At 43.1% G+C, this 576,716-nt stretch overlaps 7 protein-coding genes across 9 annotated transcripts; 2 read left to right on the top strand and 5 right to left on the bottom strand.

The window, feature by feature from the left end:
* Window positions 1-1,043: 1,043 nt before the first annotated feature.
* Window positions 1,044-5,048, bottom strand: HESX1 (HESX homeobox 1). The gene is made up of 4 exons (XM_030208081.1): window positions 4,856-5,048; window positions 4,395-4,618; window positions 1,619-1,720; window positions 1,044-1,142 (listed from the first exon to the last, which is right to left on the bottom strand). Exons 1-4 carry the CDS (start codon window positions 5,046-5,048, stop codon window positions 1,044-1,046), a joined length of 618 nt encoding a protein of 205 aa, XP_030063941.1.
* Window positions 5,049-15,702: 10,654 nt separating this feature from the next.
* On the top strand, window positions 15,703-82,038 carry APPL1 (adaptor protein, phosphotyrosine interacting with PH domain and leucine zipper 1). 2 transcript variants are annotated; one of them, XM_030205509.1, is made up of 22 exons: window positions 15,703-15,847; window positions 26,890-26,988; window positions 27,645-27,704; window positions 29,406-29,477; window positions 30,297-30,384; window positions 31,922-31,963; window positions 32,926-32,984; window positions 34,842-34,988; window positions 40,549-40,631; window positions 44,093-44,251; window positions 48,233-48,421; window positions 50,832-50,874; window positions 57,426-57,482; window positions 60,148-60,239; window positions 64,211-64,393; window positions 69,936-69,985; window positions 70,269-70,443; window positions 70,550-70,586; window positions 71,637-71,783; window positions 73,817-73,867; window positions 77,150-77,239; window positions 79,680-82,038. In XM_030205509.1, exons 1-22 carry the CDS (start codon window positions 15,794-15,796, stop codon window positions 79,827-79,829), a joined length of 2,127 nt encoding a protein of 708 aa, XP_030061369.1. In that variant the 5' UTR covers window positions 15,703-15,793; the 3' UTR covers window positions 79,830-82,038. The 2 variants fall into 2 exon arrangements, with proteins under 2 accessions (XP_030061369.1, XP_030061370.1); XM_030205510.1 differs by having other exon boundaries at window positions 15,704-15,774; window positions 79,680-82,037.
* Window positions 82,039-89,949: 7,911 nt separating this feature from the next.
* ASB14 (ankyrin repeat and SOCS box containing 14) lies at window positions 89,950-112,349 on the bottom strand. The gene is made up of 10 exons (XM_030207583.1): window positions 112,224-112,349; window positions 108,632-108,766; window positions 106,588-106,640; window positions 100,811-100,942; window positions 100,536-100,694; window positions 98,212-98,457; window positions 96,760-96,931; window positions 93,149-93,692; window positions 91,810-91,963; window positions 89,950-90,798 (listed from the first exon to the last, which is right to left on the bottom strand). The coding sequence occupies exons 2-10, from the start codon at window positions 108,763-108,765 to the stop codon at window positions 90,620-90,622; spliced, it is 1,773 nt and encodes a 590-aa protein (XP_030063443.1). The 5' UTR covers window position 108,766; window positions 112,224-112,349; the 3' UTR covers window positions 89,950-90,619.
* An 8,594-nt stretch (window positions 112,350-120,943) lies between these two features.
* Window positions 120,944-435,492, bottom strand: DNAH12 (dynein axonemal heavy chain 12). The gene is given in 72 exon segments (XM_030206132.1): window positions 120,944-121,387; window positions 123,192-123,259; window positions 129,552-129,643; window positions 132,266-132,403; window positions 134,937-135,141; window positions 137,585-137,688; window positions 141,172-141,360; window positions 142,952-143,185; window positions 145,083-145,220; window positions 150,226-150,366; window positions 155,719-155,972; window positions 160,212-160,362; window positions 163,097-163,241; window positions 172,612-172,770; window positions 189,835-190,094; window positions 190,097-190,267; window positions 190,952-191,144; window positions 194,512-194,704; window positions 196,179-196,393; window positions 196,684-196,829; window positions 198,491-198,638; window positions 200,320-200,561; window positions 203,683-203,823; window positions 205,433-205,522; window positions 206,875-207,006; window positions 212,377-212,553; window positions 215,459-215,539; window positions 224,538-224,700; window positions 228,554-228,687; window positions 230,281-230,475; window positions 232,744-232,905; window positions 239,356-239,548; window positions 241,146-241,324; window positions 257,187-257,486; window positions 266,264-266,519; window positions 269,230-269,396; window positions 273,473-273,611; window positions 273,734-273,885; window positions 275,006-275,194; window positions 276,224-276,343; window positions 288,903-289,091; window positions 289,187-289,270; window positions 293,345-293,485; window positions 303,583-303,763; window positions 304,660-304,769; window positions 305,774-305,893; window positions 306,150-306,395; window positions 315,943-316,182; window positions 323,789-323,941; window positions 342,324-342,496; window positions 344,319-344,475; window positions 350,909-351,028; window positions 352,419-352,701; window positions 357,057-357,178; window positions 357,347-357,541; window positions 359,364-359,564; window positions 362,314-362,499; window positions 365,134-365,380; window positions 369,063-369,256; window positions 383,371-383,505; window positions 385,498-385,623; window positions 400,990-401,125; window positions 422,619-422,797; window positions 423,106-423,197; window positions 423,298-423,454; window positions 426,058-426,246; window positions 429,712-429,907; window positions 430,105-430,263; window positions 430,372-430,444; window positions 433,153-433,342; window positions 434,642-434,668; window positions 435,424-435,492. Coding segments are annotated over 72 exon segments (11,805 nt in total). The 5' UTR covers window positions 435,481-435,492; the 3' UTR covers window positions 120,944-121,196.
* Window positions 435,493-455,586: 20,094 nt separating this feature from the next.
* PDE12 (phosphodiesterase 12) lies at window positions 455,587-469,261 on the top strand. Its single transcript, XM_030205368.1, has 3 exons — window positions 455,587-456,986; window positions 460,519-460,597; window positions 468,593-469,261. The coding sequence occupies exons 1-3, from the start codon at window positions 455,733-455,735 to the stop codon at window positions 469,033-469,035; spliced, it is 1,776 nt and encodes a 591-aa protein (XP_030061228.1). The 5' UTR covers window positions 455,587-455,732; the 3' UTR covers window positions 469,036-469,261.
* A 1,903-nt stretch (window positions 469,262-471,164) lies between these two features.
* Window positions 471,165-496,528, bottom strand: ARF4 (ADP ribosylation factor 4). Its single transcript, XM_030205369.1, has 6 exons — window positions 496,165-496,528; window positions 481,758-481,838; window positions 480,085-480,194; window positions 476,710-476,781; window positions 473,376-473,501; window positions 471,165-471,650 (listed from the first exon to the last, which is right to left on the bottom strand). The coding sequence occupies exons 1-6, from the start codon at window positions 496,229-496,231 to the stop codon at window positions 471,564-471,566; spliced, it is 543 nt and encodes a 180-aa protein (XP_030061229.1). The 5' UTR covers window positions 496,232-496,528; the 3' UTR covers window positions 471,165-471,563.
* A 7,676-nt stretch (window positions 496,529-504,204) lies between these two features.
* Window positions 504,205-567,685, bottom strand: DENND6A (DENN domain containing 6A). 2 transcript variants are annotated; one of them, XM_030206701.1, is made up of 20 exons: window positions 567,432-567,685; window positions 563,096-563,134; window positions 562,953-562,995; window positions 558,506-558,618; window positions 553,215-553,295; window positions 548,211-548,316; window positions 541,327-541,406; window positions 540,830-540,895; window positions 538,758-538,813; window positions 537,404-537,526; window positions 530,759-530,854; window positions 525,935-526,029; window positions 516,981-517,046; window positions 516,823-516,887; window positions 511,929-512,018; window positions 510,780-510,833; window positions 510,577-510,686; window positions 508,939-509,041; window positions 506,818-506,892; window positions 504,205-506,720 (listed from the first exon to the last, which is right to left on the bottom strand). In XM_030206701.1, exons 1-20 carry the CDS (start codon window positions 567,618-567,620, stop codon window positions 506,589-506,591), a joined length of 1,782 nt encoding a protein of 593 aa, XP_030062561.1. In that variant the 5' UTR covers window positions 567,621-567,685; the 3' UTR covers window positions 504,205-506,588. The 2 variants fall into 2 exon arrangements, with proteins under 2 accessions (XP_030062561.1, XP_030062562.1); XM_030206702.1 differs by lacking the exon at window positions 562,953-562,995 and having other exon boundaries at window positions 567,432-567,480.
* Between the last annotated feature and the right edge of the window lie 9,031 nt (window positions 567,686-576,716).

Genomic DNA, 576,716 nt, shown 5'->3' with positions numbered 1-576,716 from the left:
CAGGCCAGGCCGGCACTACTGCTGACCCACTGCGAGATCTGGCAGTAGTTCCACCTCCACTGCACACCACTTCCGGCACAACTGGAAATATTTTTGATTTTTACTGCCAGGTTAGTGCGGGAGGCCTTACCGCCTCCTAAACAGGGTGTGGTAAGGGCCTCCCTCAGGAAATGGCCACACGGAAAGTTTGTACTTACCACACAGACATTTCCTGTTTAGTAAAAAAAAACTGGTGCGGTGAAAGGAGCCTTGGCGCGTAGACAAATCTACATGCCAACGCCACCGCAGGACCCTTTTTACTACAGCTTGGAAAAAGGGCCCCTTAGCGAAGAAGATAAAGTTGTGATTAAATTTTTGTGACAAAATAAGGCACATGGTGCAAAGCATTTGCAAAGGGAGTTTCCTAATAAAGGGGTCCTTTTACTAAGCCGTGTAAGTGTCTATGCACGCCAAATGTGTACCAAAATGGAGTTACCACCCGACTACCACATGGATCTTTCGGTAATTTCATTTTTGGCGTGCATCCGATACACACGAGTCTGAAAAATATTTTTTATTTTTGGGCGCCTGTAATGGATGCGCGCCAAGTGACATTTGGCGCACGTAGGTCATTACCAGCCAGTCACCACGTGAGTCTTTACCGCTAGGTCAATGGCTGGCAGTAAGGTCTCAGACCCAAAATGGACGCGTGGCCATTTTCATTTTGACACACGTCCATTTTTGGCAAAAAATTTAAAAAGGATTTTTTACAGGCGTGCTAAAAAAAATGGATCAGCGCATGCCCAAAACCCGTGCCTACACTGCCGGAAGCCATTTTTCAGCACGCCTTTGTAAAAGGACCTCAAAGTTTGGACTAATGTATTTTCGGAGGTCATACTAAATGTTTAAACAGTTGCAGTTACGTAAGGGGTCTGATTTTTTTTCCAGACACTGTATATGTACATCAGTAGAATTCAGCAGCCGAAAGCAAAAGGGTCGGAATAACGCCCTTAATTATTGCTAATCAGATCGTACTAAGTTGCTATGAACTTCCACTCATTCCCCTACTCTTGCAGATTTGTGGTAAATGTGTTTTTTGCCATTAGGAACTGAGATTCCCGATGCGATCTTTTCAGCTTGGCACGGCGGTTTTGGAACCAGATCTAAAATTCAAAGGAGAAAACAAATTCACCCTTAGGACTGCATGACACTTCCAGGTTTGTGCAGCATTTTCAAACAGTGCATATGTGAATAACAGGGCAGAGGAAAAGAAGAATGCAGCTGAATCAGTAGGAATAAACAAAATGCATTTTTACTCCAAATTGGATAAAGGTTTTTCTAGTTGTCATCATCTGGGGATCTTGCAGTACTTCCAGAGATTGGCAGGGGGTCTTTTGCTAAAGCACACTGGCGTTTTTAGTGTGCATTAAAAATAGGTGTGCGCTAAACGCTAAAGACACCCATGCATTCCTATGGGCATCTTTAGCGTTTAGCACGCACCTATTTTTAATGCATGCTAAAAACGCCGGCGCACCTAAGTAAAAGACCCCTCCCCTTATAGAAAATCCTAAAATACAAGTTCCATCAGAAAGACAAGTAGGTTTATTCAAAATGGCAAATTAGCAAGTGAAAAAGTTACCTGAATTCTGTCTTCATCTAAATCTAATTTGTGCGCTAATTCTTCTCTTATGTCAATGCCAGGATAGGAGTTCACTCTAAAAACAGTCTCCAGCATTTCAATCTGAGGAAAATAGGCAAATAATTCAGCTACCATTCAGCAAAAACACAATTGAATTCATTCAAGCAAAAGATTTTCCCCCCAAAATATCTCAAAGTCTCCTGTTCCAAAAATTGTACACTGTAGACTGGATTCTATAAATGGTGTTGAAAAATCAGCGCTGAAAAATGTAAGCGATGACTGCTATTCTATAAAGGATCTGTGCCCTTTATAGACCAGCTGTAAGCGCATAAATGGCATCTGGAATGCCCCCCAAAATGTCCCTAGGTACTAGGCAGCAGCAGGGCAAGAGTCACTTCTGTTGTTGGGACCCCTGAAGCAGGCGCCTGTGCGCTGAAACACGGCCCGTGTCGGGTCATCATTCAATAAAGGAGGACATTGATTATCCTGATCCTGGAAGCCCAGTGTTGCTCTTTTTCTGTGTCTGTTATGCTGTTTTACCCCCAAAATGACCCTTGCCATGCCCCCTTGAATTTACACACTACAGGATTTAAGAGAGGAGCATTATAAAATACGATCTGCGTGTACATCCCAATTAAGGCCAATTTACGCCAATAATTGGTTGTTATTTCCACAGGGTGTTACCGCCAGGCTAGCATGGGAGCCTTTTCCACTACCTCAAAGGGTGGCAGTATGTGCTCCTCCCAAAATAGCCACAGGGCAAGTGCGAACTTACCTCATGGCCATTTCATTTTTGGCCATTTTTGCCCGCTGCGGTAAAATAGACCCTAGCATATGGCAAAAATGGCCACCGCCGCTAGTGCACGGCCCCTTTTTGCCGCAGTTTAATAAAAGGGCCCCTTAAGTTGTGCACACAAATCAGCAATGTGCACTGATTTGCGCTCACAACTTTAGTCACCATATATAGAATCCCCCACTGTGAGGATAATTTTATAAGGAGTTTGAATTGCATCAGGAAACACACATGTAAAAAGTAGTCACACAGAAATATATCCTCTACTATTACATGATATATGATGCATAGGTGTTCCCAAGCAGGGAGAATAAAGCAGAGAGGGTATGGGATTGACACTTAAGCACAAATGTTATACAATATATGGTTAGGTACCTGGTTTTACGAGCACATACAGGTAGCAGTAGAAAGTGTCCTTAGTTCACCTTTATGCAGGTCTTTCCTGTGTGCTAAGGGCATTTTTACCACAGCAGTAAAATGGCTGATTTTCCAATTAATGGCCATGTGCTAAGGTTTATAAACACAAATTAACAGGTTGAGGTTCCTTATACAGAGGTAAATAAGCAAGGGAAAAGCCTCCAGAAGCTCCCAGCTATCAGCTGATAGAGCAGGACTTCTTCATCAGCAGCAAAAAAAAAAAAACTCCCAAAATGAACACATGATTTTTATTAAATAGCAAAACATCAACTTAAAATACTTAGCTGCATAATCTCTTTCTCCCAGCAAAACTAGAAACCAGACCGTGACTGGCGGTGGCCAGCATTTTGGTAAGCTGCGTCGGGGTCAGTTGGTCAAAAGTTTAGTGTAAACTGCATTCAACAATGACAGAACAAGCAAATGTTGCCATTATCACTCAGCCATAAAAAAAATTAGCATGTGAGCACTTACTTAGGGCGGTAAGGGCTCACGTGCTAATCCCATGCTAATCAGTTAGCGTGCGGTAATGTAGCTGTGCTAACTGATCAGCACTAAAATGCCCACTCTCCACTCCGACACGCTCCATGGACAAAATGTAAATATTTTTTGCGTGCAGTTTGCACACACAAATCTCAAACTTACCAAAGTAAACCATTTTAACCTGTGATAGCAGCCAAGTAAAAGGACCCCTCAGAGTGGATGTGCACCTACTTTCCCTTCGATAATATTATAAAATTATATTTATTTATAACATTTGTATCCCACATTTTCCCACCTATTTGCAGGCTCAATGTGGCTTACATAGTTCCGTAAGTGGTGATTACCAGTTCCGGATAGGAGAAATACATAGTTGAGGTAGAGGGACAGAGTGGGTTAGGTTATAGGAGGAAAGTTTGTCTTATGATAAGAGCTGAAGGTAATAGGTTAAACTTCATTCATGACAAAATTAACTTGAACAATTAGGAACATTAAACTACCAATCGAGATAATATAGCAAAAAACAGTTAAGATATAGAGAATACATGTTGTATAGGTACGTTTTGTTAATTTGCATTTAGGATGAATTTTTATTGTATGCTTTCTTAAATAAATAAGTTTTCAATAGTTTACGGAAGTTCGCTATGTCATGTGTTATTTTTATGGATTTTGGTAATTCATTCCAAATTTGCGTGCATATGTAGGAGAAGCTGGATGTATATGTTAATTTATATTTATATAGGTACACATGTTGTCTTTATCAAACAGGTATAGCATATTTCTTGTGCTACATGCCCCAATAGCTTTAGTCACCCTGTTTATTTATTTAGATTTTGCTCACATCTTTTTCAGTAGTAGCTCAAGGTGAGTTACATTCAGGTACTCTGGATATTTCTCTGTCACAGGAAGTTTGTACCTGAGGCAATGGAGGGTTAAGTGACTTGCCCAAGATCACAAAATTACTCTCCATATGGGCATATGTGTAATGAATTTCAGATTAAATGAAATGTGTTCTCTCTAATAAATTAAATCAGCATTACGCATAATGCATTTTGGTAAATTTTAGAAGAAGGTCGGTGGGATACCAACCTGGCTTCTTGAAAAAGCAGTTCTCGGTCTCCTGCCTCGATACCAGCTCACTTCTCTTTTGTATGACAATCTTTCTGTAGCTGTGCAATACTTTTCATAGTGCACAATTCTCTCTCCCGGCATTGTATAGTTTACAGCATGGAAAAATGGGTTTTCATAAGAGAGGATGGGAATGTGCAGACAGGGGTTACTAGCATCTTCCCCTACAAAACAAACAAAGAAAACTGAAAATAAAAAAAACACAGGTAATGGAATTACAGCATTCACTTTCATTATGCCAGATTTCATAGGATACAGAAATGCCAGTTTAGAATTAGCTCCTACATTGAATCCACTCATATGAACGTCCTTAATACATATATTGAAGTTGATCAAGTCACTAGAACTAGCATTCTCGTCATGCACTGCCTACATTTTCCCATGCTGCTGACCCTATATTGCTCTGCAAAGTGGTGACATACCTGAATTTATTCCTGGTTCCAGCCATGGTCTATAAGGCTTTAAAGCTAGTGTGTATTCTCTCGCCTTGTCTAATCCCAAAATGCTTTCAATAGAAAAGGAACATTGTGAGGATTTGTTGCCCACCAAACAGATTCCCTTTTGCATGTTTGGTGACGGCCCTGTAGTGGCTGCACAAACAGGTGTGTTTGCCATGCCGGCACCCTTCTGTGCTGTAGTTCTCCAGTTCCAGTGCTTGGTGGACTCTTTTTGAAGGCTCTCCTTAGAGCTGTGTTGACAAGGGGGTGGATTTACAACGTCATTAATTAAAATCTTTCATTTACAAAGTTTTAGCATCTCAATGCTGGCTCTTCCACCAAGAGGAGAGAGGAGTTAATTGTTTATTTGTTTGCTAGTAATTACCAACTAATGGGCCACACCAGGGGAAGCACCTAGAGGGACAAAAAGTGTTATCTCTCCTAACCAGAACATCTACTTAACTTTCTCAAAAGCAGCTGTGCACAAATATAGCAACTTTTCTTTTATGTGAAATCACTAATGTATAAAATCATATTTTTGCTCTACTTCATACCCCCTATTCCACAGCAGCTACCTAAACTCAGCAGTGTTATAGTGAACCAGCCAAGTAATAAGTAATCTCATTTAAGTGAATTTTCTTCCAGGCAAATTTTATAAAAAATAATCTCTTAATGCTATTAAGGTAATCCTGATGAAAAAGCCTTCTTTTCTCCTATGCATATGTAATAGTGTACATGGTCAATGACTAACAATTGAGCCTGGCATGTGGCGTACTGCGCTGGGATGGCATTGTTGTGAAAAGCACAATGGAATTGTCTTCCATCTGTCTAGATTACTGAACAGGAACAGTTGCACCAAGCATTTGGAAATCAACAGACCTAGCCTTTTTACCCACCTCTATTATTGAAATGATTAGACTGTCATGAGAAAATAAATCACATCATTTTTCTCTGGTGTCATGAAGGAAAGAGGATTTTTCAAATGGCTTTGGGGCCCTTTTACTAAGTCGCGTGGAGGGGCATAATCGAAAGTGGGTGCCCATCTCCGTGGGCGGCCATGCGAAGGGGCGGGACAAACTGTATTTTCGAAAAAAGATGGGCACCCATCTTTTTTTCGATAATACGGGTTGTGCGGGGCAAATGCCTAGGTTTTGGGTGGATTTGAGCTGGGCGCTATCGTTTTTCAGCGATAATGGAAACCGAAGGCGCCCAGCTCAAAAACGAACAAATCCAAGGCATTGGGTCGTGGGAGGTGCCAGGATTCGTAGTGCACTGGTCCCCCTCACATGCCAGGACACCAACTGGGCACTGTAGGGGGCACTTTTACAAATTAAAAAAAAAAATTAAAATAGCTCCCAGATGCATAGCACCCCCCACCAAAACCCACTGCCCACAAGCCTACACCATTACCACAGCCTTCCTACATGTGGGTACAGTGGGTTTTTTTTGGGGGGGGGGGGGTTGGAGGGCTCAACATTAACCAGCACAAGTGGAACAGGTAGGGGGGGATGGGCCTGGGTCCGCCTGCCTGAAGTCCACGGCACCCACTAACAACTGCTCCAGGGACCTGCATACTGCTGTCAGGGAGCTAGGTATGACATTTGAAGCTCGCATACAGGCTGTCAAAAAAAGTTTTTAAAGTTCTTTTTTTTTGTGGTGGGAGGGGGTTAGTGACCACTGGGGGAGTCAGGGGAGGTCATCCCATCTGGCCAGTTGGAGCACTTTTTGGGGACTTGTTCATGAAAAAAAAGGGTCCAGCAAAAGCGACCCAAATTCTCGCTTCTGCTGCCCTTTTTTTTCGATTATCGGCCGAAGGCGCCCATCTCTCCTCGGCCGATAAACACACCCCAGTCCTGCCTTCACCACGCCTCTGACATGCCCCGGTCAACTTTGTTTGTTCCCGCGACGGAATGCAGTTGAAGACACCCAAAATCGGCTTTCGATTATACCGATTTGGGCGCCTTTGCGAGATGGGCACCCATCTCCCGATTTGGGTCGAAATATGGGCACCCATCACTTTCGAAAATAAGGCCGATAGGCTCCTACGTGTCAATTTGGAGCTACCACCTGGCTACCGCAAGGCCCGGGTGGTAATTTCATTTTTTATGTGCGCGGGAAAATAATTTTTATTTTCCCGTACATGGCGAAAACCTGGCAGTGATCGTCATTCTACATGCATAGATGATTACTGCACGGTTATTGCATGAGACCTTACCGCTAAGTCAATGGCTGGCGGTAAGGTTTCAGACCCAAAATGGATGCACGTCAATTTTTATTTTGCCGCATGTCCATTTTTGGCAAAAATTTTAAAAGGGCCTTTTTTACAGGTGTGCTGACAAATGGATCTGCGTGCGCCCAAAACACACACCTACACTAGCGCAGCCCAATTTTCGGTGCATCTTAGTAAAAGGACCCCTTTGTGATGTCTTTAGGATGTCATTTTCTTAATTGGATATTAAGGGGTCCTTTCACTAAGCTACGATAGAAAGTGGAATTATTTTATTTTTTATTTATTTGTTGCAAGATTGAATGGGTGCATTTTTTCTGATATTTTTCTGACATTTGTTCTGATATGAGAAGTGTAGATTTTTTGAAACATTGACGCCCATTTTTTATCGAGGGCGTGTTTTTCAGTTGAAGCATTGTGATTGGACCCTGATGACAGCGTGTGATGTCACGATCTTTATATATGGCCGCCTTATGAACGGTCTGTAAGCATAGACAGTATGTAGAAGAACGAATTGTTTAAGTATATGTTAGAAATTTAAGCTTTTTCCTTTTTGTGTTTTTAGGAAATAAGACCGTTGAATAGTCTGGTTGTTAAAGCTGTGGTCCTGAAGCAGCGGAATGTGAAACGGGACCCGTTGACCACAGCCTAATCACGGTCCAGAAGGAGAAAGTTTTCAGCCTACCGAGCTAAGTAATGTTTAGAGTTCATTTGGTAAAGCCATTGTAAGGCGATTTTTTGTTTTGTTAGAAAAATATTTTTTCAAAAACATATATATACAAAAAATAAGGAGGTTTTTTCGACTGCCTATGATGATGAAATTGTAATCCTTATCCCAGTTACACAAATGGGAGGGATTCTCTCTTGAGGCGTTTTTCCTCCTTTATGAAAGGACTGTGTTATGCTTACACTTGAATGACTGTGTTCTGTAATTATATGTATAGTTATTGGAAGGAACCAGTTCCCTTTTTTGATACCTTTAGTTTGTCCATACGCTAATGTTGCCATTAGCACACTGCCATTAAAAAATATTATTGCATGAGCACTTACCAACACCTATTTTTTAGGTGGTATGGGTTCTCACGTTAACCCTTTAAACTGTGGTAAGCTTGGCGCTAGCATTTACCACAGCTTAGTAAAAGGACCCTTTAAGTAGAGAATTCTTTTTAATGACATTTGAGATGCCTTAAAGAAAGATTTAGATGTATTTTGTTAGTCACTGTAATGAACCAGCACTTTTTTTTACATAAAAAGGAGTTATCAAATTCTTATTTGAGTGTCTTAACGTTTTTATGGTCTTTTGTCATCTTAAGTTACTGAGAACAGTATATTGGTGTAACACAGTCACCTTTCACTTATTGCCCCATTGTTGGACACTCTAACGCAGAATTTCTTTCCAAGGATTGAACTACGCTGTTTCTGGTTTTTTACAGTTCTAAGAACAGAGAGAGCTTCAAGAATCAGAAATGATATGAAAGGCAGCAAAGTAGACACTCCCTGAGGAGAACAGACAGATCTTTACCATGTGGGTCTAGGCATGGAGAGTCATTTTGGCCACTGTACTGGGAAAGCAGAATAGTGGACTTTGCTAATCATAGCTGGGAAAATAACTTGCAGGGTATTAGTAGACAACTCATTCCCAATTCCAGATGAGAGCAGAAAAATAAGGCATGTGGATTAGTTTAAGCCAGTGCATGGGGGATTCAATTGTTTGTTTTGCTGCTTCACTAAGATGTTTTCAGTCCTTGCTCTTCCAGCACCTTTTCAGTGATACCATTGTAAGGTTCAGTTCATTCTTTCCTGCACCAAAGACACACCTTGTTAACTAGTCATCAGGCTTTAGAGCCCAATGAAACATGGCCTGTGTCGGGTCCCATTACACTGGTGAGGATGGCTGATCATCATTTTGTTTATCCTCTACTCCTTTCTTGACTGTGGTTACCTACATAGAGGCTCTGCTCCTGCTTCTCTTTTTTCACCCTTGGATTCAATTGTTACTTCCCCATGTCTGTCTCAATAGCAGACTATGGACTTTTCCTCCAGGAAGTTGTCCAAACCTTTTTTAAACCCAGATACACTAACCACTGTTACCACATCCTCCGGCAAAGAGTTCCAGAGCTTAACTATTCGTTGAGTGAAAAAATATTTCCTCCTATTTGTTTTAAAAATATTTCCATGTAACTTCCTTGAGTGTCCCCTAGTCTTTGTACTTTTGGAACGAGTAAAAAAATCAATTCACTTCTACTCGTTCTACACCACTCAGGATGTTCTAGATCTCAATCATATCTCCCCTCATCTGTCTCTTTTCCAAGCTGAAGATCCCTAACCTCTTTAGCCTTTCCGCATATGAGAGCACAGACAGAGAATAGACATGAAAAGCATATTGCAGGTAACTCACAGCAATACTAATCACTGTCACTTGTGCAATTAAATAGGAGGTGCTCAGTGCATCTCTGGTAATTGGGATCAGAGTTCAGCATGCTAATGAACATTTTTTATATGGGAACGGCAGAGAACCCTTCTCCCCCACTGCTAACTCCCGGCTCCGTTCCTTCTATCTCGCTGCTCCCTATGCCTGGAATAGACTCCCTGAGCCAGTACTTCAGGCTCAGTCTCTGGCTGTCTTCAAGTCTAGGCTTAAAGTCCACCTCTTTGCTACTGCTTTCCACTCCTAACCATGACTCTCTTACTCAACACCCTCACTTATCACCCCTACCACTGCAATTTCCCCACCCCTAGCTGTCTGTTCGTCTGTCCAATTTAGATTGTAAGCTCTGTTGAGCAGGGACTGTCTTTTCATGTTAATTTGTACAGCGCTACGTAAGTCTAGTAGCGCTATAGAAATGTTTAATAGTAGTAGTAGTAGGCACACCCCCAATACATTGTCTTTGTACTTCCTGCACATTAAATTTTTGCCTTAAGGCCCCATAAGTGTAAAATACAAAGCACTTTCGTGAAAGGGCACCAATGTCTGCACATTACATGAAAAATCTTAATAGCAGAGGGGACAAGTGCAGTTGGGACATTAGACAGACAAGATGGGTAAGACAAAGGTAATTGGGATAAATGTTTAGGTAGACTGCGGGCAAAATTATATGTACAGTTGAATAAGGTATGAGGAACTTTTCTCAATTAAAGAGTGTGCTGCAAGCTTGTCTAGGTGTGGAGTGAGTGAATAGTCAATCACCAATGCCTCGATGCTCAAACTCCAGCGCTGTATGGAATCATGCCGGAGTTTACCATTACAGCAGCGCCCATGGATAACTTCCTCATGCTTGAAGCTAATAGTATGCAAATTATATGTGCATTATTAGCTTCAAGATTGAGGAAGTAAAGTGGGCAGGTGGTGCCTGGCACATGTGCTGAAGAGTTATGCGTTAAGTACAGCTCTCCTGCGTCGTTGGTAGAACACTTGGGGGGGGGGGGAGAGGAGGAAGAGAGAGGAAAGCTGACCAGCACCAAAGGTCTGGGAGGGAGGGGGTATCTAGAAACAGTTCAAGGCCATAGGTTAATAATCTGTAAAAAAAAAAAATAAATAAAAGATTCGTCCTCTGATGTAGCTTGATGGAATTATTTTTCATGAGACAAAATAAAATCCGGAATCATTTTGCAGCAATCGTAAGCACCTTTACTCTCCGGTCCTACAGTGAGAAGTGGATTTGACTTGGACTGGGTTTAACTGCTGCACAAAATCTAACATTCTCCACCTTTATACCAGCTTCGAGCTGGTGTAGGATTTGTGGCATTACGGGCATGCTTGTGGAGTTGACGGACATATGCGAATAGGTGCGAATAGGTAATGTCCCCTGTTTGCATGCATTTGCATGCTACTTGTGCAGATCATGGTTGCACTCCTTATTTGCAGCGGTAGGGGTCTTCCAGCATACTGGGCCGGTAAATGCAGGCACTAGTCTGGAGTTAACCCCTTTAGCACCCGTGTTTACTTCTGAGCATTCAGTTGCAGATGTATTAAAGGCTTGGGCGAACAGCCAGGCTTCCACTTGCTGCTGAAATAGAGGTAGTGTTGAGTGGGAGTGAATTCCAGAGTGTGAGGGCTACTCCCAGTGGTGTGCTGGAGCCGGCTCGCACCGGCTTGCAAGAGCCGGTTGTTAACTTTTCTTCCGACTTGTGAGCCGGTTGTTAAAACGCGCGAGCCGGCTCTCCTCCCTCCCTCCGGATCCGGTCCCTCACATCACTGACCTGACTCTTCTAATTCTTCGGGGCAGGCAATCTGGCCTGCCCGCTGCCAGCGCTGACTCTCCCCCGCTGGTGCTGCCGGTTCACGCTTTAAAAATGGCCACCGAGACTTCCAAAGGCGGCCTCGCGAGACTTCTGCTGAACTCTTGGAGGCTGCCCTTGTAAGTCTTGGCGGCCATTTTGAAGCATGAACCGGCAGCGCCAGAGGGGGAGAGTCAGCGCTGGCAGCGGGCAGGCAAGACTGCCTGCCCAAAAGAATTTGAAGAGTCAGGTCGGTGACATGAGGGACCGGATCCGGAGTGAGGGAGGAGAATTCGCCGAACAACTCGGGAGGGGGTGGCAGGGGAGAGAAGGGAGTCGCTGGGCATTTGTGGATGGAGGGGAGAGAAGGGTCACTGGGTATGGGTGCATGCAGGGCAGGGGAGAGGAGGGTCACTGCTGGACATGGGTGGATGGAGGGCAGGGGAAAGGAAGGTCACTGGGTATGGGTGCATGCAGGGCAGGGTAGAGGAGGGTCACTGCTGGACATGGGTGGATGGAGGGCAGGGGAAAGGAGGGTCACTGGGTATGGGTGCATGCAGGGCAGGGGAGAGGAGGGTTGCTGGGTATGGGTGCATGCAGGGCAGGGGAGAGGAGGGTCACTGCTGGACATGGGTGGATGGAGGGCAGGGGAGAGGTGGGGAGAGAGAAGAAATGCTGGACATGGATGGAGGGAAAGGAAGAGTGAGGAAGGAGATGAGATGAGGGAAAAGGAAGAGAGGAGAAAAACTGCACATGGATGAAGAAAATAGGCAGAAGCTGAGGACCAGAAATGAAGAAGAAAGGAGGAAAGGAAAGAAATAAATGGAAAGGAAGCCCTGGAAACGAAGTTAAGAGGACAGATAGCAGCAGAATCGGATACTAGGCCAGCATGATCAGAAAAACAGTCACCAGACAACAAAGGTAGAAAAAAATAATTTTATTTTCATTATAGTGTTTGGAATATGTTCACTTTGAGAATCAGGTGCTCAATATTAAAAGTTTATATTTCTTTACTTATTTATGGTATTTTATCGCACATTAAACATGAATTAGATTGGAACCTGGGATCATTTAACATTTTTTTCCTGAAGTAATGCATTGCCACCCCCCCCCCCCCCAGGCTCTCTCCCCGGCTATAGCCAGCTCTGCAATTTGGGGGGGGGGGGGGCGCAGAGGGGGACCAGGGAGAGAGCCTGTTGTTAAACATTTACCAGCACACCACTGGCTACTCCTGAAGTTTTGCAGCTTTATTCGGATAATTGTTTATCCAGACTACATCTCAGAAATGTATGCACATTTTAGCTGTATGATTATTCCACTTAAGACTTCCTCAGAACCTCCCAGAGCCCTGTTCATCCCTCTCTTCCCTCCCTCACCGCAATCTTACATAGCCTCTTTAAGCAATCCTTTCCTCAGCAGATACATCCCTAACCCAATAGGCCAGTTTCAGGAGGAGTTTGCTCCCAGTGTAATCTGGCATTCTACTGCCTGTAGCAGTTTATCCCCCCCCCCCCCCCCCCCGCACACACATCAACTGTTGTTCCTCCCCATTTTTCTAGGTCAGATATGGCCCATGGCTCATAGAATTAGAGATCACAGATGAAACTAGACAAGTCCTGCTTGGAATCCCTGGTATACCCATAACAGTTTGGCTATTTCTCCTCTCCTTTGTGCCCATTCCCTATAATGGGTATATGACCTTAATTTATTCATAAAAAAATAGGGCTGCATTTCAATTAAAATTCCAATCATGATTAATTGTGTGATTAAAGGTATGCTATTTTTCCCCCACTGCAGTTCCTTGTGACTCTGGGCAAGTCACCTAGCGGCCCTTTTACTAAGCCGTGGTAAAAAAGTGGCCTGCACTAGTTTTGGCATGCGCTGGCCCACTTTTTATCACAGCAGGAAAAAGGTCTTTTTAAAAATGGGGCAGTAAATGGCCGTGTATTAATATTAAAATTAGCATGCAGCTATTTACTGCCTAAGCCCTTACCATCACCTATTTAGAAAGTGGTAAGGGCTCACGCAGTATTCATGCAGTAATCAGGCAGTGCATAGCAATGTGGCCATGCTCCGATTACTGCCAGGAACGCCTCATGCGGTGGAAAATAGACAATTATTTTCTACCACAAAAAAACTGCGCAGCCAACTTTGGAAATATTGTCGGACTCCTGCGCTACCCCAGCGGTTAGGCCAATTTAGTGCACGGTAGCCCTACTGCGGCTTAGTAAAAGGGTCCCTTAACCCTCCATTGCCCAGGAGCTGCAGTGGGGGGGGGGGGGGGGGGAGAAAGAAATAACATACTTTCAATTGCATGATTAATCAAGACTACAAATTTTAATCAAAATGCAGCCCCCCAAAAATTACAGAATAAAAAGTAATGAAAAAATAAGAAACGCAAAATGCAAACTGAAAATTTACAAATAAAAGAATCTAAAAACAGCATGCAGAATAGCTATAAATAGCCTTACAGTTTTCAGAGCCTACATCAGAAAAGCAAGCCTAACAAAAACACATAAAATCAAGAACAGACCAAAAATTCTGAAGATCAATAATAGCAGGAGGAACAAGACTCAACAGGGTCATATTTCAGCAATGGTGCCTGCTTTAGGAGTCAACAGTTCCAATTATTTATAAGGTAGTATCATCACACCTACTTCGATGTTAAAATATCAACTATATTGAAATACTGGGGAAGAATGCACTATCTCCTTAAAGAAATGCCTGCACTACTTGTAATTTGTAATTATTAATGTTTTATGGACCCCTGATGCAGTCAGCCATACTGAAACACACAGCCTGTGTTGAGTTCTCCTGAAGTTGATGTAGTACGTGGTGTCCTATCCTTTTTTGGTCATTGCTACTGGACTTTTTTTTGCTTTGCTGAGCCATGGGGCATTTGTTCTTCTCTTGTGTCTGTGATCCTCAAGCCCCACCAGCTGATGACACCCACAGCTTGCTCAGACAACTGTGGCAATGCTCTCAACACCCCATGAAATGAGCATGTGCCAGTGCTAACAGCTCAGAAATATTTGGTATACTGCATAGAGCAGTTCACACACACAAATATCTGTGCAGGTACTTTCTGTCCCAAATGGGCTCACAATCTATTATTCGTACTTGGGACAATGGAGAGTTAAGTGACTTGCCTAGAGTCACAAGGAGCTGTGGTGGGCATCAAACCCAGTTCCCCAGGATTTCAACTCACTGCCCCAATGGCAGCAGTGGGAATTGAACCCAGGCAGGGGTGGACTGGCAGTGTTTTGGGAACTTGGGCAATAAGGGTCATGGGCCCCTAACCACTTATCAAAAATGATTAAATTAGATGGAAGCAAGGGGAGAGTGGGTCCCCTACTGTTTTGGGTTCTTGGGCACTGCCCTATTGTTCCAATGGTCAGTCCATCCCTGAACCCAGCTTCCCAAGTCCACAAGCCACTGCACCTAAACACTAGGCCACTCCTCCAATCATACTGTTACTGACTGGTGAGGCTGTCTAACTCTGAAAAGAGTATGGCAGACTGCCAGTGTCTTCAGTTGGCGGGTCTTGAGAATCCTTAAGGTACACCAAGATGTGCAGCTGGTGGGTGGGCCTTAGCCCAAAGTGGATGCACCCCTGCTGCCCATGTTGAAGCACTGCCACATTTCTTCTCTGACTAAAAGCATGCCCAGTTCTGCCACCCTAGGCGATCACTTAATCTGCCTGGTGGCATCTTTTATGAGAACACCTGAGATAACTTTTCTATTAAATATATGCCAGTATCTTTTTAAATTTTGGGGCACCCTGACAATTGTATCCTTTGCTTTCTCCCTGTTAATATTTTTGTATTGTATGTTTTATTCTGTAAACCGATAGATGTAATTTGCAGTATACCAAGTTCAATAAACATAAACACAAAGCGCATGGAAGCCTGAAGCTCAAGTTTCTTCCTTAATACTACCACCCCCCCCCCTTTTTTGTTTTGTTTTTTTAATCGTGAGTGTCTTCACTGACAGACAACTTAGCGATAGAATTCGAGAGCAAACTGCAAGTCTGCATGAGCACGAACCCTGTGTAAAGGGGTCTTTTACTAAAGATTAGTTCAAGTTATCTGCAGTAGGATACATTTTATTCCTATGGGGCTGCTGCAAACAACTCGAGTTAACCTTTAGTAAAAGACCCCCCCCCCCCCCCCCTAAATAATCAGAAAGTAGACGACTGGCACTGCCGCATCCAACCCAAGCCATTAGCTACGGCACTACCGCGGCGCGAGCAGGCGCACACACAACAGAACGGACGCAACGTGAAGATGAACGGCTTTTGGAGCGAACCTCAGAGCTGGAGGGAGGCCACCTGACCAATCAGGTACAGCGGGAGGCGGAACTTCCGCTGCCAGGGCAGGGTGTTTTTGGTAATTGAGTGGGAGAGCGCTGGCTGGTTGACTGACTGGGGACGGGTTGCCTTGAGTTCTTGGTGTAAAAGGTATACGCTGGTTTTCATCATGTTGGGTATCGACAAGCTGCCCATTGAGGAGACGTTGGAGGACAGCCCTCAGGTGAGGAGGGGGAGGAGTTCGGGTGCGGTGGGGGAGCCCCTTGGGGGTGCGGGTTCTTCTTCTGCAGCGAATCCCATGGAATCTCTGGTGCACGGGGCGCAACCGCCGCTGGGTGGGCAGGCGCGAGACAGGCCCGGGTTCAGGGGTGCGGTGCCGGATGCAGTACCCTTAAATCACAGGAAGTTTAAAGTGTGTAATGGATTTAATGAGTCACTCTCTGACGTTCACCTCCTTCACTGATATGCACCAATTCCTTATCAGACTGCGTTTCCATGCTCTGCTTTATTTATTGGGACGCTCAGTTTTCGTAAACTGATTTCAGCAAGTATTCCATAAAACAGCCTTGAGCACATCGCATAATGCAAAGATGTAGGAAAAAGTGGATTTGTGGTTGTAGATCAGCTTATGTTTAAGGGTTTCTGTGTATTGCTCTGTTGACTAGGGTGAATGTTGAAGGTTTGGACCTGATCTTTTTTTTTTTTTTGGCTTTTGTATATTTTCAGTTGATTGCATTAGTTTTTCAGCTTGACAGTACTGAGGGTACTTTGTGGATGAACGTGCATGCTTGTTGTTGTTGTTGTATTGGCAAAGCTTGAAACGTGCTGCTGTGCTAGCCGCCTGTTGAATACTTGAGGAATGTGACATGACATCTAATTCTTATGTGACGGCTCCACATAATGACTATCTTAAAAATGTATTTACCTGTCGGAATTTGTACTGTTAAAATGGTGGTGTGACCACTCCTTATGCAGTTAAAATTGCATAACGTATCATTATTAACACAAGTTAGGTCTTGTAATCAGAAACTTACAGAACAGTGAGAAAGATGAGGGCCAAAAATGAACTTTTTTTTTCTGGGGAGGACATCAGATCTAAGGCATACATAAGACTGGCCACACCATTGACTGATTCTGTTTCCCACACATTGCTTTCCTTTGCAATCCCTACTATCTTATGCCAGTGAGGCCCTGCAGTGAGTCTGTGCACAAGCAATCACACCCCTTTGCATCCCCCACAGGCCATACCTGGGTATAGATATTTAGATGTTTAAATGAAGGATGCATATTTCTCAGAAGATTGTTGAAGGTGTATTGAGTTGTTAGTCCAGTAGAATGGTATTGCCTACAAATTGTACTCTTCTATTTCCCCGGCTGTCCTTTATGAGGTTGTTGGAGTCCTCATTTACAGCCCTTTTGTGAAGGGAATCTGTCATTCCTCAATAGTCATATCTTTGGCCAAGTTTCTGTTCCTGTTAGCTGCATTCTGAAGGTAGATGTGATCTGTGGCCTCTGGATGAGGACTGTTGCTGTAATAATTGGGCTGAGTTGCAAGGAGACTATAAAACAGGGGAAACAGTTCAAGGTATTTGAAAATGAAATCTGCATCCCAGCTCTGTAGGGCTAAAAGAATTATTTATTGTTGTTTTTGAGGTGGCTGCAACAATTATTATTCAGAGTCTGTGGGTCAGAGAACAACTACATGTTTGATTCCATGCTGTTACAGATACTTGAATTAAGTAAACCCTAAAAGGTTTCTTCATAACTGGCATAACTCAGGCAGCCTGAGTTCTACAAATTTCTTGAATAATAAGTGATCAAATATTTTGCAACACTCAGTTGACACGTGATTGTTGTATGAGCCAAAATTCAATTTTATTTATTTCTTAGGCTTTATTGCTCTATTCTGCAGGTTTACACTTTAGCATAAAACATTTCATCTTTGAAATTTGCAAAATAGACCCAGGTAAAGTAAGAAATGAAATAAAAAAAATGCAAATAGTAATTTTGTTGTTTTAGGAGTTCTTTTTAATAGTATTGTCAATTTTGCTTTGCTGAAATTGTTCTAAATTACAAGGGGAAATCAGTATAATTAGTTCTCAGCTTGGGATATTCAGTTTTAGTTAGTGTTTCTCCCGTTTGTTTGATCTTGTTGAGTTAAGGAATATTTTAGACAAAAGATCTTCAAACTATGGCCTGTTGAGCATGTTTTTCCAGCCTGACAAACTCATCCCTACCTACAACTGGATGAGCCTGCAACAAGGTTTACTGTTTTAGGGCGGAGTGGGAGGGGGAATCCCATGTGGCAGGCAGTGACAGCAGTGAAAGAAGGCCTTGGAGTAGGGGTGGGGGGTGAGGGAGAAGGATTAGAGGAAGGAAAAGGTGTGAGCAATCAATAATCTATGGGGGTTCAGTGAGCAGAGATATTATGCTGCACACATTGTCATACCACTCTGCTATTCATCTACTTCCCCCTTGCCAGTGGGGCAGACCCTAAGGAAGGGGGAACAGATTGGTTATAGGGTTCCCCAAAACACTGATTATTATTCATTTTTTTTGTAAACTCTTGTTTATTAAATGTAACATGCACATACAAGTACAACTTTAAAGACCAGATGATCAACAATAAACTGTCCACCAATGTAATACATAAGATAAGAATACAGCTTAGTAGTAGCATAGTCAGGACAATACTGTACAGGAACTCAATATTACCTACTAGTAAGAAAGGCCCGTTTGGTTACCATCCCCCTCCCCTTGTTGGTGGACTTACTCTCCGTGCTTGAGGGTGGTCGTGGTCGCCGCGCCTCGCCCCCCGACGTACAGAGTGGCTGGCTGGCTCCCTCACTGCGTGTGACCTACAGCCTGCCTGCCTCACACTCCCTCCGTTCGTCGTCACGTAGTAGATCGATGTATGCCCCGCCCTCGCGTCAAATGTGATGACGTCGAGGGCGCAGCGATGCAATTGGTCAAGTGTCATTGCTCCGCCCTCGACGTCATCACATTTGACGTGAGGGCGGGGCAAACAGTAATGGGGATAAATTCCGATCTATGCCGCCTCACAAACCGGAAGTTGCAGCTTCATTAGAACGTTGTGGTAGGGAATTATGTGCGGAAGGGGTGTGGCTGAGGGTGGGTCTATCAGTGAGAGTGAGTGGTGCCTGAGTGACAGTGAGTGGTGACAGCCTAAGTGCAGGGCTCCAGTGTTTCCCTGCCACAGAGTGAGCTTCAGAATGTTTGAGGTGAGAATTATTTATATAGATAGATATTTCTGGGAACTCTTCTGCCTCCTTGTCCAGCATTTCAAATTACTGAAAACAGACTCTAGGGGGCCCTCTCAGTAGTTTGAAATGTTTGCTGTGGCCTTTCATCTGAAATTTTTTTGGGGGGTGAGGTCCACTTCAGACATTAAGTATTTGGATTTGGGTTTTAGCTTTGATTACACTGAAATGTAAATTTGTCTTTTCTACTATCCTTGCAGTTAGAGAAGCTATATTTAGAAAATCAGGTTAAAACGTATGAACCTCAACACAAAATTGCAGCAATAGAAATAAGACAGCAGTCATTTAAACCTCTTTAAAGAATTTTAAAAGCTGAGAATCAAAGCAAATGCACTGTGGCTGGCAGGATTTAATTGCACTCCCAAATTCAGGAATGTCATCAGATCAAATGCTGGAAGATGCTTCTGTTGAAACAAGTGGGAAAAGCATGCAGGGCATGACTTGTGGAATTCTTTCCAGCACCTCAGCTTTGCAGAGATGTGTGTGCATTTTGTGACTGTGCATGTGTGTATTTGCTTTATTTGCTCTCTGTGTATCTGTGATCAGGAGAAGAGATGAGAGGTGAAATCAGTTGCAATTCCTTAATCACAAACTGGTGGAACTGCTTCTGCAATAGAATTGTATTGGAACAAATTTTTTTTTTGATAGGGTTAATTTATCTTCCAGCCCTTTCACATGTAGAAAGTTCATTTTGACAACACAGAAACTTCCCTCTACATCACCTTCTCCCTTCCTGTGCCTTCCAGACCTCTGCCCTCATTGCTTTCCCATAGGCTGGGATCCTACCTACAGACAGACTCTGCTACTAGTTACAATGAAGCAGGCAGGGCAGGCTCAGTCATGGGGGGAGGGGGACTAGAGAACTGCAAATAGAAGTTTTAAATTGAGAAACATATATTACCTATGTTTCTACCTTCCGTATGTTAATGTGAAATTCTGCTGACTTCTGATAAAAGCCAGGGAGTTGGCAGTCCTAACCTTCTGAGCCTTGAGCACATCTCACATGGGTCTTTTTAAATGTGCACAGTTTGCCAATGGCTCATTCTGGTCCTATCCATTACAACAGATATTTATTAGGCAATACACAGCAACCAGTAAAGAAACTGTATGATTAATTCTGCTTTGAAAACTACTTCAACAACAAAGAAAATGAAATAAAGGGATAGGGAGTTATTTACATTCTGTGTGTGTGTATCTATGGGTTCTGCACACGATTGTGTATGTGTGTTATGTGTGCTGGGCATGTGTTGTCTGGGGGTGGGGTGGGGCAGTTTAGAGTATGTAGGTGTAGTTTTGGAGGCGGGGAAATCTGTAGGGTGATGCAATAGTTCTAGGTGGGGTAGTTTGTAGAATAATGGAATAGTTAAGAGGGAGTTTAATTTTTGGGATGGCAAAGCAGATGTGGGGGGTTAGTTTTGTGGAATGGAGAAGTTTGCTGGATAGTGTGACATTTGCAAGTGGGTAGTTTAGGGCTGTCAGGGCAATTGCGGGGATGGGAAGAAAGAGGTATTTTATTAGAAGAATAGAGAATTCCACCTTTTAAACTGCATTTGCTCTTGTTTCCTAACTCCTACATTTGATTCTGAGTCTTTATGCTACAGAAGTTGGAACTACTTCTGCCATGGAAATACATTGATAATTTTGTTTGGGGGGGGGGGGGGGGCTTGTTTCTCTGGAACGGCCAGTCCTGTTTGGCCCATTTTCAAACTCCAGTCTTTTTTTTACTGGGTTTACTCTCCTGCCATTTTCATCCCATTCTGTTAAATGTTTGGAGTATTATTTTGCCCAAAGTTGGACAAAAATTCTGTTTTATATAATCCTTTTGGACAAAAATAAAAAAATTCTTGACTTCTTTTATTGAGGAGAGCCTGTTGCACATCAGTTTTTCCTTACAGGCCTTAAAGAATGGAATCTCTGTTCAGTGGTAAAGATGCTTGGTTCTTTTGCAGCTCCCAGGAGCTACAACTTCTCAAAGAAAGAAGTGACCTTGAGTTAGCAACATTTAAGAGCATTCACAGCAATAACATCTTTTTTGAGACATACAGTGGGGGAAATAAGTATTTGATCCCTTGCTGATTTTGTAAGTTTGCCCACTGACAAAGACATGAGCAGCCCATAATTGAAGGGTAGGTTATTGGTAACAGTGAGAGATAGCACATCACAAATTAAATCCGGAAAATCACATTGTGGAAAGTATATGAATTTATTTGCATTCTGCAGAGGGAAATAAGTATTTAATCCCTCTGGCAAACAAGACCTAATACTTGGTGGCAAAACCCTTGTTGGCAAGCACAGCGGTCAGACGTCTTCTGTAGTTGATGATGAGGTTTGCACACATGTCAGGAGGAATTTTGGTCCACTCCTCTTTGCAGATCATCTCTAAATCATTAAGAGTTCTGGGCTGTCGCTTGGCAACTCGCAGCTTCAGCTCTCTCCATAAGTTTTCAATGGGATTAAGGTCTGGTGACTGGCTAGGCCACTCCATGACCCTAATGTGCTTCTTCCTGAGCCACTCCTTTGTTGCCTTGGCTGTATGTTTTGGGTCATTGTCGTGCTGGAAGACCCAGCCACGACCCATTTTTAAGGCCCTGGCGGAGGGAAGGAGGTTGTCACTCAGAATTGTACGGTACATGGCCCCATCCATTCTCCCATTGATGCGGTGAAGTAGTCCTGTGCCCTTAGCAGAGAAACACCCCCAAAACATAACATTTCCACCTCCATGCTTGACAGTGGGGACGGTGTTCTTTGGGTCATAGGCAGCATTTCTCTTCCTCCAAACACGGCGAGTTGAGTTCATGCCAAAGAGCTCAATTTTTGTCTCATCTGACCACAGCACCTTCTCCCAATCACTCTCGGCATCATCCAGGTGTTCACTGGCAAACTTCAGACGGGCCGTCACATGTGCCTTCCGGAGCAGGGGGACCTTGCGGGCACTGCAGGATTGCAATCCGTTATGTCGTAATGTGTTACCAATGGTTTTCGTGGTGACAGTGGTCCCAGCTGCCTTGAGATCATTGACAAGTTCCCCCCTTGTAGTTGTAGGCTGATTTCTAACCTTCCTCATGATCAAGGATACCCCACGAGGTGAGATTTTGCGTGGAGCCCCAGATCTTTGTCGATTGACAGTCATTTAGTACTTCTTCCATTTTCTTACTATGGCACCAACAGTTGTCTCCTTCTCGCCCAGCGTCTTACTGATGGTTTTGTAGCCCATTCCAGCCTTGTGCAGGTGTATGATCTTGTCCCTGACATCCTTAGACAGCTCCTTGCTCTTGGCCATTTTGTAGAGGTTAGAGTCTGACTGATTCACTGAGTCTGTGGACAGGTGTCTTTCATACAGGTGACCATTGCCGACAGCTGTCTGTCATGCAGGTAACGAGTTGATTTGGAGCATCTACCTGGTCTGTAGGGGCCAGATCTCTTACTGGTTGGTGGGGGATCAAATACTTATTTCCCTCTGCAGAATGCAAATAAATTCATATACTTTCCACAATGTGATTTTCCGGATTTAATTTGTGATGTGCTATCTCTCACTGTTACCAATAACCTACCCTTCAATTATGGGCTGCTCATGTCTTTGTCAGTGGGCAAACTTACAAAATCAGCAAGGGATCAAATACTTATTTCCCCCACTGTAAGTCAATTTTATATTTTTGTGGAGGAGTAGCCTAATGGTTAGTGCAGTGAACCATGGGGACCAAGTTTGATTCCCACTGCAGCTCCTTGTGACTCTGGGCAAGTCACTTAACCCTCCATTGCCCCAGGTACAAAATAAGTACCTGTATATATTATGCAAACCATTTTGATTGCAACCACAGAAAGGTGGCATATCAAATCTCATTCCCATATTTATTTGATATTGATAAGATACTTAATAAACAAAGGAGGGCAAGTGAAGGTGAACGTTAGTACTTTGATACTGGGATACAATAGTGGTCAGTAGTGTTGAAGAAGAAAGGGCGACATACAGAAGATGAGAAAGAAAGAGAGCAACTGCAGGAATGGGTTATTGGTAAAGTCATGGAGGAGGCTTTAAAGAGACTGTTAGAATAGCTGTCTTAAGAAGTGTGTTTTGCAGCATGACTGGAAGGTGGAAAGAGATGGGGATGGCCTTTTGCATTGTAAGGGAGCATGAACTTCACAGGCTGGATGTTGAGCTTGAAGAGAGACAGAGATGTTAGAAAATGAGTGTGAGCCAAGGACAGCCATCTGAACACAGGGGGCCTCTTTTACAAAGCCAGGCTACGGATTCCCGGTGCAGCAAATGAGAGGAAGCCCATTCAATTCCTATGGGCTTCCTCTCATTTGCAGCATGGGAATTAGTACTGCGGCTTTGTAAAAGAAGCCCAGGGTGTGGAAAGTAGTGGAACAATGGATGGGGTGTGGGCAGGGGTACAGTATACATTCCCCCTCCATTTCTACCAGTGAAAAGGAGAAGTAGGATTTTTCTAATTTTTTTGTCAGCACTAGTATTGGCAAAACAAAATGTAGAAATGTTAGAACTTCGCAAAGCAACGAACTGTTGCTACTCCAGGTTTTAAAATTTGGATCCGCCAGGACCCCTTGCGGCCAGTCCCTTTCTACCTCCCCTTCTAGGTCTTTTTAAAGCAGTATGAGCTTGTTTGTTGCATTTAGTTACCTTATTCATTGATCTGTTTTGGTCTAATGTTGTTGTTTTAGGGGAGTGGGGGTGGTTAATACAGAGAGTGCTGCTGGCTCACTGCTCCATACAGTTCATTGGTTCTCTTTAGTGATCCACTTTTAAACCTTGCAGTCTCAGGAAAACTGTTGCAGCTTTCGTGAGTACTCCTTGAGGGTTTTGTTTAAAAGGATTACTGTTTTAATTGATAGGGTTGAAGTTTCTGAATTTCAGATTGCCAATGCTTTATTAGAATTTTCTATATTTAGCTCATTGAGAACACTTGTTTCTTTAAGACAGAAATAGTCCAATTATGATCTTTGGTCCAGTTTCATCTCCCTTCTGTTCCCTTATCTGTCATACCTTAGTCATATGATCTAGACACTTCCAGAAGCCTTTCCCCAATCCTCAGTGGCAAACTAGAAGAGACAGAATCCCCGAATGGCTAAAGACTGAAGGAAAATGGGAGATTAGCTCAGTGCTGTTGTGCCACAGGGATCACCACAGCAGTTGTATTATTTCTCTGGCAGGAGTTTTGAGTTCAGCATTCCATTAATGCATTCGAGTTCTGCATAAAACATTTACAATTTGAATCTTCTGTGCCACAGTGCTACAGCTGAGCTATAGGGCGAGTCCTGTTTAATCTTTAACAAGAAACAGCTTGGAATTGGACACTCTGAATAGTTTAGCAAACAATAGAATTTCCCATCTGAAGTGCTAGAAGTTTAAATAAGGTTTCTGGTGTCCAGAATGACAGTTAACAGGCATTGTGAAAAGCTCTGCATGTCCTATGGCAAAGGCATGGCCAGGTGTTTTAATGAGATGCCAAGGGCATGATACATCAGCTGACAGAACCAGATTTTAGTATGGAGTTGTCATAAAGTTGTTTCCCGAGAGTCTGCTGTGGCAGCAAAGAAAGCAAATAGGTATTATTAGGAATGGAATGGAAAATAAAAACAAGGAAGTTATAATGCCTTTGTATCGCTCCACGATGTGACCACACCTTGAATACTGTGTGCAAATCTGGTCACCGCATCTCAAAAAAGATATAGTGGAATTAGAAAAGATACAGAGAAGGGCGACAAATGATAAAAGGGCAGGTAGCTGTAGGATAAAATGGAGCAGTATGTGTTTTCATGCTACATTGATGGAGTTAATTAAGAAAGAAGAAACTGAGGAATATAATCAACATATACATTCCTTACACACATGATCCAACAGAAATAACCAACAAAATCGATCTAAGTTTAAACATCATGAACTCATGTGCAAGTGCATTTCAATTAAAACTCAATCCCGAAAAAACACAGACTCATCCTCTTATCCCAATACAACGTGAACAAACCCACAAATATAATCACCCCAGACCACACCCTCCCTATCTCAGCCTGAAAATCCTCGGCGTGACAATCGACCGAAACCTCACCCTAGAGACCCAAGTGAAAACAACAACGAAGAAAATGTTCCACTCAATGTGGAAACTCAAACGTCTGAAACCATTCTTCCCACGAGAAACATTTTGCAACCTGATATAATCAATGGTACTAAGCCACGTAGACTACTGCAACGGCATCTACGCAGGATGCAAAGAACAACTTATAAAGAAACTACAAACCGACTAAAACATGGCAGCCAGGCTAATATTTGGAAAAACATGTTTTGAAAGTGCCAAACCCCTCTGAGAAAAACTGCATTGGCTCCCAATTAAAGAAGATATCACCTTCAAAATCTGCACCATGGTCCACAAAAGAAGCTTTTCATAGCCTATGTAGCAAACTTTAAAACACCACCAAATCTGAACATACAAATATACACAACAACAATACGTGTCCCATTTGAAAAGACAGAGAAGTCACATTCATATAGATCCCCACATAAACCACATGCCAGCAGAATTTCTTACCTTGGGTCACATGCAGAACACAGACAAACCCTCACCTATTTCAGAATAAAGGATCAAAAATTAGCCCTACCCTTCTCTACCCCTCCTGTAGCCCGGCATCAGCCCTGCCCTTCCTACCCCCTCCCCCCATAGCCCAGAATCAACTCTTCCCTCCCCCTCTCATTCTGGCAACAGCCCTACCCTACCCCCCCATAGCCTGACATCTCCCCTACCCTTCCCAATCACCTACCTCCACCCAAAAGCCCACAAACATAAAATATAAAACATTTTATTTAACTGGACATTGCAGAGCCCACCAGCATTAAATACAAAACTTTTTTTTTTCACCTGAGCACAGTGCAGAGAAGTTTCCAGTGCAGCGATTCAAGATAAGTCTACTGACCTTGATCCTGGTGCAGTGCTGGAGACTGGTTAGGGGGGAGGGGAGCAGGCTTCACATCAATGCCGCTACAGAGGCTACTGACACATTTCAGGAGTCTGGGGCAGGATTATTATAAATGCCCGGACTTCCCCAGCTACAAAGGATGGGGCCAGCCAGGACGGCTAAGTTAAACGCAGCACCAGCTGGCGGGGCTCCCGACTCCTTAACTTTGGCACAGGTTTGAATCCTGCATGCTCAGACTGAGACTCGGAGACCTGAGTCATGCAGGATTGGTCACTGGTGTGCACAACAAACGTGCTGCAGGGGCAGACAAGCGACACTGATTAGAAGCTAGAGCTGCCTGCAGGGAAGGGAACAGAGGCAGAACAGCAGACAGCAGCCCTAAGAGCATGGAGCGGAGGCTCCCCCTAAGCCCGACTCCCGAGCAGCAGCAAACAAGGCAGGAGCATTGCTAGTTGTTCTTGCTGGAGGCCTTTAGCACTGATATACATTTTTAAAAAACACCGGAGCTGCAGGGCTTATTGAGGAAGATTCCCTTTGCCGTATCTGGCCTCAGGTAAACTCCGCGAGACTGTGTTTAGCACAAGATTACTTGAGGCCCGGCATCGCACGCTGGCTGAGGTAGGAGGAGGAGCTGCCAGTGAGTGCCGACTGATGAGAAAACCATGTGGGAGGTGGCTGAGCGGCCCCGCCGGCGCTGTCAGGGAAGAAATGAAGGCTGTGGCAACAGTATGGCTGCTCAGCTGCTGTAAAACTGGGTGGGCCTGAGCTGAGATTGGGTGGGCCTGGGCCCACCCAGGCCCACCCGTAGCTACGCCCCTGTCAGAAACAGAGCAGCCTTGCTTGGTGCAGTGTGGCTCTCTTCTAGGCACCATGAAGCAAAGCAGGACTGGCATAGGTGAAATGCTAAAACCCAGAAGAAAACGATTTGTAATTTAAAACAAATGTTCTTCTTTTTCCTTTGATCATGTATCCAGCTGTGTACACTTACTTCACTTCTTTACCTTTCTGCATTTGCTAGGCTCTATCGTACAAATGTATTACTTTAATATTTTTACAGACCAGGTCGTTGCTGGGTGTATTTGAAGAAGATGCTGCAGCGATTTCCAGTTACATCAGCCGGCTGTATCAGGCCATGCAGCGCATTTATGATGCACAGGTACGATGTAGTTAGATCGGTGTCATAAGACTAAAGTGAAGGCCCTCAAGTGACAGTTTTCTCAAGGACCCCCTAGAACAAGAGGGGTGCCCGATTCAGAAGATTCAAAAGCAGCCACATGTATGCTTATTTCTCTCTTGTACACCCTGCACTACAGGATCTGTTTGATTAGAATTCTTGCCAGTGGGTCAGATAAGTTCTTCACATATATACAGCTTAATCTTCAGCCATATTTTATCTCTGAATTTAGATCTGGACAGATATTACTAGAGTATATTAGACAGTTCAGCTTTTGTGATGTATTGTTCATACAACTTAAAATTCATTTCAAAAAATTATATTTATTATTGCTGGGAAATCAAGGAGCACAAATAAGAGTGCATTTTGAATGACGTTCTTTGTATTTTCTTGTGGGAAAAGTATATGTGCAGATTCTGTGGCTAGTGTAGACTCAAGAGAAAACTGCATACATTTTGCCTGTATTTTCAGATGTACTCATACTGTGTGCTGAGGTCATGAAGGCCTGCATAGAATGCATATAGCAACCAGTACATTGTTCATATTTCTGAGTATTCCTTCTTACTGTGCTCTTCCTATGTATTTGTATATTTCATTATAAAATAAAGTAGTATATTTTTTTCTTTTCTTCTTATTAGAATGAATTGAGTGCTGCAACTCATTTGACTTCTAAGCTTTTAAAGGAATATGAGAAGCAGGTAAGGTAGAGACTTCTAGAGACGGTGTTCTGCACAGATAAACCTGCTGGCTTTGGTTAGTACGGTCAGTCAGAATAGTGTTTTCTGTATCAGAAAGTTTTTTCCTTCCTGACGTATTTTGAAGCATACCAAAAGGCTGATAGACAAAATTATAAACATTTTTGCAAATGTAGATAAAATCTGGAAAAAAATTGCAGTTTTTGCTCCTTGCAAAGAGTAAAATTTTAAATGTAGTTTTCAGTGTACAAAATTTTACTTAAATTCTAAATTAATGAACTGCTAGATGTAATGTCATGCAAAACAGCTCATTAATTCAGAAACTGTCAAAAACTTGCATTCAAAGATGTTCTTATTGAGCAGCATTCATCAAGATTACTTCACCTCAGAAGGATTTTGTTCTTTTTTTCACCAGATTGTCAAGTAAATTTACACGTGAAAGTTCTCTGCCCAGCTTGTTTGTATGGGTAGCAAACTCTTGTATGAATCAGGCTATGTGGGAAATCCCATAGGTTAGTAGTGGACCACCTAAGAGGTTTGAGTTGTTGGGGTTAGAAAGGGGTGTTGAAAATATCAAACAAAACACTACATTCTCTAATCGTGATCGGATATGATGAGTATCTTTATTTCCAGATTAACCAGTATTCTGGACTACAGTTTGTCCTCTGAGTTAAAGAACTAGTTTAAAATTTTTTTTCTGTCTTTATGTACACTATGCATTCAGCATTGTGGGGGTAATTTTTGTAAGGGGTCACAAAAAAGAGGGAAAACAACATACAAAAGCAACCAAACAAACAGACAAAGTAAACACTGGGCCTTCAGGAATGAGAAAAATGCAGTCCTTTATTTATGATGAAAACCAGACACGGGCCGTGTTTCGGCGTACAAACGCCTGCATCAGGTGTCAAAGAACTTTTCTAGGTCAGCTAATTAGCTAGTTGATAAAGATGATAAACAATCAGGTTATATTCCCCGATGTTTGAACAGCTCATAAATAGAACGCCTTCAGCCGCATAAACCGCCAAAAGTGACATGCACTAATTCCTTTAGGGGTCCTTTTACAAAAGTGCGCTAGTGTTTTTAGGGCGCGCTAAACGTTGAGTCGCCCATATCTATGGGCGTCACTATCTTTGCATTGTAATGATTAGCACACCCTAAAACTGCTAGAGCGCCTTTGTAAAAGGATCCTTTAGCACGCTAAGCTTTAGTAAATGAGCCCCTAATTTCTGTAAATAGTGCTTTAGTACTATTGTTTAGTTCTCAAGTAGATCTGGTGTAGGGTAACCAAACTCTACTACTACTACTATTTAGCATTTCTATAGCGCTACAAGGCGTACGCAGCGCTGCACAAACGTAGAAGAAAGACAGTCCCTGCTCAAAGAGCTTACAATCTAATAGACAAAAAATAAAGTAATCAAATCAATTAATGTGAACGGGAAGTTTACTACCAGGTTAATGGACAAAAGCAATGTATATGTATCATGTGGGTACCTTGAGGTTGTCTTGAAATCTAGTCTTCTTTGAAGGCCCAAGGATTGGTGCTGAAAACAACTGGCTTTGGATTAGTTCGGCTGAAGTGTCACTTTAACAGCAAATATATCCTTCGTTTATACTATAAATGTTATGGAAAGACTAAGTAATGTTTTCCTAATTGTCAAACCAGTTATAATGATCACGAATAATCCAGTCTGTATATTTTTATAGCGCTTTCCTTTGGGGGGTGATGATGAGGTTATGAGTTCTACCCTGCAACAGTTTGCTAAAGTGATAGATGAGGTAAGTACACTATGGATGGTTCAAGCTCATGTTTGTTTAGTGACATTTTTCAGCATTAGTAGGCTTTTAAATCCAAAGGGGCCCTTTTACTTAGGTGCGTAGGCACCTACGCAAGTCCGACGCATTTCAAATTGGCATTACCGCCCGGCTGCTGTATGCCCCGGCCGGTAATTCCATTTTTGTTGCGTGTCCAAAACACGTGGTAGTTAATATTTTGTATTTTCTACCGTGGGGCCCTTACCTGGCGGTAATCAGCAGTTGGCGTATGCTGCACACTTTACTTCCCAGTTAGCGCATAAGACCTTACCGCTAAGTCAATGAGTAGTGTTAAGGTCTCAGACCAAAAATGGACGTGCGCTGCTTTTCATTTTGCCATTTCTTGAAAAAAAACAAGGACCTGCCTTTTACCTGCTGCGGTAAAAAGGGGGCCATAGTGCATGTCAGCAACACACGCAGACACCAGCGCAGGCCCCCTTTTGCTGCAGCTTCTTAAAAGGTCCCCTGAGTGTCTTTGGAGATTTAATATAAGGGCTATTATGATAGTTTTAGGTTAGGCAGTATTAGGAGATATTTCATCTCACAAATCTCCTTTGATGAAGGCTTAAAGTCTTGGGCATAAGCGATGATATTTGTGATTGTATTTCTTTTGTATTGTTTTATTCCACTTGAGCCGATTGCTTTAAGTTTCTGTATATGGAAAATGTTGAAAATTCAAAAACAAAAATAAAGATGAACTTGGAGCAACTGCAGCTTAGACTAATATATCTGATATCTTTAGCTTACCTCATTATAATCAATATGCTTTTTGTTATTTAACAGCTCAGCTCTTGCCATGCGGTGCTTTCAACTCAGTTAGCTGATGCGATGATGTTTCCCATTAGCCAGTTCAAAGAGCGGGATCTGAAAGGTAGTGTGTTGAATACTGGTTTCCATGGTTCTGTTTTCATACATGTAAATACTAGCCATTAAGCCCGTAAAAACGGGCGAGTATTGCAGCCCTCCTCTCTCCCCTGGCCTCACCCCGTCCACCGATCCTCCCCCCCCATATCCAGCGACCCTCCTCTTTCCCTTGGCCTCCCCCCATGTCCAGTAACCCTCCTCTGTGCTCTGCTGTCACCCCAAGTCCAGCAACCATGGCCTCTCCCCCCTGCCCTCCCCCTATGTCCATCTACCCTCATCGCCGCTGCTCCCTCCCCCCTCCGTGCTGGGCCCCCTGCACTGACCTGACAGCGCCTCTCACCTCCGTGTGAAAGTGCTACAGGCAGCAGCAGATCGCTCTGCTGCTGCCTGCAGCGCTTCCACACGGAGGTGAGAGGCGCTCCCAATACGGAGGGGGGGGAGGGTGGAGGTTGTTTCGCGCGGTGTTCCTTTCCAGGCGGCAGTGGCATCGTCCGACAATTCGACTCCGTTTCCCTCTCTGTTCCGCCCTCTGACGTCATGACGTCTTGACGTGAGGGCGGGACAGAGAGGGAAGTCTGTACTGCGCATTTGCAAGTGAGTATGGTCACTTGCCATTTATATGTTTGATGGTTTTACATTCAGTTTAATGTTGAACTTCAGCTGGCTTTATACCCCAATATTCAGCACTGGGGCCATATCCAGGCAGCAGTATTGAATATCTGGGTTTATGTGACCATCTGTCTCTTATGCAGCTAGGTGTGATATTCAGCAAGGTGTAGTCGTTAAACTGTGCCTAACGTTAAGCGCGGTTTATAGACTATGCCTGGTGCCCGTCCATGTGACTAAATCCGCACTCATGGCCATGCCCCTTTTTCTAATTTGCATCACATACATTCTAATTAATACCAATTAGTGTCAATAATTGTGCGGCTCTGCAGCTCCTCTTCCTCCTCCTACCACAGTAGACTGGTGAGTGTGCAGGAGGGGAGGGGGACCTGGAAAAGGTGTATGAGTGTGGGTGTAGGGAGGGGGGCTAAAATAGGTGGATGGAATGTATGTGCAGGGAGAGGGGCTGGAAAAAGTGGATGGAATGTGGGTATAGGGAGGAGGGGCTGAAAGAAAAAGGTGGCTGGAGTGTGGGTGTAGGGAAGGGGGGCTGAAAAAAGGTGGATAAAGTGTGCGTGTGTGCATCATGGGAATGGGGTGGAGGTCTACATGAAAATGCATGGGAAACTGCGGTGGGGGGTATTTCATGCCTGGGGGAGATGCCAACCCTTATAATAGGGGGAATTTTGCACAAAAAAAAATTACAAATAAAGTGTGTAGAATTTGCTAATTTTGTGCGTACAGTTTTGAAATTTTTTGTGCAGAATTCTGCCAGGAGTATTATATGTACAGCCTGTGGAGTAATGGATATGACCTAGCATACAGAAAAAAGCCCCCTAGCAATCAAGTTTGTGCAGATGTCAAAACTGATATGATGTGTTGTTGAAGAAATTAATGACTTTCAAAATTGTGTTTATAGTAATCTTGTTCTTTTACAGAAATCTTGACTTTAAAAGAAGTGTTTCAAATTGCAAGTAATGGTATGTGTATTTTAAAATTACCAGATACTGTATATGAGGAGTTAAATGTTAAAGCTGTTTCTTGGAGTGCTCCAGGGCCTTGAATGAAATTGGAATTATTGTTTAATACAGTGCAAGACTAATTGCGTATGTGTGTGCAGGCGTTTTTTTTTTTAATTGAAGGATGGACCTACATTTAAAAAAAAAATACTAATCTACTCACATACTTGCATAATCTAGGCACAGGCATAGGAGAGAATTCTATAAATGGTGCTCAAAATTTGTTGCTGGAAAAAAAATCAGTACTAAGCGTGATTTCTATAAAGGGCGCTTATTCTCATGCTTACATTTAGACGCCAAGCTTACACCTGCTGAAACCTGGTGTAAATGCTGGTGCCCCAGGTAGGCGCAACGAGGCCATATTCTGTAACTGTGCTTGCAACATTTTGGAATGCAGATGGCCACGCCCCCTTTTGAGTTACACATTAGTAGAGGTAGGCGCTATTCCTTATAGAACAGCGCACAGCCAGATGCACATGCAGATTTTAATGAGTGCCAATTAATTTTAATAGCTGTTTTTTTGCACCCAATTATTGATTGATAAGGGCTCATTACTCAAATTGCATACACATCTTAGGCACGCGCACAGATTTGGGAACCATATATAGAATCCAGGTGATAGTGTCTGCACCTGCAAGGTAGGAGCAACTTCTTCTTAGGTTAGTAAAGATAGTGCCAAAGTAGGTACCTACTTGCCCTCTTAAACCAGGCACCCTATTATAAATGTACTTTTTTTGCATTGGATAGAAATGTTTAGTATAGGGACTTCTTTGTGTTTTTTTTTTTAAAGGTTAGTGCATGTGCTCAGTCAGAAACTGCTAGCACCCTGTCCAGCAAATCTTGTTTACCAAGTTCGTTAGTCTATTTTTCCCCAAATTTTCCAGATCTACTAACATATAATCATTGTTTTATTGTACTTTCAGATCATGATGCTGCCATCCACAGATACAGTCGACTATCAAAAAAAAGAGAAAATGAAAAGGTTTGTCTTTCACCTTCCATTTTCTGTAATGGGAAAGAGTAGGCAGTGCATGAGATTCTCATTGTTAAAATGTGGTTTCTACTATAGCAAGATTAAGGGGGTCTTTTACTAAGATGCAGGGGCGTATCTGCGTGGGGCCACGGGGTCCTGGGCCCCCATAGATTTAGCCCTGGACCCCAACCCCTGCCAGCCGAGGTTCTCTCTTCTGTTGTAGCAAAGCTTCCTTTTCTGAGTCTGATGTCCTGCATGTACAACGTGCAGGACATCAGAGTCAGAATTTGAAACTGAAGGAAGCTTTGCTGCAACGGAAGAGAGGACCTCGGCTGGCGGGGGTTGGGGTCCCCCGCCAGCTTTGCAACGGAAGGACCTCGGTTGGTGGGGGTTGGGGTCCCCCGCCAGCTTTGCAATGGAAGGATCTCGTCTGGCGGGGGTTAGGGTTCCTCGCCAGCAAAGGTAGTGATGGCGGCAGGGGAGGGTTGGCGGTGGGAGGGGGGGTGGAGAGGGTCATCAGCAGGGGGGGGGTCCAAGGTTGGTGGCGGGGGGTCCGGCAATCGGGGTTGGCGGCGCCGGGGGTGGGGCTAAAATGTGCCCCCTCACTCTGGCTCTGGTCCCCCCTCCCGCCGAAGTCCAGATACGCGGCCTCTGCTAAGGTGCGCTAGCGTTTTTTAGCTGGGCACTAAATGCTGGGATGCCTATTACATTCTTATGGGCAACTCTGTGTTTAGTAAAAGACCCCCTAGATTAGTAGTCAAAAGTTTAGGTTTTATTGCAGTTTTCTAACAAAGCATCTGTATTTCACATGCTAGTGTTACTGATTCTTGGGCTTTTTAAATTAGCAATGCTGTCTGTCTTCCCTACAAAAAATACATTTTACAGCAAGTTAGTACCTGAGACCAGAGGGTATATGGAAATAAAGACATTTCCTCTGGTTGTTGTTTCAGAATTGAACCAAAAAAGCTCAACTGAAGTCTAAGATGGATGCTAGAGACTGGCTAGATTATCACCTTTGGGTGTCTCTGATGTGTTGGTATTAGAGACCCTAGGGCCTAGGATAGAAATGAACAAGCAAAATGACTGTTCGGGAAAGCATAGTGGAGAGCTGAATGCAAGCCTTGAATCACAGTATACAAATACGGATGTCACAAAGAGGCATATTTTCAAAGCACTTAGCCTTCCAAAGTTCCATAGGTTTCTATGGAACTTTGGAAGGCTAAGTGCTTTGAAAATATGCCTCAAATTGATACTTGCACTCACTGTTCTTGCTTTACAAAAACAAAAAAAAAATGCATTATTAGAAATTGTGCCGGTAAAAAAAAAAAATTGCCAGATCTCGGAATTTGTTGGAACTTTCTTCAAAGCTCTATTACAGCCCTGCCCCAGAATATAAATTGCATATATGTTAACTTCTTCAGTAATGCAAATATAGTGTTACAATGGAACATGAGTCTTCAGCAAGAGGGATGACCAATGAACTTGAGGCTATATGGAATATTAACTGCCTATCCACCATGCTAAAAACTTGAATCCCTGTTTGCTAAACTGCACTGTAGGCGCAGTAGCTTTTTTTTTTTTTTTTAACCACACTCTAAAAATTAGCGCTAACGTTGGAGACACCCATGTGTTCCTGTGGGTGTCTCTAGCATTAACGCGAGCTAAAAACGCTAGCGCACCTTAGTAAACAAGGACCCTTACTGTGGAATACAGATATAATAACCTCCAGTGATTCCCACTTTAGGAAGGATATTATGCTGGTTAAATTATGCTGGTCATGCTGGTTAAATATGACTTAATTTTTGTTGCGTTAAAGTGAATTACCATTTTGCAGATAATTAAAAAAAATTGTTTTAACTTTTTAAGGTTAAATTGGAAGTGATGGAAGATGTTTATACATCTAGAAAGAAACAGCATCAGACCACGATGCATTATTTCTGTGCTCTGAATACACTTCAGTACAAAAAGAAAATTGCTGTGCTAGAACCACTGCTAGGGTACATGCAAGCTCAGGTGAGTGCTCTGGGTGACCTTTACTTTTCAGGAGAGAATGGAACACCAGTCTGAAAAGGGGGTCTGGACATTACTTATAGGATCAGAATACCAGATGTGCACTGAGAGTGGCAAAACTTCCTAGACCTTGGAGTGATTCGATTTCCTTCTTATCCTTGTAATCCCCCCCCCCCCCCACCCCAGTTCTCCTGAAATTGGGGTTCTTCCATTGTTAGAATGTAGTGAATACCGGGACTGAGGCAGTGTTGCACCCACAGGCCCCTCTGCCCATGGAAGCCTGGTAGGGGGTATTGAGGTACACGTGGACACAGGGCTATAGGATGATGCATTCTACTTTTGTATTAACAGTACTGCCAGACCGCTAAAGTCCAGGGAGGTGGGAGTGAGAGATTTGCAGGACCGGGCTAGAGGCAGGAGGTGGGAATAGAACTGGAGATCTGTGGAGAGAGAGAGGAATTAGAAGCCTGTTGAATGGAAGGGGTTAATGGGGTATGAAGTCTGCAGGTATCAGGAATTAAAAGTGAGAGGAGAAGGGGGCTTCATAATACCGACTGTTCAGGTTGAGCAACAACTGAAAACCATCCCTGTATAGTGTATATCCTATCTATTGAAAGGCTTAATAGTCTTCTGAGACACTCAAGGGGCTGACTAGTTATTTGGAATATTGATAGTGTAGTAGTTATGAAAAAGTTCAGGTTGAAACCCCTCAGTCTTAGTTTTGTTTTACAGGCCAGAGCAGTATCTCTCCTTGATGGGGTCGAAAGGAGGATTTTATTTAGACCTGTAAGGTGGACATAGAGGGTGTTAGGCTTGTCTCTACCTTTATTAGGATTTCTGCTTATACAGGGAATTTTTTCATCGATGGAGAAGCTGGGAATTAATTTTTAATAAAATAATAATTCCACTAATTGCATAGTTCTTCATAGGTTGGTAGCATCTTATTTTCTGTTTAGAAAGACTTTGAAAACCTATTTCTTTTCTAAACAGTGATTGTAAATTAGGTATATATGCCTTATCCTGCTAGATAGGAATGATGTTTGTGTGTGTTAGGTTGATGGATTACTACTTGAAGTATTTTATGCTTTTTATTGTTAATTCCTTCTGATACGAGAAGTTTTTTTTATTACCTGTAATCCACTTTACAACTCAAGGGTTAATAGTGGAATATAAAATCCATTAATACAGTACAATAATATGTAAAACCAGCATTAGACTAAGGATGTATGGATGTCACGTTGAACGCTGTCTCATGGGGCCTTTTATTAATGTGCTGTAAATAGCATATGAATTAGTGAACAGGAACTGTTAGAGCACAGCCACAGTAACCAGTACCTTGCTGCCTTGACAGCATATGCTAATTGCATACCCTGTGGGGGCAGAAAATGGTTCAGGTTACGGGGAGGAATGGACATGGACTGTGCATTGCTCTTAGTAACAGCGTGCGGTAATTTACCGTGTACTGTTACAGATAAGTACATAAGTATTGCCACATTGGGAAAGACCAAAGGTCCATCAAGCCCAGTATCGTGATTCCAACAGTGGCCAATCCAGGTCACAAATACCTGGTAAGATCCCAGAAAAGCTTAATACATTTTATGATGCTTATCCCAGAAATAAGCAGTGGATTTTCCCTAAGTCAATTTAATAATGGTCTATGGACTTTTCCTTTAGGAAGCCTCCCAGACCCTTTTTAAACCCTGCTAAGCTAACTGCCTTTACCACATAACTGAGATGTATTTGTGCTATTAGTATATATGTCGGACTAGATTCCATATATCATGCCAAAAAATATATATATACCTAGCGCACATCCATGTGACTAAATTTAGTCATGGGCAGTTATGCTAAGTAAAACTTGGTGTAAATGCCTACACCTAAATTAGGTGCGGATCGGGTGTATTCTATAACAAACTGCATAGTTCTTAACGCCCATTCCATGCCTTTTTTTGCACTAGGCACCTTAGAAATTTACATGCATTATGTTACAGAATACACTTGAGCACAAAAGAAGCACCAAGAGCGTTCAAAAATGGGACACAGTTCTTTTAATTGTAAAACTTGAAAATCGGTCTTCGATTATGGACCCGACACAGGCCATGTTTCGGCGCACAGCGACTGCGTCAGGGGTCTGCATCAAATATAAATAACATTATAAATCCAAACATAAATAATAAAACTTTTTGGACAAACAATAATATAAAATAAATTTAAAACAATACATAAAAAACTAATGTAATAATAAATCAATATATGAGGTAAGCATGCATACAGTATCTTTCATTTAAAAATAGAGTGCATTACATTTACATTATGAGCAAACATCAACATAACCACGTTGTTTTAAAAGAGGAAGACAGTATTGACAAATTTAGTCTGCAACTAAGTACATATTTCTCTATAACAGAAAAGGATAAAGGTTAGTGTTGCTGAATTGTTGCAACTCACCAAAAAATGTGTGCTAATATAGGATGAATTTCATGTGCAGCAAGGAAACTTCCTCCTTTAGAAGTAAACAGGAAAGAGGTGTTCAAAATATGTTAAACAACGGACTTTTATACTAAATAGATCCTTCTGTATAGTTGTCAAAGCTGATGAAATTAGTGTGGAAAATACTCATGTTATTATTAGAGAGATGCTATTGAATAGATAATAATTAACTACATCTAAATTAACCACTGTTGTCTCGAAATTTGGCAGATTACTCTCTGTTTTCAATGGTGACTATTTGATACCCAAGACAACAGCTGGTCTGACTGACATTCATTTAACTCCATTGTTGCTTTCATGATTAGCCTTGTCCTAGTCGGTTCATATAATGTTCTTTACATACACCATTTAGATGTAGTTAAATATTATCTATTCAATAACGTCTCTCCAACTAATAATGATAACGTGGGTATTTCCTGTAAAAGGACCCCTAGATGCACTAAGTTTAAAAACTTAGGGTGGTCGGGATGGATGCAGATCTGTCTGTGGAAGTGCAAGTGGAAGCTCTGACTAGATTGCCTTATTGGAAGCTGAGGGTAGTTTAGCAGTGTCGGCCACAGTGACACAAGCTCTTGTTTCTTCACGTCTGGACTGTTGCAACCTGATGTGTCTGGGTTTGCCTCACAGAAGCTTTGGTTGGTTGCAGTTTGTACAGAACACATTAGCACTGGCTACCTGTTGATTTTAGGGTACAGATTACTATTATGGTACTAATGTTTAAGGTGCTGTATTGAAGAGGTTAGTTGTGGAATATGCTCAGAAGAGGTTAAAGGAATATCATCTAGGGCAAAAGTTGCGATCTGCGAGTGGGAGCTCACTTATGTGGCATGGGATACAAGAGGGACACAGAGAATTTGCTGACTTTTTTTTTTTGTTTTGTTTTGCATTTTGTTAGTGGCAGCCGCCATAAGGTGGAATATCTTGCTGGTGTCTGTATTTGAGAGAATTGTGTAGACAATCAAAATCTTTTTTTTTTAAAGGCAAGTGTATTATTGAGTTGTGAGAGGAATAAAAGGAGAATGAAGATGGGATAGGATAGTTATTGTGTGGATAGGAATTCTTGTGGGCGATTGGGTCTGTTTTATTATGGGTCTGTTTTATTTACATCTGTCTATAAATTAGCCTCTGATCAATTAATAGATGATTCATGAATTTAAATAAATTAATTAAGAAATTACTGCTGCTGCATTGCTGATATGTGAGCCAAGTATTTCCATAAGAGGTACAGTATGGAACTAATTTTCTAAACATTTTTGCAGAGGTTATGAACAAAAAAGTACAGACAGTGGCATAAAGGCACATACTTTTTACATGGCCTGTGCTATGAGGCGGAGTTAGAGCAGTGCAGAGGCAGCATTTACACCTCCAGCTTCAATCCAGCTGCAGTTTACCCCTCCTATTTTATAAAGTACACATGAACCTATATGTCTTTATTAAGCAGGCATCTGGTCAAAATTGTACATCCTCTTATTAACAGTATACTTGATTATTGTAATTCACTTTTTCAGGGTATAACTCAAACTAATACAGTTAATTCTCAAAACATAGGGGTCCTTTTACTAAGCTGTGACAAAAAGGGGGCCTGTGCTAGCATCAGCACGTGTTTTTGATGTACTCTGAAGGCCCCCTTTTACTGCAGCAGGTAAAAGGCTGGCTTTTTTTTCACAAAAAGAAATGGCCAAGCGGCAACAGCACCACTTGCCTCGCTGCCATTTCGGAGGGGAGCATTTACCGCCACCCATTGAGGTGGTGATAAGGGCTCCCGCGATAACAAGGGTAAGCACCAGCAATACAAAAGTTTTTTTTTAAATATTTTTGTAGCGCCAAAAATGGCACGTGCTGGGGGGGTGGAAACTAGTGTTCCGGGCTCCTACGGTAGTTCCGGATTGGTGCCACACGCCAGCCCTTTAGTAAAAAGGCCCCTTAGTTACTGCAAAAAGGAAAACTGATCACATCACTCCAGTACTGTCTGAATTACCTTTTAAAATGTTATGCCTTGTGTTTAAGGTCTTTATGAATGGGTCTAAATATCTTTCAAATATGGTAATTCAGCAGGTACCCAAACATCATCTACTGTCCTCCAGGGGCATAACTAGGTGGGGGAATGGGCCCCCGCCATTGTCAGGTACCTTTGCTGGCGGAGGTCCCCAACCCTTGCCAGCCGAAGTCCTCTTCAGCGCTGGTCTCTGGCGCGTTGTTGATCCAGATCAGCGAACGCACCAGACTCTGAGACCGGCGCTGAAGGGAACTTTGGCTGGCGGGGGTTGGGGACCCCCGCCAGCAAAGGTACCTGGCAGTGGTGGGGGAGGGCTGGCGGTGGGAGGGGGGGTTGAAAGGGACGGGAGGGGCGGTGGGGGGGTGGTCACAAGTGGTGGTGGGGCTAAAATGTGCCCCCTCACCTCAGGCTCTGGACCCCCCTCCCGCCGAAGTCTGGCTACGCCCCTGCTGTCGTCTCGATGTCCTCTTTTTCAATATCCATCGTTGACTGATTAAATTGATGTCAACAAGAAAGTGAGCGTTCTGCTATGCTGGACTGTCTATCTGGAACTCTCTTCCGAAAGAGGTCACTGATGTCTGTAGCCATACAAGCTTTCGTAAGGTTGTAAAGACTTGGCGTTTCATAGAAGCCTTTGGTAACATAATTTTTAGACTATATTGCATATTATGTTAAGTTGTATTTTTTATGTTTTTGTTTTTTTTTTGCAAATTGTTTTACCTTTTTTGTGTGTTAAGCAGGCGTATTCAAGTAAATAAATCAAATTAAAATCAAACCACCTCAACCTCCAAACCTAGGTGAGCTGGTATAAAACTATCCTCTATATTTTAACCATAAAAGGAGAAAAAAGATTTCCTTAGCAGTTCGGGCTTGGTGCTCTTCAGGAGAGCACTTCTTACCTGTTGTTGACTGCTCTAGTCCCTTGGAGGCTTGCTAGGATCTCGCTGGGAATCCGAGTCCTTCCATGTGGTCATTGCTGTAGCACACTAAAAAAGCACACTGCACTATTAAATTTTTATAGAAGATGCAGGTGGCTTGAGTTGCAAAATGTGAATTCATGGTGCTTTTTAATTTTAGATAAGTTTCTTTAAGATGGGATCAGAAAACCTTACTGATCAACTGGAAGAATTTTTAGCAAATATTGGAACAAGTGTACAAAAGTAAGTGGTTTTTTCCCTCTCTTTTCCAAATGTATGATGTTTCAGTTATTCAGTTAAAAGCGCTCAGTTTGTGTTCTACTGCTGAACCTTTAATTTCTGTTTAAGACAACCCTAGTGGCTTCATCTTGTTTTATTGTGTGGAAGATGATGGTTGAGTATAATCCAGAACTCCCTCAGCTATTAGAGCAAGACATCTTGCCCAGGGTCTTCTAAAGACTGTTGGATTTCTAGTTTCATCTTTTTGTTGATTTGCTTTGGTATGCTGCAGTTGAAATATGAAAAGTTACAAATGAAGCTGTAAAATCGTTTTTTTTTTTAAATTCTTGTGAATGATTTTGCAAAGCACAAGTTTCTTAAGAGGAAGAGTAGCCTAATGGTTAGAGAGCATGTTGAAAATCAGGGAAGCCAGGATTCAGATCTTGCTTTTCCTTTGATCACTTATTGTGACCTTGGGCTGTTCACCCTCCATTGCGTCAGGTACAATTCAGATTATAAACCCGCTTAGGTTTAAGTGGTATATAAATACTGAAGTGAATAATGACAGTGCCTGATATGTTACTCTTCCTGAAGCTCCGATTTGGAAGGTTCTTAAATCTAAAATTGAAATCCAGGTTTATTTGCAGATATAATTGGAATAGTCAATCCACATTCTCCAATCCCTGGATCTGAAAACCCATCCTGTTCAGTGCTACATGATTTCTTCTGGTGACCAAGGGGTCCTTTTAGAAAGGCGTGCTGAAAAATGGCTTGCGATGGTGTAGGCATGGGTTTTGGGAGCGCTCCGATCCATTTTTTAGAGCACCTGTAAAAAAAGGCCTGCTTTTTTTTTTTTGCCGAAAATGGACGGGTGGCAAAATGAAAATTGCCACGCGTCCATGTTGGTTCTGAGACCTTACCGCCAGCCATTGATCTAGTGGTAAAGACTCATGTGATAACCTGGCGTCTGTTCTTTTTTTTTTTTTTACATATTTATTAATTTTTTTTAACATTTACATATTTAAAACATAAATGTGGAAATACAGAAAAAAATAAAAAAGAATATATGAATAACATATTTTACATCCAGTAAATATATTATTGAAATATAATTTTACTTTAGTCCCCAATATCAATATCTGAATCAAGATACTAGGATATATAGAAAAAAAAAAGTAAATCAAATTAATAAGCAGTTAGGAACAACAGAGACCGAAAGCCGACTTTACAGCATTTCCTATGAGATCGTTTCCAGGGGTCTTCTCGCTTTTTCTTTAAGTTCAATAAATTCCAACAATTTTCTTGGGGTATAAAATACATAGTTAACTGATTCTAAAGATATACAACATCTGCAAGGAAACTTTAACACAAAAAGACCACCTAAATTCAAAACCCTGGGTTTATATAAAAGAAATTCTTTTCTCCTTTTTTGTGTATTTCTTGCGATGTCCGGAAAGATCTGGATCGTCATTCAGGTGACGAAAATAAAGTAGAAATATATTGTTTTTGTCTGGTTCCAGAGCAAACGTTACAATTAACGTTATTCTTTCAGTTACTATCTCAAGAGAGTTTTCAAGAAATTCTGTTAGATTTAAGTTAGGATTATCTTGATTTGGCCCTTTAGATCCCTTTATTCCTGATAAATACTGGGTCCTCGTGATGGGCGGGAAGCCCTCCATTGGGATCTCCAGTATTTCTCTAAAATATTTCTTAAGCATTTCACCTGTGGGTATCAATGGGCACTTTGGAAAATTTAACAACCTCAAATTATTCCTACGAGCATTATTTTCCAAATGTTCAATTTTTCTTTCTTGTAACTCTTTCTCTTATTAATTCTGAGGTAATACTTTGTAATTTTTCCAGTTCCCCATCGAACTTGGCATTTTTTTCAGTTTGCTCTTGAAATTTAACAGACAAGTCCTGATGAGTTTGTTTTAATTCCGAAATTTCATTTTTCATTGAGGTATTCATTTGTAACAAGACATTACTCACACCCTGTATAGCGTCCCATAGGGTCTCCGGCAGTCTTGTAATTCCTCCAGAGTTCCCCGGCACCAAACTCCCAGGAGTAGAAGAACAGGGTTGACTCAGCCCCTGCTCCGCTGTTTCGCTTCCTGGGGTTGAAGTTCCCCTGGGTACTCCTCCATTCTCCGTGGCCCCAATGGGGAAAATACAACACCGGGCTGCTGGGGTGCTGTAAGTGAGGGAGGGCTCAATGAGACTCCCTCTATGCTGCGCTCCGCTCCCGAAAGAGCAGGGCTAGTCGAAACGGAAGTTCGTTGAACCTGGGAGGCGATGCCAAAGCTGTCGAGAGTTGTCTGGCGGGTGGATGGCGTCGAATGCGGGACCAGGGAGGTAGGTGCCGCAGTTTTCCCCTTCCGCTTCCCCATCTTTCAGACAGTAAACGGAGCCCACACGGCAGATTACTCAGCAGCATACAAGGCGTCGCGTCCACATTACTGCTCAAAATGCCATCTTCAACCTGGCGTCTGTTCTGCGCGTCCAAAAATAAAAAATATTTTTCAGATGCGCATATTGGACACGCGCCAAAAATGAAATTACTGCAAGGGCCACGCAATAACTGGGTGGTAACTCCATTTTGGTGCGCGTAGGGCGCTTACGTGGCTTAGTAAAAGGGCCCCCAAGTTTGTGGATCCTGTAACCATCTTTGCATCTATACTTAGCATCTGTCCAGGATGTACTGCCACCTTGTGATTGTTTCTAGTACTGCAGCCTCTTACTTAGACAAAAACTGAGAGCAGCATAACAGTAAACTGTTTGTCTTGTGATGTACACAGGATACCAGATATCACTCTGAGTGTGTCATCTCATCTGAAAGGTTTCTCACTCTCATACTCTGAGCTCCTTCTCTTACTCATTAGTCTCAGTACACTACTTTAATGAGAGGCAAGTCTAAGAGGAGAGAAAGCCAAGGGGTCCTACCAGCAGGAAGAAACCACATCTTGAAAATTTGTCTTCCCCCCCATCCCTTTTTCCTGCAGCTGAACAAAAAGTACATGTGCTGTGTGGTTGTGGTCTTAGCTACTGAGTAGTGGGCAATTTTCAGCCCAGAATTTGCTCGGACAACTACTTAGTTACCTGGGTGAATTCTTTTAATAACTCTGTTATTGCATCTACTTTGTATATGTTCTTTCAGAAATGCACACACAAAAAAAGAAGCAAATATTTTATGCGGGTAAGTCACACGACGTCCTCCATGAAGGCTGGTTATAGTTCTGCATCCATCTCGGAGAGTGGCAGCTATGAACTGTCTAAAAATAATGATGATATGTTAACTACCATGTGCATCTGTCTTGAACATGCACTTATTCTGGATGGTCGGTAGCATATGAATCCTGCAAGTGCTTAGAACTGTCATTCTTGTTAGAAGTAACTTCATTATGGTAGAAGTGTCACGTGACCATTTTTGTATTTCTTGTATAGTTTTTATTAGTGTGGTTTCATTGTATTTTTTCCTCTAACAGTGTTCGTCGGGAAATGGATTGTGAAGTTGAAACCATGCAGCAGACCATACAGGACCTGGAAGTAGCTAGTGATCCACTATATTTACCTGACCCAGACCCTAAGAAACTTCCTGTCAATCGAAACTTAACCAGGAAAGCTGGTTATCTTAACTTGAGGAAGTAAGAGTGGCACATTTCTGTTTGTATCACACTGTTCTGAAAGCTCAATCAGTAATGTAAATTATATTTGTTCTAAGTATTTTTTTACCTGGTTATGATGTGCTCTTTGTATGTTTGCTTCTAGTTTGCTTGTATTTATTTTATGTATTCATCCTTCCATCCATCAAATTTAATAAACCACCAATCCTTAAAAACCTACAAAGTTGTTCATGGAATAAAAGGAATTATATGAAATAAATCGATCATAATCATATTTTTAACAAGTTTTAGAGTTTATGAAAAGGAAAAAAAAGTGAACTGGCCAATTTAGTATCTAGTGATAAATTATTCTGAATAGTAGGACCAAGCAGGAAAAAGCACATTGCTTGATAAAGGTAAAACTGGACTTATATCCCACTAATACCTTGACTGTTGAAAGCGGGTAACAAAATCATAAAGAGCCAGAGACAGCCCTCTGGGAATAACTATAAAGAGACATTATCCTGCTTATAATTGAACGAGAAAAACGCCCAAGTTCCGACCTAAATCGAGAGATGGACGTTTATCTCACAAAAATGAATAACGCGGTATAATTGAAAGCCGAACTTGGACGTTTTCAACTGCACTCCATCGCAGAAGCGTACAAAGTTGACAGGGGCGTGTCGGAGGCGTGGTGAAGGCGGGACTGGGGCATGGTTATCACCCGAACAGAGATGGGCACCTTTCGCCGATAATGGAAAAAAAGTATGCGTTTGTAGCTAGAATTTAGGGCACTTTTCCTGGACCCTGTTTTTTCACGAATAGGGCCCCAAAAAGTGCCCTAAATGACCAGATTACCACCAGAGGGAATCGGGGATGACCTCCCCTGACTCCCCCAGTTGTCACTAACCCCCTCCCACCAAAAAAATGTTTCACAACTTATTTTCACCCTCAAATGTCATACCCACCTCCCTGGCAGCAGTATGCAGGTCCCTGGAGCAGTTGTTAGGGGGTGCAGTGGACTTCAGGCAGGTGCCCCCCTTCACCCCTTAGGGCTATAGTAATGGTGTAGACTTGTGGGCAGTGGGTTTGAGGGGGATTTGGGGGGCTCAACACACAATGGAAGGGTGCTATGCACCTGGGAGCTCTTTTACCTTTTTTTTTGTTTTTGTAAAAGTGCCCCCTAGGGTGCCCGGTTGGTGTCCTGGCATATGAGGGGGACCAGTGCACTACGAATCCTGGCCCCTCCCACGAACAAATGCCTTGGATTTATTCGTTTTTGAGCCGGGCGCTTTCATTTTCCATTATCGCTGAAAAGCAAAAACGCCCAGCTCACAAATTGTCGAATAAAACATGGACGTCTATTTTTTTCGAAAATGCGGTTCGGTCCGCCCCTTCACGGACCCGTTCTCGGAGATAGACTTTTTCGTTCGATTATGCCCCTCCATATCAGTTAAGAATTGGAAACCAAAACATGCTTTTGAAATAATAGTTTTAACTTTTTTCTTAAATCAAGATAGGATGAAGCAGAATTAAGTAAATCCTTTAACACTTTCCAGTTGTTTGCTGCCTGAAATGCCAAAGACAGTTCTAATAAATGCAATTTTCTTTTTCCTCTATGTGATGGAAAAGCAAAAACAAAGTCTTACTCTCTATGCAGTGTGGGAAACTAACAATGATCATATAAATATTTGGGTGCCAGACCGTACATAATCTTAAATAAAAAGCAGGCCAACTTGAACTCAATTCTGGTCTGAACTGGAAGCCAGTGTAGCTTTAAAAAAATTGGTGAAATATGATCAAATTTAGTGAGGCCAAAAATCAGGCGCACTGCAGTATTTTGAGTGGTCTGAATCTTTCTAAGTTTTTTGTTGCAACATTACAGTAATGCAATTTGGACATCAGAAGTGCTTGTAATAGGAGTTGGAACTGCTCCACTTTGAAATAATTCTGGACGCCTCTTAGCTTTCTCATTAGAAAAAAAGCTTTTATTCACCAAGGAAGACTTATCTTTCCAATGATAACGAACTATCAACTAGGATTCCCAAAATCTTAATTGTTGGTGAGAAATTCATAAATAACCTGGCCAGTATTAATGGTCTGTGGGATATTCTCTAGTTTAGAGTTAAAACATAGGAATTTGGGTTTTATTTCAGTGTTCAGTTTTAGTTTATGACAAGACATCCAATGGTCTATTTCAGAGATACAATTGAAAGGTATAAGCACCAAAATATCATCTGCCTAAATATTTATTTATTTATAACATTTGTATCCCACATTTTCCCACCTATTTGCAGGCTCAATATGGCTTGCAGAGTCCTGTTATGGCATAGTCATTTCAGGATATCAGATACAATTAGTGATGTAAAAAGGTAGAGTCAAGGAGAAAGAAAAGAATTAAGCGGATTAAGTTGGATGAGTGTGGGAGGTATACTGTCAGGCTGGGGTGGTTTGGTATGACATACCTTCTCAAGAAACCCACTGACTATTCCATATGCATTAATAGTTATCTTGCCAACCGCTGTAAAACACAGCATCATAAAACCTTGTAAATGTAATCTCTTAACAACTGTTAAATATAAGACACATTAAAACCGAAACTTGTTTTTGGATAATTGTGGGATGCAAGCATAAATAAAATAATGCAGAAAGTTATGAACTTGTAAGCCCCTAATGCAGTCCATTGTTTTTTTTAAATATTTTGTCCTTGTGATGACTTATACTTTGCCAAAACCTGCCCCCGCACACTGCTGCAGTAATGCCACCATCCCCCTCTTACATACTACAACCCCCCTCTCCCACACACTACAGTCCTACTTTGAAGGGCCCGCCTGCCCTGGTGGTGTAGTGGCCTCTGCGGTTGTGGGGGCAGGAAAGAATCCCACTCTGCCTCCGCTTTGCTCTCTTGTTCTGCAAGCGACGACGCCGTGTTTTAAAAATGTCTGGCAAGACGGCAGCCTCGGCAGCCATTTTTAAAATACGGTGGTGCCGCCCACAGCACAGAAGAGAAAAGCAAAGATGGAATAGTGGCAGAGGGCAAGAAAGAAGGGGATTCTTTCCTGCCCCCATAGCCGCAGAGGCCACTACACCACTAGGGCTACCTTCAAGGATCAAGGTAGGTCTTAGGAGGGCTGTAGTGTGCAGCAACAGTGGCCAGTGGAGCGTAGCGCATGGGTAAGCATGGCAGTTTCTGGTGTCCCTTGAATGTTCCCCCCCCCCCCCATTCATACCCTGCTTGCTGTGTTCTGCCGGCCCTGGTGGTTAAGGCATTTAGAAAAAGCAAAGAGTAAAGTTTAAAAAAACACACACACAAAAGAGGGTGCGAGAAAAAGCAGCCTTTATTTAAAAGACCTGATGTGGTCACGGTTTCAGCTAAAAAGCCTGCATCAGGAGGCTGCTTTTACTCACACACCCTTTTATGTGTGTGTGTCCCCCCCCCCTCATCATTTGCTTTTTCTTGTGTTGCCTTGTGGAGTTTTAGACTTCTCCTTTGTTTTTGCTGTTAAGGTATTTAGCACAGCTGGGTTTGGTCAGGGCCAGCTTAACTGTTGTCAAAATTAGGCAGTGACCTGGGACAAAAAAAGACAGCAGCAATCAAAGCAAATGGTAGGTCCTGACAGCTGCATAAACTCAAAGAACCTTCAGAACATACTTTAACCTGCACTTTTGTGTGATTTTTGTTTGATGATCCAGATTGTTTGAGTTCATTATCAAAATCTTGGGAGGAGGGGAGCTGCAGGCATGAAAGTAAACTGTCACTGTTAGGACTCTGGTCTTGATGGACATTTTGGTACTACTAAGCATGTAATGCTTTGTTTGTAGTATCCTCATAAACTTGATGGTAAAGAATATACAGATTCATTTTATGTTCCACATATGAAAATGTGACCATCTGTTATCAGAATCTAATAATAGTGTTTGCACTTCTTTAGAAGATTTTTAAACTTTTCTAAGGTGTATTCTAGAATTTTGCATTAAGATTATAAGACCGTGTGTCAACACTGAGTGTACTTCTTGTTTTAGTAAGACAGGGCTTGTGTCTTCAACTTGGGAAAGACAATATTACTTTACTCAGGGCGGAAACCTGATGAGTCAAGCCAGAGGTGATGTGGCTGGAGGACTTGTAATGGACATTGATAACTGTTCCGTAATGGCTGTGGACTGCGAAGACCGAAGATACTGCTTTCAGATCACAGCTTTTGATGGCAAAAAGTTAGTACTGTCTTTCTCACCTTTCTTGTTTTAAAAAGATGAACCTGTTCATGGAAATGGAGATATTGGCAGAAAAGGATATTTTGATTCATCCAGATTGCCAAGGAAAATGACTGCACAATAATATGTAGGAGTTTTGTTGTGCCTTTAATTTATTTTCCATCGCTGTAATTTTTTATATTGGGGATGCCTACAAAGGTCAATAAACACATCTCCAGGCAATCACCAACTTCACTCAAGCCCAGATGAAATCCAAGTACCAATCTAATATAAATAGAACTTGGCGTCTAATATTTTATTTGGACATCAGTGGAGAAACGTGATGAACTCATTGTCTCAGACCATCAAGATTTATTCTCCCAGTTCATCACTCGTTCATTTTTTATAGAAACTTTTCTTAAATACATTTTTATGAATAAATCTTCCTCTGATCCTTAGGTTCCGTGTTATATTATTATATTATATTTAAATGCACTTATGTGATCCTTTCAGCTGGGGGTTCTCTGTTCCAACATGAGTCATGTTTTGCTGAGCATTGTATCAAGGAAAAACCCTAGTATCTTAGCCAGACCCATCAAGCCAACTGTGCCTTATGTCTGCTGTCAAGATGGCCATCAGATAAGTACATTTAAATGTAATATAATAAGGAAGCTAAGAATCTCAGATGGAAATTTTTTCATGGATATTTAAGAAAAATTTCTAAAATAAACAGACCAGCGATGAATTGGGACAATAAATCTTGATGGTTTGAGACAGCGAGTCCATCAAGCTTATCCACTGAGATCCAAATAAAAATACTAGACACCAAGTCCTATTTATACGAGATTAGTATTTTACAAAGGTAATGTGACAAAACAGTGGGTTTTTAAGCCTGTGAACTGTGGGGGGTCTTTTACTGAAGCTTAGCTCGTGTTATCTGCATCAAGACATATTTTATTCCTATGGGCCCTGCTGCAGATAACTCGCGCTAAGCTTCAGTAAAAGACCCCCTGTATTATTTTACTGATGACATATATTTCTCCTAATTGGCCAGCAGATGGCACTTGTTTTGAGTTTTAAAGCTGTTGCAGAAAAAGTCTTTCTCTTTCCCAGTTAGCTTATAGAAAGGGAACTTGCAGTACCATTGGCCAGATACTTTCAGAGTTGATGCTCTGGGCTTTTGATTGGCCTGGGGTTCAAATTTAGTCAGGAGGTACTGGATTACTTTTTTAGTCTGTTTGGGGGTACAGAGGAGAAACATCTCCGTCCTGAGACCCTGTGCATGACTTGTGAGCAGTTATTCCTGGTTCTACCCATGTAGTAAACAAACGTTTAGATAGTTTTATAATTGATCCATATTCAGTTATTGTTTGCTGATTTCTCCTTGTTCTGTGACAATAAACCTTATTAGTTTATTGACTCTGCTGTCCTGGACTGACTATGAGTCTTGGTGGTTTGTGTTTTGAGTCTGTTAGTGCTTTCTAGGAACTCTAGGACTGCTGGGATCGTGGACCCAGTGTCCTGGAAATCACCAGGGAATAACTTGTGGTTGGGAGACTTGCCCAGGGGCAAGTGGAACCTAGTGTGTGGGGTGGAGGGTTGGCTAGTATAGAGCATGTGCAGGCGGGCCTGAGCAGTGCTAGGGACAGACCCTCCAAGTGGCCGCAGGGTTAACCCCAGGCGGGTGCTAGGCGTTTCGTGACAGGTAACATAAGTGCCTGAGTACCTTTTTATAAAACAGGCTCTCGGAAATTAGTCACAATTGTACACAAGTGTCGAGACACAAATTTACCCCTCTGTTTACTAAGCCGCACCAGTGGCTGCTCCACAGCAATGCCGTCTTAAATGGGCTGTGTCAGCATTCGTGCACAGCAGCTGCTAGCGGGGCTTAGTAAACAGGGGAGTTCGTTACACCTCCAAAAGATGTAAATATGTACGTATACTCTGGGTGGAGTTGTGATATACATGTGTGTTTTATAAAATATGCACAGGTACAAGCAAATTGTGCTCCCAGGAATGCCTATGTGTATGTTGTATAAACGTAAGTGCAGTCTTTTTGAGTGCGTAATCCTTATTTACAGCCATGCAGTTTTATGAGTCGCTTTACTTGTACAAAATGCTTTATAAAATAATCCCCTAGTTGTACAAATATTATCCTTGGTCCAGTTTTATTTTTGTTGGGTTTCTGTTTCATAAGTGATTCTGTTTAAGAGTAGGTTATGCTTGACTGGAATGATAGAGGTAGAGTAGTTCTACTTTTGTGGTTTCTCTCAGTCTTTTCTATTATTTTATGACTAGTCTAGAAATGTGGTCACCATGTTTAGCTGGTTAAAAAAAAAAGTTGTGCATTGTAATTGCAGCTCATATCGATATTGTTGAAAGAATGGTTTGTGTTTAAGAACGTCTGAATCTAAGTTTACTTTCCCTTTAGGTCTGTAATTTTGCAGGCAGAGAGCAGAAAAGACAGTGAAGAGGTAAGGTGACAAGCAGGGATTTGAAGAAAGCATTATTTAAAGAAAAGGTGTTGCTTCGGCCTTGTCTAGAAGGCATTGTGTTGCTATTTTTTTTTCTTTCTAATCCTTCTGCAAAAGGGTGTAAAGGCCATTGGTATCCTGATGCTTCAGAGCATCATACTGCTCCTCATACTGTTGGCTTACCTGTGTATGGCCAACTGTTGCCTCCTCTTTTTCTCCTGTTCTTGAGTCTTGCTTTTTCTTCTAATATTGTAGATCTGTAGTTTTCCATTTATTGGGCATATTAACCTTTTTCTCTAACACCCTCTCCTTTTTAATATCCAGTGCCTAGGTTCCTCTTAGCTGGTTATACAACATTTAAAGGCCTTTTTACACATGTAAAAGGGCTGTCATAAAATTACCCCAAGAGTTACCTCTGTGAACTGAACTTCTATATAGTTACAAAACTCTTAATCTAACCAGGAGGTGATCTCCCTATTTATTCGGGTAAGTATCTAGAAAGTGGGGAGATATCAATTATAAAGCATCAAAATGTCAGACTTTGTACAGAGGAAAGGCCTCGAGAAGCCCCCAGCATAAAAACAAAGCTTCAGGGGCTGGATTTCTTCATCATCGGCCAGAAAACCTCTGTGAACCTAAATGATCTTGTCAGTTCAATAACTTCACTTGATACAACAAAGTTCACACCGGATTTTACTTAACTTCATCAGGTGTTTTATCATGCGGGTCCTTCCTACACAGGTCGTGGTCGATGTGTAGGAAGGACCCGCATGATAAAACACCCGATGAAGTTAAGTAAAATCCGGTGTGAACTTTGTTGTATCAAGTGAAGTTATTGAACTGACAAGATCATTTAGGTTCACAGAGGTTTTCTGGCCGATGATGAAGAAATCCAGCCCCTGAAGCTTTGTTTTTATGCTGGGGGCTTCTCGAGGCCTTTCCTCTGTACAAAGTCTGACATTTTGATGCTTTATAATTGATATCTCCCCACTTTCTAGAAACTTCTATATAGTGCCAGGAAAGCATGTACTTCTATGCAATATGCATGTTCAGGGGTAGTCATGAAATATACTTTGTATTTTTATGTGTGAGCATAACACCCGCTTACTACTACTACTACTACTACTAAACATTTCTAGAGCGCTACTAGGGTTACGCAGCGCTGTACAAATTAACAATTAAGGACGGTCCCTGCTCGGAAGAGCTTACAATCTAAAGGACGAAATGTCAAGTTGGGGTAGATAAGTTTTCCTGAGAAGAGGTGAAGTGGTTAGGTGCCGAAGGCGATATTGAAGAGGTGGGCTTTGAGCATTGATTTGAAGATGGGTAGGGAGGGGGCACGGCGTATGGGCTCAGGGAGTTTGTTCCAGGCATGGGGTGAGGCGAGACAGAAGGGGCGGAGCCTGGAGTTGGAGGTGGTGGAGAAGGGTACTGAAAGGAGGGATTTGTCTTGAGAGCGGAGGTTACGGGTAGGGACGTACGGGGAGATGAGGGTAGAGAGGTACGGAGGGGCCGCAGATCGAGTGCATTTGTAGGTGAGTAAGAGAAGCTTGAACTGTATGCGGTATCCGATTGGGAGCCAGTGAAGTGACTTGAGGAGAGGGGTGACATGAGTATATCGGTTAAGGCGGAAGATAAGACGTGCGGCAGAGTTCTGGGTGGACTGAAGGGGAGATAGATGGCTACGTGGGAGGCCGGTCAGGAGTAGGTTGCAGTAGTCAAGGCGAGAGGTAATGAGAGAGTGGATGAGAGTTCGGGTGGTGTGCTCGGAGAGGAAGGGGCGAATTTTGCTAATGTTGTAGAGGAAGAAGCGACAGGTCTTGGCTATCTGCTGGATGTGCGCAGAAAAGGAGAGGGAGGAGTCGAAGATGACACCGAGGTTGCGGGCAGATGAGACGGGGACGATGACGGTGTTATCAACTGAGATAGAGAGTGAAGGGAGAGGGGAAGTGGGTTTGGGTGGGAAAACAATAAGTTCAGTCTTAGACATATTCAGTTTCAGGTGGCGGTTGGACATCCAGGCAGCAATGTCGGATAAGCAGGCCGAGACTTTGGCCTGGGTATCCGCAGTGATTTGTGGTGTGTAGAGATAAAGCTGGGTGTCGTCGGCATAAAGATGATAGTGGAGACCATGAGAAGAAATCAGGGAGCCTAGGGAAGAGGTGTAGATTGAGAAAAGAAGGGGCCCAAGGACAGATCCCTGAGGAACTCCAACAGAGAGCGGGATAGGGGAGGAGGACGCACCATGAGAGTGTACTCTGAAGGTACGATGGGAGAGATAAGAGGAGAACCAGGAGAGGACAGAGCCCTGGAACCCAAGGGAGGACAGTGTGTCAAGAAGTAGGTTGTGATTGACAGTGTCAAAGGCGGCGGAGAGGTCGAGGAGGATGAGGATGGAGTAGTGACCTTTGGATTTGGCGAGGAATAGGTCATTGCAGACTTTAGATAGTGCTGTTTCTGTTGAGTGTAGGGGGCGAAAGCCGGATTGAAGCGGATCAAGGATGGCATGAGAGGAGAGAAAATCAATACAGCGGCTGTGAACGGCGCGTTCAAGTATCTTGGAGAGGAAGGGTAGGAGGGAAATGGGGCGGTAGTTGGAGGGACAGGTAGGGTCAAGTGATGGTTTTTTGAGGAGTGGAGTGACCACAGCATGCTTGAAGGTGTCCGGGACCGATGCAGTGAAGAGAGAGAGGTTAAGGATATGACAGATGGTGGGGGTGATGGTAGGAGTGATGGTGTTGAGTAGGTTGGTGGGGATGGGGTCAGAGGAACAAGTGGTGGCTTTCGAGGAGGAGAGGAGATGGGTGATTTCCACTTCGGTGATAGCAGGAAAGGAGGAGAAGGAGGCCTGGGTAGGTTGGATGACAGAGTGAGATATAGGCTGAAGAGGAGGAGAGGGAGTAGTGGAGAATTCGAGGTTGATCTTCTGGACCTTGTCACGGAAGTAGTGGGCTAGAGATTGAGGAGAGAGTGAAGGGGGGGGTGGGAGCAGAGGGCACTTTGAGGAGGGAGTTGAGGGTGGCGAAAAGACGACGAGGGTTAGAGCTGAGGGAATTGGTCAATTGGATATAGTAGTCCTGCTTAGCGAGGAATAGGGAGGATTGGAAGGAGGATAGCATGAATTTGAAGTGAATGAAGTCAGTAAGGGTGCGAGATTTCCTCCAGAGGCGTTCAGCCGAACGGGCGCAGGAGCGGAGGTATCGGGTGCAAGGGGTCAGCCAGGGCTGGGGATTGGTACGTCTTGTGGGCCGGGAGGTGGACGGTGCAAGGGTGTCAAGAGCAGAGGAAAGAGTGGCATTGTAAGTGGAGACAGCTTTGTCAACGGATGTGGAGGACAAGATGGAAGGGAGGAGATCAGAGATAGTAGAGGATACGGTGGGGGGGTCGACAGCCTGGAGATTTCTGGACGTAGTAGTTAGTGTTGGGCGAGATTGAGGGGGAGGGTGCTGAAGTGTGAATGTGATAAGGTGGTGGTCGGAGAGGGGAAGAGGTGAAACGCAGAAAGTGGAGGGTGAGCAAGTAGAAGAGAGGACGAGATCAAGACAGTGGCCAGATTTGTGAGTAGGGGTGGTGGGGCTCAGTTGGAGGTTGAAGGAGGAGGTAAGAGCGAGGAACTGAGAAACATACGAATCGGAAGGGTTGTCAGTGTGGATGTTGAAGTCACCGAGAATGAGGGATGGGGATGAGGGCTCAAGAAAGACGGAGAGCCAGGCATCGAAGTCGGTAAGGAAGGAAGGAAGGGATTTCTCAGGGGGGCGGTAAATGACTGCAACTCTGAGTGGCAGTGGGTGGAATAGACGGATGGAGTGAACTTCAAAGGATGAGAAGCTGTGAGACTGAGGTAGGTGGAGAGGTTGGAAGCTGCAGGCGGGCGAAAGTAGTAGTCCGCCGCCACCGCGGCCGACTGGGCGGGGCGAATGGGAGAAAAGATAACCTCCGTGGCATAGGGCTGCGATTGAGGCAGAGTTGTCCGGGGTGAGCCAGGTTTCAGTTAGGGCGAGCAGGTGAAGGGAATGGGAGATGAAGAGATCGTGGGTGAAGGGAAGTTTGTTGCAGATTGAGTGGGCGTTCCATAGGGCACACGAGAAAGGGAGGGAGGAGGGGGGGAGGAGGGGAATAGGGATGAGATTGGAGATATCGCGGGATCGTTTGCATAAATGAGATGAGGATGAGGACAGGTGTGGGGGACCTGGGTTGGGATTGATGTCACCCGCGGATAGCAGGAGAAGGAGCAAGAGAGTGCGGAGAAGGGTGGGTGATGAAGGGTGACGAAGGCGGCGAAGACGGGATGCGCTTAGGAGGAAAGGGGAAGGGTTCATGGCAGGAAGGAGGTGTTGAAGGTTGAGAGCTAGGAAGGAGGAGGAAGACAGTAGGGATGGTGAGGAGGTGGGGGACAGGGGTAGGTAGGGGAGGGCGGAAGAGGATAGGGATGGGTAGTGAGATCGTGTGGAAGACAGCGGTGAGAGGAGGAAAAGATTAGGGAGGGACAGGGCAAGGAATAGGATGTGAATGGGAGCCATGGGTAGTGACTGAGGTGTTCAAAGGGAAGGTAGGTGGGCTGGGAAACAGGCAGGTGAGGGTAAGTAGTCGGGCAGGAGAGTGATGAGCTGGTAGGAAGATGGGCTGGGAGGCAGGGGGGTGGTAGACAGTCAGGTGATTGGTGGAAAGTCAATGATTGGCTAGTAGTCAGGCTGGAGTGGTTTGAAGCAGGATCTGGCGGACTAGGACAAGCTGATGCAGACAGACTGGAGTAGGCTGGGACAGGCTGAAGCAGACGGACTGGAACAGGCTGTATCAGGCAGACTGGAGTAAGCTGGCTGGAGCAGAGGGCCTGGATTAGGCGGGCTGGAACAGCAGGAGCAGAAGGCTGGAGAGCTGGATCAGGCTGACTGGAGCAAGCTGGATTAGGCTGGATTAGGCGGGCTGGAACAGCCGGAGCAGGAGGCAGGAGCAAGCAGGAAGCGCTGGATCCGACGGAGGCTGGAGTAGATGGACTGGGATGAGTAGGAAGAGCTGGATCCGACGGAGCAGGGACGAGCAGGGGGAGCTGGATCAGGCGGGCTGGAGCAAGCTGGATTAGGCGGGCTGGAACGCGCAGGGGGAAGCTGGATCAGGCTGGAGCAAGCTGGGTTAGGCGGGCTGCTGAGCAGGTGTAACACAGTAACAGATGGTAGATAGACCAGCATGATCCATCTAGCCTGCCCAACAAGGTGCTCTTTGCAGAACATGCAGGTTACCTGCTCTGTGCCTTTTGTTTATGATTGTACCTGCCGCACCATGAAGGTTACACCTTCTGATATATTTTTTTTCTTTGATCCCATCCTCTTGCTAGATAGGGATGTTCCGTATTTATCACATGCCATTCTGAATTCTGTCGCTGTTATCTCCCAACCCCTTTCCACAGCTTCAGTTTAAGCATGATTTCTGTCAGTTTACCCCCTAATATTTTATAAATTTTATAGAAATAAGTGTTTTCCATGTAGGCAACCTGTTATAATATTACTCTCAGAAGAGACACAGGAGAAGAACAATGCAATGACCTCTTTATCCCACTTTTTGCCATCTATAATATATACCTTCCACATATTTTGATGGAATAACCTGCAAGGGATTTTGATAGGGCCGAGTAGAGCAGTGCCTCAGTTTTTTTGCTGCTAGAGAGCTTTTGAAAACTAACTCCTCAGAAATTCAGTTAAAGTCAGCTTGAAGAGGGGGATCACAGTGGTTTTGAGTTTGTAACTGAGTTATGTGTTTTGATAGGAAGAAGCAGATTGTAAGCATAGTAAAGCTTTCTGGCAGCACAGTATTGTAAGGAAATGTTTATAGTTACATTGGTAGGGGAAATGATAACACTAGAGGACGTGAGCTGAGGTTGCAGGGTGGTAGACTTAGGAGTAATGTCAGGAAATTCTTTTTCACGGAGAGGGTGGCCAATGCCTGGAATACCCTCCCGAGGGAGATGGTAGAGAGACATTATTTAGAAAATAGATGGTAGAAAACAAAAAAAAATAACCCCCCCCCAAACAACCTTAAATGGCTGCAGGGGGTGGATGTGTGAGTGACGCTTGGACGGCTATTTTGGCTGTAAAAAAAAAACAAGGCCGGTACCAGCCAGACTTTGTAGGTCTTTGTCTGTATATGGCAAATCTGGTTTAGGATAAACTGGAAAGGGCTTCAATGGCAACCGAGGACAGTGCTGGACACACTTTTATGGTCTGGGTCCCGCAAATGACAGGATGGATTTGGATAGGTTGGAGTGGGCTTTGACAGCAACTTCAGTAGGTGGAACATAAAGATAGAGCCGGGAAGACTCATGATAAAGTATATAATATCATATTCATTGTTGATTTTAATCATGAATTGATAACGAGTGTAACTGTTGGGCAGACTGGATGGGTTGTTCAGGTCTTTATCTGCCGTCACCTACTATGTTACTATATATAAAAAAACGAGACCCCTTTTCACAGTGGTGTGTGCTGCTGCTGGCTGCAAAATATGGTATTATTTTGAAATGTTAATTGTGTTCCCTTTTCTACTCTTTTTGTCTCTAGTGGATTTGCACAATAAATAATATTTCAAAACGGATATATCTGAGTGAAAACGCAGAGGTAGGTTCTCAGTTTCATTACTGAGGCAAACTTTGACTAAGAAAAGGTTAGTGTAAAAACTGCAAACTTAGGGACCCTTTTACAAAGGTGTGTAAGGGCCTACACGCCAGATCGGCATTACCGCCTGGCTACCGCATGCCCCGGGTGGTAATTCTGAATTTGGCATGTGCTGGAAACGCAGTAGAAAATATTTTCTATTTTCTACCTCGTGACATTTTTCTGGTGGTAAATGGCAGTGGACATGCACCCGAGTAGCACATGAGACCTTATCGCTAAGTCAGTGGGTGGCGGTAAGGTCTCAGGCCAAAAATGGATGCCCTCTGGTTTTTATTTTGCCACACGTCCATTTTCCGGCCCCTTAAGAAAAAGGCCCTTTTTCTAGGACACAGTAAAAACTGGCCAGGCGCATGCCCAGAAGATATGCTCACACTGCCGCAGGCCATTTTTGCCATGGCTTGGTAAAAGGGCCCCTTAGAAGGCTGCAAAATCATGCCACAGAAGTCTTTTTGCAAGGGGAATTGTGCATACAGTCTACAAATGCACAAAACTGGTAAAATTTTGGTATATTATACTATTTTTGGTGCAAAACATACTCTTTTTTTTATTATTGATTGACTTTACAAAAGTGCCCTTCGAAGTAGTAGTAAATGTTCGTACATAGTCTTCTGTGTACAAAAGTTTCAGATTCCCCCTGTGATGCAAAGGCATGCTAAGTAGCTCACTCATGTAGAATTTTGTGAAATGGACACACAAAAGAGGAATTACAAGCTCTTTTACACAAAGTAAATAACTGTCTGTCTCGAAAGAGTGTAGTTGTTTGGTGTTTTTAAATTCCTCCTCCATGCAGTCGCTTCCTCTTAAAGGGGCCTCTAGCCTCATGTCGGAGAATCCCCAAGGTCGTTGAGTCCAAGGTGGTACAGTGGCCTGCTTAATCTCCGGTACCCTGCCTCCTTTTACTATAAAAATGCTTGGTTCCCAGAGACTTGAGGCCCCTCGTGGGTGGAGGGTCTCTGACACAGGGCCAGTAGCCCCTGATGGAGCTAATTTTTAATGCCTATGGCCAGGAACATAGGTAAAAATATTGTGCAATGCTTAGTTACAAGATACAGGCAAGCCAGGTGATTATTTGTGGTAACAGCATAGTAAAATGACCAAATGTAAGCTTGGAGCTGGCAAATTAAACATGATATAGTATCAGAAATATACACATTTAACAGCATTGTAAAACAATTGTATAACAGAAATATGATAAATGTCAGCAGAATATGAATGATACCTTATTAGGCTGCATGGAAAAACATTTGTATAATATAGAGATGTCATGTCAGCACAACACATATACAACACCTTGATAGTAACACATCAGAACATTCAGATAGCATAAGATATGCTAATGCTGTTCATACAATACAGTGAAACTTCTTAATAGGCAGTCGAGAGGCAAGTACAGTTGAGACAGATAGATGGGACGAGATGGTTAGTGTAGAGTCACTGGGATAAATAGGTGGGTGATTAAACTGAGAGAAAGTTATATGTACAGTTGAATAGGGTATGAGGAACTGGCCTAAGTTACAGGGTTTACAGCAAGATAATCCAGGTGTGGAGAGAGTAGATAATCAATTGCCGCATGTGTTAAAGGATCAGGAGAAGAGCCAGGCTTTCACCTGCCTCCTAAAGTAGAGGTAGTCTTGAGCTCGGCGAAGTCTCTCTGGTAGTGAGTTTGTGTGAAGGCTACTCCTGAGAAGGCTCACTGGCAGGTGTTGCATTATGCACTTTCTTTTGATGAGAGTTCAGATTGTGATGTTCCTTAGAGGCCTCAAAGATGTGTAGAGGGCTGACTTATTCAGACAAAATGAGCCACAGTGTATAAAGACCTTGGAAATCAAAGATAAAAGATCTAAATTTGAGCCTGTAAGCTGCTGGTAACGAGTTCAGTTTTTATAGGAAGGGTGTGATTTGGTCACACCTCTTGCAACCCTCTAGTTGTGCTGCATCATTCTGAATTAGTTGAGGCTGGTGCAAATTCTTCTTGGGTTTGGCCAGTGTACTAGGAATTACAGTAGTCTAGTCATGAGATTATCACAGCATTGGACCTCTGTGGTCAGACTTGTCTTTTTCAGTATGTAAAGAGAGATTTTGTGGTTGCCACAGGTGATATAAATGGTTTTTAAAAGTTGTTTGAATTGCGAGACCAAAGTAAAAGTCTAGCCGTATCCCTTATAGGGACTTTCAGAATTATTCCTGTGCGTAACAGGGGTTTATCCACAGAAGAAGATCCTTCAATTGCCCTGGGCCCTCGGGAGAATGTAGATGCTTTTCAGTCTTAACACACACCCGTTGCATTTGTAAAACAAGCATGATGCTTAAAAGACAGCAGTGCACCATGTGAGGTTTTCGAAAGCTGCTGAAAATTGCCTTCCTACTCCAGAGAATGTAATTGAAGGGCTTACTTACAAAACCATCTAAATCCAATGTGGACTTAGCGTGTTTTGGAAATAAGCCCTTCAGTTTTTAATTTGGTAGCTTAGATATTAATGTATTTGTGAGCAGAAGATGTATATTTCAGAATTGGTAGTTTGCCTATGAGCACACACAAAAAAAGACCTATGATTTACCACAACATATACACATATATATATTTTTTCCTTTTTTTTTTTTAATGTAGGAAATTGCAGCCAGGGTTAACCAGTCAGCCTTGGAGGCTGTCACTCCTTCACCTTCCTTCCAGCAGAGACATGAGAGCATGCGGCCAACAAGGTAAGTTACAAAGTGTGAAGCTGTTGGAAGAGCATGTTTTCTAATTTGTCTCGCTGTCTCTTCTGAATTCTTATAGCCTTTCAACCACTAAACGTGGCTTTCAGAACATCTTACAGAAGGGGAATTGCTTCTTGCAGGCAATTTACTTTGAATTTTGTTTAGTTGCATTTAATTAGAATTTTTTAAAAACTTAGATTCTTTTTGAACCACTCAGTGATGTACAAAACTAAAAGGAAGATAGATATCCACAATGTACCAAACAACTTTTGCACAGCTGAAGTGCAAAATGGCATTTAAAGAAACAGTCCTGTCAGCAAAAGCAGCATCCCAGCTATGCTGTTAGTCTCTGTCCCAATAAGTAACCATTACAGATTATTGTTAGCAATATGTAATTTATCTTTAAAATCCTGCATAGTAATGGAAGATTGGAGGGTGGCCAGTGTAACACAGTTTATAAAAAGGGTTACAAAGGTGAGACTGATGCCAGTGCCGTGCAAAATATTAGAGACTATTTTATAAAGAGCAAACTTACCAATCATACGCATAAGCATGGATTAATGAGATAAAGCCAACGTAGATTTAATCAAGGGAAATCTTGCCTCACCAATCTACTATATTTCTTTGAAGGGGTGAATAAACATGTGGATAAAGATGAGCCAGTCATTGTTGTGTATCTGGATTTTCAAAAGGCATTTGACAAAGGAAATTAGAAAGTAATGGATGATGCGAGCTGCTAGGCAGCCGCCTATACAATGAGCTCTGCGCTCAACTAACCCACAGCCTCTATGGCCTGCCAGCTGGACAGTTTCTACTACAAGTTCTCAGCTACTACCTATCCTGCCTTCCCAATCTGGGTCATGAGGCAGCCCGCTGTAAACTCTTTACTAATTGCAGTCTATACCAATACTGTCTCTCCACGGCTGATGCAGTTCTTTAAGTTTCCCAGAGACATGTGCAGATAACACTCAGACATTTAATATAGTTAAAATGACTTATCTTTTTATTTGCATAGTGTAGTTCGATGTATCTCACCAGATTAAGGTGAGCAGGTTTCAAGAATACAGCATACAATTCAGAAGCCAGGAACTAGGAACATACAAAAACAGCATCCAAAATTCTTCCTGTCTGTCTTCGGAGCTCTGCCAAGCTGTAGAGCTTCTTTTGCATGAAAAAGGCCAGCAGCCCCAACAAAGGAGGTGTAAAGGCAGAGAGTCCAGGAGAGAAGGTACCTGGGGCAATGGAGGGTTAGGTGACTTGCCCAAGGTCACAAGGAGCTGCAGTGGAAATTGAACCCAGGTTGTCAGGATCAAAGCCCACTGCACTAACCATTAAGCTACTCCTAGTGTGGATTAAAAACTGGTTAAAAGAAAACAGAGTCAGTAAATGGTCAGCATTTTCAATGGATAAGGGTAGATAGTGGGGTTCCCCAGGGGTCTGTGCTGGAACCGCTGCTTTTTAACATTTATAAATGATCTAGAGATGGGGGGATAGCTAGTGAGGTAATTAAATTTGCTGATGATACAAAGTTATTCAAATTTGTTAAATCACAAGAGGATTGTGAAAAATTGCAAGAAAACCTTACAAGACTGGGAATCCAAATGGCAGATGACATTTAATGTGAGCAAGTGCAAAGTGATGCAAGTGGGAAATAGGAACACACACCTACATGATGCAAGGTTCCACATTAGGAGTCACTGCCCAGGAAAAGGATCTACATGTCTTCGTTGATGATAGATTGAAACCCTCTGCTCAATGTGTAGCTTTGGCTAAGAAAGCAAATAGAATGTTAGGAATTATTAGGAAAGGAATGGAAAACAAAAATGAGAATGTTTTAATGTCTTTGTATTGCTCCATGGTTCAACCACACCTTAAATACTGGATGCAATTCTAGTTACTGCATCTCAAAAAGATATAGCAGAATTAGAAAAGGTTCAGAGAATGGCAGCAAAAACGATAATGGGGTTGGGACAACTTCCCTATGAGGAAAGGCTAAAGCAACTAAGGCTCTTCAGCTTGGAGAAAAGATGGCTGAGGGGAGATACGAAGATGGTTCTTACTGTAGGGGTGGGTTCATAAATTTTAATAAAATTAAAACTTGAAACTATAAAATATTGAGTGGAGTGGATTGGGTAGACATGAATCACTTGTTTTACTCTTTCCAAAAATACTAGGACTAGGGGGCATACAATGAAGTTACTAAGTAGTAAATTTAAAACAAACCCAGTGGTGTACCAAGGGCAGGGCAGTGGGGGCGGTCCGCCCCGGGTGCACGCTGCAAGGGTGTGCGGGGATCAGCCACGTAGCTGTTGGCTCCGCTGGTTCCCTGCTCCCTCTGACGAGTTACTTCCTGTTCTGGGGCAGGGAACCGCGCGACTGTTCCCTGCACCTGCAGGATGAAAAAGCGATGCACTTGGGGGTGAAGGTGATGTGTCGGGGGAGGAGTGATTCATGGGGGGGGGGTGTGCAATGGCGATCTGCCCCATGTGGCAGCTGACCTAGGAACACCACTGAACAAACCAAAGAAAATATTTCTTCACTCAAGGTTTAATTAAACTCTGGAATTCATTATCAGAGAATGTGGTAAAATCAGTTAGCTTAGCAGGGTTTAAAATGGTGTGGATAATTTCTTAAAAGAAAAGGCCATACGCCATTAAGATGGACTTGAGAAAATCCACTGCTTATTTCTAGAATAAGCAGCATAAAAACTGTTTTACTGTTTTGGGATCTTGCCATGTGCTTGTGACCAGGATTGGCCACTGTTGGAAACAGGATACTGGTCTTGATGGACCTTTGGTTTGTCCAAGTATGGCAACACTTATGTTCTTAATAAAAGTGTAGTATTTCTTTTAATAAGCAGTAGTATTTCTTTCATCCCTCCCTTCCTTCCCTTGTCCTTAGAATGGAGATTCTTTGGTAGGTAGTGGTGGAGGATTCAAAGCGGCTCCAGTCAACCTGTAGCAGTCTCGTGATAATACTGGTAGAGGTCAAGCTGCAAATAAGGTCTTCCCAATAGATGGCAGGAATGGGATCAGGATGGGAGTGATTGAGGGGTCAAGGGTGGGGTTATTGGCTATCAGGGGGCTTCCTGGCTATTGAGGAGACAGTTGTGGAGGTTGGAGAGGATCAATTTTGTTTTTGTATCTACCCCTTTATCGGCACTTGCATACAAGTTCAAAAAACAACATGGAAATGTTTCCTATATGTGCATATTCCCTATGCCAGATGGGGAATATCAAGGTAGATTTTTAGCCAACCCAAGCCATTCCCAGATTACGCCCCCTTGAAATCTCTGCTTCCTTGTCATCTTACTAGACCAGTCCTCATGCGACCTGTCAGTGTAAATGCTGCTGTTTACAAGAGGAGATGCTTCTAACATAACTTCCATAGTCACATACAGGCCAGGATCAAAGTATACAAGTTTCTGTGGTCCTTGTTGGGAACTGTTGAGTTAGTCGGAGGTGGCTAAGTCTAGTGATGAGAAAAATCTCTAATGAATACTCTGATGCCTCAGCCTTGGACACCCCTATTTTTTTTTTAATAAAGGTTGGCAAGTGAACCCTCCATTGCCTGCCGCATTGAGCCTGCCATGAGTGGGAAAGTGCGGGGTACAAATGTAGCAAAAAAAAAAAAAGTTGTGGCATGTTCCCCCTATGGTGGAAGATGAGAAGGCCTATTGAAACAAAAAATAACCTGAGATTGGGATCTGAAAAAGTAGTGCAGACCATAGACGTGTGAGGAGGAACTGATTTTCTACCCTAATGATGAGACCTTACTGACTGATTATCAAATAATTGTTCTGTCATTGATGAGAATGTTTTGAAAATAGGGTCTTCTACCTGTGCACTCCAGACTGGTTTCCAGTTAGCAAGCAGCCCCTTTAAATAAATAAATTAGCCACTGTCTTTGAGTTTTTCCTTTATCATGTTTGGTCTTTATATAAAGGTGGACCTATTGTCTTGTTCTTCCTTTAGTCAGAGTCGCCCTCATGCCGTTCGCACTAACAGCTCAGGATCGCTGGGATCAGACTCTGCAGTGCTTGCGGCACTCGCTCTGGACTCCATTGTTGCTCCTGATATACCGATACAGTTTGACATCATTTCTCCAGTTAGTGAAGACCTGGCTGGACAGGGGAAAACTCCAGGACAATCAGGCAGGTAGGACAAACCTTGAAAGGATTGGAATCTATTACCTGTCTGCAAAATAATGTAAAGCATACAAATAAATCTACAGATTAAGTATGTTGCTTTTATTTTTTTGTCATTAAAGTACCACTGCAGTGTCGTACTTTTTTGGGATGAGTGACCCGAACCTTCTGTAACCAGATTTAGATTCATCAGAACAATTGTTAATATGGTCTTGGAACCTCATACCAGCGCACTGCTGTTTAAAGTTCAAGAGCTTAAGTCATTTGTCATTCCTCCACCTCCTAACCAAAAATACTACTTTTTTTAATAAACAATGACAAAAAACTTTTCATATCAAAAGAAAGTTTATATCAAAAATATATAGTCCAAGGTGCAAAAAAAAAAATCAAAAGTCCTGAAAGGTACTTATCTCAACAGACAATCCAATGCTGTAACACGTATCGTCACCGGACACTCACAAGCGTTCAAGCATTTTGGTGATAAGCCTGCTTCTGGGGTTAATGTAAGCATATGTTATGCACCGGCTGAAACCTGCACCAAATGGTGTCAAAAACACAATCAAAATTGTTCCAGGCGATAAGACGCCAAACCTTTCATAAATGGCTCTAAGCGGCAACAGCTCCATAACAGAAATTTTTTTAGTCATTGTTTATAATAAAGAATATTTTTGGTTAGGAGGGGAGGAATGAAAAATGAATTGAGCTCTTAATTAAGGTCTCGAACTTGAAATAGCTGTTCGATGTAAGAGATTCTAAAATTATATTAACAATTGTTCTGATGTCATTTCCTTCTTATTTAAAGATCTTTTTCTTTTAAGATATTTTGAGGTTTTTTGCACACACACTCTATTGGTTTCTTCCATTATTGTTGTTGATTACTTAAATAATCTGTCATCTTCCCTCTGATTTGTACAAGTCTGTCTTTTAATTTTAAGCTGAATTGTACGTGGATTAGTTTGGATATATGCACTTTTACAAATTTGAACTGTTACGGTGCAAAGCTCTTTGGGAGGCTAATTTTCAAATCCATTTATGTGTTTTATGTGTATAAAATGGGTGACTGAAAATTAGCCACATTGAAGGTGTACAAAAGCATGTGCGGTTGTCCACTTTTTGTTTAGAACTGTTTTTCCTGGGGGCCTGTTTATGTTGGGGGAGGGGAGTAGAAAAATAGTGCATACAGGCTGCATTTTCAGCTCTATGTACAAGTTTACCTTCTCTCCCCAGCTAACATCGAGCTCTGGTGGTAAATGGTACGACCCCACCCCCCTTAACCCAGGGGCAGGACTAGGAAGGAGCTAGGGGGCCCCACCAAACTGGTCTGCACAGGGCCCCGCAGTTGCTATGACCAGCCCTGTATGCGCTGATAGAAGTGCAGGGTACATCTACCAGTACCCCGATATGTCCCTTTCCTTTGGTATATTTGAGCCCTTTCAGAGCAAAAGTGAGCTGTAATCCACTTAAAATTTTTTATTTTTAGAGAACTTTATTAACATCTCAAGCTACAAAAACAAGCACAGAAAAGGTATTGCAATCCGAACAGGAAAGCATTTGTCACAAAATCTTTGATTAACTCGATTCTGTGAAAACAAATGCTATCAACCTCTAGTCATTTAAACAGATTTTTGCAATATTTCTTTAACCCCCCACTCCCCACCCGCAATTTATCAGAAAGGGAAATCCTTCTCAATCCCTCACCCTACAAATATATGAGAACAGGATGTCAGCATTTACAGAACAAACTGTTAGTGTCCGCTTCTGTGTAAAAGGCAGATGACTATAACAGTCAGACTGTGTAAGAAGACTGATATTTTGATTTTGTATTGTTTTTGTTTGAGTATTTGGTGTTTTTGTAAATTTTATGTATGATTAATTTGTAAACCGCTGAGAACATTTGGATTGTGTGGTATTCAAAATTTTGAATAAATAAATTAGTGTGGGTCATATCCACTTTGTGCATTATTTCAACTATGAACCAGTTCATAGCCTAAGAAAAATCAGGCCAAGTCCATACTTAACCTTATTAGTTAGGTGCAGGCATGGCCCAATTTTTCTGCTGAGTCTGACCATAGAGGCTATAAATCAGTGCGTAGCTAAAATTATTTATTTATTATTTATTTTACTTATTAGGATGTATTTACTGCCTTTTTGAAAGAATTCACTCAAGGCAGTGTACAGTAAGAATAAATCAAACATAAGCAATAGACAATTACAGCAGTAATACTCATCAAAATATGGCATAGTATGCTACTTACAATGTCAATACAATACGTAATAGAACATTTTAATAGACAGCATAGGGTATAAGCAATGATGGAACATATAGATAGGTAAGAAAGTAAGAGGATTTAGAAAATAAGGTGACTAATTTGAAGAAAGTTGCACATGAGGTCAGAGAAATGTTTAAATGTTATCTCAGCTAGGGTAGGATTGGATAAACATGTCCTTCTGCAGTATGTGCAGCCCGTGTCACTCCTTGTGTGTGTGAGTGAGACTTACAAGTTAGTTACTTCTTCCGTTAAAGGCCTGGTTGAAGAGTCAAGCTTTCACCTGCTTCCTGAAGTAGAGATAATCTTGTGTTAAGCGGAGCCTTTCAGGGAGTGCATTCCAGAATGTGGGGGCTACTCCGGAAAAGGTTCACTTTCAGGTATCACTTCGTGTAATGTCATTTGGAGAGGGTGTGGTTAGGGATACCCCTTAGGGAGGACTTTAGTGTCCTTGGAGGTGGGTAGAGGGTCATCCTGTTCTTCAAGTACTCGGGCATTTTCCTTTAAGGGCCTTGAAGATCAGTCATAGAATTTTACATTTATTCCTGTATTGTACTGGTAGCCAATGAAGTTTATGTAAAAATGGTGTGTAATGGACTGTAACAGATTCAGAATCTTAGAAATACTTATATAGTTAAAATAAAACCTCAATTCATGGATTGTTGGTATGCACTTCGTAGTTTTCAGTTCTGATATCCTTGGATGGTCCAATTGATGCAGGTTGCTGTAGGCTTTTCTTTGTTGTCCAGGAGGAAGGTTAGATGTAAATATAGATCCAACTCAGATCACAGGACATGAGGAAGTTCTTTGTAATATGAAGGGAAGATAACAGTTTCCTTCTTCCAGCCAAATAAATGAAATTTGAAGTTAAATTGAGGACTGATGCCTCAACACAGACTGAGCAGAAGTCTGTGAAGGTTTAAGTTGTAAATAAACAAAAAGTGTATTACTTAATCTAAGTTGCAGGAGCCTGAATAATAATAATGCAAAAAGTGGGCATGGCCTGCTTTGGTTCTGTGGCATAAAAGTCATATTGTAATTATACTGATTAAATTGCTTGATAGCTGAGTTTGTTTCTTTTTACAATATTTTCTCATTTAACCTGTAGTCTAATCTGATATTTAAGGGAAGGACACTTCAGAATTGTCTGTTTATAGAGCTTCAACTGGTTTCTGTCAACACACTCATGCTTTAGCCCACAAAAGAAATGCAAATTATATTTCTCCAATCGAGGATAAGAAGGAGGTAGATTCCCTACGATAACAAAGTCTCACAGAACCAAAAACAGAAGGACCAATGGACTTTGAAAACACCAAAAACAGTCGGTAAAGAGAAAACTCTAGAAGTTTGAAAAGCCAATAAGACCTGACACAGTGCAATGTTTGGCAGTTATATGCCTGCAGGGGTGTGCTGGTAAATGTTTAACAACAGGCTCTTTCTCCGGACGTAGCCAGCTCTGCAGTTGGAAGGGCCAGGGGTGGCCGGGGGGGGGGGGGGGGGGGAGCAACACTTGCCTCTCTCTTCTCCCTCCCTCCCTTTGTGCGGGCACTTTAGGCATACCTTTGCTGACAACCAATAAATGGACTGCCACCACTCCCAACATCTTGCTCTGAGCAGCATGCTGAAACTTCTCACAATGCTGGAGAAGTCCTAGCCTGCTGCTCAGAGCTGGAAACAAGGAGCTGGGAGCAGCAGCAGTCTATTTACTTGGCTGGCAGGGCTCAGCATCCCCACCAGCAAAGTAAAAGAGAATTCAGCAGGGGGCCCAAGCCCACATTTTGGGAGCCAGTTGTTAAGTAGCCATGGAGGGCCCTACTTTAACAACCGGCTCCCAAAATTCTTAAAAACTTAACAGCTGGCTCTTGCGAGCCTGTGAGAGCCTGCTCCAGCACACCACTGCATGCCTGTATCTAGTAAATGTTGTTGTCACTCTGATTATGGAAGCCATATATAACTGTTGAAGGAAGACTAAAAGTCCCTGCCAGTGCTCCTCGTAACAAATATATGGGAAAAATATAACCAAATTATATATTTCCAACTTTTCAGAGAAATCAGAAGGACAGCTGCTTTCTTGTTATTTTTAGTGCCTCCTATTAAATTGAATGAATATTCTTTATGAAAGATTTCCAAACTGGAGGGTTGCCCTAGATCTCATGCAATAAAAAAGAAAATAAGATGATACCTTTCTTATTGGACTAACTTAATACATTTTTTAATTCGCTTTCAAAGGTAAGTCGCCATCTTCAGATCAGAAATGAGCAAATATTGAAAAATATCATTTTATAAGTCAAACACAAAAGTATTCCAATGACAGTCTCACAGGAACAGGGATGGGTTAGGTGAGAGATGGGGAGAGATGATGGGTGATAAGAGGGTGACAAAGCAGTATAATTTTAGGATTTATAATGGGATAGAAAAGCCCAATCTTTAAGTCTAGATATTTCCTTTGTAAGTGTGCCAATACCAGATATGATTGGTCTGCCATGGTTTCCAGGTTTATGGATATTGGGTACCCTGTGCCCACAGAAGGATAGTTTGTTATGAGGTTTTTTTTATTTTCAGATATGGCTGTACTTCCTCTTTGGAAGCGTTTTGATAAGATTTTTCAACTGTTTTGTATAATTCTGTCCGGGTTCTTCAGTCAGTTTCCTATAGTATGTGTTGTCTGAGAGCTGCCTGTGGCCTTCAATGTATTTTTTGTGTGTCCATAATCACTTCACAGCTTCCTTTGTCTGCAGGTTTGATGACAATGTTTTGGTTACTTTGTAGATTTTTTATGGCAGTTCTTTCTGGTGGAGAGAGGTTGTACAGAATTTTCTTTTGTCTGCTGCAAAGTTGTGATTTCACTCTGTCTGAAACTTTCTGTGTAGTTGTCTAATTTGTTGTTTTATTCATCGTGTGGGGTGAAATACGTGTTCTTTTGTTTAAAATTGTACTCCAGTCTGTTGGGAGTCTCTCTTTTGTGAAAATCTACTTTCAAGCAGAGTTTTCTAAAGAATTCTTCCAGGTCTGGGTATAGTTGAATTTCATCTAGTTTGCTGGAAGGACAAAATGAAAGTCCTTTAGACTGTACAAAGATCTCATGCTGTGATAATTGGTAGTTTGAGAGGTTTACTTATCCCCATTCGATTTGCACTTCTATCAGTGTGGCTACCACACTATTTTACCCTAGATTTCATAAAATTCCTGTTTGTGATATGGCTGTCTGCTTAATGACCTTGGAATATTGAGATGATGCAAAATGAAAATCTCTATTCTTATAAATGTCCTTATGTTTTAAAATAGAAGGACAAACCCATTTGGTGAATCTGGGGACACAAAATCAGAATCAGAAGGTAAGGCAACACTTCTAATTTACTAAGGATTTTCTCCCATCCTCTGTATCTATAGGAAAAGGCTTAGTAAATAGGATGTTAAGTATGGCAACTTGTTGATTTACAACATTAATAGGATGGTGCCCTCAGCTGCAGTGATAATCAATTTATCTTAAGTAGCTCAAGTATTAGCAAGTGAATTCACTTTTAAGAAGTTTTGGTGTTCCATGTTAGATATCATGCCACATAACTATTTCTTCCTAAAAGGCCTGATCATTGCTCCATGAAAACTATTCTGTTGCAGATTCTATTCTCCATCAGCTATTTATTGTGAGGTTTCTTGGCTCCATGGAAGTGAAAGCAGATGAGAGCTCAGATGTTGTCTATGAAACAATGCGCCAGATCCTAGCTGCACGGGCTATCCACAACATTTTCAGGATGACAGAGTCCCATTTAGTAGTGACTTGTGATTGCTTAAAGTAAGTCTTTTTCCAAACTGTCTTCCAGTATATTCTTAACTGAAAATCCTGTAAAAGAACTTTTAGATGTAGTGGTGTTTTTCTAAATTTGTCCTATCACTTTTAGGTTAATTGACCCCCAGACTCAAGTCACAAGGCTGAGGGTGAGTTGATATTTCTGTATATTTAATTTTTGCAGTGCTGTGTTAGTGGCCTTCCCCCTCTTACTAATGGTTAGTTAACTTAACCCTGAGTTAATAAAATACAGGTAAAGTTACCTATAAAGACTCTTATCAGAATTGAACTTTATCTAATTTTCAGCACTGAAAAGTGTTCCTATTTGAAATTTGCTCACCCTTCAAAATGTTTGTCCTCTCAGTGCAATGAAATCTTTTGCTGCTGTTGGACATTTTGATGTACCTAAATTACACTGATATGCATATTTTCAAAGCACTTAGCCTTCCAAAGTTTCATAGGTTTCTATGGAACTTTGGAAGGCTAAGTGCTTTGAAAATGAGCCCCTGAGGTCAATCACCTAAGATTTGCTGCTCCTCAGGAAGAAATTTATCATTTTCTCAGCTGATAAAGGTGATCACAAAATAAAATTGAAGAGCTTTCTTGATGCTTGAAGGTGACTGTCTTGTCTTCAAAGCTCATATTCTACATATTTTATGCTAGTGTAGTAAAAGAGATCACAACCTATGTGTTTCTCCATGACCAGTATATCTGTCAGAACTCTGCAGAACACGGCAAGAAAGTGTGGCATGAAATGTTTTAATTTCAGCTGGGACGGTCCTATCTCCTGAATCACCTACTTGCGCTATTTTGTTTTTAATGAGAAAAAATTAGGGGAGACACACTTTAAAAGTAGTTGTGTTCTAAGGCGTTTTTTTGTTGATTCTAATATATATAAAAATAAATTGGATTTATGGTGTGCAAAACTTTGGGGACCTGATTCCCCTGTCCCTCCTGGCATACGTCCCCCATAGAGAGAGGATTGGCATGCTGAACATTGAGAACTTTTTAGCTCATAACACCTCTCCCCGTGGTGAGCGTTAATAAATTTGAGAGATCAAGATCATACTCCACGTATCCTGGCTTAAGGAATGAGGTTCATTACTCTCATGGCATTCACAAAACTGAGGGAAAATTACAGTTTGGGCTGAAATAGTAAAAAAAAAATGCATTAATGACTCTTTGATTTGTTTGTGCAGTTTCCTTTGCCCAATGTGGTCTTATATGCCACACACCAGGAAAATAAGCGCCTTTTTGGATTTGTGCTTCGTACCGCAGGCGGAAGAATTGAGGGCCGTCCAATCTCTGTTTGCTATATATTTGAATCAAACAACGAAGGAGAAAAGGTATTTGAGTTACTTACAAATCATGTTCATATCCATGTTTTGTAATTCTGGTTTTCAGCACCAGGTCAAGGCTGGATTCTCTAGTAAGAGGTAGAAAATTTCACCAAAGTTTCAGAACTACAGTATATTTGCATAAATTTCACACCATTTATTTAATATACTTATTTTAGATAATACAAGTGAAGTATTTACAACCTATTTGTGTGTCTGTATAATTTTTAAGTACTTTTGAGTGCCTGATGGATTGCAGATCAGCACGACCAGTGCTTCCATTAGGTGAACTAGGCAATAGCCTAGAACACCAAGATTCTGGGGCCCACAAAAACATCGGCCAGATCATTTAAATCCCCTTCCTTCTGATTCCCACCCTCCTGGTGGTTTGGCCCCCATGGCTGGCTGGTAGTTAATAGTGGTCTTCTTCTGCACATGTTCTATCTTGTGATATGAGCCATAAAATCCTATAATCTCATGGTTTATGCTGTAAGAATAGCTCCCTGTGGTGGAAGAAGCTGCCCTTCCTCCTGTTGGCCTCAGGGGCTGAGCACCTGGGAAAATGCTGGGTTATGGCTTCCAGGCTCAGTTGGTAGGTTGCAAGAAGGACCAGGATTGCAAGATTAAAGATTTGCCTAGATTGCCAAATATCTTTGCACTGGCCCTAGAGGTTCGTTATCAAATATAGGGGAAGGAAAGATTCTCAGAGATGGATAATGAAGCAGTTGGGGATAGGAATGATTGAGAATTGGGTAAGGAGAAGGGCTGTGTATACTCAAAAGCTCATGTGAAATCTGAGAATGCCTAATCTTATATTTGATGTTTCCTCTTGAAACACAGCTTGGCAAGGTTATCTGTTGGTATCTATAAACATGCATAGATAGAATTTTTTTTTTTTTGAGTGGGTAATTTTATAAAGATTTTCACCTGTAAAAAAAAAAAAGTCTGTTTCACATGCAGAAAAGACCTTTTATAAAATTGCATTGTCGCATTCGGAAAGAGTGCACCTAATTCTGATCTGTTTGGAGGCATAAACGTGCCTCAAAGGTATGTGAACGAAGTCACGAGTAAGAGCGATAGTGGACAAAGGGGTATGTTTTACTAAGGTGCGTTAGTCTTTTTAACTCACCAAAACATTCCTATGGATGCATTAGCTTTTAACGCAGGTAAACCATTAACGCAAGTTAAAAAAACGCTGATGAGCCTATAGTGCGCCTTAGTAAACATACCCCTAAATTAAGCTCTATCCATCAGATTTTATATATGGCACCTGAAAATCCACATGAAAACCGAAGCATATTCTATAACAATGCACATAACTTAATTGGTTAACTAGCTAATCAGCACTGTTAATTGGATGTTAAGCAATTATCAGCACTAATTGACATTAAGATTTATGTGCACAGCTCGCTAAGTATATTATATAATGTAATGCCCCTAAATTAAATCTATGCACATTGTTATAGAATTCACCCAATCTGTGCCTAATTTAGGTGTCGAGATGTGGCCTAAATGGTCACAACCAAGTTTGGTCGAATGGCGAGCCGCTTGGCGTATTCAGTATACCAAATGGAAATTTAATTCTATAAAATGTAGGTGTACTTTAAAGAATACATTTAGGTGTAACAATTATTCTTCATGGATTTTTCAGGCGTTATATATAGAATGTAGCCCTATATCTGCTTTCTTAAGAGGCTTTCAGTAGCCTGAAAGTGACATACTGAGAGATCCTATATTTAATAAATTAAGTATTTCTTTGTTGAAGTAGTTTCTAGCCACCATTGGGTTTGAAGTGGTTCATTTATATATCTTTTGAAAAATAGTTAAGCACCTATATCATTCACTTTTTTTGTAGGAAAGCTTTTGATTTGCTGTTGCTATATATATATATAATCTGCCTGTTGGTTTGGTTTTGATACCACTAAACTGAATTTAAAGCATTCAAGTCTTTTTCCATCCTCCATTAACTCTCATTATCTGCCTCTAGGTGGTTCATAGTTGTTGAAGAGTTATCTTAATTAGTGTTGCATTGCTCTTTGTAGATTTGCGACTCTGTTGGATTGGCTAAACAGATTGCCCTTCACTCAGAATTGGTAAGAGCATAAAGGAAAACATTTCTATGTATTTATTGGTGCCTTAGGGGCACACTCCTGATCCTTCATAGCTATGTTTTAAAGGCTGCTTCATGTGCAGTTTACACCTTTTTCTCTCTCCATATTTCTTACCATTGCATTATTTTAAGAACATGTAGATGTTTATTTTGAAAATGTTGGATGAAAAATAACCTCCTGCAAGAAATAAAATTAATGAACACTAATGACACTGTTGATTTGAATATATCAAAACAAGCTCAGATGTCAATAGCTCAGGAACAATTCAATCAGGTACACAAATGGGTGATGTCAGGTACTTGTGATCTAGATCGGCTACTGTTTGAAAGAGGATACTGAGCTGGATGGACCACTGGTCTGACCCAAAATGGCTATTCTTATGTTCTCAGACATAGAGCAAAACAGCTGCAGTCAGTGAAGGCTAGTCATTGATTTAAACTCATTTATTAAGTACTACAAGTGATTAAAACTAGTCTGTTGTTGTTAACAAATTATACACAAATAAACATGTAACCCTGGTCCTACTCACTCCTCTCACAAGCATTGGCTAAGCTCCTCAGGTCAGACACCCTGGAACCAAGATGTCCAAACAGAATTCATGATGTCAAGCTGGGCGCAGGCTGGGCTTTAACAGTATGTGCCACCTTATGTTCTTATCTGATTTTATAAAAGGCTGTTGCAGGCACATTTAGGTCTTCCATTTCAGAATCTATTCCAGCCCGCTCCCAAAGCCTCACAGGTCACTGGGATTACATCAGCACACAGAATCACTATCTCTCCAGGATCCCATGATTTCTCTTCTGTCCTTGTTGGATTCAGAGTCCCAGGAGAACCATTTTGCCGCTACTACCGCCTCAATCCTGAACTGTTGTGGATGATTTCAAAGAACCTCATTCACAAGCAGGGCAACTCTTCCCCTAACAGTAATACCTTCCAACCCAGACCTATGTCCTACAAGGAACTCCTTCATATGAGACAATTTCCTATTCGACATTCATGCAAATGATGGCATTGGAAGATCTTTCTTGTTGCAGTAGGAGGCTGAACTAAGGTTTAATATCTTAAGGAACAAGAGGTCTGTATGCAGCAAAATATAATTTGCATGCACATGGTGTCTAAGAGATTTGATATTTCAAGTAAAAGGTATAGCCTACCCTGGGGTTTAATAGGGCTGAATTCTCACACAGTTCAGCAGTTATAGAATCAGTCATTTAAAAAAAGGCTAAAAATGTGCATGCCACCTGATAAAGGCCCTTCATTACTAAACCACTTGAAAAAGAAGACATTCTGTAGTTTAATGCTGTCTGAAGTAACTAGTTCCTGCTAATTGTGTATGGTACATTGTATGCAAGCATACCTTACTGTAAAAAGGTTCAGGGTATGTCCAGTACCCTTCATAAGTGGTACTCACGTCCTTCATTTCACTTATGACATCTTTGATGCTTCTTCTCAGCTGCCTGCCTTGCATGGTTAAAGGCATCAAGTCTTTGAGAATATGTCTTACAGAGTTGGCTGAAGCATCTTGTACAGGTGGCAAACATTTATGTGGAAAAGGTAAAAGAAATGGTTGACAGTAAAATCACTGTAGACCCTTAACATATTTCTGCTCTGGTCCCAGAGTCTGCATTGCCCTCTAGGAGAACTAACACAGCTCGGTACAGAAGGAGTTTATCTTTTCAAAAGAGAAGCTCCATTCTCTTTTTAAATCACTCAACAAAAAACCTAGCACCAGTCCTTACTTAGACCCTGTCAAAGGGAAAAGAAACAGTCTAAACAAACACTACAGACTCAGTCCGAGCATCTGCCCAGTCTTCTGAACACAGTTCCTTTTTCAGCCTATACCTTTCTGTATTTGAACATTTCTATTCCTGGAAAAAGCTGTTATTCAGTATTTTAAAATTCACAGTGAGCTTTCAGCACATGCCAATATTTCTTCATAACTTTTGCATAATGTCTAGCTCTTTGTGTATGTTGCAATACACAGACTATTGAATTTAACTGGTCTTCCTTTTATGCTTGCTGGGTTATTGTAGAAGGATATCCTCTAGAAGATAGCTTTTTTTTTTTTTTTCTATTTAAATTCCCCAGTCAGAGAAGGGCAAACTAGTCTTTAAATGCATAGGATGAGAGCTTGAATGGTGAAGAAAAGTATTACAATCTGTCATTTTCATAAATACATGTGACAAATTGATCTTCCTTAAGTAATGTGTCCACATCAAAAAAGGAAATCATAACTACTAACTACTCATTGAGAATTTGATTGAAGGTAAACAGGAATTCAATCAAGCAACAAATGATTGAAGTTGTTATAATGAATCATTCCACAATATAAAAACATTGTCAATATATCAGCACCATTGTGTCACAGAGGAAAGTGTATCATACACAAATTGATTCACAAAAGAGCCCATAAAAACATTCGCCAGGGAGGGGGCACAGGCCGCACCCATGGGCATGCCTGAAATTTGTTTAAATTGTATCTTGAAATAAGTATAACTACAGTGTTCCTGCAAAGCAGCTACCTGGTTCTTCTTCACACCACTGTTTTGACCAGCCTTAAACCCAAGAACAACCCTGAACTTCAGAGTTGCCCACATATGCCTGATTCAATCTTGCTTTTTTCAATGAAGAAAGGAAAATTGCCTATTTGTAGCAGGTGTTTTCCATAGGCAACAAGATTTTAAAGCTTAAATATTACTCCTGATGGAAACTAGGACTATAATATGTGACCATCTCTGGGAAAAGGTAACTAAAGTCAAGAGATACAAAAAATGAGGTTTTAATGAACTCTGTTACAGCAAACAATTTGTAATACAACAGTCCAATCCCCACCCTTTTATATGAAAAAAAAATAAGTTACAAAAGTTCAATTTTTGCAGATTGCTTATGCACATATGGCATGAAAAATCATCCGTTCTCAACATTTTGGATCTGCTGCTTTAGTCACTTGTTCCCAGAGATAGTCACATACAGTAAATTACAGCAAAATGGCCTATTTAATCTGTCTAGTAATGTGTAAACAAAAGTGAATTGCCCAAATTCAAGATTTGTAAAAATGTAGCCCAGAATTTCTTTTCCCAGTTTGTCAAACCAAGAATGTGTATTGTTTTAGAGAGAAAGAAAGTTCCTATTTCTATGTTGGTGACTCCACAGCTAGTTGGAATTTCTAGGATAATCCACAGCATGACTGTGTGTATGCATGAGGTATGCATAAGATACATTTGCATATACTGAGTATCTTTTTTAAAATATTTCTGTCCATAGGATCGCAGAGCATCAGAAAAACAAAAGGAAATGGACAAAGTGAAGGAAAATCAGCAGAAAGAACTCAGTAAACAAAAGCAAATTGAAAAGGTACTGTGTCTATGACTGAGATAAGAACATAGGATGTGCCATCTGGTTTGGGTCACACCATAGATCCATAAAGCCCAGCCTCCTATCTGACAGTGGTCTGTCCAGCTCACTAGGAATTACCCAGCAAGTCTCAAATAGAATACAGTCCTTGCTTCTCAGAGGTAAGCTGTGGTTTTACCATGTCTATCTGGCTAATAACTATGTATAAACTTTTCCTTCAGGAACTTGCCGAAACCCCTTTCAAACCTGCCTTATACGAAATGTCTTGACCACATCCTTCAGCAAGAAATTCCACAGCTTTATTGTGCATTGAATGAAAAAATACTTTCTCCACTTGGTTTTACAGTAGATCTGCTACATGTAAAGTCTAGGGGACATTAGACTAAACTGTTTGGAAAGGATGAATAACTGTTCCCTGTTTATCTGTTCTACCCCACTCATGGTTTCATAAACCTCTCTCTCTCTTTTCTAAGCAGAAGAGTCCTAACCTGTTTAATCTTTCTGCATAAGAAGCTGCTCCATTTGATGCCCTTTTTTTGAGATGGGGCAACCAGAACTGCACACAGTACTCATGAACTGATAGAAACATTATGATATTCTTAGTGTTCTCTATTCCTTTCCAATTAATTCTTGTACTACTTTTTATTTATTTATTTATTTATTTATTTATTTATTTATACTGCCATGCACAGGAGTTAAATCTTCTGCCCAGTGTGCAGTGGTGGCCAAAAAAGCAAATAGGATGCTAGGAATTATTAGGAAAGGATTGGAAAATAAGACCAAGAATATTATAATGCCTCTGTATTGCTCCATGGTGCGATCTCACCTTGAGTTTTGCTTTCAATTCTGGTTACCGTATTTCAAAAAAGATATAGTGGAATTAGGAAAGGCTCAAGAAGAGTGACCAAAATGATAAAGGGGATGGAATTTCTCTCATATGAGGAATGGCCACAGAGGTTAGGGCTCTTCAGCTTGGAAAAGAGATGGCTGAGTGGGGGATATGATTGAGGTCTACAAAATCCTGAGTGGTGTAGGACGGGCAAAAGTGAATCGATTTTTCACTCTTTCAAAAACTAGAAAGACTAGGGGGCACTCAATGACGTTACATTGAAATACTTCTACAACAAATGGGAGGACATATTTTTTCACTCAATGAATAGTTAAGCTCTGGAACTCTTTGCCAGAGGATATGTTAACAGTGATTAACGTATCTGGGTAAAAACAAATGTTTGGACAAGTACCTGGAGGAAAAGTTCACTGTCTGTTATTGAGATAGACATGGGGGAAGCAACTGTTTGCCTTGGGATTGATAATATGGAATGTTGCTACTGTTATAAGTCTTCATACCCTTGTCCATTTTCACATTCTGCTACCTAATGCATTTTGAATTGTGTTTTTTTAAATAGGAGTTTTAATTGACCTACACAGCATATACTGTATGTTTTCAACATATAGTTATAGAAGTATTCAAAAGATACTTAAGAATAAGAAGCCAAAAAGTATCTTGCTTGCATAAGTCTTTCATGTCATAGCAAACTCATATTTAGCTTCAGTTCCAGAAGTTGCTTTTATAAGACCTATAATACGTTAAGTAGAACTCACCTGTGTCCATTTGCAATAGTTGAGCCAGTTTGAATACTCCTGGCTGTACAAGGGTGGGAAGACTTACAAGACACTGTATGTTTTAAAGTTTTATATACAGTCTTTCGGCCGACAATAACTCTCAGCAAACAGAATACACTTGACTGTAGGGAAATCCCAGCACTTACCCAGTGCAGAGTTTATTCTCATCAGCTTCAGCTGGAAGAGGAAATGAAGTGTACATACTCATCTAATTGACTACATGATCACTGTGATATTAGTTAACACGGGGGTCCTTTTAACAAGCTGCGGGAAAAAGGGCCCTGTGGTAGCGGTGGGGGCCATTTTTCCCACACGCCAGGACCCTTTTTACCCAGGTAAAAACCCCCAAAATAAAATGGCCATACAGTAAAAAAAACTTTTACCGTGTGGCCATGCAGCGGAGAGCCCTTATGTTGGCAGTAAGGGCTCCAGCATGCGGTGGTACCCAATTACCACCAGGTTACTTCCTCGCTAACCATTTCTGGGGGGGGGGGGGGGGTCCCCTGGAAATGGCGCGTGCACGACCCGGAACTAAAACCAGCGGCCACATTGGGCCGGCAGTAGTCCCAGAATAGCGAGTGGTAAGCCTGCATTGGGCTTACCACTACTCTGTAAAAGTTCCCCACAGTGAGAAAATGCTTGCAGGGTAAAGGTAGATCTGTCCTTAACTGATTCAGATTATTGTTAGGCTTCTGAAAATGGTGAATTTATTTTTCATGTGTTGTTTGGTAGTATATCAATGGCTAATTATTATATGGAACCAAATTATTAAATGGGGAAATCATAATACAAGATTTTTTTTTTTTTTTTTCTGTAGGACTTGGAGGAACAAAGTCGATTGATAGCTGCTTCCAGTAGACCGAATCAGACCACTGGAGATGGACAGTTTGTAACGCTTAGCAGTAGTCAGTCAGAAGACAGTGATGTGGGAGAGGATGGGAAAAAGAAGAAGGAGTCAGAAGCCTGAGGTCACTTATTCAAATAGAAAAAAAACAAACAGAATTTATAAGCACATTTTCCAAAACAAATGACATGAGATAGACAAAACCCAGCAGTGAAAGTAGAGCACCTTTTCAGTCCTGGAAAATTCCTGAACTGGTATGGTTACGGTCATTCGCTATGGATAGTATATGTAAATATAATGAATACCTGCCACCTTGGTTTTTTTGATACCTGATGGTATCGGCAGAAGAGGCATGCCCCTGAAGAATTGCATGGTCATCAGACTTCTCTGGAATTTGCATCTTGCTTACTGACCTTGCAACCAGCCATTGGAAGCAAGAAATCTTGGTCAGTTTTGTAAATTTCTACTCATGGAATACTGTGCTAGAAGCATGAGGGGGCTGTAAAGAGATGGATTCCAAATCAAGTTTTGCTGTGGGAAAAGTCTTATGTCAAGAACACTAGAATATTTTGGATTGGTGGTAGTAAGAACTTAATTTAAATGTGCATAATGCGGGCTGGTGTTTGGCACTGAATTAAAATCATTTCAGGACAGTTTTGGGGGGAGTATGATAGGACATATGGTACAGTTCATTACAGGCCACAGTGCATCGCCACAAATAACCCTATTTTCTTGCTGCAGGTAGTAATCTCCGCTGGCAGCTCTTGATAGAGGTCTGGGTGTTTCATATCCTGTGTGTATAGACTTTAAAGCATTGCTGGGGCTAGAAGTATTTTTAGTTGCAGCATGCGAGGATTGTTGTCTTTCTATCAGGCTCTAAGATTTTTTTTAAACAGCGTATTAGTGTGCAATATATCTTGATGACTTTGCTTTCCATAAAATGATGTTTCAGAAATCAGCTATATTGACAGTGAGCCATGATTAAAAAAAAAAAAAAAAAAGATTTCCTTGTTTGAAATTGTGGATAAGAACGAGTTTGTTTCAAATTTGTAGTAAATAATCAAGAAACTGCCACTCTGAAAACATTTACTTCCCATTTAACTAAGGCTGTATTTTTGAGTGTCAGAGTAATACCCAGCTGAAGGAGTTTAGAGAGCACAATTGCACACAATCAGGATACAAAGGCTGACGTGCCCTTTAGGAATTCCTGGTGAACGCCGTTACGGGGGAGTGGGACGAGCAGGTTAGTTGTGGGTGCTGCTGTGTTTGAATTTTGCTTTTAGCCTATATCTTGTCTTCTGCAATCTCCTTTGGCCTAGATTGTATGTTCTTTTCCCATAGCACTGGGGTACTTTGTTCCCATTGGGTAGAGTGTTGTGTGCATATATAGCACTTTATAATTAATACCAAGTCTATAATTAATACCAAGTCAGATTCCATCCTGTTTCCTGGCCATGTATCCACAACGTACCTAAAACGTCTTCGTGCATGTTGAACAAGTTCACTTGTGCTACATAACTTTGTAGTTTTGAATTTGAATCAGTTATTTTATTTTTTTTCATAATATTGACCCTCTCTACCTACTTAATCTCCAGCTGCTGTTGTCCTGCCAGAATATAACGCTGCTTCCTTTTTATGCTCTCCTGCCTGTCTTTCCCTTTGGAGTGTGACTGTGTTGGGGCTGGACTTAGGTTTGATATGCTTTGTTGTATGGAATGTATATCAATAGAAGTCAGATTAATTATTTTATTAAATAAATGTAAATAGTTTGCACTATGTACTGTAAATAGAATGGCATAATGAACCACATTTTATATGTTGTTACTAAGCAAATTAAGTAACATAAACTTTTAATCACAGAAATAATTTATGGATGTTTTCTGTTCAGTTATTTTACTGACTTGTTTGAAATATTTGTTATGATTTCAGTATTTTAACTGCATAGATTAATTGCTAAATCAGGCTTGTGTGTAAAATAATGTTTAAAACTTGGATAAAATGCTCATTAAAAGCAGGATTTTATTTTCTGTAAATTATTAACATTTTAAATATAAATCCATTTCAGATCTGCACAGAAATGTACAATCAAACAGAAGATAGGTAGAATGAATGAGTTATTGCAGCAACAGAAGTACATTTCTTGGGCTTCACAAAACTTTCAATTTGTAGGTGTGCAGCTGTACTCTTGGAGAAATTGTATGCCATTGCATAACGCACAATATGGGCTAGATTTTGTGTATGGCGCTGTAAAAAATTACGCCTAGGCATATTCTATGAACTGCACCTAAAGTTAGGCATGGTTCATAGAATACACCTAGGGCTGTCCACCTGACTAAATCTAGTCATGGGAATTTACGCCGGCGACTAAGTTAGGCATGGAACGGGTGTATTCTATAACAGCACTTATGCAAACTCCACTAACAGCACCTATAATGTGGTGGTGGTGGTAGGGAAGGGTCTCAGAGCGCAAAATCATCTTGTGTAATTAACAACCCCACTATTATCAACACCCCAGATTACACCCTCCCTATCTCAGCCTGAAAATCCTCGGCTCACCATCATACCGCAGTGTTGGAACGTTATAAATGTTGGTCCCAATGACAATGAAGCCCACAACCATTCACAGGAAAATCCAAAAGCAGTCCGGGCTGGGCGGTACAATCAAACACTCAACAGTAATATTTCAAACCTTCGTGTTTTTCCAATTTCAATCCGACCCTCTGCTGACTGTAACACTCCCAGATGGCTGGATTGGAAAGCTTGGAAGAACATGAAGGTTTGAAATATTACCGTTGAGTGTTTGATTGTACCGCCATGCAGGTTGGGTGGCTTTACTGAGGTTTTTCCTCTACTGAAAGGTGGTTAAATGTTGTGGCGCCCCGGTGCCTTGAAACTCAATAATATATTTTGCGAATGTTTGAGATTTTCTTGTATTTAAATTTTGAGCTTCAGTGGCTTTTTTGACATACAGAATACGACCAGAATTGTGCACGCAACTCTAGTTGCCATATATAGAATCCGAGGGTTTGTGTGGAATTTTAGGCTATAGGATTTGGGTGTGGGGCCGCATGGTCTCGCAGAAAGGAGAAGCAGTAGCTTGTGTAGATGTTCAGATAGCTTCTAAACTATTAGCAGCTTAGACCCATGTAAGGAGGAGGGAGGTAGGATAAGAGGAGAGGAGAATATAAAAGAGAGAGATGGGCCAGGGACAAGCTATAGGGGAGATAATGGGATCAAACTAGGTACTAGGATGAAACTGAATGAGTTGGGTGGGGAGAGAAAGACAGGCTGTTGAAATGGGGGTGGGAGGATGAGCCTGGTGGGCAGGAGCCAAGTATAGGGGGAAGAGAGACTGGTGGATGGAGATTGGATGACAAGCTGGGGGAAAGAGAAAATAGTGCACTGCTTTAACATATAATTAACTAAGGGGGTAATAATAATTTTGATAAATTATAAACTCTCTCACCATGAGTAATGGGTAAGCCAAGCTTTAAACTGTTAGTTCAACAAAAAAATTACAAACCTACACAAAACGATACCTCAGGACAATACTGATACCGAAAACTTCATAGTTTGGATCCAAACCATGGAGAATACCCAGCTGACCGAACTTGATCAAACTTCACACTCCTCACTGTCGAAACAGTCACCCAAGCGATCAAAATTCAACACCCACTGCCCCAGCTACCTACTAAAATCTGCCCCTGACCGCTTCATAACAGACCTCACATCCCATCTAAACTACATGCTCCAACAAGGTCTTTTCCCTGAGGAATATGGCAACATCCTACTCACCCCAATCCCAAAAGATACCAAGAAAAAAAACAACCGAACTCGCCAACTACCGCCCAGTCGCATCTATCCCACTAGCAGTAAAACTGATGGAGAGCATGGTGACCAAACAGGTTACTGACTACATGGACAAGTTCTCTTTATTACATGAATCACAATCGGGATTTCACCCCCTCCACAGTACCGAAACTGTGCTAGTCACTCTTCTGGCTAAATTGAAGCAGGAAATAGCTAAAGGCAAAAGTATACTTCTCCTCCAATTTGGTATGTCGAGCGCATTCGACATGGTAATCCACAACGTACTATTAAGACTCTTAGACTACTTCGGGATTAGTGGAAATATACTTAGCTGGATCAAGGGTTTTCTAACCACCAGAACATAATAAGTGAAATCAAACTTAAACATATCGCCACCTTGGAAAGATGACTGGAGTATCTCAAGGATCACCACTATCACCAATACTTTTCAACATAATGATGATCCCACTGGCCAAGTCCTTATCAAAGCAAGACCTCAACCCGTTCATCTACGCAGATGATGTCACAATATACATTCCCTTCAGACATGATCTAACAGAAATCACCAACGAAATCAAACTTGGTTTGAACACCATGGACTTATGGGCAAACTCTTTTCAACTGAAACTGAACACTGAAAAAACACACTGCCTCATCCTCTCATCCCAACACAATACGTACAAACCCACAACCTTAATCACCACAGACCACACCCTCCCTATCTCAGACAGCCTGAAAATACTCGGTGTTACAATCGACTGCAACCTCACACTCGAGAGCCAAGTGAACTCCACAATAAAGAAAATGTTCCACTCAATGTGGAAACTCAAAACGCGTAAAACCTTTCTTCCCGAGGGAAATATTTCGCAACCTAATACAATCAATGGTACTAAGCCATGCAGGCTACTGCAATGGAATCTACGCGGGATGCAAAGAACAACTCTCAAACTCCAGACCGCTCAAAACACAGCAGCCAGGCTGATATTTGGTAAATCGCGATTCGAAAGTGCCAAACCCCTCCGAGAAAAACTGCACTGGCTTCCAATCAAAGAACGTATTACCTTCAAAATCTGCACGCTGGTCCACAAAATTATCTACAGCCAAGTCCTGGGATACATAACAAACCTCATAGATCTATCAATCAAAAATATAACCAGATCATCTCGAACATACCTAAACCTCCATTACCCAAACTGCAAAGGCCTTTAATACAAAGCAAGCTATGCATCCAGCTTCTCCTATATAAGCATACAACTAGGGAACGCATTGCCAAAAGCCGTGAAAACAACCTACGACCACCTAAACTTCAGGAAATCACTAAAAACCAACCTGTTCAAAAAGGCATACCCCACCGACCCAACATAAATACCTACACTCTGCAACACAGCAAAACCACAGTTCGCAATGGATACTATATAACCTTCCCCCTCCCCGACCCCCATTGTACCTGAAACACTTGTACCTTTACTCAACCACAATATCACCTTGTATCTGTTTCTCTATCGGACCTGGCGCATGCTTTACGGTATTATGTAAGCCACATTGAGCCTGCAAATAGGTGGGGAAATGTGGATACAAATGTAACAAATAAATAAAAAAATCTTTATTTTATCAATTTATATTTATCTTTAGGGAAAAGGAAATGGGACTTGATATACCGCCTTTCTGTGGTTTTTGCAACTACATTCAAAATGGTTACAGGTACTTATTTGTACCTGGGTCAATGGATGGTTAAGTGACTTGCCCAGAGTCACAAGGAGCTGTAGTGGGAATCGAACCCAGTTCCCCAGAATCAAAGTCCACTGCACTAACCACTAGGCTATTCCACTTCTACATGCTGTTCTGCTTCAGGTACTTAATTTCATACTAGCCCAATTCCCAGTGACAGATGTACTTTTGCCCTGCATTTCTGGGTAAAACATAATAGTTCTGGCATCAACACAGTTAAAAATGCCCAACATCCTCCTTTTCATTGGTCAAAACCCCCATCATCAGTAGGATTGATATGAAGTGGCCCTTTTAAACTCTGTTGATGCTAGTGCCCCTTATCCAAGAAAGATAGGGCCCAAAGGCAACAGCCACTGGGAAAAATCAGTTTACTGTGAACCTTAAATCCTTGATGTACAATCCAAATTGGAAACAGTGCTATCTTGTACCACTGTGGATCTGTTGGAGAGAGAAACCTTTTATACTCCATTGAAGTCACTGATGAACTAGAGAAGGTACAACCCACTTTTGTAGTCTATGGTTTCTTTTAGATTCTGAGCTACCAGGTATCAGCTATTGTGAAATCAGCTTTTTGTAGTTTGCGTAGACTTGGTCAATTGCATTACCAAGATTTGCATGATATAGATTATCCTTTGATAATGAAGTTAGCCTATTGTAAAGTATAAAAGAGAGGGTTCCAAGTAACATCGAGAGCCAAAGCAAAAACAAAAAGCACAAGTGGACCTTCAAGAACAGGACAAAGGAAATTCCTATGGGCTTCTTTAGCGTTTAGCACATCCTCATCATTAGTGTGTGTGCCTTAGTAAAAGACCCCCTAAATTCTTAAAGCATAAAACCTAGATATTTTATTTTATTTATTTGTTGCATTTGTATCCCACATTTTCCCACCTATTTGCAGGCTCAATGTAGCTTACAATTTTCCGTCATGACTTATGCCATTTTCAGAGTACAGATACAATTGGTAATATATATAGAACATGGATGATACAATGAACAGTCAGGCAAAAAAAGGAAAAATATACAATTGGTATCACATATTGAACGTGAATTACATAATAAAATTAGACATAGTAACATAGTAGATGACGGCAGAAAAAGACCTGCATGGTCCATCCAGTCTGCCCAACAAGATAAATTCATATGTGTATACCTTACCTTGATTTGTACCTGTCTTTTTCAGGGTACAGACCGTATAAGTCTGCCCAGCAGGATTTCCCGCCTCCCAACCACCAGTCCCGCCTCTGGCACAGACCGTATAAGTCTGCCCTCCACTATCCTCGCCTCCCAACCACCAACCCCTCTTCCCCCCACCTGCTCCGCCACCCAATTTCGGCAAAGCTTCTGAGGATCCATTCCTTCTGCACAGGATTCCTTTATGTATATCCCACGCATATTTGAATTCCGTTACCGTTTTCATTTCCACCACCTCCCGCGAGAGGGTATTCCAAGCATCCACCACCCTCTCTGTGAAAAAATACTTCCTGACATCTTTCCTGTGCGCTTTCCCGATGGTGACTCCCCTCCTGTTGGGGTCGAAAGAAACAAACAACTGGGTGGAATGTCTGAAGGGCTTTGTCCACACCACGTAAAAGGCCAATGCTCTCTTGCAGTCCAAGGTATGCAAACTGATTTTGCCAGGGTGGGTATGAGGACGGGGGAAAAAAATGTTGGCAAGACAACTGACTGGTTCAGATGGAACTCCGACACCACCTTTGGTAGGAACTTAGGGTGCATGCGGAGGACTACTCTGTTGTGATGAAACTTGATATAAGGTGCATGCACTACCAAGGCCTGAAGCTCACTGACCCTACGAGCTGAAGTAACAGCCACCAAGAAAACGACCTTCCAGGTCAAGTACTTCAGATGGCAGGAATTCAGTGGCTCAAAAGGAGCTTTCATCAGCTGGGTGAGAATGACGTTGCGATCCCATGACACTGGTGGAGGTTTGACCGGAGGCTTTGACAAAAGCAAACCTCTCATGAAGTGAACAACTAAAGGCTGTCCAGAGATAGGCTTACCTGCTACACGCCAATGATAAGCACTAGTCGCACTAAGGTGAACTCTTGAGACCAGACTCTGACAAGTGTAGAAGGTATTCAAGCAGAGTCTGTGTAGGACAAGAAAGAGGATCTAGGGCCTTGCTGTCACACCAGATGGCAAACATCCTCCATTTGAAAGAATAACACCTCTTCGTGAAATCTTTCCCGGAAGCAAGACTCGGGAGACACCCTCTGAAAGGCCCAAGGAGGCAAATTCTAAGCTCTAAACATCCAGGCCATGAGAGCCAGAGACTGGAGATTGGGATGTAGCAGCGACCCCTCATTCTGATGAGGGTTGGAAAACACTCCAATCTCCACAGCTAGGCATTTTGTAAACACTCTGAGCACAGACGCCAGGCCAAAAAGCAGTACACGATACTGAAAGTGCTGTGTTCCCAGCCAAAAATTGAAGATACTTCCTGTGAGCTGGAAGTATCGAGATGTGTGTTTAAGCATCCTTTAAGTCCAGAGAACATAGCCAATCGTTTTCCTGAATCATGGGAAGAAGGGTGCTTAGGGAAACCATCCTGAACTTTTCTCAGATAAGAAAACTGTTCAGGGATGGGCTTTCTGAGCTTATCTCTAATTTTGCAATTCATTCTGGTCTGCTGCTACTGCTTTAAGATTTCGATATTCATATCGATTCTCCTTCAACTCGTTTGGAGACCAAATTATTACATTTTTTTGTCTTCTACCATTGTAATTTACATTCGGTAGCCTTAACACACAAGGCTTGCCATTGCCTTGATATTATTGCAGTTCCAAGATTTTCTGTTTGCCTCCTACTTATCTTGATTCACTTGCAGTCCACTGGTCTGACCACTTCCTGGTGCAATGCACTTATCTTTTGTCTACTCCTCTGTTGCCCTCTATGTCATCTGAATCTTGGAGGAGGAATTTCTTAGCTATTGACAAGGACCATTTTATCTGGTGTTGTCTCTCTATATTGCCACCAAAAAAGCAGGGATAGACAAGTGACCCTCCAGAATAAGAACCCAGGGGACCTGGCCAATACGATATAGGGAGAAAATAATCCGATTATTAAATAAATGATGGTGAATTACGGTTCCATTTATCACTTTCGACCAGGGATTCTCAACACAGTCCTTGAGATACACCTAACCACTTAGGTTTTCAGGATACCCACACTGAAATATGCATATGAAAGATTATAGAGTGGAGGTAGTGCCTGCAATCTCAGTGTGGGTATCCTGAAAACCTGACTGGTTAGGTGTCAACCAAGGACTGGGTTGAGAATTTCTGCCTTAGACTAATATTTGGAAAGTTGAAAAATGAATAGTGTTCTGGTTTGGAAATAAATCTGGTACAAACCACTATAAAATAAAGTAAACAGTGTGTTCCACATTTATTTATTTTACAATTTTTATTAGCAAATTTTAAATGTGATTTACGTATAACATAAAGAAGTTCAAGAATCTTGTACAAGCAATTAAAGGAAGGAAAGAAAAAACAATAGAAAACAGATTCCATACAGATTCTAATTTAAAGTCCACTTTGTATAGGGTATGTTCCCCCATTAAATAAACCACTAAACATTAAAAGAAAAAGCTAAGAATATAAATTCCACTTCTGGCTTTCTATATCTTAAATCTGATGAAATACTAACAAACCCCCAGTACTTAGTTAAGTAGTGGCAGGATGAAGAGAAGGTTATCTCAGATATATTTCTCCAGCTGTTTTAAATCTATAAATACATAGTGATTTTGTTGAAAATTAATGAAACATTTGCAAGGAAATTTAAGAAAAAAAGGTTGCGTCTAAAGAAAGCACCTTACTCTTTAAAGCAAGAAACTCTTTTCATCTTAATTATGTGGACCTAGCCACATCAAGGAAAGATTTGGATAGAATGGCTTCAAAAAGAAACCTTTTGCTTATACTTTCAACATTTTTTTTACTTTATCCAGCTCAGAGGAAAAAGAAACCAGAAGACTAGCTCTAGAATCATTGCATCTTCAGAAGTCTTAAGATGTTTTGGAACAGTGCAAGGATATTTCAAGCTTCGCTTAGAAGTGTCAAGAAACTGAGTGAGATTAAAAGAATCCTTCTGCTCAGTAGCATCTAGTTCTTCTGGTTTTACCCTCCCACCACAATTAGTAGGTAAATAGAAACAAGCAGACTAAGAAATTTCTTCTGTCTTAGGTAGCATCAATTCTTCCTGTAAATACTTTTGAGACAAAAGATGACAAATTGGGAAATTTAAAAATCTCAGCTTTTAGATCTCAAATTTTCTAATGCTGCCTGCATCAGGAGTCTGGTCCAGAGGCTGGAATTAGAAGCTGTTCCTGACCTAGCGCCTCTGGATACTACTGCCTCATTATCTGCAAGTGACTCAGAAGATTTACTCTGGACCCCCTGATGCAGGCAGTGTAGCTGAAACACAGCTCATGTTGAGTCCCTTTAGTGGAAATGTGCTCCTCTTTAAATATTATTGGGCCTTTTTACACGCTAAAACTGAACTACCGCCGGGGCAACGCGGCCACTGGCGGTAGTTCTGGGTTGAGCACTTTTCTCTAGTGTGACGCTAACCCAGCAGTAAATGGGGAATCGCTGCATGCTGCCCGGTTACCACCAGATTACTGAGGGACCCCTTACTGCCACCTCAATGGGTGGCGGCGGTAAGTGCTCCCTGTCACATTGGTCATGCGGTAAGAGTTATCTTACTACATGGCCACTTTTGGGGGCTTTTTACATTCTGCAGAAAAAAGGGCCCTGACGTGTGGGAGAAACGGCCCCTGCCGCTACCACAGGGCCCTTTTTCTTGCACCTTAGTAACAGGACCCCTATGTGAGCTGTGGTTAATAAAGACTTCTCAAAGATTTTTTTAGCTGCACGTTGCTCTTTTGGCCCTCTCCACTGTTTGTTGCTGCCCTTACTCCAGTCTGAGACATTCTTTGCAATCTGTACTTTATAAACCCTACCCTGTAAGAAAGACCTAAACCAGCAGAGTACTGTACCTTCAAACACTTAAACCATCTAGACAATCCAATAATAGACCATGATGTACTGTATCAAAGGCTGTTATAATATCTAATATAACCATGATAAAATCCTGACCCCTATCAAAACCTGTTCTAATACTGTCACAAACTGAAAGTACCAGGGACTTTGTTGAATGTTCAGGGCAGAAACCTCTAGAATTTGAAGTTCCTCTAAAAATTTAAAAAAAAATCCTGTTCCACACTTATTTCTATATAGTTGTATTTTTTTTCAAATTCTGTAAAATTATGCTAACCCATTACGCACAAAAAGTTAAAAACATTCACTCCTTTACATAGATGAAGACCAGTTCAGAAGTGATACAGCTAGATTGCTGAATTACCATGATCCTGTCAAGTTTCCTTGGCCATATAGATCATATTCCTTGTAGAGAATGTAGTCTTTAATTGAAGTGGGTAGTGGTAGGAATGTCATAAAAACAGGACACCGCAGGCGTAAACGGCCCATGCACTTACGAATCTTTAGGCGACACAGATGTTTCAGGGGACGAGGATTCACTAAAAAGTCAAGAGATAGTATATTATTTTTTCATAGAAAAATAATGGATGAAGGTTTTGGGGTTTTTTTGTGTTACATTTTAAACTGCATTTCTTATTTTATGGTATCAAAACATATACAAGCCTGGATCTGGTGCGTGTGAATTCAAACATTTGTCAACCTTTATTGAGGTGAATGAACTGTAATTGTAAAATTAAAGAACAAAACAGAAGAATCCAGTAAACTACAACTGGGTGTCAGTTAAGTGCTCAACTTTTTTGAATTTATCAATAATTGAAATGTTGCTTAAAATAAGCTTGCTTTTTGAAGATTGTGCATTGAAATTAAGCTAATAAGCTATTTGATCATAATACCAAAAAGGTAAACCAGATTTGTGTAAGAAATAAAATTAACAAAAAGACACAAGGTTTTTCTGATCGATGATAATAAACATAACTCTATAGAAAGACATAGAAATAAAGTGGGAAAATGTGGGATACAAATGAACCATAAATAAATAATAGTAGATGTTTGGGTGTTTGTTTTTTTAAAGAAATGGCCATGCAGCAAATAGAAGCACTTGCCACGCAGCCATTTTAGGGGGGGGGGGCAGCACTTAGAGCCACCCATTGTGGAGGTGGTGGTGGTGGTAAGGGCTCCTGCGCTAACCCAGTTGTAACTGGGCATGATTACCGCTGGATAACCACCAGCGAGCCCTGGGGGGGGGGGGGGGGAATTTACCTCTGGGCTGCTGCAGTAGCCCGGCTGTACTTCCGGTTTTGTGAGTAGTAAGCCCACGTTGGGCTTACCACTGCTTAGTAAACGACCCCCTTAGTGTGTGCACATTTGGTACTTACCGCAGGATGCCTGAGCATGTTCCGTGGTACGCAATTTTAAGCTAAAGTAGCTTAGTAAAAAGGCTCCTTAATTCTAAAGCACACACCTTCATTAGGGTCCAAGCTGCACAGTGTAAATTAAAATGATTATCTTGAGGGCAAAATGAAATTCTGCTGGATCTTAAAGATACATACTCAGAATAAAAGTGATTTCAGGCCAGAGCTTCTGTTCCATGATGACAGCTTTCAACTTAGAGCAGATTTCTACATGATCGACATAATCTAGCATCACTCGTACTACATTTCCAGCAAGATGTTTTAGCCACGTTAAAGTTATCACTTCACAGAACTGTGAAAGAAAACTATAAAGAATTAGGATAAAATGCAGAAGTTTGCTAATTCTGTGTTTAGTTTCTGGTAAGCTCTATTTACCGTGCGATTATAACAAGCTATTTATTTGACCTGTATTCTTTGTCTTGTACTCTCTTAACTTGTCACTATCATTACTTAATACGCTTTTGTGGTCTCTGAAAATATATACACATTCAGTACTTTCCTTCTCAATCTCTGGGTTGGTTATGATGCATAAATTGATAAACTGATGCATATGTAAGATGACTCATCTCATGACACTTCAGAAAGTCAAATGAGGGGGGGTAAGTTGAATAAGGGTTCAGTTTCCTATATTCTCATAGCATTAGGTTTTTGTGCTAACAAAAATATAGCAGCTATGAAAAGATAGCAAATAAAGGGGCTCTTTTACTAAGCCGCGGTAGGCTCTTTGTGCTTGCAGCATACGCCCAAATGAGACTACCGTCGGGCCAGTGTGCCCACCCGGCGGTAATGTCAGATTTGGTGCATGCCCATAACGCGTGTATAAATTATTTATTTCCAACCCCGTGCCCCATTTCCAGCGGTAATCAGCAGTTGGCGCTCACCGACTGGTCACCATGTGTGTAGCGCGTGAGCCCTTACCACTAGATCAATGGGTAGCGTTAAGGGCGCAGGCCGGTTTTAGACGCGCTCTGCTTTCTGTTTTACCGCATACCCTTTTCCCATCACATTTAAAAAAAACAAACCCTTTTGTTGCAGACGCAGTAAAAACTGACCCTGCATGCGCCTAATGCATGCACCTACATTGACGCAGGCTACTTTTTTACCACAGCTTAGTAAAAGGGCCCCAAAATGTTCTATGGAATAGTATTTTCTGAGTAGAAAATCAAAAACGGGTGAGTTAGCCTCATAACGTCTCACCTGCAACTTAAGAAGCTCTAACCTTTAGAAATGAAAGGTTTCTGATGTTCCATTCACTCTTTTTATAAATTAATTTTATAATTGCTGTTAGTCAGTAGGATGGTTAGTCCTGCGCTTTCTGTGTTTTGTTCTATACAAAAAGTCCTTTTTATGACAGAGGGACAATAGAATTAAAATGTCTTGAGTAGTTTCTGCTCATCATAAGCGAGCCAAAGCCAACGTTCAAATTAGCAATGAGATGAATTTAAAAGAGAGGGATTAGAAACAAAGTGTTACGTACCATGCTATCTTTGATGACAGTAGATGTCCATCCTTCAAATCCATATGGTGAATGTATATTGTTTCCATGAGGACAGTCAAAACACCGCTGTACATCATATCCATAATTGAGCAGCATTCGTAGCATGACTTCATCTTTAAGCGTATACTGCAGTGCTGAGGGGAAGTGTAAGGTATTAACTCTGCAGAAATAATTCACGTTTGCTCCATGGCGCAGCAGCAGGTTTACTAGCTCATAGTTCCCCATTCTCAAGGCTACCTGCAAACAGTTAACTGGGTCTTGGTTGGGTAAGGCTCCAGCATCCAGGAGCATCTTGACTGAAGAGATGTCACCATTTGAGACAGCAAAATACAAGGCTGATTTCCTCTGGTCATCATAGCCTTTGCGGACTCTCGAATCCAGCATGAAATTTACATCAAACCCAGATTTTAGGAGAATCTCAAGGCATTGGGAGTGTCCTCCTGCTGCTGCAGAGTGAACAGGGCTAATCCCACTTCTCTTAATAGCTGTATAATCGGTCACTGGAATGAGCACTTTCAGGGCCCTGAAGAAGAAGAAAAACGTGTAATCTGTCAAGATCCTGTAACTGTGCTTTCTGGAAATCATTAGTGAAATTATGAAAATTGATAACTGAAAATGTGTCCAGCCATACAGATATATTTTAACTGTTATAGGATCCTGCCTCTCTCTCAATAGCTCTCCCTCACAATATCAGAGCCACCTTAAAACCCAATAGTCCCACCCAATGGGGAAGATGACATTGGAGGGGTGGAGTCAGAAGGGCATGAGCAGGAAGTTGCCCCAAGTAATTGCTACAAACTACACTGGTACCTTTGAGGAGCCAGGCCAGGGACAAATAAAGTGTGCTGAGAGTCAGTAAGGTACACAGTGGTCCTGCAGGAGCAGGCCACACGAGGACATGGTTACGTTTATATACTAGTTTTATATTGCCTTTCTCGTACCTGTGGATGGAACAGGACCCTAACCTGCACAACAAAATCAACCTCTCTTGATATGAACTACAAAGTACTTTCTGTACTATTAAATTCCTGTGAGGTGCAAGACCATGTTAATGAGAGAGGGGAAAAAGCCTCTGTGCCCAAACCTCCACCCAGTATAATTATTTATGGGAAAAGGAGGAAACAACATGGGTCTACTTTCTTCATCGGCATAAAAAAACCTTTTACTCAATTCTTATCTTGCTAAAAACTTCACAGGAATACTGGATCCAAAAAAACTAATAATAAAAAAAACCTATTGTGAAAAAGACTTAGCTTAACGTTCTAAACCACTTGTGAAGACAATGTCTTCATAAGTGGTTTAGAACTGTAATTATGGTGTTCTCTTTGACCATAGCACAGTATACTTAACCCAACACCTTCCTTAGAGGTCACTTACTAGCAACGTGAGCTAATGCTGTTAACATACAATTATGTGCCATGGGGGCCCATTTTAAGTAATAGACCCTGCAGCAAATACCAACCATTAAGAGTGTTAGCATGCGCTGTGAGTGAATGATCCAGTCTTTTAAACCAATGCAATCAATATCACCCAGATTCTATAAAAGACAAAGTTGCATGTGCAAATCAGCACACATGGCTGATTTGTGTGCACAACTTAATTGCTTAACAAGCTAAACACTGATAATTTTTTTTTTTTGTTACATTTGTACCCCGCGTTTTCCGACTCATGGCAGGCTCAATGTGGCTTACATATACAGGTAGTTATTTGTACCTGGGGCAATGGAGGGTTAAGTGACTTGCCCAGAGTCACAAGGAGCTGCCTGTGCCTGAAGTGAGAATTGAACTCAGTTCCTCAGTTCCCCAGGAGCAAAGTCCACCACCCTAATCACTAGGCCACTCCTCCACTAACAAGCAATTAAATGCACAAATTGGCACTAATTAGAATTTGAACGCACAACTTATGTGTATTTTGTAAAGTGGTGCATGTAAATTCTAATGCATGGATTGCAAAAGGGTGTGTGGCCATCGGGAGGGGCATGTGCGAGTTTTGGTTGTTCCTAAAAATTATGCACACTGTTATAGAATACACCCAAATCTGTGCCTATGTTAGGTAGGCATTTATACCAGGTTTTAGTTAGTGTAAACTTTAGTCACAGGGACAGGAGCAACACGTATTCTATAAACCGTGCTAACGTTAGGCGAGGTCTATAGAATAGTGCTAAGCGCGGTATTTTCCAGCGCCATTTATAGAATTTGGTTCTATGTGCATGAAAGGGAGCCCCTTTTCAGAAGAAACAAGGGAATATATAGCAGTCCTCATTATTATTAGCATTTGTATAGCGCTACCAGACGCACGCAGCTGGACACCTGACACAGAGAGACAGTCCCTCCTCAATAGAGCTTACAATCTAAAATACAGACAGACAAGACAATAAGAGCAAGGGAAGTACTGGGTGAGAAGGAACAAGGGGGGAGGCAAATGAGTAGTGGCTAGGAGCCAAAAGCAGCAGTGAAAAGGTGGGTTTTCAGCATAGATTTGAAAACAGAGATGGAGGTGGACGTACAGGCTCAGGAAGTTTATTCCAGGCATAAGGTGCTGCGAGAGAAAAGGAACGAAGCCTGGAGTTAGCAGTGGAGGAGAAGGGGGACGACAACCGAGATTTGTCCAGTGAGCGGAGGCCACGGGGAGGAATGTAAGGAGAGTGGAGAGGTAATGGGGGGCTGCAGAATGGATGCATTTAAAGGTCAGTAAGAGAAGTTTGAACTGTATACGGAAGCGGACAGGGAGCCAGTGAAGTGACTTGAGGAGTGGGCTAGTGTGGGTATAACGATTTTGGCGGAAAATAAGCCATGCTGCAGAATTTTGGACAGACTGGAGAGGAGAGAGGTGACTGAGTGGAAGACCAGTGAGAAGTAAATTGCAATAATCCAAGCGAGAGGTGACAAGGGTATGGATAAGGGTTTTGGTAGCGTATTCAGAAAGGAAGGGGCGAATTTTGCTAATGTTGTAGTTAAAGAAACGACAGGTTTTGGCGATCTGTCGAATATGTGCAGAGAAGGAGAGAGAGGAATCAAAGATGACACCAAGATTACGAGCCGAGGAGACAGTGAGGATGTGAGAGCCATTAACAGAGATAGAGAATGGGGGGGGGGGGGGGGGGGGGGGGGGGGGGGGGGGGAAGCAGCAAATAGTGTATATTAGGGCTTTTTTTGAGGGGGTACTGAGTATCTGCACCTTTTCCATTGTCTGCTAAAATTGACCCATGGTTCCCAAGTTTTACACACCAATTCTGCCTTGTCATAGATTCTGTGACTGGTTGCAGGGGGCCTGGCTATTGTGAGGTGGGTTCCTCAGTGATCACCCCACCCCTGAAGGGTGGCCTGGTATTTGAGTACCGGCACCTTTTACACTAGAAAAAAATGCACTGATATTAGTACAAGAGCAAAATAAATATACAAGCAAAATTAAACAAGGATGAAAGAAGTTCCTCTGACTAAAGCAATCATATTTAGGGTTCTAGTTAAATATTCCAAAGCCATGGATTTGATGTTTTACATAGTTAACATGGCAGAACTGTTCGTATAATACTATTTTAGGGTAAGTGTACTAATATATAAGTTTTAAAAAGCATTATCCTTTAAACTCACATTAAATGTCCTCTGTAAGCAGCTCTGTGTATTGGCAAATGCCCCGAGTATTTTGGTATGTTGGCATCCGCTCCATATTCTATTAAAAGCGATACGGAATCTGCATTTCCTCCACCAGCAGCTTCAAATAATATGGAAGCACAGTCAGAGGCCTGAGCCTGGACATCAGCACCTGTCAGAACAAGGAAAAAGAGACAACTTTGACCACCTCCCACCCAGGGGTGATTCTTTACCATTTTGTATGTGTTCCACTTGCATTAATTACTAGTTCTGATAATAGCCATTGGGCTGGGGGATTCTATCTTCCAAAATACCATATTTTCAGCTAACCTTATCATATAGGAATTATTAATCCAAAAACATTATTTTCAGGGAAATGTTAGAGAAGGAGGTAGGGTGAAATTGAATTGGTAAAACAGATTCTGTCCCATGTTGGGCTTTTAATTATTTATCTATTTATTGTTTTATGTGGAGAATAAATACCATTGCCTTTTATTCCTACGATCTGCTGTGTTATTTGCCGTGCTGGATCTTGTGGATCGGTTGACTACTTGTTTTCTTGGACCTCACTTCAAAGTGCATAAAAAGTCATTTATGTGCAGATATGGCTATATTCATGTATACATGATTAGAATTCCCCAACATGAGCACATATGTGCCCTCTTATAAAATTACCCTCACTGTATATTTACAAAATTTAACATATACACTACAGTGAGGCTTCCCAAGGACCCATTTCCAACCTTCAAAGCAATCGTCTTTGCTGTGTTCTATTTACTTGCATTCCTACATCATGGGCATAACATGTAGATGTCAGCTGCAAAAACAATTTTTAAAAATATACACCAAGTCTTCGACATGATCTTGCATGTAGATAGTGAACAAAAAAGGAAACAGTGCTGTACTAGATATTCCTGTCTCTCACAAATGTTTGGCCAATTACTGTGCCATGTACTGCTGACAAATCAGTGGGAAGCAAAACTGCATTTCTGCCTATGTCAATCTGTGGTAGAAGATCCTCCCACATCAAGAATAAGAGTCTCGGTACTATGTAGTGGCTTAAACCATGACTGGCATGAATCCAAAAGATCTTCTCAATGAAAGCCATCATCTGTTGGGCTACCACTTTCATGCCAGTTGCAGATGTTGGAGGTGGATTTTGAAGTTCAAATCGTAGATGAATAATTGATTATTTCTAAATTGTAAACATTTTGTGAACAGATTGATGTGGCGTTGTTGACAGAATACATTATGCATTTTTCTAAATGCACTTGAAGCTTTGTGGTTTGTGTTAAGCAACACTCCAAGATTATAGCATAATTTTACTCATCTCTGCTATTGCATACAGATTGGAAACTCAAGGATGGTTTAGTACTTTTAATAATGAGTTAAAGTATTTCTCTGAGAGAGCTTAGACTGATTCTGCTATTACATTGGGTTCTTTGTTCTTACCTTTGTGCAGTAGTATGTCTATGATTTCTGTGTGACCATTCTGTGCAGCCAGTGCTAGAGGTGTTAGCCCATAGGCACTGTTTGGGTCTAGGTCAGCTCCTGAACGAATCAGAAGGTTCACTGCCTCCTTTCGGCCGAGTCTGGCTGCCTCATGTAAAGCTGTTCTTTTATTAGCACACTGCAAATTTACATTTGCTTGAAAGCGTATCAGCAATGAGACAATATCATAGGCAGCACGGCGGATTGCTGGAAAGGCAATGAATAAAATACCATCATCATTAATCACTTGAAACTCTATCCTGTAAAAATCGCCTGAGCTGTGGAAACAACTTCTAACTGCCATATGGATTTTTTTTGTAATAATGCTCCAAAAGCATTGTTTGGATGATTCAGGATCATTAGGTTTGTTCTGTAGAGAATTACCCTAGAAACATCCTGGAAAGGCCTCCATCGAAACCACCTATGTAATCATGACTACACATATCTACCAAGATTATAATACTCTAAAAGCTCTGAAGCCTTGGGTCTGGTACAGAGGTGTTATCAGGCTAATGCTCTTGCTTTTGCTGCAGGAGGCTGCTTTTTGCAACTTTCCATTACCCTAAAGTCAATGGAAGCTCCTCACAGTTTCCAGTCTTCCCTCATTTGCCTCTCATAAGAACATGGTCTTTAGCTGCCTATATTATTCTCTGTTTCTGTGTAAAATCTTGAGTGGTGCAGAATGGGTAAATATACATTGATTTTTTTACTCTTTCAAAAAGTACAAAGACTAGGGGACACTCAAAGAAGTTATATGGTAATACTTTTAAAATGAACAGGAGGAAATATTTTTTTCACTCAACAAACAGTTAAGCTCTGGAACTTTTTGCTAGAGGATGTGTTTATGGTATTGATGTATCTGGGTTTAAAAAAAGTTTGGACAAGTTCCTGAGATAAACATGGGGAAAATCACTGCTTGTTCTTGGGATCAGCAGCATGAATCTTCTACTGTTCGGGATTCTCGTCAACTGAATTGGTCATTGGTGGAAGCAGGATGCTGGGCTAGATGGACAATTGGTCTGACCCAGTATGGCTATTCTTATGTTCTTATCCTGTCTCAGCAGCTTGTAACCTTGGGGTCATCTTCGACTCCTCCCTCTCCTTCTCTGCACATATTCAGCAGACTGCTAAAACCTGTCGTTTCTTTCTCTATAATATCACTAAACTTCGCCCTTTCCTTTCTGAGCACACTACCAGAACCCTCATCCACACTTATCACCTCTCGCTTAGACTATTGCAACTTGCTTCTCACAGGTCTCCCACTTAGCCATCTCTCTCCTCTTCAATCTGTTCAAAATGCTGCTGCACGACTAATATTCTGCCAGTGTTGTTATGCTCATATTAGCCCTCTCCTCAAGTCACTTCACTGGCTTCCTATCCGTTTCCGCATACAGTTCAAATTCCTCTTATTGACCTATAAGTGCATTCACTCTGCAGCTCCTCAGTATCTCTCCACTCTCATCTCTTCCTACATTCCTCCCCGGGAACTTCGTTCACTGGGTAAATCTCTCTTATCTGCACCCTTCTCCTCCACTGCTAACTCCAGACTCTGTTCCTTTTATCTTGCTGCACCATATGCCTGGAATAGACTTCCTGAGCCGGTACGTCAAGCTCCATCTCTGACCGTCTTCAAATCTAAGCTAAAAGCCCACCTTTTTGATGCTGCTTTTAACTCCTAACCCTTATTCATTTGTTCAGAACCCTTATTTTATCATCCTCACTTTAATATTCCCTTATCTCTTGTTTGTCCTGTTTGTCTGTCCTAATTAGATTGTAAGCTCTGTCAAGCAGGGACTGTCTCTTCGTGTTCAAGTGTACAGCGCTGCGTACGTCTAGTAGTGCTTTAGAAATGATAAGTAGATAGTAGTAGTATGAAAAAGGTTTTATTATTAGATCTTGCCTCTTTGGTGTAAGCTTTACCTCAAATTCTTTTTGGAGCACCTCATTGTTTTATATCAAGCTTGGCAGTGCTTATGTTTTTTTTCCTATTGCTTTCTATCTTTTGAACATTAATAGCTTCTTTCATGGCAGCACTTATCATTCTGGCACTCATTTGAAAGTTCTTCCATCTCTGTTAATGAGTGAAATCTATTTTCTTCTGGGCTTTTAACATATTTTTAAACAATCACATAAATAATGGCCAATTGAATCCACATGTCCAAATATATTTGAAAATGTATCAAATTAGTTTAAATACAAATATTTTTAAATGAATTGAGTACAAGAACATTCATAATATAGACCTCCGATGCAATTAAGATTTTGAAAATAAGTCTTTGATTTACCTTCAACTAAAGGAGAATCTCCATCCTCATTCTTAGAATCAGGGTTACAGCCGTTAAGAAGGAGAAAACTGACATTGTCCAATCGGCCATGTTCTACTGCAATGTAAAGTGGGGTCTCACCTTTCAGAGTATTCTTCTCCCGCACACTAGGAGATGAAGCTGAAAACCATAGTGAAAGGGTGAGCTTCATGTAAGTTGTTAAGAAGATCATGTCAGTCAAGATCATCTTAAATTTAATGAACATAAAAACAAAAGCAAAGCAAAAAAAACCCTACCTTTTAAAGTAATTTCTAGAATGTTCTTATTTAACTGCATTGCAGCTTCATGTAATGGAAACCAGCCATTCTCATCTGCTTCATGAAAGGCAGATTGGTGTGTGACCAACTTCAATAAAGCTTCTTCTTGGCCTGTAAAACATCCAACATTAAATTATCCATAGAAGAGCTAGAATCTCCTTCACTGAGGTTCTAACACAGACATCCAGAGTGAGTCTGGTAGCATACATCCTCTTTTTGGGGGCACAAGGGTGGGCAAGATGACCTTTTGAGGTTCCTTCTAGCACATTGTTTTGTTTTGGATTTCCTGGGCTCTGGCACCATAAGTCTTCATTCCCAGCTATTCTAGGGATTTATCCTCCTATTTTGTATCCCCTGCCAATTCATCTACCTGCCTGTGCAGCAACCCTTGAAGAGCCTTGACAGTACAACTCACCCAGGAATCCAGCTGAGTTCCTCTGCATAGCATGGCAGCAAGTGAGCCATCACTTCTATCTTTCTACAATTATGGAACTGGTAAAAATTTGGGCTTGGACAAAACTTATAACTTGCCTTTACAGAATAGAAAAATTCAGCACAAAGTGAGATATACAATCAGGAAACAAAATTATTATATTAAATTTATAAAATATCTTAATAAAACAAATTTATATAAACCACAAAATATGTATACCATGACCTGAGTAAATTAATAATTAACATCTAAAAAAAAGAATGAAATCAAACTAATCAAGGTTCTCATGTCCTAAAGTGTAAGTTGACTTTGCAAAAAGTGTACCAAATGTATATTTGACAGTAATAGATTTTTGCCCAAAGTCTACTTGCATGTTTCTTTAAATTCACCATTAATGAACTGCTGTGAAGCAAATTCATGCAAAATAGCTTTTTAATCGCAAAAATCATGAAGATAAGCATACGATACAAGTTTTGCAGGCCTGTTTTTGCAAGAAAAATAATTACACCTCCAAAGATGTAGTTATATTTTTTCAAGTCCTAGGAAAACTGTTCCCCATTTATGTGGTGGCAGTGCCATATATATGAGGCTGTCAAACTTGCTTCAAAGGCCTCTGTGGGCCTAACCAGAGGCTCTTCAATCCTGGAAGTCTACCCGTCTCTCTCCTCCCTCAGTACTGATGCAAGGTATAAATGAATTTTAAAAGGGGGGGGGGGTTGTCAGAGGGGGAACTTCAAAGTTCTAGTGGGTCAGTGGCCCCCCAACCCTCTCAAACCACCACTCAGGACATAAATGTTAAAACACGTGCCCCATGGAAGATCCATCCACTCTTAGAACAGGCTCTATGTTGGCAAAGCCTGTTCTAAAATAATAGTGGAACTTGACACGTTTTGACTTGGACATCTTCATTCTGATCTGTTAGACATTTTTCAGCCCAGCAGTATTCAGCCTTTGAATGTCTATGTGTAGAGAAGTTATATGTTTGTCGGATGATGGTAAATCATGTGTAGTTGGAACATGCTTTTACTTGACAAGCTCGGTCCTTGTCCCTATCTCCCTAGTTGCTAGTAGGACAAAATATTGGTAGGGCCATTGCTCCTGCCCTGTGACCCACCCTGTTCTACTGCCTATGCGGTAAAAGCGAATGCTACATACCTGTAGAAGGTATTCTCCGAGGACAGCAGGCTGATTGTTCTCACTGATGGGGGTGACGTCCACGGCAGCCCCTCCAATCGGAACACTTTCTAGCAAAGTCCTTTGCTAGTCCTCGCGTGCCGATGCGCACCGCGCATGCGCGGCCGTCTTCCCGCCCGAACCGGCTCGTGCCGGCCAGTCTCATATGTAGCAAGACAAAGAGAAGGGAAGACACAACTCCAAAGGGGAGGCGGGCGGGTTTGTGAGAACAATCAGCCTGCTGTCCTCGGAGAATACCTTCTACAGGTATGTAGCATTCGCTTTCTCCGAGGACAAGCAGGCTGCTTGTTCTCACTGATGGGGTATCCCTAGCCCCCAGGCTCACTCAAAACAACAACCATGGTCAATTGGGCCTCGCAACGGCGAGGACATAACTGAGATTGACCTAAAAAATTTACCAACTAACTGAGAGTGCAGCCTGGAACAGAACAAACATGGGCCTAGCGGGGTGGAGTTGGATTCTAAACCCCAAACAGATTCTGAAGCACTGACTGCCCGAACCGACTGTCGCGTCGGGTATCCTGCTGCAGGCAGTAATGAGATGTGAATGTGTGGACAGATGACCACGTCGCAGCTTTGCAAATCTCTTCAATAGTGGCTGACTTCAAGTGGGCTACCGACGCTGCCATGGCTCTAACATTATGAGCCGTGACATGACCCTCAAGAGCCAGCCCAGCCTGGGCGTAAGTGAAGGAAATGCAATCTGCTAGCCAATTGGATATGGTGCGTTTTCCCACAGCCACTCCCCTCCTGTTGAGATCAAAAGAAACAAACAATTGGGCGGACTGTCTGTTGGGCTGTGTCCGCTCCAGATAGAAGGCCAATGCTCTCTTGCAGTCCAATGTGTGCAGCTGACGTTCAGCAGAGCAGGAATGAGGACGGGGAAAGAATGTTGGCAAGACAATTGACTGGTTCAGATGGAACTCCGACACAACCTTTGGCAAGAACTTAGGGTGAGTGCGGAGGACTACTCTGTTATGATGAAATTTTGTGTAAGGGGCCTGGGCTACCAGGGCCTGAAGCTCACTGACTCTACGAGCTGAAGTAACTGCCACCAAGAAAATGACCTTCCAGGTCAAGTACTTCAGATGGCAGGAATCCAGTGGCTCAAAAGGAGGTTTCATCAGCTGGGTGAGAACGACATTGAGATCCCATGACACTGTAGGAGGCTTGACAGGGGGCTTTGACAAAAGCAAACCTCTCATGAAGCGAACAACTAAAGGCTGTCCTGAGATCGGCTTACCTTCCACATGGTAATGGTATGCACTGATTGCACTAAGGTGAACCCTTACAGAGTTGGTCTTGAGACCGGACTCAGACAAGTGCAGAAGGTATTCAAGCAGGGTCTGTCTAGGACAAGAGCGAGGATCTAGGGCCTTGCTGTCACACCAGACAGCAAACCTCCTCCATAGAAAGAAGTAACTCCTCTTAGTGGAATCTTTCCTGGAAGCAAGCAAGATGCGGGAGACACCCTCTGACAGACCCAAAGAGGCAAAGTCTACGCTCTCAACATCCAGGCCGTGAGAGCCAGGGACCGGAGGCTGGGATGCAGAAGCGCCCCTTCGTCCTGCGTGATGAGGGTCGGAAAACACTCCAATCTCCACGGTTCTTCGGAGGACAACTCCAGAAGAAGAGGGAACCAGATCTGACGCGGCCAAAAAGGAGCAATCAGAATCATGGTGCCTCGGTCTTGCTTGAGTTTCAACAAAGTCTTCCCCACCAGAGGTATGGGAGGATAAGCATACAGCACACCCTCCCCCCAGTCCAGGAGGACGGCATCCGATGCCAGTCTGCCGTGGGCCTGAAGCCTGGAACAGAACTGAGGGACTTTGTGGTTGGCTCGAGATGCGAAGAGATCTACCAAGAGGGTGCCCCACACCTGGAAGATCTGTCGCACTACCCGGGAATTGAGCGACCACTCGTGAGGTTGCATAATCCTGCTCAACCTGTCGGCCAGACTGTTGTTTACGCCTGCCAGATATGTGGCTTGGAGCACCATGCCGTAACGGCGAGCCCAGAGCCACATGCTGACGGCTTCCTGACACAGGGGGCGAGATCCGCTGCCCCCCTGCTTGTTGACGTAGTACATGGCAACCTGGTTGTCTGTCTGAATTTGGATAATTTGGTGGGACAGCCAATCTCTGAAAGCCTTCAGAGCGTTCCAGATCGCTCGTAACTCCAGAAGATTGATCTGCAGATCGCGTTCCTGGAGGGACCAGCTCCCTTGGGTGTGAAGCCCATCGACATGAGCTCCCCATCCCAGGAGAGACGCATCCGTGGTCAGCACTTTTTGTGGCTGAGGCATTTGGAAAGGACGTCCCAGAGTCAAATTGGACCAAATTGTCCACCAATACAGGGATTCGAGAAAACTCGTGGACAGGTGGATCACATCTTCTAGATCCCCAGCAGCCTGAAACCACTGGGAAGCTAGGGTCCATTGAGCAGATCTCATGTGAAGGCGGGCCATGGGAGTCACATGAACTGTGGAGGCCATGTGGCCCAGCAATCTCAACATCTGCCGAGCTGTGATCTGCTGGGACGCTCGCACCCGCGAGACGAGGGACAACAAGTTGTTGGCTTTCGCCTCTGGGAGATAGGCGCGAGCCGTCCGAGAATCCAGCAAAGCTCCTATGAATTCGAGTTTCTGCACTGGGAGAAGATGGGACTTTGGGTAATTTATCACAAACCCCAGTAGCTCCAGGAGGCGAATAGTCATCTGCATGGACTGCAGGGCTCCTGCCTCGGATGTGTTCTTCACCAGCCAATCGTCGAGATATGGGAACACGTGTACCCCCAGTCTGCGAAGTGCCGCTGCTACTACAGCCAAGCACTTGGTGAACACTCTGGGCGCAGAGGCGAGCCCAAAGGGTAGCACACAGTACTGGAAGTGACGTGTGCCCAGCTGAAATCGCAGATACTGTCTGTGAGCTGGCAGTATCGGGATGTGTGTGTAGGAGTCCTTCAAGTCCAGAGAGCATAGCCAATCGTTTTCCTGAATCATGGGGAGAAGGGTGCCCAGGGAAAGCATCCTGAACTTTTCTTTGACCAGATATTTGTTCAGGGCCCTTAGATCTAGGATGGGACGCATCCCCCCTGTTTTCTTTTCCACAAGGAAGTACCTGGAATAGAATCCCAGCCCTTCTTGCCCGGATGGCACGGGCTCGACCGCATTGGTGCTGAGAAGGGCGGAGAGTTCCTCTGCAAGTACCTGCTTGTGCTGGAAGCTGTAAGACTGAGCTCCCGGTGGACAATTTGGAGGTTTTGAGGCCAAATTGAGGGTGTATCCTTGTCGGACTATTTGGAGAACCCACTGATCGGAGGTTATGAGAGGCCACCTTTGGTGAAAAGCTTTCAACCTCCCTCCGACTGGCAGGTAGCCCGGCACTGACACTTGGATGTCGGCTATGCTCTGCTGCAGCCAGTCAAAAGCTCGTCCCTTGCTTTTGCTGGGGAGCCGAGGGGCCTTGCTGAGGCGCATGCTGCTGACGAGAGCGAGCGTGCTGGGGCTTAGCCTGGGCCGCAGGCTGTCGAGAAGGAGGATTGTACCTACGCTTGCCGGCGAGATCAAAACTCGAAATGGCGAAAATGGCACCACAAAAATAGGGGGAAGAAAAACTTCGACCGAGGCCTAAATAGGGCCTACCCCGACGACGAAAGAAAACTTACCGAGGCAAAAAACTTGAAGTATGGGAAGGGAGAAAACCAAAAGGCCTCCTCCCGACAACTTTTTTCTTCTTTTTTTTTTTTTTTTAAAGAACAAAGTCGAAGAACGACGCGCGAGGTCAACTTTGGGGCGCGAACGGCGAAACACGACCGTACCGAGCGCGGACAAAAGAAGACTGGCCGGCACGAGCCGGTTCGGGCGGGAAGACGGCCGCGCATGCGCGGTGCGCATCGGCGCGCGAGGACTAGCAAAGGACTTTGCTAGAAAGTGTTCTGATTAGAGGGGCTGCCGTGGACGTCACCCCCATCAGTGAGAACAAGCAGCCTGCTTGTCCTCGGAGAATGTATAATTTCCTCTGAAAATTAACCCCAGTGTTTATTCATGTAGCTTAGAGAAACATCAACACTTTCAATATCTACTTTTCACTATTTTGTAACTGACATGGGTATATCTGATAATTCTTACCTGCCCGTATCGCTGCAACTATCTTTTCATGTTCAGGACTCAGGAAAAGGTAGCTGTACAAAAGGAGAATGCCAAATTATATTCCCGTGACAGTTGTGGGGATATTTATTTATTTATTTATTATTACATTTGTACCCCGCACTACAAGATACCTTAATACAGGCAGACATTAAAATACAGTACCATAAGTCTGATATTAAACATAGGCTTTTTAAAATCAACATTGCAGGTTTCAAATATAGCATTCTTTCTTGACTAAGGGGCCCTCTTACTAGGGCATGCTAACCGTTAAATGATAAGATGCCCATAGTAATATAATGAGTGTCTTATCATTTAGCACACTTTAAGCTTAAGAATCTCAGATTTGGATTCTAACATTTTATCCAACTATGAATAATATACAATCCATAGCCTAGCCATCTCAGTAATCACTGGTGAAGAGAGAGAAAGGCCCTCTTAATCATTTCAGGTGTCTGGATGTTGACATAAGAACATTGATCCTATTGCCACTGTACAATTCAGTGAATCCCTGCCCATCTTCAGATCTCTGCTTAAAGCCCACCTCTTCAAGGTCGCCTTCGGCACCTAACCTCTACACCTCTACCCAAGAAATCTAGACTGCCCCAACTTGACATTTCGTTCTTTAGATTGTAAGCTCCTTTGAGCAGGGACCGTCCTTTTTGTTTATTTTGTACAGCGCTGCGTAACCCTAGTAGCGCTCTAGAAATGTTAAGTAGTAGTAGTAATCTTATTCAGTTTTATGATGCTTTTGACTGTGAAGCTTGCCATTCAGGTTGTGTATTCTGGTAAGATACTTTGTTATGACTTGGTCAGTGTATGGCTGTGGAATCAGCAAGAAATTTCAACTATGGCTTTAAGGGGGTACTATTTAAAGGGCCATTAATTTATTTAAATTAATTTGTTTATTTATTAGACTTTACTTACTGCCTTTTTGAAGGAATTCACACAAGGCGGTGTACAGCAAGAATAAGTCAAACATAGGCAGTAGACAATTTCAGTAGTAAAAATATTCAAACAGTACAAAGTATGGCATAGAATATTACATTACAATGTCAACACAAAACATTTCAATAGACTGCATAAGATGTAAACAAAGGTGAAACATATAGATAAGACAGAATAACAAGAGCTATTAAGGGAAGTGCACGTCAGGGACGGCCATCAAGGGAAAATGCACGGCAGGGAGTTTTTTCATTTGTATGAAGTCTTTCTTGAACATTTCTCAAAACAGTATCACAAAATACAGCACTCCTGAACAAGTAAGTCATAACATAACTGATCAGCAAGATCTAAACATCCAGAAGTGCCAGTGCACTACGAATGCTGGCCCCTCCCATGGCCAAATGCCTTGGATTTGGCTGGGTTTGAGATGGCCGGTTCCAGTTTCCATTATCGCTGAAAAACAAAGTCGGCCATCTCAAACCCGGCGATCTGTGGCATTTGGCCGGCCCCAACCGTATTATCGAAACAAAAGTTGGCCGGCCATCTTTTTCGATAATACGGTTCTGGCCAGCTGTTGTGACGCCGCCAAAATAGATCGCCAGCGCCGTTTGATTATGCCCCTCCACGTGTCTAAATCACAAGGGGGCATGTCAGGCGCAGTTCAAAGGTGGGCTTAGGGCATGCCTAACATCTGGATGTTTTTCAGCCATAATGTAACAAAACAAAAATGTCTAGGGCAAAAATCTAAGCGCTTTGGTCTAGACCTGTTTTTAGAATGAATAAGACTTGAGTACTTTTATGGAATAAACGTTTTTAATTTTCATCATCCATGTGGTCTTTTCTGAAAGTGTCCTATTGACTACACTACTCCGCCCTTACAGCTCCAATTTTGTTAGGTGCTATATATAGAATCTCCCCCTTAATGCAAAACGTCCAAAGTCTGACTTAAACGTCATATCGAAAATGCTCCTCCAATCTACTGTCCACCTTTAAATTAAAGGTGTAAATGTTAATGCAGTTCTTCAGTAAACAGTCCACATCTACCTTAGGGACCATGGTCACTCTAGACATATGTGTTTACCTGTCATTCTCCATTTCATTAGTGATGGTATCCCTCTTGTAGATGTCCTGTAGACTTTGCTGAATAACGTACTGTGTAGCAATATCATCACCCAGATCATCATCATCATCATCATGACTTGTATTATCATACATGCTAAATATAAACAAAAGAGTATGAACTTTGTAAAAATTCTGTTCACAAAACCAAACTCCAAATTCATTCAAAGCTTCACTGAACTGTTGTTGCTGTAGGTACCTGGCCACTGTTCTCGCTAAGCTGAGCAGAAGTCCTCCACCTACAGTACTGCCAGTGGGAGTTGCTGTTTCAGTGGTACATTTTCAATAGTGAGGGACAGGGAAGGAGGTCTGATAACAGGAGATGGCATGAGCCTATCTGGCCCATTATGCGGGCTGAAGCCAGTAGGCAGAGCTTGTCACCCTTTCAATTTTGTTTTAGGTGTACCAAGATGGTGGCAGCTGAATTGAGGAAAATTAAAACCTCCTTGGGTGGAGTGGGTAGAGACCAGGTTCAGCCTTGTGACATCATGCCATCTCCTCCTATAAACCTCCTTGGAAGCTCTGCAGGACGCCAGGAAACTTGCCTATCCCTAGTGATTGAAAACACAAAATTGAAGCATTGCCCTCAGCGGCAGCTTAGAGGGAACAGCACCTGGTACTGAAAAGAAACTCAATGGAAGCTAAAAGAAATAAACGGTGTTATGTTACAGTCCACTACATCAAAATGCACCCTGGGCACTTGTTGTTTACCATCAGTCTTTCACTAGTGCAGTGCTGTATAGGGTGAATAGTCTCATACATTTCCAGGACAAATATACTTTGATAAGCACGGTTTGCGAACTTCATTGTGACATATCCTAGGAATATTAACTTCAGGTAGCATAAGCCTAGATCAAATGTATTAGAGTATTTATCAGCAGCAATCATGGATGCAGTTTGAGGGGGAGGGGGGTCATTGCCCCCCCCCTGCAACGGCTTCCATGACGGCATCTCTATCTCTGCTTCCTGCAGGCTACGGTGTCACTCCTTCACCTCTCCACTCCCGCTGCAGCCTTTCCATCTTCCGGGCTGCTGGCAGCATTAGCAATGTAAGCACACTGCCTTTGCGCCTTGCCCCAGAATATCAAGGTTTCCCATTGTTTTAGTGTATGAAGCCCCATTTGGATGTGTTTCTGAATTTTAGTACATCAACCCCCATGACTTCAAACAGGAATACAATAGTTAAATGTGCCTTAATCACTCAAATTGTGCGCATGTTCATGAAGAAATGTTGCCAAAGAAGTGGCTTCCATGCACTATGATTTATAAACTAACTTTTCCAGTTATTAAAAAATTGGGATTTTTTTTCAGTTTTTTACATTAATATATATTTATCATTTATCCACATAAAGTGGACAATAGATCAGCTCTAGAATGATTAACTCCTACATAGTGGCACTGTACTAGATATATAGTAACAGCTAGAAACTGTCACAGGCCATCAGTTCCCTGGCTTCTTCTTTTCTGTTAAGTACAGTGTCTGGAAAAAATGGGACCCACAAACATCCTATTGCAGCAGAAACTTCTGCCTGAAATTTGAGACATATCTGAGTACTTTATTTTTCAACAGGATGGAACTCCAGTTTATGGAGCTCACAAAACAGTTGAGCTCTTAATAGAAACCCCAGAATTCATTGAGCCATCAGCTCAGTGATGTCCAAGACTTTGTGAATGTGTCAAGGTTGGAGGACACTTTGAACACAAATTATAAATTAACTAAGAAAAGAAACCATTATACTAATTATTTTTTTTTAATTTGAAAAAGCTTTATTGAAAAGATAAAACATACTAATGTATTTTTAAAGGTTGTACTAAATGTTGAAACAATTGCAAAATATTTTGATGTAAGGGGTCCTGTTTTTTTTCCAGATAACCATGTGCACTGATATGAATCACGTGCTGGCTGTTCTTTTTTGTTTGAGGTGTGACTGTTTGATCTTTCCTGTATTTTGATAGGAGTTCTTTTCTTTGTATTGAATTAGGGGTCCTTTTACCAAGCTGCAGGAAAAAGGGTCCTGTGCTAGCAGCGGGGCCATTTTTCCCATGTGCCAGAGACCTTTTTACTGCAGTGGGTAAAAAAGCCCCCAGCATACATGGCCATGCAGTGAGAGAACTCTCACTGCATGGCCATGCGGCAGGGAGCCCTTACCGCTACCCAATGAAGGGCTCCTGCACTAACCTGTGGTAACCAGACAGCACACGGTGATACCTGATTAACACTGGGTTATCGCCGCACAAGCCATTTCTGTTTTTTTTTCTTTTTTCCCCGGAAATAGTCCACGCTCAGGGCGGGACTACTGCTGGTGGCCGCACTAATGTGTTGTAGATCACTATATTGTGGCACGTTATCAGGAACTGATAGTAACTCAACCCCGACGCATGATCACCATGACATTTTGTCTGAAACACCCCAACCTATTTAACGATACTTCTTTACTGTATTTGTCATTGTAATTGTACCCCTACACTGTATTTGTTTTTCACCGGAGTCTGTAACCACCTCTCTGGAACCATGTAAGCCACTTTGAGCGTACTAATAAGTGGGAAAAGGTGGGATACAAATGTAACAAATAAATAAATAAAACAAATAAATATTGTCACATGCTACAAGTGATGTGCTATGCAGCTGAGGGGGGAGGGGAAGATATCTTAGCTGGTAAGTTGAGTACTGTCAGCAATACTTGGGGATGATATATGGCTATAACCAAGACTCCCATTATGCTTGGCATGGTGGAGTCTTGACGACCAATGTTTAAGCATGGGTGGCCGGGGTAGCTCTGGCCACCTTGTTGGGCATACTGAACTGTGTGGGTCTTTTTCTGCCGTCATTTACTATATTAATGTGGGTAAAACCAACAGTGGAGGAAGTGGATGTTAGATCATGAACTTATGTTTTAGGAGATGTCATGGGATGCGTGTTCATAACTGTTGTCTGCCGCAGACTCTTTATGTGGCCTTGAACAAGTCACTACTTCAGAGGCCCAACAGGAAATAAGGCGTTTGTCTTAATTTGCATAGATTATGTCACATTATTACTATTATTATAGCTTGAAAATTATCCCAAGTGTCTATGAAGTATGAAATGCTTTGTGTACTTAATAATATAAAATACATGTAATTTCACAAAACATTCTAACTAGCTGTAAATTATGTAGACATCTGAAACATTAAAATAGCACTAAAAAGCTTGCCCTAAAAAACCTGCACTGAAATAATTGCTATTTTAAATATGAATGTTAGAATAACAAATGTTTAATGCAACACCAAAAACATATCAACTTCTGACAGGACAACTCACCACACTCACAGTTCTAGGGTTATAAGATCATCTGTTTCATCAAAACCAGGGGACACATTTTAAAGGCCAATATAGAAGCTTTAAAAGGCCGTATCACTGAAGAATATTGACTACATCTCTTCAAAGAAAACAAGCATGATTAATGCTGCTTTTTAGGAAAAGAAACCGATACAATACTGGACAGTGTCTACGTGAGTCCCACTATTTTCAAAATACACCAAAAAGCCAAAGCAAATAACAGTATGTTTTTGCTCACCTTTATAGTTTTTCTTTTATCAGAGGAGACATCGAATCTGAAAAAAATATTGTTTATCAGTTTAGATTCTTTTTCTCTTTTTTGAAAGGAGCTCTTCGTTCCCTGTAGCATCCATTTCCATCAACAGCTTACTATAAATACCTAATCATAAGACAGTCTGGGATGGCTCTCTTATTTCTTACACATGGTTTTGCTATGTTTGGTAACACGATCCTGTGCATTTCAGGCCAGTAAAAGAAGATTAACAGGCCTAACTATTTGCTGATACTGCAATACTCTTGGGGGTTTTGCTTTGATAAGAATTCATGTGAGATTTCAATCCTTCAACCTTTTATTTGATTTTAACAATTTTCTTAGTTTTCGGCTCCTATTCCCAAGGCAGAGTCATTTTAAAACCTGGGAGTATTAGAAGTGAATTATGGGTTTCTAACTTCTAGAGAAGAAGCAGAGTTGCTGGTTCAGTTCAGGCAGTTTGTAAATCAGAGGTAGGATTCCTCAGTTTGTACCTCTTTAATAAAAGATTCAACTTGCTCACAGAATTATGATAAAGGAGGTGGGAGGGAGTTATCAAGCTGTGTTAGGGCTTTAATAATGCGTTATTTGCCCCTTAATCCAACTAAAGGATCTTAACATAGCTTGACTTGCTTTACTGCTGTGATTTCTATGTTGCGATGGGTTACATAGTAATGAGATGTGAAACATGCAAACGCATGTAAAGCAGCTCATTACTATGTAAAAACCATAAGGCAACTTGTGATGTGCACTGAGCGCACACCTGCAAGTCGCACTATGACCCTTAAAACATGGTAAAATAACCCCAGCTTTAGCAAATCTAGTCCTAAGTTTATCTTACTCCACAGATGTTCTTCCCTAACCTGCCGAATGAAAAATGTTTCTATAGGTGCTTTAGCAAAAAACAAGATGACTGGAAAATAGGGATGGAGAAAGATAGTGGGAACATTTGACTGCTGAGCCGTGTTTCACACTGCTTCAGTTACTGCGCCAGATTAAATCATAGCTGTATGGACGTACATTTAGGCCATATTTAGATTAGTGCAACCTAATGGCGCGGGAATGTCAGAAGTGAGTCAACCAGACAATGAATCATGTTGGAGGACCTGGAAAGGGAACTAAAAGGGAAAGTAATTTATTCTTTTTCTGATTATTTGCAGTGTCCTCGTTATGTTTTTCTTGTGATTTTTCTCTACTCTCCAAGCTCTAAAGTTTTTTTTATAAATTGCCTTGTTGGTTGTTAAATTTAAAGGTAATCTGTGTAAATCAATAAACTAAACATTGATATAAGCTAAAGACAGTTGATACAATGTAAAAAGGGGCAAATGGAGAACTTTGTCAGGATCTAAGATGGCATACGGAAGCCTTGAATATCCCAGCTGAGGCTACTCTTCCTTTAAATAAGATCTGTTTTATGGCTTCTGGAAGGCAAGGATCTGGCTAGGCTAAACAACAAAGAGGAATGACTGCAATTTTAGAAAGATTTATCTCAAGAACAATTAAATAAAGCAATGTTGCTGGCCTCTCTTTTTTTCGTTTAGGACTGGGATATAGCAATGAATTTGGGTATGCACAGACTTTACTAGATTAAGCCAAGCAAGAAAGAAAACTTTCCTTAGATGTGGACTCTTGGTGCAGGTGTTTAGCTAGATATTCTAATGTTAATTATGTTTTCTTTGCCCCTATTAAGATGTTTCCGATAGTGTGTAAAAAGTTCTCTGGAATTGGCCCAGTGAAGGGTTGGATGAACTAAGGTACCTGTTTACTAAGGTGCGTTAGCATTTTTAATGCGCCTACAATTAGCACGTGCGCTAACCATGTAGGTGCCTATAGGGATATTGTAGGCACATACATGGTTAATATGCATTAAAAACGCTAATGCGCCTATAAAGCGACTTAGTAAACAGGGCCCTAAGTTTGACAAGACTCTTCTTATAAACCTCCATATTAATATACAGTGAACCTTTTTTTTTCTGTTTTACTACTACTACTACTACTTAACATTTCTAGAGCGCTACTAGGGTTACGCAGCGCTGTACAATTTAACAAAGAGAGACAGTCCCTGCTCAAAGAGCTTACAATCTGTTTTCTTGATTTCTTCTCTGTTTCCCTAACCCCTATTAAATGTTTTGGTCTAATGAGGATGTCTTATTTAATTTCCTTTGGTAGCCGGATTTTTGGGGGTAGATATTCACATTGCTTAAGCAAGATTGTCTTTTGTGATATAGCTACTGTAATTTAAAAAATAAAGAAAAAACTTTTTGAGAAGCTAATAAAAGTATTGTTTTTAAGAGCCTGTGAATGAATGAATTAATTAGAATGATTCATAGGCTGTTTGAGAATTGACTTAATGAACTGCATTACAGATCTACTGGATAATAAACCTGCTAGTTCCTTAAAACATTTACAGCCCCATTTTAGACAGGATGTAGAAGTCTGAATTGAGATGTCCAGGTCAGGACATCTCAAGTTTTACTAGTATTTTACAACAGAATCTGCTGATGTAAATACAGGAGAAATGGAGGTTTATATGCTGAGTGTGGGTGGCATAAACATCCATTTACGTGTTCAAAATCACTACATAAGTGTTTGTTCCAGTACATACAGTTATGTTGTACAATAGCAACAAAAATGTTTATGTGCCGGCACATAAAATGTATCTTAGCCAGTTTGGAAATATAAATGTGTATTTTGCCAGCACTGTCAGTGACTAGGATCCCTTGCCAGTTTGTTTTTTGAGGTTTTTTTTGTAGGGGGTGGGGGAAAAAACCACTGGGGGATTAAGGGGTCCTTTTACTAAGCCGTGGTAAAAAGTGGCCTGTGGTAGTGTAGGCGCGTGTGTATGGCATGCACTGGGACAGTTTTTACCGCATCTGGAAAAGGGCTTTTTTTTTTTTTAATGGGACAGGAAAAGGGCATGCGGTAAAACTGAAACTAGCATGTGCCTAATACCGGCCTGAGCCCTTAACGCCTTTATGAAGAGATTCACCCAAGGCTGTGTACAGCAGGTACAGTTTAACATAAAACTTACAATTTTGTTAACAACATAACAATAGTAAAATAACCAAGAATAAACAAATACAATAAATGAGGTAAACTTGAAAACAGTAAATTGAAACCTAATAATAGAACTACCATGAAACAGTATAAAAAAGTAACATTTAACAGCAGTGGAATTCAAATACCAGAAATATAATACAGTGTTAGAATATTACTAATGATATACCTAATAAGCACGCATTAGAACATTTAACTAACATAGATATAATGCTAAAGATTTTCTACAATATGACTTACCATATAACTGAGGGACCAAGAGCAGATACATGAGGGAAACAAGATGCACTAAACCTTAACGACCCTCTAACAACCCTTTAACGAAGGAAATTCCTAACCCTCGTATGCATTAAAGGCCTTTTTCCGACGAAGCAGCTAACGAAAACGGAATACAAAAGAGTAACTACCATTGTAATGTGGACGATTCGGGATGCACTAACAATGCCGACGATTACACCGAATCATTTACCGCAACATATTAAACTTATGGTCAGAGCAGTTGAAAAGGCCTGAGCTGTCATCTCCCCGCTTCCCCCTGCACCTTAAAATTCCAAGCTGGCATGTTTAAAAACAAAAGCGAGATAAACAGCACCTCTCTCCCCCCCCCCTCCCCCGCCCCGCTTCTCTGCTCTCCTCTGAAGCCAATTTCCCAGTTCTGAAAACAACTTTAAGCTGCTCAGGTCAGGTCCCCCTCCCTTCCTCTGTTTCCACCAGCCGGGGGCGGGCCCAGGTCTCTCTGCCGAGCTAAAGGGAATCACAGTGAAAGAGGTCTTTTGTTAGAAAGGGGGGTTTATGAAGGACGTCCTTTTGGAGTCTTGAGGAGGACCTCTTCAACTGCACACTCCTGCTAGGATCACAGAGCTAAATGCTCGCATGTCCCGATCCCCCCACTCGCATGCCCCCATCTGACGTAAGCAACCTACGTAGGTTTAATACGTTTGTGTTGAAGTTTGTGGCTCTGCGCATGTTTTAGGAGCCGATTACGAATCTGTAATGCATAATACTTTACAATACCGCACCGAACATGTGTGACTTGTTTTTTTGGTGCATTCTTCGTTTTTTCAAATTCGGTAAGCACTTTTACGTTTTAGATTTTTTTACGTTTGGTTGATGCATCTGGGCCAGAGTCAGTTGGGATAAATTTGATGATTAGCTAAAATCAAGGCAAGTTCTTTGTATAGTTAAGCAAGAGATAAGGAACTGATCTAAGTTACAGTGTGTGTAGCAAGCCAGTCCAGGTGCAGAATGAATGTATAGTCAATTCACCCTATGTATTAAAGGCTTGGGAGAAGAGATGGGCTTTCACCTGCTTCCTTTAGACATTTATTTGTGGCCCCCTTCTGAAATGGGGAATAAATGTATTAAATTACCACGCCCTTGTCCTGCCCAAAATATGCCCAGACCACACCCCCTTGCCATTTGTATGCACTTGGGTTTGAAACATTCATACTATGACTTTATGAAAGAGGGACTTAGATATCTATGCAAGATAAATATTTAAATGACGGTTAATGCATATCTGAAATGAGAATAGCCCTTCTAAAATAACAACTTAATGTCAATTGCAACTTTTTCATTGCACAACTTAGGGGGCCTATTTACCAAAATGTGATAATTCGCTAATATATTTTAACATGTGTCCCACTGGGATTAATAAGGCCTAACAATACATCCTATATAATAAAACACACCTCCAACATTCTGAAGCTGACTGCATGGCTGAGGCATTCCTGCTCTCTGTATCCATCTCCTGAATTGACATCACATACTTCCAGGCTCGTCACAAACAGAAGTGACCAACCACACGAGGTTTCTTGGCTTCAGAATGTTGGAGGTGCATTCTATTAAATAGGATTGGTCAGTTCCTTGAAGCACAGCCAGAGCTCAGCGTCCTGCACAGTAACGCTCAGACACCAGAGAGAGGGGGGGGGGGGGGGGCTGACACCAGAGAGAGGGAGGGAGGGGGGGCCTGACACCAGAGAGGGGTGGGGGAGGTATCTCTGTCACACACACTCTCTCTCTCTCTCTCTCATGTCTTTCTTTCTCTCACTCTCACACACTGTCTCTCACACACTCTATGTCTCACACTGTATCACATTCAATCTCTGTGTGTCACACAGTCACTCACACACTCTCTTGGTCTCATACACTCAGTCTTACAGAGAGTCTGTGTCTCACACACACTCTCTCTCGCACACACTGTATCTGTGTGAAGCACACTCTCCTTCTCTCGCACACTGTGTCTCACATACGTACTTGCACACATTCTCATTCTCACACACACACTCACTCTCTCACAGACACACTCGCACCCAGACTCACTCTCTCTCTCACACACAGTCACTCTCACATACACTCTCTCAAACATACACACTCCGAGGAAAACCTTGCTAGTGCCCATTTCATTTGTGTCAGAAACGGGCCTTTTTTACTAGTCTTAATACATTATTGCATTTTGGAAAATAGGATTCTTAGCATATAAAATGTGTTGAGGTTTCTCCCTACCTTTTCAGTCGTTACCAGATTCAGGGGTCCTTTACTAAGGTGCGCTGACAAATGGGCTGCGGTAGTGTAGGCGCGTGTTTTGGGCATGCACAGAATAATTTTTCAGCGCACCTGTAAAAAATGCCTTTTGGGGGGGGGGGGGGGGGCCCGAAAATGGACATATGGCAAAATGAAAATTGGTATGCGTCCATTTGGGTCTGACACCTTACCACCAACCATTGACTTAGCGGTAAAGACTCACGTGTTAACCAGGTGGTAATGGTCTACGTGCACCCATATCCTGATTACCGCCTGTATGCCAGAAAAATATTTTCTGATGTGCATATCAGACGTGCATCAAAAATGAAATTACCACACGGGCCATGAAGTAGCCAGGTAGTAACTCAGAATTGGCATGTGTTGGGCGTGCGTAGGCACTTACGCATGTGTTTTTGGCACACGCCGGGCCAGTTTTTACTGTGTCTGGGGAAAAAGGGTTTTTTATGGCTGTTCACCAATTAAAAGGTTTAATCGCAAGATTGATCATGATTTTTAGTCGCATGATTGATCGCATAAAGTGTCCCCCTCACATTTTCACCTGTACAGTGCAAAATATAGACTGCAGATGTCAATTCTCAAAACTGACATATTGTAATTAAGTTACTAAACTGAAAATAAAATCATTTTTCTTACCTTTGTTGTCCAGTGATTTTATTTTTTAATCATCTTATTTCCTGTCTCTGGTTCTGTTTCTCTGTCTGTGCTCTGAACTCTATTTTCAGGGCCTCACTATTTCTTTTCTCTCCTCCTCTCTTCTTCACTTTTTCCTCTATAAGATCTTTCACATTCAACTTTCTGCCATTTTTCTTCCTCCTTATAGGAGAGAGCAGCATGATGCGATTGAGTTAAAATTATTAGTGCAAGTTAAAAATTTTAAAGCAATTAAACGCATTAAATGAACAGCCCTAGTTTTTTTCGATGGGCCGGGAAAAGGGCCTGCGGTAAAATTGAAACCAGCATGCGCCTATTTACGGCCTGAGCCCTTAATGCTACCCATTGATCTAATGGTAAGGGCTGTATAATTATGGTACAGCCAGAGACCCCCCCACTGGAATGGTGGAGGGCCCAGTCACAGAGCTCAGGCCAGTACAGACCTTGGCTGAGTCAGAAATCTGATGGCTGACATAACTGGGAGCTTACTGAAAAAGTATGGCCTAGTTTGTAGCCCAGATTGAGGCCTAAATAAGCTAAATTAGGAAAAGTTAATAGATATGGAAACAAAATGGAGGAATTCAGCACAAAATGGAAGCCCATATCTGTTACAAAGTGGAATTTTCTCTAATGTAAGTTAGAAAAACAAGTTGAGAAATAAGTGAGTCATAGCAGGTGCAAAGAAAATAGGGAACTAGCTGTTCCAGAGAGGAGGGAGACTTCCTGTGAGCAGGATTGTGGTCAGCTGGTCAGCTGGTGTGAGAAAGGAAAGGCGTAGCAAGATAGAAGCTACTCATTAGCATGAGCCAATCAGTGACAACCATGACATTAGCATAGACCCAATCAGGTATATCTACTGTCATATTACCCATATCCTGAGGGCACCTATAAAAAATCCGGGTATTTCCTGGTTTGAGTTAGAGAGACAAGGGTTGGCACTCTCTCTCCAAGGGAAACCAATGTGTCCAACAGAATTAACAAATTACCTAATTGCTTTCCCTTGTAAAACCTCTAATTGGTAAAAGAAATTATAAAAGATTAGCAAATAATTAACACCTGTTTGCAGCTTATTATATTCCTATAATTAATTGATTGTACATGCCTGTTGTCAATCACTGATTTGACTTATACCTTAGCAAATAAACTCCTCATTCCAAATGATGATTTGTGGGCTTCACTTAATGATCAAAGGCTGTAAGTATAAATGCATTGTATAACTTGTCATAAGGCTGGTATCTTTTCCTTAGACCTAACTTCTCCCTTAGAGGCAATAACTCCCTGATTACCCCAGTACTAGTGTTATTTAGAGATGGAGTCAGATTAAGGTCACTCTAGCCTTCCTGGGGGGGCTGGGGACCCCTAAATTCTAAACAGGGCTCAAGTGCAGTGAAGGATTGGCACGCACCAACTGCTGATTAATGCCGTAAACGTAGCACACGGTAGGAAATTAAAAAATAATTTGTCCAGGCGGTATGGGGTGTGCCAAATGCAAAATTACCACTAGGGGGGGCACACTAGCCTGCTGGTAGTCTCATTTTGGCGCATGCTGCACTTGTGTAGAGCCTACCGCGCCTTTGTAAAAGGGCCTATTAACCCTCCCATTGCCCCAATTACAAAATACGTACCTGTATATAATTCTAATCTATTTGCAATCTTATTGAAATCCCTTGTAAAGACAGAACAAATGCTTCATCACTTCAGCCTCTGCCAGTTCAGGAAAACATTGGAGTTGATATTCAGTCGCCTTTGGTCGTAGATGATCCAGCCTTGTTTTTCACTGATGGGGCACGCATGGCTCTCAGCACTGACTTTCTGGGTATGACCACAGACCCAGAAATTGACTGGGCACTGGCTTATACTCAGACCTGTGCCCTGTTAACTCACCACATAAAGGGTTCTGTTTACTAAGCCGCGCTGTATGCACGATAACTTTTAGCGTGCGCTAACGCTAAAGACAAGTTAGCGTGCCTACAGTGCGGCTTAGTAAACAGAGACCAAAGTTAGCTTTTTGCTGTACTAACTTCCTTGGTTACTTTACCGGTTAGCACAGCACAAATTGCCGTTAACCAGCTATGTTGCCACTCTGCCCTAACTCCACCCCTAACCTATCCAGTTAGGGGATGGCTGGTTAGCAGTGATAGTGCTGTTGAATAAGTTGAGTGAGCTGAAACTCAATAGTCAGCAGCACTTAATGAGTTTCTCCTGCCCCATTAAACCCTTTTGAATATCAGCCCCCATTATATTTACCACTAGACGTCTGGTTCTTATTTCAACATGGCTTTTGCCAAATGATTTATATTTATAGCAGTTCAAGATGGAATGTTATACTTGTTAGAGAATGTATGTCCATGCAACTTACACATTATTATTAAATCACATCAGATGATGTTCTCTAGAAGTATTTCAATAATACATCTGGGACAAGTACAGAATTTTTTTTATTTGTATTAACCATGTAGTAAAAAAAGAGAGAACAATTATAAGTCTATGAATGACTTAAATACTTAAAATAAAATATCAGTCATTTCAAAGTTTTTGAAAGGTGACAGTGCACCTAAATTGTTCGGGCAAGCTAACAGCTTCATCAACAAAATAAAACCAATAGCCACCATAGTAAAAGTGGTTGTCTCTAACTGTGCTCTACAATTCCTGGTGGCAAAACAAACAGAAAACAAAATCTTAAGCAGGTTCTATGCAAAGTATCCAAAGTTAGTCATCCAGCTGACAAAGCAGAGCAACGCCTCTTTTGATCCAGTGCTGGACAGGTTTATCAGTTACTAACAACAGTGCAATGACAAAGTTTGTAGAATGTCCTGTGGTAGAAAGAGTTCCCTTTCGCTCACTTGTCTTGTAGAGGGGACACACATAGGAATCAGTTTTCTTGAGGCTTGCTTTTTCGTCTTACGGGGGGGAAAAAATGAAAACAATAGATTAGACATACCTGTATTTATAAAAAGCAATTCTGAAGTGGTTTCACCCTCAGCAAATCTGCACATATGGTTTAGGGGCCCCAATGCCATGTGTTTAGCACTGGTTCTATAATGGCATCTGGAGCCAAGATTCTATTATAGAATACTAGCAAAAGTCAGCATTGGTGTGACCATGTGTAGGCATGCCCACTTGTGCCATGTCACTCTATTAACTTTGGGCCAGATTCTATATATGGTGCCAAAAAAAACTGCACTTAGCACTATTCTATAAACCTCGCCTAAAGTTAGGTGCAGTTTATAGAATAGGCGTAGCAGCTGTCCCATGACTAAAATTTAGGCACAGCCAGTCACATCAACTAAACCCTGGTGTAAATACCCACGTCTTATTTAGGCACTGATCGGGCATGTTCTGTAACAGTGCATGCAAGAATCTACCCATGCCCCACCCATGGCCACGTACTTTTGTAATTCGCACATTAGAATTTACATGCATCACTTTACAGAATATGCTTAGAAAGTTGCGCACATAAATTCTAATTAGTGCTTGTTAGCGGTCAATTATAGGCACTGATTAGCTTCTTAAACAGTTAAGTTGCACACAAAAATCGGCTATGCATGCAGATGTGCACGTGCAATTTTAGTCACCGTTTATAGAATCTGGGGGCATGTGCATAACTGGGAGACACAGCCATGGCCCGCCCATTGCAATTAGGCACTATTTTCTAGAATAGGGTCTAGTACACACAGATGCCTAGCTGCTAATTAACGGCACCTTTGGGCACATACCTCTATGTGCCAGTTTATAGACTTGCCCCATAAGTGCTATATGCAAGTAACGTACTATAAGGCACGTTATTTGCAGTTAATGCAAATAATGAATGTGGTGTGTCTGAAGCATGTGATTAAAGTGACTGTGGGGGTCTTGTGAAGCAATTATGTATGATAAAAAGGCCAGAGGCAGCAGAGGTAAGTGGGCTGGAGGAAAAAGGACACTAATGTTTACGAGGATTTAGGGGAAGGGGATAGATTGGATCAAACCTCACAGTGGGAAATAAAGAGGAAGAAGCAGCTCCTAGGACAGATCTGGTGCGAGGGAGAAGAGCGCAGATGAGTGAGGGTCAGTGAAGCCACAGAATGGTTCTATTGGGCCCCAGAACTGGCAAGTGTTCCTGTTTCAGCATCTCTGTTGTGACAGGTCTTTTATACTAGTAAATATGATAATTGCTGTAATAATGAATGCTCAAAACATCAAGGAATTATTACTCACTTTAAAACTCAGTATGACCTAAGGCATGTACAAAGTTCAAACATACAATCTTAACTGCATACTTCTAGGATTCAAACTGGGAAATCAAAGAGAAATAGTTGAAATTCAAGAATGCTACCCTAAAACTGCTGCAAGAAGTTGTTCTTGTATCACCCTCTGCTGGTCTGCAGTTTCTGGAAGTTTCATTAAACAGTTTACAGGGTTTGCATGATATTTGAGCACATAAAACAAAATTACAGACTACAGTAGTATTTAAACTATCACACCCTTTAGTATTGAAGAACAGAGATGCTCACTTATATGGTCTGTGCCAGAGCTGGTGGTTGGGAGGCGGGGCTAGTGCTGGGCAGACTTATACAGTCTGTGCCCTGAAGAGCACAGGTACAAATCAAAGTAGGGTATACACAAAAAGTAGCACATATGAGTTATCTTGTTGGGCAGACTGGATGGACCGTGCAGGTCTTTTTCTGCCGTCATCTACTATGTTACTATGTATATGTTACTCACTTGGTTTTATCCAAATGATCGGTACAGCATCAAAGAGGCTTTTAGGGTATTGTTCAGCTAGCTTTCCACTGTTGAGATGAACACATAAAAAAAGGAAAGCATCAGATAAGTACACATTTCAAGCTTGTATTCACAGACTTGCAACTTTACTTTCCATATCATCAAGCTGATCAATCCATAGACTGGTGGGTTGTGTCCATCTACCAGCAGGTGGAGATAGAGAGCAACTTTGCCTCCCTATATGTGGTCCATGTGCTGCCGGAAACTCCTCAGTATGTCTCTATCTCAGCAGGTGGTGGTCACACACAGCAGCAGCTCTGGCTAGGCCTCCAAGCCTAATCCTTAGGTTTTGTTGGAGGCCTGGGGTTGAGGGCTCTTTTGAGCAAGTGCAAACCTGGTGGTGCCAGGTCCCTCCTTTTCTCCCCCCTGCCCGCTGGCTCCGTTTAAAAAAAAAAAAATTTTAAACGTCTTTAAAGGCGTTTAATTCGACGTTTCTTTAAACGTTCATCTGCAGCTACTCACTGGGACACCAGTTCGTTACAGCTCGGAGCGGCAAGCAGGTAATTTTTACCTTTTATAGCGGGCAGGGGTTCCCCGATTCTTCTCCTCGTGGCATATGGCGTCGGAGGGCGAGGGCGCAAAGGGTCGCTCCCGGATCGCTGGAGCGCTTCTAGAGGGGATGCGGGGGTTTTACAACCTGATTCGCCCTTGATGGGTGACAGTTTAGTGACCGATGAATGTCCCGGTCGTTTCCTCGGCGTGGCGGTTTTTCCCGCCATAAACGCCCAGTCCCCCGCTCCTCGCCTCCGCCATCTTGGCCGGCCACGCGGCTCGGACGGCTTCTTCGGGGCCGCCCTTGAGGTTGGAGACATTAATGCCATGAACGCCCTTAATTTGGGCGACGGCACAAAGCGGCTAAGTTAAGCGCCGTTCTTCCCGCGCGGCTCCTTCGCGGAGTTTCGCGCCGGACGCCCATTTTGGATGCGCAGCTTGTCTCTCCCCCGCTATTGCGAGCGCCGGTTGAGAGTGCGTCTAGGGCTGTTGCCCAGGCTGCGGAAGTGCACAGTCTGGGGGTGTTCTCCCCGAGTTTGTTTTGGCTGCTGCATCAGGCTTTCCTCATGCAAAACACTGCCCCTGCTCCCTCTTCTGATAAAGAGGTTGAGGTTCCCAGAGGTAAACGCCCTCGGGTTGATTTCCAGGCCTTGGAGGACTTTGTCTCCTCCGATGTAGATGAGGGCAGCGTGTCTGAGGTCTCCCAACGGTCCTTTGCGGATTCCTTGGAGGAGATAGATCCCCCTTCGGATGGAGCGGATGACCCCTCTGCAGCGCGGCTTTTAGAGCCCAGAGGATTTGCCCAACCTTTTGTTACAGGCCATGGACACTTTGAAGATTTCCTCTCCGGAGGACGTCTTTCCCTCAGCCCCTGTTGGCTCTGCCATTATGCTGGGGGACGAAGCGCCCGCCTAGATCCTTCCACGTGCATGAGCCATGCGGCTCAATGGGATGTCCCGGAAACGAGCCTTAAAGTGGCTAGGGCTATGTCCCGCCTCTATCCTTTGGCTGTGAGTGAACGTGAGGCCTATCTGTGGCCTACCGTGGATTCTTTAATCACTGCGGTGACTAAGAAAACGGCATTGCCGGTGGAAGGTGGCACGGCCCTAAAGGACGCCCAAGACAGAAGATTGGAGGCGGCCTTAAGGTCGTCCTTTGAGGCAGCTGCTTTAAGTTTGCAGGCCTCAGTTTGCGGCTCCTATGTGGCCAGGGCGTGCCTGACTATGGTGCAGCGGGCTTCCCCCTCGGATCTTTCCTTGAGGGCTGATTGGCCGGCCCTGGAATCGGGCTTAGCCTATTTGGCAGACTTGCTGTATGATGTCTTGAGAGCCTCAGCTAAAGGCATGGCTCAGACAGTCTCTGCGCGGCGGTGGCTTTGGCTGAAACATTGGTCTGCTGACCACGCCTCTAAATCCCGCCTGCTAGATTGCCTTTTAAAGGCAAGCTGCTCTTTGGGGTCGAGCTGGACAAAATCGTGACCGATCTCGGCACGTCTAAGGGCAAGAAATACCAGAGGTCAGAGCTCGGGCTAGTACTCGTCCCGGTACCTCCAGAGGACGGTTGCTGGAAGCCGTCGGTACCGCCCGGGCAAGTCGGGTTCCTCTGCCCCCTCTTCCTTCAAGAGGAATTTCTCCCCCAAGCAGCATTCCTTTCGCAGAGACCGCCGTCCCGGAGGTGCTCCCTCCGGTCCTCCCCAGGGTCTCGTACCCAATGACGGGGCCTTGGTCCACGCCCCAGTGCAGATTGGAGGACGGCTGTCCTCGTTTCTGGGCGAGTGGACCACTATAACTTCAGACGCGTGGGTGCTGGAAGTCATCAGAGACGGCTACAAGCTAGAGTTCTGCCAACCCTTAAGAGACGGGTTTGTACTCTCTCCCTGCAAGTCTCCGGTCAAGCTGTGGCAGTGCAGCAGACCTTGGACAACCTGATCCGCCTGGGTGCGGTCGTTCCGGTGCCAAAAAATCAGATTGGCAAGGGACGTTACTCCATTTACTTTGTGGTTCCAAAGAAAGGAGGTTCTGTCCGGCCTATCCTCGACCTCAAAGGGGTCAATCGGGCCTGGAAAGTGAGGCACTTTCGCATGGAGACTCTCCGCTCTGTTATAGCGGCAGTGAAGGCAGGAGAGTTCTTGGCTTCCTTGGACATCAAGGAAGCGTACCTGCATATTCCCATCTGGCCTCCTCTCCAACGCTTTCTGCGTTTTACAGTCCTGAGACGACACTTCCAGTTCAGAGCCCTCCCTTTCGGGTTGGCTACTGCTCCGCGGACCTTTTCCAAAGTAATGGGGGTCATAGCGGCCTTCCTGCTAAAGGAAGGAGTACAAGTCCATCCTTATCTGGACGACTGGTTGATCCGAGCCCCCTCTTATGCAGAGTGCGGCAAAGCTATGGACCGGGTAGTTGCTCTTGTGAGCTTCCCTGGGATGGATCATCAACTGGAAGAAGAGCCAGCTGCGCCCGACTCAGTCCCTGGAGTATCTGGGAGTTCGATTCGACACCCAAGTGGGCAGAGTGTTCCTGCCAGACAATCGGATTGTCAAGCTTCAGGCTCAGGTGGACTAGTTCCTAGTAGCCTCTCCTATTCGGGCTTGGGACTACGTGCAGCTGTTGGGCTCTATGACGGCCACGATGGAAGTAGTGCCCTGGGCCAGGGCTCATATGAGATCACTACAGCTATCTCTGCTGCTGCGCTGGACTCCGATGTCGGAGGATTATGCTGTGCGCCTTCCCGTGGACCCAGCAGTGCGCAAGGCGCTGAGCTGGTGGACGCAGACAGACAAGTTGTCTGCAGGATTGCCTCTGGTGACCCCGGAGTGGATTGTCGTCCCGACAGACGCCTCTTTGATGGGCTGGGGAGCCCACTGCTTGGGAAGGACAGCGCAGGGGCTCTAGTCTCCTGCAGAGGCAAGTGGTCTATCAACCTCCTGGAACTCAGAGCCATTCGGTTGGTGTTATTGGAGTTCATCCCGGTACTGGTGTTGTAGCCTGTACGGGTCCTGTCGGACAATGCCACGGCTGTGGCCTATATCAACCGCCAGGGAGGTACCAAGAGCGCCCCTCTAGCCAAGGAGGCTATGAGTCTTTGCCAGTGGGCGGAAGCGAACCTGGAGCAGCTTTCAGCGGCCCACATTGCCGGAGTCATGAATGTCAAGGCGGACTTTCTCAGTCGCCATACCTTGGAGTCCGGAGAGTGGCAACTATCTGCTCAGGCGTTCTTGGACATCACGAAGCGCTGGGGCCAGCCGAGCCTAGATCTGATGGCGTCATCGGCCAATTGCCAAGTGCCGCGCTTTTTCAGCAGAGGACGGGACCCTCGATCCCTGGGAGTAGATGCTCTTCTCCAACAGTGGCCGACACAAGAGCTCCTCTATGTGTTCCCGCCCTGGCCCATGTTGGGCAGGGTGCTAGACCGGGTGGCAAAGCATCCCGGCAGGGTAATCCTGGTGGGTCCGGATTGGCCCAGACGTCCCTGGTATGCGGACTTGATCAGGCTCTCAGTCGACGATCCTCTGCGGCTGTCAGTGGAGCAGGGCCTGTTACATCAGGGTCCCGTGGTGATGGAGGATCCCTCTCCCTTTGGTCTTACGGCCTGGCTATTGAGCGGCAGCGTCTGAGGAAGAAGGGCTTCTCAGACAAGGTCATCGCCACTATGCTGAGAGCGAGGAAGCGCTCTACTTCTACTGCTTACGCCAGGGTTTGGCGTATCTTTGCAGCATGGTGTGAAGCAGGCTCACTTTCTCCCTTCACTGCTCCAATTTCTTCAGTGTTGGCGTTCCTGCAAGAAGGTCGGGAGAAGGCCTGTCGCTCAGTTCCCTTAAAGTCCAGGTAGCGGCTCTGGCTTGCTTCAGGGGCCGCCTGAAGGGTGCTTCCCTGGCTTCGCAGCCAGATGTGGTGCGCTTTCTCAAGGGAGTTTAATCACCTGCGCCCTCCTCTGCACTCAGTGGTGCCTGCGTGGAATCTCAACCTGGTGCTAAGAGCATTGCAGAAGCCGCCTTTTGAACCCTTGTCGAGGGCATCTCTGAAAGACCTGACGTTGAAAGCAGTCTTTTTGGTGGCTATCACTTCAGCCAGAAGAGTTTCCGAGCTCCAGGCGCTCTCATGTCGAGAGCCTTTTCTGCAGTTCACTGAGGCAGGAGTGACTATTCGCACAGTGCCTTCCTTCCTGCCCAAGATTGTTTCTCGCTTCCAGGTGAATCAGCAGCTCTGTCTCCCTTCCTTTCGTAGGGAGGACTACCCAGAGGAGTACTCCGCTCTTGAATATCTGGATGTGAGACGAGTCATCATCAGATACTTGGAAGTGACCAATGATTTCCGGAAATCGGATCATCTGTTTGTCCTGTTTGCAGGTCCTAGTAAGGGTCTGCAGGCTGCTAAGCCTACAGTGGCAAGATGGGTCAAGGAAGCCATTGCAGCGGCTTATGTGGCCGCGGGGAAGGTGCCGCCTATCCAGCTGAAGGCTCACTCCACGAGAGCTCAGGCGGCCTCGATGGCAGAGGCCAGATCCGTCTCCTTGGAAGAGATATGCAAGGCGGCAACGGGGGCTTCGGCTCATACATTCTCCAAGCATTACCGTTTGACTGTGGCTGCACGGGCGGAGGCCCGGTTTGGAGCTTCAGTGTTGAGGTCAGGGATTTCTATGTCCCGCCCTGGGTGAGTACTGCTTCGGTACATCCCACCAGTCCTATGGATTGATCAGCTTGATGATATGGAAGGTAAAATTATGTATAATCATACCTGATAATTTTCTTTCCATTAATCATAGCTGATCAATCATAGCCCCTCCCGGATATCTGTACTGTTTATATTCTGGTTGAATTTAGGTTCAAGTTTAGCCTTCAGTTACTTCAGGAGGACTTCGTGTTCAAGTTCTTCTTTCACTTGGATTCTTCAAGAGTTGAGACGAGTTGTGTTACAGTGAGCTGCTGCATTCCTCTCCCCTCCGTTTTACGGGGCTGGATTGAGACATAAATTCTGCCGGCACTCCCTCCCGCTTCGTGCGGCTGTAGGGCAGCTTTGTACCCCTCCCGCTTCGGCGGTGTTAGGGTCAGTCAGCTCCTCCCGCGGTTGCGGTTGCAGGATAAGCCAGATCCCCCCGCATCGGCGGGTGTGGTGTCCCTCCCCCGCTCCGCGGGGATGAGCTGGACGGATTCCCCTCCCCCACTTGTGTGGGGATGAGCTGGGTTAATTCCCCTCCCCCGTTTCGGCGGTGGTGAGCTGGGCAGAGTGTCCCTTCGTGGGTGTAATTCTCTAAGTGCTGAGTCCTGCGGAGGGAGCTTTGATATCGACATACTGAGGAGTTTCCGGCAGCACATGACCACATATAGGGAGGCAAAAGTTTGCTCTCTATCTCCACCTGCTGGTAGATGGACACAACCCACCAGTCTATGGATTGATCAGCTATGATTAATGGAAAGAAAATTATCAGGTATGATTATACATAATTTTACCTTACCCTAGAAAAGAAGAATTACAAGTTCAGCTGATCACTCTATTAATTGCATTTCTAGATGTTGATCCTATAGCATTTATTGTAATTATATGACATTTGTTTTCCCACTGATTACTACTTCAGTATACTACAATCATTACTGTTTTGAGAGCATAATTAGAAATGAGTTCTCCAGGTGAAACAGCAGTATCACAGAAGTAATGCACGATATATGTGAATACTTCCATGTTGGCAAGAGGTATTATAAACACTCTTATGGTGACTTGAAGGCATTTGACGGGGTAACAACCAATTGAGTTTTTGCCAAAAGCAGAAGAAAGCAAAAGTGTTGTAATAATCTGATTAAATTCTTTTACTAACCCATGTCTGTCCCAACGGGCTCCATCTAAAAATAATCCATGGATATAGACTCCATCTTCTGGTGAGGTATCAGAGGTGTCAGCAGGCAGAACCTAACATAGAAACACAGAAACATGATGGCAGATAAGAGCCAAATGACCCATCCAGTCTGCCTGTAACCACTAACTCCTTCTTTTCCTAAGGGATCCCACGTGCTTGTCCCAACAAAATAAACTTACAAATCTTTCTACTTCATGAGTGCTTGCGCGTTCTACAGATATTTATATTTCATGAGTGCTTAAACTAAAAAATACGAATTTCTTCTATATACCAGACATACAAAAATAAAAAGCTGGGTTTGATTTTCTACATAGTAATCCGTTTCAAACTAACAGAAAAATACATATTAATTCATCACTATTTTAAGTGTTTTACATGGATGCCAATGGATATGAATTCATTACTATAACTGTATTTAACACAATTTTTGTTCACTGCAAATTGACTAGTACTAAGAATTTTGTAGAGGCACTGTTCCCTATATGTAATTTAGGTGCTCATTTTCAAAGCACATAAGACTTAGAAAGTTACATAGAGTGGCATTTTTGATATGTCGTCTATGTCGGACTTGGACGTTTTGCACTAAACGTCCCAAATCCGAATACGAAATATTCAGGCTCATTTTTGAAAGAGAAGGATGTCCATCTTCCGACCCAAATCGGGAGATGGCTGCCCTTCTCTCCATGGCGCCCAAATCGGTATAATCGAAAGCCGATTTTGGGCGACCTCCAACTGCAGTTCATCGCGGGGACGAACAAAGTTCCCGGGGGCGTGTCAGAAGGGTAGCGAAGGCGGGACAGGGGCGTGCTTAAGAAACGGACGCCCTCGGCCGATAATGGAAAAAAGAAGGGCGGCCCTAGCGAGAATTTGATCCGCTTTTTTTGGACCCCTTTTTTTTTAGGTCCAAGTCCCAAAAAAGTGCCCAAACTGCCCAGATGACCACTGCAGGGAATCGGGGATGACCTCCCCTGACTCCCCCAGTGGTCACAAACCTTCTCCCACCAAAAAAAAACGAACTTTAAAAACAATTTTTTGCCAGCCTCTATGTCAGCTTGAAATGTCATGCTCCATGACAGCAGTATGCAGGTCCCTGGAGCAGTTTTTAGTGCGCTTCAGGCAGGTGGACCCAGGCCCCCCCCCCAACCTGTCCACTTGTGCTGGTAAATGGGAGCCCTCCAATGGGAGATGGGCGTCCCCGTTCGATTAACCCCCTCATAGCCATTTTCGAAACAGCAAAACTTCTTTTATTTTCAAAAATGGCCACATGCTAGTTGGTTTTCTGCTCTGTGCATTTACTTTTGTGGTCCATTTTCAGAAAAAAAAAAAGAAACAACCAGTGCAAAATGCACAAAATCAAGCCATTGGGATGTAGGAGGAACCAGCAACTTTAGTAGACTGGCCACACAGACATCCCAGGAAAGAAATGGGGCACCTTAGGAGACACTGCTAAGGACTTCATATAAAAGCAGCCAGGCACACATCTCACAATTACCCCCCTCCCCCCATATTGTATGGTGAGCCTTCCAAAACCCACTTCCCCCAGCTGTACACCACTACAATAGCTCTTATGGGTAAAGGGGTCACACCTATATGTGGATATGGTAGGTTTTTGGTGAGTTTTGGAGGGCTCACATTTTCCACTAAAAGTTTGACAGGTAGAGTGAGATATGGGCCTGGGTCCCCTTCTCCATAGGGCACTCTGAAGCTGTCATAGTAAGTACTATTTTTATTCATGTCTCTGGGGGGTGGGAGGGGGTCAGTGACCATTGGAGAAGTAAGGGTGGGTCATCCCTGATTCCTCCAGTGGTCGTCTGGCAATTCAGGGCATCTTTTTGTGCTTTATTTATTCTAAAAACAGGTCTAGATTAAAATGTCTTATTTTAGTCCTAGACATTTTCATTTTGTTCCATTATAGCTATAAACTGTCCAAGTATTAGGAATGCCCTAAGACCACCCCAATTCCGCCCCCTTGTGATCTGGATGCACTGCAGACGAACTGCATAGATAAATGTCTGCAAAACAAGTTTAGAAAATACTGGAGAAGAAATTCATCCAAATGCTGATTTATGACACTTTTTGGATGTTTTTCTCTTTCAAAAATGAGCCCCATAGTAACCTGTCTATGTACTTTGAAAATGAGCCTCATAGTATCTTTTAGTTATCACATGGAGGGTCTGAGACTTACAATGAGGAGGCATGGACCCTTCATTCATGAGCAGGCAGGGAGAGCTACGTCCTCCCTTTTCAGAGATAAACCTTCTAACATGCAAATACAGACCAGATTACATAAGTACATAAGTATTGCCCAGCATCCTGTTTCTAACAGTGGTCAATCCAGGCCACAAGCACCTGGCAAGATCCCAAAACAGTACAATACATTTTATGCTGCTTATTCTAGAAATAAGCTGTGAATTTTCCCTAAGTCCATTGTAATAATGGTCTGTGGACTTTTCCTTTAGGATGCTATCCAAACCTTTTTTAAACCCCTCTAAACTAACTGCTTTTACTACATTCTCTGGCAACGAACCAAGGAGTTGCACTGCACTTCCGATAGTTGCCTTCTCAAACCACTGGGTATAAATATAGAATCTCCTGAGAGGTAGAGATAAGCATAAACTCTGAAATCATTCAAATGAACTCATAACTATTTCCAGAGACTGAATGAATAAACATACCTGAAATTCATATCCAAGCAGATCAATAGGAATTGTATATTTCCTGGCATAATTCTGCATAGCACCCGTTAAAAAGGCTTGAGTAAAGAAAAATCCTGACAGCCAAAATACATTGGGTTTTCCATATATATACCAATCCTGAAAGAAAAAGATAAACAAATTTACTCAAGTTCAAAAGTTTTGATAAATGAAAATAAATCTTGTTTTAGAAGACCATCAGGCTTATTTTCGAAAGAGAAAGACACCCATATTTCGACCCAAATCGGGAGATGGGCGCCTTTTTCCCGTGGGCGCCCAAATCAGTATAATCAAAAGCCGATTTTGGGCATCTCCAACTGCAATCTGTTGCGGGAACGGACAAAGTTGACGGGGGCGTGTCGGAGGCATGGTGAAGGCGGGACTGGGGTGTGTTTATCGGCCGAGGAGAGATGGGCGCCCTCGGCCGATAATCGAAAAAAGAAGGGCGCCAGAAGCGAGAATTGGGGTCACTTTTTCTGGACCCTTTTTTCTCACGAACAAGTCCCCAAAAAGTGCCCCAACTGCCCAGATGACCACCGGAGGGAATCGGGGATGACCTCCCCTGACTCCCCCAGTGGTCACTAACCACCTCCCACCAAAAAAAAGAACTTTAAAAACTTTATTTTCCAGCCTGTATGCCAGCTTCAAATGTCATACACAGCTCCAACACAGCAGTATGCAGGTCCCTGGAGCAGTTGTTAGTGGGTGCAGTGGACTTCAGCCAGGTAGACCCAGGCCCATCCCCCCCCTACCTGTTACACTTGTGGTGGTAAATGGGAGCCCTCCAAACCGCCCCCAAAACCTACTGTACCCACATCTAGGTGCCCCCCTTCAGCCATAAGTGCTATGGTAATGGTGTAGAGTTGTGGGCAGTGGGTTTTGGGGGGGCTCAGCAACCAAGGGAAGGGAGCTATGGACTTGGGAGGTATTTTAATTTTTTTTTTTGTTACAAGTGCCCCCTAGGGTGCCCGGCTGGTGTCCTGCCATGTGAGGGGGACCAGTGCACTATGAATCCTGTCCCCTCCCATGACCAAATGCCTTGGATTTGTTTGGTTTTGAGCTGGGTGCCTTCGGTTTCCATTATCGCTGAAAAACGATAACGCCCAGCTCAAATCCGCCCACATCCGATGCATTTGCCTGGCACAAACCGTATTATCAAAAAAAAGATGGACGCCCATCTTTTTTGAAAATACGGTCTGGCCCGCCCCTTCATGTACCCGTCCTCGGAGATGGGCGTTCGCGTTCGATTATGCCCCTCAATGTTTTCAAATGTATTGTTCTTTAATTCACTGCTTTAACATTTTCAAATGAAGTGGTCATGATTAGGGTTAGTGTATAGGAAGTGTTTTGCCCAGTTCAAAAGGGGACTCTGTAAAGCCAAGTTACAGCCTATCTTCAAAATCATTAATAGGTCTAAATAAATTTCAGTTACCAGGTAAACATAAATATAAACATCATGGATCCTAAATATTACATCATGGCATCTGGAATTTGCAGCTGTTGTACTCTCTCTCATTCTCCCTCCCTCATGATGCTACTTGTCTAATCTGTGGTCCACCTATCATCTCTCCCTCCCAATGCTGTTTCAGAAGGCAAAAAGAGGCTAAGAGACAAAGGAAGAAGATGGGTCTTTGGCAGAGGTGATTGAAGGTGGAAATGAGGGATGTAAAATGTGGGAATGTGAACCTGGATAAGGCAATAAGATCTATGAAAGGGACTGGAGGTGGTAGGGGATGAGTGGCAGGGAATTAACTGGGGTTGATGAGGGAATGAGAGGCAGAGGTGGATAAGGTTGGGGAGGGCCTGAGTACAGAAGGTAGAAATGGGTGAATAGAAAGTAGGTGAAAGGCAGGGGAATGAGATACTGTTCTCAATTTGAGAACTAAATAATCTACTAAATAATTCTCCACAGCGGAAATAATATTGTTACTGAGCACTTTACATTCACTCTCACTTTGAATAATTATAAATTGGCATATATTTGAATGTGGATTATTTAGTAATCTCAAATTGAGAACAGTATTTAATTACTATATATTGGAGATTACTTTCAATTCTAATATCCTTGTAGATTTAGGGGAATAAGATACTCAGGTGGGAATGGAAGGACTAGGAAGTGTTGGAAGTAGGTAAAAACTGGAAAAAGAGACACTGAGAAATGGAGGAGGAAGAAGGAGGAATAAAATATAGATTTAGGTAAATAATAAGACAGATAAGAGAAATAGGGGAAAGGATGAAACAGGAGGCTCAATGTCAGATAGAGTAGAGGAAGGGAAGAAGATAAGAACCACGAAGTAACAGAAAATGGCAATGAAATTTATCTACTACAAGCTGATTTTTAATGGATCCTATAGCAAAAAGGAAGAATGACTAAAATAAAGCAGTCAATTATATAAATAACATAATTGACAAATCCTCTATGACTGGCTTTTTCAGTTTAAATAAAAAACACTAAGGATTATTTGGTCCTTTTTTTAGAAGTAATGTAAAAATGAACTCTAGAACAATAATACAATTTCTTAATTATCTGTGAAAAACCTACATGTAAACTGCACATTTAACAAAATTAAAATGTTCTGATCCTACAATTAGCATAGTTACATTTTTGTTTGTTGGAATATTTTTCATAATAGCATAATGCAATCTTCCTTACCTGCAAAAATTTCAGTCTGGCAAGAAAATCTACAATATAACTTCCCAATGGTTTAAGACTCGGGTAGGAACGATTAGCCCAGTTCTCAGGCACCTTTCCTACAAGTAAGCTACTAGACAGTGCCTCTAATTCAGAATCCATGACAACTAATCCTTTAATGGCCTTTTGCAGGTTCTGTAGGGTAGTACGTATAGCTCGTATTAAACTGGAATAAAAAGAACAGTACCACAAAAATGCATCAGGCACTTAATGAATTCAATAAGAATGCATAGTATTGTCCTTATTTCAAATTGCAAAGCCAGAATACAACCAGGTGCTTTTCACTAAAAATTGATTAATAATGAATATTCTAAAAAATATTTTCTCTGCTCACCACAAACATAGAAACATGACAGCAGATAAGGGCCAAATGGCCCATCCAGTCTGCCCATGCTCAGTAACCACTAACTCCTCCTTTTCCTAAGGGACCCCCATGCCTGTCTCATGCTTTTTAAAATTCTGACAAAGTCTTTGTCTCCATGACCTCCACTGGGAGGTCATTCCACCCATCCACCACCCTTTCCGTGAAAGAGTATTTTCTTAGAGCTTCCTAAGCCTATTTCCTCTTAACTTCATCCTATGCCCTCTCATTCCAGAGTTTTCCTTCATTTGAAAAAGGCTCTCCTCCTGTACATTAACGTCACTGATGTAATTAAATGTTTCTATCATATCCCCTCTTTCCCGCTTCTCTTCCAACGTATACATGTTGAGGTTCATAAGCATGTCCTTATATGTTTTATGACGGAGACTGCTTACCAATTTTGTAGCCGCCCTCTGGACTGACTCCATTTCTGCAAGTGAGGTCACCAAATTTGCACATAGTAGACTAAATGGGGCATCACCAGAGACTTATACAAGGGCACTATCACCTCTTTTTTCCTGCTGGTCATCCCTCTCCTTATGCACCCAAGCATCCAGCTATTGGGTCACTGTTCGGTGATAATTATCCTAACTATATCGGGCTAGATACCTGGATAACAGACTCAATACCACTGTTATCTAGACAGCAGCACTGGTCACTACTATGTCAAAATATTCAGCGCCAGCCACTATCCTAATACCAGTGTTAACTATCCAGATTGTATTGAAACACCCGCAGTTAGCGTAAAAAAAAAACCTCACTGACAACAGAGTTTAATATTCAATCAGTATCTGGTCAATGTTCAGCTGGTGGCGGTGAGGGTGTTTTCAATGTGGACCATCGCCAGATAAGTCAGATCCAGATATTCAATGTCACATCTTGTCTGGGCACCAGAACTGAATATCTGGGCTGACCAGACTGCTATTGGCCGCTCACACATATGCGGTTCCTGGCTGAATATTAGCTGGGACCCGCATAAATGGCTCTATCATTTTCTCTCTTCCCTCCCCTGGACTGTCACCAATTCTACCACCCCCCTCTTGAACATCCCTTACAGATTCTGACCCCCCTCAAATCCTCTCCCTCAGATGGGTCCTCTGGGACGTCCTCCTCCTTCAGGGCCTACCAACATCCCTGGTGGTCCAGAGAGGGCCTTCTGGGCAGGAATGATCCCCACTCACTCCTGCCCCTAGTGGCTGACTGTCTTAAAATGGCTGCTGTGAGTGGTAATAGTAGTGCAAGACTATTGCTAGAGCTCGCAGCAGCCTCTAGGGGCAGGAGGCAGCAGGGATCATTCTTGCCTGGAAGACCCCCATTGGAGTACCCGGGATGTTGGTAGGCCCTGAAGGGGGGGAGAGGAGTGTATCAAAGAATACCAGCTGCTACCTGGAAGCTATGTGGGTGCCAGCCGATATTCAGTGCCAGCATCTGTACAGCTAGGACTGTTTTTTATGTGGTCCTGTCTGTTTAGCTATGCAGGCTGTGGCACCAGCATGGCTGCCAGCAGCTCCCTGACTCCAGCCCCTCTCCAGAGCTGCTATTCAGCGGCACTGACAGGTTCAATGCTGCTGAGTATCAGCAAAACGCCCACGGATCACAATTTAAGCAGGCAAGAGCCTCTCCTGTCCCTTAAATCGCTTTGAACATCAACCAGTACATTTTTGCATTCTTTAGTTAAAGTTTTTGAGCATCTTCTTTCTTGGTTCAGCTCTTACATTATCCTTTATTTTCCATGGTAAATTCTTAACTATCCACAGACTTTTATTTATTACAATGTAATTAATGATATTATCTTTACACCACAATAAACTAAACACACACTCTCTTTTTCCACGTATAATTAATTTCATTCTTAAATTTTTATTGTTAGTCAAATATCTTCCCTGATTTCTTAGGAACACTGAATGTGTTTCGTATCCCATCTGCTTGCCTTAATCATGAAGTCACCTTCTGAGGGAACCACAGTTGTGTATCCCTGTCTTTCCGTTTACTCTAGCCATGCATTCATCCAGTGATACAGACCAATGACATTTTCCTTTAAATATGACAATGTTTGCCTTTATATTACAGCCTTATTGCTAGACTTGTGTATAAGATATACAAGGCTATTTGATTCGTGTATCAATATTCTTCTGTATTGTTAATTTCTTTGTTATGTTTCCAAAAACAATAACAATTGGCTATGCAGTTATCTCTGGGACATCACACAATTTAAACTGGGCATTGAATGAGTAAAATATCATCTTACTTATTGAACCGCTCCATTTCTTGTACTAAGACAGTGTTCATACTTTCTTCATAGCTTACTGGATACTTCTGGAGAGAAGCTTCAATATCAAAATCTTGTGGAAGCTGAAAATGTAAATATTCTATGAAAAATTTCAAACCTTAACAGCATGAAAATGAGTCGATACACAAAAAATTATATGACTGCATGTTTTTATTGGACTACGTCTTAACTAGCTTTAGGAAGCTAATACTCCCTTTTTCAAAGCAAAAGAACTAGTAATTCAAAAGTTATAGGAAATAATGTAAGTTGGGTGATTAAATCAAAGCACAAACTCATTATTAACTTGTAATGACAGTTGGAGATTAATTTGGAACAATTTACAAAAGTAAAATGAAGTGATATGGCTGATTTATGGGTGAGGAGGCCAAGTGGGTGCCTATTTTGAAGTGATTTATTTTATAAATACATGTGGAGGGGCATTTTCGATACGATGTCTGTCTGATTTGGGATGTTTTGTGAAAAACGTCCAAAAATTGTGCGATGAATAGAGCAATTTTTGAACCAGAAAAACATCTCACCATTTTCTGGATGTTTTTGTGCTCAGTGCATCTTTCTTTAGGTATATATATATATATATATATATATATATATATATATTTGTTGCATTTGTATCCCACATTTTCCCACCTCTTTGCAGGCTCAATGTGGCTTACAATACATCATGAATAGTGAGAATGCATGATAAAGTATACATTTAGTAATAAACAGAAAGATTTTGGGTAACATGATAATGATAAAACATGGTAGTGTATTAGCAAGCAATCATTTTAAGAAATATTTAAGAAATTTATAAGAATTATATAGAAAATGTACAATTAGTATTAGCGAGAGAAAGAAAAAAAACATGATAGTGGTTTGGTAAGCAAATATTGTGGGGCAGTTCTGGATCTATGTGCAGGAGTTCATATTTATTGATCATTGTTGTATGCCTTGTTGAAGAGATGGGTCTTCAGTAGACTTCGGAAGTTGGCTTGTTCATAGGTCGTTTTTAGGTTTCGCGGCAGCGCATTCCAGAATTGTGTGCTCAGGTAGGAAAAGGTTGATGCATGCGTTAGTTTGTATTTAAGGCCTTTACAGTTTGGGAAGTGAAGATTAAGGAATGTACGGGATGATTTTTTAGCATTCCTGATGGTAAGTCTATCAGATCTGACATGTAGGCTGGTGCATCTCCGTGAATGATTTTAAGAGACATATTTTCAAAGCACTTTGGGAGGCTAAGTTCCATAGGTTTCTATGGAACTTTGGGAGGCTAAGTGCTTTGAAAATGAGCTTGTTTGTGATCTAGGGTGCATATTTTGAACGTGATTCGTTCTTTGAGTGGGAGCCAGCTCGAACCCTTGGTGTCATCTTTGACTCTTCTCTCTCCTTCTCTGCTCATATCCAGCAGATTGCCAAGACCTGTCGTTTCTTTCTTTACAACATCCGTAAAACCCGCCCCTTTCTTTCCGAGCACTCTACCAAAACCCTCATCCACACCCTTGTCACCTCTCGTTTAGACTACTGCAATCTGCTTCTTGCTGGCCTCCCACTTAGTCACCTCTCCCCTCTCCAGTCGGTTCAAAACTCTGCTGCCCGTCTCATCTTCCGCCAGGGTCGCTTTACTCATACTACCCCTCTCCTCAAGACCATTCACTGGCTCCCTATCCGTTTTCGCATCCTGTTCAAACTTCTTCTACTAACCTTTAAATGTACTCACTCTGCTGCTCCCCAGTATCTCCCCACACTCGTCCTTCCCTACACCCCTTCCCGTGCACTCCGTTCCATGGATAAATCCTTCTTATCTGTTCCCTTCTCCACTACTGCCAACTCCAGACTTCGCGCCTTCTGTCTCACTGCACCCTACGCCTGGAATAAACCTCCTGAGCCCCTACGTCTTGCCCCATCCTTGACCACCTTTAAATCTAGACTGAAAGCCCACCTCTTTAACATTGCTTTTGACTCGTAACCACTTGTAACCACTCGCCTCCACCTACCCTCCTCTCTTCCTTCCCGTTCACATTAATTGATTTGATTTGCTTACTTTATTTATTTTTTGTCTATTAGATTGTAAGCTCTTTGAGCAGGGACTGTCTTTCTTCTATGTTTGTGCAGCGCTGCGTACGTCTTGTAGCGCTATAGAAATGCTAAATAGTAGTAGTAGTAGTAGTTTTCTCGTAGGGGTTTAGCGCTTTCGTATTTTGTTTTACCGAATATGAGTCTAGCTGCAGTATTCTGAGCTGTCTGGAGTTTCTTGATTATTTGCTCTTTACAACTGGTGTAGAGTGCATTGCAGTAATCTAGATGACTGAGTACCATTGACTGTACCAGGTTGCAGAAGACGGCTCTTGGGAAGAAAGGTCTTACTCTTTTTAATTTCCACATTGAGTGGAACATCTTCTTGGTTGTATTTTTCGTGTGACTCTCAAGTGTTAGGTGTCGGTCAATGGTAACTCCAAGAATTTTTAGGGTGTCTGAAATTGGAAGGTTCAGTTTTGGTGTGTCAATGGTGGTGAATTTGTACGTGTTGTATTGCGAGGTGAGTACTAGGCATTGAGTTTTCTCTGCATTGCGTTTCAACTTGAATGTGTCCGCCCATGTGTGCATGATGTGTAGGCTTTGGTTGATGTCATTGGAGTTTTCCTTTAGTTCTTGTTTAAATGGAATATAGATCGTTACGTCGTCCGCGTATATGTATGGGTTAAAGTTTTGGTTTGATAGTAGTTTCGCCAAGGGTATCATCATTAAGTTGAATAAAGTCGGTGAGAGGGGGGATCCCTGTGGAACTCCACATTCAGGTATCCATGTAGCTGATGTGGTCGAATTAGATGTCACTTGGTATGATCGTGTGGTTAGGAACCCCTTGTGACCAATTGAGAACGTTTCCTCCGATTCCAAAATATTCGAGGATATGTAATAATATTCCATGATCAACCATATACACACACACACACACACACATATATATATATATATATATATAAAGTCTTAGGGAAAAACACACAAAAACAAGCCATACAGTGGGGCAGCTTAGGGGGTACTGCAGTGCACGTCACGTACAAGGTCCCAGGTACAACTTTCACTCTTTCACTGTAACCCCCTTATATTGTATTATTTTTTTTTTATTTTTGTTACATTTGTACCCCGCGCTTTCCCACTCATGGCAGGCTCTATGCGGCAGGCAATGGAGGGTTAAGTGACTTGCCCAGAGTTCACAAGAAGCTGCCTGTGCCGGGAATCGAACTCAGTTCCTCAGTTCCCCAGGACCAAAGTCCACCACCCTAACCACTAGGCCACTCCTCCACAAATGAGCGCTCCAGGAACAGAAATAAACCAGCTGTACCTCACTGTGCACAACTACTATGTTGAGGATGTAGGGCCACATGTTCTCAACAGTACATGTAACACTCCTGGCACATATGAAGATGAGAGTAAGACAAGCTCATTGGACCCGGGCCACTCAGAAACTGTGGAACATCATATCTGTCACAAAACTGCACAGGAAACTGTAAGATAGCAGCAGATTTGTTCAAGAGTTTTACTGTGCTTACCTACAAATTGTATCTTACCTTACTAAGAATATCTTTTGCAATCTCAAATAAAGTGTTGTCGCCACCTCCTGAGGAACCTCCTTGTCTTGCTCCTCCTTGTGTCAATAGCAAAGATTCAAAGAGGAGTTTGGTTTGTTGAAGATCCTTTGAGATATCCACATTTTCATGTAATCCAAACACCTCTGGGTGCTGGCTAAGAGGAAGATTCTATGGAATTAAAATAAACAATATAAGACCACATCAATAAACAAAAATAAAATAAGTTATACCTAATTATGGGACCCTTTTACTAAACTGCATTAAGCACTTAAAACACTGTTAACGTGTGAAAACAGGCTCATGTGTGACTAAGTTAAGGCATTTTGCAGTAGTTCCCCTCCCGTTTCCGCGCATTAAACTGCGGGTTGCTGATTTATTTTAGAATTTTTCTTTCAGGGGGTGTGACATGGAAGCCTTAGCCAGCTTTTGCGTTATACTTACTGTGTGCTAACTGGCTAATGAAGAATTAATGCGGGAACACTTAGCACCTCCTAAATAGGAGGCAGTAAGTGCTCTTGGGTTAACTTGGAGCAGGCACCGCACACTAATGAAAATATTAACACATAACCTAAATTTAAAAATATTATAAATGCCTCCACTAATTGCCATGGTAGAGTTGCAGCTAATGTGCAGTTAAATCCAGTGTTATACCATGTGAACTGCAAATCTTCACACACTTAAGGACCTTTATGCTAAGCTGCATTTGGCACTAACATGCACCTACTACTACTACTACTACTATTAAACATTTCTATAGCGCTACTAGACTTATGCAGCGCTGTACACCTAATGCAACTTAAAAGGGCATACCGTGAGGCGCGCTCAGACATCCTGCATAAGCCTGTCATTTTCTGGCGCAAATTGCGCATAAAAGAATGTTTACATTTTTTATGTGGAGGGGGCATGTCTGTGGGCAGAGAGAGTGGGCATTTCTGCGCTAATGACGCTGAGCTATCTCAGTGTTTCCCAAGTCCAGTCCTGCAGTAACCCTTGCCAGTCAGGTTTTCAGGATATCCATGAATATGCATGAAAGATATTTGCATATAATGGAGGCAGTATATGCAAATAAAGTTCATGCATATTCATTGTGGATATCCTGAAAACCTGACTGGCAAGAGGTACTCCAGGACTGGACTTGGGAAACACTGAACTATCTGATTAGTGCAGGTTTAGTGCTTGAGACCTTACTGTCTACAAAATGGGTGGTGGTAAGTGCTCATGCACTAATTTCTGTTCATGGCTGCGTGCTAGTGGCAACATTAGTGTACAACCATTAATTGTGAAAACAGAAAATTGTCCATTTTCCGACTGCAGGAAAAATGGCCTTAGCACGTGGAAAAAACCCATGTAAGTGTGTACTAAAGCCACCTTTTTCAGCAGCATGTTAAAAAGACCCCTTAATAAAAGGACCACTATATTAATACTGTAAAAAAATGGCAGGGGAGCATAAAAGAGAAATATTTTGGTTAAGACTATAGCTATACCTTATCCAAAATTACACTTGGAGGCATATTTTCAAAGCACTTAGCCTCCCAAAGTTACATAGAAACCTATGGAACTTAGCCTCCCAAAGTGCTTTGAAAATATGCCTGTTGGTTTTCTAACAATTTCTATAATAAACTCCGGTGGAAGTGGTTTAAAGCAGGGAATATTTTAAAGCACAAAAGATGCAATATGATAATGATTGTAATTTATTTTCTTTTTGCTACAAATGAAATAACAGTTCTTACAAATTTAGTAGTTTCCACGAAACAATTACCTTAATGAATTCAATGTAGTCTTCATAGGCACCTTTAGGAGGAGCAAGGTAATTTCCACTGGGAGAGAAGGAATAGCGAGGGTTTTCAATGACATCTGAATTGTAAAAATCTGCAAGGGTAGTTAGCAAAAGACGTCTGTCCCAATCATCGGTTACTCGCCCTCCATAGTTGCATTCACCAGTAAGGTAAGAAATGGCTTCAAATGGAACATGTTCATATTCATTTACAAACAACTAAAAGGCAAATGATACCATAATTATTAGTTCATATTATAGGTTGAAATTATGACAGCTTTATTGTTGTAAACGTTTACTGTTTTCCAGTAGTTAAAGCAAGGGTACTATCTATTTTTCTGCAAGCTGTGGAGGGGCATTTTCGATATAACATCTAAATCAGATTTTGGACATTTTGCTGAAAACATTCAAAAATCAAGTGGGGAACATAGTGATTTTCAAATCTGAAAGATGTCTTTTTTGTTTCTTAGACATTTGTAGATGCTTTGTGCTCAGTGCTTTTTTTCTTTTGTGACCATTTTTGAAAAAAACTGTCCAAGGGAAAGACACACAAAAACAAGCCATTAGGATGTATGGAGGGCCAGAAGACTGGCCACACAGACATCCCAGAAGAGCAGAGGAGCACCCTAGGGGGCGCTGCAGTGGACTTCACATAAAAGATCCCAGGTACACATCTTACCGTCATCCCCTTATATTGTATGGGGAGCCCTCCAAAACAACCAAAAACCTACTGTACACAACTGTACACCACTACAATAGCCCTTATTTCTGCAGGTGTCACCTATATGTGGGTACAGTCGGTTTTTGGTGGGTTTTGTAGAGCTCATATTTTCCACTACAAGTGTAAGAGTTAAAGTGGGACATGAGCCTGGCTCCCCTTCTCTACAGTGTACTGCACCAACCACTAGGCTATTCCAGTGACGTGCTTGCTGCTCTAATAGGACTGGCCATAAGGTCTGAAGCTGTCATAGAGCATGGTATGTACTGTTTCTTTCACATCTTGGGGGGTGGGAGGGGTCAGTGACCACTGGAGGAGTAAGGGGGGGGGGGTGATGCCTTAATCCCTTCAGTGGTCATTTAGGGCACCTTTTTATGATTTAGTCATGATTGAAACAGGTCTACTCCCTTGTGATTTGGATGCATGCAGGTGTCCTGCATAACAAAACGTCTTAGAAATGGGGTTCAAAAATAGCGATTTGGACATCTTGGCAAAAAGTGGTCCATCTGACGCTTTGTGCCACTTTTTGGACATTTTCTGTTTCAAAAATGAGCCCCATAATCTTGCAGGATCAGAGGGGGAGGAGCTGCAAGAGTTGTTGCCTTTATACATATCTCTGCTGCCATAGACAGCAAGAAGAGAAGCAATGCCACTCTCCTAACCCTTCAAAGATAGCTAGAGGAACAGCAGAGTTTTGGTGGTGCTGCTGCCACTGCAAATTTTTGTCAACACTGCTAAGCTTTACGGGGGGGTGAGGTGAAAAAGGGAGGTAAAATGCAGCTCTGTGTATGACTTGTATTCATACTGCCTGTTTTTAAAGCTCTTCTTAAGGTAGTGTCTCCAAATGGGTCTCTTTTGCACATACAATAATGGGAATGAAACTCACTTGTAAGCAAGGGAATGTTGGGTGTGCCCTTAATCTTCCAAATCTAGTTCTAGCGGTCTTCTCTTCATAATGCTTTTATTCTGACATAGAGAGAGTAATCCACCTAAGTGGATGAACACAAACTCCCACGTGAAAATAACAGCACAAAAAAAGAGTGGGAAATGGACCAATGACTCCAGGAAAACGGGAAATAAAATTCCAAAGAACCATTGAGTCATTGAATAAAGTGGTTCTTTGGAATTTTATTTCCCGTTTTCCTGGAGTCATTGGTCCATTTCCCACTCTTTTATTCTGACATAGACAGCCTCCTTCTGGAGCTCATGCGGTGTAATATAGCATGTATAAGCAGTATATCAAGTGATGCTTGGAAGTTCAGGCTACTCCCTTGCTGTTGATGTTGCATTCATATTCTGAACTTATTAAGATATCACCACAGACTTTTTATTGGAAATTATGAATTTGTGCTGTTAAACGTTATAACGGAATTAACAGGTGTCTACAGTAGATACTACCTGCAGTTGCCTGATACTGATACGTAAGTCCGATTCATTAAATCCATAAGGGATGTTCCAACCAAGGGGACCAAACTTCTTTCTCTCCTGAACTAGGGCATGGAAAAAACAAACTCCAAACAGCAACTTTTCCCAAATCTGTAGAAAAACAAATAAAATAACATCTTTAGAATCACGACATTATTGGATTTATTCAACATTCACTATTCTCTTATGGCTTGCAAGCTATTTAAAATGGCTAAAACTAATTATTTTGAAAATATGATTGCTATACATATGTACACTCAAATGAGTCATTCGTTTGGCTATGGTGGAGGCAGAGGAAGGGAAATTATGACTGATTTTATGATCAGATAAGACTTGTGTTATAATGCTTTAAACAATAAATTTGCTCACCTTGATTTACATTAATTTTAATTAATTTATTAGCAATATTGTATAATAGCAACATTATGCAGAATTTAACTCCACCCTTCCTAAAACATCAGTCATAACATTTTAAAGATATTATTCATTGAAGTGCAGTAACTCATGATGATAATGTAGGTCATACTAATTTACCGCAGGTTACCATGCATGTTAATTTCTACATAAGTACATAAGTAATGCCATACTGGGAAAAGACCAAAGGCCCATCAAGCCCAGCATCCTGTCCTTGACAGCGGCCAATCCAGGTCAAGGGCACCTGGCAGCTTCCCAAACGTACAAACATTCTATACAGATCCATTGTATTTAATGAAACCAATTCAATAATCATGTGTAGTAAAGCTGTCATAAAATTAGAATGATCCAAAGATCACGTGACGCCTAGAGCAGAAGTGGAGGCTGCTTGCTTGGCTCCTTCGTCTCCTCACCAAAATACCCACGTATCTTGACTTTTTTTCTCCATGAAACAGGCTTTAAAGTTTACTTACCTTTAGTAATGTCTGTTGGATCACAGTGGGGAAGAGTTTTCAGGCTATTGTTTATGCCATGGTGTCACGCTTGACTCGCAGGGATCAGGAGAAACAAAGGGGAGCTGCAGCTAAGATGGCAGCTCAATCATTCCCGCCAAGACCCTCGGTAAGTTCTGCATGGACTTTGGAGATTGTGACCAAGGTAAGGGCAATGGTGGAAGCAGTACTAATTGCAAAATTACAGAAGTTACATGATAGAACTGAAGCGACACATGAACGTTTGGACAGCATGGAATTGGAGTTTGACGCTCAGTTTGGAAAATTGGAAGACAGGGATCAATGTGTTACTTGGGACATGAAACAACTTTGGCTCTGCATCCAACAGCTGGAATTCAAATTGGATGATATGAAGAGCAGAACTAGGCATGATAATTTACATCTGGTGGGATTTTCAGAGTTCATGAAAGATACAGATGTTGTGAAGATTTTGGAGAGTTGGCTCACACAATTCTTTAACTTGAAATCCTTTGAGGATCCCTTTAAAACTGAGTGGCCCTGTAGGATGGGCTTTGGACCAGGTGATATAGCACGTCCTCATGCGGTTATATTTTGTGTTTTGCATCTGGCAGATAAGCAAGCTATCTGGGAAGCATTTGGACTATGACAATTGTAAAGTAATGTGTTTTCAGGACTACACAACTAAAGGTCATACTCAACGAAAAGCGTTTGCTTCTTTGTGTATTGAGCTCCACGTACAGGTTTCCCGCACTCTGCTATATCCGGCGTGACTTTGGGTTATGTATGATAGTCAAACACATTTTTTTTTTTACAACAGTGGGGGCAGCGAAAACCTTTATTCTAACTCACCCGGCTAGTGTCAGCATAGACAGCTGCCTCCATGCATTTGGCTCTGCAAGCAGCTTTAGTCAATTTGGAATTTCCATATTTGTTCTTGGGTTCAGTACTTTTTGACTGTGTCAACCAGACAACTGATTTATCTTTAGCTCGTTTCTTGTATAAAATTATGTTAGTATGCTGGGGATATGTGGTTTAATATCCTGTTTTATGGGTTGCTTTGGGTTTGGTTAAGGCAAGGTAGGGGTAGGCAGGGGATGTTTCCATGAAAGTTTCCTTGGTATATAGGACTACACTTTAGGACTTGGTTTGATAATGGGCAGTAAGGGAATGGGTAGAGAAAGGTATGGGTGAGGGATTGGGAGGGAGTTGGGGAACTGGAATAGGGATGGGTATGGGGGGAAGGGGAGGAAATATAGGGTGACTGATTATTCTTATCTGGTGCCATATGCTTCTTGTCTCTGCTGTTATATGCTCTGTATACTTGCAGGGGCATTTTCAAAAGAGAAGGGCGGCCATCTTCCGACACAAATCGGGAGATGGGCGTCCTTCTCTCAGGGTCGTCCAAATCGACATAATAGAAAGTCGATTTTGGGCATCCTCAACTGCAGTCCGTCGCGGGGACGACCAAAGTTCACAGGGGCGTGTCGGAGACGTATCGAAGGCGGGACTGGGGCGTGTTTAAAAGATGGGCATCCTCGGCCGATAATGGAAAAAAGATGGGTGTCCCGTCCCACGTCCATACCTGCTCTCCCGCTGTAGGGAGCGGGAGCCAGCGGCATCGGGGACGGCGGGAGAGGGCTTCCGGTGGAGCCAGAACTGCCGCAGGTCAGGCCGAGACCGGCGACCCACTAGGGCGAACGCCGGCCTCGGGGCAAGGAGGTTCGCGCTGGCCAAGATGGCGGCGCCGGAGCCGACGCCTCTTGTAATCCAGAAGCTGAAGGATTCCGGAGCTCCTCCCACCTCGCACCGGATTGGCGAACCCGGGTGATGACTCCGCCTGGAGTTCGGGCAGGCCAATCCGGGAGCTCTGCCGACTCCCTGGGGCCGGATTGGTGGGTTTCCTTCCCGGGGGGCGGGATGGCGCGACTTTTAAACCCAGGGACCAGAGGACCTTGTTGCTTCCGGTTCTGTTCCCGAAGCAGGTCCAGTGGTTTCGTGTTACGGATTGCTAGCCGCCCTTGCTAGCCACTATCCAGAGACTGTGCTACTGTTACCCATGGATTGCTAGCCACCCTTGCTAGCCACTATCCAGCGACTGTGCTACTGTTACCCACGGATTGCTAGCCGCCCTTGCTAGCCACTATCCAGCGACTGTGCTACTGTTACCCACGGATTGCTAGCCGCCCTTGCTAGCCGCTATCCAGAGACTGTGCTACTGTTAACCGCGGATTGCTAGCTGCCCTTGCTAGCCACTATCCAGAGACTGTGCCACGGTTAGCCACGGATTGCTAGCCGCCTTGCTAGCCATTGCCAGAGACTACAGCGACTCTACCCACGGATTGCTAGCTGCCTCGCTAGCCGTTCCCTTAGACTGTGTTTGCTGACTGCCAGCCGGGCCAACCGTCAACCCCGCGGTTCCAGCAGTCTTGCTGGCCGCCTGCAGCTGAGGGCTCAACCCTTGGTGAACGGCGGCCGCGGCGGGTGAAGATTCGGGGTTGCACGGCTGTCCTCTGAGGTCTTTCGGGGCCTTCGGGGACCTAAGGGCTCACCATCAACAGAGACAAGACATGGGCATCCCTGATGAGCATTTGGTCGACTTTACTTGGTCCATTTTTTTCACAACCAAGCCTCAAAAAGGTGTCCAAACTGACCAGATGACCTCCTCTTACTCCCCCAGTGGTCACCAACCCCCTCCCACCCTAAAAAATATATTTTTTTTAATTTTTTGCCAGCCTCAAATGTCATACCCAGCTCCATGACAGCAGTATGCAGGTCCCCGGAGCAGTTTTAGTGTGTGCAGTGCACTTCAGGCAGGCGGACCCAGGCCCATCCCCCCCTACCTGTTACACTTGTGGTGGTAAATGTGAGCCCTTCAAAACCCACCTGAAACCCACTGTACCCACATGTAGGTGCCCCCCTTCACCCCTTAGGGCTATGGTAGTGGTGTACAGTTGTGGGGAGTGGGTTTTGGAGGGGGGCTCAGCACCGAAGGTAAGGGAGCTATGCACCTGGGAGCAATTTTGTGACGTTCACTGCAGTGCCCCCTAGGGTGCCCGGTTGGTGTCCTGGCATGTAAGGGGGACCAGTGCACTATGAATGCTGGCTCCTCCCATGACCAAATGCCCTGGATTTGGTAGTTTTTGAGATAGGCGTCCTCAGTTTCCATTATCGCCGAAAACCAGGGATGACCATCTCTAAGGTCGTCCATCTCAACATTTAGGTCGACCATCTCTAAGGTCTACTTAAATGTTGAGATTTGGGTGTCCACGACCGTATTATCAAAACGAAAGATGGACGCCCATCTTGTTTCGATAATAGCGGTTTCCCCGCCCCTTCGCCAGGACGTCCTTAGAGATGGGCGCCCTTAGAGATGGACATCCCCGTTCGATTATGCCCCTCTTGGTTGATTATTCTGTTTGATGTGTAGGTCATCAATAAAAAAGATTTTACATAGAAAATTAGCATGATTCACACTAATACTGGATAAAGTAGTGCAGAAAATAAGATGATTTTTTTTTTAATTTGACTAATTTAACACATTTTTTGACTAACTTTCGAAGGCCAGAACCACCTTCTTCAAGTCAGGACACTACAAGTAAAAGATGGCAATATCATTATATTGTATATATAAGTAAATCATAAAAGCATTCCAGTGACAGTGTCAAGGAGAGACATGGGGGAGGGGAGATGAATGGGTGATCAAAAGGTGGCAAAGCAGTATAATTTTATGGTTTATAGTATGATAGGCATTAACAAAAATCTGGGTTTCCTATCTTGTTGATGTCAAAGTTTTTCATCATCTTAATTTGAAAGGTCTTATGTACCTGGACTGTTTTAAAATTTCCTCTTAGTATTCTAACCATAAGGTTACGGATGCAATGCTCTGGTCCCAAAAATGTTCACTCACAAGAGTTATCATCTTGGTTTGTTTTGTGGTGTCTGATATAGTGCCACATGTGAGCTGATTCTTATCTTTAGCATCTGGCCCATCTTCCCAATATAGCAACCTTCTTCACATTTTCTGCATTGAATAATATATACTACATTTGAGGAAGACCATGAATAAAATCCCCACACTAATGTTAGCATGGGTTACTGCATTTTAGTAAACAGACTTATTTGTGTTAAAGATAGCAATAATTATGACATAGTTTCAGGTTCAACGCTGAGCCAAAATGCAGCATAAAACGTTCTAATGAAAACAGGCAAAAAGAAAGATGATAGATTACCAGCTCTTTGCCTAGGCATCCAGTGAAGAAAGTGGCATCAGAAATGGGGTCACTGGTATATGACTGAAGCAGGTTTAATCGCAGACCAGTAGGCGGTTCATTTGTCATCTTTACTCCATTTTGAAGGATAGTTACTGGAAACTACAGTGAAAACAGTAAAGTACAAAATAACAAAGCTGTTTACTTGTAACAGTATGTCTCATAGGACCAGTGGTGTATTGTAGGTGCGTCATGGCATATGCACCACCCCATGTCAGACCCGCCCCCCCCCCCTTTAAAATCCTCTTGGTATCTTCACCCGGCAGCAGCATTCATAGGCTGCTTGCAGCCTGCTCCAGAACTTCGTCCCTGAACCATCCTGCCCCTGAGGAAATCCCGGAGCAGACTTCAGGCAGCCTTTGAGTCCCGCTGCCACTGCTGGGTGAAGACACCAAGAGGATTTTGAGGAGGGGTGGGGGTGACAGCAGCAGGAGGGGGTGACAGCGGTGGCATAGGGGGGTGGGGGGGAGACGCACCTCCTGTTAAAAGTTCCTGGCTATGCAACTGTATAGGACAACAGAATACCTGATCACACAAGTGACTAATGTCATCCAAAAGAGGTATGATGAGTTTCTGCTCAAGAAGCTTCCAGAGCTTTTCTCATGTTTATACAGAGATGTGCAGGACAACCCAGATCATCATCAGACCCTCCTTCAGCCAGATATAAAGCTTTATGGTAGAAACCAACTACTAAGAGGTGTGGGTGCTTCTCTATTAAAATATGAGACACCACAACTGAAATGTATCGCTACCTGTGGAAATCTGCCCTCGAGATCCTGACAGCATAGGCAATCCTCTTTTAAAAAGGATGGAAACAAGGTATTCAGAGAAATCATCTTGAACACCTTTCTCATAAGGAGTTTGTTCAGGCCCCTTACGTCTGATTGAATGAATTCCTATGATTTTTCTGGGGATCTGGAAATACTTAAGGTAAATTCCCTCCTTCTCTCCAGCAGTGGTACAGATTCTACCACTTTGGTATGAAAGATGGAAGAGAATTCCAGATGCACCACATCCTGCTGATGACAGACGTGCTAAAAGTCACCCAAAAGGGCAAATGGAGGAATTTCTGACAAATCTAGTTTGTACCCATTCTGCAAAATTCAAAGGACCCCAGCAGTCTGGGTTACTGTTTTGACCTGGTTTTACAGCCTGCCTCACTGACACAGACTACTCAATAATTACTGTGGATTCTTTTGGATTCGTATTACGTAAATGAGACTTTTATTATTTATTTGTTACATTTGTATCCCACATTTTCCCACCTATTTGCAGGCTCAATGTGGCTTACATAGTATCGGAGAGGGGTTAGCATTCTCCGGTGTGAACAAATACAAAGTGATATTATGGTAAGATAGAGTTTGTGTGGCACAGCCACATTAGGGAATCGTACAGCGGAAGAGTTGTGTTATGTCCTTTGGTTAGAGGTTCATTATTGTCTAAGATATATAATGATTAAAATATATACACAATGATTAAGCTATATACCTAAAAAGAAACAATACCTATCTATAGTTAAAAAGAAACAATCATTACATCACTGGTCCCTACATCCAAGCAAAGCTAGGAGTCTCTTGACCAGGAAAAGCAATAATACACCATACATACATTGTAACTATACATACATCACTGGTCCTTAATCTCTACATCCAGGCTCTTATCATCAGCTGGGGGGGGGGGGGCCCTGTTCACAGCGAAAGCCAGGAGTTTCTTTGACCAGGAAATATAGTTCTCTGCGCAGTATGTACGTTACTCACAGGTGAGCTTCCAATTTCACTGGCAGAAATTCCCCTTTTTATTAGAACTCATGTTCAGAGCTAAGGAAACTGACAGAATGCTTGAGAATTTCTCTGGTTTGGTAAACAAGCCATACTATGGGAATGTGGTCACATGTTTCTCAGTCCAGGTGGCCAGTCTGAACTCGAAACAGGCTCCACCTCCCCCGCACATAGCTGTGTCTTATCTTCTTACACATTCCAAATCATTTTCACACAAAAAGAATTATACACTTTAATGAGAAAGTGCACTGTCGGTCATTCAGATAGAGTTGGAAAGCAATCTTTAAAATCCTTCCATTACAGTTACACTAAGTCAATGATTTACACAAAACTTCACTCCCCTCTCCCCCCGAAAAGGAGGTCTTTCAGTCAAAGCCTTGTTCCAGGTTTTGGCTGGGAGACTGCCTATGGCTTTGGGTTTTCAGGGCTGTGTGCTCTCTTAGATGAGGGTAAGAACCCTGCTATTGATGGTATAGAAAAAAAAACCTCTTAGGAGGATATAAATACCTCATTGGTGTCCCACTCATAAACATGAAAGAGACAGGTAGATTGGAAGTAGCTGCAGAGAGGGACTGCTGAAGTGATTTTCTCCATTATAGGGAACATCCACAAGCCTATCTTGGATTCTGGATTGGATTTAGTGCACACTTCCAGTAGTTCGAAGTGAGTTACATTCAGGTACAGTAGCAATGGTGTCTCTAGACAGAAATATTTTGGGTGGCAACAGGGGAAGCAAGCTAGGTATGGCATTTCTGCACATCATGCCCATCACCACATACTCCTCCCCATCCCCATTTTAAAATTTGCAATAGACGACTCCATTGCCTTCTGTGCATAAAGTAATTCTTCCCCTCTAGCTAGTTTCAGCTATCATGTAAAACCACCATTATAATAGATAGCATCATCTGACAAATTCTGTGTGGAAGTTGGATTCCCTACAGGATTGTGGTAGATATCTGAATACAGCATGCATACTTCTTGAATTTGCAGGAACACTCCACTGACACTGTCAAATAAATGAACAATGTAAAACCAAATGTGATCTGTCAAAAACTTGACCAATGCTGTAATGAACAGTGAGGCCCACCCCCCCCCCCCAAAACAAGAAACAAAAACAAAACAAAAATCACCTGATTCATAGCCATAAGCCTCAAGAAAACTTGAAAAACATCAACAAACCTATTTTAAGAGTTCAAATGAGCCAAAAGCAGTGATAAGAATATGACTGAGGAGGCCCATTTGATGAAAATGCTGAAATATAGCAAAATTGCAAGATGAAAAGAAATATATTCATGGGGGAAACAAATACAAAGAGACTGAAGGAGGCCCTGCAGTGAAGTGGATTGTCCTGTGCATGCTCAGTCGGAGTATAAGAAAAACTCTGGAAGCTTCTGAGATGAAGTGTATCTCAGGCTTCACTGGTTGATATTATCTATTTGTGGAGGCTGCTATTTTGCTTGTCCTCATAGCAATACACAAATACAAAAACTCAAGATCAAGATTCGAGTCCACATTTCTTATTAGCTCAGATGCCCACAAAATATTTTCAGTTTTCTTATATCTACAATCCTTCTCATTTTGAGGTTCATAAATAAAGTCAGAAATAACAAGCACTATGCATTCCAGGGCATATGCTTAACATCTAGGTAAGATAAGTTATGACCTAATATGTGTAGCGCTAGACATGTTAGGCTCTCTATGATAAGTAAAGAAGCCTTGTTCGTCACTCAAAAAACAATGGGGGTCAATATTCAAATGATTTAACTCAGCGGTAAAAATCATACTGGCCGGCCCAGGAGCAGATAATCAATGGCACTCAACCAGAGAGTGCTACTGAATATCTGCTTGACTTTCTTGACACTCTGAAGCTGATATTCAGTACACGGGAGTTAGCCGGGCTAACTCTCACAGTCGGCGCTAAAACTGGATATTCAATGCTGGGAAGTTTCCAGTTTAGCTGGTTTGACTTTGACCGGCCAAGTCGATACTCAGTGCTGGCTGGTCAAAGTCAAACTGGCCAAAGATAGGACTGCCTTACACGTGGCCAAATATGGTCACTAAAGCTAAGCGGTGATGAGCCAAAAATCGGCGGATTAACTGGTTATATCACCCAATATAACCAGCTATCCACTAGCTGCTAACCAACAGATTTCAGTGGGCTGAATATTTATTTGTTACATTTGTATCCCACATTTTCCCACCTATTTGTAGGCTCAATGCGGCTTACATAGTACCGGAGAGGCGTTTGCAGACTCCGGTGTAAACAAATACAAAGTGATGTTGTGGTAAGATAAAGTTCATGTGGTACAGCCACATTAGGGAATCGTACAACGGAAGAGTTGTGTTATGTCCAGTACGTACTTTAGTTTTGTTGTGTTGCCGAGATCAGGCATTTATGATGGATTGGTAGGGTATGCCTTTTTAAACAGGTTAATAGCTGGCTATTTAGCAGTTAACCGGTCTGGAGCCAATCCTGGTTGGTTAAATGCCTCTGAATACCGAGGGGTCTCTGATTAGTGCCAGGGAGGTCCAGAGATGGAGTTCAGGACAGAACTGGGAATTATGCTGGCAATAGCAATATTCACTTTGAGTGCCTGCATAGCTAACTGCTTAAACAGCAGTCTTAACTTTACCCAATTAGCTATGCAGTTACGCTAACCGCCGCCAGCCAAATTAGACCTGGATATTCAACATGTTGCCCTATCTGAGCAAAGGCACTAAATGTCTGGTTCTTTGGAGGCAGTCCAGGAACAGACGATATTCAGTGCCACATCCACTACAAGAACTGGAGAACAAGGCCAGTGTCAGGCAGACTTCTACGGTCTGTGCCTTGAAAATGGCAAAGGCAAATCAAAATGAAGTATACATATGTAGTAGCACATCATACGTTATGCTATGAATTTATCTTATTGGGCAGACTGGATGGACTGTACAGGTCTTTATCTGCCATCATCTACTATGTTACATAGCTAACTGAGCAAAGTAAGGACTGCTATTTATGTGGTCTTACTTGTCCAGTTAGTTATGCCGGCACTGGCACTTAATACTGCTGGTGTCCACATTATTCTCAGCTCTGTCCTCACACTGCCCTGGCACTAACTAGAGAAGGCCACAGTAGTCAAAGTGGATATTCAGTGGCACTGTTTGGTTAGGTGCCCCTGAATATCCACTCCCTACCCGCTCAGCGGGATTTAACCAGCAGGAGTGTCTCCTGCCTGGTTTAAATAATTTTGAAATCAATCCTGAGGTGTTTTGGAGGTATATTGTAGGTTTATGCACATAACTTGATCTTCAAAATTTAAGCTCTTAAAATGTCATATTGATAATGTTCATATCTTTAATCCCATTTTCAATGTGTAAAATTATGCACATATATTTAGCAGCATAAAAACCAGATAGGCAAACTCGGTTTATGTATGGACCTTGTAGTTGAAAATCAGGTTGTTTTGTGTGTGTTTCCAATTAAGAGCATTACTAAAATTTTATCCCATAATGTTTATCATCCCTTTTGAATTGTGTCACCTATTAGAAAATATTCGTATCAAAGAGCATAGGTATGTAATTACCAGTCAGTGGCAAGCAATACATTATTGTCCTTTTTACAATAAAGCACTTTAATCCAGATGGGGAGCCACCTCTTTGCAAATGTAGTTATAACCCCCAGGAAATCAGTTACCTTAGGTGATGGATAACTAGTAAGCCAAAGTCTGAAGTCTGAATGACACAAATCATGGCTAAATTCTTCACAGATTTTCTCTAGGACTGGCATCCAGGAAACAGCAAGATGGCAGTTCTGTAGACAAACCCAGGTTCCTTCCCGAATTGCATCTGAAATCATTCTTGATGCAACTGGCCCTTGTCCTTGACCTAGAGAGATAGCGTGGAACTTACTTCCACTCATCTCTTTGTCATTAGCAAATTTCAGTAAACCTTATAGGAGAAAAAGAAAAGCAATTTTGTAGTTGTTGTTTCACATTATAAGTAGTTACACATCTTTAAAGCAGGAAACTATCTATAGTACCTGCATCACTAGTTTCTCTCAACAGAGCCGGTGTTAAACAAGCTGGGGCCTAGGGCAGGGTCCCAGAGAACCCCAAAGCCCACCAGCAGATGATATGTTCTTCAGCTTCAGGTAAGCTTGGGGACAAGTCAACTGCTCTGTTTGTGCCCCCTAACACCGGCCCTGTCTCTCATAGAGGACAGATAATACCAGGGCTTTTTTTGAGGGGGTACTTGGGGTTACTGAGTACCGGCACCTTTTCCATTGTCTGCTAAAATTGACCCATGGACCCCAAGTTTTAATGAAAGAGCTGAGACTCTACACACCAATTCTGCCTTGTCATACATTCTGTGACCGGTTGCAGGGGGCTTGGCTATTGTGGGATGGGTCCCTCAGTGATTACCCCACCCCTGAAGAGTGGCCTAGCATTTGAGTACCGGCACCTTTTTTACTAGGAAATACGCACTGGATAATACTAACAATGTTACATGGATAATAATAATGCATTTTCAGTAATAGCTGGAACCCAACATAAACTTCTTTTGCATCAGTCTCCTTCCTAAGCAGCTGGGATGCTCATTCCAGTTAAGAAGCTACAGTTCTACCTCCGTACACCATAACAAAAACTGATCAGCCACATAAAGTTAATCAAGGATTTCTAGTGACATATGCAAAACGTCAAGGGACAATTATCAGACAATTCTAATTATGGCATAGCAACTAAGCAATTAATTATTGTAAGAAAATGATTTAAGCTAGACTTGTGAAGATTTTGCACACTACTTAAGTGAAAACAACTGCTTTATTTTGTTGGTTTCATATAAATATCAGGGATATCTGTAAGTATATTCATAAAAAATATGACACAGTAAACAAAAGAGCCTGCTCTAATAATTTAGAGGTCCAGATTTGAAAACCCATCCAGTGGGAAAGGTAACTGACTAACTAACTATCTGCCTAAACTAAATGGGAGCATGGTTAGTAATATCTTATTAGATATTTAAGGTAATTATTTTCAGTTCTTCTAGACTTTTTTTGGAAGCTAGGAAAGAAGAGAGTAGTACTCAGCCCACAGCAGTCAGTATTTTTTTAGAAGGTTGGCCAGTGTATTTTTTTTATATCTGGATATTCTTAGGCCATCCCCCAATACCACAGCTGAATATCCAGTTGTTTGTTGGCCGTCAACACTTATCCAAAAATCAGTGATATCCAGCCCACTACCTGGATAAGTACCAGAATAAAGTTAGGACCACCTTTTTGCTGCATATATATCTTGGAGATATTTAAATGTTTGTAATATATATCCCCTTTTTCGCAAAAAGATTGTAAATGCATGGAACAGCCTCCCAGTGTGGAGGTGTGAAAACAAGGATAGTATCTGAATTTAAGTAAACATGGGACAAGCAGAGAAGTTCTTTGAGGGAGAGGAAGGGGTTGCAGAGTTCAGCAATTTGAGTGGATGGGTAGACTAGATAGGCCATATGATCTTTTTCTGCAATCACATTATATAAGCCCAATATTCAAAACCACGTGTACACCTGGGCTGGTTCTGCATTCATATGGAAAGAGAGATCAGGTGTGGTAGTTACAGGCTATATGGGGAGCAGAAAATTCAGTTGTTCTTTCTATAACTTGTATGTTCAGATTCAATCTACCTAATAGCAAGTACAACTTTTCTATCTTTTTATGCGATTTTGTATTTTTATTGGATATTGATGTATTTTTATTTGTATTTTATTTATATGTTTTTGTTTATTATATTTTACTTATATAACTTACATATTTAACACTAGTCATATATAATCAGCAATCCAGTTTATACATTTAGGACCTCTAGAGGTTTATATGTAAGGACCTGATTTTAATAAAATGATATCGCCTACTACAGGATACTACTACTACTACTACTTAACATTTCTAGAGCGCTACTAGGGTTACGCAGCGCTGTACAAATTAACAATTAAGGATGGTCCCTGCTCAGAAGAGCTTACAATCTAAAGGACGAAATGTCAAGTTGGGGTAGTTAAGATTTCCTGAGAAGAGGTGAAGTGATTAGGTGCCGAAGGCGACATTGAAGAGGTGGGCTTTGAGCATTGATTTGAAGATGGGTAGGGAGGGGGCACGGCGTATGAGCTCAGGGAGTTTGTTCCAGGCATGGGGTGAGGCGAGACAGAAAGGGCGGAGCCTGGAGTTGGAGGTGGTGGAGAAGGGTACTGAAAGGAGGGATTTGTCTTGAGAGCGGAGGTTATGGGTAGGGACGTAAGGGGAGATGAGGGTAGAGAGGTAAGGAGGGGCCGCAGATCGAGTGCATTTGTAGGTGAGTAAGAGAAGCTTGAACTGTATGCGGTATCTGATTGGGAGCCAGTGGAGTGACTTGAGGAGAGGGGTGATATGAGTATATCGGTTAAGGCGGAAGATAAGACGTGCGGCAGAGTTCTGGATGGACTGAAGGGGGGATAGATGGCTACGTGGGAGGCCGGTCAGGAGTAGGTTGCAGTAGTCAAGGCGAGAGGTAATGAGAGAGTGGATGAGAGTTCGGGTGGTGTGCTCGGAGAGGAAGGGGCGAATTTTGCTAATGTTATAGAGGAAGAAGCGACAGGTCGCAGAGAAGGAGAGGGAGGAGTCGAAGATGACACCGAGGTTGCGGGCAGATGAGACGGGGACGATGAGGGTGTTATCAACTGAGATAGAGAGTGAAGGGAGAGGGGAAGTGGGTTTGGGTGGGAAAACAATAAGTTCAGTCTTAGACATATTCAGTTTCAGGTGGCGGTTGGACATCCAGGCAGCAATGTCGGATAAGCAGGCCGAGACTTTGGCCTGGGTATCCGCAGTGATTTCTGGTGTGGAGAGATAAAGCTGGGTGTCGTCAGCATAAAGATGATAGTGGAAACCATGAGAAGAGATCAGGGAGCCTAAGAAAGAGGTGTAGATTGAAAAAAGAAGGGGCCCAAGCACAGATCCCTGAGGAACTTTAACAGAGAGCGGGATAGGGGACGAGGACGAACCATGAGAGTGTACTCTGAAGGTACGATGGGAGAGATAAGAGGAGAACCAGGAGAGGACAGAGCCCTGGAACCCAAGGGAGGACAGTGTGTCAAGAAGTAGGTTGTGATTGACAGTGTCAAAAGTGGCAGAGAGGTCGAGGAGGATGAGGATGGAGTAGTGACCTTTGGATTTGGCGAGGAATAGGTCATTGCAGGCTTTAGATAGTGCCGTTTCTGTCGAGTGTAGGGGGCGAAAGCCGGATTGAAGCGGATCAAGGATGGCATGAGAGGAGAGAAAATCAATGCAGCGGCTGTGAATGGCGCGCTCAAGTATCTTGGAGAGGAAGGGTAGGAGGGAAATGGGGCGGTAGTTGGAGGGACAGGTAGGGTCAAGTGATGGTTTTTTGAGGAGTGGAGTGACCACAGCATGCTTGAAGGTGTCCGGGACAGTTGCAGTGGAGAGAGAGAGGTTGAGGATATGACAGATGGTGGGGGTGATGGTAGGAGTGATGGTGTTAAGTAGGTTAGTGGGGATGGGGTCAGAGGAACAGGTGGTGGCTTTCGAGGAGGAGAGGAGATGGGTGATTTCCTCTTCGGTGATAGCAGGAAAGGAGGAGAAGGAGGCCTGGGTAGGTTGGATGAGAGAGTGGGATATAGGCTGAAGAGGAGGAGAAGGATTAGTAGTGAATTCGAGGTTGATCTTCTGGACCTTGTCACGGAAGTAGTGGGCCAGAGATTGAGGAGAGAGTGAAGGGGGGGGGGGGGTGGGAGCAGAGGGCACTTTGAGGAGGGAGTTGAGGGTGGCGAAGAAACGACGAGGGTTAGAGCTGAGGGAATTAGTCAATTGGATGTAATAGTCCTGCTTAGCGAGGAATAGGGAGGATTGGAAGGAGGATAGCATGAATTTGAAGTGAATGAAGTCAGTAAGGGTGCGAGATTTCCTCCAGAGGCGTTCAGCCGAACGGGCGCAGGAGCGAAGGTATCAGGTGCAAGGGGTCAGCCAGGGCTGGGGATTGGTACGCCTTGTGGGCCGGGAGGATGGCATTTGTTCTTCTTTATTTTACACAAATTCAGATGAACCAGCATGGCAACCACACTCCTGTATCCACAATTGTACAAGCAAACTGAGTTCTTTGCTAATAAATTCAATATAGCCCTAGTATCTTGCCTTTTGTAGCAACTTACTGGCCATGGGATCAGCTCCTGGAGACAGCACAAAGATGAGTGGGATTGTAGCATTTGAATCTAAATAACTTTTTGTTAAATCAAATGGTGGAGGTTCCACAAACTTCTTTCCTAGTTTATCAGTTACATAGTTACTGATAGCAGGGCTGATCTGTAGTAGATAATAAAAGATTTGGGAGAAAAAATAGATATAGATATATTTAGTCAAAACTCCAGCTAGTTTATATAATGCTGCAGTAAACACAAATTATTTATTAATATTCCATCAAATTCAGACCTTATCCTGTGCTTCACCCAAACTCTTCCCCTGAACATGCCTATACTTGAGTCAAGTAAAAGTATGGCTGCCTTTTCACAGTGAATTCTTTTACATGCGGCAGTCTCGGGAGCAATTCTGAAGACACAGCGTTGCTGGACAGAGCAGTGCAGCAGACAGGAAAGAGTGGGGATCTTTCGTGTTTCTGAAGAGGCCACTAGACCACCAGGGCCCTTCAACGAAGGCCTGGGGAGGGCCCAATGAGGCTCAGGGGGCTGTAGTGTGCAGGGGGGAGAGAGGCACTGGGTCCCACAGACCTCTGGGCCCTCAGGCACTGCCTGGTTGCTCATATGGTCAGTCCACCCCTGATGTTAACACACAATCTGTAATTTAAAAAAATAGTGGGAATGTTCCTTCGTGATGCAGTGTTAGTGTGGGGCTTGCTGCACATTAAAATTCTGTGTCATAGAATGTTACGCTCAAAACTTAACACATTTTAGTAAAAGACCACCCAATTATACTGTAATAAACGTACAATTAATTTATATCAAAAAGTCTTCTGCCTTAATCTGTATTTCATAACCAATACATTTAAAATAATTACAATTATATCTGTTATAAATGCATAGTTTAACAATGGCATACATTTCATCCAGGAAGCACATTAAAATACTTCCTTTATCTTCAAATATTTTCCTATTAATAATCACAATTAAAACATTTTAAAAATGTGCTTCCATGCGCAAGCCTGTTTCAGTAACAGTGTTGCACACGTCATGCAAGAAACCCTGTTTCAACTCCCGAGTCTGCCTTTTGCTACTTGGACAAGCTATAGCTAGTCTGGGGCTAGTACAGAGACAACATTCATGGAACCTGGGGGAAGGGAAAGGCTTAGTTATGGTACAACACAATACCTAGTGGCCAGACTCAGGATGAATGCTTCCAGGTTTCACAGGAAGCATCGGTCTATAGGCCCTGGTTGAGGACTGTAGCTGAAATGACTGGAGCCTAGATGCAAAAAAACGAGCTAGCAATGTGGTTTTGGAGTTCAGCGAGACATGCACAAAGGGGTTCTGCGGGCTTTTTTCCCGTCACAGTAGCAGCTAACATTAATTGCAAGCTAAGTTACTTAAATGAGCTACTTACTGTTCAAATGTGCATTCCGAGTAATGCACAGCCGTTTTCCTAGCAATGCACAGAAAGGACCGCCTACCTTACTGCTACTTAACACTACTACTTAACATTTCTAGAGCGCTACTAGGGTTACGCAGCGCTGTACTAAATACCTTAACGATGAAATGTTTACAGGTGGTCAGGAGCTGTTAGTACTGCTGTTTCCTTCCCGTGACCTCGGAAATAGCAGCTTTCTATTGGCTAAGGAGAGCTGTGCCATCTCTAGCGCCCGCCCCCCCCCCCCCCCCCCCCGCCAAGCAGCCCTTGGCTCTCTCCTTCGCCTGGTTTGCTTCCCTCCCTCGTCAACACCCGCTCCACTGCTGCCAAGGGTCATTGGGCAGGTCTGGCCACAGGAAAGGGAGTGCTAAAGAGGAGACAGCTGGCAGCAATTAAAAAATTTGAAAAAAAAAGAAAGCTACACACTGCTTTCATACACACAGCTTGTATGCATGTATAAAAGACATCTGCAGCATGTGCAGAGCAGCCACACTGGCTGTTCTGCGCATGCTTGGGTGACTGATTGCCTTCCCCCCTGCGAGCTGCTCACTGTTTTTTGCGAGCAGCTCATCTGAATCCCGTTTGTTTTGGACATCCTTCGCTATTTCCAACTCTGTAATTTTTACCGAGGTGGAAATAGCAATCGGTGCTTTAACAGGACTTTGAGCATCTGCCAGTGGACTAGATAGAACAAGCACTGCATATGCCTACTAGCACTATAGCAGTGGCGTTCCTGGCCTGGATGGCACCCGGGGTGGAGCGCCGATGCGCCCCCCGGGTGCAACGCGCCCCCCCTTCGGCGAAATGACACCCTCCCCCCGGGTGCACGCCGCTGGGGGGGGGGGGGGGGTAATCTGTTCCGGGGCAGAGGGAGCTGCAGCGAACGAACGAAGTTTTGCGAACTCGGAGGAGCAGGCGCGCGCCGCGGCACCCCCCAGCGGCGTGCACCCAGGGCGGACCGCCCCCACGGCCCCCCCCTTGGAACGCCACTGCACTATAGAAAGGGTAAGGGTAAGCAGTAGTAGTAGCAGTCAGTAGCTGAGAATGAAGGCTTATGGCACCAGAACCCAAGCACACTTTGGTTCTGACTGAACTAGAATCCAAATGGAGCATGAGAAAAGAAATCTTTTTCGGCCATTTTTATTCAAACACAAATTCTATTACAATTTAAAGGGAAGGGAAAGGGGATGGGACTTGATATGATGCCTTTCTATGGTTAAAATCAAAATGGTTTACATATTATATATACAGATACTTATTTTGTACCTGGGGCAATGGAGGGTTCAGCGACTTGCCCAAAGTCACAAGGAGCTGCAGTGGGAATCAAACCCAATAAACATCCCTTCAAAGATGTTAATTAATTTATTAATGGATTAATACTATTTGATTATACCACCCTTCTAGCACAATAAAATCAAAGCGTACACATCACACTAAGATTTTCATTTAAGTTTCTTACCTTGTCAGGTCTCAGGCACCGAACGATTATCATCTTCTGCAGATCATTTAGTTGTTTATCTATTGGTTTTGGTAAAGGAACATTGTATGGCTCTTTACTGTCATAGATTGTGCGCCACTCTCTTATATTTCCATAGACATGATCCCTAGATGAAAAAGGTTTATATAAATGCATGTAAGGTATGAAGGTAATTTTATAAGTCATTCCCACATACGGTGTAAATAACCTTTTATAAAATACTGACTGGTGTATAAGAATGTGATATGACAAAATGATGTGTACTTTGTTGGTACAAAGGGGACAGAGTCTAAAGAACTGGGACATCTATGGGGGAATTTTTACTATTTATACTCCAAGTCAGGGCTAAAGGGAATGGATATTAGGGGGCACTAGACAACCAGGTCCCCCCAGGGGAGGGGTCTGCATTGACCCAAACTAGCATATTTTAGTTCCCTGACTGGGGCCATCTTTAGGCTTGAGGAGTCCACTGGAGCACCATGAATTTGAGGTTCCTTTGGGGGGGGGGGGGGGGGGTCTCAAATGAGACCCAATAGCCCTTTTACATTTCAGCTGCTGCCATGTGAAAAGACAACTTTTCTTTTTGGTGACCTCAGGAAAAATAACTACACCTCCAGAAATATAGCTTTTATTTTGCCAAAATGTCTTGCAAAACATGCTTTTTTGTGTGCTTGTTTTTGCAATTTTTGATATTAATGAATTGCATGGTACGAATTTGCATCACAGCAGTTAGTGAATGATACATACCTGTAGCAGGTGTTCTCCGAGGACAGCAGGCTGATTGTTCTCACGACTGGGGTGACGTCCGCGGCAGCCCCCACCAACCGGAAAAAAGCTTCGCGGGACGGTCGGCACGCAGGGCACGCCCACCGCGCATGCGTGGCCGTCTTCCCGCCCGTGCGCGACCGCTCCCGCCAGTTGAATGACTAGCAAAAGATGAAACACACAACTCCAAAGGGGAGGAGGGAGGGTAGGTGAGAACAATCAGCCTGCTGTCCTCGGAGAACACCTGCTACAGGTATGTATCATTCACTTTCTCCGAGGACAAGCAGGCTGCTTGTTCTCACGACTGGGGTATCCCTAGCTTTCAGGCTCACTCAAAACAAGAACCCAGGTCAATGGAACCTCGCAACGGCGAGGGCACAACAGAAATTGACCTACGAAGAACAACTAACTGAGAGTGCAGCCTGACCAGAATAAATTCGGGTCCTGGAGGGTGGAGTTGGATTTACACCCCAAACAGATTCTGCAGCACCGACTGCCCGAACCGACTGTCGCGTCGGGTATCCTGCTGGAGGCAGTAATGTGATGTGAATGTGTGGACAGATGACCACGTCGCAGCCTTGCAAATCTCTTCAATAGTGGCTGACTTCAAGTGGGCCACTGACGCTGCCATGGCTCTGACACTATGAGCCGTGACATGACCCTCAAGAGCCAGCCCAGCCTGGGCGTAAGTGAAGGAAATGCAATCTGCTAGCCAATTGGAGATGGTGCGTTTCCCGACAGCGACCCCTAGCCTGTTAGGGTCGAAAGAAACAAACAATTGGGCGGACTGTCTGTGGGGCTGTGTCCGCTCCAAGTAGAAGGCCAATGCTCTCTTGCAGTCCAATGTGTGCAACTGACGTTCAGCAGGGCGGGTATGCGGCCTGGGGAAGAATGTTGGCAAGACAATTGACTGGTTAAGATGGAACTCCGACACCACCTTCGGCAGGAACTTTGGGTGGGTGCGGAGCACTACTCTGTTGTGATGAAATTTGGTATACGGAGCATGAGCTACCAGGGCTTGAAGCTCACTGACCCTACGAGCTGAAGTAACTGCCACCAAGAAAATGACCTTCCAGGTCAAGTACTTCAGATGGCAGGAATTCAGTGGCTCAAAAGGAGGTTTCATCAGCTGGGTGAGGACGACGTTGAGATCCCATGACACTGTAGGAGGCTTGATAGGGGGCTTTGACAAAAGCAAGCCTCTCATGAATCGAACGACTAAAGGCTCTCCAGAGATGGCTTTACCTTCCACACGATAATGGTAAGCACTAATCGCACTAAGGTGATTCCTTACTGAGTTGGTCTTGAGGCCAGACTCTGATAAGTGCAGAAGGTATTCAAGCAGGTTCTGTGCAGGGCAAGAACGAGGTTCTAGGGCCTTGCTCTCACACCAAACGACAAACCTCCTCCACTTGAAGAAGTAACTCTTTTTAGTGGAATCCTTCCTAGAGGCAAGCAAGACCCGGGAGACACCCTCAGACAGACCCAACGCAGCGAAGTCTACGCCCTCAACATCCAGGCCGTGAGAGCCAGGGATTGAAGGTTGGGGTGCAGCAACGCTCCGTCGTTCTGCGAAATGAGAGTCGGAAAACACTCCAATCTCCACGGTTCTTCTGAGGACAACTCCAGAAGAAGAGGGAACCAGATCTGACGGGGCCAAAAGGGCGCTATCAGAATCATGGTGCCGCGGTCTTGCTTGAGCTTCAGTAAGGTCTTCCCCACCAAAGGTATGGGAGGATAAGCATACAGGAGGCTGGTCCCCCAATGAAGGAGAAAGGCATCTGACGCTAGCCTGCCGTGTGTCTGAAGTCTGGAACAGAACAGAGGCAGCTTGTGGTTGGTCTGAGAGGCGAAGAGATCCACCGAGGGGGTGCCCCACTCTCGGAAGATCTTGCGTACCACTCTGGAATGGAGCGACCACTCGTGCGGTTGCATGACTCTGCTCAGTCTGTCGGCCAGACTGTTGTTTACGCCTGCCAGGTACGTGGCTTGGAGGAGCATGCCAAACCGGCACGCCCCACGCCACATCCCGACGGCTTCCTGACACAGGGGGCGAGATCCGGTGCCCCCCTGCTTGTTGACGTAATACATTGCAACCTGATTGTCTGTCCGAATTTGGATAATTTGGTAGGACAGCCGATCTCTGAAAGCCTTCAGTGCGTTCCAGATCGCTCGGAGCTCCAGGAGGTTGATCTGCAGATCCTTTTCCTGGAGGGACCACAGACCCTGGGTGTGAAGCCCATCGACATGAGCTCCCCACCCCAGGCGAGATGCATCCGTCGTCAGCACTTTCGAGGGCTGCGGAATTTGGAATGGACGTCCCAGGGTCAAATTGGTCCAGATGGTCCACCAGAGCAGTGAAGTGCGGCAACTGGTGGAGAGGCGGATGACATCTTCTAGATTCCCGGTGGCTTGGAACCACTGGGAAGCTAGGGTCCATTGAGCAGATCTCATGTGAAGACAAGCCATGGGAGTCACATGAACTGTGGAGGCCATATGACCCAGAAGTCTCAACATCTGCCGAGCTGTGACCTGCTGAGACGCTCTGGTCTGCGAAGCGAGGGACAGGAGGTTGTTGGCCCTCGCTTCGGGAAGGAAGGCCTGAGCCGTCTGGGTATTCAGCAGAGCTCCTATGAATTCCAGAGACTGGGTGGGCTGGAGATGGGACTTTGGGTAATTTATCACAAACCCCAGCAGCTCCAGGAGTTGAATAGTGCACTGCATGGACCGGAGGGCTCCTGCCTCCGAGGTGTTCTTGACCAGCCAATCGTCGAGATATGGGAACACGTGCACTCCCAGCCTGCGTAGGTACGCCGCCACCACCACGAGGCACTTTGTAAACACTCGCGGGGCGGAGGCGAGCCCAAAGGGCAGCACACAGTACTGAAAGTGTCGTGCGCCCAGGCGGAATCTGAGATACTGTCTGTGAGCTGGCAGTATCGGGATGTGAGTATATGCGTCCTTTAAATCCAGGGAACATAGCCAATCGTTTTTCTGAATCATTGGCAGAAGGGTGCCCAAGGAAAGCATCCTGAACTTTTCTTTGACCAGGAATTTGTTCAGGCCTCTCAGGTCTAGGATGGGACGCATCCCCCCTGTTTTCTTTTCCACAAGGAAGTACCTGGAATAGAATCCCTGCCCTTCCTGCCCGGGTGGTACGGGCTCGACCGCATTGGCGCTGAGAAGGGCGGAGAGTTCCTCTGCAAGTACCTGCTTGTGATGGGAGCTGAAGGATTGAGCTCCCGGAGGACAATTTGGAGGCAGGGAGGTCAAATTCAGGGCGTATCCGCACCGCACTATTTGGAGAACCCACTGGTCGGAGGTTATGAGAGGCCACCTTTGGTGAAAATATTTTAACCTCCCCCCGACCGGCAGATCGTCCGGTACGGACACTTTGAGGGCGGCTATGTTCCCGTGGATCCAGTCAAAAGCCCGTCCCTGGCTTTTGCTGTGGAGGCGCAGGGGGCTGCTTAGGCGCACGCTGTTGACGGGAACGAGCGCGCTGGGGCTGTCCCTGTGCCTGACGAGGCCTTCGGGCCGGCTGGTTGTACCTACGCTTTGCAAAAGAATAGGGTGCAGCCTGCCGGGCCCGGGAAAAACGTCCACCTGCTGAGGTGGATGCTGAAGGCGCCCGGTGGGAGAGCTTGTCGAGAGCGGTTTCCCGCTGATGCAGTTGGTCCACCATCTGCTCGACCTTCTCACCAAAAATGTTATCCCCCCGGCAAGGGACGTCGGCCAGTCTCTGCTGGGTGCGGTTGTCCAGGTCAGAGGCACGCAGCCATGAGAGCCTGCGCATCACTATACCTTGGGCCGCAGCACGAGATGCCACGTCACAGGTGTCATAGATACCCCTGGACAGGAACTTTCTGCACGCCTTCAGCTGCCTGACCACCTCCTGATAAGGCCTGGACTGCTCCGGCGGGAGCTTCTCGACCAGGTCCGCCAGTTGTTGCACATAGGTCCGCATGTGAATGCTCATATAGAGCAGGTATGACTGGATGCGGGTCACGAGCATGGAGGATTGGTAGGCCTTCCTCCCAAACGAGTCCAGAGTGCGAGACTCCCGCCCCGGGGGCGCCGAGGCGGTATCCCTCGAACTCCGTGCCCTCTTGAGAGCAGAATCCACGACCGCCGAGTCATGGGGCAATTGGGGCCGCATTAACTCTGGGTCGGAGTGGATCCTGTACTGGGACTCTGCTTTCTTGGGAATGGTGGGGTTAGTTAACGGTCGCACCCAGTTCCGAAGCAGTGTCTCCTTGCGGACATTGTGCAGCGGCACCGTGGAGGACTCTCTAGGTGGCGATGGATAGTCGAGGACCTCGAGCATCTCGGCCCTCGGCTCTTCCACAGAGACCACGGGGAAGAGAATGCTGATAGACATATCCCGCACAAAGGAGGCAAAGGAGAGGCTCTCGGGGGGTGAGAGCTTCCTCTCCGGTGAAGGCGTGGGGTCCGAGGGAAGGCCCGTAGACTCCTCTGAGGAGAAATATCTAGGGTCCTCCTCTTCCCCCCACGAGTCCTCATCCTCGGTATCGGACATAAGCTCATGTAGCTGAGTCCTGAACCGGGCCCGGCTCGACGTCGAGGCACCGAGGTCTCGGTGTCGTCGAGCGGTGGACTCCCGCGCCGGCGGGGACGGAGCTCCCTCCATCGACGTCGACGGGGACTCCACCTGCGTGGTGGTCGAGACCGGCACCGCAAGCGGAGGCGGTGTCGACGGCCCCGGCGCCGGGCTAGAGCTCACCGGCGCCACAGTCATCGGCGCCGAGGGCGCAAGCACCCCCGGCGCCGGCACAGCCTGGCGCATCAGCCCTTCCAGGATCCCCGGAAGGATGGCTCTGAGGCACTCGTCCAGGCCCGCTGCCGGGAAAGGCGGTGGGGCCGGTAGGGGTGTCGGCGCCAGAAGCTGCTGGGGGCCAGGAGACGGCACCGAGGTGCCGGAACCCCGACGCGTCGGTACCTCCACAACCGACGGAGACCTCTCCTCTCGACGATGACGCTTCGGCGTCGCCTCCTCTCCGATATCCGGATGCACCGAGGGCGACCGGTGACGACGCTTCTTATCTTTCTTACGATGCCCGTCACCGGCGCCGGAAGGCATGGAGGAGGAGGAGGTCGATCCCCCTCGGTCTCGAGGTACCGGGTCAGACAGGGTTCGGTCCCGTGGCCCACGAGCTGAGGGAGTGACCGGGGCCGACTGCCCACGCGGCCTCTCACCCCACTCTCACCGGAGGACCGGTGGGCCGACGGGACCTGTTCTCCTGGGGTCGCTGCCATCGGTGCCGATGTCTCGGGCATCGATACCGGTACCGAAGGGCCGGGCGTCGATACCGATGCCTTCGAGGTCGACGTCGAGGGGCCGGCGCAAGTTCCAAAAAGACGGTCCCGCAGAACTTGCCTCGCAACCTGAGTCCGTTTCCGGAGACCGAGACACAGAGAACACGACTTGATATTGTGCTCCGGCCCGAGGCACTGGAGGCACCAAGCGTGGGTGTCGGTCTGCGAGATCGGCCGGCCGCAGCGACCACACTTTTTAAATCCACTCGGGACCTTCGAGGACATCGACGGAAAAATCGCGTCGGCGAAGTCAAAGTCGTCAATGGTGGCTGAAATCACACCACGAAAAGGAAAACGACCGTGCGGCCACTAGGCCGCAATGCAGCGTCCCCGCTGGAAGCGAGGGAAAAAGGGAGCGCGTGCTCCACACGCGCAGGGTTTCTTTTTTTTTTTTTTTTTTAAAAGAAACCGGACGGTAACTAAACGTAAATAAACAAAGAAAGAGCATGATCGGCGTAAACGCGATCGAAAATCCGGCGGCTGAATCAGAGAGAGCGGCGGGGCACGACTCTCTCCAGACGCGGAAAAAAAGGAACTGGCGGGAGCGGTCGCGCACGGGCAGGAAGACGGCCGCGCATGCGCGGTGGGCGTGCCCTGCGTGCCGACCGTCCTGCGAAGCTTTTTTCCGGTTGGTGGGGGCTGCCGCGGACGTCACCCCAGTCGTGAGAACAAGCAGCCTGCTTGTCCTCGGAGAATATTAATTCCAAATTTAAATGAACTGGCACAAAGTAGACTTTACATTAAAGTTTAGTAATGCTGCAAACTATAGTTCTGCAAAGTAACTTCATAGCTGTGTGATGTGCACTTCCATGAAAATAGTACAAAATGTCAGCTTTTTTGTATGTGTGTTTTTACGTTTCCATGCATTTTGTATCAGATTTCTTGTAAAGTGCACTCTTGCAAATTCACTTTACTACATGAGGCCGTAAGGTAGAAAAGATCAAAACATTGACAAGATGGCCGCCGAACTAACACGCTAGCAGGCAGTGTTCTTGCAGTTCTCTAAACTTTACCTTTAGAGATGCCGAAGCGACGAGGCAAGTCAGCTTCCCGAGCCCCAGAGCAAGCGGTATCCTCCTCTCAAGACATTCGGTCTTTTTTACAGATGACTGCGACACCATCTTCTACAGAGTTTGGATTGCCGGGAGTCAGCCCGCTGATACGCGCTAGTGCAGATGGAAGCACAGCAGCGTCTCCAGGGCTTGAGCTAACGCTCAGCCCCGACATACGGGAACCGCCCCCTCAGCCATTTGGCTACAGCACTCCATCGGAGACGACTCTGAATCGATCCCCTGATAGTGGTGAGACCGACCAGAGCCGGGAGGCGGAACAACGACTGTTTGGAGCGCAGGCTGCCTTGATTGAGACACCGATACTAACATCAACTTCGGTGTTAAATGTTGCAGGTTTGAATACGGACTTGCCTTCACAGAAAGAGGTAATACCACCACTTTTTTCCTTTCAAATGATTAAACCAGCTGAAGTGACTATGGACTCATTGTGGACTCTGATAGTAGAGCTAGGGAAATCACTTACTCCTCAGATAAACACATTAAACCAGGAAATGAAAAACCATGAAGAAAAAATAAAGAATTTGGATTTAAAAGTAGGGGAATTGGAACAGATAAAAGAGAAAAATGATTCAGATATGAAAATACTTCAAACACGCCAGGAGGTTATGATGAAAGACTTGTCTTCATTAAGAAGGAAAACTGAACTCCTTGAAAATACTGTTAGAAATAATAACTTACGGTTGTTAAATTTTCCTAAACAAATTACCAAACCCCCTAGGGAAATGTGGAAAAAATACCTAACGGAGATACTTGGCATAAAAGAGGAGTTGATTCCTCCTTTCACATATGTTTATTATCTTCCAACTAAAGAAGACTCTGACAAAAAAAAGAACAAGATCGACTGATGAATGTTACTGCTTTATTAGAATCTACAGAAATTGAAGATATAATCCCCACTACGTTAATAGTGACTGTGGCGCTAGCACCAGATAAGCAATGGTTGATGTCTATGTTTTTTAAAAATAGAGATAAAACATTTCTTGGCCAGAAAGTTCAGATGTTCCCTGATGTCTCTAGAGAGACACAAAAACGTCGTAAATTATTTCTTTTAATGAAACCAGCAGTAACTCAGCTGGGAGCCACATTTTACTTGAGGTACCCATGTAAGTGTGTGGTAAGGTACCAGTCAAATAAGTTTATTTTTTTTGATCCGGCTCAACTAACAACATTTCTTACCTCAAGGCAGAATAGGGGCATTTAAAACATCAACCCATTGATTAGCTTAAACACTGTTTAACACTAAACCTGTTATCTTTATTAGTTCAATCTTTGATAAAATTACCTAAATATAATCCATTTCTAAACATCTTGTTTCCAAATGTGGACTTGAGCATGAAATTTATATGTTTTTCTTGCAATTTTTTTTTTTCCTTTAATAATTTCGAAATGTATTGCTTTTCAAACGAGTATGTACTTGATTATAAAGTTGTAAAATTGTATAAATAAATAAAAAAAAGAAAAGATCAAAACATAGACTGGATAGTAAAAGGAAAAGAAGGATGGGTGAGAGATACGTTGAAGGTGAGGTTAAGGAAGTGTGTTAGAGTTATGAAATGTGGAGTAAAATGAAGACCATCCTCTGAAATGTTTGTGAGAAGATGCTTTTTTGATTTCTACAGGCAACTGTTTTAAACTTATGCCCTTACTCTGTGATAGCATAAAGGGGCCCTTTTACAGAGTAGTAGTAACAAGTGGCCTGCAGTAGCGTTGGCACGTGGGATTGCCAAGCGCTAGGCCACTTTTTACCACAGTGGGAAAAAGGCATTTTTCTTATCGTTAATGGCTGTGCCCTAATATCAAAATTAGCATGCGACCATTTACTGCCTGAGCCCTATTTAGTAGGCGGTAAGGGCTCACACGCTAACCCAGCAGTACAGTACACAGCAATGTGCCCACACTGACCGATTACTGCTGGGAATGCCTACTCCCTGCCCCCATGCTAGAAAATAAAAATTATTTCCTAGTGCAGGAAACAGCGAGCGAAAAAATCAGAACTACCGCCGGGTGCCTGGCTGCGCCTGGTGGTATTGCTGTTTTACTGCATGATAGCTCTTCCACCGCTTCATAAAAGGGCCCCTAAAAATTCCATAAAATGTTTTTCGTCCTATTAGCTCTACCAACAAGAGCCAGTAGGGTGCAATTAGATGGCAGTTTTCTTAATGAAGGATTTCTCAATAATACTGGGAAGCTTAGTTTGGTGGTAAGTGAAAAGTTATCATTAAAATTTGCCATAGTAAGAAGAAGTTTCCCATAGATGATATGATACTCCTAAGAGACCTTTTGTAACCTAAAGAAAACAATTATTACAAACTGGGATTTTACCTCAGTCCTTTGAAGGATGGCATGTCACTTGCACGACATATTTCGTCCCAGCTTTTATCTGGCAGCCATGAGGGATCTGGATTCTCTAATTTGTTCTGAAGACCAACTCCTCCAGTTAGCAAAAACAGAAATTCCTGATAGTCAATTTCCTTCTTGGCCCTAAATTCAAATATGGTTTTAAAATACAGATATTGATTTCTCAACTCCTATGATGATTATAAAAGTATTAGTAATATATATCGGGAAAACGAGTCTCTACTTTAGAAAATGACTCTTCGTGATCAGTTGACTTACTGAACGGAATAATAAGACAAATGACCAGTAGTTCTAATGCAGCAGTGGCGTAAACGGAGGCCACCGTTAACCACGGTCTGATACATACGGAGGAACACTGACAGAAGACCCTTGTTTCAAGATAAGTACTTCTCTGAAAGTGTATTGAAAGGAATTGCATAGGGCCTGTGGTTTATGTTCCCCATTCTGCTGTTGATTACTAAAAGACAAGCAATTGGATACCAGGAGGTTTTTTGCCAGTGATGTATCAGTCCTAGCCCTTTTTCTGCTTAAATAGTGGAAAAGGTGCTTCTTGAGGCTTTTTCCTCCTTGAATAAATTTGTCCCGGAGCATTGGGCTTACACAACCTGTCTCTTTGATTATAAAAGTATAACATTAGACCAGTTTAAGATAAAATGGTACTGTTTTTAGTGGAAAAATATTTTATACCTAGGTTAACTGGAGAATGGCAAAATGTGTGATGCAAAGGTGAGCATCATACAGTGGTGGAAATAAGTATTTGATCCCTTGCTGATTTTGTAAGTTTGCCCACTGACAAAGACATGAGCAGCCCATAATTGAAGGGTAGGTTATTGGTAACAGTGAGAGATAGCACATCACAAATTAAATCCGGAAAATCACATTGTGGAAAGTATATGAATTTATTTGCATTCTGCAGAGGGAAATAAGTATTTGATCCCCCACCAACCAGGAAGAGATCTGGCCCCTACAGACCAGGTAGATGCTCCAAATCAACTCGTTACCTGCATGACAGACAGCTGTCGGCAATGGTCACCTGTATGAAAGACACCTGTCCACAGACTCAGTGAATCAGTCAGACTCTAACCTCTACAAAATGGCCAAGAGCAAGGAGCTGTCTAAGGATGTCAGGGACAAGATCATACACCTGCACAAGGCTGGAATGGGCTACAAAACCATCAGTAAGACGCTGGGCAAGAAGGAGACAACTGTTGGTGCCATAGTAAGAAAATGGAAGAAGTACAAAATGACTGTCAATCGACAAAGATCTGGGGCTCCACGCAAAATCTCACCTCGTGGGGTATCCTTGATCATGAGGAAGGTTAGAAATCAGCCTACAACTACAAGGGGGGAACTTGTCAATGATCTCAAGGCAGCTGGGACCACTGTCACCACGAAAACCATTGGTAACACATTACGACATAACGGATTGCAATCCTGCAGTGCCCGCAAGGTCCCCCTGCTCCGGAAGGCACACGTGACGGCCCGTCTGAAGTTTGCCAGTGAACACCTGGATGATGCCGAGAGTGATTGGGAGAAGGTGCTGTGGTCAGATGAGACAAAAATTGAGCTCTTTGGCATGAACTCAACTCGCCGTGTTTGGAGGAAGAGAAATGCTGCCTATGACCCAAAGAACACCGTCCCCACTGTCAAGCATGGAGGTGGAAATGTTATGTTTTGGGGGTGTTTCTCTGCTAAGGGCACAGGACTACTTCACCGCATCAATGGGAGAATGGATGGGGCCATGTACCGTACAATTCTGAGTGACAACCTCCTTCCCTCCGCCAGGGCCTTAAAAATGGGTCGTGGCTGGGTCTTCCAGCACGACAATGACCCAAAACATACAGCCAAGGCAACAAAGGAGTGGCTCAGGAAGAAGCACATTAGGGTCATGGAGTGGCCTAGCCAGTCACCAGACCTTAATCCCATTGAAAACTTATGGAGGGAGCTGAAGCTGCGAGTTGCCAAGCGACAGCCCAGAACTCTTAATGATTTAGAGATGATCTGCAAAGAGGAGTGGACCAAAATTCCTCCTGACATGTGTGCAAACCTCATCATCAACTACAGAAGACGTCTGACCGCTGTGCTTGCCAACAAGGGTTTTGCCACCAAGTATTAGGTCTTGTTTGCCAGAGGGATTAAATACTTATTTCCCTCTGCAGAATGCAAATAAATTCATATACTTTCCACAATGTGATTTTCCGGATTTAATTTGTGATGTGCTATCTCTCACTGTTACCAATAACCTACCCTTCAATTATGGGCTGCTCATGTCTTTGTCAGTGGGCAAACTTACAAAATCAGCAAGGGATCAAATACTTATTTCCACCACTGTATCAGCCTGTGGCATTCATAGAAGCCAACTGTTCAAATTTTATGTAACACAGGGGGTGCGCAAGTACCCACAGAGAAGGATTGGATTGGATTTATTCATTTTATATACCGCCTTATACCACAGTGTCAAAAGGGTTTACAATTTTAAAATACATAAAAATAACATCTACATTACAAATCAACAGTACCCAGCAAATAGTGGGGCCCTTTTACAGAGCAGCGGTAGGTGGGCTTACCGCTCGCTCTTCTGGGACTACTGCAGGCCTAATGCAGCTATTGACCGTAGTGCCAAGTTAAGCACGTGACATTTCCAGGGGAAAAACAAAACCCCCAGAAATGGCTTGAGCGATGGTAACCAGGCAGCAAATGCGCATTGCGAGTTACCACCGGGTCAGCACAAGAGCCTTTATTGCCACCACAGTGGGTGGCGGCACGGGCTCCCTATTGCATGGCCATGCGGTAACAGTTCTCTTACCGCATGGCCATGTGTGTCTGGGGTCTTTTTACCCGCTGCGGTAGAAAGGGCCCTGGTGCATGGGAAAAACAGCCCCCATCGCTAGCACAGGGCCCTTTTCCTGCAGCTTGGTAAAAGGACCCCTATATGTAGCATAGGACGGGGTAGGTGGGATTGGGGAGCACAAAAGCTTGAAGCCCCTTGGAAGTTCAGGGGGGAGGGCAAAAGTGTACTTAACTTAGGGGAACTGGCAATGGGATATGGGTTCTTTATTCACCAGGGTAGGTGGAGGGAAGAGTTAACTGCAGTGGCATACCAAGGGGGGGGGCGGTGGGGGCGGTCCGCCCCGGGTGCACGCCGCTGGGGGGGTGCCGTGGCACGCGCCTGTTGCCCTGTCTCCGAGTTCGCAATTCGCATGTATTCACTGCTCCCTGAGTCTGCCCCGGAACACATGCGAATTGCGAACTCGGAGACAGGGCAACAGGCGCACGCCGCGGCACCCCACCAGCAGCGTGCAACCGGGGGGGGGTGTCATTTCGCCGGGAGGGGGGAGAGGTGTCATTGCGTCGGGGGGGGGGGGGGCGCATCGGCAATCCGCCCCGGGTGTCAGCCAGCGTTGGAACGCCACTGGTTAACTGAACTGCAAACTGCAAGAAGTCATTTCTGGAAACTAGGAAGGTTTGCAGGATATGGCTTGATTTTAGGGGTGCACATGGAGAAAACATTTGGTTCATTTTCTTTTTCATTTTGTTTTTTTATTATTTGACTTATTTTGTCTCATTTCTGTCATTTTAGAATGCGCTAAAAACAGTTTACCATGCAGTAAAATAATTTAGGTCAGTAATGAAACAAAATAACATTTTTTGTGTCATTGGGAAGGGGGATTGGATTTGATATACTGCCTTTATGTGGGTACAATTAAAGCGGTTTATATATTAAATACACACATTTGTGGGGCAATGGTTAAGTGGCTTACCCAGAGCCACACTAGGAATCAAACCCAGTTACCCTGGTTCTCAGGTCACTGCACTAACCATTAGGCTACTCCTCCACTCATTTAGGATGTAAAACGACATAAAACGAAACAAGAATTAGGCCGGTGCTAGGCAGAACTACCGCAGGGTGCTGGTAGGGAGAGATAGAAATTAAGTATGTCAATATTTAATTATGAAAAAGTGGAACCTCTGCAAAGTGCCAGATACAACTCTGGCCAACATGTTGGGCAGACTGGATGGACCATGTGGGTCGTTATCTGAAGACATTTACTATGTTACTAAGAATTGAGGTTATTAGCCTGGAGTTGAGGAGTAGTCCACTGGCAGAGCAGCAGACTGGGAACCAGGGAAGCCAAAGTTCAGATTTCTCTTCTCTCACTGACACTCTTTGGGACCTTGGCATGTTTCACACTTAAACAATATTGATAGTGATACTCCTTGCAGCAAGCAAAAAAAAAAAAAATGCAATGTCTCCAAATGGGTTAGTTTTGCACATATTCCCTTGGATTCTATATATGGTGCCTACAATTGAATATGCAAATTTGAATATATGCCCAATTTGCAAGTGCAATTTAATTGAGCAATGAATCAATAACTAGCAATAATTAGGCGCTAACAAATTATTGCAGTTAATCGCCTCCAATTAGGATCTGTGCACACATCTTGCTAAGTGCTATTCTATAAAGATGTGCATGCAAATTTTTTAGTGAACAACTGAAAAGGGGGTGTGGCCATGGGAAAGGCATGGGTGAGTCAGGATGTTCATTAAATATGCACAAAGTATTATAGAAGTGGGGGAACCGTGCCCATATTAAGTGTGAAGACTCAGATTCACACCAGGTTTCAGTTGGTGTAAATCCTCACGCTCACAGTTGGGTGCGGATCCCGGTGCTACACGCGATTTTATAAACGGCAGCCAACTTGGAGCGCATTTTTTTTGACACCCAAAGTTGGGCACCATTTACCTGATCTAGTCCATTATTTATTTATTTATTTATTGCATTTGTATCCCACATTTTCCCACCTCTTTGCAGGCTCAATGTGGCTTACAATACGTCATGAATAGTGGAAATATATGATATTTGGTGTTACAGAAGGTTCTTGGGTAATATGGTGATCATAGGACATTATAATGGTCTAACAAGCAAATATTATAAGACAATTCTAGATTTATGTATAGGAGTTCATATTTGTTGATCTTTGAGGTATGCCTTGTTAAAGAGATGAGTCTTCAGTAGTTTGCAGAAGTTAGTTAGTTCATAGATCGTTTTCAAGTTGCGCGGTAGCGCGTTCCAGAATTGTGTGCTCAAGTAGGAAAAGGTAGATGCATGCGTAAGTTTGTATTTTAGACCTTTGCAGTTGGGGAAGTGAAGATTAAGGAATGTGTGGGATGATTTTTTTTTAGCATTCCTGGGTGGTAAGTCTATCAGGTCTGTCATGTAGGCTGGGGCATCTCCGTGAATGATTTTGCGAACTAGGGTGCATATTTTGAATGTGATGCGTTCTTTAAGTGGGAGCCAGTGCTTATGATGTGGGAGGCCAGAGGTGCTCGATTCACTCCCAAAAGGAGGAAACATTTTATAAAAATTTGGACAGCATATTTGAATGTAGTAGCGCCCAGAGTTAGAAGTCAGGTGTTGAATGAGTTGGAGTGAATGGGGATGATTGTGGAGATAAGAGCGAATGGTGAGGTAGGGAGAAGTACTGGGGGGGGGGGGGGGGAGAGGGGGGGGAGGGAGGGAAGAGGATGGGGGATAATTCTGAGACAAATACCGCCGACAACTGATTATAGGGGAACTGTTTTAATCTTTAAGGGTGTTGATGTTGGCAATAAAGCTGTACGACTCATGTAAGAGGCGGAGAAGCTAGATGAAGGGTTATAAGAAACAAGGCCCTGTGCAGCAGGCCGTGCCTTTAATCTACTGCCTCATGATGAAGAGTTTTCTTATTATCAATACCCTGAACAGTATATCCTATGTGTGGTAGCACTGTATGAAGTTGGTTTCGTTCATAACTTGAGGGGGGAGGTGGGTGGGGAGAGGGGATGGGAAGGGGGATAAAGCAAAAAACGTTAACAAGCTGACTTGAGTTATCACGTTGATATTTGGATTGATCTTCTTTCATTGTATAGAATGTACAAGTTTTGTTGTTCTCAATAAAAAAGATTTAAACATAAGTGAGAGCCAGTGTAGTTTTTCTCGTAGGGGTTTAGCACTTTCATATTTTGTTTTGCTGAATATGAGTCTAGCTGCAGTGTTCTGAGCTATCTGAAGTTTCTTGATTATTTGCTCTTTGCAGCCGGCGTACAGTGTGTTACAATAGTCTAGATGACTGAGTACCATTGATTGTACCAGGTTGCGGAAGACGGTCCTTGGGAAGTAAGGTCTTACTCTCTTTAATTTCCACATTGATTGGAACATCTTCTTGGTTGTGTTTTTTGCGTGGCTCTCAAGTGTTAGATGTCAATCAATGGTAACTCCAAGAATTTTTAGGGTGTCCGAAATTGGAAGATTCAGCTTTGGTGTGCTAATGGTGGTGAATTTGTTCGTGTTATGTTGCAAAGTGAGTATTAGGCATTGGGTTTTTTCTGCATTAAGTTTCAGCTGGAATGCATCCGCCCATGTATGCATGATATTTAGGCTTTGGTTGATGTCTTTGGAAATTTCCTTTAAATCTTGTTTAAATGGGATGTAGATCATTACGTCGTCTGCATATATGTATGGGTTGAGATTTTGATTTCATAGAAGTTTGGCCAAGGGTATCATCATTAAGTTGAATAAGGTCGGTGAGAGGGGGGATCCCTGTGGAACTCCGCATTCAGGTGTCCATGTGGCTGATATAGTCGAATTAGGAGTGGAGGAGTGGCCTAGTGGTTAGAGTGGTGGACTTTGGTCCTGGGGCACTGAGGAACTGAGTTCGATTCCCACTTCAGGCACAGGCAGCTCCTTGTGACTCTGGGCAAGTCACTTAACCCTCCATTGCCCCATGTAAGCCGCATTGAGCCTGCCATGAGTGGGAAAGCGCGGGGTACAAATGTAACAAAAAAAATAGATATCACTTGGTATGATCGTGTGGTTAGGAACCCCTTGAACCAGTTGAGAACACTGCCTCCAATTCCTAAGTACTCAAGGATACGTAGTAGTATTCCATGATCAACCATGTCGAAGGCGCTAGACATATCAAATTGTAGAAGTAGTATGTTCTTGCCAGATGCGATCGTTTGTTTAAATTTGTTCATGAGAGTAACTAGTACTGTTTCCGTGCTGTGATTAGATCGGAATCCTGACTGGGAGTCATGTAATATAGAGAATTTGTTTAAATAGTTTGTGAGTTGTTCGGTTACCATCCCTTCCGTTAGTTTGGTTATTAAGGGAATGGATGCTACTGGCCTGTAGTTGGTTAGTTCACTAGCACACTTCTTTGCATCTTTGGGTATGGGGGTGAGTAGAATGTTTCCTTTCTCCTTTGGGAAGAGTCCATTTTTTAACATACGGTTCACGTGGTTCATGAGGTCTGTTATGAATTGTTGAGGGGCAGATGTCATAAGGTTGTTTGGGCATATGTTTAATTTGCAATGAGATTTGGCGAATCTTTTGAGCATTTGGGAGATGAGATCCTCTGATAATGTCTTGAAGTTGGTCCAGGTTCTGTCTGCTGGGTATACGCCAGGGTCAGGGTCTAGACAGTCAAGGAGTTTGGCGTAATTGATGGTGCTGGCAGGTATTTTAAGTTGTAATTGTACGATTTTCTCATTGAAGGTTGTCTGCTCCTGGTGTATCCTTGCTGTTGGTTGTGATTGGTGTGATATCTAGTAGTTTATTCACGAGTTGGAAGAGTTTGTGAGTATCCTTGTAGTTTGGTCCAATTTCAGTTTTGTAATATAATCTTTTAGTTTGTCTAATGGTATATTTATATTTTCTGTGAAGTTGTTTCCAGGTGTTAAGTGTAGGGTCGTCTTTCTTTTTATTCCACGCTCGTTCCAACCTTCTGACTTGTGTTTTAATTTTTTTCAGTTCTTCATTGAACCATAGTATTGATTTCTTTCTGTGTGAGGTTCTAGTTTGAGTTGGGGCAATTTTGTCTAATATTGATCTGCATCTATCATCCCATTCTAGCAGGAATTGGTTTGCATCTGCCTTTGTTGTCCAACCGTAGTGGTATATCTGTTGCCAGAATATTTCCGGGTCTATTTTTCCTCTCGTGGTGTAGGTTTTTCATTCTTGTTTGTTAATTGTGTCTTTCGTTCGCCATTGAAGGGAGATGTATGCTTTATAGTGGTCTGACCACGGTGCAGGTTTCCATTTTGTATCTGTTAGTATAAGGTTTGAGTAATAAACCTCTTTTCTAAGCCAGGGTATGTGAAGTATGATCTCAGTCTTTTAAATTTTACTGCTTACCACTAGCCGTAATACTTGCATTAGCTACAGAGAGCTTCCTTCTGCCACATTCTCTTGGTCTCAGACTGGCACTTGAGGATCTTTGCTCTCTACACAATTGTACAGAGTAATAGCTTGGGAGAGACACTTCTTTGATCAGTGCCATTCTTGTGTTTTATTATTCTGTTTCCCTGCATCTAGCTTTTTAGCAGTCAGAATGGGGACATCTATGTGATCATAACCTCTTCATTCTCCATAATTCTTAGGGTCATCATCCCAGTGCTTTTTGGGTAAAACGAAGATACTTACCTGTAGCAGGTATTCTCCGAGGACAGCAGGCTGATTGTTCTCACATGTGGGTCGACATCCGCGTCGGCCCAGGAACCGGCTTTTTGCCAGCAAAATAAAAACAAAGTTTTGCTAGAGTCTTCTAGCACACGAATTGCACACACCGCGCATGCGCGGACAACTTCCCACCCATCACGTGAGCATGCTTCCTCAGTTTAATCAAACAGCATAAAAGCAACAAACAACAAGAACAACTCCAAAGGGGAGGAGGGCGGGTTTGTGAGAACAATCAGCCTGCTGTCCTCGGAGAATAACTGCTACAGGTAAGTATCTTTGCTTTCTCCGAGGACATGCAGGCTGCTTGTTCTCACATGTGGGGTATCCCTAGCAACCAGGCTCACTCAAAACAATGAACATTGGTCAACTGGGACTCGCAACGGTGAGGACATAACATAGATTGACCTGAAATCATAAACAACTGAGAGTGCAGCCTGGAACAGAACAAAAATGGGTCTAGGAGGGTGGAGTTGGATTCTAAACCCCAAACAGATTCTGCAGCACCGACTGCCCAAACCGACTGTAGCGTCGGGTATCCTGCTGAAGGCAGTAGTGAGATGTGAATGTGTGGACTGATGACTACATTGCAGCCTTGCAAATCTCCTCAATGGAGGCTGACTTTAAGTGAGCCACTGACGCAGCCATGGCTCTAACATTATGAGCCGTGACATGTCTTTAGACAGCCCAGCTTGGGCATAAGTGAAGGAAATGCAATCTGCTAGCCAATTGGAGATTGTGCGTTTTCCGATGGCAACTCCCATCCTGTTGGGATGGAAAGAAACAAACAACTGGGCGGACTGTCTGAAGGGCTTTGTCCGCTCCACGAAAAAGGCCAATGCTCTCTTGCAGTCCAAGGTATGCAAACTGCTTTCGCCAGGGCGGGTATGAGGATGGGGAAAGAATGTTGGCAAGACAATTGACTAGTTAAGATGGAACTCCGACACCACCTTTGGCAGGAACTTAGGGTGCATGCGGAGGACTACTCTGTTGTGATGAAATTTGATATAAGGTGCATGTACTACCAAGGCCTGAAGCTCACTGACCCTACGAGCTGAAGTGACAGTCACCAAGAAAATGACCTTCCAGGTCAAGTACTTCAGATGGCAGGAATTCAGTGGCTCAAAAGGAGCTTTCATCAGCTGGGTGGGAACGACGTTGAGATCCCATGACACTGGTGGAGGTTTGACAGGGGGCTTTGATAAAAGCAAACCTCTCATGAAGCGAACAACTAAAGGCTGTCCAGAGATAGGCTTACCCTCTACACGGCGATGAAAAGCACTAATTGCACTAAGGTGAACTCTCACGGAGTTGGTCTTAAGACCAAACTCTGACAAGTGTAGAAGGTATTCAAGCAGAGTCTGTGTAGGACAAGAAAGAGGATCTATGGCCTTGCTGTCACACCAGATAGCAAACCTCCTCCTTTTGAAAGAGTAACACCTCTTTGTAGAATCTCTTCTGGACGCAAGCAAGACTCGGGAGACCCCCTCTGAAAGACCCAAGGAGGCAAATTCTAAGCTCTCAACATCCAGGCCGTGAGAGCCAAAGACTGGAGGTTGGGATGTAGAAGCGACCCCTCGTTCTGAGTGATGAGGGCTGGAAAACACTCAAATCTCCACGGTTCCTCGGAGGACAACTCCAGAAGAAGAGGGAACCAAATCTGACGCGACCAGAAGGGTGCAATCAGGATCATGGTTCCGCAGTCTTGCTTGAATTTCAGCAAGGTCTTCCCTACTAGAGGTATGGGAGGATACGCATACAGAAGGCCTGTCCCCTAATGTAGGAGAAAGGCATTTGACACTAGTCTGTCATGGGCCTGAAACCTGGAACAGAACTGAGGTACCTTGTGATTGATCTGAGTGGCAAAAAGATCTACCGAGGGGGTGCCCCACACTCGGAAGATCTTGTGGACTACGCCCATGTTCAGTGATCACTCGTGAGGTTGCATTATCCTGCTCAACCTGTTGGCCAGACTGTTGTTTACGCCTGCCAGATAAATGGCTTGGAGAAACGTGCCGTGACGGCAAGCCCAAAGCCACATCTGGATGGCTTCCTGACACAGAGGGCAAGATCCGGTGCCCCCATGCTTGTTGGTGTAATACATGGCAACCTAATTGTCTGTCTGAATCAATATGATTTGGTTGGACAGCCAGTCTCTGAAAGCCTTTAGAGCGTTCCAGATCACTCGCAATTCCAGGAGATTGATCTGAAGACCTGTTTCCTGAAAGGACCAGGCTCCTTGAGTGTGAAGCCCATCTACATGAGCTCCCCACCCCAGGAGGGATGCAGCCATCATCAGCACTTTTAGTGGCTGAGGAATTTGGAATGGATGCCCCAAGGTCAGATTGGATCGAATCGCCCACCACTGCAGAGAATTGCGGAAGTCAGTGGACAGTTGGATTACATCCTCTAGACTCCCCGCAGCTTGATACCACTGGGAGCCGATCTCATGTGTAGACGTGCCATGGGAGTCACATGAACTATGGAGGCCATGTGCCCCAGAAGTCTCAACATCTGCTGAGCCTTGATCTGTTGAGATGCTCGAACTATGGACACCAGGGACAGGAGGTTGTCTGCCCTTGTCTCGGGAAGATAAGCTCGAACTGTCTTAGTGTTCAACAGGGCTCCAATGAATTCCAACTTTTGCAATGGAGTGAGATGGGACTTGGGGTAATTGATTACGAACCCCAGTAGCTCTAGCACCTGAATAGTTATTTGCATGAACTGCTGAGCGCCTGCCTTTGAGGTGCTCTTCACCAGTCAATCATCAAGATAAGGGAACACATGCACTCCCAGTCTGTGTAGTGATGCTATGACTACCGTCAGGCACTTTGTGAATACTTGGGGCGCAGATGCCACACCAAAAGGCAGCACACAGTACTGAAAGTGCTGAGTTCCCAGCCGAAATCGAAGATACTTCCTGTGAGCTGGAAGGATCGAGATATGTGTGTAAGCATCCTTTAAGTCCAGAGAGCATAGCCAATTGTTCTCTTGAATCATGGGAAGAAAGGTGCCCAGGGAAACCATCCTGAACTTTTCTCGAACTAGAAATTTGTTCAGGCCCCTTAGGCCTAGGATGGGACGCATCTCCCCTGTTTTCTTCTGCACAAGGAAGTACCTACTACTACTACTACTATTTGGCATTTCTATAGCGCTACAAGGAGTACGCAGCGCTGCACAAACTTAGAAGAAAGACAGTCCCTGCTCAAAGAGCTTATAAACTAATAGACAAAAAAATAAATAAATAAATAAAGTAAGCAAATCAAATCAATGAATGTGAAGGGGAAGGAAGAGAGGAGGGTAGGTGGAGGCGAGTGGTTACGAGTCAAAAGCAATGTTAAAGAGGTGGGCTTTCAGTCTAGATTTAAAGGTGGCCAAGGATGGGGCAAGACATAGGGGCTCAGGAAGTTTATTCCAGGCGTAGGGTGCAGCGAGACAGAAGGTGCGAAGTCTGGAGTTGGCAGTAGTGGAGAAGGGAACAGATAAGAAGGATTTATCCATGGAGCGGAGTGCACGGGAAGGGGTGTAGGGAAGGACGAGTGTGGAGAGATACTGGGGAGCAGCAGAGTGAGTACATTTATAGGTTAGTAGAAGAAGTTTGAACAGGATGTGAAAACGGATAGGGAGCCAGTGAAGGGACTTGAGGAGAGGGGTAGTATGAGTAAAGCGACCCTGGCGGAAGACGAGACGGGCAGCAGAGTTTTGAACCGACTGGAGAGGTGACTAAGTGGGAGGCCAGCAAGAAGCAGATTGCAGTAGTCTAAACGAGAGGTGACAAGGGTGTGGATGAGGGTTTTGGTAGATTGCTCGGAAAGAAAGGGGCGGATTTTACGGATGTTGTAAAGAAAGAAACGACAGGTCTTGGCAATCTGCTGGATATGAGCAGAGAAGGAGAGAGAAGAGTCAAAGATGACCCCAAGGTTTCGAGCTGAGGAGACAGGGAGAATGAGAGAGCCATCAACAGAAATAGAAAACGGGGGGAGCGGGGAGGTGGGTTTGGGGGGGGAAAATGAGAAGCTCGGTTTTGGTCATATTTAATTTCAGGTGGCGTTGAGACATCCAGACAGCAATGTCAGACAAGCACGCTGAAACTTTGGTTTGGATGCAAGGTGAGATATCAGGGGTAGAAAGGTAGATTTGGGAGTCATCAGCATAGAGATGGTAGGAAAAGCCATGGGATGAGATTAATGAACCAAGGGAAGAAGTGTAGATAGAAAAGAGGAGGGGACCAAGAACAGAACCCTGAGGTACGCCGACAGGCAGAGGGATAGAAGTAGAAGAGGATCCACCAGAGTGAACACTAAAGGTGCGGAGGGAGAGGTAGGAAGAGAACCAGGAAAGGACAGAGTACCTGAAATAGAATCTCAGCCCTTCTTCCCCTGGTGGAATGGGTTCGACCACTTGGGCCTATAGATGGGTGGAGAGTTCCTCTGCAAGCACCTGCTTGTGCTGGGAGCTGTAGGACTGAGCTCCCGGTGGACAATTTGGAGGTTGAGAGTGTATCCTAACCGGACTATTTGAAGAACCCACCGGTCGGAGGTTATAAGAGGCAACCATTGGTGAAAAAATATCAACCTCCCTCCAACCAGTACGTCATCCGGTACGGACACTTTTATTGAGGCTATGCTTAACTGGAGCCAGTCAAAAGCCCATCCCCTGCTTTTGCTGTGGAGCAGTATGGGCCTTAGTCGCATGCTGTTGATGAGAATGAGTGCGCTGGGGTTGAGCCTGGGCAGGCTGCCGAGAAGCAGGAGGGTACCTATGCCTAGAATAGGAATAGGGAGCACTCCTCCTCCCGCCAAAACACCTCCTATATGTGGAAGCAGTAGCAGAAGACGTCCGGTGGGAGAGAGAATCCATAGCATCATTATGCTTCTTGATCTGATCAACTAGATCCTCTACTTTTTCACCAAAAAGATTATCCCCCCCGGCAAGTAACATCCGCCATTCGCTGCTGGACAGAATGATCCAGGTCAGAGACACGTAGCCATGAGAGTCTGCGCATCACTATACCTCGAGCAGAAACTCTGGATGCCACGTCAAAAGTGTCAAAAGTACCCCTGGCTAGGAACTTTCGACACACCTTCTGCTGCCTGACCACCTGGCGAAAAGGCTTGGCCAGCTCCATAGGGAGTGCATCAACCAAGCTCGACAGCTGCCGTATCGAGTTTCACAAGTGCACGCTCATGAAGAGCTGGTAAGACTGGATCTTGGCAGCGAGCATAGCAGCCTGGTATGTCTTCCTCCCAAAAGAGTCAAGAGTTCTAGCCTCTCTGCCTGGGGGAGCCGAAGCATAGGCTCTAGTACTCCTGGCTCTCTTGAGGGCGGACTCCACCACCATGGAATTGTGGGGTACCTGAGACCTCATCAACCCAGGTTCACCATGGATCCGATACTGGGATTCAGCTTTTTTCGGGACCACGGGGCCAGACAGAGGGGCTGACCAGTGTCGCATAAGGAATTTCTTCAGTATCTTATGCAAATGAACTATCACAGCCTCTTTAGGTGGAGAAGAATAATCCAGGACCTTAAGCATCTCAGTCCTGGGCTCATCTTTAACTTCCACAGGGAAGGGAATAGCCGTAGCCATTTCCCAGACAAAAGAGGAAAAGGACAGACTCTCCGGTGGAGATATTCTCCTTTCTGGCAGAGGGGAAGGATCAGAGGGAATCCCAAAGGACTCATCAGAAGAGAAGTACCTGGGATCCTCTTCTGACTCCCACGAATGCTCCTGCTCAGTACTGGATAGAACCTGAGTTAAGGTGCTTCGACACTGAACCTGCCTTGGCGCAGAGGAACGATGTCCTCTATGGCGATGTCGAGAGGCCAATGCCTGGTCCGACTGCGGCGAAGCTCCCTCCACCGACGTCGAAGGGGAGTCGACCTGGGTGGCAGCTGATGTGGATGCTGCAAGCGGCATCGCAGTCGGGGACATCACCGCAGGCGAAGGGCCAGACACCACTGCAGCAGCAGGAACAGAAAGCACAAGCACCCCCAACACTGAAGCTGACTGTCGTAGCAGTCCCTCCAGAAGTTCTGGAAACAAGGCCCGGATGCGCTCGTCGAGAGCTGCCATCGGAGAAGGCTGCGGGGTTGGTAGAACAGGCGTTGTGTCAGAATCCGTGGAGGCTCGGGAGCAGGTACCAGGCTGCTAGGAGACCGATGCATCGGCACCTCCTGTATGAAGGGGGAGTGATCCTCTCGGCGCCGACTATTCTCGGGTGCCGACTCTCTCGACACCCTGGAGCTCCCGGTACCGTGTGTCGAAGGAGAATGATGACGGTGCTTCTTCGCCTTCGCTCGACGCCCATCATCGAGGAGGACGTGGTATCCTCACATCTCCTCGGGGCCGGGTCCGATGAAGGTCGGTCCCGGGGGGGCCTGCATAACAGGAGGCCTCGAGGCAGATGCAGACCCACTTGACACCTCACTGCTCCCAGCGCGAGCTGGTCTCTCAGCAGCCATTACCTTTCTTCTCGATGTTGATGCTCCTGTCGATGTCGACGACCTCGCCACCGATGTCGATGTCAACGTCGAAGGACTGGACTGAGCCCCAAAAAGTTTTTCTTGTTGGTCTTCTCGAGACACTTGGGCCCGTTTCTTCATATGAAGACACAGACTAAAAGCGGCTGGGCTATGGTCGGGCCCAAGGCACTGGATACACCAGGCGTGAGTATTGGTACCTGAGATAGTCCAGTTGCACAGTGTACAACACTTGAAGCCGCTGGGTGTCTTCGATGACATGGAAGGAAAAACGGCTTCAGCAAAATCAAACGACGCAATTGTGCCAAAAAAGAGAAGGGCACAAAAAGGGAGAAAACCCGACCGCGCGGCCTAAAGGCCGGCCGTGTCGAAAAGAAAGTAAACTTAAAATAGAGAAAAAAAATACTAAAAGTAACTAAGGGAATATATATATATTTTTAAATGACTAAAATAATAAAAGAAATAGTCGTCAGACTCTGTTCCTGGGCCAAGAACGAGGAGAGCAGAAAAAATTCTGTCACCTCGTCACGGACAAAAAAGAACTGAGGAAGCACGCTCACGCGACAGGTGGGAAGTCATCCGCGCATGCGCGGTGTGTGCGATTCTAGCAAAACTTTGTTTTTATTTTGTTGGGAAAACGCCAGTTCCAGGGCCAACGCAGACGTCGACCCACATGTGAGAACAAGCAGCCTGCTTGTCCTCGGAGAATGTAATGTTTACAAAGTTTCCAAAAGATGAGATGTGCCATGTTGTTGTGCCTTTCTGTATAGAAATTTTCTGCCATCAGAACTTCACAGCCAGCTATGAAATGACTGACTGTTTCCAGCTATTTCTTACAGAATCTACAGCTGTCTGTTTTACCAGATTTTTCTATGATTGCTGTAAATCATCTTGTCCAAAGGCCATTGTCCGGACTGCAACTATCAAGTGTGTGAGAAGACATGTTTATGCCAGGCTTTCTCAGAGCCTGACATTTATCACACATTAATGCATTTTAATAAACAGGATCCTAAGTCCTGACTAGGGGTTAGATTTACTAAAGTGTCCTAATGCCATTAATTAATTAATTGTATTTATTTATTTGTGACATTTATATCCCACATTATCTCAAACAAGTTTGAGTTCAATGTGGCTTACAATAAACAGTATAGGATGAGAGGAGATGAGTAAGGGAGGCTGGGTACATGGAGTAATGTTGTATATGACTATGGCTGCTGTTATACCAGAGTATTGTTTCAGAATATGGGGAAGCGGGGAGATAATCAAACATATAAACGGCAAGTGACGTACTCACTTGCAAACGCGCAGTACAGACTTCCCTCTCTGTCCCGCCCTCGCAACAAGACATCATGACATCAGAGGGCAGAACAGAGAGGGAAACGGAGTTGAATTGTCGGACGCTGCTGCTGCCGCTTGGAAAAAACATCGTGCGAAACAACCTCCCCCCCATCCCCGCCGCCGCTCCCGCCCCGCTCCGTATCGGGCCCCCTGCACTGACCTGACAGCGCCTCTCAGCTCCATGTGTAAGCGCTGCAGGCAGCAGCAGAGCGATCTGCTGCTGCCTGTAGCGCTTTCACACGGAGGTGAGAGGCGCTGTCAGGTCAGTGCAGGGGGCCCGGCACGGAGGGGGGAGGGAGTGGCGGCGATGAGGGTAGCTGGACATGGGGGGAGGGCAGGGGGGAGAGGCCATGGTTGCTGGACTTGGGGTGAGAGCAGGGCACAGAGGAGGGTTGCTGGACATGGGGGGAGGGGGGGAGGCCAAGGGAAAGAGGAGGGTCGCTGGATATGGGGGGGAGGATCGGTGGACGGGGTAAGGCCAGGGAAGAGAGGGCTTAACGGCTAGTTTTTACGGGCTTAACGGCTAGTGGTTAAATAAACTAATTGATGGAGTAATGTCAGTTTAGTTAATGTACAGATTCTGTTTTTCTAGTCCAAGAGACTGTATATGAAACGTTTGTAATGTTTTATATCTGACACCATCAATAAAAAATTGTGAAAGTTAAACAGTATAGGATGCACTGTTACTAGTAAATATGTCCCACTGCATAAAGTGGATCTGTAATGAACGCATGTGCCAACGCCATAGCACTTTTTAGTAAATCTAGCCATAAGCTTTTTAGAATTAGCCCAAAATATTTATTCTTTCTAATAACAGATTGGGTATTATTTGCACAATACTTGTGTTAATCAACTGAACCCAACTTACATGAGCAGATTACAGCAGAGTAAAAAAGAAAAAAGCAGCTTGTCCTTCTCAAATAGTGAGCGACACACATTACAGTATAAGTTATATGTAAAGTGATCAGTGAGGTAACGAAGACGCTTCTCCAGGATTTTGGATTTATTACTAAGAAAAAAAAAATAACATAGAAATTACAATTTAAAAAGTCACATCCATTATAACTTTAACTGTTTGAGATACAAAAATGAAACATTTGCTTTGTTTGAACAGAAAATATTTCTTACCTGTCTTGGATAGAGTTGATGTAGAGATTAACAAACCAGCTAAGAGAGTACTGGTACATGGGGTCAATGTTAGCCAGATCTGCAATACTGAAAAACAACACCGAGGAATGTCTAGCAATTGGTCTGTAGCCTTCTCGAGATTCTGCTAGTTTAATCTCCGTTTTCTCAGCAATCTAAACAAAATGATAAGGATATTAATTCTAATTGTTCTCATTTTTTTATTTAGAATAATTATTACTTTAAAAGATGCTTTTCCCTAATTCCTCAGCTGGGAAAAACATACTAGGGAAACACACAGAACCTCTTGGCCATAATTCCAACCATTTTGTGATGGCAGGGACTCCTTCCACTCTGCGGCTGTGAATGTAGCCTTCATAGCATTCCCAAGTACAGCTGGCTAAAGGACTAGAATATATAACTCATAAATCAAACCCACATTTGCTAGCTTGACCCTAAAAGAACTTTTACAGAAGAGAGGGCAATGTATACAACTGCAGTGGAGGCATGATGAATCTTACTGTTTTAGCCAGATTTCCCATTGCAACAATAAATATCAAACTAATTTCTTCATATAAGTTAAACAAATATTTTACATATCGGTGCATCTCAGTAAATAAGCACACATTTTTCAAAACTAAACTGATTTTGCAACTCACAGACCTACCTGGAACCAGATTCAAGTCAATTGCCAAAACCCTTAACTACTGTTAAAGATGTTCCAGTTATGTAAGTCATCTTATGCAACCAAAGTCTGAACTGTGGTCCAAACATGCTTTGCATATCACAATCAAATTATCATTATTAAATAGTAAAACAAAATATCTGGTAATCATAAGGAAGCCATTTTGATGCATCACCTGCTGTTTCTTTGTGATCTCATTAGACATGAGTTTAGCAGAGTCCAAAATCTGAATGGCAGACTCATCTTCCAGGATGTTTCCTTCAGACGACTGCAAGGTTTCCAGAATTTTATCCTCTATCTCTTTCAGCTGTTTTTTATTTGCTGCTGATTGAAGGATGAGGGCATTCCTCTCCTCTTCTAATTCTGGTCTAAGAAATACAAACATACCCAGGTTCATTTTCTATTTAGCATGATTAGACTTACAGAAACGTGAACAAATAATATTAGTAGTATAAATTATTATAAGGTCAAAGCTTTCCATTGAACATGGGGGATTTGTTGATTTCAGGGGCAGTGCCACCTAACCATTCCTCATTAAGTGCTGATATTCAGTCACTAAAGCTATGAGTTATAGCCTTCAGCATATTGCAGGATTCCTATGCAAGAAGTTCAAAAACACACCTGTAACCTTTATAATAGGTTCCCAAATCCAGCTTCCATAGTGCATAAATGGTGACATAGAAGTTCACACCTGCTCCAAAAAGTGTGTAAATGTGTATATGTACTCTATCCCTTTCATTCTATAACACATCACCTAAATGTAAGCACTATTTGCACACCATCCATCTGTGTAAGTAAACACTCATGTGCATAAATGACAGGCATGTGCTTAATAGTATTCTGGAATTTAAGTACATAAACAGCTTAGGGGTCCTTTCACTAAGCTGCAGTAAAAGGGGGCTTGCACTAGTGTCAACACATGTTTTTGACGAACGCTGAGGCTCCCTTTTACTGCAGCTGGTAAAAGGCTACTTTTTCTGAAGAAAAGAAATGGCCATGTGGTAAGAGAAATGCTTACCACATGGCCATTTTGGAGAGAGCCATTACCGCCACCCATTGAAATGGCGGTAAGTGCTCTAGAACTAACCTGATGGTAACTGGGCAGCGCACGGCACTTCCCGATTACCGCCGGTTAAGTTCTGGCTCTTCAAAAATAGAACGTATTTTTGTAGCACCAGAAATGGTGTGTGCTAGGGGTGGAACTACCATAGTAGTTCCGGATTGGCGCGTGGTAAGCCTGCAATGGGCTTACCACCGTTTAGTAAAAGGACAATGCAAGAGTGTTCGCAGGAGAGGGGCATAGTCAGGGCATAGACAGGGCATAGGGGGGCCCACATTTATATGCTTACTTTACAGAATCCTGTAATTTAAGTTTCATTACCTGCAATGGTAACTATACACTTAAGTGTCATTATGTGGTGCCCAGTTATAGAATTGTCGCTTATGTGTAAGTGTATTTCAAAGACATAAAGAAATTATACCAACTCGTGAACAAACTCCTAGACACCAACTTGGTCACTACCACGAATACAGACATCCCATCTGCAGATAAACTTGCAGAGTACTTCAATGAAAAAATTGTAAACCTATGCAACACGCTACCTCAGAACAACACCAACATTGAAAACTTCCTTAATGAATTGGACCCAACCATTGGAGAATACCTGGCAGATCGGACCTGGTTAAACTTCGCCCTCCTTACCATCGAAACAGTTACCCAGGCGATTAGTAGGTTTTCCAACACTCACTGTAATCTAGATACCTATCCCAGCTACCTAATGAAATCCACCCCTAACCGCTTCATAGCAGACCTCACATTCCACCTAAATTACATGCTTCAGCGAGGCCTCTTCCCTAAGGAAAATGGCAATATCCTACTCACCCCAATACCAAAAGATACCAAAAAAAAACCAAACGAAATCACTAACTACCATCCAGTAGCATCTATCCCGTTGGTGGTCAAACTGATGGAAAGCATGGTAACCAAACAACTTACAGATTACATAAACAAATTCTCAATATTACACGAATCACAGCCACAGCACGAAAACAGTATTACTCACTCTTCTAGACAAATTCAAGCAGGAAATAGCAACAGGCAAAAACATCCTTCTCCTCCAATTCGACATGGTAATATCCCCCCCCCCCCCCCCCAGTGCAGTTGGATTTGCATCAATACTACATATTTTAAAATATGGGGGGGGGGGGATATTACCTGCAGACTCTTACAACAAGAACAAAAATTTAGATTTTGTGGCACACAGTACAGCCTAATGGATTAAACAAAGAGGTGGAATGGTTAACACTATAATTGAATGATTAGCATTCTATGGGCAATTATCTCATTATAATCAGCTGAGTGCTTTCGTACTATATAAGCACCAAGGGCGCACATAGGGTTCGTTAAGACAGGGAAAAGTCAGACACGAGACCTGTCCCGGTAAGCCGAGCAATATGTTCTAATGAATAATAAGTTTAAAGTAATGACAAGATAGGCTTGCTTTATAAAGATAAACTTGTTTAGCATTTTACATTTGAGAAACTCAAACGCCGAGATGGTGAAACGTGGCCCCACGTCGGGAATAAAGACAATCTTTTAACTTCACGTCACTAGAACACAAGGGTGAAGGCCCGGGACCAACCAAAGGAGAATAAAAGCAGGAACAAGCAGACCGCCTATGGATAAGTGATCCGCTTTATATTCCAGTAATATACAGTAACGGAGTTTATGAAACGCTGGTGGTAGGCAGGACTGGTGCTATGATGGTGGGTTGCTACGGGCCGAATCCATTTTTTATGGTATAAAGGCACTTGAGCAAATTCTGAGCACTGCATAATATAAAATATAAAAATAGAGTTATTATAAATATAAGAGACATTGTGGTGGAATTTTTATTATTAAATTTTAGTTGCCAATTATTGGACCATTCTTCAAGCTTCACTAGATTCTTCCTTATGCCATCCATAACCTCCAAAGTGTGCACCCTATTACAGAGTTTGGTATCATCTGCAAAGAGTCAAACCTTACCAGGCAGCCTTTCCACAACATCGCTCACAAAGATATCCACAAGATCAACGTTGGGATTTACAGCTGCTCTCTGCGAGGTCTAGGTTATGCAAAGTTGCTCATTTTGGGCAGTTCTCTATTGGAGGGATTAGGGAAAGGAAAAGGGAAATGGGACTTGATATACACCTTTCTGTGGTTTTTGCAACTACATTCAAAGTGGTTTACGTGGTATATAAAGGTACTTATTTGTACTTGGGGCAATGGAAGGTTAAGAGACTTGCCCAGAGTCACAAGAAGCTGCAGTGGGAATCAAACCCAGTTCCCCAGGATCAAAGTCCACTGCATTAACCCCTAGGCCACCCTCTTCCAGTGTTCTCTGACCTCCCTGAAATCAATACAGGTAAATGATATCAAGGTCTGTGACAGCTTGGGGAAACAGACATGTGAGTTTCTAAAATTGAAGACATATACGTGTATGTTCTGAAATCCAAATATATACAAGTATGTTCCAGCACATAGATGTGTATATTGCCCTGTTGGCCCCACTGATAGTTTAGACATCAACACTTGTACTCTTGTCACTGGCAAACAAATCTCCATTCCTGCACGTATTTTAGAAAAGTGGATATTAACACATCCCAACCTGAACATCTCAATTCTGATTTGTACATTCTTTCTAAAATCTGCCTTCACATCTGTTAACTTAATACTGTACTGTATACACACACCTTTCTTTTGCAACAACAATACCCAGAAGTTGGTCTTCAAGTCCTTCGGGAGTAATCATGAAGTTGAGTAAGGAAACTTTAGTAGCAAGTTCAGGTAGATAGTGTGGATTTCTTAGCTTTGTAGTAATATAAAATCTGAAATCACTGGAGTACTCGATAATTGCCTCACCAAGTCTGATACAGTCCATGCCTCCTACAGTTACAAAATAAAAATATTACATAGAAGATATTTTACTGTGTCTTCTGTTTACATAAAATAAATGTTCTGACCAATATACCTCCTACTGGGAGTTATAGATTGAAAAACAAGACAAACTGGATTGCTGCATCTAGTGAAAGTCTAGTTAATTGTTCATTAGCACAGCATAAATGTTCACTGATAAAGGTTTCTGCCCCTAATTTAGCAAAATATGCAATTGTCTTTAACAGTGATTACTTTCTCCAACAGAAAAATCAAATTTTCATTGTACTATCCTGGACTAAATTAAAATAGTGATTTGATATCCATCAGAATCTCATAATTACCATCTAAACAACATAAAAAGCTAAGTTATTCAGCAGAGCTGATATTAAACACACTGGTACCCATGACAGAAACTGGGCTCAGACAGTGCCAGGCATCTCAGTGACATCTCTCAGGCTTTGACAAGAAGACCCTTAAAGTGCTGCAGCCCAGGCAAATTGCTCCCTCTTAAAAATGACCTTGCAATTCAGAACAAATGTCCTAACTTAGATTCTGAATCAATAAACACATTTCTGAGAAAAACCTGATCACTTCTCCAGAGATGAAGTCAATAATAATTGTATCCTTTATTATTCCATTATCAATATACCTTTAGCTTGTGCCCTGAAGCTAGCCACTCATCCATTCCCATCAAGCTATATTACCTGAAATACTACACTACAGGAAACATAAACGAAGAAAAAACAGCAACACAGTATAAATTAGACTATGGAGCTCATTTTCAAAGCACTTAGACTTAAAGTTCCATAGGTTACAATAAGGTATATTTTCAAAGCACTTAGAACTTACAAGTTTCATAGTAACCTATAGAACTTTGTAAGTCTAAATGCTTTGAAAATACACCTCTATATGAAGTTTGTTTTTATAAGGCCCTATAAATCTGTGAAAAAGAAAGATATTACATAATTTTGCTACCGTCAATATCATTCCATTTGTTAAACGAAAGCTAAAGAATAAAGAACATTTATTACCTTCCTCTGATGACAAGCAGCAAAATTAGAAAATAAGAACAAAGTGGTTAGCTGACACTGTAGATCAAATGCATATTTGTACGTGATTAAATCAGGGTTGGGCAACCTTTATACACAGAGGGCCACATGAATGTTGGTACTATTCCTAGCAGGTTACACAAGAAAATTAACAAATATGCCATATAATTCAAAACTCAATGTGATGACTGAATGAACATAATTGGTCTGTTATCATATACTTCTATCATTTCAAACTGTTAACTCTGTCAAATAATTCTTGTTCCGTTGTTGTGTCCTTCAACAGTTTCACTGACAACAAAACTCTGGTTCATGTCATTTGTGCGGGTCCTTTTCTGTATATTCATGGTCACACAAGTCACACAAAATTCAATGGCAGGTCTCAGATTGCCCACCCCTAGATTAGATGAATATTAATGCTGCTTGATTTCTACCTTGCTTGAACACTTGTCTGAGCAGCAGAGGCTCCAGTGAGGGATCGAGTTCTTCCCCAACATTTTCTAGTAAAACTGGTGTTCCAAATTGGATGCAATTCTCTAGGGTTCTCATGAGATCTGAATCTGTGAGCTTCGTAACATTTAACTGGTTTTCTCGCTCAGAGTTCTTTATCCACTTATTGGCTTGACCCTGTGGGTCAATCATTAAAGGCCTAGAATATATAATGAGCCAAGTTAATATCTGAAGATGAAAAGTCAGATGATCTTATTCTAATTTTAAAAAAATGGACTAGACTTTAGTATTCATTTGCAATGTTTTTACGCCTTTGAAATTATGCAAATATAATTTTGTCCTTTATGAGAAAACTATTACACAATATAAAAATGAACCAACTAAAAATATATTTTCTTCAGGTCGATGCAATATACTATTTCCTATTTGTTTTCTATTATTTCAAAATAGCATACATGAACAAAATATCCTTATTTATGTGTTACCTACCAACGTCTAGCATTGCTAACAATCACACCATTGTCTATTGAGAAATTATCAGTAGGTAGGCCAGCAATATTCCAAGCTCTGATCTTTATTGGATCGCCAAGAGTTTTGCTCAAGGAAAAGTCATCTGAACAAGGGATATGTTTGCTCTAAAAAGGAATAAAGAAATTGTGTGTTAATACAGAGGTCTTTATCAATAGACAACACTATTATTGCTACCTTATATGATAAGGCCTATTTTATATAGAATATCGAGATGTGAATGTCCCAACCTGGATGTCTCCTAATTCCCCAAGTATTTTAGAAAGGCTCTGCTGAACGTGGAGCTTTTTGTAAAATGCTAGAATGACACGTAAGCATGCACATCTAGCAGATGCAGCAATTTAAAAAAGCTGCACGCACACGGAAGAAAAGACAATCCTGCTCTCTCCTGGTTTCCATGTCTGCAGCTTCTTAAAATTGTTGCACCTTACAACTTTGATTCTCACCATCCCCACACCCTTCATGACAAAACCAGATCCCCTTGACATCATTAGAAACCATCCCCACTCCTCTGAACCCTCCCAACATCACTAACAGTTCACCCAAACCCTAACATCATTAACAGCATCCCCATCCCTGAACCCCCTCCTGACATTATTAGTAGCCTTGCTCCTCCCTGTCCTCTGAACCCTCTGACATCATTAGCAACCATCTCCCTCCCTTGAACCCTCCCAACTTCATTAGCAGTTCCCCTAAATCCCCCAATATCATTAATAGCATCCCCCGTTTCTGAACTCTCCCAACATCATTAGTAGTGTGCCCCACCCTAGCATCTGAACCCTCTGACATCATTAGTAGTGTCACCCTCCCACATAAGCCCCATCATCATTAGTAGCCTCCCCTATACTGTATTACACCATTAGTTCCAAATATCTATAACAAAGCTATATATAGGTATACTGTGGACAGCAAAAGTATTCCTCTAATTCAGGGGTTCTTAACCAGTGGTGCCTGCACCCTCAAGGGATGTGGGAAGAGGTCAAATGGCATATGGAGAAGGATCTTGATATCTGAGGTGATTTATTGAAACTTTCTAGACAGATTAAAGGCATTTATTAGGACAGTTGTTAGTAGTATAACTATGTACTACTAGAATTGTAGTGACATGTTAGCTTATAGCACTGTTAGTGGCTAACAGCAACATATGTAGCTGTCAGTAGTCACTAGTGGACACATGATTTAGGAAGGGGGTGAGAGGGTTTCATTGATCAGTTAAAGGGGTGCTGGAAACATAAAAGGTTAAGAACCCCTGCTCTAGTTTGTTAAGGGGCCCATTTATTAAACTGTGCTAGACTCTGGCCTTGGCATGTTTTAGCACGGGACTTCCCATGTGCTAAAGCCAGATTCAGCATGGCAAAATTTCAGACTTTTAAAATATATTTTTCTTCTGGTCATGCGCTAATGTTTGCATTAGTGCATGGTACTGGTAAAAAGTTAATGGAGAAGCCCTTACTGCCTCCTATTTAGGAGGTTGTACGTTAGCTAGATAACGCTTCCCCACCTGTTCCTTGCCTATGACATGCCCTCTCCTGAAAAAATTCCCCCCAAAATAAACATGTGAACATCTGATAAGTACACATAGACAGGCAATTTACCAAAAAATGCTTTAACGCATTTTGCGGTAAACCTTTTTCCAGTGTTAAGCAAACACGGTTTAGTAAAAGGGCCCCTAAATAAGTATATACTATGCTCCTGCTTTAAACTGTTGGATTAGAAGACCAAGTTCACAGTTTATTCACAAAAAAGAATGTAGTGTTAAACAAAGGACCTTGCATAACTTGCTCCAGTTTCTAGAGCATTCTTGGCGATAGCCAGCAGTGAAGGCACCTAGATAAGCTATCACTCCTGCTGATATAAGAACATCTCCTGTCAAGTTATCATAAGTATTCTGGAGATCATCTGCAGCCTTGGACCATCTATAATGAGCAACAACACAGTGTAAATACAGGGAGTAAGAATTCAGGAGAGCATTTTACAATCTGTGCCACATTATCACAGTAAGATGGGTGTCATATACTTTCCCAATTATGAGCTTGTTTTGTTTGTTTTTTTAATTTAAAGTCTCTTATTTGTTGTTGTTACAGATGCAAACTGCATACCAGGAAGTTCCAACATTTGTCCTTTCCCTTTTCCCCCCCAAGGATGGGTGGGAACTTTAAAGAGGCCTTCTTCCTGGTAGAATTCCTTTGAAAATTGCCACCTAAGAAGACAACTTTAAAAGCCATTTTCATGGATAAATTGGGCATCTGAAAATTGTCCTCTCTCAATCTAGCTGAAAATATGCATAAGGTTCCACAATGGGTGCACCTGTAGCCATGATTAAGGAAGGTTTTCCTGGGGTATGATTTGGACAGGATCAGATACTAACTCACATAGATTGTATTTTTCATAAAATGAAATCTGCACACAGCACCAGCTCAAACTATGTGAGCACTGGCTCAGGGTACCAAAATCTAGGTCCAGCATCTCTCTGTTTCTAACTTGTCTCCCCCTTCCGCCCGCGATCTAGTATCTCTTCTTCCACTCCTTCTTCCCCCACCCACATCCAATATCTTCTCTTTCTCAATCTCCCCCACTTCCCGTCTACCTTGAACCTCTTAGAGGGTGCCAGCAGAGGCAGTGATTCACACATGCTGATTGTGCCTGGTCCACAGCCTTCCCTCTGCCGTATCCTACCCCATCTGATGCAACTTCTTGTTTCTAGTAGGGCAGCACAAGACAGGAGGAAGGCTCCAGGCCAGGAGCAGGCAGCGTCTGTGAATCACTGCTGCTGCCGGAACCCTCTATGAGTGTCAAGGTAGACCCAAGGGGTGTAAGGTTGAGAGAGAGGAGGACATACCAGATTGGGTGGTGGGAGAAGAGGTGAGAAGAGTGGAGGGAGAGATTCCAGATCGCTCGGAGGTGGGGAGTGCTGCGGTAGTTGGCTTTGAGTGTGCTACTTGCAGAAAAGAAGCATTTTCTACCCATGGCAATTTTTAAAGGAAAAGTACACAGGCACTTTCTCTTTAAAATTTGATGAAAAGACCAGGAGTAGGAAGCACCCACAGGCATTGCATCAATGCAAATTGTTCTACGGTAAATCAAAGCATCTATTAAAATGATATAATAGCATTTTCTCAAACAATTTTGGAAGACAGAGTGTTTTTGTAACATCTCTTTAAAAATGGAAACATTTAGGAAAAAATTCTATCAATGGCACCCAAAATTCAGCACTGATAAAAATTGGTGCTCAATGTTATTCTATAAAGGGTCCTGCAGGATGAGCATTCTTTTCCGCGCTGAACTTTGGGCATGAGGACTTATGCCAGCTGAAACCTGATGTAAACCCTGGTGCGTAAGCTGGCACTGATCCCCACTATTCTGTAATACTGCATGCATTTTTTTTTAATGCCTCTGACCCGCTTATGTTCCTTGCATGACCATGCCCCAAATTGAGTTGCACACAATCCAATTTAGGCACCCATTATTATAGAATCCGGGGGGGGGGGGGGGTACGGTATGGTTTATAGTTATCACTAAGTATTATTTCACATTGCTTTTTCTACTGGATTCATTTTACAATGAGTGTTAACAAATAGAGAATAGTTTGTGTCTAACCTTGATTTTTCTCCTCCAAGCCCTCCAATCAACTTTTCTGCTCTTTCTAGTTTCTTAGCACACAAATCCACCTGGAACTCAAGACGAACTTTTTCTTCAGTTTTCTCATGAAAGGTACGTTCCAAAGTAGCTAAACGATCTTCCACTTCCTTCAGCTCACTTCTTTTCTGGTTCAACAGTGACATAGTCTCAGCTAGGGACTGCTGGGCCTCTCCTAAACGTGCTTTTTTGGGAGCCACCACCTATTTAATTACAATAATTGAAGAATGGGATTATATTTATCAAAACGTTTAATATGAAAGCATACTAGATGATGACGGAGAAGTGCCAATTGAGACATCTTTGTTTTTCCTCTGGTTCTCTATCACATTGGGTAGAAAAGTATAAATACTATTTCCACTCACTTAAACAAACACCATTCATCCTCTCATGTGTCTTTTACTAAGCCTCTAAATCATGGTCCCTACCACTGCTTCTATATTTGTGCCAAGTATAATTAAATTCCATTAGAGTATTGGCCTCCATCACTATCACTGGTAGGCCACTTCAGGCACTCACCACCTCCCTAGTGAATAAGTATCTCCTCATGTTTCCTCTGCACCTGGAGATGAAGATTAAGACTGACAAAACACAACTGATCCATTTAGTTTGCCTGATTACTCCTTGGCTAAACTCTGCTCAGAATATATCCCAGTTGTCAACCATAGACATTTTGCTGTCTAAAGGATATTGCTTTTTATCCAAGTCTGCTTTTGTGATCTTCCTATTTAGTTATTACAAATCCCATAGTCAATCCAACATCCAGGTCCCCTCCCACTAAACTATGATTCCATCAAAATTTAGTGGGGCTGCTGCCTGAACATCCAGTTGTCCCTTGCTCATTGATGCTGGAGTTGTAAAATGATCACCCCATTTGAAACAAAAGAAGGATTGAACAGAGCACTGGCTTCCTCACTCAATCACACAATGGGGCTCATTTTCAAAGCACTTAGACTTACAAAGTTCCATAGGTTACTATGGAACTTTGTAAGTCTAAGTGCTTTGAAAATACACATCATAATTTCCCTTTATCTCTAAATCTTTTTTTATCTTAATCAGTTTTAGTATTCTTTTGGAAGCATTGCTGATCCTTCCTATCCTTTTACTTTGCAATTCTTCATAGCTTTTAAAACAAACATCATAATATCATCATTGTAATGTAATAGCTTAACCTGTTATTGGCTTGTATTTCAGAAGGTTTGCTGCTTAGCTATTTTGCAGGGATCACAGCTTTTTGAAGCTAGATAAAAATGTATTAAGTTAGTCTAATAAAAGTTCCTACAACGTATTTGTTGATCTTTATTTTCACATCTGTATTTCTTGATACTTTTATCCTATTTCATTCTTTAATGGCACATCACTTTCCCAAGATCCAAAACAGTTTATAACATAATTTAAATATAATTACATCAGCATAAAGTATCCCAATAGGCTCTCAACAGACTACTCCCTGCCAATGTTTATCCCCTACTCATCATTCACCTCACTCTCACCCTTTCTCAACTGATAAGTCAGTGGTTGACACTCAAACACTCAAAAAGAGATGCTACATTGAAAAGAGCTTGGGGGACTCAGAAATCAAGACCCAAGAGCTCATCTTAGAAGGAAATGAGGGTGGATAGTTTTGCACTGCTGCTCCTTTTCATCTGTCTCATTTCTTTTTGTTAGATATTTGATAATTGGTCAAAAGATTGTGGATTTTGTTAGTGTTGCTATTTGACTGTTCTATGTTTTATGTTATTTTCAGATTTTATTTTTCTATAAACCACTTTGTTGTACTATAAAAAGTGGTTTATCAGATGATTAAACTGAACTTGCTCTTCTGTATCCTAAACTATGGTTCAGAACAAATACTGCATTTATCAAAAGAGTGTCCAAGGTGCACAAAGGTTCCAGCATTCAAACATTCTTCAGGATCTCAGTTCACAAAATTTCTTTCCACTAAAACTTTTCTTTCTCACCCAGCAATCAATTACCAAAATACTAGGAAGTATTGAGGCATTCGGAGAAAAATATTTGTGTCTAGTACTAGATGTTATAAATCCAGTTAATCTATGCCTGTGCATCTCAACTGGGTACTTGGCACAATGACTGTTTCTGAGGTTCAGCTGGGCACACTTTGAGTATCTGGCACAGTTATCCTTATAGCAATCTCTGTAGATGACAAAACAGCCACTGAGGTGTGGCTGTCAAGGGAAAAGAGCTTGTACACACAGTCATTGACCTGGCACCTCTCACAATCCAGCTAGATGTGTTGAGCAAAGGAGGTGGATATTTCAGTTAGGAGCAGCTAATGGGGCCACTGGTAACGTCAACGAGATTTTACATAGACAACATGTGTTGGGATAGGAGCAATATCACCCAGGTAAGAGTTACTCCAATTATACTGGCCAATGCAGTCATACTGCTGTGCGTCTTTAGTTATGGTGTAAACCTCTTAGTCGCCTATCTAGGCTCAATTTTATTGTATATCAAATATACAAAAATAAATAAAAATAAATACATAAACCACTCACAGAGAGACAAGTGCTCAGTGCATAGTACAGAAGCTCTGGCTTTCCAGTCCTGTCTTGGGACAGATGTTCAGCTCATACTTTGCCTGGTGGTTGAACTTTGAGAACATAAGCATTATCGAAGACCAACAGTGGCCAATTCAGGTCACAAGTACCTGGCAAGATCTCAAAAGAGTAAAACGGATTTTATGCTGCTTATCCCAGGAATAAGCAGTGGATTTTCCCAAGTCCAAGATCTCACATAGGAGTTGGTGATCGGGTTTAAACACTTGTAACAATGATACACATATTTTTGGTCATCCAGGATGGATTATCTGACTGAAAATCCTCAGCTGGCCTATGGTTGGTGACTAGATTGGTCTACGGAAGGGTAATTTTCAAAGAGCTCACAGGTCTGCAAGCTGATTTTCAAAGGAAGGTTCCTTTTCAAAACCCCACAAGGTGAAGTTCTACATGATTTTATTAACCCCCAGTTTTTGCAGTGCAAGGAATGCTGGTTAAACAATGTGTGAGGATTAAAACTGAAATTCCTGCATGCAATAGAGCCCAGAGAAAATACATATGCTGTTTTGCCCACAGAGGGAGAGAGGACAGCTTTCCAATGTGCCATCTCTGTAAGTGAACTCCCCATTTACTCAGACAGAATCTCTTTGAAAGCTGCCCCGAATATAAATACTACTCAATTAAGAAAAATAACTGGAATGAGAGCTGTAACATATACAAGGAACATTAGTAAAATATCTGTACTATTTATCTTAATAACTAAACTCTTGCTAAGTTTTGAGACAGATAAACAGCAATAAAGATGTACCTTTGCAACTCTGTCATATACTTCCATGGCCAGAATCCACCTACACAAACCCTCAGCTGCTGAGGAGGCTTTAGCCACTTTTACTGGATCAAAGTCAGGATTAGTGATATATTCACTTCGAATCTTCTGCATGACAGGCACCTGGACAGTGATCAAACTGTGTTACAGATTTACCTACATTATACCACCTCTCCAATAAATGCAGTTGTCAATCGGAGCAATTCTATAAGCTGGCGCCTAGAGTTATGAGCCACCTACACACATCAAAGGTACCATTAATTGACAGTATTGGTAGCTATCCTGCTTATTTTCAAAGGAGAAGGGCGGCCATCTTCCAACACAAATCGGGAGATGGTCGCCCTTCTCCTAAGGGCGGCCAAGTCGGTATAATCGAAAGCTGATTTTGGCCGCCTTCAACTGCTTTCTGTCGCAGGGCCGGCCAAAGTTCAAGGGGGCGTGTCGGCAGTGTACCGAAGGCAGGATGTGGGCGTGGTTAACAGATGGCCGGCCTCGGCTGATAATGGAAAAAAGAAGGCCGGTCCTGACAAGCATTTGCCCAACTTTACTTGGTCCATTTATTTTTAGGACCAAGCCTCAAAAAGGTGCCCAAACTGACCAGATAACCACTGGAGGGAATTGGGGATCACCTCCCCGTACTCCCCCAGTGGTCACCAACCTCTTCCCACCCAAAAATAAAACTTTTTAAATATGTTTTGCCAGCTTCTATGCCAGCCTCAAATGTCATACCCAGCTCCATCACAGCAGTATGCAGGTCCCTGGAGCAGTTTTAGTGGGTACTGCAGTGCACTTCAGGCAGGCGGACCCAGGCCCATCCCCCTCCTACCTGTTACACTTGTGGTGGTAAATGGGAGCCCTCCAAAACCCACCCGAAACCCACTGTGCCCACATGTAGGTGCCCCCCTTCACCCATAAGGGCTATGGTAGTGGTGTACAGTTGTGGGAAGTGAGTTTTGGGGGGGATTTGGGGGGCTCAGCATCAAAGGGAAAGAAGCTGTGTACCTGGGTGCAATTAATAAAGTCCACTGCAGTGCCCCCTAGGGTGCCTGGTTGGTGTCATGGCATGTGAGGGGGATCAGTGCACTACAAGTGCTGGCTCCTCCCACGACCAAATAGCTTGGATTTGGCCGGATTTGAGATGGCCGGCCTCAGTTTCCACTATCGGCGAAAACCGATGCCGGCCATCTCTAAGGGCGGCCATCTCTTGGGTAGACCCAAATGTTGAGATTTGGCCGGCCCCGACTGTATTATCGAAACGAAAGATGGCTGCCCATCTTGTTTCGATAATACGGTCGGGAATGCCTCTTTATGGTGCTGGCCTTAGAGATGGCCGCCCTTATAGATGGGTGCCCCCATTCGATTATGCCCCTCTATGTGAACTAAGCACTATTCTACTGTATAAAGTAGTGCCTAAGTGCCATAGTGCCTAACTGCAAGGTTGAAATACATGTGGGCAGTGCATGGGTGGGCTATGAGTGTGTCTCCCAGTTACATGCATACTATAAATTACACACATTATTTGGCACACTTAGGCATGCCAGCTTACGCTTGGCATAAGAATGCATGCCTAAATGTGGGCATGCATACATACGCTGGTATTCTATAACAGAATCTTGGCACCAAGATGCCATTATACAATTGGCGTTAAGTGCATAGCACTGGCGCCTAAACTGAGGCACCAATGTATAGAATTGCCCTGAATGTGTTTAAAAACAAAGAAAAAAAAACTTACTGGAATGTTATCTTTGTCATATTCCCTGAGGTCTCTTAAGAAATTCATATCACCCAATAGTTTCTTGCTAGGTCCCCAGTAATCAAGGATCTTCAAACAAAAATATGGGAAAACTGTTATAAGAGAATAAACATTTTTTTATACCCTGCAGTTTCCTCCTTCTCTTTTTGGCTTCCAGCTCAATCAGAACCAAAGCTAGAATCTGACACTATAAGCCTTCAATTGTAATTATTGTGGTATTTTTTCTCTACTTTATACCTCCTCACAACTTACTCTTTAGTCCAGTCATTGCAGTGAAAGCCTTTCCAAAAGTCTGTAATCATGAGCTCAAAGATGACCACTAGATGCACAACTGCATGATGACTATGGCTCCCTCCACCCCCAGGTGCTATGAATACTACCTCCACAGCATCCCCAGTGCCAGCTGGCCAGGGAAGTGGAAGCCCTCACTTAGGAATCAAACTGTCTGTGCCAGTAAGCAACTGTGCCATTCCCTAAGAAAACATTTTTATTAAGCACCCAATAAATGTTAGTCAAAGTAGTTCTGATGAATGAATATGCTAAAGGCCCTTGAATAGTACATAGGTACGATGAAAACTCGGGGGGGGGGGGGGGGGGGGGGGTTAATATTATAACAGTGCACATAGATGTGACGGACAAGTAGGCACCTATTTCAAGTCTATATTATAAACACACTGTAAACTTGATTGTATAAAATTCAATGCAGAAAATAAAGTATAACACCAACAGTTACAGAATAAGAGGAACTTTATTGCATAAAGAAATATTATTTGTTTTGGCACACTGTTAAATTATTCTGTTCTAAGGAATGAATATTCTAAATAGACTACATTTTGGGGTCCTTTTACTAAGCCATGGTAAAAAGTGGCCTGCGGTTGTGTGGGCGAACACCAAATCCAAAATTAGGGGATGCGCTAGACTGGCAATAGTCTCATTTTGGTGTGCACTACAAGCACATACAGCCTACTGTGCCTTTGTAAAAGGGCCCCTTTCTGCTATATTTAACTGAAGGAATGGTTCTTTGGGAAATGTTTGCATTCCCTTTGCAGTAGAGTATGGAGCTTCCATTTTGTAAACAATTCCTGTCAGCCTACAAGGTTTGTCTAATAAAAACACAGCAGTGCATCCTAACCCCAAATTATGGAGAACAATAGCTTCAAAATTTCTTGTGGTTTCACATAATAACTCTCTCTCTTCAAAACAGCCATGGTTTACTGTATGTCGGCTATGTTGAAATTACAACATATGCACCAAAAACAAATAATGTCTGGATCTGAACAGAAAAAGAGAAGTCTGAAAACATATATGAACCCAAATCATATTATAAGGGCAAGAATTATGCATTTAAAACTCCCCCTATGTAACCTGAAATACTATCTGAATTAAAATACACTATTGCAAATGAATTGCAGATATTTTACCTTCTGTCCTGTCCCTGCAGGATCATTAATTCTTTCAGGTTTTATTTCTTTCATGACACATACTGCTGACATTACTAGTTTGACACCAGATGGTGGATTCTTCATTGATTTTACAATTGTAACATCTGACGGCTGAAATAAAAGTAATAAAATGTTAGCAGCTGGCTATAGCACAGTTTCCAATAGATTACAACCATTCTCCTGGATTAATAATTGCCAGTGGAGCACTGGTTTTTCCTCTGTATAAGTGTGCTTGTATACCCAGATATATAAAATTCCCTCACCAAATCGTAAACAGAGTAATGTAAAGAAAAAAATACTAAACAAACCCACTCATAAAATATAGTGCCTGGAATTCTCCAGTATAATTAATGCTTTCAAAGTTTCAGCTCTATGTATCTATTGCTGAAGTCCTTTCAGCATACAAAGAAATGACAGTCTTGCTGGGACCATAATCAACAACATGCTAAAGTACTAAGGCCTATCAAAAAATGTTTAGCAGCAATATTTAGAAATAAAGGTTAACAAATTGGTTGTAAGTGATAATTAATTAAAAGGGCATTTATTTGTAAATACTTAATTGCTCACAATTCACATTTAGCATCAAATTGATGACTAACTGAATATATCTGACTAGTTTTTGACAAGTCAGTGAACACAAAGCAGTTTCACTAACCTGATTATGGGAGCTAGATATTGAAGGTTAGTCATGAATATGTTTAGTCCAATTAAAAAGGATCAACTACACTGACCCTAATTTCTACACATTGAAGACATTGCTCTAGTATCAATACCAAAATCTATGGTGACAATTCTATAAATTGGCACCTCAGTCTAGGTGCCCCAATGCTGTGCACTTAGCACAAATTCTATAATGACATTCTGGCACCAAGATTCTGCTACAGAGTACTAGCATAATGTCGACATTGGCACACCCATGTTTAAGCATGCTCTCTTATGTCATTGTCAATGGCAGCCTAAGTTGGTTTGCCTAGGTGCGCCAAGTGACTCACATAGTTCATAGTATTCTATAAACTATAGTGGGAGTCACGCCCATGTCTCTTCCATGCTCCACCCACATGTACACCATCATTGCAGTTAGGAGCTATGGCACTTAGATGCTACTTTATAGAATGGCGCCTAGTGCACACAGGTGCCTGTCAGTTAATGGTGTCTGATGTGCATAAGTAGCGCCTACCTCTAGGTTCCATTTTACAGTATTGCCCTTCACATATATACATATATTTTCAAAAGGTTGATTCTTTGTATGTTCTTTATGTATTTTGACACTATTTGAGTAAATGTAAGCAGACTTTGCAGGGGATATTTCCTTGCTCATAGGAAGGTCATAGGTTACTTTTCAACCCAAATTGTCCAATATTTTCAAGCTAGAGGCTTGAAACTAAGACTCTCTCTGTCTCTCTTAGAAAAATTCATATGCTCTCTCTCTCTGGCCTGGAATTAGGCATAGGTAACTGCCTAGGGTGCCAAATGATGACAGCATCAAGTATCCAAGCAATACAGGAGCCTTATATCACTAACTTTAAGACATCTGCTGGTACCATTTCAAATGGCACAACCATGGTACTTTGGCTAACAACCCTATCATTGCTCTCCAGGGGCCCCCTAGGCTGTTTGAACTCCAAGAGAGAATCCCTGCCCTCGTCCTTCAGTCGTGTCTATGGGTCCTCAAATCTTAAATCCAGCTCTGCTCTCTCTGACTCTTTCTCTTTGAGAAATACATGCACTCTCTCTCTCTCTGAGATATATATATACCCCTGGATCCTATAAAGGGCACCTAAATTTGGGCAACCAAAGTAATTAGTTAATGGGTTCCAATGATTTAATTACTGGAGTTAACAAGCATTTATTTGGCACAAATTATGATTTGGGTGCCGATTTAGCTGTATGCTATTCTGTAACAATGGGTGTCTAAATTGGATCGTGTGCAACTCAAAAGGGGCATGGTCTTGGGAAGGGTATGGGTGGGTCAGAGCATGCACAAAAGATGTGTACAGTCTTATAGAATAGCAGGGATCCATGCCCAACTTGCGCGCCAGGATTTATACCAGGCTTCAGCTGGCTTAAGTCTTCACATCCAAACTTGAGCATGGAATTCAATGCTCAATACCATTCTATAAAGAGTGCTCATCTTGGAGCACCCTTTATAGAACAGCACTGAGAGCCAATTTTTTACTGGCATCTAATTTTCAGCGCCATTTATAGAATTTCCCCATAAAGGCCAATTCTATAAGTGTGCCTCCATTTAGGTGTTCCTAGGCTGTGTGGCAGGTGTCTATTTTATAATGGAACCTAGGTGCCAAGGTCCCATTTTAGAATACTAACAATCTGCTGTCAATGTGCCTAAAATTTAGACACCTGAAGTTACACCAGCCATAGAGCTGGCATAATGGTGGGCACCTAAATGCAATAGGGGTGCGCATAACTTACAATATTCTGTAAGTAATGCCTTTCATAATGTAAGTAGTTATGATCATCACAATGTATAATACTGTTCCTACATTTCCTTGTTTTTACTGTATTCTTTACCATGTAAGATGCTTTCTTTTACTATGTAAGCCGCACTGGACCTGCTGTATGTGGGAAAGAGCGGGGTACAAATGTAATAAATAAATAAGTTGCATAAGTACATAAGTATTGCCACACTGGAACAGACCAAAGGTCCATCAAGCCCAGCATCCTGTTTCCAACAGTGGCCAATCCAGGTCATATAAATACCTGGCAAAATCCCAAAAAAGTTCAATACATTTTATGCTGCTTATCCCAGAAATAAGCAGAGGATTTTCCCCAAGTCAATTTAATAATGGTCTATAGACTTTTCCTTTAGGAAGCTGTCCAGACCATAGGCGCCCCTTATAAGAGGCTTGGAGCCCCAACTGCAATCTTTCCTGGGCCCCACTGCCCCTCCCATCCTATCTTATCCCATCTCTTTCTGCCCCTTTCATCCACCCACCTTTCAGCACAATACCTGTCCCGTTGCACTTTGCTTGGTCTGCGCTAATAAACAAGCAAGGCAGAGACGCGAGACCATGGCTCTCTGCCTGCCACTACTGCTTCCTGTGCCGTTCTTGCCTCCTCTGAGGTTAACTTTTGGGTCGGCACAGGAAGCAGTAGCGGCAGGCAGAGAGCCACGGTCCCATGCTTCTGCCATGCTTGTTTATTAGCGCAGACCAAGCAAAGTGCAACAGGAGGGATATTGTGCTGCAAATGCTACCTAGTTGGGGGGGGGGGGGAGGAGAGAGAGACAAATTAAAAGAGAATGCTGGCTAGCAAGGGGGAGAGAGAGAAAGACAGGAGAGGAATTGCTGGTTGGCGGGGGGGGGGGGAGACAAAAGAGGAGAGGCTGGATGGTTGTAGGGGAAGGGAGAGAGAGAAGATGCTGGATTGCAGGAGTAAAGAGAGAAGATGCTGGATGGAAGGAAGGAAGGAAGGAAGGGGAGAGAGGAAAGAGTTACTGAAAGACTGGGGAATAAGGGGAAGAAGAATGAGAGGCCAGAGTAGGGGAAAGAAATGGAAAGCTGTATGTAGACGCAGTAAAAAAAAGTGAGATTAAAGTCTGGATAACATGAATGAAATCAGAATGGACAGGCAGAAAAAAATGGAAGGAAGCTAAAAGGAACAGATCAGTGCTGGAGTTGGATGTAGTGGAGGAGGTGAAGAAGACAGAAGAGAAAAAAGGAGACCCTTGGAAAGAGTTAAAAGAAGACAGGAAAGCAGGAACCAGAGACTGGGGCCAACATATTAAAAAAAAAAAATTAAGTGACCAGACAGCAAAGGTAAAAAAAAAAAAAAAAAAAAAAGAATTTTACTTTTAATTTAGGATGAAATAATGTGGTGGCTGTGTTAGTCCACTTAAAACGTTAATAAATGTAAATAAAAGACAAAAAGGAAAATAAGGTGACATCTTTTTATTGGACTAAATACATTTTTTGACTAACTTTCGGAGATCAATACCTCCTCTTTTAGGTCTAGACATTATGCTGTTAAAAGTATGCTTGTCCTAAATTAAGCAAGGATGTTTTAGCTTTTGAAAACTAGTTAAAAACTGTAATAAGTTAGTAAAAAAAGAGGTATTATCTTATTTTCTATTTTCATTTTGTTAATGTATAATGCAGCAATTGGACTATGTCAGTTTTTGAAATTTACATCTGCTCTTTTTATATTTGCATAGTACAGAGGGACATGTGTCACTGTTCCTATTTTTCTGGTGTTGCACCATATGCAGAATGTAGATTCTTTGGGGATCAGTGTAATTTTTGTCTACATATTTCTGTTTTTAGTTTGTGGTTACTTATTCTATACTTGAGGGTCTACCTGTGTTTGAAAAAGGCTGGGTATTCTGTTAGTACTGATTCTGTGTAGGATTGATCTGTACTAATTTAGCTTTTTTAGTTTTCCATTAGGTGTATTAATGTTCTACTGCCTACTGTATTCCTTATGATATGCCATGATATACAAATCCATTTTTACATGCACATGAAGGCGTTTATTGCTTGTCAATACCTTCCTTAGGACTCAATCTCTTCTCCATCTTGACAAATTGTATACACCGAATGCACTGCAAGAAAACCCTCACTCACTAGCCTTCAATCTCACTAATTAAGGTAGTACTCTTCAATGTTTGAGAAAGACTACACTTAGCATCTCTGCACTTTGGTCCAGCATCTTCCTTCCCTCCCATTTTACTTTTTGTTTCTGCGTGTTGTAAGGCAATTATGGAGTAGGGCCCATCCCTGACCCCGCCCCCATCCTGCCCCCTTTAGCCTCCCCAAACAGCTGGGTCACCGACCGCCTATGGTCCAGACCTTTTTTAAACCCTCTAAGCTAACTGCCTTTACCACATTCTCTGGCCATGAATTCCAGCGTTTAATTACATGTTGAGTGAAGAAACATTTTCTCTGATTTGTATTAAATTTACTATGAGTTTCTCAAAGAGACGGTATAACTGCAATTCTATAACTTGGAACCCACATTTATGTGTGCGTTACATTTTAGATTTATAGAATATTAGCACTTACGCTCTTAGATTTTTAGAATATTAACACTTAACTCTACAATGCCTATATGCTATTCTGCAAATACCTGCATAACTTACATAGCGCGTATTTGCAAGGGGGGGGGGGAATACACAGTGGAAAGGCAGGGCTGGATATAGGCAGGGCTCCCACTTGTGCAGGTAATTAATTAGTGCACCTTAGTAAAAGGATAATTTCATGTCATATTCTGTACAAGCAATAGCTTGGTGATTTTTCTTTTATTCAATATTTGCAAACATATAAATAAATAAAAAACCAAAATGATAAAAACAAGCAGAAAATTGTATCTGCTGTTTTATCATTCACTTCTATAAAATAAAGCTCTATAAAAATTACAGAACTCTACTCTTAAATTACTTTCTTCATATCATTTCACACACCACTGAATAATTAGAAGCATGGACAATTAAATTAATGCAGCATTTCTTAATTTTATTTCACTTGCCTTTAGGGTATCCAATGCCGAGAGAGCTGCCTCTAATGCTGGAATTGCTTCTGCCAAGTCACTCTCACATTCATTCTTCAGGGACTGAGCTTCTGATGCTTTTTGTGTAGCTGCTTCCTCATCTATTCTCACGATTATACTTTTTGCCTCCACTTGGGCTGATTCCTTCTCTATAATCTGTGGATAAAAGAAATAAGAACTAGTGATCACAGTTTTAATTTGTCAGCTCTTGGTGATTATACTTTATATATACCAATATAATGCCTCTAATAAGGATCAGCAAAGCAACATTCTGACTTGCTTAAATACATAATGATGATGGTTTGAGTAAGTAGTAGAAGCTATTGAAAACTCTACATTAGTGGTTTTCAACCTGGGGTCCGTGGACTTTCAGAGGCCATCACGGGAGTCCTACAAAAGGGAGATAACCAAAATGCAGCTGCTGAAAAAAAGAGCAGGCTGACTTTACCTCTAAAGAGATCTAAATGCTACTGCCTAATCCCACACTGCCAAGCCAAGAGGGGGAGATTGCAGATTCAAGGCCAAACAGGTAGAAAAGGCAACAGCCAAAGCCAGAAGGATGCTTGAGTGCACAGGTTTGGGTCACAGTGGCTTAAGAAGAGAGATTGATAATGAGTGGTGTGGCTGGGAAAGGGAAAGATATTGATGGGGAAAGGATGAACATAGGGAGGAGGAACTAGAGCAGAGAGGCTGGAGGAAGCAAGTGATATTGGGTGGGGACAGACTAGAGGCCCCCAAAATATCTGGATGTAGAAAAGGAGTCCCCAAAACCAATAAGATTGGGAACCTCTGCCCTAAACATTATCCTTTCTATCTTCTCTTCAAATGTTAAATTAAAATCAGGCCAAAAAGGGAATCTTAATGATTTTGATTTAAGAGCTCATTTAGCTATTTGAAAAATATTTTAATTAGTACTTCTTAAGGAAGCTGGTATCTACCAAAATGTTACAAATTTGGTCAAGTAGTATCAAAGTCCAACCAAAACCAATGGCTCTATTCCAATCCAACTCCCCCAAAACTGGAGATGCCTGTTTCTAAGGACAAGACTTTTATTGTAAAATAAGCTTTAAGGATTTCTTTTAACAACATCTCTAAAAGTCAAAGATATTAATACATTTTTACTTTTCATTATTTTTCCACTTGGATGGTTGCAGACACTCCTGATTTACTAAGAATAGCTCACCTAATTTATCCTGATGTACTCCAGGACCAGGAGTCTAATTGGTTTAAAGTTTTATATTTAATCATTTTACTTTACTAGCTTCTTACTATTCCAGAACCTGTGGGATAATTGTGTTCATCAACTAGCAGGTGGAGAGAGAGAACTGAACACTGAGAAGCCATATCTCTCTTGGCATTCAGTCCAGCTCTTCAGTATTTTCTCTCTCCAGCAGGTGGATGGACACAGTTTTCAGCCTCTGGTTCTGAGTGATTTGTTCCTAGTCCAGTTGGTTAACTGGTCCCCAACTGAGCTTTGCAGGTGGCTTGAGTCTGCAAAGTCATATCTGGATGTCTTGAAGAGACCAGCATTAAGAAGAGTGCGAAAGCAGACCTCAATCTCCTTTTTAACTTTTCATCTATCAAACTTTTCCTCTCCTTGTCTCACCTCCTGCCCAGTCCATCTTCACTAGCTCTCCCATTTCCCTGGCCTCTTATTCCCTTCTGTCTGTTGCCCACTCCCATTACCACATTTCTACCCTCTGTAGTCAAAACCTTCATCTTACTCTTCTCCTTGATGGTTTCACAATGATCAGCATCTTCCTTTTATCTCATGCTGCCCCCCACTAGCCTGCAGGCCCCCCTTCTCCATACCAACTCCTCATTGTCTCTCTCCCCTTTTAGCCCAGTATCTCCACATTCTCTCCCTCATCCCCCTTGTGGCCCAGTATCTTTAAATTCTCTCCCCCTTTATAGCCCAGCATATCCACACTCTAGGGTCGATATTTAGACAATGGGAGATAGCTGGGCTGTCTCCCGCAGTTGGTTCTGAGACCTGATATTCAATGTTGGGCCGTTTCCAGTAACTGGCATTGAATATATGGGTGTTTTTTGTCCAGTTTAAATTTAGCTGGCCAAGCCAATATTCAGCACTAGCCAGTTATGTTTAAACCAGCCGAACAGCTATTTTGGCGGCCAAACTTGACTGCCAAATTTAGCCAGCGATGCGCTGAATATCAGCAGATAGTTGGTTATATTGCACGATCTAACCAGCTATTCGCTAAGCGCTAACCAGCAATATTTAGTGAGAGATAGCTGGCTATCTACTGCAGAATACTGTTGGATAGCTGGTTAAGAGGTCCCTTTACTAAGCTGCAATAAAAAGTGGCCTGCGGTGATGTGGGCGAGTGTCAGGGCATTTTTTACCACATCTTGGAAAAAGGACATTATTTTAATGGGTCAGGAAATGGGTATGCACTAAAATTAAAACTAGCATGCACCTATTTACAGCCTGAGCCCTTAATGCCACCTATTGATCCAGTGGTAAGGGTTCACGTGCTCCACGTGTGGTGCAGGCTAACTTTCAATTACCGCCTGAAATGCCACGTAGAAAAGAAATACATAATTTCTACTGCCAGAATGAGTGTGCACCAAATCCGAAATTACCACCAAGGGGTGGGGGGGGGGGGGGGTGCTAGCCTGGCAGTAGTCTCGTTTTGTCATGTGCTGCGCCAAAGCTTACTAAAAGAACCCTCAGTGCCATTTGGCTCCTGGCTGGTTAAATGGTTCTAAAAATTGGCTAGTCTTTTTCTCCCCCTTAACAGCATCAACACGTTGTCTCCCCCACCTCTTGTAGCCTGACATCTCCACACTCTTTCTCCCTCCCCCAACTGCTAGTCTTAACATCTCCACACTCTATCTCCCTCCCTCCTCCAACTGGTAGCCCAGAATCTCCACACTCTCTCTACCCCACCAAATGATGGGAAAAAATGTTGAAGCAGACACAGTTGGAAGATAAAACAAGAACTTTATTGGCGCTTGAAATAATTATCTTAGTTATCTCACCCATTCAATCCAATCAATGTGATTTTGCAATTTAAGCTCATAACACTCTTTCACCTACCTTCATCATATTTGCATTGTCTACTTTAGCCTCCTCCAGTTTGGGTTGTAAATCCACTAGTTCTTTCTTCATCTCACCAACCTAGAACAACATTTCCTTATAAAAATTTCACACTGAAATACATTTTATTAATCAAATGTAGATTGTAAGCTCTGTCAAGCAGGGACTATCCCTTTATGTCCAGTGTACAGTGCTGCGTAAGTCTAGCAGCGTTATAGAAATGATAAGTAGTAGAAGTAGTAGTAGTAGATTCTACATAAAACATTTATACTATCAGTGAATGAACCATCATGTAACTTTTTCTAGAAATACGAATCAACAAAGATGATACCACTGCATTGGACTAATTCAATACATCTGTGATTAACTTTCAATCTTGTTTGTTGATGCTTATTTCTATAAATCACACTGGACTAAAAGACTAGTTCCAAAAATTCAGGTGAAAATCTATCTGGTTATTCAAATAGAAGAGCCCATTAAGAGACCACTATCAGAACCAGAAACATTTCCAAACTATATATTATACAATCAAAAAAAATGTTCAACAATATACAGTATTTGTACATATAAAAATGAACTGCAGAGTATGCAGTTTTCTGAATGGGAAAAGAGTAAAGACTCAGTTTCACAAAGAGGGATCAATATTCAGAAGATATATATGGATAAATTTTACTTTTAATTGCATAAATCTAACAAGTTAAAATTCCCCATCCCATGCCTGAATATTGACTGTGCCAAATGGTGAATTTTCCAGCATGAGAATATTTCATAAAGTGTTTTTTTCTAGTTTGGCCAGCAGGTAAGATGGCCGACAGGTAAGGAGCTCATCAAACGAGCTCCAGAGGTCCTGATCGAACAGACCTACCTAGGCCATCCCTGACTGGACCGGAACAGACCGGATAGGAGCTAAATCAAAACCGAACTACTTAGCTGACCCAAACGGATCCCAAAGATTCAGGAGGTAAATAGTGAGTCTCAGACGAACGTGTCCGCGCCACCACGCGACCCAGTGGCCCGTTAGCGGCTGAGCCCTAGAGTGTACAGACCCACCTAGCCATCCAGTGGGTTAACAAACATCCCTGACCAGACTGAAACGGGTCGGACAGGAGTTAAATCGGAGCCATCTGCCCACCGACGGCCAAGACCTAGATTCCAACGAACTGCAAAAGGGGAAGCCATCGATCGAGTGGCGCCCATACAGATCGAGCCCGTGTGAGATCCAGCCTAAGTGGTGAACCGCCTCGTTGTCATTGGAGAGGTGGAATACCTCCTCCAGGCGGGATCAGCATCTCCAGAAAACAGCCGGACGCCAGGAGCGCTCTGACCGAGAGCCGAAACAAATCCCTGTGGAGGACCACGATCCAACTCCCCTCATGGCGGCTAGCTTGCAATTCCCTTCTCCAACTGCAGTGCCCATGCCCAGGGCTGCTCGAAATGAACAGAGATTACCGAGAGCTGCATCTCTACCCGCGCTAAGTGAGCAGCACAACGAGGATAGCGTCTGCAGACCGAATTGAGCAGGCAAACACTGCAGACTCGGGGCGATTCCCAGCAACAGCTCTTTCTAACTAGGAAACAAGATGGCCACCAGGTAGGAAGCTCCGTGATGAGCTCCGGGGGCCCTAGGGATTAGGACTTACCCGGCTATCTGCCGCCTTCCTGCCGCATGGCTGCGGCCTTCCCCCACTGTCGTCCGGCTCCCGCGGCCTCTCTGCCTTGCCCGTGCACTCCGGGGGAGCCCAGGCTCGGTGTCTCTGCGTGGAGGGGCCGGGCAGGCCGTAGTCTGCCGCACTGGTCGCGCCCGTGGTCCCGTGCGCTGCTGCCGCACTCCCCGGTCGGAATGGCCTGGGCGCGAATTGCAGTTGCTGACCACGCGGTGGCTTCAGGCGCGACCAGGAACAGTGGGAGGCAGAGTCCATCAGCCCAGGCCTGCGTCTGGCTGCGTCCAGCGCCCTTTGCGTCGGGCCGACAGAAGCAGTGTCCACCGGCCCCAGCTTGTTCCAGTCTGCAGACCCAGCTTGTTTCAGCCTGCAGACCCAGCTTGTTTCAGCCTGCAGACCCAACTTGTTCCATCGGCCCCAGCCTGTTCCAGCCTGCAGACCCAACTTTTCCCTGCCTGCTCTGATCCATCGGCCTGTTCCAGTACATCTGTTCGGAGTGTTCCTGGTCACCTGACCCAATTCCTCCCTGCTGTTCCAGCCAGCCCATCCAGCCCACCGGATCCAGCCTCTCCCTGCATGTTCCAACTACCTGCTCCAGCTTGTCCCAGTCCGTCGGATCCAGCTTCTCCCTGCTTGTTCCAGTCATCTGCTCCAGCTTGTCCCAGTCCATCGGATCCAGATTCTCCCTGCTTGTTCCAGCCATCTGCCCCAGCTTGCTTGTTCCAGCCATCTGCCCTAGCTTGCTCCAGCCCGCCTGATCCAGCTCGTCCGGCCTCTCCCTGCATGTTCCAGCTACCTGCTCCAGCCTTTGCCTGCTTGTTCCAGCTACCTGCTCCAGCTTGCCGCAGTCCGTCGGATCCAGCTTCTCCCTGCTTGTTCCAGCCATCTATTCCAGCCCGCCTGATCCACCTCATCCAGCTCGTCCCAGCCCATCTACACCAGCCTGCTCCAGCCCGCCTGATCCAGCTCCTCCCTGTTTTTGCCAGCCATCTGCTCCTGCTTCTTCCAGCCCGCCTGATCCAGCATATTCCAACCCGCCTGCTCAGCTTCTCCCTGTCTGCTCCAGTCCTTCGGCTTCAGCTGTGCCAGCCTGCCTGATCCAGTTTGTTCCAGTCTACCTGATCCAGCCTCTCCCTGCTTGTTCCAGCGACCTGCTCCAGCTTGTCCCAGTTCATCGGATCCAGCTTATCCCTGCCTGTTCCAGTCAACTGCTCCAACTTGTTCCAGCCCGCCTGATCAGCTACCTGACAAGGCTGTCTCCGCTTACAATGCCACTCTCTCCTCTGCTCTTGACACCTTCGCACCATCCACCTCCCGTCCCACTAAGCATACTATTCCCTAGCCATGGCTGACCCCTTGCATCCGTTACCTTCGCTCCTGCGCCCAATCTGCTGAACGCCTCTGGAGGAAATCCCGCACCCATTCAGATTTCCTTCATTACAAATTCATGCTATCCTCCTTCCACTTCTCCCTATTCCTTGCCAAACAGGATTATTACACCCAATTGACCAATTCTCCCAGCTCCAACCCCCACCGTCTCTTCGCCACCCTTAACTCCCTCCTTAAAGTGCCCTCCGCACCCACCCTCCCCTCGCTCTCTCCTCAATCACTGGCCGATTACTTCCGTGACAAGGTGCAAAAGATCAACCTTGAGTTCACTACCAAGCCATCTCTTCCTCTTCACCCTTCAACCCTCTCCCTCAACCAATCAACCCAGGCCTCCTTCTCCTCCTTTCCCGACATCACCGAGGAGGAAACTGCTCGCCTTCTTTCCTCCTCGAAATGCACCACCTACTCTTCTGATCCCATCCCCACCAACCTGCTTAACATCATCTCTCATACTGTCACCCCCGCCATCTGCCATATCCTCAACCTCTCTCTCTCCACTGCAACGGTCCCTGACACCTTCAAGCATGCTGTAGTCACACCTCTCCTCAAAAAACCATCACTTGACCCTACCTGTCCCTCCAACTACCGCCCCATCTCCCTCCTACCCTTCCTCTCCAAAATACTTGAGCACGCCGTTCACAGCCGCTGCTTTGATTTTCTCTCCTCTCATGCTATCCTCGATCCACTTCAATCTGGTTTTCGCCCTCTACACTCGACAGAAACAGCACTCTCTAAAGTCTGTAATGACCTGTTCCTTGCCAAATCCAGAGGCCACTACTCCATCCTCATTCTCCTCGATCTATCCGCCGCTTTTGACACTGGCAATCATGATTTACTTCTTGCCACACTGTCCTCATTTGGGTTCCAGGGCTCTGTCCTCTCCTGGTTCTCCTCTTATCTCTCCCACCGCACCTTCAGAGTCCACTCTCATGGATCCTCCTCCACCCCCATCCCGCTATCTGTTGGTGTTCCCCAGGGATCTGTCCTTGGACCCCTTCTCTTCTCAATCTACACCTCTTCCCTGGGTTCCCTGATCTCATCTCATGGTTTCCAGTATCATCTCTATGCTGATGACACCCAGCTGTATCTCTCCACACCAGACATCACCGCGGAGACCCAGGCAAAGGTATCAGCCTGCTTATCTGACATTGCTGCCTGGATGTCCAACCGCCATCTAAAACTGAACATGTCCAAGACCGAGCTCATCGTCTTTCCACCAAAACCCACTTCTCCTCTTCCTCCACTTTCTGTCTCGGTTGACAACACCCTCATCCTCCCCGTCTCATCTGCCCGCAACCTCGGAGTCATCTTTGACTCCTCCCTCTCCTTCTCTGCGCATATCCAGCAGATAGCCAAGACCTGTCGCTTCTTCCTCTTTAACATCAGCAAAATTCGCCCTTTCCTCTCTGAACACACCATCCGAACTCTCGTCCACGCTCTCATTACCTCTCGCCTTGACTACTGCAACTTACTCCTCACCGGCCTCCCACTTAGCAACCTATCCCCCCTTCAATCTGTTCAGAACTCTGCTGCACGTCTTATATTCCGCCAGAACCGATATACTCATATCACCCCTCTCCCTCAGGTCACTTCACTGGCTTCCAATCAGATACCGCATTCAGTTCAAGCTTCTCCTTCTTACCTACAAATGCACTCAGTCTGCTGCCCCTCACTACCTCTCTACCCTCATCTCCCCTTACGTTCCCGCCCAAAACGTGAACAAATCCCTCCTCTCATTACCCTTCTCCACCACCGCCAACTCCAGGCTCCGCTCATTCTGCCTCGCCTCACCCTATGCTTGGAACAACCTTCCCGAGCCCCTATGCCAAGCCCCCTCCCTGCCCATCTTCAAGTCTTTGCTTAAAGCCCACCTCTTCAATGCTGCGTTCGGCACCTAACTATTTCAGGAAATCCATACTGCCCCAATTTGACCGCCCCTATCAGACTTACTGTTCACGTGTCCTTTAGATTGTAAGCTCTTTGAGCAGGGACTGTCCTTCTATGTTAAATTGTACAGCGCTGCGTAACCCTAGTAGCGCTTTAGAAATGTTAAGTAGTAGTAGGTGGTGTATGTTTATGTTTAAAGCTGCTACAGCAAAAATGACTATCCCTTCTTTAGTTTAGTACAGAGAGGAAGAAACCTGCAGTGATATGGCCAGCTACTTTTTAAAAAATTGTTGTTCTGGGCTCTGATTGGTCCAGGAACTCAAACCCAGCCTGGAAATACTGGATTTCTCTCAGTCTCAGATAAGGATCTCTTCACTGAGGCCCTGTGAGCAGCTATATTTCCTGTACTCCCCAGGCACTATTCAGGTAGTGAACGTGTTAGATAGTTTTAAAACTGATTCCTGTTTGTTTTACTTGTTATTGGTTTGCTGTACTTTTCCATCTGTTTTAAATGGTTCACTGTTCAACTGTGATAATAAAACCTGTTAGTTTAATAACTCTGATGTCTTGTACTGACTAAAAATCCTAGTGGTTTGTGTGTTGGGTCTGTGGGTGCTTTCCAGGAACTGTGGGACCCCTGAGAGTGTGGCCCCAGCAGTTGTGTTCCTAGAGGGGGGCGGACACCTGGGGCGGCGCCCAGCCCCCCGGGTGCAGCGCCCCCCCCCCCCCCGGCGAAAGACCTCCCCCCCCCGCGAAAGAGCCCCCCCCAGGTGCATGCCGCTGGGGGGGTGCCACAGCGCACGCCTGCTGCGAGTTTACTAACTTTGCTCGTTCGCTGTAGCTCCCTCTGCCCCGGAACAGGAAGTAACCTGTTCCGGGGCAGAGGGAGTTGCAGCGCACGAGAGACGTTAGCGAACTCTCGCAGCAGGCGCACTCTGCGGCACCACCCAGCGGCGTGCACCCGGGGCGGACCGCCCCCACCGCCCCCCCTTGGTACGCCACTGGGCCCCAGTATCCTAGAAATCACCAGGGAATAACTTGTGGGTGGGAGATTCGCCTAGAGGCAAGTGGAACCTAATGTGTAGGGGTGGAGGGTTGACTAGTCTGGAACACATGCCAAGGTGCAAGTGGGCCTGAGCAGTGCTGGGGATAGACCTTCCAGGTGGCCACGGGGTTAGCCCCAGGTGGGTGTTAGGCGTTCCGTGACATTGCCACTTATTCTTAAGCAGCAAGAAGGTACCTTCAAACAAAGCCTATTCTATAAAAGAAAAGTAGGCACCTTCTTTTATAGAATACTAGCATAGCAGGACAAGTGCACGTGTATATTTTAGGAGTGACTACTTACACCATGCCTAGATTGCTAAAAAAAACACACATGTAAAGTATAGCATTGTATAATTCACATATATAATGTTGTGCCCTGTCCACAAGCGCCCAGACTCTGCCCATGTGCATGCCCATCTTAAAACTACATGCCATCAAATTTAGGCAGCATTTTATAGAATAGCTGCAGCTGGAATATTTGCATTTATGCACATATATGTACACATATGTCATCATTCTGATTATATATGCATTCTTGGAGCCAAATGTTGGAACTCTCCTTACATAATTACCCTTTAACAGGCTACCTTTGATGCCTATTTACTAAGCTGTGTTAGATGTTAAATATGAGCTTTAATACACACTAAGGGAGTGGTTTTATAAAGCGAAGATACTTACCTGTAGCAGGTATTCTCCGAGGACAACAGGCTGATTGTTCTCACGTGTTTTTTTCTTGTCCGCGAACAAGGTGACAGGTTTTTATCTGTGCTCCTCGTAAGGCCCAGGAAAAGAGTCTGATGACTTCTATCCTTCTTTATTTTCTTAATTTTTTTGTCATTTTTTCTTTTAAAAAAAATAACAACTGCGTAACTATTCTTAGTTTAGCCCCCCCTTTTTAAAGTTTCCTTTGTTTTTCAACGCAGCCAGCTTTAGGCCACGCGGTCAAGTTCTTCCTTTTTGTGCCCTTTTTTATTTTCATAGGCACAATCGCATCTTTTGATTTCGCCGTAGCCATTTCTCCTTCCATGTCATCGAAGACACCCAGCGACTTCAAACGTTGTACTCGGTGCAACCGGACCATCTCAGGTACCGATACCCACACCTGGTGTATCCAGTGCCTTGGGCCCGACCATAGCCCAGCCGCTTGTAGTTTGTGTCTTCGTATGAAGAAACGGACCCAAGCGTCTCGAGAAGCCCAACGAGAAAAGCTTTTGGGGGCTCGGTCCGGTCCTTCGACGTCGACATCGGTACCGAGGTCGGCGGTGGCGGTGGCGGTGGCGGCGGCGACCACATCGACAGGAGCATCAATGTTGGGAGCAGAGGTAATGGCTTCTGAGAGACCAACTCGTGCTGGCAGCAGTGAGGCGTTGAGTGGGTCTCCACCAGTCTCAAGGCCTCCTGTTATGCAGGCCCCCCAGGACCGACCTTCATTCGCGGACAAGAAAATAACCACATGTGAGAACAAGCAGCCTGCTTGTCCTCGGAGAAAGACATTCACACGTATGCAGTCACAAATACCGTATTTTTCGGACTATAAGAAGCCCTTTTTTCCGCAAAAATTTGGGAGGAAAATGTGGGTGCGTCTTATAGTCCGAATGTAGTGTACCTGCTCGCTATGTGGGGGGGGGGGGGGGCAGCCAGGGCCGGTCTTAGGCTGAGGCGAGTGTTGCAACCGCATATGGCCTCGCGCTCAAAGGAGCCCAGTGCTTTTTTGTGAGGTCCGGCTCACCTGCCCGCTCCCTTCCATTTGTGCACCCCGTGCTCCCGGTTTTAAAATCTTTAATTTACCCAAAGTCGCGGCGAACCAGCAGTAAAAGCAGCAGGCAGGCTCACCTTCTCGTTGCTTCCCTTCCCTCTCAGCACATCCCGCCTTCCTCTGATATAACTTCCTTTCCGCGAGGGCAGAACACACTAAGAGGGAAGGGAAGCGACAAGGAGGTGAGCCAGCCTGCCTGCCTGCTGCTTTTACTTACTGCTAGTTCGCCGCGACTTCAGGTATGTAAATTAAAGATTTCAAGGCAGGGAGCACAGTTGCATGAACGGAAAGTCGGGGAGCTGAGGGCAGACAGGCAGGCGGGCGGGCAGGTGGGCGGGGGTTTGAATGAATCACTGAACATGGGGAGGGGAGGAGAATTGCTGGACATGGAGAGGAGGGAAGGACAGGGGAGAGAGGAGAATCGTTGGACATGGATGGCAGGGGAGGACAAATTCCACTGTAGAGCCACATAGGTTGTGCAAAATTGCTGTCCCCATACAAGAGTGTTGCCCAACCTGTGGTGCTCCAGCAGATCTCCGCCACACTTTTTGCTTCAAAATGTTTTTTCCTATTTTCCTCCTCTAAAACCTAGGTGCTTCTTATGGTCCGGTGCGTCTTATAGTCTGAAAAATACGGTACACATAAACATCCTCTTATAAAATGGTGACCAGCCTAAAAGTACATGCTATGACAAGATACGGAGTACAGTTAGCTACCAGTCCCTCAATATTACTGCAGAGGTTTTGCAGTTAGAACTAACATTCAAAATTGCTATTAACATGTGGTAAATGCAAAACTTTACATGCTTCAGTAAATAGGCCCCTCTGTTGCCTAAGTGCAGTCACACAAATGGCTGCCTTAAATCTAACTCTATAAGATTTGTATAGTTAGATGTAAACAGATATTCAGCCATGGTTTCAGCTGGTTAGAAAAGGCAGAAAATTTGGATAGAGGTAACAGGTTAAAATTAATCAATTAACTCTGCTGCTCAGCTCCTTGAAAATCTACCCCAAAGTAAAAGAGTTTCATTGCCGAGTGTATCCTATGTATAGCAGTCTATGCCATGCACATAAATTATCCATGAAAGTATACATGTCCCAAGGAGCAAATATATATATAAGTGAGCATGGTTTCTCTGGGATAATTTTAAAAGCAGAAGTACACACATACTTACTTTTCTCTATGCACAAATTTTCTAACCAAATGTGTAATTTTTACACATACATGCAGTTAAAAATCCGCTACCTCAGTATATAGGATTCCTTACTTTAGAAACTTAGCACAATTTTCAGAGTGTTCTGTTACTGCTATCGAGATAACTGACTGTCCCTTTTCTACTCACCTGGGATTCAGCAAAAGCTAATTTATCTAAACCATTAGTGTATCTCTTTTTTGCTTTCATTACAGTATCACGTCTCTGAGTCAAAAGCTGTCGAAATGCAGCAATAAGTTCAAGATAAGAAGTAGGGGTGACATAGTTATGTCGTCCCAGTTCTTGTAAAAATCTGTAGAAAAGAAAACAATTATTTCAAGTACAATTAAAGAATTTTAAAATGTGCAAACAGTAAAAGCAAAGTAGGTTGATATTCAAAACAAATTATGAGTTTGCCAGTGGCCAACAAATACATAACTTCTCCTGAACTGAGCAGACTGTCAACATCCTCTAAGAAAGCCTCTTGTTTAATCTCAGTGTCTGTGATTAGGAGCATATTTTTTGAACTTTCAAACCCACATACTTACAGATTATACCAGGCTATTTAAATCCTTCAATGACCAGATACTATCTATAGAATTGTGGGCTGGTTATGGGCATAGTGGAGGTGGCTAGCTGAACAGCAGATATAAACTAAGCAGTTAGCACCAGAACAGTTGCTGCACTACATGTATATTCAGTGCCACTGCCAATACAGATAGATTAAGTGCTGGCAGTATACTCTGTATACTGAGCTCTGTTATCCGTATAGGCAGTGGTGCTGAATATACATGTAGTGTAGCGACTGTTCTGGAACTAACGGCTTAGTTTAGGACACTGGCTGAAATTATGACATCTAAGTCTGACTTTAGACTTTTTGCAAAAAATGTCCAAAATCTGAATAGAAAAGAGACATCCCAGGAAATAAATGGAGCACCCTAGGGGGCACTGCAGTGGACTTCAAAAACATGCTCCCAGGTACACATCTCACCTTTGCTCCCTTATCTTATATGCAGAGCCCCTCCCATATCCCCCCCAACCCACTGTCCATAACTGTACACCACTACAATAGCCCTTATGGGTGAAGGGGGCACCTCTATGTGGGTACAGTGGGTTTCTGGTAAGTTTTGGAGGGCTCACAGTTTCCCCCACAAATATGACAGGTAGAGGGAGACAGGGACCAGAGACCCCCACTCCATGGTGCACTGCACTATACTACTCCAGGGACCTGCATACTGCTCTAACAGACCTGGCTCTAACATCTGAGGCTGTCATAGAGGCTGCTAAACCATATTTGTATTCACATTTGTGGGGAGTGGGAGCGGTCAGTGACCACTGGGGGGTTATTGGGGGGGGGGGTCACCCCTGATTCCCTTCAGTGGTCATCTGGTCATTTAGGCAGGGGCGTAGCTACGGGTGGGCCTGGGTGGGCCCAGGCCCACCCAATTTTGTCCCAGGCCCGCCCACCCAGTGCACACACACAACTGCAGCAGCAGCCTAGCTGCCTAGTGTGACGGCAGAGAGACGGCACCTGACCCGCGGCGCTCTGGCAGCTGATCTCAGGCTCCGATTTCCTCAGGCCCGCCCACACACACACCGCACGCAGCAGTTGAGCGAGCCTAGCCACCCTAGCGTACGTCGTGGGCACCCGCGCTCAGGGCAGGCTCAGATGACATCATCAGCCCACGCCCACCTACCTTCGGGCTTAGAGAGAGGCAGCTGAATGCACTTGCAGCGCGTCGTGGCGTGGTTGTTGTTGGTCGCGTCGCATTCGCATCCATCACCTAGTGGGCGGTAGCGGTATGACCCGGACGTGGGGCTTGGCTGTGCGCGGCGGCGTGCCTCAGCCTCGCTGTCGCTCGACTCCACTTGCTGGTGACGTGGCATCTGAGGGAGGGCAGGCTAAGGCTAAGCTGCACATGGCCACATGCACATACGCACGGTTCAGCCTGGCCCTGCCCTGGAAACGTGGAAATTGAATTTGGGAAAGGAAACAGAAAGGTCTGGTCGAAGTCGTCGAGTTCTTGTCTCCCGGCCCCAGGTAACTTACTGCCAAGCAGCAGCTGCCAGCCCAGCAGCAGGTAATAAAATTGTAAATGCTTTTTGGGGTTTTTTTTACATCTTATTTTTAACATCATGTCATCATCATGTAATTTGTTTTTAAAATTAAGCTAGCTGGGGCCTGGTGGACACTATTCAAATTTATTGTTGTGGAATTTCTGGGTGGGGTAAGCACTTCACTGCCTAGGGCAAAAAATGTATATATTTATTAAAATATACCTTTTTTTGCCCTGCAGTGAAGAGCCCACCCCCACCCAGAAGCCCACCACCATGACCTGCCATCATTTTGATTACTCTTTTGTTATCAAAATGATGGCTGTGATCTGGTAGTGGGCTTCTTGATGGGGGGGTAGACGTCTCACTGCCAGTGCCTAGGGCAATGAGAAGCCCACCCCCACCCAAAAATTTCCCAACAATAAATTTTAATAGTGCCAAGCAGGCTTAATTTAAAAAAAGTTGTCTCTCTCTCATTTTGGTGGGTTTTTGGGTGGGGATGGTCTCTGCAGTGCCTAGTTTAAAATTAAAAAAAAAAAAAGTGTAGGCACTGGCAGTTTTTTCTGGGTGGACCGGTACGTGCAGAAGTGGGCATGAAAAAAAAAAAAGTCTTTTTTTATTTAATTCCATAGGGGGTGGGTAGGGAGTAGGACAAGGCTGATGCCAGGCTACAGGGAAAAGTGGGGTGAAGGATAGAGCTGATGTTTACCTATGGGATGGATGGTGGGGAAGGGAAGGATTGATACTGGGTGTTATGTGTATTGACATATTTGCCATTATAGTAGACATATCTGATCAAGTTTGATATGGCATAATGTAACTATATTTAAAACTATGGGGGTTTTTCCCCACATTAAATAAGTGGTTTATGTTGATGCAGGGCAGCTGTTGGGCAGAATACTTAGAAATCCATCATCAAGTGCATTCTAAAGCATTATTTTGTAGTATCCCAAGAAACACTACTCATGTCTCTCTCTCTCTCTCTCTCTCTCTCTCTCTAATATGGGTGGGCACTATATATATATATATATAGTGCCCACCCATATTAGCTCTGGGCCCACCCAAAATGTCAGGTCTGGCTACGCCACTGCATTTAGGGCACCTTTTTGTGCCTTATTCGTTATAAAAACAGGTCTAGCTCAAAACGTTTTAGTTTTAGTCCTGGACACTTTTGTTTTGTTCTATTATAACTGAAAAATGTCCAAGTGTTAGGAACGCCCAGATCCCGCCCTTAACACACCCCTGACATGCCCCCTTGTGAGTTCAACGCACTTCTGATGGACTTTATACAAAAAGTCTTAGAATTGTTTTTGAAAATATCATTTTGGACTTAACGTTCAAATGCAGATTTATGCTACTTTTTGGACGTTTTTCTCTTGAAAATGAGCTCCAGTGTGGCACAAAAGTATTACGAAGAAAAGCACAAAAACAGGGAAGATCATTTCCAAACCTTTTAAACAGCTAAACATGACCTATGAAAATTACCCCTGCATTGTGGATAAAAGTATGCAGGCTGTTCAGAGTGTACATACTTTAATCTATGGGATAATGTGGTGGGATAAGTACACAACAGGATTTAATTCCAAAGTCCAGAATCATACTTTCCTGCAGGTATTTTGCACCTGCTTCAAAATGGATACAAAGCACCTGCATGGAGTTTCTCTTTAGGAAGTTTGCTTGTAGGCCAGGAATTAGAATGAACCCATAGGTAGTTACAGAATTTCTCTCTTTGTAGTTTAAAGAGTTAAAAAGAAATGAACGCAAATCATATCCTTCTGTTTTGTAATTCTGCAGGAATTCTATTAAATCATGTTCCAGGTTCTTGAATGCTCTGGATTCTGATACTCAGAACCCTTTCTCCATTAATACTTTAGAGGTCTAATAAATGTTACCTTAAACTACATCTGAAGATTAGACTATATTAATAGTTAACTACACCTGAAGACTAGACAGAGTCTTCATGCCTTATTGAGAATCATGTCCTTTGATCTGAAAGCAATGGACCCAGTACAGACTTCCACCCCTAAAACCATTACATCTCCTGCTTAAATACTAATTATCAATGTTCATCAGAAAACTATAGACAAAAGGTTTTAAAAACAAAAACTAACTTGTCAGAGAAAGCTATTGCAGAGGTATGGAAATGTTTGCAGATTGGTACAACTTCATGATGCTCAGTTTCTGTGAGCTCCAGTGTTTCCAAGAACTTAATTGCAACACGTTCCAGTGCATCTTCAGGCCACGGCTTAAAAGTAAAGTAAAATAAGATAATTAATCTAATTACTAAAAATTGGCATGTTTAAACTTATTTTTATAAGTAAATAGTAACATACAAAATATCTTCAAACAAGAATTAATATACATTGTTACAATTCAGACCTAAGAAAACTTACTACAAAATTATTTTCATTCAAGGTTTTATTCAGGAACTGGCTATGGTCCATAGAATTGTCTTGTGCAAATATCATAGTCTAAATCAGGGTGTCCAACCTTGGTCCTCAAGGGCCACAATCCAGTCAGGTTTTCAGGATTTCCCCAATAAATATGCATAAGATCTATTTGCATGCATTGCCTCCATTGAATGCAAATAGATCTCATGCATATTCATTGGGGAAACCCTGAAAACCCAACCTGACAAGAGGCTGGGGTTGGAAACTCCTGGCCTAACTACTGAAAGCCTATCCAGAAACCAAAATAATCTGTTTGGAAAGTAGTGTCCAAAACACAGAATTTTGCTACTATCAATTTATCTACCTAGTCCAGTGATGGGCAACCTTTTGAGCTTGGTGTGTCAAAATTCGCCAAAAAAACGAGCATAACTCGGGTGGTGTGTCACTTTGAGAAAAATCACTGCTACTAGGACCGCCCCCGGGCCTCCCCCCTACCCGAGATCGCTGCCCACCCGAGGTCGCTGGGCCCCCCCCCCTCCACCCGCTACCGGGCCCAGAACTAACCTTAAAGCCTTCTTTCACGTCGCAGCAAGCAGCAGCAGGGCAGACCTCTCCTCCTTCCTTCTGTGCTCCGCCCTCGCGGACGTTACGTCAGGCGAGGGCGGGACACGGAAGGAAGGAGTGGCCTGCCCTGCTGCTGCTTGCTGCGACGTGAAAGGAGGCTTTAAGGTTTCCGGGAGCGAGGAGGGAGGGCGGACCACACTGCGGCGGCGCCACGTGTCATCGAAAATGGCTACGAGTGTCAGTGCTGACATGCGTGTCATAGGTTCGCTATCAGGGACCTAGTCCCAGCCTCTTCCTGAGTATAGGCCTTGACTCTGAATTTCTACACAATGACTTAGACTGGGGAGAGTAGGGCCAAAATATCTGAAGGAAGAGTTGTACCAGTTGATGGAAAGGCATCAACAAGGGTTTCAATTAGCCACAGCATTAAAATTTTATGGACCAATATACAACCAAAGTGTACCTCCATGGCATAAATGCACAGGAACACCAGTAATAAGGAAAAATCCCCTACGAAGAAGTGTAGGAACACTGGGGAAGTAAGGAAGGGATGATGACCAACCACAGCACACAGAATTTCCAGAGGTTGATTGCAGTATAATTTATTAAAAGACCAGTTACAGTAGACTCGACACAGGCCATGTTTCGGCAATAAGGATGCCTATGTCAGGAGTCATGAATTGATAATGAGTGCAACTGTTGGGCAGACTAGATGGACCATGCGGGTCTTTATCTGCCATCATCTACTATGTTACTATTGTGAAAGGCAGAAAATTTATCTTAAACAGATTTATTACAGGATTCCTCTCATTAAATGTTTATGGCAAACATTCTTTATAAATTTAATTTGTTCCTTAATATATAACACTGGTATTCCTACATACCTGGAACCAGTCAATGGTACAACAGTTGATGAGTGATGGAAACTGTCTTAGCCGATTACGAAACGCGTCTCCAATTGGGCTGAAAGCTACTACAGTGTGAAGATTTTCTTTACAGCGATTCACAAAGAAGGCAAACAAAGCCAAAGGACTTAGTTCCATATTTTTATTACCCGCCTGTGCTGCTGGCCGAACACCCTTGAGAACATTGCAAAAATATTCATTACTTAATACAGTTGTTGTTTCACCAGTGTCAGAAAAAAAATGCCCTGAATCAGGGCTTCAAATACAAACCAAAGTCAAGACAAATCAAAGTAATATTATTAGAATTTAAATCTGATTCTTCTTTAACAAGCGCAATGAACTTTTCAAAACTTAAAAAATGAAGAAATATTCAGGTCAATATTCAAACCTGGCGGCGAGTGCTTCTTTTAAAACATCAGCTGTATCATTTTTAAAAATCCATATATTCAGCACTGCTATCCAGATAGGTGGTGGTCCTTCGCCAGCACCTATAAATATGCCTAAATGAAACAGTTTAGCTATACAGATAGTGGATAATATATCCCTGCTACATGTAGAACTAGGGGAAACGTGCTTGCTCTACCTCAGCATTAGCTGGAGAGCACTAGGGCATTTAGAGGGAATTTTCAGTGGTACTATCTATATAGTGCCACTGAAAATTCAAAAACAGGGGACATACGTTTAGTGGTGGCCACCAAGGCAGTAATTCTCTATCGCTCACCTAAAGTTAGGTAACGAGATGCTGCATACTAAGGACAAATTCTATAAAGGCAATTGTACATGCAATTGCTGTTATAAAATAGTAGCGTAAGATCACATGTGCCTAACTTTAGGTGTGACACTCACTATTCAGGCAAAAATAATACTTGATAAAGCTGGATACATATAGTCACACATATATAGGCTCTTACTATCCAGTCCAAAATCAATTCATATGTAATATGACATATGAATTGATTTTGGACTGGATAGTAAGAGCCTATATATGTGTAACTTTAGGTGTGAGCACTTATGCTAGCCAAATGGCTGGTGTAAAAGCACATGCTTCATTGTAGGTAGTAAGATGCGTAACAGCTAGTAGTCTATAACACGTATATGCAAATCCTGAGCACACCCCACTCTGATCCATGCAACCCTTGCAGTTGCGCACTATAGACTGTGTGCATGTTTTATAGAATACTGATGACTACAGGCAGTTAGCGCCAATTAACACCAAGTATAATCAGCAATTGGTTGCTAATACCAATTAGCATCTAACTAGTCTTTTAAGTGAAGAGATAGCAGCACGGTTATGGATCAAGGGATGTTGTTAAAGGTGAAGGCCAACCAAACTAACAGACAGTTTGGGTTTCTGGTAAGTTTTGAATGGTAGTTAGAATGGTATGTGAACAGGAGTTCAGGAAATAGAACATGAGGTAATAGATAAAGTAGCAGGGAGTTTTTGGCTGTACAACATAAGAGAAAAAGTTGATAAGTGAAAAGAATGAAGTAATGTCTTTTATGAAAAGGCTTTGTGTAGAAACAGCATATAAGCAGCAGCATGATTAGTGAATGTTTGAGACAGTTCTCAGCCAATACTTTTGTATAAGCAGAACTGTGCTCCTATGAGAAAATGTATTTTATACTCTATTGGTAAGTTAATAAATTACTTTTCTCATAAGTTACGTGTCCTGGTCTTTTATCATTCCAATCTTTTCCCAGGATATGTATGATTATTGGGATGGTGGTAAAAAGACCGAATTCTTAATTATGTAAGTTACTTGCACAACTTACCTTATTCTACAACTTGGCTGCATAGTTTTGTATGCTAAGCACCAAGTTGGATGCGCAAGCTTATAGAACGCGGGGGGTAAATGTATAAGTCTCTGAATACTGATCCAATTATGTACAAAGACAAATTGAAGAAAATTATATTTTGGCTATCTTCCCCAGTGTTTCAATCAACAATTTCTACAGAAATAAGAGGACCCCATTTTCATGAAAATGCAAACAAATTTATCAAAATTTAAACTTAGCATCTGTCAGTATCACAACATAAACATATGTATGTGAGATATAACATTACTCAGACCAAACAAACTACTACTACTTAACATTTCTAGAGCGCTACTAGGGTTACGCAGCGCTGTACAATTTAACAAAGAGAGATTTCTGATTCTAATAGTAGGAATTTGAAAGTACCATAGACAAATCAACTTTGCAATATCCTGCTTAGCATTCATTGCAAGTGGAACCACTAAGGGCCCAGATCAAATAAGTTCTTATCATAAAAAATGCCTCTGCAAGAGCCGTACAAAACAGAACTTTATTTTAACCAGAATTTTCATAAATGGAACTCAGCACTATTATGTTTGTTCTTCTTGAACCAAATCTTATCTAAAGGACAATTTAATTCCTTTTTCTGAGGATAGGATAAAGGGCTTAGAGTATGACAGCTGTTACCTCCATGATTTCCTGCTTTTCATCTACTGCAAAGAGGTTTGCTACTTCTCCTGTGTTAAGCAGACTGTCAACATCTTCTAAGAAAGCCTCTTGTTTGATCTGAGTGTCTGTGATGAGGAACACTATTTTTTGACCTTTCATACCTGCACTCTTCAGCAGACTCTGCAAACAAATATAAAGTTATAATCTGGCTGCAAGCAATTTTACAGTCATTCTAATTTCTACCAAACTATAAGAGCACAGAGCAACATTCTGCTACAGATAGGGGTCAATTTTATAACAGGTTGCTTAGATTTGTAGGATAAGCAGGCAACTATTTTTAGTATATGAAGACATCTGAAGGCCCATTTTACATAGAATTGTAGAGATTACAAACCAAGATGTCCAGGCCACAATATGCTCAATTGCAACAATATTTTAGATAAAACTCTGCTGAGAGAGAGACTTTTTTGAAATACCTGCAGGAGTGTGTGTATTTTTAGCCGTGCATGAAGCAGGAACAGACATTTTACAAATATACAAGTTGAAAAAATGAACAGCACAAATTCAACACCATTCATGTGCAAGTGGGAAGTATGGAACTTCTATGCATGAACAGCACCACTTCCACATGTAGCTGTCCCATTTTACTACTACTACTACTACTACTTGACATTTCTATAGCGCTACTAGGGTTACGCAGCGCTGTACAATTTAATAAAAGAGGGCAGTCCCTGCTCAAAGGAGCTTACAATCTAAAGGACGAAATGACAAGTTGGGGTAGTCTAGGTTTCTTGAATAGTGGTTAGGTGCCAAAGGCGACACTGAAGAGATGGGCTTTGAGCAAGGATTTGAAGATGGGCAGGGAAGGGGCCTGGCGTATGGGCTCAGGGAGTTTATTCCAAGCATGGGGTGAGGCGAGGCAGAAAGGGCGGAGCTTGGAGTTGGCGGTGGTGGAGAAGGGTACTGAAAGGAGGGATTTGTCTTGAGAGCGGAGGTTACGGGTAGGAACGTATGGGGAGATGAGGGTAGAGAGGTAGGGAGGGGCTGCAGAACAAGTGCATTTGTAGGTTAGGAGGAGAAGCTTGAACTGTATGCGGTACCTGATCGGAAGCCAGTGAAGTGATATGAGGAGAGGCGTGATGTGAGTATATCGGTCCAGGCGGAAGATAAGACGTGCAGCACAGTTCTGAATGGACTGAAGGGGGGATAGGTGGCAAAGTGGGAGGCCAGTGAGAAGTAGGTTGCAGTAGTCAAGGCGAGAGGTAATGAGAGAGTGGATGAGAGTTCGGGTGGTGTGCTCAGAGAGGAAAGGGCGAATTTTGCTAATGTTGTAGAGGAAGAAGCGACAGGTCTTGGCTATCTGCTGGATATGCGCAGAGAAGGAGAGGGAGGAGTCGAAGATGACTCCAAGGTTGCGGGCAGAGGAGACGGGGGCGATGGGGGTGTTGTCAACTGAGATAGAGAGTGGAAGGAGAGGAGAAGTGGGTTTAGGTGGGAAGAAAATAAGCTCGGCCTTGGCCATGTTCAGCTTCAGGTGGCGGTTGGACATCCAGGCAGCAATGTCGGATAAGCAGGCCGATACTTTGGCCTGGGTTTCCGCAGTGATGTCAGGTGTGGAGAGGTAAAGCTGGGTGTCATCAGCATAAAGATGGTACTGGAAACCATGAGATGAGATCAGCGAGCCCAGGGAAGAGGTGTAGATTGAAAAAAGAAGGGGTCCAAGGACAGATCCTTGAGGAACTCCAACAGAGAGCGGGATAGGGGTGGAGGAAGAGCCATGAGAGTGTACTCTGAAGGTGCGGTGGGAGAGATAAGAGGAGAACCAGGAGAGGACAGAGCCCTGGAACCCAAAGGAGGACAGTGTGTCAAGAAGTAAATTGTGATTAACAGTGTCAAAAGCGGCAGATAGGTCAAGGAGGATGAGGATGGAGTAGTGACCTTTGGATTTGGCAAGGAACAGGTCATTGCAGATTTTAGATAGTGCCATTTCTGTCGAGTGTAGTGGGCGAAAGCCGGATTGAAGCGGATCGAGGATGGCATGAGATGAGAGAAAATCAAGGCAACGGCTGTGAACGGCGCATTCAAGTATCTTGGAGAGGAAGGGTAGGAGGGAAATGGGGCGATAGTTGGAGGGACAGGTAGGGTCGAGTGATGGTTTTTTGAGCAGAGGTGTGACTACAGCATGCTTGAAGGTGTCAGGGACAGTTGCAGTGGAGAGAGAGAAGTTGAGGATATGACAGATTGGGGGGGGGGGGGGGGGTGACAGTAGGAGAGATGGTGTTGAGTAAGTTTGTGGGGATGGGATCCGAGGAACAGGTGGTGCATTTTGAGGAGGAAAGAAGATGTGCAGTTTCCTCTTCGGTGATCTCAGGAAAAGAGGAGAAGGAGGCATGGGTTGGTTGGTTGAGGGAGTGGGCTATAGGGTGAAGAGTGGGTTGGTTGAGGGAGTGGGCTATAGGGTGAAGAGGCGGAGATGGTTCGGTGGTGAATTCGAGGTTGATCTTCTGCACCTTGTCACGGAAGTAGTCAGCCAGTGATTGAGGAGAGAGTGGGGGGGGGGGGGAGCAGAGGGCACTTTGAGGAGGGAGTTACGGGTGGCGAAGAGACGATGAGGGTTAGAGCTGAGGGAATTTGTCAATTGAGTGTAATAGTCCTGTTTGGCGAGGAATAGGGAGGACTGGAAGGAGGATAGCATGAATTTGTAGTGAATGAAGTCAGTATGGGTGCGAGATTTCCTCCAGAGGCATTCAGCCGATCGGGCGCAGGAGCGAAGGTATCGGGTGCAAGGGGTCAGCCAGGGCTGGGGATTAGTACGCCTTGTGGGACGGGAGATGGATGGTGCGAGGGCATCCAGTGCAGAGGAGAGAGTGGCATTGTAAGTGGAGATAGCCTTGTCAACAGACTTGGAGGAAAGATGGAAGGGAGGAGATCAGAGATACTAGAAGATAAGGTGGGAGGATCTACAGCCTGGAGATTCCTGGAAGTAGTGGTTAGTGTAGGGCGGGACTGAGGGGGAGGGTGAAGTGTGAAGGTGATCAGGTGATGGTCAGAGAGAGGAAGAGCTGAGGCGCAGAAATTGGAGGCTGAGCAGGTAGAGGAGAGGATAAGATCAAGACAGTGGCCAGATTTGTGAGTAGGGGTGGTGGAGCTCAGCTGGAGGTTGAAGGAGGATGTTAGAGCGAGGAACTGAGAAGCGTATGTGTCGGATGGGTTATCAGTGTGTATGTTAAAATCTCCAAGAATGAGGGATGGGGATGAGGGCTCAAGAAAGAGAGAGAGCCATGCATCAAAGTCAGTGAGGAAGGAGGGGAGGGACTTGTTGGGGGAGCGGTATATGACTGCAACTCTGAGTGGCATCGGGTAGAATAGACGGATAGAGTGAACTTCAAAGGATGAGAAGCAGTGAGACTGCGGTAGGAGGAGAGGTTGAAAACTGCAGGAGGGTGAGAGTAGTAACCCGACAACGCCACCGCGGCCGACTGGGCGGGGAGAATGGGAGAAAAGATAACCTCCATGGCAAAGGGCTGCGACTGAGGCAGAGTCATCAGGGGAGAGCCAGGTTTCGGTAAGGGCGAGCATTTGAAGGGAATGGGAGATGTAGAAATCATGGGTAAAGGAAAGTTTGTTGCATACAGAGTGGGCATTCCACAGGGCACAAGAGAAGGGGAGGGAGGAGGGGGGAGGAGGGGAATAGAGATGAGATTGGAGACATCCCGGAAACGTTTGTATGGATAAGACGAGGACATGTGTGGGGGACCTGGATTGGGATTGATGTCTCCAGCAGATAGCAGGAGAATGAGCAAAAGAGTGCGGAGGAGGGAGGGGGAGGTAGGGCGACAAAGGCGACGAAGACGGGGTGCGCTTAGGAGGAATGGGGATGGGTTAATGGCAGGAAGGAAGTGATGAAGGTTGAGAGCTAGGAGGGAGGAGGGGGATAGGAGAGATGGTGAAGGGATGGGCGGGGTGGGTAGGGTGTTGCAGTAGTGAGCAGGATGGGAGAGGACAAGGATGGGCAGTGAGTCCCTGTGGTAAACAGCGGTAGGGGGAGGGGGAGAAGATTAGGAAGGGATAGGACGATGAGAATGTGTATAGGGGCCATAAGTAGTGACTGAGGAGCAGATGTAGTGATTGAGGGGAATGGCAGATGGGGAGGTAGGTAGAGGGGCTGGCAGGTGGGTAGGTAGGTTGATGGGTAGGTAGGTAGGTTGATGGGTGGGCAGGGGCAGGTAGGTTAATGAGCAGGTTGATGGGCTGGGAGGCAGGCAGGTGATGCTGGCAGGTAGGTAGGTGGATGGGCTGGCAAGCCGGCAGGCGGGGAGGCAGTTTGGTAGTTCTGCAGGCTTGAAGGCAGGCAGGTGGTTGGTGAGCTGACAAGCATGCAAGTTGATGGGCTGCAAGCATGCAGGTTGATAAGCTGACAAGCAGGCAGGTTGGTTAATGGCAGGCAGGCAGATGCGATGTGACTGGAGCAAGCTGGAATGGACGGACTGGAGCAAGCTGGAGCAGAAGGACGGACGAATAGACAAGAGCAGTAGGAGTGGAACAGACTGGAGCAGTAGGACTGGAACAAGCTGGAGCAGACAGGAGCGGTCGAACTGGAACAAGCTGGAACTGACTGGAGCAGTATGACTGGAACAAGCTGGAACAGACGGATTGGAGCAGGCTGGAATAGATGGACTGAAGCAAGCTGGAATAGGTAGGCTGGAACAGGCTGGAGCAGAAGGATTGGAGCAAGCTGGAACAGAAGACAGCGGAGCAGTAGAGCTGGGACACGCTGGAACAGACGGACTGGAACAAGCTGGGACAGGAACAGGCTGGAATGGGCGGACTGGAGTAAGCTGGAACAGATGGACTGGAACAAGCTGGAACAAGCTTGGCTGGACAGAAGGTCAGGAACAAGCCAGAACAGATAAGCTGGGACGAGTTGAGGCAGAAGACAGCGGAGCAGCAGGACCAGAGCAAGCCGGAAAGACGGATTGAGAGAGGCAGGAGCAGAAGCAGAGGAGAGCAGAGCAGCGGACTGGGAAAGGCCAGGGCCGAGGGACCAGAGCAAGCTGGTGGCAGGGCAAGGCAAGGACCAGAGCCAGCAGGGATCACGACGGTATGAGAATGGTCTGAGGGAAAGGATCAACACCAGGGCCTAGGGATTAGCTGCCCCAGGTCACCTGGCTCCCCACGCTAAAGGGATAGAGCTGCAATCGAGTGGCAGCACTCCCAGGCGCCGATCACCCGCTGCCTCACCCCACCTCAATCTCCTGGCCCACGCTGCTCCGGTTACCAGGCAGTGGAAACGAGGGATGAACGGCTTCCACGTGGTCTCGTGGCCCACAGCCTCTCATCGATCACCTCGCCTCCGCGACCTCTCACCCCACACTGCTTGCCTCTCACCTCACCGCCACCCTGCCCGATCGGGTCCTACCGCTCGGCCTCACTGCTCAGATTTCAGCTGGATCGTTCGTCTGCCTCGGTAAGAGTGCTTTCCAGGTGGCTAGGTGTGTTTCCGTTTGTTTGCCTGGAGACCGTCTGGGAAGGCCGCAAGTTGGTTGGTTCCTCTGTTGGCTCTGCTCGCCTGGCTGTTGTCGCTTTTGGTCGGATCGCCTGGTGATCGTCTGGGAAGGCCGCAGGTCGGTCGGAATGTCCGTTGGCCACGAGGTCAGTCTGCTGGTCTGGCGATCGTCCTTATCGGCAGGATCGTTTGCCGTGAAGCTTTCCGCTTGTTTTTCTGGGTCGGGCGTTCGGTCCTCGTTGTTTCAGCTAATCTAAAGCTACTCTAACGCTAATCTAAAGCTGTTTCAGCTAATCTAAAGCTGTCTTTCAGGTAGATTTCAGCCAGGTCAACGGAGCTTATTCTTCCGTGACCTTTTAGGTGGCAGCCATCTTAGACCATCTTTTACAAACCTAGATGTGTAAAAGGCTGAAATTTTTAATTGTTCTTCCTTTTGGAGGGATTAACAATGGTGGATTAAGGACAATTTATTTATTTATGAACATTTATACCCCACTTTTAAGACTCAAAGTGGCTTACAATGCACAGTGAGATCAATTACAATTACATAAGATAGATAATTGCTCCCTTAATCCCTTGTGTAAAGCTTTGGCTGAAACAAGCACCTTTTTAAAAGCCTGTGCATGCCTCTAAGATGCTAGAAAACTTGCAAGGAAAGTGCCAACTCTGCCCCCAGACCGCCCATAAAATAGCCGGTTTTCAGTTTAGTAGTGACTGCCACTAAATATTGTGTAGATAGCCTTGCACAAGCAATTTAACTGACCAGGAGACTCTCTTGGCTTCTTAAATTCCTTTAAATATTGACCTGGTATTTTATAAATACTGTAATGAGTGTACTTTGTGAATCTGCCCAAACTCCACCCCCAAATACACCTATACATCTACACACGCATCACATGCTGTTTTGTTCCTATGAGTACTTGTACATGCAGAACCCATGGGGTAATTTTATATAACCTTTTACAGGTGGAGAAAGTTTATAAAATTTCCCCGTATTGTTTAATGAAATTAGGTTGCATATTTTGATTTGATTTATTGCATTTAATATTCTGCCTTTAACAAGAAAATCCCATCAAGGTGGATTACAGTAATTACAATAAAACTGACACAATACAGGATGTTACCTTCAGATCCTCTCTCCACTCATTCATTCCATAGCTCTTAGAGATTTCTGGTTGAAAAATGTTCATTTTTGCCATAGAGGTAGCCAACCGAGTCAAGGACTGGCGCCCACTTCCTCCTACACCAACCAGCAAGGCATTACCTCCTGCTTGCTTCAGAATACGGCATAAACGAGACAAATGTTCCAAAACATATCTAGCACAGAAAAAAAGCATTAGTCTTGACAAGTGATGGAAATATGAACCATCCGGCCGATATTCAAAATGATTTAAGCAGAAAGGAGCCTCTCCTGCCTGCTTAAATTGTGTACAGCCACCTAAGTGGGGATATTGAACAGCACTTAACTAGAAACTGCCATTGAATATCCCCACAAACCACCAATGAAAAAGTCTTTGTGGAGTCATTGTGTGCAGAAGCAAAGCCCCCTTGCTCCTACCCACAATGACCCCACAAACATCACCAGGGATGGAGGAAAGCCCAGGGAGGACCTATCTTGAAACAGGGGGGAGGGGCTTGTTTGGGGAAGGGAGGGAGGGGGGCTCTTTTGCAGGCCAGGAGGGGGAACAGGTGGGCTTTTATGTTAAAATGTAGTTAAGCATGCCCCTGCTGAATATCAGTTGGGACCCACATAGGTTCCAGCGGCCATCCCCAAGTAATTCAGTTCGATATTCAGTGCCAGTGCCTGAATATGGCCCGGCACTGAATATTGGAGGCTAAACTAGCCAGCAACAGTAAACACATTGAAAAATGCTGCCTTCCACTAGCTGAATATCAGGAGGCCTCTTCTTAGCTCTCAGCCATCCTACTCAATGGGGAAAAAATGGAAGGGTGGGCTTTAGATAAACATACCAAGTATGGGAGGACAGCATTAACAAACACTCTACCATCCCCATCCTGCACCCAAAGTGTTATCCAAGATGTATTCAAAGTTAAATGAGTTTGGGCCATGAACAGAGACATTGTTTTTGAATAAATAACAAAATACAATGAGGAACTTAGAGACAGATGATTGACGGGGTATCTACAGGAAAGGAATCCTGCTTTTTTTCTTTAAATTAGCAATGCAAATATATGGAAAGTACATGGTCAGATGGACCTTTGATGTCTGAAGAAGAAACAAGGAACAGCAGAAGAGACAAGCACACAATGACTAGGATATCAAGGTGTTGCTGTCAGTACTTTATTGGTTGATCAAACAAGACTCGACACAACTCATAGACTTTAAACCAATGGACCCTGGTTCAAATCCCACTTTAACTCAAAGCCTTTTTAAAATTGTAAGCCCTCCAGAAACAGAAATATACCTACTGTCCCTAAATACATAAGCCACCTCCAAGTCTGAAGGCTACTGAAGTGGTGCACATTCAGGTACAGTAGGTATTGTTCTGCTTCTAGAGGGCTCACAATTACACAATAAAAGAGTTAAAGTGGGATTTGAACCAGGGTCTACTGCACTAACCATTAGGCTACCCCTCTGCTCTACCTGGATGTCTGTGTGGCCATTTTCCAGACAGTCGTCCCTATCCCTGGAATTTGCCATTAATAAGTTGGATATTTCATTTTGGAAAATGGCTATTCATTTTGGACATCCTGAGCATAAAAACGTCCATCTCACAGCCACTTTCAAACAGAAAATCTGGACATTTTTCCTGTTTGAAACTGGCCATGAGATAGATTGGGTGGGGAGGGGGGGTTGGACATTATGAGCAGGATGTCCCAATTCTGACTTAGACGACTTTTTGAAAATGCCCGTCAATAAATAAATAAATAAATAAATAAATAAAGTACATACTTGAATATCACAAGATTCATTCTGGATTTATGGGTTTGGTTATATTCATCCAAACACAGCTCCACAATGTCACTAAACTGTTGAACACTTGGAATTTCAGCATAAAGCCTTTCATCTCCTTCAAGGTCAGGGTTCATATAGTCACCAAACAGCAGACTTCTTAGGTTCTCCTCAGAAGCCTATAGTACAAAATCAAATCATGAATGTTACAGATTTTATTCTAATGCTATATTTACTAGAATTACAAAAACAATTCTCAAAGCAAGAAGTGTTTAATACTTGTAAACACCTATGCTTATTTTACTCTGATATGGAAATAAAAGTACAAGGAGCAATTCTATAACTGGGTACCACCTACCAGTATCATTTGTGCCAACAATGCTGCTCATCCATGATGGCACAAATGATACTGCTAGGTAACCTCCGAACGTATCAAAAGTGACTTCATGACTCTGAGAGAGAGGATGAAGGAGACAGGTGCACAGATGGTGTTTTCGTCGATTCTCCCTGTTGAGGCTAAAGGCCAAGGCAGAGAAGTTCACATCCTGGTGATGAATATGTAGCTGTGCAGATGGTGTCTTCAAGAGCATTTTGGCTTCCTGGACAATGGGATGCTTTTTTAAGGGCTACTGAGCAGAGATGATATCCATCTACAGTATCAAAGAATGAAAGAAGTGTCTTCAGCAGTAGACTGGCTAACCTACTGAAGAGGGCTTTAAACTAGAATTGTTGGGACAGGGTGATCAAAGCCCCCAGGTAAGTACAAACCCTCAGGTAAGTGAAGTATTCAATACCTCTACACAAATGGGAAAAAGGGGCAACGTCTGGAAAGCAATATATATTAATGTCCGAAGTAATGGAAATAAGGTTGTAGATCTTGAGGCTGTGATGGAAGAGGCTGATTTGGATTTAAAGGCAATCACAGTGACATGGTTCACAGAGACCCATGGTTGAGATATAGTTACACTGGGCTATAATCTGTTAAGGAAAGACAGGGTAGAAAGAAAGGGAGGGGGATTGGCAGGATGGAGTTGGTCCAGAGGGCGGCTACTAAAATGGTCAGTAGTCTTCGTCATAAAGCATATGGGGACAGACTTAAAGCTCTCAATATGTATACTTTGGAAGAAAAGCAGGAAGGGGAGATATAATAGACATTTAAATATCTATGTGGTATAAATGCACTGGAGGTGAGCCTCTTTCAAATGAAATGAAGCTCTGGGAGGAGGAGGCATAGAATGAAGGTGAAAAGGAACAGACTCAGAAGTAACCTGAGCAAATACTTCTTCATGGAAAGGGTAGTGAATTCGTGGAACAGTCTCCTGGTGGAAGTGGTGGAGACGAAAACAGTATCTGAATTCAAGAGAGCTTGGGACAAGTACATAGGAACTCTAAGGGAGTGATAGGGAGAATAGATGGCATGGAAGTCCTATGGTCTTTATCTGCCTACAATTTTCTAAGCTTCTGTGTTAGAAACACTGAGCGCCAATTCTGTAATGTTATAGAATACTAACATAAGCCGAATGATGTGTGCACAAGGTTAAGCGCACTCATGTCAACTTAACGGCAGGTATATGTGAGAGTGCCTATACATCACAGATCTTATAAATACATACAGTATTTTCTAAGTTACATACATATTTATTTATTGGGATTTATTAACCACCTTTTTATGAAGAGATTCACCCAAGGTGGTGTACAGTAGGTACAGTTTAACATCAAACTTACAATTCTGTTAACAGCATAACAATAGTAAAATGTACAAGTATAAACATGCATACAATAAAAGAGGAAAACTTGAAAACAGCAAATAAGACTACCATGAAACAGGATCAAAAATATACACATTTAATAGCACTGAAATTCAAATAACAGATATAATGCAATGTAAGTATAATAGTGATGGAATATCTAATAAGCACACAATTAGAATATTCAAATAACATTGCTATGATACTAATGTGGGAGACATGGCCATGTCCCGCCCATATGTGTGCCCCCCTTGCAGTTACACACTAATGCACTTACACACTGCTTTTTAAAATGGTGAATAGTGCACATGAGCACATAACTGCCAATTATCTCACAACTTATGTGTATATGACATGTGTAACTACATTTGTGCAGTTATAGAATTGCTCTTAGAAGGTACATCTATCAAAGGGATTTCCATGGGAAAACAGATGCATTGGTTTTATAAATGGGGTCTAAGTAGGTGCTTACTAGCACTCTGAACCCAGGCAACCCGCTATAACATTTCACTCATAATGCACAGTTTCATATATTAACATAGTCATAATTTATTTTGTAATGTATTAGAGCTATTTAAATTGCTCATCCTATATAATAAAACACACCTCCAACATTCTGAAGCTGACTGCATGGCTGAGGCATTCCTGCTCTCTGTATCCATCTCCTGAATTGTACCAAATACAGAAGAAACCTGTCTTCGCAAAAACAACAATAAACAAAAACAGCGAAGATGACACTAAATAACAATAAAGTGAAAAAATAGAAAGGAAGATGAAAACAGGAAAAAACATAAAAAATGTGATAAAGAAAAAAATCCAAAAATATACACTTAAAAATAAAAAAATGAAACACAAAATGTGTGTATAAACAAAATTAAAAATCAGAAAAAGACGACACAAGAATGATGCAAAAAATAAAAAATTAATTAAAATAATATAATTTATTAAGGTGATATGACTCGACACAGCTGTGTTTCGGCCAAACCGGCCTGCATCAGGAGTCTAAATAAAACAAATTCAATTTAATTTGAAACATCTCAATTTTTGTCTCTTATACTATAGATTAATATACAATAGAAACAAAAAACAAACAACAAGGAAACAAATATATTACAGTAAATAGTCGCTATAACAAAGAAGATTCATGAATTAATTACATACTTATTAAGAACTGTAGAACAAATGAATATATATATTTCCAGAACTTAATTTTCATTTTATCTATCGATAAATCTCATGTTGTAGTATGAACTAATTATATCTATTGTAAAAGACAAAATTCCTGCAGGTGTTCAGACTTCAATTTATATATATATATATAATATGATCCAAATTAATAATCATTATGAAATTAAATTATTGAAAGTGAACAATGTTATATATAATCTTAATATGCAATACATATTTAGAGAAAGAAAATTTTTTATTTTTTACCTGTTACACCATGTGTATGTTCTCTGGCAATATAAATTCTTGTAAGGAATTCAATAAAATGTCATTCAATAACACTCTACCTTTAAAAAGGCTGTGTGCGTAGTTTAATAACAATCTATATGGTAAAAGAGGAGAGAATATGTTAACTGTAAAAATAAATATTCTAATTCTTACTATAGTTCTATTTATTTCTTTTTGTAAATCATGTATTGTTTTAAACATATTTCTGTTTATTAGGAAATGCATATATTTGTAATAATGGCAGGGAAAAAAAGATTTCTATGATATATATATCAAAAGTCTGGGAGACGGAGTAGTGTGTTTGCAGATAAAAGTCTTGTAAAGATCGTATGTATTGTCTTATAGCAGAGCAACAGTATGCTGTTTGTAATAATAACGGAACACGGTATTCCTGTAGCATATATAACGAGAGTCATAAAGATCAAATAATCTATCTACAGAAAAAAGTCTTATAAATATCATTTATATCATCTTGCAACTGGATATAGGTATTACGGGTCTATTGGCGGAACAATGAATTTGAATGATAAAGATTATTAAAGATTTTTCTTATGTTTGACTGCGTAATGTGTGTTTTTTTTAAATTGTAAAAAAAGTAGGATCTCTAGAATAAAAATACAAATAGCTGCTACGATATATACTCTGAATATAATTTGGTGCCTTACCGTAATGAAGAATTCTGTTGTGAAAAGTGTAGCTATATCTTATGGAGCAGAGTTTCAAAGCTACTGGCGTTCACCGGCAATCAAATTAAATGACGTATGTATTTTCTTTTATAGGGATGAATCCACTACTGCAAACGTCACTGTTTACGTCATATCCGCATTATTTAAAATGGCTATTCCCGCCAAAAGTAAACTGTAGCCGATCCGTGTCACTTCCTATATCTTGACTTACTTAAATACAAAAATTTTTAATACCTCAATCAAATCATAAATGTAAATTCTTTCGTATAATCAAAATAGAACGAAAGTAATAAACCAGACTCAGTAAAGTATTATAAATTATTTATTAAATAAGTACTTGTGTTGTGCACTATCTTTTGGTTGTAAAATTAATAAATTAATAATTAAATAATTAAACGAATTGATTCTAATCATAATTGAACCATCAACTAGTGGTTATTAAAAATTGAACGTCGTTGAAATGTTTAAACGGTGATGTGTGGCTTTGGATAAAGAGAGAATAAACTGTCTCAGTAGGGTGAAATTAAGCTGTATTCCTTATACTTTAATATCTGTAGCGATTCTACATTTGTTGTTAACTACAATTCAGCACATTATATTATGTCAAGATTCAATGTAGTCTAAGCCGTGTAATTAACGATATATATTTTAACTGATGTATTGTTAGGATGATATAAATATATCGTTGTTTTTAAATCTAAAAACGTTAATTTGAATATAGATGAAAGATTACTGCTCATTGTGTTTAACATAAAGACTTTATGTGGTTTTTGGACGTTCTATCGAACTAGGATGTTTGTAAAAAATGTTATATATTGTTTGACTAAAAAGACTTAAATATGTTAACGAAATCATAGTATATTGATAATTTTAAAATCAATTGTAGAAATAAATAAAATTTAAAAATCTTTTATGTTGATCTTATAGAGACTTCAATAGTAATCGTTAAAAATTATGGCCATAAAGTACTAATAAAATATGGGTATTATAATCTTGTACTTATATTAATCAAATTTATTGATAAACAATATTAAAAATAATCTTTTATGTTCCTTTAAAAACTTCAATAAATTATAGTTTAAATATTATGACCAAGTAATACTAATAAAATATGAGGTATTGTAAACTTGTATTTGTGTAAATAAAATTTGAAAAGACGTTAATGGACAACATATTGTATTGAAAACGCTTCTGATATAGAGAATAAAAATAGAAAATAAACAAACTAATTATTCTGAATCTTTATGAAGAATATATTATAGTTTTTATGTGACAAATAATATTTCAAAATAAATGCATACCTATGGAAAACTGTTGTAAAATGGCAAAAAACTAACAGAAGTAGAACAGGGAACCTAATGATGTGTAACAATGTGTCCGATCACACAAAAGGAATTAAATCTAGTTCCATGTTAAGACCATGTGGTGAAACAGTATTAAGTGTATAAATGAGACGTTGTTCTTCTTTCAATAAAATATTATCTATATTACCACCTCTCCATTTCTTTTGGATGTGTTTAATGATAAAAAATTTTAAGTCATCTATGGTATGTTCTGCCTCATACCAGTGATTGACTAACGGAGCTGTCGTAATATTCCTACTTATGCAGGACCTATGTTCTATGATCCTTGTTTTAATCATTCTTTTTGTTTTGCCTACATATAGACGGTCACACGGACACTTAATTACATATATGACATGGGTGGTTGTACAATTTGTGGAATGTTGTAATGTAAAAATCTTTTTCGTAACTGGATGTATGAAATTTTGTAAAGTAATGCAATGTTTGCACACTGTGCATTTCCCACATGGATAGTGTCCAAAGAATACTGGGTCACTTAAAGTTTCTTCTGGGAGTGTTGAAGGGACTAAGTGTTCTTTTAAATTTTTATTTCTTGCATATGCGATGGTGGGGCGAGACTCTTGAAAACATGTGTGAGTTTCTAAAATATGCCAATTTTTATGAATGATTTTCCTAATCTGATTTGAAATTGTTGAATATTTTAAAGTACAGATTAATTCTGGAGTTTTCTTCTCTTTCTTGTGAGTGAGTAATTGCTCTCTTTCTTGTATCCTTGCTTTGTTTTTACATTGTTCTACTACTTTAGTAGGATACCCTCTCTGGATAAAGCGCTGGGACATCTCTTGTGCATGAAATTCAAAATCTTCAAAATTTGTGCAAAGTCTTCTTAATCTTAAAAATTGAGAGTATGGAAGATTAGTCTTGAGACTTCTATTATGGAAGCTTTGAAAATGCAAATAGGTATTGCGATCTGTCGGTTTTTTGAAGACTTGTGTAATTAATCTATAAGGAGTTTTAATAATTTGAATATCTAAATATGAAATTTGTCGCATATCATATTGTATCTTAAACTGTAAATGTTGATCTAGACCATTAATCCAATCAAAGAACTCTAATAACCGTTTTTCATCACCTTCCCATAAAATCAAAATGTCATCTATATACCGCTTATAAAAGATTATTTGAGATGTATAGGGATGGTTCACTAGAAATTTATTTTCAAAGTCTGCCACATATAAGTTTGCAACATCTGGAGCCATAGGAGAACCCATGGCTGTGCCTCGTATCTGTTGGTAAATATTATGTTGAAATTCAAAATAATTCTTAGTTAAGGCATATGTTGCAAAAGCCATAATCAAAAAATTGGGTATTCTCTTTAAAATGGTTCTGTTCTGTAAAGTTTTTTCTATAATTGCTAAACTCTCAAGTTGGGGTATATTCGTATATAAAGCATCTATGTCAAGAGTTACTAATATGACATTGGTTAGATCTTTATCAAAGTCTTCTAACATATTAAGAATATGAGTAGAATCTCTCACATATGATTTTATCTGGGGTACATATGGACGCAAAAAGTAATCTACGAACTGTGATAGAGGTTCTAAAACGGATCCATTCCCTGAGACTATAGGTCGTCCTGGTGGATCTGATGTTGATTTATGGATCTTGGGTAAAATGTAAAAGGTCGGTATAACTGGGGACGAAACTAAAAGAAAATCTTTTTCTTTACTTGTGAGATAGCCTGCATCACATGCTAAAACGGTGATTTCTTCGATTTCTTTCTGTATTTTCTGTGTAGGATCTTCTTCTAATGGAATATAATAATTCTTGTCGGTAATCTGTCTATTTACCTCTTGTATATATTTGGATCTATCCATGATCACTATACCTCCTCCTTTGTCTGCCGGTTTGATAACAATTTGTGTATTTTTTGACAGATCTTGTAGAGCGGAGTATTCAGCTTGTGTCAAATTGTGAAAACTTTTTCGGTGATGACTTTTCTCTATACTTTCTATCTCTTTTAAAGTACATTGATAAAATGTGCTAATAATAGGATCGGGTGGTCCAGGGGGAAACCATCTTGTGTTACGTTTCAAAATAGAAGTATCTGATGTGGCTGAAGCATCTCTGAAGAAATGTGTAATTTGTAATTTCCTAAAAAATCTAAAAAGATCTATTCTAGTTTGAAATGGATCATATTTAGACGTTGGAACAAAAGACAGACCTTTTGTAAAACCTGTATATGTACTTCTGACAATTGTAACTGTGATAAGTTGAAAATAGGAATTTCATCTTCGCATCTACTATGACCATTACTTAAGTCCATCTGTAAATGTTGTATGGTCTTCGCATTCTTCCTCGGCTTCTCCCTCTGCCTCTGTTGTGTGTAAAAGGTTTGTTGTATTGTTGGTAATCTTGTGGATGGTCGTAGGGCTGAGAGGGGAGTCTGTCTCTCTCTATATTTCTCTGTCGCTGAATAGGTAGAATCCGATCTAAAAAAGCTTCTGCTGTTTCTTCTCTATGGTGAACCATAGGGCTGCTTGGAGGTGAGGTAAACAGATCCCCGGAATCACTACGGATACGTTTCCGGGAATGTGATGCTGTGGTAGTAACATGCTGATTATTGATGGGTGGTCCTGTGGGGTCTCTTGGTCTGGATCTTGATTGAGTATGTTTCCTGTTTTTGTTTAGATATACTTTTGATTTTGACCAGGGATAAATAGATCCCTTTTTGTATTTACAGATGGACTTAAGTAATGGTCATAGTAGATGCGAAGATGAAATTCCTATTTTCAACTTATCACAGTTACAATTGTCAGAAGTACATATACAGGTTTTACAAAAAGGTCTGTCTTTTGTTCCAACGTCTAAATATGATCCATTTCAAACTAGAATAGATCTTTTTAGATTTTTTAGGAAATTACAAATTACACATTTCTTCAGAGATGCTTCAGCCACATCAGATACTTCTATTTTGAAACGTAACACAAGATGGTTTCCCCCTGGACCACCCGATCCTATTATTAGCACATTTTATCAATGTACTTTAAAAGAGATAGAAAGTATAGAGAAAAGTCATCACCGAAAAAGTTTTCACAATTTGACACAAGCTGAATACTCCGCTCTACAAGATCTGTCAAAAAATACACAAATTGTTATCAAACCGGCAGACAAAGGAGGAGGTATAGTGATCATGGATAGATCCAAATATATACAAGAGGTAAATAGACAGATTACCGACAAGAATTATTATATTCCATTAGAAGAAGATCCTACACAGAAAATACAGAAAGAAATCGAAGAAATCACCGTTTTAGCATGTGATGCAGGCTATCTCACAAGTAAAGAAAAAGATTTTCTTTTAGTTTCGTCCCCAGTTATACCGACCTTTTACATTTACCCAAGATCCATAAATCAACATCAGATCCACCAGGACGACCTATAGTCTCAGGGAATGGATCCGTTTTAGAACCTCTATCACAGTTCGTAGATTACTTTTTGCGTCCATATGTACCCCAGATAAAATCATATGTGAGAGATTCTACTCATATTCTTAATATGTTAGAAGACTTTGATAAAGATCTAACCAATGTCATATTAGTAACTCTTGACATAGATGCTTATATACGAATATACCCCAACTTGAGAGTTTAGCAATTATAGAAAAAACTTTACAGAACAGAACCATTTTAAAGAGAATACCCAATTTTTTGATTATGGCTTTTGCAACATATGCCTTAACTAAGAATTATTTTGAATTTCAACATAATATTTACCAACAGATACGAGGCACAGCCATGGGTTCTCCTATGGCTCCAGATGTTGCAAACTTATATGTGGCAGACTTTGAAAATAAATTTCTAGTGAACCATCCCTATACATCTCAAATAATCTTTTATAAGCGGTATATAGATGACATTTTGATTTTATGGGAAGGTGATGAAAAACGGTTATTAGAGTTCTTTGATTGGATTAATGGTCTAGATCAACATTTACAGTTTAAGATACAATATGATATGCGACAAATTTCATATTTAGATATTCAAATTATTAAAACTCCTTATAGATTAATTACACAAGTCTTCAAAAACCGACAGATCGCAATACCTATTTGCATTTTCAAAGCTTCCATAATAGAAGTCTCAAGACTAATCTTCCATACTCTCAATTTTTAAGATTAAGAAGACTTTGCACAAATTTTGAAGATTTGAATTTCATGCACAAGAGATGTCCCAGCGCTTTCCAGAGAGGGTATCCTACTAAAGTAGTAGAACAATGTAAAAACAAAGCAAGGATACAAGATGACATCACGTACTTCCGGGTTCGTCACAAGCAGAAGTGACCAACCACACGAGGTTTCTCGGCTTCTGAATGTTGGAGGTGCATTCTATTAAATAGGATTGGTCAGTTCCTTGAAGCACAGCCAGAGCTCAGCGTCCTGCACAGTAACGCTCAGACACCAGAGAGAGGGGGGGGGGGGGGCTGACACCAGAGAGAGGGAGGGAGGAGGAGGTTGACACCAGAGAGGGGGGGAAGTATCTCTGTCACACACACACACACTCTCTCTCTCTCACACAGCCAATGTCTTTCTCTCACTCTCACACACTCTATGTCTCACACTGTATCACATTCACTCTCTATGTGTCACACAGTCACTCACACACTCTCTTGGTCTCATACACTCAGTCTCACAGAGAGTCTGTGTCTCACCCACACTCTCTCTCTTGCACACAGTGTATCTGTGTGAAACACACTCTCTCTCTCTCACACTGTGTCTCACATACACACTTGCACACACTCTCATTCTCACACACACACACTCTCTCACCCAGACTCACTCTCTCTCTCTCACACACACACACACTCGCACATTCACTTTCTCTCTCACACACAGTCACTCTCACATACACTCTCTCAAACATACACACTCCGAGGTAAACCTTGCTAGCGCCCGTTTCATTTGTGTCAGAAACGGGCCTTTTTTACTAGTAAAAGTATAATATAACCTAAATAAATGTCCAATCAAAATTAATACTTCAACTGTAAAACAAAGTTACTTACCTTTAGCATATGTTCTCTGTAGACAGCAGGATACAAGTTCTGACAACATGGATGATGTCATCAGGAGAGCCTGGCATAGGAACACTACTCCAGCCTAGCTTTCTAGAAATTTTGAATGGGTTCACCATGTATACATGTGACTTTCTGCCCTGCCATTGTTGCACAGGACCACTTCAGTCTATTTCATAATTTAATTTAGCATAGAGCACAACTCCTTAGGGAAGTGGGAGGTTATGAGGGGAATAATCGAACGGTGCCGGCGAAATAGATTGCCGGCGATCTATTTTGGCATTGCCGCAAACAGCTCGCTGAACCGTATTATCGAAAAAGATGGCCGGCCATCTTTTTTATCGATAATACGGTTTGGCCCGGCCAAATGCCAGAGTTCGCCGGGTTTGAGATGGCCGATTTTGTTTTTCAGTGATAATGGAAACAAAAAGCGGCCATCTCAACCCCGGCTAAATCCAGTGCATTTGCTCATGGGAGGAGCCAGCATTTGTAGTGCACTGGTCCCTCTGACATGCCAGGTCACCAACTGGGCACCCTAGGGGGCACTTTTAAAAATTGTTTAAAAATATACAAAAGCCTCCCAGGTGCATAGCTCCCCAAATCCCCCCCCCCCCCCCCACCAAAACCCACTCCCCACAACTCTACACCATTACCATAGCCCTTATGGGTGAAGAGGGTTTTGGGGGGGTTTGGAGGGCTCAACACTTACCACCACTAGTGTAACAGGTGGGGGGGGATGGGCCTGGGTCCACCTGCCTGAAGTCCACTGCAACCACCAATAACTGTTCCAGGGACCTGCATACTGCTGTCAGGGAGCTGGTATGACATTTGAGGCTGGCATACAGGCTGGCAAAAAAGGTTTTTATTTTTATTTTTTTTAGTGTGGGAGGGGGTTGGTGACCACTGGGGAAGTGCGGGGAGATCACCCCCCATTCCCTCCGGTGGCCATCTGGTGAGTTGGGACACCTTTTTGAGGTTTGGTCGTGAAAATAAAAGGACCAAGTAAACCCGGCGAAATACTGATTAACGCCACTTTTTTTCCATTATCTGCGAAAGCCGGCCATCTGGTAGCCACACCCATGCCTGCCCATGTCCCGCCTTCGCTACGCCGCCAACACGCCTCCTTGAACTTTCGCCGGCTCGGCGACGGGAAAGTGGCAAAGGTGCCAAAAAAGCACCTTTCGATTATACCGATTTTGCCGCTTTTGAGAGATTGCCGGCCATCTCCCGATTTATGTCGGAAAATGGCCGGCGATCACTTTCGAAAATAAGCCTGTATGTGAGGACTTGTATCCTGCTGTCCACAGAGAACAACTGCTCTAGGTAAGTAACTTGGTTTTCTCCCAGGACAAGCAGGATATGAAGTGCTCATAACATAGGACTTCATAGCTACAGGCTGCCTTCAACAAAAAAGGGATTTCGGAATGTGTGTTGAACTGAAAGAGATGGGCCCAGGGGGATGGAGTTGGATTCTAATTACCAATTAGATTCCGGATGACTGTCTGGTCAAATCTACTGTCTCATTGTGAGTCCTACTCTAAGCAATAATGAGATGTGAACGTTTAGACAGAAAGCCATGTTTCAGCTTTGCAATTCTCTTCTATGGAGGCTGATTTCAAGTGGGCTACAGATGTTGCCATAACTCTGACTTTATGATTTGTGCCATAATCCTGAGGACTGGGCATAAGCAGTGCTTTTTTTGAGCCGGTACGCACCAGTACAATGTACCAGTACAGTGTACCGGTACCTTTTTTTTCCTACGGCTAGCTCACCTGCCTGCCCTTAGCTCCCCAGCCCTGCTTTCTGTTGCTGCCACCCCGCAACATGTTTAAATCTTTTTAACTGAAGCACGTTGTTTCCTATTTCCACGAGGGAGGGACACTGAGAGGGAACGAACTGACGAAGGTAAGGCTGGAGGAGACGAGCCTGGTGCTTTCACTAATGCTGCTGTCGGCGCTTCGACTTCAGGTAAAAAAAATTAAAGATTTAAATGCTTTGCAGGGCGCAGGAACAGAAAGCAGCGCTGTTGGGGAGCTAAGGGTGGGCAGGTGGGGCTGGGGTACTGGAACTCAACGGAGGCTTAAAAGGGGGGCAAGCTGGAGGCTGGGGTGAGTTACTGGACATGGAGGGGAGGATAGGGGGCAAAGGAGAATCGCTGGATATGGAGGGGAAGGCAGAGGAGAATCACTGGACGTGGATTGGAGGGGAGGGCAGGGGAAAGAGGAGAAATCACTGGACATAGATCGGAGGGATGGCAGAGGAGAATCGCTGGACATGGTTGGGAGGGGAGGATAGGGGGCAAAGGAGAATTGCTGGACACAGGTGGGAGGGGAGGACAGAGGAGAATCTGGACATGGATGGGAAGGGAGGGCACGGGAGAGAGCAGAGTTGCTAGACATGGATGGATGGAGGGGAAGGGCAAGAGAAATGCTGGACATGGATGGAAGAGAGGGAAAACAGGAAGGAGATGCACATGAATGGAGGGGAGAGTGGAGAAATTCTGGCCATGGATGGAAGGAAGACAGGAAGGAGATGCACATGGATGGAGGGGAGAGAGGAAAAATGCTGGACATGGATGGAGTGGAGGGCAGGGGAGAAATGTTGGAGGGAAGGAAAGACAGAGGAAGGAGATGAACACGATTGGAGGGGAAGGGAGAGAGGAGAAATACTGGCCATGGATGGAGGGAAGGAAAGACAGAGGAAGGAGATGAACATGATTGGAGGGGAAGGGAGAGAGGAGAAATACTGGCCATGGATGGAGGGAAGGGAAGACAGAAGAAGTAGATGCACAAGGATGGAGTGGAGGGGGAGAGGAGAAATGCTGGACATGAATGGAGGGGAGGGAAGACAGAGGAGGAGATGCACATGGATTTAGAGGAGAGAGGAGAAATTCTGGACATAGATGGAGGGGAGAGAGTTGAAATGCTACAATTGATGGAGGGGAGGGAAGAGAGAGGAAGTGAGATGAACATGGATGGAGGAGAGGAGAGAGGAGAAATGCTGGACATGGATGGAGGGGGGAGAGGAAAAATGCTGAACGTGGATGGAAAAAGGAAGGAGATGACAAGATGAGGGAAAGGGAAGAGAGGAGAAAAACTGCACATGGATGAATAAAATAGGCAAAAGCTGGATCCACTCTATACCTCCTCCAGTCAAGACCACAGAGGACCCAGCTTTTACCTATGGATGTAGGGCAAGAAATGAAGAAGAAAGGAGGAAAGTAAAGAAATAAATGAAAAGGAAGCCCTGGAAATGGAGTTCAGGGAACAGATAGAGAGCAGCAGAATCAGAGACTGGGACCAACATGCTCAGAAAAACAAAGTCACCACAACAAATGTAGAAAAAAAATCATTTTATTTTAATTTTAGTGTTTGGAATATGTCCAATTTGAGAATTTATATCTGCTTTCTTATTTTGCACTGGGTACACTAGAGCTGTAACAGCTTATAGAAATTATTTATAATGAGAAAAAAAATCACAAGCTCTTTTTTTCTCATATACTGGTATAGTATTTTCAATGATACTGCTTATATGCACCACGGCTGGTATAAGGGGTGTGGCTACTGTGGGTGTGGCTACCATAGGGGCAGAGATATAGATGGTGACCCTGCCCATAATGAGAACCAGTACCTACAAAAAAAGCACTGGGCATAAGTGAAAGAAATACAGTCTGCTAGATAATTACAGAGCATATTTTTGTCAACAGCAGCCCCCATCCTGTTTGGGTCAAAAGAAATAAAAAGCTGGGTGAACTTTCTATGGCCTTTAGACTGCTCCAGTTAGAAGGCCATGGCTCTCTTACAATCCAATGTGTGCAGTGCGTTTTTACCTTTGTGAGCATGAAATCTAGAAAAAAATAATAGTAGGACAATAGACAGATTAAGATGGAATTCTGACACTATCTTAGGAAGGAACTTTGGATGAGTCCACAGAACCAGCCTATTGTAAAATCTTATATAAATTGGTTTAGTTACTAGGGTCTGGAGCTCACTCACTCTACAAGCTGAAGTTACTGCCACCAAAAGAAAGACCTTCTAGGTCAAGTACTTTAGTCAACAGGTGTTAAGCAGCTCAAAATAAGTTTTCATCAGCTGGTTTTAAGAAAACATGATGTCAAGCGAGAGGCTTGATGGGAGGCTTCAACACAAGCAAGCCATGCATAAACTGAACTAAAGCTATGCAGAAATGGGTTTACCTTCTACATGGTGGTGATATGTTCTGACTTCACTAAAGCGTATCCTGATGGAATTGGTCTTTAAACTCGACTCTGAAAGATGTAGAAGGTATTCAAGCAGTGTTTGTGTGGGACTGGAAAAAGGATCTAGGGCCCCAAGCTTTAAAAACACTAATTACAAGAGTCTGTTACAATTATGGTCCTCTTGTACTGGGTGTGCTTTTGAAACCAGTGGGGGCCTTCTTTTGGGGCATGTCATCTAGAAAATAGGCACAGCAAAATCAAATGACTTATTGATGAAAAGTTACTCAAGCAGGAGCTCGAGACCTCAATGAAGCCTGCATAGAGCAGAATATGAAAAAACCTCTTCCACTTAAAACCATATGGCTTTCTAGTGGAAACTCTTGTGGAATGCACTGCCAGGAATATTGCGATTATGAAGAGGTACTGCACAATTTATGAAGCTTTCTGAAAACCTTTTTCTCAAAAGACTCTAATGTCCAAGCCTCCCTTCCCAGGGGACATTGAGGAATTAATCTTGGAGCTTTTGGCAATTTTGAGAGCAGAATTGACCACGATAGAATGGTGAGAAAGCTCCTATTCTTGAATCCAGGAGCCTTTTGGACTCTGTACATTGAGTCAACCTTCTTGTTAACAGGAGGTACTGAGGGGCGAGGTCTCCCACATTTTCATCTATATGTCTTTTAGGATTCTGTGAATGAGCACAGTTACTGCCTTGGGGAGGGGGTGATCGAGGAATTGGAAAATATTCAATTCTTCTGTCCTGGGGTCTTCCTCCATCTCTAACTTAAATGGGATAGCATGAGCCATTTCCCTTATAAATCAATGAATAAAGAATTGCTCTGGTGAGACTTCACTCATGAGGTGGAGAGGGATCTGATATCAGCCCTCTTCAAAGAAAACCTCTGACTTAGTCAGAGTGACAAGAACACTCAGATTCAGCAAAGGAGATGTGGTGGTGATATGTGCTGACTTCACTAAAGTGTACCCTGATGGAATTGGTCTTTAAACCTGACTCTGAAAGATGTAGAAGGTATTCAAGCAGTGTTTGTGTGGGACTGGAAAAAGGATCTAGGGCCCCAAGCATCACAAACACTAATTACAAGATTCTGTTACAAATATGGTCCTCTTGTACTGGATGCGCTTTTGAAACCAGTGGGCTGGCTCCACGGAAAATGAAAGTCTGAAACATCTTGTGCAAAAGCAGCAGGCGGGAAGTAGTATACATGTATGGTGAGCCTGCTCAAAAGTTCTAGAAACCTATGCTGGAGCCGTGTTCCCATGCTGGACTCTGTTGGTGACTTCACCCATTTTGTCAGAACTTGTATCCTACTTGTTCTCCGAGAATATAAATGCACAAAGTCTGATTGGACCATATTAGAAAACCAATATAAGTGAGTAGCAGGGCTTAATTCATCAAAAAACAAGAGCAGATTAAACAGAAATGCAATTGCACCAAATATCTGAATCAGTCCCATAATAGTTTGTTACAAGAAAAGGAAAAAAAAAGGGAAAAAGAAACTCCAGACAAAATGCTATTATTATGATAGGTTCCATTTCTAATAGTAAAATTCAGGACTTACAGGTTTAGATCCCTGCTTCAAATGTTCAAAGACCAAGTCAAAATTATCTTTGAAATGTTCCTTCACAACATCTTTAACCAAATGATATAACCATGATCTATCAGCATCATCCACAAGACGGTCATAAAATACCCGAAGAACTTCATGCACAAATAAGCGGGTCATTACTCGCTTATTCTCAATTGACTCTTTCTTAGCAAGTAAGCAGCCTTGAATTACACGTGAAAAATCACGCAAGTTAAAGGTATAATGGGACTTGGCTGGTGTAGGCAGTAGGTTTTCCATGGCTTTCTTGTATACCTGCAGAAAGGAAAAACACCAAACAAAGTAAAGGCATTTTGATGGAAGAAAAGAAAAAAAAAGTTACTACTTTATCTGCTGTCTTAAACTGAGAATACTGAAAACATATTTTTTAGTTTTCTTTATTTTAAGCGGAGTGGAGGAATAGCCTAGTGGTTAGTGCTGCGGACCTTGATCCTGGGGAACTGGGTGAGCAAGTCACTTAACCCTCCATTGCCCCAGGTGCAAATAAGTACTTGTATATACTATGTAAACCGCTTTGAATGTAGTTGCAAAAACCACAGAATGGCAGTATATCAAGTCCCATGTCCGATTTCCCTTTCTCTTAATGTGATTATATTTCTCAAGTATTAAAAGGTGCATTTTACATAGAACACCAAGATTGGAATTCAGATGTCCAGGCCCAGATATGCTCATTTCTGACACTATTTTACAAAAGACTCTGCTCAACACTGAGCCTTCTGTAAAATACCTATAAGGACTTAAAGGAGTGCACATATATTTGCCAGCATGAACAATTGGAGCAGCCATTTGATAAATACACATGTGGTAAATTATCTCTGCAATGCCAGATGGCCAATTGATTATGAAAGGGAAAGTCTGAGGAGAATTACCTATTCAAAATCCACTTGCAAGTCTACTACTACTACTAAACATTTCTAGAGCGCTACTAGGGTTACACAGCGCTGTACAAATTAATAACTAATGACGGTCCCTGCTCAGAAGAGCTTGCAATCTAAAGGACGAAATGTCAAGTTGGGTAGTCTAGATTTCCTGAGTATAGGTGTTGTGATTAGGTGCCGAAAGCGACATTGAAGAGGTGGGTTTTGAGCAATGATTTGAAGATGGGTAGGGAGGGGGCCTGGCGTATGGGCTCAGGGAGTTTGTTCCAAGCATGGGGTGAGGCGAGGCAGAAAGGGCGGAGCCTAGAGTTGGCGGTGGTGGAGAAGGGTACTGAAAGGAGGGATTTGTCTTGAGAGCGGAGGTTACGGGTAGGGACGTAAGGGGAGATGAGGGTAGAGGGGTAAGGAGGGGCTGCAGATCGAGTGCATTTGTAGGTTAGTAGGAGAAGCTTGAACTGTATGCGGTATCTGATCGGAAGCCAGTGAAGTGACTTGAGGAGAGGGGTGATATGAGTATATCGGTCCAGGCGGAAGATGAGACGTGCGGCATAGTTCTGGATGGACTGAAGGGGGGATAGGTGGCTAAGTGGGAGGCTGGTGAGGAGTAGGTTGCCGTAGTCAAGGCGAGAGGTGATGAGAGAGTGGATGAGAGTTCGGGTGGTGTGGTCAGAGAGGAAGGGGCGAATTTTGCTAATGTTGTAGAGGCAGAAGCGACAGGTCTTGGCTATCTGCTGGATATGCGCAGAGAAGGAGAGGGAGGAGTCGAAGATGACTCCGAGGTTGCGGGCAGATGAGACGGGGATGATGAGGGTGTTATCAACTGAGATAGAGAGTGAAGGGAGAGGAGAAGTGGGTTTGGGTGGGAAAACAATAAGTTCATACTTGGCCGTGTTCAGTTTCAGGTGGCGGTTGGACATCCAGGCAGCAATGTCGGATAAGCAGGCCGATACTTTGGCCTGGGTTTCCGCAGTGATGTCTGGTGTGGAGAGATACAGCTGGGTGTCGTCAGCATAAAGATGATAGTGGAAACCATGAGATGAGATCAGGGAGCCTAAGAAAGAGGTGTAGATTGAGAAAAGGAGGGGTCCAAGGACAGATCCCTGAGGAACTCCAACAGAGAGCGGGATAGGGGAGGAGGACGAACCATGAGAGTGTACTCTGAAGGTACGATGGGAGAGATAAGAGGAGAACCAGGAGAGGACAGAGCCCTGGAACCCAAAGGAGGACAGTGTGTCAAGAAGTAGGTTGTGATTGACAGTGTCAAAAGTGGCAGATAGGTCGAGGAGGATGAGGATGGAGTAGTGACCTTTGGATTTTGGCGAGGAACAGGTCATTGCAGACTTTAGATAGTGCCGTTTCTGTCGAGTGTAGGGGGCGAAAGCCGGATTGAAGCAGATCGAGGATGGCATGAGATGAGAGAAAATCAATGCAGCGGCTGTGAACGGCGCATTCAAGTATCTTGGAGAGGAAGGGTAGGAGGGAAATGAGGCGGTAGTTGGAGGGACAGGTAGGGTCAAGAGATGGTTTTTTGAGGAGTGGTGTGACCACAGCATGCTTGAAGGTGTCCGGGACAGTTGCAGTGGAGAGAGAGAGGTTGAGGATATGGCAGATGGTGGGGGTGATAGTAGGAGCGATGGTGCTAAGTAGGTTGGTGGGGATGGGGTCTGAGGAACAGGTGGTGGATTTCGAGGAGGAGAGGAGATGGGCGGTTTCCTCTTCGGTGATATAAGGAAAAGAGGAGAAGGCGGCCTGGGTTGGTTGGTTAAGAGAGTGGGTTATAGGATGAAGAGGAGGAGAAGGTTTGGTGGTGAATTTGAGGTTGATCTTCTGGACCTTGTCACGGAAGTAGTCGGCCAGAGATTGAGGAGAGAGTGAGGGGGGGGTGGGAGCAGAGGGCACTTTGAGGAGGGAGTTGAGGGTGGCGAAGTGCTGAGGGAATTAGTCAATTGGGTGTAATAGTCCTGTTTGGCGAGGAATAGGGAGGATTGGAAGGAGGATAGCATGAATTTGAAGTGAATGAAATCAGTATGGGTGCGAGATTTCCTCCAGAGGCATTCAGTCGAACGGGCGCAGGAGCGAAGGTATCGGGTGCAAGGGGTCAGCCAGGGCTGGGGATTGGTACGCCTTGTGGGACAGGAGATGGACGGTGCAAGGGTGTCTAGAGCAGAGGAGAGAGTGGCATTGTAAGTGGAGACAGCTTTGTCAACAGATTCAGAGGACATGATGGAAGGGAGGAGATCAGAGATACTAGAGGATAAGGTGAGGGGGTCAACAGCCTGGAGAATTCTGGAAGTAGTATTTAGTGTTGGGCGAGAATGAGGGGGAGGGTACTGAAGTGTGAATGTGATTAGGTGATGGTCAGAGAGAGGAAGAGCTGACGCGCGGAAATTGGAGGGTGAGCAAGTAGAAGAGAGGACGAGATCAAGACAGTGGCCAGATTTGTGAGTAGGGGTGGAGGAGCTCAGTTGGAGGCTGAAGGAGGAGGTAAGAGTGAGGAACTGAGAACCATATGAGTCGGATGAGTTATCAATGTGTATGTTGAAGTCACCAAAAATGAGGGATGGGGATGAGGGCTCAAGAAAAACGGAGAGCCAGGCATCGAAGTCGGTAAGGAAGGAAGGGAGGGACTTATTAGGGGGCGGTAAATGACTGCAACTCTGAGTGGCAGCGGGTGGAATAGATGGATGGAGTGAACTTCAAAGGATGAGAAGCAGTGAGACTGAGGTAGGTGGAGAGGTTGAAAACTGCAGGAGGGCGAAAGTAGTAGCCCGACGACGCCTCCGCGACCAACTGGGCGGGGCGAATGGGAGAAAAGATAGCCTCCGTGGCATAGGGCCGCGATTGAGGCAGAGTCGTCAGGGGTGAGCCAGGTTTCAGTTAGGGTGAGCAGTTGATGGGAATGGGAGATGAAGAGGTTGTGGGTGAAGGGAAGTTTGTTGCAGATTGAGCAGGCGTTCCACAGGGCGCACAAGAAGGGGAGGGAGGAGGGGGGAGGAGGGGAATGGAGATGAGATTGGAGATATCGCGGGAACCATGTTGGCATCTGGGTCAATGGAATGTGACATGACCTGTACAAGATCACATGAAGAAGTGGAAGATGCTTAAGATTCAATTTACATAGACATCACATGAACAATACTGTGCCAGTAGGGCTCCCACCCCTGTTGGTCAGCATTTTACAGGACCAGGACACTGTACCAGTGATTTCACAGTGAGAATCCTGAAAGGTAACTTTAAAACCATACAAGAACGTAAGACCTTTGAAGTCAGAATGATTGAATATTTTAACGCCCAACAGAAAGGACTTAACAAGGATCTGGGTTTCTTAGCCCATTATAAACCATAAAGCTGTAATTCTTTGTTGATCACCCCTCCCCTCACCTATCCACATCCATCCTGTTAGAATATCAATGATATGCTTTGATGTCCCCATGCATACCTCCTACCCACCCCCATCCTCCCACCCTGTCAGATTGTCATAGTAATGCTTGAATGTTTTCACTTATATACACTGTCAGCTAGCACATTTGCTTATTTCCGATCTGATGAAGAAGGGCAACCTTCGAAAGCTAATCAAGAAATGTAATAAGTTATGTCCAATAAAAAAGGTATCATCTTATTTTCTTTTCCATGTTTTATTTTGTTTGATTTCTATTGATATACTTATCCCAGAAATAGTGGATTTTCCCCAAGTCCATTCAATAACGGTCTATGGACTTTTCCTTCAGGAAGCAATCCAAACCTTTTTTAAACTCCGCTAAGCTAACCATCTTTACCACATTCTCTGGTTAGAAATGGTCTAGCCTAGAGTTTGGCAGCTCAGATTCAGTAACACCCCTCCCCCCCCACCCTGAGTCAATAATTGGTCCACTGAAGTTGTCTTCTATGTGTGAAAAATGGGTAGAATCTGGGGATGATCATGTCAGATGATCTTAAGATGGTTAAAGCAGGCAGATAAGGATACATTGGAAGAGGAATGGCCAACAGAAAGGACCGATAATGATCCCTTCATTTGAGGAGGCAGGGTTGGTATGTACTAGGTCAAGGGCAGGGTTGGTATGCACTAAGTCAAGGGCATTCTCTGTTGCAAGGCCTTTCAATTGGAATGGTCTGCCTTTTAAATTGCAACTGGAAGAAGACATTTCGCAATCTGCATTGAGCCTGCATTGTGTGGGAAAGCGCGGGGTACAAATGTAATAAATAAGTAAAGAAGCTTATAGCTTTTTCATTTGTTGAATCATTTGATTAGGGAGCTAACTAATAGCAGGGATATTGGGAAGACTACAGGATTAATCTGTTATTATTAAAGATGACTATCTGATGTTGTGAGAATGGAAGGGGTTAGTTGGGTTAGGAATTATGAGTGCTGTTGTATGCAGTTATGCTTTTATTGATTTTGTTATTTATATTTTTGTATAGATTATTTGTACCTTGCCAAGGAAAAGATTCCTTGGATTGGCAGGGAAATAAAATGGGACCTGTGACAGTTAACATGTGTTAAACTTTAGTAAAAGACCATCTAAGTCACACCACTCCTCAAAAAACCATCACTAGACCCTACCTGTCCCTCCAACTACCGTCCCATCTCCCTCCTACCCTTCCTCTCCAAGATACTTGAACGCGCCGTTCACAGTCGCTGCCTTGATTTTCTCTCCTCTCATGCCATCCTCGATCCGCTTCAATCCGGTTTTCGCCCTCTACACTCGACAGAAACGGCACTCACTGAAGTCTTTAATGACCTGTTCCTTGCCAAATCCAAAGGTCACTACTCCATCCTTATCCTCCTTGACCTATCCGCCGCTTTTGACACTGTCAATCATAATTTACTTCTTGCCGCACTGTCCTCATATGGGTTCCAGGGCTCTGTCCTCTCCTGGTTCTCCTCTTATCTCTCCCACCGCACCTTCAGAGTCCACTCTCATGGATCCTCCTCCACCCCCATCCCGCTCTCTGTTGGAGTTCCTCAGGGATCTGTCCTTGGAACCCTTCTTTTTTCAATCTACACTTCTTCCCTGGGCTCACTGATCTTATCTCATGGTTTCCAATATCATCTCTATGCTGTCGACACCCAGCTTTATCTCTCCACACCAGACATCACTGCGGAAACCCAAGCCAAAGTATCGGCCTGCTGATCCGACATTGCTACCTGGATGTCCAACCGCCACCTGAAACTGAACATGGCCAAGACGGAGCTTATTGTCTTTCCACCTAAACCCACTTCTCCTCTCCCTCCACTCTCTATCTCAGTCGATGGCATCCTCATCCTCCCCGTCTCTTCAAGCCCGCAACCTCGGAGTCATCTTCGACTCCTCCCTCTCCTTCTCTGTGCATATCCAGCAGATAGCCAAGACCTGTCGCTTCTTTCTCTATAACATCAGCAAAATTCGTCCTTTCCTCTCTGAGCATACCACCCGAACTCTCGTCCACTCTCTCATTACCTCTCGCCTTGACTACTGCAACTTACTCCTCACTGGCCTCCCACTTAGCCATCTATCCCCCCTTCAATCCGTTCAGAACTGTGCTGCACGTCTTATCTTCCGCCTGGACCGATATGCTCATATCACCCCTCTCCTCAAGTCACTTCACTGGCTTCCGATCAGGTACCGCATACAGTTCAAGCTTCTCCTATTAACCTACAAATGCACTCAATCTGCAGCCCCTCATTACCTCTCTACCCTTATCTCCCCTTATGCTCCTACCCGAAACCTCCACTCACAAGACAAATCCCTCCTCTCTGTACCCTTCTCCACCACCGCCAATTCCAGGCTCCGCCCTTTCTGCCTCGCCTCTCCCTATGCTTGGAATAAACTTCCTGAGCCCATACGCCAAGCCCCCTCCCTGCCCATCTTCAAATCCTTACTCAAAGCCCACCTCTTCAATGTCGCCTTCGGCACCTAACCATTATACCTCTATTCAGGAAATCTAGACTGCCCCAATTTGATTGTCTGCACATTTTGTCCATTAGATTGTAAGCTCCTTTGAGCAGGGACTGTCCTTCTTTGTTAAACTGTACAGCGCTGCGTAACCCTAGTAGCGCTTTAGATGTGTTAAGTAGTAGTAGTATCTAAGTGTCTATAAATAAATAAATAAATAAATAAATAAAAAGTTGATAGTGTCTGTGTATAAATCTTTGTTAAGACCATATTTGAGATCATCTAGGGAAATATTTAAGTGTTTATCCAATAACAACCTTTTAAAACTTTATTTTAATACAGTTTTTATAAACTCAGATTAATTTTAAAAAGCAGGACAAACTCTTACCACAAATTGAAAGAAAAAAAAAAAAAAAAAAAATCAATATCCCATATCACAGAGGTCTGATCTGAGAGTACAGTGAAATTTATAAACTACCATAAATAGAGAGCATTAAATCCCCACCCCATATCCCATCCAAACAAATATAAGTCAATCCAAATATAATAACTACTTATCAAAAAGTCTTCTAGCTGAGAAGGATCATTATAGACATATTTACCTCCTTGGTAGGCAATTATACATCTACACGTAAAATGTAAGAAAGTTGTACCATGAGCTAAAATTTAGGGGGTAATATTCAGCTCATAGTAGGAAGAGGCTTGTAAACTGCTTCTAACCTTAGGCTGAACTAACTTGGATATTCAAGGTCAGAGAATGCATGGCTCCCAGCACTGAATATCCGGATATGTGTGCTGACCCGTAGGTTAACCGGGCACCAGCCAATAATCAAACTAATGCTCAGTTAACTCAGTGCATAAAATTATGCCAGGCTTTTTTGCTGTCCGAACTTTATGCACTTTCTTAGCTGGTTAGTGGATCAAATATTGCCTCTACCGACCAATATTCAAAACTATTTAGCTGGCCGCAGACCAGTTCTACCACTTGGTCAGAGCTAACCATTCAGCAGCACTTAACCGGATAAGTGATGCTGAATATCACAGCACCTAACTCAAAACCAGCTATGTTGGGAGCGAAGCCAGCACTTGGCTACTTAAGTGCTGAAATTCAGCCCTTAAGAGGCTAGACTTAGTACATAAATGGGACTGTATAAAAGTCTGTCCTATTTTTATGTGCTATCCCTTGGCCGCTTAAGTGGTGAATATTGACTTAAGCAGCTACATGTTAACTGGCTCCAATACAACAACCAGATATCCAAAGCCAAAGCCAAAGCCTGGCAAAATGCTCACCGCCACCAGCTGAATATCATGCCCTAACTGGCTAACTTATGGATCACCTAAACTTTGCCCCAGACTGCCCTTAACCTAGCCAATTAGAGAATGGCCAGTTAGCGATGATATTCAGCAGTACTATCTGGTTTTAAGTACCTTCGGATTTCAGTGGTTGGCCAGCTCGGTGGAGTTCAATCAGGCAGGAGCCTCTTCTGCCCAGTTAAAACCCCTCTCCTCTGAATATCTATCTACCCTTTACATTTAAATTGCAAGAACTGCCTCCTTCTTAGTTGACTAGCTGTGGTAATGTGAATGAGGGTGGGCCCAGCGCCCAAATAAGACAAAACCACACAGTGGTTGCAGATAAAAGAAACAACCTTATTAAAGTGGTAAGTCAGGGGCCCTTTTCGATTCACAGGTAGGAAGAAAAGGCAACATAAAAACTACTCCATAAATGCAACAATGTCCTTTTGTGATCAGCTCCTGAAAGGCCACTGTGTACCTTACCATCTCTCAGCACAGCAACACACTGTACTTGTCCCTGGCCTGGCTCCTCAAAATTACCAGTGTAGCAAGTACTCAGGCCAAAATACAAAATCTGTAAGGTTTCAAGTGAGGCTTGGCCTACCTGACTTTAGCAATGACAATTCACATATAGACAGTGGAGGTATATGACATGGGGCATCGTTGCTTCCCTCTGGGCCTCCTTAACATAGCTGTGCCCTGAGCTTTTATACTTCCTACTTCCTGCTTTTCTGGCTCCACCCCTCCTGTTTTACTTCCCCATTGGGTGGGACTATGGATCTTTAAGGTGGTTCTAACCTCACACTGTGAGAGAGAATCCTTAAGGAGAAGTGGCAGTGTCCTGTAGACTCCCTCACAGTAGCCCTTGAGACATCCGCAAACTTTGTAATCCTTTCACTGCAATAATGCAATTATTATTATTATTTTTTTTTAGAAAATAAGCTTCAAGAACAGAAACATTATCATCTTAGAGTTCTGGTCTCACCTCCATAGTTCCACTGACTATTTGGTTTCCAACTGTGAAGAAGTCAGGGGGGAATTCATTCATCCTCAAGTAGAATGCTACAATAGCTGAAAATATACGGATCATAGTTTCATCACTAAAAGCATTGATTGTGCAAATGTTGAAATGCCGCAGAAATCGAGGCGTGACCGCATTTCTCCCACCACCTGGAGGTCCCATTGCTGTAATCAATTGTACATCAACTAATGTGATTTTAGATGTGTCCTTGAGATCATACCTTCAAAACAGCAACATGAATGGCAGTTTTAATGAAAATGTTTAAAAGGCACGCAGAAAATTTAAGAAATACAAGAATCCTGGCTTAAAGCCATCATTTACAGCAGTAGCACAATTACTGTAAATGCCATTCTTACAGCTGTTACACTAGAAAAAATATGTGGTCAAACAAAATAGTTGATTATATAGGAAGGTTTGATAGCTACAACCAGGTGAGACCTTTATCAGAGCCATTTTTCTCTCTGACAGACACATAAAAATGCATAACAGTGCCACCTGATACTGTGTCTAGAGGCGGCAAACAATGTTGCTAATCTTCTACTGAGACAAATAAAAGAATATATATATATGTATACTCTTTTAGAAGAAATAAAAGTCTATACAGTTTTGAAAGCTTACTGTTCTTTATGCATTTGGATGCCATTCAATTACTTCTAGTCACCCTATCTCATAAAGGAAAGAGTGCAACTAAAACAGATTCAGAGAACGGCAATAAATTTGATAATAGGGAGGGAATCCCTCCTGTATAAAAGCAAGTTTAACAAGTTAGGGCTTTTCAGCTTGAAGAAAAGATAACTGAGATGTGATATGGTAGCAAGTTATAAAATTATGAATGACGTAGAGTAGTTAAATAGGGGATGGTTGCAAGACGACACTGCATGAAACTAATGACCAGCAGATTGAAAACAAATTGAACAAAAAACATGTTTTCTTTTCATGCCGCTCATAATTAAGCTGTGGAATCTGTTTCTAGAGGATGTGGTTAAGGTAACCAAAGAGGATTAGACAAGTTCCTGAAATAAATGTCCAAAAATATTATTATTAGCTAAGTAAACTTTGAAAAGTCATTCTTCATCTTGGAAATTAGCCATGGGAAATAGATATACTTTTGGGGGATCTGAAAATTGACTGTTCTGGGCTCTGATTGACCTGGAGTTTTGAAATTACCCAGCAGATAGTGGCTGTTGCTGCAGTTTCAGCTTGGGAGAAGGAGAGAGAGATCACTTTTGCTAAAGCTCTGTGAACTGATATATGCTCTGATCTCCCCAAGTACTTCTAGGAAGTATGCAAGTGTTTAGTTAGTGTTATGATTGATCCTTATTTCAGTTACCTGTTATTGTTTGCCAATTGCACTATTTTGTTCCACTGTTCAATATTTTTTTATGAGAATAAACATAATTGTTTATTCGCTCTGTTTGTCTGGACTGATAAAGAATCCCGGTGGTTTGTGTGTTGGGTTTGTGAGTGCTTTCTGGGAACTGTGGAATCACTAAGAGTGTGACTCCAGTAACCTAGAAATCACTGGGGATAATTTGAGAGCGGGAGACTCGCCCAGAAGTAGTTGTGACTCAGTCGATGGGAGGAGTTTGCTAATGTAGAGCACAAGCAGCAGGTGCAAGACAACCTGAGCTGTGCTGGGGATAGACCCTCTAAGTGGCTGCAGGGTAACCACAAGCTTAAAACACACTGTTTCTTCACATTCATTCTATAACACAGTGCCTACCAAAGGCACTTGTTATGGCATCTAATTTAAGCCTATTCTATAAGGAAAAGAGACTTCTACTTTTCTTTATATAATACAAGGTCAAGTGGCTGAAAAGGCACTTACATTTAAGGTGTGAGCTCTTACACCAGCCCTAATGTGGTGTAACTGCCTATATATCTAGTTATATGCTAGAGTGTACCTAAATTATAATATTCTATAATTTACACATGCTCTTGTCTACTGTTCTATAATTTATGCATGCTCCGCATACACTCTGCCCTTGTGCATGCTCACCAGGTAAATATGCACCTTCAAATCATGATGCGTACTTTTCTGCTAGTCAGTATTCTTCAAGAGGAGATTTACATGTATAGGTGCCCAATTACATATGTTAATGACTAAAATCCTACCAATTATGTACCTTCTTGCTGCCTACCTCTTTAGGACTAAATTCTGTATATGGCGCTGAAAAAAAAATGAGTGCTAAGCGAGATTCTATAAACAGTGCTCCAAATTGGGCGCCATTTATAGAATAGCACAGTGGTTCCCAAACCTGGTATTGGAGGCACACCAGCTGGTCAGGTTTTCAGTATATCTACAATGAAAATTCATGAGAGAGACTTGCATGCACTGCCCCCACTGCATGCAAATCTCTCTCATTAATATTCATTGTGGATATCCTGAAAACCTGATTAGCTGGGGTACCTCCAATACCAGGTTTGGGAACCACTGTGCTATTCTATAAATGGCGGCCAATTTGGAGCACTGGGATAGCATTTGGTACCAGGATCTGCACCCAATTTTGGGCGTGAGGATTTACACCAACTAAAACATGTTGTACATCCTCATGCCTAAATTAGGTGTGGATCTAAATAATTCTGTAACACTGCATGCAAATTCCAGGAACACCCCAGATCCACCCATGCCCCTCCCACTGCCATGCCCCCTTTTTGTATCCATGTGTAAAGATTTACGCATGCATCTTTATAGAATAGTGACTAAAAGATGCACACACAAATTTTAGTTATTGCCAATTAGTTCCAATAATTATTAGCACTGAACTATTGGTGTTAACTCATTATGCAATTGAATTGTGCAAGCAAATTGGTCACGTGTCCATATTTGTGCACACAATTTTTAGCGCCATATATAGAATTAGAGGGATAATGTTTTGTTTCAATTCAATCATTACTCAACTATTTAAACTCACATTTTAAATGCTTACCAATTTCCATGATCAAAAAACTGTCTTAACAATTCAATAGGGGGTTGAGCTCCATATTTTTCTAATGCAGGCATGTTCATATCATCAACAAAAATTATACATTTTTTTCCCATAGGAGGTCCAAATATGCCTTTACGTCTTTTATCCAACCTGGCCATAATTATGTTCTGAAACACAAAATGAGATCGTTATAAACAAAAGCTCTTTAGACAAGAGGAAGGCATGAAGATAAAAATGGTGTGGCGAAACAGGGGACTAAGCAGGGGAGTAGCCACGGGTGGGCCTGGGTGGGCCGGGGCCCACCCACTTTGGCCTCAGGCCCACCCAGCAACGGTGCATGCTGCAGGCCTTCTTTCCCTCGGGCCCTCCCTCCCCTTCGGGCAGCGCCGCAGTCTACCTGAACAGGAAAGCTGCACGGCACCGGGTCGTCCTGCCGCTACGCTGCTGCCCTCCGCTCCAGTCATCATCATTCTGGCACAGAGTTCTTCTGCTGCTTATCTGCAGCGGATCCGCGCGCTGCCAGGGCTGCTGCTACTGCTTCCTCTGCGCTGGCCCCGCCTTCCGCCTCTTCAAGATGTGCCAGAAAGATGATGACTGGAGCAGAGGGCAGCAGCGTAGCGGCAGGACGACCCGGTGCCGTGCAGCTTTCCTGTACAGGTAGACTGCGGCGCTGCCCGAAGGGGAGGGAGGGCCCGAGGGAAAGAAGGCCTGCAGCATGCATGTCAGTGAGTGGTGTCTGGGGAAAGGGAGGGAAAAAAAACCTGCAGCATGCTGGCGGGTGGTAGGTTTGTTGTGTGTGTGTGTGCTGGTGGGGGGGGGGGGGATCAGGGAGAGACAGGAGCACTGTTGGGATGAGGGAGTGAGACAGATAGGGGGAGGGATGGAGAGATGCTGCAAGTGAAAAGAGAGGGAGAATGGTTGGATATGGGTGGGATGGGGAGAGGGAGGGAAAGGGCATGAGAGAAAAAAACGTGTTGGACATGAAAGTGGAAGGGAGGGAGAGATGAGAGGGGAAATGTTGAACATGGCATTGAGGTGAGAGAAAAGAAGGATGGAGAGATGGTGGGAGGGGGAGAGAGATGTTAAACCAGGGGCTCAAGGCAGGGAGCAGGAGAAAAGTTGGACATGAAGAAGGTGGAGAAGAGGAGAGGAAAGGAGAGATGCACAAGCGGGGGAGGGGAGAAAGAGGGAAGATGGATCCAGGAAGAGAAGATAGACAATGGATAAGGAAGAGAAAGGGAAAATGCTGGACAATGGGGGAAGGGAGAGGGAACAGGAAGATGCTGGTGGTGGGAGGTAAAAGGTATAGGGAAATAGGCTATGAGGACGAGGAGGGTAGAAAGAGGGAACAGATGCTTGGCTGGGAGGTGGGGGAGAGAGAAAATTTTGTGCCCACCCACATTGTGCTCAGGCCCACACAAAATTGGCTGTCTGGCTACGCCACTGGGACTAAGGTCTGTGATTTCTTATGTGAATGTATGACATATTTGTTCCCAGTGATTTCCCTTGTTTGGCCAGCAGATGGGGTCTGTTTTTTTTATTTGTAAAGCTGTTGCAGAAGTGACCGTTTTTCTTCTTGCCTAAGCTCTAAGGAAAAAGTAACCTGCACTGCTGTTGGCCAGAGATCCCTGTATTTATGCTCTGGACTCTGTGGACTCTGATTGAATCTGCTGGAAAATCTTTAGTCTCAGAGTGGGAGAGTGGAAGGTACAGACCTCTATACTGAGACCCTGTTCAAAACCTGTAAGCAGTTAATTTTCCTGAACTCCCCAGGTACTACACTCTGGTAGTGAACAAGTGGTTAGCTAATTTAATATTAATTCCTATTTAATTTACTTGTTATTGTTTGCTAATTGACCCTATTCATCTGTTCAATGTTCTAACTTGGTATAACAAATCAATTCATTTATTAGCTCTGTTTGTTCTGGACTAAGAATCCTGGTGCTTGCGTGCTTGGTCTGTGGGTGCTTTCTGGGAACTGTGGGACCCCTGAGATTGTGGCCCCAGTGTCCTTAGAAACCACCAGGGAAATAACTTGCGGGTGGCAGACACGCTGAGAGGGAAGTGGGACCCAGCAGGCAGGTGGAAGGGTATATCAGCGTACAGCACATGCGCAGGTAGTAGCAGGCCTCAGCAGTGCTGGGACAGACCCTTTAGGTGGCCACAGAGTTAACCCTCCCGGTTACAGAATTCAAGAATGTGTGGAATAAACACAGAGAATCACGTGTAGAAAAAGGATGGAATCCAATTAAAGCAAAACTTAAAATGACCTCATGGCTGGAGTAAGCTTTGACAACAGCTTCAGAAGTTGGGAAGTAAGACCAATGATGGGCAGATTTCTAAGGACTGGATTCTGTAAATGGCAAAGACAAATCAGGATCAAGGCTGGAGTGGGCTTCGACAGCATCTCCAGTAGTTGGGAAGTAGGACCGGTGGCAGGCAGACTCTGAGCCCCAAAACTGGTGGGGAGAGATATAGATTAAGTATACCAGTGTTTAATCATGAAGAAGAAGAACCTGTGCAGAGTGCCAAATTCAACTCTGGCCACCATGTTGGGCAGACTGGATGGAGCGTGCAGGTCTTTATCTGCTGACATTTACTATGTTAGTGAAATAATTTAATGCAAAGATATACAATATCTAACAACTAGTAAAAGAGGCCTGTTTCTGAGCAAATGAAACGGGCGCTAGCAAGGTTTTCGTCGGCAAACCCCCCCCCCCCCGCCAACCCCTTCGCTGTTGTGGCATTGCTCCGCCCTCAACGTCATGACGTTTGACGCGAGGGCGGGGCCCGTAGCGATTTCCCCCCCCCCCCCCGCCTCCCTCCCTCCCTGCCAACCCCTTGGTTGTTCTGCCATTGCTCCGCCCTCGAGGGTGGGGCCCGGAGCGATTTTGGTGGCTTCACCACCACGAACCTTCGAACCTTTTTGAAGGAAGTCAGGGCTTGGCTTCACTGACATCACTGTCTTCAGAACGTTGAGGGTGAGTTTTATATATATAGATTAGCTTCTCACAAACACTTCATTGCACCACAAAATTATTGTTAGTAGGGCATTACAGGATTGAATTTGCATATTATGACTAGAGAGGAATTAGCAACTGTAGTCCTGGAGAGCCAAAAACAAAATAACCAAGCTGCCAAATTTAGATTCCTTTTCAGCCAAACCGAAAATCCTGTGTCTATTGGCTCATAGATGATAATGGTATGTTTTAGTTGCAGAAGTTTTACAATACATTAGAAAATACTTCTATACCGCTGATAACTTCAGGGTCTTATTGGTTTACAATTCTTATTTATTCTCAAGTCTTAATATGAATGGTTTTCGTCTTAGTGAATATCATTTCTTAGTATAGTTGTTTTTAATTTTTATATGTAGATTATGACTTTGATATAATTTTGATTGATATTTTTAAGATAATTTATACCAAAATTGTATGTATGTGTATGTATGCTCACAGTAATCAATTGCCTCGAAGCAGCCCCTTTGCCTAAACATGGCCATTCAGCCATATATGTGTACAACCCGGGAAAATAAAGTAGTGAATAACATCTTCCATTACATACAGTCTGCTTTTCTTTTTCACCTACAATTAAAACTGAAATGTCATGTGGAAGGCAACTGGTTTGACCAATCACCTAAAGACTGCCCACCCTGTAAAGTCAACGTGTGTACATAGTTCTGCACCAGAGTGGAGTCATTCCTGAGATGGGGTGAGGCTAGGAGAGAAAAGAGCATGCATAGTTTTGAATTTTTAAAGATATGCATGTTGGTTTGCCTAAAAATATGAACCCCCACAAAATGCTGATGTAAATCTCTGACGGTACTTTTGCCTTCAGAAATTTTCAGGTGAAAACTGGAACTAAGATTGTGGATAAAAAAAATGCCCACAGATTTTGCAGCAATGAAGGTAGTTTCAAAGTTGCCCCCATAATTAATAATGTTCAGAAATTATTTTTTAAAAGCATAAAAATACAGTTTTTGTAAGTTTCAGCAATTGTAAGAATTCAATAATAATATATTTCTCCCACCATTTTTTTTTATTTTTATATATATACAAATATAAAATCAAGTAAACACTTCTACACAAATAAAGAGCATATATAGTCCACTTTTAGTCCCTCCTTCCAAAAATGTTATAGTTGTTGTATTTAGAAAAAAACAGGACAAATTAGATGTTTTTCTTTATTGTCCTTTAATGGTTCTGGCTTTAGTGAATCACTATAAATAGGAGTTCAGAATTACCTGGGTTTGATTGGCGCTGGTCCGTGCAGAGAAGTTGATGAAGAATGGAAGATAGCTTTCCTTATCTAAGTTGTTCATTAACTTGTCCTTCACATAGATAGATTTCCCAGTACCAGTTGGCCCCACAAACAGAAGTGGTCTTTTTAAAAGCAAAATTGTTAAATTATCCACCAAGCAGGAAAAATGCAAAAACAACAATAAGCAGTATGAAACTAGAAATGGAAAATATTGTCAGACAAACAGTACAGATGTACAGCTTACTTTGCATATTTGATGCATAAGTCCAAGAGAAAAGTATAGCGGACGGTATCCATTGTTGGGACTATAATGTCTTGAATCTTTGTGTTTTTATTACCCAAATTTGTGCTTTTGATGGCCTCATTCCAATGAACCCAACGCCCACGGCCTTTTAACTGAAAAACAAAAACAAAACATTCAATCCCTCCTTTACAGCCTGGCTGCTAAAATAAAAATGTCTGTGCCCTGTAACCTCCCCCCTCTCATGGAATGCAAGAAATCTGAGGTACCCCTGAATCTCTTCCCTTAGAGGGACCTCAAATCCCTGGTGGTCCAGTGGGTTAAATGTCCAAAGCCCCACCCCTGCATTATCTCACCAATCCCCTCTAGAAATCCAAGTCACCCCAAGGCTCTTAGGTGCCAGGGCCAGTTCAAGGGATTGTTGCGGCCTGAGCCAACTTGCTTCAGCGCCCCTTTCCCCCCTCCCCCCACAGCTGCAGCATCTCTCCCTCCAAACTTTGATCCAGAATCTCTTCCCTTCTCTCCTCACTTCTCCAGCCTGGTCTCTCTCTCTTTCATCCTTTTGCTCTTCCCTTCCCAGTGATTCCAGCATTGCTCTCTCTCCTCTCCTCTCTTCCTCGCCCTCCCCCCCCCCCCCCCCCCACTGTCCTGTAAAGTCTACATGAGTTGTCACTGCCAGCAGAAGCATAAAAACAGGCTGATTTCAGCTAGTCTCTGGGTCTTCCCCGCTTCCACATCCTGCCTCCTCTGATACAATTTCCTGTGGGTAGGACACAGAAGAAGGAAGACACAGAGCCTGTCTTCATGCTGCTGCTGCTGCTGTCAACCCCTGCAAAGTTTACAGGACTGCAAGATGAGGGAGTGAGGAAGGGAGGAGATGGAGCGATGCTGGACATGCAGGATGGTAGGCAGTGAAAAAGGGAGAGAGACTGAACTGAGGGTGGGGGGTGGGAGAGATGCTAGACCAAGGGGGGGGGGGGAAGATATGGTGGACCTGCAGGGAGGGGGAGGGTATAAAGGGAGGTGATAGATGAGAAGGCTTAACCATTGGACCATGTGAGAAATTGGCAGTGACAGAGGCTTGGGATTTTGGCGCTCCTTATAGCCAGTGCCATGAACTAGTGCTCACCATGTCCACATATACTTCAGCCTCCTCATCTACTACATTAGTTGCCTGGTCAAAGAAATCCATCAAGCTTGTAAAACCATGCTGCCTAGAATCCTGGAAGCCACTGACTTTAAAGGATTTCATTGTGCAATATCTTGATTTCATACCTCATACATGTAGTCATAAACTGATCCTTTCTCATCAAAATGGCATTCCCATTTTCCTACAGCTGTTGGCACTGGGTGGTTCTCAGATCTCCCCCATAGAATCTCCTTCATAAATGTATCAAACTTAATTCGACTCTCAGTGTCACAGCTCCCTCCAATGGACCAAACCATAGAGAAAGCAAAACATGCCTAAAAGGCACAAGAAATTCAATGAAAAATAAAAAAAGAATCTGATGCAATAAAATCATATACATTTGTGATTGTGTCCTTCATCTGAGAGATATTTATTTATTTATTTATTATTATATTTGTACCCCGCACTTTCCCACAGAAGCAGGTACAATGCGGCTTACATAGTAAACAGAATTACAATTGTTATATTCATTAAGAAGAATATTATGAGCTACAATGTAACATAATAATAGAATGCTTTGAGTATGTGTGAATTAACAAGGGAAGGAGTAATGAAGATAGATAAGGAAATGGGGATGGGTATGATGAAGGAAGGATGGGGAAGGGAAGACTAGGATAGCATGAAGTACCTAGGGTCCTGTTTACTAAGAGGCGCCGATTATAGAATATGCTTATTTGATAATTTGCCCAACACGGGCTTACTGCTCGCTATTCAGGCAGCAGCCCAGCAGTACTTCCCACCCCTAGCATGCCATCAATTCTGGCGCTACAAAAATGTATTTATTTTTGTAGCGCCGGAGTGTACCCGGTGGTAATTGGGCAATGCTTCACACTGCCCAGTTACTGCCGGGTTAACGCAGGAGACCTTACCACCACCTCAGTGCTGACATAAATGTGGGCACCTAAATGCGGCATGGACATGTGTAATTTACAGTAGTCTATAAGTTCTGTGCGTAAGTGGAAGCCCTGCCTATGTGCTGCCCAAGCTCCACCTTGCAAATACACAATATGCAAGATAGTCACATATTCACAGAATAGTGTTTAAACAGTACATTGGCATATATATGCATTAAGTGTGCACATATGCGCTATTATTCTAAGCAGTTACACATAATGGGCAGGTAAATGTTAGCACCCAGTTTATAGACATGCCCTTCATATGTGCAGAGGAAGAAGCAGTGAGTGCCAAAGTCAGATGAGATAGATAGAAAGCATAATTAAAGTGTCATTTTCTTAAATTAATTGTTATTGGGGCTCCTGCTGTAACAGATTTTATTTTTTTTAAATGAGGTTGAACAGACTGACCATAATCCATATGCGTATATTTTTGTTCATTGGATCCTGTTGTGCAGCATCAAAAAGCAGCATTTCAAAGAGACGAGTAAGTGATACCACAGTGTTGCTATTATTTGTGGAAACCAATTCCTAAAAAATATAAACAGAAAATTCCTGTTTACAACGTTATCTAAATTTTGCCATTTGCCTTGGGTATAAAGCGAAGTTACTCACCTGTAGCAGGTGTTCTCCGAGGACAGCAGGGCAAGTATTTTCATAGCTAGGTGACAACATCTGATGGAGTCCGGTGCGGACGCTGACTAGAGAACTTTCTAGCAGCATCCCGCCGCACATGCGCTGACCCTTAAAAAAGCTAAAGAATACTGCAAGGGGAGGTGGGAGGGTATGTGAGAATACTTAGCCTGCTGTCCTCTGAGAACACCTGCTTCAGGTAACTTCACTTTCTCCGAGGAAAAGCAGGCCTTTGTATTCTCACATGTGGGAATCCCTAGCTACCAGGCTCACTAAAAACAGTGCTAGGACAATAGGAACTTGAAACATTGAGGCCTGTAATTCAATCAACCTTAAACTATTTATATACTAGTTATGGAGGTGCAGCTGGAACAGAACAAAACTGGACCTAGGGGGGTGGAGTTGGATTCTAGACACTGAACAAATTCTGCTGGACTACTTGCCTGAACTGGCTGTCTACTACTACTACTACTTATCATTTCTATAGCGCTACTAGATGTACGCAGCGCTGTACACTTGAACATGAAGAGACAGTCCCTGCTCAACAGAGCTTACAATCTAATTAGGACAGACAAACAAGAGATAAGGGAATATTAAGGTGAGGATGATAAAATAAGGGTTCTGAACAAGTGAATAAGGGTTAGGAGTTAAAAGCAGCATCAAAAAGGTGGGCTTTTAGCTTAGATTTGAAGACGGCCAAAGATGGAGCTTGATGTACCGGCTCAGGAAGTCTATTCCAGGCATATGGTGCAGCAAGATAAAAGGAACGGAGTCTGGAGTTAGCGGTGGAGGAGAAGGTTGCAGATAAGAAAGATTTACCCAGTGAACGAAGTTCCTGGGGAGGAATGTAGGGAGAGATGAGAGTGGAGAGGAAGTAGTGAGATGTGAATGTGTGGATAGATGACTATGTCGCAACTTTGCAAATCTCCTCTATAGAGGCTGACCATAAGTGAGCTACCGACATAGCCATGGCTCTTACATTATGACATTATGAGACTTGACATGACTCTCTAGAGTAAGCCCAGTCCAGGCATAAGTAAAGGAGATGCAAACTGCTAGCCAATTGGAAACTGTGCTATCCCCATCCTGGGTCAAAAAACCCCAAAAAGCTGAGTGGACTGTCTATGGACTTTGGCTTTCTTGCAATCCAAAATATGTAGTACACTCTTGCCAAAATGGGCATGTGGTTTGGGGAAAAATGTTGGTAGAAAGATTGACTGATTACGATGGAACTCCGACACTACTTTAGAAAGGGTGTGTGCAGGGAACTACTCTACTGAGATGAAACGCAGTATAAGGTGGATCAGTTTGGGTGGTGTCCATATGCTTCTTTATAAGATCGGTGACCTCTTCCACCCTATCTCCAAGCAAGGAACATCCGCAAACCTCTCCTGCACTGCTGGTTCCAGGTCAGAGACAGATCTCATCCCATGGTTTTCATTACCATCTTTACGCTGATGACTCTCAGATCTACATCTCCACCCCTGAAATCTCAACCTTGATCCAAGACAAAATCTCTGCCTGCTTGTCTGACATTGCTGCCTGGATGTCTCAATGCCATCTCAAATTAAACATGGCTAAAATTGAACTTCTCATTTTTCCCCCTAAACCCTCCTCCCCTCTTCCCCCATTCTCTATCTCTGTTAATGGCTCTCATATCCTCCCTGGCTCCTCGGCTCGTAACCTTGGAGTCATCTTCAGTTCCTCTCTCTCCTTCTCTACTCGTATTCAACAAATCGCCAAAACCTGTCGCTTCTTTATCTTCAACATTAGCAACCTTCGCCCCTTCCTTTCTGAACACACCACCAAAACCCTTATTCACACCCTTGTTACTTTTCGCTTGGACTATTGCAATTTACTTCTCGCTGGTCTTCCGCTCAATCATCTTTCTCCTCTCCAATCTGTCCAGAATTCTGCAGCTCGACTTATTTTCCACCAGAATCGTTATACCCACACTAGCCCACTCCTCAAGTCACTTCACTGGCTCCCTGTCTGCTTCCGTATACAGTTCAAACTCCTCTTACTGACCTTTAAATGCATCCACTCTATGACCCCTCACTACCTCTCCTCTCTCATCTCTCCCTACATTCCTCCCCGTGAACTCCACTCTCTGAACAAATCTCTCTTGTCGTCCCCCTTCTCCTCCACCGCTAACTCCAGACTTTGTTCCTTTTATCTTGTGGCACCTTATGCTTGGAACCGTCTTCCCGAACCCATACGTCTAGCTCCATCTCTACCTGTTTTTAAATCTATGCTGAAATCTCACCTTGCCTTTGGCTCCTAAGCGCTACTCATTTGCCCTCCTCCTCCCCTGTTCCTTTTTACCCTGTAATTCCCTTGCCCGTAATGTCTTGCCTATTTTACCTAGATTGTAAGCTCTTTGAGCAGGGACTGTCTCTAAGTCAAATGTACAGTGCTGCGTGCGTCTGGTAGCGCTATATAAATGCTATTAGTAGTAGTAGAGACAGGCAGCCATGAGTCTATGCATCCCCACACCCATGGCGGAGAGTCTGGAAGCTACGTCAAAAGAGTCATAGGCGCCCCTGGCCAGATATTTTCTGCACTCTAGCTGCTTACTGGCCACTGGCAAAGCTCGGTGGCCTACTTTTGCTCCCTGATAAAACTGGTAATAGAAAGAGAGACTCCTCAGGTGGAGATTTTCATCTCTCTTAAGGTGGTGAGGGATCAGAAGGTATCTCATAAGATTCCCCCTCCGAGAAGTAATGTAGGTAGTCTTCTGAATCCCACGAGCGGTCAGATTCAGAATTCATCATACTCAGGTTGTACTGAATGAGTCTGCCTCGACTCAATGGATCTATGTCCGAGCCCTGAACAGCATCGAGATACAGCCCTATTCTCTGACTCTGGGGAAGCTTCCTCCCCCCAATGTTGAGAGTGGTACTGTATACATCAATGTTGACGTTGACATCGAGGATCTCTACACTAGCATGGAAGGAGCCTTAGGAAGAATCTGGGCTGGATCCGCAGTTGGCACAAGCGCCCTTGATGCCTTAGCGGTTTGCAATTGCAGCATCAGCGCTATCTCCTCCCTGAGCATGGCTCTGAAACCTCATCGAAGAAAGGCACTGGCAAAGATAACAGAGTGAGAAGAGAGGAAGCCTGAGAAGATGTCAGTGTCAGACCAGTAGCGGGGACCTGGCTGCTGGGACACTTGCAGTGCCAGTGCTTCTTGGGTACCAGTGATGTCAAAGCCCCAGCTCTCCCAAAAACCTGCATAGGAAGGCACAAGAGAAAAATATACACACTTGAGATCACAAAGATACGTCCTCATTGGAAAAATGAAGACTGAGAGAGACCCACACTCACGCATTGGGCAGGAAAGCACCAGCACATGGGCAGTGGAACACTGCTAGAAAGATCTCAGCACCAGGCTCTGTCGGATGATGTCACCCAACTGTAAGAATACAAAAGCCTGCTTGTCCTCAGAGAATATAACTTTTTTTTTAAAGGTAGGGATCTATTTAATAAGCTATTTTATGGGGGTCATTTATTAATGACCAGTATGCACTAATGCACTATCAGCAAACAGACCATGCTAACCACCCCTATGTGTTTAACATTAACAGTTATTTATTTATTTATTAGGATTTATTTGCCACCTTTTTTGAAGGTGGCGTACAGCAAGAATAAGTCAAACATAAGCAACAGACCATTACAGCAATAAAAATATTCAAAAACAATAAAGTATGGCATAGTATACTTCATTAGAATGCCAACACAATACACAATAAAACATTTTAATAGCATAGCGTGTAAGAAAAGATGGAACATATAGATAGATAAGATAGAGTAACTGGAGTAAGAAAATAAGGGCCTAAATAAAGAGTGTTGCAAATGAGGTCAGAAAGGTGCTTGAATATTATCTTGGCTAGGGTAGCAGTGGATAAACATGTCCTGTTATATTATGCGCAGCCGATGTCATTTACTTCTTCCGTTAAAGGCCTGGTTGAAGAACCATCTAATCTGGAAATTTGTATTAGGAGATGTGGAATGGGTGGGCACTGTTCTTTGCAGTTAACACAGGGTTGTTATTGTAAGTTAACTGCTAATGTGGAAGACGTGATGCAGTAAGCTAAGGGTCAGGCTGCCTAAAAATTTCCACCCTTCAGGCCTCTGTTCTTTTCCCTACTCCTTCTTCTTGCACTCCTTCATCCCTCATTTCTTCTTCCTTAGTCTCTTCCTCTACTCTTTATCTTCTACCTTTGTTCCTAGTGCCACTCCCTCCTACTCCTCCTTTCCCACTTCTCCTCCTCACTCTTCCCTTTTCTCCAACTGGACATCCTTTCATCTCCTTACCCTTGGTGTCACTTTCTAGACTAATGGCGCAAATTAAACCCATGATGTGTATGCTGGATCCTATTCCATCTACATGGTTAAAGAACCCTAACCTTCTTTAACTGATTCTCCATTTAATTAACCCAAGCCTTTTGCACAGCGAAATTCCTACTGCTTGGAAAACAGTTTTGGTTCATTCTATTCTCAAGAAGTCTTCTCTTGATCCCTCTATTCCCAGTCATTACTGCCCAGTGTCTAATTTATGTTTTCTGTACAAGGTTCTTGAAAAGGCTGTTTTCCAACAACTTTCTTCATTTGTTGAGAAAGCATTTGAACTGCATCCCAGACAATTAGGATATAACGCAAACTTTAGTACTGAAACAATTCAGGCTAGTATCTTAAGTGAAATTCAAGCACAGCTGGATAAAGGGCACTGTGTACTTGTAGTACCCTTAGGCCTTTCATTTGCCTTTGATCTAATTGATCATGTCCTCCTTATTTCTCATTTAGCTTTAATAGGGATCTCAGGAACAGTATTACACTGGTTCTCCAATATTCTTTCTTCCTGTTCATTCAAGGTGATTACCTCTTCTTCTGAGTCATCTCAAACCCAAACCCACTTCCCCTCTCCCTCCACTCTCTATCTCAGTTGATATCACCCTCATCGTCACTGACTCATCTGCCCGCAACCTCGGAGTCATGTTCGACTCCTCCCTCTCCTTCTCTGTGCATATCCAGCAGATAGCCAAGACCTGTCGCTTCTTCCTCTATAACATTAGCAAAATTCGCCCTTTCCTCTCGTCCACTCTCTCATTACCTCTCGCCTTGACTACTGCAACCTACTCCTCACTGGCCTCCCACTTAGCCATCTATCCCCCATTCAGTCCATTCAGAACTCGGCTGCACGTCTTATCTTCCGCCTGGACCGATATACTCATATCACCCCTCTCCTCAAGTCACTTCACTGGCTTCCGATCAGGTACCGCATACAGTTCAAGCTTCTCCTACTAACCTACAAATGCACTCGATCTGCAGCCCCTCCTTACCTCTCTACCCTCATCTCCCCTTACGTTCCTACCCGTAACCTCCGCTCTCAAGACAAATCCCTCCTCTCAGTACCCTTCTCCACCACCGCCAACTCCAGGCTCCGTCCTTTCTGCCTCGCCTCACCACATGCTTGGAATAAACTCCCTGAGCCCATACGCCAGGCCCCCTCCCTGCCCATCTTCAAATCCTTGCTCAAAGCCCACCTCTTCAATGTCGCCTTTGGCACCTAACCACTACACCTCTATTCAGGAAATCTTGACTGCCCCAACTTGACATTTCATCCTTTAGATTGTAAGCTCCTTCGAGCAGGGACTGTCCTTCTTTGTTAAACTGTACAGTGCTGCGTAACCCTAGTAGCGCTCTAGAAATGTTAAGTAGTAGTATCTCAAGGCCTACATTGCAAGGTTCTGCAAGGTTCTATACTTTCTCCCTTATTATTCAATTTATTTCTCAGTCCTCTAGCTTCCATTATTCTGTATTTCCGTGTAAATTTATGCTGACGTTATTCTTTTGATTCGTTATACTGATCCAGATCTACCTTGCATTTATCCTCTTCAGTCTTGTTTAGATGCTGTATCACATTGCCTCACTTATTTTTATTTATTTTGTTGTTGTTACATTTGTACCCTGCGCGTTCCCACTCATGGCAGGCTCAATGCGGCTTATATGGGGCAATGGAGGATTAAGTGACTTGCCCAAAGTCACAAGGAGCTGCCTGTGCCTGAAGTGGGAATCGAACTCCGTTCCTCAGTTCCCCAGGACCAAAGTCCACTACCCTAACCACTAGGCCACTCCTCCTGCCACACACAGTATGGTTCTTAATCCAGATAAAATGGTTGCATGTTACTGGTTGATATAACTGTCCATCTTCAGAACTTCTACTTCTAAACATGCTCATTAAGCCTGTTAATACTTTCTGCTACCTCAGGGTGATGATCAATTCACAGCTATCTTTTGAACTACATATCGCTTCTCTTGCCAATTCTTGTTCTTACAATCTTAGACAGCTCCGGTTTGTGCATAACTATTTTCACCACGATTCATTTCATGGTGGGGAAGGCTGGGGAATCTGCTGGGAGGGAGCCCCAGGGGCGATTTGTTGTTGGGGGAGTTATAGGTAAGGGTCTTCGTGCCCAGGGAGAGGGGTAATCAGATCTCATTGGGGAGTTGGGGAGCGTATGAATTGTCCTTGGAGGGACAAAGTTCAGGGGGATGATCAGGGAAGTGGTCCAGCCCTCGACATTTACAGTTGCCCTTTCAAATGGACACTTAACACATGCCTCGGGGCAACTGTAAATGCTGACATCTACATTTTTTTCAGATCAACACGGATTACCTCTGTGAGATAAAAAAAACCATATTGATATTGTTGGCCTGTCTAACCACTCCCTCTCCCTGTCATATCAACACCTCCTGGAAATCTTAAACATGCTCATTTTCAAGTGGCAGTTCCTCATGTTGGTCACTCTACATGTGTGTAAACACTGCTATTTACATGTGGGAGTACCTGGAAAATAGACACTTTTGCATCTTTATAAAATACTGAAACAAATCCCATAGAAATAGCGACTAAATTGGAAGCAGGAACCTTTGCATCTGCTTGTGTAAATTACAACTCCATCAATGCTCCACCCAAATTCCTCCCCTGAACACTACTCTAAATTGAAGTATAAGTATGTGCCTAATTGCACTGTATGTACTTTTATGATTGAAGTAATTTTATAAATGGTCTTTTACGTGCATATACAGGCATAAATACATGAACAATCTTTTATAAAATTACTTTCTAACTGCAAAATCTGCATGATATTCATCATAAGTAAAAGAAAGCAAATTTTAGAGACATTGCATAGTAAAATGATGCTGGCCTCTGGTTATCACATCATTATGAACTAGAGCATCAGCAGAGCAGGGACAAATGGGAATTACTTCTGCCTCCTAATACTGGTCAATGGAATAAGAGACTGAAGGCCTGTGGATGGGTGGAGCCAGGGTTCAAGAGGAATTTTTTTCATGGTTGGAGGTGTGGCTTAAACAATTTGTAGACTGCCAAAGGGGCGGGCTGAGAGTATGGGAAAAGGCCCTAAGAGGATTTTTCCTTTTGAGCATATGTCCAGGATGCAGGACAAATCTTCTGTAGGATGTGCTTGAAAAGGTAACTGAGATCTGACTGACATAAGTATCGCTATACTGGGAAAGACCAAAGGTCCATCAAGCCCAGCATCCTGTTTCCAACAGTGGCCAATCCAGGTCACAAATACCTGGCAAGATCCCCCAAAAAAGTACAAAACATTTTATGCTGCTTATTCCAGAAATAGTGGATTTTCTCCAAGTCCAATTTAATAATGGTCTATGGACTTTTCCTTTAGTAAGCTGCCCAAACCTTTTTAAAACTCCGCTAAGCTAACCGCCTTTACCACATTTTCTGGCAATGAATTCCAGAGTTTAATTATACGTTGAGTGAAGAAAAATTTTCTCTGATTCGTTTTAAATTTACTACATTGTAGCTTCATTGCATGCACCCTAGTCCTAGTATTTTTGGAAAGCATAAACAGACGCTTCACATCTACCCGTTCCACTCCACTCATTATTTTATAAACCTCTATCATATCTCCCTTCAGCCATCTTTTATCCAAGCTGAAGAGCCCTAGCCGCTTTAGCCTTTCCTCCTAGGGAAGTCGTCCCATCCCCTTTATCATTTTCATCGCCCTTCTCTGCACCTTTTCTAATTCCATTATATCTTTTATGAGATGCGGCGACCAGAATTGAACACAATACTCGAGGTGCAGTCGCACCATGGAACGATACAAAGGCATAACGTCCTCATTTTTGTTTTCCATTCCTTTCCTAATAAAACCTAACATTCTATTTGCTTTCTTAGCCGCCGCAGCACACTGAGCAGAAGGTTTCAACGTATCATCAACGGCGACACCTAGATCCCTTTCTTGGTCGGTGACTCCTAATGTGAAACCTTGCATGACGTAGCTATAATTCGGGTTCCTCTTTCCCACAAGCATCACTTTGCACTTGCTCACATTAAACGTCATCTGCCATTTAGACGCCCAGTCTCCCAGTCTTGTAATGTCCACTTGTAATTTTTCACAATTCTCCTGCGAGTTAATGACTTTGAATAACTTTGTGTCATCAGCAAATTTAACTACCTCACTAGTTACTCCCATCTCTAGGTCATTTATAAATATGTTAAAAAGCAGCAGTCCCAGCACAGACCCCTGGGGAACTCCACTAACTACCCTTCTCCGTTGAGAATACTGACCATTTAACCGTACTCTCTGTTTTCTACCTTTTAACCAGTTTTTAATCCACAATAGGACACTACCTCCTATTCCATGACTCTCCAATTTCTTTTGGAGTCTTTCATGAGGTACTTTGTCAAACGCCTTCTGAAAATCCAGATACACAATATCAACCAGCTCACCTTTATCCACATGTTTGTTCACCCCTTCAAAGAAATGTAATAGATTGGTGAGGCAAGATTTCCCTTCACTAAATCCATGTTGGCTTTGTCTCATTAATCCATGCTTTTGAATATGCTCTGTAATTTTGTTCTTTATAATAGTCTATACCATTTTGCCTGTCACCGACGTCAGACTCACCGGTCTATAATTTCCCAGATCTTCCCTGGAACATTTTTAAAAATCAGCGTTACATTGGCCACCCTCCAATCTTCCGGTACCACGCTCGATTTTAAGGATAAATTACATATTACTAACAATAGTTCCACAAGTTCATTTTTCAGTTCTATCAGTACTCTGGGATGAATACCATCCAGTCCAAGAGATTTGCTACTCTTCAATTTGCCAAATTGCCCCATTACATCCTCTAGGTCTACAGAGATTTCATTCAGTTTCTCCGACTCATCAGCTTCGAATACCATTTCTGGCACTGGTATCTCTCCCAAATCTTCCTCGGTGAAGACCAAAGCAAAAAATTCATTTAATCTCTCCGCTACGGTTGTGTCTTCCCTAATCTACCATTTTACCCCTCGGTCATCTAGCGGTCCAACCGATTCTTTTGCCAGCTTCTTGCTTTTAATATACCTAAAAAAAAGTTTTACTATGTGTTTTTGCCTCAAATGCAATCTTTTTTTCAAAGTCCCTCTTTGCCTTCCTTATCAACGCTTTGCATTTGACTTGACATTCCTTATGCTGTTTCTTGTTATTTTCAGTTGGTTCCTTCTTCCATTTTCTGAAAGATTTTCTTTTAGCTCTAATAGCTTCCTTCACCTCACTTTTTAACCATGCTGACTGTAGCCTGGTCTTCTGTCCTCCTTTTTTAATACGCGGAATATATTTGGTCTGGACTTCCAGGATGGGGTTTTTGAACAGAATCCATACCTAATGTAAATGTTTCACCCTTGAAGCCGCTCCTGTAAGTTTTTTTTTCACCGTTCTTCTCATTTTATTATAATTTCCTTTTTTAAAGTTAAACGCTAACATATTGGATTTCCTGCGTATACTTACTTCAAAGCTAATATCAAATTTGATATTATGATCACTGTTATCAAACGGCTCCAGCACCATTACTTCCCGCACCAGAACATGCGCTCCACTAAGGACTAGATCTAGAATTTTTCCTTCTCTCGTCGGCTCCTGTACCAGCTGCTCCACAAAGCTCCTGCTTCAGATGTCACATGGAATTGGAATACACAAACATTTTTTTAACCTTTGTGTCTGCATGATGCAGAATGGAACAAACCTGCTTTTGTTAGTGCAAACTGGGCCCACATATGCTGTGAACTGGGCTTTTCAGAGGCCTCTTCCTAGCTTTCCAAGGCCTTACTTTTGGCTTCTTATCTGATATGCCCATCCTTATACTGTTTTGTCTCTGAATCATCCTGCCACAGCCAGTTAGTAAATGAGAGAGAAAACATTACTTTTCTGTGTAGGTACCCTAGCCAGGCTCTGTTCACATGTACATATTTGATTGGTTGCCCTGTCCAGGCTCCGCCCTGTTTTTTGCTGGGCAGAACAAGAGTATAACTACACTATTTACTAGTATTTTTAGGGGAATTTCTTATAGAGTTTTTTTTCGTTCTTTTTTTTCTTTTTCTTTGACTTTTTTGCTCTGATATTCCATCTCTGTGCACTGTGGAGATATAGCCACAAGTTTCTGTAGGCTAGACCCTTCATACTCCCTCAACATGCATGGAAGGTTAGGGACTGCCATGAATACCATCCATCTGTAACCAGAAGCTGTGTGAGTTGATCATTCTTCTGGCATCATATTAAATGTATTTATCATATCCTATTTCCTATTTTGACAGCTCTTGCGAGCCGGTTGTTATTTGGGGCGAGCCGGATCCATTGCAGGAGGTAAGCATGGCAGGAGGGCGCCATGCTTACCTCCCCTCCCGCTCCCAAACATGCCCAGCGATTGCCCTTCGCCCCCACCGTCCCCTCCCGCTCCCATCCATCTTTTTTAAATACCTCCTCGCCGTTGAAGCGCCGCGTTAAAGTCCTGCTGCCCGTCTCTAGCTTTCCCTCCCTGTTTGCTGCAGTTCACGTGAACTTCGTGCCCTTAGTCCTGCCTTCTGACGTATGACATCAGAAGGCGGGACTAAGGGCACGAAGTTCACGCGAACTACAGCAAATGGAGGAAAAGCTTGGGCAGCAGCAGCAGGGCTTTAATGCGGTGCTTCAACGGTGAGGAGGTATTTAAAAAAGATGGATGGGAGCGGGAGGGGTCGGTGGGGGCGAAGGGCAATCGCTGGGCATGTTTGGGAGCGGGAGGGGAGGTAAGCATGGCGCCCTCCTGCCATGCTTACCTCCTGCAATGGATCCGGCTCACCCCAAACAACAACCGGCTCGCAAGAGCTGTCAAAATTTAACAAGCGGCTCTTGCGAGCCGGAGCAAGCCGGCTCCAGCACACCACTGAAACTAGGCATCATGAAATGTTCAAGAATTTTCTTGTTTAAATAAGTCTCTCAACCTCATACCACAGCCAAGCAATGATATCTTCTACTCCTTTAATCCATTTACATAGAAACATTAAAAAATTAGTGGAACCATGCCCGTTTCCTCAACAATGAAACGGGCCCTAGGAAGGCTCTCGTGTAAGCTTTTTTTTCTCTCTCCCCTCCATGTCCAGCGATTCTTCCCTTCCCTCCCATCCCCAGCGATTCTCCCCTGCCCTCCCATCCATGTCCCGTGATTCTGTCCTCTGCTCTCTCTCCCATCCCATCCATGTCCATCAACTCTCCTTTGCTCTGCCCTCCCCTTCCCCTCGATGTTCCACGATTCTCTCCGCCCCTCGATTTGTACTTGAACGTTCTCTGGCTGGCTGGCTTCCGTTCCATTCGTAACATCCCTCCTGATGTCAGCTCACCTCCAGCGTTCCCTTCCCTCTCACTGTTCCATCTTCTGATGTCATTACGTTTTGACGTGAGGGCGGGACAGTAAGAGTGAATGGAACGCTGGAGGCTGGCTGATGTCAGGAGATGTTACGAACCCAAACAGCCAGCCATGGAACGTTGGAGGTACAAATTATTATATAGGATGACGACAGCTGATAAAGACCAGGCGACACTCAATGAAATTACATGGAACTACTTTTAAAACAAATAGGAGGAAATATTTTTTCACTCAAAGAATAATTAAGTTCTGGAACTCATTGTTGGAGGATGTGGTAACAGCGGTTAGCGTATCTTGGTTTTAAAAAAGGTTTGGACAAGTTCCTGGAGGAAATGTCCATAGTCTGCTATTGAGATAGACATGGGGGAAGCCACTGCTTGCCTTGGGATTGGTAGCAGGGAATGTTGCTACTATTTGGATTTCTGCCAGGTACTTGTGACCTAGATTGGCCACTGTTGGAAGCAGGATACTGAGCTAGATGGACCATTGGCCTGACCCAGTATGGCTATTCTTATGCTGTGTTCTTATGGCCTATCAAGTCTGACCATCCATCCTAACTATGATCCCTTTCTCTTCCTTAGAGACCCTTTGTGCTTATCTCATGCTTTCTTTAATTCAGATACAGTTCTCGTCTCCACCACCTCTGCAGGTATTTTTACTGCAAACCAATAAAAACCCAAAACATATATACAGACTGTGAAAGAGTATAGTAAACAGAAAAGACTACTTAATATGCCGATACCTTGCATTGTTTTCGAAGAAACCTCAAAGTAGGTGGTACTAGCCACTGAAAAAGTTCTTGCAAAAGATCTTGACTCTCCTTGACCTTTAAAGGTTCAGGTAGTGTGTTTAGCCAAGATGTTACAATAGGCATCCAGCCAAGCTGCAGGGGCTCTAAGTAAATCATGCCACAACGGCTGACAGTTGCAGGCTGAGGAGAAAGGAGATGAACACAATATATTTTTTTAATTAATCCATCATAAGAAAGGAGTTGCATCTTAGATTATAGTATTATAATAAACTTACTGAAGCCTGGGAAAGATCCATGGTTTCAAAGATAAGGCTCATCTGAGATGACATTTGAATTATTTCCCCACTCATCAAGCAAAGCTAGAAAAACATGCAACAGAGATTCATTAAAAGAAATGTTCAGAGTATTCAGAGCGCAACATAGATTCTAAACAGTATGGGGTTAATATTCATAATAATTTAAGCAGGCACATGCAATAAAGGTATGAGATTCTGCTGCTTATCCTAGGGGTCCTTTAACTAAGGTGCACTAACGGATTTTGTGTGTGCTAAATTCCACACAGCCCATTATATACCTATGGGGCTCCATGGCACTTAACGCAAACTAATTCATTAGTGTGCAGTAAGGGGAGATTCTATATATGGCATCTAATAAATCAGCGCTGAAATTGGTGTCAACTAAGCATATTCTAAAATATTTAGGCGCAGTATATGGAATACGCTCAGTTAATATATCAGCGCCTAAAGCTACATGTATTCATTTACACCAACGAAAACATGCCCCTGTATAAGTCGTTGGTGAGGCCCCACCTAGAGTATTGTGTTCAGTTTTGGAGGCCGTACCTTGCGAAGGATGTAAAAAGAATTGAAGCGGTGCAAAGAAAAGCTACGAGAATGGAAAGGGGTTTGCATTACAAGACGTATGAGGAGAGACTTGATGACCTGAACATGTATACTCTGGAAGAAAGGAGAAACAGGGGTGATATGATACAGACGTTCAAATATTTGAAAAGTATTAATCCGCAAACGCACCGGAGGTGCGAAGGCAGTAGAACGAGAGGACATGAAATGAGATTGAAGGGGGGCAGACTCAAGAAAAATGTCAGGAAGTATTTTTTCACGGAGAGAGTAGTGGATGCTTGGAATGACCTCCCGCGGGAGGTGGTGGAAATGAAAACGATAACAGAATTCAAACACGCGTGGGATAAACATAAAGGAATCCTATTCAGAAGGAATGGATCCTAAGGAGCTTAGCCGAGATTGGGTGGCAGAGCCAGCCGGTGGTGGGAGGCGAGGTTAGTGCTGGACAGACTTATACGGTCTGTGCCCTGAAGAGGACAGGTACAAATCAAAGTAGGGTATACACAAAAAGTAGCACATATGAGTTTGTCTTGTTGGGCAGACTGGATGGACCATGCAGGTCTTTTTCTGCCGTCATTTACTATGTTACTATGGTGTAAATCCCGGCATATAGATTTACTTACACTAGGCCATATTCTATAACTGCGAGCAAAAATTTCAGAACACCCACAAAATGCCTATTTCCCCACCCATAACCATGCCCCTTTTTGCCTGTGCATGTTAGAAGTTAGGCGCAGTGCGTTACAGAATGTGCCTAGCGAGCACTTAAATTTGAATTAGTGCCTATTAGTGCATATTATTGTTTGTTAAGAGCTATCGGCTCTGATTACCTTAACCCAATTAAGCTACGCGCGTTATTGTAGAATACGCATAGTCAGCACCGATTTCAGTGCCGATTTATTAGGCGCCATATATAGAATCTCCCCCTAAATCTGTTAGTTCACCTTAGTAAAAGGATTCCCTAGTATTTTATAAAGATACATAGACATCCAAGGGCGCGCTATGGCCAATTTTTGTAACAGTTAGGTAAAATGACCCCTATGGGATAAAACACTGAGGCCCTCATGATCAAAAGCCCTGCGCTGTTTCAAACAGCGCCCTAAAAATAGCGCCGGGACAGCGCAGGGCTTTTCTGCATCGATGATCAAAGATAATGCATGCAAATCTAAGCAGCGCTATTATCTTTGATTATCGTGTTGAAGTGCGGGAGAATTGCGCCTGAGCATGCGCTCAGCACAATCCTCCCGCACTTGTTTGACAGGTCTGGGCTGTCAAAAGTCCAAACCTGTCAAACAGTTGTCTCCAGCCCCCCCTCAAACCACCAGAAAACATTGCCAAACCCTCTCCCACCCTCCCATCCAGCGACGGGGGGGGGGGGGGGGGTTGTAGGTCCCCCGACGATCCGACGATCCGACCCCCTCCATGCCCAGGGAGGGTTGGAGATCCGGTGGGTCTCCAGCCCCCTCCCCGAACCCCCATAAATTGTGGTGGCCGCCTCCGGCCAAAAACTAACATCGACGGGGGGCTGGAGGTCCGGTGGACCCCAACTCCTCCCCCCCCCCAGCGTTCTGCAGTGCCAATCCCTGGTGGTCCGTGGTCGCTCTCCGTCCCTCCCGGCGGCCCCCCTACCTTTTGTTGGAGGACGGACGCAGCCTGTCTGCCTCCCTCCTCTTCCTGTCGACGCCGCAGAAAAATGGCGGCGCCCCGCTCATTGCATCCTGGGATGCACTGGGCGGGGCTACAGACCATGTAAGGGAATCGCTCCCTTACATGGTCTGTAGCCCCGCCCAGTGCATCCCAGGATGCAATGGGCGGGGCGCCGCCATTTTTCTGCGGTGTCGACAGGAAGAGAAGGGAGGCAGACAGGCTGCGTCCGTCCTCCAACAAAAGGTAGGGGGGCCGCCGGGAGGGACGGAGAGCGACCACGGACCACCAGGGATTGGCACTGCAGAACGCTGGGGGGGGGGAGGAGTTGGGGTCCACCGGACCTCCAGCCCCCCGTCGATGTTAGCTTTTGGCCGGAGGCGGCCACCACAATTTATGGGGGTTCGGGGAGGGGGCTGGAGACTCGCCGGATCTCCAGCCCCCCGTCGATGTTAGCGTTTGGCCGGAGGCGGCCACCACAATTTATGGGGGTTCGGGAGGGGGCTGGAGACCCACCAGATCTCCAGCCCCCCGTCGATGTTAGCGTTTGGCCGGAGGGGGTCGGATCGTCGGGGGGACTGGAGGTCCACCGGACCTCCACTCCCCCGTTTGCGTTTGCCTTGGGGGGGAACGGTGGCCTGCCAGCATGCAACTGCATGCTGGACAGGGCTCACCATTCCTCCCCAATGATCCGCAAAGTCTAACGCCAGCTCAGAGCTGGCGTTGATTTTGCCGCGGCCAGCGACCCAATCTTTGGCGCGCTGGCCGCTGATCATTGGGGATGAATGCGTTAAGCGCTGATTAGTATGCATTTGCAAGCTAATTGCGCTAGAAGCCCTGTTTAGCATACATTTGCATGCTACTTGCGCTAAGAGCCCTCAAGTGTGTTTTTTCAGGCGCTCGAGGGCTCTGATCATGGGTCGGCAGCAAACTCCGGCGCTAGTATGGCGTTAACAGCCTCTAGCGCCGGAGTTTGCTTTTGATCATGAGGGCCTGAAAATGAGATTATTTAGTCTACAGAAAACTCTGCTGAACTACAACTAACTGATTCCCATACTGTAGTGTTTGGAAAACATTAACTTACATAATTTCTAAGATTCTATTGAAGCACCTAATCATCAAACTTGCTGTCAAAGACCCTGATGTAGTGTGCTGCGAAGCCACTTTCTGAAACTGTGCTTATGCAAAAAAGGAAAAGGGCACAAAACAATCAAAAACATGCAAAAATATCAAAATGGTGACATTTTGTGCTTCTTTTCATATGAAGCACACTTTTGCAAAGTATCCTTTTGGGTGGTAATTTTCACATGGACTTCACAGCATAAACTGCACATTAATAAGCAAATGTGATACAAATTTATGCCAAAGATCTCAATGCAGAATTTTGTGAGAACCAGCATGTGAAAAAGTTTTCACAGGTCAGTTTTAACAAAAAAAAAAAAAAGGGGGGGTGGGGGGGAATATAAATGACTAAGATGCAAGGTTTTTTTGGGGGGGAGGGAAGGTTTTGCACAGCAGCACATCATACCTTAAAGAGCAGTTTATCCTGGTATCTGAGGGCCCCCTCCTGAGGGGAATCTTGAGGTCCTGTCCAGGTCCAAAATTATCAGAAATGGTGGCCTGTACCAAGCCTCAAGCCCTTTAAAAAATCTCCTCCATAGCCTCAGGGACTCCCACCCCCCACTTACCTCCACCAACCCACTTACCTGCCCCCCCCCCCCAGTGAATTTATCATATAGAGGGCAGATGCGAACCCCACTCACTCCCACTATGGTGTCACCACTATATAAAACAGTAGCGCCTAACTCCTAACGGTACACTGGAACATATTGCTGGGGGTCAGTCTTCCAATTAAGGGAGCATTCCAGAGCACTCTGTGGCTCTTGGGAACCTATTAGATCATTATATCTTAATTCAACTGTACTATACCTTTTTGTTGTCATCTAGTACTGTATTCATGCTTTCTATCCACAAAGTATCAATTGGTCCATCAAATACTACCCATTTGCGTTCAGGTGTTTCAGATAAAGCAAATTCACGGAATGTGTTGGCAACAATACCATCAGTCCACTGAATGAGAAAAATAAGGCAGAAAAAAATAATTATTTAAAAATTATAAATCTGCAATGCCATTGCTCTTTATCAAAAGTACTTAGTTTGTGTTTATGAGACATTATTTCAGCAGTGTACTGCCTATTTTGTTACAGTTAGAGGCTCATTTTCAAAGTACATTGACTTACAAAGTTACATAGGTTCCTATGTGCTTTGACAATGAGCACCTTAATGTTCTGTTGGATATATAGTCTGAGGGGTGTAGTTATCAACATAGGCTACCATTAAGACATGTAGCTTAGTCAAAAGAGACCCATAAATTTGCTTTCTTAAATACATTTAACAAAATTGTTAACATGGCATTGATTAGTTAATTAATATCCTGTGCTTCAAACATTGTTTGGTTTATAATAATAATGCAGTGGATTCCAGTTAATTTGAACACCAGTTAATTGAGGCAGCCATTATTTGGGGCAGATCTTGAAGAACAAAAACAAATCAAGAATATAATCAGAATTTGTCTTGCTTATTTGAGACATCCTGCTGTTTAATTGGGCCAGTACCTGCTTACTTGACATGCTTCAGATCACTATGGGGATCTTTTACTAAGGCGTGTTAACGGATTTAGTGCGAGCTAACAAATTAGTGTGCATTAAGTGCCATGCAGTCCATAGGTGTTTAATAGGCTGCGTGGTGTTTGGCATGCACAAAATCCATTAGTGTGCCTTAGTAAAAGGACCACTATGTCATCAATGTGTCACTTAGGGCCCCTTTTACCAAGCTGCAGTAAAAGAGGGCCTGCAGTGGCATTGGCACGTGGGTTTGCTATGCACCAAGGCCCCCTTTTACCGCAGCAGGCAAAAGGCTTTTTTTTCCTTTAAAAAAGGAAATGGCTGTGCAGTAAGTTAAATACTTGACGTGTGGCCATTTACTGGTGGTAACCAGGCAGCATGCAGTGCTGCCCGATTACTGCTTGGAGCGCCACCACCACTAATAAAAAAAAAAAAAATCTGATGTGCCAAAAACGGCAAGTGGTAGGGGTAGACACTACCGCCAGGCTCCTGCGGTAGCCCGGTGGTAGTGCAGAATTGGCACATGGCAAAGCCTGTAGTGGGATTGCCACTCCTCTGTAAAAGGGCCCCTTAGTCAGTATAAATGGACGTAGCTACAGCCACTTTCAGTTGTGCAGTGACTGAGTCTGTGGGGTGTGCAGCAATTTTATCATTTAAAAATTCAGATCTCTCCAAAATGCCTAGGAGAGATTAAACACTTGCTGACTCCTATATATTGTATCATTAAATTTATACCTGGTACTTTCTTTCAAACAGTATCTAATACAAGTCCACTATTAGCAAGTAAAGCGCTCTGACTAGTATCTTTATATTGCGAGGAAAAGACTTCAGATACTTGGTGCTAGCTGATTTTTCAGCCTCTAGGACCGGGTTGCTCAGCGTTTACATTGAAAAGTTTCTTTTCCTTAAGTCAAACTGCTTTAAAACACCACCGCCGCCATCTTAGAAGGCAGACAGAAATACTGCCCGCACAGATATCAGGTAGGAGATCAAGCCGATAGCTCCGGTCCACGGATCCTTTAATCACTCTGGAAAATTAAAGCTGTTTGTTTAATTTTAGGGCGATATAGAAGGCTTTGGGTTCAGCTCCTTAAGAAGCTTTCAGCGAAACAGGAGCTCGCTGTTGGGCGTACCCATCGATATCAAAGCTAAACAGCAGCTAAGTATACGTTCATCTATATGACAAAATATGCACCAAAAATAATAGAAATAAACAACGCATAAAAATTAGTAGAATACGAGGTTTTTTGACTTGTGAGGATACTCGCCAGCAGTTTGACTTAAGGAAAAGTAGAGAGGTGTGGTAGCCGTGTTAGTCCACTCTTAAAGGTTATCAATAGAAATCAAACAAAATAAAACACGGAAAAGAAAATAAGATGATACCTTTTTTATTGGACATAACAATACATTTTTTGATTAGCTTTCGAAGGTTGCCCTTCTTCGTCAGATCGGAAATATGCAAATGTGTTAGTTGATAGTATATATAAGTGAAGCTTCGAGGCATTTCAATGACAGTCTAGCAAGGTGGGGGTTGGGTATGCTTTGAAGCTTCACTTATATATACTATCAACTAACACATTTGGTTATTTCCGATCTGACGAAGAAGGGCAACCTTCGAAAGCTAATCAAAAATGTATTAACTTATGTCCAATAAAAAAGGTATCATCTTATTTTCTTTTCCATGTTTTATTTTGTTTGATTTCTATTGATAAGACTTAAGGAAAAGAAACTTTTCAATGTAAACACTGAACAACCCGGTCCTAGAGGCTGTAAAATCAGCTAGCACCGAGTATCCGAAGTCTTTTCCTCGCAATAAGTAAAGATACTAGTCAGAGAGCTTTACTTGCTAATAGTGGACTTGTATTTGACTCCTATATATGCAATAGAAACCTGCGTTAATTTTGTTCAGCTGCAGTCAATGAAAAGAACATTGCAGGGTACACTTGATCAATGTCTCCATTGTTATTAACTGTTTCAGGGTATATATTTTTCTGTGATAGTATCAATTGTTTCTGCTCATCTAAAATCAGCAGGGTATTTTTGTTAATCAATAAGTGGAACCTTATCTTTTGTCTTATATAAATTCTGCTTTTTAACTCTTCAGCTGCTTAATTAGGACAATGTATTCTAGTCCCGAAGTGTCCAAATTAACCGAATTCTACTGTATTTAAATGATTACTTCAATTTCACAGCTGAATGCAAAACAGAAAGGCCATGAGTGATGGATAATCCTCCAGAAATGAGTGCGGAAGCAAGGGATGTTAATCCTTTTCCCAGGGGGTTAAGGAGGGATTCCTCACCCAAGAGGGACTGCAACACTGACTGCCACTCAGAAGGAGTAAGCGATAGCATATATACCTGGGACAGAAAATCAGTCTCTGATAGTGTCCAAAGGTTGCTGAGGTTAACCAGGTGAAGTTTAAAGTCTAGTACTTCACCCAAAATGAGCCTGAGGGGGGATGTATCTAGAGGCTCAAAATTAAGATACAGGAGGCCTTGAATGGACTTATAATTGACAGGAGGGTAAAGAACCCATTTGTCACAGTGTATGGATTGAAATGCAGTAACTAAAATAAGTTGTCCTGCAGGAAATCCACACTTATTGTGAGCAGCACGTAGGATATATGAACCATTGGGAAGTCGAAATTGGACTTCTTCCAAGGGTTCATGCAACACTTTTGCAGAGCAAGAGGATACATTAAAAGGCTGCAAGCATGGTTCGTGCACAGAGGTGAGATTCAGACAGGAAACCATCAAGCTCATTTTCAAAGCACTTAGCCTCCCAAAGTTCCATAGAAACCTATGGAACTTAGCCTCCCAAAGTGCTTTGAAAATATGCCTAAATATCTCCTCTAGTGCAGGAAGTGGCTTTGAAATGTACATATGTATCAGACACTTTGCAGACATAGTTGGTATTAATATTTCTTAGAACACGAGTCCAAAGTGAGTTTCTGAGTATGAAGGTGCCAAATTGTTTAAATTCCCAGCAATGGTCATATATTTGAGAAGGGATGGGTATAGACAAGCGTCTAACCCCTGTAATGACCATGTTTGGTAAAGGGCCAATATGATCGGCATGTATAACTGACCCTGGCCTTGTCCCTAGGGGTAATTCTTTCCACTGAGATTTGCCCATGGGGCGTGGTTTGTGCGGTGTTGTGCGTTGACATTCTAAACACTGGGTAACCATTTCAGCTGCCTGCTTACGAGTTAGAGGTCTGGGGGAATGTTTGCAGAGTGTTTCTTGATTGAGATGTAACGTGCCGTGCGCAAGTTTCTTGCCAAGTATTTTTGTTTCGCTGACGCTGGCTTGCTTGGCTAGGGTGTCTACCATGTGACTCCAGGGACTAAACCAAAATCCTTCGGAATGCCCTCTGATATGTCTGAAGATTATGGAAGTTGGCATGGTAGTCAATAAGGTGTGAATGTATTGCCAATGTGATTTATGAGTCACATTACCACGGCCTGTGGTTAATTTGAAACCATGTTTTGCCCAGACAGGCAAATGTGTGTTTAGTGCTGAAATTACATACTCTGAGTCACAGCAAAAAAGAGTAGGTTTAATCTCTTTTTGCAACGTGTGCAGATGTTGAAGTGCCTTTTGTGTTGCCAGGAGTTCTGCCTGTTGAGCTGAAATATCACCGAACATCCATGACGTGGAGTGTGATAGTTTCCATTTCCCTTTTTTAGGTCTAAGTACCACCATCCCACCCCCGGCCTGATAGGCTGCTGCAAAATCATTGGTGTGGGAGGCGGAGCCATCGGTGAAAACGCAGCAAGAGAACTTAAGACAACTAGGTTCCATTTCCACTGATTCTACTTCCGATGGTAGTGGAAGAACTTCGGTGGGCAGAAGGGGGGGGGGGGGTCCCCTAAGGTAGGATCAAAGAAGTAATGTACATCATCTCTGAACTGGTCTGCCCTCCATTGTACCCATCGAATGGAAAGTGCTTTGCTGTCTGGAATGGAGTGTCTGGTAATTGCTTGCAACTGGGGTATGCAAGTGTATATATGAATTGGTTGACCCACGGCTAGCGGGGTTACTTTGGACAGGGTATATCTGACGGCTGTCAAGGCCCTTTCCACAAACCCAAATTTTCGTTCCGTGTTAGAGTAATTGTGGGTGATGAAACAGATTGGTTTTGTGTGTCGTTTATTTGATACGGTGGCTAAGAAATGCTGATCAGAGATCTGCAGGTCGACCATAAGGGGGCAATCAGGGTCCCTTGTTTCCAGGACTATGGTCTTGGAGATTGAGCTTTGTATGTTTTTTAAGGCCTGGATGTGTAGGGGAGTCCAATCCCTTTTAACTATACGATCGGTTTTTAACAGATCGTACAATGGCTCAGCCAATTTGGAGAAGTCGGGGATCAATTTTCTAGCAAAATTGAGCCCCCCGAGTATGATTTGTAGCTGTTTCGTGGTTTTAGGTATACCATATGCCACTAATCTGTCTGAGATTTGGGGGGAAAGGGAAGTGCCCAAGGGTCCAATTTGGAACCCTAGGAATTTAACTTCGGGATATCCTATTTTGGCTTTCCCGAAATTAAATACAAAACCCGCATTGCCAAGTAAATTTACTACTTTTATGACTTGTGCCCATAAATCGTTTAACGTTTCCGCTGTGAGATATAAATCATCAACATATGGAACGGCGGGTTGTTCAGGGCATGTTTGTAAAACGCCATGTAGTACAGAAGTGAATAGGGCTGGACTATTTTTGAAACCTTGAGGTAAGCGGGTGTAGACGTACTGTTTGCCAAAAAAGGTAAAGGCAGTGGGATCTGGCGTGAGGATCGGAATACTCCAGAAGCCATTAGCTAGATCTAATGTAGCCTTATACTCCTTATTAGGGAGAGAGTCCAGTGTGGCCGCAGGATTTAGTGTCTGTGCGGCCACCGTGGGTGTGTGTAGATTCAGGCATCTGTAATCTATGACTAGTCGAACCCCGCCATCGGTTTTCGTGACTGGTAGTAAGGGGGAGTTATAGGATGAAGTTTGTTCTAGAAGGATGCCTTGCTTGATTTTTTGACTTATTATCTCACGAATAGGCTGCTCATATTTTTTGGCGATTGGATATTGTCTCTGAGGTTTCAAAGTTGGGTAAGGGTTTATTGAGAATTGCCCGAAACTGGTCACCAGGCCGGCATGAGTAGGATACATTTGGACATAGCCCTTAGTATGCCATTCCTCTACCTGCTGCCTCAGCACGTCCCCAATTTCCTTTTGTAAATCGGGTGAGCATGAGGCCAATGCGGCCGGTCGGCCATATCTTGGGCTAATTTCCCTCATGGTTTGTGTGATCGGGCACACAGTGGAGGGGAAGTACAGACAAAATTTATCCCTTATATCTTCTAGGAAGGCTACAGTAATTTTGTGTTCCCCTTTGATGTACGGGGTATAATATTTTATTTCCATTATGGGTCCCGTGACTTCTTGATTTGCAAACATTCTAAGTTGTACCGTTTCCCCTGTTTTTATGGCTCCTGGCCATGGTTTGGTCAGGACCGGTATGTCCGAGCCAGTATCTATCATGGCCTCAAGGAGTGTACCCCCGGGGGTGTGTTGGATCCATAATGGATTCATTATGAATTAGTTCTGCTTTTTTGATGTTCTTCCCTTTTCCCTTTTGGTTAGGGGAGGGTATTCTACCCGTTCCAGTAGACTGAGGTTGGTTTCCGGGAATATTGCCGGGAATATTCTCAGGTAACGGGTATCTCACGGGGGGGATACCCCGGGTACTTCTTTCAGGGTACCTATCTCGGTTTTGTGGATACCTAATGTCTTCCCTAGGGGGCTGTTTCTTATCCCACCAAGTCTTACGATTAGCGTTCTCCCCCCGGTTATCCCAGGTATTTCCTCTTGGCCTTGGTTGTCCAGGAGGTTTAAGGTTATGCTTTAAGGGGTTATCTTGCGGGATCTTCAAGGTCCCTTTCTGAAGATTTTCTTTTGCTTGTTTGTATTTGTTCGGGATCAAAGGTCTCCCGGCAGATTCATAGACCTGTTGGACAATGAGAGGGAATCTCACAGGTTTTTGTTCCATAGTAAGTGCACTAAGGCGACTATCTAAGTCTAGTTTTATTGCTGTATCTGTAATCAGGGTTTTGATTATCTGCCATATAAGTTCAAAACTCCCAGATACTTGCATGCCCAAGTGGAAGGCTGCTATTATCCCTGAATCTTTCTGGATTCGGGACAATACCTCCGTGAGGTGCGTAATGAGGGGTTTCCCATAAACAGCCTTATAGCACCATCCATAATAGTTTCCCCAAGTACTACATTCGGATTCCGGGGGGATTAAACACGCTGGCATTATGGTAGCTATAGCGTGTAGCCTAGCGCTAGGGCTTATAGGACCCGTAGCTGCTTCTAGTGCCTGTAATTTGGCCGCCATTAAGTCTACTATTGCCGCCGAATCGGAAGGAATATGACCCAATGCTTTTCTGATTTTATCTGGGACTCTCTCAATATCCCCTCGGAGCACCGGCAGGTTGGGCGTCCCCATTTGCCGTCCGGCGCTACCGTGGTGAGCCTGTAATACCAGAAAAGCTTGAAGTAAAGGGGTATAATATCCACCGATTGTGCGCTGGAGTAAGTCGTTAGTTATTAGGGTCTTTATGCTTGGCCAATCTGGGGGGTCAAAGCTTAAGACCGCATGTAGCGGAGGGGGATTTATCTTCCCTACCAAGCCGGCACGGCCGGGAGTTACCCGGGTCTATTTTGAAAGACTGCATTGCTTATTTCATAGGGCATTTTTGCTGTCGGTAATGTATAAGGTTGGAACTCTTCTGTGAATTTATATATGAGTCCCTGTTGATGCCCGTCTGCATCAAGAGGCATTAACCTGCATATCCCGGAATGATGTAACGGGGAAGTATCCCCATTCACCTGTATTAATAATTGAAAGTCTTGATTGGGCGTAATCCCTTCAGAATTGATCCAATCTAAAAATATATGTTCCTGAAGAGGTCTAATTGGCCATTCTTCTACGTTGGCCATTTACACTAATAACCTAGGGTTTCAATAATTTCCTTAAAAGAGAAGTCCCATCTGGGGTGCCATGTCAGACTTGGTCCACTAGGTGGCCCAATCTCGCCAGGTATATTACCACAGGTTCGATTTTCCTCCTATAAGGAAACTGAGTCCGACCCTCTTTGTTCTATATAGAATAAGAGTTTATTATTTCGGGATTTCTCCTATTACAGAATGTGAATATATAGTCTTACAACTTCTTACATCTTAGTCTAAAACAGGTATACAGTGTAATCAGTAGTATAAGATATACAAAGGTAATTGTCAGCAGGTAGATTATATATACTTCGCTAAGGTACATTTTCTATATCATAATTTCTACAAGTTTGTTCTCCATCTCTTAGATAATAAAAGCAAAAAGTCAGCTTACCATAGGCTCCGTAATGTAAGGGTTTTTACTGCTCTCCTGTTATTTCTCCGTTCCCTTTCTCTTACAGTAACTCTTATATATATGTGTTTTGGAGCAGGCTGTCAATGCATACCTTAGAGGTATGTCAACCGAGGCTTGGGTGATTATGTGATATGTCACAGACCAGGTCAGGCTGAGCTGGATGCCCACATCCTATGACGGTGCTAGACTGACATGGTGGCGTAGGCGAGGTACTACATACCAGACGTAGACCCTAAAGCCAATACAGTACTACCATGGTGTATATTACCAGTCCACATAATATCATAGTATAATATCACATCACATCACATCACATCACACCACATCACAGATGCATACAGAAGATAATTGTTTTCATTTTTGTATGTACTTTACTTGACTGTCCTTTTCTTATTGCTGTGCATTTGCACATTTATCTTAGAAAAAAGTAACACAGCTTCCAGATGGGAAGGAAGTTGTGGTCATCATGGCTGAATTAGGTTTCATAATTGTAGAATTGCAGAGGGAGCCTTGGTGCATGGTCCCTGGCCAAAGGACCATTACTGTAATGACTAGATGAGGAAACCAATGTATTAATGTGTAAATATTTCTAGCAAACGGGTGCAATATGTGATAATACATGCCTAGAAAAACACAAAAATTCCAGAATATCAGCATTTTACCTGACTTTCAAGCATTGTGCTCTTTGGCTACAAAAGTTTCTATAGTAAACTTTTAGAGCTAGATGTACTAAAATATGCTACTGTGTTAGAATGTGCTACCATGCATTAATGTACATTATTTAGTCCTATTCCATGCAGAGGGAGTTATTAGCAATAAAATGTTAACGGTGTTAGCATGCACCAAAATGGTAGCACACTTTAGTAAATCTAGCTCATAGGCCATTATACATTAGTTATTTAAATTTATAAATAATGAACTGCTACAATTAAAAAATAAGCAAAGCAAATCATGATGATTGTTTTTGAAAATTAGTGTGCAAAACATGCTAGCAGGACAGTTTTTACAAAAAGGACATCTTTGGTTGTCACTAAATATTCATGTGAAACCTGGCTACCCAGATTATTTGCATGGGTGGTTAACTTTCACCAGAAAGGGAAAGGGAAATGGGACTTGATATACCGCCTTTCTGAGGTTTTTGCAACTACATTCAAAGCAGTTTACATATTTTCAGGTACTTATTTTGTACCAGGGGCAATGGAGGGTTAAGTGACTTGCCCAGAGTCACAAGGAGCTGCAGTGGGAATCGAACTCAGTTCCCCAGGATCTAAGTCAACTGCACTAACCAGTAGGCTACTCCTCCACTCCTGACAGAAAGGCTGAAAATTTGCAGGAATTCTCATAGATTATTACATTGGCCCTTTGGTATGTTAAGGAGGGATTAAAAAAATAAGATAAAAATCCCCATGTTATCTGGAAATAAAAGCATATACCCCCAGATTCTATATAGTGAGACTAAAGTTTCTTGCACAAATACAGTTGTATTCTGTATTTGTGTGCACAACTTAATTAGTTAACAAGCCAATTGGCACTGATAATTGCCACTTAACAAGCAATTATTGACACTGGCATTAATTAGAATTTATGTGCACAACTGTCTAAGCATATTCTGTAATGTGATGTGCCTAAATTCTAAGTCGTATAGTTGAAAAGGGGGTGTGACCATGGGTGTGTTGTGGGCGTTTCTAAAATCTTCTAAAATCTATGTGCATTGTTATAGAATACATCCAATCCGCACATAATTTAGGCGTCGGCATTTATTTATTTTGTATTTATTTATTTATTACATTTGTACCCCGCGCTTTCCCACTCATGGCAGGCTCAATGCGGCGGGCAATGGAGAGTTAAGTGACTTGCCCAGAGTCACAAGGAGCCTTTTACTTGGCGTAACTGGCTGCGGCTAAAATTAGTCATGTGGATGGACACCGGTTGTATTCTATAAAATGTAGGCATATTTTAAAGAATACGCCTAGGCATATTTTTTTTTTTTTTGCATGGAATTTTCAGGCGCCATATATAGAATCTAGCCCATAATGCCAGGATCTTAGCCCTTTTCCCAATTGAACAGTTTGTTTCAGAGAAGCAGGAGAAAACTGTCAAGTAAAAAAAAAAAGTAATACCTCATGAGACACCGCATCAAACTGACCAAAAAGCTGTCCCATGGTGATAGATTTGGGATTCACAGTCCTGAAGATAACTCTTTCTTCATCACATGCACGTTCATTCATTAAACACAAAGTATCAGCCAATACATGCAGAACTTTTGTCTTTCCAGAGAATGGCTCACCTACCAACATAAAACTAACAGACAAAAGAACTAATGTCAATGTACAAGAATATGTGGACGCATATTTTCAAAGCACGGAACTTTGTAAGTCTAAGTGCTTTGAAAATGCGCCCCATAGTGGAATACAGCAAATTGCAAACTAAATCAAAATATTATACCTGTACTTTTAGATATTGTCAGAGATGGTGCAAGGATAGTGGGCACCTTAGGCAAACCTTCAGCTTTCTCCATTTCAGTTTCAACTTTTCTTTCTTTTTTATCTCTGTTTTCTTCTACCCTCCTCACAATCTCATTACAGCCTCTCTTATTTCCTTCTACAGTTTCTCTTTTCCCCACCCCTGACCTCATTCCTAATCCTTTCTCCATGTCTTTCCCCATTCTCTCTCTCTTCCTTCCCCTCTCCTTAATCTCTTTCTTCATTCTTTTCCTCTCCATCTTCTTTTTTTTACACTAAACACTGGGGCCTGGTCCTCTCCATTTTCCTTTCTCCCCCAAGTTAAATATGACTGAGAAAGACTTATATATAATGGAGGTAGTATGTATGCAAATCTCTCTCATGCATATTCATTAAGGGTATCCTGAAAACGTTATGAATTGGCAGCCCTTGAAGACTGGGAGTGAATACCACTGGCTAGTGGGTGCTTTTGTACTACACTACATTATTTTATTATTACATAAAGACATCAATGGATATAGTTCTGCACATGCAGTTCTGCACATGCACATAAAGCTAAAGAAAGACCCCAAAGAAGCAAGATACTCAAAGTAACAAAGGCAAAAAGATAAACAAAAAGGAAATTATAGATTTTATTCATGAAAAGCTTAATCACACCAGCAATCAAGCATCTAATTTTATGCTAAATAAATCTCAGATTGTGGTAATAATACAAATGAGACACCATAGTCTTACCCATGCCTCACAATCATCATTTCATAAGTCTGAATAATTTTTGCAAGAAAAACCTTCACAGGTTGAACATTATGTTTACGGCAGCATTCCTCAGCACACTCCAGAAAAATCTGATGAGACCAACAAAAATGTAAATATTTTAATAATACTAACAGTAGCAAATATATATTACTACAAAGTAAGCCGTCTATGTCCAGTTACACCTATTGCATACCACCTTGGGTGAACCTCTTCATAAAGATGTTGAATAAATTCTTAATAAATAAATCACCAGAGTATTACACTAGCCCAGCTATGATGTTATAACAGCATGGACCGCTATGATCAAACTTGTCTAGAGATCTCATGGTTACCTTGAGTGAAAGAAGCACTTTTAGGGGAGTCTTTTACTAAGGGGCACTCACGTTTTTAGCGTGCGCTAAAAATAGGCATGCGCTAAACGTTAGAGACACCAATGCATTTCTATAGGCATTTCTAACATTTAGCACGCGTTAAAAACATGAGCACGCCTTAGTAAAAGACCCCCTCAGTGAAGGGATTTTGGATTTAGCTCACACCTTTTTCACTAATAGGTACAGTAGGTATTTTTCTGTCCTCTGAGAGCTTACAATCTAAGGGGCCCTTTATCCTTATAATTCACGATTCCAAGAATGTATTCCATCCTGTGTCTTTTTGAGTGTCCTATATTGGGGATCATTTCAAAGAATTTGGACTTTCTCAAGAAAACTTGGCAGAAGTTTGGAACATCAACTGATAGGGAATTATTAGTCTCTGGTGCACACCAAGATCTAAACTCTAAATTAAAAAGTTGTCTTCTAAAGATGTAAAGAACAACATTTCCATTGCAAAAGTTGAAATGCTATGTAACCATCAGGAAATACCTATCTTTGGGCTTCTTTTACAAACAGTGCTAGCAATTCCCATGTGGCAAATGGGAGGAAGACCATAGAAACTGAATGGACTTCCTCTCACTTGCCACGCAGGAATCACTAGTTTTGTAAAAGAAGCTCTTTGTTAGTCATCCTTACAAAAGGGGAAAAAAGCAAGTTGCTTTACCAGTTGATGTTGAACCATGGTTAAGGTTTTAGGGGAAAACATTTACAAATGTACTCACTTTATAGTCTGCTTCTGGCAGAACAACCCCTGGAAATAAATCACTAGTTATACCATTGAAGAGGGGAATGTCATGGGACAAGAATTTAGGTTCATTCACATCCTTTATCGAACGAAGAAGCTAGAGGAAATACAAAATAAATGGACTGAATAGAACATATCATGTATTCAGAATAAAAAAATATATAAATGTTAACAAAGGTTAATATAAAGGACTACAAAAATAACAAAAAACAATAAAATCTTCAACTGTAATATGTTCAAGTTAATGTTTAAAACTCTGAATATTAAAAAAGTATATCTAGGCCTGTCCTTAAACATTCTTCTATGATTGGCTAATTATTTGCACTTTTTGTATCAGTAAGGCAAAAACTCACAAGTATATCTTCATTCTCCTCCGGGAATTTCAGTTTCAGGTTACCAGCCGCCACTAACACTGCTTTAACTGCACGCATTCCATAGTCATAATGGAACTGTGAGGAAAGCTGCTCTGAACAAAGCCTGTATGTCATTACTATCTTCACTGACAGAGGCTTAGCATTGAGAAACCCATATGAATATAGAGATATCTCAGCTATAAGAGCATAGTTAGGAACCATCATGGCGACTGTTCGGAAAAGAACCTGGCAAAAACAATACAAATAAATAAAATCATTCATGTGAAATACATGTGATAGGAACTGTGATGTGAATATGACTGAAAACGCAGATATGGAATGCATTACCTACACACCTGAAAACAATCAAAGAAACAACTATCTTTCGAAAATCTTTGAAAACATTCTTCTTCAACAAGGCCTACAATGAGAACCTATAACCTTACTAAGTCCACTCAATTATGAACGCACACCTTCTATAACTACCCTATCATCTCTCTTCCTTCTTCCCTCTCCCCTTCCTTAATCACTACACATTACTAACTGTATCTGATATCCTGTTATGACAATGTTATCAGATCTATGTAAGCCACATTGAGTCTGCAAATAGGTGGGGGAATGTGGGATGCAAATGCAATTAATTAATAAAAGAATCATTGGAGGTCCTGTTTTAAGTCTTTCCATACTCATAATTGCTAAGGGATGTCTCAACCTAGTTCTCTCACTATTAGATCCAGTCTGTCTCAAGATATATTTCTATATAAAGGCTCAAAATTTCATTGCCAAATGGACATCTTTAACAATGCAATTTCAGTGATATATTATAATATTACGTAGGACAGGATCCAATATGCCATTAGAGAATGGCTATGCTTGATGGACACAAGATTTCATTCAGTTCATACAGTATGCAGTTTACAGCATGACTTTATTTCACATACATCTTATTGAGCTTTAGGTATATTATTTTTACTACCAAAAAACAGTTTTAAAGTTTATACTACACTGTTGATTCATTAAAAAAAAGCACAAAAAGGCCTTCATGACTGGAACAATCAAGTGATCTTTAAGCAAAGGACCCGACACGGGATTTTCATTTCACAAGATGCAGCTGTTTGCATGTAAGCTTTTGTGTTTTCACATGTTGCCTGAGGAAGCATAGCCTGTTTGTTACAACACTTGTTGACATTTTTAACAAAAGCATTTCTGACTAGATTGTTCCTTTGTGAAATATAGATTTAGTTATATAGGACTACATTATGGGCCCTGTTTACTAAGCTGTCCTGTAGGCGCGCTAGCATTTTTAACACGTGCTAAAAGTTAGCACATGCTAATACTATAGACACCTATATATTCCTATGGGTGTCTCTTGCATTAGCGTGCGCTAAACACTAGTGCACCTTAGTAAACAGGGCCCTAAAAGTCTTACCACTGTTTTTTTAAATTTAGGGGTCCTTTTACTAAGCTGTGACAAAAAGTAGCCTGCAGTACCATGGGCATGTGCTTTTGGCGTGTACTGGGTCAGCTTTTACCACATCTGGGGAAAAGGGCTTTTTTTTCAATGGGCTGGGAAAAGGGCCTGCGGTAAAATTGAAACCAGCATGGTAAAATTATGTATAATCATACCTGATAATTTTCTTTCCATTAATCATAGCTGATCAATCCATAGACTGGTGGGTTGTGTCCATCTACCAGCAGGTGGAGATAGAGAGCAAACTTTTGCCTCCCTATATGTGGTCATGTGCTGCCGGAAACTCCTCAGTATGTCGATATCAAAGCTCCATCTGCAGGACTCAGCACTTAGAGAATTACACCCACAAAGGGACACGCTGCCCAGCTCACCACCGCCGAAACGGGGGAGGGGAATTAACCCAGCTCATCCCCACACAAGTGGGGGAGGGGAATCCGTCCAGCTCATCCCCGTGGAGCGGGGGAGGGACACCACACCCGCCGATGCGGAGGGATCTGGCTTATCCTGCAACCGCAACCGCGGGAGGAGCTGACTGACCCTAGCACCGCCGAAGCGGGAGGGGTACAAAACTGCCCTACAACCGCACGAAGCGGGAGGGAGTGCCGGCAGAATTTATGTCTCAATCCAGCCCCGTAAAACGGAGGGGAGAGGAATGCAGCAGCTCACTGTAACACAAACTCGTCTCAACTCTTGAAGAATCCAAGTGAAAAAACTTGAACCCGAAGTCTTCCTGAAGTAACTGAAGACTAAACTTGAACCTGAAATGCAACCAGAATAGAAACCATACAGATATCTGGGCGGGGCTATGGATTGATCAGCTATGATTAATGGAAAGAAAATTATCAGGTATGATTATACATAATTTTACCTTCCATATCATCAAGCTGATCAATCCATAGACTGGTGGGATGTACCGAAGCAGTACTCACCCATGGCGGGACATAGAAATCCCTGAACTCAACACTGAAGCTCCACACCGGGCCTCCGCCCGTGCCGCCACAGTCAAGCGGTAATGCTTGGAGAATGTATGGGCCGATGCCCAAGTTGCCGCCTTGCATATCTCTTCCAAGGAGACGGACCCGGCCTCTGCCATCGAGGCCGCCTGAGCTCTAGTGGAGTGAGCCTTCAGCTGGATAGGCGGCACCTTCCCCGCGGTCACATAAGCCACGGCAATGACTTCCTTGACCCATCTTGCCACTGGAGGCTTAGCAGCCTGCAGACCCTTACGAGGACCTGCCAACAGGACAAACAGATGATCCGATTTCCGGAAATCATTGGTCACTTCCAAGTATCTGATGATGACTCATCTCACATCCAGATATTTAAGAGCAGAGTACTCCTCTGGGTAGTCCTCCCTACGAAAGGAAGGGAGACAGAGCTGCTGATTCACATGGAAGCGAGAAACAATCTTGGGCAGGAAGGAAGGCACTGTGCGAATAGTCACTCCTGCCTCAGTGAACTGCAGAAAAGACTCTCGACATGAGAGTGCCTGGAGCTCGGAAACTCTTCTGGCTGAAGGATAGCCACCAAAAAGACTGCTTTCAACGTCAGGTCTTTCAGAGATGCCCTCAACAAGGGTTCAAAAGGCGGCTTCTGTAATGCTCTGAGCACCAGGTTAAAATTCCACGCAGGCACCATTGAGTGCAGAGGAGGGCGCAGGTGCTTAACTCCCTTGAGAAAACGCACCACATCTGGCTACGAAGCCAGGGAAGCACCCTTCAGGCGGTCCCTGAAGCAAGCCAGGGCCGCTACCTGGACTTAAAGGGAACTGAGCGACAGGCCTTTCTCCAGACCTTCTTGCAGGAATGCCAACACTGAAGAAATTGGAGCAGTGAATGAAGAAAATGAGCCTGCTTCGCCACGCTGCAAAGGTACGCCAAACCCTGGCGTAAGCAGTAAAAGTAGAGCGCTTCCTCGCTCTCAGCATAGTGGCGATGACCTTGTCTGAGAAGTCCTTCTTCCTCAGACGCTGCCGCTCAATAGCCAGGCCGTAAGCCCAAAGGGGGAGGGATCCTCCATCACCACGGGACCCTGATGTAACAGACCCTGCTCCACTGGCAGCCCCACCAGGATTATCCAGCCCGGATGCTTTGCCAATCAGTCTAGCACCCTGCCCAACATGGGCCAGGGCGGGAACACATAGAGAAGCTCTTGTGTTGGCCACTGTTAGAGGAGAGCATCGACTCCCAGAAATCGAGGGTCCCGTCCTCTGCTGAAAAAACGCGGCACTTGGCAACTGGCCGATGACGCCAATAGATCTAGGCTCGGCTGGCCCCAGCGCTTCGTGATATCCAAGAACGCCTGAGCCGATAACTGCCACTCTCCGGGAACCAAGGTATGGCGACTGAGAAAGTCCGCCTTCACATTCATGACTCCGGCAATGTGGGCTGCTGACAGCTGCTCCAGGCTCGCTACCGCCCACTGGCATAGAATCACGGCTGCCTTGGCTAGAGGGGCGCTCTTGGTACCTCCCTGGCGGTTGACATAGACCACAGCCGTGGCATTGTCCAACAGGACCCGTACTGGCTTCAACGCCAGTACCGGGATGAACTCCAAAAACGCCGACTGAATGGCTCTGAGTTCCAGGAGGTTGATAGACCACTTTGCCTCTGCAGGAGACCAGAGCCCCTGCGCTGTCCTTCCCAAGAAGAGGGCTCCCCAGCCCGACAAAGAGGCGTCCGTCGTGACGACAATCCACTCCGGGGTCACCAGAGGCATTCCTGCAGACAACTTGTCTGTCTGCGTCCACCAGCTCAGCGCCTTGCGCACTGCTGGGTCCAAGGGAAGGCACACAGCATAATCCTCCGACATCGGAGTCCAGCGCAGCAGCAGAGATTGTCGAAGTGGTCTCATATGAGCCCTGGCCCAGGGCACTACATCCATCGTGGCCGACATAGAGCCCAACAGCTGCACATAGTCCCAAGTCCGAATAGGAGAGGCTACTAGGAACTAGTCCACCTGAGCCTGAAGCTTGACAATCCAATTGTCTGGCAGGAACACTCTGCCCACTTGGGTGTCGAATCGAACTCCCAGATGCTCCAGGGACTGAGTCGGGCGCAGCTGGCTTTTCTCCCAGTTGATGATCCACCTCAGGGAGCTCGAAAGAGCAACCACCCGGTTCACAGCTTTGCCGCACTCTGCATAAGAGGGGCTTGGATCAACCAGTCGTCCAGATAAGAATGGACTTGAACTCCTTCCTTCCACAGGAAGGCCGCGATGACCACCATTACTTTGGAGAAGGTCCGCGGAGCAGTAGCCAACCCGAACGGGAGGGCTCTGAACTGGAAGTGTCAACCAGTACTGCAAAACGCAAAAAGCGTTGATGAGGAGGCCAGATGGGAATATGCAAGTACGCGTCCTTGAAGTCCAAGGATGCCAGGAACTCTCCTGCCTTCACTGCCGCTATAACAGAGCGGAGGGTCTCCATGCGAAAGTGCCGAACTTTCAAGGCCCAATGGACCCCTTGAGGTCGAGGATAGGCCGTACAGAACCTCCTTTCTTTGGAATCACAAAGAAAAAGGAGTAACGTCCCTTGCCAGGCTGATTCTCTGGCACCGGAACGACCGCCCCCAGGCGGAACAGATTGTCCAAGGTCTGCTGCACTGCCACAGCTTTGACCGGAGACTTGCAGGGAGAGAGTACAAACCCGTCTTTTAAGGGTCGGCAGAACTCTAGCTTGTAGCCGTCTCTGATGACTTCCAGCACTCAAGCGTCTGAAGTTATTGTGGTCCACTCGCCCATAAACGAGGACAGCCGTCCTCCAATCTGCACTGGGGCGTGGATCAAGGCCCCGTCATTGGGTACGAGACCCTGGGGGAGGACCGGAGGGAGCACCTCCGGGACGGCGGTCTCTGCGAAAGGAATGCTGCTTGGGGGAGAAGTTCCTCTTGAAGGAAGAGAGGGCAGAGGAGCCCGACCTGCCCGGGCGGTACCGACGGGCTTCCTGAGCCCGTCCTCTGGAGGTACCAGGGCGAGTACTAGCCCGAGCCCTGACCTCTGGTAACTTCTTGCCCTTAGACGTGCCGAGATCGGTCACGATTTTGTCCAGCTCGACCCCAAAGAGCAGCTTGCCTTTAAAAGGCAATCTAGCCAGGCGGGATTTAGAGGCATGGTCAGCAGACCAATGTTTCAGCCAAAGCCACCGCCGCGCAGAGATTGTCTGAGCCATGCCTTTAGCTGAGGCTCTCAAGACATCATACAGCAAGTCTGCCAAATAGGCTAAGCCCGATTCCAGGGCCGGCCAAACAGCCCTCAAGGAATGATCCGAGGGGGAAGCCCGCTGCACCATAGTCAGGCACGCCCTGGCCACATAGGAGCCGCAAACTGAGGCCTGCAAACTTAAAGCAGCTGCCTCAAAGGACGACCTTAAGGCCGCCTCCAATCCTCTGTCTTGGGTGTCCTATAGGGCCGTGCCACCTTCCACTGGTAACGCCGTTTTCTTAGTCACCGCAGTGATTAAAGAATCCACGGTAGGCCACAGAAAGGCCTCACGTTCACCTTCAGGCAAAGGATAGCGGCGGGACATAGCCCTAGCCACTTTAAGGCTCGCTTCCGGGACATCCCATTGAGCCGAAATTAAGGTGTGCATGGCATCATGCATGTGGAAGGTTCTAGGCGGGCGCTTCGTCCCCAGCATAATGGCAGAGCCAACAGGGGCTGAGGGAGAGACGTCCTCCGGAGAGGAAATCTTCAAAATGCCCATGGCCTGCACTAACAGGTTGGGCAAAACCTCTGAGCTAAAGAGCCGCTGCAGAGGGGTCATCCGCTCCATCCGAGCGGGGATCCGTCTCCTCCAAGGAATCCGCAAAGGACCGTTGGGAGACCTCAGACACGCTGCCCTCATCTACATCGGAGGAGACAAATTCCTCCAAGGCCTGGGAATCAACCCGAGGGCGTTTACCTCTGGGAACCTCAACCTCTTTACCAGACGAGGGAGCAGGGGCAGCGTTGTGCATGAGGAAGGCCTGATGCAGCAGCAAAACAAACACGGGGGAGAAACCCCTCAGACTGTGCACTTCCGCAGCCTGGGCAACAGCCCTAGACGCACCCTCAACCGGCGCTCGCAAGAGCGGGGGAGAGACATGCTGCGCATCCAAAATGGCGTCCGGCGCGACACTCCGCGAAGGAGCCGCGCGGGAAGAACGGCGCTTAACTTTAGCCGCTTTTGTGCTGTCGCCCAAATTAAGGGCGTTCATGGCATTAATGTCTCCAACCTCAAGGGCGGCCCACGAAGAAGCCGTCCGAGCCGCGTGGCCGGCCAAGATGGCGGAGGCGAGGAGCGGGGGATGGGCGTTTATGGCGGGAAAAACCGCCACGCCGGAGGAAGGAACGGGACCATTCATCGGTCACGAAACTGTCACCCAACAAGGGCGAATCAGGCTGTAAGACCCCCGCATCCCCTCTAGAAGCGCTCAAGCGATCCGGGGAGCGACCCTTTGCGCCCTCGCCCTCCGACGCCATATGCCACGAGGAGAAGAATCGGGGAACCCCCTGCCCGCTATAAAAAGGTAAAAATTACCTGCTGTCCGCTCCGAGCTGTAACGAACTGGTGTCCCAGTGAGTAGCTGCAATAAACGTCGAAATAAAAGCCTTTAAGGACGTTTAAAATTTTTTTTTTTTTTTTAAACGGAGCCAGCGGGAGGGGGGAGAAAAGGAGGGACCTGGCACCACCAGGTTTGCACTTGCTCAAAAGAGCCCTCAACCCCAGGCACTCAACAAAACCTAAAAATTAGGCTTGGAGGCCTAGCCAGAGCTGCTGCTGTGTGTGACCACCACCTGCTGAGATAGAGAACATACTGAGGAGTTTCCGGCAGCACATGACCACATATAGGGAGGCAAAAGTTTGCTCTCTATCTCCACCTGCTGGTAGATGGACACAACCCACCAGTCTATGGATTGATCAGCTTGATGATATGGAAGCACCTATTACAACCTGAGCCTTAACGCCACCCATTGATCTAGTGTTAAGGGCTCATGCGCTACACGTGCAGTGACTGGTTGGTGCAAGCCAACTGCCGATTAACGCTGTAAATGCAGCGCGCAGTAGGAAATAAAAAAATAATTTGGCCTTGTGGTATGGGCACACACCAAATCCAAAATTACCACCAAGGGGTGCACTAGCCTAGCGATAGTCTCATTTTGGCATATGCTGCACGTGCATAGAGCCTACCGCGCCTTTGTAAAAGGACCTTTAGAGGCATGATGTTTTTCGAAGTGTGTCTAAGCTTTTAGATTGGGGTAGTTAAATTTAGTAATATTTTTAGCCTCTGCATTTTCATTCAATTGATTTACATTACAATGATTTACATTTAAGCATTAATTCATTTTTCATTTTTTTTTGTTTAGGTACTGTTTTAATTCTTCACCCTCAATAACATATGTGTTTTTAGCTTTCTTATCTGAAGATAAGTTATATTTGTGATTCATGTGAGCAATATTACTCCAATTGGTAAGACAGGCAGATTTTATCTTTATTTATTTATTTATTTATTTATTTATTTACTCACACCTTTTTCAGTAGTAGCTCAAGGTGAGTTACATTCAGGTACACTGGATAGTGGTTCCTTGTCCCAGGAGGGCTCATAAGTTTGTACCTGAGGCAATGGAAGGTTAAGTGACTTGCCCAAGATCACAAGAAGCAGTGGTGGGAATTGAACTGGCCACCTCTGGATGTCAAGACCGGTGCTCTAACCACTAGGCCACTCCTCCAAATCTTTGATTTTGATGCACTTTTGATGTCACTTATGATGCACTTATGTAACTCACATTGGTTCTGTTATTATTATGTATCCATGTGCACATTTCACTCTGAATGTATCCATTGTATTTTATGCACGTATCCACAGTGCATTAGTTCTGCACACTCTCTTTGGAACACAATATTGAGGACAAGTATTTATATTTATGTGACTTTTTACTTTTTATATATAACCTTTCATTCTTTACTCTTTAATTACATCAGCTCATCATGTGCTATTTATGTAATACATTTTTAATATGGAAAAGAACACAGCAGATCAGTGATCAGTCCAAAATATTCTTTATTGCAGAGTTTCAGTCAAATAAAATGCCCAACACAGGCCACGTTTTGCCCAAAGGGGCTACATCTGGGGCTATTTCGTGAACTATAATAGAAAGCACTCTGAATGGTGTGTGATGATTTCAATCATATACAGTTAGCAGTCAGCAGAACATGACACCAAGGAGATGAAAAACCAGCACACTCTCTACTTCTGAGTAAAGGGGGCTCTCCAAATGAAACGGCACCTACTGCAGTAAAAAAAAAAAAAATCCCTGCTCCAGCTTCCCTTCCCACCCTCTACAGGCTGATGCCCCCATCAGCATCCATCTCCAAATGGCTGATCCCTCAATCCAGCATCCCAACCAACTCCCCAACCCCCAATCCATACCAGCATGAGCCCCGTTCCCTCCCACCAACCCCAATGAATTCCTCCCCTCACTCCCACCAACCTTGATCAGTACCAGCAGGAACCCTGCTCTCAACCATCAATCCAGATCAGTACCAGCATGATCCCTTCTTGTCCCCTTGAAGAGACATCTGACCTCCCCTCCCCGTTCCCTAGCACTTACCAGGGGTCTCCTTAGTGGGTTAATAGTGGTATGGAAGCAGTCCCCAGATGCTCATGTCCTGTTGCTGCCTGAGTTCAGAATATCAGCTCTGACCCCTAGTGCTGGTATCACAGTACTACAGCTAGGGGGTCCTTATTTGGCAGCTTGCTCCTTTGGTATCACAAGACTACTGCTAGGCATCAGATCTGCCATTCTGAACACAGATGGCAAGAAGGGAGGAGCATCAGGAACTGCATTTGCCCCACCACTAAACTGCCAGAGTATGTGCTGTTGGGAGGTCGGCGAGGATGGGAGGTGAGTCAGGTGCCTCTTCAGGGTGTTGGAGAGGAGACATGCTAGTATTGATCAAGGTTAGTAGAAGGGAGAAGGTATCTGCTGGTACTGATTGAGGTTGGTGGGAGTAAAGAAGATTTGGGCTGGTACTGATCAGGGTTGTTGGGAGTGAGGGGGTGAGGGGGTGCATGCTGGTACTGATCAGGAGGGTAAGTATAAAAGTTTACCACACTTTAGTAAATGTCCTCTTCAGTGAATTGAGGCAAATGGGTTAAAAGAGGTTACAAACTGAGCAAGCATCATTGTAAATATTATCCACATACTTTAGGCTACCAGTCAAATCAGTTGTTTTGTATGAGACATGGTCCTGAAAGTATCTGCAAAATCCTTAAATTCATTTATACTTTCTGCATGTGCAATAGTCTTGTAACTACATTTTATCACTTTTTTTTTGTTTACCTTGAGATTGTCTGGTAATTCAGATCGCCCTGCATAACCAGGATTCATCGTAATAGCAACAAAGCAGTTGGGGTTGAGCTTCAATTCCGTTCCTTCAAAATTGAACACATCCAACTTCATCTGTATGGCTCTCTGAATGCACAAGATCTGCTGAGCCACTACAGAGAGCACTTCCAGCTCAATGCGATTAAATTCATCAAAACAGGCCCAAGCACCTGAAGAAGCCAACCCTTTGAAAAACTACAAGACACAATGGAACATAAAATAACATTGTTTACAGTTTATATATGTTGAAAAACATTTGTGTTCCAATGTTTTGTAATATTCATGGGAGAGCTCTGTTCCTTGCAGCAATTAAAACTTTTATGGGGGGTAGGGAGTGGTGATAGTGTAGACAACCTCTCATGTATTGAGGCTGAGGGTTACCCCAGACGTGTGTGTACATATCATTATAGTAAGATCTATGGATCAGAAATTTGATTTGCTGCATAATGAATGTAAAACTATGATGTTACAAGTTCAGTCATTAAAAGTTGCTGGGACAACCAATATAAGGGATAATCTCAAAATTCTAAAGCTGAATCATTGGAAAATTTGCTTCATGCAAGGAATTTGAGACTTCTTAGCTTTATCATAACACATTTACTTTCACCTTGGTTTTTGTTTAAGAAGTTTCTAATGGAGGCTTTGGAGTTCTGGATTCTGAGAATATTTCTTTAGATAACTGTTCAGACTGAAGCAGGTGTTGACCAATTGGAACTTCTAGGAGATGTCAACTTGACTACCTTTCTGAAGGATTCTCAAGATAATATCAATTGAACTCTCTCTTAATTGAAGGAAGCAAGCTTCTGGTTTTGAAAACATATTTTAAGAGGAAAAATGTAATTTTTTGTAGTCAGCAGATTCAGGTTTTTATGGATCTGTTATGTGCAACTCAGATGTGCAGGAAACTTTTCTTGCGGTTGAAAACTAAAGTACCTGAATGTAACTCACCTTGAGCTACTACTGAAAAAGGTGTCAGCAAAATCTAAATAAATAAGAAATACTAGACATGGGAGGGACCTTCTTTTTGAGGTTCCCTTGCAAATGGCTTAAAAAAAAAACATTTTACATGGAAAAAAAAAACAGAAAAGAAAATGCAAGAAACAACTTAGGAAATGAAAACATCCATCTCAGTCACATTTTAGCAATAAAGTCCAGGTTAAGGAGAGCTACTTAACAATGCTGTGTCTCATCACGAAAATGAATTTTCTTCACCTGGATATCTAACCCATTCTGTCATCTCCATCTTAACTATGTATTTCTCTATTCCGGAATTGGTGATCACCATTACGGAACAATGTAAGCCACACTGAGTCTGCAAATAGGTGGGAAAATGTGGGATACAAATGCTACAAATAATAATAATACAATCTTTTACTAAAGATTAGCTTGAGTTATCTGCAGCAGGGCCCATAGGAACAAAATGGGCCCTGATGCAGATAACTCAAGCTAATCTTTAGTAAAAGACCTCTAAAATTATACTTCACAAATAAGAATTACAGGCATGGAGACAATCAAATATACCCTAAAAATCAACCCATCTGAGATTCAGGCACTGAGGTCAAAACATCAACCTTAGACATGAGAAAAGACTCTAAATGCATGGGATACAAAAAGATAAAGGACTTACTCCTAGACCTAACAAGGCATTTGAAGGGAATTTTCAAGTAAAAGCCACCCCACCCCTCCACCCCGCAGCCAAAATCTTGGGCTTCAGCTGCAAGAAGGCCTTTCGCCTCAACTTTGTAGCCCGAGCTACATCCAGAAAAATATGGACAATTTGCCTACAAAATGAAACATTTTTCTTAGGTTACAAACACAAGAGGAATTCTCTAAGACTCTAGCTGAAGATGTAATAACAGCTAATCCTTAGCAGAAGCAGCCACAGTCAAATGACAATTAGCAACCTGAGATCAGATTTTCCCCCATGTTCTTTTCCAAAACAAGCAATCTTGTATCAAGCTCTAAGAGTTTAGCAGAAGTCTGCTCAGTAAATTTACTATACATGGAGAAATTATCTTGCAGGTTCTTATTCATATCAGTAATGAATTCAAAAATATCTTTAAGAGAAATGTCTTTCTTAGCTGATGAGGTAACAGATGTATCAATTAAAGTATTATTTGGTATCAAAACTGGAACTGGAAGAAAAGAACTCGTGACTCCAATCTCAGATGGCATAAGAAAGAGGACTCCCCCCGGAATATTCTCCGTGGGAAGCACAACATTCCCTCGAACAAAAGTATTATCCCTCTCTTGGGTTAATACAATCTGTGGAGGGCGTGATTCTTCTCCCTGAAGACAGGGAAACATCTGGGGAGGATACAGTACTCACACCTACAAATGCCAAAACACTCAACGCAGACTGGAGATGGAAATCCATGGGCCCCTTCACCACAATCGGAGCCAAAGCTTTCCTCTTGCCTCCCTTGTATTTCCTCATAGCAGCACAGCAGAATCCCATGCTCCATGCTCCTCAGCAGCTCCAAAGGGGTAGGCCACATCCCACAAACAACATACTCTCAAATAAATGGTCCAGGCACTCAAGTGGCATGAGTGGGTAGGCGTTTCCTCCAATACCAGAAGAACCCTGCAGCACTCTCGTAGCTCATCCCCTGCAAATGTCTTGTGCAATATCAGGGAGGCTTATATGCATTCATGGATCCCACCCACTTGGAGAAATTTCTTTTGGATAAAGCTCAAAATAAGGAGGGAGTAGATTAGCATGGATTCTAATATGTATGCAGGTGTTCAATAGAAGAGAGAGTCCTTGTTTTCATTTTCTTTATTTTTTCTCCTATCTTTCTCCATAATATGGACTTAAATGTTACGTATTACTTTATTGTGAGAATTTTGTCTACTGTGATTTTTCCTGTCTCATTATTTGAGATGTATTTTGAAAATTTAATTTAAAAAAATGTGGGAGAAGCAGGCCTCACACACAGAGAAACATTTTCTCAAAGATGGTGCCACGAACAAACATGTTGTGCCATGTTAAGAAATTATCGGAGGGCACTTTGAGGAGGGAGTTAAGGGTGGCGAAGAGGGTTGGAACCGAGAGAATTAGTCAATTGGGTAACATACATAGTAACATAGTAGATGACGGCAGAAAAAAAACCTGCATGGTCCATCCAGTCTGCCCAACAAGATAAATTCATATGTGTATACCTTACCTTGATTTTAGGTCGTATTTGTACCTGTCTTTTCAGGGCACAGACCGTATAAGTCTGCCCAGCAGGATTCCCCGCCTCCCAACCACCAGTCCCGCGGGGTGTAATAGTCCTGTTTGGCAAGGAATAGGGAAGACTGGAAGGAGGATAGCATGAATTTGTAATGAATGAAGTCGGTATGGGTGCGAGATTTCCTCTATGCTGACGACACCAGCTCTATCTCTCCACACCTAACATCACTGTGGAAACCCAGGCCAAAGTATCGGCCTGCTTATCTGACATTGCTGCCTGGATGTCCAACCGCCACCTGAAACTGAACATGGCCAAGACCGAGCTTATTGTCTTTCCACCCAAACCCACTTCTCCTCTCCCTCCACTCTCTATCCCAAGTCAATAACACCCTCATCCTCCCCGTCTCATCTGCCCGCAACCTCGGAGTCATCTTTGACTCCTCCCTCTCCTTCTCTGCGCATATCCAACAGACAGCCAAGACCTGCCGCTTCTTTCTTTATAACATCAGCAAAATTCGCCCCTTCCTCTCTGAGCACACCACCCGAACTCTCATCCACTGCCTCATTACCTCTCGCCTTGACTACTGTAACCTACTCCTCACTGGCCTCCCACTTAGCCATCTATCCCCCCTTCAATCCATTCAGAACTCTGCTGCGCGTCTTATCTTCCGTCTGGACCGATATACTCATATCACCCCTCTCCTCAAGTCACTTCACTGGCTTCCGATCAGGTACCACATACAGTTCACTTCTCGTACTAACCTACAAATGCACTCGATCTGCAGCCCCTCATTACCTCTCTACCTTCATCTCCCCTTACGTTCCTACCCGAAACCTCTGCTCACAGGACAAATCCCTCCTCTCGGTACCCTTCTCCACCACCGCCAACTCCAGCCTCCGCCCTTTCTGCCTCGCCTCTCCCTATGCTTGGAATAAACTCCCTGAGCCCATGCGCCAAGCCCCCTCCCTACCCATCTTCAAATCCCTACTCAAAACCCACCTCTTCAATGTCGTATTCGGCACCTAACTATTATACCTCTATTCAAGAAATCTAGACTGCCCCAACTTGACATTTCGTCCTTTAGATTGTAAGCTCCTTTGAGTAGGGACTATCCTTATTTGTAAAAACTGTACAGCGCTGCGTAACCCTAGTAGTGCTTTAGAAATGTTAAGTAGTAGTAGTAGTAGAAACATTTTCTCAAAGATGGTGCCACGAACAAACATGTTGGTGGCTTCTTGAAGGCCCGTTCTTTAAATACCTTTGATTTGTGTTTCTTCTGCCCTTAATAAAATGAACGGAAGACCAGTGTGCATTCTGACACTGCAGTTACATAAGGGCCAACAGAGAGACATTTGGTCCCTGCTGAGGTGCTTCCACCTACCATTGCGATAATGGAAGAAGGAAAGCATTCCCTGAAAGAGCAGAGGGCTTCACTCAGCTCAAGAAGTGTAGATAACAAGGGAAAGAAGCTGGTGCATTGGAATATGTTTGGGGTTGTTGAAAAGACAGTAATGATGTATTGTAAGCCACATTGAGCCTGCAAAGAGGTGGGAAAATGTGGGATACAAATGCAATAAATAAATAAATAAATGGAGACCATTTCTAAATCCCCAGCTTTTAAGTTGCGCGCATTGTTATAGATTTTGGCGCAGATCTCTAGATGCGCTATATAGAATCCAAGGGACAGTGGCTAACAGCATGGCAACAGACTAATGGGAAGAAGTTACAAGTTGCATTAGGGCCTTAAGTTGCATTATCTGTCCTTTGCTGAGACTTAAAGGGCTCTAATGCAGCTTGTCTTGCCCTAACACAATAATATTTAGGTCATCGTGAATTACACAGTAATGAGATGCAAAACATGCAAATGCATGTAAAGCAGTTCATTACTGTGTAAAAACCATAAAACAACTTCTGGTGAACAGCAGGCGCACAATGCAAGTCGTGCTATGGCCATAATATCACAGTAAAATATTTTACCATGTCAAGAGCATTGGACCTCAAAGCCACAGCCCAATCCAGACTCTCCCACCCCATCACCTATTCATACTTCCATCCTCTCTGATCCAGACACCCACGCCTCCCCAATCCCCCACCCTCCCAATCACACTCCCACCCTCCTAACCCAGATCCACAACCCTCCCAATTACACTCCCACCCTCCTAACCCAGATCCCCCACCCCCTAAGGGCTCCCCTCCATCAGCGACAGCCTAAGGGTCCTGTACCTGGTGGTCCAGTGCTCCTAGGGCAGGAGTGATCCCTAGTCACACCTGGCCTGTCATTCTGCTAGCGGTAGTGTCATGCAATTAATGCTAGGGGTCATGTTTACTACTTAAATCTGTATATGGAAAATTGCAAATACTTTTGTTTTTTTAATTTAAGAACACTTTCTCTCACTTGCAGATAACACTCATCCTCTCTTTCTCTACAAGTCCTGCAGACTGGCATACTCCTTTAGTCCTGATCCCTGCAGATGTTTGGTCTCATGTAAACAGAAGAAATGTGCTTTGTTGGATCACACACATCTGTAGAAATTTCTCCTGGATAAGGACACGGTTTAAGCGGTAATTCCCAGTCAATTGTTGGATGCGAGGAGGAACAGGTTTGGAAAAAATATGTGGACAAATTAGTTGAAAGAGGTTCCTAACTTTATTTCTTTTTCATTGTACTGCATTATTATGATACTAGTAAAAAAGGCCTGCTTCTGACAGAAATGAAACGGGCGCTAGCAAGGTATTCCTTGGAGTGTGTATGTTTGAGAGAGAGTGTGTGTGAGAGATGGAGTGTGTGTGTCAGACAGAGAATGAAAGAGAGACAGACAGAGTGTGTGTGTGTTTGTGTGAGAGAGAGTGTGTGAAAGACAGAGTGTCTCTGTGTGTGTGAGACTGTGTGTGTGTGTGACAGAGAGATAGAGTGTGAGAGACAGAGAGTGTGTCAGAGAGAGTGTATGTGAGAGACAGTGAGTGTGTGCCACCCCTCTCACAGGTCCCCCACCCCCACTCTCTGGTCTCAGGACGCCCTCCCCACCTCCCTCTCCCCTGCCCCCCCCAGCCATCCATGTCCAGCGACCCTCCACTCCCCCTGCCCCCCCATCCAGCGACCCTCCCTCCCCCTCCCCCGCGCATCAAACCCCCTTGCCACCCGCAGCTGCCACTGGTAACGCTGTCTGGCCGCTGCTGCTTCTCCTGTTGAGCAGCAGCGGCCGCTAAAAAAAGTAAAAAAGCAATAAATGTTTTTAAACATCAAGCGCGGCACCGCACACAGCCATCAGGCATTGGCTGTTGGCTCTGCAGCCACTCCTCCTCTCGCCTCTCACTTCGCTGAGCTCCTCCGGGGTCTTACTCCAGGGGCAGTGACATTGAGGCGAGAGGAGGAGCGGCTGCAGAGCCGACAGCCAATGCCTGATGGCTGTCTGTGGTGCCGTGCTTGATGTTTGAAAACATTTATGGCTTTTTTTCTTTTTGTAGCGGCTGCTGCTGCTCAACAGGAGAAGCAGCAGCGGCTGGACAGCTGCGGGTGGCGAGGGGGTTGATGTGCTTCAGGGGGGGTGTTGATGTGCTTCGGCGGGGGAGGGGGGTGTTTGATGTGCCGGGGGGGGGGGGGCTTGGGTGATGTGCCAAGGGGGTGTTTGAGCGGCGCACTCACAGCTGATTCCCAGGCAGGGGGAAGAGTAGGGAAACACGCGGAGCAAGTTGCTCCGCGTGTTTCCCTACTCCTCCCCCTGCCTGGGAATCAGCTGTGAGTGACGTCAGCCTGGCTACGGAGCCTAGCTTAGCAACTCCAGGAGCCACGGACACAGGCAGCTACTTTAGAATGTTGGTGGTGAGAATTATTATATAGGATGTTTCTCTTCTCATGATGTGATCCTGTGGATTTTTATTTTGATTATATTTCCTTGTTTCATTTTATCTTTTGGAATTATCCATTATGTTATTATTTCAGAAAATGTCCAAATCACTACAAATGAAATGAAACAGCCTGACAAAGAATCAATTTTTGAAGCTTATTCTGCACTTTGGGAATGCTATAATTATATCTCTCCACTCCTTGAATCTTTTGATGTTTTTTTTTCATTCCAACTGTAAAAGCGATGAAGAAAAGCTCCATTAAGACAGTGTTGTGCCGAGAATTTTGGATAATTCTATTCTTAGGTTTATACAACATTTCATTCCTTCACTTGGGGCCCTGTTTACCAAGCCACGCTGTAGGTGCGCTAACATTTTTAGTGCGTGCTAATGCTAGAGACATCCCTATATTCCTATGGGTGTTTCTAGAATTAGCACGTACTAAAAACACTAGCGCACCTTAGCAAAACAGAGCCCTAAGAGACCTAAAAGATTTATATCATATTAGATCACATTCCCTTGATACAAAATAAACTTCAAATCCTTTGTCACTTCACAGTTCTGAAAACAAACACCGACTTGTGATATACCTGCATATTTGAGCCACATCTTTCACATTGACACCTGCATATTTGAGCCACATCTTTCACATTGACCAAGTGAAATAAGTGTAGTTCTCAAAAGATAGTCCCAAATGTATGATATTAGTACAATACAAAAATGTCACATGTGGTTTAATTTTAACCTAAATTTCCATATGAATGTGATAAATTCAAATTTACCTTTCCCATTGCTATGTAATCCAGACCATCGGAGCAGTTGAAGACAACACATTGCACAGCAAGAGCCTTGGCTAAATCTTTGGTGGTTTCTGTTTTACCTGTGCCTGCAGGACCTTCTGGTGCCCCACCAAGATTTAAAAAAAAGGCTCCAATCTATAACATAAGAACAAAATTATATTGCATTATTGTTATGTGTAACAGTGATTTTATTGCTGCATATTTCATGTTGGCACCAATAAACTCAATATACTCAAATGTGTTCTTTGGAAAAATTTCTTCAAAAAATATTTGTTAAGTTTAACTATTCAAATCCAATGGAGCCAATGTACTAACTCATGAGATTTTCTATTGGCTAATGGTCCATTTTTGTGAACGTTTGCTACAGATGCAAAAAGAGTTCTGTAGCAAGCTTTCAGAAGATATTTTGCATGGAAAAGTCCAAAAGAATAATGAAAACCAGCAAATGGACAAGCTTTCACATGATTTTCAGAAAAAATTCATAAGAGATAAACTATTTTACATGATTTTACATTACAGCAACTCATTATTTATGAATTATGAATTTATATAAATTAAACACATGGAGGGGCATTTTTGATATGACATCTAAATCTGACTGGATGCTTTGCGGAAAACATGCAAAAATCCAGTCTAACGTTTTTTTTCGAAAATGAACATTTGCTAGACATTGTTGTGCTCAGTGCGTCTATCTTTCTGGATCATTAAAAAAAAAGTTCAAGTAAAAAACTATCAAAATCAAGCCATTGGGATGTAGGAGGGGTCAGCATTCTTAGTAGACTGGTCACACAGACATCCCAGCAGAGCAGTGGGGCACCCTAGGGAGCACTGCAGTGGACTTCAAATAAAAGGTCCCGGGTACAAATCTCACTGTCACCCCCTTATATTGTATGGTGAGCCCTCCAAAGCTCACCAAAAGCCTATTATACCCAACTGTATACCATTACAATAGCCTTTACGCCTGCAAATGTCACCTATACGTAGCTACAGTAGTTTTTTGGTGGGTTTTGGAGGCCTCACACTTTCCACCACAAGTGTAACAGTTAAGAGAGTGGCAGTGAGATGGTGGAGATGAAGACTATATCTGAATTCAAGTAAGCTTCGGACAAGTACATAGGATCTCTAAAGGAGAGGAAGGGATAGTAGATGGCATGGATGCAGGGCCGTGCCAACACGGTAAGCGAGGTAAGCATGGCAGGACGGCGCCCCCGCCGCACCATGCTTACCTTGCCGTCCCGCTCCCATGTCCCAACTGCCCGCCCTCTTCTCCCCCCCCAACAAGATCCCTTTTAAATGTACCTCCGTCCAGGGACGAGCACTGGCAGATGGCGGGCAAACCTGAGAGAGTACAAAAGAGCACTTCTAAAGGACTATGCAGTAAAATGGCATAAGTAACAAGGAATTGGTGCTGAATTTTAAGCTGGAGATTTGTTTGAATAGCAGTACAGCAGTTGTTTTACATCTACAATAAAGTTAAAACTTAAATGTTAAATGTTAACGTTTTACGTTCTTCAACAAGTAGCACTTGCCACCCTGATGGATACAGGCTCAGAAGGAACCTACGGAGGAAACCTTGATGGATATAAAGACAGAGTGGGAAACCTTTTGATTGAGAGGGTCCACAATTGGGAGATTTTAACCTATGTGAACAGTTTGGACCCCTACAACTGGACAAGGTATCCGGTATGTGTGCTCTAAATCCTGAATCATCACGTGGAAAGAGGGGGAGCAGCGGCAAGTATTGAACTTAATTCTGGAGACAGGACATAGACTCGCTATAAGGCTCTTTCTTTAAGTTAAAAAGCAATAACTCTGGGATAGAGGAGGAAAGAAGCTTTCGTTGAAACAATGTTTTAATGGTCCTTAGCTAAAGATAACCAAGAACGTTAAATTGAAGGTTGCAACAGGTTCAAATTGGTTAATTACTGTATTACTGCAAGCAGAATCGGTAAAGAATAAAGGAACCCTATTAGGGTATTGTTGGGGGTGGGGGGTCAATGGTTGTTATAAATGCGAGCCGGATACTGGTATGAAGAAGGGGAGTAGAAGTATCGTTTAACAAAGGGTTCAAAAAAGGGTTTAAGGGGAATAGGGTGTTCGGGATTAGGAAGATCATAGAGTAGTGGGGTAAACGTTAAGCGTGACGGTTTCCTTTAGGGAAGCACAGGAGGAGGGGAAATTTGGGATTGGGAAGGAAGGGGGGGAAGGGAGGGAAGGGGACGTAGGGGGATACTTTAAAGAGATGGAAGAACAGAAAGGTAACAATCATTTTTCTGGAGGAAATACAAGAGTGGTTGGAAAGACAGATCATGTTTGGGATATGACGTGGTTGGATGAATGGTTTAAAAAATTAGAGCCAGAACAACAAAAGCATTATAAGATAGAGTGGAGCTATAAGCTGGGATGGCTCCACTTGATCACTACAACTGATCATCAGACATTAAACAACGAGCTAGGAGATGGGGGGGATTAAAGTAGTGACTTGGAATGTAGGGGGCATTCATTCGCCTATTAAAAGGTCAAAAATCTTACAATATCTTCAAAGAATAAAGGCAGACGTGGCTCTTTTACAAGAAACGCACCTAACAGACCTAGAACATGAAAAATTGGCCAGATGGTGGGTAGGAGATTGCATAGCTTCCGCAGCAGCAGGGCGGAAAGCGGATAGCCTCACAGATTCACCAGCTGCAGAAAGACCCGGAAGGGCGGTTTGTTTTCTGTAACGTAACCATTGCAAGAAGAAAACTTAGGTTAGGAAACATTTATGCGCCAAACACATTAGATATGAAATTTTATAAGAAACTGACTATGATCCTTAGTGCGAATAGCTCACTGCCTATGATGATAGGTGGCGACTTTAATGTGGCCTGGGATCCGCAGATGGATAGGTCACACCCCTCGGGGGCAGGAGGACGTAACAGAACAAGGGGGTTACCAGACATGTGCAACACTTTAGATCTTATAGATGTATGGCGCACGTTACACCCTGGAGATAAGGAATACACTCATCAATCAAGGGCACACCATACACATTCTAGGATTGACTATCTGTTGGTATCGAGAACCTTTTTTACCCATATTAGAGAAGCTGTCATAGGTCCTTGTGTAATTTCTGACCATGCAGCAGTTTGGATGACTTGGCAGATAGAAAACTCAGATAATGATATAAAGGGGTGGTCGTTTCCCAGTTATCTTTATGGCAATGAAAAATTCAGTGAATTCTTAGGTAAAAAGTGGGAGGAATACAAGTTATTTAATGAAGGAACAGTACAAAGTGCCTCGATCTATTAGGAAGCAGCTAAAGTGGTACTGAGAGGGCACATAATTAGTTTTGCTAGCCATTATAAAAAGGCTCGAGATAGAGAGATATTACGATTAGAGAAACGCTTGGCTAAATTAAGGCATCAATTTGGGAGGGACCCAAGTATTGGAGTAAGAAAGGATTTGGAAGCTGAACAGATAGCATTGAACTCATTACTCCATGAGCGAGCAGTAAAATCCCAAACATACTATAAATATCAATTATACAAACATGGTGATAAGGGGGGCAAACTACTGGCAAGATTAGTGGCACCGCAGTATACATCAAAGCATGTCCTAGGTATCAAAGATAGAGAAGGTAGAGTGGTGCGCACTGATAAAAAAATTCAAGAGGTCTTCCGAGATTTTTTTCAAAATCTTTACAAAGCAGGAGACTCGCAGGGCCTACAGGGAGAGATATATCTGCAAAATATGATGACTCCCAAATTAACACAGAGAGAACGTATAAAATTGAATTCTCCTATTAGTAGTGATGAAGTGCATTGGGCCATTGGCCAAAGTAAGTTGGGGAAAACCCCCGGGCCGGACGGCTTCAAGGCCGAATTTTACAAAATACTGGGTGAGCATATAACCCCCGCTCTAACTGGGGCTTTTAATGAATGGGTGGAGGAAGGGAGATTGCCTGACAGTTTAAATCTGGCTCAAATTATAATACTACCCAAACCTAATCGAGACCCATTGTTAGCATCTTCCTATAGGCCTATTTCGTTGTTAAATAATGAAGTGAAGCTATTCGCAAAGATATTAGCTAATCGTTTACATAAAGTATTGCCAAGGTTAGTCAATGAAGCACAAGTAGGTTTTGTCCAGGACCGGTCTGTATCTAAGAACTTACGGAGCATACTAACGGCCTTGGAGAGGCTTAAGCATGACCCGGAACCAGCCATTTTGATTAGTTTTGATGCCGAAAAGGCTTTTGATCGGGTGGAGTGGGCATTTATGTTCGATGTCTTGGATAGTTATGGATTCCAGGGCTGGTTTATACAAGCGATTAAGGCGCTATACTCCTCACCTAGAGCCAGAATAATGGTGAATGGAGGGAGATCTGAGGACTTTGAGATTAACAGGGGGACAAGGCAAGGTTGCCCTTTATCTCCGTTGTTGTTCGCCCTTTATTTAGACCCCATGATCAGAGATATCCAAGACTGTCAGGCTATAAAAGGAGTGCAGATAGGTCGGCAGGAATTCAAAATTGCGGCATTTGCTGATGACCTGTTGGTTATAATAACAAAGCCGAAGTCATCCTTGGAAAATTTACTAGAGCTTATCCATGAATTTGGGGATTATTCAGGCTTTAAACTGAATCTGGATAAATCAGAAGCTATAGCGGTAACATCAGATGCTCGTAATCTGTGGGCTGAGGGATTCCCTTTGACGTGGGCGGAAAAAGCATTCCGATATCTGGGGATTCTCCTGGCAGCTAATACTGCAGAGATATACAAATTAAATATTAATAGACTCTTAGAACAGACAGAGAGACAATTAGAAGCTTGGAACGTAGTGATGATGCCTTTGGGGGGACGCATTAGTCTCATCCGGATGGTGATACTGCCTAGGTGGCTATAAGTGTTGCAAATATTGCCACTGCGACTCCTTAAAAAGGACATTAAGCAATTTTATAAAGTAGTGATGAGATTTTGCTGGGCAAAAAAGAAGGCAAAACTTAAGTTACAGTTTTTGATGGGTAATTGGAGTCAGGGAGGATTTGGTCTACCCCATCTAAGGTATTATAATATGGCCTGCCTGCTAAGATCATTGAGAGATTGGCTGTTTGGGACTAGTATACATGTACCGAGTGAATTGGAAAGGGCCTTCTTTCAGCCCTTTGATTTAATTGCCTTGTTGCATACCAGAAAACAGATGATACCAAAAGCTTTTAGGCATAGCATTTTATTAGCGCCCCTTTGGGATGCATGGCAGTTTTTGGGGAGAAGCTTAGGGGGAGACCCAAAGATATCGGAGTTGATCACGATCAGGGGGAATCCAGAATTCTTACCAGGACTGGATAATTCGGTTTTTCAGCATTGGGCAACCAGAGGATATTGTAACTTAAAAAATATTCTAGATGCCTATGGAGAAATCAAACCCTTAGGCCAATTACTGTCAAGTGATGAACAAAGATGGGGGGATACTTTTGCATATAACCAGATCCGACATTATGTTCATTCCTTGGGTAAGGAGAATCTTGCAGCCAAACTGGGAGAAAAAGTACAGTCCTTTTACGATGAAATCTCGCCTGAGACTGCATCTATTTCGGGAATACATAGAAAACTGTGGGTCTTGATTCCGAGAAAAGGGCTGGAGCATCTCCAACAGCGATGGGAGGCAGATTTAAATCTGGATTTAACCAATTGGGATATTGACAAACACATTAAGAGGATACCTAAATTAGTTACAGGAGCCCGGTATAGGGAATGCGCTTTTAGGACACTCCATAGGGCATACTTTACACAAACACAACTGTTCCGATCAGGAGGGATTCACTCTCCAGTGTGTTTGAAATGTGGCCAACAGGAGAACACATTTTATCATGCATTTTGGGAATGTGTTAAAACACAGAGATTTTGGAGGAGAGTAGTGAAATTTTTATCTGATATCATATCAACGCAGATAACAGGTACCCCATGTCAGTTAATATTAGACTGTTTAGGATCATTTGGGGATTTGTCCGCGGCTAAGATATTATTGTGCCGTAAACTGAGTTTAGTTGCTAGGAAATGCATATTACAGGTTTGGGTGTCAGAAAGCCCTCCAGAATATTGGCACTGGCGTAATCAAGCGCATCAATTAATGGCTTGGGAAGCAAGAGGATCCTGCAAACGTAAAAAGCGCTTCCTTAACATTTGGGGCCCCCTTTTGGGGACTCTAACTCAGAAAGGTAGAAGCCATATTCTTAATTCGATGTGAAATCGTTAAGTTCTGGCACATGAAATAAGGGAATATTCTGTGAACCGCAACCATACTCACATAACATGATACAGCTGTCTTCCACGATAGGTAAGATAGGATAAATTAAGGGGTTAGGGAGGGGGGGGAGGGAGGGGGGGGGGAAATAAACTGTTAAATACTTAGGGATGGAATATACCTGAGGAATGCTATTGCAGAAAATCACATGCTTCAGAGAATTATAGATGACCTTTGGTGCAGTTATACTAAGAATATTGTTATTAATAAAATTGGTGGGGGGGGGGGGGGTGGTAAATAAACAACAACAAGGCACTGGTGGGAGGAGGAGGTAAAAATGTAAAATGTTTGATGACAGTAAGTAGAGAGGTTTACTTGTTATGTAATCACCATGCAGGTTGCAATGTTGTATTGAGGCTACTGTATTGAAGTGGATTTGTTCTTCTTGACTTGTCATCAATAAAAACCGTTGAAATATAAATTTACCTCCGTCCAGCAGCGAAGGCGTAGCGTCAGTGAAGGAGGCGGCGCTCCCGACGTCTCTACTAGTCTTCCCTTCGATCAGTGTTCCGCCTTCGTCTAACGTCAAGGAAATGGCATCAGAAGAAGGCGGGACATTGAGCGAAGGGAAGACTAGTAGAGACGTCGGGAGCGCCGCCTCTTTCACTGACGCTACGCCTTCGCTGCCGGACGGAGGTAAATTTAAAAGGGATCTTGGGGGGGAGAAGAGGGCAGGCAGTTGGGACATGGGAGCGGGAGGGCAGAGGAGAGAGGAGCGTGGATGGGAGGGCAGCGATCATTTTTACGGGGGGGGGGAGGGGGCGCACGCGCGCCAACTGTTCGTCTGCGGGGGGGCACTGGGGGATGCCAACTGATCTTCTGCAGGGGGGTGCCACAGACCCTTGGCACGGCCCTGCATGGATGGTCAGACTGGATAGGCCATAAGGACTATCTGCCTTCATTTTTCTTTGTTTCTGTGTAAAACTGTTCTTCCAATACAGGTGGTATCAGTCATATCATAATCAGTATTTAAGGTCTAAATTGCAAAGACCATCCCAACATTTCTAACAAATGCACAGATCAAAAAAAGTCACAGAAGACTTCAAATCAGCAGCAAGCTAAGCCTGGTCCCAGTTTTTGATTACAGAAGGTTCTGCAAAACCAGTGGAAGGAAAGCTGTCTTCTAGAAAGTTGGAAGCGAATAACAACCAACAAATAGATACTAAATAATATAAAAAATGGATATAGGTTCTGTCTCACATCACTTGCCCCAGTCAGAAATTTACCAACCCATTTAGGTCCTATGGATCAACACCAAATTATTCAGGAATAAATAAATACTGTCGTTGAAGTAGAGGCTCTAGATACAGTGCCATAACACAGTCAGAACCAAGGGTTCTATTCCAAGTATTTCCTGGTACCAAAACAAATTAGGGGGGAATGAGGATAATTTTGGATCGTCATCAGTTGAACAAATGAATAAAGAAGCAGAAATTCAAAATGAACACTTTCGCCACAATACTATTCCTGTTACTGAGGAATGACTTGTTAATGTCCTCGGATTTGAAAGATACTTACATGCATATTCCCATTCACTCAAATCACAGACAGTATTTGTGTTTCAGTTTCTAGACAATCATTACCAGTTCAAAGTACTGCCATTTGACCTTTCTTCAGCCTTGAGAGTCTTCATGAAATGCATGGTGGCAGTGACATTGCACTTATGCAAGGAGGGTTTCTTTGTATTTGCTTATCTGAATGACTAGCTGATTTTAGGTCGTATTTTTTCACTAGATGTTAGTCTCTATGGAAAGAACAATTCAGCGTCTTACAGAAGTGGGTGTTTTGATAATCCAAAATCCACTCTTGTTCCCACTCAGAGCTTGGAATTTATAGTAGCAGTGATTCATAGAATCAGCTTCTCTACTACATCCAACAGCAAAAACAATAATAGATTTGAACAGTTCAACTTCCAAGAACGAGCCCCTGCAAGAAAAGTTATGAGATTGTTGGGTCACATGGCAGCAACAATCCATGTAATGCCCCATAGCCCAATTACACATGCGTGAACCACAATGGCAGCTGAAGCTACATGGAATTGGAATACTCAGCCTCTCTCTTTTCAAGGGGTTCTGTCAGAACCATTCAAGTAAGCAATCAGTTGGCCGGCCAAACCTATCAATATTAACAATGTATCTAAGAACAATAGGAAGCCTACACAGATCATTGACATATTACACCACTAGTAAAAGAAGAAAGTTGGTTGCCAGTAAATCATAGGATCTCTTTTAAAATAATTTGTTTAATATTATAATTACTTAATCTTGGAACTCCAGCATTACTGTCGTCTCGCTATATTGTTCCATACACTCCATTTAGAATACTAAGATCACTCCAACAGAATCTTTTAGTAGTTCCTTCATTTCGACATATTTACTTAGACTCAATAAGAGATTGCATATTCAGTGTAGTGGGTCCTTCACTCTAGATGGGTGGGATAGGAAATTTTTTAATAAACTTGGAAAAGATTTAAAATATACTCTGTTTTCAATGTTCTCTACCTGTTCTATGATACCTTCTTCATCTGTCAGATTTTGGTGTGAGCACATCTTCAGTGAGGGTACATTTAAGTGCATTAGTTGCATATCATCATAAGACTGATAAGGTAAAATTATGTATAATCATACCTGATAATTTTCTTTCCATTAATCATAGCTGATCAATCCATAGACTGGTGGGTTGTGTCCATCTACCAGCAGGTGGAGATAGAGAGCAAACTTTTGCCTCCCTATATGTGGTCATGTGCTGCCGGAAACTCCTCAGTATGTCGATATCAAAGCTCCATCCGCAGGACTCAGCACTTAGAGAATTACACCCACGAAGGGACACTCTGCCCAGCTCACCACCGCCGAAACGGGGGAGGGGAATTAACCCAGCTCATCCCCACACAAGTGGGGGAGGGGAATCCGTCCAGCTCATCCCCGCGGAGCGGGGGAGGGACACCACACCCGCCGATGCGGGGGGATCTGGCTTATCCTGCAACCGCAAACCGCGGGAGGAGCTGACTGACCCTAACACTGCCGAAGCGGGAGGGGTACAAAGCTGCCCTACAGCCGCACGAAGCGGGAGGGAGTGCCGGCAGAATTTATGTCTCAATCCAGCCCCGTAAAACGGAGGGGAGAGGAATGCAGCAGCTCACTGTAACACAAACTCGTCTCAACTCTTGAAGAATCCAAGTGAAAGAAGAACTTGAACACGAAGTCCTCCTGAAGTAACTGAAGGCTAAACTTGAACCTAAAATTCAACCAGAATATAAACAGTACAGATATCTGGGAGGGGCTATGGATTGATCAGCTATGATTAATGGAAAGAAAATTATCAGGTATGATTATACATAATTTTACCTTCCATATCATCAAGCTGATCAATCATAGACTGGTGGGATGTACCGAAGCAGTACTCACCCAGGGCGGGACATAGAAATCCCTGACCTCAACACTGAAGCTCCAAACCGGGCCTCCGCCCGTGCAGCCACAGTCAAACGGTAATGCTTGGAGAATGTATGAGCCGAAGCCCCCGTTGCCGCCTTGCATATCTCTTCCAAGGAGACGGATCCGGCCTCTGCCAACGAGGCCGCATGAGCTCTCGTGGAGTGAGCCTTCAGCTGGATAGGCGGCACCTTCCCCGCGGCCACATAAGCCGCTGCAATGGCTTCCTTGACCCATCTTGCCACTGTAGCTTAGCAGCCTGCAGACCCTTACGAGGACCTGCAAACAGGACAACAGATGATCCGATTTCCGGAAATCATTGGTCACTTCCAAGTATCTGATGATGACTCATCTCACATCCAGATATTCAAGAGCGGAGTACTCCTCTGGGTAGTCCTCCCTACGAAAGGAAGGGAGACAGAGCTGCTGATTCACATGGAAGCGAGAAACAATCTTGGGCAGGAAGGAAGGCACTGTGCGAATAGTCACTCCTGCCTCAGTGAACTGCAGAAAAGGCTCTCGACATGAGAGCGCCTGGAGCTCGGAAACTCTTCTGGCTGAAGTGATAGCCACCAAAAAGACTGCTTTCAACGTCAGGTCTTTCAGAGATGCCCTCGACAAGGGTTCAAAAGGCGGCTTCTGCAATGCTCTTAGCACCAGGTTGAGATTCCACGCAGGCACCACTGAGTGCAGAGGAGGGCGCAGGTGATTAACTCCCTTGAGAAAGCACACCACATCTGGCTGCGAAGCCAGGGAAGCACCCTTCAGGCGGTCCCTGAAGCAAGCCAGAGCCGCTACCTGGACTTAAAGGGAACTGAGCGACAGGCCTTTCTCCAGACCTTCTTGCAGGAACGCCAACACTGAAGAAATTGGAGCAGTGAAGGGAGAAAGTGAGCCTGCTTCACACCATGCTGCAAAGATACGCCAAACCCTGGCGTAAGCAGTAGAAGTAGAGCGCTTCCTCGCTCTCAGCATAGTGGCGATGACCTTGTCTGAGAAGCCCTTCTTCCTCAGACGCTGCCACTCAATAGCCAGGCCGTAAGACCAAAGGGAGAGGGATCCTCCATCACCACGGGACCCTGATGTAACAGGCCCTGCTCCACTGACAGCCGCAGAGGATCGTCGACTGAGAGCCTGATCAAGTCCGCATACCAGGGACGTCTGGGCCAATCCGGACCCACCAGGATTGCCACCCGGTCTAGCACCCTGCCCAACATGGGCCAGGGCGGGAACACATAGAGGAGCTCTTGTGTCGGCCACTGTTGGAGAAGAGCATCTACTCCCAGGGATCGAGGGTCCCGTCCTCTGCTGAAAAAGCGCGGCACTTGGCCATTGGCCGATGACGCCATCAGATCTAGGCTCGGCTGGCCCCAGCGCTTCGTGATGTCCAAGAACGCCTGAGCAGATCGTTGCCACTCTCCGGGCTCCAAGGTATGGCGACTGAGAAAGTCCACCTTGACATTCATGACTCCGGCAATGTGGGCCGCTGAAAGCTGCTCCAGGTTCGCTTCCGCCCACTGGCAAAGACTCATAGCCTCCTTGGCTAGAGGGGCGCTCTTGGTACCTCCCTGGCGGTTGATATAGGCCACAGCCGTGGCATTGTCCGACAGGACCCGTACAGGCTACAACACCAGTACCGGGATGAACTCCAATAACACCAACCGAATGGCTCTGAGTTCCAGGAGGTTGATAGACCACTTGCCTCTGCAGGAGACTAGAGCCCCTGACTGTCCTTCCCAAGCAGTGGGCTCCCCAGCCCATCAAAGAGGCGTCTGTCGTGACGACAATCCACTCCGGGGTCACCAGAGGCAATCCTGCAGACAACTTGTCTGTCTGCGTCCACCAGCTCAGCGCCTTGCGCACTGCTGGGTCCACGGGAAGGCGCACAGCATAATCCTCCGACATCGGAGTCCAGCGCAGCAGCAGAGATAGCTGTAGTGGTCTCATATGAGCCCTGGCCCAGGGCACTACTTCCATCGTGGCCGTCATAGAGCCCAACAGCTGCACGTAGTCCCAAGCCCGAATAGGAGAGGCTACTAGGAACTAGTCCACCTGAGCCTGAAGCTTGACAATCCGATTGTCTGGCAGGAACACTCTGCCCACTTGGGTGTCGAATCGAACTCCCAGATACTCCAGGGACTGAGTCGGGCGCAGCTGGCTCTTCTTCCAGTTGATGATCCATCCCAGGGAGCTCACAAGAGCAACTACCCGGTCCATAGCTTTGCCGCACTCTGCATAAGAGGGGGCTCGGATCAACCAGTCGTCCAGATAAGGATGGACTTGTACTCCTTCCTTTAGCAGGAAGGCCGCTATGACCCCCATTACTTTGGAAAAGGTCCGCGGAGCAGTAGCCAACCCGAAAGGGAGGGCTCTGAACTGGAAGTGTCGTCTCAGGACTGTAAAACGCAGAAAGCGTTGGAGAGGAGGCCAGATGGGAATATGCAGGTACGCTTCCTTGATGTCCAAGGAAGCCAAGAACTCTCCTGCCTTCACTGCCGCTATAACAGAGCGGAGAGTCTCCATGCGAAAGTGCCTCACTTTCCAGGCCCGATTGACCCCTTTGAGGTCGAGGATAGGCCGGACAGAACCTCCTTTCTTTGGAACCACAAAGAAAATGGAGTAACGTCCCTTGCCAATCTGATTTTTTGGCACCGGAACGACCGCACCCAGGCGGATCAGGTTGTCCAAGGTCTGCTGCACTGCCACAGCTTGACCGGAGACTTGCAGGGAGAGAGTACAAACCCGTCTCTTAAGGGTTGGCAGAACTCTAGCTTGTAGCCGTCTCTGATGACTTCCAGCACCCACGCGTCTGAAGTTATAGTGGTCCACTCGCCCAGAAACGAGGACAGCCGTCCTCCAATCTGCACTGGGGCGTGGACCAAGGCCCCGTCATTGGGTACGAGACCCTGGGGGAGGACCGGAGGGAGCACCTCCGGGACGGCGGTCTCTGCGAAAGGAATGCTGCTTGGGGGAGAATTCCTCTTGAAGGAAGAGGGGGCAGAGGAACCCGACTTGCCCGGGCGGTACCGACGGGCTTCCAGCAACCGTCCTCTGGAGGTACCGGGACGAGTACTAGCCCGAGCCCTGACCTCTGGTAATTTCTTGCCCTTAGACGTGCCGTTTTTTGATCGGTCACGATTTTGTCCAGCTCGACCCCAAAGAGCAGCTTGCCTTTAAAAGGCAATCTAGCCAGGCGGGATTTAGAGGCGTGGTCAGCAGACCAATGTTTCAGCCAAAGCCACCGCCGCGCACAGACTGTCTGAGCCATGCCTTTAGCTGAGGCTCTCAAGACATCATACAGCAAGGCTGCCAAATAGGCTAAGCCCGATTCCAGGGCCGGCCAATCAGCCCTCAAGGAAAGATCCGAGGGGGAAGCCCGCTGCACCATAGTCAGGCACGCCCTGGCCACATAGGAGCCGCAAACTGAGGCCTGCAAACTTAAAGCAGCTGCCTCAAAGGACGACCTTAAGGCCGCCTCCAATCTTCTGTCTTGGGCGTCCTTTAGGGCCGTGCCACCTTCCACCGGCAACGCCGTTTTCTTAGTCACCGCAGTGATTAAAGAATCCACGGTAGGCCACAGATAGGCCTCACGTTCACTCACAGCCAAAGGATAGAGGCGGGACATAGCCCTAGCCACTTTAAGGCTCGTTTCCGGGACATCCCATTGAGCCGCAATTAAGGTGTGCATGGCATCATGCACGTGGAAGGATCTAGGCGGGCGCTTCGTCCCCAGCATAATGGCAGAGCCAACAGGGGCTGAGGGAGAGACGTCCTCCGGAGAGGAAATCTTCAAAGTGTCCATGGCCTGTAACAACAGGTTGGGCAAATCCTCTGGGCTAAAAAGCCGCGCTGCAGAGGGGTCATCCGCTCCATCCGAGCGGGGATCTATCTCCTCCAAGGAATCCGCAAAGGACCGTTGGGAGACCTCAGACACGCTGCCCTCATCTACATCGGAGGAGACAAAGTCCTCCAAGGCCTGAAAATCAACCCGAGGACGTTTACCTCTGGGAACCTCAACCTCTTTATCAGAAGAGGGAGCAGGGGCAGCGTTTTGCATGAGGAAAGTCTGATGCAGCAGCAAAACAAACTCGGGGGAGAAACCCCCCAGACTGTGCACTTCCGCAGCCTGGGCAACAGCCCTAGACGCACTCTCAACCGGCGCTCGCAATAGCGGGGGAGAGACAAGCTGCGCATCCAAAATGGCGTCCGGCGCGAAACTCCGCGAAGGAGCCGCGCGGGAAGAACGGCGCTTAACTTTAGCCGCTTTGTGCCGTCGCCCAAATTAAGGGCGTTCATGACATTAATGTCTCCAACCTCAAGGGCGGCCCACGAAGAAGCCGTCCGAGCCGCGTGGCCGGCCAAGATGGCGGAGGCGAGGAGCGGGGGATGGGCGTTTATGGCGGGAAAAAACCGCCATGCCGGAGGAACGACCGGGACATTCATCGGTCACTAAACTGTCACCCATCAAGGGCGAATCAGGTTGTAAAACCCCCGCATCCCCTCTAGAAGCGCTCCAGCGATCCGGGGAGCGACCCTTTGCGCCCTCGCCCTCCGACGCCATATGCCACGAGGAGAAGAATCGGGGAACCCCCTGCCCGCTATAAAAAGGTAAAATTACCTGCTTGCCGCTCCGAGCTGTAACGAACTGGTGTCCCAGTGAGTAGCTGCAATGAACATTTAAAGAAACGTCGAATTAAACGCCTTTAAAGACGTTTAAAATTTTTTTTTTTTTTTTAAACGGAGCCAGCGGGAGGGGGGAGAAAAGGAGGGACCTGGCACCACCAGGTTTGCACTTGCTCAAAAGAGCCCTCAACCCCAGGCCTCAACAAAACCTAAGGATTAGGCTTGGAGGCCTAGCCAGAGCTGCTGCTGTGTGTGACCACCACCTGCTGAGATAGAGAACATACTGAGGAGTTTCCGGCAGCACATGACCACATATAGGGAGGCAAAAGTTTGCTCTCTATCTCCACCTGCTGGTAGATGGACACAACCCACCAGTCTATGGATTGATCAGCTTGATGATATGGAATAGAATAATAACAAAGCATTCTTTCCTGTAAGAATTTATGAACGGTCTATGGAATTTGCATCCCCCTATTAGAAAACGAACTCCAGCTTCAGACTTAAAATCTTGGTTCTCCAACAACTAAACCACAGCGCTGTTCAAACCACTGGAATCAGATCCATTATCGTATCCTAGCTGGAAAATACAGCTCTTAGTAGCAATAATGTATGCTCAAAGAATCAATGAACTACATCCATTGATATATTATTTTCCTATACATACAGATTCTGAGTACTAAAGTATTACTTCTTTCCCCAAATAGTTTCAGACTTCCATAATAATCAGCCTATAGTGTTGCCAGTGTTTTGTCCACCACCTCATGCTAATGACCAATAATGTACACTTTATACATTAGACTGCAGAAGAGTTCTTCAGATATAGTTGCACTGAACACCATTCTCTAACAAGTGTTCATAGCTTTTTCTGTCCTTTGACCCAAAGAGGAAAAATGCTCTACCAACCTGGATTTCAGACTGCATAGATTTCTGTTATGAGAAAGGGGGTTGTCTAGCATTTGGAAGATCACTGCATGGTCCATCCAAACTGCCTAACAAGATAAACTAAAGGCTCAGTTTCAGAGATCTTCTATGATGGATATTTGTAAAGGAGTCACTTGGTCCTCCATTCATAAAGTCACCATACACTAATGTCTTGATCAACCATCCTCTCTGTTATTTAATACGTCAGCCTTCATCCTCTTCTCTATGGGCTCGGGTTGCAAAAAGGAAGAAGAAAGGGAAAAGAAAAGGACACAAATCTGAATCCTTCAACCCTTAGCTCGGAAATCACCAACTGTGTGGTTGTAGCAATCCTTGCTGTCCATAGAGAAAACAGAGCTGCATACCTGTAACAGGTGTTCCCCATGGACAACAGGATTCTACAGCCATATATTTCCTCCCATCACAGCCCAGGGTGAAGCATGCTCTAATAACAGACTGACAGAAATCAACTGAACAGAAGCACAGGAGCTGTGTAGAACCTCAGAAAACTTCTAGAAGATTTCTGAGTTTAGAGAAGCTAACTCCGGTTTGGCTCCATAATGATGATGTCACCTAACTGTGTCGCTGTAGGATTCTTCTGTCCATGAAGAAAATACATTACAGTATGTGTTTTGTTTGGAAGGCTAAATGCATGCCCAATAACAATACTAGATGGATTGATGGTGCCCAATATAAAAGGATAGTTATTAATGTGCACTACTACATTACCACATGCTAACACTATTAAAGCTTGTTACAAATAACTAGGTTCCACTGAATAAAACTGGACCTGCAGTAAAATAACATGCGCTAAAGCAGTAGTGTAGATTAGTAATTATCCTTAGTAGTATTCTTCTGAGCCTGCAGAGAGATGTACAGACAGAGTTAACAGCCATAGTAAGAAGGCACCCCTAAACATGCATCAGGGAAACCATAACTCTAACTAAAATACAAATTTCACATGCCCCCTCATATTTCTCTTCCTTCTGCGATTCTTTTCAAACCTGCTCCTTGGTGTTTCTATGGAACAGTCTTCCTTTATCTATTAGGGATATTGATAATTTCTTGGAGTTTCACAGATGTATTAAAACTTGGTTGTTTAACTAGGTTCAGATCTTAGAAATTTTAGGTTTTTTGAGTACTGTAATTTTTTATTGTGAGGTATTGCAGAAAATTGGGTTTTATATTTTATAATTTACATTTTGATGTTTTATGTGAATGTTTGTTAATATAATTCTGTATGTACAGTTGTAACCCATTCTGGTCGTTATCGGTAGAGCAGGTTAAATACATGAATAAATAAATAAATTCCTTCTTGAACCCCAGTAAGCTTATGTTATAAGCTTTTGGTTTCTACCAGTCTACTCTACCACTGTTTGTATATTCCCCCCCAACTCAAACTCACTCATCATTACAGTGACAGTCTTCAACCAGGACTATACACCAGGTTCCTTCCTCCCTGAGACTGTAGACACTGGATCTGCACCTTTCCCTGTCCCTGCCCACCTGGGGAACAGAAAATATGAGCCAGGTTCCTCCATACGACTGTGCTCTGTACTGCCACTGAACAACTAGTCTGCACCATGCATTTAATAAAGAGGAAGAAAACTATAGATGTGAAAAATGATTTAAAACATACCAGAGAGGGGCGATCCAAGATGGTGCTTTAGTGAGTTGCTGCATCGGTCGCCCAGAGACGTTCTTGGAGTCAGGGCTGTGAAGGATTCCTGAACCCCGTGAGAAATGGGGAAAAGGAGAGGAAAAGTAAGGGTAATTCCCTCAACTCCTACCAGGACTCACCTTCCTCAGCAATTGACTCTCAAACGCTTCGGGGTAACGACGGGACCTAGGAAAGCGTCTTCCCCCACTACTGGTGCCAACTTGCTTGAGTCGACTGGCAGTGCAGACGGGGTTTCCTTAAGCCCCGTCAAGCGTGCGGCTCCACCACAGTCAGAAGGAGGAAGCATGGAAGTGGAGTCTGTAACTCAGCTTCCAGAAGAGGAACCAAAGGAACAGGGAAGGAACCTGCCCATGCAAGATGAGGTGGAAGAGAGAAATCTGGTAGGAGAACAAACCTTAAATTTTTCATCAAAAATAATTACTGATTTAAACCAGTTGATTAAAGCCCCCCCCCCCCCGTGCTCTCATTGGGACCAGTGAACAAACCAGCCGTAGTGACAATGGAGTCACTCTGGGACTTGACTTTCAATTTACATTCTTCCCTTCAATCTTTGATATCAAAAAATAATATGGAAATAAAAGTTTTGTCTGAGGCAGTCCTAATCCAAGTACAAATTAATACCCAACAGATCTCTGGAATTAAACAACTTGGGGAAAATATATATAAGTTGGAGAAATTGAATGAAGCCTCAATTAAAGAGAAAAATTTTACTATGCGTAAAATGGAATATTTGGAAAATCAATCTAAGAAGCTTAATCTGAGGCTAATCAATTTCCCAAGGTCTCCATTGATATCGGCTGTAGATATGGTTAAGAAATATCTGGTTGAGGTTCTAGGGATGCCGAATGACTCACTGCCTCCTATAGTGTGTGTACAGTATATTCAGAATAATATTACATTTGGTGAAGGTGTTTCTCAACCACATATAGGAGATGGTATGAGCTTAACATCCTTTTTGGAATCATTGGAATTTATTACACAGAGAACTACTGCAGTGGTGTCATTTGCCTTGGAAATGGATAGAGATGCCGTGTTGAAACTTTTCTTTAGACATTTGGATTCTTTATTCTTAGGTTCTAAAATAAGAATGTATCCAGATCTATCTAAAGAAACACAAAAAAGGCGCAAGGCCTTTCTGGCTATGCGTCAGAGAACTTTGGCCCTAGGAGCCAATTTTGTACTCAAATTTCCATGTATATGTTGAATATTATTTCAGTCAAAAAATTACCAATTCTTTGATCCTAAGCAATTAGAGGATTTTCTAGTTTCAAAGGAAGAAATGAATGTGAATGTGATCGTTAATTAACAAAAGCACACTGTATGATAGCTAGAGGGACGGAAATAGGTCAGCAATAACTCCTGTTTTGAACATGTTAAAAATGTATTATTAATATTATTAATATTTTATTTTTATTTCCTCTCTTGGATCTATAATTTTGGTAATTGCTAACTATAATGGTCGAAAGTGTTAAGTGAATTTCAACTTAATGTTAATAGTGTTAATTATTTGAACATAATGTTACAAATTGCCATATCATCTCTGTTTGAGTTGTATAATATAAATTAAAAAAAAACATACCAGAGTACGGTAACATCTATCTGTGAGAGGAGTAATGACAAGTCGAGGGGAATTTCCAAGATACTCATAGGCATATTTTACATTACAGTTGATGATACGAACACGGACATTTTCATTTTCCCAGTAATATCGCAATTGAGCAAGCCACTGAAAATCTGTTTCGTGGGAAACCCCTAAGTAAAAATGTAAATCAAGTTAAGTAAGGACAAATCTTCCACAACATAAAGGGATAAGTTTAACAAAGGTGCACACTCACATTCACATGTTATATAGCTTGCATTAAGTTGTGTTACTTACAGCAATTCCTATTTTTCTTGCAATTGGAAACTATTTATTAATAATACAGATTAACAGCATTAGCATACACTAATGTGGTAGTGTACTTCAGTAAATCTAGCCCAAAGAAAGCTGTTTAGTAGACAATCTCTGTTTAGTAGACCAATATGCATAAGATCTTAGCCCCTAACTTGAGGATGTATACATCTAGATCTGGCAAACTGAAATACTTCCCCAAGTTCCTAAATTTAGGTGGCCAGGGAAAAAAAAGGTTCCTAAATTGAGAAAACTTAGGGGGTCTTTTACTAAGGATTAGCGCAAGTTATCTGCAGCAGGGACCATTTTATTCCTACGGGCTCTGCTGCAGATAACTCCAGCTAACCTTTAGTAAAAGACCCCCTAAAAGATGGATTAGACCAAGGGAGAGGTGAATAAAATTAGGAATTTAGCACTGGTATTTAGCACTAGGCATCCAACTCTGTAGAGTGACTAGCAAACCTAAATTTAGGTGCCTCAGTTTTAGGTACCTAATGTTAAATTCCTATTTTAAGCAAACTTAGGAAGCTTAGTTTCAGAAACCTAGATTCCTAAAATTCACCTGAAAGAAGTACCTCACTTAGGGGTCCTTTTAATAATCTGTAAAAAAAATTGGCTTTAGTGCACCCTTGCACAGGTTTTTCCTGCATGCTAAGGCCATTTTTACTGCAGCAGTAAAATGGTCAATTTTCCAATTTTTGTATTAATAGCCATGTACTAATGTTGCCATTAGTGTGTGTTAACTTACTGACACCTATTTTGTAGGTGGTAAGGGCTTATGCACTAATTCTGCGCTGGGCAATGTAACTGCATTGAGTAGTACACTCTCCACCCCCGCCCCACCAGACACAACCCCTCCAACAAATGTCTTAAAATATTTTTCAGTACAAGTATACGCTGATTAGGAACTTACTGCAGGACGCCTGAATGCATCCCAAGGTAAGCCATTTTAAGCTGTGGTAAGTGCACGCTAGCACTTACTGCAGATTAATAAAAGGACCCCTTAGACAAAAAAAAAAAGCTGAGTTCCTAACCTAACAGTCTTACTATAATTAATTATACTATAGTTAGGACAGTATTAAAAATACCGGGGGGCCTTATTCAAAAGCATTTATGTGGTAAGTCAGTGGTTCCCAAACCAGTCCTGGGGGCTCCACAGCCAGTCAGGTTTTCAGGATATCCACAATTAATATTCATCAGCGAGATTTGCAAGCAGTGGAGGCAGTGCATGCAAATCTCTCTCGTGAATATTTATTGTGGATATCCTGAAAACTTGACTGGCTGGGAAGCCCCCAGGACAGGTTTGGAAACCATTGTAGGTAAGTGCCTTTTTTTTTTTAATGAATGGGCCATAAAATAAATTTTACATGGACAAGTTGATGTCCACCCAAAATGTATCTGTTTAGTAAAAGACGGAGTTGGGGTATTCCAGGGTGTGTCATAATCTTATCCGTGTAGCAGTGATATTCAACCACTACCCAGATAAATGTATCTATTTAGGTGGACTGACTAAATAACTGTCCGAACATTAAATGGAGTAGTCCAACCTTAACAGAAACATCCAATGAACACTGGGAATACAGATAAATGGATAAATCTACCACCCATCTTTATGTAATGGCTGGCTTTTTGAATATGGCTCCACTGTGTTCACACTAAAATAAAAACATAAAAAATATATACCGGATTCAATCATTTCCATGACAACATCCCGTGCATGCACATCAATAGTGACTAAAGCACCCAGGGTAGTTCGGGTTTGCTTGGATAACTTTCCTCTCACCAGTTCTACAATTTCATTAAGTTGAAGTTGAAGTAGCTCATAGTAATCTTTTAAACCCTATAAAGAAAAATAATACATTCACTGATGTATATCTATTATTCACTTTTATCACATACCTTTCACTGCCATTCTTCTATGTTCTTAGTGTGATTACTTCTACATAATTTCACTTCGATTCACTCCTTTCCTCAGGTGCAAGTTTTACTCACTAATTCTGAATTTTGAACTTTTAATAGTGTTTACTATTCACATTCATCTTGATTGACAAACATATCATCACCATTATTCACAAGTTTACTTAAGGTTTCTTGAGCTCCTTGCTCAGTATTATTATATTTTTTCTTCATGGTTTTTGTTATGCAATTATTCAATCACTAGTAAAAAAGGCCCGTTTCTGACACAAATGAAACGGGCGCTAGCAAGGTTTTCCTCGGAGTGTGTATGTTTGGGAGAGTGTATGTGAGAGTGTCTGTGTTTGAGAGAGAGAGTGAAAGTGTGAGTGTGTGTATGTGTATGTGTGTGAGAGAGAGAGAGAGAGTGAGCCTGGGTGTGAGTGTGTCTGTCAGAGTGTGTGTGTGAGAATGAGAGTGTGTGCAAGTGCGTATGTGAGACACAGTGTGAGAGAGAGTGTGAGTTTTATTATAGTAGATATATAAAGAATATCTACCCCAAAAATTGTAATGCACCCAAGATCAGGAAGAAAAAGGATTACATCACAGCCTTCAGAGCTGCCAAGGACTCATGTCTAGAGCTTCCTCCTTGACACACACACAAAAAAAGAGGAACAATCCGGAACTCTAAAACTATTAAAGGCAAAATGAAGAAAAATGATAGCTGCAGACAGATCACTGCACGTTCCCCAACCCTTAATTAAAAGCATAGCACTCAGCTGACCTTAGGGAGCTCTATAGGCGTTCTGAGTCAGGATATAAGAGACACACCCTCTCCGAGCAGCCCCCGGCTTACAGCCCACGCCAACGGGGCTAGGCAGGATTGCCTACACAACCACCACCCCGTGCTGTACCGGGCCTAGCACCTCCGCCTTCTCTAAACCACCAGCATTCCCTACCACCCCTCATTTCCTCCCTACCTGCACATAGTTGTTCTCACAATAGTCAGCATCACGGCTCAAGTTTTGGTAGCTTTCTATGAGCACCCCCTTGCCGGCAGGGGTTTCCTCCTCTAGCAGCATTTGCAGTTCGGCTAACTCCAGCGATCTTTGGCATTGCTTGCTAGCCTGTGCAGGGCGGGGTTATGTGCGTCTGACGTCCTGGACGTGCAGGACGTCTGACGCACAGAAGCCCTGCCTGCACAGGCTAGCAATGCCAAAGATCGCTGGAGTGAGACTCAGCAGACAACACAGGACTTCTACTGGCGGGGTTTTGGGTCCCCCGACGGCAAAGTGACGAGACGGTGTGTGGCTTGTGGGGGGGGGAGGGTGTTGCACCTCCTGCATTCTGTGGGTGGGGCTTCTTTTCAACTGCAGCTTTGGTGGATGGCTTGGGGGGGGGGGGTTTGGAGTTGGTTTGCCTCCAGATTTTTTCCGCGGGTGGGTTGGGAGGTTGGTAGGCTGCGTTTCCTAGGCAGGGGGAGGAGTAGGTACTCCTCCACCTGCTTGGTTGCGATCCCCATTCCCTTCCTTTAGTTTACTGTTCTGAAGACAACGTTCTGACGTTTGACGCGTGGGCGGGGCACGGGTCACTGGAGTGGCTTCACCACCATGAATCCACGAACCCTTCAGGGAGTGATTGAGTGACTTCAGAACATTGTCTTCAGAACATTGAGGGTGAGTTTTATTATAGTAGATAAGAAGACTCCTGAGGAAGGCTGAGAAACTGAAATACAGCCTTTGTCGAGTCCACCCTCACTTATGACTGTGTGCTTGCACCCAGACTCATCTGAGACTGTATTCATTTGAGATTGTGTATGCTACAGCTATCAATAAAAAGTTTTTATACTATTATTGGATCATCCTGGTGACTGACTACTTCTGCACTTTTTGTTTGCCCGACATAATGTTTATGAAAAGTTATAGATGTATGAAAACGTTTGGGCACTCTTGATCAAACTCTTGGTGAACAAAAGCTAACAGAACACCAAAATGTAACTTATTTTCAACTACATCTGAAAAGGTATTAATTAAATCCAAATTCAAATCTTAAAGGCTAATTTTTAGTTTCCACCTCCTGCATTTCCCCTCCTTCCTGCTATCTCTTACACCTTGCCTGCAATTCTGTTAGAAGTTGGTTTCTTATAAATATGAATAAATATATAATTTTTTAGGCATCTAAGAGAGCTTCTTTCTTCCCTTATGTGATTTGACAATTATTTACTGGGGGTGGAGGGGGGCATCAGCAAGCCCTAGAATTCCCCTGCCTCCCCATCTGATTTAAAAATGACAGACATTTTTTAGGTGATTTATAAATGATGCTCAAAATGTCCGCTGGAAAAGTTTAGCGTTATGTGCTATTCTATAAAGGGCATTTGTTTTCCTTTCAATGTAGATGTCTCTGTTCCCTTGTCTCCTTTGGCTTTCAATATTAGCATCATATGAAATCAGACTTTTCAAACCCTCTTTTAACTCTTTAGGTTTATTTTAAGCACAGTGCTCTCTTTGACATCACATATTCCAGCACATGTGGGTGTGTTCCTTTTAACCACTTTTTCATGCCTCATATGCACATTTTTTTAAATCTTGCGCCTTTATCGCCCTCTAAGATTATAGTATAATAATGCTTCCCGGTTTTATTTTTATTCCATCTCTCAAATTTATTAATCAATGCTGCTTTTTGTTACTAAATTCAAAAGTAGTCAATCCTATTCAAACACAACACGGATTAGATATATTGGAACTTATATCACCACAAAAACTAACTGAAACTATATCATGAATCAATAATAATGAATGTATGATGTCTATCTATATGTTATATATATTGCTAGACGAGAGTTCAGTATAGGCCGTATAGGCTTTTTGTTACTGGCAGAAAATACGAAACTTAAGTCAACCATTGTTTATTAATTACTGCATTCAATTACTTCTCACAACATTGCTCCCAATTCAAAGAGTGACAGAAAGGATCCCCCTTGTTTTCTTTCTTCGTTCTCTTTTGGTTTTCATTCTCATTTTCTGGTTTGTTTATCATTTCTCATGATGGGATGCCTCCTTTTAATTTTTAAAGTTAAATTGTAAAATAAACCAATACACTCAGGGCTCTGTTTACTAAGCTGCTCTGTAGTACATATTCCTATGGGTGTCTTTAGCATTAGCTCACGCTAATTATTAGCATGCGCCAGAAACACTAGCGCACTTTAGTAAACAGGGCCCTCAGAAAGATATTGATTTTAAATCTGAGGAGTCACATATGTCATACTTCATCACGTTGCAGTTCTTAATCTTTCCTTTGTTTATTAATTAATCACATCCTATCATATGTATTTTATTGTTTGTAATGATTCTTCAAGTTCTTTTTGATATCTATCAGTGCAATTTTCTGTTGTGGTCATCAGCTAATAGGAAAATGATCTTTTAATTAATTATTAATTTCTATGTGTGATTGTAAAGCATTTCCTTTTTTGCACAGTTGTGAACATCATCTTCATTTTTGACGTCCTTATTTCTTTGAATGGACCCTACATTAATTTGAATTAACTGCTTAAGTTATGTAATGGTCATGTACGCATTCATGCAGAATTGTTTTGAAATAATTTTTATAATTTGTATATGTAAAGCATTGACTGCCAACATGATTTAGTGGTGTTTCCCTATTTGCAGTTACTTGATGTCATTTATCTTTTTATGTTACTTTGTGTGTTTTTTAAAATATTTATGCACTTAAAAAAATCTGTGTATATCTTTTTAAAATGATTTGTATATATCTTTTTAAAATGATTTGTGTATCTCTTTTTAACACTCCTCTTTTAATATTCTTTTAATCATAAATGTTATACAATAATGTATTCCTTTTGGTTTAAATTGTCATTTATTGATGTGTACATTATTTGCAGAATCCTGGGGCAGGCACTAGGCACTGAAACACAGTTCTGTGTTGAGTCTTTTTGGTCTATTTGTTGGAATAAAAACTGTCAGGTAGAAGCTCAAAACTCTGGTGCTGTTCGGATCAACGCTAAAGAAATATCACCCAATCAGTGCTGCAAAACAGCTCCCTAATGTTCATTGATAATGACATGCAAATTTAGACATGATGTCAGCACTCAACATTAGGGAGCTGTTTCCAGTTCTGTGGGAGAATTGTGCCTGGGCATGCACTTAAAAGCCCAGGCACAATCCTCCTGCAGAAGAGGTTTGACAGGTCAAATCTAAAGCCTTGGTAGTCGTTAAGCTCCACCCAGCACATCCCAGGATGCACCAGGCAGGGTGCCACCATTTTGGAGGAGTTCCTCCTCCTGCTTTAAGGTATGAGGGTGTTTAGGGGGCGGGTCTACCAGTAGACCGCCAGATTAGCCCTCAGGTGTGAGATTAGGACTATCCTGGCCTGGCAAGAGTCCACTGGACCACCAGGTTTTTATGTCTTTTCAGTGTGTGGGGGGGGGGGGGGTGTGGGGGGTATGCATTTGAAGGGGTAAGGGATCTGGGGGTCCACTGGACCTCCAGGCCCTTGTGTTTGAGGGAGGTTCTGGAGGTTCACCAGATCTCCAGGCCCTTGTGTGTGAGGGGGTGGGGTCTGGAGGTCCTATAAAGCATGCATTTGCATGCTAAACAGGGTCTCCCCATGCCCAGACAAACCCTAATGCCAGCTCCATGCTGGCATAGGGTATGCCATGGGAACAGCGTCCTTGTTTGGGGTGCTGCCCACTGAGCATTGGGGAGGAATACTGATGACCCTGTTTAGCATGCATTTGAATGCAATTAGTGTTCAGAGCCAACGGCTCATTATTTCACACGCTTGACGACTATAATCATCATGCGCCGGCAAATGCAGGCGCTAGTCTAGTGCTAATAGCCTCTAGCACCTGCGTTTGCTTTTGATCATCTGGGCCTGTGTTTGAAGAACTGTCAACTCCCTCGAGTTTTTAGAAGCGCCATTCTTTTACCCTACTCTTCTAGACTGTTACTGCTGCTTTCAAAGGGTTCTGGGTTCCTCCACTTTTTATGGTAGAAGTTTCTGCCAAAAATCTTTTAGCATTCTCTTTGGTGACTCATCTCCTTGGTGTCCAAATATACATTCTCTTAAGTAAATAAAAATTTTATCATTGATAGTTGTCTTGGTACAACACAACAATTTATTACAAACTAGCCGTTAAGCCCGTTAAAACGTGCAAGCTTTTTGTTTTTTAAAAATGTAATGAAAGAGCGAAAGGAAGAAATGAAAGTTGAGGGATGAGTTTTTTCTTGTTGTAAATTTAAGAACTCTCACCTCCATCCATCCATGTCCAGCAACCCTCCTCTCTCCCCTGCCCTCCCCTCCCCTCCATCAATCCATGTCCAGCAACCCTGCTCTCTCCCCTGCCCAGCAGCCCTCCTCTCTCCCCTGGCCTCCCCCCATATCCAGCAAACCTCCTCTCTCCCCTGCCCTCCCCCCATGTTCAGCAACCCTCCTCTCTCCCCTGCCCTCCCCCCATGTTCAGCAACCCTCCTCTCTCCCCTGCCCTCCCCCCATATCCAGCAACCCTCCTCTTTCCCTTGGCCTCCCCCCCATCCACCAACCCTGCTCTCTCCCCTGCTCTCCCCCCATGTCCAGCTACCCTCCTCGCCGCCGCTCCCTCCCCCCTCCATGCCGGGCCCCCCTGCACTCACATGTCAGCACCTCTCACCTCCGTGTGAAAGCACTGCAGCGCTTTCACACAGAGGTGAGAGGCGCTGTCATGTCAGTGCAGGGGGCCCGACACGGAGGGAGGAGGGCGCGGCGGTGGCAACATTGGAGAGGGGGGTGGAGGCTGGTGCTTCGGCGACCTCGGGGAGGGTGGTGGAGGGGGTAGCGCCGGCGGCGACCTCATGGGGATGGAGGGGTGGGAGCGGCAGCGTAGTTAGGGGTCCAAGCACAGAGGGGGGAGGGAGCAGCAGCGACATCGGGGAGGGGGGTGAAGGTTGGTGCGCCGGTGACCTCGGGACACCGGGCTCTCAAAGGCGGTTCCCACGGTGGACTCTGCGGCTGTCCGGTTCTCAGAGAAAGGGGCTGCTGCTGCTCTTTCTGCTGTCTCCCTCCCCTTAGCAATGCACATAGCCTCAGTCGGTGGAAGGGGCAGGACAGTGACACCAGCAATGGATCACTGTGACCTGCTGCGCATGCGCGGAACGTTGCTCTCTGAACGTTCGGCCTGTATTGCTGGTGGAGGTGGAGCTTGAACTTTTGCTCTCTCAACGTTTGGGCTCTACTGCACATTTGCGGGTGAGTCGGTCCAAGCTCATTTATATAGACTGATGTTTACCAACTGTAGGAAAACAAAATTTCAGGTTGACCTCCAATCACCATACAGATTGAAATGAAACAAACAAAAAAAAAGTACAGTAAAATTGTCCTTGTAGTACCTCTGGTCCACTACCAATGGCTTCAGTAACCTCAATGGTCCAGAACATTTGAGAAACACACAGCACCACCTGCCCAGGCCACTCTCTTACCCAGTCTTTTCTTTGTGTGTCAGGATATGCCTGAAGAAGAAAATACATATATATAATATTTAAACAATGAACGCTAGAAACTATTATAGAAACGTGTATAGTATAATTTATCTGTTGTAGTACTAAGATCTTTTAAAATTATTTAGAACAGTTCAGTACAGTAACAAGTTGTAAAGTGCAGTATTACCGTGTGACTCAATAGAACATTTCTCCTTTCTATATTTGCAGACTCGGGGTGTGGTGTATGTGCACTGTGTGATTGGGTAGTGATTATAACAGTGTTTGTGAAGAAGGGTGTAGGTGTAGGTGTAGGTGTTTGTGTGCAAAGGGTCTAGGAAGATTATGTCTGTAACTCTTTGGGTAAGGCTGGAAGTGTCAGGAGGTATATGCATCTGAGGAATATGAGGAGCATGGCGATATGCAATGTAGAAGAAAGTTGTATATTTTTGATAAGGAGTGAGATTGAAGGCAAGAGTAAGGCTCTCCAGATGATACATCCAAGGTATGTATCTAGTTTTGCTTTATTAAAATTTGTATACATTGCCTACTTATTAATAAAAACAGGAATCAGCAGCAGTGGTGGTTGAGGTAGAAGGAGAAAGATCAAAGTATTTAACATAGTGAGAAATATATAGAAAGGAAAAAAGCATTAAAAGAAAATTAACAATTAAAAGTCAAACAGAAACAATACAAATCTCAAAGATTTGCTGGCAATTCAATGATATCAAAAAGCACTTATTTCTGAAGGTGGCCTGGCAGTTTCCTCCTCCTCCTTTGGCCTTCCATCTTAATCTGTAATGGGGCCAGGATCCAGAACTACAAGTCTTCATTCACAACTATCCAGGGATTTGTTCCCCATATATTTATACCCTCCTAACTCCCTACCCTAATCATCTTAATCATTGTGGAACTACTACTAGTCATAGGTTTTAAATCCAGGCCCCAGGTGTTGCCATAATAAAATGGTTAACACTGTCTCCCTCTCTAGGTGCAGTGAATACTGCTTCCATAGTGTCCCCACCTCTATCCAACCCAGGGCATGGAAATTTTGACCACGGAATTAAGCCAAGGTTCTTTTCATGGCAGTGTGCAACATGGCTACTGAGCCATCAATAGATATTTTTTAACCCAGCCGTTTCTCCCTGTGCAACTACCCAACAATTTTCCCTTTATTTTAATGCCCTTTTCCTTTCTACATACTTAGTCCACTTATTATAGTGACCATCTTTCAGCAAGGTTTATATATCGTACTAGGGCTCCTTCTGAATCCTTATAAAATTGGTCCTTAAATCTAACCACTAGGTGCCCCCCTTGAGTGACAATTACACTTCACTCTACAGTGATCCCAGCCCTAGTCAAAACACGGGGATTAAAGTAGGAGAGCATACATTTGATACAGAAATGCTAAAAAAAATCATACCAATTTTGAACAAGCAATAACATCATGTATACTCTTCAGCATTATATCTTCCACTTGAACAAGCCACTTTTCCACAGCTCCTCGAGCTTCAGAGGTTGAAATGATCTGAATCAGTTCCACCTGCTCGCCTTCTGTACTGTACATTGCTTTAATATCCAGATTGGGAAGGAATTCTAATTTAGCAATGCCTTCAAAACATTTCTTCAAGTGAGGCTGAACTCGCAGTGGGTCTTTAGTCTCTGACAAGATCTCCAGCATTTCATCATTGGACAAGAAGAAAAAACTAGAAAAAAATAATTCACAAGTAATGGCTTATTAATGCTGTTTTAGAGCTGTAGTAATTGATATCAAGCTCTATATACTAGTACTAAAGAGTTTCTCCCTTGTTATGTCTATGCTAAATAATTGTAATAAATAAATCAGATCAATAGAAGACTAAACCGGGCAGTTATGAGAGTGATTTTCTAACAATGTGCATATTAAAACATACGTATATACTTTTCTCTATGCAGTCTTCACTGAATTTTCAAAGCTAACGTACACTTTGAAAATTACCCCATGGAAATCAAATACTTAAATTTATACCTGCTCTTTGGCATGCACAAATTTTCTGGATTAATTTATGTGCATTTTGTGGAATTTTCATAAGTATGCATGTAAATGCAAACTCCTCCCCAACCTTGCCCCCAGGAATGCCTTTGATTAAGCTAATAAAATTTATAAGCGTGCAAAAAGTTGTATATGAATACGTTTACCCACATGTTGGGCATGCAGTTTTATAAAAGCTTATTTCTGCAGGTAAAATATTGTTCTATCAGTAGAGATAATGTTTTTAATTACCATCTCAGATCAGTAAAATGAGACTAAGAGCCTTATATACTAATCCATGAAAATGTTCATGGATTAATATCCATTTTTGTGAAATTTATCTACAACATACAAATACGCTCCTGTCTAATCTGCATCTGTAGGCAAATTTTGCACATTTGTTTTGTGTGTAGTCAAGAACGTGAATTTTGCACATTCCTGGAAGTAGAACCATAAAAAAATCTTTTAAAAAGGTAAATTTCCCTCAACAGCAGTATAATTTAAAATGACTATCATGTCCAGCTTCAAAGGACCCCCGTTCCCTGGGGCCTCCAATCCCTGGTGGGCCAGTAGCCCTGACCCTGTGCATATGAGGGAACTCATGGCCCTCGTGATCTAGTGTCAGGCTTCCCAGCACTAAAATAAGGAATGAATGAAAATGTATCTCCTCAAGCACCACCCTTCTTAGGGCCTAATCATTAAAACCACTAAAACTGAAGACTAGCCCTACTCCTTATTTCCCACCCCCAACTGGGAATATTGGGGGCAGCATCAATCCCCACTTGCTTCAGCCCCAGTGAGTGCACTAGCAGCTGTTTGCATCACATGAATGGTAACACAGGCAAAAAATGTCTTTTTAAAGTCCTTTTACACATTTAGCTAAGACTCAGCAGTTGACTCCTGATGAAGGCTTGTGTAGAGTCTACATATCTGGGACTTGATTATTAAAACCGTGCTTTCAGCAATTTGGAGTGTCTTGATGCATTGTTTCCTTCCTTCCACCCTTGTGGTTGTCTCAGCCCCAGTGACTGCCATGTCTAAATGATGCGGTCTGACCCCTAGCAGTAGTATTGCTGTACTACCACTAAAAATCAGGCTGCAGAATAAGGGAGTATGGCCTTACTTGGGAGCCAGACCCTAACGCTTACCCTTATCACAATACTAACACTAGGGTTCAAGTGGAACCATTTCAGAAGCTCTGTTCCCCAGTGTAGATGCAAACGGGGATTGCTTTTGCCTCCAATATCCTGTGGTTGAAGATTCCTAAGAGTTAGGGGAAAATGACTGGCCCTCAGCTTTAGGAAGGGGCCCTAAAAGGGATGAGGTTTTAGGGCAGTTATATTTTTCACAAACATTTATCATAGGACTTAGGAGCATATACATTACACAAAATCATGGGATGTTTATTTATGGTCACTTGAGCCACCACATAATGACCTTCAGGTCCCTGAGTGACAGTGTATTTGCAGGTCCAGAGACTGCCTAAACAGGATGAGAACTCGCACCTTTCTCTGAACCACAGGGTATTCAACCAGGTCACCCACCCACCATTTCTGAAATTTAGAATGTTCCTGTAAAAGGGCCACATCAACCTTATGACGATTGAGGAATTGCAAAATCTTCTGCATCTTAATTGGAGAGGTCACCCCTCCTACATTCCAAGATGAAATTTTTAAAGGACCCAACTATCCATTAGTAGTAGAGGCCTCACATTGAATGAGAAGAATCCTTTAAAAAAAACAAAGGAGCCAGATATCCTATCTTACAGAAGCCCCACCTTCTCCCACCATGAACTACCATACCCCTCCCCCCCCCCCACCCCCGGTACAAAACTTCAGACCACCCACCAGTGTCCTAACCCTGGGAGCTGCAACTTCCCCTCCAAACCAAAGAATCAAAAAATATAAGTCAATCCCTGCTTCATATAAAAGTCTGCATTGCTAGACACATAAAGAGCAATATTACCAGCGTGCCGCTGTGACTCTACAGACAGCAAAGATAGCAAACATATAAGAATAGCCATGTATAAAACATCAAAAAGAGCAGTTAACTGTAGATAGCCACTTTCATCCAATAGGCATCGCCAAGTTTGAAGCATCAGAAACAGTAGTTAAATGTGGATATTCATTTTAATCCAATGAGAAATCTATGTGGCATTTGTTCCGCATTGAAGAGCGTGAACAACAGTAGATTTCAAAATGTTTTATTCTTTCTTCCATTATAGTGCCTCCATCCAAGAGAAGTGCATAACAAAATATGAGCAGTATCTGTGATGAGTTCATCACAGAGAAGAGGATAGAATGATTTAGAAGCCTCTGCCACTGAGGTCAACTCTTGAGTTACCCCATTATGAAAGATCCAGAGTTTGGCCGGGTAGGCCAAGGTGAAACGGATATGTCTTTTAACCAACTCTGTGCAAAGAGGGGCATAAATCTTCCACGCTGCTGAGACCTCTGCTGAGTAGTCTTGGAAGCAGAGAATAATCTTGTCCTCATATTTCAACTGCTTCCCTCTTCACAATGTTCAAAGAATGCGCACCTTATGAATATAATTTAGCAGTTTAAAGATTACCACTTTTGTGGGTGCGCCTTAACGTCTCAGCACTGACCCAGATGATGGGCCCATTCTATAAGCAAGGGGCCACTCGCACGTTGCAAAGAAAGATTATTCGCCAACCACTGCTCCAGGAAAATAAGCAGGTCTGATTTGGGGAGCTCATCTGGGAACCCCACCAGGCAAAGGTTATTCCTACATGAGCAATTTTGCAACTCGTAAAGTTTAGTTTCCAAGTTGCGGATGCGAGTATCCACATGAGGTCCATGATCCTCCATCACCCGCAGCGAATCCTTGACCTCGCTCACAAGGTGTTGTATTTCCTGTACATCTCTGGAGAGGCTGGTAAACTTTACTTCCATGATCTCTAATTTGTCCAAGATGCGTTGAAACTGTTTGTCCATTGTTGATTCTATGGCCACGCTCACCTCCAAAATTATCTCCGCGGCCCACACGGAGCTGGGGGAAGGAGATGGAGGGCACGTTCTTATCCGCCATTTTCGCCACAGGCACTTGACTTTTTTCCCGGTCTTTTTTTGCGGCTCTGGCAGCCATCCTGGTGTAAATAACTCTCCAAAATCCAACTCTGGAGGTAGCAAATGTTGAATAAGTTGTATTCAGTTGGAAAAAGCACTATAGCAGAGAATCTAGTGCAGTTTAGAGCAGGAGAAACTGAAGCTCCCAGACCTCTGTTCTCACTCCTGTCTCACCAAACTGGATGTACATGGTCCCATTTTATGTAATGACATCCTGTGCTAAAATAATCCAACTTAACAGGAGTTCATGTTGATAACTTCCACCCTTAGTGCAGTGTCAGATCAACAGCTAATCAGATTGGACCCAGTTTTGGAACTCACTGCCCATGACATTGCATCCTGAATTAATTATCCAGATTTCAGGATAAAACTTAAGGGCTTTCTGTTTACTTATATAATTTACTTACTGGTTGAAGTCTCTTACTCAAATTATCTTAAAACTTCAGAATTTTCTACTGTTAACTTCTAGACTCCTTATCTGCCTTATGTTAATTATATTTTTTTCTTATTTATATATTTTATTTTATATAACCCCCCTATAAGATGTTTTATAATTAACATGTAATGGTATGTCTATTTTGTTCTTAGAACTGTGTATGTTTCAATGATTACCCAGAAATTCAGCATATAAAAATTTAACAAGAAGAAAATGAAATGAAACTTGCTTGCTAATAGAATGTTAGAGTGTGAATGGTGTACTAGGATTAAATTAGTGTAATGAATGAGATTATATTTGGGAACTAGAAACAAAGTATAAAATGCATACTGGACTGAACACAGCACTGTAATATTGTTATTTGAAGCTGTATCATCTGTGTAGCTCTACATCCTTATAAAAGTTTTTTTTTAAAGTAATCTCTGCTAAAATAAATACCAGGAAATGTTCCGTAAACTGAGAGCAGATTTACACTACTAATGCACAGAAAACAAGTATTGTTATTATAAAGAGAATAAAGTATACCGAGGAAAGAAGAGACGTTTCTTCTCAAGGTAAGCATTGAGTCCTTTCATAATTTTATCTAACAGCGAATTGCAATCCTGAAGTTTCACTAGTAAACCTGTCATGGAAGTTGCAGCAAGGACCTGTAGGAACAGATATAACATTTATTTAGCTATGTACCAAATCACATACAAAATACCACTGTAAAGAAAGCATAACAGTTCTTATACTCAGAATTCAACACAAATAGTTTGATGAAAAGTAAAAGTAGAGCACTGTAATCTGTAATCATTTGCACCTTACTACAATACCTTAGAATCCTTAACACAGTGTTTCATGATATCTCTCCAGTTTCTGTCAACTGTTTGGAAGAGACGTCCTTCTTCTGGCATCTGTTGCATGATGTCTTCAGAAGAAAAGATAGGCTCTAGGTAAAGCCACTGAGCTTGCACTTTCAACCATTCATCAATAATTTCCTGAATTTCAATAAGACGGTTCTCCCATTGCTTGACAAATAGAGCAAAATATGAAAATAATAGTCAGTACTAAAGGAGAAATAAATGGAGTATAAATAATAAAGAAATGAAGTACTTAGACTTCCAAGTTCCACTCATTTGCAAAGCACTTAAGACTTACAAAGTTCCATAGGTTACTATGGGGGTCTTTTACTAAAGCTTAGCTTGAGTTATCTGCAGCAGGGCCCATAGGAATAAAATGGGCCCTGCTGCAGATAACTCAAGCTAAGCTTTGGTAAAAGACCCCCCATGTAACTTTGAAGTCTAAGTGCTTTGAAAGTACGCCTCTATGTAACTTTGTAAGTCTAAGGCCCTTGTTTGAATGGGAGTGTCAGCAATGTGGCTTTGTAAAGAAGGGGTAAGTGCTTTGAAAATACGCCTCTATGTATACAAGACTTAGTTTAATTATTCAAATTTATATTGTAGTTTACTGTGCCTGTAAATATGCTAGGTTAGATATGTATGAAAGATTGAACTACTGTACTGCTTTGTATGAAAAGCTCATCTTATAGGAAATTGGATTAATTCATGCATTTCTCGAAAGTTCAAGGTGAGTTATATTCAGGTACACTAGGTTATTTCCCTGTCCCAAGACGGCTCACGTCTAAGGGGCATGTTTTATAAAAAGAAAGAGTCACGGATTTGATGTACTGTCTTTCTGTGGAACAACCAAAGCAATTTACATTTTTTTATATGCAGGTACTTTCTCTGTCCCTACAGGGCCTACAATCTAAGTCTATTCAGGCGCTATGAATGAGCATGGATACACCACAACACCACCTACTGAGATGGCTTTAAGTAAGCCTGCATTATCTGCACAGTTGACAGGTAGCATATGCTACTTACTACACATTGATGGCAATGTGCAGCCCCAGCCAATCTCCACATTATCCTGTCCAGTCCCTGCCAAATTCTGACTTAAGCAGAGAGTACCAAAATTTTATCGCACAGGCAGTTTTAACATGCACTAGTGTTGGCTAGTGCTAATGGTTAGTGCGTGCTAAAACCCAAGCTAACTGCTTACTGCACCTTAGTAAACAGGCCCCTTTGCTTTTACCTAAGGCAATGGAAGGTTAAGAGATTTGCCTAAGATCACTAGGAGCAACAGTGGGATTTAAACCCTGACTTCTCTGGTTCTCTGCTCATTGTTCTAACCATTACTGTACTACTCCAGAAAAGCATGATTTTTTTTATTATTATTATTATTATTATTATTATTATTAGCATGATTTGAAGAGCACATACCAGATGTATGCAGTTCTTTAGGTATACACAATGGGCAGTCCTATTCCTTGAAGCATACGGTCAACTCAAGACAGACCAATGAGATGCATAACAAGAAACAACAAAGAGCACAGTGCAATTCACTGGAGAATTTTGATGGAGCATCAGCAGATATGATATTACAGCTGTCAATGTTTACAGAGGACTCTGGTTATGGATGTAATCACTGATAAACCTATTCAAATAATAAGTTCAATCAGTGGCGTAGCCACAGGTGGGCCACTTCTTCCCTAGGCTCACCCAAAATCTGTTGTCTAGCTATGCCCCTGAGTTCAATATTTAAAGTAAGATACCACTGCAAAGTTTTATAGAAAATAATTAATATAGCAAAGCAATACTCTAATTTTTGGACAATTATAAATTTATTTGATTGTCAAAAAATCCATTAAAATATATATGAAAAGACACAAACTAATAAGTGAGCTGCAGTGAGAATATTTGAATTAAGTTCATGTGGTATTACAAACTACAAATGTCAATGGTCATTTCTGCACCTACTGTACAATACAAAAGGAAATATTACATATACCTTGATTTCTTCCTCAAAGGGTTTAATAAAAGGTGATCCTCTCATTGTTTGAGTTTTTACAATCTGGTCATCTAGAGTTGTCTGAATCTCATCTACTGCAGAGAGAATGGACACTCCAGTTTCCCGATATTGGCTGGTATTGAAAAAAATGCCATCCCAGGTTTCTACCATGTTGTGCATTGTTTTCTCCAGTGAGAACTCCTGTACAATGCAAGTAGTAGTAAATAACTTTTACACAGAACAACATTTTTCTAGACCATTGTTAGTATTTTCATATCATTTTATTTGCCATCTTTAGTTCCCCAAACAAGTTCCTTCTATTCCTATGACTTCCAAACCAATTACTTTACTTTACATTATTTGATTATTCACCTCAACAAAACAGCCTGAAGCGAATTACAATTTAAAGAAAAAGAAAACATTTTTAACACATAAATTGACCCTAACAAATTTCAGATCTGAGAGTTAATCAGTCTTTTCCTAAAAACCATATCCTATAAAACAATGGGTCCTTTTACTAAGGTGCACTAATGGATTTGGTGCTCTAATGAGTTAGTGTAAATTAAGTGCCACGTAACCCATAAGTATACAATGGGCTGTGCGGCATTTAGCATGCACTAAAACTGTTAGTGCACTTTAATAAAAGGACCCCCATACTTTTAAATTGCAATTTGCCCTAACCCTGTTCATTGCTACTTATGATAGAAAAATTAGAGAGACGATGCACAAAGGTTTCTGGAAATACCAAGCAATTCACAAAGCAAATCGCATGCAAATGAGCTGCTCACAAAATCAGTGGGCAGCTCGGTAGGGGTAAAGCAGTCGCTAAGCTGTGCATGCGCTGGGCAGCCAATCTGCACATGTGCTACCCGCAGCTTTCTTTCTTTTTGCTTTTTGTTCCCCCCCCCCCCCCCCCCAAATGCTGCAAGGGAGGAAAGGCAAAGTGGTCACACGGAAAGCAAAAGAAGTCCACATTGCAAAAGTGGAGAGAAATGCAAGATACAACTTGTGTTTACACTGGAGTTGATGCCAAAAGTAGCACTGCCAAGAATTCAGCTTTCGCACCCTATGCATAACTATTTTCCACACACAGCTTTCATACATGCACAAACCACACTCCCCCCCCCCCCCCAGTCGTAGAGGAGGAGATGGACCTGCAATGGAGGAGAAGGGTGAATGGAGCGGCAGAGCAGCTGGAGGTGATGCTGGATGGCTTGGTAAGCTGGAGTACCTGAGGCAACAACAGGAGCTGCTCATGAAGTCATAGTTCCAGAGAGGGACTGTCATGCTAGGGCTGCTCGCAGCCCCAGACCTCCCTAAAATTACTCACACTAAAGGTAGATGGGCCTTTCTGTGCATCGCTCGGGAACCGTTGGGCATCCATCAGAATGCACATTTGAATACTAAACAACTCATTTAAATACATTTACTTATGATTCCTGGTGTCTGCTGTCGAGAACAGTAAGAAGCCCACAGAGCCCCTTTGTGCATTCACCACTGGATTCCCTGTTTGCTGAACTGTCTTGAACTGGGCAAAAGCTCACGTTGCTGGCCGGGCAAAAGCTCACGTTGCTGGCCCAGTAAGTTTTATGCATCTCCCCCTAGGTCTTACTTGTTAATTTTCTTTCCATTAGTCCTTCCCAATATTCCAGAACCTGTGGGATAGTTGTGTCCATCAACCAGCAGGTGGAGATAAAGAACTGAAAACTGAGTTGAAACATCTCTCTCTTGGCATCCAATCCAGCTCCTCAGTATTTATATAGACAAGCAGTAAGGAGAAACTCAGAATAAACACAACCTTAAAAAAAACTCGCTAATCTAACAATAACCAGATGACCAAATATGTGGATCTCTCTCATCTCTGGACAACTTGTACAGAACAAGAGATATGCAAGAAGTACCAAGCAAGGTGACAGTCGTTATTTGACCCACTACTTTGCATCGACTAAACATCTCAAAAACCTTGGGCAGGCCTCTGGAGTAGTGGAAAGGACTAATGGAAAGAAAATTACCAGGTAAGACCTAATTTCTCCTTCCATTATGTAGCTTTCCACTATTCCAGAATCTGTAGTATGTTCAAAAGCAACCCCTAGAGTGAGTTGGATCCTTGTGCCACTACCTTGAGGACCAAAGCCCCAAAAATGGCTTCTGAGTGCACCACAACATCCACCCTGTGGTGTTTGGCAAATGTATGCAGCATTGACCATGTTACCGCCTTGTAAATATTCACCAGAGACAGTAAGGTAATCTCTGGCAAGGACTGCAGTAAGGCATCGATCCTCATCAAGCCCAGTTCTTTCCAATGTCTGAAAAACTTGGGCACTCTGGAATTTCTTTTTGTTGCCATCAAGTTCAGAAGTGGGCCATAGCAAGCTGTAATTGCGCCTTGTGCGATTCACCCAGCATGGCACTCCACCCCCCAACCCTCTCCAGAACATCCATTCTCCTCCTGAAGACACCCACCCAAGTGTATCCATCTTCCTCCCGCAAGCCCCCCAGAAGAAGTCCCCCTCATAAAAAGCTCTCCACCGCGAATAGCATCCACCACCCCGAATAGCATCCACCCCCTGTAGACCCCTCAGGGTGAGCAGCAGCAATCCCCATTGATTGCTGCCCATGCCAACTCTAGGCTCAAAATGGCAACTGTAACCTCTAGCCGGGTGCAATTTTGGTACCCCTGCCTCCTGCACCTACACAGACTACACATACCTTGCTACAGCCCTGGTGTTTAGCTACAGTTTTTGAAGCAACATCTTTCTAAGATTTCACTCAATACCCAAGCATTTTCGGTACTAAAAAATAATTCTATTACAATGGTTAGAATAATGTATAATGGATAAGGTAAGGTGGCTCTGTGCCATCCCCTGAAATACAGAATTCAGAGATTATTTGCATTTTTCCTTTTAAAATCTTCCTTTTTAACATTTTTTTAGTCAAATCTTATACGTACCTTGCTTGCCCCAACACTTATTAATTCAAATTTCTCCATGTATGGGCCAAGATTTAGCTTTAGAACTTTCTTCAATGTTGTTCCTGAGTCTGGAGTTAAATCAAAGCCTACAATATCTGACATCTCATGCCAGTGACGAGTCCTGATTCCTGGATTGCAGAGGGTAGTCACCAAAGGAATGTTTTCCTAATTGAGAAAAAATATTTCCACAAAGTTTAAGCTACTTCTGAAGCAATAATATAATAATAACAATATTAATACTTATTCAGGTAAGATAAGTCCCTTCTTAAAAGAATGTACAGTCTATTAAAATCTACAGTAGATGAAGTTTGACATTCTTCTATAGAGTGTTCCCCAAGCAGGTATATACTCTATATTAACTGAAGTAAGAAATTTAGGACTAACTGGCAGCTGTACTAATCCTACCCTATACCACCCCCAGTCACCAGACTTGCCATCTTTTTACACCTAAACCCTCAGATCACCTCCCTATCTCAACAGAAGAGGATAGGACCTTTCCCCTCCCCTGTTGAAGAAGAGGTGACAGCACCAGTGACGGGTGTCTGCTGGGCACTGCAGCCCAAGGGTTTCTTCTTATGCATGTTCAAGGCACTTTTACAAACACACAAAAGAAAGGTCCAAATCTCCCGTGAAATCAAAACAAACCACAAAGAATGGCGGAAGATAAACCAAAACAGACCAAAAAACAAGGGAGTAAGAGCGCCAGAAAAGTTTAATGGGACCCTACACAGTCCGTGTTTCGGCCAACAGGCCTTCCTCAGGGGTCCTGAATCTGACGTTTACAGGTACACCTCCAAGATATTCATGAAACAAAAACAAAATACTCAGCCAGGTCCCAGTAGCTAGACTTAGGTCATACAGGTGTATGCTGGTGCTTCACCTCTTCCAATATGTTTTTGTTTCATGAATATCTTGGAGGTGTACCTGTAAATGTCAGATTCAGGACCCCTGAGGAAGGCCTGTTGGCTGAAACATGGACCGTGTAGGGTCCCATTAAACTTTTCTGGCGCTCTTACTCCCTTATTTTTTGGTCTGTTTTGGTTTATCTTCCACCATTCTTCAAGGCACTTTTACAGCCACTATTATTTTTGTTGGACTGAATGCTGACAGGTAGGACCTTTCTAAGCTTTTCTGTACATAAAAAGTAACCGTATAAATAACGAAGGGGCCATTTACTAGGCAGCGTTAGCTGCTGACATGTGGTTTAACGAGCTGTAATGGCTACTGATAGGATGCTTTAACCTGCTTTTGTGTTAAAAATTCCATTAGCATGCGATTAGTTGCATGTTAACGGAGTGTTTAGTTAGGCGGCATTACTGGGCAGAACATGGATGGAAAATGGGTTTGAAGTGCTCCAAGCAGTTAATGCATGGAAGTTACTGTGCGTATTAACTGACTAATTAGAATTTACACACACAAATCGCAAAGCATATTCTGTAATGCAGAATGCCTAAATTTTGCTGCATGCAGGTAAAAAGGGGCGTGGTTATGGGCAGGGAAATGGGCGTTTTGTGAGCCTTCTAAAATTTACACGTGTAGTTATAGAATATGGCTTAGCATGCCTAAATCTACGTGCTGTGATTTATGCCATGTTTTCGTTGGTGTAAACGGACGTATGCAGTATTAGGCGCTCGGATATCAACTAAGCGTATTCTATATACCATGCCTAAATCTAGGTGCCACGTATAGAATATGATTAGGCGAAAATATTTTCTTTGCTGATTGTTTTTTTAGGTGTCATATATAGAATCTTCCCCTTAACACCTCCTATAATGCTAATAGGCTTGTTATGCCAAATAAGTTACATGCACTGTTATAGAATCCAAGGCGCAACATATAGAATCTGGGGGTAAGGGGGAGATTCTATATATGGCGCCTAAAAAATCCGTGCAGAAAATATTTCTGCCTAAGCATATTCTATAAGCGGCACCTAGATTTAGGCGCGGTATATAGAATACACTTAGTTGATATCCCAGCACCTAAAACTATGTCCATCCATTTACATCAATGAAAATATGGCATAAATCACAGCAAGTAGATTTAAGTGCACTAAGCCATATTCTAGAACTACGAGCATAAATTTTAAAATCCCCATGAGACTCCCATTTCCCTGTCCATAACCATGCCCTTTTTGCCTGTGCACATTAAAATGTAGGCACTCTGCATTACAGAATACGCTTAGCGATTTGTTTGCGTAAATTCTAATTATTGTCAATTAGTGCTCATTATTGCTTAAGTGCTGTTAACAGTGTTAATTAGCTTGTTAAGCCAATTAAGTTACACACGCTGTTATAGAATCGGCTTGGATTTCGGCACAGAACGCTAGGCGCGCTATATATAATCCGGGGGCTAAGTGTCTCTGCATTAACAGTGTATTAGTCCTGAGTGCTAATGTCAAAATTAACACATGGCCTGAATAGGAAAATATAGAACATTCCTTCTAGGTGCTGTGTTAGACCTGGGCTTTGCGCGCAGTAAAATCCCACATTACAGCATGTTAAGCCCAGATCTCTTAATGCACTTTAGTAAAAAAAACATATATTTTATATCCAAAGCTTTACTATAGTCCTATATAGGGCACTGAAATAGTATACAAGCTTTTCTCTGATGTTTCAAGACCTTTTGATTGATTTTATTTTTAATCCTATACAGGTGGATCCTCAGAAACAATGCCAGCTAGGCTCTTAGATATTGCAGAATATGAACTACCATACAGCCAAATGAAGGAGTTGTCACAGGCACCAGTGTGAAAGCAATTGACTAATAGTAACTGATCATTTGTATTTAATACTTCTTTACCCTAAAGTCTTTGATCTGCTCCATTACTAATGATGAGATGTGAATCATTTGATTTTCCTTTTTTTCTTCTTCTTCTTCCCTTTTCTCTTCAGTCAAAATTCTGTGTGCTGTTTTCTGTTTTTCTTGCTCTGCTTTCTTCTGCTTCTGCTGGAAAAATTTCAGCATCTTATAGATTTCTCTGAAGAAATCATCTACCTCAGCTTCCATGCTTTCCCCATTGAGGTCCAGGAAAGCACCATCCATCCATCTGACAAAGGAAATCAAAAGGTTAGCATGCATTAATGCAAAAATCATAAACTTTCTGGGGTGCAGGAGTAGACTAAGAAGTGGAGGAGTAGCCTAATGGTTAGAGCAGTGGGCTGAGAACCAGGGAAGCCAAATTCAAATCCCACTAGGACTCCTTGTGATCCCTTAGGTTGTAAACCCACCAGGAACAGGGAAATAGGCATGATCCAGTTCAACAAATAAATGCTCAAATACATGGTTGGACTTAATTCACTGTTCACTACTGCAATGGGGGTTAGAAATTTAGAATTATAATAGCCACTATTAGCATTAAAGATGTATAATTAAATTTGGAGTTTACAAGCCATAGGCCAGATTAGTTAAGCATATTGCAGATGTTCTGGCTAATCATCAGTTGCATATAAATTAAGAATGGAGAAAAATAACATTACACATACATGCATTAGACACACATGGTAAAAAAAAGTTTAAAACCTATAATGTGTATCAATCCAGTGTTCATGAGTTTCAAATTTTACTATTTCAACCTTTTGTTTATAGAAATTATAAGCAAATGCTATCATATGAACAAGGTAAAAGTTGTTAAGTTTGGAGTATGTGCAATACGTAATAGCAGCAAACGTTTCAGTCATATCTAGTGATGTGGTTGGTTTGCTCCTGAAGTCAGGAGATAGTGTTTTAGTTAGCCTGAGATAAGGAATCCTACTAACAGAGATCATATTATGATCATATTTCAACTAATAACTGGAAGGATGTCACTCAGGAAATATACAGTAAGAACATCTAATTTTTTGAAAGGGCGACTATCATAAAATGAGGAAAAAGTTTAAAAAGAAACTAAAAGGTTAAATCTTTAAGGACTATTACTAAGCTGCAGTTAAAAGTGTCCTGCGCTAGTTTGGATGTGTGAAATTGGTACGCACTGGGTAATTTTTTTTTTTTTACCACAGCTGGGAAAAAGGCTGTTTTTAATGGGTCAGTAAATGGCCATGCGCTAATATGAAAAGCAGCATGTTGCTATTTACTGTCTGAGCCCTTAACACTGTCTACTTACTTGGCGGAAAGGGCTCACACGCTACTCTTGTGGTAATCAGACAGTGTGCTCCAATGTGGCTGCGCTGCTGATTACTGCCGGGAACACCCCCATTGTAGAAAATAGGACATTATTTTCTACCATGGGAAACAGCACACACCAACTTTGGAATTACCGTGGAGCGCCCACGCTACCCCGGCAGTAGTGTCAATTTGGTGCGCGCTACCCGCACATTAGCCTTACCACAGCTTAGTAAAAGGGCCCCTAAATTTGGCATGGACACTGTTTATAAATACCATCTTGAAAGCCCAGATCAGATGCATTCCATGTATAAATAAAAGTGGAAAGAAGAGCAAACAACAGCCAGCATGATTATGAAGTGAAAGAGGTTATTAGAGCCAAAAGAACAGCTTTCAAAAAATAGAAAAAGGATCCAAATTAAGAAAATAAGAAGCAACATAAGCACTGGCAAGTTACATGCAAAGCACTAATAAAGAAGGCTAAAAGAGAATATAAAGAGAAACTTGCCACAGAAGCAAAAACTCATAATAACTTTTTCAAGTACATCAGAAGCAGAAAGCCTGTGAGGGAATCCATGGGACCATTAGATCATCAAGGAGCAAAAGGGGCACTCAGGGAAAACAAGGCAATAGTGGAGCGACTGAATGAATTCTTTGCTTCGGTCTTTACTGAAGAAGATGTAAGAGATTTACATTTACCACGAATGGTTTTCAAGGGTGACAATGCGAAGGAACTGAAAGAAATCTCAGTGAACCTAGAATATGTACTGACCCAAATCACCAAATTAAAGAGTAGTAAATCATCTGGACCAGATGGTATGCACCCTAGGGTACTCAAAGAGCTCAAACATGAAATTATTGATCTGCTGTTAGTGATCTGTAACCTGTCATTAAAATCGTCTGTAATACCTGAAGACTGGAGAGTGGCCAATGTAACACTGATTTTTAAAAAGCGTTCCAGGGTGATCTGGATAATTGCAGACTGGTAAGCCTGATGTTACTGCCAGGCAAAATAGTGGAAACTATTATAAAGAACAAAATTAATGAACACATAGATAAACATGGTTTAATGGGACAGAGTCAGCATGGATTCAGCCAAGAAAAGTCATGACTCATCAATCTGATTCATTTCTTTGAAGGTGTAGATAAACATTGGGATAAAGTTGAACCAGTTGATGTACTGTATCTAGATTTTCAGAAAGCTTTTGCCAAAGTCCCTCATGACAGACTCCTGAGAAAATTAAACAGCCTTTGGACAGGAGGCAATGTTCTGTTGTGGATTAGGAACAGGTTAATAGATAGAAAACAAGGGGTGGAATTAAATGGCCATTTTTCTAAGTGGAGGAGGGTGACTAGTGGAGTGCAGAAGGGATTTGTACTGGGACCGGTGCTATTTAGAATATTTATAAATGCTCTGGAAATCAGAACAAAAAGTGAGGTGATTAAATTTGCCGAGGACACAAAACTATTTAGTTTTTAAAACACATGCGGACTGTGAAAAATTGCAGAAAGACCTTAGTAAATTGGAAGACTGGGCACCCAAATGGCAGATGAAATTTAATGTGGACAAATGCAAAGTGATGCACATTGGGAGAATAATCCAAATCATAGTTACCTGATGCAAGGGCCCACCTTGGGGGTCAGAAACCAAGAAAAAGATCTAGGTGTCGTTGTAGATAATACACTGAAGTCTACTGCTTGATGTGTGGTGGTGGCCAAAAAAGCAAACAGGATGCTAGGAGTTATTAGGAAAGGGATGGTGAATAAGACAGAAAATACTATAATGCCTCTGTATTGCTCCATGGTGTGACCTCACCTTGAGTACTGCATTCAGTTCTGATCGCTGTATCTCAAAAATGATAAAGTGGAATTAGAAAAGGTTCAAAGAAGAGTGACCAAAATGATAAAGGGGACAGAACTCCTTTCATATGCAGAAAGGCTAAAGAGGTTAGGGCTCTTCAGCTTCAAAAAGACAGCCAAGGGAGAATATGATAGAGATCTACAAAATCCTGAGTGGCGGCAGAATGGGTAAAAGTGAATGGATTTTTTTACTTTTTCAAAAAGTACAATGACTAGGGGACACTCAATAAAGTTACATGGCAATACTTTTAAAACGAATAGGAGGAAATATTTTTTTACTCAGCAAACAGATAAGCTCTGGAACTCATTGCTAGAGGATGTGGTTACAGTGGTTAGCATATCTGGGTTTAAAAAAAGATTTGGACAATTTTCCTGGAGGAAAGTCCAAAGTCTGCTATTAAGATAGACATGGGGAAGCCACTGTTTGCCCTTGGATCGGTAGTATAGAATCTTGCTACTAATTGGGTTTCTGTCAGGTATTTGTGACATGGATTGGCCACTGTTGTAAGCAGGATACTGGGCTAGATGGACCATTGGTCTGACCCAGTATGGCTATTCTTATGTTCATGACCCCAGCTACAGCCTTGAAACAACTGTAGAATTTCACCAACTCATTCAAGTACAATAGCTATTTTTCCATCCCCAGAAGGCTTACAATTTAAGTTTGATATTTTACTTTAGCCTGTCTAAAGAAACAAAATGCAACCTATATATTAATACTTCCCAAAGGGCCTTTGTGATGGCACTGACAAGTCAGATACAGGCCTTACCGTTTTTCTGTTCGTTGCCATTTTAAAATAAGGCCAAATATTTTCTGATAAGGTTCTATGTTAGCTTTTAAGGCATCCATCTCTGGATAGGTAGTTAAATCCCATTTAAGCAGGGCTTCTTCTTTATTAATATATGCTATTGCTTCTTCAGCCTCCTGTATGCGTTTCTGCACTGTTCTTACATCGGTCACATACTGAAATGAAATTATGAAACAACTTTTTGATTATATTATTATGCATGATTACTGATTCTAAGTTATTCGACCGTTAATTTAACTGACTTCTGTCCTTTTAGAATGCAGGAAAAAAAAAAGCAAAACAGCGACTTTACAGAGACCAGACGAGACGCTGCTCTGATGGTTTATGCTTTACTTTGTTTTCAAGGATTATTTAAGGCTATAGTTCAAAAAGAGACACACATATTCCTTTTACAGTTGGATAGAATTAAAAATCAACACACGGTGAGAAGACTCCTGACGCAGGCCTGTCTGGCCGAAACACAGCTGTGTTGAGTCCCTTTCTCCCTGCTATCCTTTGGCTAATAAAGTGTTTTAATTTTTTATGAACAAGTGTCGTCCTTTTCATTTTTTTACTTTTTTATGTATTTGTATTTTTAAATACAAATTTGATATTTTCTTGTTTTTAATTTTTTGATTATTTTTGTTTTGTTAGTCATCTTCGCTGTTTTGCTTTTTTGTTGTTTTTTTGTGAAGACTGGTTTCTTCTGTTTTTTGTACTTTTAGAATGCAGACCATTTCTGTAAATAACTTATATTTAACCTTTCCAAAGACATGTATTTCCCTTGAAGAAAGCGATCTCTCTCTCTCTCTCTCAATCACCATGTTGCTGAGGTTATGCGTCATATAGAGTGGAGGAGTGGCCTAGTGGTTAGAGCACCAGTCTTACAATCCAGAGGTGGCTGGTTCAAATCTCACTGCTACTCCTTCAGGCTTATGTTCGAAAGAGAAGGGCGCCCATCTTCCGACACAAATCGGGAGATAGGTGGCCTTCTCTCAGGGTCGCCCAAATCGGCATAATGGAAAGCCGATTTTGGGCGTCCTCAACTGCTTTCCGTCGCGGGGATGACCAAAGTTCACAGGGTTTCTCAAGGAGTCCACAAGCCAGTCAGGTTTTCAGGATATCCATAATGAATATGCACGAGAGAGATTTGCATATAATGGAGATGACATATACACAAATCTCTCTCATATATATTAATTATTATATATTAACCAAAAGTAATTATTCCTTTAAGCATACAAGGGGAGATTCTATATATGGTGCCTAAAATAAATCAGCACTGAAATCAGAGCTGACTAAGTGTATTCTATAATTGGCACCTAGATTTAGGCGCCAATTATAGAATAAGCTTAGTAGATATCTCAGGGCTTAGAACTATGTGCATCCATTTACACCAACGAAAACATAGCGTAAATCCCGGCGCATAGATTTATGTGCACCAGGCCATATTTTATAACTACGCGCATAAATTTCAGAATACCCATTTCCCTGCCCATAGCCACGCCCCCTTTTTCCTGCATGTGTTAGAAGTTCAGTGCACTTCATTACAGAATATGCTTCGCGAGTTGTGCATGTAAATTCTAATCAGTGCCAATTAGTGCTCATTATTGCTTAAGTGCCGTTATCAGCACTCATTAGCTTGTTAGGTTACGTGCATTGTTATAAAATCTGTGCTGATTTCGGTGCGGATCTCTAAGCGCGCTATATAGAATCCGGGAGATAACTTTTATTTTATTTAATCTCTTAAATAATCTTACAAAATCCGTTTCCTCATATATCAATATCATTCATCCCATCTATCTAAACCATTCACTCATTCCTCACCAGCTACCAAGATTATTTTATAATGTCATGTACTCTTTGCAATAATCCATTACACAATTTTTCTATGCATATTAAGATTTTTACAATATATCTAAAACACACTTGGGCATTCTTACATCAATTCTGATATTAATATCCTACTGCTTCCACTCTGTTACACACAAATTGTTTTATCTCCACTAATAATCTTATGTGTAAATTCCTTTTATATTGTGAAACAGTCCAAATTCCATCAAATAATTAATTCTTTCATTGAACATATATTCATTAAGAATATTCTGAAAACCTGACTGGTTGGTGGACCCCCAGGACAGGTTTGGACTGGTTTGAGTACCCCTGATGTAAAAGATCGGTTTTCTAAGGCTTATGCATTAACAGATAAATTATCAGGAAAAGAAACTGAGAATTAATGCAAAATTCTGATATAGGAAGTAATTTATTTTAATATTTCCTCTCTCTATTCATTCGGAATGAATACTGTTTTGAATACTGTGAAGAAACAGTGTGTTTTAAGCCTGTAAAATGTATTGGATATTTTCCTGCCTTAATTATGTCCTGAAGTGCATTTCTCCTATTTGGCCAACAGGTGGTGTGTTTTTGCTGTAAAGCTGTTACAGAGAAATGAATGCTCTTTTCTTTAGTTTAACACAAACAGGAAGCAAGATACAAGATGCAGTATATTTTTGAAATGTTGTGTTCTGGGCTCTGATTGGCCCAGGAGCTCATTTTCATTTGGAGTGCACTGGATTTTGCTCCAGTCTTAGCCAGAGAGAAAAGAGAGACAGATCTCTTTGCTGAGGATCAGTGAAGTTATATGTCTTGATCTTCCCAGGTACTTTTTAAAAGTAAACAAATGTTTAGTTAGTGTTATAATTGATCCATACTTCAGTTACCTGTTATTGTTTACTGATTGCACATTTTTTGTCCACTGTTCAAGTTCTGACATGAAACATTTTCAGTTTATTGCCTCTGCCTGTCTAGACTGATAAAGTAGTGGTTTGTGTGTGGGTCTGTAAATGCTTTCTGGGAACTTTGAACCACTGGGAGTGTGGCTCCAGTAAACTTAAAATCACTGGAGATAATTTGAGAGCGGGAGACTTACCCAGATGCGGCTGTGACCCAGTCTGTGGGAGGAGGGTGCTAGTGTAGAGCACAAGTGGCAGGTGGAACTGAGCTGTGCTGGGGATAGACCCTCTAAGTGGCCGCAGGGGTAGCCCCAGTTTATTTTCCAGTTTATTTTCAACTTGTATTTTTACTTTGGCCATCAGATTAGCTAAGTGGAATTGCCAGAAAGCAATTTTTGGGTGGGCCAACAGGTAAAATGGGTAGCCACGATTCACTTCCTCTCTATTCCCTACGCCACCCACCATCATAAATCTTAAAAATTAAATACCTTGCCGCATGGCCATTTTGAGGGGGAGCACTTACCACCACCCACTGAGGTGACAACAAGGGCTCCCACGCTAACCCGGTGGTAACCAGGCAGAGTGTGGAACTGCCAGACTACCCCAGGTAAACACTGGTGCTACAAAAATAAAAATATTTTTGTAGCACCAGAAATGGTGCGTGCAGGGGGTGGCAGCTACTGCTGGCCTGCTGTAGTAGCCTGGCAGTACTTCCGGTTTAGTAAGCAAGCCCACATTGGGCTTACCGCCACCTAGTAGAAGACCCCCTTAGGCAGCTGCCTCTTTGAACTTTGGATTTATATGCAGCATCAGTTAGCTTGGACTCTCGCCATTTTAACTTTTATTTTAAGTAGCGATTTTTTAAATTTTATCTTCTCTCCATTCAGCACATTTTATTTGGGGACTATTGTTTAAGTATGGAGGGAATATGTGGCTCTGTATACTGTTTGGTTGGGGTGGGAGTAGTTCACGAGCTAGAGCCCACAGAAGGTAGGATGGTAGCTTAGGGTTTGGGAAATGGGATTGGGGGTGGGTATGGGGAGAAGGAGAGAAAATACAGACACGTAGGACGACCTTTTATTCTTGTCTGGTGTCAAATGTTTCTTTTAATCTGCTGTTAATTGCTCCACATACTTGGTTGATTATTCTGTTTGATGTATTTGATGTATTTATGTGAAAAAGATTTCACATAAAGAGGGGCATAATCGAACGGGGTGCCCAAGTTTTCATGAGGGCGTCCTCGCAGGACGGCCCTGTATTATCGAAACAAGATGGGCGTCCATCTTTCGTTTCGATAATACGGTCGGGGATGCCCAAATCATGAAATTTAGGTCGACCTTAGAGATGGTCGTCCTTAGGTCGTTTTTGAGATGGTCATCCCCGGTTTTCTGCGATAATGGATAATGGAAACCGAGGACGCCCATCTCAGAAACGACCAAATCCAAGCCATTTGGTTGTGGGAGGAGCCAGCATTCGTAGTGCACTGGTCCCCTTTACATGCCAGGACATCAACCGGGCACCCTAGGGGGCACTGCAGTGGACTTCAGAAAAAGCTTCCAGGTACATAGCTCCCTTACCTTGGGTGCCGAGCCCCCAAAACCCACTACCCACAACTATACAACACTACCATAGCCCTTAAAGGGTAATGGGGGGCACCTAGATGTGGGTACAGTGGGTTTCTGGTGGGTTTTGGAGGGCTCACATTTATCACCACAAGTGTAACAGGTAGGGGGGGATGGGCCTGGGTCCGTCTGCCTGAAGTACACTGTACCCACTACAACTGCTCCAGGGACCTGCATACTGCTGCGATGGACCGGAGTATGGCATTAGAGGCTGGCAAAAAAGTATTTTGAAATATTTTTTTTTAGGGTGGGAGGGGGTTAGTGACCACTGGGGGAGTAAGGGGAGGTGATCCCTGTTTCCCTCCGGTGGTCATCTGGTCAGTTTGGGCACCTTTTTGAAGCTTGGTCGTGAAAAAAAATGGACCAAGTAAAGTCAGCCAAATGCTCATCAGGGACACCCTTCTTTTTTCCATTATCGGCTGAGGACGCCCATCTCCTAAGCATGCCCCAGTCCCGTCTTCGCTACACTGCCAACACGCCCCTGTAAACTTTGGTCGTCCCCGCAACGGAAAGCAGTTGAGGGCGCCCTAAATCTATTATGACGATTTGGGCGACCTTGCGAGAAGGACGTCCATCTCCCGATTTGTGTCGGAAGATGGGAGTCCTTCTCTTTCGAAAATTCACCTGAAAGTATCTCTATTCCCATTCCTGGTAATTTAATTTAATATTCACACTTATATTCCACTACTTTCAACTATCAACATTGTACAGCACGCATTACAATCAAAGTCCATAAACAATAATACTTTGTATCCTAAGCCATTCTTAACCCCCCCCCCCCAAAAAAAAAATAATAATTGTCTATTGCAATTATTCTATATTAAATAATTCTAAGGCACCTTCTCAATTACAGTCAACTAAAAATTCTGATAACCTCCCTCCCTACTACAGCCTCAGATCAAACAATGATTATTATTAAAATACTCCTCAAACAGCTATGATTTTGCTGTTTCCTACAATTAGAATAATATTTCATATTTTGCAACTCTGGGACCGCCCCCACAAATAGCTAAGTGGAATCTTAATCACATTTTTTCTCAGGTGACAAACATAAATTCAGTATTCCACTAAACTGAAGACTTCTCTCCAGCACATAAATTGACAGTTTCTCTCTTATCTACTCTTGGCCTATATATTTTGTTTGATTTCTATTGATAACCTCTTGAAACAAGAATTAGATTTAAGATAGTCTGTTTGGCCTTTATGGCCATACAGAGTATATATATATATATATATATATATTGTCTATTGCAATTATTCTATATTAAATAATTCTAAGGCACCTTCTCAATTACAGTCAACTAAAAATTCTGATAACCTCCCTCCCTACTACAGCCTCAGATCAAACAATGATTATTATTAAAATACTCCTCAAACAGCTATGATTTTGCTGTTTCCTACAATTAGAATAATATTTCATATTTTGCAACTCTGGGACCGCCCCCACAAATAGCTAAGTGGAATCTTAATCACATTTTTTCTCAGGTGACAAACATAAATTCAGTATTCCACTAAACTGAAGACTTCTCTCCAGCACATAAATTGACAGTTTCTCTCTTATCTACTCTTGGCCTATATATTTTGTTTGATTTCTATTGATAACCTCTTGAAACAAGAATTAGATTTAAGATAGTCTGTTTGGCCTTTATGGCCATACAGAGTATATATATATATATATATATATTGTCTATTGCAATTATTCTATATTAAATAATTCTAAGGCACCTTCTCAATTACAGTCAACTAAAAATTCTGATAACCTCCCTCCCTACTACAGCCTCAGATCAAACAATGATTATTATTAAAATACTCCTCAAACAGCTATGATTTTGCTGTTTCCTACAATTAGAATAATATTTCATATTTTGCAACTCTGGGACCGCCCCCACAAATAGCTAAGTGGAATCTTAATCACATTTTTTCTCAGGTGACAAACATAAATTCAGTATTCCACTAAACTGAAGACTTCTCTCCAGCACATAAATTGACAGTTTCTCTCTTATCTACTCTTGGCCTATATATATATATATAAATTCAGTATTCCACTAAACTGAAGACTTCTCTCCAGCACATAAATTGACAGTTTCTCTCTTATCTACTCTTGGCCTATATATTTTGTTTGATTTCTATTGATAACCTCTTGAAACAAGAATTAGATTTAAGATAGTCTGTTTGGCCTTTATGGCCATACAGAGTATATATATATATATATATATATATTGTCTATTGCAATTATTCTATATTAAATAATTCTAAGGCACCTTCTCAATTACAGTCAACTAAAAATTCTGATAACCTCCCTCCCTACTACAGCCTCAGATCAAACAATGATTATTATTAAAATACTCCTCAAACAGCTATGATTTTGCTGTTTCCTACAATTAGAATAATATTTCATATTTTGCAACTCTGGGACCGCCCCCACAAATAGCTAAGTGGAATCTTAATCACATTTTTTCTCAGGTGACAAACATAAATTCAGTATTCCACTAAACTGAAGACTTCTCTCCAGCACATAAATTGACAGTTTCTCTCTTATCTACTCTTGGCCTATATATATATATATATATATATATATATATATATATATATATATATACTCTGTATGGCCATAAAGGCCAAACAGACTATCTTAAATCTAATTCTTGTTTCAAGAGGTTATCAATAGAAATCAAACAAAATAAAACATGGAAAAGAAAATAAGATGATACCTTTTTTATTGGACATAACTTAATACATTTCTTGATTAGCTTTCGAAGGTTGCCCTTCTTCGTCAGATCGGAAATAAGCAAATGTGTTAGCAGATAGTATATATAAGAGAAACATCAAAGCATTACTTTGACAGTCTGACAGAGTGGGAGGGTGGGGGTATGCATGGGGACATCAAAGCATTTCACTGATATTCTAACAGGATGGGTGTTGGTAGGTGAGAGGAGGGTAATAAACAGAGAAATAAACAGAGAAATACAGCTTTATGGTTTATAATGGGTTAGTAAACCCAGATCCTTATTAAGTCCTGTTTGTTAAGTGTCAAAATATTCAATCATTCTTATTTCAAAGGTCTTACGTTCCTGTATTGTTTTAAAATTACCTTTCAGTATTCTTACTGTGAAATCACTGGTGCAGTGTTCTGGTCTTGTGAAGTGTTGGCCCACAGGGGTGGGGGCTTGACTGGCACTGGCTATTTTCATGTGATGTCTGTGCAGATTGAATCTTGTCTTAAGCATCTGGCCTATTTCTCCAATAAAGCATCCTTCGTTACATTTTTTACACTGAATGATATATACCACATTGGAAGATGAGCATGTAAAATAGTCCTTTATGTTGAATATTTTTCCTTTGTGAATGACTGTGGGGTCTTGTGAAATGTTTTGGCATAGTTTGCAGCTGGCTGTGTTACAGGGAAACGTGCCCTTTTCTTTTTCCGTCTGTGTTGGAAGTTTACTTCTGATCAGCTTATGTTTTAAATTTGGTGGCTGTCGGAAGGCCAGCACTGGTGGGGATGGGAATATCTCTTTTAGTAATTCATCTTCCTGGAGTAGTGGCTGTAGGTCTCTTATGATTTTCCTCAGTTTCTCCAGCTCTGGATTGTATGTCACTACAAGGGGAATTCTGTCTGTGGCTTTTTTTTTCTTTGTACTGTAGAAGATTTTCCCTGGGTGTTTTGAGGGAGGAGGCAATATTCTTGGAGATTATTTTGGGGTTGTAGCCTTTCTGTTTGAAGGATGCAGTCAGGGTTTCAAGGTGTCTGTCTCTATCCACTGGGTCCGAGCAGATACAGTGGTATCTTGTGGCTTGGCTGTAAATAATGGATCTTTTTGTATGTGAAGGGTGGAAGCTGGAGTTGTGGAGGTAGCTGCATCTGTCCCACTCTGCATCTGTCCCACTCTGTCAGAGTGTCAAAGTAATGCTTTGATGTTTCACTTATATATACTATCTGCTAACACATTTGCTTATTTCCGATCTGACGAAGAAGGGCAACCTTCGAAAGCTAATCAAGAAATGTATTAAGTTATGTCCAATAAAAAAGGTATCATCTTATTTTTTTTCCATGTTTTATTTTGTTTGATTTCTATTGATAACCTTTAAGAGTGGACTAACACGGCTACCACACCTCTCTTGTTTCAAGAGGCAACCAGTGCAAAGCAAATATTAGGACTGCTCTCTTCCATCTATTACTATAACTTATCATCTCGAGAGGGAGTCACGTGATGCGCTGAGAGGGCAAGACGTTAATCTCTGCTCTCCGAGGCCAAACGCCTAAAATCGACAAAATTCGGCGGTAAACGGCGCAGAGTTAGCCAAAAAGACTTACCAGAGCAAGGAGAAGTCGTGGATGGACAAATTTGTGGAAAAATCGAATAAAACAATGCCTGCCCGGAGCGCCAAAAAGGAGCTAGAGAAACCGCGAACAGCAGACTCGGGCGCAGAGCGACAGGCACCATGCGGCGGGCCTTCCTTTACAGAAGAGCAGCTTCTACAACTAACCACCGCGGTGACTCGAGCACTGGAACCTCGTTTCGAACAGCTATCAGCCCAGATCGGAAGCTTTGAAACCAGGCTGACGGATGTCACGAAGCAGGCGGGGGAATTAGAGCACAGACTATCTGAGTTGGAGGACTCCCACTCCCCGCTTCAGCAATCAGTCACACAGTTGCAAGACACGGTGAAAGCGCTCAATGAAAAACTAGATGACCTCGAGAACAGGTCTAGGCGCAGCAATTTGCGGATAATTGGCCTGCCCGAGTCGGTCAGCGACACTGCCTTAGCCACCGTAGTGGAAAACTGGCTGAAGTCAGAATTTGCCCTGTCGGACCATTCCGGGGCTCTATGTCTAGAACGGGTACACAGAGTGGGCAGAATACAAGATGGCCGCCAGGCCCCACGTGCAGTCATCCTAAAGGTCCACAACTATTTGCATAAGCTGGAGATCTTGAGAGGCTACAGACTGAAGCGGGAGACAACAATGTATGATGGACATCTCATAAGAATCTTTCAAGATTACTCAGTCTCCTTGCAAGAACGACGGAGGAAGTTTAACCCACTTTGCCGCCGGCTGCAAGACCTCCAGATAAGATTTATGTTCACCTACCCAGCGGTGTTACGCATCCGCCATGAGGGCAGATGGAGAGCGTTTGATTCTGATCGAGCAGCAAAAGAATTCATCTCTGGATTAGAAAACGCGAGGCCAGAACAGAAGGGCCAAAATGCCGGGACTGACATAGCGTGAGCTGACTCTGGCTGTTGCAACTGGTGCAGTAAGTAAAGATAGCTGATAATAGGTTCGCATCATTAGGGTGAGAGGCCTCGTGCATGGTAGGGACTCCCCAAGTAATTACATCGGGTAGATGGATAGGGAGATAGGGAAGGAAAGGGGTTGGGGTTCATCTGGGGGGGGGGGAAGGGAGGGGAGGAAGCTTATAGGGGGACAACACAAGATACACACATCTGTGAAGGCACATATTATTGGGTCAGTCTTACACATCAAATAGCTTCATCAGAAGCAATTGAGAGTCACACAGGGGAGTGGTGTGCAGTGGGAAAGGAAGACCCCCGGAGCAAGGCTGGGTGCCCTGGGGCAATAGAACATTTTCAATCTTTGCGATTTGGGAACCTCACAGATATTTATGTCGACGGGTAAGGTACGCTTGGCTTCTTGGAATGTGGGGGGCATTTCCTCCCCAATCAAGAGAGCTAAAATTCTAGCAGCCCTTAATCGCCACAAAGTTGGAATAGCGTGTCTCCAGGAAACGCGACTCTCACAGGAAGAACACGAGAAGCTTAAGCGTCACTGGGTGGGAGAGGTGTTTTGCTCCCCAGCCACAGGTCGCAGAGGGGGAGTAGCTATTTTAATTCACAAAACGCTCATGTGCTCCGCAGCCCTGCAGTTCAGAGACGGAGAGGGGAGACTGGTGGGGGTCAAACTTAACTTACAGGGGAAGGAGTTTCTATTGGTCTCGGTTTATGGGCCCAATACATCAGCTCAACAATTTTACGCACAACTATTAGCACGCTGCCAGGGCCAAGGAATACAGCCATTAATACTAGCTGGAGATATGAATCTGGTCATGGATGCAGAATTAGACAGATCGCATACATCGTCGCAGCGTGCTGTTCTCTCCCCCTCCATTCTTGAACTCTTCTGTCAGGAGCTAGGATTGGTAGATCCTTGGAGGACTCTGCATGGAGGGGAGAGAGACTACACGCATACCTCCAGAGCACACCAAACACAATCGAGAATAGATTACATCCTTGCTTCCCAGGATCTATTTGCTAAAATCACGTCAGCCACGATTGGACCAGAAGAGATCTCTGATCACTCCCCCATCTGGGTAGAGATGGAGTCCGGGGTATCCTCACAGGGGGCGGCGGGGTGGAGGTTTCCGGCATACCTGGCATCCTCAAATGAGTTTCAATTACACTTACACAAGAAATGGGAGGAATTCAAAAACCACAACTCTGAGCACTCAGAGGACTCTATCTTGTTTTGGTCCACTGCCAAAGCGGTGCTCAGAGGCGAGATAATTGCCTATGTAAGTAACCGCAACAAAAAGATAACACAGAGAATAGTGACTTTGGAAAAGGAGTTGAGAGGGGCAAGAAGAAAATACACCAGGGATCCCACTCAGTCCCACTATGAGCTGTTTATGTCCATTAAGGCAGCCCTAAATAGTCTAATACACGAAAGGACTATGAAATCCCTGATATATAGGAAATATCAGCTTTATAAGTTTGGGGATAAAGCAGGCAGGATGATGGCCAGGCTGGTGAAAGGCGCTCGGAAGCCACACTTCATTCCAGCCATAAGAAAGAAGGGGGGCGGGATCACCAATAACTTAAAAGAAATTGCCCAGACCTTTGTTACTCACTTTGCCACATTATATGGGGGAAAGCGAGAGCCCATGAACAAAACGACATCCATTAAGGCCTATTTGCAAAAGCGCGATCTGGGGGATGTCATGACGGCACTCCGGGACTTGTTAAATCAGCCGGTGGCAGCAAAAGAGCTGCAGAAGGCCATAGGGGCTTTGAAGCATCATTCCGCACCGGGTCCCGATGGGCTGTCTGGGGAATTCTATAAAATGTTAAAAGTGCAGATCCTGGGCCCATTGATGGATTACCTTAACTCAGTGGTGGAGGCGGGTAGCCTCCCACGACATGAGAACATGGCCTCCATTTGCCTCATTCCCAAAAAAGATAGGGACCCCCTAGAACCTAGTTCATATCGGCCCATTTCACTCATAAATGTGGAAGTTAAATTATTGTCCCGCATCCTGGCGGATAGACTGGCGCCCCTGATGCCACAGCTGGTGCACGAGGAACAGGCGGGGTTTGTGAGGGGCCGCCAGTCTGTTCTTAATGTCAGGAAACTACTTTTAGCCGTGCTCTCGGGAGAACATACGGAGGCAGACAAGATGCTTGCGAGCCTAGATGCGGAACGTGCTTTTGACAGAGTGGAATGGCCATTTTTGTTTGAAGTCCTGGAAGACAGAGGATTGACAGGGTGGTTCCTTCAAGCTGTAAGGTCACTGTATACAAATCCGCGGGCCAGGATTAGGGTGAATGGGGTCCTCACAGAAAGTTTTGCCATTGAAAGGGGCACTAGGCAGGGCTGCCCCCTGTCCCCATTACTTTTCCTGTTAACGCTTGAGCCGTTGCTGGCTGAGATTCGTGGGAACAAAGACATAAAAGGTATCCAGGTGTCCGGGAGGGAAATAAAAGTGCTCGCGTACGCGGACGATGTGCTGATGTTGTTGAGCGACCCACAGGTTTCATTACCAGCTCTCCTCTCCGTCCTAGATAGTTACGGGCACCTCTCTGGCTACAAACTCAATCGAACAAAGTCCCTGGCCCTACCACTTAGTGAGGCAGTGGAACACACATGGAGAGGCCCGTTTCCACTTCTGTGGGCACAACGCCAGATTAGATACCTGGGAGTAATCATTCCAGCAGATATGAAAAAACTGTACGAGCTCAATGTCCTCCCCCTACTAGAGACAACTAGGAGACTGTTGCGGATGTGGGGGGCGTGCCCTCTCTCCCTCACGGGGCGGGTGGGTCTTTTCAACATGATGATCGCCCCGAAATGGCTTTATATGTTTCAGATGTTGCCCCTGTATTTGAGGTCGAGGGAGGAGCGGGCTCTTAACCATCTGCTACAGCAGTTTCTGTGGGACCGGCGGAGACCCAGACTGCCAATACAGGTGATACAGAAACCGAAATCACATGGGGGGATGGGACTGCTCAACATTCGGCACCTAACGATAGCATGCGCCATGAGGCACATCAGAGATTGGCTAACTGGAACGCAAGATTTCTCGGCTACGCTCCTAGAGATGGGCATGGCTCCCACTGCACACCTGGGGTGGGGATTACACTCTATAGGACAGGGATTGGAGGAGGGGTTAGGAACGCACCCGCTAATGACAGCAGCCAGAGCAGCGTGGCGGTGGCTATGCAAGAGGCATCATTTTGACTGGAAAGCGACTCCATTTTTACCACTGCTTAACAATCCGGATTTCCCGGAGGGGACTTCCTCAGCTGCCTTTGCCCGATGGCGGAGGAATGGAATACGATACATTTATCAGTTGGTGTCGGAGGAGGGCAAGACACGACCATTTGCGGAACTGCAACAGGAATTTAGACTGACTGAACGCGACCGGTTTGCTTATCTGCAAATTCATCATTATATCACAGCCTTGGGTTGGAGCAATTTGAGCGAGGATGTCCAGGATACCCTAAATACTGCCCTGACACTGGGAGCACAAAACCCAGTGCCGTTAAAATTCCATCATAGATTCCTGCAGGATTCAACAGAGGACATAGACTATCATACTAGAGCACGAAAATGGGCGGTGGACCTGCAGGCAGAAATCACAGGAGAAGTACTGAGCAGATTTTTGACCTCCATACTTGGAACAACTCCCTTTGCTCGACATTGGGAGACGCAATATAAATTTGCTTTAAGACTGTACGTCTCCCCGGCGAGGGCCTTTAAGGCAGGCTTTGGTCAATCAGATGCCTGCCCATGGTGTGCGGTGGCCCCCGCCTCGCTGGCTCACATGTTTTGGTTTTGTCGTCATGTGTCCAAATTGTGGACTCTCATTCTTGGTGAGACGCAGAAATATTGGGGGCGCACAATCAAGAGACAACCTCTACTTCTCTTTGGAGAATTCAAACAAACTAGACCCACATTGCCAGGTTTTTGTTCGTTTGTACAGCGGGCGGTCCTGATGGGAAAACGGGTCATCCTCCTCCAGTGGAGAGAACACAGAGGACCATCCATTGGAGCATGGAGGTCTCAAATGATAGAACTGCTGAGGCTGGAGAGACGCGGAGTGCAGGATCTGGACTCCAAAGAGGGTCAGGCGCTCCAAAAAACATGGGCAAACTTTTGGGACACACTGCAACCACTAGCACGCAGTAGACTCTTGAATTGACAGTGTCACAGGAACGGAGGATAGGCTGTTGAGTGTTATCTTGTGTTGCGGGAGGGGAAAGGGGGGGGGTAAAGTGGGGGGGGATGTTTTCTTGGGGGGGAGGGGGGGAAAGGGAGGGAGGGGGGAACGGGAGGGGGAAGAAAGGGGGGGGGGGGGTTGGGAGAAAATTGTACATTGTTTCTAGTCGGACTTAATGGACCAGTGGAGATGTTTTGCATGTGGATAATGTCTGGCAAAGTTTTGTGATGGCTTGATAATAAAAAAGATTTAAACATAACTTATCATCTCTGTGGCCAAATTTTATATGCATTGTAATTTTGTATAGAATGCTTTGGGAGCCTTAAATAAATTACATTGCTGTAGTCCAGATGACTTAATACTGTCAGCTGAACCACTGCACAAAAATACTATGGAAATAAAAAAGATCTCAGTAACAAGGATCATATCAATCAAAGAGTCCTTAGTCAATCTACAATATGACGTATATTTCTCATACCTGTGCCATCATATCCATTTCAGAACAATCCTCAAATTCCTCCATACGGCGTGAAAGTTTCTCCAGCTCTATCATCAGCTTTTCTCGTTTAATTAGAAGTTCAGCTTCACCTTTATGTTTTGCATTCTCAATCAGCTGTAAAAGAAAGCAAATGTTCCTAAGGCTTTTTAGCAAATGAAAAAGAAGTCCAAGGCAGATATAAAAGTCAACATAAACCACTTAATGTCCTGAGCTTTTTTATGAATATCAGCAAAGAAAAGCTAAAAGGCATGAAGGCCAAAACAAAAACTGGCATTTTATATATGGCCTTGCAAGTAACTCTAAAAAGCAATGTTCATGTTTCAAATTATTTTTATTGTACATACAGTGTCTTGTACATTTTTCACATTCTGCAGTTTACATAGTAACATAGTAGATGACGGCAGAAAACGACCTGCACGGTCCATCTAGTCTGCCCAACAAGATACACTCATATGTGCTACTTTTTGTGTATACCCTACCTTGATTTGTACCTGTCCTCTTCAGGGCACAAAAAAACCACAATTGAAAATGCATTAAAGTAGGAGTTTGTTTCACCAACACACTTGCTTACATTTATTAGATTTTTGATATACCACCTTTCAACATGAAAGAACAATTATAGAAAAAGTCAAAAGCAATTAAGAATTTAAAACAATAATCAACAAGTCTCGGCTGTATAAGTCTTTACATCCTAGCAAACCCAAATTAGCTCTGCTACCAAAAACTGTCTTAAGACCCATAATAAGTTAAACAAAGCTCACCTGAGCCAAATGATAGTGGTGTAGCCGATTCGAATAATCCAGGATGAAAGATCAAGCTGTTACTGTTGCATAAAATTAATTTGAAGCAAAGGTCTAAACATGCTGAACATGGAGCTGCTAAAAGAACTCTGTGAAAAAGCTATTCATAGGTACATACTGGGGAAAAGCTAGATGTGTGACCATTTCTGGGAAAAGACTAAAATCACCAGAAAGAAAAAACTAGGTTTTAATGAATTCTGTTAGAGTCAATAATTTGTAATCTAAACCTCATCCTTTTATGTGAAAAAATTTAAAAAAAGTTGCAGAAGTTCAAGCGTGTAACTTTTGCAGACTGCTTATGGAACCATGAAATGAAAAAAAATCAGCATTTTGGATCTGCTACTTTAGTCACCTTTTCCCAGAGATGGTCACATATAGTCTTCGTCTACCATCATTTTCTATGCTTCTAAGAAATTTTCTATGTATTTGAATATCCCTGAGAAACCCAGTTTTATCATTGGGAAGTGGAAATAGTTTGGCACCACCAAGACACTACTTCAGTCAGGCTTTCTCTCCAAAGTCAGAAGGTGTGAGTTCAGGAAACTGCTGAGAAAGGTCTCCACAAGGACAAAATTACTGTAAAAGAATTAAAGAGGTCTCTAGCTAAAACTAGAGAAAATGCTATTTTGACATGGTGTATGAAAACACGCCTAAACATGGGTGCATCAATGCTAACCTTATTTACAGAATTGGTGCAAAGGGGCCCTTTTACAAAGCTGTGGGAGAGCTAACACACAGGTAGTGCGCACCAAATTGGCACTACCACTGGCGTAGCATGTGTGCCCGGCAGTAATTCTGAGTTTGGTGCATTCCAAATCCTGCGGTAGAAAATATTTTTTCTATTTTCTATTGCAGGGCATTCCCAACGGCACTCAGCAGTGCGGCCACATTGGCACACGTTGCATGGTTACCATGCGGGTAGCGTGTGAGCCCTTACTGCTAACTCAATGGCTGGTGGTAAGGGCTCAGGCCGTAAATAGGTGCGCGCTAGTTTTAATTTTTGCACACACCCATTTCTCGTCCCATTAAAAAAAATGGCCTTTTTCCCAGCCATGATAAAAAAAAATGGCCCAGCGCATGTCCATAAGACGCACCCACAAGCTCTCTATTTTTATTTTGTTGTTTTTCTGATTATGTTAACTTTTTAGACTGCTGCTTTTTTGTGAATGGGTGGCTCTCAATATGGATGTTATATTTTTTATTTAGGTTTTACTGTATTAATTTTGTTCTTATTGTAATCCACCTTGAGCTTTTGGTTAGGCAGAATATAAATGCTTGATTAAATTAAATTAATTTGAAATATTACCTCATCGTTTTCATCAAACACTGGGTTAATCATTTTAGGCCACAGTAGCACAGTTGAGTTCAGTAACAAATCTTCAGGTGAAAATAGATAAACATCTAAAAGATAATTCATCCGCCGTTTGCACTCCTACAAAGCAGAACAGACACTGATTTTAATTCTTGAGAATATATTCACTTACCATATCAAGAATAGAAAAATTAAAAGAGCTAAGTTACTACTTTCTCCACTTCTTGAAGGAAGTATATGTTTTTGTGACTTGAAAATAAAGCTGTGTGACAGATTTATCAAGGTGCAATATGAAAGCAATTACCTGATATATTATGCCCTGTAATTCAAAAACACCACATAATTTTTTTTTTTACTTAATGCCTTACTATACCAAAGATTACATGTCTTCTGTCAATTTATTTTTTTTTCTCTCTCTGCCTCAGTTTATTCAACTGTAAATAAGTAATAACAATAATAATGTTTTCTTGTACTTTCAGAAGTGTAACAAAGCCTTAGAGATGTAGTTATCAAGCTGCATTACAGCACTAACCCATATTATTTGCCCCTTAACACATTTTAAAGGGATCTAATGCTGCTTGCAGTGCACTAGCGCAGCATTATTTAGGTTACCCCACATTACATAATGACATACAAAACATGTAAATTCATGTAAAGCAACATATTACTATGTAAATACTGTAACACAGCTTGCAGTGAGCACCTGCCCATGAGCATTGGGCTGCCAAACTGTAGCCTAATGCTCCCAAGCTGGATGTTAAAGGGGCCGACACCGGACAGATCAGTAGTGGACAGAGGCCCCTTCCCAAGCCAAAACCCCATCTAGCTGTCCCCAATATTGTGACCCTAACCAGACCCCCCCAACCTGCAGTGCCCCCTTATCAGAAACCCCCCTCCAGAAGTTTCTCCTCTCCCGCCAAAGGCCTCCACCCCAACTCAATTGTCCCCCCAGGCCTACATTAGTAAAATCTCTGCTGTCTAGTGGTCTGGGCAGGAGCGATCCCCAGTTGTTCCTGCCCTTGCCGGTGCTTTCACCCAAAATGGTGCCACCCCCCCCCCCCCCCCCCCATAGCAGTAGTCTTGCGGTACTACCACTAGGAATTCACGTTTCCGTACATGGTCAAAAAAGTAGATTTGGTTAAGAGACAGAAGGACACTCCCGCCGATATTAAGCCGGCGGCGGTCAGCATTTTTTTTATGTTTAAATCTGTTTATTGACGTAACATGCAGGATAAAATACATTCACCACCTTTCAGTCAATAACATCAATAACATAACTAGTACAACAGACAACTGTCGGTGTTTCTTTCGACGTCAAGTAGTTTTCAGTTTTCTCCCCAGACAACCCCCCTTCCCCTTTCCTTCCCCACCACCTATAATGTAACATTTTTATTTACAACATTGCAAAATTAGGTACAGCCAAATATAGACTTACATGAGATCAATAAGGGACACGTACCCCTTATCCACAAAATGTCACCTTTTGTCACCTGAATCTTTAACATGCCCACCCAACCCCCCCCCCCCCCCCCAACAAGACAGACTTCCCTACAGGTACTTCACCCTGCAAGCCCCCAACACCTATCTTCCCAATCTACTATCTCCTCCCACCCTCCCTCTCCCTCCCACCGAACTACAAAAGGAAAAATAATGGAATATAGAAGAAAAAAAAAACTTCAAAGGCGATTCAATATGAAGCTATGATCTTTGGGCGACAGAGTTTGTATATACTGTTCCCAAATCCTCAAAAACGCTTTCCATCTTCTAGGGGAGCATCCCACCATCCTACGTTCCTGCATCATCAGCTCATGCATGCGGTTCCTCCAGTGCCAATAGTCCGGCGGGACCTCCTGCATCCACACCTCCAGAATGAGCTTCTTCCCTATAATTCCCGCCTTTTGAATGAACTGCTGAGCCCCTCCCCTATGCTTCCCAAAGACTTCATCTTAGTATCATCCGCAAATAGGCAAACTTTACCTTCTAACCCTTCGGCACTATTCAATATATTTGTGAGTGACATTGCCGAAGGGTTAGAAGGTAAAGTTTGCCTATTTGCAGATGATACTAAGATTTGTAACACAGTGGACACCCCGGAGGGAGTGGAAAACATGAAAAAGGATCTGAAAAAGCTAGAAGAATGGTCTAAGGTTTGGCAATTAAAATTCAATGCGAAGAAATGCAAAGTGATGCACTTAGGGAGTAGAAATCCAAGAGAGGCGTATGTGTTAGGCGGTGAGAGTCTGCTAGCTACGGATGGGGAGAGGGATCTTGGGGTGATAGTATCTGAGGATCTGAAGGCGATGAAACAGTGTGACAAGGCGGTGGCCGTAGCTAGAAGGTTACTAGGCTGTATAGAGAGAGTTGTGACCAGCAGAAGAAAAGAGGTGTTGATGCCCCTGTACAAGTCGTTGGTGAGGCCCCACCTGGAGTATTGTGTTCAGTTTTGGAGGCCGTATCTTGCTAAGGATGTAAAAAGAATTGAAGCGGTGCAAAGAAAAGCTACGAGGATGGTATGGGATTTGCGTTACAAGACGTATGAGGAGAGACTTGCGGACCTGAACATGTATACCCTGGAGGAAAGGAGGAACAGGGGTGATATGATACAGACGTTCAAATATTTGAAAGGTATTAATCCGCAAACGAACCTTTTCCGGAGATGGAAAGGCGGTAGAACGAGAGGGCATGAAATGAGATTGAAGGGGGGCAGACTCAAGAAGAATGTCAGGAAGTATTTTTTCACGGAGAGGGTGGTGGATGCTTGGAATGCCCTCCCGCGGGAGGTGGTGGAGATGAAAACGGTAACGGAATTCAAACATGCATGGGATAAACATAAAGGAATCCTGTGCAGAAGAAAGGGATCCTCAGGAGCTTAGCCTAGAATGGGTGGCAGAGCTGGTGGTTGGGAGGCGGGGCTAGTGTGGGCAGACATATACGGTCTGTGCTGGGGCTGGTGGTTGGGAGGCGGGACTAGGGCTGGGCAGACTTATACGGTCTGTGCCGGGGCTGGTGGTTGGGCGGCGGGGATAGTGCTGGGCAGACTTATACGGTCTGTGCCAGAGCTGGTGGTTGGGAGGCGGGGTTGGTGGTTGGGAGGCGGGGATAGGGCTGGCCAGACTTATACGGTCTGTGCACTGAAGAGGACAGTACAAATAAAAAAAGTAGCACATATGAATTTATCTTCTTGGGCAGACTGGATGGACCGTGCAGGTCTTTTTCTGCCGTCATCTACTATGTTACTATGTGCATACTTATCAAGCAAAAAACCCTCTGGGGAAGAAGGGACCCCTCCCTGTATCACCGATTCCAGATAATTAATTATGTCCCCCCAATAACCTTATTTTTGGGCACTCCCAGAGCGAGTGAAACCACATACTCTCTCCCAGTCCACATTTTGCACATGTTGGATCTCGGACGCCCCCAAATCTAAATACCTGGCACTTAGTCATGTATGCTCTGTACAAAATTCTATATTGACATTCCCGCAGAGTAGCATTACTTGACAGTGTGGGTATCCGTGCAGTTAATTTCTGAAAATCTAGGCTCAAATTGGGTCATTGCAAATCATGGGCCCAATGTTGCAGTATGTTCCCTGTTTCCCTCCCACTACTTTGCTCCCCCAGGGCTCTCTGTAATCCCGAAACTGAGAGGTGCTCCCAGGCACTGACCTAAAAAAAGCTCTAAGGTGACATCCATGCCCACCCCCCAGCTTCCTGGGCTCCAGTGTCCGGACACAGTGTGCAAGTTTATAGTGCGCAAACGTGGAGCTATGCTCTATTCCTACCCCTAAAGCCCCCAACTCCAGCATCTGGCCCCTTGAACCCAAAACATGTTCTAATCTTGTAATCCCCATAGCAGCCCACCTACGGAACACTATATTTTCCATCCCTGGTTTAAAATTCAGATTGCCCTGAATTGGCAACAGGTCGGAAGTATCCGCTGCTAGACCCCAACTTTTAACTAAGTCCTGCCACGCCTCTCTCAATGGACCCAACAATAAACTGTTCCCCATCGGACCCGGCAACATTTTCTTTGGACAATGTAACAGGAAATATAAATGGTATGGTTTAAAATACTCCTGCTCTAACCTTCAGTACGTGAAGTCTTGCCTGTCCATGAACCAGTCACCTAAGTGCCTTAGTAAGCAGGCTTGGTTATAGCGACGTATATCTGGAAGTCCCATCCCACCCTCCCTCCAAGGTCCCATCAACAACTTTAACGGCAGCTTGGGCTTTGAGGCATTCCAAATAAATTTCCTGATCCCCCTGTTTATGAAGTTTAAATCTTTACTTTTTAACCGCAGTGGGAGGGTCTGTAACATATAAAGCCACCGCGGGAACTCCACCATCCTATACAGATGTATCCTCCCGTGCAAGTTAAGCGGCAAAACCTTCCATTTATTTAATTGCTTTCTCTGTGCCTCTAACCTTCTGGTGATATTTAACTGATATACTGCGGTGGTACGCATGGGAATCCACACCCCTAAGTACTTAAGAGATTCTGAAGCCCACTTCAGAGGGAATGCATGCCCCCATAGATCCCTCACCCGTGGGCTCCCCGTTAAGGCCTGGGATTTGGAGTAGTTGATTTTTAGCCCCGCGAAGTCTCCATATTCCTGGAAAAGCTCCAGCAATGCATCTAAGGATTGTTTGGGTTGAGTAATATGTACCAGGATGTCATCCGCGAAAGCGGAGACCCTGAATGAGAAAGACCCCCCCCCCCAGGTTACTCCCCCTATTTCTGGATGCATCTCAATTTCCCTGATTAGTGGGTCTAAGGCCATTACAAATAGCAGGGGTGACAGAGGGCACCCCTGCCGTGTGCCACGGCGTATGGGAAATAAACCCGACCGTTCCCCATTTATCCACAGAAATGCTTGTGGATTCCTGTATAATGCCCCCACCGCTCTCCTAAAAAATCCCTCTATCCCCATCTGCTTCATCACGGCAAACATAAAGCTCCAGACTACTCTATCAAATGCCTTCTCGGCATCAAAGCTGACTAGCAGTGAAGGCTCAGCTCTCATCTCTACAGTCTCTAGCGATGCTAAGAGTGCTCTAATGTTTTTAGTTACTGATCTCCCTTTCACAAATCCCACCTGTGGGGCTGCTATCAACGTGGGGAGCACCCTTGCTAAACGATTTGCCAGGATCTTCGCATACATCTTTATGTCACAATTGAGTAAAGAGATGGGCCTATAAGACTCAACACTTAACTCCTCATTACCGGGTTTTAAAAGTACTATCACTTTCGCCAAATTCAACGTGTCTGGCATTTCTCCTGCTGCAGCCATATTATTATATAACTTTAGCAATGGGGGTATAACTTGCTCCTGTAACAGTTTATAAAAAGCCATACTGAACCCATCTGGCCCCAGAGCTTTATGTAAATGACTGCTGCATTGCCACCAGTAACTCCCCCTCCACTATAGGGCTGTTAAGAGCTTCCCTCTGTGCCTCCGTTATCTTTGGTAAGACCTGATTTCGCAGATAAACCTCGCTGTCCTCCATGACCTACACCGGGTCCTTATACAGGTCTGCAAAATAATCCCTAAAGCGCGCCAAAATAGTAGGCGTTTCTCGGAGGAGTCTACCCCCTCGGTCCCGTATTTGTAACATCTTCACTGGGCCTCTAGTTCCCTGGATTAATCTCCCCATCAAGGCTCCCGCTTTATTCCCATACATAAAGAGTTGATGTTTGTAGAACATCTGCGATTTCTGTGCCCTCTGATGGAGCTCATTTAACTCTCTTTGGGTTGTTAATAATGCTTTCTTGTTTTCCGCCGAGCATACCTTCCCAAACCGCCTCCTCTGTTTACAGACTTCTTTTTCGAGGCGGAGAATTTCCTTATCCCTTATCTTTCTTGCTCGTGCTCTATAGGCGATGACCTCTCCCCTCATTACTGCCTTTGCTGTTTCCCAATATAGACTTGCAATGAACTTGGGGTCATATACATTAGGCGCATAAATGTTACAAAAAATGTTGGTACTTCTACTCCTCTCCACCTCTACCAATATAATCCTGCCCTCTATACTTCTTTTAACTGTCTTTATTCTAAACTGTAGGCCCTTACAGAACAGCATCAGCTTTTTTTCCCCACTGCAGGTGACCCCTCTGCTACTTCTATCCAGCCTTTCTTAAATTTATTATGTTCAGCCATCATCAAATGTGTTTCCTGCAGGAATGCCACACCCACCCTATGCCTCCGCAGGGCCTGCAGTACTTTAGTGCGCTTTATGGGTGAGGAGATTCCCCCAACATTCCAAGATATTAACTTGAGAGCGCCTTACTCTTTTTAGTTTTACAAGAATACTGCCCGATAAATGTGTTCCTAATGTGAGGTCCACCCCCCAGCCCCTGGATGAACCCCCTCCTACTTGGGATTACTCCCCCCATTGACCAGATCTTCCAATGCCCAACCATTCAATAACAAAGAAAGAGAGAAGAGAAAGATAGTAAAAAAAAAAAGGGGAAACACCCCCTTCCCACTCACTCCCCTTAGCCCCCCCCATTTTCCACAAATCGTTCTCGCTAGAGAACCAGTCACGCCTCTGCTCCGCCCCTGCCTGTCCAGCGCCCTCCTATGACTTGCGCCCAGTAAACCCACATGTCTAACAAGAAATCTTCACTTAACAGTAACATCAATGAACCAAATTCACAAACTAACATGTTACCCCCCTTTACAAAAGCCCCCGACCTGATCACAAGGCCCCTCTCAGTCCTGTAACCCACCCTGTGATTATGCAGGTTACCTCTCCTTGGTAAACTTTGGTTTAGTCATTTATGTCCATTTATGTCCATATTCTCTCTTCACCTGACATCCACCTTTATTAGCCGCCTTCTCTTTCCTCCTGCCGCTGTCCTCTTCAGGTGTGCTGCGAACTGCTTGCTCCTGCTCTCGTCTGCTCCACCTCCGTGCTCATTCCCATACGGTTGGCAAATTGTAGGGCCTCCTCGTGTGATGTGAAAAACTGCTTGCCTTCATGCAGGATCCGTAATTTAGCAGGGAACATCAGGGCAAAGCACACTTTCCTGTCGTATAACAACTTGCAGATCTCTGTGAAATGCCTGCGCTGAGCTTCTACGGCAGCTGAAAAATCTTGAAAACATAAAATTGTGTGCGAATCATACTGCACCTTGCCCTTTAAGCGCCATTCCCGTAGGATGTCCTGCTTATGCTTGTAATTCAGTATTTTGCATATTACCACTCTCGGTTTTTCGGTCTCCTGCCTTGTTCGCCCCAATCTGTGGGCCCTCTCAATTTGTAAGCCATTTTCCAGCCGTTTAAGGTTTAATAATTTGGGGATCCAAGACTCTAAGAAGTCCCTCAGGTCCACTTCGTGCACCGCTTCCGGAAGACCCACAAGACGGAGGTTGTTCCGTCGCGACCTGTTTTCTAGGTCTTCAACTTTTGCGGACAGCTCTTCCAGTTTGTCCTGCATGGCTTTTTGGTGGTTTTCATGCTGCAGGCATTGGTCCTCCACATCCGATAGCCGCTGCTGAAATACCGCCAGATCCGCATGCAGCCCTTCAAATTTGCCATCAAGCTGCTCAATTTGGTCTGAGATTTTTTGTAATTTCCGGTCCACCGATGCTTCCAGGAGAGCGGAGATCTCTGCCGCCACTTCAGCAGCCCAAGCCGAACTCACTGATTCTCCCGCGGGTCCGGCCTCCGCCATCTTGCCTTCGCCCACGCGGCTCCGCGCTCCATCTTTTCGGCTCAATTTTGTGGCCATATCAACATTTTTCCCAGTTCCCGAGCCAGCCACACTCACTAGAGGTGTTCCGCTGACGGTTACTGACTTTGTGGGCTTTCTCGCTTGTTTTTATCTGCGCTACGGGCCAGATGTTAACAACGGGGCCTCAGAGCTCTGAGATGCGGCGTCCTCCCTTCAGCCGAGCATCACGTGACCTCCAGCGGTCAGCATTTTTTAAAAATGCTGATCATCATCAGCTAACTTATCCCCCGATATTCAGTGCTGGGCCATGGCCGGGCACTGAATATCAGGGATTTTTTGGGGCGGGCTGGGCACCTGGCACTTATGGCTGAATATTGGCTGGGCCCACATAACTTTTATGCAGCCCTAGCTGAATATCGGGCCGGCTGGCTTGCATAACTTTTCTTTTTTAATTACTTCTTTTTTCCTTTTTTTAACTAAAGCCCCCGAGCCCCCTCAAGCCCCCCCCCCCCACCAGTGTCCCCTTCTTTCCCTCCCCCCTTCCAGCCCATATCCCCACCTCTGGAAGACTCCCCCACCCCCCAGCCGTGCAGGCTGGCCCTCCCTCTGAGTCTATTTATCCCTGGTGGTCCAGCCGGGTCGTGAGGGCCAGAAGCGCAGCCATTTTAGACTGGCACGGCAAAGAGCAGGAGCAAGGGGGCTGTGCTCCTGCCCCCAACAACCTTGCTGTACCATCAGGAATACAGGTAGGTCCTAAATGAAGCCACTTAGCTAAGCAGGAGCTGGCACTGAATATTGTCGGCCCCACATTACCTGGGGCTCCTCCTCAGTGCTGCCTCCAGCACTGCCCCTGACCTGCCCACTTTTTGTTTAGGCGGTCTCAGAAGATATTCAGCAGCACTGTCCAGTTAAGTGCCACTGAATATCCCCGGTTAGGCGGCGGGACGCTATTTAAGCAGGCAAGAGAGGATCCTGCCTGCTTAAATCACTTTAAGTATCGGCCTCGCTGTCTGCAAATAATGTGATTTTAAACTCATTGCCCCCAGGTGGAGTCCATGACAATTAGGTTTGTTATAAATAATTGCCACCAGAGGTTCCATTACTAGAGTGAAAAGTAACGGTGATAAAGGCTGCCTTGTCTAGTTCCTCTCCTCAGATTAAATATCAAGGAATTGCTACCATTAATCCATATGCAGGTCTTTGGGTGCAAGTATAGAGCATGAACTTACCCCTGAAATTGCTCCCCAAAACCAAATTTTCCTAGGATCTGATCCAGAAATTTGCAACGAACTCTATCAAACACCTTCTCAGTGTCTATTTCTTTTTCTTTTTTAAATACATTTTTATTGGAATTTTTCAACAAACCAAAACATCTCAGCATCTATTCCTAATAGGAATGCAGGGATGTCTCTTCGCCAAGTCACATACATCAACTTAATCATTCTGCATATACTGTCAGAGGCTTGTCAGTATGGGACAAAGTACAACTGATCTGGATGAAATCAATGAAGGTGGGATTGAAGTCAATCTATTAGCCAGCACTTTGTCCAGGATTTTAACATACACATTAAGGACTGAAATGGAATGGTATGACTGGCAATCCAATTTATCTGTGTGCAGCATAGGGATGACTGCAATCTAGGCCTCCATTATCATGGCCAGCAAGGATTTGCCAGCCTGCATGAGGTTAAGCAGCACAGTTAATAAAGAGGCAAGTTTCACGACAAATGTTTTATAAAACTCCCTATTGAGCTCATCCAAACCAGGGGACCTTGCTGCTTGGCAAGGATTTAATAGCACACAGCAGAACTTCCTCAAGTATTATTGCATTCTCAAGGGTACAGCATTGGTCAAAGGTCGCAAGAGACAGGTTCATGTTAGCTAAACATGTTTCAATATCCTTGTCTTTCATAAACAGGTCTGAAGTGTTTAACTTCTCATAAAAACTTTGAAATCTCTCTCTGATCCTAGAGTCAGTATGACTCCTTCTCTGTCCTTGATCTTAAGTATGCCTATATCTATCTTATTTACATAGATGAAAAACAAACAGCCTGTTAACTTTGTTATTTCTCTCATGTGTTGCAGTCATGAGCATACAAAATCTAACTGGTTGATCTGAAACAATTTAACCAGCCAGAAACGGCCACCGACTGGTTAAATCACTTGTTCGAGGCTATCCGTAAATTTTTAGTGGCACTTAAGCAACCACGTGTTAGCCAATGTCGCATTAACTGGATATTCAATGACAAAGTCCGAATATGGCCCGGCATTGAATATCCAGGAATAATACTGGTGGAAACCAGCAAAACACTCACCGCCACCGGCTGAATATTAACCCCTAAATGTTCATTAAGCAAAAGGCCTAAATTAAGCCTGGCTGAGTGCAGCTGTCGCAGCATGGAGGCTGAGCCATCATGCTTGCACTGGATTTCCAACCACTGAATTTGGTTTTTCCATATCAAGATAAGGCCCTCAGCTTTCTGCCTATACTGAGCAGCAGCTGCCTTAATAATGAACCCTTGTGTAACCACCTTAAGAGCATCTGTACCACTCTCAGAGAAGGACCAGTGTGTAAATTAAGATCCAGGTAGTCCTGAAGAACCACCTGATATGCCTCACTATAACTTCACCTTTAAGCAGGATAATATTTAGTGTTTAGCATTTGTCCCACTGATCCTCCATAATATCAAAAATCTACAAGCAGCACGATCCGAGACTGTCATATTGCCAATCTGAAATGAATGACCCTTATCGCAAAAGAACTTGTCCCTGAAAATATAATCTACTTGAGAACAGCTACGAAAGTCCACCTCTTCACTTCCTCTTTCTTCCCTTACTCAATCTCTGCATACTACTAATTGTACCTGATATCCTGGAATGAAAATGTCATAACAAAACTATGTAAGCCACATTGAGCCTGCAAATAGGTGGGGAAATGTGGGATACAAATGCAATAAATAAATAAATAAACAAGTCCTGTGCAGGTGGGAGAAAAAGGTCAAATCCTGCGCTTGAGGATTGACTGATCTCTGCACATAGCTCCAAATCCTCAATCAGACTCAGCGGGCCCTGGCACATTTAGGGATGTAGTTACCAACATGAGCTGTTAAGGCAAATTACTTTACCACTCATTTAGCACAAGTCCCATTTTATGCAATGAGACCTAGTTACTAATAACTGGGGTTAACAGTAAAATAATGTCTTTTAAGAGTAGCCCACCTTGATAACTTTTCTTCTTACTGTCCTCCCCAGTGTGTCAATCTCTGGTTGCACACAAGCATTAAAATCCTCTCCTACAAGCTGTTTTCACCTTTCTTATAGAAAGTGCCTGGTCCAGATTAGGGGTATAAACGTTTGCTAGGTTGAATTTTTGTTCCTCAAGGAGCAATCAAGTAAACAGGTAGCAGCCCTCAGAGTCCCGCTGCACCTTAAGAATATGTACTGCCAGGCTCCTATGGAAAAGGATAGATACACTCTCCCCCTCCCCCCACAAACAACTTCTTAGCTCCTTTTATGTTTTGTGTCCTCAAAAAGGGATCAAAACACAAACAGAGGCTACTTCTACGCCAGAAAGTCACAACAGAAAAAAGTAGAGGCTGATCAAGGACGAAACCAACACTGGAGATGTTATGAAACAAGCACGAGCAAACCCTACAGAGTTTGCCAGTGGTGGTCTATTTGCGCATGTCTTTTGATCAGTTTGACTGAATCACAGTTTTTCGATTTTACATATGCAGAGTTGTATGTTAGTTCTTTTGATTTGAGTTATTCATTTGACCCGATGTAGGCGTTGCTATACGCCGAAACACAGGCCGTGTTGAGTCCCTCTGCATCAATAAAGGATTGTTTCATAACATCTCCAGTGTTGGATTCGTCTGATCAGCCTCTACTTTTTTCTGTTGTGTCAAGTCAAAAAAGGCGCATTTGCATTGCAAAGTAGCTTCTCATGTATGTTTTAAAGATGGGTTATGGAATGCCAACGCTTAAAAAAGACATTGTCTCTTCCTAGGTGAATTGAGACAATGTTTCAGGTCACCGGATGTTACGTCTGTGCTCACTTCGCCCTCTGGTGGCCAGAACCGGTGGCTGCTATGAACTGCTAAAGACTGTCTTGCTGTTCCTACCCGTTCCAGATTTCAGCCTAGTCCAGTCCGGATCTTCCAGACAGCCAGACCTGCTTGTTTTGTTTGAACCTGCACAGCACCCTTAGTTGCCTGGTGATTGTTACAGCTGAGCTCCAGGTGCTGCTGGGCTTATTAGCCATTTGGAACTTCTCTGCCTTTGCATTGCGTCTAAGGCCCTGGTATGTTGGTGCTTTTGAACTTCAGCCTGTTTGTTTCCTTGCTCTTGTTCCTGCCTGAAGTCTTGCCAGTTCTAGTTAGTCTATGTTTAGTTTAGGGTATTGCTTGTTTTCTGTATTACTTGTTTCCCAGTCTTGTGTCTTGTTTGTATGTCTTTGTCTAGTTCTGGGTTTATCTGTGTTTGTTCCCTGGTTCAGTGGCTGCTTGCAGCTTTCAGTTCAGTCTCCTGTCTAGCTGTGCTTGTTCCTTGTTTCAGTGGCTGCTCGCAGCTTTCAGTCCTGTCCTTTACCCTATCCTTTCCCTGCCTTGCTGTCCCTGTGCTGCCTAGCTGTTATCCAGTCCTGCCCTGTCCAGTAAGTCCTGTTGGCCACCTGAAGCCTAGAGCTCAACTCTTGGTGAAAAGTGGCCAGGTGCAGGTGAAGCCTAACTGTTTGTCAGAGATCTGCCCTGTCTCTAGCATGGGGTGGTTTTGCCTGCCACTGCCGCTCCTCGGCAGTGGTCCAAGGGCTCACAAACCCAGTTTCCAGCTTTGTAAACGTGACACCGGATAAACCTTAGGACTCATAATGAAATGAGGTGAACCTTAAGAGGAAAAGTCTGCCCAAAAATATGATTTTCTACTCTAGGGTTCATTCTAATAGAATCCCATAAACTCACCCACCAAGGGTGTGGAGAAAAAGGAAAAAGACCCCCCAAAATGCTTTTTCCCCAGACCAAACTAACCAAAACAAATTCACCCGGTTCTGAGACCAAAAGAGGCTCCCGGTGGAGTTAGTAAGGTCCTGACCAATTGCCCCAAACCACCCACAGCCACCCTCCACCATAGCCAACACATCATTGCAAATCTCATAAGAACTTACATTCAGACGCACAATATCCCATCGCATTCACACTGCATTCTTACAGGGTACTACAGTCAAGGAATCATCTTGATGCTCTGATTCTGGGCAAGATTAAACTCTTGGAAAGACCAACTATGCCCAGGGGTATCATTCAATCCAGACACAGTCAAACAGCAGTAAGGTAGTTCATATTGCCTCTGCTTCAGAACAATGCAAAAGGGATCCAATCTGACCAAGTGTCTAGAGTCACATTATGATGGTGGCAACAATTTTGCACAGCCTTCTGGTTTTGCCAGGAACATGCTGCCACTTCTGTAACTTTTCCCATGTAGCAGGAGCTAAGGAAGGAGGTGAAGAAACAGTGTTATTGTCAGATTTGCTTCTTGGAGTTTCTTCCTAGATTCCTCTTGAATCTTTCCTCCCAACATAAAGCAATGAGAGAAAAGGGAATGTCCAAGTGTATTGAAGTTTCTCCTTGACTGGGATCTCAATAATGGGCTTCGTGACCTCCCATTCCTGTAGCACGTGGACCAGATTGTCTTGGAGTTTCAACTGATTACAGTACCTTGACTTGTGCAGAATCTTCTCTTTATCATATATTTAGCAAATCTGATTATGTTTCTAGACTTATTAACCGGTAGGGAGCCCAAGGCCCTTTGTGTATGTTCCACTCCAGTGGCATTTGTTCTGATACACTCTCAAGTAGATGATCACAGAATGTTTTTACTATAGTCAGGACATCATCTTGGTCCCCCCATAAGAGACACAGGATAGGCCCTCCACAACTCCAATTTCCTACCCACAGTCCAGATCAACTGGGGAACATTACAAACATACAAATCATCAAGGTTAGATGGAATCAGTACCCCAAATATTTTATCTGTCCTATTGCCCATGTCAATGGAAAATAACTAGTCCAGTTACACTGCAAGGCCTCCAGCAATACCAGAGCTTGTGACTTGGACAAATTAAGGGTAAAGTTTGACAATGCTCCATAGGCTTGTATGGTATGCAATAATTCAAAGAGTGTGGAAGATTAGTTAAGATAAGCATTAGATCATCTGCAAAAGCAAGAACCTTAATGTGGGATGCACCCACAATCACCTCAGAAATTCCTAAATTATTTCATAGATGACATAGCAGCGGTTCTAAGGATAAGATAAAAATAAGGGGGAAAGGGGTGCTCTGGCACGTACCACTACAAATTGGAAAAGATGGAGTCCGAATCACATTGATCAGTAAAGTCGCCCAGGGTCCTGCATATAGCATCTATGTAGCCCTGTGATACCAACCCTGTATACCCACATAGGAAAGAACTTGAAAAAGGAAAGGCCATCGTACTTTATCAAAGGCTTTTTCCATGTCTAGGGATTTCTCTGTTATTTGCTGGGTGAGGCTGAAAGCCCAGGGATTATCTGGCCATTCAAGGTGATGACATAACTTCCTATGATAGTCATTTTCATCTTGATCATGTCCACTATCAGGACAGTCACCACTACCAAGCTAAATGATGCCGGAGGGTCTATATTCACCACTGTAGTGTACGCAATTTATTGCGTATATTAATGCAATAATTTTAAGTACACTAGAATTTGTGATTGGATGATTATACCTAAATTATTTACTGATCCTCTAACTTCATACTATAAATTACAATGGAACTGATTCCTGATAATGAGCAACCAACAAGCTATTAAATGCTCCTTTTCAGAAACTTTGTCAGTATGTCCTGTATCCTTAGCTTGATCAGTTCCCAGCTGCTGTGGACACAGCCCTTTGGTTGGCCTGGTGACCTAGACATATCTTTCCTCCCCAGTTTTAAAAGAAATGTAAAATGAATCAAAAATAATTACAACATAACAACTACTAAAGTTTCAGGTCAATATTGAGCCATGTCTGGTCAGAGTTTTTAAAAATGTTGACCGCTTCAAAGGCCGATTTAGACTGGATATTTAGTGCCAGGCCATAGCCGGACAATAGCATTGAATATTTGAGTCAATGGTGATACTCAAAAGATATAAGGGTATGGCTGATATTCAGTGCCATACCTATATAGCTAACTGGGCAAAGACAGGATTGCTATTTAAACAGACCTACTTGCCTGGTTAGCTATACAGACACTGGCTCTAAATATCACCAGTGCGTGCATAACTTCTGGCTCTGCCCAGACTCCATCCTCAGACTGCTGCAGCTCTGTCCAGTGACAAGTGGTCAGAGGGGATAGTCAGCGGCACTGCCCTGTTAAGTGCTACTGAATATCCTCTCCTGACCCACTCAGCACAATTTATCCGGGCAGCAGCTTCTCCTGCCCAATTAAATTGTTTTGAATTTCAAGCCCTTTGTTTTTCATCATTCTCCTGTTTCTGCAAGATGCTAGGGTCTGCTACTTAAAACAAATATTTATAAGAGCACTGGAGGCCCTTTTCACTAACCTGCAGGAACATGTGTTAACGTTAAGGTGAATTAATGTATGCATTACTTATCACAGGCCCCATTCTTTTCAGTGAGACCTATACATTTATAGCATGCTAACAATAAAAGACTATCTCAGCAACAACCTGAACAACAGATGATGCAAAGGGAGTTCCCAGACCTAGAAAGTTAATGGATCAACTATCTATGGTTAACTTTAGGGCTCAATAGATAAATACAGGAATGTAAACTTACTCCAATCTGTGTATTTAGGTTTTGAATACCTTGGACTCTTGCATACTCTATAAATTCTAACATTTCTATCATATCCTCTGTGCGTTCAGGAACTTTTAGTGCACGCTCTTTGATATGCTCGAATTCCCTACAAATCCTGCAAAAAATAATACAGTTTGGTATTTTTATAGATTTTACGGTACTTAAATAAGTAAAATTATAATGCAGAAGTACATAATTAAGAATATAAAGAAATATAATCAAATTACTAAAATTAAATTGTATGTTTCTTGATTCAGGACAATGATCAGTAGGATATTAGACTGAAGGTTTGGACATGTTCCTAGAGGAAAAAAAAATCAATAAAAACGATTAGCCAGGTAGATATAAGAAAACCATCATTTATCCCTTGAAATGAGGTATCAAACACTGTTTCCTTGACAACTACGTCATATTACAATTCCATCATATAAATATTCCAATATACTTATCTAAAACATATTGCATTCATATAGTGCTGTTGTTCACCAAAATTGCACATTCATCACATATCTACAAAACACTTATTGCCCCTTTAAAAAAAAGGGCAAAACAGCCAGCACTCAGCCTATTAACAGACAGTAAAAAGTCTTAATACTTATCTTGACAGTCCTCAAACTGATAGTTCCAAAAATGGCTGCATAGTTCCCCTTAAGTGAACTCAGTGTAGAGAAAAAGGTCCAAAGCATTCTCCACGACTCATACAGTCATCAGAATGAGTCACTGTCAATATGAATCCATTGAATCAATCCGCTAAATCTTCACACACTTGTGGTAATATTCCAGATCTCATATCCATTCAGGTGCCATGGCATGCTGCTTAAATGTTCCACACAACTCTGCCAAAAAGGTTTTGGAACAATTTTTACCCAGCCAAGACATTATAATCTTAGACTTGGATTGAAAGCTCTTAAATGGTCTTAGAACAAAATTCAAAACAAAATGATCCATCCAAGGAACTGCATCCCACTTCTGATGTCCTACTAGTGTCTCGGAGTCATTCCTTTTGGTGAAAGCCAAAAAAATCAAGCATATGACTATCTTTATGTGTTGCTTGATCAGTCTCAATCCTAAAATCCAATTGCAATAAAATAGCTAAAAACTACTGTACTGAAACATCACTATACTTTTCCAAGTGGATATTCATATGTCCTAATATAATTAATTTCTTAAAAACAAGAGTATATTGAGCTATGATTTCACGCATCCGCACGTTAATGCCATTCCAAGATCCAGGTGACCTACAGATTAAAATTATCCCCCGTTTCTCCTTCTTCATAAAATCAATAAGTTGGCAAACCATCACTTCTAAACCCATCGTCATAATGTTTTCTACCTTTGTGATGGCAAAAGAATCTTTATAAATAATAGCCAACACACCTCCCTTCCTGTCTTGTCTAGGATTATGTAATACACAATAACCTATAGGACAAAGTTCTAACACATGGGGAGAAATAGGGTCTGGAAACCAAGTTTCTGTTATAGAAGTCAAACCCGCTTGTGTATCATTAATCAGGTCATGAATTAAAATGGTCTTATTACAGACTGAGCACACATTTAAATACAAGCAGTCAATTGACCCTGGAACCCTGGAAATAACAGTAGGGTATATTATACACCTACCCTTGGTCTCTCAATCTTTTCTTCCTAACATTATCATAAATAGGTCTAACACCCCATATCACTTCTGTGAACTGTACATATGATGTCATACAATCTACCAAATTACCCAAGTCTCTATTCCTGCAGAGTATTCCTTTGCAACCTGATTGTATTACTGGTATTGATAAACCTACTAACTCCCCCACATTTTTCAGCTCCTGATTTTCCACCCATAACAACCCTAGATAACACAGCTGTAATAGTAACAACCAAGACATGATGCTTTTACAAATGGGTCTTTTGAACAGTACCTTCACCTCCAATAGCCCTAAAGTTGTCCACAAAATTGCACACTAAGATGCGTGACACGCCCCTTAAGTGTGCCCCCTCCAGACTCGATATGCTGATAGTGTTCCTCCATGAGAGCATGTTGAAGATGTTGATGACATCACAAGGGGGTTGAGCTTCACACCGCACTATTGGAGAACAAGCAGGAAGGGACTCTAGTTGAAATAAGATTATGCTGCAAACCCTGCTCTTCAGAGGAGCACAAGAAGCAGACAAGATGGTTAGAAGTGCCTCAGACTTGGCATAAGGTTCCTCCGTGAGAGCGTGCTAAAGATGCCGATGTCACAAGGGGACGAGGCTTCAGACCACGCTGTTGAAAAACAAGCAGAAAAGGGTCTCTAGTTGAAAGCAGGTTATGCTGCAAACTCTGCTTTTCAGAACAGCACAGGAAGCAGACAGGAAGGTAGAAGTGCCTCAGTCTCAGCATGTTGATGTGTGCCCTATAAAAAAGTATGATCTTTGTTGGTATGTGCATGGATTTTTCTTCATTGATCAGGAACCCTATTGACTGGAGTAAATGGATGGTGTCTCACAGAGAACAGGGGACATATATTTCTGAGGGGCACTTTTACAGAGCAGCGGTAAGCCCAATGAGGGCTTACCGCTCACTCCTCTGGGTCTACGTGCGGCCCAACGCAGCCACTGGTGGTAGTCCCGCCCCAAGCGAGCGTCATTTCCAGGGGAAAAAAGAAACCCCGGAAATGGCTTGTGCGGTGGTAACCCGGTGGTAATCAGACATTGCCACGTACTGCCCGGTTACTGCCAGGTTAGCACGGGAGCCCTTATCACCACCTCAATGGGTGGCAGTAAGGGCTCCCCACCACATTGCCATGTGGTAAGAATTCTCTTACCACGTGGCCATGTGTGTTTGGGGTCTTTTTACCCACTGCTATAAAAAGGGCTGTGGCACGTGGGAAAAACTGCCCCCCGCCACTACCGCAGGGCCCTTTTTCCCGGAGCTTGGTAAATGGATCCCTGATTTTCTAAATATAAGCCAATCATCTAGATATGAGAACGGGATACTACATGTTTCCCTAGGTGTGCAGCTGTCACTGCATGACATCTTGTAAAGACCCAAAGGGAGCAATTCTATAATTTGGCAACTCCAGTTAGGCCTGCTGATGCCGCATGCTGAGCACCAACTTTAAAAAGATATCTATGCACCAAGATGCCATTGTAGAATATTAGAATAAACTCGAACTGTGTCATCAAAATTTAAGCACAACCATTTAAACCAGTTTGTATTGGAAATGTCAATAGGGGAATGTGAAATTTAGGATCTTCCCATGTTTTAGATGGATGAGCACACTGACATAAACACTCCTCAGATTTAGGGAGTCAAGTCTATTGTTTCTGTCCAGCAGAGAGAGATTGCTGAATGGAAGTTCATCTTGAACTTCTCTCTCCTGATGTACTGGCTTATTGCAAAGATCTATGATGGCCTGAGGTCTTCCAATTTTGGGAGAATGAGGAAAAACCTGGAGTAAAACCTTTCACCTTTTTCATGCATTGAGACTTCCTCAATTGCTTCATACTGTAGGAGTGAGGCAATCTCTTCTGCTAAAATGCCTACATAAGTTGGTATGCCATTGTTTGCTTGAGCTCCCAAATTTGATGGGCAAAGAGAGAACTTTAAGAGGTACTCCCTTCTTGATAAAGTTGAGAACCCAATGATCTGTAGGAGGCAGACTTCAGCACTTTGGGAGGCATGAGAAACAGTCAAAAACTAGGTGCTGGTTTCATGGCTGATGCCATGCTGGTCATCTGTTTGTGATTTCTTGGCCTTTGGCACTATCTATAAAGCCGAGGTCTCTGTCACTGAGGAAGGCCTCTGGAGAAAGGCTGATACTGCCTTCTAGGGTAAAATTGTTGGAATTACTGGTAGGAGGAAGAACCTCTTGAAGTGCGGCTGCCAGTCTCTTCAGAATTGAGATGATTGATCTCTAGGCTGTATGGAGAGCTCTTTAACTGCAGAGGAATTATCTTGCATTTGTGATGCAATATCTTGGACTCTGTCTCCAAAGAGACTGTCTCCTAGACATGCTGCATCAGATATAGACGATCATGGAGATCCTCATAGAGGCTCAAAACTCTGAGACATACAATATAGCATGTAGCGATTGCAGCCATTGCAGAGCAAGATGCTGTGTCATAGGCATCATAAGCAGACCACATGAGGTAGTATAACAATTCTTGTAAATTCATAAGCAATTGATCCTGCTGCAGTAGGTCAGATAATTGGATTCAGTCATTCAACTGCAGAATTTGTAACTAATGCATTATGATTTTGAGGGTGAGCTTGGCACTTTGGTATAATCTCTGTCCTGTGGTGTATTGTGCTCTTTTCTTGGAGGAGCATATGCATGAGATCTAGATGCTTCAGTATACCTTAGCGCTGCTTTGGAGACCACTGACTGGTGAGGAAGTTGAAATTGATAATGGCCCACTGCTGGGAAAGCCTTATATTTCAGCTTGAGGTGTCTCGATTTTTGGTTGGACACAGAGGGTTTTGGGGTTTTTTTTCTTTTAAACAAAAGGACATCTGGAGACCTTCATGGACTGGAAAAGCTATTGTCTTTTAGGACACTACAGGATTCTGATATAGAACAGAAATATTTTTTTCTTATTCGGTGCCTGAATGGTAGCGGAGGAGAGTGCTCTGATAATCTTCTGCAGGAACCTGGCACCTTCCCTGACTCCCCAGGGTAGGAAAACAGATTTTCTGTACCAAGAAGACCTACTTAACTGAAATAGATTTTTGCTTGTTTGACGGTTTTTGTCTTTCAAACTAAAGCACAGCGGCTAGAATTCTGTTGTTGGAGTTGAAGTGGTGGTGGAGCATCAGTCCTGATGTTAGAGGCCTTGAGCTCACGACGGTCCTGCTGATACCTGGAGGGAAACTGCTTCCAGTGTTGTGGTGGCACTGATGACTTAATGCCGGGGCTTGAACTGAGTCTGGCTGAGTTTTTGCAGGTTGGACTTTGTTGACACACTTCTTCACTCTATTATGTGCCCTTTTTCTTCTTCTTTTTTTTTTTTTTTTTTACAAAGCTCTACAACTAATTTAAAACTTAAGATGTTCATTGTGCGGAAAGAAGAGAATACTTCTGCACTTGTCTGTGGATAGTGTAGACTGAAGGAGAAGGGGCACTAAAGGAAGTGCAGGAACCCCTGCACATGCCCAGAGAAGTAAAAAAAAGATCTCTCTGAGTTAGAGGAGAAATCTGGCATACAGGGCTGGCCCAACCATTAGGCAAGACCAGGTGATCATCTAGAATAGCAACTTCTGGGGACGGCAACAAAAAACAGGAGAAATCAAAACAAAATAACGGGGGCTTTTACTAAGGCGCGCTCACATCTCTAATGTTTAGCACATGCCTATTTTTAGCAAGCGCTAAAAACATGAGCGCACCTTAGTAAAAGACCCCCTAAGTCCTGAAACACACACAAACTTAAAAGAACCATCAGCAAGTACTTTGAGTTTTTATAGGATGATTACAACTATAAAGTTTAGTCATCAGATTCTGGAAGAGGGGAACCGATGGGCTAGAGGCCTGAAAATTAATTGAGGGGGACATAAGTTCAAAGGTTCATTTAGGGCACCCAATACTCTTACATCAGCCCTGGTGGCATGCTTTCTCCATGAATAACATCATCAGAAAATATGCCTGCATTCTCTGACTTGCCTGAGAACACTGAATATTCTGAAAAAGACTAAACAAAGTATCTTTTTAGTTTACAATGGGGATCATTTTCAAAAGAGAGAAGTGTCTAAAAATTGGCATAAAGCAGCATTTGGATTTTCTTTTTCACAAAAACATCCAAATTAGTATTTTCAAAACCCGCTTTGCAGACGTTTATCTATACAATTTGTCTGCAGTTCATCCAAATCACAAAGGGGCATGTCTGGGGAGGGATTAATCCATATAAATACAGAAACCTAGTCTAACAGTAAGTAGGCATTAAATATTCATTTATAAGGAGGAAAAAACGCCTCAAGAAGCACCTCTGCATTAAAATAAATTAGCTGAGGACTAGAACTTCTTCATCATAGGCTAAAAAAACCTCCTTTTTCAATATTCTCAACTGTTCAGCAAAATACAAAACAAAGCACTGCCTTCTACATTGAAAACTTTTTTTTTTTACTTAACTTAGGCAGGCTCGCTCTTCGGCTGGGATCGTGGTTTTTTTAGCCTATGATGAAGAAGTTCTAGCCCTCGGCTAATTTATTTTAATGCAGAGGTGCTTCTTGAGGCGTTTTTTCCTCCTTATAAATGAATATTTAATGCCTACTTACTGTTAGACTAGGTTTTTGTATTTATATGGATTGATTGGTAGAAACCAGTTCCCCAGTATACTTGTAGTTAATTCCTAATGGGGAGGGATTAAGGCATTCCTAACACTTAGTAGTTTTACAGCCACAATGGAACAAAACAGATACATCTAGGGCTGAAACCTCAATGTTTTGGTCTAGACCTGTTTTTATAACAAATACGACATATAAAAGGTACTCTAAATGACAAGATGACCACTGCAGGGAATCAGGGATGACCCCCTTACTCCTCCATGGTCAATGACCCCCTCCCACACCCCAAAAAAGTGAATAAAAATATGACTTCCCAGCCTCTATGACAGCTTCAGATGTTATGGCCAGGTCTATCTATTAGAGCAGCATGCAGGTCCCTGGAGTAGTCTAGTGGTCAGTGTAGTGCACTGTAGACAGGTGGACTCAAGTCCATACCTTCCTCTACCTGTTACACTTGTGGGGGAAACTGTGAGACCTCCCACACTCACCAGAAACCTACTGTACCTACATATAGGTGCCCCTTCACCCATAAGAGATATCGTAGTGGTGTACAGTTGGGGGCAGCAGGTTTTTGGTGGGTTTTGGAGGGCTCAGCAGGCTCAATAAGGGAGATAAGGGAGCAATGGCTAAAAGAAACGCCTTCAGAAAATGGAGGAAGGAACCGTCTGAAAATAACAAGAAGCAGCATAAGGAGTGTCAAAGCAAATGCAAGGCGCAGATAAAGAAGGCCAAGAGGGATTACGAAAAAAAGTTAGCATTAGAGGCAAAAAAACATAGCAAAATTTTTTTTCGGTATATTAAAAGCAGGAAGCCAGCAAAAGAATCGGTTCGGCCGCTGGATGACAGAGGGGTAAAAGGGGCGATCAAGGAAGATAAAGACGTAGCGGAGAGATTGAATGAATTCTTTGCTTCGGTCTTCACCGAGGAAGATTTGGGTGGATTACCGGTGTCGGAAATGGTATTTCAAGCGGACGAGTCGGAGAAACTTACTGACTTCACGGTAAACTTGGAGGATGTAATGGGGCAGTTCAGCAAACTGAAGAGTAGCAAATCTCCTGGACCAGATGGTATTCATCCTAGAGTACTGATAGAACTGAAAAATGAGCTTGTGGAGCTACTGTTAGTGATATGTAATTTATCCTTAAAATCGAGCGTGGTACCGGAAGATTGGAGGGTGGCCAATGAAACGCCGATTTTTTTTAAAAGGTTCCAGGGGAGATCCGGGAAATTATAGACTGGTGAGTCTGACGTCAGTGCCAGGGAAAATGGTAGAGACTATTATAAAAAACAAAATTACAGAGCACATCCAAGGACATGGATTACTGAGAACAAGTCAGCACGGCTTTTGTGTGGGGAAATCTTGCCTGACCAATTTACTTCAATTCTTTGAAGGAGTAAACAAACATGTGGACAAACGGGAGCCGGTTGATATTGTGTATCTGGATTTTCAAAAGGCTTTTGACAAGGTACCTCATGAAAGGTTACAGAGGAAATTGGAGGGTCATGGGATAGGAGGAAATGTCCTATTGTGGATTAAAAACTGGTTGAAGGATAGGAAACAGAGAGTAGGGTTAAATGAGCAGTATTCACAATGGAGACGGGTAGTTAGTGGGGTTCCTCAGGGGTCTGTGCTAGGACCGCTGCTTTTTAACATATTTATAAATGATTTAGAGGGGGGGTCACGTGATGTTTTAGGGCAAGGCAGACGTGGTGCCGAGTTCTCCTGGGCCCCGACTTGAATTAATCTTTAATAAACCCTGCAAACCGCGGAGAAAGATTCCTGACTTACTGGAATAGTTACAGAACATCGTATGGAAAAATTTTTAAGTGCTTCAAAAACAACAATGGCGCCAAAAAGCACTAAAAAAGATAAGGAGAAGCCGAAGATGGCTGGTGGAGTGGAGGAGAGCCCGCCACATTCTGATCCCGCGGTGTTCTCAGATGAACAGCTGCATCAAATAGCGAGTACTGTGGGAGCAGTGATCGAGCCGATCCAGCTAAAATTCGATAAAGTCTTTGCCCAGTTAACGACACTGGAAGAACTTTTAACAGACACAGTAAGGAGAAACGGAGAGATAGAGCAACGGGTCATGAAGATGGAGGAGGCGCTACCCCCCGCTTTGCAGCAGTTGAAAACACTAGAAACCAAAACAGGATCTCTAGCTGAAAAACTTGATGAGCTCGAAAACAGGTCTCGTCGGGCAAACTTAAGAATAATAGGCTTACCAGAATCAGTGGGAGCCTCAGTACTGTCGTCAGTGCTAGAGAAATGGCTATCGCAGGAGTTCGCGCTGTCTGACCACGCGGGGCCCTTATGCCTGGAGAGGGCTCACTGCATAGGTCGACAGCAAGATGGCCGACTCAGCCCGCGAACTGTGATTTTAAAGGTTCACAATTACATCCATAAAGAAGAGATTTTACGAGGATACCGACAAAAACGAAACGAAGCCAAGTTCGATGGTCATCAAATCTTCATTTTCCAAGATTACTCTGCAGCCTTACAAGAAAAGAGGAAGCTGTTTACTCCACACTGCAAACGCCTGCACGAGCTGAGTATTCAGTTTATGCTGGCATACCCAGCGGTACTAAAAGTTAAACAGCAGGGACAATGGAAAGTTTTAGGATCTCCTGAAAAAGCGAAGAAATATGTGCAGCAATTAGAACTGAGAGAAAGGGATGCTGCTGGTAATGATTGACTGGTTTGCTTTATACATGAACTAGCCGTTGAACCCGTTAAAATGGGCTAGTATGGGGTTTTTCCAAGGCCCCCTCCCCTCGCCGCTGCAGGCGCCCTCCCCCAAGGTCGCCACTACCGCTCCCCCCCCCCTCCGGAGTCGCCGCCGCCGCCACCCCTCCACCCGGCCCAGGCCCTCTCTTCGCTATTGAACTTACATTGCTGAAACTCAGCACGCAAATCAGCAGTGCTCCTATCGGCCTTCCTTCTCTGCCTGTGTCCCGCCTTCATGTGACGTAACGTCGGCGAGGGTGGGACACAGGCAGGGAAGGAAGGCCGACAGGAGCTCAGCTGACCTGCCTGCTGCATGTCGGCGATGTAAGTTCAATACCGAAGAGAGTGCTCGGGCCGGGTGGAGGGGGGGCGGTGGCGGTGACTCCGGGTGGGGGGAGCGGTAGCGGTGACCTCGGGGGGGGGGGAGCGGTAGCGACGTCAGCGGTTCCCTCCCTCCCCTTTGCGCAGTTTCCCTCTCTGTCCCGCCCCCGTCATCACGTACTGACACGGGGGCGGGACAGAAAGGGAAGTCTCTACTGCGCATTTGCGGGTGAGTACGGTCACTCACCATTTATATGTTTGATGTACTTGACTAAAGTTCTGGCATTAAGCATTGTTGTTAGATATGCAGGGTTACTGTATTGGTTAATTTAGAACTTAAGAGTCGGGGACCGGGAGACTAGGAAACCCCAGGGACCCACAGTTAATGGGCAGTTTCTGTGAGGGTTTGAAGGGCAGAGAGGGGGGAAGGTGGACAGGAGGGGAGAGAGAGGGAGAAGGAGGGGAGAGGGAGGGTGGAGGGGGGGGATTATAGAGTGGGAAAGAGCACGAGATGATGATATTGAACTCGGGTATCGCTATTCTTACTGGTCCTTCTGGTATCAGGCTACACTGTCAGTACTGTGGTGTGCGGTGGGGGCCGCACTCCCTCGGGGCAAGGCTGGGTGCCCTGGGGAGATAGAAGATAGAGCTACTATGAGGCTTAGACAGTCAAAGAACTAACATGACTTTGGGGAAAGTGCGCATAATTTCATGGAATGTTGGAGGTATCACCTCCCCCATTAAGAGAACTAAAATATTGGCGGCTCTGAAACGTCATGGGGTGGGGATAGCTTGCCTCCAAGAGACTAGGCTCTCCCAGGAAGAACATGAGAAATTAAAGAGACATTGGGTGGGTAAGGTGTTCTGCTCCCCTGCAACTGGTTGGAGAGGGGGGTGGCCATCTTAATTCATAAAGCTTTGCTGTGTCAAGCACAAATGATGTTTAAAGATGGAGATGGGAGGGTGGTGGGGATTAGACTTAATTTACAGGGGAAGGAACTTCATCTAGCGTCTATATATGGCCCGAACTCCTCTGCACATGTTTTTTATGCTCAACTGTTGGCACGTTATCAGAACCACATGAAGCTCCCCTTGATCTTGGCGGGTGACCTGAATCAAGTAATGGATGAGGAGCTAGATAGGTTTGGCACTCGTCAGTTACGGCGGGAGCCAGTCACATCGCTGTTGGGAACTTTCTGCCAGGAGCTGGGCCTAGTGGACACATGGAGATTATTGCATGGGGAGGAGAGGGATTACACTCATACCTCTAGAGCGCATCACATACAGGCTAGAATAGACTATATACTTACAACTCAAGATCTCTTCCCTAGAGTAATCAGCGCACAAATCGGCCCAGAGGAGATTTCGGATCACTCGCTCACCTGGGTAGACATAGAATCCATGCCATACTTTCAACAGAGACCGGGATGGCAGTTTCCAGCTTATCTATACACCTCTAAAGATTTTGCAAGTTTTTTACAAAAGAAATGGGAGGAGTACATAGCCCACAATCAGGCCCATAGTGAAGACTCTGTGTTGTTTTGGTCAGCCGCCAAGGCGGTATTAAGAGGTGAAATAATTGCCTATGTTAGTAAACGCAACCGACAGATCACGCAGGGCATAATAGACTTAGAGAAGAAATTGAGAGTGGTAAAAAGGAGTTACACTAGAGACCCCACACATATACAACATAAGCTTCTGGTATCCACTAGGGCAGTGTTAAACAGTTTAATACATGAACGGACAATGAGATCTCTATTGTACCGGAAATACAAACTTCACAAGTTTGTAGACAGGGCGGGAGGAATGATGGCTAGATTGGTGAAAGGGGCCCGGAAATCATATTTTATTTCAGCCATACAGAAGCCTGCAGGTGGGGTATCAACTAATTTAGAGGAGATTGCACTCACATTTAGAAAACATTTTGCCACCCTGTATGAAAGGGGCCCAGAGGAGGTAGGTCTTCGGGAAGAGATGCAGAGATATTTACAGGCTAGGGGATTGGGGAAGATCCCTATAGATCGGCTGGCCCTTCTTAACAGTCCGGTAGACGCAAAAGAGTTACAAAAGGCTATCGGTGCATTAAAGTTGCACTCTGCTCCGGGGCCAGATGGTCTGTCTGGAGAGTTTTACAAACTGCTGAAATTACAGATAATAGGGCCCCTAACTGAATATTTTAATGCCATAGTAGATGCAGGTCATTTTCCACAACATGCCAACTCGGCGACAATTAGCTTGATTCCAAAAAAAGGTAAAGATCCTTTGCAACCTAACTCATACAGGCCAATTTCCCTAATTAATGTGGAGGCCAAATTGCTCTCCCAGATTTTGGCTGACCGTTTGGCACCCTTGATGCCCTTACTTATCCAGGAAGATCAGGCGGGTTTTGTGCAGGGCCGCCATTCAGTTTTAAATGTCAGGAAACTAATTATGGCTATGCTTCCCAGGGCAGACCCTGAAGTCCGTCGAATGATTGTGAGTCTAGACGCAGAACGTGCATTTGACTAGGTGAACTGGTCCTTTATGTTTGAAACATTAAAGAGCATAGGCCTAGAGGGATGGACTTTCCAAGTGATAACAAAGTGATTGATACATACCTGTAGCAGGTGTTCTCCGAGGACAGCAGGCTGATTGTTCTCACGACTGGGTGACGTCCGCGGCAGCCCCCACCAACCGGAAGAAACTTCGCGGGCGGTCCGCACGCGGGGCACGCCCACCGCGCATGCGCGGCCGTCTTCCCGCTCGTGCGTGACCGTTCCCGCCAGTTGAATGACAAGCAAGAAACAACATGAAAACGCAACTCCAAAGGGGAGGAGGGAGGGTAGGTGAGAACAATCAGCCTGCTGTCCTCGGAGAACACCTGCTACAGGTATGTATCAATCACTTTCTCCGAGGACAAGCAGGCTGCTTGTTCTCACGACTGGGGTATCCCTAGCTCTCAGGCTCACTCAAAAGAAGAACCCAGGTCAATTGAACCTCGCAACGGCGAGGGTACAACAGAAAATTGACCTACGAAGAACAACTAACTGAGAGTGCAGCCTGACCAGAATAAATTCGGGTCCTGGAGGGTGGAGTTGGATTTACACCCCAAACAGATTCTGCAGCACCGACTGCCCGAACCGACTGTCGCGTCGGGTATCCTGCTGGAGGCAGTAATGTGATGTGAATGTGTGGACAGATGACCACGTCGCAGCCTTGCAAATCTCTTCAATAGTGGCTGACTTCAGGTGGGCCACTGACGCTGCCATGGCTCTAACACTATGAGCCGTGACATGACCCTCAAGAGCCAGCCCAGCCTGGGCGTAAGTGAAGGAAATGCAATCTGCTAGCCAATTGGAGATGGTGCGTTTCCCGACAGCGACCCCTAGCCTGTTAGGGTCGAAAGAAACAAACAATTGGGCGGACTGTCTGTGGGGCTGTGTCCGCTCCAAGTAGAAGGCCAATGCTCTCTTGCAGTCCAATGTGTGCAACTGACGTTCAGCAGGGAGGGTATGCGGCCTGGGAAAGAATGTTGGCAAGACAATTGACTGGTTAAGATGGAACTCCGACACCACCTTCGGCATGAACTTTGGGTGGGTGCGGAGCACTACTCTGTTGTGATGAAATTTGGTATAAGGAGCATGAGCTACCAGGGCTTGAAGCTCACTGACCCTACGAGCTGAAGTAACTGCCACCAAGAAAATGACCTTCCAGGTCAAGTACTTCAGATGGCAGGTATTCAGTGGCTCAAAAGGAGGTTTCATCAGCTGGGTGAGGACGACGTTGAGATCCCATGACACTGTAGGAGGCTTGATAGGGGGCTTTGACAAAAGCAAGCCTCTCATGAATCGAACGACTAAAGGCTCTCCAGAGATGGCTTTACCTTCCACACGATAATGGTAAGCAGTAATCGCACTAAGGTGATTCCTTACTGAGTTGGTCTTGAGGCCAGACTCTGACAAGTGCAAAAGGTATTCAAGCAGGTTCTGTGCAGGGCAAGAACGAGGTTCTAGGGCCTTGCTCTCACACCAAACGACAAACCTCCTCCACTTGAAAAAGTAACTTTTTTTAGTGGAATCCTTCCTAGAGGCAAGCAAGACACGGGAGACACCCTCAGACAGACCCAACGCAGTGAAGTCTACGCCCTCAACATCCAGGCCGTGAGAGCCAGGGACTGAAGGTTGGGGTGCAGCAACGCTCCGTCGTTCTGCGAGATGAGAGTCGGAAAACACTCCAATCTCCACGGTTCTTCTGAGGACAACTCCAGAAGAAGAGGGAACCAGATCTGACGGGGCCAAAAGGGCGCTATCAGAATCATAGTGCCGTGGTCTTGCTTGAGCTTCAGTAAGGTCTTCCCCACCAAAGGTATGGGAGGATAAGCATACAGGAGGCCGGTCCCCCAATGGAGGAGAAAGGCATCCGACGCCAGTCTGCTGTGGGCCTGTAGTCTGGAACAGAACAGAGGCAGCTTGTGGTTGGTCTGAGAGGCGAAAAGGTCCACCGAGGGGGTGCCCCACTCTCGGAAGATCTTGCGTACCACTCTGGAATGAAGCGACCACTCGTGCGGTTGCATGACTCTGCTCAGTCTGTCGGCCAGACTGTTGTTTACACCTGCCAGGTATGTGGCTTGGAGGAGCATGCCGGACTGGCAAGCCCACCGCCACATGCCGACGGCTTCCTGACACAAGGGGCGAGATCCGGTGCCCCCCTGCTTGTTGGTGTAATACATTGCAACCTGATTGTCTGTCCGAATTTGAATAATTTGGTAGGACAGCCGGTCTCTGAAAGCCTTCAGTGCGTTCCAGATCGCTCGGAGCTCCAGGAGGTTGATCTGCAGATCCTTTTCCTGGAGGGACCACAGACCCTGGGTGTGAAGCCCATCGACATGAGCTCCCCACCCCAGGCGAGATGCATCCGTCGTCAGCACTTTCGTGGGCTGCGGAATTTGGAATGGACGTCCCAGGGTCAAATTGGTCCGGATAGTCCACCAGAGCAGTAAAGTGCGGCAACTGGTGGAGAGGCGGATGACATCTTCTAGATTCCCGGTGGCTTGAACCCACTGGGAAGCTAGGGTCCATTGAGCAGATCTCATGTGAAGACGAGCCATGGGAGTCACATGGACTGTGGAGGCCATATGACCCAGAAGTCTCAACATCTGCCGAGCTGTGACCTGCTGAGACGCTCTGGTCTGCGAAGCCAGGGACAAGAGGTTGTTGGCCCTCGCTTCGGGAAGGAAGGCCTGAGCCGTCTGGGTATTCAGCAGAGCTCCTATGAATTCCAGAGACTGGGTTGGCTGGAGATGGGACTTTGGGTAGTTTATCACAAACCCCAGCAGCTCCAGGAGTTGAGTAGTGCACTGCATGGACCGGAGGGCTCCTGCCTCCGAGGTGTTCTTGACCAGCCAATCGTCGAGATATGGGAACACGTGCACTCCCAGCTTGCGTAGATACGCCGCCACCACCACGAGGCACTTTGTAAACACTCGTGGGGCAGAGGCGAGCCCAAAGGGCAGCACACAATACTGAAAGTGCCGTGCGCCCAGGCGGAATCTGAGATACTGTCTGTGAGCTGGCAGTATCGGGATGTGAGTGTATGCATCCTTTAAATCCAGGGAACATAGCCAATCGTTTTATCTGAATCATTGGCAGAAGGGTGCCCAAGGAAAGCATCCTGAACTTTTCTTTGACCAGGAATTTGTTCAGGCCTCTCAGGTCTAGGATGGGACGCATCCCCCCCGTTTTCTTTTCCACAAGGAAGTACCTGGAATAGAATCCCTGCCCTTCCTGCCCGGGTGGTACGGGCTCGACCGCATTGGCGCTGAGAAGGGCGGAGAGTTCCTCTGCAAGTACCTGCTTGTGATGGGAGCTGAAGGATTGAGCTCCCGGAGGACAATTTGGTGGCAGGGAGGCCAAATTCAGGGCGTATCCACACCGCACTATTTGGAGAACCCACTGGTCGGAGGTTATAAGAGGCCACCTTTGGTGAAAAAATTTTAACCTCCCTCCGACCGGCAGATCGTCCGGTATGGACACTTTGAGGGCGGCTATGTTCCCGTGGATCCAGTCAAAAGCCCGTCCCCGGCTTTTGCTGTGGAGGCGCAGGGGGCTGCTTAGGCGCACGCTGTTGACGAGAACGAGCGCGCTGGGGCTGTCCCTGTGCCTGACGAGGCCTTCGGGCCGGCTGGGTGTACCTACGCCTTGCAAAGGAATAGGGCGCAGCCTGCCGGGCCCGGGAAAAACGTCCACCTGCTGAGGTGGATGCTGAAGGCGCCCGGTGGGAGAGCTTGTCGAGGGCGGTTTCCCGCTGATGCAGTTGGTCCACCAGCTGCTCAACCTTCTCACCAAAAATGTTATCCCCCCGGCAAGGGACATCGGCCAATCTCTGCTGGGTGCGGTTGTCCAGGTCAGAGGCACGCAGCCATGAGAGCCTGCGCATCACTATACCTTGGGCCGCAGCACGAGATGCCACGTCACAGGTGTCATAGATACCCCTGGACAGGAACTTTCTGCACGCCTTCAGCTGCCTGACCACCTCCTGATAAGGCCTGGACTGCTCCGGCGGGAGCTTATCGACCAGGTCTGCCAGCTGCTTCACATTGTTCCGCATGTGGATGCTCGTATAGAGCTGGTATGACTGGATGCGGGTCACGAGCATGGAGGATTGGTAGGCCTTCCTCCCAAACGAGTCCAGAGTGCGAGACTCCCGCCCTGGGGGCGCCGAGGCGGTATCCCTCGAACTCCGTGCCCTCTTGAGAGCAGAATCCACGACCGCCGAGTCATGGGGCAATTGTGGCCGCATTAACTCTGGGTCCGAGTGGATCCTGTACTGGGATTCCACTATCTTGGGGATGGTGGGATTAGATAATGGTCGCATCCAGTTCCGAAGCAGTGTCTCCTTGAGGACATTGTGCAGCGGCACTGTGGTGGACTCTCTAGGTGGTGATGGATAGTCGAGGACCTTGAGCATCTCAGCCCTCGGCTCATCCACAGAGACCACGGGAAAGGGAATGCAAATAGACATATCCCGCACAAAGGAGGCAAAAGAGAGACTCTCAGGAGGCGAGAGCTTCCTCTCAGGTGAAGGCGTGGGGTCCGAGGGAAGACCCGCAGACTCCTCTGAGGAGAAATATCTGGGGTCCTCCTCTTCTCCCCACGAGGCCTCTTCCTCGGTATCGGACATAAGCTCATGTAGCTGAGTCCTGAACCGGGCCCGGCTCGACGTCGAGGCGCCGAGGCCTCGATGTCGTCGAGCTGTGGACTCCCGCGCCGGCGGGGACGAAGCTCCCTCCATCGACGTCGACGGGGACTCCACCTGCGTGGCGGTCGAGACAGGCGCCGCAAGCGGCGGCGGCGTCGACGGCCTCGGCACCGGACTAGAGCTCGCCGGCGCCACAGTCATCGGCGCCGAGGGGCACAGCCTGGCGCATCAGCCCTTCCAGGATCCCCGGAAGGATGGCTCGGAGGCACTCGTCCAGGCCCGCTGTCGGGAAAGACGTGGGAGCCGGTAGAGGCATCGGTGCCGGAAGCTGCTCGGGTCCAGGAGACTGCACCGAAGTGCTGGGACCCTGACGTGGCGGTACCTCCACCACCGAGGGGGACCTCTCCTCTCGACGCGGACGCTTCGGCGTCGACTCCTCTCCGGTACCGAGAGCCGGATGCGTCGAGGGCGACCGGTGACGGTGCTTCTTTGCCTTCTTACGGTGCCCGTCACCGGTGCCGGGTGGTATGGAGGAGGAGGAGGTCGATCCCCCTCGGTCTCGAGGAACCGGGTCAGACAGGGTTCGGTCCCAAGGGCCACGGGCTGAAGGAGTGACCGGGGCCGACTGCCCACGCGGTCTCTCACCTCTACCCTCACCGGAGGACCGGCGGGCCGACGGGACCTGTTCTCCTGGGGTCGATGCCATCGGTGCCGATTTTTCGGGCATCGATACCAGTACCGAAGGACCGGGGGTCGATACCGATGCCGTCGACGTCGAGGGGCCGGCGCAAGTTCCAAAAAGGCGGTCCCGCAGAACTTGCCTCGCAACCTGAGTCCGTTTCCGGAGACCGAGACACAGAGAACACGACTTGATATTGTGCTCCGGCCCGAGGCACTGGAGGCACCAAGCGTGGGTGTCGGTATGCGAGATCGGCCGGCCGCACCGACCACACTTCTTAAATCCACTCGGGACCTTCGAGGACATCGACGGAAAAATCGCGTCGGCGAAGTTAAAGTCGTCGATGGTGGCGGAAATCACACCTCGAAAAAATAAATCGATCGCGCGGCCACAAGGCCGCAACGCGACGCCCTCGCTAGAAACGAGGGAAAAAGGAGCGCGTGCTCTTCTTTTTTTTTTTTTCGAAGAAAAGAAAAACTGGAGCACGCGGTAACCGAACAAACAAAAGTTAAACAAAATCGCGTAAACGCGACGGTCTTTCCGGGGCTGCGAAGGGAGAGCGGCGACGGCACGACTCTCCTCAGGCGCGGAAAAGAAAAGACTGGCGGGAACGGTCACGCACGAGCGGGAAGACGGCCGCGCATGCGCGGTGGGCGTGCCCCGCGTGCGGACCGCCCGCGAAGTTTCTTCCGGTTGGTGGGGGCTGCCGCGGACGTCACCCAGTCGTGAGAACAAGCAGCCTGCTTGTCCTCGGAGAACTTAAAGTACTTGCATATGCTGATGGTGTTCTGGTGCTGTTAGGTGACCCTCAGACCTCTTTAGAGAGTCTCCTCCGAGTCATCAGTACATATGGCAAGCTGTCAGGGTATAACGCTTAACAAAGCAAAGTCACTGGCTTTACCCTTAGACGCTGCAGTTAGAACTACATGGAGGGGTCCACTCCCTTTGCAATGGGAAGAACATGAGTTTTGCTATTTGGGAGTCACTATTCCAATTGATCTGGGGACTTTGTAAGATGGGAATGTGCAACCCCTTCTAGATACCACGAGATGTTTGCTACAGCTTTGGAGTTCATGTCCGCTCTTGCTCACGGGTCGGATAGGCCTCCTTAACATGGTAATAGTTCCTAAGTGGCTTTACAAATTTCAGATGTTGCCATTGTATCTACGGCGAAGGGAGGAAAAGATACTCAACAGATTAATACAGAATTTCCTTTGGAATCACAAAAAACCCAGACTCCCCATAAATGTGATTCAGAAGCCGAGACCACAAGGGGGGATGGGTTTGCTTAATATACGCCAATTAACGATAGCCTGTGCTATGAGACACATAAGGGATTGGCTGCTGAAGAGTCAAGACTTTTCTGCAACTCCAATAGAGCTGGCAATGTCCCCCACTGCACACTTGGGCTGGGTGCTTCATGCACCCGGAAGGAGATTAAATAGAGAGCTGGGCAGGAACCCTCTAGTTACCTCAGCGAAAGCAGCATGGCGACGGCTTTGCAGATGGCACCATTTTGACTGGAAGGTGACACCTTTTCTGCCATTGCTCCATAACCCAGATTTCCCGAAGGGTACCTCGTCTGTGGCTTTTAGCCGCTGGCGGAAACTTGGAATAAGGTACATTTATCAATTGGTGTCTGAGGAGGGTAAAATCCGGACATTTGCAGATTTGCACCAGGAGGTCAAACTAAGGGAGATAGATCGGTTTACATACTTACAAGTGCAGCATTATATAATAGCCTTGGGCTGGTCTAACTTAAGTGAAGATGTTCAAGACATGTTGAGTACAGACCTGACATTGGGGGCGCAAGATTCAGTGCCCCTCAAATATCATCACAGAGCTCTACAAGATTCCACAGAAGATATAGACTTTTGTAGTAGAGCTCAACGTTGGACTGCAGACCTGCTGTCAGATGTCACTTGAGAGATTTTGAACAAGTTAATAACATCAATTTGGAGAGTTTCCATTTTCACTCGATACTGGGAGATGCAATACAAGTTTGCTCTATGACTATATATCTCGCCAGCAAGAGCTTTCAAGGCTGGTTTTGGTGACTCGGATGCATGTCCTTGGTGTGGCCAGGCCTTGGCTACGCTTGGTCACATGTTTTGGTTTTGCCCGCACACTCTGCAGCTATGGGCCCAAATCCTGGCTGAAATCAAGAGATACTGGGGTCGTACAGTACAGAGACATCCCTTGCTATTGTTTGGTGAATATAAATGCATTAAGTCAACACTTCCAGGATTCCTGTCCTTCTTGCAGAAAGCAATATTGATGGGAAAGCGAGTCATCTTATTGCACTGGCGAGATAATAGAGCTCCTACTGTGTGAACCAGGAGAATACAGATGATTGAGCTCTTAAAGTTGGAGAGGTGTGGACTATGGGATTTGTCCTCCAGAGAGGGACTGAGTTTTCAGAGGACATGGGCGAACTTTTGGGATACACTGCAGCCTTTAGCAAGGAGTAGAATCTTAAATTGAATTTATCAGAGTTCATGTCATAGTTATGATCTTTATTTGGACCACTTATGCTGTGGGAGGGGAGGGCAAGGGAGGGGTTAGAAAGGGGGGGGGGGGGGTTCAGGACAGGGCAGCGATGAAGAAGGGGGGGAATTGGAGTAGGAGTGTGGGGGGGGCCCTGGGGGGATAATAAAAACGCGGAGTATTTCATGATTTATGAATATGTTGAAGGTATTTTGTACTTATATTGTTTATTTGCAGTACTATTTGTTCATTACCTTTTCTGCTAATAAAACAGAATTAAACATAAACATAAATGATTTAGAGATGGGAGTAACTAGCGAGGTAATTAAATTTGCTGATGACACAAAGTTATTCAAAGTCGTTAACTCACGACAGGATTGTGAAAAATTACAGAAGGACCTTACGAGACTGGGAAACTGGGCGGCTAAATGGCAGATGACGTTTAATGTGAGCAAGTGCAAGGTGATGCATGTGGGAAAAAAGAACCCGAATTATAGCTACGTCATGCAAGGTTCCACGTTAGGAGTTACGGACCAAGAAAGGGATCTGGGTGTCGTCGTCGATAATACACTGAAACCTTCTGCTCAGTGTGCTGCTGCGGCTAGGAAAGCGAATAGAATGTAGGGTATTATTAGGAAAGGTATGGAAAACAGGTGTGAGGATGTTATAATGCCGTTGTATCGCTCCATGGTGCAACCGCACCTTGAGTACTGTGTTCAATTCTGGTCACCGCATCTCAAGAAAGATATAGTAGAAATGGAAAAGGTGCAGTGAAGGGCGACTAAAATAATAGCGGGGATGGGACGACTTGCCAATGAAGAAAGACTAAGGAGGCTAGGAGGCATATTTTCAAAGCACTTTGGGAGGCTAAGTTCCATAGGTTTCTATGGAACTTTGGGAGGCTAAGTGCTTTGAAAATGAGCCCCTAGGGCTTTTCAGCTTGGAGAAGAGTCAGCTGAGGGGAGACATGATAGAGGTATATAAAATATTGAGTGGAGTGGAACAGGTGGATGTGATGCGTCTATTCACGCTTTCCAAAAATACTAGGACTAGGGGGCATGTGATGAAACTACAGCGTAGTAAATTTAAAACAAATTGGAGACAATTTTTCTTCATCCAACGCATAATTAAACGCTGGAATTCATTGCCAGAGAATGTGGTGAAGGCGGTTAGCTTAGCAGAGTTTACGGTTTCCTAAAAGGACAAGTCCATAAACCACTACTAAATGGACTTGGGAAAAATCCACAATTCCAGGAATAACATGTATAGAATGTTTGTATGTTTGGGAAGCTTGCCAGGTGCCCTTAGCCTGGATTGGCCGCTGTCGTGGACAGGACGCTGGGCTCGATGGACCTTTGGTCTTTTCCCAGTGTGGTATTACTTATGTACTTATGAACTTAAGTGTACCTGGGATCATTAATATGAAGTCCACCGCAGTGCCCCCTAGGGTGTCCCACTGATCTCCTGGGATGTGTGGGGGACCAGTCTACTAAAAATGCTGGCCCCTCCTACATCCCAATGGCTTGATTTTCTACGTTTTTCACTTGGACAGGTTTTTCTTTTTTGAAAATGGACCAAAAAGATTAACGTTTTGAGCACAAAACATCTAGAAAATTGCCATTTTCGAAAAAGACATTTTTCTGTTTTGAAAATGGTTTAAATTCCCCACTTGAATTTTGGACGTTTTGAGCAAAATATCCAAAGTTGGACTTAGACGTCATATCGAAAATGCCCCTCCACATAACTTTTCTAAGGAGCCCTATTACTAAAGCTTAGCAGGCACTAATGGACAATAGCATGCGCTCAGTGCTGCACAACCTATTTTATACCTATGGGCTACATAGCACTTAATGTACACTAACGTCCGTTAGCATGCACTAAGGTTATTAAAATGGTCCCAACATGTGGTTAAACTTTTCATCTTTACAAGCAGGATGTCAAAATGATGAAAAATATTTATTTACCTTTCATTTTCATGCCTGTGATCTGAAACGATTCTTTCCAGAAGTTTGTTTGCATAGCTTTTTGCTTTATCTGACAAGCCCTCCTTCAAGTCATCACAGTCCAAACGTATCATACTGAAGTAAGCTCGAGGTGGTAAGCTCATGATTTCTTTGGCAAGGGTGTAGAAATGTTCAATATGCTTCAAACAAAATTTTAAATTTCAACTATATTTATAAGCAATTTTAATGTTTTTTAGGGCTTATTACTAAGTGAAAAGTAGAATACAGATTTCAAAATGGAACATCCATACTTGTTTTTTTGGGCCCACTATGAATTTTGCCCATTTTTCCCTACAAAGTCTGGAGCAATTCTGAAAATTGCCCTCTTAATGGACATGAATGCTTACCTAAGCATTAGCTGTAGTATATAAGCTCCATAAAGAATCTACAGTTATTTTATTTATAAGCAATAATGGAAAGTACATATAATAAAAGGATTGCTACTTACCTCTATATATTCTTCAAAACTGTGCTCTTCTTCCAGAAAGCTCTGAACCTGTGCATCTGCTGCACCATCTACAAGCCAGGTAAATCTTTCAACTACAATATACATAATAACACATGCAATGCAAAATGTTAAATGTTTAGAAAGATGATGTTTAAAGAAAATGTTTAATATAAAATACTTTGCGTCACTTACCATATTCCTCAAAATGACTTTTTGGCCCTTCCAAATTGTCTTTGACTGCTTGTTTGAGTGTCTTAAATGCCCACTCTATCACATGATCAGGAAGTTTAGCTTCAATTGTTACAACTGTGTTACCTCCTGCTAACCATGAATGTATTGTTTGAATATTCTAAGAGAAACAAAAAAATATTAGCTTGCTATAAACTAATAAACTAACGATGTGATACCAAAGTTAATGTCTTTTTACCTCAAAATATCTTCTGGACTTTGGTTTTGGATTTTTCGGAGGGAGGAATATAGGGGTCCAGCAGTTTCCTCATCCTTGTTTAGACTTTCAGCTCATTTGGAGCCAGGGCTCAGATCAGGAACCATAAGCCGCCTTTATTTGCAACTACCTGGGGCCTTTTTTCACCATGTTGTATTTCCTCCCAAGTCAGTTATTCCAGTAATTGCAGCTACAGTTCCTGGTTGGAAACTATGCACAAAAGCTCTTTCTGGAATCCTTCAATCATGGGTATTGCCACTCTAAGAATTCTCTCCCTTCTACTTCTTCCCCTCCTCCCACCCCCCAATATGAACACCACCTCTGCACCATCCCCAGCCTAAGAAGTGAAAGACTTGACCTGGTAATCAAACCAATGCCCTCTGCATGACAGTGTGCAGCGCTGCCACTGAGTTGACCCCAGTATTTTCTGTTCTACTACTCAATGAACAGCAAATCAAATGAAAATGTTCTACAGTTCAATGTCCAAACAAATCAGGCACTCAAACACTGCATGATCCACACACACACATAAAAAAAAAATACAAAATCATTTAAAAGATTTCTGATAACACAAGAACAAAATTTAAATAGCTCCAATTTACATGTTAATGTTTATAACTTGAAAGGAGAGGTATCATACATCAAAGGTAAACTACTGTGGATATTTATCTTAAAAAAAAAACGGCACAAATTATAATCACCTACATCTCACTTCTAACAAAAAAAGCACTTAGCCTTTACAATTGCTACTGCAACATGAGAGGTAGACATATTCATAGAACAGCGTTTCAGCAATTGTGCCTGTGTCGAGGAAAACCTCTCACATTTCACCCTTCAATGTCAATTCACACCAAACATGTGACAGCTATCTTTTGTGAACTATGGTAACCAGTATATCTTTAATATTAGATTCAGGCAAAAGCTTAACTAATTAAGAGCCCGTTCACTAAGCTGCACTAAGCAGCTAATGCAAGTTTTACTGAGCTAATGTCTCCTGCATTAAAAAAAAAATCAGCCATCATGGTAAAAAAACAAAAACAAAAAACCCCCACTGTTAGCTGCCTAATGTGGGAGCAGGCAAGAGACGGGTATGTCATGGGTGGGCGGAGAAGTGGCCAGCTATGACAGTTAACATACGGATTGATATCATGCTCTAACAGTCATGACTGCGCAGCTGAACTTACTCCTAGGGATTGCCAGTGTCATTTTGAACATGGTACTGATATCCCTATAAACCCCACACAGGGCCAGTCTTAGGGTGAGGTGACCGCATAGGGCCTCGCGCTCAAGGGGGCCCGCGCAGCGTGCCTGAACTCCACCCCAACCACCCGAGTTCCAGTCCCCCTCCCTCTGAATTTTAAAAGTCATCTAAGTCACCTCGTCAGGGTTAACGGCGGCAGGCAGCAGCAGTGAAAAGCATGCGAGCTTGGTGCTTCAGGAGCCTTCCCTTCCCTCTCTCAGCTCTGGTCCCGCCCTCCCGCCCTTGCGGAAACAGGAAATGAGGACGGGAGGCGGGACCAGAGCTGAGAGAAAGGAAGGCTCCTGAAGCGCCGAGCTCGCACGCTTTTCACTGCTGCTGCCTGCCGCTGTAACCCGAGGTAAGATGATTTTTAAAATTCGGAGGGAGGGCAGGAGGCCCCTTGAGTTCGGAGGGAGGGGAGCTTTGGAGCTTGGAGGGAGGCTCTGAAGATCAGAGGGAGGGAGGGGGGATGGTCCTGGAGCTCGGAGGGAGCTCAGAGGGAGGGGTGGCGGCCCTGGAGCTCAGAGGGAGGGGGCCTCATCAAATTGGTCTGCACAGGGTCCTGCACTTGCTAAGACCGGCCCTGACCCCACAGATATCTCGTTAAGCTGGAGTGGGGGGGGGGGGGGAGAGGAACTACAAGAGGATGAGGGATCTTTTTGGAATGGGGGAGTATGGGGTGGGTTATGATGAGGGGAATATTGTGAAAAAGGGAGACTTTTACATTAGGTTGGCCGGCCCTTTTCAGATGCAACTTGAGATCCTTGCAGCTAGGAAAAATTACAACTTGCAGTGCTCACAAGCCGCATTATTCAATTTACATAGCACTAGGTGTTTTAAATGCACTTGCATGATTTGTAACTCACTACTGTGTATCCCTCAATAACTAATGTTAACATGCAGTGCAGTACTATAAGGCAGGAAAGGGAAATGGGACTTGATATACAGCCTTTCTGAGGTTTTTGCAACTACATTCAAAGTGGTTTACATATATTCAGGTACTTATTTTGTACCAGGGGCAATGGAGGGTTAAGTAACTTGCCCAGAGTCACAAGGAGCTGCAGTGGGAATTGAACTCAGTTCCCCAGGATCAAAGTCCACTGCACTAACCACTACTCCAAGCTATTCCTGTTTAAGGTACGGAGAGTGGCAAATAATGTGCGTTATGGCTGTAAAACATCTTAATAATTACCCCTATAAATCATAATTACCATGAGTTAGTTTTAATTAAACATTTAAAAACTAAACTAAAAATTAAAAACTGTACCTGTAAAGATGCTGCTACCCGATTTACTACAAAAAGAACAACATCTTCCACATCTTGGAAACTAGGGTAAAAATCCATTTTCTCATCATCAAAAGTCAATTCCATCTTAAACAGTGGCAGCTTTTCAGTATCTTCAGGGCTGAAGAGATTCACAAAAGCTTCCACGGTTTTTCTCAATAGATCCTTTAGCTAAATGTTAAAGCAAACAGGGGAGAACAGAATCATATACCTTTTACAGAAGGTCAGCAAGTCTGTTAATTAATAATCTGCATGCTCACGGGCTGCATCATAAAACAGTTTTTTCTGGCTCTAGTTATAACTTAAAAATGAACATTAGAACATAAGAGTTGTCATAGTGGTCAGACCAAGGGTCCATCTAACCCAGTGTCCTATTTCTAACAGTGGCCAGTCCATATCTCAAGTACCTGGCAGAGTCCCATAAAGTTTTCACAAAATATATAAGGGAACAACTGTCACTCCTCAAAGGGAAATACGGAACAGCTAAAGGAGTAAACAGACCCAAACACAAGTGGTGGATTACCAAAAAGCCCAAATAAGCTAAACTTTAATAAACCAGATGGGAGGCAAATCAAATAGGCTATGCGATCTCCTATAGCGCTAAGCTATTCTAGATCTGCAGCATATCATGTGTGTTAATCATTTGCCTCTCATAGTGGGGTGAATTTCTTATTTTTTTAATTAGTAATAAAATGTTTTATTTTTCAAAAACTTTTGTAAATGAATTGTGCAATAAAATTAAAGGTCAGCGACCTAATATTTAGTGATACCGCAATGGTTCAGCGCCAAGCCAAGCTCTGCTTGACCTTCAGAGCTGTGCCTCACTGTCACTAACACCCCCCAATCCACTCACTGATTCAGTCACACAACCCACCTCACCATTCATAACTTCTGCATTCACCAATAAAATTAACACCCACCCACTATTTTAACTTCCATCCACTCACTCATTTAGTTACTCTATTACTAACAGCCCCTCTTACTCACTGACTTATTCAACTCACCCTACTACTCCCCTACTTATCTAGTCACAACCCCCATCCACTCATGAACTACCCCGACTCTTAAGCACTCACTCGTCTGTCTGCCACCAATAAACCCAATCTACTGACCAACCTATCATTCATACATCAGCATCCACACTATTACTCAGTCCATACCCACCACTAGTACCCTTCCAGAAATGCATTCACTCATAACTTGCCATACACTTATTCACTCAGCCCTTCCATCCACTCCCTCACTAATTTACTCAGTCCTGCCACTCACTAATAACCCTCATCCATTTGATCACTTAGCTCCCACCGCTACTCATAACTTCCAAGTCATTCATTCATTTAGTCCCCTTGCCAATCTTAACTGCTCCATCTACTCACTCACAAAGTCCCAGTAAGTACTCCATCGGTGAAAAATGCCTTTGCACAATGCTTTTTACAACTTGTGAAGATTAAGGGACTTAGTGCATTAAGTGCCTGTTAGAGATAAGGCAAGTTGTTGACTTAAGATAACACACTTGCATTAATCTTAATACAAATATTTATAGAGGAAGAATATTTAAATAAGCTGTGTAGCATTCATATTTAAGCTAAGCAACTCATTAGCATTTATTTACAGGTAGCACAATTTAAACTAACAAATGCAATTTGCATCAACTCACTGGAATAACCACAACTGAAAAAAGCCTTCTTGAGGTGTAATACATTTTTTTTCTGTCATTAGGTTGATTTGGAAGCAATGAGGCCCTATCTAGGCCAATTCTTCTATCATGAGTCAATAATTAGAGCTCCTCCAGGCTAATAACCCCACCAACGCCCTAGATGTCTTCCAAACAAATGCTGAAAACAGGAGGAAGACCTCCTCCTTCTCACACCACAGGTGCTAATACCCAAAATGGCCCCCAACAGCTCAAGTGCTCCTTTACACCAACAGGTAGGAGAAGGATTTTCTTCACAAAGACTGGGCAGTTGAAGAGTGATCAGAGTCACCAGCAGTGGTAAACCAGACATAATACCGGAAGTGGTAAGGTTTATGTTTATTTGGTATTTGATATACCGCCTTTGGTAATAGAAGGTATGTGCAAGGGAAATGTTGACTAGAGAAGAGTATGGGTGGGACATAAGCGGGATTCCCATTTGAGTGCATAACTTATACACATGGCATAAGTGGGTGCGCCCAAATGTAGGTGCGTTGATGCCAACTTATGCTCATTCTATATAATAATTCTCACCACCAACGTTCTAATGTGTTACTGCCTGTGCCCGTGGCTCCTTCGGAGTTGCTGAGCTATGCTCTGTAGCCAGGCTGACGTCACTCACAACTGATCCCCCCCCCCCCAACACTGGCACGCGCAAATTTGGCATCAAACAACACAGCAACAAAAAAAAACAGCCTTGCGTCCATCAGCTGTCGCGCACCCTGTCAGAGTTGCACACACTAAAAAACGGAGAACCGGGGAGTGGATCGAGCATTTTACCAGCCTTTCCCCGCTAAGCTAGAAGAAAGGCTTCAGCGGACTGTCGGAGACTGCCCGCCTGCTCTCCCTCTGTCCACAACTCACCGATCGGCAGAAGCACAGCTGATCGATGACCAGCGACTCTCCTCTCTCCCCTGCCCCCCCTGCAGACACCCATGTCCAGCGACCCTCCTCTTCCCCTGCCCCCCCTCCAGCCACCCATGTCCAACGACCCTGCTCTCTCACCTGCCCCTCCTGCAGCCAGCCAAGTTGTGTAGCGAATTCTTCGGGGCAGGCAGGAAAGATCCCTGGTCCTGCCTGCCCGCTGCTGACGCAGGCCCTCCCCCGCTGCCGGATCGCTGTTCAAAATGGCCAACGAGACTTACAAGGGCGGACTCCAAAACTTCAACAGAAGTCTCGCGAGTCCGCCATTGGACGTCTCGGCGGCCATTTTGAACAGCGATCCGGTAGCAGGGGAAGGCCTGCGCCAGCAGCGGGCAGGCAGGACCGGGGATCTTTCCTGCCTGCCCCAAAGAATTCGCTACACAACTTGGCTGGCTGCAGGGGGGGCAGGTGAGAGAGCAGGGTCGTTGGACATGGGTGGCTGGAGGGGGGGCAGGGGGAGTGGTGGGTCACTGCAGGAGGGAGGAGCAGGGGAGAGGGAGGGGCGTCCTGAGACCAGAGAGGTGGGGGTGGAAGGGGGTCCTCAGACTATAAAGGGTGGGGTGGGGGCACACACTCACTCACTGTCTCTCACATACACTCTCTCTGACACACTCTATCTCTCTGTCACACACACAGTCTCACACACACAGACACGCTGCCTCTCACACACTCTCTCTCTCACACAAACACACACACTCTGTCTCTCTCATTCTCTCTCTGACATACACACTCTCTCTCAAACATACACTCCGAGGAAAACCTTGCTAGCGCCCGTTTCATTTCTGAGAGAAACGGGCCTTTTTTACTAGTATTCTATTACAGCATCTTGGAATCTGAAGTAAACAATGCACAGTAATGTGTGTTAATGTATGGTAGCATCTCTTAGTCAAACAGATTATTTTATTTTAGAAAACCAAATACAAAATAAAATATAAATAATAAAAATATGATATTTTAAAATGTTTTACTAAACATAGACTTTAAACCACTGACTTCTATTGGTACTTTTTTTTTTTTACCTGATTGGACATAAGTGTAGACACACAGCTATAGAAAGAATCAATTTTTCCAGGCCTAACGCCCTGTAAAGTATCTTTGTCGGTGAAAAGATTGATAACTTTTGGGTACCATGTGTTAATTAACTTCTCTTCCATCTTTGCACATTCCAAGGAAACATCATTCTTAAATGATTCACAATCAACTGGACCTTGTGCCCTGTTTAACTCAAAAAAAAAAAAAAAAAGAAAAAAAGAAAAATAAGGAATTGATTTAAAAACAAACAAACAACTATCTACAACAATGACACTTTGGTATGCGATATGGAACAGTTGAACTAATTTGACAATTATATTTATTTATAAAATGTATAGCCCGCATCATCTACAATTCTATAATGCTTAGAGCTGCTTTACCTGTAACCTGACAGGTCCACAATAAGTAAATCAAGAAAGGTCGTGTAACCAATATCCAATATCGATTTCAGTGTGGGATGAAGAATGTGCAAGTTTGAACCAACTTCATTTCTTGCATGCACAAAATTCTGATGCCAAGGATTAGAGAAATCTATACCTCTGAAAGTGTAATTAATGAGAAGAAGGTGAAATCACATATGTTAGCATTGTACAAATAAATGTGGAACGTAGCAGCACCTAATTTGCTGTATTAAACATTGAACTTACACAGGAGGCTCTGGTAAAGGTCCTGGCTCATCTTCCAGTCCTTTGACGTCTGGTTTTACAAGAACACTTCTCACTGACGAAAATAAGCAAACAAGTAAATATTAAAAATAATAAACATTTGTATATCATTCATTCTCATTAAGTGTTGTTTCGAGATGAAGGCTAACAATTGAAAAGGTGAGTTCCTAAACTTGTTAAGTATGAAAAGCTGTTTTCTGGATAAACGCAAGTTTTTGTTTTCAATAATTTTTTCCGACATAAGAAAATATTTTTTTACTGAGAGAACCTTAAAAAATGTTGTGGGATCCAATGGACCATATTAGATTCAACATATATGTCTTACGAGTAAAGATGTTCTGGGGTTCACTGGTCAAAATCACCCCATCACACAATTGAAAGAAAATTCAGCACTCTAGTGACGTACCTAGTGTATTTGACACCAGGAGTGGATCATTATTTAACACTGCCCTCATGCTACCTCTCCCTTCTTTCACACCCCCCCCCCCCCCCCCGGCAGATTCATTTCTCAAACATTCCCCCCTTGCCCTCGGTCTACCTTTAAACATGGCTTTCTCCCCTGTAGAGGTGGCCAGCAACATTAGCAGACTCATATAACTCTGTCTGCACTGTTCCTGAAGCTTTCCCTTTGCTGTATTCAGTCCCTGAAGAAACAAGAAGTGACATCAGAGAGAAGCTGAATGTGGCAAAGAGAAGGCTCCAGGAATGATGAAGGCAGTATTATGTGAATCGCTAACACTGCTAGACACTTCTACAAGGAAGAAAGCCATATTTAAAGGTAGATTGAGGGAGGGGGAGGTTTGAGAGAGCGGACAGCTGCCAGACTGGGGAGGGGGAGGTTGGTTGCACCCCCTTATTCAGTGGAAGTCTCGCAAGGCCACCACTGGAAGTCTCGGCAGTCATTTTTAAAAAGCAATGCGGCAGCAAGAAGGTCAGCAGCAGCAGCAGGCAGGAAAGACTGGGGATCTTTACTGCCCCGAAGAATCCACTAGACCACCAGAGTGGCTTCAGGTATGTGCCGGGAGGGCACCCTGCAGCTCGAGGGAGGAGAGGCAAACATTGCGGCCCGTGCATAAAGGAGACACCAATAGCAGGGAGCGGGAGGGAGCGCCGCAGGGCACCTAGAAGCCCGAGGCCCAGTGTGACTGCCCCTGTCGCCCCTGCCTAAGACCAGCCCTGTCTGCACTCAAGCCACATGCAAAGCTCAACTGATAACCAGTTGACCAACTGGACCAGGAGCAAATTTCTTAGTACCAGAGGCTGAAAAGTGTGAACATCCACCTGCTGGAGATAGGAAATACTGAGGAGCTAGAATGGATGCTGAGAGAGATGTCTCAGCTCAGTTGTCTTGTCAGTTCTCTATCTCCACCTGCTGGTTGATGAACACAACTATCCCACAGGTTCTGGAATAGTGGAAAGCTACGTAATTGAAAAATACATTACTACAGTTATAATTACAAAGTAAAACAACATAGATACCATAACTACACAAATGATTAATAACAAGTGGTGCATGCCCTTATTGGGCAGGCTGAGCATTTTATTATAACCTTTGGACGATGTAGATTTAGTTTTACTTGCCTATATCTTTGACATGTTTGATGTAATCTTTTATATGACATACTACTACTATTTAACATTTCTAAAGCGCTACCAGGGTTACGCAGCGCTGTACAATTCAAACATAGAAGGACAGTCCCTGCTCAAGGAGCTTACAATCTAAAAGACAGGTGTACAGTCTAGAGACAAGTGTCCAGTCAAGGACAAGTGTAGAGTCCGACTAATAGGGCATACTATATTTCACGGAAGGTTAGGTGCCGAAAGCAGCATTGAAGAGGTGAGCTTTAAGCAGAGATTTGAAGATGGGTAGGGAGGGGGCTTGGCGTAGGGGTTGAGGAAGATTGTTCCAGGCATAGGGTGAGGCAAGGCAGAATGAACGGAGCCTGGAGTTGGCAGTGGTGGAGAAGGGAACTGAAAGGAGGGATTTGTCCTGGGAGCGGAGGTTACGGGCGGGAACATAGGGGGAGATGAGGGTAGAGAGGTAGTGAGGAGCAGTAGACCGGGTGCATTTGTAGGTAAGGAGGAGAATCTTGAATTGAATGTGGTATCTGATCGGAAGCCAGTGAAGTGACTTGAGGAGAGGGGTGATGTGAGTATATCGGTTCTGGCGGAATATAAGACGTGCGGCAGCGTTCTGGACGGATTGAAGGGGGGATAGATGGCTAAGTGGGAGGCCGGTGAGGAGCAAGTTGCAGTAGTCAAGGCGAGAGGTAATGAGAGCTTGGACGAGAGTTCGTGTGGTGTGCTCAGATAGGAAAGGGCGAATTTTGCTGATGTTGAAGAGGAAGAAGCGACAGGTCTTGGCAGTCTGTTGGATATGGGCAGAGAAGGAGAGGGAGGAGTCGAAGATGACTCCGAGGTTGCAGGCAGATGGGACAGGGAGGATGAGGGTGTTATCAACTGAGATAGAGAGTGGAGGAAGAGGAGAGGTGGGTTTGGGTGGAAAGACGAGGAGCTCGGTTTTGGCCATGTTTAGCTTCAGGTGGCGGTTGGACATCCAGGCAGCAATGTCAGATAAGCAGGCCGATACCTTGGCCTGGGTCTCCGTGGTGATGTCTGGTGTGGAGAGATATAGCTGGGTGTCATCAGCATAAAGATGATACTGAAAACCATGAGATGAAATCAGTGAGCCTAGGGACAATTTTATTGAAAAACTCAGAAAAGTGTTTCTAAGTCAGATATGGTGCAGAACTATATACTTACCCATATAACGTTTCATACTCATTTCATAGTCACTGGTCACCTCTTGCAAAAGCTTTTGAACAAGTGCCTCTTTGTCTTTGCCTTCCTTCAGTGACTGGGGTATCAGCAGCAGCATAGATTTTAACCACTGCTTCTGAATGTGCACCACAGGACTGCTTTCTACACGTGACTTCAGAAACACATAGTTTGTCTAAAAGAATAAATCTGCTATTAGGTTAAATAAAAGCTAGCAATATCTAAGAGTAATACATTTAAAATGCCACCTCTCCATGGTACAACCAAAGCACTGCCCCTAGTGGGCTCACAATCTAATTTTTTTTTGTACCTGGGGTAATGGAGGGTTAAATGACTTGCCCAGGGTCAGAAGGAGCTGAAGTGGGAATCAACCCATTTTCCCTGGTTCTCAGCCCACGCCACTAACCATTAGGCTACTCATCCCCTACTAGACTTACTTTTTTAAGTGAAAAGAAGTAGAGATTGAAAATTAAAAAAAGACTGCAGGTATTTAGCATTCATTACACTTTTCTTTGGCCTGAGGTATCTGCCTGCTTCTTTGGGCCTCCAGCTCACTCAGAGATTCTGATGCAATAAGCCTCGGTTCACAACCTCTTAGGAATTTTCCTCTATTTTTTATATCCAGCATGCCTAACTGGGTCACTGCAGTAGTGGCTCTTGGCTGGGGGCCAATATCAGGTTTCCTTCTGCAATGCTGCAATAATGAACCATGAATAATGAACCATGAATTCAGCCACTAGGTGATGCCTTTGAGAGCTGGGTGACAGGGGCTCTGAATGCTTGTTAACTGGACTCTGATTGGCCCAGGTGCTCTTTTCATTTGGATTGAACAGGGTTTTTTTCCCAGGAAATAAAGAGAGACAGATTTCTTTGCTGAGGCTCGGTGAATTATATGTCCTGATCTTCCCAGGTACTTCAATTTTTAAGACAACAAACAAATTAGTTTAATGCCTCTTTGTCTGGACGGATAAAGAATCCTGGTGGTTTGTGTGTTGGGCCTATGAATGCTTTCTGGGAACTGTGGGACCACTGGGAGTGTGGCTGCAGTAACCTACAAATCACTGGGGAAATTTTGAGAGCGGGAGACTCGCCCAGAGGCGGTTGGGACCTAGTCGGTGGGAGGAGGGTGCTAGTGTAGAGCATAGGCAACAGGTGCACGTAGACCTGAGTTGTGCTGGGGATAAACCTTCTAAGTGGCCGCGGGGTAACCCCAGGCGAGTGGCTAGGCGTTTCTTGACAGTGCCCTTTAACATGCTTTCAGGGGCAAATAACACACATTAGAGTCACTATATAACTGGAATACTTTTATATGATGTCAAGGAAAACTAATAAAGCCCTGAAAAAAAGCATTTTTATGATATGTATTGTTGCCCAAGATTATATTTGTGGTATCTTGTATTCTTATGGATGCATTATTTTTTTTGCAAATGCATCAAACCTGAAGTAAAGGACTAATAAGACAATTATAACTTACTCTTTGCTTTTTCTGTTCACTGTTCATCTACAAATAAAGCAAATACAAGTTCCAATTATCCATGCTGAAGAATAAAACATTCATATTTATTAACACTTTTAGGCCGCTTTACTTGGCCTACAGATATTTCAAGGTGGTTTATAATTCAACATAAACTTTTATTAAAAACAAACACTGACTAGACAATCATAAAACTACCCCACAGATTCTATACAGTGTGACCGAAATTGTGCGCGCAAATCCGGCCATATTCTGGATTTGCACATGCAATCTAATTACTTAAACAAGCCAATCCACTTAACAAGCAATTACTAACACTAATTGGAATTAATTAGAATTTACATACCTAACTTGCTAGGCATATTCTGTAAAGAGGTGTGCGTAAATTCTAATGCGCACTGCCAAAAAGGGGGTGAGTGGACTATGGGTGTTCTGAAAATCTATGCACACGGTTATAGAATACACTTACTCCGCACCTAACTCAGGCGCTGGTATTTACACCACCAAGTTTTACTTGGCATAAATGGACGACGCCTACAGTTAAGCACAGGTATGGCTGCTAGACATATTCTATAAACCAGCCAGGCATATCTAGGCGTGGTTTACAGAACACACCTAGGCGGAAATATTTTCTGTGCCGATTTTTCAGGCGCCATATAATCTAGTCCTATATGTTTTAAACATAATTGATAAAATTAAATTTTTGCAACGGAATTTTCAGACTAGCATCTGGAAAACCAAAGAAGACTAAATATAAAATTTGTTAGTATTTTAAAACTCACGGTAGCTGGTAATTCTATTTCTGGGGGTGAGGGTGGCCTCTTCCTCTTTGCTTCCATTGTTTCTTCATAAGTTTTTATGGCCTCATTAATTCTAAAATACAACCTTTGATAATATGAAACTGAACAAGCTAAAAGAAACTTTCATTTAACAATAACATGCTGCAGTGTTACCACTTTTATTTATTTATTTAAAACACTTCTATTGTGTCTATAGATCTATGCAGATCACAAAATACAGACATAATCCGTTACTCAAAACAGAGAAATAAAGACAAAACAATTGTCATAAGCCAAACAAATTAAGAGAAGACCATACTCTTGGATGTAAAATGTACTGTATATGGTTCTATTTCATAGGGAGTTATGATTAATTTATGAATGGTGATGTCATAAGTCATTAATAATGAGTGAAATAAAACACATATGCAATGACATGAAGCAATGTTCTCTCCTCTATAAGATATGTGGAGGAGACGTGTTCTCTTTGAGGAGACAGGAAGAATACATGCCTTTTTATTACACAGATGCCTTTTGAAATATATACAAACATAATATATATAATTCCAAACATAGATATATTTCCCAAAGGAGAAATAAACAAAGGATGGGGAAAACATCTTAAGAAAAATTAATATATAATATACATGTTTATGACAATATGGGGTAAATTCTACATAGGGCACCAAAAATATGGGTGCTAAGCACCAATTATGTAATGGCAACTGCATGCAAAATTACCGTTACAGAATAGGGCGTAAGTCAGCATGTGTATGCCTAACTTTAGGCGCGTTGCCAAAAATATTACCACTCACTGTATCAACTGTACAAAAGTAGAGTCATACACTTCATCCACTAACAGCTATAGAATAGCACCCATCATATTTTAAAGATATACTTGATAGTAGATGGATCCTCAGACAGCCCATGAGCATCATAAACTTTCATGCTCCACTGGGACCATTTCCTCATCAGTCCAGTAACTTTTTATAACATTTTTTCTGCAATGTTTCTACAATTTTTCTCAGTGCTTTTAAATAATGTAGCAGTTTGAAAGCTCATCATATTTTTCACTTATCTTACATTAATCTGATGAAATAGGCCACCTCTCCCGACATGAATCCATGTTTCGTTATCCTGCATCAGGGTCGAGGCACCATAATATCATGCAGCATTCTCCCAGATGTTGCATGATATAGTGCGTCGATCTTGATGGAGGATTTTGAAACATGGGATTTATGTTGGAAGAGGTGGCCTATTTCATTAGATTAATTTAAGATAAGTGAAAAAATATGATAAGCTTTCAAACTACTACATTATTTAAAAGCACTGAGAATAACTGCAAAAAAATGGTATAAAAAGTTACTGGACTGATGAGGAAAATGGTCCTAGTGGAGCATGAAAGTGTATGATGCTCATGGGCCGTCTGAGGATCCATCTACTATCAAGCATATCTTTAAAATTGTACCTGGTCAAAATAGCCACGATAAAAAAGCCCCAAACAAAAAAGCTCCCAACATAACAGCCACTGTCAAAAACAGCCTGCCCACTATATAGCCACTGACAAATTAGCCCCCCATCAAAAGAGCCCAATCAGGCTGCCCAGAATATGGCCTCTGACAAAGTAACCTGAACAGTACCAGAAAGGGGGAGAATTTACCTTGCAGCACACTGCAAGAGGATCTGCCCAAATTTACTTGTAGAGGATCCCTGTATTCGAGGAGAGAAGATCACCAGCCGACCCTGGAAGTCTTGAGTATGGCTCATCTCTGCCATGTCCTGCCTACGCGGTAACAGGAAGTAGCAGTACAGATAAGAGTTCTGAGTTTGGCTGGTGATAAGTTTTCCTCGAATACAGGAAGGCTGCTGAAGTCTTTGCTTTGAGCTAAAGTTTTTAATACTAATTTTATAGGTACTAATGATAAAACTAGTTTTAGGTTAAGAGATCCAACATTGTCTATTTGGATAAATGCCTTTGTTAAGATAAACAAACTGTGTTGGAACTCTTAACTAATACTAATTTTATTACTATTATCTACAATACCAACAAGCTTGTTGTCTGTAGCCACAGCTGTCTGAGGAAATAAAACCTTAGAAAGTGATCTAAGCATTGTGGTTGCTTATGTGAGCAATAAGGCTGACATTTTGACTAGTGTAATTAAATATCAGAACTAGATTTCTCATGATATCATCTTTGATTAATACAGTAATATACAATGCATAATGTTAAAATTTGGTTCTTTCCTCAATTTCTTCGCTACTGATTTCCCTCACATTTGTTGGGGTCGATTGTGTTTTCCTGGTGTGTTCATATATCACTTTGACTCTATAGATCAAGGCAATTAATAAGCTTTAAAAAATTAATAGATGCAAATTTGTAGGTTAACGCAGGTTAAGTTGATTTGGCGTGCACAACATTTAAGGAGCATTAAAAAAAAAAACAACAAATCTGAATGCTCACTAATAAATACACATCTCTAGTACACCCCAATCTGTGAACCTATCCAACCAGAAGCCTTGGTTTAAAAATCTGATTGCCTACAATGCCACTATCACAGTGGCGTAGCCAGAAGGCAATTTTTGGGTGGGCCAACAGGTTGGATGGGTGGGCACTACAACTTTTTTGAAAGAGAAAAAACAGCAACCTGATGCACCCGTGCTCTGTCCCTACCATGCTCCCCATAACTTCAATGAGGGTAGCAGTGCAGGATTCAGTGGCTGCAGGCCAATTGAGAGCTAAGGGCAGTACAAAAGACTGCACGTCAGCCCCATTGAGCCATGGTCCTCTAACACAAATATGGTATTGAAGCCAAACACATTCTGTATCCAGAGAACCTCCTGGACCTCCACCAACAATGGATACAGAGCACAGCAAGGACATTTCCACATAAAGAAATTTTGGTTTCTAGTGTAATCTCAATAACAGACATATTATAAATTAATTTTTTAAAAATCTATAAAACAAAAGTCACTCAGAACCCACAGCAAATCTACAATGCCAACACTAACTTCCAAAAACAAGGATCCTACCTATGAAAAGGAAGCGCCTTAAATATTATAGTGGGGCCCTAAAATACAAATACATTTATCAGGAAAGCTGAACAAGCCAACTTACTACAGAATGCTACATTGAAACTTCATGCTAACAGAACATCTCACTCACACACAGAGAACACAAATGTCAAATACAGAATAAGTGACCACAAACTCTAGAAATATAAATTAAACAGAAACCTCAAGAAACCAGACCTTGCATGTAGTACAACACCAGAGAAACATGAAAGAAAGGCATTTCCTCCTGTGCAAAATATAAAGACAGCACATGCCAGGGATGGTGTTAGGGGTTGCAACTAGGGCAATTGTGCCTGATTCCCTGGCCAGAGAAAGCCAGCCTGCTGGAAGCTGAAGGCGCAGCCTGGTAATGGACTTTGGGGTCCTTTCCTAGATTTCTGTCCTGGACCCCAGCTATTTTTAAAATCAGCTCTGGCAAGATGTACATTCCAAATCCAACATATTATATTCACAACATTAAAAATAAAATAATTTTTTGTACCCTTTTGTTGTCTGGTCATTTTATTTTTCAAATCATATTGGTCCCAGTGTCTGATTTCTGCTTCCCTCTGTCTTCTCTTAACTCACTTGCCAGGGTCTCCTGTCCATTTGACATTTCTTCTTTATCCATGTTCATCATCCATCTCCCACCTCTGTTTTCCTATATTTCCTTGTCCAGTATCTCCCCTCTGTTCATATCCCCTCATCCATCATCATTCCTCTGTGCACCTATGCACCCCATGCCCAGCATATCCCTTCTGTGTTCCTATTCTCCCCCTTGTCTGGTATCTCTCCCCCTCTCTGTGTCCATATAACCCCTCTCCAGTGTCCAGCATTGTATTCTGTTCCATATCCCCCTTCCCCCCCTTCTCAGGCATTGCCCCTCTGTGCCCATATGCCATTGCCATCCCCATACAGTATCCCACATTTGTGTGCCTTTCCCCATGCTCCCACCTAATGCCCATCATCTCCCTTCTGGAGGCTATTTTGTCTAGGGGCTATTTTGTCAGGGGCTGATTTGTCTAGGGCTATTTTGTTACAAGGCTGTTTTGTTGGGGCTTTTTTGTCAGGGCTATTATGTCGGGGTGCCCTTTAAAATATAACAGGTGGTATTCTATAGCTGCTAGTGGATGAAGGGTATAACTTGAGGCGTAAGCACTTACGCCATGTCAAAGACTGGTGTAAATTTCAGCATCCAAATTTGGCAGTTTCATGCATAAAATTAAGTATTCTGTAACTTATGCATGCAACTGCAAGACACGCCTCTGACTTGCCCATTGGCATGACCCCTTTGTAGTTGCATCTTACTGCATTTAGGGGCCCTTTTACTATGCACATCCAACGTGCATCAATTTGGAACTACCGCCCGGCTACCGCAAGCCCCTGGCGGTAATTCTATTTTTTACATGTGTCCGATATGCACATCTGAAAATATTTTTTATTTCCTACCGCATGGCGCTAACCGGGCAGTAATCAGCAGTATACATATGCTGGCAATTACTGCCCAGTTAATGTGCGAGACCTTACTGCTAAGTCAATGGGTGGCAGTAAGGTCTCAGGCCCAAAATGGACATGCGTTAATTTTCATTTTGCCGCACGTCCATTTTCAGCACCCCCCCCCCCCCCCCAAAAAAATAAGGTCTTTTTTGCAGGTGTGCTGAAAAATGAACCTGTGTGCGTCCAATACACGCATCTACACCAGCGCAGGCCACTTTTCTGTGCACCTTAGTAAAAAGACCCCTTAAGTGCTATTTTATAGAATAGCACCTTAGTGCAGTGATGTGTGTAACTACAAATTAGTAACAATTAGCACCAACTAATGCAACTTAAGGATGCTAGTGGGAGGAATGCCCAACATGTAACCTGTAGTTATCATGTTAACATACTCATTAGCACGCAATACTGAGCTTGGAGTTAGCACAGAAGCACTTAGCACCTCCTATTTAGGAGGCAGTAAGTGATCCTAAGCTAAATGAGTGTTAGTGCTCAGTGCCAAACACTTTCCACAACCATTCTCCACCCATGCCCTGCCCAGTTCCACTCCTTCCATAAAAAAAGTCTTAACGGGTGACTTGCTGCACACTAATTGTAAAAATATTGTGTAAGCTGTTAATGCATTTCTGCATTAGCTGTTAACACATACCAAACCGTGCATTAGAAGCATAACACACTTTAGTAAAAGCCTCTAACAGTTCTTAAAAGGAGCTCTTCATATGAAAACCATAATAATAACCAATGTTAAATTAGTATTTCAATCTCAATTCTCTGTACTGTGTTTAACTCACATAATGTCATTCAATATCTTTTGTTCCTCCTTCTGTCTACTGTGTGTCATCAGTTTATTTTGTGTTGACACCCCTGTACTTGTGGATGGAGCGGATAAAACGATGGACGGTAAATGAACACAAAAATCCTTCCCAGTGGAGGAGCTTGGGGTAGACATCTAAAAGCACAACACAAGATTTAAAATGCAATTCATTATGCAATCTAAAAACAGAATATACTTTAAAACAGAAACACTATTTACATTGCTCAAAATATTAATATGCTTCTTTGCAGAATTTTTTGCTTCTGTTTTGGGTCATAATCTTACATCACCCTCTGTTTTTGGTCCCACTATACTTTAAACTTCATATACTGGAAAAGGTTAAATATTTAAGTAATAAAGTACAGCTGTTGGTTACAGTATTTCCTTTAGAAACAGATCACGTCCTAATTGTTGAATATTACACTTGGTTGCCAAAAAGATAAAATATTTGCAAGAAAGAGCAAGAAACTCTAACATAAGTATGAATGACTTAAGACCAAATAGAAAAAAAAACTGAGGAAAGATGGGATTAATTTTTTTAAGACTAGCTACAAGATTCACATTTTTCCAGATCTTGGTTCTACTACTCAAGCAAGAAGATGAGGAATAATATGTTTATGATTATGTTTATATTGCACTTGCTATACCGACTTAACTGACTCGCAGGACAAGGTGGTGTGCAAGCTAAAAAAAAAAAAAAGACAGAGAAAGAAACTACAATATTTCAAGAAAAGGATTACAGCACACAAAAAAACACATCTGCATCCAGGGAAAAAAAAGGAAGAGAAAGACACAAGGATAGGGTAATTGAGGAGGAAAACGGATATAGGGAAGTAGGGAGGAACGCCAGCGGAAAAAAAAAAAAGAGAAAGAATGCCTACAGATAGAGTGAGAACCCTCAGCAAGAGTTGAAGGCCTTGCGGAAGAGCCAAGTTTTTACCACTGTCGTAAAGCTTTTAAACCTTAACTCACTATGATCTCAACAGGAAGATTATTCTAAGTGGTTGGGGCAGTGAAGTAAAAAGCACATCATCTGGTGCTTTTGAATTAGGCAGCTCTAGGTCTGGTAAGGACTAAATGGTGGTCGTTTATTGAATGAAGAACATGAGCAGGGGGTGTAAGGGATAACATGGGAAGCCAGATAAGGGGGTGTTCTCAATCTGAGAGCTCTGAACCAGAAGTTTAAATGTAATCCTTTGTGAACTGGGAGCCAGTGATATTGTTCAAGAAGTGGTGAGATGTGATCAGATTTACGAGCATGAATATTCTGCAAAGAATGAAGTTTTTTCAAATTGATTTGTGAAAGACCAGCATAAACAAAATTGCAGTAATCTAGTCTAAATGTGACTAGAGAAAGAATGAGAGTCTTGGTCAAAAGAATCGTCGGACTGAGCAAAGCTGATGAAGAATTAAAAAACCTGTTTTGAGTACATTGGAAACCTGCGAGTCAAAGGACAATTGGTAGTCTAAGATGACCCATAGATAGTGAAAGGAGTCAACAGGGGTGATGGTATTGCCCATTACAGAAAGAGCATTTGAAGGTTGAGAGATATGGCCTGTGATCCAACATGCTACTCTCTTTTCCTTATTTAGGACCAAACAATTTTCTGAAAGCCATTTTACAATTTCATCTAAACAAATTTGTAGAGGAGCTATTAAGAGAGTATCTGGATCAGTACGATAAAGTAGCAGAATGTCAACAGCATAGAAATATGTGGAAATTGTAAATGATTGAATGAGGGAGCCAATGGGCTCAGAAGGAGATTAAACAGAAGCAGAAAGAGAATGGAGCCTTGGGGTACCCTGCAATGTCAAATTTTTGGTTGAGAACTTGAAATTGGAGTATGTACTATGAATGATTGGCATGAAAGAAATTATGTGAACCACTGTAATACAGTATTGGATAGGCCTAGGGCTGCAAGAATGGAGAGTAGTAATGACTGGTCTACCAGGTCAAAGGCAGGAGACAGATCAAGGGAAATAGCAAGAGTGATCTGACTTTTGTCTAGATGCGAATGTACTTCGCTCAAAAGAGCGGTTAAAAACATCTCTGTGCTGAAGAGACTCCTAAAACTCATCTGTTAAGGATGCAAAACCAGGCTTTTATCTATGAAAGTTGATAATTGTTGGTAAACAACCTTCTCATACTTTAGACAGAAATCAGAGATTGGAAACTATCAAGCAAATTTAACACAAGAACAAAAGAATAGTCATACTGGGTCAGACCAAGGGTCCATCTAACCCAGTATCCTGTTTCCAATAGTGGCCAATCCAGGCCACAAATACCTGGCAGAAACCCAAATAGTAGCAACATTCCATGCTACCAATCCCAGGGTATGCAGGTTTCTAGCTCATGTGTTAATTAGTCCATAGCATGGGCAGGACATAAGTGGGGCTCCAACTTACACAGGTAGCTTATAGAAAACTAAAAGTTAGGTGTGTCCCGGCTGCACTTAGGTATCAGCACCTACTTCAGCTCAGCTCTTATATATTATGTGCACCAACACTGGGTTACACTTGTAGTCTATAAATTATTTTATAAAGTTATGCATATAAATCATGACCACTGCCCATACATACTTTGCCCCAGAGCCGTAGCGAGGGTAGCTGACACCCGGGGCGGGTCGCCGCTGTGCACCCCCCCCCCCCCGGGTGCAGCACGGCGCACCCTCCTCCCGCTGGAGCGCATACCCCCCCCTGGGAGCGCATACACCCCCCCCCCCCCCCGGAGCGCATACCTGCGGCGAGGAAGTAACCTGTTCCGGGGCAGAGAGGGCAGTGCACCAGCGCGGAGCCGACACCCCCCAGCGGCGTGCACCCGGGGCGGACCGCCCCCCCCCCCCCCCCCCCGCTTCCTACGCCAATGCTTTGCCCGAACTCTGCCCCAGAACATGCCTATATGTTGGTAACATAAAAGTACACACCTTCTTGGCACTCCATATACTTTTACACCCATACCATCTGGGGTAATTTTATTTAAATTGTTACGATAGATTGGGAGCAAACCTATGCAAACAGCACATCTATAAAGATAAGTATCTGTGAAGCCCTTAAGAAAATTATTTTCAAAAACTCAAAAAGAGGATCAAAGAAATATATAAAGCGAGAAAGGCCTAACTACATAAAAAATAAAGGTTCTTGACGTCACGAGGCTGAATGGACGCCTGAGATCTTAGCTCCTGCACTTCCCTGCACTTAATTTGCCACATCTGCCGCCATCTGTTCCTGTTTTCCTCTTTGACTGCTCAGCGGGGCTCGCGGAGAGTCCATGTTTGAAATGAGCAAAAATTCAGTGTCGCAGCTCAGGGAAGGCGAGTGCTGCTCGGCGAGGCAGTTGGCAAAGTTTCACGACACGTGTCCCCTGCACTGGGCCGCTCGTCTGGTTTGGACTCGGCCTCTTCTCATGTGGACTTAAGGCACTCGGCCCCTAAAAAAGGTTTCCCAAAACAGTTGGCTAAATGTTTGGAGGAGGTCAGAGCGGACATCAAGGTGTCCAAGCTTGACATCTTAGAACATATGAATGCCATTAGTCTCGATCTCCGCAAGCTGGGGGGCCGGGTCGAGGTTCTGGAGGAGCGCGCCAATGAGCTGGCTGAGAGAGCTGCTGCGGTGGATTCACGCTTTTCACAGTTGTCAGAGCAGGCAGAGGAGCTGCAGTATAAAATCGATGATTTGGAGAACCGCAGTCAGAGACACAATCTCCAGTTCTGCGGGGTTCCGGAAAATGGCAACACGGAGGATGCCCCAGCAATTGTGCGGTCGTTATGTAGGAAAATCTTTGCAGAAACCTTGGAGCCAGAGGCAGTAGCGATGGATCGTGCACACAGAGCACTTTGGAAAACAAAGGACAACAGACCTAGAGATATAATAGTAAGATTCTCTTCCTACACTTTTAAGGAGAAAGTATTGTAAAGAGTATGTAGGAAAGGTCCCAAAGGAACCCTGGGATAGGCCAGAATACCCCCGTTATAGGCAGGCATCCCCCAGGAAAAAACTAGAAATAAAGAACTACAACTCCCAGCATGCCCCAAGGGAGCCTGGGGATAAGAGAAACTATGTGCATTCCCACGAGTCACCAGAGGAGGGCCGCAGGGGAAGGAGTAAGGCTGATTCTCCAACCTGGTGGAAGAGGTGGTGGAACAAGTGGGTGGAGAAAGAAGGGACTCCAAAGAACTTTAATGAAGAAAAGGGTGAGCAGCTGGGAGAGGGGCGGGGTGAAAAGAATATGGATTGGGCTCCTGAGGAGAGGGAGGAGGAGAGGGAGCCTTGCCAGATGGAGCTGACTGAACCAGAGACCGCCCTGGAAGAGCCGATGGACTTTTCAGCTCTGGCACAGCGAAGGCCAGAGAAGTAGCGGGGCCAAGCCGGGTCAAGCGGGAGGAGGTCAGGTAGGAGTATGACTGACCAAGAGGGTGGGACCCTAGGCTTTGAGCCCGCGCAGAGCCAACTGTGTTTTTGAAAGCCTGGCTAATCTGAGCTGTGTTTTAAAGCTTGGCTAGGACTGAACTGTGTCTTGAAAGCCTGGCTAAACGGAGCTGTGTTGTGAAAGCTTGGCTAGAACTGAACTGTGTTTTTTTGAAAGCCTGACTAAACTGAACTGTGTTTTGAAAGCCTGGCTAAACGGAGCTGTGTTGTGAAAGCTTGGCTAGAACTGAACTGTGTTTTTTTGAAAGCCTGACTAAAAGTGAACTGTGTTTTGGAAAACCCCGCTACACTGAACAGGGTATTGTTCTGTTTTTTTTTATTTGCTGCTACTCTCCCCAGGAGGGAGGGAGAGGAAGCAGCTGTGGAAGCCTGGACTGGGAAACCAACCGGCTTGAGAAAGGTGAAAGATAACTGTGCTTTGTTTTGTGTTTTGGTGCCACAACTGAGGGAAGGAGGGAAGCCCCTCCTATGCAATAAAAAGCTTCATTGTTTTGAGGAAAAAGGGAGCAGTACTGGAGGGTGTTCTTCAGGGTGTGGAGAGCTGCAAACCCAGGAGAAAAGAGGATCCACTTTACAGTATGGCTGAGAGCGCGCCAATTACCATCCTTGGACTATAATGAAGCGAGGGTGACAGTTTTTTAAGATCTGTCGCTGTTCACCTTAGCCCAGCGACGTGCAATGAAGCCTTAGAAATCCTGTTAAAAGAGAAAAATTTCGTACAGATGGACGTTCCCTTTTGCACCGTGTTTTGTGATCAGTCAGGTTCCACAGGCTCGCTGAGGCTTGGAAGTTTATGCATGAAGCGGGTCTGACCACAGCGGCTGCACCTCCGGGTGATTTGGCTCCTTCGACGAGAGCACAGTTGCAGACGTGGAAGAGGGTTCCTCAGAAGGCCAAGAAACAGGGGGACCAGAATTGACTTTGTTTCTTTTATTTCTTTAATTGTTCGTGTCAGCCAGTCTGGTGACATGGTTACTGTGGAACAATATGTTTACTCTCATGGGACATTTGCTGTAGTGGGAGGATGGGTGTTGTGCGGGTTCTGGAGAGCAGATAGATGGTACACTTGCTGGTGAATTAAGCCTGAATGGGAGGGTGTGTGTGAGATGTGAGGGGGGTCTGTTTGGCTTGCGGGATGTTCTGTGTTTCCCATTCAGGGCCTAATGGTGCTGTCTGGTGAGGGTATGAGTGAGGAGAGGGTTGATGGGGGGGGAGGTGTTATGTGATCCGTTGGGGGGGGGGGGGGGTTGCAGTGAAAGTGGTTTTGGGGAGCTCCCAGGTTTGGATGTGGGCGATGTACGCTTGCCTGTTAGATGTTTGACATGACCAAAGACCTAAAATGTTTGTCTTACAATGTGAAAGGCCTGAATTCCCCACAAAAACACCAGAAGTTGTTTAAAGAACCAACACATTTTCAACCACAGGTGGTATTTCTCCAGGAAACACATTTGAGAAGGGACCATGAAAAGTTTTTATCCCATCCTCAATATCCCTTCGTTTTCTGTGATTCTGCAATAGATGAGTCTAAGAAAGGGGGGGGGGGGGCATTTTGCTTCATTCCTCACTCAGGTGGTGAAAATGCAGCAAGACAGGGAGGGGCGATTTTTGCTTTTGAGTGTACTATGGGAAGATGGGAAGGCGGCAGAACTAGAGGGCATGAAATGAGATTGAAGGGGGGCAGACTCAAAAGAAAATGTCAGGAAGTATTTTTTCATGGAGAGAGTGGTGGATGCTTGGAATGCCCTCCGGCGGGAGGTGGTGGAGAGGAAAACAGTAACGGAATTCAAACATGCGTGGGATAAACATAAAGGAATCCTGTTCAGAAGAAATGGATCCTCAGGAGCTTAGCTGAGATTAGGTGTCAGAGCTGGTGGTGGGAGGCAGGGCTGGTGGTTGGGAGGCGGGGATAGTGCTGGCCAGACTTATACGGTCTGTGCCAGAGCCGGTGGTGGGAGGCGGGGATAGTGCTGGCCAGACTTATACGGTCTGTGCCAGAACCGGTGGTGGGTGGCGGGGCTGGTGGTTGGAAGGCGGGGATAGTGCTGGGCAGACTTGTACGGTCTGTGCCCTGAAAATGACAGTTACAAATCAAGGTAAGATATACACAAAAAGTAGCACATATGAGTTTGTCTTGTTGGGCAGACTGGATGGACCGTGCAGGTCTTTTTCTGCCATCATCTACTATGTTACTATTGGGAGACTTGGCTGTAACATTGGCTTTGATCTATGCTCCTAATGAAACACAGAAAGGGTTCCTGACTAAGCTGATAGAACACTTTACCTCCTGCCCTCCGGGGAAATTTATTTGGAGGGGGACTTCTATGCCACGCAACACCTGGCGCTGGATAGGTCGGGTTCGCCTTCTGGTGTCGATGTTTTGCTTTCCCAAGCCTTGAATAGGTTTGCTAGAGATCTTGGTATATCAGATGTGTGGAGTGTTTCCCACCCGGGTCTGGGACTATTCGTTTTACTCACATTCTCATATTTGTTCCCGAATTGATTATATCTTTGTAGATATATATTTGACTCATGCCTGATGGACATCTGATATTGGAACGGCTACCCTGTTGGATCATGCACCGGTCTGGGTTAGTCTTCCTTCACTTTGCGGGGAGGAGAAGGAGAGGAGATGGTCATTGAATACCACTCTGCTAAAGGAGGAGGAAATCTTAGCTGGCTATAGAAAGATTCTACAAGACTACTTGGAGATTAATGTGGACTCGGGTCCCTCTCTGGGGGTTGTTTGGGATGCGCTTAAGGCGGTCTCAAGGGGTTTTTTCCTTCAAAAAGCTAGTTTTAGGGCTAGGCAGCAAAGGGCCGAGGTTGGTAAGTGCTTAACGCAATTGAATCTTTTATCAGAAAGTCATAAATCTGCTCATTCAGTAACAACTTTGAGGGAAATTCAAGCGCTTCGCCTGAAGTTGGACCAGATACATTCTGACCAGTTAAAATTCTTTCAGGATCAGCAGAAGCACTCACATTTTGTCTTTAATAACAAACCAAGTAGGGCCCTGGCGGTTAAATTGAGACAGTCAAGGGTTGACAGGACTATTCTTAAAGTACGTGAGAAGGCGGATAAGATGGTGACCAATTCAAAGCAGATACGGAAGAAGTTTCAGCTGTTTTACCAATCGCTCTATACTTCGGATATCACGCCAAATCCTGAAGTGACACATAAATTCCTGTCTGAGTGCTCTTTCCCTACACTCACAGCAGGTCAGCAGGAAGCATTGGATGGGCGGGTCTCAGTTGAGGAGGTTTCCAAGGTGATTAAGGCTCTTCCAAGTGGGAAATCACCTGGTCTGGATGGGTTGCCCAATGATTTTTATAAGGCATTCCTGGGGGAATTGGCTCCGATCTTGACAGAGATTATAAATGAGATCTTAGCGGGAGATGAGTTTCCCAATGAAACCTGGATAGCGGTCATTCCCAAACCAGGCAAGGACACGACTGAATGTGCCTCTTATCGCCCCATCTCCATATTAAATTCTGATATAAAAATTTTGGCAAAGGTTCTGGCTACTATATATATATATATAGTAGCTGGGTCCCCCTTCCAGGACCCAGCCGGGCTCGACCCTGCTTAGCTTCCTTCTTCACTCGACTGTTGCCTCGCTCCACACCACCTTGGCCTGTTCGGGGAACTCAGCGCCAGACCCCCTGAGAGCTTGCAGGACTTCCTCCTCTCTCTATTGTTTCCACAGAGGCTCAATCAAGGCAAAATGTTTATAGAAAAAAAAAACTTTATTTTCTTGCTTCCATTCAGCATAGACACAAAAGGAAAACACCTTACTCCCAGGTTGTTAAGGTTTGCTGCCAAAGTCTCATTCAGGGTTTAAACAGTCCATATAACTTCACTTTAGCCAAAATTACTTCTTTTAGGGAACAGTACATTATCCGAAAGAAAACACAATAGCTTGGTAGGTTGCAGGCCCAGACCTTTTCAGTATGAAACAGTTTACACAGTCTTTCTTACAGCACAGCTACACAGCTTTGGTCCCACCTGGTTCAGACTGGGGTTTCAATTGTGCCCAGCCCTCTTTCTCTCCCAGGGGCTGCACCTGTTTCCTCTTTAGTAGAGATCTCCCCCAGCGCCTCAGTCTCTCTCCTCTGGTCTTCCACCAGTCTCTCCAAGGCACAGCTAGCCACCCTCTTACAGCAGCTTTTCGGGTTTGAGCCAGAGCTCCAATCTCCATTTGTTCCTCCTTTAGTCCTGCAGTAACCTCCATTTTATCCTCCTCTTCAACTTCCCCCGCCCCCAACCTCTCCAGCTGGCCCTCATCACCTTCCTCAGAGACCATTTCCCAATCTTCTATCTCCTCCCCTAACTCTTGCACAGCTGGGTGGGGAAGAGAGGGATTCTGGGACTGGTAGTTCCTCCTCTTCTTCCTTAACATGGCCAACCTCTCTGCCTCCGGTAGCGCAGCTTTCTGAATGTGGGTGTTATGCACATGAAGTCTGCCCCGTTGGGGTTCCCCGGCTGCCTGCACCCCCCTTCTGTGTGCCTTCCCGGATCCGCTTTCACCTACCCTCTCACTATATATATATATATATATATATATATATATATATATATATATATATCAAGGACAAGGCGGGTGCTACTTACTATTTAGGTAAGTGAAGCTACCGCGGGTGACCACGCTTCTGACTCCTCCAAGTGAGACGTGAGTTCCTTCCACTTCCCTCTACTTTGACCCGCCCTTGTGGAAGAAGAAAGTTACCTCTGAAGGGGGCGGGCCACAGGAGAGAAAAGTTCCGGTATCGACGATGGCAGCCAATGTACTAGCTAGAGGTACAGCAGAAGGAGAGAGAGAGAGAATCAGCGTCCTTCCGTCAACAGCATTGTGGTCAGCACAGGGGAAAGCGAGGGGCTCCAGAAGGTGACAGAAGCTGAGCGCTGCCGCTGAGTACCAAAGATAATGCGTCCATGTTGGCGTCACGGTCGGGATCAGCACAGGAGAGAGATGCGCCGTGCCGGCACTTGTGGGAGGTTGCCCCTGGCCTCGGGTCCCAAAATATTGGGGGTGCTTGAGCACCCACAGCACCCACGGAGTCGGCGCCTATGCCCATACCAGCTGAGTTAAGCATTAGACTAATGATGAGCTCCTGCACACAGGGTTTCCTACCTCTCTTTCCTCCTAGTGGCAGCCAATCTACACGTCCTGCCAGCTTACACTCATTTTTTCCCATATTGCAGCTAGGAGTCCAGTCCGGGTTCTTCATCTCACCCCCTGGCTCCTTGCCTGCAATGCCTTCTGGAACTAGTATTTCAGACTGAAACTGCCTTAACTCAACTATCCTGGGTGTGACTCTATCACAATATGACCGCTGTAAAAGATTCTGTGTGCATGTAGTTTGTGTGGGAATCTATATGAGTCTGACCTCTCTGGCTTTTTAAATGGGAATGTCAGTTTCAGAATTTACCTGTTTTATGAATACAACTTAATCAGGCATTTGCATTTCCTACAAAGCAAAGTTTGAAGGATATGTGCCATTGACATGTTTGCCTTATAGCAGTCATATCTGGTCAAGTTTAAGATATGGGATAAAATCACTATATTTAAACATGTTGGTGTTCCATGAACCAGGTATGTGGTTTGTGTTAATGCAGGAGAGCTGTTGCACAGACTATTTACTTAGAAATCCATCATCAAGTGCACTCTAAGGCATTATTAAAGAGTATCCCAAGAAACACTACTCACACCTAGTGCCCACCCATATTAGCTCTGGGCCCACCCAAAATGTCAGGTCTGGCTACGCCACTGAGTTAAAGTGCTTTACCGGTGGTATTTGACTATGGTTAGGTTGTAACATATGTTTCCTTGTGTTTCACCAATGTGCTGGCGTGGCTGTGGTCAAAAGGGTACAATGAGACATATTTGGTGGACTTGCTTTAAAATTCGGGCCTTCGCTCCTTTTATCTTGCTGCACCTTATGCCTGGAACCGCCTTCCCGAGCCCATACGTCTAGCTCCATCTCTACCTGTTTTTAAATCTATGCTGAAGGCTCACCTTTTCACTGCTGCCTTTGGCTCCTAGCCACTACCCATTTGTCCTCCTCCCTGTTCTTCTTTACCCTGTAATTCCCTTGCCCATAATGCCTTGTCTGTCTGTTTTACCTAGATTGTAAGCTCTTTGAGCAGGGACTGTTTCTCTATGTCAACTGTTCAGCGCTGCGTGCGTTTGGTAGCGCTATATAAATGCTAATAGTAGTAGTATTGGAAAGCAATACAATATAGACTGCAGAATTGGATTCAAAAACCTATTAAGTGGTCCCCCGAGTTTTTTATATTTGCAAAAAAACCACCAGGTCTTACTAAGTCTCAGGCATTGTTGATCAGGCAAGCAATGTTGGCGGCGAGAGTTGTGATTGCTGTGCATTGGAAATCCACAAATGCCCCACCATTGATGAGATGGTTAAATAAATAGTGGTTCATATGTGAAATGGAAAGACTTCGGGCTGTGCGAGGTCATATGGAGGCAAAGTGGGAGGCAATATGGGAGCCCTTCCTGAAACATTGTGCATGTTAGGGGGGGGAGGGAGCTTGGTCTAGCTGGGTGGGATTGGTGGGTGTTGGGGAGGGGGGGAAAGGTAATTCACTAAACCTTCAAAAACTTGGGGTTATTGTTTGAGATGTTGGCAGCATTGGAATTCATGTTGTTACAAAGGGGCTCATTTTCAAAGCACTTAGCCTTCCAAAGTTCCATAGAAACCTATGGAACTTTGGAAGGCTAAGGGCTTTGAAAATATGCCTCAAAGTGTTTCTAAGTAACTTGATGGGGTTTATATTGGGGCTATTCTGTTTGAATTTACTTACATGATTGTAAGCTGTTTTTCCTCATGTAGTATCCTATGTAAAGGGATTTTTCAATACTTAATAAAGACTTCATACAAATTAAAAAAAATAAATAAAGGTTCTCTTTCTGGAGGTTTTTAAGGCTGATGAAGAAGCCCGCTCAGTAAACTGCAAAAGCAAAACAAATTAGCCAAGCATCTGAAGCTTTTTTCCTCCTTGAAATAAAGGATTGAAAAATAAAAAATTACAAAAAGGTAAAGATTGTAACTTGTTCCTAGTAGATTTCGTAATTTTATTTAAAAGAAAAAAAAACACCTTATATATACATAAAATAGGATTTATCACATTTAAAAATGTTCTAAAATTACCTCCATAATGTCTCTGCTATATAGATAGCTGTGAAATTCAGCTGCTATAGGTGGGCCTAAATTAAACCACTTAACTAATCAGACAGTGGCTGAATATCACTGCTGTTTATTGTAGAATATAACATACCACTTTACCCACACTGTTCCAGCTTAGCTCCCCCCCCCCACACTAATACCACTGAAAATCCATGGATAGGGGACTTCTATGTTTAGCAGATGCTGCTAAATTTATAAATCCCTTTGAACACTGGGTCCTTTCAAAAGGGGAGAATGAACAACTTCTGCATCACTACTACTATTCTGTAACAGCAGCCTCAGTTCTGACTTTAAATATTGCAGTGGCCTTTATTTTTGAAACAGTTATGCCCCATTATCCCTGAACCATAAACTTTTGAAAACCCAACACAAACTTAAACACAGCAATGGATTACTGCAATGCACTATACAATGGTCTGACTACAAAGGGCCTGCACCAGCTCCAGTTGATTCAGAATGCAGCAGCAAGACTCATAGAAGGTTGCAAGCGACGTGACCACATCACACATTTTTGCAAAAACTTCATTGGCTACCAGTACAATACAGGGCTAAATTTAAAACTCTGTCTGATTTTCAAGGCCCTGAAAGGAAATGGTCCCAAGTATCTGAAGAATAGGATGATCCTCCACACATTGCCAAGGACACTAAGGTCCTCCAAAGGACTTTCACTAACTACACCCTCTCCAAAAGACATTACACGAAGTGATACCCGCAAGCAAGCCTTCTCCAGAGTAGCCCCCACACTCTGGAATGCATTGCCTGAAAGGCTCCACTTAACACAAGACTATCTCTACTTTATGAAGCAGGTGAAAGCTTGGCTCTTCAACCAAGCCTTTAATGGAAGGTAACTCACTTGTTTGTTTCACTCACATACAGAAGGATTGACTCGGGCTGCACATACTGCAGTGGGACATGTTTATCCACTCCTAGCCTGAGATAATATTTAACCATCTCTCTGACCTCATGTGCAACTTTCTTCAAATCAGTCACCTTACTTTCAAATTCTTCCTACTTTCTTACTCATCTATATGTTACAACTTTGCTTTACCCTTCACTACCAATTATAATGTTCTATTACGTATTGTGTTGTCATTGCACGTAGTATACCATCTATTACAAAAAGACTCCAGTATGCTATTAATATCAAAAAACTTTTTATTGCACTATCGTGTCACTATGCCATTTGGCCTTGCTTCAGTCCCCAGATTGGTCATAAAGTATCTAGCAGTAGTTCCTACATTTCCTTGTTTTTACTGTATTCTTTACCATGTAAGACGCTTTCTTTTACTATGTAAGCCGCACTGGACCTGCTGTATGGGGGAAAGAGCGGGGTACCAATGTAATAAATAAAATAAATAAAACTAGAAAACATCTGATACTTCTACTTAACTAAAACACACATTCATCCCATCCATTCACCGTTCACTACCTGTGCCTGAATATCAAATAGAAAAAGTATACAAACATCAAAATACAAAAAGATCTAATACTACTACTACTATTTAACATTTCTAAAGTGCTACTAGGGTTACACAGCGCTGTACAATTTAACATAGAAGGACAGTCCCTGCTCAGAGAGCTTACAATCTAAAGGACATGTATAGTCAGTCAAGTAGGGGGTCGTCAAATTGGGGCAGTCTAGATTTCCTGAAAGGTATAAAGGTTAGGTGCCGAAAGCCACATTGAAGAGGTGGGCTTTGAGTAAGGATTTGAAGATGGGTAGGGAGGGGGCTTGGTGTAAGGGCTCAGGAAGTTTATTTCAAGCATAGGGTGAGGCGAGGCAGAATGGGCGGAGCCTGGAGTTGGCAGTGGTGGAGAAGGGTACTGAGAGGAGGGATTTGTCCTGTGAGCGGAGGTTTTGGGCGGGAACGTAAGGGGAGATGAGGGTAGAGAGGTAATGAGGGGCTGCAGACTGAGTGCATTTGTAGGTAAGAAGGAGAAGCTTGAACTGTATGCGGTATCTGATCGGAAGTCAGTGAAGTGACCTGAGGAGAGGGGTGATATGAGCATATCGGTTCAAGTGGAATATAAGACGTGCAGCAGAGTTCTGAACGGATTGAAGGGGGGATAGATGGTTAAGTGGGAGGCCAGTGAGGAGTAGGTTGCAGTAGTCAAGGCGAGAGGTAATACACATTAAATACCCCTGCACATGACGAATGCTGTAAACATTACAATATATAGTGCCTTGCAGCAGTACGAACAGCACAACGCCCTTTTTCAATTAACACCAAGCATTCCACCTGGTCGATATAAACACATAATGAGCCAGTGCTGACTGCTTATGTCCAAAATATGCAGAGCAAGTTAATATGCAAACAGAATATTAGCTGTTCGACTTTCGTCCAAACGTTCACATAACGTTCTTGAAGATCAATTTACAGGTACTAAGGTGACTGATCTTTTTGTAATAGGTTGTGAACTTATGTCTCTGGGAGTTTAGCATTGTCCCCTAATCAGTAGTATTGTTACGTAGTATACCATGCCATATTTTGTATTGTTACTTGAATATTTTTACTGCTGTAATTGCCTATTGCTAATGTTTGATCTATTCTTACTGTACACCGCCTTGAGTGAATTCCTTCAAAAAGGGGATAAATAAATCCTAATAAATAAACAAACGTGCATGGTATTGGCTACCCTAAGGTGTAGCGTAAAATGACGTGATTACTTCTAGTGGAAACTGCTCCTTAATAAAAGTGGAATATTTCATGTCCAGCCTTACCTCAACTGATAAAGAAACGCGATGAATGTGAAATAAAAGCCTTCCTCTTCTGAGTAATCACACTGCAAGCTGCACGTTAAAAATTGCTATTGAAAAAAACAAACCCAACAAAAAAAAGACGGCAACCAGACATAGCGGGCCGCTTTCAGACGTTCCTCCAGCAGTTTCCCATTAAACAATCTTGTTGCTATGGCTACGCAGATGCCCAGGAAAACTTCCGCGTCCGTCCACGTGATCGCAGTACCTCAGTCAGCGTCAGCGTGTGGTGACGTTCTTCTAACTTGTTCAGTGTAAAACAATTCTACATTCCTCATCAGCCCTTTCCTTGCTCTACGTTAGAAATTATTTTTTTTAACACGAAATTGGTTGTTTTATTATTTTTTTTTTCAAAGACCACCACCACCCGATACTGAAGGCACTTTTTTTTTACGTAGTACGGAAGTGGTCATTTAGGGAAAAGTTGAAGCTGCGATGCTGTGAATCGCCCTTTCGTCCTTATGCCGATGCAGCGAGAGTTCTTCTTCTCGCCACGCCAATCTCGCGACTTTTCTTTCTTTCTTTCTTCTGCTCCTTCCCAATCATACGTTTTCTCGGCCTGGCCAAATGGTGTTTGGACCGGGCAGGCTTGCTTTCCTGATCCGGGCTGTAGGCGAGAAGCTGCTGAGTAGACCAGGGCCAGGGAGCGCGTGCAGGGTAATCTCTGCGTGGCTGGGTAACGGTGAAACCGGCGCCTGCAACAGGATGCAGAAGGCCGTGGTGCGCTGCGTGCCGTCCGAGAGCAAACTGAGTATCTCCTTCACCCTTGTCGGCAGCCAGAAGCACATGCAGCGGGATCAGAGCGAGCAGCTAGGCCGAGTCCTTTCCCGGATCGCCAGCAACGCGCTAAAGGGCCAATCCAAGAAATCCAAGAAAAACAGGACTGAGCAGCCTGCGGCCGTCGAGCCTCTGGTGAGACTGTCATATGGGGACAAAGTGGTAGCCGAGGACGTGATCAACGCCGATGCCTGGCAAGATGGGGCTGTGCTGGAGGTAGGGGATGTGAAATATTTAGTGGAGAGGAATCCACCCACTTTTAAAGATGTGGAGTTACCCAGGTACATCATGGCCGGCTTTCCTGTCTGCCCCAAGCTTCAGATTGAATTTGGGAAGCTGGAGGAATCGGATTTCCAGTGGTACAAGGCAGCCAAGGACGGCGCTTCCGCCGATGCTGTAGAAAGTTGGGTGGAGGCTGGCAGCGAAAGGGTGTTCATCCCGACTAATTCCGATATAGGATTGAAGCTGAAACTCAGATGTAGACCGGGCAATAGCCAAAGATATGGCTCTGCCCAAGAGTTAGAGGTTAACTGTACTGTGGAAGCGGGACCAGGCAACTGTGCGTTTGACAATAGACATTTGTACACTAAAAAGATAATTGAAGAATCTTTGATTAGAATAGTGTCCTACAATATTTTGGCAGACGTGTATGCCCAGACTGATTATTCTAAAGATGTGCTATATCCTTATTGTGCACCTTATGCCTTACAGATTGATTATAGGCAGAATTTAATTAAGAAAGAATTAACTGGATATAATGCAGATATAATTTGTCTTCAGGAAGTTGACAAAACTGTGTTTTCAGACAGTCTTACACCGGCCCTGGATGCATTTGGCTTTGAAGGAGTATTCAGGATCAAGGAAAAACAGATGGAAGGACTAAGCACTTTTTTTAGGAGATCCAAGTTTAGCTTATTGAGCCAGCATGATATCACGTTCACTGAAGCTTTGCTGTCAGATCCTTTGCACAAAGACCTGCTGGAGAAGCTTTGCACATGTCCTACTATGAAAGAAAAATTTCTTCAGAGATCTTCTGCCCTACAGGTAAAAACATTTCTTTGTGATGGTATAAGACAGGGAAGTACACCAAACATTGGCAGACTGACCATTGGAACAATAGGGCAATGCCTGGGCCCACTTTTCCCTAGCTTCCATTTAATTTAACTGTAGATAGGTGGTTAAGGTGCCCATGACCTAAGGCTTGTTGCCCAAGGGCCCAGATCAGTTGGTCCACCATATATGGTTGCGCAAAAGATAAGAGGTTACAAAAATGGCACACTGGATAGACCTAATAAAGAGTACGCATTTCCTGTTTAGCACTAGATCCTTACTCCCACATGAGGGCCTTCAGAAAAAGAATCTGCCAGTAATTATCACCCCAAACCAAATAATCAGTATGTTAAACTTCTAAAAGAAATAATGGTAAATCTTTGTTAAACACACAGTATTTTAATTGAGGAATGGGGGACAATACATATCACTTTTAATATGAAATAAAACAATCCTCCATTAATTTTTCGCAGAGAAATGTGGTCACTTCTATATTAACATTAAGGATTCAGCACAAGGTAAAAACCCATTAACCATGTTGAGGAAGAAGAAGCCTCAGAACTTTATTTGAGCTTCCTTATATTCCATCTCTGGCATAAGAAACCTCCACAGCAGGTTCGAGTTTACCCTGAAGAAGCGGAAGAGTTTAGTGAAAAAATAGCCTTTGTTGGTGACTAAGACCACGCTGTTAACAGATTAATTTCCAAAAGCTCAATTAGAGTTCCCAAAGTAGTATACAGTTTTGTACAAGCACATATTTTGTGCACATTATGAACTGATTTAGCACTAAGTATTCTTTGGACTCTGCAGAAGTGTACATAATCTCTTGTGGAGGTTTTTTTATGCTAGTGATGAAATATAAGGAAGCACTGAGGCTGCTCAAAGAAAATTCAGAGGCTTTTGTTCTCTATATAGTTAATGGATTGAAATTCTTTATCTTGTGCTGAAGCCTTAGTGTTAATTTATTTTTATTTATTTATTGCATTTGTATCCCACATTTTCCCACCTCTTTGCAGGCTCAATGTGGCTTACAGAGACCTGTTATGGTAGCACCATTCCAGGATGTCAGATACAATTGGTGATGAAGAAAGATTAGGATGGGCAGAAAGGAAAGATCTAGGCAGATAGATTATATAGAAAGAATATTTTCAGTGTTGTTTGTGTTGGTGAAGTGGTATAGTTAAGCTATAGGTTTTCTTTGTAGGCCTTGTTAAAGAGGTGTTCATTAATACAGAAGTAACCATATTACTCTGTGATAAATTACTGGGGATTGTTTTATTTCATTTCAAAGTGACACTCTGTTCAAAGCATGGAATTCTGTAGAGAGCATCTGGAAGGCTGACTGACCAAAAGTAGTTGCACTGCCAATCCCAATATAATTGACTCAAGAGTAATAAAATAAGTTAACATGCATGAGGGTCAATATGTGTTTAACACTAAAAGAGTGAAATATATGAATTTTTTTTAATGTCTTAATGAAAATTAAGAAACATTTATGAAATTAAGCTATATTAGCAAAGTTATAATGTTTGAAAGATAGACTAAAAATGTTTGAACTGTCTCCTGTCCCTCATCCCATTTTACAAGGAAGTTTGCAGCTTAGTAACCTCTTTTTTGCTGAATTTCCAGGCTTTTTGTTGGCTTTATTAGTAAATTCTTTAACTACATTCTTAGCCAAGCAATTATTTTAATTGTCGTTTCCTTTAATATAGTAATTGGCAGTTACCAGCATATGCCCAAAAGTTGCACTCTAACTGACATAATTCATGATTTTGCAAAACATAAGTTTCTTTGGTATTTGACACATTTGGCAGAAGGAAAAAGTAGTCATTGAGAATTTCCATAGAAGTTAAAATAGTTAAAGACTTCAGATAGGAGCTGTTTGATATAGAATTTTAAATATAAGAACACAAACTTTAAATCAAATCTGAGCCTCCATCGGCAGACAATGTAATTTCATGTACAACAGAGAGAAATTAATCTAAACACAGGAACCTCAAAATACGTCTAAACCATCGTTAATTTCCTTAACCAAAGAAGAGGGTTTTTTTTAACCACTTTATTCACTTGATATTCCATAGAGTGTTGACTGTCTATTAAGACTCTTAGAACTATCTCAGATTTAAACTGAGGCACCAATGATGTCAGAAGATTGTTCCTAAAACTATCTAAGGAACCCAACCACAAATATTTTGTTTTATCCTTATTTATTTTCAACTTGTGAGAATGGGTCCAATTTTCAACTAGAGTAATGCAAGTTGATATCCCAGTCAAAACAGTAGTATCATTTAGGGGTCTGTTTACGAAGCAGCGCTAGCTGCTGTCCATGTGCTAGAATGCTGCTTAGTAAACCGGAGCGTTAATGTTAATGGAAGCAAAATGCAAATGGGTCTTGATGTTCTTCAGATCTACTGCTAATGATTGCATCATCAAATTAGACAGGAGAGGTTGGAGAACTTTGCAGAACCCCCCAGTCTACTTTCCACTCAAAAGAAATTTAAACTATCTTTCCTCCTTTGTAAGGACTACATGACAGAAAACCATTTCAAAGCAAAGCCTGCAATGCCCATATCTTCAAGAATCTGTAACAAAAGTTAATAATCCACTAAATCAAACTAAGTATTGCTCTTTTACTTAGTTGGAGAATAGATTTCCCTCGAGCAATTAATGAACATAAAACTGTGTCTGTCTTCCAGTGATATGTAGACTAGTGTTCTTTTGAAACATGGTTACCTAACATATCACTATTCAGAATCTTGCTTGGATTCAGGACTCCTAACCCCTTCAAAAGTCTGCTGTGTGATAAGGAGTCAACATTGTTCTGTGACCCGTGCTGAAATAGAGGACCAGTTAGAATTGTAGTTGAAAGAGTTTAAAACTGTTTTTATATTCACCACCTTCACAGAATTGAGAATTAATATAAAAATACATTTATGCTTGTTTTTAAATAGCTGTATTGCATATTATATTTAAAGTGTTGCAGAAATGGTAGGTCATTATGGATGTTTCTAGACTTAAAAGAATTCTGGTGGCTCAGCCAACCTCAGACTTTGTGCCTGACCATTTCAGGTTTGCTGTAATCTTGTTTTGGATAGCATTTTTGTGTGAAGTGGATTAACTCCTGACGTGGGCGCTTATGCCAAAAACACAGCTCATATCAGGTCTCATAATGAAGTTCTGCAACCCCTATCCTGAAGGCCCTTGGTGCTTTTTTTGCTGTTGTCATGTAACATGTCTTACTAAGTCAGTAGATACAGGGAGGCCTCAGTATATATATTTCATGTTATGTATATTTTTCTTATTATGTCTAAATTATGAAATACAGACAAGTCACTAGTGTATCCATTTTTTATTAGGAAACCTTTGATCCATATTGCCTGACAGATGGGTTGTGCCCAGGGTTTGCCATATTGTATGCAAGAGCAGTGATTTCTTTATTGTTTTCTATAAGAAACTTCATGTATCTAGTGGGAGTAAACCCAGGATTATATTGATCTGGTGGACAAATTGGTATTTCCTTTTCTAGGTTTCAGTTCTGCAGTCTACAAAGGACCCTTCAAGAAAGATCTGTGTTGCTAACACCCATCTATATTTTCATCCTAAAGGTGAGCTGCTTGTTTATCATTAATATTTTGGTAGCTATTTTTATTTTTTAATTGTATCTTTATTGCGGTTTATGGGGATTAAACTGATGCTACAATGTCTATAAAAGTGAATATACAGTGTCAACAGTAACTTGGTTTACAATATCCATTCTCAAATCATGTAACTTTTTTTAAAATTATTATTTATTTAAGTTTTTAAACAAAGTCCAACTCAACACTTGTTAAAGAAATACAGAGATAACTATATAGAGGAAACAAAAACAATATCCAGAAACCATATCTAACTCTTCGTTGGACCACCAAAAAAAGGAGGGGGGGAGGAGGGGAGTGAACTAAATTTTACAAGATCATAAAGGAAAGAAAAAGGCAAAGGCCCAACTGAATAAACAGGAGTCATTTACATAGGTCATAGCACTAAGATGGCAAAGTCCCACTGGTGATCTTAGTATCCAGGAAGGTATGCAAGTGTTGTGGGTCAAAAAATACATATTTAACTCAAGGTATCACACAACTGTCCTGTGTATTCTTAGCAACATCTGGGTACAACCACCCGTTCTGACCACAAAACAAGGTCTGTAAATTTTTGAAAAAAGTCTCATCACTGAATTCAAGTCCTGCTCAAATACAAAAGAGACCAAGAGCATTGCTCGATCTCTAACATCAGAGAGTCTTCCAGAATAGCTGACAAATTTTGGAAGTCCTTAGTTCCCAGCTGAGCTTCCCTCATATTCTTTTGTGGAATAGGTAATACACTTTATTTAAGGGAGAAATAACTGTAGGGGAATATTTCAAAATTTCCAACAAATATTTCTTAAAGAAATCGTGGGGCATGCCAACAGATATAGGGTTCAGCACAAGAAGGTTAGAAGTTTTGAAATTGCTCTAAGTTCTGATTAATCCTCATAATCTTTAATAATAGTTGCAACAGAGCTTTTTAGATCTTTAATAACTGTCTTTGATCCATAAATTTGAAATATCCCTGTTTATAGATTCCAAGTTGGCAGTGAAAGATACATACCTGTAGCAGGTATTCTCGGAGGACAGCAGCCTGATTGTTCTCACATGTGGGTGACATCCACGGCAGCCCCTCGGATTGGAAGAGTTTCGTAGCAAACGCCAAAAGTTTCGCGGGAGGTCCAGCGCGCGGGCACGCCCACCACTCGGGCGGCCGTCTTCCCGCCCGTGCGCGACCTCTCCTGCTCAGTTGAATGAATAGCAAAAATGAACAGAACAACTCCAGAGGGGAGGAGGGAGGGTTGGTGAGAACAATCAGCCTGCTGTCCTCGGAGAATACCTGCTACAGGTATCTATCTTTCACTTTCTCCGAGGACAAGCAGGCTGCTTGTTCTCATGTGGGGTATCCCTAGCACCCAGGCTCACTCAAAACAATAAAAAGGGTCAATTGGGCCTCGCAACAGCGAGGACATAAGAATTGACCTACGAAGAACAACTAACTGAGAGTGCAGCCTGAACAGAATAAAACAGGGCCTAGGAGGGTGGAGTAGGATTCTAAACCCCTGAACAGATTCTGCAGAATTGACTGCCCAAACCGACTGTTGCGTCGCTTGTCCTGCTGGAGGCAATAATAAGATGTGAATGTGTGGACTGATGACCACGTCGCAACCTTGCAAATCTCTTCAATAGTGGCTGACTTCAAGTGGGCAACTGACGCCGCCATGGCTCTAACACTATGAGCTGTGACATGACCCTCCAGAGTCGGCCCAGCTTGGTCATAAGTGAAGGAAATGCAATCTGCTAGCCCCTTTGAGATAGTGCGTTTCCCGACAGCAACCCCCTTCCTATTGGGGTCAAAAGAAACAAACATTTGGGCGGACTGTCTGTGGGGCTTTGTCCGCTCCAGATAGAAGGCCAATGCTCTCTTGCAGTCCAATGTGTGCAACTGACGTTCAGCAGGGTGGGTATGCGGACGGGGGAAAAAATGTTGGCAAGACTATGGACTGGTTCAGATGGAACTCAGACACCACCTTTGGCAGGAACTTAGGGTGAGTGCGGAGGACTACTCTGTTATGATGGAATTTGGTGTAAGGAGCATGGGCTACCAAGGCTTGGAGCTCACTGACTCTACCAGCTGAAGTAAAAGCCACCAAGAAAATGACCTTCCAGGTCAAGTACTTCAGATGGCAGGAGTCCAGTGGCTCAAAAGGAGGTTTCATCAGCTGGGTGAGAACGACATTGAGATCCCATGACACTGACGGAGGTTTGACAGGGGGCTTTGACAAAAGCAAACCTCTCATTAATCGAGCAACTAAAGGCTGTCCAGAGATAGACTTCCCCCCTACACGGAAATGATAAGCACTAATCGCACTAAGATGGCTTCTTACTGAGTTGGTTTTAAGACCAGACTCCAATAAGTGTAGAAGGTATTCAAGCAGGGTCTGTGTAGGACAAGAGCAAGGATCTAGGGCCTTGCTGTCACACCAGACGGCAAACCTCCACTTGAAAAAGTAACTCTTCTTAGTGGAATGTTTCCTGGAAGCAAGCAAGACTCGGGAGACACCCTCAGAAAGACCCAAGGAAGCAAAATCTACGCCCTCAACATCCAGGCCGTGAGGGCCAGAGACTGGAGGTTGGGATGCAGAAGCGACCCCTCGTTCAGAGGGTTGGAAAACACTCCAATCTCCATGGTTCTTTGGAAGACAACTCCAGAAGAAGAGGGAACCAGATATGACGGGGCCAAAAAGGCGCAATCAGAATCATGGTCCCACGGTCTTGCTTGAGTTTCATCAAAGTCTTCCCCACCAAATGTATGGGAGGAGACGCGTACAGAAGGCCGTTCCCCCAATGCAGGAGGAAGGCGTCCGACACTAGCCTGTCATGGGCCTGAAGCCTGGAACAGAACTTAGGCAGCTTGTGATTGGTTTGAGTGGCGAAAAGATCCACCAAGGGAGATCTTGCGTACCACACTCGAGTTGAGTGACCACTCATGAGGTTGCATGATTCTGCTCAATCTGTCGGCCAGACTGTTATTTACGCCTGCCAGGTATGTGGCTTGGAGAAGCATGCCGTGCTGGCTGTGCCACAACCCGACGGCTTCCTGACACAGGGGGCGAGATCCGGTTCCCCCTGCTTGTTGATATAGTACATGGCAACCTGATTGTCCGAATTTGGATAACTTGAAAGGACAGCCGATCTCTGAAAGCCTTTAGCGCGTTCCAGACCGCTCTCAACTCCAGGAGGTTGATCTGCAGACCTGATTCCTGGAGGGACCATAGTCCTTGAGTGTGAAGCCCATTGACATGGGCTCTCCACCCCAGGAGAGATGCATCTAACATCAGCACTTTTTGCGGTTGAGGAATTTGGAAAGGGCGTCCCAAAGTCAGATTGGACCGAATTGTCCACCAGTGGAGTGAATTGCGAAAACTGGTGGACAGTTGGATTGCATCCTCTAGATTCCCCGCAGCCTGATACCACTGGGAAGCTAGGGTCCATTGAGCTGATCTCGTGTGAAGACGAGCCATGGGAGTCACATGGACTGTAGAGGCCATATGGCCCAGGAGTCTCAACATCTGCCGAGCTGTGAGCTGCTGAGACGCTCTGGCCCGGGAGGCGAGGGACAGGAGATTCTCTGCCCTCGGCTCAGGAAGATAGGCATGAGCCGTCTGTGAATTCAGCAGAGCTCCTTTGAATTCGAGGGAATGGACTGGGTGGAGATGGGACTTTGGGTAATTTATCACAAACCCCAGTAGCTCCAGCAGTTGAATAGTCATCTGCATGGACTGTAGAGCTCCTGCCTCCGAGGTGCTCTTCAGCAGCTAATCGTCGAGATAAGGAAATACATGCACTCCCAGCTTGCGTAGCGACGCTGCAACCACTACAAGGCATTTCGTAAACACCCGTGGTGCAGAGGCGAGCCCAAAGGGTAGCACACAATACTGAAAATGCTGTGTTCCCAAACGGAATCGCAGATACTGCCTGTGAGCTGGTAGTATCGGGATGTGGGTATAGGCATCTTTTAAATCCAGGGAGCATAGCCAGTCGTTCGAAGGGTGCCTAGGGAAAGCATCCTGAAGTTTTCTCGGATCAGATGTTTGTTCAGGCTCCTTAGGTCTAGGATGAGACGCATCCCCCCTCTTTTCTTTTCCACAAGAAGTACCTGGAATAGAATCCCAGCCCTTCTTGCCCTGGTGGAACGGGCTCGACCGCATTGGTGCTGAGAAGGGCGGAGAGTTCCTCTGCAAGTACCTGTCTGTGCTGGGAGCTGAAAAACTGAGCTCCTGGTGGGCAATTTGGCAGGGTGGAGATCAAATTGAGGGAGTACCCGCACCAAACTATTTGCAGAACCCACTGGTCGGAGATTATGAGAGGCCACCTTTGGTGAAAAAACTTTAACCTCCTCCTCCTCCTCCCCCCCCCCCCCGCCGACCGGTAGATCGTCCGGCACAGGTACGTTTATGGCGGCTATGCTCCTCTGGATCCATTCAAAAGCCTGTCCCTTGCTTTTGCTGGGGAGCTGCAGGGGCCGGCTTGGTCGCAGGCTGTTGACGCGAATGAGCGTGCTGGGGCTGAGCCTGGGCAGGCTGACGGGAAGGAGGATTGTACCTACGCTTGTTATAAGCATAAGGAGCAGTCTTCTTTCCCCTGAAAAACCGTCTACCTGATGAGGTAGACACTGAAGGCGCCCGGTGGGAGAGGTTGTCGAGGTCGGTTTCCCGCTGGTGGGGCTGTTCGACCAACTGCTCGACTTTCTCACCAAAGATATTATCCCCCCAGCAAGGAACATCCGCCAGCTGCCTCTGGGTCCGGTTGTCCAGGTCAGAGGCACACAGCCATGAGAGTCTGCGCATCACTATACCTTGGGCAGCGGAATGGGATGCAACATCAAAAGTGTCATAAATACCCCTGGACAGGAATTTGCGACACGCCTTCAGCTGCCTGACCACCTCCTGAAACGACCTGGACTGCTCCCATGGAAGCTTGTCAACCAGGCCCACCAGTTGCCTCACATTATTCCGCATGTGGATGCTCGTGTATAGCTGGTACGACTGGATCTTGGCCACGAGTATGGAGGAATGATAGGCCTTCCTGCCAAAAGAGTCCAGAGTTTGCGACTCACACCCCGGGGGCGCCGAGGTGGTGTCCCTTGAACTCTTGGCTCTATTGAGAGCAGAATCTACCACCATGGAGTCATGTGGCAACTGGGTCCTCATCAACTCCGGGTCGCTGTGGATTCTATACTGGGACTCCACTTTCTTCAGGATGGTGGGATTAGATAAGGGCTTCAACCAGTTCCGAAGCAGTGTCTCCTTCAGGACATTGTGCAACGGAACCGTGGAAGACTCTCTAGGTGGTGATGGATAGTAGAGGACCTCGAGCATCTCAGTCCTAGGCTCATCCACGGTGACCACAGGGAAGGGAATGGCCACAGACATGTCCCTTATAAAGGAGGCAAAGGAAAGGCGCTCAGTTGGCGAAAGCTTCCTTTCCGCTGAAGGAGAGGGGGCGGAGGGAAGACCACGGGACTCCTCGGAAGAGAAATATCTGGGATCCTCCTCCTCTCCCCACGAGGCCTCCCCCTCGGTGTCGGATATGAGTTCTCTGACTTCCGTCCGAAACCGGGCCTGCCTCGACTCCGAGGAACCAGGTCCTCGATGGTGACGGCGAGAGGACTCCCATGCTGGCGGCGATGAAGCGCCCTCCATCGACGGGGAGTCCACCTGAGTGGGTGCCGCAAGTGGTACCGGTGTCAGTGGACGCACCACAGGGCCAGAGCCAGCCGGCGCTTCCATCGATGGTGCCGAGGGCGCAGGCACCCCCGGCACCACAAGAGACTGGCAACAGCCCTTCCAGTATACCTAGGGTCTAGGGTGTCCATTGGGAAAGGCTGAGGGGCCGCTGCGGGAGTCAGACAGAATCCGCACGGTGCCAGGAGATGGTATCGGACTGCCCGATGATTGGCGCATCGACACACCTCTTGGCTGGAGGGGGAGCGGTCCTCCCTGTGCCGACGCTTTTTGGGGGCCGAGTCCCTCGACGCCTCAGAGCTCCCAGTACCGTGGTAAGGAGACCGATGACTATGCTTCCTAGACTTCTTTCGGTGCACGTCATCTGCGCTCCTCGGTACCGAGGACGTGGAATCCACACGCCTCCTCGGGGTCGGGTCCGAAACAGGTCGGTCCCGATGGGCCTGCACTGCAGGAGCCTTCGAGGCAGGTAGAGACCCACGCGACTGCTCACTGCTCCCAGCGGGGGTTGGTCGTCGGGCCGGTGGACCTGCTCTCCTGATGTCTGCCATCTCCGGCATCGATGCCGAGGAGCCGGGCCCAGCTCCAAACAGACTATCCCGCTGAGCCTGCCTCGACACCTGTGTCCGCTTTTTAAGCCTAAGGCACAATTTGCACGCTTTAGGGTTGTGTTCAGGCCCAAGGCACTGAATATACCAAGCCTGTGTGTCGGAAAGCGAGATAGCCCGGCTGCACCAACCGCACTTTTTGAAGCCGCTGGAAATCGACGGAAAAATAGTGGTGGTGAGATCTTCGATGGTGGCGGAAAAAAAGGCCACAAAAAGGGAATGCAAACGCGCGGCGAAAGGAAACTTACAGAGGTAAAAAACTAAAAAAGTTAAGGAAACAATTAAAAATGTTTTTCTTTTTTTTAACTAAGTAGAAGGGCGACTAAACAAGAAAGAAGCGAAAACCGCGTAACGATTTCCGAAGGCTGAAAGGAGAGGGACGCAACGCACTCTCTCTCCACCACGGAAAACGAGAAACTGAGCGGGAGAGGCCGCGCATGAGTGGTGGGCATGCCCCGCGCGCTGGACCTCCCGCGAGACTTTTGGAGTTTGCTGGGAAACTCTTCCGATCAGAGGGGCTGCCGTGGATGTCACCCACATGTGAGAACAAGCAGCCTACTTGTCCTCAGAGAAAATATATATCCATTTTATTCACAAGCAAAGTTTCTTAAGAAGACTTCATTAAGCCTCTTGTCAAGATTTGGATAGCCTTTCATCTACTGTCCAGGATAACTGCCATGTTGCCACCCCCCTCCCATATTTGTTTGTCCCAAATCACGTTAATGTCCTTAATGCTTACTAATTTATCCTTTTGAGTTAGTTTTGGATCCTCACAACCCATTCTCCTTAATGCACCCACAGCCTACATTCACTGAACACTCATTCCACTCCACCCCAGTCATTAATATTCTGCCTTCAGATCCCAATTTTTCATTAACATCCTTATCCAGGGAGTGGAAGGGAGGTAAGGTTCTCATCATTTCGTATTGCTCTTAGGATTTGGGAGTTCTTTGTATGTAATGGTGCCATAGCTGTCTAACAGCTACTGAGGCTTGTGCTTTTAAGATTTTAGCTTAAACAATGCCCTTGTTTGCATACTTTGCCTCCTTCCTACAAATGACAGTTCGTCCTGCAGAATTAACTTTTTTTTTTTTTTACCATGATCAGTCCAATTTGTATGAACTTATACTTGGCTTTGGGTACCCATCTGCTTCATCCCTCAGGAATTGTATACTATATTCCCACTCTACCGTGATTTGTTTTCCTCCTGAAATTTGTGTTTTGATTACCTTGGCAAAATACTGTAACTATTATTTTCTTGTGCAACAGTAATTTTCTGCACATTTTACTTGAGTAAAAAAAAAAAAAAAAATCTGCTAATGTACATAAAACTACCCTCGGATCATTGCTCAGTGTCCATACTTCATTGTGTACTCTACTTGGCGATTCAGTGTGTGTCTATCCACTGCAGAAAATATGTACCATATCTAACTGTTGCTATTTAAGAATATTTTACATTAGTATGTACTTATTTCAATGTCCTGGACTGTAATATTTTGATAATAAAGCTGTTACATCCTGCATTTCTAAAATGGATAAGATCTGATTCTGTTTCTATTATGGTATAACTTGGTATCTTCCTTTGGAAAGTATAGTATTAACTTCACTGTAATTTTAATGATCCTATATCTTTTTAAACATTTCTGTAACTGAATTCAAATATTCTTTAATATTTCTATTTTTAGGTGCAAACATTCGTCTAACTCAAATTGCTGTAGCCTTGTCCCACATCAAGCACGTTGCCTGTGACCTGTACCTGAACATACCTGTGGTATTTTGTGGGGATTTTAATAGTATTCCATCATCAGGACTGTATCACTTTATAAAAAGTGGCACTATTTCCGAGCATCATGACGACTGGGTCTCTAATGGAGAAGAAGAACGATGTAACATGAGTTTAACCCACCCCCTGAAACTGGAAAGTGCATGTGGGGAACCAGCTTATACCAATTATGTGGGTGGGTTTCATGGTTGCCTGGATTATATTTTCATTGACAGCAATCACTTAGAAGTTGAACAAGTCATTCCTATGCCAAGTCATGAGGAAGTCACAACTCATCAAGCTCTGCCTAGTGTTTCTCATCCTTCAGATCATATAGCACTTGTATGTGATGTAAAGTGGAAATAGACCAAGCCTTTTGGTAGTTACTGAATATATAAATTAAACCTGAACCAGAGATATTCTGTATCCATGGACTGGTTAGAAGTTAAGATACATAATTTCTGCCATTTTGTATGTATAACATTCTTCACCCCTCCTTTCGATGTATTCCAGAGAAGCCTTTGAGAACTATTGCTAGAATCATAATATACATTAAGTTGTTTAGTGATTAAAACTTTTTGTGAAAGCTTAATGGATGAATCTTGATTTATATGACAACTTATTACAGATGCTGTAGTCTGTTTATGGATAGCATGGTAAAAGTAGATGACTACAAAGTTGAATCAGACTCAAATAACAAGACTTGCAGCTTTTTAAAAGGGAAGGTGCATTTCCTCCCCCGGAACAAATAAACCATGTTTTTTTTTTTTCCTGCCACAACAGTGGAAGTGTGCTAGAACCACCTCTTTCATACCTTAGCAAACCAACACACAATGGCATTGTTCTATATCTTTTACCTTTCAAAGACACATACCAGCTTTCTACTTAAAGCTGTCAAGACACAAATAAGAAAAGGTTGACCTTGTGATTTGGCCAAGACATTTGTTGTTGTTCAATGGGAACATGATAGTTCATGAGTATGAAAAGAAGGAAACGAGTAACAACCCCTACTGATAGAAAGCTAGTATTGAAGGGTTGTGGTATGAAAGTGATTTTCTCTGCACCCCATGAGGTGGGGAAAGACCAGTTGTTGAGGCATGCTGCCTGTGGAGGGTTTAAAATGGCAGAAAACCAGGGGCAACAGCATGGTTAATTGAAAGGAGCATTTTCATTTGCAGAAGTTCCCTGGGTTCATAAAGGATTTTGACCTTTAATATTGTGTATACCTTAATACAGTTTTGGCAAGGATCAGTGCTTCTCAGTAGTTGGAGTTGTATACATGAGAAATTTGCATATGTTGCTTTGCCTGTATGCATAGTCAGCCTGTTGGGCTTTCAGGATTACTGCACTAAGTTGAAATCCAGGACATGGTAGAAAAGCAGTGGGTTAGATTACTCAGGAAACCATTATTGTGCTCTTGGTTTTATTGTTTCCCCGTCTGTTAATAGTCTTTGTGTTGGAATAAAACTTCTGTGCTGTTGGGACTTTTTGTTTTAGGGGCAATTTCACATGGTAGATCATTCCCTCTTAATAGCTCACACTATGACCAGGCTGCTGCTATAAAAAAGGGTACATATACAGTAACCTTGGCCACAGCAAGAACAAAGGTCCAGCTAAAGCACACAAGGGGTGTCTTCCCCTCCCTCCCCCACAACAAAAGGGCACAGCTCAACTTCAAATATTACTTCACACTTATTTACACCAGTGGTCATTTTGAGGGGTGACCTGTGAAAATGGTATTCCTACCTAGCAAGGTGACAAAATGCATAGGCATAGTATTTTCCTTGTTAAATATTAATGACGGTGGCTGAACTGTCATTAATTATATTTAACATATTGCACGATGTAAGCCCAAAAAAGGAGAAGGAAATAGCTGGCTAAGCAGAAATAACTTCAGCAAATGGTCTTAGTGTTCCTGTACAACTATTTAGATCCCTCTATTAAGCTGAGGATGTCCAGCCACACACAAAGCCTTACAAATGAAGCTCAACAAAAGCATATACACCACCACTGTCACCTGTACATTTTATCATTTTATTAGGAATAAGTCCAAATGGGTTATGAAGAAACTGTTCCATTATTGAGTCTGATGAAGTTTTCAAGCTCTTGCTTCATGAAGAGATAATCAACAATAAAACATAATCAATAAAACTATGATACACTGGGTAGAAACAGTCAAAAAGCTAATATCAAAAAGCAACATGCAACAAAGTACAATATAAAGGAAGACAGTCTGCTGAATATTGAAACAAACTCAATATAAAAGGTCCCTGCAGGCCAGAAAATGTATTCTAGCCATATAATTTATCTCATTAATCAAATTGTAATGGCAAGTCAGACTAATGAAAAGAAATGCATTAAAAAAAAAAAGCAAGTTTCCTCAGTGCAGTTAATCTAAATATAGTGTTTTAAGAGCATTTTCTTGGGGATAATGGGCAGCATTTGGACACTTTTTGGGCAAGGGAGAGAAATAAATACAAAATGGAATGCTACTTTTTTTTTTAATATCAGCAGACTGTTGGAGGAATGACATAAGGTATCAGTAAACTAAAGTACCAGAAAAAGAAGGAAAATATATATATGACATTTTCTGGGCTCAATAGTGTTGCAAACATTTTTAAAAGGTGTCACAATAGCCATTATATTCAGACATTTAGCCTGAAATGGGGAGTAAAACCAGAATACGTTTATTTTTCTCTTGTTAATCTAAACATGCTGCTGTAATAGCAACATGTAACTCGGTAAACAATAATTGGCAACAAAATCAATCTTATGTGCTGCCAAAACCAGTTCCTGATACCATTTTTCATAACCAAGATGCAAAATAATTTTTGTAACAAGCCTAGACCACTTCTACCACATGTCCTTGGTTAAATAAAGTTATCCTGTTTGATTTAATGTTTTGAAAGCTCATTTGACAGCCAATCAAGTCCCTCATAGAGACCGGTTCCTTGTGTAGCGCAAGTAGCTTGAACATACCACTGTAAACAAACAAATGTATATATTAATGCTATTAAATAACAAGGTTATCACACTAGCAGCAATAGGCATGGATGACGCACATTTTAACACCCCTGAGATAGCAAGAATTCAGAGCACTGTTAGAAACTAGAACTAAGAAATTCTATCATTACTGAATATAGAATCAGATCAGCAGGCCCTTATGCTTGCCAGAAAACACTACATGGCACAAAAATGCAGGTCCAAAGATGAGTTTAAGGCACTGCCGAAAGGATGGCTTTTGGCTCTTTACAGAGGGCTGACGATCACATGGGACTCCAGCTAGCAGAAGAGATATGCTAAAGAAAAAAAAAAATCTGTTCTAGAACCAGTGAAATGCCCTATGTTATATAACCAATCACAAGACAGCAGCATAAAATCTTCTAAGCTTCAGCATCAGAACTTCCCCACTCCTGAACAGACTCCCATCAACAGATGAACCAGAGAATATTAAGGCTTTATGCTGTTATCACCTTAAATCAGCATGATCCTAAAATGACTGAGAATGTGAACACCATATACATATATCCACAAAACAGCACAGAGAGGGTTCAAAGCACAAGGAACAGTCCAGAAAACAAAGAAAGCACTAAGAGCCTCCAAAATCAGGGCAAATCTTTTAATTCCACAGCAAAATCAAAAATGGTACATCAAACTCCTACGTCGACCTGACACGGGCTGTGTTTTGGTGCACAGTGCCTGCCTCAGGGGTCGTTGGATATGTAGTTTCTAATGATAAAGAACCAGCTCGAAGGAATTTGTCCTAGCACAGATGAAACCAAATAGGGCCAGGAATCCACAGGTGGTAAAAAATTTAAAAACAAAAAACCCGAGCCTACAAAACCAGGACAAATATTTTAATTCCACAGCAAAGATCAAAAATGGTACATCAAACTCCTATGTCATTGAGCCGACATGGGCTGTGTTTCAGGAAATCTTGACTCTGCCCCAACTTGACATTTCGTCCTTTAGACTGTAAGCTCCTTCGAGCAGGGACTGTCCTTCTTTGTTAAACTGTACAGCACTGCGTAACCCTAGTAGCGCTCTAGAAATGTTAAGTAGTAGTAGTAATTCCACAGCAAAGATCAAAAATGGTACATCAAACTCCTATGTCATTCAGCCGACATGGACTGTTTCGGCACACAGCGCCTGCCTCAAGGGTCGTTGGATATGTGGTTTCTAATTATAAAGAACCAGCTGGAAAGCTTAGGTTCAATCGACAGGAATGCCTCAGCACAGCTGAAGCCAAATAGAGCCAGGAATCCACATATATACATATAGCCACTATAATGCTGGGGTACGACATCTTATTCTAAATTTCAGCAATAAAATAAGCTGTCCTCTCAAACTATGGGCTTATCAAACAACCGTGCTAGCGGTACTAGGTGCGGTAATGACAACAAAGTCCCTTTACTCTGAATGGGCTTTGTGGTTGTATTTGAGAAGTCTCATTCTACTTTTAGTATGCCTGGCCAATCTGCTTAACCCAAATCAACAATAATGAGAGAGACCTTACAAACTAACTAATTTGAGGCATAAGCTTTTCAGGACCAGAGTTCATTTTGAAGTCCACCTTTGGTCCTCAAGAGCTCATACCATAATAAATTGATGTGTTTATAAAAGGTGTCACCTGCCTATATCACAGCTACAGTATTTTCATAAGACAAGGAAATATCTGGTTAGTGAACACAAATCTGAATACTTACAGTTCTGTTACGCAGAGTCTGAAGAGTTAGTTTATCTGTCATTTCACTGATTGCCATAGCATTTGGCAAATCCTGTTTGTTTGCAAAAACCAGCAACACAGCATCTCGCAGCTCATCTTCTTGAAGCTAAACAATTTAATTAATCAAGATACCAGTTTATTCTTTCAGCAAAATAAATGTGTGTATTAGAACTTTAAACTAAAGTTCTGTTACAGGTTTCTGGCTCTTGTTTACTGCCAGTAATGCATACAACACATTGAGGCTAAGATGAACCATTGCTCAGCACTCTGGTGCTATGGGGAACAGTGCTGGACGATACCATGGAACCAGCACACAACAATAACTTCCCAATACTCAACGTTAACAGCATGCAAATTATATGTATGCTGTGCAAGGGGGAGGAGAGTGCCTGGTGCATGCACACAAGTTTTGTGGTAAGCAAAGCTCTTGTGCACATGCCTATTCAAACCCAGAAGTGCAGGCGCACATCAGCGCTGTTATTCTGCTCCTTAAAAATAAGCTTTTCAAAAACTTTCCACTTCAAAAGCTTATATTTATTTAAGTACAGAAAACAGGCGCCAATGTGTGCTTCCACTTTCGTTTTTGCATGGACTACCACACATTCGTTCCTTACTACCGGTGCTCAGAGGCTTGAATGGACTTCTTTCTTCTTTCAAATAAAATTTAAACAAAAAAAACTAGCAGATTTTAAAAGGAAAAAAATCGTGAAAAATTCTCTCTAACCTCTCAACAGGACCTTGGAGCTGGTGGCAGGTTCCAGCGTTAGGGCAGGGGTTTTTGTGTGCTGTTTCTCAGAGTATTGGGAGAGAATAGCTAATTAGTTCATTTACATCCATTTGCCTATATTTAAATGCAAATTGCGCTAATCTGACACACAGTTTCCTGGGCCAGAGGCTTCTGCACACATTAACACTGGTGCTAGGTTTGAATGTTCTCATAGCGTGTGGTCAACTAGAAAAAGATTCCACTTATATAAGCTGCCTTAAAAATCCTGTTGTAGCCACTACATGACCATAGAGAAAGAGAAAACCACACTAGTAAGAAAAGATAAGGCAGACACTCTGATTACTAATGCTGTACCCCACTGTCTAGAGAATAAAGCTAGTCCATTTCCCCAACCCTCCAACCCCTCCCTCCTTTTCCACCTTCTCTGAAACTGCACATCATCTTTCCTCGTCCAAACGTACCACCTGCCCCTCTGATCCCATTCCCACTCACCTACTTAACACTATCTCCCCCAGTCATCCCTTTTATCCGTCATATCCTCAATCTTTTGCTTTCCACTGCGATTGTTCCCGATGCCTTCAAACATGCTGTAGTCACACCGCTAGCTATCGGCCCATCTCCCTCCTCCCTTTCCTCTCCAAGATACTTGAACGTGCTGTTCACCGCCGCTGCCTCAAATTCCTTTCATCTCGAGCTATTCTTGACCCGCTCCAATCTGGCTTTCGCTCTCTTCACTCGACTGAAACGGCACTTGCCAAAGTCTCCAATGGCCTGTTACTGGCCAAATCTAAAGGTCTCTACTCTATTCTCATCCTCCTCGACCTATCTGCTGCTTTTGATACTGTTGATCACACCTTTCTCCTTGATACATTTTCCTCTCTTGGATTCCAGGGCCCTGTTCTTTCCTGGTTCTCTTCCTATCTCTCCCAGCGTACTCTTAGCGTATACTCTGGTGGTTCCTCCTCCACATCTATCCCGCTAACAGTCGGTGTACCTCAAGGATCTGTCCTAGGACCTCTCCTCTTCTCCAACTATACCTCTTCCCTTGGTGCTCTGATCTCATCCCATGGCTTTCAATACCACCTTTACGCTGATGATACCCAGATCTACCTCTCCGCACCGGATATCTCAGCTGAAATCCAGACCAAAGTATCGGCCTGCCTGTCTGACATCGCTGCCTGGATGTCTCGCCGCCACCTGAAACTAAACATGACCAAAACCGAGCTTCTCCTCCTTCCCCCTAAACCTGCCTCTCCTCTCCCCCCCGTTCTCTATTTCGGTAGATAACACTCTCATCCTCCCTGTCCCGTCTGCAAGCAACCTTGGAGTCATCTTTGACTCTGCTCTCTCCTCTGCTCATATTCAGCAGATTGCCAAAACCTGTCGTTTCTTTCTCTATAATATTAACAAAATTCGCCCTTTCCTCTCCGAGGACGCTACCAAAACCCTTACCCACACCCTTATCACCTCTCGCCTAGACTACTGCAATTTGCTTCTCGCTGGTCTCCCGCTCAGCCATCTATCTCCTCTTCAATCTGTCCAAAACTCTGTTGCATGTCTTATATTCCGCCAGAGTCGCTATACTCACGTTAGCCCTCTCCTCAAGTCGCTTCACTGGCTTCCTATCCACTTCCGCATACGGTTCAAACTTCTCCTTTTGACCTACAAGTGCATCCACTCCGCAGCTCCTCAGTACCTTTCCGCTCTCATCTCTCCCTACACTCCTCCCCGTGAACTCTGTTCGCTGGGTAAATGTCTCCTGTCGTCCCCCTTCTTCCCCACTGCTAACTCCCGGCTCCGTTCCTTCTATCTTGCTGCTCCCTATGCCTGGAATAGACACCCTGAGCCAGTACGTCAGGCTCAGTCTCTGGCTGTCTTCAAGTCTAGACTTAAAGCCCACCTCTTTGCTACTGCTTTCCACTCCTAACCATGACTCTCTTAATCAACACCCTCACTTATCACCCCTACCACTGCAATTTCCCCACCCCTAGCTGTCTGTTCGTCTGTCCAATTTAGATTGTAAGCTCTGTTGAGCAGGGACTGTCTTTTCATGTTAATTTGTACAGTGCTGCGTAAGTCTAGTAGCGCTATAGAAATGTTTAATAGTAGTAGTAGTAATACAGCTTAGTTTAATGATCTCCAGTAACAATCATCACACATTTAGTCTATGAGTTGATGGTTGCCCCCCCTTCCCCTATGAGCATCTGCATTGGACATGCCACAGATGTCTTTATGGACAGTGTTATAAACTTACATACATACTCCAAGAGCCTGGTGCAGAGCAAACATGTTACAATGTCTCCCTCTCCTCCACAAAAAAACATATATTTTTTTTTAACGTGACAACTTTAGACATTTGCCAAAAAGTTTATTGGTCCAAAAATACAAACATTAGATAAAGACCCTTCAAACGTTTTGACCCCCAATAAACTTTTGACGAGTGTTTGTCAGCAATTTTTGGACCAATAAACTCGTCTTGCTCCAGTTTGATATTGTGTGGCATCTTCCACTTCTGTCTTGTTGTTGTGCTGTTTTGTGGAAGATTAAAGAAAAAAAAAAAAAAAAAGGATCATCATCAGATATTTACCATTTTCTGTAACTCTTCTGCTGCTTCTTGGATTCTCTCTCTGTCATTGCTGTCTACCACAAATATGAGACCCTAGAAAACACAATGATGCGCATCATTATAAACCACAACTAAATATCCCCCAAAACACTGCAACACTCCAAACGTAGTACTAAAATAGCTCAGTATCAATTGCTGAGAACCACAATGCAAAACTAAAAGCAAGATAAGACCTTCCAAAAATTCTCAAAACCCTCATGAAACAAAACTCATAACACTGTTTATTTTTTTCCAATCACTGGGTAATTTTTCTCATTCAGTATGTAGTTATCACCTTAATCAGCATGGAACGAGTTTGGCACAAAACTCTTTGATAAATAAAATCAATTGGAATTGTGCAATTCATGATTACAAGATCTTGTACAAATTGAAACAGAGCGAATACTGTTCTAAACTGGTGGGCACTGATGCTTTAAATACCAAATATTTATTTAAATTAGCTAATAATTTAATGGATACCTGTCCACATTTGGGTGGTTCAGGTTGATAACCCCCCTAAAGTTGTTAAAAATTGTGCATGCCCAATTTGTGTGCAATTTAATTGAATAAGCTAATTAGTGCTAATTGATTTTTTAATTATTGGCACTGATTTAATTGCAATGTATTCGTTAAAATTTAATGGTATACAAAAAGAGGCAGAGATCTGCACACAAATAATGCAAGTAAACAAAGCAGATCAACCCAAAAATATGTACAACAAGAGAAGTGGTAAACCACTTCTCTTGTTGTACATATTTTTGGGTTGATTTGCTGCGTTTCTTTTTAACGTGTAAATTTAGGCACAGGATCCGTGCTTACATTTTACGCGAGTCAAAAAAGGGGGTGTGGAAATGGGAGGGTCATGGGTGCATCGGGGACATTCCTTTAACTTGCATGTGTAGTTAAGAGAATAAGTGCATCCGTGCAGGTATTTAAGTTGGAGCAAATGGCTGCACCTAAACTTTGGTGTTATTCCCAAGTGCTATACTATAAACTGCACCTTAGCATAGTTTAATGAATAGCACTTTTCAGGACCTTTGTTTTTTGGCACCATATATAGAATTCAAGTGGCTTTATCTCATCAATTAGTGATTACTTTCAAACCAAGAGAATGTTTATTTGTTGATAATTTAATAATCAGAATATCTACTACAACTTCGAAAATTCACCACATAATCAGGACATTATTCCTGTTGACAGGTTTTGGTTAACGTTTTCTACCTTGACATGGAATACATTTAATTTACTAAATATGTTAAATCTTATTGTCAATTGGATAGTTGTCCCTCTTGTCCTCATGAAATCAGCTTCAGTGTGCGTTTGCTATCACCTTTTCAACTGGCTATAATTTTTATTATCTCATGGTATTGTTTCCATCAGAACTAGGGGAAATTATTGTTACTCCCAATTCTAAAGAACATAAAAGAAGCACACGACTTACCATCTAATTGTAGACTAGTGGCCTCTATACCTTTCTTAACTATTAGAGGGACTAGTCACTGCTCAGTTTACCGATTATCTTGACCACTACAATATACTGCAAACAACTCAATCAGGTTTTAGCTCCTCTTATAGTACTGAAACTGTGGTAGGTTCTCTTTTGGATGAATAGCATCGAATCCTTAGTGAAGGTAAAACAGCTATTATTCTTCAATTTGATCCTCAAGTGCATTTGATCTTGTGAACATGACATCTTATTATGCATTCTTGAGGATGTAGGGATAACAGATCAGGTCTATAACTGGTTTCATTGATTTCTTACTAAGTGTTCATATAGTTAGGACATCTGGTTGTTTTTCAGAACAATGGTGTAACCCTTGCAGTGTTCCGCAGGGCTTACCTTTATCGCCCATATTGTTTAATGTATTCATGAGTTATCTGGAACTAATGTCATGAGTATATTTTTTTAAAAATATATCTTATAGTTATGCAGATGATAGCACCACGTTGATTCCTTTTACACAATCCATTCAGAGACTGTGTTAAAAAAGCCACTAATACGGTGGAAGATTGGATACTTGCACATACATTGAAACCGAACACCGAGAAAACTAAATTTTTACATCTTGATTATCATCTCAATCTTTCTTCTATTATTATCAATCAGAATTTAAGCTTGAAGCTGCTATAAGAATACTGGGAATTTATTTGGATAGTACTTTATCACGTCAACATCAAGTAAAATTTTTAATTAAGAAATCTTTTACACTACTGAGAAAACTGCATAAAATTCGTAAATTTTTTGAAGAAAAATCAGTTTTGCTTAGTGCAACCTCTACTATCAAGTCAATTAGACTACTGTAATATAATCTATTTAGGTTGTCGTACGTTTATGTTGAGAAGCTTAAGTCTATTCAAAACATGGTAATAAGACTTATTTTTTCATTAAAAAGGCATGATAGAGTTTTTCAATTTTATATTAAATTACACTGGCTCTCAATAGAGGCAAGCATTCAATTTAAATTGGCATGCTTTTTATTTAAAGTCCTACACAGAACAGCCCCCCAGAAAGTGGTCATACCAGTAATTTTTTAATCCACCTAAGTCATACAGGAAACCTAATTGTTTCCTCTTTCCAATTGCCAGAGGTTATTAGGAGATTAAAACTGTTTGAAAAACTGTTGACCTTTCAGGCAGCAAAATTTGGTAAGTAGATATCTTTTCTTTTGTTTTCCACACAGAATTGCAAAATGTTTAGACAAAATATCAAAACACTTTTTTCAATAATATGTACAGGGCAGCACAAATTGACAACATTCGATCAAGGTAGATGTTACTTTATCCTCAAATGACTTGACACATACACACACACACTATAATGCTGGATGCAACATCTTATTCCCATGTTTCAACAATTACGGGAGAGTACAGCAAAAATACATACATAAATAACATGCAAAGAAAATACACACCAATGCATATGAGAAAACAATACTTCAGCTAAGGTAACCTCAGGAAAAAGCACCTCCCCACCCCCCTCGTGGCTCTACACCTTCCCAATCTAGTCAGGTAAAAGTCAAAATTTGTTTTGTGACCATCTGAAAAAGTTTTCAAATTAGAACAGCCCAAATATGAAGACTTAAAAATTAAACCCCAAGATATACTTTAGCTCAATCTGCCACTGTCATAGTGTTTTAGGATTAAGATGTTTTTAAAGTCCTTAAAATACTTATGTAATGTGTTCCAAGAGCTGATTTGCATAACACACCAATTTAAAAATACAAGAGGAAGTCAAAGTGAACAGCCAAATAGTAAAAATCATCAATGTCCCTTAGATTAATTTCTTAGCATTATACTTCCCATTAACCTATATTTCATAATAAAACTAAAACATGCAAGTTCTCTAACAAACTTTACCTGTGTGTTCTGAAAGTAATGCCTCCAAAGTGGTCTAATTTTATCTTGGCCACCAACATCCCACACAGTGAAACAAATGTTTTTATACTCTACTGTTTCCACATTGAAACCTAAAAATAAATAAAATTTGATTATGGTAACTTAATAGTAAACAGCAGAGCAGTAGCCTAGTGGTTAGAATGCAAGACTGTGAAACCCTGATTCATCCTGCTTCTTCTACTCATGCTTCATGTGACCTTGGGACAGGTAACATTACCCTTGTACAGGCTGCAAACCTTCTTGAGAAAGGACCTACTTACTGCACTTACCTTACCTTGAACTCAGATTTGGAAAGCAAAATCTAAAATCCAGATAGTACAGAAACCTCAAATAAACCTGTAATCTTAAAGCTTATGTAATATGAAACTCATGAATCTAATACAACTAAACCACCATCTTGACAAATAAATTAGATGGTTTAGGATAGCCATGGTAAAAGCTATCTGATGCTCCAAATCCTTGAAATCCAAACATATTTCTTATATTTCATTACTTTTTCCAATTCTGAGCTCAAGGCAAACTACAATACAAGCACAGTTTGTGGGTCCCTGCCCAAGACAACTTGCAATCAAGTTTGTACTTGACGCAATGGATGGCGAGCGACTTGCCCAAGATCACAAGGAGCGTCAATAGAAGTATCTCCTTGCAAAGAAGGCTTCAATGACCTGCTCCAAGTCACATCATGTACAAAATTTACCACTGACTAGACTAACATGTACATGCTGTTAATGCACATTATTGGTAACTAGGTCATACCCATTATGCTTCTTGATACCCATCCCTTGATATCCTTCTTGATATCCATCCCTTTACATCTTTCTACGCCTACCTCCTAATGCTCATTTCCTTCTGAACCCAATTCCTCCTATGTTTAATTTACTTTCCGTTAACCCCATTAGTTTTTGCGTTTACCACAAACTGTTTATTCTTATTACGACTTTGTAATTAATTATATTGTTACAATGTAAGCCCCACTAAGCCTGCCAAGTGTGGGAAAGCGCGGGGTACAAATGTAATTAATAATAATAATACCGTATAAAATAGGACATGTGGTGAAGTCACACCTGTTAATGGAATTAGTGCATAGTAACACAGTAGCATGTATTAGGAGGGGTGGAGCGGTCGTATAATGCTCGGTGGGTGCTGCCAGTGGTGTAAAGATATGTAAAAGTCGATATAAGCAGCACGTTCCTGAAGAAGCCAAGTATGGGTGAAACAGTGGCCCTGTCAAACATAAGCTAGTTGGTGCTTTAACATGGAGTTTGATTTGCACATAGATGTTTGCACACTGAATTTTGTAGAACACTTTAAAAAGAAGACTGCACATAAAAGCAAAATAAAAAAAATAAAATAAAAAGAAAAGGAGTTTTTAATCCCTATGACAGAAAACTAATCAATGTCAAAAGTCTGTGCCAGTTGTAACCTAGGATTTTCAATCAGATAGGTTTCTGAGGGTTTTTTTTTCTCCTTTTTCAATATAAGTTTCAGAGTTTAGGAAGCTTATTATTTACTAGTGATTTCGACAAGTTCATATAGATTTACCTCATTTTTTTCACTAGTTTTACTGCACATTTGGATTAGTGTTGAAAACAATAATTGCAGGATGATTACAACATACCCATAAATATTCTTACCAATAGTAGGAATTGTCGTCACAATCTCTCCCAACTTCAGTTTATAGAGAATGGTGGTCTTGCCAGCAGCATCCAACCCAACTGTGATAAAAAGAAATGAAATCAAATATGTCAAGCAAACCATACAAAAATCCACAATGGAAAAAGTCAGCCAGCAAAATATACTTTCACTTTAACAATGCCAAGCAAAGAAGGTAGGAAAACAATCTTTTGAAAGAAAGGAGGCTCTAGAATGGCAAGTCATGGGATGAGGGTAAAAGGAAATAGACTCAAGCATAATCTAGGGCAGTATTTCTCTATATAAAAAGTGGTGAACACAAACAGGTTTCCAGCAGAGGTGGAAGTGGCCAGTTCTGTATCAGAATTCAAAAAAATATGGGACTAGCATAGGGAGTAAAAGCAAATTATAGAGATGAACAGGTGGTTTTATGGACAGATGGTATGATCTTTAAATCCAACCATCCTCAACCAAAAAAAAAAACCTCCACAAAAACAATACAGAAGAGACAAACCAACCAATAAAACCTCCACAAAAAAAAATAAAAAGCAATTATATGTAAGTTTTCATTAGTGTCTCAAAAACCACAACTTGGGAAGAGAAATAACAGAAAAATAAGGAAAATGTACCAACTCAACCCATCAGATTGAAAACCATTCATCCTTCTATCCAAAATTCTTCTCTTGTAACAAAACTCCTCAGAATGTTCTCATTTAGTAAACAAATTTCTCCCTTTAAACTTCCTTAGAATTAAAAAACCCACATCAAGGGCAATAGTCCTGGAACAAATTGAAGAAACTTAAACCAAATACTTGCATACTAAGCAAAATATCAGAAAGCATAATGCCTTTATTTTGCTGCTAATCCTTTAAGATTAGATTATGATAAAAAGGTAACAAAAATGTTGCCACCAAGATGGCCCCATTACTAGTTTCCTCAATCGAGGTCTCCAAGCAAGTTAAATCCAGAGTCTCATAATCAACCCCCACCTTTCTGTGGCCCCAGCCTTTTAAACTGATCCTACTATATAAAAATGCTCTAGAAATGGCAGGTTGCACTGAAGGGTCCAACTAGAAAAACATCTAAAATATATTTAACATCTCACTTCGTGAGATAATTAAAACATATTACATGATGGTAGTTAAAAAGCTCAGATTTTATTGCATTTAAATATATGTTTAAATATGTTTAAGTAGTAAAGCACTGCAAAACGGAATCTTCCATACAAAAATAATTAAAAATGAGGACTGCCACACCGGATCAAACACAGCCTATCAAGTCCAATACCCTGTTTTCAACAGTGGCCAAGCCATATCATAAGTACAGAAAAGGATCCTAAGTAGCAGCCACATTCCAAGCCACTTACTGCCAAGAATACCCCTTTATGGGCCTTTCCTCCTAAACTTTTTTAAACCCAGCTACACTGGGTATGATATGAGCAGTGGACCCTTAAGTCAGTTGACTTTCAAAGTGTACAGAGACTTGAAGTCCCATGAAGTAATTTAGGTAGTACATTTAAAACAAATTACTTCATGGGACTTCAAGTCTCTGTACACTTTGAAAGTCAACTGACTTGAGGTTCCACTGCTCATATCATACCTTACACCTCAGTCATTTTCTCAAGTCTTCCGATAAAGAAAATGTTTGCGGATGAGGAAACAAATGTCCATAACAAAACTGAAGTTCATTTGCTAATCTATAATCAAGTTACACATTAACCTAAATACAAGGGATGTGTACCTTGCATGCATGCATTTACGGATATAATTTTCACAAGGGTCTTGCATTATCACTTCAGTGCACCAAGTATTTTCTGTGATGTTTCATTATCATGCCATATTCCTAATAAATTAGTCAGATCAGAGTCCATATGCTCCATTTTGCATGAGTTGGCCTTCTCAGACTACACGTTAACACAAGATTAGAATTTGTATCTGTTCCAGTGAAGATGGAAAGCATTTTTTCTAAATATATTTATTAACAAACTTCAACAAGTATACACTTGCACAAGAAACATTTACAGGTCAAAGGGCATTCATGAAATTTAAAAGGAAAGGGATACAAAATGAGGAATCCAACTTTAACCCTAGACCTATAACATTAGACCACAATCAAACTGGGAGGGGGGGGGAGGGGGGAAGAGAGGAAATTATTGGAGATTTATATAAAGGAAAACAAATGTTTAACCACAAGGCTTTACTGATAATCTTCCCTGAATCAGACAGACATTCTCTATGCAGTTCATTACGGTAGCTGGTGAAACATAATTTTCTCAAATCTATAAAGGAACATAACTGTTCTAGATCAAAAACCTATATTTTCCTTTGAGACGTTCAGTCATAATTCCAGATGGTAGATTTGCCCCATTGGCTCCTCAGCCAAACATAGACCAAATGTCTGAACCTGACTATGAAAACAGGATCAGCATACTCTTCCTAGCTTTTTGCTCATTCTGCTATTACTATTCAATCAACCCTGAAAATATTACAGGTTAATCAGGTCTCAAACACAGTATATTGCAACACCCAGGAAATGAGTATTTGCAACCCCCATTACTCAACAGCTCAGTCACTAAAATCCAATCTGGTTCCTTAAATATCTGCAGCTATATTTCAGAACACCATTGTTATCTCATCTTAAAAAAAAAAAATTAGTTCCTTTAAAACCAAACTATAAACATTCTGCATGATTTTGACAGCAATAGACAGGTACCCTTTCTCATAAGTACGTAAGTACATAAGTAGTGCCATACTGGGAAAGACCAAAGGTCCATCTAGCCCAGCATCCTGTCACCGACAGTGGCCAATCCAGGTCAAGGGCACCTGGCACGCTCCCCAAACGTAAAAACATTCCAGACAAGTTATACCTAAAAATGCGGAATTTTTCCAAGTCCATTTAATAGCGGTCTATGGACTTGTCCTTTAGGAATCTATCTAACCCCTTTTTAAACTCCGTCAAGCTAACCGCCCGTACCACGTTCTCCGGCAACGAATTCCAGAGTCTAATTACACGTTGGGTGAAGAAAAATTTTCTCCGATTCGTTTTAAATTTACCACACTGTAGTTTCAACTCATGCCCTCTAGTCCTATTATTTTTGGATAGCGTGAACAGTCGCTTCACATCCACCCGATCCATTCCACTCATTATTTTATACACTTCTATCATATCTCCCCTCAGCCGTCTCTTCTCCTAAACTATTCCAAAGGAAGCCGTGGGACTTTTCCTGCAATGGGCTTTGTAGACAATCTCAGCTAAGAGAATGCTCTGAACTAGAAGCCTCTGCCAAAATGATAAAATTAGACATTATACAGTACTAGTAAAAAAGGCCCGTTTCTTAACGCAATTAACGGGCGCTAGCAATGTAATGAGTTCCTACCATTAATGTTTCCACAGTTGTATTCTGAATATAATTGTTGTTTACATGTGTAAGATTTCTTTATATAAGATATTTTTTGTGTAAACTGTGTTACAACGTGGTAAAAGCTTTCCTTGTTCAGGCCCAGCAATCAGTTTAACAATCACATCAGAAGAGCTCCTTACTCGTGAGAATGCAACATACAGTTGCCCATGTGAGAGACTGAGAGTGACAGTGTGTTTTACAGACAGTGTAAGAGAGAGATACACAGAGTGATTGAGTGTGTGTGATGTCTGTGTGTGTCTGTATGTGTTTGAGTGACAAAGTGATTAAATGTTTGTCTTCCCTTCCGTTCTGTGCACTTGCCTCCACTGATGTTCGTACCTCCCTGTATATGATTGTTTGTTAGAGATTCCAAGTTCCGTTCTGTCTGATTGGTTCTTTGTTGACAGTGAGAGCCAATAAAACGCTGAACTACAGACTTACGAACCCTACACTGCCACAGTGCCACGGAGTCAGCTTCAGAATGTTGGAGGTGCTTTTTATTATATAGGATATGTTTCAATAATCCACATGTCACTGCCCCCACATACAATCGCATCAGAATAGGGTAAGCCAGCCTGGCCCTTTCAACTTTTCTTCCAGCCAAGGGTAACACTTACCACCCCAACTTCCAAAGTGGGCTGGCTAGCCCAGAAGGAAGGACTACTGCGTAATCACTGTACAGGAATGGGGACTCTGAGCATGTGCAGTGCTACCATTTGTCGTGGTTCTGTCTTATAGTCATGTTTCCTGTTCAAATCAGAAGCATGACATGAATAGAGAAAGTTGTCACTGGAACTAGGAATGCTCTGAGTCCCCATGTCATACTTTGTGAAAACTGTGCAGTGTTTTTTTTTTTTTTGGGGGGGGGGGGGGGCAAGGAGGAAGGTCTTAAGGAGAAGAGTTAAAAATAGAGGGGCAAGTAAGAAAAAAAGGACATAAAAATAGTTCTATCCCCTTTATTATTTTGCTCGCTGCTCTTTGAACTTTTTCTAATTCCACTACATCTTTCAGATACAGCAACCAGAACTGAACGCAATACTGAAGGTGAGATTGCACCATGGAGGAATACAGGCATAGTATTCTTGGTCTTATTTACCATCCCTTTCTTAATAATTCTTAGCATCCTGTTTACTTTTTTGGCCACCACAGCACACACGGCAGAAGATTTCAGCCTACTGTCTACAATTTTATTTGTTACATTTGTATCCCACATTTTCCCACCTATTTGCAGGCTCAATGTGGCTTACATCGTACTGTAAGGCGTTTGCTAAGACCAGTATAGAAACAATTACAAGGTGAAAATGTGGTCGAATAAAGGTGCATTTGTTTCAGGCACAGTGGGGGTCGAAGAGAGGGAAGGTTATATAGTGTCCAGTACAATTAACATAGTAACATAGTAGATGACGGCAGAAAAAGACCTGCACGGTCCATCCAATCTGCCCAACAAGATAACTCATATGTGCTACTTTTTGTGTATACCCTACTTTGATTTGTACCTGTGTTCTTCAGGGCACAGACCGTATAAGTCTGCCCAGCACTATCCCCGCCTCCCAACCACCAGCCCCGCCTCCTAACCACCAGCTCTGGCACAGACCGTATAAGTCTGCCCAGCACTATCCCCGCCTCCCAACCACCAGCCCCGCCTCCCACCACTGGCTCTGGCACATGACCAATAGAGCCTTCCTTGTGTACATATTGACTGAGCAGAGGTCTAGGTTTCATTGAGTTGATGCAACTTTCCAATGTGCATTCGCTGCAGCAGACCAGCTTTGTCATTTTACAAAAGGGTCTCATACAGTTTAATAGGTTTCTATACATTGGATGAAACTTTCTTCCTTTTCTTCACAGCACCAGCTGTTGGACTTGCTGTTTTGCAGAGTGTAGGCATCTATGTTGGGTCAGTAGGGTAAGCCCTTTTGAACAGGTAGTTTTTTTGTGATTTCCTGAAGTTTAGATGGTCGTAGATTGTTTTCACTGCTTTTGGCAGTGCGTGCCATAGTTGTGTACTTATATAAAAGAAGCTGGATGCATAGGTTGATTTGTATTTGAGTCCTTTGCAGTTTGGGTAGTGGAGGTTTAAGTATGTTCGTGATGATCCGGTTCTATTTCTGTCTGGTAGATCTATGAGGTCTATCATGTAGCCTGGGACTACGCCGTAGATAATTTTGTGGATCAGGGTGCAGATTTTGAAGGTAATACCTAGATCTCTTTCTTGGGTACTGACTTCCCAAGGTGGACCTTAGCATCAGGGAACTGATTCCGATTATTCTTCCCAATGTACATCAGTTTGCATTTGTCCATATTAAATTTCTCCTGCCATTTGGATGCCCAGTCTTCCAATTTTCTATGGTCTTCCTGCAATTTTTCACAGTTCACATGTGCTTAAACAACTTTCAGTAGTTTTGAGTCATCTGCAAATTTAATCACCTCACTTCTCATTCCAATTTCCGGATCATTAATAAATACATTAAACAGCACCAGTCCTAGTACAGATCCCTACAGCACACCATCATTTACCCTCCTCCATTGAGAAAAATGGCCATTTAATCCCACCCCCTGTTTTCTGTTTAGCAACCAATTCCTAATCCACAACAGAACATAGCCTCCTATCCTATGACTAATTTTCTGAGTAGTTTCTCATGAGGAACTTTGTCAAAAGCTTTCTGAAAATCTAGAACACTGCAATCAACTGGCTCACCTTTATCCACATGTTTATTCACACCTTCAAAGAAATTAAGCAAAATTAGTGAGGCAAGGCTTCCCTTACATTTATTACACACCTTTATGGAAAGATTAGCCTAGCAGATGAGAAGCGAGAAGAGAGACTGAGGACTGAAGATAAGAGGGGTGAAATCTTGATATGGGTGGATACAGAAGCAAAGAAGAGAAATTGAGACAAAAGCTAAAAGGGAATATCAATGGCAGTGGCAAAAATGGAAGTGAAGGAGCAGAACAGTGGTCAGGGCACTGGAGTGACAACCAGAGAAGCCCTGTTCAAATACCACTGCTTCTCCTTGTGAGTTTGGGCAAGTCATTTAACCCTCCATGGATGGATTAGATTAGATTGTAAGCTCTTTGAGCAGGGACTGTCTTTCTTCTATGTTTGTGCAGCGCTGCGTACGCTTGCAGCACTATAAAAATGCTAAATAGTAGTAGTAGTAATGGAGACAGGGAAATAATTGCTAAACTCAAGTTAAAAACAGAAACTAGAAGAGACTTTGGAAAAGGACATAAAAAACCAACAGAAAAGTACAACAACAAAAAAAAAAACAATAAAAAAAAGAGACTAAATTATAGAAATAAAATGCCCAGAAAGAGGATAACACATTTAATTTTCAATTTTAGTTACTGGAATATATCTTTTTGTGTTGATCAGGGTAGGGAAAATACTGTTCAGTTCTCCTTTCTCTGGGTTTGCATTCCATGTGAATCTAGCTTCCTAGGAATTAGTTTGCACGATTCACTTTTCACTTTCTACTTTGTGGCACTCATTCTGTATTAGGGTAAGGGTTGGTGTGTACGTGAAAGAGGGATTCTGCTAATGTGTAGTTTCTGTATAGGAATGCTCACCCTGCTCATTCTTAAAGCCTTTTTTTTTCCCTTTCTGAAAGCATGTTAATTTCTATTGTAGACCGCTTTGAATCCACCTTTGGCACAAGGCGGTATATCAAGCCTTTGTAAAAATAAATAAATAAATGTACAGCGGTCCAGCTTATTCTGTTTTCCAGTCATATGTGTACTAATGTTTGAAGGTGGGGTCTAACAAATTCCAAGCACTAGGTCACCATGGCACCTAAAAAAAGTCAACCTTGGTGCCTGAACTCCTTGCCAAAGAAGGAAATGCTGCATCTAACTGGCATCTGCCACAGCTCTCATTAGGTTTAAGCCGTTCAGCATGTCCAGTGCAAGTCTCATGAGACTTGCAGAGTTTGTGCACCACACAGCTTAAATGTACCCAGAGCCGCAGCTTATGCAAGCTAGATGGAGTGCTTTTCTTCAGCAGGGGGCAAAAAGGCAGGATGGAAAGGTACAGACTGTCGCTGGGCTGAGGGGGTATGGGGTGAAAGATTATGGGTAAGAGGTTGGAACTGTTGGAGAAACAGATAGTGATGTAGAACAGTGATACATGACACAAAAAAGCATTAGTTGCAGAGGTTAGCAGCATGCTAACAGAATAATGGCTGATAGGTAGAGAGACCCCACTAGCTGCTGTTGGAACTGTGCAGTGGCACATTTAAGCTTCTTTTCCCATAGATATAGAGTGAGAAACACTCCTAGTTGCTCAGGCTTCAAGCTGCAGTACATCTTGGAGGGAAGGAGTTGTGACAGAGTTACATCTTAGCAGCTGACTCCTAAAGTTTGCTGCTGCCTCCTAAATTCAAGAAAATTTGTCAAAGCCTATTCAAGAGCCTAGTATACTATTTGCAGTGTTGCCTTTTCACATATGTCTGTGGTTATTAAATTTGTTCTATACCAATTTTCAACAAAATTATCAGAGCAGTTTACACTAGGGTTGTACCGAATATTTACATTTGATTCAGCCCTAAATAAATTTACATTTGGCCAAACTGTCATTTAAATATAAATAATTTGGGGCTCTTCTGTACTAAACCCTACTGAAATAAACATGATCTCCGATTTCACATTGCTTCTTTTATATGTCAAAAATGCAATGCCTCTTATTCGGTATTCGTAGTCAGCCGAATAAGTAAAATATGCTATTCGGTACAGCTCTAGTTTGCACTATACCACAATTTAGGAAGTTAATCATTGCAAAAGAGGCAACAGAAGGAAAAACTGGAACAGAAAATAAAACTTAAAGGGGCATTACAACATGATTAGACAAGAGCCAACAGAAGAAACTGAAGAGATAAAAGGAAAGGGGGGGGGGATGAGGAGGTTAATCTATCAAACAACAACAGGGTTTAGTTCCCTTTATCAAGTCCGTAAGCCATAACAGAAAAAAGGTCTTAAGGCCCGATTTCAACTTAGAATATGAGTTCTCCAACTGAAGGTTATTGGGGATGCTATTCCAGAACAGTGATGCTAAAATGAAAAAACGCTGTAGATCATGTATCCTTCAAATATGCAGAGACAGGAGGGGGAAACTGGCAATCGACAACAACCTATCATGTTGTGAACACAGTGTATGGCAGAGTATCAATGGTAGTAGATAACCTGCTGCCAAAACCATGTGAACTAAAAATAATTTAGATTTGAATCTCTAGGCAACAATGCCAATGGCCTTTAATAAGGCATCATATGACCACAGTATTTAGCCAAGAAATCAACTGCAGTGCTCTGGACAACCTGAAATCTTGAGAGAAATGGGACACGCCATTATTAGGTGAATTACAGTCTAATCATGAGATAAGTGGGTGAATTAGAATATGCAGGGATTTAATATTCAAATAGGGCCAGATGGATCTAATTCTCTGTAGGTTAAAAAACAACAAAACAAGCCTTCACAACAGAGGAGCTCCGTGAAGTAGGGCCCACCACCACTTGGGGTAACTGATGACAAACCCCAGTAGCTCTAACACCTGAATAGTAATCCCCATTGACTCCTTGGCTCCTTCCCAAGATGTGCTCTTGAGCAGCCAATCGCCCAGGTAGAGAAACATATACACCCCAGTTTGCATAGATACACTGCAACTACTGCCAGACACTTGGTGAAAACTCTGGGTGCAGATGCCAGGCCAAATGGCTGAACAGGATACTAGAAGTGGCATTTTCCCATTCGAAATCTGAGATACTTCCTATGACTTGGAAGTATCGAAAAGTGGGTATAGGCATCCTTTAAGTCCAGAGAGCATAGCCAGTCATTTTCCTGAGTGAGAGAAAGAAGGCTGCCCAGGGAAAACATCCTGAACTTTTGACTAGAAATCTGTTCAGGTCCCTTAGTGTCTAGGATGGGCTGATATCCCCCCTTTTTTTTGGTCACAAGGAAGTAACTGGGATAGAATCCCTTCCCCTGATGGTGCGAGTTCGACCACTTGGGCCTGTAGAAGAGCGGAGAATTCCTCTGCAAGTACCTGCTTGTGTTGACGCTCTCAGTAGGCAATTTGGAGGTCTCCGATGCCAACATAGTGCGTACCTGAGACGGACTATTTGAAGAACCCACTGGTCGGAGGTTACAAGAGGCCAAATGTGTTGTTAAAAAAATGAGCCTCTCTCCGACCAGAAGATTGTCCGAGAAAGATACTTTTTGAACAGCTATACTCCTCTGAAGCAAATCAAAAGCCAGTGCCCTGCTTTGACTGGGGAGCCAGCTGTGACTTCTGAGGATGGGGCTGGTGAGGCCTGGGATGCTGGGCATGAGTTGCCTGAGTGGATCAAGCAGGAGGCAGGTACCTACGCATTTGAGAGCAGCTATGCTCCTCTGGAGCCAATCAAAAGCCATGCCCTTCTTTGACTGGGGAGCTGGCTGGGACTTCTGAGGACGGGGCTGGCAAGGCCTGGGACACTGGGCCCGAGTGGATCGAGCGGGAGGCAGGTTACCTACGCCTTTGAGAGTAGTAGGTACGCAGCCTAGACCCAGTCAAAAATCTTCTTGCTGAAGAACATGCAGATGGAGTATGCCGAGAGAGTGTAGATAATATCCATATGCTTTTTTACGAGGTCAGCAACCTCCTCCACTTTCTCCCTACATATGAAGTCCCCTCGGAATGGCACAGCACGTCCGACCACCTCTCTTGAACCGCTGGTTCCAGGTCAGAGACACGCATCCATAAGAGCCTGCGCATCCCCACACCCATTCCAGAGAGTCTGGACATAACATCAGCAGTATCATAGGCGCCCCTGGTCAGATAATTCCTACACTCCATCTCCTTGTTGGCCAGCTGGCAAAGCTCTGCGGCCTGCTGCAAATGGAAAGAGTCTACCAGAATCAGAGTACTATTTACCACAGATTCCAAGTTAAAGGCTCGTGTAGAGCTGGTAGGACTGGATGCGGGTAATGAGTATCGAGGTCTGAAAAATCTCTCCCCCAAACTTTTAGCCTCCCACCCCAGAGGCGCCGAGGCATGAGACCGAGAACTCTTGGTCCGTTCGAAAACGGATTTGACCACCATGAAGTTGTGGGGCAACTGTCTTCTCGAATCAGGGAACATTCTGGATATAATCCTGCGTATCCACCTTAAGCATGACCTGCACTGTGAGGGGAGACTTCCAGTTCTTCAACAGTGCATCCTTAAGGATATGGTGTAATGGTTCAGTGATCCCTTCCTTAGGAGGAAACTTATAGTCCAGAATAGACATCGCTGCTCTCGGGTCCTCTTCAGTCTCCAACAAATGGGACGGCCACTGCCATCGCTCTCAAAAAAAAAAAAAAAAAAAAAACTGGTGAAAGAGAGCACCTCTGGTAGAGATTTCCATCTCTCTTGAGGAGAGGGAATAGATGGAATTCCATACGACTCCTCCTCCTCCAGTGACCACCATAGCAAACAGGATGAAGCCACCAGATGTCAGGTACTCACACATAACAGCACAGGTTCAGAAAATCATAAGAAAAAAACTGGCACATCTTTGAAGGCCATGAATACTTCAGAAAAAGAAACAAACTCGTAGTAGCCTACTCTAAAGGTAGAAATCTAAGAGAGATGATCCTTCAGCTTTATCAAATGCAGTCTCAGATCCCCTTGCCAATTTACACTTAGGCCACAGACGTGGAAGATGCAGTGTGTCCACATGCACTTGAGGTCTCTACCTTCACTCATCTTCAATCAGGCATATTTTACACTCAAACACTCTTCTGTGTACATATGACCTGTATGTAGAGAAAACTAAAAGAGCTATCAAAATATGCATAATAGAACACAGGAGCTGTATAAGCTGTAAAATCACCACTGCACCACTAGCAGAACTTTGGTATGCACAGAATCACACAATCCAAGACACGAGTTTTTTTTTTTTTTTGTGTGTTCAAGGTTCTTCGTGCATCCTAGAAAGGCAGCAACAATGATAAGTGCCTCCTGCAAGAAGAAAAAAAAAGAACCTTTTTTTTTTTCACGAGACACTAGCACTGAAGGCCTTAACTCAAAAATTGATTACAGACCCTTTCTTTAATCTGCCTAATTCTGTGCATACCCCACGGTTTTATTATTTTTAATTTTATTTTCTTTATTATAGACATCTTTTTATACATATTCCTTTACACAAATTTTTATATACCCCTCTTATAACTGTTTTCATTTTAACCCATTTTAGATAGAAAAAAAATAGAACACCATCTATTCTTAAACCAGGTATGTTTTTAAACCAGTTATGCCAAGCAGCAAGAGAAGCATTGCTGTCCCGATTGCCAACATCTCATTTTTATTCATTACCTCATACATTATTAATTTTAGGCTTATTTATGTGTGATGTCATCTATTTCTTTTTTGTTTGCCCTTCATTGTGGCTCTGCATTGAGAGCTGTTTCATGAGACTATACATAAGTTTACTTTAATTTTTTTTTGCTATGATTTTATACTTGCAACTTCCCAGTACTTGTCTTTGCTTCTTTTTAATCTTTCGGTAATTCTTGTCCTGTTTTTTTGGCACTTTTTATTTTTTTGACTGCCTGCTAAACACATTACTTTGTCTCTTAGACCGGCTTCTCATTTCACCTGTTTATTTAAACCAGTTTTTAATAACCGGTTATCTTAACTGGTTTACCGCCATTGTTTTAGATGGTTTTCACTTTATTACTAGCGTTTTTAGCAGGGTATTATTGTTTTGCACTTCGTTTTAACCTTTTTTTGAACCATATCCCTACTTTTGTTCCACAGTATATCCAGCAGATCAAAAAAGAGGCACTGAGTGTCTTGCTGCAATAGAGCAAAGCAACACCAAAGCAGACACGAAGTCCAAAAAGTCTTTATTCAAACAATCCTGACGTGGCCACATTTCACCAAATAGGCTGCATCAGGGGTAAACAAACAACTAACCAGGGACACACAAGACTTAGCCCTGGCAGTAAAACTGAGCATCCAAGATGACTTCAGCAGTTTCTTAGTCACAGATGGAAAAGCAACAGCTTCATACATCTGTGAATATCCCTACTTCTGTTCCACAGTATATCCAGTGCAGTCTGTTACCTTGAAGAGTTTATTCATAGCATCAGATGAACAGAGATAGGAGCCTCCCTTTTTAGGATATCCTTTTACTAGCGTATAAACCTATATGTTTTTTTTTTTTGATCACATCCCCTTTATAAGTGAAAGTTTTCAACAACATCCCCTTTTTAATCCAATCTCGAGATACATAGATTTCACAGACGACACAGTTGTGATTAATAAATACTTTTATCCCTTTGGTCTGGTTTTGGGATACTAATCATCTCTTTAGTGTTTTGTTTATACAAGTGACTGTTTTACAATTTTATCATATCCTATATTTGCCTATTACTGTCCACTATTTTGCTCTTCTATATACCTGCGTTTGGGCAGAGGTGCGGTAAAAAGCTTCCTTCTGTAACACTAAATGTCTATTTTCTAATATATTTCCACTATTCATGATGTATTGTAAGCCACATTGAGCCTGCAAAGAGGTGGGAAAATGTGGGATACAAATGCAACAAATAAATATTGACATTTATCAAGTTTTTTGTTTTTAATGCATTATGTTTTTAATGTGTGTGTGTATGTGTATACACATTGTGTTATTTTTTACATAGTGATTCACTCTTTGTACAGTGTTTCTTGTGACCCAAGGCAAGCAGCTGCGGCTGCTGAAAAACAGACCCGCCAGGTCATCAAATCATATCAACACTAAATACATTTCAAAGAGTAGTTGAGCAGTAAACAAAAGTCCAAAAGATACAAAGCTTAAAAATTATTTACTACAAAAATGTAACTTTTCCATGATATGTTCTAATCAAAAACTGTTTTAGACATATATATATATAAATGCAATAAATAAAATAAAATTATATATATATATATATACATACACATATACACACACACACACATATAACACGGAAGAGAATCTTTGGAGCACGTCTCTTATGGTTGCTACTGATAAACACACTTCCTGAACAAGTTTCTAAGAAATTGTGCAACAGCCATAAAATGAGAAAACTCCTAAAGGTCTAATAGTTAGGTGGAATAAAGCTCTGAAGTAGGTTAGGTCCTTGATTACAAGACCCTGGTAGTTCAGTTCGCAAGCTGCTACATTCTCGACATACCACAAGTTTAAGGGTAATGAAATGGGCAAGCTGCAATCCATCTGTATGTAAAACATAACTACTAAAATCAAGATTCTAGCAAACCAAACAATTATTTATACCAAAATGTCCTCAAGCAACATGTACTAGCAATTTGGAGGTACACTGGGTAGCCTTCATCTAATGGTTACAGTTTAAAAACAATTATTTCGGTACATGTAGCCAGATTTTAATTTTTCTTACTAGCTCCTACATTCCCATGGACTGGTACATAGGCCAAGTGCCACAGTATGGCAAACAGAAGCCTTGACAGCACTGGACTGGAAATAAAACAAACTGGGCCACCAAGGAAAAAGGCCAAAACCAGGAAATCCAACCAAGGAAGAATGATTTTATTATCATGTTATTATTTGGGAAATAAAGGTTAAACAAACCAGCTGTAAACAACCACGATTTTCTACTATTTATCAAACGCATTTCCTATGCCAAACCTCTATCCTGGTAAGGCCTTTAATGGAAAGAAAAACGGTGGCTTGCCCTATGATCGTGGTACGGCCGTCATCGGGATAGGAGCAGGGGGGCACGCTGCATTTATGTTACTCGCTAGCAAGAGCTCCCTCTGCCGCTATAGAAAGCAAAACGAGTGCACCCCCACCCACCCACTACAGCCCTTGCCACAAAGAGCACGGGAATGCTAGGTGCCGCCCGGGGTCTACAATCGATACAGCTAGGGGCGGAGTAGGCACTTTACACCGGGCTGCTACTGCCGAGCACAAGGAGGAGGGAGGTATCGAGAAAAGAGAAAGCCTGCCGGTCTACCAGAGTCTTCCCATTCTCCCTATCGTTCCCCTCCACTTACCCATTAGAATCCGCATCTGCTTCTTGCCGAAGAGCCTGGAGAATATAGACGAGATAGTAAGGCCCATGGCGGAACCAGAACGGGGGATGGGATATATTACAAAAAGAAAAAAAAAGAGGGGAAGGGGACAAAGTCGTTCCTTCCAGTAGCTGTCTGTGCGCCGGCTGCGAAGTGGGAAAGCCGCAGAACTATGGGAGCTAAAGCTAGTAACGAGGACCCCGCGCACTACCAGCGTGTGGGCAGAGGTGCGATAAAAAGCTTCTGTTCTGAGCTGCTGCTACTACTAGGAAAAGCCGTCTCGGTGCTTCAAGCCGTCTCTCTGCCACGTCACGCTCAGCCCCGGCCGCAGCTCCAACGCGATCGAAATGACGTCAGCAGCGCCACATCGCGAGCCACGCCGGAAACAGCCTGCGGAGGAGGAGGACAAGAGGCTGACGTGTAGCCGTCGGGTCGGAGTTCACGCAACGGCTGCAGGGTGCCGACGGGTTTAAACCTCCTCCCTCCCTTGGTCTGACTGACGCAAGCAAGGATTGGAGGTTATACTAAACAGGTATTATAAGCGGCCCATACCTTGAAGGTTAATAAAACGGTATAAGGTGTTACCTTTTTCACATTACAATAACACACAATGATATAGAGTCCATTAACATATGTATGCATACAACAAGGAACAAAACGCTTCAAAAATGAGGCATAAGACAGAATCCAATAACAAAAAATTATATATTTTTTGTTAACATTCAAGTGAACACAGTAACCCCACAATACTTATAGGCTGCTCGAGTTACTTCCCTCATTAGATTTCACCCTTTTCCTATCATAATCATATTAGCGCGTTATCCTTACTCTTGCTACAGCTGATCGAACTATGTGAAAGTTAAACATTCATCACTGAAATTGTACACTACTTTGAGAAATAGGAAAGACAGCTTCGTACTGTAAACCTAAAGGTGTAAATTGAAGAAGAAAAATACCACTGCCTGATTGGATGATTATAGTCACCTGACCTTTGGAATCCGTCCATTGTCTGCGGTTGTATCCTGGAAAGATTGTCGTGGTTTTATGCGCATCACTATCGAATCCCAAAGACAATGGAATTATAACATTGTTTGAAAACGGACAATGTTGTACACGAAAATCATTCCTGAAAATGGAAAGTGCAGAGCCTCAGCTTTCAATAATACTTCCACTCCAGCCAATTTTGGATCCGTTTGAGGCATCATCTCTTGCTATTTTCCTACCCATAAAATATTAGTGCCACTTTCTGTTTCATAATATTGCATGATTTTTTTTTATATTTGCATTTTTTTAGCATAATAGTTTTTTACTTCACTATTATACAGAGTTAAAGTATAATGTATGCATAGTTATTTAGTAGGATCTATTTACTTCCTTTTTGAAGGAATTGACTCAAGGCAAGGCAGTAAGACTAGATCAAACATGAGCAATAGGCAATTACAGCAGTAAAAATATTCAAATACCAGTACAAAGTATGGTGTAGTATACTACTTACAATATCAGCACAATACATAATAGAACATTTTAATTGATAGTGAAGGGTAAAGCAAAGATGGAACATATAGATAGGTAAGAGAGTAAGAAGAGTTAGAAAGTAAGGTGACTAATTTAAAGAAAGTTGCACATGAGGTCAGAGCGATTGGTAAACTTGTCCTGCTGTAGTATATGGAGCCTGTGTCATCACTTCGTTTGTGTGTGTGTGTGTGTGGGGGGGGGGGGGGGGGGGGGGTTGGGGGGAAAAAGGAGAAGCTCGGTTTTGGTCATGTTTAATTTCAGGTGGCGTTGAGACATCCAGACAGCAATGTCAGACAAGCACGCTGAAACTTTGGTTTGGATGCAAGGTGAGATATCAGGGGTAGAAAGGTAGTTTTGGGAGTCATCAGCATAGAGATGGTAGGAAAAGCCATGGGATGAGATTAATGAACCAAGGGAAGAAGTGTTGATAGAAAAGAGGAGGGGACCAAGAACAGAACCCTGAGGTACGCCGACAGGCAGAGGGATAGAAGTAGAAGAGGATCCACCAGAGTGAACACTGAAGGTGCGGAGGGAAAGGTAGGAAGAGAACCAGGAAAGGACAGAGCCCTGGAATCCAAGCCTCAAAATTCTGGAGCGCACATCTTCAAAAAGATATAAATAGGATGGAGTTGGTCCAGAAGGCAGCCACTAAAATGGTCTGTGTCATAAGCCATATGGGGACTCTGCTGCCCGTCTCGTCTTCCGCCAGGGTCGCTTTACTCATACTACCCCTCTCAAGTCATTTCACTGGCTCCCTATCCGTTTTCGCATCCTGTTCAAACTTCTTCTACTAACCTATAAATGTACTCACTCTGCTGCTCCCCAGTATCTCTCCACACTCGTCCTTCCCTACACCCCTTCCCATGCACTCCGCTCCATGGATAAATCCTTCTTATCTGTTCCCTTCTCCACTACTGCCAACTCCAGACTTTGTGCCTTCTGTCTCGCTGCACCCTACACCTGGAATAAACTTCCTGAGCCCCTACGTCTTGCCCCATTTATTTATTTATTGCATTTGTATCCCACATTTTCCCCACCTCTTTGCGGGCTCAGTGTGGCTTACAATAAGATATGAATAATGGAAATACATTTGTTACAACTTGGTTATGGGTTACATTGTACAAGTTATGCGAGATCATCGAAGTATCGTTAGGAATATAACAATGGGACATCAACATTGATACATTGGAAGGAGACAATGGGAAGCATAAAGGGCAGTATTAAGACACAAAGACATATGGTGTACATATTTCTGTGAGTAAATGTATGAGTGATGTGGAATTACGGGGGTTGAGAGATCAGAAGTGGATGTATGATGCATTGATGAACAGTGAGTGTGGACTCTATGTATTTTGGCTCTTTCCGTAAATTGTTTCAAACAGATGAGTCTTCAATAATTTGCGGAAGGAAGCTTGTTCGTTAATCGTTCTTAAGTTGCGCGGCAGTGTATTCCAAAGCTGCGTGCTCACGTGAGAAAAGGTTGACGCGTGTAGCGTCTTGTATTTCACGCCCTTGCAATTAGGGAAGTGGAGGTTGAGGTATGTTCGGGATGATCTTTTAGCATCCTTGGCCACCTTTAAATCTAGACTGAAAGCCCACCTCTTTAACATTGCTTTGACTCGTAACCACTCGCCTCCACCTACCCTCCTCTCCTCCTTCCTGTACACATTAATTGATTTGATTACTTTATTTTTTGTCTATTAAATTGTAAGCTCTTTGAGTAGGGACTGTCTTTCTTCTATGTTTGTGCAGCGCTACGTACACCTTGTAGCGCTATAGCAATGCTAAATAGTAGTAGTAGTAGTAGTAGTAATTACAATCATCTCAACGCCATCTCTCCGTGAACAATTCTATGAAAATGCATATTTTGACATCTTTAAATGGGAAACTGACTTGTAAATATAAAGGGCAATTTCTAAAAGTCATTTATAAGGATACTAGTAAAAAAAGGCCCGTTTCTGGCTCAAATGAAACGGGCGCTAGCAAGGTTTTCCGCAGAGTGTGTATGTTTGAGAGAGTGTCTGTGAGAGTGACTGTGTGAGAGAGAGAGAGTGAATGTGCAAGTGTGTGTGTGTGACAGAGTGAGAATGGGTGTGAGTGTGTCTGTGAGAGAGTGTGTCCCCCGTTAGGTCTCAGGACCCCCTCCCCCTGTGGTCTGAGGGCCCCCTTCCCCCCCTCTCTGTGGTCTTAGGCACCCCCCTCTCCATATTGGACATAATTAAGTTTGTATGAACTTGGTTGCTAATAGTGTGTTGAACTGGACAATGCTGGCACATTTAGACTGACTCTGGACAGTCATGAAGGCAGCCCCTACCTCAGTATTCAATATATATCTGTGAAATAGTAATGTAAAAAAATAAAAGCAAGACCATTTTTATAATAATCACTGCATTCCAGAAAACAAAATGGAGCAAGTTCCCACATGCTATCTTTTCCTTTTGATGTAGGCGCAGGAAAAAAACAACCCGATGTTAAATGCTCGTTTCAACCTAATTAATGTTTTCTTTTTAATTGTACTTATAAATAGTAAGTGTGCTTGTTAAGTACCTGATTCTCATAACATGATTTACATAGTAACATAGTAGATGACGGCAGAAAAAGACCTGCATGGTCCATCCAGTCTGCCCAACAAGATAAACTCATATGTGCTACTTTTTGTGTATACCTTACCTTGATTTGTACCTGTCCTTTTCAGGGCACAGACCGTATAAGTCTGCCCAGGATATATTAAACAAATCTTTAAGAGGACCCGCCAGAACCTCTCTGAGCTCCCTCAATATCCTAGGGTGGATCCCATGGCTTTGTCCACCTTTAGCTTTTCAAGTTGTTCATACACACTCTCTTCCGTGAACGGTGCTCTATCCACTTCAATCTCATTTGTACTTTTTCCAGTCCATCGCGGTCCTTCTCCAGGATTTTCTTCTGTGAAAACAGAAGTATCTATTTAGCAAATTTGCTTTTTCTTCATCATTATCCACATAGCGGTTCGCAGTAACTTTTAGTCTCACAATTCCCTTTTTAGTCATTCTCCTTTCACTAATATACCTGAAGAAAATTTTGCCACCCCTTCTTACATTTCTAGCCATTTGTTCTTCCATTTGCGCTTTTGCCAGACGTCTCTCTCTCTCTTGGCTTCTTTCACTGTCATCCGGTATTCCTCCTCGTATTCCTTTTCTTGAGTTTTTTTGTATTTCTGGAACGCCAACTCTTTAGCCTTTATTTTCTCAGCCACTTGCTTGGAGAACCATATCGGTTTCCTTTTTCTCTTGCTTTTATTTACTTTCCTTACATAAAGGTTCATGGCCCTAGTTATAGCTTTTTTTCAGCCTGGACCACTGTCCTTCCACTTCTTGTATTTCCTCCCAGCCCATCAGCTCCTTCCTCAGGTATTCCCCCATTTTACTAAAGTCAGCACGCTTGAAGTCCAGGACTTTGAGTTTTGAGTGGCCGCTCTCCACTTTAGCTGTTATATCAAACCAAACTGTTTGATGGTCACTGCTGCCCAGGTGGGCTCCCACTCGGATATTTGACAAGCTATCCCCATTTGTGAGCACCAGATCCAGCGTCGCTCCCTCCCTCATGGGTTCCGTCACCATTTGTCTGAGCAAAACACTTTGGAAAGCATCCACGATCTCTCTACTTCTTTCCGATTCCGCAGATGGAACCTTCCAATCTACATCCGGCAGATTGAAATCTCCCAGCAAGAGCACCTCTCTTGTTTCCCAACCTTAGAATATCTGCAATCAGGTCTTTATCTAATTCCTCCAATTGTGTCGGAGGTCTGTAGACAACACCCACGTGTACAGAGGTTCTATCATTTCTTTTTAAGGTGATACATATCGCTTCTTCCTTTCCCCAGGTCCCTGTCATTTCGGTGGCCGTGATATCATTTCTCACATATAGAGCTACTCCTCCACCTTTACGACCCTCTCTATCCTTCCTAAATAGATTATAGCCTGGTATGTTTGCATCCCATTCATGGGAACCACTAAGCCACGTCTCCGTGATTGCAACAACGTCTAAGACTGCCTCCAACATCAGGGCTTGAAGGTCATGAACTTTATTGCTTAGACTGCGAGCATTTGTGGCCATCGCTTTCCATGTACATTTCCTGGTATGTGCTTCAACATTTGTGATTTGGGGATGTCTTTTATCTTTGGGTACCGTCATATCCTTTTGTTCCAACTTCATTTCTTTCTCTTCTGCCTCAGTTTCTGTTTTGTTTGCCCGTCACTAACTGAAAACATCTGTGGCACGAATACAGGGAGTCCCTATAGCCAACTCCTCCAAATGACACAACACTTCCTGTGCTTCACATATGTTAGATTAAATAAATATGCCACCAATAATAAAGGACGACAACTTCGATTCAGCAGCTCACAGGCTTGCTTGACTTACCTAAGTGGCCCACCTTCTGCTTGCTTCAATCTTTCGATCTAATCAAGGAGGTTTAATAGACAGGAGTGGAAGTGAGCCTATCTAGCCCACTATAAGCAAGGAAGCCAATTTGGTTAATCTTTGTTTCCACTCCCCCATGTCGTCGTCATTGCAATACACTCAAAACAAAGCAAGCAAACCTATGAGCTGCTGCAAGGAGGAAGCAAATTTGGCTAATCTCTGTTTCCACTCCTCCGCGCAGCCGTCATCCAGCACACTCAAAACAAAGCAAGCAAACCTATGAGCGCCCTCGACGTCATCACGTTGTGATGCGAGGGCGGGGCTGACTGTTATGTGATCTACAGAGCACTGGTAATTTCTGAGGCTTCATTAGAACGTTGGAGGTGCGTTTTATTTAGAGAGAAATGGACTATTTGGAAATGGTCCATCCTGCAGGTAAAAGAAATAGAACATACAACTAACAAAATTCCAGCACAAGTCTGGTTCTGAATCCAGGAGCAATACACAAGTAGAATAAATGCAAATGAACTACACTATATTTTTCATCTTTATTTCCTTTTACAAAAATACATTACTTTGTAATCAAAATGACAGTAGGCTAGTACAGCAGGTGCAAATGTTAACATGGTTGAGATACTGTAGTTACAATGTCTTAGTTAATGGGTTATTTCATCAAAAGATGATATCTCTTCCTCCTAATGCAAGGACTATCCTCCTGATCTTGGAGGACCAAAAAAACAAACAAACAAAAAAAAACAAACAAACGAATGCAAGTTAGTACTTGGCACTCAGTGGCAAAAGTCCTCAACAAAATACATGTCTTACTAAATTAGAGGTGCTTACAATGTTCATAGAAAAGTTTTAAGAATATTAAAATACATATTTTTTTTAAATACCAGAGACAACAGCTTATACCTAAATAAGGCTTTCCCAAAAATTGCTGTAAATATTTACTATTATTTAGAGGTGTTTTCCCTATTAGTGGGGCTGCAATCGCACTAAACATTTATATACAAGACAGGGTACACTCTTTTTCAGAAATCTACTTCCAATACTCTGAAGACAATTTAATGAACAAAAGATCCCACAATGGCTATTTCTAGAGCTATAAAAAGTATTAACCTGCCAATGCTTAGAAGGCTTTGGGGCTCATTTTCGAAATAGAAAAATATCTAAAAAGTGGCATAAAGCAGCATCTGGATGTTTTGCTTGCCAAAATGTTCAAATTGATATTTCCAAAACCTATTTTGCAGACATTTATCTATGCATTTTGTCTGAGGTGCATCCAAATCACAAGGGGGCATGTCGGGGGCAGGACTAGGGCATTCCCAATTTTTAAGACATTTTTCAGTCATAATGGAACAACCCAAAACACCCAGGACTAAAACTAAGATGTTTTGAGCTAGACCTGTTTTAATAACTAAGTCACAAGAAAGTGTCCTAAATGCCCAGATGACCAGTGAAGGAATAAAGAAATGATGCCTCCCCTTACTCCCTGAGTGGTCACTGACCCTCACCTCCAAATATGTGAAAGAAACATTACATACTAGCCTCTATGACAGCTTCAGATGTTATGGCCAGTCCTAGTACAGCAGCAAGCAGGTCCCTGGAGCAGCCTAGTGGTTGGTGCAGTGCACTGTGGAGAAGGAGACCCAGGCCCATAATCCACTCTGTTACACCTGTGATAGAAAGTGTCAGCCCCCAAAAACCTACTGTACCCACATATAGGTGACACCTGCCGTGGGCTGTTGTATTGGTGTATAGTTGGGTACAGTAGGTTTTTGATGGGTTTTGGAGGGCTTCCCATACAATATAAGGGGGTAATGGTGAGATGTGTACCTGGGAGCTTTTATGTGAAGTCCACTGCAGTGCTCCCAAGGGGCTCTGCTGGGATGTGGCCAGTCTAGTAAGAATGCTGGCTCCTCCTCCATCCCAATGGCTTGTTTGTGAGTTTTTCACTTGGATGTTTTTTATTGTTTTTTTTTTTTTTTTTTAATGAAAATGGACTAAAAAGAAATGCACAGAGCACAACAACATATAGTAAGTGGCCATTTTTTTTTTTTTGGGGGGGGGGGAAAGAGACATTTTGCTGTTTCGAAAATCGCCATATTTGCTATTCAGATTCTAGACGTTTTGATCAAAACGTCCAAAGTTGGACTTAGATGTCATATCAAAAATGCTCCCCACATGTATTTAGCAAGTTGTTTATGTACTGCATGTCAGAGTATGAACAAAAAATGAACTAAGGTTATTAGCTGCTTAGATTCTGATATACAACTTTCTACTCAATTATTTGGTCACCTATTATTTTATGAAGCATTTTGTTAGGAAATAAATATGAAGATTTGGTTTGAAGATTCTATTTAGTCATCTTGCCTCCTTATATAAAACAAAAAGTGCTGGCAAAATCTCTAGTTCAGAAGAATACATCCATTTGTTTGTCTGACCATATTTCTGACCCTCCCTGTCAACTAAATAGATACTAGTAACCCAAGGACTTTTCACAAAACGGAAAACGAGAATACTGGACATCTCTACAACTTTAACGTAAACAATGGCTTTTGTTTCTATTAGAATTGCTTAAAACCACAAGAGATAGAGCAAGGGTGTTCATGTTCTTATATCAAGAAATGCACCAATGATTTTATAGTAGTCATATAAACATTAGTTTTTCTAAAATACATTTTCAAAATTCATTGAGCTTTCCAATAATTAATTTTAGTTAAGATTTTATACTCTATGTCCTGTGAAAAAGATGCACCATAATTGATCCTTTGTTTTTACTGGTGAAGTCAGTCCAAACATTTTCTATCTAGAGTTCAATTTATTAAACATTTGTTAAATTAAAACAAAATTGTTCTCAGTTGGATTGCTCTTCCATCTTTTAGCCAAGAAGCCTTTTCAAAGATGTCTGCATTCCTTCTTACCTACCTATAAATGTAATGTCACTAAAGAGTGCTGCAAAAGCAGTGTTAATGAATTTGTCACTTTTAAATCAATACATGGTTTCAGAATAAAATAAATACCAAAAGTTTTCCTCCTATCTAATCTGACAAATTGATGATTCCTCTAACTTAACTGCTCTATATTTTCAAATTCTGATGCTCCAGTATTAAAAGAATCCATATGTACTAATGTTATATTGTAACCAATCAATCACTCTTAAACCAAGGAATCTTTTGGAAAACCTTTCCAGCTCAAAATCAATGTCTTTCCACATTTTTCAATTCGGTGGAGCTCTTCTGCACGCCTGAGGGTCTAAATAAATAAATGGGAGTTCATCAGTGCTCTCATTTTCCACTAGTAATGTGTACAGAAACAGCGCTTTGCAGAACCACAAGGACACACATTATTCAAAAAGTATAACTGCAGGCCACTGATATTCTGAAGTCTGTTTGATCTCTCTGGCTTCTTCTCTAAAGAGCATACTCTAATAGTTATTGACCAGAACTGCACAAGAGAGAAGTAAATCTAAGATCCAGAAAGGTACGAGCAGCTCACCGTTTTCAAACTGGGAGGTCAGGAAATAAGAGAGAAAAATCATATGACACATGGAGGCTCTGAAGAGGGAGTGCTCACAAAACAAGCAACAATTTTAATCCCTCTATCACTCAAAGCCAAGTATTTTTCAAAACTTAAAAAAAGTGGTGTCGTCCTCTAAGCTAAGAGAAAATATACAAAAAGGTCACATGGTGCTTTGTTGGAAGTTTTGAAAGTGCAACTGTTTCTTTATTTGATATAGTATTTCTTTACAAATGCTCACCTGGAAAATACATAGTGAGATTTCGGAGGGGCCACATGTTGAATATATTACTGCATTGCAGTAAGCACATTTTGTAGTGAAGAATCAATGGGAAAATGGTAAGAATTAGGCAAAAAAAAAAATCCTTCCCTTATAAAGAGAAAGATGGCAGCTCTAGAATATCATTGGATGCTCACAGATCCTGTGCTAGATCCAGGGAGATACCACTAAAATGGCCAAACTGTTTCTTATTTTAGCCAAGCCATGATTTAAAACAGTCAGACCTTGTTTGTAAAATGCAAAGCAGATGAAAAGAGTGTTTCCTAACGAAATGAAGAACAATGATACTATTCAAACAAATACCATCCTTGTGGGGCAGCAGCCTCTAAAACACAGCAGGTGCCCCTGAGAGTCTTAGCATGATTCAACACACACTGCAATGCCAGCACTGCATGGTAGGGACTTGCATCTTTCATGGTTTCTCCAAAGTATATCTGCCTTTTGATACAACAAAATTGTATCAGCACCATTAATTTCATCATTATTAAGTTACTGAACCACAAAAGTTATTTTAAAATATTTTAAAAAAGGTAAAATATTGCTGCTTCCATTACCTATATGTTACATTTTATACATCACTAAGAGCTTTATCCTACACTTTATACATCACTGTCCCAGTGTTTCCTCTACTCTTCAGAGTGTTTTGTGTGCTTTTCGCGTGCTTTATTTTGTCCGAACACGCTTATCAGAATCACGCTGTGTCAGTTTTGAGCAGGATACCCTGCAAGTCTTCTGGCAGTGCTGATATAATGGAATCTATGTGCATCTGTAGCCTTGCCACAGTATCCGGTTTTACAGGTAGATGTTCTGCAATAGCCCACATCTGTAGGAAGCAAAGTAATTTTGTTATAATCACAACCCAGTTAACCTAGTCTATGTTATAGAAAGGACAAGACTAGTAGTCACAAGCACTTCCTTACCAGTTTATTCTTCAGCTTTAAGACAAGATCCACAGCTTCAACTTCAGTATGTTTCTGAATCCAAACAAGTAAATCCTGGCAAAACAAATAAACGATGAACCGACTGCTCTCTAAAAGACGAAAAGCTTCCACATACGATATGCCACAAATTGTTTCAAAGCTCAGTGTTGGTTTTCTTATGTGCTACCTGAAAGGAAATGCACTTCCCATTTATCTATAAGTGGGTATACAGTTAGTTTTGCGGTATAGCTAGCTATCTACTAAAACCTTGTATGCTAGTTTAGCAAAATCCAAAACCTCAGGCATAAAGGAAGTAAAATAATTTTTTGATATTCATATTCATTTTCTTAATGGCTACAATTCTGGATAATATTACATCTTGGCTATGAAATCTGGTCAAGTATATGTTTTATATATCAAGGGTTAACACGCATGCTACACTTTTGCAATTTCACAGAAGTGGTCAGGTGCTCATTTAAGGTCAGCAACTCAGGAACCTGAGAGGCTTTAACAGTTTTCTTGGGAACTTCCTAGTGTTCAGAAATACCCTGTTAATATGCTATTCCACATATATATTGTAGACATAGGACCAAAAACAAAAAAAAAAAGAAATCAGAGCCAAGGCACACTATATATACAGCATCAGGCCTGCATCTCAGGGACAGTCACTGGCAGTGACCAACTAGTACAAATATGTCCTACAGTTACCCAAAAGAAAATGTAAATAACAGCGTAAGTTTATCAGGTAATGCTATAGTAGTTCAAATTTGAGAAGACTTACAAAATCCAGACAGAGTTTTAGTTAGTGACATTATTCTCCTTTGTTCATTACTTTTATATTTAATTTTATTCAAGACACTGGCACAAATTAAACCAATGGCAAAACAAATGTAAGTAAAAGTCAACCAAAGCAACAATATTAGACTAGCAGTTAATTGACTATCACAACCAATCCCACCACCTTTTACTGTCTCAGTATTATAGCTGATATTTTATTCTCCCCCCAACCAATGTCCAAACAAGCTGTGACTATGACTAATTCCTAGGTATGCCTAGTCTCTTAAGTTGTGATACGCATCCACCTTACAAGTTTTATGAGGAACGTAAGAACTGTAATGTAATGATCCTTCCAGTCCAAGTCATCTACAGCATCCATTAAGTTGGGCCACTAAAGCTTACATTGCATTGTATTGACCACTCTCGCAAAGGGAATAGCATACAGTCTCAGGAATAGTGCTTATATTTTTTCAAACATAGCCAAGGTTTGCTTCCACATTGCTGTTAATCTTTCCATATTATGAATATCCCACATCTCTAGCCAACTCACCAGTGATGGAGGAGATACTTGTTTCCAAGAGATAGCTAGGTATAAATTTTGCTGCCGTAAGGCAGTGTCTAAATAGGACCCTATGCAGACCTCAAAGCTAGAGCTCCATGCTCGCCAATAAGCCTGTATATATGGAAAGCTCTACCATATATGTTCCACTGTCCCCTTCCTGACTACACCCTCTCCAGTGGGCCAGCCTATTCAACTACTATTACTACTAATCATTTCTATATATGTACAGTGCACTATACACAGTAAATGCAGGTACTTCCTCTGTCCCTAGAGGGCTCACAACTAAGATTTTTGGTACCTAGGGCAATGGAAGGTTAAATGACTCGCCCAAGGTCACAAGGAGCTGCAGAGAGAATTGAACCATTAAAGCTACTCCTCCACTCCAGGTCAGGTACCATCTGTATAGCATTTTGAAGCTATTTTCTTGCATACAGACTGCTAAACACAAATTTCCCCCACATCCTGCTCTATTTGCTCCCATTGTTTTTCTGTATAATTGACCCCCACCCCACCCCACCCCATTCTCTCTCCTATAGATGGTAGTTGTTTATCCCTCCCTCAAATACCTATATAGGAAAGCTATTAATCCCCTTGTGGACTGCCCCCCCCCCCCCCCCCCGCCACTTCCCATCTCACACCAGTCTTCCAAATCTGTGGGTGCTATTGTGATTTGCCTCTATCTTCCTCCACCCTAGCCAGTGCTTTAATTGCATATACACATAAGAATGGCTCACTGGCAACTGGCCTTTGTTCTTTGCTATGTTTCACATGTATTCTCTCACCTCATCACAAAGGGCTTCTAAATGGAGTGCCTCCAGCTTCTGAGTCATCTCCTTCCACCGAGTCCGAAACCAGCCATCAAAGTTGGAAGACTTCAGAAATTGTCTTTTAAGAGAAAAAGGAATGATTCACAGTGTTCACATCTTGCGTTCTTGTAGTTCCTATTTCATGCTGGTGCCTAAAGTGGTCTCCCATAGTGTTTACCTTGCTTTTCATCTTTGTAACAATGAAGAATGACGGCAGCAAAACTAACAAGCTCGCTCTATCCTCCAGATCATAAGAACATAAGAGTAGCCATACTGGGTCAGACCAATGGTCCATCTAGCCCAGTATCCTGTTTCCAACAGTAGCCAAGCCAGGTCACAAGTATCTGGCAGAAACCCAAATCTTCCTTGAGTGTCCCCTAGTCTTTGTACTTTTGGAACAAGTAAAAAAAACAAACCTGATTCACTTCTACTCATTCTACATCACTCAGGATTTTGTAGACCTCAATCATCTCCCCTCAACTGTCTCTTTTCCAAGCTGAAGAGCCCTAACCTCTTTAGCCTTTCCTCATATGAGAGGAGTTCCATCCCCTTTATCATTTTGGTTGCTCTTCTTTGAACCTTTTCTAATTCCGCTATATCTTTTTTTGAGATACAGCGACCAGAACTGAATGCAATACTGAAGGTGAGGTGACACTATGGAGAGATAACAGAGGCATTATAGTATTTTCAGTCTTATTCACCATCCCTTTCCTAATAACTCCTAGCATCCCATTTGCTTTTTTGGCACCACCGCCCATCAAGCAGAAGACTTCAGTGTATTATCTACAACAACACCTAGATCTTTTTCTTTGTTGCTGACCCCCCAAGGTGGACCCTAGCATCAAGTAACTATGATTTGGATTATTCTTTCCAATGTGCAACAGCTTGCATTTGTCCACATTAAATGGATCCCTTTGTTATGACCCTTGCAACATGCACTGCATAGCAAAGGAAGTTACAGCCTACTGCAGGGGGCAATGCACAATGTGTGTAAATGAAACTTGACTTGTTCCCCTCTATGCCTAATTTGACCCAAATACTTGTGTCGAGTTCAGATATAGTGGCATCTCTCAATATATATTTTTTTTTATTACCAAAAGAAAAATGGAATTGTAGTTTCCCCGAGTCTATGACACAGTGTAAGTCCTTTGGTCTTCATGAACACTCAATTATATCCAACATTAAAAAAAAAAAAAAGCTTATTTCTAAATCTTACATTGCAAGTTAACAAACTACAAGAGTCTCGTGGATCGTTTCCACTCATGAAAACAGCTAAAAATCCACACTAGCTCTGAAGTGGGGAACACAGTCTCCTGTGATCTCTCAGTGCTATTCTTTCTGTTCAGGAGTGGCTGCCACTGTAACAGTGGTCCTCTTCCAAACCCCCCTCCTGCAGATTGCATGTGTAGCTTTTGTGGCACACCTAACTCCCAAAATGCAGCACTATTAAGTGATGTGCACAAATCACTAAATTCATCCAATTCAAAGGCAATATAGATTTAAAAAAAATTTAGATATTCTATATTAAAATATGTATTAGACTCCCCAAAACAATGCAATATACATTGGAATTAACTTCAAAATGGCAAAAATTGCTGAATAAAAGTAAGGAACCTGTAAAGTCCTATCCAGTCTCCCTTCAGCCTGGAGGTGAGCTGAGGTCCTGTTTTCTCCAAAGTTTTCATAAACTCATCCTGGCTGAAAGATTTGAGTTGTGGTGGACTCTAAGAAGTAAGCGTATTGTAAGTAAGTATTTCAACATTTACAATAAACAAACAATCTCTTTTATCCCCCAAAGGATAAGGCTACCTTCTCACCTTCCATGGTGATATACTTTTTTGCAAAGGCATCAGGCTGGCTACATATCGCTCCTATAGAGAAAAAATAAAATTATTTTGAAAAAAAAAAAAAAAAGTAACTACTGTAAATCAATACTATCATTTTCCATGTCAATATTCAAAGGCACTTATCTGGATAACAGCCATGGTTATTTAATAACTGGCTTAGCCAGTGCCGACTATGGATTTTCAAAAATCAATGAACCTGAATCTCCTATAACCTCCAATGGGAAAACGGATGTCAGATACCAAATATATAATTTGACCTAATTGAAGGGCACTGAAAAAATACAAACCTAAATTTGCAACAGTGTTTACAAATCAATGTAAAACTAAACGCTAGCATGTGTCTCATGCGGCTTAGTGAACAGGGCCCTAAATGTGAAAAGGTGGATCAAATTTTCTTCAAACCACTGATTGTATGGCACATAAGTGGTTACAACGGAGCCAATAAATTTAAAGTATGGCTGCAATAATGCAACTTTATTCTGTTCTCAGCATTTATATCCCGTTTATATCAGCAAGGAATTAAAGCAGGTTACAGCACTTAGGGGGTCTTTTACAAAGGAATATATGGGCGTCTCTAGCACTTAGCACATGCTAAATATGCTAGCGCTCTTTTGTAAAAAATTATTTTTCGGACGCGTGTCAAAAATGAAATTACCGCAAGAGCCACGCGGTAGCCAGATGGTAACTCCATTTTGGCGCACATTGCAACTCCTCTAAAGATCTTGTGGACTTACCTACTTTCTCTTAACCCTGTACCTTTCAGCCCTCGTATCACTTTCCATTTATTGTACTTTCCTGTTTGCTAACTTAATGTTGTAAGCCACATTGAGCCTGCCAATGGTGGGAAATTGCGGGGTATAAATAAATAAATGCTTAGGCGGCTTAGTAAAAAGGGCCTCACTATTTGTGAACAGTTTGTATTGAAAATAAAAAGCAAAAAAATAAACAAGTTAAACATTAAAACAGAATTAAAGGAAACAGACAAGAAAAATTAAAAAAAATAAAGTTTTCACTTGCACAGCTCTAGTAGTAAAAAGGAAATGACGAAAAACCATCACATTTATTCCCAGCGACTTGAGAGAAAAGCAGGGTGACGCAAGGTTGTACTTTCTAACTTACTAAAGGAATGATGAAGCTCTGTGTCAGTTCCAAGAAGTGACGCCGAAGAATTGCATTTTGGGCCTCAGATGGACGTTTCTGCTGTACCCCCTAAATGAAGAAAATGCACATAAGTACATAAGCATCATCATACTGGAACAGGGATCAAGCCCAGTATCCTGTTTCCAAAAATGGTTACAACTGCATTTCTGTAGTTGCAATCGAAGTGTTTTATATGTTATATACAGGTACTTATTTTGTACCTGGGGCAGGAGCAATGAAGGGTTAAGTGACTTGCCCAGAGCCACAAGCAGGGGCGTAGCTACGGATGGGCCTGGGTGGGCCCAGGCCCACCTAGTTTCTCTTGATGCTCCAATCGGGATTCGGCGTAGTCTTGGTTCCAATCCAAGCAGCTCTCAGCAGTGGCGTAACTACTGAGGGCGGGTGCAGGTTGTTAGGGGGTGCTGCCTCCATCCATGGACGTCTTCCCTCCTCCCCCAACTGGTGCGGTCACGATGTTGCTGCGTACGTCTTCACCTCCCCACCCCCCCCGGCTGGTGCGGTGCTGCATGGGGTGTCTCATCCCCCCCCCCCCCGACGTGCGGTATCACTCTCCCCCCTCCTCACTATGGGTTCAACAACACCCGGCTGGAATACGCGATTGTTTGGCGCTTGCTTAACCAGCAGCAAATCGCTCCGGAACGCAGCCCAGGGGCGGGGCAGCCAGGAGGGAGGGGAGATGGAGCTCCGTGACGTCACGCCACCCAACCCCGCGCGCTCAGGCCATTTTGGGACGATTTCTTTCTTTGCGTTTAAGTCTGTTTTCTTTTGCAGTTCCTAACAAGCTGCAACCTGGAACTAGTGGGGTAGCCTACGTAGCATAGATCATCATATTCTTGCTTGGTGAGGCAGTTTGCGATGGGTTGAGGCAAAAGTGGGGGCTATTTTGGGGGAGGTGCTTGGAGGAGGTGCAGCTGCAACTTGCAGGGAGGGCTAAGGCAATTGCTTGGGGATCATTGTGGGGTGCGTTGTTTTAATATATGGGGCTATTAGTAAGATGGAAGTACAATAGTTTTTAAAGCTGGGGCAGTTTGCAGAGGGGTAGTTTTTGGGTGCAGGATGTTGAGGGGAGAGGGGGTGGAGAGAGGGATGCCAGGCCCAAGGGAAAAGAGTGGTGGAGAGAGGAAGGAAAGCAATGGGGAAAAGGGGGGGGGTGGAGAAAGGAGTGAGAGTGATGCTAGACCAAAGGGAAGCAAGAGGGGAGAGAAAGGTAGGACACATGAGGGAGAGGAGACTGGGAAAAAGCTGGATCTGGAGAGGGGGAGAACGAGATGCAGTACTATGAAGCAGGGGAGAGAAGAGGGAGAGAGATACTGGCCCCGGGGTGGGAGTGCAGGAGAGAGAGAGAAAGAAGGAAGGGTGAGGAACATGGGAAGGGGACACAGGGCAGATTCTGAACATGGGGGGGAACAGGGATGGGAACAGAGAGCAAATGCTGATCACAGGGGGAATAGGGACAGGGACACAGAGGGGAGGTTATGGATAGGAGAGAGAGTGAGTCAGAGGAAATGACAGTGGGCATAGAAAAAAGTCAAATAGACAAGAGATAAGCAGAAGATGGATATGGATGGAGTACAGAGAGAGGAGAAATAAAGATGGAGAGGGGGGAGATACTGGAATAAATCATGTAAAAAGGAGAGGGAGACAGGCAGGATAGAAGGGAAAGAAAAGGCAGGCAGTGGATGGAGGAGGCAGAGAAAGCAGGCACGCTGGATGAAAGGGAGAAAGAAAGAGAACAGATGCTGGATGGAAGGGAGAGAGTGAAGAGAAGACAAGGAAAGCAGAAACCAGAGACAACAAAGGTAGAAAAAAAAAGATTTATTTATTTATTTATTTGCCTTAGAATAAAGTAGTATTGTAGCTGTGGTGATAAATAGAAAATGAAAATAAGGTGATATGTTTGTTGGACTATTTTAATACATTTCTGACCAACTTCCAGAGACCAAAACCTCCATCCTTAGGTCAGGACAGGACCGTAACAGCAGTATACTGTACTGGCCTGAGGAAGGAGGTTTTGGCCTCTGAAAGCTAATTGAAAAAGCATTATCTAATAAAACAGTATTATCTTATTTTCTCTGTTTTGTTTTATTTCTGTTGTTTAATTTGTAAAGTGTTGATTGGTATTTGTCAGTTTTTTCAAGTTTACTTCTGCTATCTTTATATTTTGCACAGTACTAGGAGACATACATCACTGTTTCTGTGGTGTTGCATTGTATGCAGAATCTGGCCTCTTGGGGGTTCAGTTTAATTTTGTCTACATATTTCTATTTTAGTTTGTGGTTACTTATTCTATACTTGGTGAGGATGTATCTGTGTTCTATGTTTGTGAAAAAGACATGGTTTTCTGTTGGCAGGATCATTTTTACTAATGTCTTGTTTAGTTTTACAATGGGTGTATTGATGTTCTAGTGCTCACTGCAATGTTTAAGATGCTGCCTTTCCTAGGTACATACTTGTTGTGTGACTCATGGATTATTAGTAAAAATAATATTTTCATATAGAGGAGGGGGTGTTAAAAAAAGATCGGCCCCGGGTGTCAAATACGCTAGGTACGCCACTGGCTCTCAGTTCTATATTTTTAAATGTTTGATATAAAGCAATGTTTGAAGGATATATGCCATTGCTGTTATATTGCAGGATCTTGTCATGAGATGTTTTCTGTTAGTGCAGACTTAAGTCTAGTCAAGTTTAAGATATGCGATAATGTAACTGGTTGTTTTTTCCATTATGGTTTATATTGATGCAGACTACTTACAAATCCATCATCAAGTATATTTTAAGGCATTATTTTGTAGTGTCCCAAAAAACACTACTCATATGCACAGTGCCCACCCATATTAGTTCTGGGCCCACCCAAAATGGTGGGTCTGGCTACACCACTGACCACAAGGATCTGCAGTGGGAATTGAACCTAGTTCCCCCGGCTCTCAGGCCACTGTTCCACTTCGGTTTGTTTTAAATTTACTACTTAGTAGCTTCATTGCCTGCCCCATAGTCCTAGTATTTTTGAAAAGAGTAAACGAGCAATTCATGTCCATCTGTTCTACGCCACTCAGTATTTTTTAGATCTCTATCATAGCTACCCTCAGCCATCTCTTCTCCAAGCAGAAGAGCCCTAGCCGATTTAGCCTTTCCTCATAGGGTAGCTATCCCATCCCCTTTATCATTTTCGTAACCCTTCTTTGCACTTTTTTATGTTTCAACAATTTTTTTATTACTAAAGGTATCGCAAAACAACTCATCAGCAAATTTCAGTTACAACATAATTTCAAACCATAATCTCTAAACAGGTAGAGCGCAAACTGTTAAACCTCATTTTTCCTTAACATTATACTTCCTAACCCCTCCATGCCCCCAACATTATTCCCAGAACTCTATGAGGTACAACCGCACATATCAAAAAACATGAACCATTCCTTTATAAACCAAGCTTGGTAACAAGAGATATATAATCACAAGGTCATGGCACCCTCTGTGTTGCATACTGTTATACATTCCAATTAAGGTACCAGGCCGGGGCTTTGTTCCTTATAGCTGCATTTTTTTAAAAATTTCGCTATATCTTGTTTGAGATGCGGTGACCAGAATTGCACACAGTATTTGAGATGTGGTCGCATCATGGAGCAATACAAAGGCACGATAACATTCTCATTTTTGTTTTCCATTCCTTTCCTAATAATGCCTAACATTCTATTTGCTTTTTTTTTAGATGCTGCTGCACATTGAACAGAGGGTTTCCAAGTATCATCAACAATGACACCTAGATCCTTTTCCTGGGCAGTGACTCCTCATGTGGAATCTTGCATTATGTAGCTATATAGTTTGGGTTCCTCTTACCTACATGCATCACTTTGCAGATTCATTCTGCTTATAAGTGAGGAAAGATCACATTGAGGGGCCCTTTTACTCAGCTGCGGTAAAAGGGGCTCTGTGTTAGCAGCAGCAGTAGCTGTTTTTGTGGCACGCCAGGGTCCCTTTTACCACAGCAGGTGAAAATAACCAAAAATGAAATGGATGTGTGGTAAGTTTGCACTTGCCACATGGCCATTTCAAAGGGGGGGGGGGGGGGGTGAGCACTTACCGCCACCCAGGGACGTAGCCAGACCTCGGAAGGAGGGGGGGGGTCCAGAGCCCGAGGGAGGGGGGGCACAGTTTTGCCCGCTGCCAACTCTCCCCCACAACTTTTGACCCCGTCACCGCCAGGTACTTTTGCTGGTGGGGGTCCCAAACCCCCGCCAACCGAAGTCTTCATCAGCGCTGGTCTCCGGCACGTTCGCTGATCTATTTCTGCAGGACGTCAGGTTGGGGTACCTGGCGGCGGTGGGGGAGGGTCGTCGTCAGGGCGGGGGTCAAAAGTAGAGGGGGGCCAGGGCTAAATCTGTGGGGGCCCATGCCCCCGTGACCCACCTAGCTACGCCCCTGCCGCCACCCACTGAGGTGCTGGTAAGGGCTCCTGCGCTAACCAGGCAGCTCACGATGCTGCCTGATTACCACCAGGCAATGACCCTGCGGAATTTTTTTTTCCAATATTTCCGCTAGCACCGGAAATGGAACTATCACCAGCACCCGCGTTGGGCAAGTGTAACCCTTTAGAAAAAAGGCCCCTAAACCTTGTACATTGGAAACACGCTGAACATCAGGATTGTAGGATTCAAATGTTTCTAGGAAATATTGCTCTGACCTTCAGCTGTAAAATGATTAGAATCAAGCCCTTTGTTTAAACTTCGTAACATAGTTTTGTCTACCTTAATCCCTGTAAACTGTTTATGTTCCAAATAAAGGGTGCAACATTCGCTTCTTACAAAACCCCATCAACAAAATAATATTTTCACTGGATACTTATTACAGATTTTACCTTATGTAACTGCTTGATGATTTCTTCATCTCTATTCAAAAATGGCTTATAAGAACTATAGACCCCTAAAATAAAACATAAAAGATAGTACACAAGTTCGAGTTAGAGCACACACTAAATACCTAAAGAAAAGTCACTAAAAGGTTAATGCTTATTACCAGGTTTAGAGTCAAGAGTCTTCAAGTTTTTTAATTTTTTCACTTTGACCTGTTTTGGAACTTCACCTGCAAGCAAAAATACAATAAGGGCCAGATTTAAGTTTCAAGCAAAAGGCAAAGCAGAAAAAAAAAAGTTTGTGTAATTTTCAACTATTACATCTGTTATCCAAGCTTTAAACTTACTACAACATCTAAAAGACAAAATAGTTCCACAGAATCTCTCTTGGAAGTCAAAATTTATACAAAAAGGGCATTGTGGAACTTTTAACCAGCACTTAAGTTTAGCACCTTAAGTTGACAATTTTTGTTTCTTACACTGCAAATAATTATAAACCACTTAGATATTTTTAAAAGGAATAAGAGGACAAAGGAAAATTGACATAAAACACAAGAAACCTCAGACACAAATTTTGTGAGCCCTAACCTATTTAGCCTTTTATAAGGAACATGTTTTTATTGTTTTTGTCAAACTCCTCTGAACCTTTTCTAATTCTGCTATATTCTTCTTGATACAGGACAAGAAACAGACAAGTTACTATAAAAAGCGGCTCACCATAGCTGAACAGTTTTCACTTTTGAGATGGAAAGCTATGTTCTATCAGGTCTATTTACTTAAAAATATTTCTATCTTGAGGGAGGAAGTGACGTCACGAGCGGAATGGCTGCCTGAAGATAGAGCTCCGAGTGACCCACGGGGAAAAATCAGAAATAATACCCGACTCGAGTGCTGAAATTCTCCGCAGCAACGCTAAACATCACTGTTCACTCTAGCGGCTTGAACAGCTGTGCCGATCGCGAAGTGCAGAAGTGGATCTTTCGCGATTCGCCTTCCCGGGTGCGGGGACAGCAAGAGCGGCGAACAAAATGGCGGCCGCGGCGCACACCCAAGAACAGCAAACGGCAAGCACATCGACTGCAGAGTCCCAGAGGGAGGGTATGGATGCAGGAATCTCGGAGGAGGACCAATGGCCTGACTGGAAACAATGGCTGCAAGAAATCAGAGCGGACTTGAAGGCCATGTGGGACGATCTGGCAACTTTAGGTACAGATCTAAGAGGGGAAATACGAGAGCTGGGGGCCCGATTAGAGGATACGGAGACCCGGCTGGATTCCCACGATGAAACATTGAGCGCACTCGACCAACAAGTGGGCGATTTGCAGACCTCCCAACAGCAAATCCTGGACAAACTGGAGGATTTGGAGAATCGCAGCTGGAGATGTAATCTGCGCTTCAGCGCCTGCCTGAGACTCCAACATATTCAAATTGTGAGGACACGATCCAGAGGCTAGTACGGGACCTCCTGGCGACGAGCGGAACCCAGCTGGAACAGTCAGCGATTCATTTAGAGCGGGCTCACAGGGCGCTCGGAACTCCGCGAACGAATCTACCCAAAGATATCATTGTGTACTTCAAAGACTATAAGCTGAAGGAGCAAGTGGCGAACGTAGCGAGCCAGACCCCAAATTTTATATGGGACTCGTATGAAATAGAAATATACCAAGATCTGGCGGCAGCCACTCTAAAACGCAGAGCGGATTTAAAACCAGTCACCAAGCGATTGCAAGAGATGGGCATCCACTACAGATGGAGACACCCCTTCGCGCTGGTCTTCTACAAGGAGGGAAAGTTGCAACAAGTCCGATCTTTGATAGAGGCTAAGGAGATTTTGCCAGAAGAAAACTTGGGAGAGTCACTAAGGGCATTGAAACCACCACAAAGAAGATCGGTGGCTCCCCCGAAATGGCAGAGAGTGGGGAAGGGGCCACGACGCCTACAGCGACAGCAATCGGCTGCTAAGATAACCTGACTTTGCCCTTAATCAGTCTACTAAGAGACATGACTAAAAGACTATTGGGCGCAGGACACTGCTTGACGTAAAGTCAGGAAAAAGGTTTGAAATAGTTTGCAAAAGTTAATAGAGTTACACAAAATGAGACAATGTATAAATACTGTTGGGTTATAGTTAAAGAATGTCAGTCAAGGATTGTTAATTAGTATAACGGGCCCTGTGCGTACACTTGGGAGGTACCATCCGCCTTCCACTTTCTCCTTACACTACCCGCGTTACTTAACGTGGGCAGCTGCAGTTTTTTGGGGGGGGAGATGGGGAGGGAGGGAGGGGAAGAAGAAGGGATGAGATGGTTGGGTGGGGGAGGGAAGAGGGGAATGAAAAGGGGAGAACGAACATTATGAGGACAGTGACCATGACTCGAAAGCAAGGGAGAGAGTCACAGGAGGGGACATGCAATCTAAGCAACTTATACGCTTATCTTAGATAACTCATGGCTGAAATAAATTTTCTACTGCTTAATGCACGAGGTTTGCATATTCCTAGAAAACGGCAGCTCCTGTTCAGGGAGCTACTCCGCCTTCGGACGGATGTGGCCCTGGTACAGGAAACGCATCTCCTACCTAGGCATGAGCATCTGTGTCAACATAAGAAATTTCCTGGCATATACTTTGCATCCAATGGGGATAACGTCAAAAATAAAGGGGTATTAATAGCATTTAGCGGAGCCAAGCCCTGGAAGGTCCAAAAAATTGTTAAAGATAAAGGGGGACGTTACCTCTTAGTAATTTTTTCATTAGCAGAGCAGGTATATACACTAGTTAACATTTATGCACCCAATGCAAATCAGGGATCTTTTTTTTGTGAGTTAGATCAGATAATTTTAAAACACTTAGAGGGCTCCTTACTGATAGGAGGGGATTTTAATCTAACGCTGCAGCCCCACTTAGACAACTCCTCACGACACACAGGATATGGCCAGAAGGACAGGGTGGTGCTACAAGAATTTATTGAGCGCTGGCACCTGGTCAATTTCTGGCGACAGGCAAACCACACCAAGCGCAGCTACTCCTATTTTTCGATAGTTCACCAGTCTTCATCGAGGATAGACTTCTGGCTAGGAGAGGCTGCGATGCAGGGGCTTATAGGTTCACAGCAAATCTTACCCTGCACATGGACAGATCATTCCCCCATATCGTTACAACTAATCCTCCCTAAGACCCGGCGAGAAAAAGGGGGCTAGCGACTAGATGACACTTTATTCCAAGAGCCCGCTAACATACTTAGCCTAGAGCGACATATCAAGGAATATGACCAGTTTAATGATACTGGGGAAGTGACTCCTATAGTACTCTGGGAGAGCTTTAAAGCAGTCATGCGCGGACATCTGAGAGCATTAAAAACCCACATAGGGAGAACGAAGAGAGCCAAAGAAGCTGAGTTGCGGGGACAACTAGGGAAAGCAGAGACCACACTTCACCGAGATGGGTCCAGGCCGGCAGTGGAGGTTATCGATCAAATCCATAGATTGCGAAAACAGATAAATGAGCTGGAGCTGGTGGACCTGGCAGAAAAACTTCAGCGGGTCCGCCAGTCCCACTTTGAATTTGGCAATAAAGCCAGCCGGCCTTTGGCTTATAAACTTAAACAAACTACAACCCGGAGTGTGGTGGTGAGTCTAAAGGATGAGGGAGGGATAGCACACGTAGATCCCGAATATATTGAGGCGGCATTCGGGGACTTTTATAAAACACTATATATGGCAGGGGAGGAGGCACCGGAGGAGGAAATGGAGAATTATTTTGCTGATATAGAACTCCCCAAATTAGCAGTTAGTGCAGACCAAGCCTTGTCACAACCAATTGAGCTAGAGGAGCTCCTGCGGGCTCTCAAGGAGCTTCCCATAGGTAAGGCACTGGGGCCCGACGGATTCACTAACAAATTCTATAAGGTGTTTGGGAGGGTGCTGGCTCCACTGTTATTAAAGGTCTTCAACTCGCTTGAATTTAGTCAGGAGCTCCCCCCCCCCCCCACATGAAATTTGGCTAGCATTACAGTTATCCCTAAGCCGGGAAAAGACCCGCAACTATGTGGATCATATAGGCCGATTTCTCTGTTGGGGGTAGATTAAAAGATCTTTACAAACATTTTAGCGACCAGACTCCAGAGATACCTCCCAACGCTAATTCATGAAGACCAAACGGGTTTTGTACATGGGAGACAGACTTTTGATAACATCCGTAGGGCCTTCCACATGATACATCACACACAGGAACATAATCTTTCTATGTGCCTGCTGTCCCTTGACGCGGAAAAGGCATTCGACTGGGTGAGCTGGCCTTTCTTGTTTACAGTCCTAGGTAAGATGGGCTTCACCGGACAATTCATTCACTGGCTTAAACTGATCTATAAGGCACCCTTAGCGTCGATAAGGGTAAATGGGAGACTCTCCAAGCCATTTCAGCTACATAGGGGGACCCGACAGGGCTGTGCGCTATCACCACTGCTCTTCGCGATAGTTATGGAGCCACTGGCTATTCAGATACATACACACCCTGGTATCAGGGGACCACGGGTGGGGGGCCTGGAAACACGGGCACTCCTCTTCGCGGATGACATATTACTTATGTTGCGGGAGCCAGGACCCGCAGTCCCGAAGATACAAGAGTTGCTTCAGACTTATGGGAGAGTGTCTGGCTTCAAGGTTAACCTAGACAAGTCAGAAGCGTTAGATATAAATATCCCAGCGCCACAAAAAGCACAGTTGCAGGGCTGCACGACATATTAGATATTTGGGAGTCAATATTCCGAGGAGTTTGGATGAACTATTCCAATCAAATTTCCCAGAAATGGTAAAAAGGCTCTTTACAGAACTACATCGATGGGAGGGATTGATGCTGTCTTGGAGTGGGAGGATCAATGCAGTTAAAATGGTTATATTACCTAGAATTTTATATCTTTTTATGGCCCTGCCCATATCCATCCCAGATAGTGTTTTGCGAGACCTCCAAAATAAGGTATTTTCATTTATCTGGAGAAAACGACCCCTGAGGGTGAAAAGAGAGGTCATGTACCAATCGAAAGAGAGGGGAGGGATGGGAGTTCCTTCCTTCACACATTACTTACAAGCAGCCCACCTTAGAGTGATAGCTACATGGCTTCAGGATACAGGGAAGGCCTGGACAAGGGTGGAGCAAAAATGGATGGGACCTTTTCCGCTGCGAGCTATCCCCTGGTTGTCACGGGAAGATTTAGGAGAAATAATCAAGGGAAGCCCGCCTATGATGCGCTGGCCTCTATTGACGTGGAGTAAGATAAGGGGATACTTTTTCCCGTGGCGAATATACTATAGGCATATGTTCCTTCGCTTTGCTCCCCAGTTCAGACCAGGCAAGCAGGATATAGCTTTCCAGCGATGGGAGGAGATGGGGCTCTGTGAATTAGGCCAAATGTGGGAAACGGACAAGACGGTGCCATTCCAGGAGTTGTGCCAGGAGCACGGCCTCTCTCCCCTACAAGCTTTTCAGTACTATCAAGTGAAGAACTTTATAGCTCGTACAGCACAGGACGAATTAAAGCTACCGGAAACTAAATTGGAGGAGGGGCTGATGAAGGGAGGAGGAAGGGGTAGCATCTCAAGAATATATAGGACACTACTTCTACATGCTAACCCAGTGGAGCGATACTTATCAAGATGGGAGAAGGCCATGGGGGAAACCTATACAAAGCCTCAGTGGAAAGTGGCACTTAGATCTCTGCTAGCAGTCTCGGTGTCCAGTGCCCTAATTGAAAACGGTCATAAAATATTATATAGCTGGTACTATACCCCCCATCGCTTGGTTAAAATGTTTAAAACAGGGTTAGCTCTGTGTTGGAGGCAATGTGGGGTAGTGGGGGATATGACTCATGTGTGGTGGGCATGCAAGCATGCGCAGGAATACTGGGGGGAGATATTGAAGTTTCTGGGTGAAGTTACAGGAGCGAACTATCCGATGAGAATGGACTACTGCTTACTCCACTTTAGACCTGCAGGAATTCCTAATTCCATACACCGCTTTGCCGCACAACTATTCGTGGCCGCCAAATTGGTGCTGGCTGCGGCATGGAAGCAACCCACACTTTCGGAACTGCGGTCAGTGTTGCGGAAACTAGACTATATTCATCTGATGTCGAAGTTAACAGCTTTACGCACTGGCCGTATTCCGCAGCACCATAAAACGTGGAATCCCTATGAACAGTGGTTATCCTCTCGGACACTCCTGATCAATGTGTCACATGGACAAGTCTAAAGAGAATTGGTCACAAAACTACCTAAGAGGGGGGAATATAATAGGGGAGGGAGGGTAATAGTTGGAAACATGTTAGTTGAAAGAGAAGTTCTAATCTCTGTACAAGGATATAGTGTGGATACTGTTATGTTTCTAATGGAAAATAATAAAACAAATTTGAGGAAAAAAAAACCTGTAATGACCAGACATGTAGGATTAAAAAGTCATCCTTATACAGCAAAAAAAAAAAAAAAAAATTCTATCTTGCCAATCCAAAACTTGTGCTAGGGAGGTTACAAACGAAGGGCCTCTTTTAACCAAACCGCGCTAGCGATTCCCGTGTGACAAAGCCCACTGAAAGTGAATGGGCTTGGTCAGCATTACTGTGCTGGGAATCATTAGCGCGGTTTAGTAAAAGAGGCCCTAAGACAATAAAATAAATATGACAAACTAAGACCACAGCTCAATCAATTAGGTCACCAATATCAAAAATTTGCAGACTGAAAGCTTTTCAAGAGTTACTCACACAAAAAAATCACATACCATTTACAAACAAGTGGAGAAAGCACATGGACCATGTGCTTTCTCCACTTGTTTGTAAATGGTATGTGATTTTTTTTGTGTAACTCTTGAAAAGCTTTCAGTCTGCAAATTTTTGTGCTCGCCCCGGGAAAAAGGATCCCCTTATCTTATCTCTTGCACATATATGACTGTCTCTGGGAAAAGGAAAATAAAGTAGCGATCCAAAATGGTGAGAATGAATCCAAAACGTTGATTTTTCATGTTATGGGTCCATAAAGAGTCTGCAAAAAAGTTACATATTTGAACTTCTGTAACTTTTTTCCCCCTTCTACAAAAAGGATGAGGTTTGGACTGTTGTATTACAAACTGTTTGCTGCTGGTGACTTTAGTCACCTTGTCCTCAAAGATGGTCACATATGTTCATATTTACATTTGGAGGAGGGGGCTATTAGACCCCGTTATTCAATACCAGGTCATCTCCGGGCACTAGCACTACTACTACTACTTAGCATTTTTATAGCGCTGCCAGGGTTACGCAGCGCTGTACAAGTTTAGACAAGGGGAAGGACAGTCCCTGCTCAAGAGAGCTTACAGCACTGAATATTGGGGTCTGAGTGAACTGCTGCTGGCACCCTGAATTTATGTGGGTCCCGGCTGAATATCGTCTGGAACTTACAGTGTCTTACTTTCCTGGTGGTACTTCCAACTAAGCTTGTGGCAGCCATTTTAGATGCTGGAGCCACTAGGGGCAGGAGTGAGCGGGGGTGGTGGTGTTTGCGTCCAACTACCTTGGCCGATACTCAGTGCTGGCACCTGTATCTATATGCAACCAAAATTAGGACTACTATATACGCGGTTCTATTTAGTTGCTTATTTATATGAGTGCTGGCACTAAATACTGCTGCCAGCTCCTCCCAATGCCGCCCTGAAAACACTTCTCTGGACCATTTTGTAAATTGCCGGTTAGTGCCGATACTCAGCAGCACTGCCCGTTTAAGTGCCGCTGAATATCAGCAGCCAGTCTGCACAGCACAATGTAAGTGAACAGGAGCCTCTGCTGCCTGCTTAAATCATTAATATCGACCTAAATGTTTAATTTTTTAAAAAATATCTGCTGTGTTAGCGCCTTTCGTGCGGCACTCCAGAGCCGCCACCAAGCCCGCACTACTCACACAAAACAATCCTCTCAACTGTACCTTAAGAAACTCTGACAACGGATTAAGCCTTTAAAACAAAGAACAGAACCAAGGAAGCTTCCTTTGGGGAAAAACACAAGTTTATTCTTTATCCAGAGATTTAGGATAAATAATAAGAAATAGTCATAGAAATAGTCTAGAATATGACAGAAATGAGAACATATATAGAAATGGAAATTACAATGGAAAGTTGATCAGGGCAGTCTCTCAGTTCTCTGGTGTGAGGCCAAGAGCGCTGCGCACTGACCAGCCTCCTATCTGGCAGAGAAATATTACATAGGGTTTCTTTTCCCTTTCAAGACAAAAGGGAGCACAAGGGGGAGGGATTGTCTCACCCCCTTAGTTAGCATCTTACAGTCAGTCAGGATCTCTAGTATCAATAAAATACATAGCATCTGTTTACATTCCCTTTGAAGATGCAGTTGGTCTCTTGTCTAAATGTTTTTGGATTATTATATCTCTTCTATTCATATTTTTATTCTAATTCTAAAAAGAGGAGGCAAGATATTCTAATTCTAAAAAGAGGAGGCAAGAGTTAATTACAATCCTTCTGACAGCCCAGGTCATTCTTATTCTAAAGACAAGAGTTAAAAACTGCTTCCCTTTAGAGGTGTTACATCTCTCTGTCAGCTCAGACCCTGTGTTTATAACATAGATCTCCTTATGTTCAAAGAGATGCATAATAGAACTATTGCTGCCTGGCATAAAGCTATTGCTATAGGCTCCAGAGATCTGTCTGTCAGGAAGATATAGTGTTTGATCTAATTGTTCTAGGCAGAGAAAGAAGTCTTCTGCAAGTGTTTAAGATGTCTTCTGCAAGTGTTATTTCCCTCACTGTTACAAGATAAAGTCAATCTCATTTGCTTTTGAAGTAGCCTTATACAAAAGACCTGGGAAAGACTTCTGTCTGCAGTATTCCCTGAGGCCTGACCTTGCTCAATGAGAGATATTGTGGGCAATCAGGTTTAATCACTTGGCAAGAGGGGGGTAGAGGTAGAGAGTGAAGTGACTTGCTATTCCAGCAAGCTTTCCCCTGTTTTTAGAAAGAGAAAAACCTCCATTTCTCCCTGTCCAAATATGAGGAATTAATTCTGTATATTAAAATAATTGGAGGCCTTCCACCTCCTACAACAGCTGCAATTAGAAAAGTAATTAATAAAAAAAAAGTTTTGCTTTACCTGCTAATTTAATATCTCCTATTCGGATAATGTGTGGCCAGTGCTGTAGTGTTTTAGCAAAAAAAGGATTTGTCACTCCTAGGATGACAGGTGGTCTGTGAATAGGAACAAAAATAGCAGTAGTAGTAGAAGAAGAAAACTATTTTACTGAGAGCCACCAACCAAAGTCAGGGATATCCCAACATGGATAGACATGACACATTATCTACATATGCTGCTTATTTATCTTATGCGTAATCCTCAGGGGCAGGTTACAAAACATGGTTATTTGAAGCCCTCAACGACTGCATTTAGACACTCCAACTTTCCTCTCGAAAATATAAAAGGGTCCTCAACAATTTCACCGCCTATACATTACAGAGGTAATGCTATACAGTAATTATGTGCCTGAATTTGGGCATCCTCTGGTAGGAACCTGTTCTATAAAGAAACATAGATGCCTGCTTTCCCTTATAGAATACTAGCATAACAGCATAAAACACACCTATAACTTAGGCACAATCACTTATGCCAGCCATAGTGCTGGAACATATGTTCTCACCTCAACGCCAGACACACACATATATAACTCACAGTATTCTATAAGTTACGTGCATATGTCAAGAGTCCTGCCCATGCTCTGCATATATATGCCTACCTATAAAAATGTGTTATTTATTTCAGAATAGTGTTTAGGAGTTATTCTGGCATTTATATACATATCTGCATACATATGTGTATGTGTCATTATTTGAAATGATTTATGCGTGTAATAGGGCACGTAACACTTTACAGAACCAGTCCCCATGAAAACAATGACCAAAAAAACAAACCTTGCATTAATCCTTTTAAATAAAGTCTGCACAACAGGTCTGAAAGAGCAATCACTGAGCTGTTAAGTGGCCATTACAGCTCAATTAATTTTGTATCATACAAAACAGATGTGGTATTAATTAAAATAGTGGAGTGCTTCAGTCATCTACAGGTCTACAAGCTTTAATTCAAGGGGCCATATTGGCAATGTTTTTCTCACTCAGGTCAGTGATCAGTTTGAGGGAAGATACTAATTTAAAAAAAAATAAAGAATTTGCACATATTGGCTTATTAACTATTTTTATAATATTATATAAGCAACATGTTTCCCAACTTTGCTTGTTTTTCTTTGAAAATGTTTTCTGGGTCAGATGTTTTGGGATTCTGAAAAAGGATCTCAAAATTATCGAACAGTGAGGGAATGGAAGAGGGGTTGCAGAATATTGGGTCAGAATTTGTGTTAAAATGAGGATGAATAGCTATAAGAAACTCAGTTCATGTAAGTCACTCTTCTCTATACCTTTCTCCTCTACCACCAACTCTAGACACTGTTCCTGCCATCCTGCTGCACCATACGCTTGGAATAGACTTCTTCAGTTAGTATACCATGCTCCATCTCTGGCACTCAAATCTAGGCTAAAAGCCCACCTTTTTGAAGCTACTTTTAATTCAACCCTTTTGTGGCAGTGTGACTTGCAGCTGGCTGCAGGACCTTATAGAAATGTGGCAGGCACACACTTGTGTTTTACTTGCAACCTACATAAGTACATAAGTATTGCCATACTGGGACAGACCAAAGGTCTATCAAGCCCAGCATTCTGTTTCCAACAGTGGCCAATCCAGGTCACAAGTACCTGGCAAGATCCAAAAACAGTACAATACATTTTATGCTACTTATCCTAGAAATAAGAAGTGGATTTTCCCAAGTCCATTTTAATAATGGCTTATAGGCTTTTCTTTTAGGAAGACATCCAAACCTTTTAAAACCCTGCTAATCTAACTGCTTTTACCACATTCTCTGGCAATGAATTCCAGAGTTTAATTACATGCTGAGTGAAGAAATAAATTTCTCTGTTTTAAAATTTACTACTTTGTAGCTTCATTGCGTGCCCCCTAGGCACCTGTGTACTTTGTTTATGTACAGCAAAAAGGCTGTGGCCAGGTGTTTCTTCACAAGCTTAGTCCTTTTAAATAGGAGTCTCTTACTCTCTCAGTACAGTCCCAGTCACTACTCTTCATGGGGCCAGCTTCTAGCCAGGCCCAAACACTCTGGCATCTAATGCCACCCCAAGTCCCTTCTTGACACATCAAATTTATACACTTTAGGAATACTCTTGCAAGGTTGTCTTCTACCTTGGTAGTCTTCTGTCTATATGTATCATTAACTTCTGAAGGCTGACTTGGCTGCTTACAGTTTTTCACTACAGGGAAACATTTAGCTATGGCTACTTCTCTTCCCTGGCACTACCCCTCAGGTACTGTAGCCTCAGTTGCCACTCCCTTAAAGACCTCTTCACTAGGGACCACTCTGATATGTTCTACCTCAGGGAATTTAACCACATCCCTGCCTGAGCAGGTGTAACTCCACCTACCCTAAGGTGGCTCAGGCTCAGTGAGGGAGTGATCCTATGGGAACCTGGCCACATACCACCCACTCGCTCACACCCTTATTCACCTACTTTAATATCTATGTTGTTTTAATCACTCCCATAATACATTAAACCCCTAATTTGTTGTGTTTGTCTTGGATAAACTGTAAGCTCTATTGAGACCGTCTCTTACGTGTTTGTATAGCACTGCATATGGTAGTAGTGCAATAGAAATGGTAAGCAGTAGTAGTAGGTTTTAAGGGAGTAGGTGTTTTTCTGCACACCTTTAAAAGTATTTGTATTGGTTCATTATTATGGGGCTCATTTTCAAAAGAGAAAAAAGGTTTTAAAAACGGCATAAAATGGCATGCGAATGTTTTTCTCCAATAAAGGTCCAAATTGCAGTTTTCGAAACAATTTGAGACTTTCTGTACAGTGCATCCAAATCACAAGGGGGCATGTTGGATGTTCCTAATACTTGGGACATTTTTCTACCATAGTGGAACAAAGCAAAAATGTCCAGGGCTAAAAGTTTTGGTCTAGACCTGTTCAAATCACTTCTAAGTCACAAAAAGGTGCCCTAAATGACCAGATGACCACTGGAGGGATTAAAGCATGACCCCCCCCCTTACTCCCCCAGTAGTCACTGACCCCTTCCCACCCCCAAAGATATGAAAAAAGAAAAAAAAAGTACATAGCCTCTATGACAGCTTCAGATGTTATAGCCAGTCCTACTGGAGCAGCAAGCAGGTCCCTGGAGTAGACTAGTGGTTGGTGCAGTGCAATGTACAGTAGGGCACCTAGGTCCACATCCCACTCTGATACACTTGTGGTGGAATGTGCGAGCCCTCCAACACCCACCAAAAAACTAAATGTACCTACATATAGGCAATACCTGCAGGCCATAAGGGCGATTGTAGTGGTGTACAGTTGGGTAAGTAGGTTTTTGGAGGACTCACTATACAATATAAAAGGCGTAAGGGTGAGATGTGTACCTGGGACCTTTTATGTAAAGTCCACTACAGTGTCCCATAGGGTGCCACACTGCTCTGCTGGGATGTCTGTGTGGCCATTCTACTAAGAATGCAGGCCCCCCAATGCATTGTTTTTGTTAGTTTTTTCGCTTGGACTCCCCCCTCCCCATGAAAATGTTCCTAAAACAGACACTGAGTACAAAAATGTCTAGCAAATGGTCATTTTCGAAACAAAGTAGGATGTTTTTCTGGTTCGAAAAATGCCATGTTCGCTACTGAATTTTTGGACTTTTTCATAAAACGTCCAAGATCAGATTTAGACAAAATGTTTGAGGTGTTGGTAAAAGCAAGGAAGGAGTTTTGGGAATGGGCACAGAACCGTGAGGATTGATACTGTCACCTATTCTGTTCAGTATCTACCTCAAGCCACTAGCCAAGCTGATTTGGTCAGTGGACCCTCAGTTCTACATTTATGTGGATGATGTGCAGCTACTCGTACCCATTCAACCTGACTTACCCACAGCCCTGAATAAGCTGGCTACCTAACATCAATTCAAAAATGGACTAAAAACAATTTTTGCCTGAACCCAAGTAAAACTGAGCTTCTGTGGGTCCCTATCACAAGTGGGGACATACCCAACATCAAGATTTCTTTTCAAAAATATGAACTCCCCCTCATAAGAGCATAAGAATAGCCATACAGCTATAATTGTCTATTACTTATGTTTATTCTTGCTGTACACTGCCTTGAGTGAATGCCTTCAAAATGGTAGTATATAAATCCAAATAAATAAATACATATCGAAAATGCCCCTCTACAGGTTATTTAAATTAGAAAACATTTAAGGGACGCGGAAAGGAGGTGATATGGGGCTTTATCAGGCTTTAAGATAAACATGTCAAAGTCTGAGATCTTGAATCTTAATCTGGATGCGGGAACAGTAACATCCTTACAGGCTCGATTTCCATATCATTGGGAATCACACCAAGAACTGAATGACATCAAAGCGAGCCATAAGCAACATCTCCTGTAGTCAGACCCTGAAACAAGCTGCAACCTAAACTTTTAGAGAACTCAATGCCAATCCTTTCATTACTATGCAAACTACTAAAAAATGTTCACTTTATTCGCTTAATTTTTTATGAAATTATTTCAGAGCTTTACATTTTTTAAATTTAAATCTTTATGTTTACACATATGCAAGGATAAGAACACTACATTGTTTGATGTTCATGCATTATCTTTCCTAGAAATTCTTTTGGAAATCTTGCCATTTTGAAATTACAATCAATTTACATTTACTAGTTACATGAAGTGAACCCAGTCACAGAAGAAAATACAGTATGTCAAAAATTAGAATCATGATAAGAAAAGTAAGACAAAGAAGAGTTAGTAATACTGGTGCCCACCCTGGTAATTTCTTGTGAATTGGAGGTCAGTAAATCAATGTGTGGATGAAGCCACTTACGGAGCCTGGGTACGCGTGGTGTACTCTTTGAACTCTGTGTCATGAATGGTGAAGTATGGACGGAAATCACTACAGTACTTCAGTGGAGAAATACAGCTAGGGGCAAGAAACAAAGGAGGAATTAAAAAAAAACCAACCAACCAAAAAAAAAAACCCTCAATAGGATTATGCTAAAGTTATATCATACTTTTGTCAACAATAAATGTCTGTATCTGAATTGCCTCTGAAAGGAACACTTTTCTGTTTAAAACTGTAGTACATTTGACTTTTTTTTATTTTACAAATTATTCCAATTAATATTCTTCTTTTACAAACAAATTTGCAAATCTGTCATTTAGAGGAGAGAGAGAGAGAGAGAAAATGAATACCTACAGGATCTCTTTGCCCTCTACTTGGATACCTCCTAGAGAAAGAGGAGGATGCAGAAGATTTTAGGGAGCCTGGAAAGATATATTGAAGAATATTTCTAACGTCTTTTATTAGCAATAGAGCTTCCTTAAACTTAACTGTGAAGAGATTCTCTCTCCAAAATGGCACGTTGACAAATTTTCTTGTACATCACCTCTCAGGTCTGAAGGCTGGAGCTATAGGAGTCTCCAGGCACCAATACCAACAGCAGAAGCTCTTGAAGCCATTTCAAACATAAGTCACTCAGACCATTCATTTTTCCTTTCCTTTGCCCACAGATGAATTAAGCGGTGCAGCTTTCTTTTGAGGAACAGTGTCTGCAAACTCCTCAATCTTGCACACATTTCACAAGTGCATACCCATATAGAGCTGGTAAGAAGCTATGCAGGAGGTTAGTATATTTATTTATTGAATTTGTATCCCACATTTTCCCAGGACACTGAGCAGTGTGAGTTAGGCAGATCCAATCTGAAAAGGGCGAAGAGCTTCACCATGGAATGGTGAGCAGGGGCGTAGCTATGGGTGGGCCTGGGTGGGCCCACCCAATTTCAGCTCAGGCCCGCCCACCCAGCTGATCTCTCCAGACTCGCAGCGGCGAACTGGCGGGCAGCGGCACTAAAAGCATAAAGCAGCGAAGCTCTTCGATTCTGTCCTTCGCTTTCCGTTTCCTGCCCTCTCAGCGTCCCGCCTTCCTCTGATGTCGTTTCCTTTCAGGCGGGCGGGACGCTGAGAGGGCAGGAAACGGAAAGCGAAGGATGGAATCGAAGAGCTTCGCTGCTTTATGCTTTTAGTGCCGCCACTCGCCAGTTCGCCGCTGCGACTACAGAAGGAAGCCATTTAAAATCTCTGTTTCTACTCCCCTGCGCAGCCGTCACCATTCACTTAAAACACAGCAAGCAAACCAGTGAGCTGCTGTGCTGCCTGCATCCACGTTGTCTTCTTTATTCAGCAGAGGGTGGTGAGCAGAGGGAAGGATGGGTCTGGGAGGGGTAGTGAGCAGAAGGAAGGAGCAGGAGATAGATGGGACTGGGAGGGGTGGTAAGTACAGAGTATGCGGAATGGGGGACTAATGAAGTGGGTGAAAGATAGGGGGGGAATTTAGGAGACTGGGTAAGGGAGAGACAGAGGGGGGAATGGGAGTGCTGGAGAGGGAATGAGAGGGAGATGGTCAAAGGGGAGAGAGGAGCATCGATGGACATGGATGGGAGGACAAGGACCAGGGAGAGAGGAGAAATTGCTGGACATGGAGGGGAGGGCAGGGGAGAGAGGAGAATTTCTGGATATGGATGGATAAATGGATGGAGGGCAGGGGAACTGCTGGACATGGGTGGATGGAGGGGAGGGTAGAAGAGAGTTGCTGGACATGGATGGAGGGAAGGGCAGTGGAGAGAGGATGGTTGCTGGGCATGGGTGGATGGAGGGGAAGGAAGGGAAGACAGGAAGGAGATGCACATGGATGGAGGAGAAGGGAGAGAGAAGAAATGCTGACATGGATGGAGGGGAGGGAAGAGAGAGGAAGGAGATGCACATGGATGGAGGGGAAGGGAGAGAGAAGAAATGCTGACATGGATGGAGGGGAGGGAAGAGAGAGGAAGGAAGTGATATGAGGGAAAAGGAAGAAAGGAGAAAAACTGCACATGGATGGAGAAAGTAGGCAGAAGCTGGATCCACTGGACAGTCAAGTCTGCGGAGGACCCAGCTTTTACTTACAGATGTAGAGCAAGAAATGAAGAAGAAAGGAGGAAAGTAAAGAAATAAATGGAAAGGAAGCCCTGGAAACGGAGTTAAGAGGACAGATAGCAGCAGAATCAGATACTGGGCCAGCATGATCAGAAAAATAAAGTCACCAGACAACAAAGGTAGAAAAAAAATCATTTTATTTTCATTATAGTGTTTGGAATATGTCCACTTTGAGAATCAGGTGCTCAACATTAAAAGTTTATATTTATTTATTTACTTATTTATTTATGGTATATTATCCCACATTAAACATGAATTAGATTGGAACCTGGGATCACTTAATTTTTTTTTTCCTGGAAAGAGTAATGCATTGCCTCCCACCCCCCCCAGCCAGGCTCTCTCCCCGGCTATAGCCAGCTCTGCAATTTTGAGGGGAGGTGGACCGGGGAGAGAGCCTGTTGTTAAACATTTACCAGCAAACCACTGTCTAGTGCCCACCCATCCAACCTGTTGGCCCACCCAAAAATTGACTTCTGGCTACGCCACTGATGGTGAGGCAGCTGTTGCTTCTCAAACCCAGGAGCCTTCTGAACCTTGTACATAGAATCTATTACTAGGTCACTACTTCTAGTGATCTCAGCTTCAATGCTCTTGACAACATGGTCTGAAGAAGTGCAGTAACAATACAGCCTGGCCTCCACTCTTGTTAGACATTATGACCATTGATACTGCTTATCATTTATTAAGTTTGAACCAAGTTGAAATGGTTTACAATAAAATATAAAAACTGGAAATCAGAAAAGAACGCCATAAAATAGGAAAGCAGTCAGACCCTCTAGAACAATCAGTTATCTGATAAAGGAGAGACAAAACACAGCAAACATGCACATAATGTGACTGCAACAATTTCCTTAAATAAAATCTAGGGTCCGTCCCCCTCACAGAGAACCCAACCGGAAACAGCTATTTACTGTTCAAAAGCCAGATGGAAAAAATAAGTTTTAGAGACGTTCGAAAAGCTGAAAAAGATCTTTTGAGATATAAATGTTTTGGGAGTTTCAGAGGATAGGAGCAAGGAAGAAGAAAGTAGAGGACTGTATGGACTCCCATTGTGCTTTTGAGGGGTGGAGTAGGACAAGTCTATTGTCATTCAAAGACCTAAGGGTACAGGCAGGTGTATAGGGGATAATCAGGAAGGTGAAATAGGAAACGGTAACAGTGTTAAGAACCTTGTGCGTTAGCATGAGAATTCTGTATCTGATTCAAAAATCAATAGGAAACTAGTGGAGATGTTGCAGGAATGGCGATACATGGTCATAGTGCTTGGCGTGACAAATTATACAGGCAAGAGTATTCTGAAGCATTTGGAGACATTTTAAATTGACCTTGGTGATACCTGAATAAACGGAATGTAGGCATAGAAAAGGGAGCAAAGTGATGCCGAGTTTACTATATTGTGTACTGATCTAAGACGACGGAGGAAGTAGAAACCAGTTTTCATGAGCTTAGAAATGTAAGGGGTGAAAGACAACTCTGAATCCAAAATAATTCCAAGAACTGATGGGGGTAGTCTATCAAAAAGGAACAGAACTGCTATAGGAAGATAGGAAGACCCAGTAACCCAGCTGGCCATGGTTTTTTCGGGGTTTAGGACAAGATTGTCACAAAACACCTATCCACCCACCTGGGGTTACCCCCTGGCCACTTAAAGTCTATCCCCAGCACAGCTCAGATCCACCTGCGCTCTACACTAGCACCCTTCTCCCACTGATTGGGTCACAACCGCCTCTGGAAGACTCTCAAATTATCCCCAATGATTTCTAGGTTAATGGGGCCACATTCCCAGTGGTCCCACAGTTCCCAGAAAGCACTTACAGAACCAATACACAAACCACCAGGATTCTTCATCAGTTCAGACAGCAGAGGCAATAAACTGAATAGTGTTTATTGTCTTAAAAATATTGAACAATGAACAAAAAAATGAGTGCGATAAAAGCAAACAATAAGAGATCAATTATAAACACTAACTAAATATTTGTTTACTTTCTATAAAGTACCTGGGAAGATCAGGACATATAATTTACTGAGCCTCAGCAAAGAGATAATACTTTCATTTCTTTCTGGCTAAGACTGGGGAAAAAGCCAGTAAAATCCAAATGAAGTTGAGCTCCTGGGCCAATCAGAGCCCAGAACACCAAGTTTTAAAAGTATACTGCTCATAGCACTGTAGATCACTTCCTCACTGAGTGAAACTAAAGAGGGAGCATTCACTTTTCTCCAGCAGCTTTAATATAAACCACTAGAAGAAATACACTTCAGGAAATAATTAAGGCCGTTTTATAGGCTTAAAAAAACGCACTGTTCTGTCAAAGTGATGTTGCATCAACCAGTTAGCAACCTTGCAGGCAGTCTTGTAGAGGTGATAAGTTATAGGATGTGGATCAGTTTAGTGAACTAAGAGAAAATCATCAGCGTATGGGTAGGCACAGATAGTATTGCTTATTCAGACTTTTGGTAAGGGATTGATAAATAAGCTGAAAAGAGAGGGTGAGTGAACAGAATCCTGGTGAACCCTACATGAGAGAATACATGAGGCAGAAGTAGACTGAGCAACTGTGAAGGAGCGGTGTTCCAGAAAAGAAGTAAACCATTTAAGAATAGTACCTGAAATATCCAGAGAAACCAGATGTTGAAGCAGAAGAGTATAGTCAATAAGGTCAAAAGCAGCCGAAAGATCTAAGGACACCACTAGTGCAATCTTAGCCTGCTCCAAATAATTGTGAAGTTCGCTCAAATGTGCGGCGATGGCAGTTTCCGTGCTATAGCCTGATCTGAAACCTGATTGGTGGGGGTGCAGAGAATTCGCTGATTTGGAAAATGATTGAAGTTGCTGAAGAACTACAGACTCAAATACTTTTGACAAGAAAGGCAGATTGGAGACAGATCCACTGCAGCCCAACAGCTACTGTCCTAAGTTGACCTTTTTCAGAATAGGTTTGACCAACGCTTGTTTGAATGGGAGTGGAACCAGACCAGAAGACAGGCTGTTAGATATCATAGAATATAAAAAAAGGAAGCAACCCAAGAAAAGGCTGATTTAGCCAGCTTGATGGAAGTGGATACAGAGAACAACATAGCCGAGACAGTAACCTGGACAACAAATCAACAGAAGGAATATTAAATGTAGTCCAAAATGCTGAGTTGATCTGTGATGAGGGGATAGGCAGAGGAGAATCAGGGGAAGGAGGAGAATTGGAAGGCAGCGGGAAGGTAACTTGAAGGTTCTCAATCTTGGAAGTGAATTAAGAAGCCAGGGTCTCAGACGTAAGATGAACAGAAGAAGAAACCTTGGATGGAGAGGATACAAGATTATTAAAGACCCTTAAAAGCTGCTTGGTCAAACTGGAAGTGAAGTTGAATCTGCATAGAGAAATATCATCTTTTGGCAGCTCGAATTGGAGCATTATAATACTGCTGGGTCTGCCTACAAAGTTTAAGAGAGTCATCTGATTTATGTTTATGCCAGGCAGGAGTCAGAGGATGTGTAATCCCAATGGTCTGTACTGATGCTCTCTGTGTCAAGGGTGATTGATGAGCTCTCGACACTAAAGAACCCCCAGCATTTGATGCAGTTGCTGAACCCCAGGAGACCAATTCCGCCAATGTCAATGTTGATGGACTGGATTTAAAAGCACCAGAACCTAATCACTCCATGTCTTTCAACAAAAAAACCCTCTGACATTTGTAGACAAAAAATTACAAGATAATTCATGGTCAGGCCTCGGCACTACAAGCACCTTTGTGTGTACTGTATCCATTATGGCTATTAAAGTCAGTACAGTGTGTACTGTATCCATTATGGGTAGTCTTGCTGCATCAGATGCACTTTTTTTTTTTAAGTTGCTGGGGGGCTTTTTGTCCCCCACATGTCCCAGAAAATAAAATAGCCACAGCAAAATCAAAGAAACTCAATTGAGAAAAACAAAATAAAACACAACTTCAGGACCCTAAGCCCTTAAGTAGGCCTGACCGGGCGATCACAAAATAAAGCTTTTAAAGACTGAAAATGTACCCAAGGCACTACTAGGACACTGGGAACTTGCATGACATCAACAGGATTTAAACAAATACACTGTACGCACAAAAACAAAACAAAAAAAACAACACAGATCTTGAAGGGCAGTTATGCTGACAAGTCTGACCAACTTCATGGAAAGATGAAGACTGAGGCAGTCCCCATTCATTAGGGACAGGTTGAAAATTGACATGCAATATGCTATAGGCTTCTCAGAAGCTTCTGGATGCATCTATGCTAGAGAAGCTTTTCCAACCTGGGCTCTATCGGTGATGTCACCCCTCTGTGAGAACTTACTATATCTTGTCTTCAAAGAATAAATAAAATATTAGACAAAATAAAAAAAAAAAAAGGATGATCTAAGAAGATGAACAAAGGTGAAAAACATGAAACACTATTGCTTATAATTGTCTAATGTCTGTTCGATTATAGTTTTGTGATCTACTCCATCATTTTCAGACCTGTTCCAAGACACAACTTACCTAACAAGTGCTAAGACCGTTTCTGATGACTCGGAAGGTGTTGGAGCCATGACCACTAATGGTTCACCTAATAAAACTAGTTCCCAAAGCATCTGGATGTGAAGGAACACTGGAGAGAAACACCTGGAAAAAAACATGTATTCGTGACATTTAGTAATCTTTTAGTTTCCAATCTTTGGCACATTTTTAAAAGTTAACAGCTAGTGTTACTAATGTGCATGGACACCATTAGTGCACGTGATTAGTAACTAAGTTCCATTGCAAAACAAAAGAGAGAGACCTGCAGTAGTGCATGTTAGTAACCATAGCTGTAAGGCTATTAAAGGCAGTACAGTCTATATGAATATGAATCTATTTGCTATTAGCTGTGGTATACAAATAAAAACAGCTTGATTATTCTTTGCAATAGGCAAGAAGCCAATTTTTTAAAAGACATTTACCCAGGTAAATAGTGATTTACTTAAATAAAAAAGGGGCTGGCTGTACACAGCTCTCCTCCTAAGCAGCAAGAGGACCTTTGTTGTTTCACAAAGTACCTACTTTTTCCTGCATTAGAGCACATTTCTGGGGATGTGTTAGGATGAAGGAAAGAAAATAACACAGATTGCATTTTCACACCTACATGTGTTTTCAATAGAAAAAAAAAAGTACCTGCAGAAAAAGCAGATGCAAATCTCTGATCTCTGAAGGTAATTTTTTCTGGAACAATTTTCCAAAAGGTGCAAAGTCTGCAGGTAGAAAAGCACCCAGGTACTCTGCATCAATGTGAGCAGTTTTAATAATTGCCTATGAATGGGTCAGGTTATAAACTATTTGTGTGTGTAAAATATTATTCTATATGGCCAAGTAAGACTCTAAAATAAGGGATGGGAGTTACATTTATATGATTTGGTGATTTCTACTTGCAAAAACTGCACAAATTTGCACCTGACTCGGAGCAGGTTTAACTCTCGAGTAGAAGCTTTTGAGTAGGTTATTAAGGTATATAGGCACCTTCTTATAAAATTATCCTCATTAGGTACTAATGTAACATGTCCTACCACTATTTCTATGTCAAAATCTCACAGTAAATGTTAGATTATTAAGGGGGGGTATTATCAATATGGACAACTGTTAAGACGTATTATTTTATTGTTAACTTCAGATATTAGTAACTAGGTCTCACTGCACAAAATGGGACCTATGGTAAAATATCATGAGTTAGTGGTAGCCCACATTGATAACTATGCCCCTTAAGTCTCATATCTACACATGGTAACATCAATCTAATATTTCACAGTACTATTTTCTCTGTAACTTTGTTTCTGGAAATTTCTATAGTATAAATATGTAGAAATACGCTTTGAATATTTACCTGAACAAGTCCACTTCATGGATAGTGGGTAAAGATATAGATATGTGTGCATCTGTCTGTAAGACAAGTGTGGGAAAGTTCTCAGAAAATTAACTTAGTCAAAATAGAAGGTAACTTCCTACAGGCAGTGGTGTGCTGGAGCGGGCTCTCACGGGCTCGCGAGAGCCGTTTGTTAAGTTTTTAAGAATTTTGGGAGCCGGTTGTTAAAGTAGGCCTCTCCATGGCTATTCTTACAACTGACTCCCAAAATGTAGGTTTGGGCCCTCTCCTGAATTCTCTTTTACTTTGCTGGCAGTGATGCTGGCCCCACCAGCCAAGTAAATAGACTGCTGCTGCTCCCTGCTCCTTGTTTCTGACTCTGAGCATCAGGCTGGGACTTTTCATGCAAGCGCAAGAAGGTTCCATCATGCTGCTCAGAGCCAGAAACAAGCAGTAGAGAATGGTGGCAGTCCATTTATTGGCTGGTGGGGCTCGGCAAAGGTATGCCTAGCGTGCCCGCACAAGGGAAGGGAGAGAGAGGCATGTATTCCCCCCTCCCCCCAAATTTCAGGGCTGGCTATGTCCGGAGAGAGAGCCTGTTGTTAAAAATTTACCAGAACACCCCTGCCTACAGGTATTAAATAGTCATGTTGACAGTCTACGCACATATATTTTATATGCTATGGTAATCTCATATAATTAACTGGAACTGAAAACCAACAACACTTGAGCTATCATGGCAGTGCCTGACACTCTACATAGGTTAAAAAGCAGAACTAGGCATTCTATTTTTACCACCCAACTGGTATTAGCAACATAAGGAATAAAACAGCAGATTTCTCAAACCTGTCTAGGGGATCCTATGGCCAGTTGAGTTTTCAGGAATATATGAGATGGATCTGTACACACTGGTCTGCAATGCATGCACCAAAGAAGTGATGTATAATTGTACAATGTCAGCTGCAGGATCCCGGTAATCTTTTGATAGACCCTTCTTTCAGGAAGCAAACTTTAGGAGGACTGGAACATTTTTATGTAGCATGGAAGATCATCTTACACAGGCCAACAATCTCAATGACAGAGTATCCAAAGATTCTTTCAAAATAACTTAAAGGTTTGCTGACTGCAATAAGAACGTGCTGCTAAAAAGCTGTATTGTTCCATACACCAAGCTTTCCAAAGCATATAGTAAGCTGACAAATTTAGCACATAAACAAATATGCATAGCATGTTATCCAAATAAGATCTCCCATCTCAAGTAACTTGAAGACACAAATTGCCTTTCTGGAAATAAAGGTAGGCAGTAGCTCACACATGGAAGATACCATTTTTTTCTTTTCATTTTAAGCTCACAGATCATGTGTGCTGTATTTCAAAATTTAGATGAAACAACCATATTATGAAATTCTCTCATTTGTGAAGAACAAATAAAACTTTTTTAGATACCTTTCCTCAATAATGGGGGACACAATGAAAATTGTTGATATTCTATACCTAAATTTCCAGTACATGCATACACAATTTGTACACACGTGGGTCCCACAAAAAAAAAAAAAGCCCCAACTGTGTGTGTTTGATGTCCTTGCTTATTTCTTATGCTTTGCAAGCTGCACAGGAAATATTGATATCCAGCATATAAATCTTTTTAAATAAATAAACCTGCCCTAAAAATAGTTATCTCGTGAGATAAACAGACACTCAACGGAATCTCAAACTTTTTTTCCTTCACAAAGTAGGATAAAGGAAAAAGAAATTTATAGAAGTCTCCAGCAAAATGACAGTTTGCTATGAACACGTTATTACTGTGCTGAATTATTGTCGATAAACAAGAGATCAAGAATTTCAGCAGAATAAAAGCTATGTTGGGCCCTGGAAAAGATGAGATTAAAAGAATGTATCTTCATCTCAAAATGCATTCTGTCCAATTTTATAGATCAACATGTAGTCCTTTTGCATCATATCACAAATTCTACAGGTTAGATAAATTAAGGATTCCTCTTATTTAACAGCACTACAATAATTCAAGCTTCCGCTAGGCAGAGCTGGTGATCATTAGGTTACCTGTTAACACAAACTGACTTTATGATTCCTACCTGTGGTGTGGTCTCTATGAGCTGCGTGGTGGTACCAGGCTTATCATGACAGGTAGGAATCCGCACCTGAGGGATTAAAGTGGATTCATTCTCTTTACAAATTTTCGTTTCTAAACTGGACACTGGTGGTAACTACAGCACAACAATAAAGAATCTGTGCTAGCGATTCCCGCATGGCAAATGAGGAAGCCCATAGGAATTGAATGGGCTTCCTCTCATTTGCCGCACCGAGAATCGGTAGCACAGCTTTGTAAAAGAGGCCCCTAGGGAATAATGAGGAGCAAAATATCAATGACAGTGCTCAGTGATGTCTCAAGACAAGCAACTGCATTCCACCTAAGAAAGTATTTATAATATATGAGTAAATCAGTGTAAATCTTATCTTTTTTTTCCTTTTCATGGATATTCATCTATGAAAAAAAAAAAAGGCTATATTTTTATATGATCTCAATGGAAACATTGCTGTAAAACAGACTATCAAAATTATTAGTCATTACCTTTATTACAACACCCATGATGGGCAAGTTTAGCATTGTCCCTGGACATGGAGCAGGCCAACGATCAATGTCACTACAAGCTAAAAAACAAAAATCAAGGTGAATGTTTAAAGTTAACGTATGACTTGTTTAGACTTTTGATACTGTACAGAATGTTAAGAATTCTAAGTAATTTGATTTATGTTGTGGCAGTCAACAATGTCCTGGAACCGTTTAGTGTTTTGTTTTTAATCAACAGCATACACTTTACAACACTTGGATCTTTTACATACATTTTTTGCTCCTAGTTCTTTCCATAGCTATGAAAAGTATGTAAAGCGATTACACTTTCTGAACATTAGATTAGCTATGCCATGAAGCTCTCTGCATGCAGAAGGGCAACAGAAATGCTAGGCATAAGGCCAAGGGCTGTGAACTTTACAAAAAGAATGCACACCTTTATTTGGAATTTTAACAAACTTTACACACTGCCCACAAAGGCATAATCAACATAGACAAGCAGAAAAAAGAACATCAAACCAAGAACTAGCACCCCCCTCCCCAACCAATCCCTAAGGAGCATTCAGATATACTACAGCAAACATATATATAGGAAAAACAAAAGGCCCTCAAAATTCAAGACTGTGCATAAAGTTAACAGGCTCCCAAATTTGTACAGTGATGTAATCTATTCCGGTTTTCAGTAATATTGGCTTCATATCTGCAGGCGACACACTGTATTCCACCACCTGTGCACATTAAGTTGATCAGGGGTTTTTCCGGTTGTGCAGAATTGCCTGGATAGCAATGGCGGACAAACCATTCTGTGTGCAACATAGTATAAAGAGTGACACAGAGAAGCAGAAGCACAACTGCGTATACACCATGTCCAAAACCATTTTCACTAACAGGTGAGAGATATTTGTATCTCTAGACCAGAGGTCACACAGACTCTTATCCATTAACGTGTTCACAGTAACAGACATAAGTCTGTACCGCTGGGATGCTTCATGTCCTAAACTAATAATATATGCAGCAGACAATGCGACACGAAGTGCTCCAAATCAAGAAAGCCACTGCACAATAAATGATGCGAGTGAGACCATTTGAAGCTTTGATGAAAAGGCAAGACAAATTTATTCCGCAATTGGGAATAAAATAGAAAAGCAGATGTGTCCATGACATCACCCACAGTTTATATACCTTTGTCCACCCAAGACCACCAAAGAAGACATTTGACATCTACACACAGAATGGAATTGTTCCATAATGGACAAGTGGTGACGCTAATCGGAATTTGAAGCTTGGCATCCAAAGCATGTACTGCCTGGTGAGTAGAAACCATAATCTTATTGGAGCAAAAAGTGATCCAATAGATGCAATCCGCGAAGATCTTGCAGACGCATCGGTGCTATCCATGCCCTCTCTAGCATATACCACGCAGGCAGGTCATGATCAGGCAAGTCGTTGTAGTTTCCTCAATGAAATTTCTTGGTTGTTTACCTCTCCAGATGAAAGATGTGATAAGTGTATCCAGTATCTTAGAAATCGAAGGAACAAAAAAACCACAGGAATCATTAAATAATACAACACAACGGGAGCAATAGACATTAACTGTAGCAATACGACCCCACCAAGTCAGCCACTTAGGAGTCTAAGCATCACATAAGGCCTTTACTTTGGCCACCACAGCTATAGAATTGGCTTCCAAGGCATCATCCAGTGTAGGTCTCAGTTGGATACCCAAGTATTTAAGACCAGACTGCTGCCATTTAAATGGATAAGAGTCTAGAAGACCCTTAGTGCAATGGAATTTAAAGGCAGCAACCCATTCATATATGTAATGGTTGTGTTTTGTCTGCTTGTGAGATGGGTTGCGTACATGATGTTTTTTAGGTTCATATGTAAGTTATGCACTGTTGAGACACGAGGTCTCTTCTAAAATATGTATTAGGTGGATCGTTGAAGCAGTGCAGTATATTTTGCCCAGCGTGTCTAGAGGAATTTTTTATATACCTGATGTGACGTCCGGTTGTTTTTGATCAGCTGTTCCCCATAGTGGAGTTTAAATTCTCATGGGATTGTGGGTAACTTTGGCGCACATTTCTTTGGTGGCTTTAATGGCTTGCTAGGTAAGTCACACTGGAGTGGCGAGTATCGCTTTTGGGTTATTGGAGTCTATATTGTGAGATATGTGAGATATTGAGTGGATGTTTGTGTGTTTGTTTTTTAGGTCTCTACCACAGTTTGACGCTGCAGGGTGCTCTTCCCCTGACGAAGCCTCAGTTGGCGAAACGGGACCGTTGATGAGCCCCTTGTTTGAGCAGCGATAAGCTAAGTAGCTATGGTTATTAATATTCATTATTGCTGTGATATTTAGCACTGATAAACATTAGAAGCGCACAATTGAACACTTAGGGAGGAGGTCGGTAGAGGACCAGTGATTATACGTTTGTGACCACACTGATATAATCTTATTGATTAAAAGGTGTCACTGGTCTGAGGTCCTCTCCCCCTCCGTTATCAATTCACTACTTCACAATTTATGCATAATACCTGCTGTGTTTTGGTGGATACAAATGTAACAAATAAAAATAAAATTAAAAAAATTACAAAATTAGCTGTTGGATTCACCAAAATAGCCACCCCACCCTTCTTAGATATTGCTGGTGCAAAACAGCTGTGATGAGCCAACCACCCTGTAATTTCACAGATTCACACTCATCCAAATGTTTCCCGGATCAAACAAAGATCTGCTCTCTGCCTCTTAAGATATGCAAGAACCTTTTTGTGTTTTATACGGTGGTTGAGGCCATTAACATTCAATAAAACTTTAAAAAGTTAATGTTATATATATATACATATATATAGATATATATATATCTATATATATATATAGATAGATATATAAAAAAAGAACCCATCAGGATTCTTATTGATACCCAGACCCACATATGATCCAACCCACATTAGTAATCCCAGGTGTCAAATGCTGAAATACAAACACAAGTCTGTCTGACATTCTATAAGCCATATCACACATTAAAGCTAAACACCCACCCGACCCTCTCCCCAAATCCTATTCGCCTTCCAACAGCCATACCAATCCCCACTGCAGTCAGAGAGTGGCTGCCCACCAACCCCCCCCCCCCCAATCACATACAAAGAACAGCACCCCACAACCAGTACTAGCAAAAACAATTATATGTATCAAACACAAAAACACACATTTAAATATAGTCATAGTTATAACTCCCACAAAAACAGAAAGCGACCAGAAGATAGCACCCCATGAAGAACAGAATTTACAGCAATATAAAGGACAAAACTCAAGTACTGCCAATCTGGCACTACTTGAGGTTTGTCCTTTATATTGCTGTAAATAAAATAAAAGCTTTGAGTTCATTAGGATCCTCAAAATTCTGAGTGCAATTACATTATGTAACCTTCATCAGTGCAGGGTAAAAAAAGTCCATACTATGTGCCCAATTGCCGAAGCTGTAAACACATTGAGAGAAACTACTTTCTCATTTGCTCAGTATGTCTTTTCAAAGTCAGGTACAAGCTTTATAGGGGCACCATTCCACTGTAGATTTTGCATGACCTGTGCTTTTGTGACAATTTCCAGAACTTGAGCACGTAGGAGAATTTTCAAAATGAAGGGACACACATGTGTATCATGGTCAGGACGGCGCACTGGGATCCAATGAGCAAGCTCCACCTCAAAAGGGAACTTAAAAGACAATTGCAGTAACTTCGGCAAAAAGTCCTCTATAAAAGCTATCGGGTTAGCTCCTTCATCACCCTCTGGTAATCCAATCAGCCGAATATTGTTACAACGGCTGCGATTATTTGCATCCATCAATTCTTTACACAGCTCCTCTAAGGCCACATGGTCTGCCCTCCATACTTGCACGTCATCCTCGAGCGTGAACACTGCGCACTTCCATCTGAGCAGCCCTTTGGTTACAATTAGTAAGTTGTGCTACCATATTAACCATTTCTTGTTGCAGCATAGTATTTTGTCGGGAACCACCATGAATTATGTTCTTTATAGTACCCAGCTCCGTCATGATCAGGTCTAATAGCTCCTGCATGTCATGTGGCAGCACCATCTTAATTGGTGTCTGGAGAGCTTGTTTTGGTCTCTTTCCACCACTCAGCACTCCAAAAGCCGTGTCTATCTTGATCTGCTTTCCAGACGCCATGCGAGTATATCACAAGCAATCACTGAGCCAAATTATGTGTAAAGGTGAGGTACTGTTACCAGAAATCAGTCGCAGGTACAGGGAGCAAATGTCTCAAGTAGCCATTCCACAGGCCTGCAGGCTCCACCCCCTTCAGGTCTGCATTATTCTGACCTAACACAGGCCACGCTGGTTTTCTTTAAAAACAGGTAGTCATGTTAGCCTGGTGTAGCAAAACCGACAGAGGCAGGTGCCACCTTATGGATGAACCAATTTATTGAGGCATGAGCTGTCGAGGACCAGAGTGCACTTTGTCGGATTCATTTGATGAAGTGAACTCTGGTCCTCAAAAGCTCATGTCTCACGCTGGTTTTCTTGTAACTAAAAAAAAAACAAAAATAAATTAAAAATAAAAAAAAGATGATAAATACAAAAGGTATCAAATAAAATGAAAAGAATGAGTGTTTAATCCTAGTATGAACTAAGGGGCCCTTTCACTAAGCTGCATTAGGATCTAATGTGTGCCTAATGCAACTTAAAGTGGTGCACCACAAGATATGCTCAGGTATCCTGCGGTAACTGCCAAATTTGCATGCGCTACAAAATATATCTTTACACATGTTGGGGGGGGTGGGGGCGGAGACTGGGCATTCCTGCACTAACCAGTTAGAGCATCTACATTAATGTGTGCTAACTGGTTAGTGCAGGAATACTGCTTGAGCCCTTACCACCTACAAAATGGGCACAGTTAAGTGCTCACAGTAGTTAAAAAAAAAAAAAAAAAACTTAGATTGTGAGCCCTCCTGGGACAGAGAAATATCCAGTGTACCTGAATGTAACTCACCCTGAGCTACTACTGAAAAAGGTGTGAGCAAAATCTAAATAAATAAAAAATAAATAAATAAAAATGGCGACTAACGCATGGCCATTAATTAAAAAAAAATTACTAGCTTAGCCCCCAGTTTGTTTTTTTTGATGCCCAACTCTAGGTACTATTTACAGAATTTCCTTCATGATTTACAGCTGTCAAATAATGCTATTCCTACCTACAACTACACGGTTGAACTACTGGTCAACTGAATAATTCAAACGTATCTTTTTGTCTGGCAGTTCTCTTTTGTTCCTTTGGGGTTTCACCTCAGTTGAGACCAGCCTCTATTCAGCTATTCTGATGTGAGCCTTCATTTGCACAAACCTGGCACTTTTTCCTCCATATGTTTTTAAATATCCACCCCAACTCCCTTAAACCAATCATTATAGTGATGTCCTCAGTAAGACATACAGACCACAACTCCCTTTGGAATGTGCTAGGTGTCAGTACTGAATGATTATTGGTGATTCCCTTCCACAGGTCCACTATTTAGTAGAGTGCAGCACCAGTAGAAAATTTTGATTATTTCAGGTGACAGTTAACAATGGTCATTAACATTTATCCTTTTTGGTCTAAAATTTATTTCATTGTAAGGAGACTCAGGCCTGGTGAAACGGGAACACCATGACTTAAAGTTCTGAAAGTAATATAAAGAGGGTAATTGTTTAACACAGCACTAGGTTAAAAGTTGCCTATTTTAGAGAGACACATTGGGCCCTTCTACTAAACTGCATTAAACGCTAATGCATGTTTAGCACAGGACAAAAGGCTTACTGCAAAATGAGTTAAAGCACTTTGCAATAAATTGCCTGTCAGCACACGCTGATCACGCATTATTTTTAAAGTCTTTTAGGAGGAAAATGGTTGGGTAAGCGTTTTCCAACTAGTGCACTTGCTGAGAGGAGGAGTAGTCTAGTGGTTAGAGAACTGGTCTTGATATCCAGAGGTGGCTCATTAAACGTATTCTATAAAGCAATGCATGTAAATCGGACTGTACAGATCTAAAAAAAGGAGTGTGGCCATGGGAGGGGCATGGGTGTTCCTAAAATATACACGTAGTTACACAATATGCTTGATCCGTGCCTTAATTAGTCATGTGCTTTTACACCAACTTTTAGTTGGCTTAAACGGCTGTGTCTAAATTTAGTTGCAAGAATGGGTGCTAGGAGTATTCTATAAACTGAACCCAACTTTAGGCAAGGTTTATAGAATAGCACCAAGTACGTTCTTTTCGGCACAGATATTTTTTAGGCACCATACATAAAATCTAGTGAAATATGCACAACAGCGTTCATTTTATAAAACATGTACATAAATTATGTGTCCGTCCATGCTCCACACCCAAGCATTTATACTGTACAAGTGCCGGTTTACACTATGCATACTTTTAGGTTGACCTAATTTTATAAGGATAATCATCATGATGACCTGGTATGAAATTCAGGAACACAAAGTAGTGAAAGAACAAATACTGAGGCAACCAGTATGGTATAATGAAAATATCTGACTGGTGAAAAACAAAACCTGACGCGGCCATGTTTCGGCAAATGCCTGAATCAGGGGTACAATCTCATGATTACATGACTCGGAGAGTTTTTCAAAATTCATTTTGTTCCTGGCAGCTCATGTCTTTGCAAACTGAGTTTCAGTGAAGTTTGCATCCAATATTAAGGTTAAATGATTCATTTTAATTTAGCATGATTGCTGTTTCCTTCTCCTCTAAAACAACAAACTACCAGGCTTTATACACATAAAATCAGTGTTTTACATGAAAAAAAATTACCCTTAAGGAAGACGTTTTATAGATCATATTTTTTTAACCATACTTAAGAATTTGGACATCTGACCTGCTTCTAGACAAGGATCACTTTTCTCAAAATACTCTGGAGCAATCTTCTTGAGCACAGTCTGGAAAAACTTGATGTAAGGTAATTTGCTGATCATAACTAGTGACTAAAACAGAAACAAGCAAATAAGTTTTCATTAGATTCATAACTAAAACCAAGAAGGTGAAATTAGGTCTTACCTGATAAATTTTCTTTCCATTAGTCCTTTCCACTATTCCAGAACCTGTTGGGATAGTTGTGGCCCTCAACCAGCAGGTGGCAATACAGAACTAAAAACTTAGCTAAGACATCTCTTTCTTGGCATCCAGTCCAGCTCCTCGGTATTTATGGAGGCAAGCTGTAAGGAGAAACTCAGAATAAAGCACCACCTTAAATTCCTTGCTAACCTAACATTAACCAGACGAACAAACATGTGTGGACCTCATCTCTGGACAACTTGTAGAGAACAACAGATATGCACAAAGCACCATGCAAGGTGCCCAAAAATGGCTTCCGAGCATGCAGAAATCTACCCTGTAGTGCTTGGCGAAAAGGTATGCAGCATCGACCATGTTGCTGCCTTGCAAATATCTGCCAGAGACAGTAAAGTAGTTCCCTCCCAGAATGTCACTGTGTGCCTCACAAAATGAGCCTGCTAGGCCCGAGAAGCTTGCTTCCTCGCAAGCAAATAAAGCTGATGCAATAGTCTCCATCAGCCATCTAGCAACTGTGGGTTTGGAAGCCATGAGGCCAATACCATATTTACCAAAAAGCATAAACAATCTGTCTGATTTGTGAAACTCATTCATGACTTCCAGATATCTGAGGACTATGCACATCAAGAAGCTTCAAGGAAGAATACCAAGCCTCTTTGTCCACTCTGCAAAAGGACGGAAGTTCAACAGATTAGTTGAGATGAAGTGCCGATACCACTTTCAGAAAAAAAGAAAGAAAACGTGTGCAGAGAGACCACCGCCTCTGAAAAGCGAAGAAAGGTACCCTAAGAGCACCTCGAGTTCTGAAACACTACATGAAAATGCAAACAGCCACCAAGAACAGTTTTTTTTTTGTTCTTTTTTTTAATAGTTCAAAGTTCTAGCTCCTAAGGGCACCTGGGAGCCAGAAGAACTTTGGACTATTTAAACTGCTGAAATAGCATTTTTTTTTTTTTGCAAGCTAAAATATGACTTTGGTAAATTAAGGACACAGAACAGTGATAAGTCTATCTGTATTGTTTTTGTTTATGCTAGTAATTGCTATCTTTAATTTATTATATATGTTTACTTTGTACCCCACTCTCGATAAGATAGGTCAATAAACGGTAATAAATGAAATGAAAGTGAAATAAAATAAACTTGGTAAATGTTCTTGGAGCTATGGTGCAATCAAAGGAAAAAGCCCTGAGCTGAAAGCAACAGCCCAGCACAATGTAGAAACATCTGATACAGCAGCCAGTATGCCTCCTTTAAACAGAGGCCAGTGAGAAATTCTCTCGCTTGAACTGAAGCTATGACTGCTCTTAGTGTCTCTATGCAGAAGCAAGACACTCAGAGGCAATGGTTTAGACCTGTGAGATCTAAGACTAGACAAAAGGTGCCTTCCTTCCTTGGGACAATGAAGTAGATAGAGTATATGCCTTGTCCTCATTTGGCCTGGGAAACTGAAACAATAGCCTGGCGCTCCAGCAAGGAAATCTACTGTGGCTTGAACCTCGATTGTCTTGGTTCCCTTTCAAAGAAGCTGCAAGAAGAGAGGAGCAACCAGGCGGGAGAACTCCAACTTGTAACCTTCTTTACGAATATCCAGAACCTACTGGTCTGGCATGATTTTGCCCACTCCTCCCGAAATTCCTGAAGACATCCTTCCACCAGAAGAAGAGAAGAGTGGACTAGGCATAAGTCATTGTGAAGATCTGGAGGCATTGGGCGCTCTAGCTGACTGATAGGACTTCTTTTCCGCATGAAAGGAAGACTGGCATGCCTCAAAGCTGGACTCCTGACCATATTGCTGACGAGCAGGCCGGTACCGTCTGCTATCTTGAAATCAAGATCGAGAGGCCTCTGAAGACGATTGACCAGAGGCTTTTGGCTTATCTTCCAGCAGCCGCTGTGGCTGTTTCCCCCAGTTCTTTCACCGTTTACTGAGTTCTTCTCCAAATAGCCACTTGCCCCGAAAGGGCAGTTTAACTAGATACGACTTTGATGCTGCATTCGCTGCGCAATGCTGCAACCAGAGTTGCTGACGTGCTGTAACACACAGATATACTGCGGGCCACGACCCGTAACATGTCATAAATAACATCCGCCAAGCATGCCAACCCCATTTCCAGTTGGGCATTATAGTGCCCATCTTGTGTTGCAAATTGCTGATGCCACTTCAGGCATGCTCTTGCCACAAACAAACTGCACACCGTCAGTTGAGGACCCAAAGAGGCCACTTCAAAGGCTTGTTTCAGCGAGTCTTCTAGCTTCCTATTCTGTAGGCTTTTAGGGCAATGCCCCCCTTCCCCTGGCAAGGTGGTCTTCTTAGTCACCGCCATAACCAGGGAGTTCATTCTGGAAAGCTGTAATTTATCTTTCTCCTCCAGAAAGAATGAGTAGAGGCAAGCCTTGGATTAGCTCTTTCCACTCTCAGCCTGACATCTGGCAAGACCCATTCTGCTATAATCATGTCCTGAAAGTCTGGATGCATCAGGAAGGCCTTAAAAGGACCTCTAAGCCAAAATGGAGCCTTGTGCTTCAGCATCAGGAGTTCCATCTTGGCTTACAGGTCCTTCTAAGGCCTTTAGAGGAGTTAGAGCTCCCTCCTGGCAGTGCCTCAGAAATAAGAATACTGAGCTCCTCTTCAAGAAACAACCTCAGTACTTTTGGATAATCCCTCTCCTCAGGAGGGAGCGCTAACTCCTCTAAAGGCTCAGTCAACAATGGCCCCTCTGAATAGACCAAGGCTACATCAGATAAGGAGGGAGAAGCAGAGATAAATCTTCAGGACAGCAGATGAGGCTAACTGAGATCTCTTGGAAGTCAGAGGGGCGAGAAACTGAAGCACCTTGCAGCAACTCTGACTGTCCCTGTTTCAGTAAATAGGCCTAACCTAAGAGCAATGTAAACATGTTGAAGAAAGCCAAGACCCTAATGCAGTTGACTGCTCTGTTGGGCCCTGAGGATGTAAAATGGTGGCAGTGCTCTGCACATAATCAGCCAAAGGCTGCTCTTCACTACCAGTTAGCCCTGACAAAATGGTGCCAGTTCCCGTGGTCTCCTGAGTCAAACTGCACACTGGCCCTACCAGAAAGCCTGAAGACCAAAGCATATTTAGATGCTGTGCCAAATCTAAAGATGTGCTGTTGCCATCCGTTTCCTCCACATCCTGCGGGATTCCCAGCTTGCATGCACTGCAAAGCCCCGACACCGGCTGAGGACCACTGCTTAACTGCCTCCATGGGAATCACCATTCGCCCCAATTGTCACCAGAGCAGTACGTGTCCCAAGCAGTCAATCAGGATCCCTCCCCTGTGCCAAGTAGAACTTACAGGCCTCCAAGAGATTCTGAATCAAACTTTAGTCAGACTTCACTAGTTCAGACTCCACAAGTCTTACCACAGATGAGAAAGAATCGGGACACATACTTTTTTTTTCGTTTAAGATTGTTGTACTGGAAAAACGACAGCTCAACAGTTAACAGGGAAGAGGTGAAAGGAGGCAAGAATTAAATTCACAGGGCACCACAGAGATAGGGATCTGAAGACCTCCAGATATGACTGTGGAGACTCAAGCCACCTGCAAAGCTCAACTGGGGACCAGTTGACCAACCAGACCAGGAGCAAAGCATTCAGAACCAAAGGCTGTAAAGTGTGTCCATTCACCTGCTGGAGAGATACTGAGAAGCTGGACTGGACTGGGTGCCAAGAGAGATATGTCTCAGTTTAGTTGTCAGTTCTCTATTGCCACCTGCTAATTGATGAACACAACTATCCCACAGGGTTTAGAATAGTGGGAAGCTATGTAATCGAATTAGCATTATCTCCACACAGAAGCATGTTCTTAATTTTGTGGTCAAGTGACTAGTCACATTTTTTGACAAAAATTGGCATTGCTCAAAAAGCCACTAAATAAAAAGTTTTCACTATGTCTGCTTGAAAGCTTATAGTTGAAACAGTCTCAGGTTAGCTTCTGTCTTTAACTAATCCTTGGATGAGACATGTTAGGGAGACTCAATAGCACTCCCAGTTTCCCCTTATATAGGGACAGACATGTCCTGAAAAATCGTCTTGGAGTTTCTCCTTGTGAACCGAGCTGAATGTAACTCTCCTTGAGCTACAACTGAAAACAGCATAAACTATATACAAAAATCCCTTCCCTTCTCAATAAGGGTAAGAGCTGAACAGTTTTAAAATCTGAAGTGGAATTATTTGGCACATGAGAAATACAATTTCCCTATTATGCTAGAATGTTGTACATGTGCATTTGTAAAGGGAGAAGAACATACATCCTTGCAATTCAACAAGGACTTCTCTCCCATCATAAAATATCAGCAATATGAAGTAATGAAGAACGCTCTGTTATCTTGATCTAAAAAGAGACTAGCAATCATCCATCAACAGTGAGAAGGAACAGCCTAAAATGGGGGGGGGGGGGGGGGGAGGAAGAGGACAATAGCCCTGACAGAAAATGTGTGCTGTTTAACTGAAAATCATATTCAAATGAATGTGCGAAAATGCAATTCATATATGCTTTATTAAGAGCTACTGCTAAATCCTCAACACGGTCTTTTCTGACAGCAAGTTAAATCTGGAACATTCTAATTAACTGGCTTGTCACCAACAAATAAATACAGGTGCCACTAGTTCTAATAGAAGTGCTTATATTTCTGAACACTTTAGGTATACCTTTCTGAGCTGGAAGTCAGGTTCTCATCCCCTCAACAAAGTCCTTTTTAACTAATCACAATCAAAAGAAGCTTTCTGAGGTCATTTAAATAAAATTTTGTAAATGCAAAACAAAACTTTAATGAGAATTATTTTACCTTTTGAAAATACCCTCTTTTTAGTGTTTTATCGCGAACTTGTCTGAAATACACATAGCCATAATAGTATGCAGGATCCTTCTGTAAGGAAGGAGAAAAAAAAAAAAGAAAAGAAAAACAGACTTTTTAAGAACACACACACTTATTGCTTGCTACTTAACATGAAAATTCATGTTGTCATATTCTATATAGTTCAACTGAGTAGCTAGTAATTCATCATTATATCCCAAAACTATTTCCAACATTCAAAATTACACATTGCCAGAGCTCTGTAAAATAGGATTGGCAGATGAGTTACTGCTCGACTAAGTCACACATGCCCCGATACTCAGAAGCAAATACAGGTGCTAGAGGCCATTAGTGCTGGACTAGCATCCAAATTTGCTGCTGCTGCTGAATGCTCAGAGCCGGCGAGCGCGTGAAACAAGCTTGCCAGCTCTGAACGCAATAAGCAGGAAATGTATGCAAAAGAGGGCCTGGCATTCCTCCCCAATGCTCAGCGGGCAGTGCACCAAACAAGGTTGCTCCACCCGCAGCAAAACCTATGCCAGCTTGAAGCTGGCTGTAGGGTTGGGCCAAGCAGGGGAGGAATAGGGGAGACCAGTCATCACAGCCCTGGTAGTCCGGTGGACCCCAGATCTCCCACCCCCCAACACATAAGGGCCTGGAGGTCCAATAGAACCTCAGACTCTCCCACCTTCCTCAAGGATGTAAGATCTGGGAGCTCCGGTGAACCCCAAAACCCCTCCAAACAGGTAACCCCCCCCCCCCCCCCAAAAAAAAAGAACACAAAATGGTAGTTAGGCTCCACCCAGTGCATCCCAGGATGCTGCCATTTTGAGGAGATGCCTGGCAGAAGGAGAAAGGAACCCTAGTCCCCCTCCTCCTTTCTTCAAGGTGGAGGGGGGGGGGGGGCACCGCTAGACTAACATGGCTAGCCTTCGGCGGGGGAGGGGGGAAGGGAGATGGTGCCCACCCAGTTCACGCGATCAATCGCGTGATTAAAATTAATCGTATGATTAAGACTTTTCATCGATGTACTGCCCTACTTTTTAACGCACTGTTTGGAACCTCAGTTATTTCAAGCTGCTAAAACAGTTGTACATATAAAATCAAGACAAATCTCTTCTCACTTAAGGAATACTCCTGGTCCCACATCTGATGGGTAAGAGCAAAGGGACTGTCAGAATGACATTGTGCTGTTGAGGGCCTAACCTGAAAGTTAGCCTAACTAAGGATTCAGCGCCTACCCAGAAAGTTAGCCTAACTAAGGATTCAGGGCCTACCCCGAGAGTTAGCCTAAGGGGTCATCAGCCCATTAGCCTTGACTCCATCTTTGACTCCTCTCTCTGCACAGATCCAACAGAATGCTAAAACCTGTCATTTCTTTCTTTATAATATCACCAAGATTTGTCCCTTCCTTTCTGAGTACACTACCAAAAACCTTATCCACACTCATCACCTCACGCTTAGACTACTGCAACTTGCTTCTCACATGTCACCCACTAACCCATCTCTCTCCCCTTCAATCTGTTCAAAATTCTGCAGCATGACATATTCCACCAGTGTTGCTACACTCATATTAGCCCTCTCCTCGTCATTTCATTGGTTCCCTATCCATTTCCACATACAGTTCAAACTCCTCTTATTGACTTACAAGTGCATTCACTCTGGAGCTACTCAGTAGTTCTCCACTCTTCTCTCCCTACACTCCTTGGGAACTCTGCTCATTGTGTAAATCTCTTTCTGTACCCTTTTCTCCACTGCCAACTCGAGACTCGGTTCCTTTTATCTTGCTGCACCATACGCCTGGAATAGACTTCCTAAGTACGTCAAGCTTCACCTCTGGTCGTCTTCAAATTTTTGAGGCTTTTAACTCCTATTCACTTGTTCAATACCCATGTCTGTTTTATCATTCCCACCTTAAGTAATTCCCTAATTCCTCATTTGTCCTGTTTGTCTGTCTTGATTAGATTGTCCCTGCTCGACAAAGCTTACAGTCTTACATATTTAGTGTGCCCCGATGCTCAAAAGTAAACATGGGTGCTAGAGGCCATTAGTGCCATACTAGCACCCGTATTTATCTGTGCAGAATGTTCAGAGGCCCGAAGCGCGGGAACAAACGAGCGCGCAGATGAACAACGAGTATGCCAATATAGTCAAGCTCATGTTAATAAGGTCATTTTGTATTCCTCCCTAACGCTCAGAAAAGAGCGCTCGGAACAAAACTGCCTTACCACTGCAAAAAAAAAAAAATAACACCAGGCAGAGCAGGAAGGCTGCTGAAAGGGAGGATTTCTCATTATTCTCATGTTTCTCTCATGAATCTTTCTGTAAAATCTGCCGGTTTCGATTGCTTTTGGAAGCAGAAGGAAGCCTGTGCAAGCCCTTAAGCGCTGGCTGTGAGAAACAGCAGACCTAAGAGAAAGCACACACTGACATTCATTTCTTGCATCTAAATATAAACATTCAAGCTAACAAAAAAAACATATTTAGGCCACAGAAAACAGATGCCAATGTGTGCTCCACATTTGGGTTTCACCGGGCATATGTGCACAGGAGCCACTTACCACAGAACTGTTCTGCGAATGTGCCAAGCACAATCCTCCCACCAAACTCCCTAATGCTGAGTGCGCCTATATTTGCATCATTACATTGAGCATTAGGGCATTGCTCTTCTGTGCTGTTCCGGCGGTATTTTTACGACACTATTCGGAACAGTGCCAGAGCTTTGAGCATTGGGGCCAGAGTGCTCAGGGCAGATAGGCTAGCTATGAGAACTGGGCCTTCAAAAGGAATTCACACCTCCTTCGTAAACAGGAGACATCCGATCAAACAACTCAAAATTAAGACGTAGGAAGGTGCTGGAAGAAATATTTAAATTGCCTTTTTCGGTATAAGAGCAATTTAAGACTGCAAAATACAATGCGTACAAAATACAACAATTCTCTTAACCAGAGTTGCAGTCAAACAAACCCAAACCTCAGAATCCAACCTCCCACCACATCCCAATTCTAGACATAACAATGGGTGTGATGCTGGGGATCAAGTGGAACAATAGGTGCCACAAATAGGAGCACAGGCCGATCAGGCATTCAATATGCAACTACAAGTAACTGAAGTTAATGAAATGTTCTCAAAATGACAGTGAAGCAGCGGCCTGAAGGAGTATTCAAGTCATGCACCTCCTGGCACTCAAAAGTGGCTTGAATAATCATCAAGTTTCTCCAATGTGATAAGGTAGGACAGTTCGACACCAGCCATTGCCAAAGAATGCACAGTCTCCCTATAAGAAGGGCCCATTGAACAAAGGCCTGACTCAGGAGTCTCAAATTGTTCAGAACGAACTATCTGATGGAGGTTAGAAACAAACTTTTATAGTAAGGTGAAGATGTGGGAGGCGGGGATAGTGCTGAGCAGACTTAAACGGTCTGTGCCAGAGCCGGTGGTGGGAGGCAGGACTGGTGGTTGGGAGGCGGGGATAGTGCTGGGCAGACTTATACGGTCTGTGCCAGAGCCGGTGGTGGGAAGCGGGGCTGGAGGTTGGGAGGCGGGGATAGTGCTGGGCAGACTTATACGATCTGTGCCAGAGCCGGTGGTGGGAGGCGGGACTGGTGGTTGGGAGGCGGGGATAGTGCTGGGCAGACTTAAATGGTCTGTGCCAGAGCCAGTGGTGGGAGGTGGGGCTGGTGGTTGGGAGGCGGGGATAGTGCTGGGTAGACTTATACGGTCTGTGCCCTGAAGAGGACAGGTACAAATCAAAGTAGGGTATACACAAAAAGTAGCACATATGAGTTTATCTTGTTGGGCAGACTGGATGGACCGTGCAGGTCTTTTTCTGCCGTCATCTACTATGTTACTATGAGGCATATTTTCAAAGCACTTAGTCTTCCAAAGTTCTATAGGTTTCTATGGAACTTTGGAAGGCTAAGTGCTTTGAAAATATGCCTATATGTTACTATGTGAAGGCACCGTATAAGAATGGTCTTGAGAAAGATCTTTGTTATCATGAAAAAAAACCCAGCGCATCGTGCTGCAAAAATCGGATTTTTGCAGCGCGACGCGCTGTTTTTTTTCATAATAACCACTCTTATACGGTGCCTTCACATCTGCACCTTACTATGAAAGTTTGTTTCTAACCTCCATCAGATAGTTCGTTCCAAACAATTTTAGACTCCTGAGGAAGGCCTGTGGCCGAAACACAGATCTGTGTCGAGTCCTTAATAAAATATGTCTTTTTCGACTCAGTTGTCCCAGTCTCTGGAGTTATTTGTCCACTTCTCACTCCTTTTTTTGTTTCTTGTACTTACATGGGATTTTGTTGTTCATCCACCCAGTAGATTACCCTTCCCCATCGAACAAAGACAGTAAATCCTTTAGAAATGGGATGAGCAAGATTCAGTGTAGAAAACAAAAGACAGTGGCTCGGGAGTCCAATGTGAGTGCCAAAGTCGAGACACATGCGTCCCAACAGTCCACAAAAAGCCAGTGATCACGGATCAAGTCAAAAACAAATGTCCCAAAGTGGCCGCAGCGCGACCGCACTTGTGACAAAGACAGTAGTTCCAAATTGGGCTTGATAGGTACGATGAGGTGACATGTACATCGCATGACCAATTCATAACTCCCAATGCAGTACATTAGTAGTAAGCATACGCTGCAGACAGAGACTACGCTGGAGCTGTCATCGGCAAATGAGAGAACTCAGATCTCATGGGGGCCAATACACACACACCAGTGATATCTGTCTCATGTTGAATAGTATCTAGGAAAGTATCCAGGTATAGTTAAAAAAAAAAAAGGGGGGGGGGGGGGGGGGGGAGAAAGGGCCTTGTGAAACACCGGACTTCCACCCTGCTCCCATTCACCAAAACAAAGGCTGTGGAATTGGCATAAAGGAGACTGATAGCTCGATAACCCCCCCCCAAGCCCACATTCTGCAAAGTTTGGAAGAGGTAAGGACAGGCCACCTTATGTAAGGCCTTCTCCGAATCCAGATTTACAGTGTGGGAACCATTCAGTTAAACTTAACTGAATAGATAGTTGGTGAAGAGGGCTATCTGAAGTTAACAGGACCTCTTTATCAGGATATCTGTTCACTGATGTTTATAGTTTAGTGTTTTTATTGATTTTCAATATACAGGTAAGACAATGAATAATCTTGAAGCCTGTTCACTGATGTTTAACGAGATAAGTGCCACTAAATACAGGACAACTTTACCATGAATCATGCAATAGGTTCGAATAAGCAGGATTTGTTTGACTTAGCAGTCATTGATAATTATTCTAACCTTTAAATAAACAGGTAAATCTTTATCAAATTGGTCCATGAGGCAATGGAGCGAGACCTTCCTGCCAGAAGACTGACGAAATCTGAAACAAAACTGTGTGTCTCCAAGACAACCTATTGAGAAAGAGAAGGACAACTTGAAACACTTAATTTAAATGACAATTAAAATTGAATACAAAACAGATTTTTTTTTCTTAATTTCATGCAATAATTGAAGAATAGAAATCATGACTAAGTACACTGAAAACAAAAAGGCAGCTTTATCTACCATACAGCAGCTGCAAACAAACATTCTCCAAATCAATTCAATTCCATGAATAAGCTGAAAACAGTATGAAATAGTATCACTGTAGACATTTTCTAAGACAGTCATTGACATTACTTCCAATCAATGTACTGTTTCTCCAAACAAGTTTGAATACATCATAGAAAATTTCCAAAATGTCCATAAGACACCATTCTTTATTTTGCTACTCACTTTTACGAACCAGGGTAACATTCAAACATTTTCACGTATATCTACAAGAAAATTGTTCCCCTTCCCTTTCCCTGTATGCCAGTATAAAAGGTTAGTGACACAGGTATGGCACCCAGGTGGTGTGCACACCACTTGCATTTTCAAATTTTGCAAGCAGTATCAAAAGCTGGCCTCAATATATCTAGCATTTTTAAAAAATATTTTTATTGAGGTTTTCAAAAATACAGCAAACAAAAGAAAAAGAAAACAACAACAACTTATACTATACAAAACAATGGTATACATTAAGCTGAGATCAAACATTAAGCAATACAGTTAGACAGCTGATGACAGAAAGAAGTCAAGAGTTTTCCATTTCTGAGAGCCATAATGAGACCCTGGGGCAGTGACGTGAGAGGCGAGAGGAGCAGCTGCCGAGGCGAAAGCCATTGCCTAATCGCTGCCTGCGGTGCCGTTCTTGCTTTTTAAAAACATTTTTGCTTGTTTAAATTACCTCTTTTGTTTTTGTAGCGGCCGCTGCTGCTCAACAGGAGAAGCAGCAGTGGCCGGAAATAGGAGCTGGCGCCGCGTGTTTCATGGGAGACTTGGCAGGTCTGTGTTGGGTGGGCGGGCCTGGATGGAAAGAAGGGGATAGAGAGAGAGAGAGAGAGACACTGGATGGAAGAATCAGGAGAGGGGGGTAGACGGATGGGGAGAGAAAGAGGGAAAACAGATGGAAGGATGAGGAGAGAAAGACACGATGGAAGGATCGGGAGAGAAAGGGGGAGATGGATGAATGGATGCAGAGAGAAAGGGGAGAGATTGGAAGGATGTGGAGAGAGAAGGGATACTGAACAGAAAAGGGTAGAGAGAGAGAGACACTGGATAGAAGGAGGGGGAGAGAGACATTAGATGGAAGGATCAGGAGAGAGGGTAGATGGGTGGAAGGGTAGGGAGAAAGAGGAGACATTGGATGGAAGGATGCAGAAAGAAAGAGGGGAGACACTGGAAGGATGGGGAGAGAAAGAGGGGAACTGCTGGATGGAAAAGGGGAGTAGAGAAAGACTGGAGAATAAGAGGAAAGGGCATGGGGAGAACAAGGGTGAGAAAAAGATGAAAAGCCATAGGTAGATGAAGGAAAAAGAAGGAAATTAAAGAATGGATAGTAAGAATGAATTAAATCTGGACAGAGAGAGAGGCTGAAAAATATTGAAGAAAGCAAAGAAAAAGGAGAGAAAAATGACAAATGGCGCAGAAGAGTTAAGCGAAAATGAAGGAAAGCAGAATCTAGAGACTGGGAGCAACACAATGAGAAAAAGTAATTGCCCATACAACAAAGGTAAAGAAAATAATTTTATTTTTAATTTAGGATCAAGTAATATGGTACTTGTGTTAATAACATTTCAGAGACCAATACTTCCTTAGGTCAGGAGAGGATACCATAACAGCATTATACTGACCTGAGGCAGGAGGTTTTGGCCTCTGAAAGCTCGTTGAAAAGGGTGTTAGGCTATTAAATAAATTATTTTCTGAAACCTGATGAACTGAAAAGCAGCACTCTACCCCTGTGTGACAAATGCATCTGATTAGTGTGACTAAATTTTGCTGGGGGAGGGGGGTAGAGAGAAAATTTTGTGCCCACCCACTTTGGGTTCAGGCCCACCCAAAATTGGCAGCCTGGCTACGCCAGTGACCTTAAAAAAATTTTTCACTATGTGTTTTTGCCTCCAACGCAATCTTTTTTTCGAAGTCCCTTTTAGCCTTCCTCATCAGCGCTTTGCAGTTGACTTGACATTCCTTATGCTGTTTCTTATTATTTTCAGTCAGTTCCTGCTTCCATTTTCTGAAGGATTTTCTTTTAGCCCTAATAGCTTCCTTCACCTCACTTTTTAACCACGCCGGCTGTCATTTGGACTTCCGTCCTCCTTTTTTAATACGCAGAATATATTTGGCCTGGGCTTGCAGGGTGGTGTTTTTGAACAGCATCCAAGCCTGATGTAAATTTTTGACTCTCGCAGTCGCTCCTCTAAGTTTTTTTTTCACCGTTCTTCTCATTTTATCATAGTCTCCTTTTTTAAAGTTAAACGCTAACGTATTTCACTTCCTATGTATACTTACTTCAAAGCTAATATCAAATCCGATCATATTATGATCACTGTTATCAAGTGGCCCCAGCACCATTACCTCCCGCACCAGATCATGCGCTCCACTAAGGACTAGGTCTAGAATTTTTCCTTCTCTCGTCGGCTCCTGTACCAGCTGCTCCATAAAGCTGTCCTTGATTTCATCAAGGAATTTTACCTCCCTAGCGTGTCCCAATGTTACATTTACCCAGTCAATATTGGAGTAATTGAAATCACCCATTATTATTGTGTTGCCCAGTTTGTTTGCGTCCCTAATTTCCTTTAACATTTCTGCATCCGTCTGTTCATCCTGGCTAGGCGGACGGTAGTACACTCCTATCACTATCCTTTTCCCCTTTACACACAGAATTTCAATCCACAGTGAGTCCAAGAAGTGTTTTGTTTCCTGCAGAATTTTCAATTTATTATTATTATTTATTGCATTTGTATCCCACATTTTCCCACCTATTTGCAGGCTCAATGTGGCTTACAGAGTTTTGTTATGACATAGTCATTCCAATATATCAGATACAGTTAGTAATGTGCAAAGATTAAATAAGGGATGAGAGAAGGAAGGTGTTAGGATAGTATAGAAGTTGGTCTTTAATAACTGGGTGGGTTGGTGAGGTAGTTTTGTAAGGTTATGGATTCTCTTTGTAGGCCTTGTTGAAGAGATGTGTCTTCAGAGATTTGCGAAAGTTAGTTATTTCATCAATGGTTTTCAGAGCTGTAGGTAATGCATTCCACAACTGCGTGCTCCTGTAAGAGAAGGTGGTGGCGTGTGTCAGCTTGTATTTTAGACCTTTACAGTTGGGGAAGTGCAGATTGAGAAATTTGCGGGCTGATCTTCTGGCGTTTCTGGGAGGTAGGTCCACGAGGTTTAGCATGTAGATTGGGGTGTCTGCGTGAATAATTTTGTGTACAATCGTGCAGATCTTGAACGCAATGCGTTCCTTGAGTGGGAGCCAGTGAAGTTTCTCTCTTAGGGGTTTTGAACTTTCATATTTAGTTTTTCCAAATATGAGCCTGGCTGCGGTATTCTGGGCTGTTTGGAGTTTTTTGATTCAAGGATCTCGTTAATATACGCCACCCACATTTGTGCACAGAAATTAATTGCTTAACAAACTCAGGGGTCCTTTTACAAAGGCGTGTTAGGCTCTACACGTATACACCATGCACCCAAATTAGACTACTGTGCCCCTTGGCAGTAATTTCAGATTTGGAGCACCGTTTCCGGTGGCAATTTGCAGTTGGGGTGCGCCGACCGGTAACCACACATGTAGCATGTGAGCCCTTACTGACAGATCAATAAGTTGTGTTAAGGGCTCAGGCTGGTTTTAGATACACGCTGGTTTCAGTTTTACCACATGCCCTTTTCCTGTCCCATTTAAAAAATAAAAAAAAAAGCCTTTTGCAGATGCAGTCAAAACTGGCCTGGTGCGCACTCAAAACAATAGGCTCCCTCTTTCCCAGAATGTTGCCCAGTTCCTAACAAATCTAAAACCCTCCTCCCTGCACCATCGTCTCATCTGGACGCTCTGGAGCTCTGCCTGTCTCTTGGGCCCTGCGCATGGAAAGAGGAGCATTTCTGAAAATGCTACCCTGCAGGATCTGGATTTCAGCTTTCTACCTAGAAGCCTAAAATTGGCTTCCAGAACACCCCTCCCCCATTTTCCTATGTCATTGGTACCTACATGTACCAAGACAGCCAGCTGCTCCCCAGCACTATCTAAAATCCTACCTAGGTGACGCGGGAGGTCCGCCACTTTCGCATCAGGCAGGCAAGTGACCAGGCAAATTCTCCAAACTGATTTATACAGCAATCATTTCAAAGATTACATGCACTGAAAACATTTTTTTTTAGTTACCTGCATTTGAATCAGGAAAAGATAAATAGCAAATATTGGTTTTCTAAAAAAAAAAATAAAGAAATAATGTTATAAATCTTCTAAAAGAATGGGGGCAAAAAAAGATGCATTTGATGTATTAAAACATTTTCAGTTACACTTACCTCTTTGTCAGTCAGCTTTGAATGTGGCGGATAAAGGACCTACAAAAGAAAATGTGTTAATAAGCTCTGTTTCGGAATAACATGACTATTCTTTCAAACTAACATTAAATGGAAGACAAACATTAAACAATCATACATGTAAAAAAACCCTTTTTGTCTCTAAAGAGAGAGAAAAAGAGCACCGTTTTAAGTACCAACGTTATAACTAATCCTTAAAAAAATGAACCTCAACTGCCCAAGGGTGTACGAAGGTGACAACCTGCACTAACATAACAACCTTAGTAGGGCTCTTATCATAGGAGGTGCAAAAACCAAACTCTTCCCAGAAAAACGAGGAGAGAGAAAAACTCACTGAAGAAAAAAGCTACTTCAATGGTTCAGAAAAACAAACATACCAAACTGTGTCCTTTTTACACAATCTACAAAATTGCCAAAAATACATATATACTCAGTTCCAAGGATAAAAGGGCATGCAAGGGTTCAATATTGAAGTTCCTTCTCCTGAAGCAGGATTCGAAACAAGGGGGCCCTTATCGGGGTACAGGATTTACAAGTGGCTGCTCTTTATCTTGACGGACTGGATGAGTTATCTGGACATTTGGAAGATGTCCTGTCAGATAAGCTGGCCGTGCCCTTTTATCCTTGCAAGAGTGTGTGTGTGTGTATATATATATATTTTTTTTTTTTGTTTTGTTTTTAATTAATTTATTTAGCATAGCTTTTTTGTACTCCTGTTTAGGTCCATGACAGTTATCACTTGTCCTGATAATTTCTGTATGATTTGATGGTTAGCTGTGTGCTCAGGTGGTTTTCCTTTAAGCCATATTTATGTGCCAATGTCTTTTATTTCTCCACCATTTTTTGTTAATTATTTGTGGTATCAGGACATGTGAAGCTGTATGTGCTTTTGAAACAAATTTTTAATGTTCCAGTCCCTACAGGTTGAGTTTTCTTTTCCCAGCTAGCAAATAAGCTTTAAAGGACTACTGTATTGTTGAATCTCCAAAATTTCCTGCAGATATCTCATAAAAGGTATCTGCAGGCTGAGAAAGAACATTGGCTGGTGCAAATGCTCATGCCCAGTATTCTCCAACCATACATCTAGATCCTGGAAACACCCTTGATGCACCCATACCTCAGCCCTTTAGAGCTGCACATAAACAAATCTTGTGCACATCCATTGTGGATATCTTGAAAACCCGACTGGCTGGGTGTGCCCCAAGGATTGCTTGTGAAACATCGAAAGGAAGCTACAAGGAGGTAAACTTAAAAGCATCGACATTAAGAAATACTTTTTTCACTGAAAGACTGGTGGATACCTGGATGCCCTACCAGCGGAGGTGGTGGGGATATGGGGATAAACACAGTGATGGAATTCAAAAAGGCACGGGACAGACACAGAGGATCCCTATATTGTATGAAGATGGAATCAAAGCTAAAGAACTTTAATACTTCAAAAAAGACAGAAAGGTACCTGCACTAAGCAGCAGGTGCAACTGTAGCCACCTTACGGGACAGAAGATGAACAATACTAATCTTCATCATTTTCTTTATTACTATGTATAGCAATTAATACATCTTTATTTATAAACCTTGCTCTATCTGTGTGTTGGTCACCACTGTCTGCTCCAAAAGCTATACTTGCACTAGGTTTAGGGAAAATTTGCAGACTGGTTTTAATTCTTTAGAGTATATGTTCAGTATCCCATTTAAAATTCTGTCTTAAACAACTAACAGAAAACAAACAAAGAATAAAACAGAGTTTCACAATTTTCAGTATATTTCCTATGGATGACAACATATATGTATGTGATATGTGATTTGAAATATTATCTGTTCAGATAAAAGAATATGCTTGGTGTACATAGCACTTCCAAACATGCCACATTTTGCGTGGCAACTTGGGCAAGCACTACATTGGCAGCCACAAGGAGTTTGAGTAGCACTGATGTAAAAGTACATGTACTTTTTACCCACTGCAAAAAGAATGCATACAATCTGTAGCTAAGATAGGATGCTGCATTCCTAGAGGCAGATGCAGCAACCAAACGTAAAAAAATCAAAATCGTTAAAGTCCCTAACGATTTTTAAAAAACGAAGAATGCACCAAAAAAAAAAGTCACACATGCTCAGATCAGTATTGAAACGTACAATGTATCAAAGAATCACAATACACATCGGTAATCGGCCCCTAAATCATGCGCAGAGCAGCCAAGCGTTTTGCTGGCTGCTCTGCGCATGCTGCAAACGTAAAAACAAACAAACAAAAAAGCTACAACACATACACATGGCTACCCGGTCAGCAAAATCCAAAAACAAAGGATCAGGAGGGGGCAAGGGCGCTCGTCCAGAGCGTCCTGTATGGACGGCCTTGCCCCCCCTCCCCCCCGCTGCTCCCCACTTTCCGCCGCTTTCCCACCCACCACGAAAAAGCAAAATTCTAGCTGCCCCAGTCCCCCTCCCTTCCTGTTCTTGTGTTTTGCAAAGCTAACTCCGCCTCCCATCATTCTTCCGCCCCGTGCCCCGCCCCCCCTGAGGTAGACTACGCCGCTCCCCCCCTCCACCGAGACCCCCCTCCCTATTACCAACCCGAGCAGCGCCTCTCACCTCTTTCTGAAGCGCTGCACGGGCAGGAAGATCTGTTGTGTTGGTCGCAGAGTCTCCATGACGTCTCTTCTTCCCTGGCCTAGGCCCCGCCTCCTTCTGACGTAAGTAACCTACGTCAGAAGGAGGCGGGCCTAGGCCAGGGAAGAAGAGACGTCATGGAGACTCTGCGACCAACACAACAGATCTTCCTGCCCATGCAGCGCTTCAGAAAGAGGTGAGAGGCGCTGCTCGGGTCGATAATAGGGAGAGGGGTCTCGGTGGAGGGGGGGGGAGCAGCGTAGTCGACCTCAGGGGGGGCAGCGGGGGCGGGGCCCGTGGCGGAAGAATGACGGGAAGCGGAGTTAGCTTTGCAAAAACACAAGAACAGGAAGGGAGGGGGACCGGGGCTGCTAGAATTTCGCTTTCTCGTGTGTGTGTGGGGGGGGGGGGAAGTGGCGGACAGTGGGGAGCAGCGGGGGGGGGGGCATGGCCGTCCACACAGGACGCTCCTGATGAGCGCCCTTGCCCCCTCCCGATCCTTTTTTATTTGATGTGTTTTCTGACGTCCTTTGGACCAATCACAGCGCTTTTAGCTCTGCTAATGCGCTGGGATTGGCTCAAAGTTTCACTTTACAATTTTTCCTGGCACAGAGCTGTCCTAACGAGAGGTCCAGACCTCTCGTTAGATTTCCTGCCTTTTTCCTGCGTAAAGGCAATCGGAAAAGGTTAGTGCATCTCGTTTCAATGGGGTTTTTACACTAATTGCTCATCTCCATTCCGTTTTCGTTAGCTGCTAGCTTCCTTGGTAAAAGCCCTTTGATGCATGCAACGGATCAAATTTTCCTGGTTGGAGGGTCATTAAAGGCTCATTAAGCTTTAGTGCATCTGCCTCCTAGTGACAAGGAAAGGGACTCAAGGAACAGATTCTACGTAACATTTTCCATTTGAAGTGCCCTTGTACTACTGCAGAGATCCTCAAATCTAGTTCTGTAGGTCACAGACCAGTCTTTTTAAAGATTTCTATAATAAAATGTTTAAGAGGGGAATACAAAAGGATGCAGAAGAACAAATTTTAAAATTGGTGGGGTCACTACAAAGCCTGGGAGAAATGATATGCATAAGCCTGGATCTGTGAATCCCTTCTAGTAAACATGTTTAAAAATATTTTACAAAGTTTTACTGCTAACACACAGCTGCATTAAACCTTAATTTACAATAGCACACATAAAATGCACTGTTTCTAAAAATAACACCATCCGGCAGGATTTATTTTTGCTAAAGTGATCAAACTGTTATATATACAGTAGATTTGGTTTAGTTTGTCATTTAAATCAAAACAAATACACCAGGAATGCAATATTTTAAAGTGAGAGCTGATCTTTCCCAAAATGATTTATACAGAGCATACAATTACACATTAAACTAATAATTTAGTTTAGTAGCGCACATCGGAAGCGATTACTGAATAGCACAATCTTTTTATGTTACGCTTTTTTTCTCTTCTTTTAAATCCTACACTAGGAAATACAGACCCCCCCCCCCCCCCCCCCCAACACACACAATGCCCTCTCAATCCCCATTCTCTTTCAAATGGTTACGAAATGCACATCTGCTCAGCCAAGACACAAAAGAATGCGGTGGAATGTCCAGCATCAGCATCTTCCAGCCAATCCTGAACACAGTTCTGGCCGCGCGCACCCCAGCCCGGGCACGCAGAAACAATACGAACAACCAAAGCAGCTCTCCTCACCTCCACCGCCTGACCGAGCTCCAAATCAAACCCCACCACACAGATACAGTGCAGCCAGGCGGAGAACCGGTCCCAGGGAAGCAACAAAGAGTTCCCGACACACAGCGCCTCCGCCAAGCTACGGCTCGGGCCTTGATCCTGCAACCGCTCATTACGCTCTTCTAGCCTCGGGATGCCCCACAAGGCCATAGCGCCTCTGCCGCTAACAGCTGCAAACCAACTCTTTGCAAAAGCTAGTAACAAAACCCCTTAGACAGCAGGACAGCACAGGAACTGCCCGCTGCGTAAGCACGCCATTGGCGTTAGCGCGCGCTGGGCGTGGCGGATTGACGAGAAAGGAGGAGGTGCTATGTTGGGTTTCCTGGTTAAGCTTTGGAAAGTTGCATTAATGCGGTGTGACAGTTTCTTCTTCAATTAAAGCTTTGAAAATGGTGTGTACCAATTGGGTCAACTTAGTAGTGTTTTAATTTAGGGTTCAGAGACCTCAAATCTGACTCAAACGTACTCAGCTCATTCTCAAAAGGGTAATGGATTGGGATTTGATTCAATTATTTTTCCACATCCAGACTGAAGGTATTTCCCTGATAAAAAGGGCTTACAATCAGAGCCAGCGCAAAACCGTGCGTGTAACTAGGGCAATTTCTGTAGGCCCTCATGCTATATGGATTCCAAGCCTGCCTAGAAATAAAGCCACAGCTTTGCAGTAGGCTTGGCACCTCTCTTAATTTCTTCCCTGCTGAGATCCAGAGGGGGCAAATCTATAATTGGTGCTTCTATTTAGGTGCCCTGATGATGCACATAGAGAGCCTATTCTATAATGGCAGCTGGGCACCCAGATTTCCTTTATAGAATACTAGCATAACCCAGTATCAGCATGCCTAACATTTGTGTGCCCACAGTACCAACTCTAAAACTGGCTTAACTGTTGAGTATGTAACCAGGGCTGGTGTTAGAGCATTCAGGGATGTAGGGTAGAAACTGGGGAGGAAGTCCAAAAGCTGGCCTTCAGCCTATGCCTCCTTTTGCTTGAGACAGGTTTGGGGCCCCCTATGGTATGGGGACCCAGGACGTGTCCTGTTTGCCACCCCATAACGCCGGCTCAGTGTGTAACTTCTAGTACTCTGTAGTTACTTGCATAAGTGGGAGTCCAGCCTATGTTCCATCAATGCTCTACCCCTGTGTATGTCCTCCTTGCATTTATGCTATATGGTCGGTCCTGGAGTACTCTCTTACCAGTAAGATTTTCAGGATATCTACATGAATATGCATGAAAGAGATCTGCAAACAATAGAGGCAATGTATGCAAATGATCCTCGTGTATATTCATTTAGTTTATTACAATTTACCGCTCGAACTGACGAACAGAGCAGAGAGGTTCTCTCTCCCTTTCTCCTTCACCCTGGTTACCCAAGGCTTTCTCTTTCTCCCCTCTGGACACTTTTGATGCCCTTTTCCTTGCTCCTCCTGGCCACCCGAGGCTCTGTCACAATCCCCCCCTCCCATAGTTCTCTCTTAATTCCCCCCCGCCTGCCAGAGGTTCCCCCCCCCCCCCTTTACCTTTTAGTTGTCTGTAAGTCTTCGGCCCTGCAACTGTGGCAGCCATACTAAAAAACTAGGCCTTCCCTCTGACCCATCCCAAACAGGAAGTTGCGTCAGAAGGGGGCAGGATGGGTCAGAGGGAAGGCCTGGTGCAGGTCACAGACAGCTTTTCAGTATGGATGCTGCGGCTGCAAGGTAAAAGACTTACTGATAACTAAAAGGTAAACTGGGTGGGGAGGGGAGAGAGGAGGCAGGTTATTAATCATAATTACATTTTAAAATCACAATAACGCATTAATTTCGGCGTTAACCACGATTAATGTGCAGCCCTACTTATTGGGGTGTATGCATTAAACATTTCCCATTGACAAGTAGGACTGAGTCAGGCACACAAGCAGATGACCTCATCTAATACTGCTGAGATGGAAATTCTCTTCCAGAGTGCAGAACTTTAGTGTAACGTTTTGAGCATGTACCACACAAAATGGTTTCTTAAGCTCTTCAGTTTTGTTTCTTCTGCTCTGCCAAATGGATGTATGACAAAGCTCTCCTAACAAACCTTTTTGTTTTATTTTTATTAATTTTTCTCTGTATTCTATTAACAATTTCAACACTATTAGTACTTTGAGTACTCTGACAGGTTTTTTTTTTGTTTATGTTTCAGAATGTTGTCTCTTTGGTTGTGCCCCCTTTGTACAGGAAACTTCCACCTTGAGCACTTACATCTGATCTGCTTTGGCTGTTGGGCTACCAGATGTGACCTGTAGAACTGCATGTTCTGCATGGTCATGTTGATAGCTCAAAGAAATAAAAAGATTGAACAACTCCATCATCACAGGGTCCAACTTTGTGACTTCCGCTTTGTAGTGGTAGTTTACCAGGTAAAAAACACAGCGAAGGTGACACCAAAAAGAAGAATAAACTAGATGAAGTAGGTAAATACGTACAACTTTAATAAAACCATCCAAAGACTCAACATGAATCGTGTTTCGGCCACATGGCCTGCCTCAGGAGTCTTGAAAAAATACAGCAATGCGAATGTTCTACTTCACAAATCTCATGCTGTAATCTAATTCACTTTTAAACCAAATGGGATAACGCACTGGTTGTTGGCTATTTATGCAAAAGTGGCAAACTCGGTAGTTTACCAGACAACCTGAGTCATGAGTATAGGTGCAAAACACAACACAAATTACCCCTCCCAGAGCACAATGAAGGAGCTTGCTCAATATTGGGCAAGCTCAGCACCCACTGGCACCCACAAAACTGGCTCCTATGATAATAATAACAGGGCCATCTCCATTACTTACATGAGTCAGACAACCACCTCAGATGAATAGCTTTAATCTGCAAAGAGGCCTGAGAGGTCCAGACAAAGAGGAGCATTATCTAGAGTTGCTTCTTCCTTGCTGTATTTATTTGGAGGTTCTCAATTCAGTTGATGCTCTTCTTGTGGAAGGTGGCATGGGACTTCAGCACATCGTTTCCTCTGCACACTCAGTTCCCCCATACCTTGTGCATTCTCTATGTAGCAGCTTTGTACATGACCAATACAGCCTTCCTTGTGTACATACTGACTGAGCAGAGGTCTAGGTTTCATTGAGTTGTTGCAACTTTCCAATGTGCATTCGCTGCAGCAGACCAGCTTTGTCATTTTACAAAAGGGTCTCATACATAGGTTTCTATACATTGGATGAAACTTACATTTGCCGTAATGGCGGTTGCCATTTCCGGGTAACAGAAGTACAAATAGTATTGTATTAAGGTGCATACATTCATAGTAGCATAAATGGAACATAACATATAAGGAACAGATCATGGTATATATATATATATACCATGTGCATACATACATGGTAACGAAGAATACATTAAGATATTGCATGAAGGTTCCTGGGTAATAGATTGGATTGTAACATACATTAGGTCATCGATTATAGAGAGACCCTATTCGACATAAGGTTTTAGGTGGTAGTACTTGGTCGTTAATAGCAAAGAGGTTAATCAGTCATGTGATAAGATTTCGATTTTGTATAGTGTTATTTAGAATTTAAGATGGATGTTTATTGTATGCCTTCTTGAAAAGATCTGTTTTCAGTAGCCTTCGGAAGATGGTTAGGTCTTGCATTGTTTTTATGGCCTTCGGTAGTGCATTCCATAGCTGCGTGCAGATGTATGAGAAATTGGTCGTGTATGTGGATTTATATTTTAGCCCTTTACAGTTGGGATAGTGGAGATTGAGGAATGTGTGTGATGATCTTTTTGCGTTCCTAATAGGCAAGTCTATAAGGTCTGACATATAAGTCGGGGCTTCCCCGTAAATAATTTTGTGGACCAGGGTGCAAACTTTGAACGCAATTCGTTCTTTCAATGGGAGCCAGTGTAGTTTTTCTCTCAGGGGTTTGGCGCTTTCGTATTTCGTTTTCCCAAATATGAGTCTGGCTGCTGTGTTTTGAGCGGTTTGTAGCTTAATGATTTGTTCTTTGCATCCGGCATAAATGGCATTGCAGTAGTCTAGATGACTTAGCACCATTGATTGTACTAGGCTGCGGAATACTTCTCTTGGGAAGAAAGATTTGATTCTTTTAAGTTTCCACATTGAGTAGAACATTTTCTTTGCTGCGCTCTTCGCATGGTCTTCGAGTGTGAGATTTCGGTCAATTGTGACTCCCAGAATTTTCAGGCTGTCTGAGATCAGAAGGGTGTAGTCTGGGGTGTTTATAGTATTGGGTTTGTTTGTGTTGTATTGTGAGGACAGGATGAGACATTGTGTTTTTTCTGCGTTTAACTTTAGTTGGAATGCGTCCGCCCATGAGTTCATTATTTGGAGGCTGTGTGTGATTTAATTTGTGATTTCGGTTGTGTCTTGTTTGAACAGGATGTATATCGTGACATCGTCTGCATAGATGTATGAGTTGAGTCCTTGGTTGGATAGCGATTTGGCTAAAGGTGTCATCATTAGGTTAAAAAGGGTAGGTGAGAGCGGTGATCCTTGTGGTACTCCGCATTCAGGTTTCCATGGTGTTGACGTTTTTGATTTAGAAATCACTTGATAAGTTCTTGCTGTTAAGAAGCCTTTAAACCATCTTAGTACGTTTCCTCCAATCCCAAAGTAGTCCAGGATGTTCGAGAGTATTTGGTGGCTGACCATGTCGAACGCGCTGGACATATCGAATTGTAAGAGTAGCAATTATTTGTTTAAATTTGCAATTATTTGTTTAAATTTGGTTATGAGAGTGATTAGCACTGTTTCGGTGCTATGGTTGGATCGAAATCCTGACTGTGTTTCATGTAATATTGTGAATTTGTTTAGGTAGTTGATGAGTTGTTTGGTTACTATACTTTCCATTAGTTTTACTATCAGGGGGATGGATGCTACTGGTCGATGGTTGTGTCATTTAGTTTTTTCTTTAAGTCTTTGTGCATGGGTGTAAGTAATATATTTCCTTTGTCCTTGGGGAAAAGTCCGTGCTGTAGCATGTAGTTCAGGTGTGATGTAAGATCTGTTATGAAGCATTTGAGTGCGAACCTCATTAGGCTACTGGGGCAAATATCCAGTTTTGAGTGGGTTTTGGAGAATTTGTTGAGTGCTTGAATGATGGTTTCTTCGGTTAGCAGATCGAAGTAATTCCAGGTTCGATCTGCTGGGTATTCACCGGGAGTAGGGTCCAGGCAATCCATAAGTTTTTCGTGATCAGTGGTATTGTGTGGTAATGTGGATCGCAGTTTTAAAATTTTCTCATTGAAGTATTTGGCAAGTTGATCTGCCGATGGGGTGTCTGTGCTGGCTGTGGTCACCGGTGTGGTGCCTATTAGTTTATTCACGAGTTGGTAGAGTTTATGTGCGTCTTTGTAGTCTGGTCCTATTTTGGTTTTGTAGTATGCTCTTTTGGTTTGTCTTATTGTATATTTGTATTTTCTTTGCATTTGTTTCCAAGCTTTGAGTGTATTTTCATTTTTTGCCATGCGCGTTCGAGTCTTCTGACTTGTGTTTTTAGTTTTTTCAGTTCTTCGTTGAACCAAGGTATTGAGCTGTGTCTTCGTGTGGTTCTTGTTTGAAGTGGTGCAATTTCATCTAGTATGCTCCTGCATCTGTCATCCCAATTTTGGAGATAGTATTTGGTATCTGTCTGTGCTACCCACTCATTTTTGTAGATCTGTTGCCAGAATGTAGCAGGATCAATCTGTCCTCTAGTGGTGTAGGTTGTGCATTCTTGCTTGTGGTGCGTGTCTTTTTTCCGCCATTGTAGGGCTACGTTTAGTTTATGGTGGTCTGACCATGGTATGTCCGTCCATTTTGTATCTGTTAGTATAAAATTTGAGTCTAAGGATACTTTGTATGTGATGAGGTCAATTGTGTGTCCTTTGACATGTGTAGCTTGCATATTAGGCAAGTTAAGGTCCCATAGTTTTTAGGAAGTCTTTGCAATCACCTGCATTGGTTGCATTAGGGTCTTCCAGGTGTAAGTTTATATCTCCTATTATGAGTAGATTGGAGTTGTATACACATGTATTCGATATAAAATCCATAAAGTTTGACTGGCATTCTTGCCAATTTCCTGGTGGTCTATAAAAAAGGCATTTTGTTCTTGTTCACTGATATGCCACATGATGTCCAGGGGTTCTTTCCTATTAAGATGTTGCAGTAAGAAACCAAATTTTGTAAACGGAATAAAGTTGTGCATTTAACCTTGTCAGTATTTGACTACTTTCTTTTTTTCTTTTACTCTCCTCACACAGTGCTTATTTTTAAAAAAAAAACCCGGCTATGAATTTCAATATTCACCTTACTTTGTTATAGTGGGTGCTTATATACTACTCGTCAAATCTATCTTGCCGGTGTGATTCAGTAGCATAGCTAGCCTGAGCCCAGGGTGGGCACAATGTTTTCTCTCCATTCCGCCCTCCCACATGGCATCCCCCAAATTTAACAATATAAATAGCTGGTGGGAATCCCCAAGTCCCACCAGCTGAAGACCGCCTCCATCAGCCAGAACTCTTACCAAGCTCGGCAGTCATCAGCAGTGTCCTTGCGTCCCCTGCCTGCCAAGATTGGTAGGAGTTCTGGCTGCTGGAGGAGGTCTTCAGTTGGTGGTGCTCGGGAACCCCTTTAGCCACAGCCAAGGTGCGCTGTTGCTAGGTGAGCCTGAGCCCAAAGTAGGTGGCTCACAGGTGTGATTATATACAGATCACAACCCAGATTCACACATGTATACATTAATAATTAACAAATTCAAGTACTGAATGCAGATGGATTGGATAAAGGGGACAGGACAATGTACAGTTCCAGTTGCTGGGTGTTCTCATACAAAATCATGTTTTTTCCCAACACATTATTGACTTTCAACCTAAAAAAAAAGAAAAAGATGTTAACAAGAAGGCTGACAATTTCTCCCTTTGTTGCAGCTGGAATTCAGCAAATTAGTACACAATTCACGTACACCTTATATGTGCATTCTAGCAAGCCATAAATGTATTTGTTAGAACGTTTCTAGACTTCTTTCCAGTGCTCTTTAATCTCCAACCCTGTTTCCTGGTCTTAATAGCAACTGCAGTCCTTATTGTACTGGATATATATTTCAACAACTTCCCAGCCTAGGCCTTTCTGGCTGAAGGACCCAAGCAATACAACTTCTGATTGCATCCTAAGTACTATAGTTTCCAGATGGTCTGAATACTGGTGGAGACATAGAGGCATATTTTCAAAGCACTTAGCCTTTCAAAGCTCCATAGGTTTCTATGGAACTTTGGAAGGCTAAGTGCTTTGAAAATATGCCTCATAGTCTCAGTACAAGAGGACTATCAGCAAGTGTCACGTTTTCAAGGCAGAAACTAGGTTTGTGAGCCCTTGGGCCACTGCTGTGGAGCAGCAGTGGCAGGCAAACCCACCCCACACCAGAGACAAGGCAGAACTCTGACAGGGACAGCTAGACTTCACCTGCACTTGACCGCCGTTCCTCAGGAGTTGAGCCCCTGGGTGCAGGCTGCCAGTAGGACTTACCGGACAGGGCAGGAACTGAATACCAACTAGGCTGAACAGAGACTGAGGGTCAGAGGGGAAAGGAATATACATGGGCAGCAAAGCAGGAAACTGGGCTAGGACTCACAGCCAGACAATACTACACAAAGCAGGAAATGGACGAGCTAAAGGACAGGAACTGAAAGCTGCCAAGCAGCCACTGAAACAGGGTACAAATACTGACAGAAAAGAGTCAGGACTGAAAGCTGCAGAGCAGCTACTAAGCAAGAACACAGACAAACAGAAACTAGACCAGGAAGACAGACCAGAAACAAGACTAGAAAAATAAGCAATAAACCTAAGCTAAACTACACACAGACTAACTAGAACTGGACAAGAAACTCTAACAAGAAGCCAGAAGGCAGAAGTGCAACAAAGCACCAACATACCAGGGACCTTAGACGATGCAAAGGCAAACACAGAAGTTTCCAGCAGGTTAATAAAGCTCATCAGCTGTTGAAGTTCACCTGCAGGAATCACAAGGCAGCTACGGGTGCTGTTCAGGCACAAACAAGAGAAGCAAGTCTGGCAGCCTGGAAAATCCGGACCGGACTGAAGTCTGAAACGGGTGACAGTCCATAGCAGCCACCGGTTCTGGCCACCAAAGGGTGAGGTGAGCACAGACAAGGAAACATTCACATATGTGACAGCAAGATCTGGGGTTGAGGGGTAAGAGATTTAAAGGCCCACTTGGGCCACCAGGGTTCTTTTCTATAGTGGAGGAAAGAGAGAAAGTGGTTGGAGGCCCATTTGGGTCAGGATGAAGTACTACTGCGCTTAAGACAGAATAGCCTTCTAAGTATCGGGGCCCAAATGTGTACCATTCCAGTGCTATGAGACTAAAACATAATGCATGAAACTTGACATGTTTGCCTGTTTTACAAGAACCTCCTTAGTGAGGGTTTCGAGAGAAAATTTAGCCAAGTCTTTTGTTAATTTGTTAAAAAAACAAAACAAAAAAACCCCCTGAATCCCTTGACAGATTAAGCTAATTAAAACTGTTTTTTTAAATGGAGTAATCAACATGATGTGATAAGGAATAACAAGTCTAGCTTGAAGTGTCTATATGCAAATGCTAGGAGCCTAAGACATAAGATGGGAGAATTGGAATATATTGCACTGCATGAATAAATAGACATAATAGGCATCTCTGAGACCTGGTGGAAGGAGGATTACCAGTGGGCCACTGTCATACCGGGGTACAAATTATATAGTAGTGATAGGGTGGACCGGATTGGAGGAGGAGTAGCACTGTACATTAACGAGAAGCTTGAATCAAATAGATTGAAAATTCTGCAGGAAACAAAAGACCTCTTGGAATCATTGTGGATCGAAATTCCATGTGTAAAGGGGAAAAGGACGGTGACAGGGGTGTACTACTGTCTGCCCAACCAGGATGAGCAGATGGACGCAGTCATGTTAAAGAAAATTAGTGAGGCAAATAAATTAGGCAACGCAATAATAATGGAACCGAGAAAGGGATCTAGGTGTTGGCGTTGATGATACGTTGAAAACTTCTGCTCAAAGTGCTGCTGTGGCTAGGAAAGCAAATAGAATGTTGGGTATCATTAGGAAAGGTATTGAAAACAAAAATATTATTCTGCCGTTGTATCGCTCCATGGTGCAACTGCACCTCGAGTATTGTGTTCCATTCTGGTCGCCGCACCTCAAAAAAGACATAGTGGAATTGGAAAAGGTTCAGAGAAGGGCGACAAAGATGATACAGG

Source organism: Microcaecilia unicolor, chromosome 6 (genome assembly GCF_901765095.1).
Source record: "Microcaecilia unicolor chromosome 6, aMicUni1.1, whole genome shotgun sequence".
Lineage (NCBI taxonomy): Eukaryota > Metazoa > Chordata > Amphibia > Gymnophiona > Siphonopidae > Microcaecilia > Microcaecilia unicolor.
This window is presented reverse-complemented; position numbering and strand designations above follow the sequence as displayed.

Bases quoted from the DNA above. Each gene is read 5' to 3' on its own strand.
- ASB14 (XM_030207583.1), bottom strand. From the start codon at position 108,765: ATGTATGATAATACAAGTCATGATGATGATGATGATGATCTGGGTGAT. The intron at 100,943-106,587 runs GTAAGAATTATC...GATGTTTTACAG, and splicing joins AGTTGCAGCGATACGGGCAG to GCCAAGAAGAAGCTTTATTG. The intron at 100,695-100,810 runs GTAGGGTTTTTT...TATGGTTTTCAG, and splicing joins TCTAGAAATTACTTTAAAAG to CTTCATCTCCTAGTGTGCGG.
- ARF4 (XM_030205369.1), bottom strand. From the start codon at position 496,231: ATGGGCCTTACTATCTCGTCTATATTCTCCAGGCTCTTCGGCAAGAAG. The intron at 476,782-480,084 runs GTAAAGTTTGTT...TGTGTTTTCTAG, and splicing joins ATTACTTTCAGAACACACAG to GGTCTCATATTTGTGGTAGA. The intron at 473,502-476,709 runs GTAAATATCTGA...TAAATTGTTTAG, and splicing joins CAGAAGAGTTACAGAAAATG to CTTCAAGAAGATGAGCTGCG.
- DENND6A (XM_030206701.1), bottom strand. From the start codon at position 567,620: ATGGCCTTGTGGGGCATCCCGAGGCTAGAAGAGCGTAATGAGCGGTTG. The intron at 563,135-567,431 runs GTGAGGAGAGCT...TTTCTTTTGTAG, and splicing joins AGCTCGGTCAGGCGGTGGAG to GTCCTTTATCCGCCACATTC. The intron at 526,030-530,758 runs GTAAGTGGCTTC...TCCTATTCACAG, and splicing joins ACCACGCGTACCCAGGCTCC to ACCACCTGTCATCCTAGGAG.
- HESX1 (XM_030208081.1), bottom strand. From the start codon at position 5,048: ATGGCAAACACACCTGTTTGTGCAGCCACTACAGGGCCGTCACCAAAC. The intron at 4,619-4,855 runs GTATGTCACCAC...TTTTATTTTCAG, and splicing joins GGAACCAGGAATAAATTCAG to TTTTCTTTGTTTGTTTTGTA. The intron at 1,721-4,394 runs GTTGGTATCCCA...TATTTTCCTCAG, and splicing joins CTGCTTTTTCAAGAAGCCAG to ATTGAAATGCTGGAGACTGT.
- PDE12 (XM_030205368.1), top strand. From the start codon at position 455,733: ATGGTGTTTGGACCGGGCAGGCTTGCTTTCCTGATCCGGGCTGTAGGC. The intron at 456,987-460,518 runs GTAAAAACATTT...TTCCTTTTCTAG, and splicing joins AGAGATCTTCTGCCCTACAG to GTTTCAGTTCTGCAGTCTAC. The intron at 460,598-468,592 runs GTGAGCTGCTTG...TTCTATTTTTAG, and splicing joins TCTATATTTTCATCCTAAAG to GTGCAAACATTCGTCTAACT.
- APPL1 (XM_030205509.1), top strand. From the start codon at position 15,794: ATGTTGGGTATCGACAAGCTGCCCATTGAGGAGACGTTGGAGGACAGC. The intron at 44,252-48,232 runs GTAAGAGTGGCA...TTCTTGTTTTAG, and splicing joins GGTTATCTTAACTTGAGGAA to TAAGACAGGGCTTGTGTCTT. The intron at 64,394-69,935 runs GTAGGACAAACC...GTTTTAAAATAG, and splicing joins ACTCCAGGACAATCAGGCAG to AAGGACAAACCCATTTGGTG.